General features: G+C 42.6%; 6 protein-coding genes, 1 long non-coding RNA gene, 1 other non-coding gene and 1 pseudogene across 41 annotated transcripts; 4 read left to right on the top strand and 5 right to left on the bottom strand.

Moving 5' to 3' along the window:
- The first annotated feature begins 15,278 nt into the window (after positions 1-15,278).
- On the top strand, positions 15,279-192,903 carry MTSS1 (MTSS I-BAR domain containing 1). 14 transcript variants are annotated; one of them, XM_054657468.2, is made up of 15 exons: positions 15,357-15,628; positions 15,736-15,969; positions 39,603-39,664; positions 44,190-44,263; positions 152,497-152,581; positions 154,023-154,114; positions 158,568-158,642; positions 175,194-175,351; positions 176,552-176,659; positions 177,970-178,067; positions 180,714-180,924; positions 185,830-186,024; positions 187,351-187,473; positions 187,799-187,961; positions 190,006-192,903. In XM_054657468.2, the coding sequence occupies exons 2-15, from the start codon at positions 15,898-15,900 to the stop codon at positions 190,704-190,706; spliced, it is 2,217 nt and encodes a 738-aa protein (XP_054513443.1). In that variant the 5' UTR covers positions 15,357-15,628; positions 15,736-15,897; the 3' UTR covers positions 190,707-192,903. The 14 variants fall into 14 exon arrangements, with proteins under 14 accessions (XP_063672622.1, XP_054513443.1, XP_054513442.1 ...); XM_054657467.2 differs by having other exon boundaries at positions 15,379-15,628; positions 187,300-187,473; XM_009455889.4 differs by adding an exon at positions 163,148-163,159 and having other exon boundaries at positions 15,379-15,969.
- An 896-nt stretch (positions 192,904-193,799) lies between these two features.
- On the bottom strand, positions 193,800-204,514 carry NDUFB9 (NADH:ubiquinone oxidoreductase subunit B9). Its single transcript, NM_001071799.1, has 4 exons — positions 204,414-204,514; positions 200,415-200,607; positions 196,578-196,691; positions 193,800-193,931 (listed from the first exon to the last, which is right to left on the bottom strand). The coding sequence occupies exons 1-4, from the start codon at positions 204,512-204,514 to the stop codon at positions 193,800-193,802; spliced, it is 540 nt and encodes a 179-aa protein (NP_001065267.1).
- A 79-nt stretch (positions 204,515-204,593) lies between these two features.
- Positions 204,594-268,965, top strand: TATDN1 (TatD DNase domain containing 1). 18 transcript variants are annotated; one of them, XM_063816559.1, is made up of 15 exons: positions 204,614-204,676; positions 221,396-221,461; positions 222,212-222,261; positions 225,536-225,599; positions 228,076-228,219; positions 228,318-228,360; positions 229,265-229,377; positions 235,415-235,500; positions 235,589-235,629; positions 239,882-239,954; positions 240,279-240,390; positions 248,745-248,815; positions 250,332-250,458; positions 261,416-261,513; positions 268,541-268,965. In XM_063816559.1, the coding sequence occupies exons 8-15, from the start codon at positions 235,461-235,463 to the stop codon at positions 268,888-268,890; spliced, it is 912 nt and encodes a 303-aa protein (XP_063672629.1). In that variant the 5' UTR covers positions 204,614-204,676; positions 221,396-221,461; positions 222,212-222,261; positions 225,536-225,599; positions 228,076-228,219; positions 228,318-228,360; positions 229,265-229,377; positions 235,415-235,460; the 3' UTR covers positions 268,891-268,965. The 18 variants fall into 18 exon arrangements, with proteins under 18 accessions (XP_054513448.2, XP_063672627.1, XP_063672624.1 ...); XM_054657473.2 differs by lacking the exon at positions 229,265-229,377 and having other exon boundaries at positions 204,594-204,676; positions 268,541-268,944; XM_063816557.1 differs by lacking the exons at positions 229,265-229,377; positions 268,541-268,965 and adding an exon at positions 263,910-264,003 and having other exon boundaries at positions 204,594-204,676.
- On the bottom strand, positions 256,394-269,581 carry RNF139 (ring finger protein 139). Its single transcript, XM_519946.9, has 2 exons — positions 269,015-269,581; positions 256,394-258,465 (listed from the first exon to the last, which is right to left on the bottom strand). Exons 1-2 carry the CDS (start codon positions 269,193-269,195, stop codon positions 256,652-256,654), a joined length of 1,995 nt encoding a protein of 664 aa, XP_519946.2. The 5' UTR covers positions 269,196-269,581; the 3' UTR covers positions 256,394-256,651.
- A 349-nt stretch (positions 269,582-269,930) lies between these two features.
- Positions 269,931-271,499, top strand: LOC104007746 (uncharacterized). Its single transcript, XR_010159336.1, has 3 exons — positions 269,931-270,019; positions 270,111-270,220; positions 271,324-271,499. It is a non-coding gene; the product is annotated as an uncharacterized LOC104007746 (long non-coding RNA).
- A 19,864-nt stretch (positions 271,500-291,363) lies between these two features.
- On the bottom strand, positions 291,364-293,918 carry TRMT12 (tRNA methyltransferase 12 homolog). The gene has a single exon (XM_519945.7). It carries the CDS (start codon positions 293,299-293,301, stop codon positions 291,955-291,957), a length of 1,347 nt encoding a protein of 448 aa, XP_519945.2. The 5' UTR covers positions 293,302-293,918; the 3' UTR covers positions 291,364-291,954.
- A 74,594-nt stretch (positions 293,919-368,512) lies between these two features.
- Positions 368,513-434,680, top strand: TMEM65 (transmembrane protein 65). Of its 4 annotated transcripts, XM_016959832.4 has the most exons (9): positions 368,705-369,360; positions 389,773-389,853; positions 410,049-410,093; positions 413,436-413,503; positions 417,501-417,555; positions 418,725-418,767; positions 420,690-420,795; positions 426,809-426,905; positions 433,422-434,680. In XM_016959832.4, exons 1-9 carry the CDS (start codon positions 369,057-369,059, stop codon positions 433,496-433,498), a joined length of 876 nt encoding a protein of 291 aa, XP_016815321.1. In that variant the 5' UTR covers positions 368,705-369,056; the 3' UTR covers positions 433,499-434,680. The 4 variants fall into 4 exon arrangements, with proteins under 4 accessions (XP_016815322.1, XP_016815323.1, XP_016815321.1 ...); XM_016959833.4 differs by lacking the exon at positions 389,773-389,853 and having other exon boundaries at positions 368,513-369,360; XM_024345270.3 differs by lacking the exon at positions 433,422-434,680 and having other exon boundaries at positions 368,913-369,360; positions 426,809-428,881.
- A 3,890-nt stretch (positions 434,681-438,570) lies between these two features.
- LOC100610665 (transcription factor SOX-2-like) lies at positions 438,571-439,478 on the bottom strand (annotated as a pseudogene).
- Positions 439,479-479,749: 40,271 nt separating this feature from the next.
- Positions 479,750-479,856, bottom strand: LOC112204223 (U6 spliceosomal RNA). Its single transcript, XR_002937802.1, has one exon. It is a non-coding gene; the product is annotated as a U6 spliceosomal RNA (small nuclear RNA).
- Positions 479,857-491,448: the final 11,592 nt, after the last annotated feature.

The following is a 491,448-nucleotide window of genomic DNA, read 5'->3' as shown; positions in this document are numbered from 1 at the left end:
AAAGCGAGTCCAGCCTCCTCTTGCTTGCTCACTGTTGCCCTTTGTTGCCTTCCACCTTCTGCCATGGGATGACACAACATGAAGGCCTTCACCAGATGCAGGCACCATGCTCTTAGACTTTCCAATCTCCTGAACGGTGAGCCAAATAAACTTCTATTGTTTATAAATTAATCCATCTCAGGTATTCTGTTATAGCAGCAGAAAACAGACTAAGACACAAATGTTCATGGTATGCCTAACTTGTGCCTGCCCCTGTGTAAACAGCTTAGGTACGTGGTCTTGATTACATCTTAAAACAAGCATATGAAGTAGGTGCTGTTCTCACGTGCATAGTGGATTGCCTGGTGAAATGGAATTTTTTTTAAAAAGCTTGATATTTAGGAATTCCTGGCTGCTTCTTTGTAATGGGGAGAAAGCAAACCTTCTAGAAACATCTTTCATTATTCTAGGAAAAATCACTTGAATAGCCCTTCTTAGTAAACAAATGCAAAGAGGTAGATACCCATTTCCTGGGGAGACAGAAAGGTCAGGATAATGGCTTCCCCTTGTCCTCCTCTTATTAGGTAGACAAAGTCAGCTCCTCTCCTCCTTCCATTTCCCTAAGGCCTCTCAGGGGATAAAGCTGACTGCTAGGTGGTAGTGGGAAAGGGCATGTAGAGATAAGAGAAGGAAAATTCTCGATAGAGCCTCATGTTTAGTTTACATGCATAGCTGCTCCTGGACAGCTATTCCCTCTCCTCTCCAGCCTGGTTCCCAGCTCGGCTCCACAGGTTCTCTCCTTTCTCTCCTTTTCTAGAAAGTTCTTGTTCTGCCTCACTATTCCCACCACACATAGCCTTTTGGTTCTCTGTGTCTGCACTGCATAATCTAACACAGTGGCTCCCAATGTGCTTTTTAAACATGAGGCCATCTTTAACCATTTAAAATTGTATTTATCTATATAAAACTAAAACATACTTGTAAAAATAATACAAATAATACAGAAATGTATTATGTAGAATGTTGGAGTCCCTCATTATGACATCCATTGAGATAACTGTCACTGACAACTGCTTTTGTGTATTTTCTGGATCATTTTCTGCATATTGTATAATAACAGTAGTGTAGTAGCTAATATTGCAATGAGCAAAGCACTTGCCACGCACTTTACATTTTGCCTATATTATTTTTAATCCTCACATCACATTCCTGATATAGGATTATTAGATTTCATTTGACAAAAGAGAAAACTGAGGCTCACAGAGCAGTAAATAAACTTACACATGGTCCAATTAAGCAAGGGGTGGAGCAGGGTTTAAATCTCAGCAACCAAGCTCCAGAACTTACTTTCTTTGCCACCATGATATTTGTTATTGTATCTACAATTTGGGATAATAATATAAATGCTGGTTTGCAACTTGCTTTTACACTTAGTATTTTTAAAAACTAGTACTTAGAAATGCACTTTTTTCTTTCTAATGCAAGGGGTTGATGCATTGTACCATAAGGTAAAGTGTTAGTGATTCCACAGAATAGGCATTGTGCATTCTAACTGAATTTGGGTTTTGCACATCACAACAGTAGCTACAAATATTTGAAGAGAAGGGTATATGTATGAATGAGACATATTATTTCTTGGATTTATACTGTGGAAATAAAGAAAGACAAACCAAATGAGAAAAGCAAAAGCTATTCTGAGCTTGCTATAGCAAGGGACTCAACCACCAACTCCTTGTTCTGAAAGAGACTCAAAAGCAGGAAGAGGAGTGGGAAAACTTATCAGATGGGAAAAAGGAAGGCTTCAGTGTGCCCTGATTGGAAGCTGTTGTGCTGGAGAAGCTGGAGGCAGCTAATGAGAAGTGGGGCATCCTATGTGATTGATTAGGGTGCATATCTCGCTTTCTCTGGTTGGTCCTAAATTGGAAGCAGGGACAAAAATCAGAAAGCCTTTCAGCTATTAATCAAATCCTAGCCATTTTGGGTCAATTGTTACAGAAGTTATCGTTTAGCTTCGTGGTTTGTTACTAGGGATAGCAATTCTGGCTTCCTGCAAGTCTGACTTATAGTAAGCTGGCTTTCCAGGCTGATTATTGTAGATAAGTGGGTTGGTTTCCTGGCCAGGCTGCTGCAGGTTTTTGGTTCAAGTTCTACTTTTATATATGGTCTGGCCGTTGTCCATTTGTATATTCAGTCTCTCAATATGCAAGGCTTGGTGGTTCATAAGGATGTATGAACCCCTTCAGCACATTCCATGGAGGACCCTCTCTTCACAGCCCATAGAAAGGAATCCACTGCTTTAAAATATCAGAAAATGATGCAGGCTTGTATCCTGGGACTTAGACACTTTGGGCAGGTAGCAATCTTGCTTGGACCTCTGTGTCCTCAAATGTCAGATATTTTGCCAGGCATGGAGCAGAGTCCTCAGTCAGTATGCATTTCTTCTCCAGGGTAAAACAGAGTCCAGTAAGGTGGTTTTAGCTGTGATGCACTGGGGAGATGGTGCTGTGTGTTGTTAAGAAATTTAGAATTAGAAGTTTTGGGTTCTGGTGATATTTCTGCCACTTACTAGTTGTATGCCTCTGAGAAGTCCACAGCTCCAAGCCTGTTTCTGCTCCTGGAATGTAAGTCCAGTTTAGCCCTTTCACAGCCAATCAACCCCCGTGTCAGTGTGAGATCTGCACAGTATCTGCAAAAATGCTTCATAAATTATCTAGAGTTATGCAAATGTGAGTATTATGGGGATTACAGTATGTTATTGCCTGGAATCATGCTTCCAGTATTTTAAAGAATCCATTAATGGGATGCTCTTAAATTTTTTTTTTTCCTGGCATTATTCTCAGCCAGGCTACAACAAGGAGTCTTACTTGATCAGTATGGCCTTTACTTAGGTGTTTACTTAGCTTTTAGGTCTTTAAAGCAGCACATGATTTTCAAGTGAGTTATTCAATTAATCGTTTCTGTATCACTCTGATGCCCCTTTGGACTGTCTGCTTATTGAAAGCCGTCCCATCTGGAGGGACTGCCCTAACTCCCTGCTCATCCTGCAAATAGATCAAATGGCCTCCAGGGGAAATCCCAATTAATGGCAAAATCAATTAGTCACAAGTTGGGAAGAAAGAGAGAGCCAAATGGTTACCCAACACATAATGTACCTTCCTTTACACAATGTGTGGTCCAGTAATGCATCTAGATGGGATTCCTACAAATTGAATCAAAACGAAGGAGATTGCTATTTAAAGGACCCCCGGGGGGAATTACTTGATAAAAGATCTTTCCATATTCATGAATGAGTCTCTTGAGAGAACTGCTATTTCTAAATTTGTATTCTTAAAATCCAGTTTTCAAATTATTATTATATTAAAACAGTTTCTATAATGATAATAGTCATAGAGATCCAATGACTAAAAAGTACATGAATTGTGTGGCTATAGGTATTTCTCCTCTGGGAGTTAAAGGTTAAAGAGAGATGGTACCTTGATGATAGGTCCTTTATACAAGGACCTTCCTTGTATACAAGCCCCTTCCTTCACTTTGACAAAGGAAGAAAAATTTCAACTCATGCTAAAGAAAATCTCAAACAGTTAGTTATAACCAATAAAGGAATGGGTTGCCCTTTGAAGTATTAAGCTGCCTGTCAGAAAAAAATTTACATTATAAAGAACAACTTTGTGGAAATCTGTTTTCATTTTATGATTAGTCTTGAATTTGTTCTAGAAAATACACGTCTGTGGAGGTGTGAGATGGGAAGCCCTCTCCTATTTCAACAGGTTTATGTTAAAATAGCTTTAGTGTAAAATAAATATAAACAACAAGTTCTGGGGGAGAGGAACTGTCCCAGTGGCCATTGGGAAGAAGAATAGGTTGCAGCCACCTGCTTTGTCTATTGATGCGGGTCTCCTGCTATTTGTATTTATAGACACATCAAGGCAGGGACAGGGTATCAGAGCACGTGGGGGAAGATGAAGCATCACCTGAGAAAGGCCTTTCTTCTTTCACCATGAATGCCTCCTTGAGTCACTGCCTGGAGCCAACAGCACCATCCCTTCCTTAATCTCTTTTCCCAACTGTTTCTGCAACACATAAACATGCACATACACACAGAGACAGACATATATGTCTAGATATCTAAAACAGACAAAGAACCCAGAGAGAGCTTAAAATCAGGTCTGCAGGTCAGCCAGACTCATATGGAAGACATCACCTGGGAGGGACCAACCCTCTCATTTTACAAATGAGGAAAGCGAGGCACAGAGAGGCTATGTAACTCACCTGCCACTCAGGTGGGCAAGTCATTTCTTTTCCCTCCATCTCCTGATGTGCATCACAGCATCTTCCTGCCTTGAAGACAGGGAGCCAGGGGGTGTTGTGTTCATTAGTCGGGTAATGGCTGCCACCACCTTTGAAGCTGCTGGATAGGATCCCAGGTAAATAGAATTACCCCCTGCAAATGAAATGGTTCCCTGTACACAACCTGTTTTCACTTGTTGCCTGTGGCCGCTGGCCACTTGTGGCTGGAAAGATTACTACTGAACTCCAGGTCATAAGCCTCCATCTGCTCACAACCTTCAGAAAATAGGAGGGCTGGGTCTGGTTCTCATTATTAAAAGCAAACAAACCCATTATTAAAAGTAAACAAGACAGAACTGCTTTGAAACAATTGACTAAATGTCTCCTGGCTCAGAAGCCTAAATTCACCCCTATTAGCCCAAACCAAGCCTTCCTCAGTGAGAATCTAGAGAGGAAACCTAACAGTTTCTTGTTAAAAAGAATCCCCCTGCCCCCCTTTCCCCCTGCCCCCAACACCACCATTCTCTTGGGCATTCAGTAACTGCTGCAGGCTAAGCCCATTAACCATATTATCTTTAATTCTCAAGATTTTGAAATGAGCATTACATTTTGTATGTTATGCAATGGGATGGACCAGTCAAGTAATTTGCTCACGGACACAGCTGAAACACTGAAACACCAGAATTCGAACTTGAGTCTCTGCGACTTCAAACCCCATGCCCATTCCATCTTCCAAACTGCCCCCATTAAAAATAGTCTCCCATGTCGATGTTTCTGTTGTTGATTTCAAAGAAAAGCTCAAGACCTAGGAGAAGAAAGTCTGCTGTCTGCTCAGGTAAAACCTCTTGCAATTGCAGGCATTCTGATAGAGTTGCTCTGGGGAGGAAGCTCTGAGCCACCCTGGTTACTTAAATATATAAAGTGGACAGAGCAAAGATGATAGATGCTAAACTGCTGGTATTCAACATCTTTCCCCAATGTCTGCCTAATTCCAGTGCCATTTAATATACTCTGTTGTCCAAACAAACCAGAATACACACAAAGCTTGCAGTGCAAGGTACAGAATCTTGGCCTTGCCAGTAAATCCAGAGTTAAGCTCTCAGTGACAGACTCCTACTAGCCAAACTTACAAGAGACTGACATATAGTCAGACCATTAATTGACTACAATACGATTTTGTTTGCCTGAGTGTCTTAATGCTAGAAACATCTAAACAATGGTTTATTCCAAAATGAATGTTAAAATCTTTAAAATCATGCTATTTGAAGACTCAATAAACAATCTGCTGTGATTACAAAGCTAGGAAATGGAGAGATTTAACACACCACCAATGACTATTTGGGGACCTCACAGCAGCCAATTTTTTTTTTTTTTTTTTTTTTTTGAGACAGAGTCTTGCTCTGTCGCCCAGGCTGGAGTACAGTGGCACGATCTTGGCTCACTGCAAGCTCCGCCTCCCAGGTTCATGCCATTCTCCTACCTCAGCCTCCCGAGTAGCAGGGACTATAGGCACCCGCCACCACACCTGGCTAATTTTTTGTATTTTTAGTAGAGATAGGGTTTCACTGTGTTAGCCAGGATGGTCTTGATCTCCTGACCTCATGATCCGCCTGCCTCGGCCTCCCAAAGTGCTGGGATTACAGGCGTGAGCCACCGTGCCCAGTCACAGCAGCCAAATCTTTTTATGTGGATGGATGGTGTCAACTGTTACAAACAGATGGACAGTGACTCTACCAGTTATTTCATGCTGTAAAAAACCTTATGAATTAATGACTCCACCAGTTATTTCATGCTGTAAAAAACCTTATGAATTATAAGAAATAAAAAACCACTTATGGGAAAACACTCTGGAAGTTCCTCAGAAGGATACACATAGATTTTCCACATAACCCAGCAATTCCACTATAGGTATATATCCAAGAGAATTGAAAACATACCCACACAGAAACTCACCCAAGGGTTCATAGCATCTTTATCAGTAACAGCCAAGAAGTAGAAACAACTCAAATATCCATCAACTGATGAATAAACAAGATGTGATATAACCATAGAATGAAATATTATTCAGCCATAAAAAAAAGTATCGATCCACACTACTGCATGGATAAACCTTGAGAACAGTATGCTAAGTGAAACGAACCAGATAAAAAATGCCACATATTGTATGATTCATTTATATGAAATGTCCAGAATAGGCAAATCCATAGAGACAGAGTAGATTAGTGGTTATGTAGGGTTAGGGAAAAGGGAGGTTGTGGGGAAATGGAGAGTGACTGCTAATAGGTAGGGGGCTGGTTTGAGGGGTGATAAAAGTGTTCTAAAATTGATTGTGGTGATATTTGCACAACTGTGAATATATTAAAAATCACTGAATTTTGCACTTTAAAAGGGTGCATTTTATGGTATGTGAATTATATCTCAATAAAGCTGGTTTAATTAAAACGACATAGCCAGTCTTTTTTTAACCCTAGCACTCATGCCTATAATCCTAGCACTTTGGGAGGCAGGCAGATTAAATGTCTCCTGGCTCAGAAGCCTAAATTCACCCCTGTGACCACAAGCCAAGTCTTCCTTAGTGAAAATCTAAAGAGGGAATCTAACAGTTTCTTGTCAAGAAGAATCCCCCTGCCCTTCTGTGCCCCTGCCACCCCCCACTACCGCCATTGTTCTCTTGGGCATTCAGTAACTGCTGCAGGCTCAGTTAAGTTGAGCTCAGTAGTTCAAGACCAGCCTGGGCAAATGGCAAAACCACATCTCTACAAAAAATACAAAAACTAGCTGTGCACAGTGGTGCATGCCTGTAGTCCCAGCTACTCAGGAGGCTGAGGTGGGAGGCTGTCTTGGGCCTGAGCCGAGATCGTGCCACTGCACTCCAGCCTGGGTGACAGAGCTAGATCTTGTCTCAAAAAAACAAAAAAACAAAAAGACATTTACTACTGAGCAGTCGATGTTCATGCTGAATATTTTCCATTGCTCCCCTGAGCCCCAATTCACTCTCCAACCTCCCCTGCTTCGCTTTGTCAGAAAGCTGTTCTGTATGGACTGTACCAACAGGCACCTTTGTACAAGTGATCAACCCATTTATTGTCCAAACTGTGGTACTTTTGAGAAAGAGCGATGGGAGCAAACCAGGACTCTGTGGACAAATGTCTGTTGGAGTTTGATTCTTGCCGTGCAGGTTGATTGCAGGGCCCTTCAGAGGGCCACAGCTCTTGCCACACTCAGCCCCCTCCACGCAGCTGGCTCTCTGGGTTCCAGCTTACCCCCTCTTCTTGCCCTCTCCTGGCAGGGGTGGTGATGGCTTCTCACCATTGCTGGACCCCAGAGCTGCACCATCCATGGTGTTCCCTACACCCTGCCCATGTCTGTGCAAACAGTCTCTTTCTTAAACTTCCTTCTTACCCAGTTTGAGTGGGCCATCTGTTTCCTGCCTGTACCCTATAGACACAAAACTCCAGAAAAGCACATGAAAGATAAATTTGAAAGGAAGGGTGTGGTCGGCACAGTGATCCTGCTAGATATCTTCCAAAGGGCCGTTGTGCCGACTCTCCTGTTTCTGCAGATTTCTGTTATGCCAAATCCTGCAAATAAATGATTTTACCACACCTCCCAGCAACAAGGATGTTACAACAAATACAATTTTATTTTTTTTTATTATAAGGAGTTTTCTCTGACACTCTGAAAGAAATAAGTATATACGGCAAATTAGAATTTGCAGTATGATAATTCAGTATGAAAAAAAATCAGTTCATTTGGCTTATCTTGTTCAGAACTTGCTGTGCTCCCTAAACCTGAGGATTGATGCATTTCAACTCTACAAAATTATCAGGCAATATCTCTTGGACTATCTGTTCCCCTTCCCCATTTTCTCTTGAACTAGCAATATGCTGTATTCTCATGTCCTCCATGTCTCCTAACCTCTTTTGTCTATTTTCTATTAATATTTCTTTATTTCTGGGCTTCCTTCTGAACTTTCTGATTTAAAAAATTCCCTTTTCAGCTCCATGTCTATTCAGTTCTCTAACTTGTCCATATATAGTTCAAATATACATGGTAATTCCAGTGACTGTAATTTTCGTTTCTAGGCTTTCTTTGATTCCTTTTTCATGATGCTTTTCTCTTTTCATAGTGTCAGTTTTCATGTCCTTCTTTTATATTTGAATTATTTTAAATTTGCTTACCTCTATCAGATTAATGGATTAGCTTCAGTTCTTGTGGGTTCAGCCCTGCTGGGAGTTTGCTGATTCTTGAGTGTGATGAGTGCACTGTGGCCTTGTATTGATCAGTTCTTTATAGTTTTGAATCCCAAGCTCATTCCAGGAGGCTTTCTGCGGGAATCTTGTGAGGACTTGATTGAGGGTGGATCCCCTCAGAGCCATTTCTCATTCGCTTCTGGGTTACCCAGGATTATTTTAGACCAGTAACAATTTTTCACAGTAATTTTCATTTTAAGTATTTTGGATCCATTTAAGATATGGCAAACTGAAACCCCCAAATGCAGCTGTGGTGCAGGCCTCTGTCGCAAATTTTTCACTGAATGCTTTTCACTTCTACCCAGATCCCAGACTAAGACTGCCAGGCTGCTGTGTCGGCCACCTGTCCTGGTGGGCAGATTGTTTCTCGTCCACTTGCCCTTGAAGTGCAGCAGTTATGGGGTGTCCAGCTCTGTCGGTGGCTCTCAGTGGCACATCCCTGACTTGCATGGGACTAGGGACTCTTTTTCTGGTCCTCCTTGGGGGTGAACACGCAGGCCAAGCCCTTGGATTATTGAAACCAAGGACTCCTCCTGGGGCAATTAAAGCATCAGCTGTCATACATTCTTTTTTGTGTGTGTTTTTTTGTTTGTTTGTTTTTGAGGCTGAGTCTCACTCTATTGCCCAGGCTGGAGTGCAGTGGCGTGATCTCTGCTCATGGCAACCTCTGCCTCCTGAGTTCAAGCAATTCTCCTGCCTCAGCCTCCCGAGTAGCTGGGATTACAGCTGCCCACCACCTCGCCCAGCTAATTTTTGTATTTTTAGTAAAGATGAGGTTTCATCATGTTGGCCAGACTGTTCTCAAACTCGTGACCTCAAGTGATGTGACCATCTCGGCCTCCCAAAGTGCTGGGATTACAGGCATGAGCCACCGTGCCCGGCCACACCTGGAACTTTCAATAAGGCCTGGGATGAGGCTGGTGAAGGAAGGGATTTTGAGCACAAAAATGACAAAAGATCAGACCTACCCCTTTAAATTAGATTCTTGTCTCACATTTGAGCATCTTTCTGACATTCCCCTCCTTTCAAAACATGAAGCACTTACTGGGCAGACATCAAGATCCTGTTAACATGCAACTCCTTTCATGACTATTTGTTGTTATATTTTTTATTTTCATTTTTTTGAGATGGAGTCTCACTCTGTTGCCCAGGCTGAAGTGCAGTGGTATGATCTTGGCTCACTGCAACCTCTGCCTCCCGGGTTCAAGCAATTCTCTGCCTCGGCCTCCTGAGTAGCTGGGATTACAGGCATCCGCCACCATGCTCAGCTAATTTTTGTATTTTCAGTAGAGATGGGGTTTCACCACGTTAGCCAGGCTGGTCTCGAACTCCTGACCTCGTTACCCACCCGCCTCGGCTTCCCAAAGTGCTGGGATTACAGGTGTGAGCCACCGTGCCAGGCTTGTTATTGTTTTTAATAGCTCCTATGAGGAGGAACCCAAAGGAAAGAATCTCTATTAGACGAATTTCAACCCCTGTGGTCTTGGAGAAGAGAGATTGAGAGTCAGTGAAGTCTTCCCAAAACAACTCCCCTCCCCGCTTCCTGCCAAACTGCCCAGTGGATGATGGGGTTAGAGTGTGCACTGCCTTCTCGTAGCTCTGTGACCTCTGGCAGGCTATCTGATCTCTGGAGCCAGCCTCTATTTCCTTGGGAGTTCCTACCTCACTGGCTATTCCTAGGATTAAAGTGGATGTCAAAGGCCTATCACATAGTAGGGCTACACACATGAGTTCCCTTGTTCCTCAGGAGTGATTCTCAACTCTGGCTGCTCAAAGGACCTTGCCTCGTCCTCAAATTGGCTGTACATCGGAATCCCCTTGGGAATTTTAAAACATCCATACCTGGGCTCCATTCCCAGTGAATCTGATTTAATTGTCCTGGGCTGTCACCTGGCCATCAGGCTGTTTCAGAGCTTCCCAGGTGATTCAAATGTGTGGCAACATTAAGAACACTGATCTAAGAAACTTTGAAAGAAAGTACCCAGGACCAGGTTCTACTCCTAAACAATTCAAGAAGAACCTCTGGCGGGGGTTGGCTATGGAATTTTTAAAAATGTATCATGCATGTTTTATTCCATTATCACATAAAGACATACAGATGCACGTGCATATGTGAATGGGTGTGTGAGGATGGATTTTGTTAGTGTTTGTTTTACAGAAGCAGGATCACATAACACATACTTTTCTGGACCTTACTATGAACACAATAATTTCTGCAGAAATCCCTCCAGGTCAATGAATATTATTCTAATTCATTCTTTTTTCTTTTAATTTTTTATTTTGACATAATTTCAGACTTAGAGAAATGTTGCAAGAATAGTACAAAGATATCTCATTTCCCCTTCATTAGATTTCCCAAATGTTACCCCATTATGGTATTTGCTTCAAGCTTGGGTTTTGTTTTTTTGTTTGTTTGTTTTGTTTTGTTTTTTAATTGAGACAAGTTCTCGCTCTGTCATCCAGGCTGGAGTGCAATGGTGTGAACACATCTCACTGCAGACTTGACATCCTGCGCTCAAACGATCCTCTCACCTCAGCCTCCTGAGTAGCTGGGACTGTAGGCACATGCCATCCCAGCCGTCTAATTTTTTGTACAGATGTGGTCCCACTATGTTGCCCAGGCTGGTCTTGAGCTCCTAGGCTCAGGTGATCCTCCCACCTCAGCTTCCCAAAGTGCTTGGATTATACATGTGAGCCACCGTGCCTAGCCAAGCTTGGGTATGTTTTAAAAGCTCCTCAGGTGAGTCTAATGCACAGCCACGTTGCTCTATGGAGCCTCCCAGTTAGCCATGAGACTTAAGGCAGTGTTTGTGAAACTTCTGACCTTCGAGAGGGGTCTTTGTATTAGAGGCAGTTATGTGAAGTGGTTAAGACAGTGGGCTCGAAGTCATGCTGCTATGTTTGAATTCTAGCTCTTTTGCTTCCTCCCTCCTGACCTACCTTCTGTGCCTCAGTTTCTTCATCTGTAAAATAAGGATAATCAAAGTGCTAACTCCTAAGGCTTTGTGAGGATTGAGTGAGATTACTTAAGATAGTACTTGGCACACAGTAAGTATACACTAAAGGTGAGTTATTTGTATATTTATCATTACCATAGCTCATCTATGAAACAAAATTGGCTTAAGCTTGCCCTGGTCACCTATAAACAGAATTCTTTCTGATCGAGTCATTAAATTCTTTAGACAAATTCGGGAGTTATCAGCATAGAAAAGTTCCCATTTAGAAACAGGCCCCTTTTGAAAATGAAATTAGCGAGGATCAATTAAAAATATCTGTCACATTGACTCACCCTAAGAGATGTTTTGTATGTGTTTTGTGGATGGCAGGCTGAAAAATGCCCAATATAACCCTAATGTCCAGAATGTGTCACTGGGGCAGGAAACCAATGAAAGGTGATGAACTGATTAGTAGCAAGGCTGAAGGGGGGTGGCGGGGAGCGTAAAGAGCAAGTTCTTCCCCCAAGGACCAGCTGTCCCCCAGGCCTAGGCCAGGTGGGAATGTGAGCCCTGAATTGCCACATGTTCCTATCTTCCTGGAAGTGCTGAAACTTTGTTCCTTGAGGTGAAGTTTCCCAATTTCTAAATATTTTTAGATTTCACAATTTTTTTTTTTTTTTTTTTTTTTTTTTTTTTTTTTAGATTTTCCAATTTTAAAAACTCCTCTGCAGGCCAGTTTGTAGCTTCCAATCATGGGAGTCAAATAGCGGGGTTGGAAGATCCAAAAGGGGAAAGAAGTCATAATATTTTGTATTTCTCCAGGACTGTTTGAGGAAGAGAGGCTGTATCTGATGGTTCTAGGTCACCAAGACATTGTGTCTGCTCTCTAGTGGGGTAGGAACCTGGTTGGGTTCCATTCCTGAGACATTTCTTGAGCACCTGCTTTGTACCAAACCACGCCTGTCCTCCCAGGAGCATCCAATCTCCTTTGCTTTGTTTATGTGCTCCCAAGCTGCCTGCTGACTACTAATTTGACTTCTGCAGTGCCTTGATATGGAGAACTGGGCTCTCAGGGGAGCAGATATCCCTGCTGCAAGTTATAAACCAAGACTGTCCAGGACCTGATCTCCCTCTCATTAACAGTATTTCTGGGGCTCTTTCTGTACCATATAAGCATGATGAGAAAAATATATATTTTATAAGTAAGATAAGGGTCTAGTCAGAGTAGCAATAAAAGAGCATGAAAAAGATATTAGTTTAGAAAACCTTAAGTTTACATACCATACGAAGCAATTCAGAAATATATCTGGTTATTTCGAATCCATCAGAGGCATCTGAGTTTACCTAAAAGTGTAAAATATTATACATTACACAAAACCCAACATTTCATCATGTAAACAACAAAAACGGGACACCCTATTGTCGCAGAGGCAGATTCTATAACCTGAAACCCCTCCTGCCATAGCCACGTAGACACAGTTGGTAAAATGTAATCAGAATCTCTTTAAATATATGCAGAGCCAGTCTAAAAGAAGGGAAGTCCCCAACAGCCAGAAACGAAGGAGAATCTGAAAACAAGGAAAGAATGTATGACAGCTGGCCAGGCACAATGGCTCACGCCTGTAATCCCAGTACTTTGGGAGGCCGAGGCGGGTAGATCATCTGAGGTCAGGAGTTCGAGACCAGCCTGGCCAACATGGAGGCTGAGGCAGGAGAATCGCTTGAACCTGAGAGGTGGAGGTTGCAGTGAGCCGAGATCGCGCTACTGCTCTCCAGCCTGGGTGACAGAGTGAGGCCCTATCTCAAAAAAAAAAAAAAAAAAGTGCCAGGTGTCACTCCCACTTTCCTGCATCTGGGAACACTTTTCCAGCCTCCCTTTCAAGGAGTTCTCATGAGAGACAAGGGCCTGGTGGTCAGGCCCAGGGAAAAAGGCCACAAGAGAGGTGTGCTTTGGCAAACATTGCTAAAGTTGGGGTATTTGGGGCATTGAAATTTAAGCATGTGGCAGGAAAGCTAGACCAAGTGTCCACTGGGCTAAGGCCCCTTATCCCAGGAGTTCAGGAGGCTGGGTAAAAGAGAGACCTGGGGCATGGAAGTCAGAAAACCAGGGTTGGATTCCTTCCAACAGTGCAACAAGGACCAGAATGATAATTTCCTTCAAGTAGACATAATACGTATAAAATGCCCAGAATGCACACAGTAGACCCTCAGCAATGTGCCTGGTACAGCACACCAATGTTACAGAAGTGAAATGGGGCCAGGGCTGGACCTGAGCCTTGGCCTCATCCCTGCTTCTTCTGTTGATAAGATTTATCGAATGATTATTTACGAGATGCCAGGTACCACTTTAAGTGCTTTCATCGATCAGCTCATGTAATGTTCAGAACAGCCCTATCAGGTAGAAGCCATCATTATCCCCATTTACAGATGGATGAGGAAACTGAGGCCCAGAAAGGTTAAGTAACATACCCAAAGGCATACAGTTAGTAGGTTGTGAACTGGAGTTTGAATCCAGGCAATCTGGCTCTACAAGCAGTCATCTTGATAGTTAGAATACCAATAGTATTAAAATCACAATAATGATTGGCAGCAAACGATGTGTCAAGCACCCGTTATTGGCAAGGTGAAGATGAGTCGGATGCATTCGAATGCCCTTGGGGACAGGATCCAGCAGGGGTGATCAAGAGATCAGTTACTTCCTGAAGGTAACACCCTTCCGGGTGATTTCGGGGAGACGGATGGGGAAGGTGGGTTGCAGTTAAGAGTTGGGCAGAGTGATCCAGGGGAACATTATCTTCTGCAGCTGTGCTGTGTAACTCCTTGCATCCCTTTGATCCATAAAGTTTTCAAAGCCAGACCTTTTCCCATTACGGAGTGAATCTGACACAAGTGTACAGAATTTTGCACTTGGTTTCTTTTGGCCCCACTCCCCCCAGTCTTTTCTTTTGTTATGTTTTGTGCTTCAAATGGTTAGCTCAAGGGTTAAAGGAACTGTCCGGAGTTAGGTGCTTATGTCTTAATATCTTTTAAAAGTTGCTCATTTGATTCTCCTCCCTCTGGCCCATTTGGCGTTCATCTGAATGAGGGCTCCTGGTTATGCAGATAGGCAGTGGAGCTGTGAAAATGGACCACTAGGCCCCAAATCAACCTGGGCACATTTGCGCTCTGCAGGTTCAACCTCCCAGGAGGGCTCCCTGCGGTTATACCAACGCTGGCTGCTCTCAGTGGGCCTGAAAACCATCAACCGTCCAAGTCATAGGCAATCAGCAATCTCGATAGACTGATGGATCGTGGACAGAAGCTCTAACGCTGTTTCCATTCATTTAGCAACAGCAAATCAATCCACTTTTCCAGCATCCTGCAACTTTATCGAACTCGGCATCCCATTGCAGGATACGCCCCCGAACTCTCCTTAATTATATATTTCGCTATTTGCAATCAGGACTCGGCGATGCAGTCCTGACATCAGAAAATGGGCGTCTTCTCAGAAGGCCGCAGTAGCGGCAGCAGCTTTCCCGCCCTACTGAGCGCTCACTACAAGCGGGCTCTGGGCTAGGCGCGCCACCCGTGCAAGTCCCCGGGGAGCAGCGGTGCACCCTCCGTCCCGCGCGCTCGCAGCCATTGTAGGGTGGGCGCTCGCCAGGCAGGGTGCCGACACGCCCTCTCCGCGCTGCGACGGGCGGCCGGGGGAGGAGAGGGTGCGCTGTGCGCACCGGAGGGAGAGGCTCCGGCCCAGCGCCGCCTGTCCGCCAGCACACCAGCAGGCTCCTCTTTGCGGCGGGTGCCCCACGCGCCTCTCGGGCGCGCGCTCCCAGCCCCGCCCGCGTGCGGAGGCCGCACGGCCGCGAGAGCGCGCCCCCGCTTGGCGGACGCACGGCCGCGAGCGCGCGTGCGCCCCTCCGAACGTCCCCGGGAGCCCAGCCAGAGCGAGCGCCGGGGCCGGGCGCGCAGGAGTGAAAAGGAGGCGGCGGCCGCAGCTGCGAGCAACAGATCCGGACGCCGCGAGCTGACCCGCTCTGCTGTTGGGCGATTTTTTTTTTAATTGCAGAAAAATTTATTAAATTGGAAAATCTTGCGTTTTTCAATGGCGCTGGCCCCGGGTCAGCGGGCGATTTTCTCTGCATCAAGATGGGCTTTGCCGTTTCCGTAGTGGGCACCAGTGGTGGCCTGATTGTAAGTCTTCTCCCGGCATTTTTAAGGCCAGGAGCCGAGCGCTGCTTGTAGGCGAATACCCTACAGAGCGGTTTGGCTTTTTAAATTACTGTTATTATTTTGGGCAGAGAACAGTCGGTCTGGTGCACCCCGTCCTCGCTGCAGAAGAGGCTGCGAGTCCGAGGTGGGTCTCTCGGAAGGTGAAATTCCTTCTGGGGTGAGCGAGCCCCGGCCCCGCGCGCAGTCCAGCGGCCCCGCGTGTGTGCCCTCGCCCTGCCGGAGCCGGGAAAATGGAGGCTGTGATTGAGAAGGAATGCAGCGCGCTCGGAGGCCTCTTCCAGACCATCATCAGCGACATGAAGGTAGGACGCCGGGGGTGCGGCTGCGGCGCCGGCCGCCGCGCTCTGACTTCGCCGCCGCGCTTCGCCTCCACCTCGGGCCGGGCACCCGGCCCTTCCCTGCAGTGTGGCCACCGGCCACCTGCGGGAGCTCCCGGCCGGAGTGTCACCTGCTCACCCGGGGCGCTGCTCCGGGCTCTGCGGGGTCACTGGGCGGGTGGCTTTTCTGGGGGGTGTCTGCTGTCCCACGCCATCTCCCCCGCTTATTGTCCCAGGGGGCGGCACCATTTCTTTCCCTCGGGGGCTCAAGGCACTGGCTGCAAGTTTTCCCATTGTCTGTCCCTGAAGTAAGTGTCTGGGACCCGCGGGGGCTGGATGCCCGGGAGGACACCTGATTCCCCCGGGCACGGGGTGGGGGCGCCTGGCGCGGTGGTGGGGAGGAAGTGGGGGCTCTGCCCGCGCGCAGGAAGGAGTCCCCTAGCCTAGGAGACTGAGAGGGAAAGCCAGTCCCTCCTTGGCTGTCAGTTCTACTTGGAGTGGGGTATCTGAGCAAATTAGTTATTAATTGGGCCGTTCCGAAGCTGGTAAAGGTGTGCGTGCCCTCTCTTAGCCCTCCCGCGGGGCGCGGGGCCGAAGTTCCCGGGCAGCCTTGCAGGGGCCCCGCCTTCTCCCAGCTGAGCCTAAAGGCAAGATTGGGGCCCCCGAAATAACTGTATCCTACCCTCCCAGACCCAAACGGACACACACTCTAGGTTTTCTCTTGGAAGGGTTGTGAAGATGGTGTGTGTGTGCGCGCGTGCATGTGTGTGCGCGCGCGCGCGCGTGGGGGCGGGGAACAACACCCTGGCTTTTTCCAGCAAAGGGTGGGACTGGGGATAACCTGATCCTCGGATGTGGATTTTCTGGTGCCTAGAGATAGACCAGGGTCCCGTGTTATTCATCCAGAGGAAATAAAACCAGCCGCGCGAGCTGGCTGGAGGTGGGAATTGGGAGCGGTGGGGGAAATTATTTTTTTAATGTGTATTTAGGGAGCTTCTCTTTGGCTCTGGCCCAGCCCCAGTTTGCCTCAACAGATCCAGATCCGGGGAGGTGGTGTTTAATTAAAAGCTCGCTTCCAAAACGAGTGGGCAGGTTTGGAAAGCTGTGCACCGAGTGGGTGTGGACAGCCCCTCTTCAGCCGCTGCCTGGGCGCCTGGAGGAGCTTTTGTCTGATGAAGTGTAAGGTTTAGAGAGGCTTCGTGCCTCGGAAATGGTCTTTGGGAAGGAATGCTCAGCTGTCATGGCCTGCTTCCACCTTTCAGAACCAACTGCCACCTCACCCAGGGTGAACTTTATCAAGCTGCCTCTGTCCTGGTTTTGTCCATTTTGAAATCTTTCTACAGCTCTCGTGCCTTTTGTCACAAATTGTCCTTAGCATAGCATAATCTGCAGCCAGACTCTGCTTGCCCAGGAATGCTTATAGTCCAGGCACTTGGAATTAGATGGATTATTCCCTGTTGAAAGACAGCCCCTTTCATTCTGTTGCCCCCAGTGCACACTGACGGATCTGTCCACTGCAGTCCTGGAGTGATCACATCTGGAGTTTTTTCTCTTTGTTCTTTAATCCAGAATCCAGGCTCGGTTCCTCCCATTCACTGTTTGAATCGAAAGCCGTTCAGAAGGTGACCTGCCCAAAGGGTGGGCTGTCCTGCTTTCCACCTGCCATCCTGTGGCTGCGTGGCTGTATGCCCTGGCTGGGGACTCACGGGTGCCAAGGTGGTGTTTTTTCCCCTGCATGGTTCCAGTTAAAAATAAAGACATTTTCTTTAATGCCCAGTCACGGCGGAATCTAGAGTTTGTGTATCCTGACTTCTTTCGGTTTGAGTTTAGTAGGTTTGTTCAGTATCCTATGGGAAATCATTTATTTTAAAGTTTTTTTTTTTTGGTTTGTTTGTTTCGGCAGTAAAATTTTAAAAGCAAGATGGAATGGAAGACTAAAACATGCCTTGGGTTCTGCAGAGTTTTAGACTTTTGGAGACTCGAGAGATGAAGAGAGAGGGAGTGTCTGATTTCCAAGATTGTTTATGCATAAGACAATTCTTGAATATTTTCTTGGACTTTGCTTCTTAAAAGACTTCATCATGGATTAGATGACAGTGACATTTTAAATGGAAATTAAAAAATTTTAAATTTTAACAGATCTGATAAGCAGTATATAGTGTGCAGATGCATGAAGTCACCAGCAACAAAAGTCAGTTTTTAATATCTGAAATCAACTGACTTTCTAATGACCTGCTTATCCTCTTGTTCTCTTCTTTAAACTCCCATAATGGGTTTATAATGCCTTTGGTCTCCTATCTGTTTGCTCTGAGGGAAAAGCGTAAATGTCGGAAACCCATTTGGAATGCCATCTTGATAAAAATTTTTAGGTTATTTTCTCAGAAGTGATGTTAGGCTGGGTGAGAAAAGGATAAGGAAAATGGTTTTATTAGTAGCATTTGATTCTTCAAAATGTACAGCAGCACAGGAAGGGAGTCAATTTCCTCTTTGGAGAAAAAAAGAAAACAATAAAAAAAGGGAATAATTTCAAGGCCTGGCACCCTCCATCTTCTGAAACGAGAGAACCTCAAGACATGGAAAAGCAAGAGAGAGAGGATTCTTTGTGCTTTCCTCTAAAGATGCTTCATCTAAGTCCTCGGCTGGCTGTCAGGGCATGGGTTTTATCCTTTTCAGGCGGTAAGATGTGGAAGAAATCCTGACTTTTTCTCCACTGGGGAACAGCACCATGTAAAGCAAGCAGCAGCTAGTAAACAACATATCGATTCCTTGACGAGAGGAAGCCTGGTGGTTTGTTTCCCGTTTATTCTACCCTGCTGTGGTGGTGGTCGCTAATGAACGGTGTGTGCAAAATCACCTACTGGCTGCCTTTCCTCCCATCCATGCAAATTAGTAAATCGCTGATCAAATTGGCTGGTGTGAGTTGGTTCCAGAGGAAAGGGGAGACAAGATATTCATGTGGCTGGAGGGAAGGGCCCATAGCTGGTTTGTCTGGGGAACAGTAGTCTGGAAGTGATGTTGACTGCCTTCCGATTTGTAGACGATCTTGACTGCATCAAGGAGGTCCTGGAATCTTTTTGGAGTTTCTATCCAAGCTCTGGGAAGGGAGGGCTCCATGTCTCAAACAGCAGCTTTGTGCCTTTGCTTTTGAGTCATTGAACCGGCATCGATTTTGGTGATGTCTGGGGAGTTCTTAAGACCAGGAGACTTTGCTGGCCAAAATTGAGGACAGCTCACTCTGTGGATGTCTTTCTTCTTTTAATAATTAACTTGGGTTAAAAAACCAAAGTTGGATGTCTGAAATCAAATATTTTCTTCACCCTTGTTGCTCAAGAATCAGCATGTCGAGAGCTGAACTGGGCCTGCTGCGGGGAGAACTTTGTACGAGGTTAGGAGTACAGAATGTGACTGGCGCAAGACAACCCCAATCACACCTGGTTCCTCCACCCCATGTGTCACTTTAGACAGGGGTGTCCTGTTACCAGCACCTGTGCTGAGCAGAATAGAGGCCTTGTTCAGTTCCTCCCCACCGCCCCCCACCTGTGTTTGCCATCACTATCCTCTTTCCTAAGTTCTGCCTAAAATTAGAACTGCTGAAGGGACTTCTTGAATTCCTTGGAAATCTTTTTGTGGTTCGAAGCCATGTCGTGATATTTTCCCTCCCATATCATAAGATGGAGAATGTGGGTAGTGGGTCCAACACTGGATAGTGATTTCAGGATTTTTTTTTTACCCCTCACTGCTTTGTTTTGGGGTTCCCATCAGAACAGAGGTACACTTCCTTGCTGTTTATGGAGGGCAATTGTGTGGAAGGCCTTTTGCTAGGCTCTGCCCTTGGAGAGCTCCTTGTCCTGTGGGCTGTAAACAGGTAATGTGAATCCAATATGGTGGTCATGAAGGAAGGGCTGTGGTTCAGCCTAGAGCAGAGCATCAGTCTCTGCAGGAGTTCCCTTGGAGGCCTCAGAAAAAGAGTTTTCTCCAGGACAGCACTGAAAACCCAGCCAAGGCCTCAGCCAGGTGCTCTGAGGGAGGTGGGCTGCTCCCTGTAAATGGTGACAGCCACACAAAGGCAGGACAAGCAGAGCACTTGTAAAGGACAGATGGGCCCCATGTTGGCTTTTCTCTTAGCAAATGGTTGTATTTGGCCAGGGTTTTACAGCTTCCTCGTTTTGGGCCCATGGGAGAAGAAGGTGAAGTAAAGATGTCATAAAATCGACAGCAGGAACTGCCTGGGATGGGTGCCCAGAGATTTAGGACCTCTTCTATGTAGAGTCATCTTTTTGGTTTTTTGGGTGCCAATTTTGTTGTTTGGAAATCGTTTCTGTACTGGTTTGAGTGTTTCTTTGTGAAAACCCCTCCCTATTTAGTTTTTGTGAAAACCCTTTACTATTTAGTCAAATTTTTTGGAACTTCTAGCTTGATGCTGTGAACCTTTATGTTCTGAAATTCCGCAGTTTGTAATGCTCCAAATGAAGAGAGGTCATTCCTAGGTCCTGGTTTGCATAGAAGGTAAGCTGAGTTTGGATTTTGCCTGGTTCAGCCATTGCCCAGTTCTTACTAGAGTAACATATACTCATTCCGTAGTATTTATTGAGCATCAGTGGTGTTTCAGGCACCAAACGTGGCATAATGATTTCAGCAAGTAAAAACGTAGGGTTTCCCCTTAAATTTGCATTTCAGATATACTAAAAAATTGTTCACTATTTAAGTTTGTTCCCTGTGTGCTATGTGTTCTCAGTTGCTGACCTCTTGCCCTTTGAACTCTTCTTTTGCACCTCAGCCACAGGGAAAAGGAAAAAAGCTAAAATGATGTCTGTCAATTTGGCTGGCTTACTTAAGGCTGTTAAAATGCTTGGAGGGTGAAAAGGTTGAAACTATTGATTCATTAGATGCTTTATCTCCAATTTGCATCTCGGCTTTTTCCATCTTCACAGGCATGGGTGGCAATAGCTGGCAAGATTCCTTCTGTAGTGAGACCATTTAGATGTTCGAATTGGGTATGGACAAATGAGGTCACTTTGAGTTCCCCATTACTTCTTGGAACTGCCTTCAGGACACTTACCCCAAAAACCCACACCTCTGCAAAAACAAAGAAATACCTCACTCCAGACCAAACAAAAGCCAGAGGACAGATTTAGCTGCCTAGGATGTCAGACAAGAAATTTGGGGGCCATTTAAAGGGAACTAACTGATGCCGTGAGCCGTTTAACTCAGATTTGGAGATAGCACTGCTGATATGGCCTTATTAAGTAGCAAACAGGAGAGGAAAATGAAATTGAGGAGTAAATTAATTGGCTGAGCATTAAGGAAGCCCATTGTCACGATTGCTGAGGTTCTCCCTTGAATTAGCAGTAACCTGCAGGTTTCATCTGAGTATGAGCCACCAAGGCAAATCAGAAACAACCGAACAACCAAAAACTTAAAAGTAGCAATTCCCAGCGCAGAATCCACTCCAGAGCAGTCCCCGTCTCAACGCCTGGAAGTCCTAGGCTTGGGGTTCTCTCATCTCGCCTGCTTCCAGATTTGTTTGGGGGTGACAGTGTTTTTACCTACTGAGCAAATGGGAGGATTTGGGTTTTTTAAGATTCTCTGGGGGCTGGACAAGGGCCCTTGTAAGTCTGTGTTTGAAGAAGTGGATGGGCTCACCAACAAAACTCCTTCCTGTGCTGCCTCTTGGCGTATCTGGCCTTGGTCATAGGTTCTAAGTGGTTTTTCTTTTCCTGTCTAATGTAAGTGGGTGAAAAAAAAAACTCAATTGAGTTGAGTGCCTTTTGAACTGTGTGTCTTTTTATTTGCTTGCTTTCTCTCAAAGCAGTAGAAAGTTTCAGCTCACTCAGCACCAGCAGCTTCCTGGGCATGGAGGTGGGCAGCAGGTTTTGCCTGGGTCCCCTCTGCTGCCTACTATGCGACAGGGGCTCCAAGGGCCGTGGGAGTGGGTGTCACCAGAAGACGAGGTTCTAGGCAGGTGTACCTCATTTGGCTGCATGCGTGTGGTTACAGAGCAGGGTCCATTGGGTTCCCTGGGAGCTTGGAGATGCTGCTGCCTGGGCCAGGGCTCTGATTAGTGCCTTGGGGTACATTCATGGCATTAAGATTTTGAAAAGCACCCCAGGTAATTCTAGTGATGTCCAAGGCTGAGAATCACTGAGCTGTGTAAGTCTTCCCTCAAAGCCTTTTCTGGTCGGGCGAGGTGCCTCACACCTGTAATCCCATCACTCTGGGAGGCCAAGATGGGTGGATCACCTGATGTCAGGAGTTTGAGACGAGCCTGGCCAACATGGTGAAACCCCATCTCTGCAAAAAATACAAAATTTAGCCCAGCGTGATCACGCACGCCTCTAGTCCCAGCTACTCAGTAGGCTGAGGCAGGAGAATTGCTTGAACCCGGGAGGCAGAGGTTGCAATGAGCTGAGATCACGCCACTGCACTCCAGCCTGGCGACAGAATGAGACTCTGTCTCAAAAATAAAAAAAATAAAAAAAATAAAAAAAAAAAACATTAGAGTTAAATGTTAAAGTAAATAAACTGAAACATAAAAATAAACAGCAACAAAGGATTTTAGAATACTTTGCCATGATTTATTGATTCTGTCCGTTGTGATTTTTTTTTTGCGATGATGGAAACTGTTAAATACGTGAGCCACTAGCCACGTGTGACTATTGAGTACGTGAAGTGTGGCTAGTGCAGTCAAGGAATTGACTTTATTTTTAGTCATTTTTCATTTGTTTAAATTTAAATAGCCGTGTATGGCTAGTGGCTACCGTACGGAACAGTTGCAGATCTGTAACATATCATCTAGAGAATTAGAGTGTGCCTGCGTTGCAACACAGCTTTCTGACTACCTTCTACCTTCTACTGGCTACAACACTGCCCCTAAACCCCTCCATAGAAATTCTGGAGCTAGAGTTGACCTTGAAGTTAAAGGAATCTGACTCAAATCCCATGGGCGAGTTATTTAATCTCTGTAAGTCTTGGTTTCCTCTTCCGTAAAATGGGTCTGATGAACCTGATAGAGTTGTTGGAGGATTCTGAAGTGAATCATTGCTTGTGAAGGTTTTCACACATTGCCTGGCGAATGTCCACTCAAATGTTAGAAGCGGTTACTATTCTGTCTTGTAGATTTGGGAATGAGGTATTTTGAAGTCTTAAAATCAGTGGAGTAATTATCTCCACCACTTCTTAGGCAGACACTGCCCCACCCTTATGGAGCTGTATTTAGAGCTTGCAGTGAAGTTGCAGGAAATGGAGAAGTTGAGTTTTTTTCTTGCTAAGTAAATCGCCCCTGAGTTCATTACGAAGGTCAGCTGGCCCAGCAGGACCTATTTGCATTCTGTATTTGCAAACCCTACTGTTTGTTTATTAGGGAAGGAGAGGGTGGGGTTCTTGGCTAGGACATTTGTAAGTCAGATACATTGAGGCCTGGGGGAGGGAAAGTTGCTTTATTAGGGTCATCTTTTCCCATCTACATCCTTTGAGTTTCCTCCTTTTTCTGGGGCAACCACCAAAAGTGGCCATCCTGTGCCTCTAGTCTGCCCTGTAGCAGCAGCTTCCCAAGTCTTGGCCACATCTGGGTTCTTCCCATGGGCCGAATGTGGCAGTCCTGCCTTAACCTTCTGTGTGAGGACCCCTGTGATTTGGCCCCAGCTAAGTGGCCCGCTATGTGTCCAGTGCTCCCTAACTCGGACTCCCAGGCTTCCTTGAACACAGCCTGTGCTCCTCACTTTTGTTGTTTGTCCTGTCCTGTCTCTGCCATTGCTGCCTACTGAAATCTTTCTCATCCTTAGGCCCCATCAGACAGTGACCTTATTCTCTGGTGCCTCCTTTTCCCTCAAAGCTCGATAACCCTAAAGCCATTTTTCACATTCTTTGTGACGTTCTACCTAGTATTGATTATATCCTACCTTAAAAAGTGGTTATCCTTGGGCCTTGAAGCCCGGCTCTAGCGTTTCCTAGCTCTATTGCTCTGAGCAAGTTACTCAAGTTTACTGAGCCTTGATTTTCTTACCTGTAAAACGGGAGAAGAGGTGAATAATCCTTCCCTCTTAAAGTTGTTGAGTATTAAATAAAGTAAAAGTCGAGGGCTTAGCATGAAATAAGTGCTAAATAAATGCTCGTATCTATTTGAGCCACCCTAGTAATTCCTGGCAGAGCCTCCTGCTGATAGTGGCACTCAGATGTTTCAAAGAATAGAAGCAACCTATGTCTTCAGTTTGATAATGCAGTAGAGACAAGTGCAGTGCTTTTCAACATTCAACATATAAGTAATTTGAGAGGACACAGTACATGTATTCATCAAATACGATGGCATGTCTACTGCGTGTCAGGTGCTGCTGGGGGGTGGAGGAACACCTGTGGACAGTATAGACAGTCATTGCCCTGAAGTGCTCAGTCTAGGAGACAGGCAGGCAGGTAATTAGAGTTCAGTGTAATCCACACCACCATAGAGATCAGCCCAAGATTGTGTGGGGGCTCTGGGGAGGGCCTCTGATTCCCATTTAGGGTGGGAGTACAGAGTCCAGGAAGGCTTTTGATCTGGGTGACACCCTCGCTCGGAACTGAGTTTTATTTTGCTTATTTTAAAAAAGCATTTATATGCAAACCAGGCACTATGCTAAGTGCTTGACACAAACTTATTTAATCTTCCAACCACCTAGCGAGGTAGTCTTAGTAACTATTATAATTCCCATTTTACAGATGGGGAAACTGAGGTGCTGAGCGGTTAAGCCATTTGCCCATGTCATACAGCTAGTGAGAAGCATAGCTGGGAGTTAGTTGAGTCCAGGCAGTCTGGCTCCAGGGTCTGTGCGCCTCTCCACAGGACTGGGCTCTCTCTCGCTTTTGCAGCCTAGCATTTTAGATTCTGTAACAGGTGTATTTCATTCATCTCCTTGATCGCTCTATTTATACCATTAGGACTCAGGATGAGACAGATAAAAACACACAAAAATCTAGACTCACCTCTGAGTTTCTTCCAGAAGCTCAAGGGGTCTCCCTCTAATTAAGAGGAATATGCCCTGGCCACGGACATGAAGTTGTTGGGCCAGGCCAGTGCAGTTTTTGGGAGCAGCTGAGCTGTGAGATAGAAGTGTGCAATAGGGTTGTCTAAGGTGGCAGCCACACGACACACGTTTGTTTTGCTGGAGGAGCCCCTCTGTCAAGGGTCGCTCCAGTAACCACTCTGCACCCCGAGTGATTGAGTGCAGAGCAGGAAGCGGGCAGATATTTGCAGTAGGAGGCTGGGAGAGCTCAGGGATTAGTTCCCAGGGAGACCTCCCTTTTGAGGCCGGACTCCTCTCCTGCAGCCGAGCACGCAGCCATTAAGGAAGTCTTTGAGTTTGGTTTAATGGCCCCTCTTTGTTTTGAAGTGGCTGTTTACTGAACCTTCAAAGCCCGCTCGGCAGCAGGATGTGATCGAGGGCCTGAATAATTGGATGAGGCACCCCAATAGGAAGCAGGGAGCGGGGAGCAGAGCCAGGACTAGCCGACAGCCAAGCCCTCTGTCTGAGCCTCCGCTGGAGGGACTGAGGTCATCCTGCAACCAGAAGTTGACCTGGAGCGGGGGTCCCCTGGAACCTGGCCTCTTTGATGTTGTGCTGGCCTTAATTAGGAACACCCTAATTAAGTCACTGAGGAGGAAGCTTTTTTCTTAAAAAAAAAAAAAAAAAATTAGCAGATGTTTTGAGAGCATTTCATGAGGGATTACTTCTCAAAGATTATGTAAGTAACGTAAAGTTAATGGAAGAAAAACTAGAAACTTCAGTTAAGTAAAAAATAAGTCACCCACAAGCGCTTGATGAGAAAGTGGGTTATGTTCACACTCACAAGAGCTCCCACATTTTCAGCAAAGGGTCAGGGAGCCAAGACTGTGTCAGAAACTTCTTTCTTCACTTAGTGGCCTGGCGTCCTTGCCTTTCCGTGTGTGTAGTTGTTAGCAGGGCCATTGTTAATGGCTGTGTGGTGTTGCACTGCTTTGTATTTCTCTGATTAATTCATTTGGTCAAAACATATTTGAGAAGCTACTAGTACCAGGTTCTAAGTGCTGGGCTCTAGCAGCGAACACAGTGGACACAAATCCCTGCCCTCCTGGAACTTACATTCTAGTGGAGTGAGGTGCAGGTGAAGGAGACACATGGAATAAGTCAATTCTCTTGTATAGTAGGATTATGTGCAATGGGGAAAAAGCACTGTTGCTGTTTTTCTTTTTAATTTTTATTTATATATATATATTTTGAGATGGAGTCTTGCTCTGTACCCCAAACTGGAGTATGCAGTGGCGCGATCTCAGCTCACTGCAACCTCTGCCTCCCAGGTTCAAGTGATTCTCCTGCCTCAGCCTCCCGAGTATCTGTCCCCCAGGCCGGAGTGTGCAGTGGTGCAATCTTGGCTCACTGCAACCTCTGCCTCCCAGGTTCAAGAGATTCTCCTGCCTCAGCCTCCCAAGTAGCTAGGACTATAGACATGCACCACCACACCTGGCTATTTTTTTTTTTTGTATCTTTAGTAAAGATGGGGTTTCGTCATGTTGGCCAGGCTGGTCTCGAACTCCTAATCTCAAGTGATCTGCCCGCCTTGGCCTCCCAAAGTGCTGGGATTACAGGCATGAGCCACCATGCCCGGTCTGGTGCTGTTTTTAAGTAGAGTGGTTAGGGCGGGACTCGCAGAGAAGGTGACGTTAGAGCAACAACTTAAGAACTGTGAAGATGTGGGCAGGGGGTGGGGGCAGTGTTCAGTGCAAGGGAAGAGAGCATGCGCAGAAGCCCTGAGGCAGAAGCCAGTACCTCCCTCATTTGTGTTTAGGTTGCGTCCAGTTTTTTTTTTTTTTTTTTTTTTTTTACTAATTATAAGCAACCCTACAAGTACATCCTTGTGACTAGACATTGATTTACATCAGTGATTTCCCCTGAAGGACTTTTTATCCTTGGTCAAAATGTGTATTTTTTTCAAGGCTTTTGAAACCCATTACCCAAAGCCTACCAAAAAACATGTCTCAGTTCCCAATTCCCATGTTTGAGGGCTCACCACTGTGGATTACATCTAAAGGAGCTAGATGTGGACACTGGGACCTAGCTGGCACCCCTGCTTCCAAGGGCGCAAAGGGACATGTGGCATCTTATCTAGTGCAGTGATTCTCAAATCTTGCTGTGTGTAATTTTTAATGAGCAAAAGAGTCCCTGGAGAATGGGTTAAAATGCAGATTCCCTGGCTCCATCCCACGAGACTTTTTGTTGATCTGGGGTGGGGCTTAGAATCTGTAGTGTTAGCAAACACTTCAGGTCATTCTCTGATAGGTCTTGCTGGGATTCCACCAGGAGTAGGTGGAAGTGGGAGTGCCCCCTGGGCCACCTAAGCCACTGAGAGCTTCCTCTGCAGCTCCTGAAGTATGTAGGGAGCTATCTCCCGCCCATGTGTCCCCATCCCCGACTCCACCACAGATATACTTGGAATGCGATCAGGCAGACGAAATGAGTTCTGTGCCTAGACAGAGCATGATCTTGACTTCCTTTCATTTGCTAATTCTGTCTTTTGCAGGGAACGCTTCCTCCCTCTTTGTTTCATTTCTCTTTGCCAAGAAAATTCCCATTTATCCTTTGAGACCGAGGTGAGGCATTGCCTCATTCTGGGAACCGCACTGTCCAGCACTTTATATCTCGAGTATGCTGCCCTTGGGGCTTTGGGATCTGCAGTTCACATCAGCTTTACTGCTAGACTGCGTTCCTCAACGCTTTGGTCTCTTTCTGTCTATGGCCCACCCCTCACTCAGTGCCTGCGCATAGTAGGTGCCCATTCGTGGCCCAGTCAGGGTGATTGGCATCGTACATTGAGTCATCAAAGCAGAGTTGAATTCTACTTGCTAGTCACCCTTCTAAACACTTGTCGTTTTCCCCATCATCCTACAACCATCATTTGAGGCAGGGACTGCCATCAGTGTCCTTTACAGATGAAGACAGGGCAGCACCAGGTGATTAAATTACTTGCCCAGGGTCACCCAGTGAGCACATCTGGAATTGGCAGGCTGACTCTAGAGTCATGCTCTTAACCACTAGGCCACACAAGGCTTTTCAGGCTCTGGAATATGGCTACACCTCAGCGCCCTCTCGCCAGGCAAGAAAAATGACATTCAATGGAAAGACACTTAAAAAAAAAATGGCTATGGAAATGACAAACACAGTTATCACTGTCACACTGGTGGCCTTTGACTCTTTACTGGCTACCAGGGCATCGTTCCTAGCAGCCTGGGGTGGGAGTTGAGGTCACAGAGGAGGTGCTATCTGTCTCCGTTCCAAAGGGGAAATCTGCTTCGTGGAAGATGGCAGAGCACACTAATCGTGTATAGCGCAGCAAGGCCAGTGCCTGCCCCAGGGTGGATGTGACAAGTTCATCATGCTGCCCTTGGCTGCGGAGAGGTCTCAGTTTAAAAGGGAATATGGATAAAAAAAAAGTAAGGAAAAGAAAACAAATTAAACAACAAAAATTAAAAAAAAAGAAGAAAGAGAAAAAGAAAAGAACATAAAAAAGGGAATATGGAATGAATACAGAGGTATGTGTGTATTTAGGGGAGCAAAACCTCAAACATGATCCTCTCTAGGGTAGAGGGTGTTTGTGTGTCTGTTCAGGGTATTGGAGAGATTGGCCCCAAGAGGAACTAATCCCTAAAATGCAGAAGCAGTTTTGGAGTTGGGTAGAGGCAGGTCAGAGCGGACACTTCCAGGGAAAAGAAATGGGTGAGTGTAAATGGACCAACGTGAAGTCACGCTTAGAAGGTCTAACATTTCATAGGGTGTGCAAGCCACTAGGTGTTTTGCTTAGGTTCAATATCTAATGTGGACATTTATAGACAGGAATAAACACATGGAGCAATAGCTTTGGCCTCTGGATAGGAGGACAAAGGTTAGAGGGTAGATATGTATTATTCTGGGGAGGATTAAGCGTATACAAATGCTAGGTAAAAGCAGCCAGCCCCTGTATTAGGTGGTTAAATATTGAGTTCCCAGGTTTCCAGATGTGGAGAATCAGTCAGTCTTAGGTGAACCCATTATACAATTTTATTTTAAAAAGAACTGGGCAGGCTGGGAGTGGTGGCTCATGCCTGTAATCAATCCCAGCACTTTAGGAGGCTGAGGTAGGTGGATCACTTGAGGTCAGGAGTTCAAGGCCAGCCTGTCCAACATGGTGAAACCCCATCTCTACTAAAAATACAAAAAATTAGCTGAACATGATGGCACACTCCTGTAGTCCCAGCTACACAGAGGCTGGGGCAGGAAGATCACTTGAACCCTGGAGGCGGAGGTTGCAGTGAGCCAAGACAGCACCACTGCACTCCAGCCTGGGCAACACGGCAAGACTCCATCTCAAAACAAAAACAAAAACAAAAACAACTGAGCAAACTCAGGAGCAGTTAACCATTGCTTAGGAGCAAATAACAGTTAATGCAGTTAACCGGGCATGAGGGCAAACCCTTCCCTGACTTTGGGCAAATTACTCTTTCTGTGCCCGATTTTCCTATGGTTAGTAGGGAAGTGTTAAATGCCTGTTCTACCAGCTGCCCTTTCAGTGGTGTTTTGAAAGACCTCTGTACACTCGAATACAGCATACATGTGAGGCGGTGCCTTCAGTGCCCATCATGACGTCAGTTTAGATTCCCACATGGCAGGTTTTCACCTTTGAAAACTTGGCCATACAAATGTCAAGTGGCTGCTGATGCAGGCAGTGACTAACCATAAACCTCTTCCTCTCTCTTTTGATGGGAGGAACTATCTGAAATCATAAAGGAAATGTCATGGCAGTAATGGCCATGGCTCTTGCTTGTAATCCCAGCACATTGGGAGGCCAAGGCAAGCAGATGACTTGAATCCAGGAGTTCGAGACCAGCCTGGGCAACATGGCAAAACCCATCTCTACTAAAAATACAAAAATTAGTCGGGTGTGGTAGTGTTTCCCTGTTGTCCCAGCTACTTGGGGGACTGAGGCAGGAGGATCGCTTGGGCCTGGGAAGTCGAGGCAGCAATGAGGGGCCTGGGAAGTCGAGGCTGCAGTGAGCTGATATTGTGCCACTGCACTCCAGCCTTGGTGACAAAGTGAGACCCTGTCTCAAAACAAGAAAACAGGCAGGGCGCAGTGGCTCATGCCTGTAATCCCAGCTCTTTGGGAGGCTGAGGCGGGCAGATCATCTGAGGTCAGGAGTTCGAAACCAGCCTGGCCAACGTGGCAAAACCCTGTCTCTACTAAAAATACAAAAATTAGCCAGACGTGGTGGTGCATGCCTATAATCCCAGCTACTTGGGAGGCTGAGGCAGGAGAATCTCTTGAACCTCATAGTCGGAGGTTGCAGTGAGCCAAGATCACATCACTGCACCTCCAGCCTGAGTGACAGAGCAAGACTGTCTCAAAACAAACCCAAAATTGGGGAATGAGTTGAATTTAGGGGATGAAAAAGGAGAGGGATTCTATTTTTCAAGAAATGTGGAGCATGGAACACATACATACATTTTACAGTGGTTAAAAAATAGAACCAAAAACCTAGCTGTGGTTGTAGAGCACCCTAAGATAGTGACGCCCTTAGGGGTGCCGTTGTGGTGGGGTGGCCATTGCTGTCCAATAGAACTTTCTGCAGTGGTAGAGATGTTCTGTGTCCATGCTGTCCAGTACGGTAGCCACTAGCCACTGCAGAGCACTTGAGGTGTGGCTAGTGGGCTGAAAAACTGAATTTTAAATTTTATTTAGTCATACTTTAAATAACCTCATGTGGGGCTCCCCTGTTGGACAGCTCAGGATAGACAAAGGAATACTTCCTGGTGGAAAACTTAAGAAAATGACTTGGAAGATATGGTTGACATATTTGTTTGGTTCTTTTTATTTTAAGTGGAGACACCCAGATGTCAGAAAACAGCCCGGGCATCCAACCTAGTAATGCGGGAGGAGGAAAAGCTTGATATCCTTGATTTGTTTGGTTAGGGTGTTAATAGTTACAAATGGAGCAGTTTGCAAGGGGAGATGGACGGATGGACAGAGGGAGCACCTTTTGTGGTTCAGTCTTCCTTTTCATAGGCATATTTATTGCTGGTGTGCTTGGGCAAGTGGGTGAGGGTGGGCGGGCGAGGAAGCAACCATTGATTATCCCCAAGGCTGTCATCCGCTTGATGGACAGGGATAATTAGTGGATTAGGCAACCCCCAATCAGAGAATAAAAGCCCAGGAATGGTATTTATGATGGATGGGCTTACCCAGTGCCTTTCATCTGAGGATCTTAGGAGCCCTTCATCTCGCAGGATTGGGTGGGGAAGGGTGGTTTTGGGGACAAAGCTATGACAGGCATTCATGGGCCCTGTCTGTCATCCCACACGCCCACTTCTGGAAGCTGAGCGGATTCTTGCCTCATGCTTGAAGAAGCAGGGAGGCCAGAGCCACTCCAGCGTAGGTCAGAAGGTGCCAGCCTCCTCTGGAAGCTGCGTAAAGCAGCTTCAGGGTAACCTGAAGGCTGAGCTCATCCAGGGTATGCCCAGCGGAAGAAGAGGAAGGATGCTGTTGGCTGTGTTCCTCGCACTCGCCCTGCTGAGGTCTCCGCAGACCTGGGAAGGGGTCATGGTGGCAGGGGTGGCTGTGGCAGCTGGAGATTTAAAAGCCCCTCCCAGATTGACTCTACTGATCTCCTGGTAGAAGAAGATCAGTTTGTGTGTTCACAGAAAACCAAGATGAGATAAAATTATCCATAATCATACCACAAGTGCCAACAGCTATGAACCTCTTGGTGCATTTCTACCAGGCATTTTTCTACCCACTCTTTGTTGTGTGTTTCATGTTTTCTTCCTTTTTTTTTTTTTTTTTTTTTTCCTGAGACAGTCTTGCTCTGTCACCTAGGCTGGAGTGCAGTGGCGTGATCTTGGCTCATTGTAACCTCTGCCTCCTGGGCTTTAGCGATTTTCATGCCTTAGCCTCCTGAGTAACTGGGATTGCAGACGTGTGCTACCATGCTGCACTAATTTTTTGCATTTTTAGTAGAGACAGGGTTTTGCCATGTTCCCCAGGCTGGTCTCGAACTCCTGAGCTCAGGTGATCCATCTGCCTCAGCCTTCCAAAGTGCTGGGATTACAGGAGTGAGGCACTGCGCCCAGCCTCGTGCTTTCTTTTTCATGTGGTTGGGGGTCCTGACCATTTCCAGGGTGGTATTACAATCCCTCTGGGCCATCTGCAGTTGTAATCAGGTGCCATGTGTGCAGGGCACCCTTGTCCTCTTCTGCTCTACCTTGTCTGGGCTCTTATAGGACCCACATGTAAAGCGCGACCCAACCTGCTGTCTAAGCCACTCTTTGCAGCCCTGGGGCTGGGCTGGGCTGGAAGCTGGCTCTGTTCATGTGGTTACTTGCACTTCCCAGAATCAGGGAACACTTGGGCTGCAAAGTCAGATCTGGCATCCTATTGCAACCTGGAGCTCTCTGCTCCAACCTCTCTGGGCATCAGTTTCCTCAGCTCTAAAATAACAGCAGCACCTGCCTGCCTGGGCTGCTGTGAGCATGCAGTGAGAATGCAGGATCAAGCTGGGCTCCTTAGAGAGTGGTCTGTGGACCAGGAGCAGCAGCACCTCAGATTAAACGGCCCCACCTCCACCAAGCAAATCAGAACCTGCCTGTCTGCAAGCTCCCCAGATGATGGATATGTAAATTACAGCTTGGGAAGGGCCAGTATATATACCTGGCGCCTGGCAACTCTTTAGAAAGTGGTGATGCTTCATGATGATGGTGATGACAGTGATGCTTGTCAAGGTGAACAGAGATACTTGGGAAGTTACCTGGCTGGTCATATACCCCACGGCTTGATTTCTCAGCCAGATCCACTGGTGAGCCAGCCTCTGTCTGGCACCTTTTGGGCAGAACAAAGGCCTTTGAGCTGGAACCCCACTCTCTAGAGCCTCTGCCCTCCTGGTTCCTACTTGATTCTCCCCTGAACTGAATTCTTCCTCCTCATGTAAGTCCTCCCCAGCTCTGTGGCTCCTCCCAAGTTGCCCTTTCTCTGGCAGTTCCCGGCCCCTGTGTTCCTTGTGTGGCAGCGTGGTGTCGAATTCCCTCAGCTGTCCCAGTGGGGCTGGGCTGGGAGAGGCAGTTGCTGCATTATTTATGGAGCACTGGTCACCAGCCGTGCTGATGAGTTACACACAGTTATTCTCTGCACCATGTGTGGGATGCCGTCCTGGGCCTCTGTTTAATAGAAAACAAAACGAAGCCAAACAACCCTAAGCCAGAATGGCTGTTGGCCGATTGCTGTGCCTTGCTTTGTGTTAGGCAAATGGCCTGCCGTGGGTCCTGGCTCTAGGGAAAGTGGAGGAAGAGGAGGAAGATGAGGAGAGGCACTCGGCGGTGTCTCCTAAGCTCCACTTTGAGGGTGGGGTGGGGAGACCAACTTGTGGATTTGTTTAGGTGGCCACCAAACTCTTCAGTTGAAGGAGATTTAGGAGGTCTTTTTCCTAAAAACTAAGAAAATGACTTCATTATTTTCCTCTCTCTCCCAGGAACCAGAGTGATGCCAGGTATGTGACCATTAGCCAGGTTCTCCCATCACCTGTCTGGTCTAGAATTTATGTCACTCACTGTCCGAATGAAGGCCGCCCCGGTCTTCCTCACCTGTCCCAAGTCCCCACCTTGGGTCTTGCCCTGGAAGGCTGCTCTTGCCCACCTGAGCCACTTCGCCCATGTCCTGCCTGGAGGAGTGGCCAGCATAAATGTGCCACTCCAGTGTCCCTTGGAGAGAGCTGGTCAGTGTTCCCTGCCTCCTTTTGTGTCAGCTGCACCCCCTACCAGAAGTACTCTTCCTTCCTCCCTTCATTTCTCGGTCCTTGTTCCACAGTCCAGAGGGGAAGCCCTCAGGCTTATAGACAGCAAACTGTATGATGTGATAAGTTGGGGAGTAGGCGCAGCTAACCCAGAGGGTAGGTGGGAATGGGGTGTGTCAGAGAATGTTCCGGAAGAAGTGTCACAGCTGGGTAGTGACAGCTGAATAGGAGTTTTCAATATTGCTGAATCCTCCTGGAGATTTGAAGAGAAGCAGCCACAGGGTGTGGTGTGTGTGGGGAGTGTGGGTGAGATCACGTGTTCAGGGAAGCCCCATCTCTCACCCAAGGAAGTGATGGAGGGAGTCCTCTTTACACGCTTGTAAACAAACTGGCTTTCTCCTCCCGTTTCTTTAATAGGGACCTTTTCCTTTCTTAGAACCGAGTGTAATCTGAGTTGTATTTTCAACCAACGCACTGCCAAGGGCTCCAGAAACCCCCGGCTCTCCTCTCTGAAGAAATTCAGGGGGCTCCTGGAGGAGCGCCTTCTCATTTTGCCTGGTGACTTTGGACTTGGCAGAAGCCGGGGCGTGGCGGGAATTTTGTTTTCTTTGATTTGGGTCTGTCTGGAACGTTGTGAAGCCTTTATGTGTTCTCAGGTGAAATCCACAGTGGGGTCTGTGTTGAATTGTTTTCACGGCACTGGGAGTGCATTCCGAGGGATTTCCTCAAATGGGGACAGAGCTCAGCCAGCAACCTCAGGAATGAACTTTCTGGGGACTTCTTGGTCGGTGGATGCAGATGCAAAAACCAAGGACAGTCAGGGAATTGCTTTCTAAAGGGCCTAAGAGCTTCCAGTGTCTCGGGTTGCGGGTTTCTTTTGAAACTTGAGTGTGGTCTCCTTTATGTAGTCTTGCTGTCCAAAAGGCAGGACTTCTTCTCTGCTGCCTTTCAATCTTTCTACAGCTACCTTCTTCCTCCTTTCTTACTTCCTCTAAGCTTGAATTATTATAGTAAAACTGCTCTCAGGTGGGTAGAAACTTCTTTTTTTCCTTGAAAGAAACTTACAAAAATATCTGGAACAACCCAACATCACCTTGCCTTTAAATTTTAATGACATTTACTCACTTTTTTTTTTTTCATTTCTCAACAAGGAGGTTTTTGTCTTCTGTTCTTAGAAGTTGATTTTTTTTCTTTTTTTAGAATCTATTAAATTATATATTGCCTAAAACAGGTGGGCCTGACTCTCTCTGATAGACTGTCAAGTGTCATTAAGTCAGCAGCAAGCTACTTTGGGCAACCTTCTGGCTGGGTGGATGTTCGTAGGTGGGGAGCTGTTAGCTGTACCCCTTGACTAGAAAAGGGACCCCTCTTTTTGTTGCTAATTTGGTAAAGACTGAAATGAGGCTCCAAGTGGGGGCAGATAAGAAGTTTCTTCAGTGGTTTGAGTAGTCGTCTTTTTCAGGCACACTCATCTCAGGGTTGAGTACTCCACCCTGCCATTTGCTTAGCAGCAGCAGAGAAATTGTCTGGCACTGAACACCCAGCTGCCTTTGCGTTGGTCTGTTTCTGCCTAACCCTGGTTTACTAATAGGGAGACGCAGATGCTTCCCACGTTGGCTGGTTCCACACCAGGTACTCTAAAAGGGGGGTTCCAGTCTGGATGGACAGTCTGACTTAGACTTTACAGTCTGTCCCCGACACATCCTAAAGGAGATTACTGAGAGCCTGTGGCCACTTGGATCCCTCATATCAAATGTTTGTTGAGCACTTCCAGTGTGCTGGGCACTGCACCGAGCACTTTCTGTATATGACCTCATTCGTTCCTCCTCTCAGCCCTGTGAAGACGTGACTTAAGCCCATGCAGAGGTCAAATAACTTGCCCAATGTCACATAGCAAATGGGAGAGCTAAGGTTCAATCCAAGAGATTGGGCTTCTGTACTTGCAATCTTTATTCATCTCCTTCATTCTTTCGATGTTCAATAATTGGTGGTATTGGTAATGGTGATGGAATTATTTGTTTTGGTTATCATCATTATAAGGGAATGATCCCTGAGAAGTGAAATGATTTCCCCTAGTCCATGACTGGCAGGGCTGTGACTAGACCTCAGGACCCAGTGCTCCCTGCCCAGGCCACTGGCCAGTTCTGCATGTTCTCGATGAACATGCCTCACCTTTTCCTTTGGCTTTGTTTCTTTGAGACAGGGTCTTGCTCTGTTGCCCAGGCTGGAGTGCGGCGGCACAATCACAGCTCACTGCAGCTTCGATCTCCCGGGCTCAAGGGATTCTCCCACCTCAGCCTCCTGAGTAGCTGGGACTACAGGCATGTGCCACAGCACCCAGCTAGGTTTTTTTTTTTTCTTTTGAGATGGAGTCTCGCTCTTTCGCCTAGGCTGGAGTGCAGTGGTGCGATCTCGGCTCAATGCAACCTCCACTTCCCGGGTTCAAGCAATTCTCTGCTTCAGCCTCCCGAGTAGCTGGGATTACAGGTGCCTGCTACCACGCCCAGCTAATTTTTGTATTTTTAGTAGAGATGGGTTTCACCATCTTGGCCAGGCTGGTCTTGAACTCCTGACCTCCTCATCCACCTGCCTCCTAAAATGCTGGGATTACAGGCATGAGCTACCGTGCCTGGCCTGGTGTTTTTTTTTTGTTTGTTTGTTTGTTTTTTTGTATTTTTAGTAGAAATGGGGTCTCGCCATGTTGTCTGGGCTGGTCTTGAACTCCTGGGCTCAAGTGATCCTCCTGCCTCAGCTTCCCAAAGTGCTAGGATTACAGGTGTGAGCCACTGCCCCTGGCCCACCTTTTTCTTAAGAAATACTTTGATCGTCTTAATAATATTTCTCCAGGGCTCCCTGGATGGGAGTGGTTGGTGTTTGGGAAAGGAGGGTCTGGCTCTTTGGTCCTTCTTCCTTGTGTAGCCGAGAGATGGTGGCACCTTTGCCTAGAAGTAGGTGAGCAGTGTTTCTGAATGCTCAGATTTCTCAGAAAGCTTTTCATCGTGTCTTGTAGCTCAGAAAGAGAAGGAATGGTCAGACGAAGCTGCTATTGGTTGGTTGAGCCTTTGTGTTCTTAGAGGTCCCAACTGCTGTCCCTCTGGACAGAGATCTCCAGTGGCCATCCTGAGGACTCTGATCTTGGCCCTCATCTCTTTAATTGGATGTAGGTGTACAAGGGGTGTTCTTATCTGGACTGGATTAAAAAAATGGTATGTATGTTGGGTGTCATAATTGGAGTCCCCACTATGTCTTGATGGGCCTTGAATGATAGCCTGAGCTCTCACAAGTTTTCATTTGACATAAATTAATATACAGTTCTGCTCTTGGGTGGAAGTAACCCCCAGGGCACACACTTGGATTGGAGGTCATGTCGTGACAAGACCCTCACACAGGTGTTGGTTGACAGTAGCTCAGGTGTAGCTGCCAAAGGGCCTCTGCCAGGAGCCAGCCAGACACGATTCTTGCCCGGCTGTTGCTTAGTTTCCCATAGGGGCAAATTGCCACTTAGAGGAATAAATCCAGAAACCTGCGCTTGAGCCAAGCAGGTCTCCAATGCATGAAGGCAGAACTGATGAATGTGGTGTAGCAGCATGTGTGAAACAGACTTTAGAGTTCGGGTGGATTGTAAATTCATGGTGCTGTTGTTGCCAGAACCTCTAATTTGATCTTACGTTTTAAAAAATGTAATGACTTTATTGTTTTCATTAAAATGATACATGACCCTTATAAAGAAAACTCACAAGACTCCAGCCATAAAGGAAAGTACGAAGGAGAAAGCAACACATTGGTCCAGATTTTAACTCCCAGACGTAACCCGTATTAATATTTTATAGACAATTTTCCAGATATCTCTTATGTACATTTTCAGACAGAATTGACAGCTAGGGAAGTATATAAATAGGCGATTCTATAACAAGGTGTTCCTTGTTATAATGAGTGCTCCTTGTTATAATGAGTGCTATGCATGATCTTTTGAAAAAATATTCTTAATTGTACTTTGATTTAACAGAAGAAAATGAAACTGAAGTAATACTGTAATTGTTTCTTCACCACTTTCTTTAAATTGATTTCTCAGATGTGCCTTTAAGGCAGTGGTTCTTGACTGGGCGTGATTTTGTCCCCTAGGGGCCATCTGGCAATGTCCCATTTTTGGTTGTCCCAAATAGGGGGTGGGGGAACGCTGGCATCTAGTGAATGGAAGATAGGGATACTGCTAAACATCTTAAATGTGCAGGACAGCCCCCCACGACAAAGAATTATCTGGCCTCAAATGTCCATAGTGTTGAGGCTGAGAACCTGCTCTAAGGGTAAGAAAAAATGATGTTTAATACCATTAGGAAGGTAAAACTGTTAATGTTTTAGCTGGGTTGCAGTTTTAGATAGTTTTAATTGGGCTTCTGTAATGAAAGATGAGTTGATTAACCTCATTATAATTTTTTCCTCCTTTCCTGAACAAGAAAATGAAGAGGTAGCATATGTTGTTTTTACCTTGTCAGGGTTCATAACATTTACACTCTGTTCTGCAAAAATAATCCCCAGGTGTTTAGTCTTAGTTTTGTTTTGTTTTATGTTATTTTATTTTTTGAGACAGAGTGTTGCTCTGTTGCCCAGGCTGGAGTGCAGTGGTGCGATCTCAGCTCACCGTAACCTCCATCTCCCAGGCTCAAGTGATTCTCATGCCTCAGCCTCCTGAGTAGCTGGGACTACAAGCATGCGCCACCATGCCTGGCTAATTTTTGTATTTTTAGTAGAGATGGGGATTCACCACGTTGGCCAGGCTGATCTTGATCTCCTGGCCTCAAGCGGTCCGCCCACCTTGGCCTCCCAAAGTGCTGGAATTACAGCTGTGAGCCATGGCGCCCGGCCCTTAGTTCTGTACTTAAATGATCAATGCCAAATACCACTTCTCAGCCCATTGTTTCCCCCTTTCTGTGTTGATTTTGAGTCACCTCTTGGTTGGTGGGCTGTGTGATCTTAATATAAATTTAACATATGTAGGAAGGGAGACGTCGGTCCCTGCCTGCTTTGCCCTGTCAGACTTGCACCTGCAGATTTGAGTTTGTGTCTATGCACCACACTTAGAGGGAGAGTAGAGAGACATGCTGAGTGTCTCTGGGATGCAGTCAGGGTGTGAAGCAGGGTCCCGGGGAGAAGTGGGGTTGGATGTGAAACTGGATTTTGAAAAGACTTCCATGTGGAAGCAGGATTATTGATCTTAACTGAGGGCTCCCAGAGGTTAGAACTAGAACTACATGAACATCAAGGACAGGGTGGCTGATAATAGGCTGGGAAGGTGATGAGTTCCCTGTTAGCTGAAGTGTGTTGGGGAACCACCTGTTGCTATACTGTCCCTAGGTGTTGGGCTTAAGCCATCAGCTGAGCTGCTGCATTAGGTAATTTTTCAATCTTGAGATTCTGATAGTCTAATTAATGCTTTCTGTAACCACCTGTCCTGGGGAAGAGCCCCAATCACTCTGGTTCCCTGCTTGGTGTTGTTTGGGGCAAGTGGGAGAACAGCCAGGGCCATGTTTCATGAACAAGTGGTTCAGGGTGGAGCTTTAAATGTTCTGTACACCTTAAATTTGGACCCACCATCTACCAACTCAAAAGTGTATGTGTCAGATTCTGCCAAACTAGTTCAGTTGATGTTTGTAGTATTTACAAGATTATAGGAACTGAGCACATTCTAAACTGATTCCTGAGCCAATACATGTATATAGAATCCAGGAAACGTATTGCAGACCTGCAAAAGAAGAGAACATACACAGATTGTTCCCTGCATGATTGGAATTGGGTGCTCTGTTAATGTAGTAATCAGATGTCTATTGCAGTGTGACTTACTGATGTCTTTGATGTGTTGCAGGGGAGCTATCCAGTTTGGGAAGATTTCATAAACAAAGCAGGAAAGCTGCAGTCCCAGCTTCGGTAAGTAGAAGCACGTGTTCTACAGGAAAAGGACAACATCCTCAGACAAGGATGGAGTGGGACAGACCAAAATGCAGATTGATTAGGGTTGATTCAGGAAGTGCTACAGATAGGGAAGCCTGTGCTGGGTTCTGATTGGAGCATGATCACCTGTAGCCATATATCCTGGGCCCTGATTGCCATATGTAAAATGGGACTCATTCATGTCTGCTTTCCTCCTTCCATAGGAATTTTGAGAGTCAAATGAGGTAGGTACTGTATGTAAGGTAGCAACGGGTAACATTTATGTATTGCTCACTATGTGCCAGGCATTTGTTAACTTGTTTAAATCTCATAACCCCACAAGGTACATACCATTATTATCCCCATTTTACTGATGAGGAAACTAAGGCACAGCAAAGTTAAATAACTTATCCATAGTCACATCACTACTAAATGGCAGAGCAAGGATTTGAACTTAGGCTCTCTGGCTCCAGAGTCCATGTTCTCCTCCATTCTGCTTACTGCCTCTCCACAAATAGAGTTTAAAACCTCGTGTTGGCCGGGTGTGGTGGCTCACACCTGTAATCCCAGTACTTTGGGAGGCCCAGGCCGGCAGATCACAAGGTCAGGAGTTCGAGACCAGTCTGGCCAACATGGCGAAATCCCATCTCTACTAAAAATACAAAAATTAGCTGGGCATGGTGACGAATGCCTGTAATCCCAGCTACTTGGGAGGCTGAGGCAGGAGAATCGCTTGAATCCAGGAGGTAGAGGTTGCAGTGAGCCGAGATTGTGCCATTGCACTCTAGCCTGGGCGACAAGAGCAAGAGTCCACCTCAAAAGAAAATAACAATAATAAAATAAAATAAAACCTTGTGTTGACTATTGTATAATTCCATTTACATGAACTATCTAGCAAAAGCATATCTTTAGAAAGATGTTGATCATTGGTTGCTTGGGGATAGGGTAAAAAAGGAGAGTGAGAAGTGAGTAAGACAGATCTTTTGGGGTGGTGGAAATGTTCTAAGATTGGATTGCGGTGATGATTGTACAACTCCAAATTTACTAAAAATCATTGACTCATACCCTGAAAAAGGGTGTATTTTATGGTATGTAAATTATGCCTCCGTAAAGCTGCCTAAACAAGATCCAGTGCTGAGCTCTAAGGGGCTGTGATTGCCTAGTCTCGTGCTTGTTCATATATCATGTGATATGAAATAGAAAATATGTTGGCATCTTCTTATTAAAGCTCTACCCTTTTAAATCATTGTGGTGAAGGGATACAATTTCACTTAGTGGGTGCTTCATGAAGGATAGGACATTTTAAAAAGGAATTATTTTGATGGCCGTGGTTCATGGCATGTAGGGGATGTCATTGGTTGGTTTGGATGGAGGAAGATGGTTCAGAGAGCAGGGTAGGCAGGGGTTTTCCAGGATAAAGAGCCATGTGGATGACAGAGAGTTGGGAGAGGGATGATGTGATGCTCTCGGGCCTTTGCCTGTGGACACCAGGGGTCACTGCCCAGAGTGTTAGCCATAGGACTAGAGGGTCCATGGTGCCCTATAGACTAAAGAACTCAGGAAAGGTGGGCCTTTTTTCTTTCATTCCTTCAGCTTTGTTTGGGGCCTGGGATTTCCATCCATGAACTGCAGCCTCAGATGGACAGTGAACTTGGAATACTGCACCTTCCCCAGTTGTCAAGTCCTGTACTTAAGCCCTGCTTAAGCTCTTGTAATTACTTTCTACTGGATCAGATCCCACCTCCCCTGCTCAGGATTCAGGGCTCCTCACCTGAGTCCTTCACCAGCCTCACCTTATTTAGCCATATCTACTCCCACCTCCATGTCTGCCATGATTACCATTTATTTTAGGTAGCTTCATCTCTATCCTGTGGGAGGTCTCCTCCTGTAGTAATACAGTAAAACATTTAAATACATTTCCCCTACTTTTTTAAGATTCAGCCTCATTTAACTGTCTGGCAGTCTTTCAAGGTAGACCAAGAAAATTGTTATCTTCCACTTTTATCAGTGAGGATCTTGAAGCTTAAAGTAATGAACGGATCAGCTGTCTTAAACATATAAAGTAAAATTTAAAGTAATCTTAACCTGTCCTTACTGGTACAGGATACATTTTATATTATTAAACAATGTTTTGTCCCAAAGGCAGAGACCATTTCTTTATTATTTTGTTAAACTAATAGTACAGGGCTGAGAGCAATATAGGGGCCTCATGCACATAGTTTAATTTTGTGTGTTAGAGAAAGGATGAAGTTTAGATTGCAGAAGAGGCATAGAAGCCTTAGTATATTTAAGCTGAATCACTCCTCTGTGTTTCTGTTGGTTACAAGTTTGCTCTGCCCCATCAAAGAGGGCCAAGATGTCTTGTGACTACGCCGGATAGTGAAATATGACTGCCATTTAAAAGCCTCAAACTTGATCACCCGCCTAATTTTCAGTGGAGCCCTGGTGACCGTGTAATATGCAAGACACCTCTGCAGCTGGTTCATTAAATTTGGATGATTGGCATTGAGTTGGATGAGAATAAATCCAGCCATTGTGTCAGATATTAATTGTAAATCAGAACAAGCTATTTATAAATCCCAAGATGTTTGATAAAGCTAATTTTTCCAGGGTTTGTGTTTGATGTCAACTCTTTAAAAAAATATGCTTCAAAGTGGTTTTGTGTACGTGTATGTCATTATTTTTAAAAATTTTGAGCAGAATATTTTCTTGCTCTACTGGAAAATAACAGGCCTCATTTTGAAGTTTGGCTCTAAGGGACTGTTGCCTAGATTTTCCCAGGAACTACTTCCAGCACCTTTCAGGAACCTTTTGTTTCAAAACTACTGTTGCTGATGTTTAAAGGCCATTCCTTTCCCTTTTTCTTTTCTCTTTCTTTTTGAGAGAGGGTATTGCTCTGTCACCTAGGCTGGAGTACAGTAGTGCAGCCATGGCTCACTGCACCCTTGACCTCCTGGGCTCAAGTGGTCATCCCGTCTCAGCCTCCTGAGTAGCTGGGACTACAGGCATGCACCACTGTGCCCGGCTAATTTAAAAACAATTTTTTTGTGTGTAGAGAATGGAGTCTTAGTATGTTGCCCAGGCTGGTCTCAAACTCCTGAGCTCAAGTGATCCTCCCACCTCAGCTTTCCAAAGTGCTGGGATTACAGGATGAACCACTACAGCTGGTTTCATTTTTCTCTATTTTGAAATCTTCCCTTTCTAGTCCTTATTGTTATTCTTCTTCAGCAACTTTGCATCCTTAGGAACGCTCAGTAAAGGCTGGAGTTATATAAGAAATACTTGAAAATTAACATTTAGTTACAAGTTTGATTGTAAAGTCCTTGAATTCTAGTTCTGGGGCTTGTTTGTGTGGAATCCATGGCCCTGGCTTGGAGTGTTGACTACGATGAATGATGCCTTAGGTCATGACTCTTGGAACCAGTAGACCACAGAGGGCTCAAGGCATCCTATGGTGTCCAAAAAAATATTAAGAACCCAGAATAATTTCTAGGACATAAATGACTATAGTACCTTCTCCCCATTCTCAGCTTGTAGGAATTTGGAAGATTCGGTTGAAATAGTGTCCTAAGGTTGAAACAGTAGTATCTCAGTTTCATTATAACTAGGATCTAGGGAGAAAAGTCACACTGCCAGGATCTTGTCTTATAGTGGGTCAAGCCCAAGCCTGTGAGTCATGAGGCTGGGATACTTGTCCCAGCTCTAGTATGAACTAGGGCTATGTTTGTGGCCTTGTATTTGTGGCCTCAGTTCTCCTATTCCTAAAATGAATTGTTTGAACTACATGATCTTTCTACCAGATTACTTCCCCCAACTGATGTGCATATATATATATTGCTTTCCTACTCCAAAATTAATTTCACCTCTACCACTTATATTTTTTAATGTTTTATTTTTCCTTTTAGGTAGAAATGCCTCTGTTTTCCTCCTGTATAAAATTTTGCCTGGTAATAGGTGTTTTTTTTTTTGTTTTTTGTTTTTTTGAGGCAGAGTCTTGCTCTGTCACCTAGGCTGGAGTGCAGTGGCGCGATCTTGGCTCACTGCAACCTCTGCCTCCTGGTCTCAAGCGATTCTTCTGCCTCAGCCTCCCAAGTAGCTGGGATTATAGGTGCATACCACCACGCCTGGCTAATTTTTTGTAGACATGGGGTTTCACCATCTTGGCCAGGTTGGTCTCGAACTCTTGATCTCAAGTGATCCACCCACCTCAGCCTCCCAAAGTGCCGGGAATACAGGCGTGAGCCACCATGCCTGGCCCTGGTAATGGTTTTATACGGTCAGATGAAATGGAATGGGAAGGGCTACTAGTATTTATTGATTAGCACCGAATGAGCTGGATATTATTCGGGTGGAGTACTTGGAAAAAAGTGGGTTCAGCAAGACAATGGTTGTCCATGCTCAGTTGAGTTATTTCTGGAGGAAGGTTACATGTACTCCTTAGCAGAGGTTTTAGGCCTTGAGCTGTAATGAATTTGCTAGAGAGAGACATTCCTCATGCTTTTGTTATCTGTTTGCATTTTAGGACAACAGTAGTAGCAGCAGCTGCCTTCTTGGACGCCTTTCAGAAAGTGGCTGACATGGCCACCAACACACGTGGTAAGCAGATGGAGGCTGACTCCCAGCGTTAACTGCATTCTGCACGTGGACTCTTCCCCTTGGGTGGCTGCACAAGAAGATGCAGCTTAAGTTATCAGAGCTGAGCTGACTCGTATTTTCCCATTTTTTAAAACTCTGTGGGATTCCACATATTAGAAGTTGCAACTAGTTTTCCGGATAATAAAGCACATGTGAAGAAGAATGAAAAAGGAAGAAAATGAACCACTGTTTCTGCACGAGTTGGCTTGATGGGTTCTTTGATCACTTTAATGACGTGCTGGTTGTTGAACCTTGAGCTGTGTGCCTTTGGTTGCAATTTGCGTTTTCCTCCTTACGTGGGTTTTCCTTGTTTCCTCGTGGAATGGGAAGCAGTAGGGATGATTGGATAGACCATTTTTCTGAGTTTCCATAAAATGAAGAACCCTTTTAAAATAAGGATCTCATTGGGTTGTATCTATTTATGCGTCCCTCATATTTGACTGCAAACCTGTTGAGATACAGACTATGACTTATTCATGTCTGAAGCCCCAAAACGTAGTGCCTAGAACATAGGAGATGTTTAAAGTATGTTTATTAAATCAATGAAAAAAATTTAATGGCTTCAGCAAGTACTGAATCATATAAAAGTTATTCATAACATGTGAAAAGTATAAAAAGAAAATGAATACCCCCGTATGCCTGACAGTCTTTAGAAATGCAACATTATGGTCAGGCGTGGTGGGTCATGCCTGTAATCCCAGCACTTTGGGAGGCCAAGGCAAGAGATCCGAGGTGGATCACTTGAGGTCAGGAGTTTGAGACCAGCCTGGCCAACATGGCGAAACCCCATGTCTACTAAAAATACAAAAATTAGCCAGGCGTGGTGGCACGTGCCTGTAATTCCAGCTATTTGGGAGGCTGAGGCATGACAGTTGCTTGAATCCGGGAGGCAGAGGTTGCAGTGAGCCCAGATCGCGCCACTGCACTCCAGCCTGGGCAACGGTGAGTGAGACTCTGTCTCAAAAAAAAAAAAAAAGAAAAGCAACACATGCAACATTACCAGTAACAGACAATTACCCTATTCAAAGGGAGGAGGGTGATTTCCTTTTCATTGCAATGCAGCTACTCTCTTCTGCCTCTTACTTTGCCTTGTCTTTCTGGGTCTTCTTGTTGTACTGGCAGCTATAGGCCTGTTCTTTTCATTGTTGTGGTGACATTGGAAAATTTGTGTTGTAGGGCAAGTGTTGGGGACTGCTCCCAGGCACATGAAAGTTTCTCCGAACCACCTGATGGGTACCTTCAGTGCAATGATACTCATTCATCACAGGTGCTTAATTAAGTATTTGAATGAATTTGCAGCAAGAACCCTTCTCGTTCATTGAACAAACTCCTTTTATTTCAGGCACTATCATGGGACCACAAAAAGCAATATGACCCTCCTTGTCCTGGAGGGGCTTACAATTGAGTGGGGAAAATGAGAAGTATAAATAAAGAATTTCAACATAGAAATTATATGTTTGGTATGGTAATAGTTGTAGAACAAAGTGCTAGGGGAATATAGAAAAGTGAGCATTAACTCAGGGAGTGAAGGAGTTTTTCCTAGGGGAGGTAATATTTCTCCTCATTTCCAGGATGCCAACAGGGTTTTACAGCATTCCCTTGGAGAATGTGACACAGAAATTAGAAGCATGGTTTCTTCATCCAATATGTCAGCTTGGTGTGGATCTTAACCAGTATCTTTTTAAAAGTCCTTTAAAAAAATTACTCCATAGCTTATGTGTGTCTGTTATAGAAACTTGAGAAAATACAACCGTAAAGAAGAACTTAATATGCAAACCATTGCAGGGCCTATAGTATTGCATTTTATATTTTCTTCTACTTCAGCAGTATCTGGAACTGGACTTGGCAGCCATATTTTTATCTTTCTGTAATAGACATTAGTATAGGGTTTTTTTGTTTTTGTTTTGTTTTTTTTTGAGACAGAATCTCGCTCTGTCTCTCAGACTGGAGTGCAATGGCGCAATCTTGGCTCACTGCAACCTCTGCCTCCCCACATTCAAGCAATTCTCCTGCCTCAGCCTCCCGTGTAGCTGGGATTACAGGCATGTGCCACCACGCCTGACTAATTTTTGTATTTTTAGTAGAGATGGGGTTTCACCATGTTAGCCAGGCTAGTCTCCAACTCCTTACCTCAGGTGATCTGCCCGCCTCAGCCTCCCATAGTGCTGGGATTACAGGCGTGAGCCACCGTGCCTGGCCCAGAATGTCTTTTTTTTTTTTTTTTAAAGCTGCTCTACTGTTTTAAGGAACTTAGATATCTGGCATTGCATGTTTGAGGCTCTGTGATAATAATGTTTTTATATTTTAATGTTTAATTCTTGGATGGATCCTATAGATGGACTGGAAAGAGATTCCCAGATTGTCCATAAGTTCCTGTAGTGGGAACCTGGGATTCTGAAGATGCTGCTCCCAGAATGGTTCTTGGCGGGACACTGCAGGGCCTGGAAATTGTCATCTTTGAAGGGAAGAAAAACAGCCATTATTTGTGCAAAAAGAAACCAAACAGCCTCACTGCAGAAGTGATGGGGGTAGAGTAGGAGTTTGGAGGTGATGTATTTCACCAAAGGCAAATAATCTCATAGTGAACAAACTCCTGCTTTGACATTTTTTTTTTCTTTTTTTTTTTGAGACGGACTCTTGCTCTTGTCACCCAGGCTGGAATGCAGTGGCACAATCTCAGCTCACTGCAACCTTCCCCTCTAGGGTTCAAGTGATTCTCCTGCCTCAGCCTCCCAAGTAGCTGGGATTACAGGCGCCCACCATCAACGCCCAGCTAATTTTAGTAGAGACAGGGTTTCGTCATGTTGGCCAGACTGGTCTCGAACTCCTGACCTCATGATCTACCTGCCTCGGCCTTCCAAAGTACTGGGATTACAGGCGTGAGCCATCGCATCTGGCTGCTTTGACGTATTTTTAGACCATGGGATTTCAGATCATTTTTAGTGATGCCAGGATACTTTCTGTTTAAAATCCATACGTGCTACTATTTTCATTGAATGTGGGAGTGTGAGAACTCTCAAATAACCTAAAAGTATATGGGTGATAGAAAGAAGGTATATTTTACAGAGATAAGAGAAACTCGAATGTCCTTCTTAGTAAGTGTCAGAAGTGACTTTTATTAATTTTTACTTAAAAATTTAAAAAATAGGACATGCTCTTTAGTTTAAAAAATTGAAATAAGTAGGCTGGGCGCGGTGGCTCACACCTGTAATCCCAGCATTTGGGAGGCCGAGGCGGGTGGATTACCTGAGATCAGAAGTTCAAGACTACCCTGACCAACATGTTGAAATCCTGTCTCTACTAAAAGTATAAAAATTAGCCAGGCATAGGAGTGGGCACCTGTAATCCCAGCTACTTGGGAGGCTGAGGCAGGAGAATCGCTTGAACTCGGGAGGTGGAGGTTGCAGTGAGCTGAGATTGCGCCACTGCACTCCAGCCTGGGCGACAGAGCAAGACTCTGTGTCCAAAAAAAAAAATTGAAATAAATATATAAACTAAAATTTATCCTCCCCACTTCCCCGCCCCTCCCGGGAATTGGGTTTAGTGTCATTTACAGATGTTTTTGCGTATATAAACAAACATGCTGGGAGGAAAAAAAAAAAACACTAGTTTTCCACAATATGTGGAATGACACATGGAATAAAATATACCTGTGTGACCTTTTTCAGAAGGTAGCCCCTAAGAAACATTGTTCTGTGCTTTTTACTGCATAGTATATTATAGTTATCTTTCCAGTACCTATAAGTCCACCTTATTCTTTCTAGCGGCCAAATGGAATTTCTGAATGTAGCACTGTCTGAATATAGCACAACTGAGTCATTATTCTCTTGATAGATATTTAGGTTATCTCCAGGTATTTGCTACTACAAGCTCTGCTGCAATTAATGCCCATGTATATATCCTTTTGGAGTCCTACAAGTGATCTATTTTTAATGATGTATGGATCACCAAGGAAGTGATAATCTGTAAAAAGTGCTTCAAGCTGTTTTGGTCAGCAGCAAATAGATTTGGGCTTAGGGTTGGTGTAGGCCGTGACTCTAACAGAGTTTGTGGTTTGATATCTACCTTCTCCAGAAAGAATATCCTTGGTTACTCCCTTGCTTACAGCCTTTACATGTATTTTTTTTTTTTTAGTCCCTCGTGATGGAAGTGGTAGGAGGGAATTGCAGTTATTATTAAGTGCATCTCTTCTGGGCAAGTGCCCAGCATTTCAAGCTAGCAGGTCGCTCTGGTTTCCAAAATATTAGCATCTCATATTGTTTCCAAAAGGGAACAGCTCTGAGTGGTCTTTGTCCTTTATAGGAAATCTTTTGCACTAGCTATTAATAAAATTTACTTAGGAAAAACTTTGAATACTAGTCACTATAAGAGCAAAATCAATCTAGTTGTTATGTACCTATTGTTAAACAGAATGTGGAAATATGTTAGAACTTAATTGCTTTCATTTTTTTTTAAATGAAAGTGTATAAGTGGATATTATAATGTGTATATTTGGGTTAATAATTAAACTATAATGGAATTTCAGTTTATTAGCACTAGGCGCAGTTCCATATTTTGTTGATTTTAGACTCTGGATGAATATACAATTTGTTTTAAATATGAAAGTACCATTTTCTGTATTATTGAACACAAAGAATTGGTTTCTAGGTATCTGGTAGACTTGGAACCCGAGGCTTTGTGGAGCAGGGTCTCTGCTTCCTTCACATCCATAATGGACCAGCACGTGGCTATTACAGGAGCTGAGAAATATTTGAACTGAGTGGCATGCATTTGTCTGGGCTACTTAAAAAAATAAGAAAAGGAAAATTAAGGAAATTAAGAAAAAGATGATAAGTACCTACCACACAGGCTGTGGTGAGAACAAAAAGACTTAATACACATAAACCACTCAGAACAGAGCCCAGCCCATGGTACACATTCAATAAAGCCTAGCTATCCTGATTTTCAGTCTTAAAATCATGCCTACTTTTTAGGGTAACAAATTTAAGATTCTGGACATTAAAGATGATCTAGTCTGCCTGGGATCCATTTCCTTCCTTCTGAGAATCTGAAATGCCTTCCTCAGGCATTGGATGTATTATCATCTAAACTTCCCTGGGATGGTTGTTCAAAACCATAAAAGTAATTACAGAGGCAGATGAAAATGAGAGTCACACAACACTGCTCTTCAAAGGCCCTTGCTGACACAAGCAGATGGCACAGTGGCCGGGATGGGCCAGTGCTGACTAAGAGGGAGTGTGTCGTCCGCTCCGTACTCCGCGCAAGTCCCTGATGTGTAAGGGCACAGGCTTACAGGCGTACGAATTTTATTCCCCATTTTGATCCCATTTTGATCCTGAATGCATTAAAAAAAATCTGTGTAGCACAAAAAATAAGCTATGTTGTTGAAATAACAAAAGTCTATATGCGGTAGTTAGAATAACAACTAGCTTGGGATCTGGGATGCGTAGGTTTGACTTCGTGCCTTTGCAGCTATGTGACCTTGAGTAAATATTTCCCTTCTCTGGGCTTCCATTTTCCCACCTATAAAGGGCCTAGGAGCCTAGATGATCACAAGTAATTTTTTTTTGGCTCTAATATTCTATGATTTAAAATCTTGCCTTGGTTCTCATTAACTATGAATGAAGTTGGACAGTGTAAATTTCCTTTTCTATATTATCTTTAGAGCTTCCAATTTTTGCTCTGAGTACAAAGGAAGTGGAGGAAGCAAGATTAAGCCAAAGATAATGGAGAGAGAAGGTTAGAAGAGAAAAGGGAAAATTACAGATGGGCATTTGGGTTGAGGCCCCCTCTCAGACTTGGAGTGTGTGTAGGAGGAAGGCAGGTGGACGCCGGACCTTCTAGGACAGGCATCGAAGGCTGGTCCATCAGACGTGCGCTTTAATCAGTGAGTCTGGATCGCCGAGGTTGGTGAAGCATGTTGGTGAAGAAAATTGCTGATGGCTTAGTTCTTACAAATGTGTTACACGTTTGCAGTACAGATTTTGGTAAATGCCATGGTCTCCAGAACTGGCATTAGGCATCACAGTCACTCAAGAAGTTCACTTTAAGGGACAGATTTCAAGGCCCTGCCACTCCCATGGAATCAGAATAACTGGGTGAGACCCAGGAATCTCCAATTCTGAAAAGCTTTCCAGGAGATGTTGCTCTCCATTGAGGTATGTTTGTGCTGTCCCGTAAAGCCTCTTGCCATCTTGCCATAACCCACCTGTCCGATGACATCTCCCCGCCCATGGCCGGCAGCTGCACCCACAAAGAACTGCTCACTGTTTTCTGAAACCCTTAAAACCCTTGATCCCTATCTGCTGGCACATGTGCATTCCAGGCCCAGAATGTTCTTTCCAGCCCTCCCCTTCTTCACCCTGTTTGTATGCTTGAGGATCTGCTGCTTGTCTCCCAGGGGTTTAAGAGCTGTATCACTTGTGAGACCTTTGTCTTCCCTCAGGAAGTAAACTGGGTCCTTGCTCAGGGCCTCGGGGGACATGCTGGGGTCAGAGGATTCCCCTAGCTGTGCTGTCACTATCTTCCCCACCAGATTGCAGACACCTCTGACAGGACCTGCTCCTTCCTGAGGAACTCACTTTTCCAGATGCTGAGTATCTGGCCTTCAGCAGGGTGCAGACCCATCTGCTGAATGAACGACTGCGTGCAAACAGTAGCTTCCACTTTTATGCAGCCCTCATGGATCCTGGTGGGAAGCCCGTCAGTTCTTGAGCAAGGGGCTGTTGGAATGGGGTCTTGGCAGGATTCCTCCCTGGAGTTCAGAATTTGAATCTTGGTGACCCCTCCCTGAGGTCAAGTCTCTGGTGCAAAGGACAACTGGGTAGAAGGCACTCACCCTGCTTCATGGATGGAGTGGAGGAGGGGAGGGAATCTTTCCTCTGAGGGGAGAAGGTGCTGGGTTGTTTGGGTTCCCAGCTGGGTTGTTTCCTGGCTCCAGCCAGACTGCTCTTGTTTGCTCCTGAGTTTTATTTTAACCAGATTGTTTAATTGAGACTTCACTAGCCTTTAACTTCTGGATTGCCTTTGGTGTTCAAGCCCAGAACTCTTTTGTGTAATTAGAGTCTTACTATTTCTACCTAGCAAACTTTTTTTTTTCTTTTTAAAAAGATTGATGCATCCACATGTTATGGGGGCACATATGATACTTTGATAAATTGATATAATGTGTAAAGTTCGAATCATTTGAGAGGCCGAGGTGGGTGGATCACTTGATGTCAGGAGTTTGAGACCAGCCTGGTCAACATGGCGAGATCCTGGCTCTACTAAAAATACAAAAAAATTAGCTGAGCTTGGTGGCGGGCCTCTAATTCCAGCTACTCGGGAGGCTGAGGCATGACAATCACTTGAACTCAGGAGGCGGAGGTTGCAATGAGCCAAGATCATGCCACTGCACTCCAGCCTGGGTAATGGAGTGAGACTCTGTCTCAAAAAAAAAAAAAAAAAAAAAAAATCAGGGTAATTGGGATATCTATCACCTGAAATATTTGTCTTCTTATTACTACTTACCAAACTCTTTAGCCTCAAACTGAAAACAATTTTTTTTTCAAATTAAAAACGTCATATAAAAGGCCCTTCTTTTAGGTCTGGAACTGAAAATTCTTTGAATATTACCATAAAGGAATGTAGTCAAATTTCTTCATTTGATTAAAAATAAAGAGGTATATCAGCCGGATGCGGTGGCTCACGCCTATAATCCCAGTGCTTTGGGAGGCAGGGGCCGGTGGATCACTTGAGGTCAGCAGTTCGAGACCAGCCTGGCCAATATGGTGAAACCCCATCTCTACTAAAAATACAAAAATTAGCTGGGTGTGGTGGCGGGCATCTGTAGTCCCAGTTACTTGGGAGGCTGAGGCAGGAGAATCACTTGAACCTGGGAGGCGGAGGTTGCAGTGAACCAAGATCGTACCATTGTACTCCAGCCTGGGCAACAGAGCAAGACTTGGTCTCAAAAAAAAATAAAAAACTCTTGAAACCATCTAAACTGTATATATGTATATGTGTTTGTGTACATGTATGTATGTATGTGTATCCATATACTTTTTATATTGAGCACTTTTTATAATCTCAATCTTACATAAAGTACAAATAAAATCTATAAAAATGATTGCTATTTATAATAATAGGCAACATAGCTAAAAACTGTGGTTATTATGTAAGCATAGCTTCAAGATAAATTTTCCAGCTCCTAAGTCCTCCTATACACAGATTTTAGAGCTGCCATTGCCCTAATGGGAGGTGATGTAAAAAGTATTGTTTTAAATGGGTTTGTAAGTGTACAGTCTGCTTTTGGTCTCATCATTTTGGTGTTTTTCCACTTCAATTTGTCTTGCGTCATTTTAATTTGTTAGCACAATGTATTTAGTCATATACGTCTGCTATGAATAAAACATCTTTTTAAAAATGGCCCGGGCATGTGAAGTTTGTCTTACGATTCTCCATTTTTTTAAAGCTGTCATTGTTTGGGGTGTGCTTTCTATGAAACTTCAGACTTTGTGTTGAGCCCAGGACAGTAGGGTGTCATGCATTTTTAGCATTTTTACAACTCATACTATACATAAGAACTAGAAATAACAAACGAATCTGTATATTTTTAAAGAGTGTTTTTATTTTATAAATTTAAAAAAATACCTTGTTTTTGATGTTTTTCAGTTGATGGAGTTATGGTTGCTTATGTGTTTGATTATTTTGATGGGCAAGTACGTATATTTAGGAGATTTGTAACCATGAGCCTAGCATTACTGCTGATAAAACGAATCCCTCCTTTCTAATCCCATTGCTCTTTTCTTGATGTAAAAACTGATGCCTGATGACAGCACTGTTCCCCATTTGACAAGTGGCCTTTTATTATTGATCTTTGGTTGGGTAGCAACAGTTGCCAGAGAGAATTGTTCATTGTGGTCAACCAGTGCTCCTGCCTCAGTCGTGTTTTGCTTTTAACCGTGTCTTCCTGGAATGACACTTGAAAGGGCAGTCATCATGTGTTAGCCCCGAATGAACTCACCGGAATCCCACATTTACCAAAACATATCCTGGATCCTCAGGGCAGGATGTCACCAGAATTCTATAATCCTCCAGCAGGGATAGTGAGGGATATCAGAATTCCACACCCAAGCATGTGTGTCTGTCCTGCTCAGGATTGTCTTACCCCTAACAGAGAGAAATTCTTGCTCCATTCAATGGGGTTTCCCCATTAGGCTTTAGTATATTTCCCCAGATGATACTTGAATTACATCTGAATGTGTGTGTGCTGTTCCCTGTCTAACCTCGGCAGCCTTCATCAATGCCGGTGAATTATGCGGTGGTGGTGGCGGCGGCGGGAACAGCAGCAGTGGGGAGGAAGGTCCAAGCTTGGAGAGGATGTGTGTTTTTATGGGTGACTGAGTTGATTTGTGTGCAGCGTGGTTATTTGTGTTGTTAGGCAGTTTACATAATAAAGTGGTTTACTCAGCAGTTCCCCACTTCCAGCTAACAGAGCCACCGTGCATTTTGTATACAAGCACTGACAATTCTCCCCTCTTCTCCTCCCCCACCTCTTTCCATCCTAGTTCTTGCCTTTGCTTCCCATAGATTGGCTTTTTGTTTTGGCTTAATAACTAATACCCCACCCCATCCCCACTGCCACACACACACACCTTGTAGTCACTTTTGGTAAAATATTAACATTCATGAAAGAATGCAGTTATTTTAGTTCATGCAGATGAAGCAAAGAATTTTTTTTTTTTTTTTGAGATGGAGTTTCACTCTCGTTGCCCAGGCTGGAGTGCAATGGTGCGATCTTGGCTCACTGGAACCTCCATCTCCCGGGTTCAAGCGACTGTCCTGCCTCATCCTCCCGAGTAGCTAGGATTACAGGCATGCGCCACCATGCCCAGCTAATTTTTGTATTTTTAGTAGAGATGGGGTTTCTCCATGTTGGTCAGGCTGGTCTCAAACTCCCGACCTCAGGTGATCCGCCTGCCTCAGCCTCCCAAAGTGCTGGGATTACAGGTGTGAGCCACCACGCCCAGCCAAGAATTTTTTTTTTTTTTAATGTTCTCTTGTGAAGAATCATTTGCCATAGAGCTATGAACTTGGTTTGGTCTGCTCTGCCCATCTTAGATAAAAATAACCATCTGGAATGTAAATGTGAACTTGAAGATACTTGAAGTTGTCGAACTAGTATTTTTCTAGGACGGGTCTGTTTGGTCAGACCACATAGATGCCTCCTCTGTGCTCCCTTTGAAAAAGTATCAGCTAGAAAACATGCACAAAATGTGAAAGCTAGTTGGAACTAAAATTTTCACTTTAACCTGCGCTTGTGTCCTCTGCTGTAGGAAAAGTGCTGTTACCGGAAAATAACTCAAGGAATAGTTATAGAATACTAAAAAGGTCTTCTGTCACCGAGAATTTGGCAGTGAATTCTTCTGACTCATTTTAAAGAAATTAGATTTGTATACACTACTTCAAGAAAGCTTAAAGTGAGAACTACTTGGAAGTTTTTTTTTTTTAAAGGAACTATCTGGTCTTTCATTTTTGAGAAGATACAGGATTTTTTTTTTTCTTCTGCTCACCTAGTATCTAGTGCAACCTTTTCATTTTTACTGGAGACACTGAATCTCAGTGAAGTCACTTGTCCGAGGTCACACAGCTAGGAAGGAGAGTGGGGATTCTAGCGTTGGGTTTTCTATTGCGTGATTTCCCTTAAAAACCACTTAAGCAGTTGTTGGCTCTGTCTTCTTGGTTTCATGGTGAGGGAGTTCAAGGAGGACATGGCATAGGTTGTGAAAAAAAATCTCTGCTCTGTCTCTCAGCCGGTGATTGTTTACAGACATTTTGATTTGCTTGTTTGTTAATAAGAAACCCGTGGTCATCTGGTTTCCAAAGCAGCTCTCTGCTTCCATTCTGGTTCTTCCTTTTTCTGCAGAAGATATTTTTGTTTTCTTTTAGCTCTTTGGAAGGGGGGAGGCTATTTTTGCTTACATTTTAATCATTTGTTTCATTTGACATAAGCTTCTTAACTGTAAGAATAATGAGGCTTCAATTCATTTACATTGCCTTCAATTCATCTACATGCACACATACACACACATACACATATACACATACACACAACATACACATGTACACACATACAACACACAACACACATACACACAGACGTACACATGTACACACATACACTTACGTTCACAACATATACGTACACACATATACACACACACATGTACACACACATACGCACAACATACACAACATACACATACACACATATATACACACAACATACACATATGCACATACATACACACACGCACACGTACGCACATACACACAAATACACGTTTTTTGATTCCCAAATGTTTACAATTGCCATGGAACTCTTATTTCTAGTAAAAGACACTGCTGTGGTTATCTGCAGCATTTCCTGCTGTGTGTGCTAGGGCCCAGGGACCTCGGTTACCATGGAAACTAATATCCAGCCGCCCGGGTGGTACTTCCCTTTAGAGCCGCATTTGAGCGCATTTCACAGTTCAATACAATGCTGCTTCTTCCTGCCTTTAAAATCAGGAAAGGGGGCAAAGCTGATTGATTACAAGTAAAATGAAAAAATACTGTTTCTGCTAAGACAGAAAGGGACCTTTAATATGCGCCCTTTTAATGTGATTGTCAGAAGTAGGACGGTGCACAGTTTCTCAAAGATGGCCAAAGGATCTGATAAAATACAAAAGAATTGTGGAGGCGATAGTAAACATTCTTCTTCCTGTGCTGCTGATCCACAGGCTTCTCTTTGAGAATGACTGGCCTGCAAGGCTGACAAGGGTGTTTACCCGCTGACTCTGGTGGAGTCCATTTGGTTCACCAGAAGGGCTTGAGGGCAGACAAAAGACCTTGAGCTCTCTGCGTGTGCCAGTCATCCTGTGTTTCCTGACCCCTGTCTCTCTCAGAACCCACTCACAGAACCAGATCCGAGAGCCTGGGAGAGCTTGCCCGGATTTCAGCCCTTGATTTGCCACTTAAGCACGTGATTGCCATCTGTGCTTGCTTAAAGGGGATGCTGATTAGGAGAGTGATACTTCATTTGGATAATACGATTTAAGCCCAAGTGCAAGAGGTGTTGCTTGTGCTGGAACTGCAGGAAATATGAGCCATGTAAACGCACCACCCAACCTCCTGCAGTGGTCCAGGTGGTCCTACCGGTCACTGACTACAGTATGTCTGTGTGGGAGATGACAGTGATCCCAAGCCCTGGTTTCCATGCAGGCATATGGACTCCTGCTTAATGAGATTGAAGGATAGTAATTGCCTCCACCCTTATTTAGATGATGCCCATCGCTCTGGCGTTTGTGTTTTCAAATGTTTTGGAAAAAGCGAGTGCCGGGAGAGTGTGCTATTTAGTGAGCTCAGTCCAGCCTCGGTCTTGAGCATTGACTGTGGGTCCTCTGCTGTTGGGGTTCTCGACTCGCCCACCAGCTGCCTTATCTCAGGTTGAGAAAGGTAGTGGGAACCCCATTTTGCAAATGGGGAAACTCTTGGTGACTTGAAGTCACCTGGTTAAAATGGCACACAACTTTGAATCTGCCTGCCATTTTAACCAAGTGTGCCAGACATAAGTTTCTGGAGTGTGTATCTTGTCTATGTGACACTCCAGTACCAGGTTCTTCCCACCTCAGGGATCAGTTTATGGAAACACCTCAGAATTGAGACCAGGGCTTCTCAATCTGTGATTTGGGGCTGGATAAATATTAGTTGTGAGGGGCGTGCTGTGCATCGTAGGTTGGTTAGCAGCGTTCTCGGCCTCTACACCCTCTCAGTTGTGAAAACCAAAAATGTGTATTGAGATCAGCCCTGGTTGAGAACCACCAAGCTAGACCTCTTTGGGTTTTGTTGGGCAGTTTAATGGAACTATGGCTATGCCTTTTTTGAGGCAGTTGTAGCTAGCTTGGTTCATTGAAGCTAGGTTCGAAATCATTCATAACCAAGTTACGATGTTAGGAATTCGACAGTCCATGCATTGTTTCATCTGAAAAACAACTACTCTGCCAAGTTGCACGTATACAACTCTGTAAAGAGTCCACATCTTACTAAAAAAAGACTGCTTCCTTTTTACCAAAGGGTCATTTCCCAGAGTGAAAATATGCAAGTTTTTTTTTTTTTTTCAGAAGATTAAGTCAAATGAGAATAGGAATGGGGTGAACAGAGCGCTTGAGTTCCCGTTCATGTTGCGCTGCCTGCGTGATGGAGAGAGGGCTCAGGGAGGCGGAGCCAGAACGGGAGGCGGCTGCAGGCCCCCTCTGCCTGCTCACAGCTGTGTGGCCCTCGGTGGGTCAGTACAGCTAGACACACCTGAGTTTTGTTGTCTGTGAGATGACAGTTAGGTCTGCCATACCTGCCTGTCAGGGTGACGGTGGAAGTCAAATGAGGTCATAGTTGTGAAAGCATTTTATAAATTGTAAACCCAGGCAGCTGTAATGAGAGGTCGTGGTGCTCCTGTGACTTGGGACTTCGGGGGTCCCTGGCCACCTTCTGACTGCTGGCTCCTTGGTCACTTAGAGACATGGTGCTCACTTGCGTTCCGCCTTCACCCCGCGTGGCCTGTCCCCTCCCACTTGTCTGTCTCCAACTTCTGCCGCTGTTTGGGATCCATTTCAGTCCTTGTTTTCTCCTGAATGTCTTCTTCTGGCATTTTAAAAGTATTTTTTATAATTATTATTTTAAACAAATATTTTAAGTATGATGTATAATTATAATGTTCACCCCATTATTGTATGTTTTGTGATTAGATTTGGGGGATGAATGGTGTCTTGAATGAATGTGGGGTTTTTGGCTGTCTCCCCAGTACATGCCCCAGGTGTGTTGAATATGTCATTCTCTCCTGCATCACACACACTCGGAATGCCCTCTCCCTTCCCTCACCTGCAGACTCTGACTTACCTTCCAAGGTTATCTCAGGCGGTCTCTCCTCCAGGACACCTTTCCTCCTTGAGGGGCTTAGGATCCCCGCTGAGAGCTCTGCCCAGAATCTGGGCTTCGCTGTCGTAGCACTGTACTGTACGTTACCTGTTCCCTGGTCTGGAGATTCTCCCACCTTGGCCTCCCAAAGTGCTGGGATTACAGGCATGGGTCACTGCATCCAGGCTCCTTTCTTTTATTTTTTTCTCATTGAGGTGAAATTCATATAACATAAAACTAATCATTTTTAAGTAAACAGTTTAGTGACAGTTTGGACATTTTTGCAATGCTGTGTGACACCACCTCATCTAATTCCAAAACATTTTCATTACCATGAAAGAAAGCCCTGTACCGGGATGATGAAAAGGTTCTGGAGATGGAGGTGGTGATGGTTACATTAACAATGTGAATATACTTAATGTCACAGGATTGTATATTTAGAAATGGTTAATTAAAATAGTGAATTTCTTGTTTTATATTTATTTATTTATTTATCATGAGAAAAACACACAAAAATCCCATACTCATTAAGCAGTTACTCCCTGTCCCCACCCTTCCCAGCCTCTGGCAGTGTTTTGTGTTTTATCATTATAGCCTCAGCCCCTAACATAGTAGGGGCCAAATAAATCTTCTTTGAATGAATGGAATGAGTTTCTACTTGAACACACATTTGTTTATCTATCTAATGGCTATGTGACAAGCAAAGTTATCTTTAAGAACATTTCTTTGAAATGTTTCACTAGCGTTTATTCAAGGGGTTTTCTACTTATCTACCAGCATCTCCATAGACATACCTCTTAAACCAAACCTAACTTTGTAGCTTATCTGCCCCCGCTTCATTATCTTTAGTTGACATTTGGGGCCAGTGATGGAACCCGGTGGTATCTGTCTGGCACACTCACAAACAAAGTGTTATTAAATCTCTCAAATACATGTAGCAGGTCAAATATATGCCTTTTCTTATGATGTTGAAGTTTTCAATTACTGCTGCTTTTATGAGGGAGAAGGAAAATCTACCCATCCTTTTAGAAATGAATGTTACTAATCTCATTGCTTCCTTGAAACATGGCCGCCTTGTCGTTCGTTCTTTTCTTTATGCTTGCAACTCACAAAATCTTGTTCTTTTCTGTTGCTCTATAATTTATAAAACCGTGTTGCAGTTGGCTTGGATAGAATTTACTTAGGCATAGTTGAGCCTTTAGATTTTCCTTCTGGCATGGACAAAAGCGTCATTAATTATGAATATGAATTCCTTTGCAAAATGACAAGATTGAACATTTCCTCATGCCAGTAACCCAGCTGTCTCATTCTGATGTGCAACAAAGACTTTTTAGAGATTGTTTTTAATGGCTGTGGTATCAGACACTAAAAAATAAGAAGCTAAAAGGAATGCAAAGTAGCTTACAGTTCATTCGTCTAGAAAAAAAGAAATAAAGAAAGGTTTTTGCTATCCTGTGGCTGTCTTTACTCTGATTGTACATTTGCAATCTCCAAGTTTTGGCCGTGGCTGCAAACCAAATGGTTGTGCTGCTCTGCTGTTGTCAGATACAAGATTCTATTTGTTCAGATGATCAGTATTTGAGAATCCTATGGCCCAGGTCACTTTTTCGGTCTCCTTGGTTTGATAATGGAAATGGGAGTGGTGTCAGAGCCCCCACCGCATGTGGGTACCGGCTTGTTATGGCCTCACCACCATCCACTTGGTAACTTCTCTTATTGACACTGGAAGAGGCTGCAACTGGGCTCCGATTCCAGAGCCTGGAGGCTTTTAACTGCTGTATTATGGGGTCTTGGTCCTGAGTGTGTCTGCTCAGCCATTGGTTGACCATCTCAGTAAGATGGTTTCTGATGTTTCCACCCGCCCTGTGTCTTGACAGATTTGCAGCCAGATTCAGATATGGCCGTGGGCTCCTTCGTGTTGGTAAGGTTGTGTAGTTCCACTCCGTCTGTCTGGATGCTTCCTAGGGCGTGTCCCACCTCTGGCCTCCAGTTGAGGTTTTCTAGTCTGGAGAGAGACCTGTGTTTCTGAGTTCCTTTCCAGGGTGTCAGAGAAGCTGGCACTCTTGGAAATTCCCTACTAGGTTTGGATCCTTGCATGTACATATATCTGTGTATATGTGTACATATCTATATGTGTATATACGTATATATCTATATATACATAAAGCTAGTATTTGATAGTGTACTGCAGGCTATTGTAAGACTTTGTTTCTGTTCACAATTCCTTGAATGAGGATTTTGGGGTCATTGTTTTTCTTCCATTTTTTAAATTTCATTTTTTAAAAATTGTGGGCTGCTTCCTTTTTAACCACATGTTAAACATTACACATTAAACGTTAAAACATTTGTGTATAAGAAACTTTTTTTCTTTTTTTTTGCTTACTTTAAATGGAAGTGCTGTCACATTAAACATCAGGTTTAAATCACATGGAAATAAAATGGGGCCACATAGTTGAATGTACTGTCATTTCACTACTTTAGGAAACATCAGGAGAGGAACCAAGATGGTCTGAAAAGGTCATAGATTGGGGAAGGAAGGGCTGGGATGACCATTTGTCAGCGTTCAAAAAGCAAGGCAAAATGGTTGTGCCTGGTTCAGATCCCAGCCATTTTTGTTTTCTTCAAGAAAGTGGTTAGAAATGTGTTTTGGTTTCAGAAAAGCCCTGGTTTTCTTTGATGTTTAGTATAAATTTGGCTTGAAATGCCATATTACATCATCGTCATATGTAGGCATGTGCTTTTTGTGTGTGCTGTAAGGACAATGTCTACACTGGGTCATTTCCCTCCCCACCCAGTTCCCCTTCGTTGAAGTAGGAGCTGCTGTTTCAGTTAGCTGCCCTGAGCTGGCCTTGCTGTTAGCCACTGGCCCATTCAGCAGCCTGGTCTCCCCTTGCTGACTCCAGGCTTCCTTCTGCATCACAAGAGCCAAACCGGCCACTTTAGCCTCCTGTCTACTGTATTCTCACCCTGCAGGAATGGAGGCTGTAGGCTAGAACCTGCCTGTTCCGTGAAGCTCAGATCCAAAGGCTTACTCTCCTGGAATGGGGCCTCTCTCCTGTCTCTGTGCCGCCCCTCACACCTGTGGCCTTATGCACTGATGGATTATTTGCCCGAGGTGAAGAGGAAGTGTTGAAGGGATAGCCATGTTAGTTTTGGATTCCAGCTACTTTGCTGCTGATGGTTGTGCAACCTCCAGGGACCTGCTCTTTAGCAAATACGGCTGAGCACAGCCTGGGGGAGGCTGCCGAAGATGGGGGTGGGCACAAGTTGATGACTAGTGTCCCCACCCTGCTCTGACTTCACTTAAAGACAACCCCCAAAATGGCTTTAGCATAAAATGGAAAAGATGGTAAATTATTCTGGCATGAGGGCTACCCTGTTGTTAGAGTTAAGAAAGTGCATGGCTGCTGTTTAAGAACCTTAGATTTGAGTTGAATCCCAGCCTGCACTCTTTTTTGCAGTGTGACCTTTAGGAAGTTGCCTTAACCTCTGTGTACCTGTTTTCTCATCTGTAAATTGGATGTGATAACAGCACCTTTGTAGGCTGTGTGTGGAGTCTTTGAGAAGGTGTATAAAGAGCTTTCAGTGCCTGGTTCATAGTAGCCTTCAATCGTTAGCTTATATGAATCAGGAAAGCTAGTATTTATCAGCACATACAAATGTGTCAGGCACTATGCTCTGGGCTTCGTATCAATTATAGTAATCTTTATAGAAAGCAGTTTTGTTTTGTTTTGTTGAGGTGGCGTTTTTTTTGCTCTTGTCACTGAGGCTGGAGTGCAATGGCATGATCTCGGCTCACTGCAACCTCCGCCTCCCAGGTTCAAGCAATTCTCCTGCCTCAGCCTCCTGAGTAGCTGAGATTACAGGCACCTGCCACCACACCCAGCTAATTTTTGTATTTTTGGTAGAGATGGGGTTTCACCATGTTGGCCAGGCTGGTCTTGAACTCCTGACCTCAAGTTATCCACCCGCCTTGGCCTCCCAAAGTGCTGGGATTACAGGCATGAGCCACTGCGCCCAGCCAGGAGGCAGTTTTGAGAGAGATAGTGTTGATTTAAACTAAACAGTGGTCATGTATTTCTATCATTGAAATATATTTGGGATGGTTACATTTTTATCGTGGATATTTAAAAAGACATACCTCAAAACAAAACAAAACAGAAGCTGGGAATGGCATAGAAGCAGAACCTTTGCTGCTTGAAATAGCTCCTTCAGCATAAAACACATGTAGGAGTCCTGAGGTTGGCATTTCTCTCTGCCGCTGGGATGCTGAGTGGAAGATTTGTTACTTGAGTTCATCATTTGCTTTTTTTTTTTTTTTTAAATGTCACAGCTTCTCTGTGTTGTTTTTGACTCCATAGACACATTTGTCTAAGGTTTTAAAAGCTCAGCTTTTCACTTAGGAGGAAGCTGAGCTCTGTAATTTTCCTTTTTGCCTCTAACACTAGGACATTGGAGTCTCTTTCATGCTGGGGGACCCTCTACTCTGGGCTATACCACTTAATCCTCAGGTGGCCCTGAACAGATTATTAACTTGCTTAAAGGTAGTTAAGTTGCTCCTCTCCTGCGGTCTAAAGAAATCCCCACTCTGGCCAGGAGGGTCTTGGTGACCTTGCCGAACCATCCTCCCCTAGGAGTAGAGACTGGGGTAACATAAAATGCAGAGAAGCAATGACCTCAAAGCAGCTGGGTAGATGTGACAGCTCCTCAAAGCCTTACCTGTTTTGCCTAAGAGGAGTGTCCTTCATTCATACCTATAGAAACACTACTTGGCAACAGTGAATGTTCTCTGACACATGTAATAGGTTGTTAAGTTTCTCTATTTAGAGTCCATTGGTAGTCAAGGCCACCTGGGTGCTGTTTGCAAGAGATGACTATCATGGAAGTATTTAATACTATACTATTGGTATAGCAGGTACATGATATGCTATTAATGCTGTAGAAATGTTATGTTAGAGACGGGAACCTGAAGCCCCTCCTTGTGGCACATAGATAACCTTTGTTTTTTCCTATAATCCTTTCCACCTTTTCCTTGGGGTAATGCCCCTCCAAATGTGCTCTCCCCTGGGACTCAGCTGCCTAGGCCTTCCTTCTTAGCCACTATTAGCTGAGAGCAGAGGCAGCAGCTCTGGCTGGCAGTGGCCCCTGGCGCTTTGACATCTGGAGGGGATGAGGACCCCATTCGGATGACTCCTGCCCTTCCCTACCCAGGCTGTTTGACTCTTGATCTCGCCTAGTACTTTTTCCCAATATCTAATTCCTGAGCCTGCGATTGAGTTGTCCTGCTTGGACAAAGCCCTTGTGTTCCACATGTGTGGTCTGATCCAGTGACAAAGAAGTTGCCATTTAAACATCTCATCTTGAAGAACCATTCTGCCTTTCATGCTTCATGTATTGAACACTGAAACTGATAGGAGTCTTAGCTTTCCCTGTGTGTTTCCAAGGGTTTAATACATACATAATGATCAAGAGAACCTGATTTAACATTTTGCTCACCCTAGTATTAAAAAAAAAAATTCTGGAGAAGGTAATAAAGACTAAGTTTAAAGAATGTCTTGGCAGTTGTTAAAGGAAATTTTAATTAAATCCCAAAATAGTGGGTACATGAGAATAATTCCATTTGAGGGTAACTGTTGGGTGTCCTCGTTAAAGCCTATACAATGCATCGTATGAATTTTCTCCTGTTGAAGAGTTAGGCAGCTTTCTATGCTGTTTCTCCTAGACCTTGTTGCAAATGCATGCAAAATTTTGAGATTCCCATATACTATAAGTCTTGTGTTGGCGTTTTCTGAAGTTCATTTTGGGCATGGATAGGGAAGGTTATGAGTCAGGTGACAGGAGTTTCCATACCACATCCACATTTTTCATTGTGACCATATGGCAGTTTGTTCCTTGGTCTAGCCAACATGCTCTGAACATGTTCCACAGAGGACTGGGCTGGCTTCTTAGAAGGGCGCTAGAAGCAGATCAGGCAAGGATTTTGGCCCAGTGGGGCCAACTGTCCAGAATGGAAGACAGTGCATGCACCTTAATATGTATAACTTTCTAAAAGTCCTAATATTTGAGCCTCACTCCCAGGTAGACTGTTTTACTGATCTGAGATGGGACTTGGGCATCAGTATGTTCTAAAGCTTCCAAGTTGAGTCTAAGTATAGCCAGAATTAGATACCACTGCCTAGACCATGAGCATTGGAGGGTGATAACACAAGACCCTTGTGAATTTTCAAATGCTAAGCAGCCACTACAGTGTGCGACTGCAGTGAGGATGGTCATACCTACCTATTAGAGCACTTGCAAGGATTAAATAAAACCTTTGGTTAAATGAAGAGAACAAACCCAAGTTGAGATGCCAGCACTAGGCTTGGCTTACTTCTTAGCTAAAGGACTTGCCCTCACAAAACAACCTTGCCTCCTCTAGGATTCGGACCTTGTCTTGGCCAAACCGTAAATTAGCACTTGCTGTGGACCAGAGAACTTCTGAATAGCGCCAACCATGAGAGTTTAAGCCTTTGAATGTCAAGGATCTCCTGAATTCATGCTCCAGAGCTACTCCCAGACTCACAGGTTAAAGTGGAACTGGTAGTGGGGAAAGTAAAGAAGGGATAGGTGTTTTATAGTCGGAGGAGTGTGTTAGGCATCCTTTGTGTTTCTGCTGAAAATAGCTAACGAATTGGTCTGCAGGTTCCGTGATGGTAGAGACTGGGTCTACCTTGTTCATCTTTGTGCTCTTGCAGCCCAGTACACTGTAGTAGTAAAACCTTTGTTGAATGAGAGGATGAATTAGGGCCTACCGGGCTGATAGGGCTTGGCTGTGTCCCCACCCAAATCTCATCTTGAACTGTAGCTCCCATAATCCTTACTAGTTGTGGGAGGGACCTGGTGGGAGGTAATTGAATCACAAGGGTGGGTTTTCCTGTGCTGTTCTTGTGATAGTGAATAAGTCTCACAAGATCTGATGGTTTGATAAAGGCAGTTCCTCTGTACACGCTCTTTTGCCTGCCGCCATGTAAGACGTACCTTTGCTCTTCCTTTGCCTTCTGCCATGATTGCAAGGCCTCCCCAGCCATGTGGAACTGTGAGTCCATTAAATCTCTTTTTCTTTATAAATTACCCAGTCTCAGGTATTTCTTCATAGCAGTATGAAAATGGACTAATACACAGACCCTGCACTAAAGTGGTGGGGCTATTTGAGAAGGATGTTTTTAGGTCTCCTCTTAACTGGATAGAGAATTTGGAGAGGCTGATTAGTGTTCCCCAGGTCTCAGAGCTAGAGAGCAGAACCAGGATCTTAAGTCTGGAATTATTCCTGTGATACTATGCCAGCTTCCTTGCCATAAATATGTATACTATCCACTGGCCAAACTCATCTCTAAAATGCATTCAGTGGATGAAAGGGGATCAGCTGAGATCATGGTTTGGGAGGGATCAGTCTCAATTTGTCACCTTCATACTGAAGCTATAACACTAAAATCTCTTGGGGATCAAAATGTTTGGGGGAAAAGATATATTTTGATGTCCTTTCTTTCTGGCAGCTTGACCAGTACTAGACACGTTAGAGGCGTCTAGTGAGTACTTACTGATTTGATTCAGAAAATAGGAGTAACTATGCTTGAATTTCTTTTATCAAAGAGAAAGGAATGAAACATTTAACTTTTAGCAGTAAGCAAGCATATTTTAAAATTTGTGGTCCTCTGCCAACAGGTGACTAAAGGAGTCTTTAAATTTTCTTGAGATTCACAGAACAGGGGTAGGTATTTTCTTTCTGAAATATGCTGTTGTAATGTCCTTGCCTTGTTCTTTTCCGGTTTATGCAGAACTTTAAACCTCCCTCCCCTATAAATAAAGAAAAAAACCAGATACACCATATCCTAAAAAGTTAGCATCCATGATTTAAAGAAGGGGTAGGCAGACTACAGCCTCTGGGCCAAATGCAGCCTGCTATTGGCCCATGAGCTAAGAATGACTATTAAAGAGTTGGGGAAAAAAATGAAAACAGTAATGTTTTGTGACATGCAAAAATGTTATGAATTTCAAATGTAAGAGTGCATCCCTAAAGTTTTATGGGAACACAGCCCATTCATTTGGGTTTTGTCTGTGGTTACTTTTATGCTACAGTGGCATAGGTGAGTAGTCACAGCAGAGACCAAAGGGCCCTCAAAGCCTGACATGTTTACTAAATGACCTTTCCTGGCAGAATGTCCCTGATTTCACTTTAAAGCAAAGTACCTTGGGAGGGAAGGGCTAGGGATGTGGAGGTAGAGGTAGAAAATATATTTCCTCTTACCTTTTCCTTGCCTTTGGTAAAATTTAAGTGTTCAAGATGAATCTCAAAAAAAATTTTCTCCCTGCCTCCTCCTGATTTGTGTACCCCTGAACTGAGAGTCTTGATTGGGGAAGACAAAAGAGAGAAATGAACAATTGGTGATCATGGAGACCATTAGAAGGAGGACTTTGGTATCATTCCAGCCAGAGAATTCGTAGGCTTAGCACTCCCTTTTTTTTCTGTGTGCCTTTAAAATTCTCAATAGTCCAATTTTGTTATTTTTTGCATCACATGGGGAACACAGTATGAGAATGTTCATCTGACTGACTTTATTATGTATACAATGACGAGTATTGGACATGACACAATGCACAGTGCCAAGTCCTTTTCATCAGCGTGTGTTTTGTGCCCGTGGCTGGCTGATTGATGGGACTGGGTCTGGCAGGCCTGGCTCCTAAGGTGAGATTGCATTTTGCCCCTTCAAGTAGCCTACTGTGATTGCACTCACTTTATACTGAATTTGAAGCCCCAAACCTTGGATTAAAAAAGAATTCAAGGGAACGGAGAACTTTTCACTTGATACTTGAAGATTCTTAACACCTAGAGGGAGTTGAGACTCTTTGTTTTGCTGAGGAGTTGTCTTGGAAGCAAACAGTGACAATATTGATGTTGACAACATTAGCCTCTCCATTGCCTGAGTTTAGATTTGAGCATGTTCTTTCATTTGCCCAGACCTGTAGCAGAGCAGCAGAAGGCTGGCCAGTTTGCCTCACATTTGCGTCTGTCCACATGAAGTTTTGAGCTCAAAGTCTTTGGATGGTCGTGAGATCTTGACTTGATAAAAATGGCTCTGTTCAAAGAAAGGTCTGAGTGTTCTGGTCACTAAATTAGATGGCAAAGATTTGGAGATGAAGAGCTTTGCTTTGGTCTTTCCTGTATCATTTTTCTTTCCATGTCCCTGCAGTGTCTTTACTTTTTAAAGAATTTAATCTTTAATACCATCTTTGCATTTTTCATGCATGTTAGGAATAATGTCCAGTTTTGAGACAGTCCTGTTACACATTCTGAGTTATGATTAATTTTTAAAAATCAAATTATTAATCAACACCTTTTTATTCCTTCACAAACTCTTCATGTGCCTGACTTAGCCTTATAAGTTCTTCATTGTTTTTCTTATTATAAAAGTGGGGTGGGATTAGAAAGTGATGGCTTAATGAGGAAGGAAGCACAGCTCAAATGCCATTCATATGACCAGGGTCTACCTCACATACTTGTTAGAATGAAATGTGAAAGTGCCTTAAAAGACGTCACCTGCTACATGAATGTCTACAGCAACATTATTCGTGATAACCAAAAGGCGGAAACATCTCAGCTGCCCATTACTGGATGAATGGATAAACAAATTGTGGTATGTACATAATGGAATATTATTCAACCGTAAAAAGGGATGAAGTGCAGATGCTACAACTTGGATGAACCTCAAACATGTTAGTGAAAGTCAAGAGACAAGAGGTCTCATATCATATAATTCCACTTATGGGGAATGCTCAGGATAGGTAAATCCATAGAGATAGGAAGCAGTTTCCAGGTTGCCAGAGGTTGGTGAGAGTAGGGAATGGGGAATGACTGCTTAGTGGCCATGGGGGTTTATTTTGGGGTACTGAAAATGTTTTTGAACTAGGTAGAGGTGGTCATTACTCACATTGTGAATGCACTGAATGCTTCTGAATCGTTCACTTCAAAGTGATTTTGTCTTATGTCAATTTCACTTCAAAATATAAAACACACACATGCATAATCTGCATCAATGTCACTATATATGGTACACCCTATTCATCACCAGGACCTGTCAGCCTGGATGTACTTGGTCCCCAGCCCTGTGTTAGAGGGAGAACCAAACACACCTTTACACATAGGGGACCCGAACAGAGCTCAAGGGCAATGGAACTTGCTCAAGGCCAAGTCATTGGGAAGTGACAGTTGTAGGACTGGCTCTTGGGTTTTCCTGTTTTCTATGCATCTTTATTCATTATTTCTACATGGTGTTTGCTGGCAGGGGAGGCTGACACATTGGGTAGACTAGTGAAAGATCAGTGTTCCTCAGGAAGCTTCTATTCTGCCCCTCGGAGGGCAGTCAAAGCTCCTCCACATACCTGCTGTGAAGCGGAGGCTAGCTCAGCCTTGTTGTTTCCTGACTTCTTGGAGCTGGCTTTCTCTGAAAACAGAAAGAGCAAGAATGTTAAATGGGCCGGACATGGTGGCTCATGCCTGTAATCCAAGCATTTTGGGAGGTTGAGGTGGGTGGATCACCTGATGTCCAGAGTTTGAGACCAGCCAGGCCAACATGGTAAAACCCCGTCTCTACTAGAAATACAAAAATTAGCCAGGCATGGTGGCATGCACCTGTAATCCCAGCTACCTGGGAGGCTGAGGCAGGAGAATTGATTGAACCTGGGAGGCAGAGGTTGCAGTGCGTTGAGAGTGCCACTGCACTCCAACTCAGGTGGCAGAGCAAGACTCTGACTCAAAAAAAAAAGAATGATAAGAGGACTTACCTCATAGGATTGTTGGGAGTTTTTAACCAGATTGTGCAGTGCCTGGGAGAGGTTTAATAAATGTAATCTGGCCGGGCATGGTGGCTTCTGCCTATAATTCCAGCACTTTGGGAGGCCGAGGGGGGCGGATCCCTGCGGCCAGGAGTTTGAGACCAGCCTAGCCAACATGGCAAAACCCTGTCTTTACTAAAAATATAAGAATAACCAGGTATGGTGATGTGTGCCTATAATCCCAGGTACTTGGGAGGCTGAGACAGGAGAATTGCTTGCACCAGGAGGCAGACCAAGTACATCAAGGCTGACAGCTCCTGGCGATGCGTGGGGTGTACCATATATAGTGACGCTGATGCAGATTATGCATATTTTATAATTGAAGTGTTTTTTATAATTGAAGTGGAATTGACATAAGACAAAATTAATCATTTTAAAGTGAGTAATTCAGTGACATTTAGTGCATTCATAATGTGGGGTAATGACCACCTCTACCAATTCAAAACCTAGTTGCAGTGAGCCGAGATTGTGGCACTGCACTCCAGCCTGGGCAACAGAGTGAGGCTCCATCTCAAAAAATAAAAAAATAAAATAATATATTCTGTGCCTGCCCCTTAGACAGTCTGGTTCATTAAGTTTCTTGGAAAGGTTCAGAGAAGAGCCTTGTGCCCTCCGAGGTGACCAGGTGAGATGTGGTTTGGAGCCCCTTCCACCCTGAATCATGCTGCAGCTTGGATCATTGACCCTGTCTCCTGCTCTCTGAGGAAGAGGACCCTTCCTGTGTCTGGAGCAAGGGCCATGGATTTCACAGTTGGGTGGCACTGACAAAGCTGCAAAGGCTCGATGGCTTTATTAGCAACTTACCTTGTGCCATTTTTCAGGTAGATCTGGCTGTTGGTTCCATGAAACATGGCCATGTTGGTGAAATACTCTTAGGCTTCTAAAAAAGAGAGAGGAAAAAAAAGAAATAGTGCTTTCCTCTGCTCGACACACCACAGTTCCAGCTTCAGGATGTCCTAACACAAGGCAAGAGAAACGTGCAGCTTTGAATCTGGGTCTCCTTCTCTTCTTGTAGTAACATAAATTGACGCGGCCCATCTGTGCTGCTTCAGAACAAACAAGAATGAAGTCATGGTGCTTAAAATAGCACAGGGTGGAGTGGCTGAGAGCAACTCTCACTCTTCCACCTCCCCTGGGGACTTTCACGCAGGGTTTTGGAATGGTGGCTGTGGGTTTGGTTCCCTTGGCACCACATCTGGGTCATGCATGTGCTTGTGACCAGCTTTTACTCCACGTGCAGGCAGTACTCTTAAAGAGTGATTTTTTTTTTTTTTTTGTGAGACAGAGTCTTGCTCTGTCACCCAGGCTGGAGTACAGTGGTGCGATCTGGGCTCACTGCAACCTCCACCTCCCGGGTTCAAGCGATTCTCCTGCCTTAGCTTCCCGAGTAGCTGGGATTACAGGCGCCTGCTACCATTCCCAGCTAAGGAGTGATTTTCTCTGAGAGGGACATTTGCTGTGAAAGTGAGTGTGGTCTCTTATTTAATGTTATGTGGCTTTCCCTTCTTCATATCTCCTGTGCTGTCATTATGTGTTTCAGGGCCACTTTAAAACACAGCTCACCTTCCTAACATAGTGCACTAGTCCAGCGAGAACATCCAGAAACTTCATTTGCAAGCTTGGGGTTACCCTGAAGGAGATCCTCATGGCTTGCAAGATTCAGTTCCTGGGGCTTGGCTCTCTTTCCTGGACAATAAATGAGAGGTCTGATTTCTTCTTCATCATGCCCTTTTTCTTTCTCCATATATATGTGTGCATGTGTGTGTGTGCATGTGTGTGTGTGCATGTGTGTGTATGCATGTGTGTGTGCATATGTGTGTGTATGCATGTGTGTGTGTGCATGCATGTGTGTATGTGCATGTGTGTATTTATTTTAGGATGGGGTGTTGCTGTGTTTCCCAGGCTGAAATGCAGTGGCACAATCTCAGCTCACTGCAGCCTCGCCTTTCCTGGCTCAACAGATCCTCCCACCTCAGCTTCCCAAGGAGCTGGGACTATGGGTGCATGCCACCACACCCAGCTATTTTTTTAAAAATTATTTTGTAGAGATGAGGTTTCATCATGTTATCCAGGGTGGTCTCAAATTCCTGGGTTCAAGCAATCCTCCCACCTTGGCCTCTCAGAGTGCTGGGATTACATGCATGAGCCACCATGCCCAGCCCTTTCCCTCCCATTTTTCTTTTTTTTTTTTTTTTGAGGCAGAGTCTTGCTCTGTTGCCCAGGCTGGAGTGCAGTGGTATGATCTTGGCTCACTGCAACCTCCATCTCCCGGGTTCAAGCGATTCTCCTGCTTCAGCCTCCCAAGTACCTGGGATTGTAGGCACATGCCACCACACCCAGCTAATTTTTGTATTTTTGGTAGAGATGGGGTTTCACAGTGTTGGGCAGGCTGGTCTTGAACTCCTGACCTCAAGTCATCCGCCCGCCTTGGCCTCCCAAAGTGTTGGGATTACAGGCGTGAGCCACTGCGCCTGGCCCCTTCTCCATATTTTTAAGTGAACAAAAATAATATTAATGTGTTAACACTGTCTTTGTATGTTTTATAGTCTGGATGTATCTTATTACTTCATAAATGCTGAAAAAATTACATTCTTAATTAGTATTCCTTCAGAAATTATGAAGCTGCATTCCAACTGATATCTCTGTGGATGTAGCTGCTGGATTTTTCTGAAAACTTTCACAGAGTATTACTTGCTATGCATGGAAACATGCACCCTTTGTGTGAGTTTGTGAGTTGCATTGGTTGGGAAATTTCCTGATGGTCACTGAATATGGCAAAAATTGAGCTTTTGCCTTGCCTACACAAATAGTATTGATCATAGTGTGTTTATGGACAGAGACTCTCAATCTCTTCTCCCTGTTTTGATAAAGGAAATGGATGTTGATCACGGTATGTGTTTCCTGGGGCAGAATGCTGTGTTCTTAATGAAGACACCTCTTATATAAGAGGCGTCTGGTGTTGTTCTGTTGTCAAGATGAAGTCAGGTGTCCAGTAACCACTGTTTGCAAACTTGTATCAGGACATCGTGAACTAATTTGCTGTTGCCATGAATCCTTCTCCAATGTTTGAGCCACCCAGTGGGAATAGGAATGTCCTGGAACACTCTGTCTCCACTTTGGTCATCTTCAGAAAAGTTATCTTTCCTTTAGAGAAACTTTGGGGGTTGCTGTGCACGCCATGCAATTTTAGAGTAGAAGGCAGCCAGGAGGGCGAGACTAGTGAAGGGGGCTTCGTGAGAAAGTCGTGACTTTCCTGGCCCTTGAGGACTTGGCAAGTGGGTGGAAAGAGGGAGCACAGCCTAGCAAGAGGGGCCCCATCATTCGAGGTATGGTGTCCAGCTTGGTACCCATGCACGACTGTGAGGAGGCAGGTCTCTGGAGTGGAGAACGGGGGTAGAAGCAATGGGAGAAAGAAGGTTGGTGCGGGTCATGAGGTCAGGTGAGGATTTGATTCTGGAGGAGGGCTCAGTGGGAAAAGTTTGGAGGTCAGAAATCTTATGGGGAGAAAAGTATTTGCGGGAGCCTAGCCTGTCATGGTGGATGTGGAAGGGAGGTCAGTTTAGAAAGGCAGTGGTTGGAGCAATCTACCCCAATGAGCTTATTGGCATTGGCATGCAAAGGCTTTTCAGGAAAAAAAAAAAAAAAAGAAAAAAGAAAAATGTTCTAGAAGATCATAGCCATGATCTTGATGGCTTCATCAGGACTAATCACTGTGGAAAATTAAGGATGCCCATTTCTTATATTTAATGTGGTAGCTGTGTTTTCCTTTGGTTGACCTGGCCTTTTGGCACTCCTGGGCTCTGTATCTTAAGCCATTTTAGAGAGATTATTTGATGTCCTCAGAGGGAGAAGAATGCTAAAACCACCTCTTTTAATCTGCGGTCTCTGGAGTTTTCCTCTTTAACCACTTTGGAGACGGGATGAATTGGTTTCTTAGTAATTAAGAGCCAGGAGCTCTTTTTATTGCTTGTCCTTAACCTCTGACTTCACTGCCCCAGTCTAAACATCCAAATGAGATGATGTTGTGAAAGCTCTTGGTAAGCCCTAGGGTGCTGTACAAATGGTGTTTATCTGAAGCTCACTTCCTTGCTTTTAGTCATGTTGCTGAAATGATCAATCCTAAGTGTATCATGTTTGCTGAGCTCATACATACATTTGTATTTAAATTTGTAGCTTTTTATTGATTTTCGAGACTCCTTTGCAAGTACAATGACGTCAGGAGTCCCTAACCATACCTGCCAGGCTGTGTGGGGTGCCGCCCGCCTGAGTCTCATCTCCTTTGCCACCACTAGTCCCTTTTGTTTGTTCAACCATATTGGCCAAATTCCTTTCCATCCCAGGATCACAGTATTTGCTGTTCCCTCTGTTTGGTTGCTCTTCTGCAGATCTTTGTGTGGTTTCAGCTCAAATATAACCTCAGGAGGGCCTTTTCTGACCGCCCAGCAAAAATACCCCATCCTCCTCCCACTGCACACCCCATTTATCCTTTCTGTTCCTTGGCAGTGTTTTATGGCACTTAGAATTCTATGAAATTCTTATTTGTTTTCATGACCTGTTTTGCCTGTTTCCACCCTCCCACTAGCATGTAGGCTCCATGAGGACAGCACTTTGTCTTGTGTTCTCTGTATCCACAGTACCTGGCGCTCAGTAAATATTTATTGAGTGAATGAAATGAATAAGAAGTTTACATGAATGAATGTTAAAATAGCCTGTGCTTGCAGACACATCCTACTGCAGAGATATTTGGATGCTATTAGTAGAGCAGGAGCAAGACGCGCGTACCATCTGCCTTTATCTAGTGTAGGGAGATTCCTCTAGTGTTCTGTAGCTATCCACTTTCTTTTACCAGTACTAAACTCAAAAGAGTAAACATTAACTTTGCTTAGCCAAATGAAACCAGCAGATTTTAGCACATGATCTGTAAAGGTCATTGCTTTGCTTTGTGTCCCTGAATGTATATAGACAAAGACACTGAATGTTAGTAGAAAGCAGCCAGAAATATGTAGGTCACTGTCTTTGACTCGTTTTTGGCTGGAACCTTCTGCAGTGGTCCTACAAAACAAACCCAAAAATAAACAAAACTACCTTCAATATATTCACTAGCCAGCTCTCTTGTTTGCCCCAAGTCCAAGAAATCTGGCCTTCATCTAAAGGAACTGTTTTCTTACTTAGGATGTCATTCATTAAAAGTGTTCATGTTTGGAGTAAGCTGTACTGTAAACGCTGGGCTGTGTGGTTGTATCAGTTTGTGCAAACAGTAGGAGCCAAGGACGTTTTATTCACCCCTGAGTTAGCATCATTTGTCACACTATCTCAGCGGAGCAAGACGGTGGACACCTACACGGTTTCTCAGGCTGTGCTTTCTACTAATTGTTTGTTTAATTAGAAAATGAGTAATTATTTATCCAGAAAATAGAATCCAAAACCGTGGGGCTGAAATCTTCTCTAATTGCACCATGTGATCATGCTTTTCTGAGGATTGTATTTTTGGTGTGTGTAGGTGGTAGGGGAGTCTTATTTTGTGGCTGGTGTTTACTGAGAGATCCATCTTCTGCTCAGCACCTCAAGTGGAACAAAATGAAGTCAGTGGCAATCAACCTGCTTTGTAAAAAAGTTTAAAAGCCAGGTACAATCAGAATATCTGTCTAAACAGTGAGGTTTGTATTCATTCAATAGCTTTGGGGACCTGCTACATGTAGGACATCATTGAAGGTAAACTAATGTGTGGGAAAGGGCCCCTGTGTACAAGAAGGTGGTAGTGGTGGTTTGCACTTCACGGGAACAAAGGGAGTCAAACCTTGACAAGCTTTGTGGAATTTGCTGGGCAAAAGCTTGTTTGGGGTGACATCCTGTCAATATAGCTAAGAATGGAGTTTGGGTTCTGGGTATAGGTCAGCTTTTTGATGGGTGACCAAACACACTGAGGTCTTCATTGTGGCTAACTGCTGATGCCGTTTCATCTTTCTTTTCTGGTCCCGTTCAGAGGTACGAATTTTCCCTTCCTAATAACCGAGTCTGGCATGCTGTCGAAGAGTGTCAGGGGTATGTGCTAAGTTGACCTTGTAGGTCTGTTTTCCATCCTGACACAAAGGGGCTACTGGGAAGTTTTTAGCCAGCTATGATGACAGGGAGGGAGGAGTTCACTTGTGGACCTGGTAGGGGCATGAACGAGAAAGGCGGGTTTTCAAACGGAGCTAGGACAGGATGAATTCCTGCCGTAGATGTGAGCTGAGGTATGGAAACCTGGCTTTGTGTATCTGTTGGATGAAGCAGATCTGGTGACACCTCCTGTCCACAGCATCACTCTCCATGAACACACATTGGTAGGGTTAGGGCCTGAACAAAACATGCCTAACAAGACAGGGCACGTGGAACTGATTGTGCCTGTGAGAAAACAAAAAGCGAATCACCACCTTCCTACAGCCCACGCCTGTGGCCGCTTGCGCTGTGTCCTCCTCAGTTGCTGGCCGGGCCTGTTGGCATCTTGGTTTCAGAGCCCAGCGGTGGAGGTGAAAGCCTTGGAGACTTTTTTTGTTTTTGTTTTGAGACAGGGTGGTGTCCCCCAGGCTGGAGTGCAGTGGCGCGATCATGGCTCACTGCAGCCTTGACCCTCTGAACTCAGGTGATCTTCCCACCTCAGGGGTCCCCCAGACCCCTGCCCTAGTAGCTGGGACTACAGGCCCACACCACCATGTCTGGCTAATTTTTTTTATAGAGAAAGGGTCTCGCCATATTGTCCAGGCTGGTCTTGAACTCCTGGGCTCAAGCAATCCTCCCACCCTGGCCTCCCAAAGTGTTGGGATTACAGGTGTGAGCCACTGTGCCTGGCCGCTTGGAGACTTTGAATCTTAGCTCGGAGTGCAGTAGCTGTGTGACCTTGCCAACTACAGATCCTTTTTAAGTCCCAGTTTCCTCACATGTCTGAAATGGTAATAATACCTCCTCCCGGAGTTGTTGTTATTTATTTATGTTTTATTTTTTGAGATGGAGTTTCGCTTCCGTTGCCCAGGCTGGAGTGCAATGGTGTGATCTCAGCTCACCACAACCTTTGCTTCCCAGGTTCAAGCAATTCTCCTGCCTCAGCCTCCTGAGTAGCTGGGATTACAGGCATGCACCACCATGCCCGGCTAATTTTGTATTTTTAGTAGAGATGGGGTTTATCCATGGTGGTCAGGATGGTCTCAAACTCCCAACCTCAGGTGATCCACCCGCCTCGGCCTCCCAAAGTGCTGGGATTACAGGCATGAGCCACCACACCCGGCCTATTGTTATTTTTTTTTTGTGGTAAAATATATGTAACATCAAAGTTACCATTTTAACCATTTCTGTCTTGGCCTTCTCTCAGAAACATGTCGCCCTTTCACAGTTGCCCTGAGAGGGTGCCAGAATCCATGCACAGCCCCAGGCCTGGTCCCCTGGTGAGCTCTGCATCCTCTGGGGAGAGCGCCTCCCCATGAGGGTCATGCCTTCTCCTCAAACTCACCATCTCAAATCAAATCCTAAGATAGGGGGAAACCCAGGGCGTGGCCATCTCCTTTCCCCTCCACCTGAATCCCAGCCTGCTTCTTAGATCTGTTCTTCTTTTCTTTTTATATAGCTAGCGAGTCTAGATTTGTCTTGGGTTCATTTGGACTTTTCCCTGCTTCTTAAATGGGAATTTTAATTTCTGTCCTTATTCCCACTGGCTTCTTCAACTCTCCCCCTAAACTCCTCCATTGACCTCCTCCTCTCCCTACTGCTGATGGATTTTCTTTCCTTAGTTCAGATCTGATCACCCCTCTTCCCTCTTTGAAAACTCCCCAGGACCCCCATTAATGGTCACATGATAAAGCTCACTATCTGCCAACTGGTATTCTAACCCTCGGCCGGCTGGGCTCACTCTGCACTGATGACCCCTCCTCATTCTCCCTCCACCCTCCCTATCCCATGACCAACACCCTGTCACAGGGGCCCTTCATCTTTTTGGACCTCAGACCCCTTCAAGGAACAGACAGCTATGGACTGCCTCCCTAGAAAGGTACATAGTCACTCAGTTTTCCATTCAGTTTCAAGGGGTCTGTGGATCCCGGTGGCGAACTTAGCCGGATGCCCATGCTAGACCATGCATTCTAAGCCTCTTTGTCGTGGCTTGTGCCATTTTCTCTTATATCTTTGTTCCTTTGTCTTTGTTCCTGTGTTTCCATCAGTATTTTTCTTCAGTGCACTTTCCTGTCAGTGTTAATTTTTCCCTCTATCGTGCTTGTACAGCACATTACCAGAACATCTATTTAGCATTTGTATTAGAGTTGATAGTTTGCATGGCTGCCTTGCCCTTGTGTTCCTGAGCACAGTGCCTTGCATGTGTTATACACACAGTCATGTGTCCATTTATTCATTGATTCAACAGTTTCTTAAGCTCTTGTGAGCTAGCCACAGTGCTTGTCCTGGGGCAGTGCTAGGAAATATGATCCAGTCCCCACCCCAGGGAGATCAGTTTAATGGAGACTGTAAACAGATAAGCAGAATGTTATCATGCAGTGAGACTATTGAACATTTACTGTGTGCTGGGTGCTAATGAGCACATTGTATTAATATGTGTGTTGTCTCTGAATTCTCACAACAGCTTTGTGAAATAGGGTCTAATATTTTATGGATGAAACAATGGAGACCACAGCTAGGTTAAGTAACTTGCCCAAAATCATGAGACTCATCAGCAGTAGAGTGGAACTTCAACACTGTAGACTGTCTCTGGGGGCCAGATTTTTTTTTTTTTTTTTTGAGAAGGAGTTTCACTCATATTGCCCAGGCTGGAGTACAATGGCACAATCTCAGCTCACCAAAACCTCCGCCTCCGGGGTTCAAGCGATTCTCCTGCGTCAGCCTCCTGAGTAGCTTGGATTACAGGCATGCGCCACCACGCCTGGCTAATTTTGTATTTTTAGTAGAGACGGGGTTTCTCCATGTTGGTCAGGATGGTCTCGAACTCCCAACCTCAGGTCATCCACCCGCCTCGGCCTTCCAAAGTGCTGGGATTATAGGCATGAGCCACTGTGCCCGGCCTTGGGGGCCAGATTTTTTTATAGCTAGGCTGTCTGAGATCAGCCTGGCCAAGCCAGGGCCCTGTGAGAGGCCAGGAGAAAGAAGAGAGGAGAAAAGCCAGGTGGAAATCACCAAAGTCTTCCTGGAAGAGTATGAAGAATTGGGATGAAGACAAAGTAACCAGGGGCCCAAAGGTGAGACTGAGCGAGTGGGTGAACTGTGGATGAAATATTACGAACTCAGGTCTGCGGAGATGGAAAAAGGAGAGAAGGCAGTGCCCATGGAATGAATCGAGGAGAAAAACAGAATTAGTCACTGAACAGATTATCGAATTGAGCAAATCTTTAAAGAATTCCAAAGATAGAAATGTCTTGGACACAGCAGGACTAATTTTTGTTTCAACATTGGAAGGCAGCCCTGCTTCTTATTATAGACATGTTCAAATAGTTTAAGTGCTGGTTACTGACCAGATTATCTGGTACAAACATTTATATTACAGCAAGTTATTTACCCTCTCCAAGCTTAGTGTTCATATGAATAAGATGGGGATAAAAAAAATGCTTATTTCCTCAAATCCAAGAACTATCCATTTAGTTGTACCTTTAGTTTACGTAGCACTAAGGAAAAAAAAATCCTGCCAACTAAAATATGAAATGCCTTTCAGAGTTGTTAACATGGCGGGGGGAAAGAATTAACTGTAAAATGGATTCTAGGATTGGTCTTAGAATCAATGAAATAGAATAGCCTACTTCCTAGTGTTACTGTGAACAGTGCCAGATGTGTAGCAGTTGCTCACTGTATTTGATGATGAGGATGGTGGTGGTGACGATGGCAGTGTTTATGTAGAAGGAAACAGGCCTGGAGGCTGAAGCAACTATGACTTGATGTAAGCAAAAGCTACTAGTCAAATGCTCTCGTTGCAGATTTTGCTATTTTAGAGTAGAGGGGTCTCCTGACACACAAGAGCCCTGTTGCTTGCAATTCTATGTTACCAGAGGCTGTGAGTGTGTATGCTTTTACGTATAATATGACCAAGTGGTCATATGCCTATTTAAAACCTAAGGGGAAATGAAGGGCTCAATTTTAGAGTGTGGCTTCTAATCTTGTGTGCTCCTAAACTCTGGTCTACATACTCCCAACAATTAGAGAGACATTTTGTAACCTGAAATGGTTGGGTTCAGACTAGAATGCTTGGGTGCTACCAAATTAAAGGCCAGTAGGAAGCTACTTGGAGAAGCAGCCTCTGGCACTGTGGTAGAGGAGCATTTATCTAGAGACGGGCCTCGCTGGAAGGAGATAGCCACGCCTGTGTCTCAGGAGACTTTAATTAGGGCCATTGGCTTGGCTGCCCCATGATGACAGGTTGAACTTACGCCTGTGGTTCTAAGTCATGAAACCACCCCTGGGAACAGCCCAGCAGAACCATGGGTGGCACCTCCAAGGACTGGAGAGGGGGTAGCCCTGCAGGCGCTGGCTTCTGCCTGCTGGCTTCCAGCTGCTCCCTCCTGGGGTTCCCCACCTGGACCTCACCTGCTTCTCCTGCTGAAGTGTCTTCTCACCGACCTGGGCACAGGTTACTTCTGTGCTGTGCTTTGCTTTATTTCTCCTTTGTCTGCAGACACCACTGGGCCAGCACCAGTCCATCCCGGGTTTTTAGACTCGAACTGGGGTGTCATCTCCTGAGGAGCCCCTGTGATCTGCGCTTCCTCTCTGTGCTCCGTGATGCCCTAGGCTTCTCTCTGTCATGGCGTTTCCTGTCCTAACTTTCTGTCTGTGTCTGTGTCTCTGCCCTCCTTGAGGAATGGGAGCAGGTCTTACTCATCTTCGTATTCACTGTGCTTTTCCTGTAGGAGGCCATTTACAAAAGGACACGGGAATGGACAGAGGGGCAAAATATCGAAAGCTGATATTTGGAGGGTCTGCAGAGGAGGTGGGAGGAGGATGGCTTTTCTAAGTATCCTCAGGAATAAGGAGCCACATATGCAGGGGAGCCAAAAAAGGGAAAAGGAAAATTTACAGAATCTATTGCTTTAAAGAGTGTGGGGAGAAAGGGGAGGTGGGACGGTTCTACTCTTGACCTTGGTGGGAGCATGGATTGGGCAGGTGGGGGTTCTGGGCTGATGATGCATGCCGAAGCTGGGTTTCCTAACTGGCCTCAGAGGCTTCCGGTTTGAGGAAGGGGGATGGGAGGGCCGAGTGAGCACAGGGGTTGGTGGTTTTCCTCCCCTTCAGAGGACACGTGTCCTTGGCTTCATTTGTAGGTCTTTGCCAAGGTGTCTATGGGAAGCCTCCTTGAGCAAAGGGGCTCCAAGGCTGTGGACGTGTGTGTCTGTCAGTCTGTCTGTCTGTCTGTCTTAGCATGAGGTTTAGCAGGCAGCCTCAGGAAAAACTTACAGCCCGAAAGGGAGTGTCTGGCCATGCTGCTGGCACTCCCTCTTTTCCTAGAGACACATGTGCAGGTGTCTGAGTGCAGGCTAAGTACAGTTTGCCCATTTTGGCTTCAGAACCCAGCCAGGCAGCTGTTGGCATAGCATCCCTGAGGGAGGTTTCAGTGTTGGGTGGGGAGTGGGGCCCAGATACTGATATCCAGTGTTCTCACCTGGCTAAAGGAGAGCAGCTGCCCCTTGGTTACCTGGAGAAAACAATCAGGAAAGGCTTGTGGTCACGTCTCGGTCCCTTGGACCATTAGGTAGTTGCCCTTGATTTCCGTGAGCTTTATCTGACTGCAAGGGTACATTACACGGTCCCCTTGGATACCACGACAATTGTACCTGGTCTGTTTCCTCCCAAGAATTTTGGAGGACTTTAAAATTTAACCTGTGGGAGGGCAGGGAGGGAAGTCTTGGTACTTACAAATAAAAAAGCATTACTGCCTTATTCTCCCACCCCCCCCCCAATATTTACAAATATAATAAATAATAGCTTTCGTTTACTCTCTAGAGCAGGGGCTCTTCAATGTGGGAGTTTACCTCAGAATCACTTGGGTAGCTGTTTGACAGTACGTATGTCTAGACCCTGTCTTCAGAGGGTGCGTCAGGAGGCCTGGGGCAGAGCCTGGATCCTGAGTATTGGGGAAAGGCTCTCCAGGTAATTGTGATGGACGCCCTAGACAGAGAACCACTGTGTTAGATGGAAAAGCTTCCTGGTGGCAGAGACTGAGGCCTCTCTTGGTGTCCTGTGCTGTGTCTGGCATACAGTATTTTTTTTTATTCAGAAGTATTTATTGAACATCTACTATGTGCCGGGCCCTGGAATACATTCGTATCACTGTTCTTGGTGCTCCTAGAGCCCTGGCGGAGGGGCCCTAATTGTGTTGGATGCCAAGAAACCAGATAGGCGGCTTCTATTCATTCTCAGTTGTCATTGGATTATGGTCTTCCTGAGTGGTGTGAGGTAGGCACCCGGAATTATAGCGTTGACGTTGTCCTCTTTCCCAAAAATTGAACATAGCTCACCAAGCAGGGGCCCCTGGAACGTTGTAGCACATGTGATCAATAGATCTAACATGCCACCCCTGCCTTTCCCATTAACTTTCAGGCTAAAGAGCTGAGCTTGGGACAAGACTGGGCTGGATCATTTCCCTTTCTCTTTAATCTAAAAAGAACCTGAAGCTGGCTACTTCCTTGGTGTTCATGGGTGGGTGTGGGCCATCTTGAGCCTCTCCTATCTGCTAGACACAAAGGACATGAAGATGAATGGAGCATGGCCCTCATACTTTACAAATATAGTCTAAGGGGAGTCAGAAATGCAGACAGTTGTGGGCCGTACAGTGTGACAGGTCCTGAATGTATGCTGAGCAAACTGTGAACAGGCTGTCGCAGCTATGGTGAGTTGTGGGAAAGAGGGGAATCCTTTATGGGACAGTGCTGATTAGACTTCCCAGGTTCCTCCCTAGCCCCGGCCCCTGAGGGGTGGTGTTTGTAGGGGGTGGCTGACCAGGAAGGAAGCCTTGCCACCCCTCACCTGGGCTGGGGAGGCTCTGCTTCGTGCCTCTCCCAGCAGTGTCTGCACCTTTGGCGTGGCTAGGACTCCACTACCTGACCCTGTGGCCTGTCCAGTTTTCAAGCTGATGGTCACACGTATCTTCCCAGCTGCGGGGCTCCTTTTGTGTTCGCCTGAGACAATCGTAGCTTCTGTTTCTAAGAGCTAGTGCTTTGATGAAAAACATGGTTCATGAACTTGCTCTTTGTCTAGATCCTGTAATAATCAGGTTGTGCAGGCATGAATTGTTAGTAAAAATTCATCAGTTTACAGAAAAAAAAAAAAAACCTAGAAGGAAATAAAGGGACGTGTCTAACATTGGTGTTGTTTCTGGGTAGTGCGTGTATGGGGACCATTTTCCTAAGCTTTTTACTTTTCAGGTTATCCTTTCATTTTGGAAAAAGACGATAAATATTATTTCTTAAAACCTACATGTGTTGGTGAGCTGTTGTTACTGAAACCCTTTCCTCCAAGGATGAAGGTTCTGAATGATAAACTTTTTAATGATCAAACTCATCCCACTGCCCTCTGGCATCTTATTGGTGGCTGGGTCTGGTTTTACTTTTCACTGAATGTTCCATTTTCTCTGACGATTGACGATGGCCTCAGGGCCAAGAGGTGACTACTGTCAGAGGATACAGTGTGAACCAAATTGTGCTTGTGTGTACGTGTGCGTGGGAGGGTGTGTATGTGTGTTCCACTCGGACCTTGGGGCACAAGTCCCTCATCCTTTGCTCTTGTGGGAAGACACTGGACCAGGCTGCTTAGTATAGAGGAGAACCAGAGTATCACAGGGCACCCAGGAGGAAGAGAGGCATGGGAGAGTTGAGGGGCATTTCCATACTGCACTAGCATGAAAGCTGTACCACATTCAGAATTTTAGAACACTGATATCATGTGCATTTAGAACAAGCTTCGTAGAAATATTGTGGCTGCTCTGATTCCTCCACTAAGCCAGAGCCTCATATTTGGTGTGTAGTGGGAGGCATCTCAGCCCCAGCAAGTGGGAGGGAGGGTTAATGCTCTAAACAAGGAACTTCCTCTTCTGTTGGAGGCGTGGGTTAGTGATCTGTGCTGTTGTGTGGGAAGCCTTGTTGATTTATCCCCTTGATCTTGCCTCCACCCTTCAGCTTGAGGGTGTGTGTGTGTGTGTGTGCATGCACATGGGCAACTTTCTAAATACCAAAGTATACATTCTAATTATAAACTAGTGCCATTCGTTCCTTGCCCCCACCCTCCCTTGTTTACTTTCTTTTGGTTAAAGTGCTGCTTCTTTCGAAGGGCCCCTGTTTCTGTGGCACAGCCTATTCCAGATCACTCAAACGGTTGTTTGTGCTTTTCTGATTCCTAACTCTGGGCTGCCGAATGCTTTTTCATCTCCTACAATTGAGCTCAGAGCCAGAGAAGGGCTTTTGAAGGTTCATTTCTGAAATGTACACATGTGTACTGTCTTGAAGTCCAAGCATATCCTCGGGACAGCTTTGTGGCTTTGAGATCTACTCGGAGTGGCCATCCTACCTGCCATGTTTCTGGGGGGTGGTACTTTTCAGTATGTGAAAAGAGAGACTGCTTCTAATACTCTATGGCTCTTATTCAAGTTCAAGTTCCATGGGAACTGAATCACAAGGTCTGGTTTTAGGAGTAAGAGAGAGAGTCAGGAAGAGATGATTCCTTACCATTTTGTGTGCATGTATTTATTTCTATTTAGTTGTTGTATTTGGACTCTAATTCTGGGTTGGGATAGCCCTCACTGCCTGAAGTAATTGCTTCTTAGAAATAGCCACTGCATTTGTTGCTATCTTCATGTTACCCAGGTGGGAGCGGAGCAGCCCAGGTGTTGTCCCATCAATGCACTTGAGTAGAGAATCCAGGATGAATGCTAGGCACATTACATGGTCCCCTTGGATGTGACAACAATCATATCTGGTCTGTTTCCTCCTAAGAATTTCTGAGGACTTTAAAATTTAACCAGTGGGACCAGTACAGTTTAAATGTATTAGCTGCTTGCCAGTAGGAGCCAAATCATAATTCTTAGCCTTTAATCTCCTGAGAAATGAGCTGAGCAGCGCCATGTGATTTTTAGGTAGCTTTTCTGGAATTAGACTAGAGTGGCCATTCATGTGTTTCAATCTAAGTGTTTCACTTTATTTAAAGGGGGACCTTCCTAAATATTATCAGCTAAAGGCATACCCTATATACACATGATTCCCGAGATGCAAGTCACAGAAATAGATTGAGTGTCATGGAGAAAAACTTAATAAACTATAAATTCTCAGATACACAGAATGTGAACTCTTAAATTACCATGGTAATTGATACCATTTAGCTATTATTATTTAATTATTTAAAGTCCCCTCATTCTTCTGAACAGGGCAGAAGGGTACTTTAATAATGCACTTTTTATTGTGCATTATTCATTTCATTGAATCATCCATGATTCTAGTTATATCTCAGGTTCTTAACTAGTGTTAAGTTCTTGTAAAGGAATTGCTTACTGAGTTCAGTTGGCAGGTTAATATTAAGAGGTATCCTCTAAAACAAAGTTCAAAATTGCTGGGGTTTGTTCAGATTCATTTGAAATAATGCAAAGATTACAGCAAGCTTTATAAAATGAAAATTAGTTCAGGCTCCTAAAAGAAAAGCCCGTAGCCTGGATGGTGCAAACAACAGAAATTTATTTCTCACAACTTTGGAGGCTGGGAAGTCCAAGATCGAGGTGCTGGCTAATATGATCTGGATCTGTGTCCCTGCCCAAATCTCATGTTGAATTGTAATCCCCAGTGTTGGAGATGGGGCCTGGTGAGAGGTGATTGGACCGTGGGGGTGGATTTCCCCCTTGGCGCTTTGCTGCTGTTCTGGTTGATGGTGAGAGAGTTCTCAGGAGCTCTGGTTGTTTAGAAGTGTGTGGCACCTCCCCCTTCTGTCTCTCCCTCCTGCTTCAGCCATGTGAAGCTCCTAGCTCCCTCTTTGCATTCTGCCATGAGTAAACATTCCCTGAGACCTCCCCAGAAGCAGAAGCTGCCATGCTTCCTGTACAGCCTGTGGAACTGCACAATTAAACTTCTTTTCTTTATAAATTATCCAATGTGTTGGTCCATTTTCATGCTGCTGATAAAAGACATACCCGAGATTGGGTAATTTATAAAGAAAAAGAGGTTTAATGGACTCACAGTTCCACGTGGCTGGGGAGGCCTCACAATCATGGTAGAAGATGAAAGGCACTTCTTACATGGTGGCAGGCAAGAGAGAATGAGAGCCAAGCGAGAACGGAAACCCCATATCAAAACATCAGATCTCATGAGTCTTATTCACTATCATGATAACAGTATAGGGGAAACCACCCCCATGATTCAGTTACCTCCCACCTGGTCCTTCCCACAATACATGGGAATTATGAGAGCTACAATTCAAGATGAGATTTGGGTGGGGATGGAGCCAAATCATATCACCCAGTCTCAAGTATTTCTTTATAGCAGTGTGAGAACAGACTAATACACTGTTTCATTTGGCTCCTGGTGAGGGCCCTCTTCCTGGTTTGTAGACAGCTGCTTTCTTGCTATATCCTCACGTGGTGGAGGGAGAGATCATCATTCTCATGTCTTTTCTTATAAGTGCACTAATCCCATTTGTGAAGGTTCCACTCTCATGACCTAATTACCTCCCAAAGGCTCACCTCTAAATACCATCACAGTGGAGATTAGGATTTCAACATGAGAATTTTGGGGGACGACACAAACACTTAGTCCACAGCAGATGGAATGGGACTTCATTTTATAAAGCTTGCTGTAATTTAACAGCTTGAAATGGGCCAATAATGGGTATGTGAGCTGAGAGCCTCATGCTTTTTGTAGGGAGGTAGGTGCCTGGGGTCACTGTGTATCATCAGAAGATCCCTGTATCCTGGTTAAATTTGGACTTGGTAAGGACCGTGTGAATGTGCTCTTGTCCATGATGTATGCGCAGTGGGCTTGGAGCTGACCCCAGAACCGTCTCTGTCACAGTGTTGCTGCTGAGTCTTCATGTCATGCCCTCTGTTTCTGCTCAGTGCAGAGGAAAGTAACTTCTGTTCACACCCATCTGTGACTAAGTAGTGTGTGTCCTTTTTTTTTTTTTTTTTTTTTTTTGCTGACTCTGCCTTTAATAACACATGTGTTGAGAAAAAAGGAAAAAAAAAATTCCATTCCATTTTTTGTGGCTTCATTTTCAAAACTTTATTATGGGAAGTTTTAAACACACACACAAAAAAGACAGTACTATGATGAACCCCCACTTACCCCATTACGCAGCTTCAGTAACCGTCAACTTTCTGCTGTTCTTATTTTCAGACATGTTGCCCCCCAGCCCAACCCCTTTTTGTGTCCTGCAGTATTGTAAAGCAAAGTGCAGGCATTTAGTATTTCACCCATATACGTGGATGCATGGACTCTGCTAATAGATTAGGCCTAAAAACAACAACAAGACCAACCCATAACCACAATACCATTACCACTTCTAACAAAATTAACAATCATTCATTCACATCATTAGTCTAGATTCCATTTTCCCAGTTGACTCAAATGTCTTGCATTTAGTTCATATGTTCCTTTAATTTAGTCTAATTTATTACAGCCTTCCTGTTTTCGTAAAAATGCCATTTACTGGTCCTTTGTCCTGTAGAATTTTCTGCAGTCTGGACTTGGTTGGTTGTACTCTCATAGTATCACTTAACAGCTTCCTCTGTCCCCATGTTGCCCGCAGTTGGAATACTTCAGGGGTGGCTCTGAAGGAGCAACTCCATTTTTTTTTCCTTTTTTTCTTTTTTCTTTTTTTTTGAGATGGAGTCTCACTCACTCTTTTGCCCAGCCTGGAATGCAGTGGTGTGACCTTGGCTCACTGCAACCTCTACCACCTGGGTTCAAGCAATTCTCCTGCCTCAGCCTCCTGAGTAGCTGGGACTGCAGGCATTCACCACCACACCTGGCTAATTTTTGTATTAATATTTTTAGTAGAGACAGGGTTTCACCATGTTAGCCAGGCTGGTCTTGAACTCCTGACCTCAAGTGATCTGCCTGTCATAGCTTCCCAAAGTGCTGGGATTACAGGCATGAGCCACTGTACGCAGCCTTCATTTTCATTTAAAAAAAAAAAAAAAGGTCCTGGCTCATTGTCCTTTTGGTAGCAATTTAGAGAGATCGTACTTTTTACTCAAATGCCTTGACACTTTTGTGTGCTTGTTTTCCTCCTATGAATGGTATTCAGGCTCATTTAGCTCTCTTAAGAACTTTATTTTGCAAGCTGGTCTCCCTAGCTCTACACCTGTCCTCCTTGCCAGTTCAGCCTTTATTCCATAGCTGATTTTCTCTTCCTAAAGGAAAGAGTTGGTTTTGAGTTCAAGTATGCTAGCCCCACTACTTAAGCTGTGTAATGTTGGACAAGTTAGTGAGTCTCAGTTTCTTCTCCTGAAAAACGGGGATCTATCTCTTAAGATAAAGGAGATAGGAAATTCAATAGTGCATGAAAAGGACTTAACACAGTCAGATTCAATGCTCAAGACACATTAGGTTTTTTTCTCCTTCTGATTATATCATTCCAAGTTCAAAGATTTTATTTTCTTCTGCCTACCAAAGTTCAACCTCCTAAGTAGGTTTTCTTCTTTGAGCATTTCAGCATTTGTTATACACACATCTTTCCAGCTTCTGTTCCCCTGAACTCTGGACACACTATCCTGGGAACACACTCTTTACTTTACTGTGGCCTTTGTCTACAGTTTCCCTCTTGGAATGTGGTTCCCTCTGATCTCTGTCTGATGCTTCAAGGACCAGCTGAGATGCTACCCTTTCTCCCACATCCTCCCATCCCTCTTTCTCTCCCCAATCAGTAAGTAGCCTATTGCTTGGGTTCAGTAGTTCCACAGTGCTTTATATGTGCCACTGTCATTGCACACATCTCTCTCCAACTTGTATTATGGGTGTGGCTGTAAGAGTATTTATCTCCCAGGCAGCTAGTGGTAAAAAGACAGAAAGCTTTCATCTTTATCTTTGACTTTTGCAGAGCAAGTCCGGGCTCCTGCGCATGGCGTGGTGCCAGATGACTATTTGTTGAGTCGTATGGATTCTGATCACTCTCACCTGTGTGGAGGCCACTGTGGCAACCCCTCCCTGCTCTGCTGGGATGAGGAAGGGCGTATCTGACTCTCTGTGCTCTTGGGAACCCCGTGTACCTCCAGGCCTAGCAAGGGGAAGTCTAAACCAAAGATGCCAGAAGTACATTGTCTTTGACCACTAACTGTTGCAACAGAGTCAGCATCTAATGTGTTGTTTCTTAGAGTTATTTGCAATGACTTTGAGAACAAAAGCTCCCCTGGGAGGGTCAGCAGACTTGGTGTGTGCACCAGGCAGGGCTCCTGGCAGGCCTGCCCAGCAGGTCCCCAAGCCTGGGCCTGAGCCCCGACAGCAGTTGCAGCCACAGGGCAGCTGCAGTTATCAAAACTCTCATCTGTACATCATTTTCCAATCCGTGTTCTGCTCTGCTGTTTAGGGGGCTAGAGAGCAGAAAAGAGAGGGTGGAGAAGTGCTTCATTTGGGCAGCGGTTTTATGATTAAGAATAGAGTGCCTTTGATATTAAAGCAGTATTATTAAATTATTAAATTAATTAGAAGTTTCGGCATTGGAAAACTAGAGCCCAGTACCCTATTGTGTTACTTTCTAACTTTGTGGCCTTGGGCAAGTTATTGAAATTATCTGAACCTCAGGTGGTTCTTTGCTAAAATAGACAGAAGATACTTCATAGGGCTGATGAGGAATGTAAGGAAACTCTAAAGGGCTGTGCACGTTGCTTTTAACGTTTACTAATGGGTACATTACATTATGCTTGTCAGATAGTCATGTGAGTTACACCCTCCCTTGTTGGTAACATGGTTGAGACCTGGAAATGTACGCAGCTGGCCAAGGTCACCTTCTAGTAGCAATTACGCTGGGTTAGGATCAGTGTTGGTGACTTCCTGGTGTTCTTGGCATAAGGATATACTTCATACTTCATGTGGTCTAGTATGAACCTTTCAAAGTTTATACTTCATGAAACTCTTGTTTTTCTTAAAATTCTCCAGAATTTTGATTGATCATTTCTCCTGATCTTTGAGGAGGGAGGAAGAACTTCTCCGCTATAGAACTCGTTAATATGCCTCACATTTTCAGAAAGTCCTCTCACCGTGGAAAGTGGCAGAGGTGGAGAGAGTGGATGGGAACATGTGCTTCTGTGATGCTTTGCGTGCCAGGGAATTGCTTCTTTGCTAATGATCTGTTTCATTAAAATGAACACTGGATGAACGAAGACGGTGAAACATTTAACTGTAGGTTAATAATTCATTTAGCAAAGATTCTAACCTTCAGGATTGTATCAGCAACTACCATCAGGAGCGCTTCAGGCCTGTCCCTCCTTTCTTTGGAGTTGAGGCTTGAGGAACTTGCTCCTCCCACAGCTACAGGTCAGCGACGATGATACACCTCATTACCCTCGTGTGGGGTAGCAGTAAGACGTTTCCAGAAGCATCCGTCTAGCAGGAGCTCTGGAATGTAAGTAACCCAAGAAGTGGCTGTTCTGTAACTTCTCTGTGATGGGAGTCTGTGATAGGAAGGAGGCCTTTTCCTGCAACCAGGATGTCTAACCGCTTCCTGATGGGCATGGAGGGGATCAGTGAGTTAAAGTTTCCAGCATCTGTTGAATGCGATTTGTGTCTAGTAGTTCTGTTGATTATAGGCATCTCCCAGCAGCCTCAAAGAAAGTCACACATACTTGTATATCCTAGGGGGAAAAGGGAGATATTTTTATGCAAAGTAAATGTTATGAAGCCCTGTTTTATTTTTTTGTGTTTGTTTTGTTTTGTTTTGTTTTGAGATGGAGTCTTGCTCTGTTGCCCAGGCTGGAGTGCACTGGCGCAATCTCGGCTCACTGCAACCTCAGCCTCCCAGGTTCAAGCGATTCTCCTGCCTCAGCCTCCCAAGTAGCTGGGATTACAGACACATGCCACTGTGCCCAGCTAATTTTTGTATTTTTCGTAGAGATGGGGTTTCACCATGTTGGTCAGGCTGGTCTTGAATTCCTGGCTTCAGGTGATCCACCCGCCTTGGCCTCCCAAAGTGCTAGGATTACAGGTGTGAGCCACCATGCCCGGCTTGTTTTTTATAAGTTAGCAAATATGATCTTTTCTCTGGTGATGTGCCAACATAGTTGTAATGAATAAAATGTTACAGAAGACATAACATATGAAAAGTTATTAGCTAACTATTTTATTTCAACGTGATGGACTAAACCACACACTGCATTTAGGCATAACTTTGAGCTGATGACTTCCTGTACTGTCCCCAACCAATTGTCACCCCTCAGAGGGCTGCCACACTACCCTCTTGTTGGCACAGGAATTGGTTGGTCTGGGCTTTTAAAATCAGATTCATCTTTCTGAATTCCTTCCTCAGTTTCTTTCCCATCTGCCTAGCTCCTGTGCCCCATCCGGGCATTCCAGGCCAACCCCCAAGTGTCTGGCCATGGAAGTGAATATGTTTGGGATTTAAATCATCAGTTGCCTTTGAAAGTCACCCTGCAATAGACAGATAACTTGGAATGCAGGTGAGGCAGAGAATTCACTGCCATCAAGTCGCAGTGTAAATAAGATCACAGAGGTGATGATATCCTTTCGCGGGTTGATGATAGGTTAATGAAAAAAGAACTTCAGAGCATTTTAGGTGGATATTCGTTAAAGCAGACTCAGTGGGATCACTCTTTAGAATTGCTCTTGATGGCTGTTTTTTTTTGTTTTGTTTTGTTTTGTTTTTGAGACGGAGTCTCACTCTGTCGCCCAGGCTGGAGTGCAATGGCACGATCTCGGCTCACTTCAACCTCCGCTTCCCGGGTTCAAGTGATTCTCCTGCCTCAGCCTCCCAAGTAACTGGGATTATAGGCACCTGCCACCATGCCCAGATAATTTTTGTATTTTTAGTAGAGACGGGATTTCACCAGGTCGGTCAGGCTGGTCTCCAAATCTTCACCTGTTTCTTTTTATGTGACTGTGGCCTTTAGAAATTTTTAAACGACTCATGTGGCTTACATTGTGGCTTGTTTTGTATTTCTGTTGGGTATTGTTAATGTATAGAAGACATTCCTCGGCTGGGCATGGTGGCTCATTCCTGTAATCCTAGCACTTTGGGAGGCTGTGGCAGATGGCTCACCTGAGGTCAGGAGTTTGAGACCAGCCTGGCCAATATGGTGAAACCCTGTCTCTACAAAAAATTAGCCAGGCATGGTGGCATGCACCTGTAGTCCCAGCTACTCGGGAGGCTGAGGCAGGAGAATCACTTGAACCTGGGAGGCAGAGGTTGCAGTGAGCCAAGATTGTGCCATTGCACTCCAGCCTGGGCAACAGAGCGAGACTCCCTCTCAAAATAAATAAAGAAGACATTTCTCTACTGGCTAAGAAGTTGGAATAAATGTTTACCGAGTCCCATCCAATTATTAAACAGTTTATGATTCTTACTAAACAGGGAGGATTAGGAGAAGGGAACCCCTGGGGTGGTTGAAATGGGTGAATCTAGCCAGGAGAAGGTTTCCGAGGGGAGAGGTGGCCTTGGAACTGAGTTTTGAAGTTGGAGACTGAAAATCCTTTAGGGAGAAGAAAATTGACACAACCGGGCTTTCTGACAGACAAGGACTGGCCCACCCCTGCCTCTAAGGAACCCTGGGGTCTGGGAGAGGACCCAAAAGCCTTCTTCTAGGGGAGCACGCCTGGCAGCTCTGAGATATGAAAGAGAGAACCCAGCAAAAACAGGATGTCACTGGGTCCTCGAGTCTGGGGATCAGGGTAACCCAGGCTCAGTGAATTTTTCTGTCTCTGAGCCCCTCAGATGAATTAGCGAGTTCTTCAGGGAGGGTCTTTTTCTCCATGGCTGGTACTGTGTGACTGGGTGGAGACTTATGTCCCAGGAAAACCGAAATAACTGCTTTTCTTGCAAATGCTTTCACATAGCTCTTTATCTGGTCTGTGGTTTCGGGGAAGGGCCCTTCTGCAGTCAGGAATTGTCCCCAGCCTTTATTTAGAGGGCTAAGCTAGGGAAATGGTTCTGAATGTAACATGTTTCTAACTGTAGTAATCTATGCCCCTTCCCCCCACCAAAAAAAAAAAAAAGACCATGTGGACTGTATTTGGTAGCCATAGGTAGGTAGAGCAGTAAAATATAATTTATATGATTGTGATGTATGTGCTGTGTATGTCAAAGCATGCTCTTCACACGGCATGTCACGCTCAAGTTCTTGAACTGCCACACGTGACTGCCTGGTGCTATCAGCTTACTTTGTGGTATGTTATCAGCTGAAACCAGATGTCTTTTTGAAAAATGTCATTGTTGCATGGGGCTTTAATACTGAAATCCTAGGAGGTGGCCTTTCTTAGGTCATAATTTTTTAAATTGCTGTAATGCATGTTTAAAGAATGACAGTACACACGAGAAGACAAAAAGTGGCCTGAAGCTTTGGGTGGAAGTCAGGTAGATTTGATTCAGCAAGTAATAGAAATCAACATTTAATGAACACTTGCTTTGTGCCAAGCACACTGTTGTAAGCACTTTAAATATATTAAGTTATTTAGGTCTCACAACTTTATATGATAGTTTATTATTTCCATTTCACAGATAAATGAGCTTGGGCACAGAGAGGTAAACTGATGTCCTCAAGGTCAACAGCTACTAGGTGGAGGAGTTGAAATTTGAATCCGGGCCATACACCATTGTTAATCGAGCATTTGTGTTAACTACCAAGTACTTACTGGGCCCTGGGGATGGCTCTGGAGCAGTGGATAAGTCAGATAGCTCCGATCCTTGCTTGCCAAGTCATACCATCATTCTCAGCTTCAGTTTCCCCAACCGTAAAACCAGCACCCAAACCCTGCCCTGCACACCTGCTAAGATTTGTTTGTTAGAATCAGTTGCGTTAATGCAAGAAAATGTGATGTTCATGCATGGCAGAAGGCTGGGTTGATCAAAGGCTATGCATGGCTTCCATTTGCAAATGTCAGGGAAGATGGGGTGAAAATGGAATGACCGGAGAGAAGGGCGAGGAAACGCGGCTTCTCTATCTTAGCATGTTCTCAGGATTTGGTTGTGTCAGGTCCCTGCCCTGCGCCATATATGGATGATCTCATTCTTGTCCATGCTGTGTGTTCTGACTGAAGTCACACCTAGCATATGTGGGTGTCAAGTCAGTTGAAGCAACAAGAGTGTGGTTTCACAGCCCTTTAAAACATAAGCTCTTTGGCTGGGCGCGGTGGCTCACGCCTGTAATCCCAGCACTTTGGGAGGCCGAGGCAAGCGGATCATGAGGTCAGGAATTCGAGACCAATCTGGCCAACATGGTGAAACCCCATCTCTACTAAAAATACAAAAATTAGCTGGGCGTGGTGGTGCATACCTGTAATCCCAGGTACTCGGGAGGCTGAGGCAGGAGAATTGCTTGAATCTGGGAGGCGGAGGTTGCAGTGAGCCGAAATTGCACCACTGCACTCCAGCCTGGGTGACAGAGCAAGACTCCATCTCGAGGGGAAAAAAAAAAAAGGCTCTTCAGCGCTTCTGTTGGCCTGTGTGTAGTTTGGCCACTGTCTGGGAATACCTTGTACCAATTGCTGTCTGTTAAAAGGATGAAAGATATAATGTTCGGAGACAGACCCTGGGTGACAATGCCCTTAGTCTTTTCCATATCTAGGAGGCTGCCGTAAGTTTGATAATTGAAAGATTCCAACCTGAAACAGCTCAGTGTTTTTCCCCAAGCACAAGAACATTAAGTCCTGACCTTGCGCCTTTCTGTGACTCAACACAGAGAGCCTTGCGTCCTTTCTTTTGGTTGTCGTGCTGAGTCTATGATCTTTTCGAGGTCATGGCAGTAGGAACCTTAATGACTGAAGATGAGTATTGCAGGGATTCACATTAGTCCTGTGTTCTTTCTTGAGTAACAATGGTCAGTAGGGTCATTACCATTAATGCAGCACCTTGAGGAGTAATTTGCCTGTGCCAGGAGCTTTTTGTGTACTCTGTCTTGGCTGACCCTCAAGACAGCCTTGTGAAGTAGGTATGATGCCTGAATTGTATAGCCAGAGGTGCCAAGGCTCGCCAGGGTCATGTGATTGTCACGAAAGCTGGTCAGGAAGCATAGCTCCCATCTCAGCGCCCCCGACTCCATCGCTGCTCTGTGCTGGGGGTTTGTTCAGGGAAGGGCTGCTTCCTGCTGATAATGATGGACACCTCTCCTTAGAGGTTTCCATGCTTTGTACCACACAGGGAAAACTTTTACTGTGAAAGGCCACAGAGTAAATATTTTAGGCTTTGCAGACTACCGTCTCTCTCACAACTACTCAACACTCCCATTGTAGAGCAAAAGCAGCCCTAGATAATAGATAAACAGATGGCCCTGGCTGTGTTTCAATAAAACTTTACTTACAGAAACAGGCAGTGGGCCAGATTTGGCCTGCTGCCATAGTTTGCCAGCTCTTGATTTAGGGTTTGGTCTAAATGGAAATGGTTATTGTTAATACTATTATTTTTGGAAAGTTTATGAAGGATGGCAGGTTGCCCACAACAGATAGAAAGGGAAACTCTCTGTTTTGGAGAAGATTAATCTGGATCCATTCCTACTTGGAGTATGTCTCATAGAGGCTGGATGTTGTAGAGCTCCTTGAGGGTAGTCCCGGGTGGACCCCATAGTACTCGATGAGTGCAGACCTGGGCCCAGTGGGCATTGGATAAAGATGGCATTTTCATCATGGCGTACTGATGGCCTTGTGGTGTCCATCTCACAGCAGTCCCCATGGCCTTGGATTCTCACATTTTCTCACTTACCTTTCCTTGGAACACTGCCTGGTCAGTATCTGGGGGGGGCTGCTATTTGGGATGAAGACGCTTCCTATAATCCTGAGCCTGAGAGGAGAGAGTAGGGAAACGGCTGGACTTTCTTGGAGTCACTGTGCTTCCCACCAACTTTGGTGTGGAGACCCCCAAGCCTTTCCAAGGTAATATATCTCTGGGAAATGGGGCTCCCTTTTACAAATGCTGGCTTTGTCCCTCTACTAAGGAGCTGTGATGGGCTGCTTTGGGGGCCTGAGGAGTTGAGGGAGAGAGGGCAAAATGAGCTTCCAGTGAGACGAAATTCATTGTTGATGTGGTGCTGCTTGGAGGATGTGAGATTTTCTTAAGCAACTCCTTATTTTGTAGCCCACCCAAAACTTTTGTAACAGAAGAGAGCTAAAGTTAAACTGCACCCAAAGAGTCCATTGTTGGTGTGTTGAAATACTTAAAAAAAAATTCAAAAACACTAGGTAATAGTAACAACAAACCCTTTCACCGGATCACTCATCTGCTTCTGAACATCAGCTCATAATCTTTGGAGCAACTCTGGTAGCTCCTTGGTATTCTTTTGCCCCAGTTTTTTCCTCTGTTAATAAAAGGCTTTGAAATGCTGGGTTGGGGTGAGTCTTGCCACCTCTTGATTTCAGACATTAATAAAGAAGCTGATGGTCCATGCACACCATAAATAGGATTGCAGAGGCTATAGAGGCTAAATCTGCTTTAGGCCTGCTGGTAAACTGTATTCCCCTTGCTACTCTTGAAACGCTAGGTTGATTGGAGACATTTGTTTTTAAGATTGAGTTCTCTCAGGACACGACCCCACTGTTGGTGATGGGTTGGATCACACAGCCCATGGGGACCTGTAGGTGGCTCCAGAAGCTCTTGTTCGGCCTCTGATTTTAGAGAGTTCTGGATTTTAATGCACATGACTTATACCTTGATCCTGTGTCCTGTTATCAAAGATACGTCTATATAGTCATTCAGGTATTTCAAAGAACTTGAATTGCCTTGCTTATTTTTATAGCTTACGAGCTGTAACAATTGAAGAAGTGAGAAATGATTTAATTCTTTTGAAATGAGCTAAAACATGATGGAAGAAGTAGTAATATTTCAACATGCCACACATCTTTTTTTTTTATATTAGAACATGCTTTATTGAGGATAAATACTGTTGTTAGCTAAAAGTACAAAGTTTTAGGATGAATAAGTTGTGGAGATCTATTGTATAGCATGGTGGCTATGGTTAATAAGGACTTGAAAATCTCTAAGAGATTAGATCTTAAATGCTCTCACTACAAAAAATATCTTAGTCGTTTTACAGCATATACATGTATCAAAACATAGCATGTATACTGTTAACACATAACAATTTTAATTTCTCAGTTATACCCTTAATAAAGCTAAGGGGAAAAAAGAAACTTTGATATCTAACAAATTCCACCCAAAAGAATCATATTTCATAAAAAAACTCTAAATCTAGATGTATCCAAACATGAATTACTCAGCACATACATAAGACATAAATAGTATGAAAATGTACTTTGAAGTAGTTTTTGAAAATGTGGGTAAATTCCTTTTATTTAAAGAGGAATGGCTGCGTGGTGGCTCATGCTTCTAATCCCAGAACTTTGGGAAGCTGAGGCGGGAGGATCACTTGGGCCTAGGAGTTTGAAAGCAGCCTGGTCAACATAGTGAGACCCCATCTCTACAAAAGGAAAATTTAAAAATTAGCTGGGTATGGTGGCACATGCCTGTAGTCCCAGCTACTCAGGAGGCTGAGGTGGGAGGACCATTTGAGGCCAGAATTCAAGGCTGCAGTGAGCCATGGTAGAGCCAGTGTACTCCAGCCTGGGTGACAGAGGAAGACTGTCAGAGAGAGAGAGAGAGAAAGATGTAATGGTGCAGTTTTTTTTTTTTTTTTTTTTAACCATGAGGAAAATAGCTTTTAGCTGCAGTTATACAACATGTTTATTTAGTGAAAAATAGGTGATACAAATTTTCCTTCAAGATATTAAGCAATAGCTTTCTAATGGCTCTGTTCTCTGTGGATGGTTTAAAACTCACGGGCATTTTGTCTTTTAAAGCACTTGAGAAACCCGGTTTTCATCACATCCAAATTCTTCTGTCTTCTCAGTAATAGTTTAAGTTTCTAGGGATCTAGCTATTGCATTTCTTACAAGTTGTCTAAATTATGAAACTGTGGATGTAACTTGCTTTTAAAAGTCAGTAGAAGTGTAAGAGATGCCTTATCTAAAGATAATTTGAGAAGCCGCAAGACTCAGTTATTCTTTGTGACCCAGGAAAATATTTTTAGATTTTTTTTAATGAATGAATGGTAAAGAAATGACCATAGAGTCATTTATTTACCAAGAAATGCTGATTAGATGGCAGTTATATTCATTATTACATGTTCTCCCGATTGTGAAGTGTTCAGTATGTAACTGGCTAAAGATGAGATGGCACAGCCATTGAAATAAAAGACTAAGGCTTATAATCCCATTTATAATCCCAGCCTTGATAATATTCCAATGAGATGGACAGAAGAAAACACAAAGGAATTTGATTCCTGGTTTCCCAAAGGAGCCTAGACAAGTTGAGGTTTCAGCGTGGCCCAGGAATGCCTTTAAAAAATGAGTTGAATACAATTTTTTAAAACCCTCACTGTCCATTAAGTGTTTTTAAAGTGTGTTTTATTTTACATACTTTTTTCTAAATAGACATTCACAGTGGAAAGGAGGGGAGAAATACAGCAGGAATAACTAGAATTCATTTGCATGAGCAGCTTCTGAAGGAAGATATCATAGTTTCTTTGAAATCGGGTGAGAGACCTTCTTGCCCTGAAAGAGCAAAGATTGTTGCTGTCACCACTTAAGCCGAGGAAGCTGGGCGAGGGTTTTGTCTCTTTGGGAACATGGGCAAATACTTTCATTAAGAGCTTAGAGTACTCAAAATAGTAAGATGCTTATGATCCTTTTTGCTTTCTGGATACTCATGATAAAGGGTTTAAGTCAAAGGTTGGAGCTTAAAATTGAAAATCATGCTGAGCGTCAACTGAGAAAATGAGATTTGGGGACAGTAGTTCAAAGAACAGAAAAAAGAGAAAAGCTTGGTAAACTGGTGTGCTTTAAGCTTGTGATACCCCAGCGGAAACATATCCGCATAGCTGTTCTCAGATCAGCGTCCTTTGGATTCTCGTGGGAAGAATAATTTGAGTTTATCCTAAGATTTTTGCCATTGATAGCGATCGCGAAGATGGGACTAGCCACCCAACATTCATTGGAGCCTTATATTTTCTTCTACACATTGAAAATTGTATTTTCTTTTAAAAATTGGTGACAATTTTTAAAATGGGTGTCACCCAGGCTGGAATGAGTAGGGCAATCATAGCTCACTGCAACCTCTTGGGCTCAAACAGTCCTCCCGCCTCAGCCTCCCGAGTAGCTACTAGGACTACAGGTGCACGCCACCATGCTGGCTAATTGTTTTTCGTTTTTTTGTTTTTGTTTTTGTTTTTTGTAGAGACTAGGGTCTCTCCATGTTTTCCAGGCTGGTCTCAACCTCTTGGCCTCAAGTGATCCTCTCACCTCAGCCTCCCAAAGTGCTGGGATTATAGGTGTGAGCCACTGCACCTGGCTGAAAAATGCATTTTCAATGCACTATTTTGAGAGGGTCTCTGGTTCAGGTGTTTGAACAGAAATGTCCTTCTCTACATTTGGGCCTCAAGACCTATCAATGCCACATACATAGTAGGCCCCCAGTAAACATTTATGGCTCAATGAATCTGTGTATGACATAACTAATTTCATTCAGTTTATCCAGCTAGACATTTTCTTAGAAAAATGACTTAAGGGGTGGACACAAATTCCATAAAATGTTTTAAGCCCTCTTATACTTACTGAGTCATAATCAGATGACTTAGGTTTCTCCATGTCCATTTGGAATTATCTCCTGATTTCTTCGTAACATTCTGCCAATAGTATTCAGACCTCAGGGCTTTGCTCACAGCCTCTGTAGCAGTGTTTTCCAGTTTGACATTTGCAGGTTAGATTTAGGCCTGGAAACCCCCCCACGTCTTGCTCAAGGGACCTGAAGTGGAGAGAGCAGGTAAATATTTAGACACCAGTACTATTTAGCAAAATTGGAGGCTTAAATGTAATTTCCTTGTTTCATTCACTTGGTGAAAAGATTAATTATGTTTACATGATGCTAAAATTAAATTGTGGTAATATGAAAATCAGACAGCTCAGAACTCAAATGGTAAATGCATCAAGAATCTGTTCTCTAAAATCCATTGTGGAATGAGCTTGGTGTGAAGAAACTCATTAATTAGAAATTCTTTCTTAGAGAATGAGCATTCTACCATGTTCTGCTACTGTCTAGCTGGCAATTGATCTCAGGGACTTTGGAGAACCAAGACTTTTTCATCTGTGGTTGAGATCAAAGAAGACAGAGATAAGGTTGCCAAGGAAACCAAAATGCTACAGAATTATGTGCTGCTCATGCATTTCAATGTGGTTTGAGGTTTGGGAGGCTTTCTTTTTTTTCTTTTGGCACAAATAATAGTACATGAAAATGAGCAATGCCCGTGTGCCCAGGTCTTAAAGGAAATGACCACAGGCTTAATGTAACTCAAACCGTGGGCCTAAAGGGAATCCTATTCTTTCTCTTCTTTCCGTACTCAAGCATCAGCAATTAATGGCGTGCTTCCAGTTGGCTTCTCTTTAGTGTGCTTTGTCCCTCTCCATCACAGACACATACCCACACCCACAAACTTTTTAATAACTTTTTCCTGACTTTAAATAAATTACTTGCACAGAATTTCAAAAATACAAACAATTCTCTGACAACATATAAAAGTTACCTGTAATTTTGCCATTTGGAAATACCTAATGTAGTATTTTGTTGTACTTCTCCTAATATTTATAGACACAATGGGTACATACTATTTTAGATATATTTATAACATGAAATCCCAAAGTTTTGAGTACAGATTTTCGTGTTTTTTTTTTTTTTTTTTTTTTTTTTGGAGACGGAATTTCGCTCTTGTTGCCCAGGGTGGAGTGCAATGGTGCGATCTTGGCTCACCACAGCCTCTGCCTCCCCAGTTCAAGCGATTCTCCTGCCGCAGCCTCCCGAGTAGCTGGGATTACAGGTATGTGCCACCACACCTGGCTAATTTTTTTATTTTTGGTAGAGATGGGGTTTCTCCATGTTGGTCAGGCTGGTTTCGAACTCCTGACCTCAGGTGATCCGCCTGCCTCGGCCTCCCAAAGTGCTGGGATTACAGGCATGAGCCACCGCGCCGGTTTAGATTTTTGTTTTTAAATGATCATATTGTAATCATTTTTCCATGGCTGCAGAAACAACTCCTATGAACACACAACTGTTTATTTGGCCATTTCCCCCACTGTTGGTTATCTTTTTGCCTGTAGAGTTCCAGTATTCTAAATGATGCTGCAGAAGGCATTCCTGTGCATCTTTTTGCATATCTTATTTCCCTAGGATGGAGTCCTCATGTGGGATTGCCAAGTGAGGGCCGTAAGCGTTTGTAGGCTTCTGTTGTATTGCCAAATGCTTCTTTGGAAGTCTTATTAACACTAGGGGTTACCAATTTTTTTCTCTCTGCCAAATTTTATTGATCAAAGATACTCAGTTTTCCCCCTTAATTATGCAGAGAAAAAGAAGAATAGCAGCTACCATGGATTGAGGACTTATTGTATATGCTAAGTCTGTTGTTGTTAGTTCTCACAACGGCTGGCTCAAGTAGGTTTCATTGTTCCTGTTTCACAGATGAGAAAACTGAGGCTTAACATCGTGCTTAAGAACCCAGAAGAGCCGGGCGCGGTGGCTCATGCCTGTAATCTCAGCACTTTGGGAGGCTGAGGCAGGCAGGTCACCTGAGGTCAGGAGTTCGAGACCAGACTGACCAATATGACTAAACCCTGTCTCTACTAAAAACACAAAAATTAGCCAGGCGTGGTGGCATGCACCTGCAATCTCAGCTACTTGAGAGTCTGAGCCCTGAGAATCGCTTGAACCCGGGAGGCAGAGGTTGCAGTGAGCCGAGATCATGCCATTGCAATCCAGACTGGGCAACCAGAGTGAAATGAAACTCATCTCCAAAAAAAAAAAAAAAGAAAAAGAAAAAACCCAGAAGAAACATGGGGCTGTCTTAACAACTCATATTTCCAACTTAGGTGGATCAGTATAAATATGTTACTAGCTAAGGAGATGCCTAGAGATCTAATAGTTGTAAAGCCTCCTTGGACTTAAGGTGGGTGATTGGCAGGAAGATGGGAGCTAACTGAAACTTCAAAGGGTAGGCTGACTTTGGGCTCCTTCTGTTGAAAATGGAGATGTTTTTCTTTCCACAGTATAGTATCCCCTCCCTAGTCTTTGGGTGTGTCATCTTAGCATGTGGAGCTTTTGTAAACAGAAAATTTACAGTGAGTGAAAGCTTTATCTGCTGATTGATTCGTTAAATTAAAAAAAGCCTTCCATTTCTGCCTACTTTCCATTCCTATCACATCCACAATTGAAAGCATGTATTCTGCACCTGCCTCGTTTCAGAGTTTAAATATCTTCTCAGTGAACTGCGCCTGTTATGAAATGCTAAGTACTTGAAACCAAAACCACATGGTGGTTATTCTGGAACTGTTTTCCTTTCAACTTTTGGAGACTTTCTATTTACTGAAAACTAAGGGTAAATGATTTATCTTTTTGCTGGATTTAGCTGTCTATAAATTTCTCTGTGCCTTGAAAAAAAAATCACACTTATTCTAATGTGTCGTCATTCTTAATAACCACAATTGGCGGGAAGAGGGGAAAAAAGATTTATCTGCCAGTGAGCCAGTTTTTTGTTTAACATCTGGGTCTGATACTTTTTAAATTCTCTTCTGTTTATCTCTTCCTTTTATTCCGACTCTGGTCTCTCCATGCTTATTGGTAAAATTAGAATTTATCTTCAGGTGGGGAACACTCTGACTCCAGCTACAGATACTTGATTTGTTTTAGGGGGGCCGTTTGAGCCAAGCAAGGTGATAAACTGAAGGATTTTTACAGTTCTGACACCAGACCATCTGTCCATCTTTCTGTCCAGCCACCAGAGCTTCTTACTTCACAGCATGTTGCTAGGCACTGTGGGAGAGAGATACCATGATAAATCAGGCAAAGAGCCCGTTTATTGAGTAATTTCTGTGTTCCAAGGCCTGGGCTGGGCGCTTTCCGTATGTTCTTATTTAATTCCTGCAGCAACTGCACAAGGAATCTTGTTTTAACTGTAGGTTTCAAACAAAGGAATTGAGGCTCAGAGAGACCCTGGGACTAGAAAAGACTTGTGGTTATTTGAACCCATCTTTATTGTGTCTCAATCCTTTTATTCTTTTCTCTAACACGGCTTTATTTTCTGATAGGAATGTTCACTGTTTTCCCAAGTTGCTCACAGGTATATGGGGATTGGGGGGTCTGGAGGGAGCTCTCTTAACCAGCCTGCACTGGGCCTGCTGGCCAAAGTGACTGTGGTCTTCCATTCCCCTGGTCCATTTGACCCATCAGGGCACTGGGGGCTGTGATGGTTCTCTTCCTTGTCCCCTGCCATGTCCCCTCCCCCAGATGAGCTCTGTGCTTACTGATCAGTTGCGGGTTTTCCCCCAGACTTGTTTTTTTTGCCACATGTACTTGCTTTTGTAATTATGTAACCAAAATAGTACATGCACGGATGACATATTAGTGTGAAAAGAGAACTTGTTTTTTTGAAAACTAAGTTGTGTGTTTTGGAAAGAGTTGCAAAACAACTTATAAAGAAATTCCTGTTGTTTAAGGTGTGGTTGAGACAATCAGTATAAATAAAGAGGGGATTGTGTAGTTAAAATCTAGAAGGATTGAGGCCGGGCACAGTGGCTCACGCCTGTTATCTCAGTACTTTGGGAGGCCGAGGAGGGTGGATCACGAGGTCAAGAGATCGAGACCAACCTGGCCAACATGGTGAAACCCTGTCTCTACTAAAAATACAAAAATTAGCCGGGCATGGGGGCGGGCACCTGTAGTCCCAGCTACTCAGGAGGCTGAGGCAGGAGAATAGCTTGAACCCGGAAGGCGGAGGTTGCAGTGAGCTGAGATCACGCCATTGCACTCCAGCCTGGGTGACAGAGCGAGTCTCCATCTCAAAAAAAAAAAAAAAATCTAGAAGGATTTTCTACTTTGTAAGTAGTGAAACTCTCCTTGAAGGAACCTGAAACCTGACATTGCAGGGTGTGTGGATGGGGTGTGGTTGTTGCCGGAAAGACCACAGAACTCTAGTCAGCAGATCCCCACTCTAAAGAGAAGGCCTTGGCCCTTCACAAGATTGAGGAATGAACGTTTTCCGTTCCAGTAAATTGTTTAAGGTGTGTGCGTTTAATTTTTTAGTCCTTTCCTACCCCGACTTTTTAAAATAATCGAACAACCATCACATCAGAGAAGGCAGCTCTTCTATAGAACCAGAGTGACTGCGTTTCTCAGCCTTGGCTCAGTGAAATAACAGTGGGTAGGGTAATCAAGAAGGCTGGGTTTGTATCCCAGCTTGACCCACCTACCAGCTGTGAGGCCTAGGGGAGGCCAGACATTCAGTTTCCTCCTCTGTAAAATGTAAAATGAGATGGACAACTGTCCAGCACTGCAGCTGGGGAGGATCCAGGGAATAAATACCTATAGTCTGGGTGAAAGCACCTTTCACATAGTAGGTGCTCATTAAATGTCAGCCACAAGTCATAAACTGTTTATATTGTTCTGCCTACTTACAATGTCAGCCAAATGTCATAAACTGTTTATATTGTTCTGCCTACTTATAATGTTTACCTTATTCACTATTATGATTATTAGCTATCGGGGCAAGAAATTGAACGAAAGGTTAGGCTTTGCAGATGATGAACATTTAGTTAGTAATAGTCATAGCACTACATAGAAAAGAAATCTGGGGCTGGGCACGGTGGCTCACGCCTGTAATCCCAGCACTTTGGGAGGTCGAAGCAGGCAGATCACTTGAGGTCAGGAGTTTAAAACCAGCCTGGGCAACATGGAAAAACCCCATCTCTACTAAAAATACAAAAAATTAGCTGGGCATGGTGGCACAGCCTGTAATCCCAGCTACTCCGGAGGCTGAGGCACGAGAATCACTTGAATACGGGAGTTGGAGGTTGGAGTGAGCCAAGATGGTGCTACTGCACTCCAGCCTGAGCGACACAGAACAAGACCCTGTCTCAGGGAAAAAAAAAATCTAAGTAAGGTAATACCATCAGAAAGATATAATAGTGTATTTAATAGAATATATTCTTATAGCACTTTATAGGAACCACTTACATTTTTGTTTTGTTGTGATAATTTTACATCTTATTAAGGCAACACTTTTGTTTTTTTGGAGATGGAGTCTTGCTTTGTGGCGCAGGCTAGAGTGCAGTGGCGTGATCTTGGCTCACTGCAACCTCTGCCTCCCGGGTTCAAGCGATTCTCCTGCCGCAGCCTCCCGAGTAACTCAGACTACAGGTGTGCGCCACCAAAGCCCGGCTAATTTTTGTATTTTTAGTAGAGATGGGGTTTCACCATGTTGGCCAGGCTGGTCTGGAACTCCTGACCTCTAGTGATCCGCCTGCCTCGGCCTCCCAAAGTGCTGAGATTACAGGCATGAGCCACCACCTGGGCCAGGCCGCCAATACCTTTTTAATTTAGCCCCTTGCTATATACGCATTTGAAAAAATAAAATTACTTTTTTGTTGTGACAATGTGTAGTAAGTGCTTGCCAGTTCAGCCTTTTGATGAATTCAAACTGGCCTGCCCAGTTAGTTAAAATTCTTTACCTCATGGGGATTGTTCTGGATTTCCAAAATGATATTTGTTTGCTTGTAACATGATAGTGATAATTACTAGTGATTAAGAAAAGCCTCCTCCTCTGCTCCTCATTCTTTTGTGGCCTCAGGGCCCTTGTTACCCTCCTGCACCCTGGACAAAGAGGTGGGAAATGCGTCTGTGATGGGTGTTACTCTGAAGACCCCTAGGTTATTAAATGGGAGATATTTCAGCTTCATGCTCGAATGGTGGTAATGAGCTCTGTGGCCCATTTCTATTCTCCGGGGAGAACTGAGTAGCTCCAAGAATGTGGGGAGAGCAGGTGTCTGCTTATCCCATCACAGACCCTCCGGTTTCCTGACGCTGTACCGAAGGGCACGGATCTCCGCCGGGGAAGGAAATTTGGAAATGGAATGTCTGTGTGTGATCCCCTTCCTGTTTCAGCTGGGACTTTTCTCATTCCCAGCTTATTTTAGGATGATGTGGGCTTCCTTTGAAGCGCCACTTATCAACATTACTAAACTCTAAGATAGGCCCAGTTTGGGGTAGTGGATTTGATCACAAACACTGATGTGTACCTTCTTAGCTCCATGGGTTGAAGAGAGAGACGCTTAACAATTGAACTGCAGTTTCCTGACTTTAAGCCTTTTGTAGTTGTGAAATTTGAAATTTCCTTGGATCTCTGTGATAAGGTGAAATAATTCTGATTAACATCTTTGTTAGATTTATTGTTAAAGGCCACATTCTTCAACTCATAGGACTATACCATCAGCAAAGTCATTGTCTTCTGCTCTAAAAAGATCCAGGAATAACAGAATTTTATGGGGAGAAAGAGACCCCGTAGGGGAAATGTCTCAGGTGATTCTTCTATACATTAAAGTTTGGGAAGTACTACGCTGCTCCCAGCTGGAATTAATCTACTCCCCCTAAACTGCCAAACCCTGCTTAACCTCCTTAATTTATCTAACTTGTGTGTAAGTCTTCTATAAGAGGATATGTTCTTTGAGGGCAAGTTCAGCCTGATTTATTTTCATGTTCCCATAGCAACTTTTACACCTGGGCTCAGTAAACGTTTGCACAGAATGAACGAATGAGCAAGTGTATACATCCAAAATATAACCACAAAAAACAGCTGTTTAGCTTGTGGGGGAAGATTACCCCCCCTCACTTAGACACCCATCGGAAGCATGCTGCTTTGGGGGGAGAATCTGAGACCCAAATGTGACACATAAATTCCACCCCTTCTAGGGTGTGAACGGAGGAGGTGACCACCTGTTTCCTGTAGGCCCCAGCATGAAACAGCAGCTGGGCCAAGGCCAAGGTTTTGCGAGTGATCTAACCCCCTCCCTCCTGCTTTCTGCAAGTGTTCAGCGCCCATCTTCCCAACACCAGATACCCAGCTTACCACCAGCCTGCCCATGTTGGAGCCGTGGGTCTGGCTTCCCCTTTCCTGTGGGAGAAGAGCCTTCTGGGGTCTCAGCCCCCACCCCATGCTGCTCAGGTTTCTCTCCTGTATATTCCTCACTCTAGATTGGCCATGAGTGTGCATCACTTTAATGTCACCATCCCAAAACTCCCCTGACTCTGTCTCCCTCTCTAGTTACCACTCCATTTTCCTGGTCCCTTTCACCGAATAACGTTGAATGAATAAATAAGTTCACTTTAAAGTCTAGCCATCTTATTTGAGCTCTTCATATTGAGGGAGTAGGATGGCTCTAGAAAAGCATGAACCAACACGGATGCTTCAGGATCTGACAGTTCTGGAGCCAGGTGCTTCTTTTGTGGTCTTAGGCAGGGCTGCGTTTCCTCATCTTTTAGGGTACATGTCCAACTCCCTGGGTGATCATGCTATTAAATAAGGGAACATGTAAGATATAGGGCACACAGCAAAAGATTGAAAATTAATTCCTTCCGTAGCCATCTTTATGGATGCCAGAGGAAAATCCCCTCTTAGTTCAGAGCTGGACACTTCTGAATTTAATAAGTAAGACCTGGGAGAGGATAATTTCGGCAGAGTCAGTTGCTATTGGCTCCTTGCCCGCAGCAAATGCTGACTGTTGGTTCCTCTGCAGAGGATCAAAGGCCATTGTGCAAGGTCCCGATGGGGCCAAGAAGTCCTTGTGCAAAATGTAAAGTGGTTACCCTTCAAGGGCACCCTCTCCAGTTGCGATGGGTGCTTAGGTACTTTCGGATTGTCAAGGAAGACTTTGAGACTCTTGGTCAGCTGTGCCTCTAAGTGGACAGCTGGGTACATTTCCTGAGCAGGAGTATGAGGCCTCAGTGATCGTAGATAAATGAACACAGAGGCAGTCAGGCAAATAAACCCACATTTGTCACAGCTGTCAGAATGATCATGTTATGTTCTCTGCCCTTTGGAAAATGTTTTGGAGGTAAGCTCCCTCAGTTAATGACCTCTGTTACATTTTCCTAGTATTTAGAGTCTCAAACACATTTAGAAAATAGAGAAAGGCCACCAAACTTTGGCGGGGTGCAGTGACTCACAGCTGTAATCCCAGCACTTTGGGAGGCCGAGGCAGGTGGATCACTTGAGGTCAGGAGTTCGAGGCCAGCCTGGCCAACATGGTGAAACCCCATCTCAACTAAAAATACAAAAAATTAGCTGAGCATGGTGGCACACAAGTGTAGTCCGAGCTACTCCAGAGGCTGAGACAGGAGAATCGCTTGAACCTAGGAGGCAGAGGTTGCAGTGAGCCGAGATCGTGCCACTGCACTCCAGCCTGGGCGACAGAGGGAGACTCCATCTCAAAGAAGAAGGAGAAAGTTAGTAGCTGAGGTTCCAGCACAGGAACCCATATCTGAGGCAGGGCTGCGCTCTTTGGACTCTGCGCTCCTAGCCTAAGGAGCCTGTCGAATGCACCCTGCACCCTCCACCCTCCAGTGTGAATGTATTGGTTTTCCTGCCTTTGTGTCTTTTAATGTTAGAGAGCTGAGTGTTCTTCCTTAAAGACTCGTTCAGGTGCTTGGTGTATGTAACAGGGCAGTTTATTTGGCCTAAATGAGAATATTGAGGCAGGTAGCCTTTCTTGTTGTTTTGTTTAGCAACTAGATGGAAGGCATGATAGCAATCCAATAAAATTGGGAATCCGGGAGCCATAAAATATAGTTGATTCCATCTACAAATAGGGCAATTGCTTCAGAGAGAATAACAGCTCAGGACACTCACACAACCAGTGATTGAGCTCCCGTTGTCTACTAGATCTTGCAGTGCTATGGAGAGCGTAAAGATGATTAAGCTACTCTCCTTAGCCTCAAGCAACTTAGCATGGCAGATGGGAGATAACCTGAAAGCTGCTGATTAGAATAGACCAAGAGTGATAAGGACCTTCTGTGCTCTGGGTAGGGAGGCATGGGAGATCTTATAGGAACAGAGGCGTTCCGGCATTTGCCTGGGTTGTGTCAAGCATTACAGATGTCTCTGTTGACATAGATTTCTCTGCTGAGCTTTGCAGTGAAGAAGTCCTGAGTCTTCTCAGAATTAGATAACCACATCCATGTTTCTACAACTAACTGTTGCACCTGCTACCTGAAGGATGACCAAACCAGAGCTTCTCTGTGTACAGACTGCTGACTTTAAGAGTTTATTCTCTAAGGTGATCTAGAGTTTCCTGTCATTTGACTCTGTTCCCTGTATTTATTGCTTTCTTCCTTTTCTCTGAAATGCTATTCCTTTACCTTCTCTTACCTTTTTAAACCCTAAAAGCAAGAAAGAACTTTACTTATAGGAAGAAAGAGCTAGAGGAAGGAAGTGATGTTTGGAGGGTAAATAAATGGAAGTTTGGGCAGCTTTAACGTTCCAGGCTTTGAGCTAGGCATTGAGCGTTAACTCTTACAATAACCTGGGGAGAATAGACAGTCATTTCTTTTTGTAGATAAGAACAGAGAATCAGAGGACAGTTCATTATTTCGTACAAAACAAAAAGTGCATTAAGACTAGTAATGTTTTAAAAAATCATTTGCTGTCTTTTAAACTCACATCATAGAACGGCACTTCCCAAACTCCAATGTGCATGGGAATTGCTTGGGATCCTGTCAAATGTAGGTTCTGATTCAGCAAGTCCAGCACAGATGGGTCCCCAGGACACTGCATTTCCGTCACACTTCCAGGTGATTCTGCTGCTGCTGATTCAGGAAGCACACTTTGAATACCAAGGACATGGACTGTGCATTTGCTAGCATTTTTTTTTTTGAAGCTACAAGAGGGAAAAATATTTAGATCAAGGAAATCAGAAGGTTTCTGGCTCTAATCAGCCCATCACAAAAATGAGATGAGTATTTCCCTGTTGTCATAACCCCTTAGGGTGAGGAGTGTATCCTTGGTGACAGACCAAAATCAAATCATTTTTACAAATGTTTGTGGAGTATGGTTTGAGAGGATGAAGAAGAAAAGCATGTGGAAACATGGGGCAAATTGGGACTTTTTATATCTCTCATTTAAATAAAGACTTGTTGGCTGGGCAGCTCACGCCCATAATCCCAGCACTTTGAAAGGCCAAGGCAGGAGGATCACTTGAGTGGGAGGAGTTTGAGACCAGCCTGGGCAATGTGGTGAAATGTCATTTCTACAAAAAAAACTACAAAAAAAAAAAAAAAAAAAAACTAGCCAGGCATGATGGTGTGCACCTGTAGTCCCAGCTACTTGCAAGGTTCAGGTGGGAGGATTGCTTGAGCCCAGGAGGTTGTGGCTGCAGTGACAGCCATGATTACATCACTGTCCTCCAGCTGGGGCAACAGAGTGAGACCCTGTCTAAAAAAAAAAAAAAATTAAAAATAAATAAATAAATAAGGACTCGTCTATATTTTATCCTTCCTACTGGTCTCAAAGGAAGCCACCTAGAGTGGGTCATTGTTTGACATTTTGATGAATTTATACTTTGATACATAAATTTTGAACCAGACCATATCTTGAAGTGTGAGAGAAGTAATTATATGAATTGCTTTTGGAGGCTAATTCTGCCTGTTCTCTCAGTGTGGCCATTACTCAAACCTTTTGGGAAAGCACTTCTAGAACCACCGTCAGAAATTTAGGCGGTATTAGGATCAACAAACATCACTTTAGAAGGCACTGAAGGGTTTTTTTGTTGTTGTTGGTTTTTTTTTTTTTTGAGACAGGATCTTGCTCTGTTGCCCAGGCTGGAGTGTGCAGTGGTGTGATCTCAGCTCACTGCAACCTCCGCCTCCTGGGTTCAAGTGATTCTCCTCCCTCAGCCCCTCGAGTAGCTGGGATTACAGGCGTGTGCCACCACACCCAGATAATTTTGTATTTTTAGTAGTGACGGGATTTCACCATGTTGGCCAGGCTGGTCTCGCACTCCTGACCTCAGGTGACTCACCCGCCTCGACCTCCCAAAGTGCGGGGATTACAAGTGTAAACCCACTGTGCCCAGCCTATGATAGGTTTTCACCTACTGAGAATGGACTTAATTTTTCCTTTTAGAAATAAGAGTCAGAGCTAAGTCCCAAGACTAAGGCAAGTGACAAAGCCATTCAATACTATATGTGATCAGGAGAGTTTGTGAAGGACAAGGACTCCTTTTATTGAGTCACTTAGAAACCTAATTCTGAATGCTGTTCTTAAAGATGAGTTCCCAAGAGGTTTTGACCAAACATAAAATTATTAAGGCCTTTGATGCCTAAAATGACAACAACCCTTTGGCTGGAGAAATTTCCAGGTTGTGGCAAAATCCATATTTAAAAATTTTTTTTTAATTTTGTAATTTTAATTTCTTATACAGATGGGGTCTCACTGTGTTGCCCAGGCTGGTCTCGAACCTCTGGCCTCAAGCATTCCTCCTGCTTTGGCCTCCCAAAACACTGGAATTGTAGATGTGAGCTACCATGCCCCGCGCCACCTTATTTTTTACTGACCTTATGTATGATATGTATGGGTTAATGAAAGGCAGGATTGAGGCCGGGTGTGGTGGCTCATGCCTGTAATCCCACCGCTTTGGGAGGCCAAGGCAGATGGATCACCTGAGGTCAGGAGTTCGAGACCAGCCTGGTTAACATGGCAAAACCCCATCTCTACTAAAAATACAAAAATTAGCTGGATGTGGTAGCATACACCTGTAGTCCCAGCTACTTGGAAGGCTGAGGCAGAAGAATCGCTTGAACTCAGGAGGCAGAGGTTGCAGTGAGCTGAGATCGTGCAACTGCACTCCAGCCTGGGCAACAGAGAAAGACTCCATCTCAAAAAACAAACAAACAAACAAACAAACAAAACCTAATTCTGAATGCTGTTCTTAAAGATGAGTTCCCAAGAGGTTTTGACCAACAATACAATTATTGAGGCTGTTGATGCCTGAGATGACAACAACCCTTTGGCTGGAGAAATTTCCAGGTTATAGCAAAATCTATCTTTAAATTTTTTTTTGAGTTTTTTATTTTAATTTTTTGTAGAGGTGAGGTCTTACTATGTTGCCCAGGCTTGTCTCGAACTCCTGGCCGCAAGTATTTCTCCTGCTTTGGCCTCCCAAAGCACTGGAATTATAGGTGTGAGCCACCATGCCCAGCCTCATCTTATTTTTTACTGACCTATGTATGTGTTAATAAAAGGCAGGATTGAGAAACTTGTTCCTTACCTTTTTTTTTTTTTTTTTTTTTTGAGACAGAGTCTCACTCTGCTTCCTAGGCTAGAGTGCAGTGGTTATGGTCATAGTTCACTGAATCCTTGAACTCCTAAGCTCAAGGGATCCTCCTGCTTCAGCCTCCCAAGTAGCTGGGACTACAGGCGTGCACCACCACACCTGGCTAATTATTTAAATTTTTTTGAAGGGATGGAGTCTCGCTATGTTGCCCAGGCTGGTCTCAAACTGCTGGGCTCAAGCGATTCTCCTGTCTTGGCCTCCCAAAGTGTTGGGCTTACAGGAATGAGCCACTGCACCCGGATGCTCCTTAACTTTTCTCCTCTTTCTCTTTGCTTTCTGTTAAAAACCAAATGACACAACCACCATCATCAGCAGCAGGCCCAAAGCTCAGATCTGTTATTCCAGTAGCTGCAGTGGAAGAGCCGAGTGGGTGGACAGGCAATGGGGGAAGCCTGAGCTTTGCTGCCTCTGCCTTTGGAGGGCCGTGGGTGTGATTCTGTAAGCAGTGGAGAGCCACCCAAGGCACAATGGGATCAGACCTGCTGTAGGAGGTTGGCTAAGCAGTGGTGCTAAAAGCAGTTTGAATTGGAGAGACAGAAGCTGGCAGGCCCGAGGGCTTTCACAGTCAGAACCTGAATGGTGGCTTTGGGAGTGAAGTGAGTGGACTGTGGAGGGGATCAGAGAAATTTTAGTGCCAGAGATGCTCAGACTTAGGATGAGATGAGGGGCAGGGTGGCATTGACCAGGAGTTAAGGCCTGGTGCACGGTGAGGTCACCAACAAAGCCTGGGAGCATGGAGGAAAAGGAGAGTTCTGAGGAGGCAGTGGCCTGTGGGCCAGGACAGGGTCTGAGTTGTGCAGCAGTGTCGGGACTGTCGTGTAGCGCTCGTCTTTTCCTAGCACGTGGACGTACTCTTTAGGGTCCAGAAGGGCTCACGTCTTGTGAAATCAGGTTGCTGTGTTTGCTGGCTCTGGAAGTAAAGGGCGTTTTGTGTCATTAGGGAGATTGGTGGGTCAAGGTAGTGACCTTTGTCTGTGCTGTCCTCGGGAGCACCCAGCTGTGGCAGCGTGCCTGGAATCCGAGTCCAGGCGACCTGGCCTGTCCCCGTGCCCCGCCTTCCCAAAGCTGCTGATTCCTTACTCTTTGCCTTTGACCTCTGTGCTGCGTGTATGTTTCAGGCTCAAGGGCGAATCCTCAGGGTGCAGGCCAATGAAATGCTCAAGTGCTCCCAGTCCTCCTTATTTTCCCTTTCTTATACACATGTTTCTGGCTCCAGGTGTAGTTGGTAACTTTTTATCTCAGTGATGATGCTGCCTTAAATACATGTGTATTTAAGAACATGCTGGTAGGTGGCACAGCATGGGAATATACCAAGCAGGTTCAGAACGCCATGGCCAAAGGCCTCCAAAGGTTTCCATAATGATGAGAAGTAATGAGAGGCAGAATCTGGTGACTTGGGTTCTAAGCTTTATGTGTTGATAGCAGAGCCAGCTGGTCATTTTTTTTGTATTAGATTTTGTGCTAAGTACTTTATTTGCATTATTTTAATTTCCTCTTAAAACTACCTTGGAAGTAGGTACTGCCCTACAAATGAGACAGTGGAGGCAGGTTGGGGCTATGTAGCTCATTGTAGGTCACATAGAAAGTGAGTAGTGTGGCTGGGGCTGGTACCCGGATGTTTCTGACTCCAAAGCCTGTGCTGTAGACCAGTGCTTCTCAAACTGTCCAGTGCCTGTGAATGGCCTGGAGCCTTGTTAAAAATGTGGGCGGTGATGCAGTGGGTCAGGCAGTGCTGGGGCTCCATGATCTTGCTGCTGGCCCATAGGCCCCCTGAGTCACAAGTGGCCTTTTTCATCCTCTTCTTCCTCCCAGCCTTTCTCCACCTCCTCTTTCAGGTCCTCCCCTCTGTTCCTGCTCCCACCCCACCCCCACCTTTCCTCCCATGTGGCTGACAGTCTGCTCGGGTAGCCCAGGCTGCTTGCCTGTTGGTGACTCTGTTGATGGATGGCTTGCCAAAAGATGTGGTGGCCCCCATTCAGCCCAGTGGCATGGGGTGGGCTTAGACTGGGGCCCTTTAGGGTCCACAACCTCTTTGGGCTCAGGGAGGAAATAGGTCACTTCTGAAGGTGACCTCTTCCAGGGGAGGTAGAGGGAAGTTAACTCTCCCTGGTCATTTAATTAAATGTAAATGCCTTTGGTCTAAAAGTTTTAAGCAATTTTACAAGATGAATTATATTCCATGGAGCAGGTGAAGTATTTCAAGAAGCTTCAGACAGGATTAAGCAAGCGGGGCTGACGCAGCTGGCTTGGCCTTGCCACATCTGTCCTCAGCGACTCAATTCTTTACAGGGTGATGAGTCAGCAGCCACTGGGCAGTAGCTCCATTTAAGAACGCACGGTGTGTGTGATATGTTTTTAAAAGATGACAGTTAAAATGATAAAGACTGGTTATTCGGATGATTCACTTTGGAAAGGCCCCTGGTTCTTCCCAGATGGAGGGGGGCGGCCTTGTGGTGTGGTGTCTGGGAGAGAGAACCCTCCCCTCAGGCAGGCTGTGGCCTCTGTGTGTTACGATGGAAACTACCTGTCCAGCCTCCAGCAGGACAGGAGGCCACTTAACGTTGGAGGCACTTGGCTGTCTCACCAACCAGGGATGTGGGAACTCGTGTTTCAGGTCTGTTTTAGGGAGAGGTCAGATCTTGGGCTTCAGAGTTAGGTACCGCTAGAGCTAAGTATCCAGCTCCAGAATTTCTTTTTTCTTTTTCTTTTCTTTTCTTTTTTTTTTTTTTTGAGACGGAGTCTCTCTCTGTCATTCAGTCTGGAGTGCAGTGGCGTGATCTTGGCTCACTGCAAGCTCCACCTCTGGGTTAACGCCATTCTCCTGCCTCAGCCTCCCAAGTAGCTGGAACTACAGGTGCCCGCCACCACACCTGGCTAATTTTTTGTATTTTTTTTAGTAGAGACTGGGTTTCACCGTGTTAGCCAGGATGGTCTCCATCTCCTGACCTTGTGATCCGCCCGCCTCAGCCTCCCAAAGTGCTGGGATTACAGGTGTGAGCCACCGCGCCTGGCCATCTAGCTCCAGAATTTCTTAGCTGTGTAACTTTAAGTGGCTTAACCTCCTTAATTCGAGCCTTAGTTTTCTCATCTATAAAATGGGGGTGATGATAGTGCTTATGCACAGGGCTGTTGAAAGAATGAAGATGAATGAATGAATGAATGTGTACACAGAGCTTAGGCCTAGGCCTGGCTCATGAGTGCCCAGCACTTGTGAGCTCTCATGATTAACTCATTTCCCTCCTGCCCCAAGGACCCTCTTGGGAAATAAAACCTCCCTGAAGATACTTTGGGATCCTGTAAAATCCATGTGTGTTACTTTCAGGGTCTGCTGTGGTGTAATGGAAGAAGTGCAGACTTCGGAGCTAGACACCACCTGGCTTTGAGTCCTAGGTCTACCCACCTATGGCAGGTTTCTCTTAGCCTCAGTTTCCCCATCTTTAAAATGAGGATGGGCAATGAAAGAATTGCCTCAGAGGGTTGTTGCGAGGATTAGATGAAATTACACAAAGTACTTCTTGGAGTTTCTGGCTCACTGTAGGCATTTAATCCATACAAGTTATTATTTAGCTGACAAAATGCCTATAATTAGATGTTAGGGAAATTGCTGTCATCGATGGGGAAAGTTCCCCAATGGAGTTGGAACTGTTGACTCTGTTGTCCTGGCTTCTCCAAGTCCTGCCATCATTTTCTTCTGCCCCTTCCCAGAGCACCTGCTGTGGGGGCTGGTGGGAGCTCCAGGTTCCACAGCTGAGCCATGGGGAGCAGAAGACAGAGCTTTCCTGCTAATAAGGATCATAAATGCCAGCCCTGGGCTGGGCAAGCATCCTGCTGCCGGTTCATATCACTGGATGTAGGATCCTGTGGCGGTGGTTTAATTGGAAGAGATAATTGGTGCCGTGTCCTGGGGAGTATGATCTGGGAGTCGGATGATAAGACTGACGCGGCTGATGTCTTGGAGCTCAGACTCGCAGCCTGGGATGGGAAGCACCCGTTCTCAGCAAACTTTTGGTTTCTGTTTGTATTACTGACCTGCTCTGTACTTTTCATCACTGCTAGTTTGTTGCTGTTGTTGTTGTTTTTGAGACAGGGTCTCCCTCTGTCGCCCAGGCTGGAGTGCAATGGCACGATCTCAGCTCACTGCAACCTCCATCTCCCGGGTTCAAGCGATACTCCTGTCTCAGCCACCTGAGTAGCTGGGATTACAGGCACATGCCACCACGCCTGGCTAACTTTTGTATTTTTAGTAGAGACGGGGTTTCACCTTGTTGGCCAGGCTGGTCTCTAACTCCTGACCTCAAGTAATCTGCCCGCCTCGGCCTCCCAAAGTGTTGGGATTACAGGCGTGAGCTACCGCGACCAGTCACTGCTAGTTTTCTATCTGTAAGAGTTTTTATGGGAAATAGCAATGCCACAGTTTTCTTTCTAAAGCGCAGTTCACACTGTCTCCCTGTGCTTCTCTCCCGGACTCCCTATGGCCTGTGGAAGCTCAGGCTGACCTTTAAGGCCTTTCACCCTCCTACCTGAGCTTCCTCTTCTTACATTACCCTTTCAGTGATCCCTGGGGGACCCCCCGCCACCCCTGGCCATCTCCCAGGGCTGCTTAGTCTATGATCCCATCGTGTCTGCTCCATGAATTCTTCCTGACACCCTCCTCTACTTTCCCGGTCTTATATTGTCTCTGTCTCCTTGGCTGTGGCCCTGTGCTGTGGAGGAAGAGTTGAGAACAAGGGATTTGAAATCTGATAGCCTTAGTTTGAATCCTGGCCTCAACATATTTTCCCTTTGTGACTGTGGATCAGCAACTTAACCTACGTGAGCCTTGGTCTCCTCCTTTATAGGATAGATGCCTGCCTTGAGGGTTGTGGAGAAGGTGAAATGTTGAGTACCTAATGCATGAAGTGGCACTCAGTCAGTGTTAGCTAATGTAACGATTATGCCCCAGTTTCTCACTGATAGCCAGCCCTCATCTTTTGAGTACCAACTTGATAACTAAATTGAACCAGGTTTTTAAACACTGTAAGATGATTCCAGATTTTTAGATAGCTCAGAGGGCCATGGGGACACCAGGGTCAGAGGCCAGAGGTACCAGGTTGCAGGGGAGGATAAGCACAGCCTTACCTTCTCTTTTGAGACCCTGGTGGCAGCCTTGGAAGGTTTTCTCGGTGCAAACTTTGGTGTGAGCCACACAGCTGCTGCCTGGTAAATGGGAATGTGCACAGGACTCGAGGAATGAAGCAATGTTGTGTGACAGGTCGTGTCCAACCCCTGTGTGCAGGCTGGGCAGGGGCTGGGTGCAGGCTGCTGACTCACCAGCTGCAGGGACCAGGACCTGCCTTGGGAGACCTTTCCTAGTGTTGGGGCAGCGTATATCAGGCTCTGTGACCGTCACCATGGAGATGTGATTCTTGTTGCCTTTTCCTCTTGTCTGTTGCAGTAGAGGCTGGTGTGATGCCCCTAGGAAGAAACCTGGAACCCAGAGTCCCAGACAGAACTTGTAGCGGCCTGCTGATTGGTCCTCACTGCACCATAATCATTTCTAACCACCCCATTCCCGTGACCGGGTGCACCTCATTATCTCCTCCCAAGGGCAGGTTGAATGCCTCCCCACAAACTGCCTTGTTGAATGGAACCTCACTAGATGCTCATCCCAGACTCTGCCGCCGTCCAGCCCAGTGGATAAGATTTCTATTTCTGGATTTAATGTTTCTCAAAATCCTTTTGACTGGAGCTACTTTGACTATAGGATCATGTTTGTTTTTTTTTATTTTTATTTTGAAGCATGGGTCTCTCTAGGTTACCCAGGCTGGTCTTGAACTCCTGGGCTCAAGCTATCCTCCCACCTCAGCTTCCTGAGTAGCTGAGATTACAGGTGCATGCCACCATACCTGGCTTATAGGATCATTTTTTAGCTCAAGCATCCTGGCAGAAAAGCTGGTGGTGGGCTGGCCCAGGCCAGTGCTTTGTGTGTAGAATGTTCCCAAGAAAAGAACTGACGAAACACTAGAATGGCTCAGTGTGGCGAGAAGTAATTCCACTCCTGGAAGACCTGCATACCTGCAACTTCCTGTCCCATAGCCCTTTGTATTCACTGTGCTGTTGACTTTGTCTTGTCCTTTCATTTATCCTCATTATGACCATCCTTTTCAACATGGTGCCATGGTTAAAAGACCTGGCCCTAGAGTTCTATTTGGATTTGATTTGCAGCCTCTCCCTTTCAGTCTTCATCAGACTCTGCACAGTTTCCTGCTGCTTATAGTAGGTGTTCATTATGCTTAAACTAAAGTCACAGCCTACAGAAAATTTGACCCTGGAGCCAACTGAGAGGGGAGGGAGAGAGGCAGTGGGGACCTTGCATGGATATAATCCTGATGTCTGGATTTCTTGGATGAAAACTGTTGTGGATGAGGTTTTGCTCATGAAAATGGATGTGTGGCCTTCCTGTCTTGCAGCAGTGCCTGGGAGTCTGTTCATCTTGAAATAAAAGGAACTAGATGCATTTAAAGAAGGCAGCATAGCTACACTTGCAGCTGGAACATTTAAGCCTCTTTCACAACAATTCTCAAAGCTGCAGTTTTTGTGTGTGGGGTCAGGGGGAGTGCCTTAACTGGCCTTCTCTCTCAGAGCCGGGACTTGGCTGCTTCTGGGGGTAGAGTTGCCTCGCCAGCAGATGGTCTATACCAGCTGAACTTCGCCATGAAAGCCGCCTGTGTTGGAGAACTGAACGTCTGTGTCCGAAAATGCTGGTCTGTCTAAAGTTTCAGCATTTGCGATCCTTAAGTTCCCAACCATGCACTTATTTCCCTGGACTGTAATTCTGCCTTCACGAATGAGCCAGAATTATTTTGATAGGTACAGTGCCTAGATTAGAAGGATTCAGCTGCTTGCCAAGAAACCCTTGCTCACGTGGAGGGCTTTACATTTTATATATTCTCCTGCCATGTGTTTTCAATGATCCTTAGAAGAATCTTACAAAGCAGGTACAGAGTTCCATTTTACAGATGAGCCCACCAAGGCTCAGAGAGATCAAGTGTCCTTTCCAAGGTCATGTAACTAAAGAGAGGCAGAGGCAGGACACGAATCTGATCCTGGCAGACGAGGATGACAATCATTTGCACAATGCCTTCTCATTCAGTCTCCTTTCTGGCTCCCAAGCCCAGAATCCTGCCCAGAAAACCATTTCTCTGAAAAGAAAAGATTTGCATTTTTGGATCTGAAATCCACACACCCAGGCCCTGACAGATTTGGGGCACGTGTTGTTACAGCCGCTGAGGTCTGTGGCTGGGGAAATATGGGCATGTCATGTAGAGCATTTATCTATGAAACAAGGACAATGGGTGTCAGGAAATTTCCAGGCATTTGCCAGACATCTGCCATTTTAATGTGGAGGGTAGCAAACAGCTTTGTGTGCAGACCTCATTCATTCCTGTGCCCACACCTCCCCGCTCTGCGCAAATCCACCTCTTTGAGTCAGCTTCAGTTTCGCATTTCCAGCCGTCTGGTGGTTGGTCTCCATTCATCTGAACAGACATTTATTTCAGCGCCATCAACGTGGCTGGCATGGTGCAGGGATATTTGGCCTTCCCCCTGGCACCTGAGACTCAGCCAAACCAAACTGCCTTCTCCTGATTTCCCTATTATTTGTTGGTGGGACTCCCAGGTGGAGGTACCTGGGCTTCAAGTGTCAGACTGCCCTGGGATCCTTAGCCCTGCCTCTGTCATTACTCTGGAGCTGCCAGGCTGAATAGACACTGCCCCTGTGATTCCCCTGTACCCATCCCTTTCTTTTCTTTTTCTGTGTCACATCGTCAACCTGAGTCTAGGCTGCTTTTGCTCACCAGTTCTCTGAATGTCTGGTCCATGCCTCCCAGTTTCTCTTTTTACAACCTGGGCTGAGGATCTTCTGAAAACGTCCCTTCCCTGCTCAGAAAGCGGGTGCACTCTTGCAGTCTGAACGCGGAGCCATTTGGCTTAGAGCTCTCTGATAGTGCAAAAATAATAAATTGTGGGCTTGCTGCTTTCTCCTCCAGACTATGGTCCACTCATTGAGGACAGGGGCTGTCTTCTTCTTCTTCTGTCCTATATGAGTCTTCGCACAGTGACAAGCCTTTTCAAATAGGAGCGTGAGTGAAATGGGGGTTGAAAGTAAGCCTCTCTCCTTTGTTTTAAGCTGGTGTAACAGCACATATCAGTTCACCCACAGGAAGCAATGGTTGATAGCTTCGATGAGCTGACAAGAAAGGAGGCAGTTTCCTTACTTTCCCAGAGAAAGGCAAGATGGCAGTGAGTTTTAGAAGGTGCTTAGCGCGGGCCCCGCAAGGTGGCTTCCGCCTGTAATCCTAGCGCTTTGGGAGGCCAAGGTAGGCGGATCACCGGAGGTCAGGAGTTTGAGACCAGCCTGGCTGGCCAACATAGTGAAACCCGGTCTCTACTAAAAATACAAAAATTAGTCGGGTGTGGTGGTGTGGGCCTGTAGTCCCGGGTACCCAGGAGGCTGAGGCAGGAGAATCGCTTGAACCCAGGAGGCAGAGGTTGCAGTGAGCTGAGATCACGCCACTGCACACTCACTCCAGCCTGGGTGACAGAGCAAGACCGTGTCTCAAAACAAACAAACAAACAAACAAAAAAAAAACCACAGAAGATCCTTCAGTGTTTCAGGTGCTGTTTGTTTTTTTTAGGCCAAATGCTTAAATTGGACAGTTAATTTTATGCATTTCACTCTTTTGGGCCAATTTGTGAAGCCAGCAAGTGTTTATTGGACAGATGAGTTGTTTGGGGGAAGGGCCAGGGCACCTAACTCTTTTAGGTGCTGGATTTGGTTATGTTTGGTAAAAGAAAATGTGGCATTCACAAAATTGAGCCTAACCACATTTTCCAATAATTTTTGCCTTTCCCGTTGCTGCTCACAAAGGTGGTTGATCAATACCTTACTGGAAAAAATGTCTGAGGACATATGACAGGTTCACTATAGACATATGAGCACAGATACATGCAGTTTAGTTGTGTGTAGTCTTCGTAAGAAGGATAAACGTGTGTGAGTTCAGAGGACAAGAAATAGGGTTGAAGTTAAACAATTTTCAGTAGGGTAACCGTACTCTGAAACAGCCAGTCAAGGCTTGTGGGAGACTTCTTAATGGAATCCTTCAGTCAAGACAGTTCTTTGGATTAGGAACCACTTGAGTGCTTCCTCTCATCGCAGTGACTTGCCCTCCTGGAAGGTGTGAGAAAGGCAAGCAGGCTGGATCGTTCTTACTGTTATACAGGGATGGGCTCGTCTGTGCTCTGACTTTGCCTTGGGCCCCATCTCCCTACTTTCCGGGTCAGGGAAGATTGTCTTTTGTGTGTTTGTGTGTATATTTAAGGTGTACAACATGAAGTTTTGATACACTTAGTGAAATGGTTACTATAGTCAAGCAAGTTAACATATCTATCATTTCTCATAATTACTTTTTTTTTTTTTTTTTTGAGATGGACTCCCTGCTCTGCCGCCCAGGCTAGAGTGCGGTGGTGTGATCTCAGCTCGTTGTAACCTCCACCACCTGGGCTCAAGCGATTCTCCTGCCTCAGCCTCCCGAGTAATGGATTACAAGAGTGTGCCACCAAGACCAGCTAATTGTTGTGTTTTTAGTAGAGACAGGGTTTCACCATGGTGGCCAGGCTGGTCTCGAACTCCTGACCTGAAGTGATCCGCCTGCCTTGGCCTCCAAGAGTGCTGGGATTACGGGAATGAGCCACTGCACCCAGTCATTTACCTTTTTTTTTTTTTTTTTTCCAATATGGCAAGAGCTCCTAAAATCTACTGTCTTAGCAGAAATCCCCAGTATAATTCAATGTTGTTGACTAGGAGTCCTCATGCACATTAGGTCTCTGGGCGATGCATCTTGCATATCTGCCTCTCTGTGTCCTTTCACCTACATCTCCCGTTTCCTCCTTCACCTCCCCCACCCCTGCTCCTTGGTAACCACTGTTTTATTTTCTATGTCTTCTACTTAAAAAAATATATTCCACCTATAAGTAAGATCACATACAAGCAAGGTCATGCAGTGTTTGTCTTTCTGTGTCTGGTTTCTTTCACTTAGCATAACATCCTCCAGGTTCATCCGAATTGTGGCAGAAGGCAGGATCTCTGTCTTTTTTAAGGCTGAAAAATATATTCATGTTCTTTCTCTCTCTCTCTCTCTCTCTCTCTCTCTTTCTCTTTCTCTTTCTGTCTCTCACACTTTCCTTACTCATTCATCAGGGAGGTTCTTAACTGAGAGAGTGAAGCCACCTCGTGCTGGTGCATCACTGAGAGAAAGTAAACCAAACCCAAACCTGAAACGGATGGTTCAAGTGCCCAGAACCCACTTTCTGGTTGAATCTTTCTGAGTCTCTAAGGGTTTGTAAGGATTTCTCTGGGGAAAGAGATAGGAGCTGGGTGCGGTGGATCACGCTTGTAATCCCAGCACCTTGGGAGGCCGAGGTGGGCAGATCACTTGAGGTCAGGAGTTCAAGACCAGCCTGGCCAACGTGGTGAAACCCCATCTCTACTAAAAATACAAAAACTAGCTAGGTGTGGTGGTGTGCACCTGTAATCCCAGCTACTTACTCGGGAGGCTGAGGCAGGAGAATCACTTGAACACGGGAGGTAGAGGTTGCAGTGAGCCGAGATGGTGCCACTGCACTGTAGCCTGGGCGATAGGGCGAGACGCCGTCTCAAAAAAAACACACACAAACAGAAAGTGATAGGAACCCTTCCATCACATCAAGCTTGGTGCTTCTATATGATTGGAATGACGGTACTGATGCCCCCCTGGCAGACACCCCTTCTGCCCATGGGCCTGGCTTTCCAGTCCCTGTTTAAGGAAGACTGCCCCCCACCAAGTGCCTCTCCCTCCTGGGGAGCTGGCCCCTTCCACTTCACTTCTGAGACCATGGCTGGGGCTAATGAGACTGTCATTAACAGTGCCTCAAACAAAACCTAAGACCATTAAATATTTAATTGAATTATTTCACTGCAGGGATATTGTGACTCATGTTGAAAACTAATCACCTGCTTTTTTATCTGGCCCTTAATAGATCTCTGGTTCAACATTTAAAGGTCAGAGTCATGGCGATCGCAGTATTGTCATTGTTTTCTTTCCTTTGTGGGTTTGGGTGGAGGAAAGGGGAAGAGTGGGATGCGTGGGAAGGAAGAGGAGTCATTGGAAGTTGCCTTTATCAGTGGAGGGATTCCAGGGGATCATAGGAGCTATGCTTCTTCTTTTCTGGCCTTCCCTGGTCTTGATTCCCCAGAGGGATACCAGGAAGGGGCTGGAATGTGGGTGCGGATGGCCTCTGAACTAGGCGATGCTGTTTAATGCAAGAAACTATATTCCCTGTCCAGCCATTCACGATGCTGTTTCATTCGCTCTATCAGAGCTCAATGAGGCTTTGAAATTCCATTGTTCTTCTTTTTAATTTAATTTTTTGTGCAGGAAGATGAAAAGATGTTTTAAAATCCTCATGGTTTTTTCTTCCTCTTCTCGGTGTTATTACTATGTTAACAGGATAGCCATTCCTGCCACTAACATCTGTGCTCACCCTGTGGTCAGGTCCTGACTTGAGTATTCTTGCAATAAAATCAGTGGACTTAATTAGCTTTTTAGGTGACTCCAGCCTGTGCTGCTGCTTGTACCATTTGATGGGAATTTCAGGAGGAAGGAATTAAGGCCCGTGGACGTGAAGACATGTGGCTGACACAGGGTTTATGTTGGTAAAAGATCAACTGTGAAATATTTGGAGTGTCCAATGCATGCCGTGACCTTGCTGGACACCCTTGGGAGTTGCAGAGCCAGTCTGATGCCCTCCACAAATACCTTGGATTTTCTAGAGAGGAGCAAAAGCTATTTCTCTTAGAAGATTTTAGTGTAGCATTTTCCCACAGACAAAAATGCCCAAGTTTGGGTATGAAGCCCCAACTGCTAACTTTCTTTGCATCTGTTGAAGTTGATGAACAGGAGAAAGTTAAAGCAGTGGATAGAAAAACAGTTGTGCTGGCTGGGCGCAGTGGCTCATTCCTGTAATCCCAGCACTTTGAGAGGCTGAGGCGGGCGGGTCACCTGAGGCTGGGAGTTCTGAGACCAGCCTGACCAATATGGAGAAACCCCATCTCTACTAAAAATAAAAAATTAGCCAGGCATGGTGGTGCATGCCTGTAATCTCAGCAACTCAGGAGGCTGAGGTAGGCTTTGAACCCGGGAGGCGGAGGTTGCAGTGAGCCAAGATCGCGCCATTGCACTCCAGCCCGGCCAAGAAGAGCAAAACTCTGTCTCAGAAAAGAAAAGAAGAAAAGAAAAGAGAAAAGAAAAGAGAAAAGAAAAGAAAAGAATAGAAAAACAGTTGTGCTGTAATTTTTGTACTGTTATTCCCTGGCTGAAAACCAGGCCTGCCGCTGATGGCCCTAAAGGGAGCCGCATCTGCCAGGACGACAGAGCGTCAGCAATGTGTTGGACTCATCACAAAGCAGACACATGTTTCCTGCATTATGGAGCTGTTGGACCACATGACCTAGAAGCCCTTCTGGTGCCAGGAGTCTGAATTCCATGATGCTTACATCCAGCCAGCTAGTGATTGCAGAAAACCTTTAAAAAAAAAAGTCTGAAAAGATTAACCAGATCTATTTTGTGCAGGTTCATTTGTGTTCCCATTGGCTTTAATGACACCTCCTCCCTCCCAAATTTCACAGTGATTTGTTCCTTTCCTCTTTAACGTCATTCAGCGGTATTTTTTGAGTGCTGCTCTGTGCCATGCACCATGCAAGAGAGGGGAGCCCCACCTGCAAGAAGCTTAGTCTTGGCAGAGGAGACAAAAAGTAAAGAGACAATGGCAGGACGGGTGTGACGGGGCACAGGGGTCTGGTTTAGGCAGAGAGACAGGTCCCTTGGAGGCAGAGCATGGGAAATGCTGCTCAGTCTAGGTGATACCCAGGCGAGGTCTTAGAGGTGCACAGAATCCTGTGAGAAGGGCACCATCCCAGCAGTGGAGTGTACAGAAGCTGGGAGGTAAGCAGCTGAACGGTGTGTACAGAAGCTGGGAGGTAAGCAGGAGCAAGAACAGAGCATTTGGGAGCTGCCAGGACGCCTGTCACCTGAAGTGCGTGTGTTGGCAGGTTGTGATGATCTTGTTTCCTGCAAAGACTCTCAGATGCCAGTTTAAAAGAACACTTACAGTTCTGCCTTTTTGTCTGTTAACTTTAATAGATGTCAACTCCATGAAATTCTGGTGAAATCCTCCTTGCATGAATATTAATCACCTGCCGTTAACCACATACAAGAAAATTTTAGAAAGGCAAACTTAGTAAACATCTGTCCAAATCATTTGGAGCAAAGCACTAGCTCCTTAGATCTTCCAGCCATGACACTGTTGTGTTAGTGTAAAATGACACTGAGGATGTGCAAAAGTTACTGAATCTAAGATTGCTTTGCATCTGTTTTCCTGTGTTCCTTGGAACCCGCTTTTTGTATTTGTTTTCTTCTCCTTTTTTCCAAGTATCTGGGAAAAGCCCCTCTTCTGGTCTGGTGTTTGTTGTACTGTGGATGAGCAGACAGCTACATTATGGAGAGCTGCCAGCTACCAGCGTCATTGCAGAGCCAGTGTGAAGGCAAATGCAGGAAACCTCATACTTGGTGTCTCCTTTGGATTGGAAAGAATGACTCTGAGCTCCTGTTCCTAGTTGCTGTCCTTCAACCTGGTCCCAGGTCATAAAGAGCAAGTGTGGTTTCAGCAGCATGTTCACCGAGTCTACTCTGCCAGCTGCCCAAGTATTAGTTTTGTCAACTGCAGATTAAAAATGAAAAAATTGGTACATAGACCCTGCCCTGTTGAAGTCATCTTTGGGAATCTGTCTTGTGATCATGTGGAACAATGCAACAGTTGCTTACTCTTGGCATGAATGAAGGCCAGAAATGTTGTGAAACAGAAAAGTTTGTTTTGGGTACTTGTCCATTTGCTTGGGAAAAATCGGTATGTAGAGGGTGGCTGCCTGTTTGCCTTCCACTGAGGTCTGGGACTTTGAAGTAGACAGGCCTGGGCAGCAGCAGCCTAAGAGATTTAGGTTATAAAGGCTGAGGAGTCTGGTGTATGGGCTTTGGAGGCACATGACCTCATTTGAAATCCAGATCACTTGCATGTTAGCTGTGTGACCCCAGGCAGGTTCCTTACCCTCTCTGTGCAAAGGCATCTTGAGAATGTTATTATACGAAGTATTTAGGTAGCAGTCCATTTAGAAGGGGTGAGTACTCTTACATGATACTTTACCCAAGACAGAAAACCTGCATAACCCACATAAATAATTCATCTCCCAAAAATAGAGTCAGGGCGTAATGAGGGCTAATGTGCCAGGCCACCTCTTGGAAGTGCTATAGCCTTTGTGTCTCATTTTCCTCTTCTATGATGGGAATATTCATGCCTGCCACATAGAGTTGTCAGGGATTTTAGAAATAAAGTCTAGACGTTGCTTAGCACCAGGTTACTACTTCAAGCGAGGAGTATAAAACATGGTGGTAAATTTTGCCAAGTGACTTTCTTGGATCTCTGAGGTCACTGAGCTCCAGGTCCACTCTGATTTTGAGTGGCATGATCAGGTAGGGGAGCTCGCAGAGGGTGCCCAGGGGCTTGTGGTGGGGCTGGAGAATGGCAATCTGTGGAGAGCCCCTGCACCCCTCTCGCCCTGTGAAACATCCCAAATCAAAATAGGGGGTTGCTGCTGTATAAAAAATTATTCTCTTGAAAATCTCTGGTTTAGGTGAGATCTCTCTTTGAAGTGCAAGATGATTTTTAAGAACCTTCCCAGCTCTCATGGTTCTCTCATAAGAAATGGAAGAACTGAATTCCAGGCTCTTTGTAATTGACCAGGAAAATTAGGATAAATGGGTTAAAGGAGTCAGAGGCCTTTGGGCCACCACGTCTGCTCGCGGTCTGAATGGGAGCCCCCTGGGACCCAGCGGGCTCTTTGGTGGGTCCTTGATCTCCTAGAAATGGAAGCAAGTGGTGAGACCCTGCCCCTTAGAGGCAGCTCCTGGCTTCCTTCACAGAACAGCAAAGAAAGAGATGCCCCGCCTGCCTGAAAATCATTTTTCTTGCCGCTGGTATCCTGGGAATGATTCTGGAAAAAACATTAGGCATGGACTCGAAGTCTGACACACTCATGTGTGGTAGTGGTAGACACTGCCCTCGTTCTCTGACCAGACAGCATTTCCATCTGTTGGTTTACCACTTATGTAATCCTAATGAGAAAAACAGTGGGATTTGTGGCAGGCCAAAGGTCAGGTGAATTGCTAGTCTCTAGATGAAATGCCAGTTAATCTGATTGTTAATCGATCCCTATTTTTGTAAACTTGAAATGAAAGGTTCAAATTTGAAATGAAAAAGCAATCAAGATTTCAGCAACTCAGTTGCCTCCTTAGCGCAGTAGGTAGCACGTCAGTCTCATAATCGGAAGATTTCAACAAGTGAGTGCCTCATTGCTCAAGGAGTGAACTGAGAAGGGCTTAGTTCTGTCCCTGATACTGGCAGTCTAGGTTCTAAGTTGTAGCAACAGAAATCACTTCAGAATCAGACAGGGAAGTTGCTGAAGAATGTGGGGGAGTCCAAAGGATCCCTTTCTCTCCTATGTTTTGTGTTCCTCTACTCTAATACCTGGGAACTATCCGTGCCCGTCTGCTTATGTGTCTCACTCTCTGGTGAGACCTGGACTGACAGCAGGGACAGTCTTGTTTGTTTTTATTTTTCCTCTGCCCAGCATTGACAAATGGGGGTTGGGTCACATAATCTAGCCACGGGCAGGATGTCGGAACATACTGAAGCATATTGGTGGGCTGAGCTCAAGTAATAAAGCTGATTTTTTTTTTTTTTTTACTGCCTGAAACAGGCACACTTAACAACAGCCACAGCAATGACAAAAACCTCTTGAGAAGATGCCTGGGTCAAGGGTCTTACTTCCAGCAGCTTCCCTGCAAATCCAATGCAAATAAACATAGGCTCTCCTTTGCAGTTTGTTGCAGTGGAATCTTGTCTGTTGCATGCTGAAGCCTAGGATCTTAGGCCTCTTCTGACATCACAGCAGAGCATTTGCATGTTCATGTTGAATGTGTTGGTTTGGTTTATCTGTGCCCTGAATTTGGAGTCATGAACTTGCACTCTTGGTTCAGTTGGAGGCGGAGGTGGCCCAGAGCCGTGTGGATCTGTGCTGGTGTCACCACTGATGATGGCAAAGGAAAGAGTGATGCTGAGGAGGAAGCAGGAGAATCCTGAAGGTCGAAGGCCATGGGGCCCGGCTGCCATAATAGCCATAGCGTCTGGGGCACTGACCAGGAGAAGGGTGCTGGCCTCAGCCCTTCCTCCTGTGATCCTGAATGGCTGGTTCTAGGGCCACCAGTAGTTCTAGGCTGATCTGGTTAGGGAAGGAGGCACTTCCTGTTCTTGCCTCAGTTTCCCCTCCAGAATCATCCCCAGAATAGAAACCAAAGCTATAATGAGATCATTGGTTTTTAAAAAATTTTTAATTTTTAGTTGTGGTGGAGTGTGCATAATATAACATATACCGTCTTAATCATTTTCAAGTGTAGAGTTCTGTAGTGTTGTGCCACAGATCTCCAGCACTTTTTCCTCTTGCAAAACTGAAGCTCTGAACCCATTCAGCAACTCGCATTTTTCCCCTTCCCCCCAGTGCCTGATAACCACCATTCTCCTTTCTGTTTCTGTGAGTGTGATTCTGCTAGACACCTCGTGGAAGTGGAATCACAGTATCTGTCCTTTAGTGGCAGGCTTATTTCACTTAGCATTATGTCCTCAGAGCTCATCCACTGTTGGAGCCTGTGTCAGCATTTCCTTCCTTTTTTAGGCCTGAATAATCCATTGTATGTATATGTTTATCTATTCATCCCCAGCAGATATTTGGGTTGCTTCCACCTCGTGGCCACATCCCTAACTTTTAATCCTTTCCACCGCTCTCCATTTGCCTTGGGGTGAGGGCTCTGCCTACCCCCCCAGCGTGGCTTTCCTGAAGCCATTTCCAGGCCTGGCCTCCTCCTGCCTCTCTTGCTCTAGCCTAATCCTCTCACTGCCATGCCACATCCCTGGCACTCTGGCCACACTGGACTCCTTAGAGACCCTCCAGGCACGCACTGTTCTCTTGTACTGCCAGGCCTTTTTTGCACGTGCTCTTCTGTTCATCTGGAACACTGCATCTTTCCACCTTCTGGAACCTCCAACATACACTGTCTTTCTTCCATCTCGGCTTAGCAAGCCCTTCTTGATCTCCTCCAATCACATTGTGTCATCCAGTACTGTTTATCTGTCATTTTGTACCACTGGGCCTGTGTTTATTTTAGGGCAAGGTCTATTTTATTGACTAACCCTAGAGTCTGTGCATGGTAGGTATGGATGATTTAGTAAACACATAAAATATGTCATTCTTTCAAAGGCAGGAGCCTCTTCCTTTCCTCCCCCTGCCCTTTTCCCCTTGTCACTAAAATCCATGTCCCAGGTTGAAATTGGGTACTTCTTTCCTATAGAAACATCGTTATGGGACATGGTCAGGTTCAGTAGCATCTGATGCGGGTATATAATGGATTAAGTTTGCAGGCCAGCCTGAGAACTTAACTACCATTCATGACATTGTTTCTTTGGGGAAAAAACATACCCATTTCCAAAACAGCTGAAGCATAGTCTTCTGGATCCTGCGCCTCTTTGTGAAGTTGGCCTTTGCTGGTGGCTCTGCCACTGGTTTGGAAATCAGAGATGGTTTTTCCATGCCCATGATGAGGACAAAGGTGAGTGTCCTCTGTCTCCACATTGGGAAAAGAAACACACCCATCCCTTAGAAAGGAGAGGGAAATGGTATTGCGGCCTCACTCTCAGATGAGTAAAACCTCCTGAGAATTTAATGTGTGATTGTTTTTATAAATGTGGCAAGTCCTGGTGTTAGCTCCTGGCCTCCAATTGAGCAAGGTTTCAGTAGCAGGTAATCCCCCTGTTCTTTCCCCTAGCTGTGTGGGGCGGGACCCATGTCTTTGCTACCACCTCTTGCTATATTCCTACCCTTTTTTTTTTTTTTTTTTTGAGGCAGGTATTTGCTCTGTCGCCCAGGCTGGAGTGCAGTGGCATGATCACGGCTCATTACAGCCTCAGCCTATTGGGCTTAAACCATCCTCCCACCTCAGCCACCCAAGTAGCTGGGACTACAGATGCAGACCACCACGCCTGGCTAGTTCTTAAAAATGTTTTGTGGAAATGAGGTCTCACTGTGTTGTCCAAGCTGGTCTTGAACTCCTGAGCTCAAACCATCCTCCTGCCTCAGCCTCCCAAAGTGCTAGGATGACAGCCGCTGTGCCCAACCATATCCCTAACTTTTAAACCTTGCTGTGGCTGAGAACAAATTAATGTAGTTTGAAGTTTACCAACAGGGAAAACAAAAGGAAAGAAAGGGATGGGGCAGCAGAGCAGGCAGTGCCATGACTCATTTCCACTCAGATCTCATTCTGGATTTGACTGGGGTAGAAACCAGACTTTAGGATGCCCATGACTCATCGTCTATGGAAATAGCATTCTCTTAGACTTGTGCAGTCAGCTACCTGTGGAGCTGTACGTAGCAGCCCCCATAGGCTTGAAGGACCTTTCTGTAGCTGTCTTTGGAGGCAGTGATACTCTCCTCCCAATTGTTACACACATTTCTGCATAGGAGTTGATACATGAAACAGGAAACTCCAATACATTTTGCAATGAGTTGAGAAGTAAATCCAAAACCAGATTTAGCTGAGAGTCTTTTGTTGCATGAAGCTGTGCACACAAAGGCAGTGAAGAGGTCTAGAATAAGACAGCTGTAGGTTTGCATGTTAATTGCATGATGATCTGACTATGTGTGCACAGGGCCTGGTGCTCAGCATCCTACTTGGATTATCTCATTCAATCCTTGATAACACTGTGGAACAGCTCCTGTTGGATGAAGAAACAAAGATGCAGAGTAGATGTCACCCAAGGTTATACCATTGGTTGGAGGGAGAGCTGGAACGGTGACCAGGGATATCCAGCTCCAGAACCCTGAATCTTAACCTCTGTGGTATACTCCTGCTCGGTGGGTTGCCCTGAGCCAATTGTTCTGCTCTCTGAGTCTTGCTCCTCATCTGTAAGATGGTCCTCGGGCGGCTGAGTGTATTGAGAGACAGCCTAGGTATAGATGCATACCTCCAGCATACCTTCAGGAAATAGGCCATCCCTCTAGGGCCACAGAAATGCCCCTGAGACCTTTTTTCCTGTCATAGCACCGTGCTCTGCTTTCTGAGAACTGAAATTTGCAGGGATAGCCTGCCTACGGAATTTGTCCACTTGTTTAGTGGGGCTGGATGGTGATTGTCCTATTCACTTAATTCACTTGATAGGTTTCAGTCTTTTGAACTTAAAAAAAATAAGAAAATTGGATTTGTTTAATCTCGTTTTCCAACACAACAGTTCTTAATCTGCTTTCGAATGTTTGTTTGTGGGCTGAATACAATTCAGTGTTAATCTAGTGACCTAGTATTGCCTGGTGATGAAATCTGTCCCTGCCGTTAGGTTCACTTGTGTTTCTTTGTGTTTCTCTCTCTCTCTCTCTCTCTTTCTCTCTCGTACACACACACACACACACACACACACACACAGACACATTTTAAACTTGGTCTTTAAATCTCAGTTTTTCTTGCTTAAGACAAGAAGATCCCTGATGCCAAGATTTCTACCTGAAAGGTCAGTTTCAGCTTTGTAACAACTGGGTAATTGTCTCCTAAAATAAACCAGCATCTCGGGGACTGCAAGCTTGTCTTCTCAGTTATGTGAATGCAAATCTCTTCTCTCCTAATGACTACCCTGCCTGTGCCGTTTCCTGTGGGCATGTGCAGTCATCTGGAAATGGCGGCTGCCAGTTCCACAGCTGGGAACGACCCTGGCTTCTTTTCTGTAATGAGGATGTGTCTGCTCCTGCCATTGCCCCACTCTTTGTCCTCTGCCTTGTGGTCAGGAGCTGCTGTTTGTGCTTTCTTTTTTCCCCAGTTGTTACTGCTGGGGGAAACTGTTTGGAGTGGTCCAATGTCACCCCTGTAGGATGCTCACCAAATCGATACTAATTCCTGCAGCAGCTAATTCCTGCCTGAAACTTTAAAGTTTGCTAATTAAGTACCATTAAGATTATTTGCTAGGTTCTTCCCCAAATGAGTGCTGGGTTCCTGATTGGGAACCTTGGTAGAAAAGCCCAGGGGCTGCATTCTGGCGTTCTGTGAGCCCCACAGGCAGCAGAGCTGTCCCTGGGGTAAGCATTGGTTCTGGGGAGGTCCCTGTTCACAGGTGCCATCTTCACATCAAATCTGCTTCTGTGCAAATACGCTTGAGTGTCTGCTTGGGTGTCTGAGATCAAGATCATTGTACATCATGCAAATCTTTTTTATTTCACCAGTCTTCTTTTGGGATGGTAGACATTACTGATAAGGTACTAAGTAAACTGGAGTTTTAAAAACAGGGTATTTCCTTTTAATATTTCTGATTCTCTTTCTCATATGAAATGGGCCATTAAGCTTGTTCAGGATGGTGGTCCCAGGTCTCACTGTGTCAGCCCGGAGTGATTACTGAAAGATGCCGATGGTATCTAAAGGCCATCTGGAAAGTGTTGAGGTGGGTGGTGAGCTGAGGGACGTGGTGAATTGAAGGGAGCCGAGGGTCCGTTCTGCATGGACAGAATGGAAGTAGGCCTGTAGGAGAGTATCCCAGGCACCTGTCTTGGTGGAACCTCACTGTAATGGGGGGATGCCAGCTGACAGCTGGAGGTCGTGTGTTCAGGTCGGCTGGGCCTGAAAGTCTCCTCCACAGGTCACGCTGCTCCTTGTAGCAGCAACACATGGGCAAGGTATTTACTTCTCCTTCAATGGGGCTTGTATCCACTTTTGTGATGTACGCCACTTACCCAGCAATCCCCCCAGCTCACCCCTGGCTCTTTCTCCCAATCTTGGTCTATACAAATATATTCCCCTGTGAGTTACCTAAGAATCCACGTGCATTTGTCTCAAAAGATAATTGATGGGCAGGGCCCTGGGAGAAGCCATCTTTAGTGATGCTCTACAGAGGTGACTGTTGAATCACGTGCTGGGGGGTCTGTCTGGTGGGTTTGTGCACATGTGTACTCAGGCATGTGCACTGTTTCTACAGCATGTGGATACAAGGCACCTGGCTGTGGGTTTCCCCATGCAGCCTTCCACATGGTTCACGGAATACCACCAGGGTCTTTGGTGCTGTTTCCATGTAGCATAACAGTGACAACCATGGATTTCCAGGTGGCATTGAATGGCTAGAATTGGAAACTAGCTCTGTATTGGAGACCTGGGAGAAGTTACCTTCCAGGCATTTTTTTGTTTCGTTTGGGCTCCTTGAGCTCATGGCAGGCATTGCCAGAGCCTAAACCTGCTGCTTGGAAAGGGGAAGGTTCTTCAGGTAATTACTCCCTCCCTTCTTGTACCTCTGTTCACCTCACTCCAGGGATGATTGAAGAAAGCTCCCTACCTTCTTCCTCCTGGCATGAAGGGGAGCAAGTTCTCTGGTCCTGGAGATGTTTCAACTGAGTCCAGATGACTATTTGGCAGGGATGATAAAGAAGAAATTGTGGTGTCATGTGAAACTAGGTTACCCCTAAGGTCTCATGCAGCTTTTAGATTCTCCTAGATACTGACGGTTCTTTAGAAAGTGGCTTTACGAAATCCCAGGGCTGACTGTTGAGAATACCATTTGGTAGGTTCCCCGCCCTTCTTTATGCACAGCCAAGTGATTGTTGTCATGGCAACAGATCTGTTCCCGCGAAGGCTTTTCTTGTAGCATATAAGGGGACCTAAAGCTTCCGAGATTGTTAGTAATTATCTTCTAAAAAAATATGTCTTGAGTACTGTGAGCATTTTAATGGGCCCAGTTCCAGCCTTGTGGGTACTTTTGAGGTCTGTATCAGCCCCATGTCACAAAATAAAACGACTTGATTCATTGTTTTGTTTTCATTTTTTTCTTTTGTGCATGTCTAATGTGGAAGAAGAATCACGATCCTATTGTTAATACCTTGCACATAGTAGGTGCTCATATACTTAATTTTATTTGACAGGCAGGCAGAAAAGCTGAGGATTGATCTAAATATCCTTTATTAGATTAGCCGTTACATATGTTCTTTCCCTAGATGACCTTGAATCACAAACTAGGCAGGCCTCCCGGAGCTCACAGCTTTACGGTCCAGATCTCCTGTCCCTGTTGTTTGCACATCACCAGGGAGAGGGGATCCATGGGTGAGTCTGATATGTATGAAGAATGTCTCATTTTCCCCGACCCCAGGAGCTCAGAGTCAGCTCAGCTGCCAAAATGTCAGGAGTAGCTGCTCTTCAGAATAGGATAGTGTCCAAGTTTAAAACTCTTTCCCCTTTATCTACAAACATCAATTGAGTCTTTATTCTAAGTCATGCATTTTGCTAGATACTGAGAATTCAGGAATGGCTCACACGTAGTTGTTCCTCCAAGGTGGTCGCTGTCTAATGGAGGACACAGGCCCGTGGAGCAGTAAGCCCAGGACAGCGCATTAAGTGTGAGAATGCACTTGGTCCCCTTAGTCTCTCTTTCCTTCCCTGCCTTTGAACAAAGGCATCCCATCCTATTTGCAAGGACTGGAGGCCTCTGAACCACTTCTAATCCTCTGCAAGGGAGAAGATAAAAGCTTACTCCTTGCCCACCTTTTTATACCAAGTCACTCTGAAGGTTACGTGAATGTCCTAGACATGGGAAAGATAGGAGCAGGTGGGAACCGAGGGACTCTTTCTGACCCTTAACTCTTCTGCTGTCAAGCCACTTTGCCCTGAGACGTTGTCAGCCCTCCCATGCTCTCTCTTTCCTCTAGACCGGGGTTGCCATTTCACTCGTTGGTAGGAGGACCTCTGGTTAAATGGAAGAGTGTGGTTTGGGATGGGACACTAAGGCGAGGGGTGGAGAAGCTTCATCAGCAGGAGACTATCCCAGCAGCAGACCCTGTGTCCTTTAGTGGTGCAACTGGCAAACAGTCATATTTACTGTCTCAGGACATCCCGTCAGCTGGATTTCACCTGGCAGGGGCTCTGTGTGGTGATGATGTTCTCAGGGAGCTGGGGAAAGTATTCTGGCTGGTGAAACATTCTAGCCCCTTTCACTCCAAGTGTGGTTGGTAGTCTAGCAGCAAGACAGCATCTTCTGGGAACTTGTCAGATATGCTGAATCTCTAGACCTTCTGGATCAGAATCTACATTTTAGCACAATTTCCTGGTGATCCTTGTGTATACTGAAGTTCAGTAAGTTGTGTCTTGAGCTCTCTTTTGAGATCTTAGGCCCAGGGTAGCAAATACAGAGTCTGCATCCTTCCACTGTCCTGCGGTTGTAGCAGACATTACTAGCTGATCTAGCCAATCCATTTTCCATCTAGCGCATAGCTGCCCACAGCACCCTCCACACAGTGCCCCAGGCATCCATACACCTGATCAGAATTAGCCCAAGAGATAAACCGATTTACCATCCTTGCCTTTGTCTATGAAGAGCTTATTCTAAAAAAGTAACTAACAAATAAAAAACAAGGAAACAGCTGTTTGCATAGGCCTTAAGGGTTGGGAATTAGGACCCCCATCATACCCCAGGGCAGTGGGAAGGAACACTCAGGCCCACTGCATGAAAAGATGTCGGCAACCTGAACATGCACAATACAGTGGCGATAAACCAGACCCTACTGGTTCTCTGCAGTTGGGCAATGACCTTGTTGGAGGAGGCGAGGCCATGATATTGCTGGAGGAGGCAAGGCCATGATGTTACCCTGGCTCCAGTGCTCATCCATGGGACATGTGGTCAGCCCCTGTGTCCCACAATCCCATTGCCTTCTGGCAACTTCCTAACTGATGACTGAGCCACAGTCAGGTTTCAGTCATTCATTGGTAGTTATTCTTATCTGCATTTTGTTAGAAGAACACAGTTAATAAAGTGGGTGTGGGGAAGAAAACAATGCAGGAGAAGGAGAACCGGAAGAGGAACCAGAGTGGCTTGAGTTATCTAGTAAAGTCTTCATTACATGATGTGAGCAGCTCTCAGAGGGGCATCTAATACAGAGCAGTTTAGTTTAACCTCAGAAGGTCATCAGGATGCTAGAATCGTGTCCCATTTTCATGGTAATTGGGCAAGACTGGGAAAATGTTTTGGGAATACACATTTTATCTTCCACTTCCAGCAGTGGCTTCTAACCACTGAGGGCTCTCCACGTTACCAATCTCTACTGACCTACCTCAAGCTTTGTAAAATCTTATTTACCGAACAAATTACATTTTTAAGTAATAATTAAGCCCCCCCTTTTCTTTAGAGATATATAATAACTGTTAACCTGGGGTCATTTTTATCGGGCTTTATATAATTCCAACAGAAAGCAAAGGACTGTGAGTGCTTAAGTTAGCCTGAGCAGTAAAGAGGCTTTTAGACTTACTGAGAATAGTTTTTGGATTCACATTACCACTGCTTGACCTGAGACTCGATTTGGGAGCTAGAAACTAAAACCAGTTATGCCCTTCCATTGAATAGATGGAGGCTGGGAGGCTGAGGCTTGCCTAGCTTGTAGGGACTCAAGGGCACTTTGGTCGTGTCACGGTGCTGCTTTCTCTCCTGCGCAAGCCTCATACTTGCTTTCTCTCTTGAATGGTAAAAGCCAGCCTCTTGTTTGCTATTCCGGGGTTAGAATTTCAATTACTTTTTTTAAAACTCTGTTTAGATCAGAAACCATCCAGACACTCATTCAGAAACCATCTGGGGAAGGTATGACTTGAGATAGAAATTGAAGAGATAGAGAGGAGAAGAAGATAGTATATGAGTTAGTTTAAATGACCCCAGATGAGTTTGGCCAGGAAATCAACTGCAGAATGCATCCTCTGTCCCTGGCCTGTATCCCTCAAGGGCCTTTGATAGAGTCTTGGCTTAATTGCAGCCACTTTTCCTCTAGAACTTTAACTCAGTAAAGGTGTGCAGTAAAAATGGGGAAGAGGGATGAGGAGGAGCCAGGAGAGAATCGAGGAAGAGCAAATATTACAAGCGTAGAACGCGAAGCTTGGCATGTCTGCCTGGTTCCACTTACTCACGTTTGTTGAGCTCCTTCTATGTCTGAAGCTGTTTCTAAAACGTCAGTTTCTAGAAAACAGGATCCTGAATTCAGCTAAGCATGATTCCCAGGGCCATCCCTGGGAAGCTGTCCTGAAGATGCCTCCTGCTAAGACGGGTTGCGGAGGGGAGTCAGTAGCTGAAAGGGTAATTTCAGGATAGATTGTCCTGGCAAATAAGGAGGGGTCCTCTGCATGAATAAGCAGTGTACCCTGCCAAAGGAAGCTGGCAGGAGGTGATTCCTGCTGAAGCCTGACAGTACATGTCCACCCTGAACTCATGGCCTTGGATGCAGACTGGCCAACTGTACACAGTTGAGCGAGGAAGTGGCGACAGCACGGTTTGAATCTGGCTGATAAAACAGATGTTCGGGGGAAGGGCTCTTATTTTCTCCCAGTTATAGGATCGGGGGTGGGGGAAGAAAACCTAATTCCCTACCTGCCAAATGTTTCGGTTGGTAATGTCCTGGCAACAGTGAGATGCCCCCAAGAATGGAGTGGTTGAAAGTTCTAGCTATCGACTCAGCCCTGGATGTAAATTCTGAATTCTGTGTGACCTTGGGCAAGTTACTTAACCTCTCTGAGTACCCTTGGCCTCATCTGTAAAATGAGGATAATGATACCTACTTTTGGCGGGGTGCAGGGGCTTGTGCCTGTAGTCCCGGCACTTTGGGAGGCTGAGGCAGGTGGATCACTTGAGATCATGAGTTTGAGACCAGCCTGGCCAACACGGTGAAACCCCGTCTCTACTAAAAATACAAAAATTAGCTGGGCGTAGTTGTGGGTGCCTGTAATCCCAGAATCACTTGAACCCAGGAGGCAGAGGTTGCAGTGAGCCAAGATCATGCCATTGTACTCCCGCCTGGGTGACAAGAGTGAAATTCTATCTCAAAAAAAAACAAAAAAAAACAAAAAACCAAACACAGAAAACACAAAAATTAGCTGGGCATGGTGGCACATGCCTGTAGTCCCAGCTACTTGGGAGGCTGAGGCACAAGAATCTCTTGAACCTGGGAAGCAGAAGTTGCAGTGAGCCAAGATCACACCACTGCACTCCCAGCACTCTAGCCTGGACAACAGAGTGAGACTCTGTCTCAAAAAAAAAAAAAAAAAAAAATGAGATACCTACTTTATAATGGTACCTATAAGAGGAGTATAATGAGATTTTAAAAAAATGAATACAACATTCCTGCAAGGGTTTGTCATGTTGCAAGCACTCAGTAAATGGGAGCTATTCCTAATAATATGAGAAACTGCAAGATTACCTCCTAAGAGATGATAAAGTCGCTATATTCTGGCATAGTTTGGGGATGTACAGAAACCTCTTAAAGGAATAAAGTAGCTCTTAGGCCAGTGACACATGCATGAAACCTGATTTTAGGTGCTAGCGGGTTCAAGGATAGATGTTTATCACAGGGAGTTCTGATCTCCAACGGGAGCCCAGCGAGAGGGCAGGGAGGGAGGCAGCGCGAGGGCTGTCTCCACAGAGTCCCAGCTTAGAGCCATCCCTTTGTCAGGGATAGATGTAGCAGGCTCTTACTCTGATCCCTAGAACACTAACTCCCTGGTTCTGATTCCATATTCATCTGGCCACCTTCTGAATTACCTGACAACCCAAGAAGGCTGACTGGGAGATAATCCCTGATCCGGATACTGTGAGCATCTTATCTACCCGACAGTTAAATTTTGTGAACTAAGAAAATGACATGTGGTTTCTGCATCAGGCCACAGCTGCTTCGCTGGCAGGAGCTGGCGTCATCGAGTCGCTCAGACCTGGCTTCAGCAGGAGCATCTTTCTGTGCCCATGCAGCAGAGGCAGACCATGGCAATGGGGGGTTCATGGTGGCAGATGTCGGGGAGACAGCTGGCATTTCCCAGGTGACACCCCCACAGGGTGTTGCAACCAGACACCATTCCATCCAAAACGTAGACAGGGAAGCCTCCCTGTCGGAATGTGTTTGCTGTTAATATGGTTTTCCCATAGTGTGAGCGTGTCCGTGTTTTTGTGTTTCCGTATTACCATTCTCGCTTTGCTTTTAAAACAGCAACAAAGAGGAATATTGGTCTTTGTGGCTGCCAGTACGGTGCATGCCAGAATCTCATGCTTGCTGGTCTGAAGCCGCCAGATGGTGGTAGGATTGTGTGTGGTTTTGTTTCCTCTGCTTTTTGAAAAGTCGTGAAGTGGGAGAGACTGAGAAGTGGGAGATTGGCTGGAAGATTATCATCTGATAACAGTTTGCAGTGTCTTCCACCCTGTGTGTGGGCACAATGGTGTCTTCCAAAAATGTGATGCTGACCCTACCTAGCATTTGCTGAATGTGCAGTATTAGCTGTCCCGTAAACACCAGCTGGGTTATTCATTACATACTCAGCTGTATACAGTAGCTGAATAAAACAGGTTTTTTTAAAAAAAAAAACCACACAGGAAATTTTCTGCATGTTTTTCTCTTCCTTGAAGATTGAAATGAGTTGTTAGGATTGCCATTGTAGCAAAAGGGAAGTTGTACTTCCTTTTTTGGGGGCTTTATGGGTTTATTTTTGAATATCTTTTCAAGTTCTTTTACCTTTGTCCTAAGGAACCTATTTTCACAGCTTAAAGGACTAATGCTTCTCTTCTCTTAGTTTCCTTGAAATCAGATTGTGTGTTTGTTGCAAGAACATTTAGATCAAGCTGGTCCAACCCATGGCCTGTTGGCCCCATGTGCCCCAGGATGGTTTTGAATGTGACCCAACACAAATTCATCAACTTTCTTGAAACTGATTTTTTTTGCTTTTATTTTATTTTATTTTATTTATTTTTAAGTTGGAGTCTCACTCTGTTGACCAGACTGGAGTGCAATGGCTCGATTTCGGCTCACTGCAACCTCCGCCTCCCGGGTCCAAGCGATTTTCCTGCCTCAGCTTCCTGAGTAGCTGGGATTACAGGCGCCCGCCTCCACGCCCAGCTAATTTTTTGTATTTTTAGTAGAGATGGGGTTTCACCACACTGGCCAGGCTGGTCTTGAACTCTCAACCTTAGGTGAGCCACCATGCCCAGCCTGTTTGTTTTTTTAGCTCATCAGCTATCATTAGTGTATTTTAAGTGTGTCCCAAGACATTTCTTCCATGTGGCCCAGGGAAGCCAAAAGATTGGACACACCCGACTGACATGATCTTGTAAATGGCACAGGCAAAAAAGTTTGTGTTTTGCAGCCATTTCCAAGGCTAACTTAAGGTATCAGGACGCTGCTCAGTGACTTATGTATGACCAGGGTCTCTAATGATTGGAGAGGGGATATTTGTCTCGTGTGAACAGTCTGATCTCTGTGAAGACTTGTGATACCAGAAACTGGTTGCTTCTCCATTTCCTCCCTCTCTGCCTCCCCTCCCTGTAGTTAAACAAATGTAGGGCATCAAATGATGCCACTTTCTTCTGGTTGTCCATCTCTCCATGCCCAAGGGTAAAAATAAAATGCTGATGAAGCCAGAGGAACACAGTTTGTTCATTTGAAGTTCTTAATATCCTGAGTGCTGGCTTTGACCTTTAATGAAAATGACGGTCCTTTTGGCAGAGGCCAGCTGCCTCATAAATGTGCAGCTTAAAGAACAAGGATGAGTTTCCCTGAACAAGAGAAACAGCAGCAAGCGTGGAAGTCCTGCGTGCATCAGGAACACTCTGCTAATTAAAGGCAAGAGTGGGATGCCTGGCCAGGCACTGTGGCTCACACCTGTAATCCCAGCACTTTGGGAGGCTGAGGCGGGCAGATCACTTGAGGTCAGGAGTTCGAGACCAGCCTAGCCAACATGGTGAAACCTCATCTCTACTAAAAATACAAAAATTAGCCAGGAGTGGTGGCGCACGCCTGTAATCCCAGATACTTGGGAGGCTGAGGCAGGAGAATTGCTTGAACCCGGGAGGTGTAGGTTGTGGTGAGCTGAGATGGTGCACTCCAGCCTGGGCAACAGAGCAAGACTACATCTCAGAAAGAACAAAAAGAGTGGGATGCCCAACAGCAAGGAACTGCTGGTTTGTTGCTTTGTGAGTTTTCTAAGGCACCTTCCAGCTCTAAGGTTACCATGACGATCCATCATTTCCAATTACAGGAGATGCCCACTCTATGGGGGCAGGGGGCTGTCTCTTTACTTCATAGCACAATAATTAGACCAAGGTAACATTTCCTAAAAATTTGTTGACTACAGGAACACTGTCCTTTCTCCACTCCAGCATCTTGGTTGCCAGGAAGAGGGGTCATCCAGTCTAACCTGGAGATCACCTAAGAGATCCACCTTATAGACCCCCAGGCTGATGTACCCACCTCTAGCCGAGGTCTGGCTAGCCCCTTGCCTGGACCTTCCTTACTGATCAGTTATTTTGTTGGTCTGGGTTATAGTTGTCCACCTACTAGCCTTTTGGGTTTTGCCCCTTGGTCTAGATCAAGCTTGTTCAACCTGCAGGCCTCACGTGGCTCAGGATGGCTTTGAATGCAGCCCAACACAAATTTGTGACCTTTCTTAAACCATTATGAGGCCGGGCATGGTGGCTCACACCTGTAATCCTAGCACTTTGGGAGGTCGAGGTGGGGGAATCACTTGAGGCCAGGAGTTCAAGACTAGCCTGGCCAACATGGCGAAACCCCATCTCTACTAAAAATACAAAACTTAGTCAGGTGTAGTAATGCACACTTGTAGCCCCAGCTGTTTGGGAGGCTGAGGTGGGAGGATCGCTTGAACCCAGGAGGCAGAGGTTGCAGTGAGCCGTGATCACACCACTGCACTCCAGCCTGGATGACAGAGTGAGACCGTGTCTCAAAAAAAAATTATATATATACATATATATATATATATATACACATATACATATATATATATACATATACATATATATATACATATATATATACATATATATACACACATATATATATACATATATATATACACACACATATATATATATATATATATGAGATTTATTTGTGATTTTTTTTTTTTAGCTCATTAGCTGTTGTTCATGTTAGTGTATTTTATGTGTGGCCCAAGACAATTCTTCTTCCACTGTGGCCCAGGGAAGCCAAAAGATTGGACACACCTGGTCGAAATCTTTGGGTAAAGCATGGTCTTAGCTAGGGCATCATGATTGAACTTTTCCAGGCCTAAGAACTGAGCTTCCTCTTCTCTTATTAGAATTCAGGTTCACACTCTGATGCCATTTGGAAACACTCTTACTTTCCTTTGAAGACTGTGTTCCGTCACTTCACCTTATAAAATAAAAAAATTCTGAAACACGCCAGTGCGATTGCAGAAGAGGAGTGCCCAGCTTCATGGTCAAGTCTGACGCTCGTGTGTGCGTGTGTGCGTGTGTGCAGAGCTGTGTCAGCCGTGGCTAGTGCTGGCCTCCAGGCATCCCCCGGGGCAGCAGATGGTGTACCCAGCCTTGCCCTGCTCGGTCCAGCCAGAGTGGCAGTGATGCACGCTGAGGCAACTTCTGTGATGCAACACCCGGGCAGTCCTCCAGCCCGCCGTCAAGGTGAAAAGACCCCTGCCAATTCAGGACTTCTGGGCTCTCTGAGAGCAGGGGCTTGAGAGGAAGGAGAGACTATTTTCTCATATAGTGAAACTAAAATATTACAACCTGCCATGAGCTATTGCAGCAGTGTCCCTAAGTGGCCCTGAGCGTCCCATGACACAGTCCCGAGCCCTGGATTTTGTAGGAGCTTTCCTTTTCATTCTTGGCTGGAAGGAAGCTGGTGATGCAACTGTTGTGAGCTCTGAAATATAAAAATTAACAGTCAAGGGGGCCGGGCACAGTGGCTCGTGCCTATAATCCCAGCACTTTGGGAGGTCAAGGCGGGTGGATCACCAGAGGTCAGGAGTTCGAGACCAGCTTGGCCAACATGGTGAAACCCCGTCTCTACTAAAAATACAAAAAATTAGTCAGGCATGGTGGTGGGCGCCTATAATCTCAGGTACTCGGGAGGCTGAGGCAGGAGAATTGCTTGAACCCGGGAGGTGGAGGTTGCAGTGAGCGGAGGTCACGCCACTGCACTCCAGCCTGGGCAACAGAGTGAGACTCAAAAAAAAAAAAAAAATTACAGTCAAGGGAAACCTAGGGTCAAGGTCACTTTAAAAAGCTGTTCAGCCAAGGGCAACGGCCTTCCTGTTTTGAAGGGGTGGGGGCAGAGGATGGAGGCTCACTGGAGTTGGTTTTCATGAGCCTCCCGGTCCCCCAGCTTTCACTTCCATTAAATAACCACGTTGTGGATGCATAACTATTAATAAGTACAAACAGAACCTTCCAGGCAAGCCCTCTGGGCCGCTCCTTCTAGGCCTTTGGTCTTCTGAGATGTTTGGGAAGAAGGCATAATTCTGGCTTTCTTGAAAGCTGCCCTTTGCACTGTTCATTTGCCCTCTAAGTACTGATTTGCCAGCTCCTTAGAGAAAGTGGATATTAGATGTGGGAGGAGTGGGGGTCATGATCTGTTGTCCAGTGTGTCCTTATGGACAGATGCCCCAGCCCAGCCACATTTACTTACTCCGGCCTCTGCCTTCCTGTAGGACTCAGCTTATAGCTACATCACCGCTCTGCCTAATGGGAGCACTGATGTAACCAGTGCTCCTTATTTTCTCTGTAAAATATTCCAGCCCCTGCCTTCAGGAAGCTCACAGACTCTCTCTCTAGCATGCGCACACACACTTCTCACACCTGGGTTGTAGGCTTCACCAGCATCCGCTGTGTGCGCTTATAAACCTTTATATGCCAGTTGCACATACTGTTGTTAAATAATTTAATTATAAGCTATGTAAATGTTTGCAGTGTGAATGTGAAAACCAAGATTTGTCATTTCTACAAAAGAAGTAGAATGTTTAGAAAGATATGATATTAATAAAAGTTACTTTTGCAAAAAAAAAAAGCCATCGAATTAAGTATGGATGAGGCAACTGTAAAAGATTTGGGAACAAAATTTGTAAAAATCTAGGATATTCAGATTGCTTCACAAGAAGCCCAACATGGAAATCACAGATGATGCATTTTGGGTGTGATTTATGCAACAAAGATAGCATGACACACTGGTCAGCATATTTGTTTTTTGTTTGTTTTTGTTTTTTGTTTTTTTTTGTAGTACAACCATCTACGTTTGAGCCTACGCCAGGCAGACCCTTGCAAAGACCACACAGGCAGCAAATGTGGGAGCTGGGCTTTGAAGCCACATTGGCTAATTTCAGAGCTAAGCCTTTCACCCTGTGGTTCTCTGCTTATCCTCCTGCTCATTTAGACGATAGTAAGGAGTCTCTGCTAAGACTCTAGATTAGCCATGGTGAGAGACACTGTTGCTACTGAAACTCTATGGCTTGCAGGCTGCGTGGGGTGTGCCTGCCGTCCAAGTGTGTGGGAAAGAGGAGACAGATGAGAATACAGCTGCCAAGGAGCCCCAAGACCCTTTTGGAGGTCATTTGGGGGAGGAGGGGATCACTTACCTCAATAGGTAAGTTTTTGGTGTGTATCTGTTTTAGAAAAAGATTCCTGATACAGTCACAGGCGAGCCTACACTCACTTTTGTTATATTTGGTGTGTGTGGTAGTTATGTGTCCAGGAACCAAAGATTTCCACTTTACTTAGATCTTTCATTTCTTTTTTCTTTTTCTTTCTCTCTCTCTCTTTTTTTTTTTTTTTTTTTTGGAGACGGAGTCTCACTCTGTCCCCCAAGCTGGAGTGCAGTGGCGTGATCTTGGCTCACTGCAACCTCTGCCTCCCAGGTTCAAGCGATTCTCCTGCCTCAGCCTCCTGAGTAGCCGGGATTACAGGCACCCACCACCATGCTGGCTAATTTTTGTATTTTTAGTAGAGACAGGGTTTCACCATGTTGGCCAGGCTGGTCTCAAACTCCTGACCTCAGGCAATCGGCCCGCCTCGGCCTCCCAAAGTGTTGGGATTACAGGCGTGAGCCACCGCACCCGGCTACTTAGATCTTTTAAACTTGAACCCTAGTGGGTACAGTAATCAATTTCACTGTGGGGGAACGGGAGCTGCTGTTCAAGTGCACAGGGTCCCTTCCATCAGCAGGCGGCAAGGGCAATGGGGAGGGAGCAACCACTGGTGTTAGGGTTCCAGCTGCTGTTTTGTAGACATCTTCAGGGACACTTCGGGGCTGGCTGTTTATTGCTGGTTGGTGTCCAGACAGAAGTCACAAGCCATTGAGTGGTTGGAGGCGGCTTTCTTATCCACTACCCATTCTTCCTCCACTTTCTAGCTGGGTCCCGTGAAGGAGCTCTTCCTAACCAGACGGCTGCGGCCTTAGATCCTGCTGATGCGGCCTCTCAGCCTCCCTCTCCTAGTTATTTGGGTATTTCCAGTATTTTGGGCTCGTACACAAGCTGCCCCTAGTTGAATTAATGCGTCCCTAAGGCCATAGGAGAGGGGGTTAGTGCCTGCTGGCTTTGTGGGGAATGTCAGTTGTGTGTTTTCAAATTAGTGTTTCTTTAATGGCAAGTGGAACATTTTCTTCATTATGAGAACATGCGTTGCCTATTACCTCTGTGCTTATGAAGATGGGGGTAGGCAGTGAACTTAATAGCTTTTCAGAGCTTCTGCAGCGAGGGTTTGCGGGGAGGCCACTGGTGCAGTGAGCATGTCAGGTGGCTTCCCTGGAACAGCACTGGAAACAGTGAGCCCTCCTTATGGAAAAAGGATGCATGTTCCTACGCCAGTGCTCACCAGGGATGAGTTTGCCCCCTGGGGACATTTCTAGTTGTCATGACTTGAGGGGTGTTACTGGCATCTAGTGGGTAGAGGCCAGGGAGACTGCAAAACATCCAATACACAGGACACAAAAAATGATCATTCCTTTTTTTCTTGCTTTTTTCTTTTGAGACAGGGTCTCAGTCACTCAGGCTGGAGTGTGGTGGTGTGATCATAGCTCACTGTAGCCTTGAGCTCCTGAGTTCAAGCAATCCTCTCACCTCAGCCTCCTGAGTGGCTGGGACTGCAGGCATACACCGCCACACCCAGTTAATTATTTATTTATTAATTTATTTGTAGAGATGGGGTCTTGCTGTGTTGCTAGTTGGTATCGCTTAAAGCCAGAAGTTTGAGACCAAACTTAAGTGATCCTCCTGCCTCGGCCTTCCAGAGTGTTGGGATTATAGGCATGGCCATCATGCCTGGCCCAAAATGGTCATTATTGATAACAAAAAATGATCCGGTTCAAAATGTCAGCAGGGCTGAGGCCGAGATACCCCACTCTAGGTGAACTCTCCTGCCCTGCACTCCTCTCCTGCAGAGATGCCTGAAAGCGTTCGCCTCTCCTCTGGTTCTGTCTGGCTCCTAATTAGCCTTCGAGCAATGTCAGCTCTTGGGAACAGCAGAGATGCACAGTGACTTACTGTGACGGCGGCACACTTTCACCAAAGCAGTTCTTCAATCTGGCTTCCTCAGCCCTTCCCCTCCACGCTGCAGAAGCTGGGCCTGACAAAACGTCTTTTCAGTCCTCGCTCGCCACCTGCCCACACTGTAGCCCCCAAGAATGCCTGCCATTAGTCCCCTGCTATGCAGGGAGATGGCAGCTGCCTGCAAATGAGGCAGCTTGGAGGGACAGGACAATGCCACTCGAAGGACCCACTGTCCTGCCTGTCGCTGCCAGGTCTCTGCAGCAAGGGGCAATCTGACTTCGGACTTTAGGGGGCAAGGAAACTTTGCTTTTCTTATTTCCTCCCTACCCCCCCCCAAATATGCATTAAACAATTTGTATTCTGTTTGTGACTTTAATGTGCCTCTTTGTCCTCAGCTGGGAATGTCTCCAGCTTGTCGTAGTGAGAGAGAGCCCTTGGTATCCGTAGAAGCAGGCTTGGATTTTGGCTCTACTGCTGACCAGCAATGTGGCCCTCAGCAAGGTTGTTAACCCTCCTGAGCCTCAGGTGTTTTCATTTGTAACATGGGGCTGATAATGCCTACCACAGAGGGTTGCTGTCAGGACGGTGTTCCCTGCACCATTTTATCTGTGTCCATCCAACCAATCTTTGTAAGCTGCTCAAGGGCCTGGCACCTGTCTTCACCGTCCTTGAAATCACGTTAGTTTTTGCTGCACGGTAGGATGTGGGCCGTGGACTGCAGCGCACCCCCAGAAAGATAGGTTGATGTCCTAATCCCTGGCGCCTGGGAATGTGACCATTTGGACACAGGGTCTTTGCTGATGTAATCCAGTTAGGATGAGGTCATTAAGGTGGGCCCTAATCCAATAGGACTGGGGTCTTTATAGGAAGAGGGAAATTTGGACACACGCACACAGGAATGCCTTCACACGTGTCTTATGGGAAGATGGACACACACAGGCCGTGAGCCTAGCACAACAGAGGCAGAAATTTGAACAATGCAGCTGCAAGCCAAGGAATGCTGGAGTCACCAGCAGCAAGGAGAAGGCAAGGAAGGACTCTCCCTGTAGGTTTCAGAGGGAGCACGGCCCTGCCGACATCTGGATTTCAGATTTTTAGCCTCCAGAACTACGGTTGCTTTAAGCCAGCCAGTTTGGGGTGCTTTGTTACAGCAGCCCCCAAAAGCCAATACAAATACTCAGTGGACGCTTGTGGAGCGTGTGTCTTCATATGCAAAATGGGTGGTGCTGGGCCTCAGCAGTCATGCTTTGACAGCCCAGCCCCTGGATGGTTCACTTCTTCCTTTCCACTGATGATTCCTTCACAGATCACCCACGGATCATACTGGCTGATTTTGTGCTGCTTTATTAGAAAAGCATTTGCTCGTTATGGGAGAAAGTTTTTACATGTACCACGTTGAACCGGGTTATGTTTTTGCCATAAAGTATTTGTGCCTCTCTAAGCAGTGGCATCAAGTGACCAACTTAGATTTCTTTTAGCAACGCGTTGGTTCCTGGTTCTGGGAAGAAGCATGAGAGGCCATTGCTCCTTTCTTTCTTCTCCTTTCAAGAAGCAGAACCAAATCAAAGTGGCTCTAAAAATAAGAAAATGAATATGCTTGCAAAACAGGGGTGCCAGGCCCAGAGGAAGAGCAGGTTCGGGTTGGTGGCTAAGGGACATCACTGGAGACTCAGGCCCTTTCTCTTCTGTCCACAGCAGTGTCATCCTGAGGCAGGTGTCCCCATGGCCATAGGATGGCTGATGGCAGCAGCTGCACAGTCTGCTTCCTTGTTTGTGGCCTGTGGAGCCCTTTGGTGTGTTTCTCTTAAGATCAGGAAAACATTCCCCAGAGGCCTCCCCAGCAGCCTCCTCTCCATGTCTTTGTCCCATCCCCGAAGCAGCCACTGCCAAAGGGGATGGAGTTAGCATCATGGGCCTAGACCGATCATGTGAGGGCGAATGGGTGCTGCAGTCAGCCACAGTGCCCTGCCACACTCTCCAGCTTCACAACTCTTAACTTTTTTTAATGGCCATGATAAGGATGCCCCAAAGATGTCCACGTTCTAACCCCTAGAACCTGTGAATGTTACTGTACGTGGCCAAAGGGGTCTCTGCTGATGTGTGCTGATGTGGTTAAGGGTCTTGAGGCAGGGAGGTGATCCTGGATGATCCAGGTGGGTCCCACGTAATCACAAGGATTCTCATAAGAAGGAGGCAGGAAAATCGGAGGCGGAGAGAGAAGATGTAAGGACAGAAGCAGAGGTCAGAGAAGGGAGTAGATTGCACTGCTGGCTTTGAAGATAGACAAAGGGGCCACGAGCCAAGGAGTGCAGGCAGCCTCTAGAAGTGGGAAAAGGCAAGGAAATAGATTCTCCCCTGCAGCCTCCAGAAGGAATGCCAGCCCTGTGGTACCTGACACCCTGATATTAGACCAGTGAAACTGATTTTGGACTTCTGACTTCCAGAACTATAAGATAATAAACTTCTGTTGTTTTAAGCCACTAAGCTCGTGGTCATTTATTACAGCAGCAAAGGGAAACGAATACAGCATTGTATCTCTAGGCTGACCAGGAATCAATATAGAACTTTGCTAAGATTAAACATCTTGTTTTTATTTTATATCTTTTAAACAAGTATGTGGGGATTAAACAAAATACAAACCCAGTCCCTGGTCCTGCCTCCAGATAGGGCCAGCCTTGTGGTTTGCTCTCAAAATGGTAAATGTCAGTTCCTTTATTCAACACCAGTGCTAGGTACCAAGAACACAGAAGTAGGGCCTTGTCTTCACTCAAGCTTCTGTGTGTGCCTCAGCCAGCCATTTGTTTCCATAAATATGCCCACTCGCAAATGGGAGCTCTTCCAGATGTCTTCTGTCTTTGTAGCTCAAGCCAGTTTCCTCTGAAGCTTATTCAAACCTGCTGATTTTTGTTTAAGTTCTTGCAAGGGTTAGGAAGAGCATAAGATGTTAAGCACTTGCACAGATGGACCTATTTTTAGGGTGCCCCATGTTGCCGAGATCAGCAGTGATTCTAATAGCTCAGTCCTGGGGTCCACAGAGGATGTCATCTGCCTCCTGTCCTCGTGCCAGTTGGACAGAGACACTGCTGTTTGGAAGTTTTCTTTGTGGTTCTTTATTTCCTCTCCTCTCTAGGGCTTCCTGTTCTACAGAGGCACATACATTATGTCTAGAAATTGTTATTGTACCATAGTTCAGCTATTTCCTTTCCTTTCCTTTATTTCTTTTTTTGTTGTTGTTGAGACAGAGTCTCAGTCTGTTGCCCAGGTTGAAGTGCAGTGGCGCAATCTCAGCTCACTGTAACCTCCACCTCCCGGGTTCAAGCGATTCTCAAGCTACTCCTCCCAAGTAGGTGGGATTACAAGCATGTGCCACCACACCTGGCTGATTTTTGTATTTTTAGTAGAGATGAGGTTTCATCATGTTGGCCAGGCTGGTCTCGAACTCCTGACCTCAGGTGATCCGCCCGCCTCAGCCTTCCAAAGTGCTGGGGTTACAGGCGTGAGCCACTGAGCCTGGCCAGTTCATCTGTTTCTGAGAAGCCTTGGGCTTTCCTGGGGATAATAAGTGACCAGTGGCAATCTATGGGAAATACCTGGGAAGGTGACAGAAGCAGTGAAGCAGAGAAACGGAGTGGGGGCACTGACATTTGAGATGATCTTTTCCAACATCATAATTCTATCTTGAGGAAACTGAGGCATGAATTATCCATGAAGCAGCTCTCCATCCCTGAACTCCCTATAGTAGCTTAGCAAGGATGGAGTGCAATCCCTGTGGTACCGATTAGACAGGGCCAGGCTCTAGAAGCAAAATGTGAGAGCTGGCTTTAAAGCACCAACACCCGTAATAGCGTGTAGACCAATAGGTTTGGTGTACATTGTTCTAGGCTCTCGTCTCTGCTCTGTCCCATCTCCCTTTGTCCATCACAAGTGCCATATACCCGAGGGGATAAATGCATAGACGCTGGAGCTTAAGCCTAGGTTTGAGTTCCACTTACTAGCGACGTAACCTGGGACAAATCACTTGGGCATTTTTCCTTTCTATAACATGGGATGGTCACAGTACCGACGCGGCTGGAGGTGCTGCGAGGATTAAATGAGTTGAAGTGCGCAGAGTACTCACAGCAGTGCCTGGCGCATCCTAAGCGCTGTACGTCTTCCTGCAACCTTAAACGTTGTTCTCCAGTGTTTTCAATGACCACGTGCAATTCCATCGCATGGTGGTGCTCTATGGTTGATTTAACCAGATCCCTGTAATGGGATTTTGTTTCCAGTCTTTTGACGCTGTGAACAACATTTCGATGACTACCCTTGTAGGTAAGGACTTTCTTTCACTCTTAATCATTTCTGCAGGTTAAATTTCTGAAATGAGAATTGCTGGGTCAAAGAAAAATATTTCAAGGCTTTTCTTGATAGCCGCTACCACATTTTGCTCCAGGAAAGTAGTAGTTTACACTCTTACCATCAGTGAGTGAGTGTGCCAGTTTCCTTGTGTGGCCGGGTTATTAACTTTTAATCAAACGAAGGCCCAGAAAGAAATAGGAAATATTTCCCGGGGAATAAAACATTCCTCGTCTTTGCTTATATGCAGTAAAAAGCTCAGAACTTGGAGAGCGCAGAAGGCAGGGCAGAGTGTGTGGAAACGGCGCCCTCTGCTGGCTCTCCCTGGTGTGAACAGTGGTAGATGGCAACGCTGAGATGGCCGTGGCATCCCCTGCTCTTTGGAGGCAGGTACATTTTTAAGAGACTCTGGTCATAAAAGTCAGACTCGGGCAACACTTGGCCCTCGCTTGGGTTCTTTTAAAGCAGTGGTTTCAACAGGAGTGATTTGTTGCCCAACACTTGGTACTCTCTGGAGACATTTTGGAGGATCACAAGTCTGGGGGTGGGGTTAAAGGAAGTCTGCTATTGACTTCTGGTGGGTAGAGGCCAAGGATACTGCTAAACATCTCACACTGCACAGCCCAGTCCAGCCCAGCAACAAAGCAACATTCAGCCCAGGATGTCAACATTGTCCAGGTTGAGAAAACCCTGTTTTTAGAGGAATAGAGGCATTGCCCTAAGAAGGTTTCTCTCTTCAGACTGAAATAAAATATAGAAATATTAATATATGGTTTATATGTCACAGTTACTATTATTTGGTTGTAGAAACTTGATGGTTTTGCAAAATGAAATGGAAAACATGTGGAGCTGAAATAGTAAATGGGGATTTCTAAAAGAGAGGGCACAGGAAAATCCAACCCATAGTAATGTCACGAGTACTAATAAGAGAGGGAATGTTCTTCTACCAATTCAACATGGTTAAACCTGCCACAGATCCCTGTGGCTTTCCCCTGAAGGTCTTGTCTGTTAAAAATAGTGCTTTATTTGACACTTTTCCCCAAATTCACAAACACCAGTGTTTTCGTAATGTTCATAATTGTGCCCTCCAGTGTTCAGCGCAGAATTACCATGTGTGGTTATAATTTGCTCTCCCACGCCCCAGTAAATGCTGATTCAAGCATTGTTTTTAAGAGGGAGAAGGAAGAGAAGAGCTTTAAAAATAATGTTAGAGAAGGTGTGCCTGAAGGGGAAAAGTATGATGAGAATTTCGGGAAAATCAAACTGGGCTGCAACTTCCTTCATTATTTGCTGAGCTTGAAGACTGGTGTTGCTCAAGCCCATTTAAAAAATGTCCTATTACTGGCTGGGCATGGTGGCTCACGCCTGTAATCTTAGCACTTTGGGAGGCTGAGGCGGGTGGATCACCTGAGGTCAGGAGTTCGAGACCAGCCTGGCCAACATGGTGAAACTCTGTCTCTACTAAAAAAAAATAAAAAAATCAGCTGGGTGTGGTGGCACATGCCTGTAATCCCAGCTACTTAGGAGGCTGAGGCAGGAGAATTGTTTGAACCCAGGAGGTGGAGGTTGCAGTGAGCCTTGATTGCACCACTGCACTCCAGCCTGGGCAACACAGAAAGATTCTATCTCAAAAAAAAAAAAGTCCTATTACCTCATTTTGCTTTAGCCTTGCTATTCTCTGAATTACTTGTATTCTAGAACATTTGTCTTGAAATAATTAGCTAGCATGGCTGCCTTGGCTGTTCTAAATAATGTTAACAGGATTATTTTGTCAGAATTGTTGAGAAAAACTACAGCTCTTCCCTAAACAGCAGATACTATCTTGATTATCTTTCATGAGAAGTATTTTTCAAACTATAGGTCATGGTCGATTTATAGGTTGTAAAGTCAATTTTTAGATTACAATCAGCATTACAAAAAAAATCAGATGGAATAGAAACTATCACAGAGTGTGGTATATAGTAGGAGCAGCCTTTGGTGATAGTTTGGTGATACAGAAATCTGTCACCATACGTACATACATGTTTACATGTGCCTGTGTGTATGCACACATGGGCATGGTGAGAAGCTTCTAAAGATGGTGGCTTATATTTTACAATGTGGTGAAATCTGACTTGTTTGTAAGGTTCTCTAAAGACCTCCATGATCCCTGCTAGTCTTCTATCCCTCACCTTTGCCTCTGTTGCTTTTTCAGGTGGGACCAGGGAGATTGGATCTGCTCTCACCAGGATGTGCATGAGGCACAGAAGCATTGAAGCCAAGCTGAGGCAGTTTTCGAGGTGAGGAGCATGTTTCGGCCCCGATGGCCAACACCCTTGCAGATTTCAGGTTAAGGAAGCAGTCACGTGTGGCACACAGCATTTAAATCCCCACAATCTGTCTGACTTGGCTCATTCATTGCCTGAGTATTTGTTAGGCATCTGCTGCATACCAGGCACTGGTCGAGGCCCTGGGGGTGCAGCAGATCACCAGCCAGCCAGGCCCCTGCCTTCACAGAGCCTGTGCTCCTGCATGGGTCTTTCCTTACCCTTTGTCTGTGCAAGGAGCCGGTGCAGCCTGCTGAGGTCTTTTGGGCCCCCACTGCCCTGCGGGAGCCTCGTAAGAAGAGGGGCTGCGAAATTGGAGAGTGAGATGTGCCTTGGTATCCTGTGTGCATCCTCCAGACTCACTGAGGGATGTGGCAGCTCACAGACCACTCCACACTGCCAGCTTCCCATCTGGCTTCCAGGCATCCAGAATAGGGAAGAAATGGTAGTAGCTGGCACCGGAATTGGGTTACAAATGTTCAAGTGAAAATGGACATTGCTTTCCAAGCAGATCAGCATCATTCAGCAGTTTTACGTGATTCTGTTTGGGAGACTGCACAAAATGAAGGGGCACACCTTCAGAGACCTTCACCCCTCAGTAACCCCAAGGCTGGCAGTGCAGCTCGAGAATTTTCTGGGTCTCGTCACTCTTCTCTTTCTCCAGACTGTGCATACTTAGTGTATATTTATGACCTGTCATGCCGCATGCACAGCAGAATCTTGTGGGTCTTTTTTAAAAATAGTGATGCTGGGCCCCACCCTCAAAGTCTCCATTGGGGGTGAGATAAGGCCCAGGTGTCATTGCATTTTGGGGGTCCCTGTTGTGCAGCTCTCAGAGGGGTGACCCCTGTGGTTCTGCAACTTGGCTTGTTAATACAAACACTAGAATATCACAGGGAAAATGGGAAGAAGGGTCACTCCCACCAGTCACATTGACAGCTTCTTAGTAGTCATTGAAAAACATTCTTGGGGCCAGGCGCGGTGGCTCTCGCCTGTAATCCCAGCACTTTGGGAGGCCAAGGCAGGCGGCTCATGAGGTCAGGAGATCAAGACCATCCTGGCCAACATGGTGAAAACCCATCTCTACTAAAATACAAAAAATTAGTCAGGCATGGTGGTGTGTTCCTGTAGTCCCAGCTACCTGGGAGGCTGAGGCAGGGGAATCGCTTGAACCTGGGAAGTGGTGGTTGCAGTGAGCCAAGATTGCGCCACTGCACTCCAGCCTGGTGACAGAGCGAGACTCTGTCTTAAAAGAAAAGCATTCTTGGAACATGGCTGTTCTGGAGCCCCGGGGTTTAGATGAGAACGTTTCGGGTAATTGTGATTTAGGTATGTTTTGACAACCACATTTAAATCCTGACAACAGAATGTATCTATTTAATTTCTCCCTTTTTCCCCCCCTGCTTGGTAAAAGCGCTTTAATTGATTGTCTGATAAACCCACTTCAAGAACAGATGGAAGAATGGAAGAAAGTGGCCAACCAGCTGGATAAAGACCACGCAAAAGGTACAGGGGCGAGACGTCTAGCGCATCACTGCACGCTGGGGGGCGCTGTGGGAAGTTGCCAGCTGCTGCCTGGCCCCTCTGCTAGGTTTATTGGTGTCACCAAAACAGCTAAGGGCCCACTGTGTCCCTACTCTCCTGTAGGCATGTCCGTGTCAGGGGATGAGGAGAACAAAGTGATCCCGTTGTGAGGCTGAGTGCTGTTTCTTTGGTGTGAAACAACATTCAGCAGCTGATAGTCTGATCCCTCAGTGGCATGAATTGTATTCAGCTGAATTAAGAATAAATCACAGGGTGGGCGCGGTGGCTCAGACCTGTAATCCCGGCACTTTGGGAGGCCGAGGCGGGCGGATCACTTGAGGTCAGGAGTTTGAGACCAGCCTGGCCAACATGTTGAAACCCCATGTCTACTGAAAACACAAAAATTAGCCAAGCATGGTGGTGGGTGCCTGTAATCCCAGCTACTCGGGAGGCTGAGACACAAAAATCGCTTGAACCCGGGAGTCAGAGGTTGCAGTGAGCCAAGATTGCACCATTGTACTCCAGCCTGGACGACAGGGTGAGACTCCATCTCAAAAAACAAAAAAAAAGAAAAAGAAGAAATCATAGGCCGGGTGCGGTGGCTCACACCTGTAATTCCAGCACTTCAGGAGGCTCAGGCAGGCAGATCACTTGAGTCCAGGAGTCTGAGACCAGCCTGGCCAACTTGGTGAAACCCTATGGCTACTAAAAATACAAAAAGTATCCAGGTGTGGTGGTGCATGCCTGTAATCCCAACTACTCGGGAGGCTGAGACACAAGAATTGCTTGAACCCAGGAGGTGGAGGTTGCAGTAAGCAGAGATTGCACCACTGCACTCCAGCCTGGGTGACAGAGCAAGACACTGCCTCCCCCTAACCCTCCAAAGAAGTGAAAATCATCATGGCAGGTTTAAATGCCGAACATTCATACTTAAGGCATTTCAGCACATTTTGAAAGCCAGACTTTTAATGATATAAGCTTACCCTAGGTCTCCTGCCCATTCTCTTTGTGCGTTGTCCCAGGTAGGTGAGACAAGTCTTTGTGAACTGGTTGAGTGAGTTGTCAGGGACCTTGATGGTATGAGAGGAACTAAGTGTAATCTGCAGAGCAAATAGCACTGATGCTTTCAAGTGAGGGTGTTTGTGTTCCCTTCACACGGGCCAACCAGACCTTCGTAAGAGCTTCTCATCCCCTGTTCAGGTCATTCTGATGCTTTTTACATGCTAGGGGCTGTGGGGGCTACAGAAGGATGAGTGTGGTATCCACTGAACAGAAATAAATTAACCCTGTTACAAAGCAAAGTAAAAGACTGCAATGAAGACCCAACCGGGTGCTCTGGGAGTGTGAATGGTGGCTCCTAAAACAGGCCTCTTTGTGACTATGGGGATGGTTTATTCTGCCTGCTTCAAGCTATATAATGAAAATCATTCTATGTCCCCAGCAACTATCAGTAGCCACCAGAAAGTTGCCGGTTCATTCAAATTATTCACCCCTCCCCTCATCATGCACCTATGCTACTGAGTACTTACCGTATTTCATGCCCGTGCATGCTCTGGAGCCACAGAAATAAATAAGTTGGTCTTGGTTTTTGGTGCACGTCCTTTAACTTTGTCTATCACAGACAATAGACTCCTGAAGTCGTGACTTCATTGTTATTGGAAATCAGTCTTATGTAGAACTTCAACAAACCATTTTGATAAAAGAACCAGGGAGGGTGATGGCTTATTTGTGTTGAGATTCAGAAGTATGGGTACAATAGCCAAATACTTAGCAGTTATATTAAAAAAGTTAATATAGGCCAGGCGTGGTGGCTCATGCCTATAATCCCAGCATTTTGGGAGGCCGAGGCGGGTGGATCACTTGAGGTCAGGAGTTCAAGACCAGCCTGGCCAACATGGCAAAACCCCATCTCCACTAAAAATACAAAAAAAACCAATTAGCTGGGCGTGGTGGCATGCGCCTGTAATCCCAGCTACTCGGGAGGCTGAGACACAAGAATCACTTGAACTCAGGAGGCGGAGGCTGCAGTGAGCTGAGATCGCACTGTTGCACTCCAGCCTGGACAACACAGCAAGACTCCATCTCAAGAAAAAAAAAAGTATATAATCTTTTATCCCCCCTACCCTAACTTGAAGTTAGGGAGAGAGGCAAATTCAGAGGATTAACTGGATCCCATTGTGTGTTAATCACATCATGAATTTTCTTAGGCTCACGGGATTTATCCATCTGTACTTTTCATTGGGTAAAAGAAAATAGAACCATTTGAAATTTTTTTTCAGATGGAAAAGAGTTGATAGTTTATGTTTGGCCCAATTCACTTTGTGTTGGCTGACTTGGCTCATTCATTGGCTGAGTATTTGTCAGGCATCTGCTGCATGCCAGGGACTCGTTGAGGCCCTGGGGATGCATAGGCAACCATCCGGCCAGGCCCCTGCCCTCAGGGAACCTGCTCTCCTGCGCAGGTCTCTCCTCACCCTCTGTCTGTGTGAGGAGCCAGTGCAGACTTCTGAGGCCTTTTGGGCCCCCACCACCCTGCAGGAGCCTCCTTCTTCTCTGTTAAATGTTCCCCTTTGCTGGTACAGCAAAGCTGAGACTTCAAATAGGATGTGTAAGGCCTTTTATAAGAGTAGTTGTGCTGAGCCCATTAGGAGAAGGCAGCAGGTCTTGCAGAGAGGTCTACTCATCCAATAAAACACAGGTCCCTTGATTTTCATGGAATATTTCCCCCTCCTTCCCATTCCCACTGCATACAGAGAAGCATGTCTCAATTTTCTTCTTTGGAGTCACATACAGAGATGAAGAGCCTAGGCCTGAATGTGAATTGAGACCCATTGTCCGGCCTGCATACCTGCTAAGTGGCCTGTCTGCACAGGGGCCAAGAGGTTGTGGGGTACAAAGCTCCTAACTCCCAGCCTCGGTGACACAGCACTTCCTTCATCTTTTCGATTCAGCCTTTAACTCAGGGAGCGCGACCCGAGTAGCAGCCACACGCAACCCACTCTGCTAGCCCAAGATGCTCAGACATGACCCAGGCACTGCTGCGTCCCCTGGGGAGCTTGTAGGGGGAGGGAGGAGAGACTGTAGGGCAGAGCACAGGATGTTGGGGGAGAGAGATACAGGGAGCCCCAGAGGTTGGAGAGGTTTGGTTGAGGAATTAGAAAATGAGGCACCATTTGGAGGGATCCCAGTAGGTGGACAAGGTTTCATCATGTTGACGTTAGAGCAGTGAAGGGGCCCTAGCCAGATAGAAAACCGTGCAGATAGGCAGGGAAGATGGGGGAGTGGCCAGAAAAGAGTGGAGAGCTGCCACGCTGCACAGTGATTCCAGGTGTGTATAAATAGGCTTAGGGCCAGTAGAAGGGAAACCTCAGAGCTGGCTGCAAGGGAGCTGGCCAAGGTGAAATGTACAGCAGCTGGCAATTAATTGACTGTGAGGGCAGCAAAGGGAAAAGTGTCACAGGTGACCATCATCCCAGGTGTCTATGTCTGGGTGATGAGGATGCCAGCAACAGAAATGGGGCAGTCTACGAATGGGCCAGTGGTGGAGGAGGAAGTGCTTGGCAGGGGATGTGGTGCACTTGGACTGCCCCTCTGAGGTGTTTGTGGTATCTAGCCACAGGATTCATGCTGAAAGTAAGGCAGCTGGTTCTTCTTGCCCAGTCTCCCCACTGTGTGTTCTAGCTTCTCCTGCTCTATGAGACACTTTTTCTGGATTTTAACATCTGCCCAGCATCTTTTCCACATAGGGTTTTTTTGTTTTTTGTTTGTTTGTTTGTTTTTGCAAAACACTGTGGATTTGGGCCTTGGGAAAGTAGATAATATTGAAAAATCTTTCCAGATACTTGAGCTGAGAAATTGTTAATTTTTTTCATTTTTACTAAAGTATTCCCGGCCAGGCGTGGTGGCTCATGCCTGTAATCCCAGCACTTTGGGAAGCCGAGGATCACTTGAGGTCAGGAGTTCAAGACCAGCCTGGCCAACATGGTGAAACCCCATCTCTGCCAAGTACAAAAATTATCTGGGCGTGGTGGTGGGCACCTGTAATCCCAGCTACTCAGGAGGCTGAGGCGGGAGAATCGCTTGAACTCGGGAGGTGGAGGTGGCAGTGAGCCAAGATCATGCCACTGCACTCCAGCCTGGGCCACAGAACAAGACTCTGTCTTAAAAAAAAAAAAAAGTATTCCCAAACGGAGCCTCCCTTCAAAGCTGGTATGAGTGAATATGACAGGGCAAGACCACTGTGCATTTTGTTTTCGTGTCTCTAGCCCCTTTGTTGTAAATGTCATCATGAGATTATCATATTGTATTCTGATAAAGCCATTGACGGCATGTCACAGTTTATGCTTTCTGTGATAAACGTAATGGCTGTTTCCTACCTAACATATTTTCTGTTAAGCAAAGTGGTAAAATTGTTCCATATTCTGCTTTCTCTCAGAATATAAGAAAGCCCGCCAAGAGATAAAAAAGAAGTCCTCGGATACGCTGAAACTGCAGAAGAAAGCAAAAAAAGGTAACTCCTAAAATTCTGCCACTGATGTTACTTCCTGATGGAGTACTTGATTTGTTTTTGAAGTGAAAGGTGTTCACTTCAGAGACTTCCTTAAGTATGACGGCCCTGGAAAACAGATGGGAGCAAATAGGACCTATCTGAGTTCACATTCTCAAAGTGCAGAATAGGTATTAATTTGAGGCCTTTGCCAAGTGGTACTTGACGTGTTCCTTCCCCCACCTTTGTCTTCCAAGTTTAACAGTTTCCATGCCTATTGTGCTGCGTAATGATACCTATAAATTTCTTAGAAGCCTTGGGATAATGCAGAAAGGCCTTTATGCAAATGTTCTCTAGTAATTATTACAGAAATTATGTCATTTTCTCCTGCAGCTTTCACAGCCTATAATCTTCAAAACCCTTTATTAAGTCTTGTGAGAATGCTAGGAATGGGTGCAGGGGAAGCTGGGAGTCATGGCCATACAGGGGATTTTCCATGGTGTTCATGAGGGAGGAACTTGATAATCTACCACTGAGCAAAACGAGGCAAGATGCCTTTCCCCCACATCCTTGTTTATCCTCCTTCACAAACCAATGAATCGTCAGATCTTTGACCCACCTTTGTTCCTCCAGAATGGACTGGGAGTTTGAAGAGAAAAATCTAGCAGCATCCACTTTGCAAGCACTTGTGACATTTTACTACCACCTAAAAATGTAGGGACTTTCTCCTGAGCTAGAGAAGGTGACATTCCTTCCAGTCTATTCTTCTTTGACACCAAGTTTCTGAATCTGCTGCTTCACAACTGATAAGATGGGATTCTTCTGTCAGGCTGCTCTTTGGGTGGTGTTTACCATTAATTTGAGACAAGCTTTTCGAGTTGGGATCCCCCAACCTGAATTTTCTCTCCCCTAAACCAGCAGTTCTCTGTTGGAAATAGAAGACACATTTGTAGAGATGGGATTGTGGAGGGTGGTGTGTAGTGGGGTGATGATAGGACACAGTTTTTAACCTTGAACATTTCTATAAAATGAGCCCCCCACCCTGAATTTTCACAACAACCATAAACCCATTTTGAGATAAAGGCAGCAGAATTTTCACCCACAATCAGATTTTCCATCAGCATTGGCCCCAGCAGTTTCTTTCGTATGTTTTATTTTAGTCTGGAGCTTCTCAGATTTGTATCCTATCTAACCAGGGCACCTGGGAGCTAGTGTTTGACAAGTAATAGGGTTTGTGACATAGTAACATTTTAGTGACTGTAGAGGTAAGCATTTATAAGTAAAATTACTACCATATTCCATGAGGTCTGAGGCCCGGAGGAGAGCAGGCTGGTCACAGTTCGGGGCTGAACTCCACATAACTGACAGGTTGGCAGCTTTGAGAGAGGAAGGATTCCTGGGCTGGGAGAGGTGGTCCAGGGAAGATGCTTAGGCTTAGAAAAGGTTTGGGAGTTTGGTGAAAAGGATGAAGGAAGAAAAAGTGGCTATTTTCCCTCAGCTCTTCCACCACTCAGTTTTCAGAGGCCCTAAGTTCTTGGCTACAGTGATAATCCTTTTATCTAAGTTCTGCATGGAGGCTGTCCTCTGTCACTCAAAGTCACTGGCATTGCCCAATTAGCAGAATTTATACCTCTGGGTGAAGCCTGATAGGGTGATTGCAATGCAACATCAAAAGAAGTTTCTGGCAATTAGACCTTCCTAGCACTGGCTCGGGCTGCCTGCAGGATAATGAGCTCCCTATCAAGGCTGGATAGGAAGATTTGGGACCCATAGAATGCTGGACTGTGCGTAACATGAAGAGAGGCATCTGGCCCTGGGACTTGGGAATGACTGGCATTCATTCTTAGGGCACATTGGCCTGACGGATGAGAGAATGGAGGCTGGGATCAGGGGTTTCTGAAGCATCTGTCTTCTCAGCCACAGCCTCACACCGGCAGTCTCTGGCACCGTGTCTTTTCCACATGGTGGACTTAGGTCCATGAGATCGGTCAGATCCATAGCTTGGAATGTTCTAGAGAATTTCTAGTTACTTCAAGATACCACCAGAAAATAATTTTTATTTCTATCCTTTATAAATATTTTTTTCTAAAATCAGTAAGTGCAGTTTTGGACCAGGTGTTCTATTTGTATACTTCTGGGATGAAAGCAGCCTTCTGAAAGGTACTAGAGTCACATTCGGACTGGAATCTTTTATGGAGAGCTCTCCTAGGAGGCATATGTATGGCTGAGAGTGGACTGAAGAAAACACAACTCACTTAAGGGCTGGAAGAAATCTGGTTATTTGAGGCTTTCAGTTGTTTAGGGGTCTGGTTAGCTGACATTTCCCTTTCTACTAGAACACCTCGAGGGATCTGTTTCATCTCCTTCAAGTGGCAGATTCCCGGACCCTCGGTTTGTAAAGTGTTAGCAGTTCCTTTTGACACACCACGTGTTCGGATGGATGAAGGTTTTGGATACATTTTTTTTTTGTCCTGATAGACGGAATCTGATGTATGCAGCCAGATAATCACTTCCTTTTTAATACGTTTCCAGGAGATTCTCAAGCAGCTTCCTGCCATGCCTTTTTCAAAAACTCTGATCTTTGATCTAAAAATTCTCTGGACTCTCCTTTTAGCATTTCAAGTGCCTTTGTGCGTGTAAGCATGGTTTTACCACCATCCTTGACGTGGGCAGACACACACGGATGTGATTTTTGTGAGCGGCTCACTTTCCTTCTTACTCTGCAGATACCACCTTTTATCACATTCTTCGACTCTTTCTTACTATATAGAGAGGTGGTTTGTAATCTAAAGGTGTTTAAATATTTCCTTCAAGAAACTTTCAATGGTTTGCCTTTGGTAGGTTTTATCTCAAAATCATTTTTTAGCAGCTTGGGATATGCTATGGCTGTGGATGAGTGTGCCTGTTTTTCTTGAAGGCAAGCTTGTCAGATGCCTACTAGAAGTAAACACGAGGCAAGGAGTTAGCCAGTCCTCACCCTCAGAGAAATTCTGGGCTCGTGCACAGGGTCAAGAGCATGGGGCAGAGCCAGCATTGCCGACAGGTGGAGGGACGGAGGCGGCAGGATGCTGGGGAGATAGTGTGGAGCGGACCCAGTAACCCCAGGCTCTGAACAGTGTCTCTTGAGCCCTCTTCCTGCTCCATGATAATCAGCTTATTGCCTTGGAGGTCTTGGAGTTGACCACGACCCAATGGGGAAAAGTAAGAGAGAGCATCAGAAATGAGAGGCGTTTTACATTGTATTTACCTACGTGTGCCACCCAACCGTACGAACTCAGCAGCCTTATTCTCATTTAACTCCCATGTTACTATCAATGTGAATTAAAAATTAATTCCGGGCTGTGCGCGGTGGCTCACGCCTGTAATCCCAGCTCTTTGGGAGGCTGAGGCGGGTGCATCATGAGGTCAAGAAATCGAGACCATCCTGGCCAACATGGTGAAACCCCATCTCTACTAAAAATACAAAAATTAGCCAGGCGTGGTGGCGGGCGCCTGTAGTCCCAGCTACTCGGGAGGCTGAGGCAGGAGAATTGCTTGAACCTGGAAGGTGGAGGTTGCAATGAGCCAAGATTGCGCCACTGCACTCCAGCCTGGGCGACGGAGGGAGACTCTGTCTCAAAAAAAAAAAAAAAAAAAAAAATTCTGGTAAAGCCTTCTGTTTCCATCTGTAACTACAAAAAGTTTATAAGGGATTTTTAAAAATAATAAAGGCCAGCATTCATTAGGTGCTTATTATGGTCATTGTTCCACTTATTACCATGATGTCATTAAATCTAAGAAGTCTTGATTTTTTTTTTTTTTTTTGAGTCAGCATCTCACTAGGTGGCCTAGGCTGACCTCAAACTCCTGGGCTTCAGGGATCTTCCCGCCTCAGCCTCCCTAGTAGCTGGGATTACAGGCACACACTACTGCACCCAGCAGGGACTTTTCTTGAGAGAGAGAGAACTGGAACATTATAATATGTTAACTGCACAGCTGACATGTAAATAGTTGACTCTCTCACTTTCCACTAGAGGCTGCAAAGCCAATGTTATAAATGTAATAAACAGACTCACAGAGTTCTATACGAGCATAGTATTTGCTGTTATACTACAATTTTAAACTCTTTAATTTTTTTTTCCATTTTCATCCCACCCTAAGCTTTGTTTCCTAGGAATTTCCTAGATATTTTTCAAGTGATGGTAAATGACACTCGAAAGGTTTTCTTGCCAAAGCTTGGCTTCTTCTGGGTATATATTCTTCATCTCTCTTTTTAAAAATCCTTGCTGTCTTCTCTAGGGGTGGTCATTACTAACTGGGAGGGTTTTGTTTAGATGAGAAGGAAGGAAGATATTAGTAAGGCAGAGAAGGGGAATGTGGATGTGGGTTTAATCAGCCCTAATAGAAAATTTGGTGGCGAGCCATGGACTGTTTAACACATGAAACAAAGGTAAGACTGCTGCTGCTTGAATACCAGTTTGACTTTATTATTTTCCTTTTTGTGTCAATTGTGTATCCTGCACTTTCTCACCGTGTGCCCCCCCCGCCAGTGGACACTCTTGGTAAGTCTACCATCCCAAATCTCTGGTGGCTGCTCACGGTGTGGTCCTTGCTGTGGGCTTTCCGTGGTTGTCCAGACCTCTGCTAGCTGCCCAGGTTTTCCTACCAGCTCAAAACAATCAACTGTGCCTACCTAATTTTCCACAACTTTAAGAAAATTGTGTGTGCGTTGTGTTTTAATTGTTTTCTTTTTTGGATGTTTAGCCATTTACGATGTTAGCACAACACTCTGAGAGCCTTTGAATCATCGTAATTCAATATTAGACTCATGGAAAAAAGAAATACAGAGTGACTTAAACTGTCATTTCCACAGTCAATAAGCATTTTCGCATACATATATACCTGCGTATATATGTATGTATATATTTATGCCATAAACAAAACAGAGCTGCAAGCCTCAAAATAATTCTCAAATCAGATTTGGTTGTGTTAAGCTTGCAAAACATCTTTAACTTTGTCCTGTCTGCAAGACCATATAGTTCTTTCCATAACCAATGATTCATTTTTTAAAAAATAAATCAACAGTATTTCTTATTTCAGTAGAGTTTGTGAAATGTTTCATTTCAGAAGTATCAGATCTTCCAATTAAGTAATCAGAATGATTCTTCTTGACTGAATGTTGAACTTCACTCTGTGGATGATCATGCTGCCAAAACTTCAAGTTGCTTTTGGAGTCTTGTCGCTGTCCCTCTGTCCTGGGAGGTCTGTCTGCGAGGTGTCTGTGTGGTTTATCTTGCCTGAGTGTGCCCAGGTGTTCCCTGAGCATTTTACTGAACAGCTCCAAAGAGGCTTTTGAAGTGGCTTCTGTCATTTACAGCAAACCCAGTGCACAAATGTCTCCTTTGATGGTTGGGGCTGACACGGCCCACTATCTTAGGGGACACTTGTCTGCCTCTATTTCCCCTCATGGCGATGTTGGGCTAGTGGTTCCCCAACTTTAAAAAGGATCATCCTTTCCAGTTCTCAACATTGTGATTATGAAACAGCTTGCACAGTTTCTAGTAAACCTTTGGAAGGAAGGTAAGACACAGCCACTGTTTTGCTTATTGCAGTAAAATTCACATCACAGAATTTATCATTTTAGCCGTTCTAAAGTATAAGTTTCAGCGGCTTTTAGTACATTCATGGTGTTATGCAACCATCGCCACTATCTAATTTCACAACATTTTCATTATCCCCGAAAGACACCTCATGCCCGTTAAGCAGTCCCTCCCTGTTTCACAGTCTCCCCACCCGCGCTGACCCTGACAACCACTCATCTGCCTTCTGTCTCTGGATTTGCCTATTCTGGACATTTTATACAAATGGAATCATATAGTACACAGCCTTTTGAGGACACAGTCCCTTGAGTCTTGAGTTTTACTGGAACCTTTGCCGAGAGCCTGACATGAGTCAGTTCATGGAGTAAATAGAGCATTTTATTTATTTGAAATGATGGGAGGTCAGTTTGGAATGAATAAAGAAACTGTATAGCCTTTTGACTTTGTAAGTTCTAAAGATTCTGCTTATCTTTCAAAGAGAAATCTCTGCAACCCCCTTTAATTTTTTCTCTTGTAGGGGCTGGTTCATAGGCAAAGCCACAGTGAATTTGGGTATAAATACACAAGAAAAGCCATATGATTTGTAGCTCTCATAAATGTTTAAAATATGTATACAGAGAGAAAAAAATAATTCTTTAATTATTTTTAAGAATTGGCTTGGCTGGGCGCGTTGGCGTGGTGGCTCATGCCTGTAATCCCAGCACTTTGGGAGGCCTAGGTGGGCAGATCACCTGAAGTCAGGAGTTCGAGACCAGCCTGGCCAACATGGCAAAACCCCATCACGATCAGTGACACGATCTCGGCTCACTGCAACCTCCGTCTCCTGGGTTCAAGCAATTCTCCAGCCTCAGCCTCCCAAGTAGCTGGGATTACAAGTGCCTGCCACCACACCCGGCAGATTTTTCTATTTTTAGTAGAGACGGGGTTTTGCCATGTTAGGCAGGATGGTCTTGAACTCCTGACCTCGGGTGATCCTCTTGCCTTGGCCTCCCAAAGTGCTGGGATTACAGGTGTGAGCCACCCTGCCAGCCAGTGCTGGGATGAATATAAGCAAAAGGTGTAACCTGGGGGCAGAGAGGAAGGAGCCTCACTAAGCCTGGGGGTAGGGTAGTGATAATGAGGAGGAGCATGAGGGGTCAGCTGTTGAAAAATGAGGAGGGGATATTCAAGGTAGAGAGGACAGCGTGCACCAACACATGGCTCTTGTCATTTAGAAAGGAGCACCAGCAACAGTGGTGAAGGGTAGACGTGTCACACTGTGTGTGTGATGCTCCAGGGACAGCCTTGAGGCAGGGCTGTCGTCCCACCAAGGGTGGACTGTGTGCATAGAGAACCATAGTGACCCCTGGCTACTCAGCCTCTGGCTTCCTGGACCGCGTCTCCCCACCCCACACTGACCTGCCTCCAGAATGGTTCAATCACTGGGCCTCGATTCTGATCAGATTCCAAAGTGGACCCCAAATGCCTCTCCACATCATTCTTCCTTTCTTGGAAAAAGCCTGTGAAATGTGAATCCTTTCCTCTAGGCACAGTGGTTTGCTCATCCCCCAGTCGTATCCAGCCTACGCACTCACCCACAGGAATGTTTCTTGTGTTTACAAAACCAGCAGAAAGCACTCTCAGAATGACCCTGAGACCTGCAGTCAATGGATCAATGGCTCTGCCTCTATGGTAAAAATTGAATCTGTCTAGATTCCCTGCAACCCCACCCCCGTTGATTTTTGAGGAGGGATAGTACTAGGAGCTCTCCTTCCCACAGGGGTGTCAGTGGAGTGAGGAGGAAGAACAAGGAGCAGAGGGTGGGATGGTTCCAGCCAGTTCTTCGAGGCCAAGCCCAGGGCTTAGAAGGCTGATGAGGAAATACAGAATGTAGGCACAGCCAGACCCCTTCTGTCTGGGTGGAAGCAGGGATGCTAGAATTTTACCCTTAGACCTATTGTGACCATCAGAAAGCTGCCCCTGACCTGAATCCATAGATGTCTGAATTTAACTCAGAAATCTCCTCCAAGGCCGGGCACAGTGGCTCATGCCTGTAATCCCAGCACTTTGGGAGGATCACTTGAGGTCATGAGTCTGAGACCAGCCTGGCCATCATGGCAAAACCCTATCTCTACTAAAAATACAAAAGTTAGCTGGGTGTGGTGGCGTGCACCTGCATTCTCAGCGACTTGGGATGCTGAGGCAGAAGAATCGCTTAAACCTGGGAGGCAGAGGTTGCAGTGAGCCGAGATTGCTCCACTGCACTCCAGTCTGGGTGACAGAGTGAGACCCTGTCTCCAAAATAAAAGAAATTTACTGCAAAGGGATGTTGCATTTCAGGTGAATGCATGTAGCCTTCAGAGGCCGGGCTATTTATTAGATGTATTTTATAACTGAGGATTCTAGGTATACACAAGCCAAACAGATCCACCAGAAGCCTAGAGCTGTGAACTCTTCCTTTGCAAAGCTTGTCTCCAGTAAAACCCCACGTAGACACAACTCCTTGAGTGCCTTGCCCATTACTCTGGTCTCAGAATGCCCTGGGTGTGCCTGCACACAATAGGACTGTAAAGGTGCAGTGCACCTGACTTCCCTGTGGCTGCATTCAGGGGCAGGGTAGAGGTATATAGAGTATGGAGGCACGCCAGGAGCTGAGTATTTTTCTTAGCGTTAATTTTCGACCAAATACAAAACAGCAGAGAAGGAAACAGACAACTTGCTTGAAATATTTATTCCTTGCATAATATGGTTTTCATCTCCCTAGAGAACACTAACGGGATGGGCAAAGCCTGACGGAATGGCAGGGTGGGGAAGCAGTTGCTGCCTCTCTTGAGTTGCAACCCATCAGCCATTTATGGTTTTTGTAGGACTAATTGATTCACGCCTGGTGCCATTCTTCCATTCATAAACATCCTTGACTGCTGCAGATGAGTCCTGCAAAACACTCCAGCCTCCATTTATTAGTTTGTTCTTTCATTCATTCATTCAGGAAAGGGGTATGACAAGCCTCCTCTGTGCTAGACTCTGTTAGCTGCTAAGGAGGTAAAAGTAGCATCTACACTCAAGCTCTCCCCAGCACGAAGAATGCATTTATGTTCCAACATCAATTCTCTGACTGCAGCTGCTGTCCTATTCAGTTATGACACTACCTAGTGTTAGTGTAGACCCCACAAGCTAAGAGTTCAGTCCCATGAGGCTGCCCCAAATTCAGTCACCAGCCACAAGTGGGGTCCTCAGATTCCTCACACTTCTGCCCAGCCGACCACAAATTTGGGGTTTTCTATGACTCCCTCGCCCATCAAGTTTAATAATTCTCTAGAAGGACTTGCAGAACACAGGAAAGCACCATATTTACAATGACTGGCTTCTTATAAAGAATGCAGATTGTAGCCTTGTTTACTACATTAAAGATGTTCAGGACTCTGCTGAAGCCCTTGAAGCCTTTTTGGCTTCTAGATAATTCCACCGTGACAGTGTGTATTTGGATTAGACTGTGGCTTAACTGGACATCCAGTTAGCAAGTGGTGGTTGTTGTCTAGGTGACAGATGATGGTGGCCTGGGCTCAGGGAAGTGACCACAGAGATAGAGAGGAAGACAGGTGGATTCAAGAGCTACTTAGGAGAAATGCAAGTGAAAGAAGGAAGAGTTGAAGGCGATGGTAAATTTCTGGATCCGGTAGTCAGGTTGGCAGATGGTGGAGTATTTCTTTAACCACCAAGGAAGAAGCATTTTGGAGCCGTGAGGATGCTCTGTTGGAGACACTCTGGATGGTGAGCTGCAGGTTGGCCTGGGACATTTTCTAGTTGTTCTCTGAAATGTCTCTTTTTATCCTTTGCTTTGATAAACAACTGATTGCCCAGGGACCAGTGAAGAATCTTGATGATAAAACTCTTACTTGTAGTGAAAGAATCATGGGATCTTTTGCATTTTCTTACATCAAAAAGGACCTTGAACTGAAAGCTCTCTTTAAAAAATAAACAAACAAACAACAACAACAAAAAACCACCCTACCCTGCATACTATCACCTGCTAAACTACCCAGTGTCAGAAGGATAACTTCAGAGATGCTGTGGTGGCAGCTGATAGTGCCTGACATTTAGTGAGTGCTCAGCACGTGCCGGGCGTTGTTCTGAATGCTTCATGTGGATTAGTTCATTTCCCCTTCCAGCAGCCCTGTGAGCTCAATACTGTTATTATTTACATCCCACAGGTAAAGGGAAACTGGGGCACAGTAGGTTGAAAAATAACGGAAATTGAGTTTGTTTGAAAAATTTTAAGGCTAAAAGCCTTCAGTCTTATCTAATCACATCTATCTTTTGATTTCGGGTTGGATTTTTCTTTTGGGAATCAGTCAAAACCCACTGTGGGTTATTAAGAGTAGAAGATGACTTATAAAGGGATAATGAGGATAGCCTCCTTTGGCTGGGAAGACAGAATTTTTCATCCAAATTCGAATCTCCAGTGTCACCTTGCATGTCCATTTCTGGATTTATATTTTGTATTTTAGTATTTATATCCCATGTTTCATTTGACTCTGGGATACAAGCAATTGTCAGATGCACCATTATTTTCCAGACCACTAAGAAAGGAAAAAAAAAAAAAACCTACCAATTAAACTGTGACACACCATTGATTGTAAGACACACCCTGATTGGTGAGGTGTAAAAATGGGGGAAAGTGGCTCTCTTAGAATGAAATATCTTAGAATGAATTTGTGTGAGTCAGGGGCAGGTGAAAGTCATTTTGCAGGATTCTAATGGCTTCTCCATACACCTCTCTCCGAAGAAAGAAAGGACTTGGGGTGTTTTGCTGACTCCTGGCAGCATTCTTGGCCCAGTGTATCCTGGGTTTGCTCTTCCCCGTTGGAGAGCCCTTTGCCAGAGAACAGCCGCTGGCTTGTTGAGCCAGGAAGCTTACCATGTGAGTGCAGCTTGTGTCTGAAGAGGCTGGGCCAGTACAGATAATACGAATCACATTTCACTGGCTTTTTGATCGGCTGTTTAGCTCCTGGCAGCTTGTTCCCAGCATTCATGTTTGCTGTGAGTAGGAAACACAAAGAACCTCGTCTTCAGAACGAGCAAGACTTGGGGCTGGATTCTAGCTGTGCCCGTGGCTGGCTTAGTGCTCGTGATTGTGACCCTGTGCAGACCACTTTGCCTCCCTCAGTCTCAGTTTCCCCATCTATCAAAACGGATATTCATTCCTGCCTTGAATGTGTTATGTAATGATTAAGGAAAATAAAATGCAAGTGTTGAAGTTGATACAGGATCTTTATTTCATTCCAGAAAACTCTGCAAAGTTTCCTCATTTAAAAATTCCTTCCTTCTGTGGCCGGGTGTGGTGGCTCACACTGTGATCCCAGCAGTTTGGGAGGCCGAGGCAGGCAGATCACTTAAGGTCAGGAGTTCGAGACCAGCCTGGCCAACAAAGTAAAACCCTGTCTCTACAAAAAATACAAAAATTAGTCGGACGTACTGTCTTGAACCCAGGAGGCAGAGGTTTCAGTGAGCTGAGATTGTGCTGCTGCACTCCAGCCTAGGCAACAGAGCGAGACTCTGTCTCAAAAAAAAAAATTCCTTCCTTCTTTAGGGGTGCTGCCTTGGCCCATGACATGGTGCATTCACAATGCTTTGCCCCAGGAACATTTTCTGCAAAGAGAATCATCATGATTTCCCCTGGGGTGGGGGAATGAGGGGCTCCTGGCTGCTGTTCATCAGAATTCCCCAGCGTGAATACACAAGACCTGGAAACTAGCACCAGGAAAAAAAAAAAACTCAAGACTGAAGATGCCTAAGATATTACGGAAGAAAGCCAAAAGCAATTCTTTGCTCAAGAATTTTGTCTGGGAAGCCCATCGAAGGCACCCCCTCCCTCCTCCTCTTGGCTGCTTGATGGTCCTGGAATTGGGTGATTCTGAAGTATTAGGCCATTTAAGGGAATGATGGTTGAGGCCAGTGAGCAAACTTGGTCACGTTGTATCAATGCTTGATTCATTTACAAATAGTTGAACACCTGCCGCCTTCCAGGCAAGTGTGCTGACTGAGGAGATACAGTACTGAGCAAAAGCATTCATGGGTTCTGCCCCCATGGGACTGCCCCCTGACTAGGGGAGACTGACGTCAATCAAATAACTAGAGAAATAAAGATGAAATTCAAACCGGGGGTAGTGCTGTGAATAAGTATAAGGGATTTCAGAGATCAAGTAAGAGAAGCCTAATCTGGGGAGAACGTTCATGGCAGGATTCCCTGAAGGATCGAGAATTAAGCGAGACCTGTAGGATAAAAGGTGTTAGGAATGTAGCAGAGGGACAGCGGAGTGAAGATGGGAAGGGGCCCAGGCCCTGGAGGATGAGAGGGAGAGGAGAGAGGGAGAGAATGGCCCACAAAGGCTGAGGCTATGAGGTAGACAGGCAATGACCTTTCATGCCTTGCAGGGCAGGCCATGTTAAGGACATTGTTCTTTTCTTGCGAGCAATGGGAGCTGTTGAAAAGCAGGGAGAATATTTGCATTTTGAAAGTAATCCACAGCCGGGTGTGGTGGCTCATGCCTGTAATCCCAGCACTTTGGGAGGCCGAGGCAGGTGGATCACTTGAGGTCAGGGGTTCGAGACCAGCCTGGTGAAATCCTGTCTCTACTAAAAATACAAAAATTAGCTGGGCATGGTGGTACACGCCTGTAATCCCAGCTACTTGGGTGGCTAAGGCAAGAGAATCTCTTGAACCTGGCAGGCGGAGGTTGCAGTGAGCTGAGATCATGCCACTGCACTCCATCCAGCCTGGGCAACAGAGCGAGACTCTGTCTCAAAAAAAAAAAAAAAAGAAAAGAAAGAAAGTAGCCCAGGGCTGCTCTGGGCGAGCTAGTCCAAGTGCAGTCTGGGGTGAGACATTAGGGGCTGTTGGCATCCGTTCAGGTGAGAGATCGTGATGGCCCAGTGAGGGTAGAGGTAGCAGAGGTGAGACGAGGATGGAGTCAAGTCCGTGGGAGCTGGAATAGCCAGGACCAGCGCTCAAGGAGTCAGTGGTGACTCTCCTAACACTAGCCGATGGGAGTGAAGCGGACGGGCTTTTGTATATATTAAATCAGTACCAACACAACTCTCTGAATTTGTGGACCTCAAAAGATCACTCTATCTTAAAACCAGTATATCCAACTGGGACATGAAATAATTTCTTTCACGGTTTTTTAAATAAATATAATTACATGTTATATTAGTGAATTTAATAAATAAACATTGTAGTTTTAGCTTATCATCTATCCTGAATGGAAATGTGCTGACTATAATTATAGCAATCTTTACAGAGTATACTTATTTTAGAATGCTACAATTTGAGAGTCCTTTAATTATAATACACATTTAAAATAACTTTGCTATAATCATAGGATAACTTAAATTTATATTTTCCAAATTAGATAACACTGGGTTCAGTGGCCTTTTTTTCTTTCCTATGTAGATACAGCTTTTAAAGTCAGCATTATTAATTATGGATAGACATGTGCCTTATAACTTGTGAAAGGAAGTAAACATACATTTTTCCAATTTCTGACAATCATAGGCTGTTATTTTTAAATTTTATTTTATCTATTTATTTATTTTAGATGGAGTCTTGCTCTGTCGCCCAGGCTGGAGTGCAGTGGCATGATCTCAGCTCACTGCAACCTCCCCCTCCCAGGTTCAAGCAATTCTTCTGCCTCAGCCTCCCCAGTGGCTGGGACTACAGGCGTGTGCCACCACACCCAGCTAATTTTTGTACTTTTAGTAGAGACGAGGTTTCACCATATTGGCCAGGCTGGTCTTGAACTCCTGACCTCATGATCCGCCCACCACGGCCTCCCAAAGTGCTGGGATTAGAGGCATGAGCCACCGTTCCCGGCCTCATAGGCTGTTATTTTTTTAAATTGCTACCACAATCAAAGCCCACCGAGCAAGTTTGGTCAAACACAATGTGTCTCAATCTGGTGTCTCCCGACTTCTGTTCACCATCCTACACAAGAGTTGAGAACATTCTGAGGTGGTCTGCAGCCCTCTGTGTTATGTTATTAGAACATCATAGAATAGATCGAGAGACTAGAAGTAGCCCTCTAGACCAGCCCTGAGTCATGTGGCCCAACAAGGCCCACAATTGGCCATGCTGTTTGGCTGCTTGCAGAGGAAAAGCAAGGGTTTACAGCTTTCCAGAGCTTCCCTGCTGGTGGACTCGTATCATACACACGTTAAGTATATCTGGATTAATTTTGCACTAGCCAGCATTTTAAAATAGAAGAGAAAACTCACAGTTTTCATAGTGCTGGTGACACCCAGCCTTCCCTCTGTAAGCCGTTGGCCACAGGTGGTGGGTCTCTGTGAACAGAGCACCTGCCCTGAGGCAGATCCCAGGAGAGAATGGGAGAATGTTTTTACAGGTTTCTTGTCTACTAAAAACACATGAAACCAGTGGCTCAGGTGGCCAGATTAATGTATGGTGATGATTACTCCTACATCCTTGAGGAAGAAATTGAAGGCATGGTAAAGAATTATTCTGAGGGGTGGAGGTAGTGACTACATGGAAGAATGGGTGAGTGGGTCACCTTGAAAATATGCTGAAACACCCAGGCGCTGTGGCTCATGTCTGTAATCCCAGCACTTTGGGAGGCTGAGGTGGGAGGATCACTTGAGGCCAGGAGTTCAAGACCGTCTGGCCAATAAAGCAAGACCCAATCTTTATTTAAAAAATTGAAAAACTAGCTGGGCATGGTGGTGCACGCTGGTAGTCCCAGCTGCTTAAGAGGCTGAGGCTGCAATGAGCTATGATCATTCCACTGCACTCCAGCCTGAGTGACAGAGCAAGACTCTGTCTCCAAAAAGGAGAAAATTATGCAGAGACTTCTCAAGCAGCAAATTTCTTATATATAGTAGTTCCCCCTTCTCCTCAGGGGATATGTTCCAAGACCCCCCGTGGATGCCTAAAACTGCAGATAGTACCCGAACCTTACATATACTGTGGTTTTTCCCATGCATACATGTCTATGGTAAAGTTTAATACATAATTTAGGCACAGTAAGAGATTAACAACAATAATCATAGAACAATTATAACAATATACTGTAATAAAAGTCATGCAAATGTAGTCTCTCTCTTTCAAAATACCGTATTTTACCACACCATGGGTAGCTGAAACTTTGGAAAGCAAAACCACAGAGGAGGGGCCAGTGTAGTACAATCGTTGGGTAGCACCCCTCCGTGGACTTAGATACATACTATCTACACATTTGTACTCACTTGACTGATGAGAGTTATATACACAAAGCTGTCCATACTGTATTTACTGGCCATCTAAGGCATTTTCAAGCGTGATCTTTGACTATAATTTTCTCATAATGTGCTAACTTAGAACTTATTCCCTGTCTGAGAAGTGACTTTTCCTTACTAAAATCTGACTACCTTTTCTATTGGGATGTGCTTTAAGCCTGATTGCCTCTTGCTCCAAATTAAACTTTCTCCTCTGCTTATGAGCGAAAAATACAGAATATGTTCCTACATCCAAGGCAATTTTCCCTGACCCTTTCTTTCTTCAGACCAAATGGTTCATTGCATTTAATGTTCTCTACATCACTAAGAGGGATAGATGGAAACTGTAGGGCCCTTCCTACGAGGCGGTGGGGCAGAGAATAGGTTCAGTGTTAAGGGAATTAGGCAGTGTGGCTCAACCCTGCCTCTGTACCATTCTTTCTGTGACCTTAGGTGAGTCCCTTGACTTCTCTAGGACTTGGTCTCCATTGAAACATGAGCAGATTGGCCCAATTGGATAACCCCTTCCAGCTCTAACATTTTGTGTTGAAACTATTAAACAGACATTTATCAAGCACCTGCTGTATACACACATGACATTGTACTAGGGGCTGTGCTGGGAAAGACCAAAATCCTGCCCTGAAGAAGTTTAGAAATTATCTCTCTGGTTTGAGTGATAGGTAAGGCCCCTGCATAGGCAGCCCAAGGTGGAAGCTCATGAGCTGGTGTCCCCTGCTGTCACCCTGCTGTTCCCACCTACAGATCAGATTTGTAGTAGCTGCTCCTTTGGACACAGTGCCTCTTGGTCCATGTTTATCTTTTAGGGCAGCAGGCTTCTTTTGCAAGAGGCCATGGTCTGGGGGCCATGATCTGTGTCACACTACTCTGCCATTGTAGGGAGAACTGGTACAGGCAATATGGTAAATAAATGGATGTGGCTGTGTTCTAATAAAACTTTATTTGCAAAGATGGTTTGCTGACCATGTGTTAGTCATTCAAAAGATTAACACCCTGTCTTAAACTCCAGAAGTGGTTTCCTGCACCTAACTGGGGTCTGTGGACCTGGCCAGATAATTCCTAAACATGGGCCAGGCTCCGCATAGACCCCACTTTCAGTTTTTCATCATCAGAGACCTGTCTGGAGGTCTTGTTGTTACTGGGCTTGTTCTACAGCAAGAGCATTCAAGACTCTCCACTAGAGAGTCAAAGTAGCTGCCAAGGATTCCCATGGGCCCCCAGAGCCAGGAGAGCGGATGCTTGCCACCTTTGTCTTCAGGAGCAGACCCTTCTATCCAGACAGAGGCTCTTTCATTGAGATTGACCCAACAAAGCCAGCTCGTGCCCGTTTTTGGAAACACCCACAGGCTCTTACCTTGTTTCCACATCTCTTAGCCTCTTCAGAATGTTCTGAAAGGAAAGAATGCTGTCTGGCTCTGTGTTCCAGGGTTGTGTTGGCAGAAGAGTTGGTGCGGGTTGTGCAGTGTGAGAAGGCAAGTCATGAAGAGTTGCCCCAGGACATTTTCCTTGTCAGGAATAAGCCAGGCTAAATGTGCCCTTTGGGCATTGGAAATTGGAAATGGCTGGTCCTAGAAAAACAGCCACCTTAAATCCTTTTGGGGCATGAATAAATACTTTTTTTACATCCTGGAAAATTGTGGTTTTGACTCCAGCAAGGACCCCAGGGAGGAGGGGCACTTGTTCCAGAAGCTGGTATTTCAGCAAGCCGTGCTTGGGTCTCTCTTTTTTGCAGGGAGAGGTGATATCCAGCCTCAGTTGGACAGTGCTCTCCAAGATGTCAATGATAAGTATCTCTTATTGGAAGAAACAGAAAAGCAGGCTGTCCGGAAGGCTTTGATTGAAGAACGTGGCCGATTCTGCACCTTCATCTCTATGCTGCGGCCAGTGATTGTAAGTTAATGGAAAACTCCAGAAGGTTTAAACTGCTGGTGTAGAGGTGGCTTCCTTCTAATTTTATCCATCCACTGTTGAGTCTTGGAGAATCTACTGTCAGGAATCACGATGGTGGAATCTCTTGTACAGACCAGTGATTCAGTGCAAGTTGATGGCCACGTAGCTCACTCCTCATTCACTGTTCTAGCACCACTTGTTCCGCGTTACTTTGTCTCACCAAGTCAAGAAGGCCCAGCAGGGTGGTTCTCAAAGTGAGGTCCTCAGGTCAGCAGCATCACGTGGGAACTGGCTAGAAATGCAAGTTCTTGGGCCCAACCCAGACCCACCAAGTCCAAACCTCTGGGGGTGGGGACCCAGTCGTCTGTGTTTTAAAGGAGCACTCCAGGTGGTTTTGAGACTCACTGTTGCAGCCGAGTACTAAGGGGTGACCATGAGATGAATATCCAAGAGCCTCAATGAATCAATTTAGACTTAATTTTTAAGGAAATCATTTGCATGCCGTAATTGAGAACTTGCACTGTAGGCGTTCTGGAAGCCGATTCAAAGGTACCAGCTCATTTCCCTTAGCCCTAGCAAAATGTCTGAATTTGAGTTGTTCCCCTGAGCATAGAACTTTTCCATGGATCATTCTAGCCCAGCTCGTAGTCGCAACTTGGCACTTCAATAAAGCACATGGGATGTTTCTTTCATGGTCCCCAGCTCCTGTCTTACTTGTCTTTTACTAAGTTGGTGGAAAAGCACAAGAAAGAAGGGGAAAAGTTAGCCTCTGTTGAACACACAGGCACTGTCACAAAGATCTGGACCAAAATATATCCAAGTCGTGTCATCCATTGAAGCTAAGCAACTTCAGAAAAGGGCCACAGTGTGAAGAGGGCTGTGCTGCAGGATCCCGTGGGAACACACAGTCAGACCATCTGAGCAGGCCTGGTAGTCCCCCAGGCCCTGGGAGGGAGGCCTGTGTGTTCCCCACTGTCCCCTGTGCACAGGTCACTCCTCCATTATGGCAGATTTCTTTTTCCATCTCATTTGCCAAAAGAAAAGGCATGTAGTGCCTTCAGCAAAGATTTGCCAGTCCCAACAGTGCCTTTTCTGAAAAACTGAAAGGGTTATACAGAGACCCTAATGAAAACAATTGGACTGGAGCGATGAAGGGAATCACTCATGATAATAACATTTCATGAATGACTTTTCCTTCAGGAAGAAGAAATCTCAATGCTAGGGGAAATAACCCACCTTCAGACCATCTCGGAAGATCTAAAAAGCCTGACCATGGACCCTCACAAACTGCCCTCCTCAAGTGAACAGGTAGGCTTCAGGGGTTAAGCACTTACAGGATCAAACCAAAGAGGTAAAAGCTCAAGGCCCTGAGTGTTCCTGTGGCATGTGTCACGTCTTAAATTGTAGTCATATTCACCACGTCCTTCATGATGTAATATATGAAATCACCACAGCGAGCTGTTACATAGAACCTATTGTGTGTCAGGCACTGTCCCAAGCTCTTTACATAGCCTGACTTCCTCCATTCATCTTCATGATTATGCTTGTTTTATAGAGAAGGATGCGGAGGCACTGAGAGATGGAGTCACTTAGCCAGGTTCAGCTAGCTAGCAGGTAGTGGAACTGGTATTTGAACCAAGTTGGTCAGGTTCCAGATCCCATGCACTTAATTGCTGTGTTCATCTGCCCTCTAGAAGTCAACTCTCCTAAGAACACGTCGCTGGTGTGTTTTGGTTGACACTGTCAACCATTCTCCATTTCTCCCATTCTAATTGAGCAATGCATGGAGAGCTCTCTCATCTTATGAAAAAGATGACATTTTTATGCTTTATTCATTTAATTCACATCACACGCACACTATGGGAAGAGACATATTTGGGGGAACTGATGAATCACACGCTGGCTTTTGTGCTTGGTAACAATCTTTTCGTCTCCTTGGAGAGCTGGCTCAGAGGGCAAATTTGGGAGCTCATGTTTTCTATTCTATCAAATTATATTTATTAGACCAGAGCATGCATGCATTCACTTGACAAATAAACATTTACTGAGTGCTTCTTATGTGAATGAAAGGTGGACCTTATACTCATGTGGCCCTCTGTCAAGCAATGGAGACAGATATAGAAATAATGGTGAAAGAATTGGCTTGTTCTTGATTCTGTCAGGCTTTAAAATTTCTAGTGCTGGTCAAATAGGGCAGAAATGACCACTGAATATCAAGTGGTTAAAATGCGCTACCAACAAGTCTGGGAACCATGATTAACTTTATGGCATTACAAGAGGAAAATCCTGTAAATTCTAGCCTTGGGTGTAAATGGCTCTTATAAATTATTAATTGGTCACTGTATTTCTCCCTCTCTCGACTGATATTTCATGATTTTCCTTTTCCCTGCCTTTCCTTCTCCCTATTAATTATAGTTTTACTTTCTCAGTAGAAGGATTATGACATTGATGGATTTGGTACTGTGGCTCTTCAATTTAAAAAAAAATTTTTAACGTGTTTTGCTTTCATTCCCACCCCCACGATGGCAGCGTTTTGATGCTTTGGTGGATGTTAAGCTTTGATGGCTAACGCTTCCCTTCTCAGCACCTCATTCACCCAGCTGGCTCTGTCCCCTTAGGTGATTCTGGACTTGAAAGGTTCTGATTACAGCTGGTCGTATCAGACGCCACCCTCTTCCCCCAGCACCACCATGTCCAGAAAGTCCAGTGTCTGCAGGTAAGTGAAGCCGGGGTCCACTCTTGCTTTCAGGACGGGTCGTTTTTCTTTATGCTAATGTGAGCAATGGAGCCAGTCCTTATCTCTCAGAATGGCTCATTCTCAAACAGGAAATAGGGGGATGATGAGCTGAAAGAATGGTCATAATTTTGGTCTTGCTCTTTAGTCTCTGGATTAATTTTGGATCAGAAAGAAAACCCCATTAGCCCTTGACTTGTGGATGTAGCTTATTCTCTCTCACTTGTATGTTGTAGGGATTTTCCCATTCTATGAGCTCACATTTGATTTTCCTGTTTAGCAGAGTGAAAACCTTCTAAGGCCTAAAAAATGGTGAACCTGGGTTGATTCTTACACAGGCTGATCTCACTGTTGCCAGAACAAACGAAGGAAGTAACAATGGCTTATGCCCTCATTTCACCCCATATTTTTGTTTCAGGGTTTCATAAAGTAAATAGAGTTCTTGCTCTGTCAGTCACTGCTACTACCACCACCGCTACCACGACCACACCTCTATTAATTAGTACTGTTCCCTATTGGAACAAAATCTGTTGGAATAGTTCTGCCATCTGCAAAACTGTTGTCTAGCAATTTTCTGTTAGAAGTCAGTTCTTGGCTTGCCGAGTAGGAAAGTTCTTTTTCTCTCCTTGAAAGATGGAAGCATGATGTACCATCTATCTCTCTTGGTATAGTAGTCCTGTTACTCTTTTAATTTAACTTTCAAAGCCAAATGAGTTTCCACTTCCTTTGAGAGTAAAGGGCAGGATGGATCTGCTCAATCTGTCTATGGTGATGTTTTGGTGCACGCTGATGCCTATTTCCTTTCACTGCGGAGCTTGTACACTATACACTTAGCAGGAAGTTCAGACCTAAGACGCTGCATCCTGGACATTCTGCCCCCTGAAGATATTGGTTTGTTTCTTATCTTTCGTCGACTGTGTGTGTGTGTGTGTGAGTGAAAGAGAGACCTTTTTGTTGTTGCCAAGAAAAATCTCTCATTAGTGTAAAACAAAGTTGCGTGGCTGTTTTTTTCTTCCTTATAATTTTAGTTTGAGTAGAAAACCATGTTGCACTGACATCTGCAACTCTGAGGCTGCCGGGGTGGAGTTGCTGAGAGCTTTACTGTCGGTCCCCAACTGCCGCCTTCTGGCTGACTGGAGGGGAAAGTCAAAAATCATGATATTTATTCCTCACTGCAGCGATTTCCTCCAGCATGCTCCCCTATGTCTGTCTGAACATTTGCACCAAGTAATTCTAGTGTAGAACAGTCACACGGCCCTTGAGTACCTTATTAGCTGCCAGATTTTGCAAGCCAGAGTCTCTTGCAGACTTAGGAGCGGAAACCATGACTTTTCCTATCTCAGCCCTAGTTATTTACTTCATCCCTGCTGCTGCCTCTACAACTGCTCTTTTTATTTCAGCTCCGTTTGTTTGGACCATGGGAGTCTGTTTTCTGCTTTTTATGATCTAAGTTACTATACAGAATGTGGAGCATTTTTTTTTTTTTTTTTTTTTTTTTTTTGAGATCGGGTCTCGTTCTGTTGTCCAGGTGGAGTGCAGTGGCATAATCTCAGCTCGCTGCAACTTCTGCCTCCTGGGTTCAAGTGATTCTCCTGCCTTGGCCTCCCAAGTAGCTACGATTATAGGTGTCTGCCACCATGCCTGGCTAATTTTTGTATTTTTATCAGAGGCGGGGTTTCACCGTATTGGCCAGGCTGGTCTCGAACTCCTGACTTCAGGTGATCCACCCGCTTTGGCCTTCTGAAGTGTTGGGATTACAGGCGTAAGCCACCGCACCCGGCCAGGAGCATGTTTCTTTTGAGTGGAGATGGAAGGCAGACAGAAATCCAGAGCGGGTGTGTCATTATTTGACATCCTGTTTACTGTGCCATTTCAAGAGCAAACAGCTGAGCATTGATTGCCCTTAGTCGCTGAAAGCTGCCTGCCTCTTGCCAAGTGTGCTATTGTGCCAGACCCACAGATATTTTAACACAGAAACAGCTGGGGTCAGAGTAAAAACATTAATTAAAGCATCACTTTGTTAAAAGGTAAAACACATGCACACCAACACAGTGAGTTGATTTGCTGATGTTCTTGACAGCGGGCTTGACCAGACTCAGCTAGGATGAAATCACCTCAGCAAATCCATCGGCAGTGCTTAGCTGGGTTGGCCTTGGTCATGTGGACCCAGATGGTCCATCCAAGAACATTCCAGTCATGCTGAAGCCCCAGTGGACTTTTGCTGCAGGCTCATGGTTCCTGCAGGCAGATTAGCCCTGTCCCTTTTCTTGCTACTGACATCAGCTCCCCTCGTTTTGGTGGTAGGCGAAGCAGCAGAGTTGGGCGCACTTGACGTTTTAGAACCCCAGACCTCCCTCGTAAGAATGCCACATGGTTACCATCGGAGACCTGAGTCCTGGCAGCTGTATTTCCCCCTGGGTCACCTGGAAAAGCATTTTGTTGACTACCTTCATGATTTGGTGTTTTGAAAACGTGTTTTGTGGTTTGCACTGCATCTCCAGGGCAGAGAGCTAATTGCATTATGTTGTGCTTCTCTCTCTTCCTCGTCTGTTCCCCTCCTTCCTCTTACCACTGCTCCCCTTTCTTTACCTTCCGTGCCCACCCCTCACCCCCGCTTGTCCTCCACAGCAGCCTGAACAGTGTCAACAGCAGTGACTCCCGGTCCAGCGGCTCCCACTCGCATTCCCCCAGCTCACATTACCGCTACCGCAGCTCCAACCTGGCCCAGCAGGCTCCTGTGAGGCTGTCCAGCGTGTCCTCCCACGACTCAGGATTCATATCCCAGGATGCCTTCCAGTCCAAGTCACCATCCCCCATGCCGCCAGAGGCCCCCAACCAGGTAAGGGTGCCCTTGGCTCCAGGAGCAGCTGTCACACCTGGTGTCCTGACCACCATCAGTGGCCAGAACCAAAGAAGCACCTTGGCTTAGACAATCCCCTGCCCACTGACTTGAGAAACCTCTGGTTTAATTTCTCATCTTTAGATGTATTGTTCCCCCAAAGGGAGAGGTGCTATAAGTGGGTTTGAAGCCTGTCTCCATGGTGGTAATGGTTGCATTACCACACCGATTTGGGGAGCTCTCACGTAAGTAGATGGATTGAAGGAGGTTTGACCACTCTCAGGCATCCCTGTAAGTGCCCAGCTTGGCATAATTAAATGCTATAATTAAAGGGCATGGCACAATGGGGACACCTCCTCCCCCACATCTCAGGTTCTCCCTGAATGGCTGAGATTCTATGGTTGAATAGCGCTTCCGATACCATCCCTTGGCGCTCTCAGGTTCCTTTTATCAATCTGTGTTGAGAATGAGAATGAATCATCAGAGCTTCTGCACATAATTCTGTTGGCACTTAGATTCTGGAAGGGAAGGTGTGGCAGAATCTCTTCAACTACAGCTGGGTTTAATGGTGCTAGGCCCAGCCCAGCCCAGTGGTTCCAGCTGGAGCAGAACGCAGGAGCTGGCCAGGGCATCTGAACACCCTTCATGTGCATCATCAATGTATGTGATCCTCTCTCTGTCCTCTCTCCCTTAGTGTCATTGGGTTGGTGTCGGCCTTGAACTTGGCAAGTAGCTCTACATACAGAATGCTGGGTGCCCCACAGCCCCACCTGCTGGGAAACCCATGTCAGAGCTCTGCGTTCCTCTCCTCACAGCTCAGCGCTTCCATTAGCATTTTTCAGCCATCCTGGGGGACTGTGGCCTCTGTCTGTCTTCCTTGGATACACACTCAATTTTAAACGCACTCAGAGCCAAGAGCCACGGCTATAGTTTGAGAGTGCTTGAGAGTGCGTGTCCCACCTGGGGTGCTTGGCTCGGTCTGTAAGGAGCTGCTTTTCCCTGCTGTGTGCTTCACTAAACCATATGTGCTGCTCACAAGCAGAGAGGGCAAAGGGTCGGGAGGAGGGCTGGAATGTGCAGTTCCTCCGGGCTGTTCTAGTGTGCAGCATAATTGTGTGTGTGTTTTTAATTGACAAATTAACATAGTAGTGTGCACTGACGCCCCTTTCTGAAAAGGAGAGGCCACGTGCTGCAGCCTTCCCTTCCAAGACTGTGAGTGTGGATGGGGTAGAACAGAGTGTTTCCCATGGCATGGAGGGAAGCAGAAGAGGGCATGTTGGGTTTACTTAAATCTGAAAACCTGTGCCCAAGACATGCATGGCTAGCAACTCTAGGGTAGTTTTTTGTTTTGTCGTGTTATGTTTTTAAGACAGAGTCTCGCTTTGTCACCCCAGGCTGGAGTGCAGTGGTGCAATGTTGGCTCACTGTAACCTCCGCCTCCTGGGTTCAAGCGATTCTCCTGCCTCAGCCTCCCGAGTAGCTGGGATTACAGGCACGCGCCACCATTCCCAGCTAACTTTTGTATTTTTAGTAGAGGTGGGCTTTTGCCAGGCTGGTCAGGTGGTCAGGTGATCCGCCCACCTCAGTCTCCCAAAATTCTGGAATTACAGGCATGAGCCACCGCGCCCGGCCACTAGGGTAGTTTTAATGAGCTCAGGGATGCTACAAAACTTAATAGAGAATTTTTATTTTTTAAGAAAGGCATTACGACTGCTTATTATTATAAGGTAAAGGGGAAATTGAAGGTCATTGTACAGATCACATTAGCCAGAGGGTACAATCTCCTGAAGGCAGTAACCTCCCCTTTATTAGGGAGAAAGGGGGCATACATCTAGGAGGCGCAGGAGCCCTTCATTTCTCTACTGAGTAACACAGGTCTGAGATGAAAGCCGAGTGATGGAATTTGTTCAGAATTCTCTGGTTTACCTCCCTCCACTCTTCAAATTGTGCCCTCACCCATCTGTGCCCAGGAGTGGGGCCATGTCTTCAATGAGGGTCTCACCCTAGAGCCATTTATTCCATCTGAGTCAAGAGGTTCTTTATAAAAAATGAGCAGAATTCCAAAGAAATCTGAACCTGCAGTCCTGCGGTGGGTTACTGTTTTATTGTTTTATTTTTGTTCGTTTTTTTTGAGACAGGGTCTCACTCTGTTGCCCGGGATGAAGTGCAGTGGCGGGATCATAGGTCGCTGTAACCTTGAACTCCTGGATTCAGGCCATTCTTCTACCTCAGCCTACCAAGTAGCTGGGACTATAGGCATGTGCCACCATGCTTGGCTAATTTTATTTTAGATCTGAGAATACATGTGCCTTGCATACTGGTGAGGATTGGGCTTCTATTTCCATTACCCAAATAGCATTGTCTCTGATAGGCAATTTTTCAACCCTCACTCCTTTCCTCTTTTATATTTTTTATTTTTTGTAGAGATGAGGTCTTGCTATGTTGCCCAGGCTGTTCTCCAATTCCTAGCCTCAAGCAGTCTTCCTGCCTTGGCCTCCCAAAGTGCCAGGATTACAGGCATGAGCCACCACATCTGGCTGTTTTTTGTTGATAAAGCCCTCTAAACCTCAAATTTTTTAAGTTCACAGTTTCTCGACTGGGAAATGGCACAAATGTGACTTAAATCCAAACCTTCCATCTTCAAATCCTGGGCTGCTAACCAGACACCGAGCTCAGAGTGCAGCTGGGATGTCCGTCCACCGTGGAGTCTCTCCTTGCTTTGGGTCCACTGAGCCCCACACATTGTTGAGTGTCTGATTGGCTTCTTGCCCTTACAGGACAGGAAAGCGAAATCTCTCTTCCTTTGTAGGGACCTTTCTTTTGTAGGTGAAGGGGACAGAAATATGATTCTGGCCTCCTTGATGGTGAATACAGGAACACTTTCAGATAAATTACAATAGAGAGGAGTCAGCTTATTTAAACAAACTGAGGTTAAGCCAGAGATTGCAGTTAACAGTGAAAAAATTTAAAGCAAGTACCTGGATGGATGCAAAGCAGTGCCCAGGAGACCCAACTTAGTGAAAGAGATGATCATTGTCACTCATTCATTATTTTTTGAGCACCAGCCATGTGCCAGGTCCAGAACTAGAAGAAACTCGGGTGTAGGTGAGGTCACAGGAACAGTCCCTGCCCCAGCTGAACATCAGGAAGCCAGACTGGGAGCGCATGCCGTGGCTGACTAGGACTCCAGCAGGGACCTGGGGTTCCATTCAGATCAGCGTAAAGAGATGGTTTCCCAAATGAGACCTCTCCAGAGATGGTTCATTCCACCCCACAATGGCCACCAGAAACATTGTGCTGACCAGAGGGCTTCACTGCCCCAAACCCCAAAATCACACTCCAGGATGAGAAACCTAAAAGTCTATCTTGATGAGGCTTCATAGCTGGAAACCACCCCTCATGGATCCACAGGCTGCATTTGATGAAAGGAGACTCCAGGAAGTCGAGCCATTCCAGGCAGACATGTAGCAAAAGCCCGAGCTGGGGTCCGCCCTCATGCAATAAATAACACCTGTGCACATAAGAGAGGTGACAGGCAGGGCCTCCCTGGGGACCTGGGCCTGTGGCACGTGAAGAAACACCCAAGAGAACACAAAGTCCCAATGCCATGACCAGATATTTCGGTGCCAGGCATGCTTCTGGGTCCCAGCAAAAGACACACAAATCCGTGTCCTTGGGGACCCACAGTCTAGTGACCTAGGGCTGGCCGGGTCGCACGCTTCTTTTCAAGGGCTCGAAAGCCTCTGCATGGATGCAACTTTGGGGGAAAAGTAACCCTAACCCTCTGCTTCTCTCATCCTCCCCTCTTCTGTGTATACGTCTGTCTCTTTCTCTCTGTGTGTGCCCTTCCCCACTCCCATCCCCATTCCTTTTTTTATTTATTATATTTTGGTGGTGTGTGGCTCGGTTTCTGTTGGTCCCCTCGTGTGGCCCCTCCCTTGCTGCAGAACTCGTCCAGCTCGGCCTCCTCCGAAGCCTCGGAAACCTGCCAGTCAGTGAGCGAGTGCAGCTCCCCCACCTCTGTCAGCTCGGGCTCTACCATGGGTGCCTGGGTGTCCACAGAGAAGGTGACCGCCCGGGTGGCAGCCACAGCGGCCCCACTCTCCCTGGTCCCCCTGCCTGCTGCTCACACAGCCCTCACAGCCGCGGCAACCTGGAAGCTCAGAATCGACACCAAGAGTGGGGCTCCTCTTGGGGACAGAGGGTGGGACAAGGCTGAGGGCATTTTCTAGAATGAGTGCCTGGCTGCTGGACAATGACCACATGGTTGTCTCAAGGGAGAGGAAGGGGTATGGGGAATTTGGAGGTGTGAAGGCTTTCTCCCAGACCAGGTGTTGCGTGCCTGTCCATCCTCCTCCCTCCCTTCCCGAGCCACCCACCAGACCGTTGGATGAGCCATGTCACTGTGTCAGAGGCTGTGTGCTTTTCCGCTTTTTAGTTTGCACCCCCACCCCCCTGCCCTTGATTGAGAATGTGCTCCTGAGCAATGCGATGATTTTGGAAACCTAGAATGAACAGATTCATTTGAAGATGCTTTGAAATTTTTAAATTTGCATAATGAAATGAGCAAATCACTATCACCATTAAGTGAGGCTTCATTAGTTACATTATCAAAAACCATTGACAAGGCCACAAATTGAGGGCACTGATCAATTTCCAAACTTCTAAAACGTAGGTCAAACATAGATGCTTATTTGCTGTCAAACTGATGTGCATTCTTTGCACCCCGGCTCTTTTCTCTTGCATCACAGATCATCGGTGAGCAGCAGAGCCCCAATGTTTGTTTTATTTATAGATATTCAGGTTTCCCCTCCCTTGAATGTCAATGCCATTTTGTATCTCCGCACTCATCCTGTTATATTAATTTTTTTTCCTTTCCCCTCCCCTTTTTTTGTTTGTTTCCAGTTGTCTAACGGGTTTTCTCACTATAGTTTATCAAGTGAGTCCCACGTGGGGCCCACGGGTGCAGGCCTTTTCCCTCATTGCCTGCCTGCCTCCCGCCTGCTCCCTCGGGTCACCTCTGTCCACCTTCCAGACTACGCTCATTATTACACCATTGGGCCCGGCATGTTCCCGTCATCTCAGATCCCTAGCTGGAAGGTTTGTGTCTCTCCCCCTCCTCCTCTCCCCGTCATTGCCTCTGTGCTCACCCCTCTTCTGTTCCAACCCCCTCACCCCGACTATCCCCTCACCCCCTTCCTTTCACACTCTGCCTTCTTCCCCATAATGCCTCTCCCTCAGGAAACTCCCATTGGGGGAGAAGCAGAAAGCAGCCGGCAGCTCTAAGACAGCAATTTCCACAGGTAGCTGGGGCTGAGGGTCTTCCTTCAGGGGACTTTGGTCAATCCCTGATGGACGGCAGTGCAGTGTGCACCGCAGGCAGTAGCAGTTCCAAGTCCAAAGGCCCAGTTTTGCATCAAGTTGAAATCTGTGGGTTGGTCCCTCCCGGGGGCCACCTGAGGGTGTCAGCATGATCAGAGCTTCTAGGGGGTCTAGGGGGGACTTTCCTTCTGGCCATGTTTCCCATTTTCCCTAATGAGCTCCCTGCTGGGCTGTGGTAACAGAACCATAACCCAAAGCAGGTTTGGGATGATCATGTTGAACTTAACAGTACATGCAGACTTTAGTTTTAGTCTTGAGTGTTCAAACATGTTTGCTTTAATATAAAGACGAACTTTGAAAATGATCCCCTAGCAAGTCCGATCAATGCTCCTCCAGGAGGATAATCTGCTCTCTTTTGAGAGGAGGACCCTAATTTGAAAAGTAGGCCCCTTGGCTGCCAGCATTTTAAGCAGGTTTTGACTTTAGCCCTCACAGGCGGTGTGGGCCTCTCAAGGCTCCTGGGAATCTTTCTACTGCCCCTGGGCGCCTTCCTTTCCTTCTGAGGGCTTGAGAGGGCAGGGAGCCTGCCATGCCCTTTGAGGCTGGTTTCCTGGGAATGGAGGGAGAAGGGCTGATGTTGCTTTAGTGCTCGCTGGTGGCCATTCCCCTAACGGGAAGCCATCTGGGTTGTTAAGGAGCGCTGGTCCCTTCAGACAGGAGAAGCAGGATGTGCTGCCCACTGGTGGGTCCCCTTAGCTTACACCGGTCACCTGTTAGGTGGCTGCCGGGTCTCCTGCTGCCACCTGGTGGGTGAGGGTTTTTAATCTTTGGGCAGAGACGAGGAAAAGGGAGGTACACAGGGGGCTCCCAAAGGGTTTCCATTCCTTGCCCTTTAGAGCCTGGAGAGGGCATGCAGAGGGCCTGTGGCTTGTCCCAGCCGGAGGTTCCCCTTAAGGGGCCCAGCTGCCTTCTCTGGGGAGCTGTCTATGGGGTCCCCGCAGCCCTCCAGTGGAGGCAGAGGCCCTGGCTCCTGACCGCACTTGTTCTGCATAGGACTGGGCTAAGCCTGGGCCCTATGACCAGCCTCTGGTGAACACCCTGCAGCGCCGCAAAGAGAAGCGAGAACCAGACCCCAACGGGGGAGGACCCACTACCGTCAGCGGCCCACCTGCAGCAGCTGAGGAGGCTCAGAGACCACGGAGCATGACTGTATCGGCTGCCACCAGGGTGATGCTCTTGTTCTCAATAGCTGGTTGGGGCCACCTCAGCCTGGCTGGGGATCACATTCTGGCCAGCAACTGGGGGGCCAAGGCAGCCTTGCAGCTGGAGGGACCTGGGCTCCATTCCCTGACTTCCTGCTCTACAGCAAAGTCCCTGGGAAAAAACCTTGTGTGGGAATGAGAGAGGCAGAACTTTCTAGGGTCAGAGTGGGACCCAAGCAAGTCAATAGCCCCCTGGCCCCACAGACATGTAGTGCTCACGGGGGCAGGACAGAAGTGCCGTTGAGGCCCCCCCTAAAGCCACCTGTGTATTTCTCTCCTCCAACCTGCAGCCTGGTGAGGAGATGGAGGCTTGTGAGGAGCTGGCCCTGGCCCTGTCTCGGGGCCTGCAGCTGGACACCCAGAGGAGCAGCCGGGACTCGCTTCAGTGCTCCAGCGGCTACAGCACCCAGACAACCACCCCCTGCTGCTCTGAGGACACCATCCCTTCCCAAGGTACGAGGCAGCCTGGGGTGTGCACTTAGGCTTTCTGAGCAGCACCAGATGAGGAGATAGAAAACTGCTGGTCCATTTTAACCACAACCCACCACTCGCTAACTAACAGGTGTCAGGATTGTTTTCGTCATCTGGGAATGCTTTGGGGAGCTCATCTGTAGTTGTCAGGTAGCTGCCATATAAGGGATCTGGGGTCGGGCACGGTGGCTCACGCCTGTAATCCCAGCACTTTGGGAGGCCAAGGCAGGTGGATCACGAGGTCAGGAGATCGAGACCATCCTGGCTAACATGGTGAAACCCCATCTCTACTAAAAATACAAAAAAATTAGCCGGGCGTGGTGGCGGGCGCCTGTAGTCCCAGCTACTCAGGAGGCTGAGGCAGGAGAACGGCGTGAACCCAGGAGGCAGAGCTTGCAGTGAGCCGAGATCACGCCACTGCACTCCAGCCTGGGCGACAGAGCAAGACTCTGTCTCAAAAAAAAATAATAATAAATAAAGGGATCTGGACTTTCACAGCTTTTTGCGTTTTGCAGCATCATATACAGCAGTCTCCAATTTGAATGGAGACATGTGCTGTAATAAGAACAGCTTCAGGCCAGGGCAGTGGCTTACGCCTGTAATCTCAACATTTTGGGACTTTGAGGTGAGCAGATTGCTTGAGCTGCAGAAGTTCGAGACCAATCTGGGAAACATGGCAAAACTCTTGTCTCTACAGAAAATACAAAAATTAGCCAGGTGTAGCAGCACACACCTGTGGTCCCAGCTACTCTGGAGGCTGAGGTGGGAGGACTGCTTGAGCCTGGGAAGTCGAGGCTGCAGTGATCCATGAGTGCATCACTGCACTCCAGCCTGGGCAACAAAACGAGACCCTGTCTCAAAGGAATAGCTTCATTTTTGTTTTAGCACTTTGCACTACACACTTTATGGTTATTTTCTCATTTAATCTTTACAGCCACTTATGGGGTAGGTATTTTCACCCCTATTTTACAGAAGTGGAAATTAAGGCTCAATAACTCGCTCATATTCACACAACCAATAAGTAGAACTGGAGTTTGAACCTAAGTGTGTTAGAGTGTAATGCCCAAGTTCTTAACCTATTCCAGCCAAATCCTCTATCAAACCTGCCTCCCTCATCCTCAAGTCCACTGCACACACAAGTCAGGCAAGATGAAAATCTAACAGCTAGAATATATCTATGATAATTGACCAAAAGCTATGCCATTCATCATTCAAAACCTCTAAGACAGTGAGTCTTATTGGAGGGTGATTTTATTCCCCAGGGGACATGTGGCAATGTCTGTAGACATTTCTGGTTGTCACAACTGGAGGGGTACTACTGGCATCTAGTGGGCACAGGGCAGGGATATTGCTTAAACATCCCAGAACACACAGCACAGCCCCTCCCCACCACGTCCTCCATAAAAAGAACTATCCAGCCCAAATTATCAATAGTACGGTGGTTCAGAATCAGGGCTGTGAGCTGCTTAATCTGTAAGCTCCCACATCATCCTGAGATTGGTCTTACAAGGAAGTGAGCACATGACACTGATGGAAACTGTCTTTGTCCCTTATTGTCAGGGACTCACTGTCAGTAGCTTTGTTCTTTGTCTAGCCCTTGCCTCTCCAGTTAATTATCAGGGAGATGTTATAGCCTAGGCTAGTCTATTTGAGGTTTGATCTTCATGTTGAATTCTGGACTGGAGAATTTGTCTTCTTTCATCCCCCTTATTCCTCCCAGAGATGCTTGCAGGTAGCTTCGCTGCAGCCTAGCAGCTTTACCTTCTTCCCCATTGATGATATTTGAGTGCCTACCGTGTCCAGCACTGTTCTAGGTACTTGGGACACATCAGTGAACAAAGCAAAGATCCCTGCCAGGGAGTTCTTAGTTGGTGAGGCTTTCTGAAGATGGTAGAGAAGCCTGGGGGAAGCTTGGGATGAGACTGTGTGTGTACCCTGCCTTGCGTGCCTTTTGTCCTCCCAGCCCAGAAGAATCAAAGAAGCACAGCTGCTGTCTTGAATATGTCTAATCAAATCCTATAATCAGTTTCAGATTATGATTATTTCTCTGTAAGTGGTGACCAGGAGGCAGATCAGCAGGAGTTCGACAAGTCCTCCACCATTCCAAGAAACAGCGACATCAGCCAGTCCTACCGACGGATGTTCCAAGCCAAGCGTCCAGCCTCAACTGCTGGCCTCCCCACCACCCTGGGACCTGCTATGGTCACTCCAGGGGTTGCAACTATCCGACGGACCCCTTCCACCAAGCCTTCTGTCCGCCGGGGAACCATTGGAGCTGGTCCCATCCCCATCAAGACACCCGTGATCCCTGTCAAGACCCCAACCGTCCCAGACCTCCCAGGGGTGTTGCCAGCCCCTCCAGATGGGCCAGAAGAGCGGGGGGAGCACAGCCCTGAGTCGCCATCTGTGGGTGAGGGCCCCCAAGGTGTCACCAGCATGCCCTCCTCAATGTGGAGCGGCCAAGCTTCCGTTAACCCTCCACTTCCAGGCCCGAAGCCCAGTATCCCTGAGGAGCACAGACAGGCAATTCCAGAAAGCGAAGCTGAAGACCAGGAACGGGAACCCCCAAGTGCCACTGTCTCCCCAGGCCAGATTCCAGAGAGTGACCCTGCACACCTGAGCCCAAGGGATACTCCACAAGGAGAAGACATGCTGAACGCCATCCGAAGGGGCGTGAAACTGAAGAAGACCACGACAAACGATCGCTCGGCCCCTCGCTTCTCTTAGGCTCACAAGAAATGCACCGGTGGGGAATGAACTGTTTCATTAATAAAACCTAATTTGTCTTGATCCATTCCAATCTATAATAAAAGATTTTGTAGGCAACTCGGAATATAGCTCTTTTGAAAGTACTCGACACCTTTAGATAAGAATTAAAACCAACCTATGTAACTGACATAATCTTGATCTTTTAATTTGTAAATATTGACAATTTTCTTTCTGCACATTTTAATCTTAGTTTCCCTTTTGATTTTTCTGAAGGTGCCAAATTCCATTTAACTTTTTTACAAGTCTTTGTAAAATTTTAAATGCATAAGGGGGGTTGGGGCAGGGGAATCACGAAGTAGTTAATTTTAGAAAAGGATTTACTATACTTCACTCTTCTTTTTTTTTCCCCACAAGCTTTTGTAGATGCATTGTAATAGTCTAGCTTAGAAGCAAATGCAAGTTATTTTAATGTACAAACTAAATGGGTAAGAGGTAAAATCTTCATTTAAATATACTATGTTCTGGATGAAAAGAGCAGGAGTAACAATTGATGAGCAATATTCAGAGTGAAGTAAATCTGGAAATGGTAGACTGTGTTGGGATTGGGGGGAGGGCCATGGGAGGGGTACATCGTCAACATAGCCGATCCTGTTACATTTAAGAGTAGCCTCGTAGGTTGAATTTCTTCTGGTAGCTTCATGGTAAATGCATCCGAATAAGCCATACTGGATTGCAGTGTTTGTTTCTGTAGGGTGTTTAAGGACTTCCTTTCTCCCACGATTCCTCTGGACTGCACACAGCACCCACAACCAGCCCCATGCATGCTGCTGCCTCTGGGCAGTCGTAGAATCTCCCACTTCAGTTTCTCGTTGATTGTACTCACCTTTATGGAATCCAAATACATCCAAAAGGGTAAGGCAGTTTTAAAAGTGTGAAAACATTTAAAAATAATGATAGCAGGGAATTCTTAGATTATAGTAAATGCCTTTTACTTAACTGTGCCCAGCAGGCTGGGTGCGTTAAAAAGCCCAAATATTTTGAAAAAACTCGAACGGATTTGACAAGGGTAGCCAGCTTGGAGTCTAGCAACTTGCCAATGTGTTTACCAATCTGGGGGCTTGTTTTTCTTTTCTTCTTTCAAATAAATGGCAGTTAACTGGCTTCACAGTAAACATTGAAGAGAGGAGGATTTCTTTATTGTCACTGGGAATCTGACCACTATACTGTCCTTTTTTTGTATTCTGGGTAATGTTTTTTGGAAAGGATTTGTCTTTTCTAAGTGGAAGTTAAATTTGTTATACTGCCCATCCCCTAAAGCCAACAGAGATTTGTAGATTTAAAGGGATCACATTTGAAGACAATAGTGTTTAAGAAAGCAAGCAAGTCCCTTAGCAGTCAGGTCATAACAGGGCACATTTCTGACCGAACCCTCTCAAGGCAGAGGAGGAGTTTGGTGGGTCTCATACACCCTGCAGATTCCTGTTGGCTCTAACCCTCAATTACCTAATCTTATGCTTTAACACATAACTGCATTGGATGTGAGAGTAACGTACCGTATGGTCATTGTTCTATATATTAACATTGAACACTGCTGCGATTGCTCAAGGACATTTTATGTTACGGCTTTAAAGCAAAGGCATGATTATTAGAAACTATTTAAGCTTTTTTCTTTGAAAAACAAGCTCCTTTTACAGAATATAAACAACAGTAGTGCCTGTGGTTTAGCCCACCAATCTTGATGACTAAAAGTAGCTGATGCATTGTGCATATGATGCTTGAGATGGTTTTTGCAAAAGCAGAAATCGCTGCAAGGTAATCACAATAGATAAAAGTGGTATTTTAAACCTTTGAAATAAATGGATGTAACTGTACCTTGGTACAGCTTTTCACTTGTTTAGTTTTTAAACGTTAGTATAATCTGAATAAATAAAATGTTGCCAAATTCAATGTAGAAAGAATGTGACAACACACCTTGGGTAGTTCTGCTTGTGTTTTTGCATATTGTAAAAGCAGTGTCACAGCTAAAAATAAAGAAATCGTTTCTAACAGTAAATTATTGTGCTTTAGTTGCTAGTTTGTACTGAGAGTTGACCTCTCCCTGTGCAGTTTTTTGTTCTAAACTTGTATAAATAACAATTGTGTAATGTGTCTCCCTCCTACATTGTAACAATTGCTTCAGCCTACGTTATAAATAAAGAACCACTAGATTAAAAAAGTCCTGTATTTCAAGTCTTGTTACAATTCAGTTTGAGGTCTTAGTCAAATGTTAGAAGATGGACTGGGACTCAAATTGAGCTTACGTAGAAAAGTGACAAAATATTTTTGTGATGGCTATAAGATCATTAGTTGCCTGAAACTATTTGAAAACAGTTCTAGCTAATGAGGGATCAAGAACTAAAAGCAGCTGTTTTGGGTTGAAAGTTTTAAAAACTGCTTTATCTTTAAAAAACAAAAACAAACAAAGCTTCTGAAACATTTAAGGAGTTCTGTTATTCCCTTACCTTTGAGTCCGCAGACAATCCAAGCTACGGTAGCAGAAGCAAAGCTGGAAAACTGCTTCTAAAATAAGCGCCACAAAGTTTTATCCCAGATTGGACCATTTAACCCCAACCATCAAACCTCCACCCCTGACAGAACTCCACAAATTCCATGCTTATTTGTTGACTATGTACTCCTTAGGGAGAGTTGTTCTTCTAATAAAAACTAAAGTTCCATTAGTGAAATCTTTAGAAAACCAAAAAGGTTATTTTTAAATCCTCAGTATTTCTGTTCTTGGCTTTGTTGATTCCTTCTAGTTACCACAGCTAATTAGGCCTTTGACTTGCGAGTTTGTTCGCCTCAATCTGGTTCTGCCTCAGTTTTTCCTTACTGGTAACATATGCTATCAGTGATTTATTGCAGAGAACACAGCTGACTGACTACATGTCCCGTCATTTTCTTTACACGCACAATTGATAAAACAATGACAGTGGCACAGTCACTTGGCATCACGGTAATTCTTAGAAGAACGTCAGTCATACCAGAGACCATTTCACTGATTTTTTATTAGGGCAAGTGCATGTTCTGTAACATATTTCACTTGCAAGCATGAAAGATGAGGTCTCTCTCTTTCTACATGGGCCGCTCCCGGGGTCTGGTCACAATATACCACCACAGTGGGGGCAAATCACCTTCCTTTCGGGCAGGGGGCAAAGCTTCAGTTAAAGGACCACCAGGTGGCGTTTCCTCCTGCAGCTGCTTAACCTAGAAGGAGGCAAGGAAGGAATCATTACCAAAGGAATCTAATTGACTATAAAAATCTGTCTGCTGCAGTGAAGGGTCAGCTTTATGTCTATGGTGTGTCACTGACATTACACACTATCTGATCACAATATTGAAAAGTGTTTTTTACATATACCTGCTTTATTTTCATATCCACACTTTTAGAAAAGTCTCCTTAAGGGTTTTCCCATTCTTTTAAATAGCAAAGCCTACCCTTCCTATTCTTCCCCCCACCCCTTTTCATCACCTCATTATCCGGACCTCCTCTTATTCTGCAGACAGAAACATGACAACTGTCATTCCAATTCTCCTTGTCACAGCCCCTACCCACTGACCAGAAAAACATTTATTGTTGTGTTTCAGCTAAGTGTTCTCCAAAAGCACCATTAAGAAACCTCAGTTCATAATATGTTGGGGATGTTAATTCTAAGCCCCCTTCCTAGCAACCAAGAACAAAAATAAATCACAAAATCACATGTAAAAATATGCCCAGTCCTGCCAAGTGCTGCCCTACTACCTCCAGTTCTAGTTATGGCCAAGATAAATGTCCTAACAGAGGATAACCCATTCTGGATTGTGGCTGCCCTGGGCCTCCAGTCACACGTGCTGCTTAATAGTGTTGAAGTGATGGGATGTGTAAAGGAGGAATTGTTTGATGTTATCCCAGTGATCAATTGCAGAATGAACCTGCAGCTCACCATGCATATACTTCAAGCTTCTAAACGGTGAGACATTTCTGACAAAACACTGCCCCCTTTGGCCACAGTGCCCTTCCTTCAGGTCCCCCTTGGCCAAACACTTCCAAAGGTCAATATCCTCAGTGTTATCACCAGAACCAGCACAACTTCCAAATCATGAATGCAAATATCCCACTATCCAACCACACTCTCCCTTTCCCACTCATTTGTTTAAATGCCTCCTTGAAACTCAGACTACCAATTCACAGATCCTCCCAACTTGGCCTTCCCTCTCTGCATCTGCCCCCACTGGCTTGATTTTGCTTTTTTTTAAATTCAGCTTAGATTCCATCATGACAACAGCTTCCTTTCGAATAACCTCAAGTCCCTTGTCACTCTCTGAGCAACAGACAAACCGAACCATATACCCTCAGGCCTGTGCTCATACAGCTTAGTATTGCTAAAGAGAAAAAAGATATGGGAGCAAATCGGAGTCATTACTCACTAATTATTCCCAACCTCAAATGGGCCTTTGCCACCTGGCCATCCTACTACTCTCCAGCAAGCTCTTCCTCGCCTCATGACTATCACACCTTGTCCACATTCTCCAAATATGCTGCACCCACTCGTTCTGGGCTTTTCCTCTTATTTCACTAAAAAAAGGAAGCTATCACACAAGTCTGTCATCTTCAAAACTTCGAACCCAAATGTATTTATATACAATCTTTTGCCCAATTATCATGCACAAAGAATCCTTTTTCCTTTTCTTCTTTCTCTATACTCTCTCCTAAGGATTCCATACATCTCTCCATGGCTTTTAAAACTGAAAACTCCCACGTTTCTGTTTCTAGGCCAAATCTCTCCTGGGAGTTCCAGATTTCCACATCTGAAGTTGGCTTCTGACATCTGCACTTGATGTCTCACAGGATTCTCAAAACTTCACACTTCCAAAATGAATTCTCGATTGCTGCTCTGACACCTGTGCCCCCTTCCCCAATCTTCCCTATCTCAGTAAACATCACCAAACTCCAGATGTTAAAGCTTAAAACCCAGAAACCATTCTCTCTTTTTTTTTCTTTTGAGATGGAGTCTTGCTCTGTCGCCCAGGCTGGAATGCAGTGGCGCGATGTCAGCTCACTGCAACCTCCACCTCCTGGGGTTCAAGCAATTCTCCTGCCTTAGCCTCCCAAGTAGCTGGGATTACAGGTGCACACCCCCCACGCCCGGCTAATTATTTGTACTTTTAGTAGAGATGGGGTTTCACCATGTTAGTCAGGCTGGTCGTCATGAACTCCTGACCTCAAGCTATCACCCACTTTGGCCTCCCAAAGTGCTGGGATTATAGGTGTGAGCCACCGCACCCTGCCCCAGAAACCATTCTTGATTCCTCCCCATCCCTCGCCCACCCTCAACATCCAGTCAGTCGTCACATCCCTCCAAATGATGTCCTGAGTCAATTTCCTTCCATATCCACTTCATCCACCCTAGTGTTAGTCATGACAACCTTTTGACTAAACTTCTGCAATAATCCTAGAAGGGTCTCTCTGCTTCTCCTCTTCCCCTCTCCAATATATTCTTCACACTACAGCAAGATTGAGCTTTTAAAAATATAACTGACCATCCTAACATGACTGAAAAATGCCTAAGAAAATAGTGGAGAGGCAGGTTAAGGGAAAGTATAGCAAGAAGGCAAAAAAGTCAGGCAAAGGACTAAAGAGAAGGAGATCTGAAGCAAAATCAAAGACAAAGCCAAAACGACCAGGGAATGCACTTTAACTTACTTGTAAGGTGGTTATAAATGTTAAATTGATACACTTAGATACTAAAGTATATCTGAGAAGCAAGGGCCCAGAGTAACTGTCATGGCTGGAATCCGGACCTCTGCATGCGGGGAGCAAAACTTCACTCCATCTACATAGCTAAGGAATAACGAAGTACAAGTAGAACGCACCTCTCGTTCCCAGCTTTCCCTCCGCAGTTTCTTCCACTTTTCTCTCTTGGCAAAGTAATCAGGATACATTGCCTTCTCAGAAGGATGCCAGTCATCTAAGCACCATTCTGGGACCTGTCAGGAGAGGAAATCATGGTATCAATCCACAGGACACATTTACCTATCCCTGACCGGGCCTGCTCAGGAGATGTAAGACAAAGATCAAGGTATATTTTTATAACCACTGCAACTACCAGACTGTTTCTAACTCTAAGCAAGTAACAGCAGAGGATAAGTAGGAACCAAAGATAAAGGAAAACACCTTAGAGTCAAAGACTGTGCTGAAAAATAGCACCATCATCAGTCCAAGGAGAACTGGCTTCATTCCTCCCCTACCTGCCTTCTCTAAATATCCAGAGTAGTCTTATCTTACTTGGAACTCTTAATTAGAGTATCTCAGAAATATTAAGCACCAATCCAAGTTGGTTAACTTTAAAGTCCAAAATGAACTTTGTTATAGCAAAAAGTATACTGTACAACCTTAAATCTGAATGTAGAAAGAAAAGTCTTAATGATGTCTCAGAGAGAGAAAACTGACACCTAAGAAACAGTACAGGCACACCTTAGAGATACTGGGAGTTTGGTTCCAGACCACTGCAATATAGCAAATATCACAATAAAGCAAGTCACAAAATGTTTTTGGTTTCCCAGTGCATATAAAAGTTTTGTTTATACTATACTATAAAGTGTCCAACAGCATTATGATGTCTGTTGAGATGGAGTCCTCCTGGGGAAGATTTTGTGAATATTGATTAAATGATAACAAAGGACTTTGAACAGTACATCAACTTAGTTGATAAAGCAGTGGCAGGGTTTGAGAGGATTGATTCCCATTTTGAAAGAAGTTCTTCTGTGGGTAAAATGCTATCAAAAGGAAAAGTCAGTTGATGTGGCAAACCTCACATAATATACATAAAAAATGTACATAATTGAGGCCAGGTGCAGTGGCTCACGCCTGTAATCCCAGCACTTTGGGAAGCTGAGGCAGGCGGATCACCTGAGGTCAGGAGTTCGAGACCAGCCTGACCAACATGGAGAAACCCTGTCTCTACTGAAAATACAAAACTAGCCAGGCATAGTGGTACATGCCTGTAATCCCAGCTACTTGGGAGGCTGAGGTAGGAGAATCGCTTGAACCTGGGAGGTGGAGGTTGCGGTGAGCCGAGACTGTGCCATTGCACTCCAGCCTGGGCAAAACTCTGTCCCTCTCCACCAAAAAAAAGACATAATTTAAAAATACATTATTGGTTGGGTGAGATGGTTCCTGCCTTTAGTCCCAGCCCTTTGAAGGCTGAGGTAGGGAGATTCTATGAGGGTAGGAGTTCCAGACCAGCCTGGACAACACAGCAAGATTCCATCTCTACAAAAAATAAAATAAATTAGCTAGGTGTGGTGGTGTGCCTCTGTTTTCTTAGCTACTTGGTTGGCTAGGACAGGAGGATTGCTTGAGCCCAGGGGGTCCAGGCTGCAGTGAGCTATGATCATGCTATTGCATTCCAGCCTGGGCAACAGAGGGAGACCATCTCCAAAACAAAAACAAAAGAAATACGTTATTGATAAAAACTGCCAACAATCATCTGAGCCATCAGAAAACCAATCTTTTTACTGGTGGAGAGTATTATATCAATGTTGATGGCTGGTGACTAATCAGGGTGATGACTGCCGAAGGCTGGAGTGGCTTTGGCAATTTCCTAAAATAACGAGGTTTGCGACATCAACTGACTCTTCCTTACACCAAACACTTCTATAGCATGTGATGCCATTTGATAGCATTTTACCCACAGAAGAACTTCTTGCAAAATTGGAGTCAATCCTCTCAAACCCTGCTACTGCTTAATCAACTAAGTTGATGTGCTATGCGAAGTCCTTTGTTATCATCAATGTTCACAAAATCTTCACCAGGAGACTCCATCTCAAGAAACCACTTTCGTATTCATCCTTAAGAAGCAACTCTTCATCTGCTCAAGATTTATCATGAGATTACAGCAATTCAGTCATATTCTCAGGATCAACTTCTATTCTGGCTCTCTTGCTATTTCCACAACTTCTGCAGTTACTTCTTCTGCTGAAGTCTTGAGCCCTTCAAAATCATCCACAAGGGTTGGAATCAACTTCTTCCAACCCCGTTAAAGCTGATATTTTGATCTCTTTCCATGAATCATAAATATCCTCAATGGCATTTAGAATGGTGAATTCTTTCCAGAAAATTTTACTTTGCCCAAATCCATCAGAGGAATCACTATCTATGGCAACTATAACTATGCAAAATATATTTCTTAAATAATAAAACTTGCAAGTGGAAATTACTCCTTGATCCATGGGCTGCAGAATGGATGTTGTGTTAGCAGACATGGTAGCAGGTCTCAACAATGGGCTTAAAAGATTCAGTAAACCATGTTGTATACAGATTTGCTGTAATTCAGGCTTTGTTATTCCATTTCTAGGGCACAGGCAGAGTAGGTTTAGCATAATTCTTAAGGGCCTCAGGATTTTCAGAATGGCAAATGAACAATGGCTTCAACTTAAAACCACCAACGGCATTAGTCCCTAACAAGAGAGTCAGCCTATCCTTGAAGTTTTGAAGCCAAGCATTGATTTCTCTCAAGGTATGAAAGTTCTAGATGGTATCTTATTCCAAAAAAAGGCTACTTCATCTCCACTGAAAATCTGTTGTTGAGTATAGCCACCTTCATCAACTATCTTAGCCAGATTTTGTGTAATAATTTGCTGCAGCTTTTCCATCAGCACTTGTTGCTTCACCTTGCACATCTGTGTTACAGAGATGGCTTTTTTCCTTAAACCTCATGGACCAACCTCTACTAGCTTCCAACTTTTTTTCTGCAGCTTCCTCATCTCTCTCAGCCTTCATAGAAATGAAGAGTTAAATACTTGCTCTGGATTAGGCTTTGGCTTAAGGGAATGTCGTGGCTGGTTTGATCTTTTGTCCCAACCACTAAAACTTTCTCCATATCAGCAATAAGACAGTTTCACTTATCATTTGTGTGTTTAGTGGAGCAGCACTTTTAATTTCCTTAAAAAAACCTTTAATTTCCTTTGCATTCACAACTTGGCTAACCAGCAGAAAAGGCCTTGCTTTCCACCCACCTTGGCTTTCAACATGCCTTCCTCACTAAGCTTAATCATTTCTAGCTTTTGATTTAAAGTAAGAGATGTGTAACGGATTTAAAGTGAGAGACATGTAACTCTTCCTTTCACTTGAACACTTAGAGGCTATGGTATGGTCGTTAATTGTCCTAATTTCACTGTTGCTGCGTCTTAGGGAATAGGGAACCCTGAGGAGAGGGATAGAGGCGGAGGAACTATTGGTCGGTGAAACAGTCAGCACACGCACATTTATCGATTAAGTCTGCTGTCTTATGTGGGCATGGTTTTTTTGTGCCCCAAAACAATGACAATAGTAACATCAAAGGTGACTGATCACAGTTCACCACAACTGTGTGTAGATAGAGTAATAATAAAAAAAAGTTTGAAATATTGCAAGAATTGCCAAACTGAGAAACAGAGACAGGAAGTGAGCACATGCTGTTGGAAAAATGGTGCCCACAGACTTGCTCAGCACGGGGTTGCCACAAACTTTCAATCTGTGAAAATACAATATCTGCCAAACACAATAAAACAAAATGCAATAAAATGAGGTAGGCCTGCATCTGACAACTGTCAGGAAATAAGTCTCCTAGCTACCCCTTGAAGGGCAAGTGATTTCTGAGGCTGAGGTGTGGGACTGAAGAAACAAAGTCTATTTCTCAGAAGGCAGTCATCATTATAATTCTCACCTACCTTGTAGCAATCGTATCTCTCATAGGAGGTGCCCCCAGGAGAGTCAGGGAAGATGTATGGCTGTGGATGCTGACGGTACCAGAATTCTTCCTCGGCCTCCTTCAGCAGCTGGGTGGCCTTCGCCATATCCTTTTCATTCTTATGTTCTTCAAACCGGGCTCTCATCAAACAAGCAAAGTATCGGTATTTGTCTCTTAAACCAAAATGATTTTGAAGATTAGAAATGTTACTTACTCACGTGGTCAGTGTTGCTGTCTGACAGGAGGCTGCACTTCTGATACCTTCTGGATGGGCAGTGGACCTCCCCCAACCCTTCCAATGGAGCAGCCGTATCATCATGGCTGCTTCCTCTACAGCCCACCAAACAGCAGCAGCAAAAAAATACTGTATTAAATATATACCCTAACCATTTTTCTCCTCTTACATCCAACAATGGAATGAGTATTTAAACAAAAAAAAAAAAAAAGAAAAGAGCATTCGCAAGAGAAAAGCTATAACCTCTGCAGGATCATTCAACATTCATTGAATGATAACTTCCATTTCCTTCTATCTTGTGCTAGTCACTATGCTAAATTCTGGAGATACAAAGATGAATAAGAAAGGTGTTACTTGGCAGAAACAGTATTGCTTAGCTCATACAGAGCTAGGTTTGTATCCTGACTCTGACACTAGCTGCATAAACTTAGGCAAGTTAAAGTCAAGTTCTAAAGAAACTGGGCAAAGATCAGTTAGGAGGTTTTGACAATAATCTAGGACACAGCTGACGAGGGCCTGAAAGTAGGGAGCTGTGATGGTGACAGGAGACAGGAGAGACATTGAGACTTCCAAGTTATGAGAATAGGCTCTCCAGTCAGACTGTATGGGCCTGAATCTTAGGCTCTGCTACTACTAGCTGTGTAACTTGGGGTAAGTTACTGTCTTCTGGTCAGGTGCGGTGGCTCACACCTGTAATCCCAGCACGTTGGGAGGCCAAGGCGTGTGGATCACCTGAGGTCTGGAGTTCAAGACAAGCCTGATCAACATGGAGAAACCCCGTCTCTACTAAAAATACAAAAATGAGGCCGGGCATGGTGGCTCACGCCAGTAATCCCAGCACTTTGGGAGGCCAAGGCAGGTGGATCATCTGAGGTGAGGGGTTCTACACCAGCCTGGCCAACATGGTGAAATCCCGTCTCAACTAAAAATACAAAAACTAGCCGGGCGTGGTGGCAGGCACCTGTAATCCCAGCTACTCTGGGGGCCAAGGCAGGAGAATAGCTTGAACCCGGGAGGCAGAGGTTGCAGTGAGTCGAGATTGTGCCATTTGCACTCCAGCCTGGGGGACAAGAGCGAGACTTCATCTCAAAAAAACAACAACAACAACAACAACAACAAAAAGGCCAGGCACGGTGGCTCACGCCTGTAATCCCAGCACTTTGGGAGGCTGAGGTGGAGGTCACCTGAGGTCAGGAGTTCAAGACCAGCCTGGCCAACATGGCAAAACCCCGTCTCTACTAAAAATACAAAAATTAGCCAGGCGTGGTGGCGCATGCCTGTAATCCCAGCTACTCGGGAGACTGAGGCAGGAGAATTGCTTGAACCCGGGAGACGGAACTTGCGGTGAGCCAAGATCGCGCCATTGCACTCCAGCCTGGGCAACATAAGCGAAACTCCGTCTAACAAAAAAACAAACAAAAAAAGTCTTCTAGGCCACGGGTTCCTCCTCTGTAAAATAGTGGTAATAACAGTGTGTATATCTTAAGGTTGTCATAAACAGTCAATAAGATACACACACTTTAAAAAGTGCCTGGTACATCCCAAGTGTTAAATAATGTCAGTTACTAATATCATACTGGAAAGAGAATTTATAAAAACCAGTGTCTAATTATACATGGTGATGAGTATGTGTGTTATTGGCAAAGGAATAAGGAGCAAATACTTGAGAACAATTCTGAGACTTAAAGCTCAGTAACTGAATTACTAATAATACCATTAGCGGAGGCAGGGAATTTGGGAAAAGAGTCAGAATGGGGAGTGACAGGAAAACAAGTTTGATTTCAAAGAATTTAGATAAATGGAGATTGAGAGAACGGTTGGTGATCTTTTCAATTTTTTTTTTATTATTATTTTTTGAGACAAAGTTTCACTCTTGTCGCCCAGGCTGGAGTGCAATGGGGCGATCTCGGCTCACTGCAGCCTCTGCCTCCCAGGTTCAAGCGGTTCTTCTGCCTCAGCCTCATGAGTAGCTGGGATTACAGGCACCCACCACCACGCCTGGCTAATTTTTGTATTTTTAGTAGAGACGCGGTTTCACATGTAGGCCGGGCTGTTGAACTCCTGGCCTCAGGTGATCCACTCACCTCAGCCTCCCAAAGTACTGGGATTATAGGCGTGAGCCATCATGCCCAGCCAACAGTCGTGATCTAACAAGCAATTTGAACTACAGCTCTAGAGACAAATGAGCGCAGGTGGTGATAGCACTAAATGAGGCTGCCCGAGTACACACAGCAACACAGTATGCCTAGGATGGAACCACAGAGAACAGCACAATGAGGGCAAATGGAGGAAGAAATTAAGGCAAGGATTGAGAAAGAATGTCAGATCTAAAAAATGCTGAGCCATAGCTGTCATAGTAGCTAGTTTATATCATTTTCCTCTAGAACTATGGACTTTAGTATTCCCAGCTATAGTTCAGTATTGCTTGAATTCTTTTTTTCATGTTTAACTTTTTTTGACACATAATTATTGTACCTATTTATGGGGTACATGTGACATTTTAATACATCCATATAATGTATAATGATCAAATCAGGGTAATTTGGATATTCATCACCTCAAACATTTATCATTTGTGTTGGGATACCTGAATCCCTGATGGCTCAACTTCCTTCATCATCGATTTGTTTACATGTCCATTTTCCCCACTAATCCATGAGCTGCTGCAGCTCAAAAATGGATTTACTAACATTTATATATTTAGCATAGAGCATAGAATCTGAATTGCAAATTCTGTCAAATAAATAAATAAATAAGGAAAACTCAAGGAAGAAACTAACAATCCCATCACATTGTACTTGGCCATCTTCCTGCCAAATCAAGAGAAGTATGTCAGTGATTTTCTAATAGTCACATATATGCAATCTGGGCTTCCAGGGTACCCTCTGCAATTCTTCCAGGCCTACTCCATTTTCCATAGAGTTTTTTTCCCAGAAGGCCTTCTTATAAAACTACGTTTGGGGAGTCGTAAGACTGGAGTGGAGGCCTGGCACTCACACATCTTGGGTTGTGTGTGAGTGCAGCCCACCCTGCACTGAATTTAGGTTATTAAAATCTACACATTTTAACACTATGTTCTCAGACTAGTCGCAGACGGATAGAGGTGGAAAGAGAATTATGTAAGAGGTGAAAAAGATGTAAAGGTAATGAAAAGGACTAGATGAAGCTAAAAAGAGAAAAGCTAATGGGAGGGGTGGGAGAATGATGATGCTTTGGAGGAAGACCTAAATTTTAACCCTGGCTCAGACACTTACAAACTCTATCACCTTGTGCAAGTTACCAGCTGTGCTCATCTCCTTATCTGTAAAATAAGCTTACGAGAATTCCTAACTCCTAGAGTTGTGCAGACTAAAGAAAATAATGCATTGTTTATTGCTGTTAATATTGGAAAGGAGAAGATCGTGAAGAAAACGATTTAGCGACCGCTGGACCCATGACAATTACAATTTTAGGCACATTCCTTTATTTCACTTAATTTTCCTGCGACCCTCTGCGCTGGTCCTGCGTCCGTTTTACTAAACAAAAAGCTGACGCCCAGACCCGATAAGCAACTCTACAAGGTCTCCCGGCCATGAGTGGCGAAGCCTGGATTTGAACCCGGGTCTACCATAGGATTCTGTGAAGCGAGAGGCCACCTTCCAATTCCGTTCCCGAAGTCCTTGAACCTTCAGGTACCCAGGGGCCTCTCCACCTCCATGGGGCCCCCAGGGTCACCTCCCCGAGTCCTGGGTCCCCATCCCTTACCTCTGGACGCACCACGACTCGAGGTGGCGTAGCGCCCGCTTATAAAGCCGCAACACCTTTTGCTGATGGGTCAGGTAGGGTCCCGACGCCAAGAACGCCATTACGGCGCTGACCTTCCCCGGCCGCGCGGAGAGCCGGGAAACCGCACGCCTGCTGCGTGTGACCGAGCGGTGCCAGCCGGAAGGGCGGAGTTGCCGGCGGCCACTTCCGCTTCCGCCGGGGAGGTCCCCCATGCGCAGTCATGAGTCGCTTCAAGTTTATCGGTAAGAGGAGCGTTTTCCACGCCCTTGGGTCTTTCTGACTTGTCCCGGGCGTCGGTCACCAAGGTCACAGGACCCAGGAATTGCGCCCTCCGGCTTTGTAAGGGTTGAAAGGGCCGCTCAGTGGAGGAGGGCGCGGGGAGGTTTCTGGGTGCTGGTAATGCTCTGGTTCTTGATCTAGGTTCTGGATTCACGAGGGTGTATTTATTTGTAAAAATTAACAAGCCGTACAGTTATGATTTTTGTGCTGTTTTCAACATCTGTAATCAGTTTTTTAAGAAGAAAACTCCAAAAAGGCCAATCACTATGTTTCCATTCATCCCACGTGCACCTCCCGGCCCTTCCCCTCTGCCTTGGCGGAGAGGCTGACCGCTTCTGGGGACCAATTCACTCAACCATTCATTCGTTCATATCATAGTTAGTGAGCGCCTCAAGTGGGCCTGGCACTGGCCTAGGAACACAGGGCACAAAGCTCCCAGTTGTACTGTCATCACCATCTGGTGGAGAAACTAGAAAACACAAGTAGTGGGGAGAAAAACAAACTGTACTTGGCAAGTACAATGATCCAGTCAGCATCAGTAGAACAAGAGAGGGAGAATGCTGCGGGATTTAAATGGGCATGATCCTCGTTTTGTGGGGTTTCCAGCTACTTGAAGGTGGGAAATGACAGTGATCACACCTCTGCTTTAGCAAGGTAATCCTGATAGCTATTATGTAGGTTTTGTGGGAAATAGGGAGAGGTAGGGAAGCATTTCAAGAGCTTAAACTAGGGTAATAGAAAAGAGAGAGAAATGGAAGAGATGTGTGCAGCATTTAGCAGCTGAGTGTTCATGGCCGGTAGTAGAGAGTGAACAAAGATGACTCAGGGTTTGGAAAAATACTTAAATATGAAATGGAAGCATGACTAGTTTGGCAGTGAAGAGAGGTACCCAGGTCCATTTGGATTAGGTTAAGTTTGAGATAATTATAGGACATCCAGGTAGAGATATCTGAGCAATTGGGAATGTGGTCTGGCAATCAAGAGATTAGGATTATACATTTAGATCTGAGAGTTATTTAAGCAGTATTTTTTTTTTTCAAAGACGTTGTGCTAAGTCCTGTGGAACTGTAAAATCTAGTGGTGCAGTTTTCAGACTGGAGACCTAAGACCTATGTACTGTACAGTCAAAAGCAAATGCAGGGGAGAATATGTTAAGTGCCAGGAAAAAGGTTTTGAAATTGCTGTGGGAAAGCCTGGAGTAGGGGTTTGGGGAGGGGTTGTCAAATAAGACATTGCCGTGTCTTAGCCTTTCCATCCTAACCTTTGATATAATTGATGAGGGAGATGGAATAAAGAGCCATGAAGTATTCCGTAAAGAAAGGCCACATAACTTTTTAAAAGTGTGTTTATGTTATACAACCAAATCCCTGCCTCAAGTTAATGTCTTAAATCCATCCTCCATGTAGACTCCATTTTGGTGTATCTAAAAATCAAATCAGCTAAATGTTTCTTTTGCTTCAAATCTTTCATTTACTCTCCTCAGGCTAGCCTAAATGCTTTCACACCATACAAAGCCCTTCTGTGGTCCAGTCCTGCCCACTTTTCTAGCCCATCCCTGGGCTGCTCTATAAACACTTGTGCATGCTGTTTGTTACCTCTGACAAGGTTTTAGAGTGGCAGTTTGGGGCCAAAATATTCCTCTGCCTACCAACTACCCTGTTGCCTGTCTGCCTACTTACTCCTTAAAACTTATACCACATTATTTATAATTAAATATGAGTATGCCTTTCCCACTAGATCAAACTCTTAAGGCAGATACTGGTATGGTATTTATATTTTTTTCCTAGGGGCGTAGTACAATGACTGTTTGGGAAAGTATGAATGAGTGGCTTTAGTGCTAAGGTGATAAGAAAATTAGTAAAGGGATTAGCATCAGATAAAATAAGCAAGAAAAGACTTCTTAAAGAAGGTGACTTTATTGGAATAAATAATTGGAATAAATTTTTTTCTGCATGGTCTCCTTTAGCCCCACTCTCCTAAAGTAACCATATTAAAAGTTTGAAGTATAGCCTTCCCTAATTTTTTAATAGATTGTTTTACAGATTCATAAAAATACAACATATCAAGGTTTTTTTTTTTCCTTTTTGAAACAAATGAGATCATATTATGCATTCTATCCTTGGTATATGACTTACTCTGATATTTAATCTTTCAGTTTGTGTCATTTAAAAAATGCTGCCCATGAATCGCTAGACTAATTTCTTAGCCTAATGAGTTCTGAACAATATTTTGAAAAACATCATATTAAATCCCTGGAAGTTTGGTCCACAAACAAGCTTCACATGGGACAATTGCATGAAAAATTAAACCCATTTTATGAAAATTACCTTAGATTTTGGTTTAAGACAGCTGACCATTGTAATTCTTTCTACATTTCTCTCTTTTCTACTTGCATAACAAGTGGCTGCCCCTTAGAACTATACCCCAACAGTGGGGGCTTTTGTTTGTTTTGAGACAGGGTCTTGCTCTGTCACCTAGGCTGGAGTACAGTGGCTTAGATCATGGCTCCAGCATTGACCTCCTAGGCTCAAGTGATCTTCCTGCCTCATCCTCCCAAGTAGCTGAGACTAGAGGTGCTCACCACCATACCAGGCTAATTTTTTTTTGTAGACCACTGTGTACTGCTTGTTGCTCAGGCTGGTCTTGAATTGCTGGCCTTAAGCAGTCCTTCCACCTCCGCCTCCCAAAGTTCTGGGATTACACGTGGAGCCACTGGCCAGCATGAGAATTTCTTTAGCCCAGCTTATACTCTCTTTTCTGTCTCCACAAGTGGAATTCTATTCCCTGGGTGTTATTTACAAACTCTTCCACTCTCAAAAATACTTCTACCTGTAACTATTATATGCCAGAATCTCTACTGCATTGATCTTAGACTACATAGTACACCAAAAAATGAGAAATATCTGTGCAAGAAGAAAATGCAAAATACAAACAACAGTGAAAATAAAAACATCATATTCCATTCCTGATATAGTTTAGATATTTGTCCTCTCCAAATCTCATGTTAAAATTTGCTCTCCAACGTTGAGGTGGTCCAGTGGGAGGTGTTTGGGTCACTTCCCACCATCCATCTCATGGGGGTGGATCCCTCATGAAAGGCTTGATGGCCTCCCTGTGGTAATGAGTTCACACTGGCTCCCCTTCCCTTTCCTCCAGGATTGGAAGCTTCCTGAGATCCTCCCAAAAGCAGATGTTGGTGTCATGCATCTTGTACAACCTGCAGAACCATAAGCCAAATACACCTCTTTTCTTTATAAATCACCCAGTCTCAGGTATTCCTTTATAGCAATGCAAAAGCAGATTAATACAGTTCCTCCAAATCACACATAACACCTCCATGTCTATCTTTCCAGATCTTCTGTAGGCATACCAAACAAAATAAGATCATACTGAGGCTACTCTTTTGTACTCTGCTTTTTTCAATCACAGTCTCCACCTTTCCATTTCAGGAAATGTTCATTTTAACTAGTACCAAAATCATACTCAAATTTTTCCTGTTGTTCCAAAAATGTCCCTTGGTGGTCATGTCCAAAATGGTATCCCATTTAGAGCCACACATTTGGTTGTTCCTTAAATTTTTAAATCAAGTGCAGAGGTTTGCAAACTTTTTCCTTAAAGGGCCATATAGTACATATTTTAGACTTTGAGGGCCACGTGATCTCTATTGCAGCTATTCAACTCTGCCCTTGTGTGTACTGTGATGTAATAGTAAATACGTATGTGTTCTCTGCTCCCATTTCTTTGTGCACAACTCCTGAAACCCTTGGAATCTCCTAAGTGCTAAGTGTCTTTTTGTATGCTGCTAAGATGACTGATGGCTGGGGGGCTCCTGGATAGCCTCAGGATGGGGGTTTGCCTAGGAAAACCAATCATGTGATTAGAGAGTTGGAAGTTTCAGTCCCTCCCACCCACTCCCACTTCTGGGGAAGGGGAGAGAAACTGAAGGTTGAGTTGTTCACTAATGGCCAGTGATTTAATCAATCATACCTACATGGTGAAGCCTCTATAAAAACCCATATATGTCTCTATGTGTCTCTTCCACCTGGCCGTTTTTGAATTGCATCTTTTTACAATGAATGGGTAATAAGTGAAGTGCTTTCCTGAGTTCCGTGAGCTGCTCTAGCAAATGATCAAACCTGAGAAGGGGGTTGTGGGAACCTCTTGTTGTAGCCAAGTTAGACAAGTTGTGGGTAACCTGGGAACCTACTGCTTGTAATTGGTATCTGAAATGGGGAGAGTCTTGTGGGACTGAGCCCTTGACCTCTGCGGTCTGATGTTATATCCAGGTAGATAGTGTGAGAATTGAGTTAAATTATAGGTCACCCAGCTGGTGTCAGAGAATTGGTTGTTGGGAGAGGAAACCCCACACATACCTGACGTCAGAAGTGAATCCTCACGCCTGTAATCCAAGCACTTTGGGAGGCCAAGGCGGGAGGACTGCTTGAGCCCGGGAGTTCAAGACCAGCCTGGGCAACAAAGTGAGACCCCATCTCTACTTAAAACAAACAAACAAAAAATTCAGAGTATTGTGAGTATGAGAATACTGTAGGAGAAAGCAGTTTGCATTTTTTCCTATCTCACACCTTGTCATTCAAAAGCAGGTGATAGACAGTATGTAAATAGGTGTGGCCATGTTCCAGTAAAACTTAACGGTCACTGAAACTTGAAGTTCTTATAATTTTGATGTGTCACAAAATATTCTTTTGATTTTCTTCAGCTATTTAAAAATGTAAAGTCATTCTTAGCTTAGAGGCAAACAAAAATAGGCAGTGGCTTGTGGGCCTTAGTTTACCAACCCCTTGCTCTAGCGCATTTCTTTTTTTATTTTTGAGACAGAGTCCTGCTCTGTCGCCCAGGCTGGAGTGTAGTGGTGCAATCTGGGCTCACTGCAAGCTCCGCCTCCCGGGTTCACACCATTCTTCTGCCTCAGCCTCCCGAGTAGCTGGGACTACAGGCGCCCACCACCACGCCCGGCTAATTTTTTGTATTTTTAGTAGAGACGGGGTTTCACCATGTTAGCCAGGATGGTCTCGATCTCCTGACCTTGTGATCCTCCTGCCTCAGCCTCCCAAAGTGCTGGGATTATAGGCGTGAGCCATCGCGCCCTGCCACGCATTTCTTTTTTTAATGTCACTGACTTACCAGAGCAGCTGGGCTGGTTGTCCCTGTGAAATAAAAATAAAATTCTAAGCCCCCTAAACTGGCTGAACAGAACCCCCCTCGACCAAGTAGACCCCAGAAAAACATGAAAAACTAAGATTCCCAAACATAACAAGATGAGGGGTTGGTCCTGGTCTCCTTCCTTACTAACCAATACCAGACTTTTTTCCTAAAAGTTGAACAGAAACCAGCCCTGGAAAAACAAAGATTGGAAGACTTGCTCCTCTGCTGACTTCAGCCAACTGCCTGACATTGGGACCAGCTCCCCTCCTTTTTTGCAGTTTCACCATGACAGCTGACCAGTTTCACAAGGCATTCCTTCCTGTACTGAGGGCAGTTGCCACCCCCTCAGGCCTCATCAAGGCTACCAAAAAACTACTCCTGGGATCCCCTCTCATCGTATATGTTTCTCATTCAATTTAGGCCCTTTGCACCTGTCCCCTCACTCAGCATCTTTAAGCCAGTTGATTGACCTCCTATGAGATACTTTTCTCCTCTTCTAACCATAATTTACTGTAACCTCCTTAATGTAGCTACCATTTTGCGTTTTTTTTTTTTTGAGACAGAGTCTCACTCTGTCGCCCAGACTGTAGTGCAGTGGTGCCATCTCGGCTCACTGCAAGCTCCACCTCCCGGATTCACGCCATTCTCCTGCCTCAGCCTCCCGAGTAGCTGGGACTACAGGCGCCCGCCACCACGCCCGGCTAATGTTTTGTATTTTTAGTAGAGACAGGGTTTTACCGTGTTAGCCAGGACGGTCTCGATCTCCTGACCTCGTGATCTGCCCACCTCGGCCTGTTAAAGTGCTGGGATTACAGGCATGAGCCACTACACCTGGCCCCGTTTTGCCTTTAATAGGAGATTAACGCACCCAAAGACTGCGTTGTCTTTACAGACACTTTTCTCTCACCTCATATAGACTTAAGGGAGACCCCCTTACCCACTAATGGATCCTTTCTCAAAAATTCTGCTGGCTTCCATTATGCAGCCTATGTGGTGGTCTCTGTGATGGGAATCATTGAATCAGGCCCCCAGCCAACTGCCCGATCTGCCCAACAAGCAGAATTAGCATCCCCTCACTTGGGCCTGCCTACTGGCCAGGGGTGAAACGGTTAATATTTATGCAGACAGCACGTATGTCTTTGGAGTTGCCCATGATTTTGGCATGCTGTAGAAACAGAGGATTTTTTACTTCCTCTGGAAAACCTATTAAGAACAAAGACTAGGCCAGGTGCAGTGGCTCACGCCTGTAATCCTAGCACTTTGGGAAGCCGAGGCAGGTGGATCACTTGAGGTCAGGAGTTTGAGACCAGCCTGACCAACATGGTGAAACCTCGTCTCTATAAAAAACACAAAAATTAGCCAGACGTGGTGGCACGCACCTGTAATCCCAGCTATGTGGGAGGCTGAGGCAGGAGAATCACTTGAGCCTGGGAGGTGGAGGCTGCAGTGAGCTGAGATTGCACCACTGCACTCCAGCCCGGGCGACAGAGTGAGACTCTGTCTCAGAAAAAAACAAAAACAAAGACTGTTTTGTTTCTCTTAGATGCCATTCAGGCTCATTGAGCCCTAGCCGTTATCATAGTCGAGGGACATTTCTCTGACAAGACAGAAGACAGCGAAGGCAACCACCTAGTGGATGCAGCAGCTAAAGCTGCCGCCCAGCATGTGGCTCCTTCCCGAGTTGTACTCAACCCACTCCTCCTCCTCTTCCTCCCCCCCCCCTTGCTCTTCCTTCTTCCTTGCTCCCCTCCCCATCTGAAGACCTTTCCAGACTCATTTTCACAAAAGACAGTCTTGGAGTCTGGAAGAGGGAAATGGATGAAACAAAATTGCGCTTGCAATCCGCAGACAAAATTACAGGAAGGTCCAAATGGACATCCAGTCCTACCCAGCACCCTGCAAAGACAAACAACCTTCATACATAATCTAACCCATTGGAATCCAGACAAAATGATTCAGCGGGGTAGACAGTACTACTGTATGGTGGCTCTCTCCAGCTCTTGCCCCACTGCTCTATAAACTTTGCAATATCTACCCTCAGTATAACCCAGGTGAACTCCTGAAGCTCCCTCCAGGACAATTTCCTCTCCCCTAGGGTCCCTTAACCATGTGACAACTTGATTTCGTTTAGTTACCACCATCCCACAGATTAAATTTTGTTCTTCTAATGGTTGATGATGTATTCTCATTGAGGTAGGTCTTTCACCTGTAAACAAGCAACAGCTATGGTGGTGGCCAAAATGCTGCTTGAGAAAAACCGTTCCTATCTAGGGTGTTCCCACTGAATTCCACAGCGACAGAGGCACTCATTTTACCTGCCAAATACTAGAACAAGTTTTTTAAATCTGCCCTTTTACAGCACTTTCACTGTGCCTATTACCCCCAGTCCTCTGGGCTAGTTGAACAGTCTAATGGGATCATTGAAAGCGAGCTGGCAAAAGTTACAGAAACTTAATCTGTCCTTGCCTAAAGCTCTCCCATTAGCATTACTGATTCTGCAGTCCATTCTCACCAGTAAATGTCAGCTCTCCCCTTTTGAAATTGTTACTGGTTGGTCTGTGCACTTAGACCAGGAAATATTTTCTCCTGCCAAATGACAGGAGGGAACTTTAGGCTTATTGCCAGGGGCTTGTTAAAGCTATAAAGATCAACCACTGCAAGTTGTAGAATCTTTTTACAGCTTCCCAACAGGCCATAAACTCCAGTATTACCACCTCCAGCTTGGTGATGACAAGTAGTGGAAGAGACATCAGTTAAAATACTTCCTCCAGCCTACTGGATGGATGCTATTAATTAATCCTTGTGCTGCTAAGTTATAGAGATTGACTCCTGGTCGCACATGTCTCATCTGAAAACAACAACCCTTGCTGAATCTTGGAAGTTGGTGCCAGTCTCTCCACGAGACTTCAGTTAACCAGAGCCTCATCTTTAGACCCAGAAGAAGGCAATAGTCAACATAAACTGCTTTCGTGAGACCCAGGGCCAGGACTGTATTCAAAGACAGTGGGTCTCATTTAATAATTTGCCTCTATCTAAACTAATAGAATTTGTTCCATGCCTTTCTGCTAGATAACTTCGATGTTTAGCTACCTGTGTGCTTCGTCTTCTTGTCTTTATCAGAACTGAGCAGGGCTTATGACCCCCACTCCTGAGGACATCATTGCTTTGTTCCTGTAGTGAGATGTTCTCTTACTTAAGGACAGTCCCTTAAGTTTGTCAGATAATCCCCTTGGATTTGTATGGGATTTATGGTTTTTCCCTTGGTTCAGTTTTCTGAATTGTTAAATGGCTGTTCCCTCCATTCCTTTTACTCATACCTGCACTGTCGCCTTTCCCTCTCTTTGCAATTGTCCCTCTGTCTTGTCTCAATGCAGAGAATGGCATGATAACACTTTAGTTAAGCTGTCCCACATGTTGCTAGTAGAAGGAAACCTATTGGATTGCTGGATTTGCCAACAACTTCCTTGATCCATTCATAATATGTGCCATTGGTAATATCTGTCACTGACTGCTCAGATGTCCCTAATGTCATCACTTACCCAGACCAACCCCTTTTCCTGTTGATTTTCCAGGTCCAATTGCTTCAAAGCCCAGATATTGTCACCCCTTGTTCTGATTTGTCCCGTGTTTTTAACATTGGAAACGCATTCTTTACCATGGGACCTTCTTTGTTGTTGTTGTTCTTTGGGTTTTTTATGGTTTTTTTTGAGACTGAGTCTTGGTCTGTTACCCAGGCTGGAGTGCAGTGGTGAGATCTCAGCTCACTATAACCTCCGCCTCCCGGGTTCAAGCAATTCTCCTGCCTCAGCATCCCAAGAGCTGGGATTACAGGCACCTGCCACCATGCCCAGCTAATTTTTGTATTTTTAGTAGAGACTGGATTTCACTGTGTTGGCCAGGCTGGTCTTAAACTCCTGACCTCAAGTAATCCACCTGCCTTGGCCTCCCAGAGTGCTGGGATTACAGACGTGAGCCACTGCACCCGGCCTACCATGGGACCTTCTTGACCTATGAACTACTGGATAGACAAGTGTCATCTACATCAGATAAATAAAGTTAAAAATATATCCCTACAGTGCCCACAATATTTACATTTAAAATAAGTGAGTGGATTCTGGAAAGCTTGCAAGAGAAATGGCCCATGGTTTAGTTTGGTGATGTCAGCACTCCTCATGAATGCATCTGCTAATTAAGACATCCTCAGGAGTATCACTTGTGCCCCCCGTTCAGGCTGTGTGTTTGTATGTGGCATAAGATCTGATCCACCTGCACAGCTTTGGGCACACTGTTGCCTCGGCAGCCTACAGTTAGAAGGTTCATGCTTGCTGAGATATTTTGTAACCCCCTGTATCCTTACACAAACTTACAGAAGGACCCCCTTTCTCTCCATTATTAAACTAAAAGGTCTATGTTGGCAGGGTGTGAAGGTGATACAGATCAAAGCATCCTGGGAATATTAATTCCGAGTGTTGGGATTTATGTCAATAAGGATATGATTTGAAAAGTCTCTGCCACTATTAGTCAGATTGTTGCGGGATTTAGGAGTATGAGAGAGACCTCGGGTTGAAACAGGAGAATCTTTTATTGAGTGCACTCAGGCCCAGCAGACTCAGGTCCAAAGACTGAGCCCGAAACAAAGACAGCACTTGACTTTTATACACACTTCACAAAAGGGTGTGGGCTAGCTTGAAGCAAGCTTACAGTGGTGTGAAAGCAGGGATACAGAGGCAGGACAAACTCAGGATTGCTCATGACCATTGCCAAGCAACCCAGGTGTCCGTTATCTAGGTTTGCCTAGGCATGGGCTTATCCCATAACCTTCACTGTGGGACCCAGGCAGCTGTAGTTCAGGCCTACACAGGCTTCTCGTGACCTTTATTGTACTTCTTAGATAAAACAGAATACTTGAAGTTACTAGTTACAGAGAACAAGAATCTATAAACTCATACCATAAAGCAAAGGAAAATTTGTTTTTCTTCTCCTTATGTTGAGGGAGTGCTGGGAGAGTCTCCACAGCACATTAGATACCATTATCAAGACTTTTCCTGGGTCTGGGGTGTGCCTGTTGCCGCCTCTGGGACAAGTCAGTCTAATACAGGAAAACTTATTTCTCTATCTTTTTAATTTTATTTTTCTTTAATTTCCCACCTCAAGATAGCTGCAGACACTGCAAAAAGCCTTGTGGCTCAACAAAAGTCTCTAAACTCCTTGCTTAAGTAGTACTAGATAATAAAGTTGCCGTAGATTTTCTCCTAGCCAAACAAGGAGTTGTTTGGCCCATACCTCCTGTTACGTAAGTACTTCAGGTGAAATAGAAACTGTTAGAGGCCGGGCGCAGTGGCTCACGCCTGTGATCCCAGCACTCTGGGAGGCCGAGGCGGGAGGATCACAAGGTCAGGAGATCGAGACCATCCTGGCTAACATGGTGAAACCCCGTCTCTACTTAAAATACAAAAAATTAGCCAGGTGTGGCGGCAGGCGCCTGTAGTCTCAGCTACTTGGGAGGCCGAGGCAGGGGAATGGCGTGAACCTGGGAGGCGGAGCTTGCAGTGAGCCGAGATGGCACCACTGTACTCCAGCCTGGGTGACAGAGCGAGACTCCATCTCAAAAAAAAAAGACACTGTTAGAGAAAGACTATCCAAACAACCTTAAATGGTTACAAGAGCTATGAACTACTAATCCTCTCAATGATCTATTTAGTTGGCTTCCAACTGGCCTGGGAAATCCCTTTCAAACTGCTAAGTGTTTGTCATATTCATAGTCTCCATCATACTTTCTTTCTTAACATTTAAATTACTTATAATAGGACTGCAAGAAGTCCCCTGTTAAAACCAGAATTATGATGGCTCAGTGCGTAGAACTTACAGGCAAGTTAATTTTGTAGCCATTCCTTTTGGCTCTTATATCTCTTATACCTTACGGGTTAATGAGGGCCTGCCATCTCTCTATTCCTGGTTGATCTAGGATGTCCAATTGGCTATCGTAGGGATGGATCTGGGACAGATAGCCACACCACCCTGGCAATGACATGGGACAAAATAAAGATTTGGCTATTGGTGCTGCTGGCAGCAGATCGTGGCTAAAACGGGGAAACATAAAATAAAAGTAAATTTCTAAGCACCCCCCCGCCCCACCCGACTGACTGAATGGACACTACCTTGGCCAAGGAGACCCCAGAAAAACTTTGAAAGCTAAGTTTTCCAGCCATGATTAGATGAGAGTTTGGTCACACCTCAGTACACCCGCTTCCTCACTAACCGATACCAGACTTTTTTTGTAAGCGTTAAATAGAAACCAGCCCTGGAACAGAAACAAGACTCACTCCTCTGCTGACTTCAGCCAACCACCTGACACCACAGCCAGACTCCCCTCCTTTTTTGTGGTTTTGACATGACAGCTGACCAGTTTCACCGCGCATTCCTTCCTGACAAGTGACCACCAGTCACAGACTAGTTCTGGCTGGTTTACTCAGGCTGTGCACCTTTTGACATATAAAGCTTAATTTTACTGCATTTTAATGTTAAGTCTCCACCCCAAAGTGAACATGGGGTTTGTGTAACATGTATGTTTGCTTATCATACATGCATGAGTCCACCTTTCATGAATATCCATAGCTCCTCCTATAACCTGTTAAATATGTACGTTAGCCAGCCCATTTAGTGTAAAACTCCTGTTCCCCACTTCTTCCTTTGAAATGGTTGCTTTTTTTCTCAGCCAAAGGCTCTGCTTCCCAGCCTGCAGGTTGCACGTCAATATAAGAAATAAAGTTCTTCCTTAATGTATAGATCTCGTGATTTTAAGTCAACACCCTACAGAAAGTCTATCTCCTGGCTTTGTCTGTTTGCTAAATAGTAGTGTCATTGAGCTTGTTCTCTAATCCCCTGTATTTGCTATAAACTCGGGGTTATATCTAAAGACTAGCAATATCGAAAAAACAAATTGTGCCTTATTTGCTGTCCCTTTGTATCCCTAGATCATAGGTGACAGTGATGTGACACGATTCAGTGAGCCCAATAACTGAGGCTTCAACTTAAGAGTTGTGGTTTTCTCCTGGTTACAAACAGTGCCGTTTTCTACTCTTACCTTGTTTTGAAAACGAAAAGTCAATATTTGAAGAACTCTTAAATAATAAAGTAGGTGCTGCTTTTCAAGCCAGCTATTTGAAGAAAATTAATGAAAAAGAAACATTACTGATCTATATAGGGTGACATGCTACTGAATGTATGAATCCTTCAGTTTTCTCCCCTAATGGGAAGTAGCAATTTTCCACTTTGCCTTGTTTTTCTTCCTATCATTCCCTCCCACCCGTATCTCTTACTTTCTTAGCTTTTCAAGCTACTTACTATCTTTAGCTGGATCTGGCTAGACATTGGTTTTCATACAGTATTTGTCTAGTTTGTTTGAGTTTACATGCCAATAGGCATACGTCTAATAGAGACTTTTAATTTAAAAGATACTATTGTCAACCTCAAATAACCAAAAAGGTCAGAATCTAGTTTACAGAGTTTATTCAAGCACAACAGTTGAGGACTGCAGCCCAGGACACACTTCCAAGTTGCGTTGGGGAGTGCTCCAGAGAACAAAAGAGAGGCTCAAATTTTTAAAGGACAAATCAAAAGGTGGGGCGCGGTTACAAAAATTGTTAATCAGGGATTCTCATTGGTTTACAGAAATAACATTGGTTAGTGATTGGCTATGTATTGTTGAACTATAGGGTGTATGGCATTTTAGGGCCACTTGGCGTCAGTCTAGAGCCCACATAGCAAGCGGCTTCAAGAAGTAATTATGTAGCTCAAAGGGGAGTGAGCTTGGACTGCTGTGAACATTTTAAATGCCTTTCTGGGCCTGATCATTTAAAGGTGCTTGCATTTCTCAGATACAAGGTTTTTGTTTCTCACTATCCCTTAACATAGATAAGAACATTTTGAACAAATTAAATAGGATTTTGAGTGGCTTTGTTTTCATGATTACATCATGAGTCTTAATGTTCAAAACATATTGACTCACATTTGGCTATTTGATAATGCATTCTTGGATCGGGAGCCTTAACCCCTTAAGGTGGTATAACAGTATGGCTAAAGCTGATTCAAATTCCATTTGTTGTTGGCATGTTACAGTGTTTGTAATAACAGTGTTCCCAATAATTACATGTTAATAAGACTTTTAATTTGCAAAATGCTTTCATATTTGTTTTTGGTTTTGAGCCACATTTTGTTGCTAGAAGGAGAAAGTTTATGTCCACCCTACTAGTGAGAAAACTGAGGCTCAGAAAGACTCACTTATTTGTTGCGGGTGAGCTGTGACTATCTGGGCCAGCAGTGCGAGGGTACAAGAATTTACTAAGACTGGCTGGGCGTGGTGCCTCATGCCTGTAGTCCCAGCATTTTGGGAGGCCAAGGTGGGTGGAGCTCCTGAGGTCAGGAGTTCGAGACCAGCCTGTCCAACATGGCGAAACCCTGTCTCTACTAAAAATACAAAAAATTAGCTGGGTGTGGTGGTGGGCGCCTATAATCCCAGCTACTTGGGAGGCTGAGACGGGAGAATTGCTTGAACCCGGGAGGTGGAGGTTGCAGCGAGCCGAGATTGTGCCACTGCACTGTAGCCTGGGCGATAGGGTGAGACTCTGTCTTAAAAAGAAAAATAAAAAAAAGATTAGGATGATGCTAAAGTGTGGAAGGATGGTGGGTGGTCAGCTGCTATTACCACTGTCTACATCTGCATGGCCTTTAAGTGCTTCTCACTGCACTTGGGTCAAGGGACTTTTGAAGGAGTCTTCCTGCATTTCTGTCTGCCCAGATAAACCCAGAGACTATACTGGGACGTAGGACCTGCTTTCCTCATCAGCCAGGACCTATAGACCTTTCTCATCCCTCATTTCCCCCATCCCAAATCTCAAATCCTCAAGCAGAATATCCTGACACTCTGGCCTGCCTTCAGCAAAAATTCATCAAGTTGAGTAAACCCAGAATCTTCCCTCACCTTTGATGTTTCCTCTTAGTAATTTTTCATCTGTTGATCCCCATTCTACTTGGTGGCAATAAATCCTCACTTGTCCTTGTATTCAAAATTGAGCCCAGTCCCTCCCCCTTCTGCAAAACCTTCCCTTCTGTCAGTAGTCTCTCTTGAATAAAGGCTTCCTCAGAGTCTTTGACAAGTGTTATGAATAATTGTTTGCTTAACACTGCACAAAGGGGAAATGGTCTAAAGAGATACAGACCATTTCTGTTTTCCTAATTATCAGTGATGATCGGTGACCCTAGACTAAACCTCTCTGAAGGATTATTTTAGGCAGAAAGGCCTCTCCTCTCTTCCCTGGGTTTCCTTTCTCAGTCTGCCCCATTTATCTAATTTCCTTTACTTACTTATAAAGAAACTAGATAGTAATTCTTTGGATTGGGCCATTCCACCAAACTTCTATATTGTATGTATAGTATTAGATGATGTTTATATGTTAATAGCCCTTTTAAAGGGTACCACATCCCACCCATCTTTGTTGACATGTTAGTGCCCAAATATCTTTGTAGTTTTCTGCATTTTACTTTTTCCCCTATTGTTTCAAATGCCTGGAATACTCTCTTCACTGTCTCTTAAATTTTCTAAACTCCCATTCACTTTCAAGGTGTGTCTTATTGGTGGAGCAGACACTCCTGGGGACCAACTTGGCAGAAATTAGAATGAGAACATACCAAGAAGCTGAAACTTGGCAGAAATAATGTAGGGAGTCTGTTGGTAGTCAGCTGCCTACCACCACCGCAAATTTTGAGATTCTCCTCCTGCTAAAAGATGTGTATTTTCAATAAGGGAGGCATTTTTCTTCTTGCCTGTGACCAGTCACAGTCTGACTTCATATCTTGTTGTTCCCCATGTTCCCTTATATTCTACAGCAGAACAGAGCTTTCTGTTGCATCCAGTATTTTAAAAACAAGTGTCTGTACCATAGCTGAGTCTGGTGTCTTCTGACCCCTCCCTTCCTTACACTGTTTTCCCTCAGTATCGGCAGGAGACTGGTTCCAGAACCTCCTGCAGATACCAAAACCCTTACATAAAATGGCATGGTGCGCCCTGTCCGGGAGGGAGGTGGGGGGGTCAGCCCCCCACCCGGCCAGCCGCCCCGTCTGGGAGGGAGGTGGGGGGGTCAGCCCCCCGCCCGGCCAGCCGCCCCGTCCGGGAGGTGAGGGGCGCGTCTGCCCGGCCGCCCCTACTGGGAAGTGAGGAGCCCCTCTGCCCGGCCACCACCCCGTCTGGGAGGTGTACCCAACAGCTCATTGAGAACGGGCCATGATGACAATGGCGGTTTTGTGGAATAGAAAGGGGGGAAAGGTGGGGAAAAGATTGAGAAATCGGATGGTTGCCGTGTCTGTGTAGAAAGAAGTAGACATGGGAGACTTTTCATTTTGTTCTGTACTAAGAAAAATTCTTCTGCCTTGGGATCCTGTTGATCTGTGACCTTACCCCCAACCCTGTGCTCTCTGAAACATGTGCTGTGTCCACTCAGGGTTAAATGGATTAAGGGCGGTGCAAGATGTGCTTTGTTAAACAGATGCTTGAAGGCAGCATGGTCGTTAAGAGTCATCACCACTCCCTAATCTCAAGTACCCAGGGCCACAAACACTGCGGAAGGCCGCAGGGTCCTCTGCCTAGGAAAACCAGAGACCTTTGTTCACTTGTTTATCTGCTGACCTTCCCTCCACTATTGTCCTATGACCCTGCCAAATCCCCCTCTGCGAGAAACACCCAAGAATCATCAATAAAAAAAAAAAAAATAATAATAATAATAATAAAAATGGCATGGTGTTTGCCTATAACCTGTGCATATCCTCATGTATGCTTTAAATCATGTCTAGATTACTTAAAATACCTAATTTGATGTAAATGCTATGTAAATGGTTTTTATACCTTACTGTGCTTTTATTTATATTATTTTTTATTGTTGTGTTGTTATTTTTATTTTCTAATATTTTCAATCGACCTGTGGTTGGCTGAATCTGCAGATCCAGATCCCAGAGATACAGAGGGCCAATTGTTCTTCTCTCCAGCAGCCGGAACAGCCTGTAGCTCTTTACAAGCACTGTGCTCTTTCCCATCTTGAAGGCTTTGCTCCCACTGCTTGCTCTTTGTGCAGTTACCTCTCTTCCACTGGATAACAGTCACTCATTCTTTAAGATTCAGTTCAATGATGACTTCTTTCTGGAATCCTCTTCTGAGCCAGCCACCAGACTAGGTTGGGTGTTCCTCTTCTGTGTCCCATAGTACCAGTGTTTACTTCTAATATTTCATAATTGTCTGATAATGGATCTGCCTTACCAGTTCTGCGGTGAGTTTCTTGAAAGCAGGAATTATATCCTATTCATCTTTGTATCCCGTGTTTCCAGCACAGTAGTTGACAAGTGGTAGGCACTTGGATATTGTTTGAGTAGATGAGTGTGTGAACAAAAAGTTTAGTAACCGAAGCTTTTTATTTAAGTACAAGTTTCATGTAGAGACTCAATAATTAATCAGTGGCTTTTGCTTTCTACAGATACTGGTATCAACTTGACTGACCCTATGTTCAGAGGAATTTATAGGGGGGTTCAAAAGCATCAAGGTAAATATTTCCTTTATTAAGGCGAATACTTTCCTATGAAGACAAATTTTCTGCCTCAGGAGATCTTGAAAAGCATAATTCATGCTGAGTCTTGTGGCTCACACCTGTAATCTCAGCACTTTGGGAGTCTGAGGCAGGAGGATTGCCTGAGCTCAGGAGTTCAAGACCAGCCCGGGCAACATAATCCGCTCTTAAAATTCAAATAATAAAGAACTCCTGGCTGGGCGCAGTGGCTCACGCCTGTAATCCCAGCACTTTGGGAGGCTGAGGCAAGCGGATCACCTGAGGTCAGGAGTTCGAGACCAGCCTGGCCAACATGGTGAAACCCCATCTCTACTAAAAATACAATAAAATTAGCCGGGCATGGTGCTTGCCCTGATTACAGGCAAGCACCTGTAATCCCAGCTACTTGGGAGGCTGAGGCACGAGAATCGCTTGAACCCAGGAGGTGGAAGTTGCAGTGAGCCGAGACCACACCATTGCACTCCAGCCTGGGCAACAAGAACAAAACTCCGTCTCAAAAAAAAAGAACTCATTATGCATTTTGGATAAAACTGTAAACAAAGTGAAACATTTATTGATAAACCATGATCATGAACATTTATAATAAAGTTTAATTAAGGTCTTCTTACCTGTAGAAGTTTATAATTTCAAATATAAAACTTCAAATAGCCATTTGCACAGAAGCTAAAAAAAAAAGTCAAATTTTTGTCTGCCAGGTTTTCATAATGCAGAGTTTATCTTTTACAGATGACTTACAGGATGTAATAGGGAGAGCTGTCGAGATTGGTGTTAAAAAGGTAACATCCATTTTGTTATTCTTGAGATTTTTAAAATTCATTTTTTAACTAAATTTTAGTTAAAATTTTGCAGAATAGAAAGGAACAAACCAATGCCACAGTTGGGGTACATATTGTCTACTTGTGATATTAGAAAGTTAATTGAAACAAAATATCAAAATACTCTGTTCATAGCAATTTAAGTTACACAAATCTCATGTATAGTTTTTATATATGATAAATGGCAAAACCTCTTTGAAAAAAAATTTTTTAAACCTATGTGAATTACCAGGCTTAAGAGGCAACTTTTAATCAATTTTATAATATAATTTAGCATTTGTCAGAATTAAGCAATATCAAAAATACATGTACCTGACACCAAGTGTAGCTATTTATAGTTTGGGCATACCATTTAAATAACGGAGTAATACTTTCATTTTTACAGTGATAAAATGTCTATGGCTTTTTAGAGAGTTCTACTAAGCAAATGAATAGATATTTCTTTAAATTAGCTTTAAAACAGAGAGCTAGCCCACACATACACTAAGAAATAAGGTTAAATTCCATAGTATGCTACCAGGACACTTGGTAGCTGCTACCTCCAAGATGAATAACTTGTTTTGGAAAGTGACACTGCTGACTAAATGAGTTTTGCAGTCTCCAACTCTAAACTTTTGTTTGTTATTATTCACAAATAATATGAAAAGATAAAAGTTACATTAATTTCTCATTATAGTCACTCTGCTTGGTAAATCACTTTAAACAATGCTTTTCTGCAGACTCTGAAATACTAAGCTCCTAAATTTTCATGTGTTAGCCATGAGTAATTTAATCTTAATGTTTATTCACACACACACACTTAGGAATGACAGAACTGAAGTGATTTTTACTTGGACATGGTTCCAAACTGAAATTTAATTCAATACCTTGCATTTATATTGTAGTAGTTAAAAGCATAGTTAGGGCATAACAAAAGTGGTATCCAGCCCCTACTTCATTTTTCATAGCTTTATAACCTGGAGTCTTTTATCTCACTAGACTTCAGTTTTCTCATCTGTAAAATGAGAATGATAATAGTACTTAATTAATAGAGTTGTTATGAAGGCTAAATAAAATATTGAGTGTAAAGCATTTGGTATTATACCTGGCATAAACAACCTTCGTTATGTGTATGATGGAAGCCACCACCATGAGATCATCATCATCGTTATCTTTTTTTTTTTTTTTTTGAGACGGCGTCTCGCTCTGTCACCCAGACTGGAGTGCAGTGGCATGATCTCGGCTCACTGCAAGCTCCACCTCCTGGGTTCACGCCATTCTCCTGCCTCAGCCTCCCGAGTAGCTGGGACTACAGGCGCCCGCCACCAAGCCTGGCTAATTTTTTTGTATTTTTAGTAGAGACGGGGTTTCACCATGTTGGCCAGGATGGTCTCGAACTCCTGACCTCGTGATCCACCAGCCTCGGCTTCCCAAAGTGCTGGGATTACAGGCTTGAGCCACCGCGCCAGGCCCATCATCGTTATTTTATACACTGGGAGAGGAGACGATGCCCTCTTGTCTTGCCGTTTTTTTCAACTATTTAGTAAAGTTGTAGGTAAAATAAAAAGTATACTTGGTTAGTATTTTACGTAATTTAAATACTGGATGTAGGCATCTGTTCTAGTATTAAAGTTTTAGGTATGTTAGTAACAAGAAAGTTTTCCCAATATTTTTATTAATGTCTTTTTTTTTTTTTTTCTGGAGGCAGAGTCTTGCTCTGTCCCCCAGGCTGGAGTGCAGTGGCACGATCTCGGCTCACTGCAACCTCTGCCTCCCGGGTTCAAGTGATTCTCCTGCCTCAGCCTCCCAAGTAGCTGGGACTACAGGGGCCTGCCACCACGCCTGGCTAATTTTTGTATTTTCAGTAGAGACGGGATTTCGCCATGTTGGCCAGGATGGTCTCAAACTCCTGACCACGGGTGATCCGTCTGCCTCAGCCTCCCAAAGTGCTGGGATTATAGGCGTGAGCCACTGCGCCCTGCCTTACATCTTCTGCTTTACAGATAGTCAAGGATTTAATTATGGCTATGTTTCCTGAATGGATACGCAATATCTAATCATATTAAAGATTTAAATAGCTATATGAAAATATCTATTTATCATTTGCAATTCTACCTTCGTTTTGTGTTTTCTCCCTAAGTTGTACCTAGAATGAATTCATTTTAGTGAGACTTTTGAAGTATGCTTTACAAAAATATACATCATTGCACTTGAATCACGTCTTCAGAAGAAGGCGCCCCTTACGCAGCACTGCTTCAGTGCTCTCACTATCAACACATAACTCTTTAGTGACATTTTCATTTTAACAGATTAGGAAAGATGGCATTCTAATTACTGAGCGGACTCTAATGGGTCTATGTAGAAGTATGCTTATTTGCCAAAAGCCATACGTTTTCCTACAGAGAATTCATTAGCATGCATTAACTCACTGATTCTCAAACCTTTGGCTCTCACAACCCCTTCACATTCTTTATTATTGAGGACCCCCAAAGAGCTTTTGTTTGTGTGAGTCTTACCTACTGATATATACTATATTAAAAATTAAAACAAAAAATTTTAAATATTCCTTTTAAAATAAGAAACTACTGGATAACATAAATAGCATATTTTTATGAAAAATAAGTATATTCCAGAACAAAAAAATTAGCAACATGAGTACAGTTGTATGTTTTTTCAAATCTCTAATGACTGTGTTACTAGAAGCCTGCTGAATTTTCATATCTTTTTCTGTAGTCAGTCTCTGGTGGTATCAAACATCGTGTAGCTTCTTGAATACCTTGTGGACACTTGCAGTAGAGTGAGAGTGAAAAAGACGGAAAGTGTCTTATTATTGTTAGGAAAATAGTTTTGACTTCACATACCTACTGGGAGTTACTGGACTACACTTGGAGAACTGTTGAATCAATCAACACTATTGAATCGTTGATTTTGTTATTCACGCTTTCATAACACCTGATCTCTGTCCTCAAGGAACGCATTGTCTAATAGGAAAGGTGGGTATATAAATACATTTTAACAGAGTCTAGTGATGAATTCTGCACCTCTACATGCACACACACATACATACATCCCTGAGGTGTAGTCAGGTACTACTCTGCATGGGAGGTAATCTCCCAGCTGAATTTTAAAGGGTAGGTGTGTGGCAGTCACAGAGCAGAGAGCATTCTGGAATAAGGAAGTGGTAGGAAGGCATGTTTAGGAAACTGTTATTGCTGCCCTATTAAAGTCAGCTTATTTTATTTTCTTTCTATTTCAGTTTATGATTACAGGTGGAAATCTACAAGACAGTAAAGATGCACTGCATTTGGCACAAACAAATGGTATCCTCATATTTCTTTTACCAAAAAAAAAAAAATGAATTAAGTAATTTTGAAGAAGTCTTTCTGAAAACTGCTTCAGGTACAATACAATGGATCATGACTGGAAACAGTAGGAAAATGGACTCATTTAAATGGGACATGATTAAGATGACAAAATTCAAAGTACTCATTGGTATATCAGATGTTTATAAAACTGTTTCATACTGCTCAATGAAGATTATTTTAAGATTTCAGCTAATGAGAATAAAGTTCTCCAGGTACACAGTTTAACCTCAGGTGTGTTTTTTTTTTTGAGACGGAGTCTCACTGTCATCCAGGCTGAAGTGCAGTGGTGCGATCTCTGCTCACTGCAAACTCCGCCTCCCAGGTTCACACCATTCTCCTGCCTCAGCCTCCTGGGTAGGTGGGACTACAGGCGCCCGCCACCATGCCCGGCTAATTTTTTGTATTTTTAGTAGAGATGGGGTTTCACCATGTTAGCCAGGATGGTCTCGATCTCCTGACCTCGTGAACCACCCGCCTCAGCCTCCCAAAGTGCTGGGATTACAGGCGTGAGCCACCGTGCCCAGCCAACCTCAGGTGTTTTTGATGTGGAATTCATGTGTGTGTTTTAACCTGTTTAAGATACAAGTTGCTTTTTATTTACTCTTTTTTAACTTAAGCTGTGAAGGGCCATTTTATTAAATTTTTACTAGATGGACCAGATACTGTGCAAGGTACCAGGAATGCAAATAATAACACTATATAATCTCTCATATGCTTGCTTTATGTTCATACATTTTGCATTTGTTTAAAATCTTAAAAGTTTTAGGACTGATTATTAAAGGAATCCTAGTTAGATAAAACCTCATTTATCTGGCATTCACGAATTTAACTTTTTTTTGCATATCTTATGTGCTAGACACTGAGGAATTAAACATTCCACATAATTTTTAAATTTTGTATTTTAAAATACTGATGTGTTTCCTTTATGTATGAAAACTTACTAAAAGCTATATTTTTATGGAAATCTCTCTAAAATCCACACTTGTCTTTTAGGATCCATTCACACTTTTTCTTTTTTTTTTCTTTTTTTTTTTTTTTTGAGACAGTCTTGTTCTATCACCCAGGCTGGAGTGCAATGGCACGATCTCGGCTCACGGCAACCTCTGCCTCCTGGGTACAAGTGATTCTCCTGCCTCAGCCTCCTGAGTAGCTGGGATTACAGGCGTGTGCCACCACACCCAGCTAATTTTTGTATCTTTAGTAGAGACGGGGTTTCACCATGTTGGTCAGGCTGGTCTTGAACTCCTGACCTCATGATCTGCCCGGCTTGCCCTCCCAAAGTGTTGGGATTACAGGCGTAAGCCACCTCACCCACCCCATTGACACTTTTTGTTGGTGATTAAAGATAGACTATCTTCCAGGGAGTTTTTGAGATATATGAGAACATTTTATCCTTACTTTTCATCCCCAAACAGCTATGCTTTTTAAAGTTCTCCCACATCCATTACCAGCCCTCTTCCACTCCTCTCCATGTAACTTCTGTTCTTACAGCTTTAAAAGTGCTGCTTCCTTTGTTTCTAAACATCTGCATGAGAGCCTGAGGAAAGCTTGATACCTTTCCCATGGTTCGGGCCCAGCTAAGCCATTCAAAAAGTGTTTTTGACTTCTCATTTGTATTCTATGCAAGTCAAGCTGTCAGAGTCTCCTCCAAATAAGTGAACCTCATTTACTTGCTAGAAAAACAAATCCCTTTCCACCACTTTAAATCGCCCCCACTATTAACCTGTTTAAGGGAATACATTTTTATTGCTATATTAAATACATGAATCAATAATGGAGGAATAGGTGTTAAACAAACAAAAATATACCAATCAAGTTAGTCACATGAATGGTGAATATAAAAGATAAAATCAGTGCTGGTCATGGTGGCTCAGGCCTGTAATCCCAGCACTTTGGGAGGCCTAGGCAGGTGGATCGCTTGAGCTCAGGAGTTCGAGACCAGCCTGGGCAACATAGCGAAACCCTGTCTCTACCAAAAAAAAAAAATTAAAAATTAGCCAGGTGTGGTGGCATGCGTATGTAGCCCCAGCTACGTGGGAGGCTGAGGTGGGAGGATCACTTGGGCCCAGGAGGTCAAGGCTGCAGTAAGCTGTGATAGCACCACTGCACTCCAGCCTGGGTGACACAGTGGCACCCTGTCTCAAAAAAAAAAAAAATTTCACTTTGCATTCTACAGCCCTAAATGCCAAGCTTTAGAAAAAGTTGAATTATTTTATTAATACATTAAAGCAATTTTCATATTCATATCCTACTTTGTTTAGGTATTCTAAAAATTGTCATATGATTAACATAATGCAGTTCTTATAATTTGAGTAATTTATTGCCATTGTTGAAAACCAGTTGAAATTACTTGATATCCTCTAAATATCATAATTAATATAAATATGAGAAAATACTTTGAAAATAATCCTAAGACATTATTTTCTGTTAGATATGTTTTTCAGTACAGTTGGATGTCATCCTACAAGATGTGGTGAATTTGAAAAGAATAACCCTGATCTTTACTTAAAGGAGTTGCTAAATCTTGCTGAAAACAATAAAGGGAAAGTTGTGGCAATAGGAGAATGTGGACTTGGTGAGTGCCAGCCTCGCCTCTTAGAATGACATTGTTTGAAAATAAGTAATTTGTTCTGTATAAGTTAGGAGTAATTATTCTTCTTTATCTTTTTAAAGATTTTGACCGACTGCAGTTTTGTCCCAAAGATACTCAACTCAAGTAAGGAAATTTGTTGACTTTACAAATTATTGTAAAATCATGAGTGATTTTTAAAATATCTTGTATCAGGTGAGAGTATAGTTGGATTAAGCATGAGGATATTTTTGTTTTTCCCTTTGTATATCAAAAGTAAGTGAAACAAATTCCATGCATACTTGCATGTAATTCATAAGGAATGGAAGCACATAGTTCCCTGGTTGATTAACCATTTAATTTTATTGTAATGGTAGAAATTAGGGATGAGTTTTGCATGATAGAGATTTTACATTTTCTGTTTGCTTGTTTAACAGACGCATTCATACGTGAACAGTTCCAATGGAATGAATTAAATTATTTTGGGGAATGTGATTGTTTTGTTTTGTTTTTTGAGACAGAGTCTCTCTCTGTCGCCCAGGCTGGAGTGTAGTGGTGTGATCTCAGCTCGCCGCAACCTTCACCTCCTGGGTTCAAATGAGTCTCCTGCCTCAGCCTCCCGAGTAGCTGGGATTACAGGCATGTGCCATCATGCCTGGCTAATTTTTATGTTTTTAGTAAAAATTGGGTTTCACCATATTGGTCAAGCTGGTCTCAAACTCCTGACCTCAAATGATCCACCCGCCTCGGCCTCCCAAATTGGGAGATATAATTTAAGAGCAAAGGATATTAAAAGTGTATTACAAGCCAGGCACAGCAGCGTGCGTCTGTAGTCGCAGCTGTTTGAGAGGCGGAGGCAGGAGAATTGCTTGAGCTCAGGAGTTCCAGACCAGCCTGAGCAACATAAGGAGACTCCGTCTCTGAAAAAAAAACCAGCAACAAAAAACCCACAAAAGTATTATAGGATCAATCACCAAAGCTAGAAAAGCTTATTTTACTCTTGCTGGGCATTGGATATTGCTAGTTTGGAACTGTGAGATTCCTTTAATAGGAGCCATGTTGAATGGTGGCTGCTGAGAAAACTCCAAAGCTCACGACCCTGCAGGACTTCCTGTAACCCATTGCCTGGAGCTAAATTTGGAGCTCCTGTCATCATACTGGTGGGTGAGTGTTATAGATTGAAAAGAAAATTTAGGTCACAGTCTGAATTTAAAACGTAAGCATTTTGTTGAATTTCAAAAACATCTTAATTATGAAAATGATAAAACATTAGACTGAGCTTCTAAAGGGGGTTAATTTATTCATCCATTCAACAAATATTTATGGAGCACTGTGTGCCAGCCACTGCCGAGAACTCATAGTATGCAGAAATATGAATAAGGTAGAGTATCTGTCCCTAGAGACCTTTAAGAATAAACAATCCTCTGTCCTCCTTAGTTTCTTATACACAAAGAAGAATTAGGATCAGATTCTCTCTTAAGATACCATCCAGCTATATCATAATATTTAACAATTAATAATTTTGTCATATGGTGATATGATCATATGATTAAGCCAGTGACTTGATGGCCTGAAGGGATTTTTTTAAATTACACATGAGGAAAGTGTACTTCCTCCCCCTTCCCTCCCTGCTCCCCACAAATGGGATTCTGATATGTACCCCCTGGTTGAAAATCACTTTGGGGAGGAGCAGATCTACTAGTGGAGTCTGTCATACCCTAGACCTCAAGCTCCAAAGTTCTGAAGTGTGAAGATCTATAACCAAGTAGAATAGGATGGGTTAACGTAATGCTCTGTGGATACCTACTCTCTCTTTTAGGTCGCTCATTTGTACATCCCTTGTAGAACTGTTTAGTTTGTGGTATATTATTTGCTGTGCCTTTCAGGGACATTCATGTGGTTACTAGCAGGGTTACTAAAGCCCTATACCTCTGTCGAATATTATGTAGGCCAGCTCACTTAACCTTAAAAGTTCTCATGTTCACATTGAAATAGAAAAACAGTTCTCTTTAATAGTTATTTAGGTTAAGCCCAGATATCATATTCCTCAACTTTCATGTCTGGTTTTGGTCAGGATAAGCCTTGTAAGTCTAATAGACTGTGTTATGACAAGCAAGGGCAATGGCAGAGCCCCCGTGTTTTTTTGCCCATATGACTTTTCATCCAAAATGAGTTAGAACTGATTCTAAAATGCAACCTCAATACTTTAAATTCACTTTTGGGGTTAATCGAAAACATTGACAGTATCAGTTTAATTTAACTGTTCTGAAGATTCTTCACCATCATCAGAATAGCGTCTGATCTTAGAATATGCATATCACAGCTTGTGCTTGAACTCACATGCCAAGCGTTAATTGCTAACAGAGAGGTTCAAACTACATTCAGTAAATGATTACCAAGTGCCTCCTCAGCATGATACAAAGAAGAATAAGACTTTTTCCAAGAGAGGACATAAATAATTAAAATAGGTTGGAAGTGCTGTCACTAAAGTGTGTGAACAGCAGAGGGAAGGACTGACTTTCTGGGGGATGCTCTAAGGTGACAGCATATGACACCGGCTTCTTCCAGAGTGGATAAGCTAATGACAAACTGAAGTAGGAGGAAATTTTGATAAGATAGGCAGTTCTACTTGAGATTTTTAAAATTTTAATAATAAAACATCAAATGACTTGGTTAAAAAAACAGCCGGGTGCGGTGGTTCATGCCTATAATTCCAGCACTTTGGGAGGCCAAGGCAGGCCGATCACCTGAGATCAGGAGTTCAAGACCAGCCTTGCCAACATGGTGAAACCCTGTCTCTACTAAAAACAAAAACTAGCCAGGCGTGGTGGCGAGCACCTGTAATCCCAGCTACTTGGGAGGCTGAGGCAGGAGAATTGCTTGAACTGGGGAGGAGGAGGTTGCAGTGAGCCGAGATCGTGACATTGGACTCCAGCCTGGGCAACAGAGAAAGATTCCGTCTCAAAAAAAAAAAAAAAGACACACTAGTAACAATCACATTTTGATTGTTGTTAAGGAAACAAATACCCACATTCTCTGCCCCTCACTCCTTTTCCCCTAGCATATACTCACAGCATGCAATCTGTTTTGTATACACAGCACTCTACTTGTTTCAGCACTTACCATGTTGTACAGAAATGGGTTTTCATTATCCCTTCCTCCCCACAACAGACAGGTGTCTTTGAGTTCCTCAAAGGCACACACCAAGTCTTACTCATGTGACAGTTCCATAGCACTTAGCACAGTACTCTCAGCACATGGTAGGCACTTAGTAAATGTCTGTTGAATATTTAATACAGAGGGAAGGTTCTTTTCTTTTTTATTCCCTTTGAGCAGCATGGATAAAAAGCCTATAATTCAGCTTTCACTATTGGGTTTATTTTTGGAAGACTTCAGATTTTGGTCTGCACTTTTCTACCATCTGGAACAACCAGTGTATGATTGTGTTTGTTTGTTTGTTTTTTGAGATGGAGTCTCACTCTGTCCCCCAGGCTGGAGTGCAGTGGTGCAATCTCAGATCACTGCAACCTCCGCCTCCCAGGTTCAAGCAATTCTCCTGCCTCAGCCTCCCAAGTAGCTGGGATTACAGGTGCCCATCAGCATGCCTGGCTAATTTTTTTGTATTTTTAGTAGAGACAGAGTTTCACCATGTTGGCCAGGCTGGTTTCGAACTCCAGACCTCAAGTGATCCGCCCACCACGGCCTCCCAAAGTGCTAGGGTTACAGGCATGAGCCACTGCACCCGGCCATGATTTGTTTTTAAGTAAATATGTAGTCAGGAAAAAGGAGAGGTATGAGAAAAGAATAATAGAAAATTAGGGGGCAAGACAGAAAAATTAATATACAATAGATGTAGTGTCTGAAAAATAATGGTAAGTGAAGACGGTGTATGACCATGTTAAAAGGATGAGCTTTGGAATCAGCAGATCTTTGGGTGAGATTTACAACTGCCTTTGGTGTCACTTCATCCCTTTGTGCATCCCCTTTAAAATGGGGAGATTGCTGCCTACCTTTCTTAACATAAGGCGCATAAAGCCCATAGTGACATGAATCATGCAGAGTATGTGCACAATCTTGGCTGTTGTTACATTCCTCATACTAGAAATAATTACCACCCTAAAGGAAGATGCTAGCTATTGTTTTTGTTTGGAACTTTTAAAAGTTTTTTTTTTTTTAATACTTTTTTCTCGTTTTAGTACCTAGACCTTTTCTGGAAAAAGTATTTTTTAAAGACTAAGAAAGAGAAACAAAGAGTGAAAACAAGGAAAGGCCTGATCTACTTATGGAAAATTTATCCTTTAAGCCATACCCTGTATTTTCAATTTCCTGGCCTTATGCTACACTCCTTTCCTTGTTGCAATTTAGAGCTCTGTTCTCTTGGGTAGGAGGAATTTGCTTTGGGCATTTTTCTTGGGGCTTTAAAATGTTAACACTGTGCAGGTCTTAAAAACTACAACAAGAAGATTTTAAAACAATCCTTTGGGGATTTAGGGGACCCTAGAGATGAGCAATTGAGGCCATCTTGCCATCAAGCAGCTTACAGAGGAGGGATTACTACTTGTGTTGAGGTATACCCATGAAACTCACTGGGCTTTTTGGATTTGCCTTGATCCTAATTAATAACAACTGCTCCTGAAGCTGAACTTTTCCAGCTCTTGTCGTTAGATAGTTAAACCTCAACTGTAAGAAGCAGTAATAAAATCAGAAGCTTCACTAAGATGAGCAAATAACTCAAGTGGAAAATTATTTTCATTTATGAACTTTAAAAAAATAATAAATGAGTAAAACAGGCAGAGAAGTCTCTTAATAGATGCCAATTCCTACCCTGTAACTTATACAGTTATTTCTAGTTACCATGGCGGGTTTTTCTTCTCTAAAGATAATAGTCGTTTGATGTTCAGTAGTAGTTATCCTCAATTTGTATCATTAGGAATAATTTTTTTTACCACATGGCTTCTTTATGATACGTAGCTAGCATGGCTTCAGGGACCTTTCTTTTCTTGAATTATGTAAAATTCTGTGGGCCCATTGCTTGGGCTTCTGTTATTTTCTTTTTCTTTTTTCTTTGAGACAGGGTCTCACTCTGTCATCCAAGCTGGAGTGCAGTGGTGTGATCATGGCTCACCGCAGCCTTGACCTCGCCAGGCTCAAGCAATCCTCCCACCTCAGCCTCCCAAGAACTGAGACTATAGGCATATGCTACCACACCTGGCTAATTCTTGTATTTTTTGTAGAGATGGGGTTTCACCATGTTGCCCAGGTTGGTCTCGAACTCCTGAGCTCAAGCAATCCGCCCACCTCAGCCTCCCAAAGTGCTGGGATTACAGGCTTGAACCACACACCCAGCTGGCCTCTGTTATTTTCATAAACTGTACTTTTGCCTACATTCCTATAGGAAGCTAATTTTCCATCCGACCGTTAGATATTGTGAATTTGTAGCTTGGTCATGTGGTTTGGTCCATGGAATTGTGTGTGGAAAAAATAACCAGTACAGCGTGGAGCAGTGCACACAATGAAGAGTACCGCCTGCTGTGTGTAGTCAGAGCCAAATATATTAGTAAAGTTGACATAATGACTAGCGCACACTTAACTGCTGACATTTGGTTTACTTTAGAGGTTATGGAAATAGTGACTGGTTATATTATTAAAATCTCTTTTTGTCCAAGTTGTCGTTAATATTTCCTACACTGCAAAATTTCAGCACTTTGTTAATGAAAGGAAAATATTTTTGCTTATTCTAACCCAGCAGAATCTGAAAAGGAGATTTTAAAACCCAAACATTTGGTAATACAGACATAGACCACCTATTTTAGGAAGACTATTTCTATTTCTTTAATTTTTAATTTTTTTTTTTTTTTTTTGAGACAGAGTGTTGCTCTCTCACCCAGGCTGGAGTGCAGTGGTACAATCTCAGCTCACTGCAACCTCTGACCCTGGGTTCAAGAGATTCTCATGCCTGCCGAATAGCTGGGATTACAGGCATGTGCCAACACGCCGGCTAATTTTTGTATATTTAGTAGAGACGAGGTTTCACCATGCTGGCCAGGCTGGTCTTGAACTCCTGCCCTTGAGTGATCCACCCGCCTTGGCCTCCCAAAGTGCTGGCATTACAGGTGTGAGCCACCACGCCCGGCCTGAAGACTGCTTCTTAAGAAGTACATTTCTATTTCTAATTTTAAAATTTAGCATTTTCAAGAGAGCAAAGGGGGTAAAATAGTCCTGCACATCAGGAAATATGATATAGAAAAATATAGCAAGAGAGGCTTAAGTTAAACAGAGAAATTGTTTCCCCAAATTAAAGTGCTTAGAAGAGGTAAGCCCATTTAAGAAAATAATAAGCCACCTGTTATCCTGATTCAGTTGAACCTACCATTTGTGAGAACAAGGGGGAGCACTGTGTTGAAGTGAAAAGACAAACAGAATGAACATTCATTGTATCCTCTGAATATTGTCATTATACTCCGGGACCAGAAGGAAGCTTCTCGAAAACGTAACAGGTTTTTGTCGTTTAGGCTGGGACTTGGAATTAGAGCAGTGAAGTTCTGGTTCCAAGTTGGCCATGCCAGGTATTGTTATCTTGGACAAAGTACTACACCTCTCTGACACCAGCTTTTATACTCAGGTTATTTTGAGGATCAAATGAGACAATGGTATCTGGTACTTGGAAAAACCTTCTTATCAAGTACTCTTTAAGATATTCAGGGCTACCACTTTATCATGTAATTTTCTTTTTTTAACAGCATAATTGAGTTATTTGCTGTTTAGCAAATACTTAGATTTCATTTTTGAGGGAAACCTTGTTCATTTTGCCCAGTGGCAATAACTTCTTTTACAACAGCACATAAAAAACTGGTTGCAAAATGGAATAGATTAGCATGCAGTATGAAGCTCTCCTGGGCTTCTCGCTTGGTGAGTTGACTCCCACTGATGGTGCTCCCAGTGGCAAGGGGCCAGTGGTGTTACTTTCTGAAAATTAAAGGGCCCAGATAATTTTGTAAGCCCAGAAAATGAAGTATTTCTTTCCAGAAGTTGTAAGTTATAAAAGCCCTTTGATAAGCCTGATGTGCTTTAAATATTCATGATTTTTGTCCTGTAATTTCTAGAGAATTAAATACCTTTAATTTAAAAGGTCTTTTGACATCATTACCTTCCTCATGCTAAAATACAATTTGTAATGAGAATTTTTTTTTGCATTATGCAGATATTTTGAAAAACAGTTTGAACTGTCAGAACAAACAAAATTACCAATGTTTCTTCATTGTCGAAACTCACATGCTGAATTTTTGGGTGAGTTAAAACCAAAGTCTCATTCAGAACTTAAGAATTTTGTAGAAATCAAGCTATTTGCTAAAAGTTCTTTGTTTTTAATTCACAGACATAATGAAAAGAAATAGAGATCGGTGTGTAGGGGGAGTGGTAAGTATAAAATAGTCATTTTTAATACAGGTTGAACATCTCTAATCCAAAAATCCAAAATACTCCCAAGTACAAAATGCTCCAAAATCTGAACCTTTTTAAGCACTGGCATGAGATAATGACACCTTTGCTTTCTGATTATTCATTGTACACAAATTTTGTTTCACGCACAAAATTATTTAAAATATTTACCTTCAGGGTGTGGTATAAGGTGTATGTGAAACATAAATGAATTTCATGTTTAGACTTGAGTCCCTTCCCAAAGATTTCTTTTTATGTATATGCAGATATTCCAAAATCTGAAAAAATCTGAAATATGAAACACTTTTGGTCCCACACACTTGGGATAAGGGATACTTAACATTTATGTGACACACAAAGCATCTTGGTTATTAAGGATGGCCCCTAATTCAGATGTCAACATTTAAATTTTTTTTAAAAAGGAATAACAAAGAAAAACATAGGAATTAGATAGAATTCAATAGAATTAGGAGCTTCTTTTCCCATCCTTTGAAAGACATGTAAATTTACTGTTGAATTTATGGACCAGGTGTGGCATAAACACAAATCAGTTTTAATTACAGTTCCTTCGTTCAAAGTACAAGAATGCGTACAGAATTCCATTCAATAGAATTAGGAGCTTCTTTTCCCATCCTTTGAAAGACATGTAAATTTACTGTTGAATTTATGGACCAGGTGTGGCATAAACACAAATCAGTTTTAATTACAGTTCCTTTGTTCAAAGTACAAGAATGCGTACAGAATTCCATTCACAAGAAAACCCTGTGAAATTTGTTTTTTGTTGTGTGTGTGTGTGTGTGTGTGTGTGTTTTTTGGTTATTAAGAAAGGGTCTGGCTCTGTCATCCAGGCTGAAGTGCAGTGGCACAATCTCAGCTCACTGCAACCTCTGCTTCCCCGGGATCAAGCCATCCTCAGCCTCCCAAGTAGCTGGGACTACAGGCATGTGCCACCATGGCCAGCTAATTTTTTTGTATATTTTGTAGAGATGAAGTTTTACTATGTTGCCTAGGCTGATCTCGAACTCCTAAACTCAAGCAATCTGCCCACCCTGGCTTCCCAAAGTGTTGGGATTACAGGTTTGAGCCACTGTGCCTGGCCCTTGAATTCACTTCTACACATCCTAATGCTGTGCATGATATTCTTCGTCTCTTCTGTCAGCTATTCTTTAATGTTCTTCCATCCAAATTTTGAGCAAATATAAACTAATTTTTATGTTTTGAAATATTTTACCATTTGTTTTAGGTTTGCCTTTCTCATTTCTTGTCCGCTGTATTCACCTACTATTCTGATCTAGAGAGTCATTCTCCTTTCTGTAATTTGCATTCTGCACTAAACACTTCTCTGATATAGCCATTTTAGTCATTATTCTGGAGACATTTCCCATAAATACTATCTGCTAACCACATACCTCCGATATCTATGGCAGTGATTTTTTTTTTTTTTTGAGATGGAGTCTCGCTCTGTCACCAGGCTGGAGTGGAGTGGCACAATCTCAGCTCACTGCAACCTCCGTCACCTGGGTTCAAGCGATTCTCCTGCCTCAGCCTCCCAAGTACCTGGGACTACAGGTGCACACCACCACGTCCAGCTAATTTTTGTATTTTTAGTAGAGACGGGGTTTCACCATGTTGGCCAGGATGGTCTCGATCTCTTGACCTCATGATCCTCCCCCCTCAGCCTCCCAAAGTGCTAGGATTACAGGCATGAGCCACCTTGCCCAGCCATGATTTTTAGTCTCTTTGATCATGGACTCCTTTGGAAACCTGCCTTAGAAAAATGCTCAGATATACATATATTCATATGCAATTTCAGGAGAGTGACTCAGTGAGTGACTGTGTCTAGCAAAAGAACTGTAATCCAGGTAGATTAAATCACAGTTACACTATGCCTGCTAAGGAAAGAGGAAATAGCACCAAGCACTTGCATTCCCATGCGGCCTGACGTTGACAGTTTTATGCATATTCTCTAAGTTCAACCTCTGCCTCATTTATACTACTAGTAATATGTATGCATCCTGCATTGCTGTAATGTTAATATTACTGTGCACTTTTTTCCTGTTTGTACTAACTCTGTAATTTTTTCCTGTTTTTACTTACTCTGTAATTTATCCTGTAGGAACTGTACTTAAGAATTGAGAGGGGTTTTAGTTTTAACTAATGCTGTTGGGATTATTAGTAGTATTTATCCTAACCTTCAGACTCTACCTCTCAGCCCATTTGCTTTATTTCTTTTCTTTTTTTTTTTTTTTTTTTGAGACAGAGCCTTGCTCTGTCACCCAGGCTGGAGTGCAATAGCACAATCTTGGCTCACCACAACTTCTGTCTTCCAAGTTCAAGCAATTCTTTTGCCTCAGCCTCCCGAGTAGCTGGGGCTACAGGCACGCACCACCACACCTGGCTAATTTTTGTATTTTCAGTAGAGACAGGGTTTCATCATGTTGGCCAGGTGGGTCTTGAACTCCTGACCTCAAGCGATCCACCTGCCTCGGCCTCCCAAAGTGCTGGGATTACAGATGTGAGCCACTATGCCCAGCCTATTTCTAAATAAGAATTTACTTGGGTTCTATTAATAGTTTTTAAAATTAACAAAAGCAACAACAAATCCAACCTAAATGTTTGACTTTTACCAAAAAAGAAATTGCCAAATAATTAATAACTAGTTTTCTGAAATGGTTTATGAGGAGTCACTTTTAAAATGATTTCGATATTAATGGAGGGCATCTTTTCTAGTCAGCTGGAAATGGTGAAGGAAAGAATAATGCAGGCAGCTGTGTAATGCAGGCTTCTTTATTGTTGAGAAATATGTTATCCATAGTGTATTCAGGCTCTCTGGACTCAGTAGTAATGTGATGTCACTTGTTTAGGTGACCCTACTTTTTAAAGGAGGGCTGTTGTTATATGTTGTTTTTGATTATATAAATACATCCAAACTATGAAAACTATGTCTTGACCCCTATATCTTTGAAGGAGAGAAATAGCATCTCAATCCCTTCTGCTTGCTAAGCTGATATTATTGATTATATAATGGTTTATGCTTTTTTTTTTTTTTTTGAGACAGTTTCGCTGATCTGACCTTGTGATCTGCCTACCTCGGCCTCCCAAATTGCTGAGATTACGGTTTATGCTTTTTAAGCAACAGTCTCACCCATTTATAAGAATTTCTTCAGCCTTGTCTCTTTTTTTGTTTTGTTTTTGTTTTTGAGACAGAGTTTTACTCTTGTTGCCCAGGCTGGAGGGTAATGATGTGATCTCAGCTCAACGCAACCTCCGCCTTCCAGGTTCAAGCAATTCTCCTGCCTCAGCCTCCCGAGTAGTTGGGATTACAAGCATGCGCCACCATGCCCAGCTAATTTTGTGTTTTTAGTAGAGATGGGTTTTCTCCACGTTGGTCAGGCTGGTCTCGAACTCCCAACCTCAGGTGATCCACCAGCCTCAGCCTCCCAAAGTGCTGGGGTTACAGGTGTGAGCCATTGCGCCTGGCCCAGCCTTGCCTCTTAAAAGTAATTTCTCTTCCACAAAAATTATCCTCGGCCAGGCGCGGTGGCTCACCTCTGTAATCCCAGCATTTTGGGAGGCCGAGGCGGGCGAATCACCTGAGGTCGGGAGTTCAAGACCAGCCTGACCAACATGGAGAAACCCCATCTCTACTAAAAAAAAAAAATACAAAATTAGCCAGGCGTGGTGGCGCATGCTTGTAATCCCAGCTACTCAGGAGGCTGAGGCAGGAGAATCTCTTGAAGCAGGGAGTTGGAGGTTGCAGTGAGCCAAGATCGCGCCATTGCACCCCAGCCTGGGCAACAAGAGCAAAACTCCATCTCAAAAAAAAAAAAAAAAGTATCCTCTAACAGAAAATTCATCAGTATTTTAGAAATTCTTTTAAATAGTGCCATAAAATTACTAAGCTTTCCTCATGTTTTTGCCTAAGAATATGTCTATTCCTAAACCCCTTCCTGGAGCTTCTGCACTAATGCTAGTGCAGAGACAGCAACACTGCCACTCTAAAGAGAGAAATTCTCGGCAGCTAACGTTTTGCATCATGTCACTGGAGATGATGACAGGTTATAATTGTGAAAAATAATATGAAAATAAAAATTATAGCGACTACCACCTTTGAAACCCTGAGGTCCAAAAACTTACAGGGATCTATATTTTTGCCTACAAAGTCTTATTAATGTTACTTAGAATTTTAAAGAGTAATTATTGTAATAAACTTATAACTGTATGTCCCCAGGTGCATTCATTTGATGGTACCAAGGAAGCAGCAGCTGCTTTGATTGACTTGGATCTTTATATAGGATTTAATGGTTGGTACGTTCTTAGGTTGCTTTGGTTTTTAACTTTTATTTAAGCAGATTTCTTAAATTGTCTTACAGTGAATTGCTGATGAAGATTTATTTTCATTAAAGTTTGTGTGTGTTTGCATTGATCTTTGCTGGGAATTTCAGTAATTATTTATGTAAGAAATTAAACAGTACATTACTATTAAAAGTTAAAGCTCGAAAGTTATAGACTACTACATTATGTTCTAATAATGGAAAACAATTTTGTGTTGAGATCTGCAGCTGGCTTTCTCTGGTAATCCAATTTATTCTCAGGTCATTTGATCCCTTGAAAACATGTGTTCACAGCATTATGTATACATATACACGTCATATCTGACTATGGACGAACGGTTTATTCTGTGACAGTCATACATCTCTGCAGGCAAAGAAACCGAGGCTCAAAGAAATTAGGAAACAGGTATAGAGTTTCTCCAAGTATGAGAACCCATGTCCTCTGGCTTCTCACTCTGTGATCTTTCTGCTGTTATACCACACTAAACTTCACACACTCAGTACAGTCAGCTAGCACAGCTAGGTCTCTGGGTTGGTTTTGTCACATATGTAAGAGCTTCTACCAGTGACTTTTCACAGGATGTCAGTGTAGCCCATTAAATCAGTTGCAAAATAGTATAGGAGTTTCTGTCCTTCTTCATTGTCTCATACCCTTAAAATTATTATGTTTCCAATTGCATTATTTTTGACTAAAATCTAGGGAAATAGAATCATGGAATTATGTATTTGCTCTAGAGTTCAGAGTTTAAATGTCTAAGATGCTTTCATATTTAAATTAATGGTTTAATTAACTTTAAAATTAATTAATATGCAAGGGAATATATGCATAGAGATTAAAAAGTCAAGTAGTACTAACAGATATGAACAAATATCAGAGTCCCCCCAGCATGACCTTACCCCAAGTCAGCTTTTGTAGCAGCAACAATTTTGCTATTTGTCACCATATTTCTAAATAATATCCATATACTATTGTCTCTTGATTCATCCCCTTTGTCTATTCTCATTGGGGTATATGAGCACATTAGTTCTTACATCCCGTACTAATCCCCTACCTCCATTCTCTGCATATCACTCTCAATGTCGTTATTTCAGAATTTTTGGTTATATGCATACTCAATGTTTTCATTATTATGTCTATATAAATGTTGTTTCCTTATTATGCCTATATAAGTATATAATTTCACAGTGCTATGCCAAGTATGAGAGGGTTTCAAGTTTTTTGTTTTTTGGTTTCTTTTTAAAGATAGGGACTTGCTTGCTCTGTAGCCCAAGCTGGAATGCAGTGGCATGATCACAACTCTGCAGCCTTGACCTCCCAGGCTCAAGCAACCCTCCCACCTCAGCCTCCTGAGTAGCTGGTATTACTGGTGCATGCCACCACACCTGGCTATTTTTTAAATTTTTAGTTGAGACAGGGTCTTGCTATGTGCCTAGGCTGGGCTTCAAGTTTAAGAAAGCCAAGTAAATAAAAATATGAGGGAGGTTAATCCAGGAAAACAAAAAGTAGTACAAGAAAAGAAATGTTAAGCACAGTATACCACATGAGCAAACCTATGTAGATAATCTAATAGTTCCGTCAGTTGCAGACTCTTCCATGTGTTTCAATTTGGATTAGTTCCTATTTTTAGATCCCATGTATTCCTTGCGTGTTTGTTTTAGTGGAACACATTCTATAACATCCTCTGAGGATGTTTTCATGGGAATTAAGTTTCTTTTAAATACAAGCCAGTATTTCTATTTAATAAGGTTTCCCATTTAGTGATGAGCAACTACACGATTCTGAAGTCAAGTTTGAAATACATCTTCCCATTTTGAAAATGAATTTTTTTTCTGCTCTTCCTCTTACAAGTTAGCCTGGATAGTTAATGAAAGGGGAGAGAACCCCACATTTTTTTTTTTTTTTTTTTTTTTGAGAGGGACTCTCACTCAGTCGCCCAGGCTGGAGTGCAGTGGCACGATCTTGGCTCACTGCAGGCTCCGCCTCCCGGGTTCACGCCATTCTCCTGCCTCAGTTTCCCGAGTAGCTGGGATTACAGGTGCCCGCCACTACGCCTGGCTAGTTTTTTTGTTTTTGTATTTTTAGTAGAGACAGGGATTCACTGTGTTAGCCGGGATGGTCTCGACCTCCTGACCTCGTGATCTGCCCGTCTTGGCCTCCCAAAGTGCTGGGATTACAGGTGTGAGCCACCACACCCAGCCCCCCACTTTCAATGGATAGTTCTCTTGAATAAAATTCAAGATCAGAAATCATTTTCATTGAGAATTTATACCGTCCCATCAGTAGGTTCCAGTGTTGATGAAAAGTTGCTACTCTGATTCCTAATCCTTTACCTGTGACCTAGTTTTCTTCTCTTGTGAAAGGTTTTAGTTTTTCATCTCTGATGTGAAATTTCACAAAGATGTGTGTTGATGGTTTTCATCACTCCTGGTGTTGCTTTTTCATTAGCCCTTCCAGTGGGGGGCACATCTTTACCCGTCCTTGGAATTTGATTTTTCTCTTCTGTTCTTTTCTTGGGCATACTAGACTGATAACTCGTATTCTTTTTATTCTATTTCCATTGTTTCCCTCCTTCCAAAAAAAGTGCTATATTTTGTAACCCTTTTTATGAAATTTACTTCAACTTTTGTTTTCAATTTCTGAATACTCTATTTTTATACTGCAGTGTCTTCTCATCTCTCTAAAGACATGAATTATAGTTTAAAGTTACTTTCTGCTTGTCTTCCTGCATTTGTTTCCTCACAGTCACCTTTTCTTCTTTCCTTTGGTCTCTGTGATGATGGAAACTTTCTTCAAATGTCAGGCAGTCCTTCACTGTCTATTTAAAAAAAGAAAAAAAAAAAAAAGCCATTTGGAAGCTCTCTAGAAGGCATTCCAGCAACTGGCAGGCTCAGATGGCCAACTGACTTTTTGCTAGGGATTCCCAAATGTCAGTTTGTAGAGATCTTTTTCTGGGTTGGTTCAGTTTCTCCAGAAAGGGATCCTGTGTTCTCTGCTGGAAAAGTGGGGAACAGTGGAGGGAAGGGGTTTGTAAATGTCCCTGACAGTGTTTTGGAGCAGGATGGGTTAGAGGATCTCACTGTTTAGTGGGCTGCCCCAGTCTCCATGCTCAGGCCTCTGCCTGACGCCTGTACTCCTCTGTGCTTGTTGTTCTCCAACTGTTTCTGATGTGGGTTCTCTTGAGACCCAGCACCTCTTTCTCTGCACCAAGTCACAGATACATAACCTAGGAACACCATCTTCTCTTGGAGTTTTCTCAAACAATCTCCATTTCAGTCCCTGCCTTACTCCACTTTCTAGGGACTGTATCTACTTCTAGGTTTGTTTGTCTTTCTTTCCAGGCACATAGCATTTAAGTTACTTGGCACTTAAACACTGGTCTTTTATCATTTCTCTGTCCACTTTCAGCTTTATATGTTGTGATTTGGGGTAACATATGTCTCCTAGTTTCATTTTTAAAAATCCTGGTTTTCTCCTTGTAAGTTTGGTTTTTTTTTTTTTTTTTTTTTTAAGAGAAGGAGGTAGAAGATCTTTATTTTACCAACTTAAAACCATAATTCTTAGTTTTGTGTTTTTTTTTTTTTTTTTTTTTTTTTTGAGACAGGGCTCAGTCTGCCTCTCAGGCTGGACGACTTACTGTAGCCCTGACCTCCTGGGCTCAAGCGATCCTCCCAAGTATAATAGCTGAGACCACAAGCTCCTATCACCATGCTTGGCTAATGTCTGTACTTTTTGTAGAGATGGGGTTTCACCATGTTGCCCAGGCTGGTCTCAAACTTCTGAGCTCAAGCTATCCACCTGCCTCTGCCTCCCAGAGTGCTTGGATTACAGGCATGAGCCACTGTACCTGGCTCCTGTCTTAGATATTTCTAAATGATCTTGAGTTCATTATGATGTTACTTTAAGCTAATCACAAAAGATTCTTTTCTCCTACATTAATATTAGCTTCAGAATTAATAGGTTAGTCATTAAAGTGGATGTTTATATTCTTATTTTCAAATCTAATTCATTATCATCTTAATCTGAGTCTCTGAGGTATGATAACTTAATCCACTTATAGTAGCATATTACATAAAGTCTTTGGTTCCTAAAAGTTAAATTAGAATTTTTCCCCCAAGAAAATGGGAAGATGGCCAGGCATTGTGGCTCACGCCTGTAATCCCAGCACTTTGGGAGGCTAAGGTGGGTGGTTCACAAGGTCAGGAGTTCAAGACCAGCCTGGCCAATATGGTGAAACCCCATCTCTACTAAAAATACAAAAATTAGCTGGGCATGGTGGCGGGCACCTGTAGTCCCAGCTACTCGGGAGGCTGAGGCAGGAGAATCACTTGAACCCAGGAGGCGGAGGTTTCAGTGAGCCGAAATCATGCCACTGCACTCCAGCCTGGGCGACAGAGCAGACTGTGTCTCAAAAAAAAAAAAGAACATGGGGGCCGGGCGCAGTGACTCACACCTGTAATCCCAGCACTTTGGGAGGCTGAGGCGGGCGGATCACAATGTCAAGAGATCGAGACCATCCTGGCTGACAAAGTGAAACCCTGTCTCTACTAAAAATACAAAAAAGTTAGCCGGGTGTGGTGGCGGGCGCCTGTAGTCCCAGCTACTCGGGAGGCTGAAGCAGGAGAATGGCGTGAACCCGGGAGGCGGAGCTTGCAGTGAGCTGAGATCACCCACTGAACTCCAGCCTGGGCGACAGAGTGAGACTCCATCTCAAAAAAAAAGAAAATGGGAAGATGTATTTCAAACTTGACTTCAGAATCGTGTAGTTGCTCATCACTAAATGGGAAGCCTTATTAAATAGAAATACTGGCTTGTATTTAAAATGTTTATTAGTATATATATTTGGGCAAATTTTACAGTCATAGAATAGACACAGAAGAATATTAAGTTAATCAGACATGATTTAGTGAGATCAAAAATACAAATAATCTGAAAATTTAGTGAAAAGTTCTAAATATACTATCCATACCAAGCACATCAATATATTTTAGAAAATATCTGTATTGACCAAGCTGGCTGAAAATAAGAATTTTGTTTTTCTAGAGAGCACTAATTGCTACTTAATGTCAAACTAATGACATCTCACCCACCCCTCCTAAAATCCTACTAAAATAAAATTATAGATATTGAAAAAGGAAAGAATCTATAATAGCAAAGAAAAAGGGCCAGAGTTTTGCTAAGAAATGTTCTGTAGTTGGGTGAGCTCAGGAGTTCAAGTGATGGTCCTGCCACAGCATCCTCAGTAGCTAGAGCTGTAGGCGTAACCAGTCTGGGCAACATAATGAGACCCCCATCTCTTAAATTTAAAAAAAAAAAAAAAAAAAAGAGGCCAGGCACAGTGGCTCATGCCTGTAATCCCAGCACTTCAGGAGGCTGAGGCAGCAGATGACGAGGTCAGGAGTTCGAGACCAGTCTGGCCAACATAGTGAAGCCCTGTCTCTACTAAAAATAAAAAAAATTAGCTGGGTGTGGTGGTGTGCGCCTGTAATCTCAGCTACTTGGGAGGCTGAGGCAGGAGAATTGTGTGAACCCGGGAGGCAGAGGATGCAGTGAGCCGAGATTGCACCATTGCACTCCAGCCCAGGTGATAGTGAGAGACTCCGTCTGTTCTGTAGATTTCTGAAGACAGGTGAAACTGAAAGAGAAAGCTTAGATTATACCACTAAGGGGCCTCAGAAGAGATGGGAGCAAGTCTAGCAAAATCCAATAGGGGGGCTTTGGGCCTAGAATTAGTGTGAAATCGGACTAGAAATGATGATTAATTGAGGGCCTATATAGAGAAAAGATCTCACTCCCATATCCACTCCTGCGCATAGAGGACAAAAGCAGTAAACATTTACACAGGGGCCGGGGGTGGGGGTTTTCTTAAGAAAATTGAAAAAACTGTATGGTGAGGACTAGTGCTTGGAGTGCTTACATCAGTCCCCAAAGAAAAGCATTTAGAGAACCATGAGCCTAACAATTAGCTCCCTATACTGTTAGCTTTAAATGAAGTTTCATAATATACCCACTCCCACAAGAAGGTCCCACTAAGAATCCCCACTAGGAGAAGAGAACTGGCAGTAAAACAGGCCTGCTTTCACAAAAGCAAAGGAAATGCAACACTAGCAACCTCCCAAAATATAAATGGATATCCAAGGACCACCAGACAAATGAGGTGAACCAGAAGCATGAAAGAAAAAAGGCCAAGATAAATAGAAAAACTAACCCCAGTGAGACCCAACATAGTGGGATTTGAGATGTTACAGACATGAAATATGAACAGAATGCTAAAAGAACACAAAAGAATAAGAGCTCCTTAAAGATTATAAATAAATGGTGATGTTAAAGTAATAGCACCATTGGACGAAGCTAGGGAATCAACACTTGACAGAAAGATACATATTTTTTTTTATACAAACTACATATATTTGAGCAATCAAGTAGTAGACATAGAGAATTTTCTTTTTATGGAAGTACTCTAATAAGTAAAGGGCTGATAGAATTATATCAGCATTTTCTAGCTCCTGGTGAATTATGCATTGGGCATCCATGGCTGCCTTAGATCACAAAAATACCACCAGATATACGCCTGTGGATGAAAGATCACACCACCACCTGTGAAATAGTCTTCCCCACAAAAAATCCAACCCAAATCCTATCCAGCCTGTAGATGGTACTCTAGATCTTCTATAAGAAATACAGAGAGCAGGCTGGTCACGGTGGCTTGTGCCTGTAATCCCAGCACTTTGGGAGGCCAAGGCAGGTGGATCACCTGAGGTAAGGAGTTCGAGACCAGCCTGGCCAACATGGTGAAACCCCCCTCTCTACTAAAAATACAAAAATGAGCCGGGCGTGGTGGCAGGCACCTGTAGTCCCAGCTACTTGGGAGGCTGAGGCAGGAGAATTGCTTGAACCTGGGAGGTGGATGTTGCAGCGAGCTGGGATTTTGCCAACGCACTCCAGCCTGGGCAACAGAGTGAGACTCCATCTCAAAAGAAAAAAAAAAAAAAAAGAAGAAGGAAATACAGAGGGCAGAGGAACCTGTGAAACTGCAACGCAGATGAAATCAGCAAAATCAAGACTAGGGCACTCCACAGCGTGAACAGCTTGGTTTCTTCAACAGATAAATCTGAAGGGGGAAAAGATGCAGGAGATTTTAATAAGTTGAGACTTCAGAAGACAATGACCAATTGCAATATGTGGGCCTCTCATTTGTGTCCTAATTTAATCAAACTTAGAATGTATGCCACTGAGACAACTGGAAATTTGAATACTAGAAGATTTGGGTTTTTCTTAAACAAGATAGTAGTATTGTGGTTGCATTTTTTAAAGAGAATCCTTATGCTCAGAGACACATGCTGAAACATCCTGAATTAAATGCTGAAATAAATATTAAAACTGTCCATCTGGAATTTCCTTTTAAGATAATACAGGAGAGGATAGGGGTAAGTGGATGGAACTGGATTGGCCATGTATTGATTGATGGGGCTGGGTGATAACTATATGAGAGGTCCATATTACCTAATTTAATGTGTATCTTAAATTCTTTGTAATGCTGAAATTAAAAATGCTACATAAGGAAGCAACCAAGATGTTCCTCAGTAGGTGAATGGATAAACTGTGGTATGTCCAGTGGAATATTATTCAGTGCCAAAATAAATGAACTATCAAGCATGAAAAACATGGGATTTTAATGTGTATTTACAAGTGAAAGAAGGCAGCCTGAAAAAGACTACATACTGTGTAATTCAAACTATGTGACAGTCTGGAAAAGGCAAAACTATGGAGACTGTCGAAAGATAAGGGGTTAGAGGGAAGGAGGGATGAATAGGCAGACCACAGATTTTTAAGACCGTGAAACTATTCAGTATGATACCACAATGGTAGATACGTGTCATTGCATATTTGTCCAGACCCACAGAACACATGACACCAAGTGAACCCTGATGTAAACTGTGGGTTTTGGGTGACAGTTTTGTGTCAAGGTAGGTTCATCAATGATAAACGTACCTACCACTATGGTGTAGAATTTTGAGAGTGGGAGCATATGGTTGGGGAATCTCTGTACTTTTTATTGCTGTAAACCTAAAACTGCTCTAAAAATTAATTTAAAATAAATTTGTGATTAGAGAAATTGTGTTTTTAAAGTAATATAAGAACAGTATTAGTTGTCATCACATTATATGCTACACCATCCCAAACCTCACTGCCACATTACAGGAAGCATTTATGTTTGCATTCATGGATCTTTGAGTCAGCTGGGTTTTGGCTGATAGAGGCTGCCACAGGCAGCCATAGCAAGTCTTGAGGCCAACGCCAGATTCAAGGAATAGAGTTCATCCTACAAAGAAACCATGGCAAGGGTGCAGATACATAATTCTGCTAAAGTAGAGTGAAGAATCTGTCTTGGGCTAAAAATGGAAAATTGAGGAAATGAACGTTTACAGCCTTAGAAGCACCTCTAAGTTACGCAAATTACTCAGAAGCAGATGAATTCTTTTAAAAAGTTAAATTTTACTTAGACTGATACAGAACGCTATTGGAAACCAACTAATAAGCATGGAAAATTGCATTCCCGGAAGGCAGATTGGGTTAAAATAGATGTTAATCTGGATTGTTGAAGCATGGAGGTGTGCAAATACTTTCCAAAGTATACTGAAAACAAAATGTTATGGGGTTTTGGGTTGGTTTTGTAGCATTTTGGACAAGTTGTGATATGAAAAAAGGTATTCGTTAATTGCTGCCTTTTAAAATAAATATATGTATACACTTTTTTTAAGCTCACTGAAAACTGAAGCTAATTTGGAAGTTTTGAAGTCAATTCCTAGTGAAAAATTAATGATTGAGACAGGTAAGTTTGTTTTCAGAACTTTGTTTCATATTAAACCATACCAAACAAAAAGGAAAGCTGGAGAAAGAAATTTGACTTCAAACTTTAAGTGAACAAGTATTTTAAAACAGCATGCTCAACCTCAACAATTATGTTTTCCAGAAGATCTTTGGGGGTTATTAATGGAAAAACATATGCAAATGACTTTTTTCAATTTAGAAGTTTACTATGTCTAAGCACTTAGAAAATGAGATGCCAGAATATAACTCAGGAGGTTGTAGTTACGAGTACTTAGCTAAACAAGGGGTCTTGACTAAGCACATCACACTTCCAAGTTTCAAAATCTGTTCAGAATTTTGTTTACACAGTGTCTTTATAATGGCTTAATTCTACAGCACTTTGTACAGTGCAACAATTTATATTGGTTTAGTATAAGAATTTTAGAATCCGTTGCCTCTTAAAACAAGGTGAGGCCGGGCGCGGTGGCTCACGCCTGTATTCCCAGCACTTTGGGAGGCCGAGGTGGGCGGATCACCTGAGGTCAGAAGTTCAAGACCAACCTGACCAACATGGAGAAACCACATCTCTACTAAAAATACAAAGTTATCTAGGCATGGTGGCACATGCCTGTAATCCTAGCTACTTAGGAGGCTGTGGCAGGAGAATTGCTTGAACCCAGGAGGCAGAGGTTGCGGTGAGCCAAGATCACGCCATTGCACTCCAGCCTGGGCAACAAGGGCGAAACTCAGTCTCAAAAAAACAAACAAACAAAAAAATACAAAAAATTAGCTGGGTGTGGTGGCACTTGCCTGTAGTCCCAGCTACTCAGGAGCCTGAGGCACGAGAATTGTTTGAACCCGGGAGGCAGAGGTTGCAGTGAGCCGAGATTGTGCTACTGTACTCCAGCCTTGGAGACAGAGTGAGACTCCGTCTCAAAAAAATAATAAGGTGAAAAGCTAAAACTTTTATCTAAACCCTGTCAAGGCTCTCCTTATACCATGGACTTTAGGAAAGTCAAGACTGAGCCATTCTGGAGAAATCACATTCATTTCCTTGGGCAGTCAGGAAAACAAAATATTTGATTAAAAGTACAATGCTTGCAAAATGTGTAATTCTTTATTAAAAAATATTCAAAACCAGTTTCACATTCAGTAGAGATAGAAATTTGTTTAACTTATGCAAACCTCACTACATGCATAGCGAAAAAGATTTTGAAAACTGAAAAAAAAACTGTTTAACTTAAATGTTTTCATGTTGTTATACAATTGTATTTAAGGTTTAGGTCTTTTTTTTAAAGCATGCTGCACACCAACAATGTTAGCAGAAAAAAGGAATAGAAGTGAGTCTTAGAAGGTATTTAAGATGCAATTCAAGATTTTATCTTGTGCTTTTCTTAGAACTGTTTTCTGTTGCAATAACTGTGCCATTTTGGAAGCTGAATCATGGTTTATCATTTAGAGGTTATATATTAGATAATGGTCATAAAAAATTTTTAAAAATGTAAACCCTTTACGAGACACTTTCTTTGCTTAACTAGATGCACCTTGGTGTGGAGTCAAAAGTACACATGCTGGATCAAAATATATAAGAACTGCATTTCCTACCAAAAAGAAGTGGGAAAGTGGGCACTGCTTAAAAGACAGAAATGAACCCTGCCATATAATGTGAGTATTTTGCTTTCATGGTCTTCAAAATCATTAGTTAACCACCAGATGCCACTTATAAAATTAACGCAAGGGACAGAATTAAAATTTTGCAAAATCCAAGTGAAGTTCAGGTTCAAGACCACCATATTAATGCAGTGATTTGGAGGAATTTGCATACCTGGTTTAAGTTCCATTCTCACTGCAGCTTCCTGCTACTCTTTGGTAACAAGAAAGCCTTAGCAGAATATTTTGGATTTAAATGATTTGACAGCCTCTATAAATCTAAGAAATAACACATTTCTTTAAGCCTCAGAACAAAAGGATAAGTGATCTTAAGGACAAACCCCTTTTTTCCTACCCCCTTTTTCCAATCAAAGGGGGTGGGACTTTAGCGCGTTTTATTTCCTAAAAAAGCAGCAGATCAGAATCATCTTTTAAATGGTGATATATATAGCACAAGTGAAAAGAGGGGCTATTACCCATCTGTCAAAGAGCTGTAAAGGTAACAAACAGGAGAAGGTGGTTATATCATTTTAATGGGTACATAATCCAATTTCTTTTGTTTGCACAAACAGATAATTTAAATTAATCTAGATTATATCAGTCTTATATGATTTACCAATTCAGACAATTGGGCATACTTATAACACATTCACAAAAACTAATTGGTACTGTGTCTTCATGAGGGGTAAAAAAGAAAACAAAATAGGTTGTTGCTTTTAAGACTATTCATTGCATATGCACCATCTTCTTTTTCAGTAGTTTTTAACAGGAAAAGAGTATTAGAAGATAAGCCAGATAAGAACAGTGAAGAATTATTCTATAAAAATATGTTTGAAAGGTTCTTTTCCTTTATTAACATGCTTGAGCTGACAAAGTCTTTAAAACTGAAGCAGCCAGGCATGGTGGCCTGCGCCTGTATCCCAGCTACTTGGAAGACTGCTTGAGCTCAGGAGTTCAAGATCAGCTCAGGCAACATAGGGAGACCCCTGTCTCTAAAGAAATAAAGAAAATTTAAAAAAATAAAGAAATGTAAGTACTTGCAAATTCAGTGATGAGACAGTATTTCTAAATCTTTTTTTTTTTTTTTTTTTTTTTTTTGAGACCATCTTGCTCTGTTGCCCAGGCTGGAGTGCAGTGGAGTGATCTTGGCTCACTGCAATCTCCGCCTCCTGGGTTCAAGCAATTCTTCTGCCTCAGCCTCCCAAGTAGCTGGAACTATAGGCACATGCCACCACACTCAGTTAATTTTTGTATTTTTAGTAGAGATGGGGTTTTGCCATGTTGGCCAGGCTGGTCTCAAACTCCTGACCTCAGCCTCCCAAAGTGATAGGATTACAGGCGTGAGCTACCACACCCAGCCAATTTTTGGGGGAACTAAAAGGACACTAGAGAAAAGAAACTGGTATTTTGACAGCAGCCAGCTTAAGGAAGTAGTTGCCAACAGTGTATCCAAGTAAGTTTTTTATATTTCCTTAATCTTATGTAAGATTATAGCTGTTGACTTTAGCTATATATTTGCAAGACAAAATTTCAAGCTGTTTTTAAATGTAGACTGTTTAAGAACTATGAAGGCTGGCCAGGCATGGTGGCTCGCATCTGTAATCCCAGCACTTTGGGAGGCCAAGGCAGGCGGATCACCTGAGGTCAGGAGCTCGAGACCAGCCTGGCCAACATGGTGAAATCCTATCTCTACTAAAAATACAAAAATTAGCCAGGCGTCATGGCGGATGCCCGTAATGCCAGCTACTCAGGAGGCTGAGGCAGGAGAATCGCTTGAACCTGGGAGGTGGAGGTTGCAGTGAGCAGAGACCACACCATTGCACTCTAGCCTGGGCGACAAAAGTGAAAATACATCTCAAAAAAAAAAAAAAGAACTGCGAAGGCTTCATCAATACTTGTTCTTCAGTTAGTTGCAGAGCTTAGGAAAATCTAGCATCTGCAAGCTGAAAAGATTTAAACCACATTTAAAAAATACACAATCCTCTAATCTACTGCTAATTATGAGTTGGCAAGTTAATTGCTACTTGCAAAGTCATTTTCTCAACCTCCATTCTGTTAACAGTTTTACATTCTAATTATTTTTATAGAGGTCTTTTAGATATACATTGTTTGCAACAGATGTTTTGGAGCCCCTGCCATGTCAGGAAAGGTACAAGTTACTAAGGCTACACAGAAGAACCAAGACAGTCCCTGTCTTTATCCATCCACCAGATGAATAGGTACACTGTGCCTGGCACTTTAGATAAGGCATTCAGTGAGTCAGGTGAGGACCCCTGCCCTCCTGGAGCACATAAGCAGACAGAGTCCAAGATAGTAGTGCTGTTATACAAGTAGGACTCTATGACCAGGACCATGGGGCACATCAACTGTCTGCTTTGAGGGGAAACAGGAGAGAGTTATACCAAGGTGACATTTCAGTTGTTTACCCATGACTGGGAGTTAGGCCAGAGAAAGACAAACAAACACCTTAAGCAAAGGCAGACTGCAGAAGGGCCTGGCTAATCCAGAGGAACAAGTGTGGCAGAAAGTAGGATGCACAGTGTAAGCAGAAGTCAAGTCTGGGAAGGTAGAGTGAGCCCAGATTGTGAGGGCTCTTATATGCCAGCATTTTGCTTAGATTTTATCACTACCCAAAGGATTTTAAGCAGGAGAATGGCAATTATTTTTTTTAAAGCTATAACTTGTATCAGTATGGGGAAGGGCTGGAAAGGAGATAGGGCAGGAATCATGTAGATCTTGCAAGACTTTAAAAACCTTTGCCTGGCTGGGCACAGTGGCTCACACCTGTAATCCTACATTTTGGGAGGCCGAGGCAGGCAGATCAGTTGAGGTCAGGAGTTCAAAACCAGCCTGGCCAACGTGGAGAAACCCTGTCTCTACTAAAAATACAAAAAAATAGCCGGGCATGGTGGTGGGCGCCTGTAATCCCAGCTACTTGGGAGGCTGAGGCAGGAGAATCACTTGAATCTGAGAGGCAGAGGTTGTAGTGAGCCAAGATCACACCACTGTGTGATCACACACAGTGAGCCAAGATCACACCACTGCACTCCAGCTTGGGCCACAGTGTAAGACTCTCTCAAAAAAAAAAAAAAAAAACCTGTGCTTACTGTAAAAGTGCCACATTAAACAAAAGCCACTAAATTCTCAGGGACATTAAACAACTTTATATTCATTTTGGAATAACTGCAGCTTTGACCACTGAAGATGTATGGAAATAGCATGGCTTGGCTACAGAAGGGTTATTCAAAGAAAGATTTCCATAAACTGCATTATCAAACAGTAAAATAGGATGTCCTAAGCTCCAACAGATTTTTTTTTCTTTTTTCTTTTTTTTTGGAGAGAGAGTCTCGCTCTGTTGCCCAGGCTGGAGCGCAGTGGCACAATCTCAGCTCACTGCAACCTCCACCTCCCAGGTTCAAGCAATTCTCCTGCCTCAGCCTCCCGAGTAGCTGGGACTACAGGCATCCACCACCATGCCCGGCTAATTTTTTTTGTTTTACTAGAAATAGGGTTTCACCATATTGCCCACACTGGTCTCGAACTTTTGAGTTCAATCTGCCTGCCTCAGCCTCCCAAAGTGCTGTGATTACAGGCATGAGCCACTGGGCCCAGCCCAATAGATTTCTTATAAGCGATTTCAATAAAATGAATTTGCTATGCAATATAATCTTAGCAAAGCTGCTGTGACCTTCAAAACTGTGTCATCAGCAGCATTAATCAAGAGTTCCAATTCTGAGAAGTGCATACAGAGGGACATTCAGTAGTTTCCTAAGAAAAATGGATTTTCACTGTCTTAATTTAAATGTTAATAGATTTGCTTTTAGCGTATCTTGACTGTCAGATAAAATTTTAGTGTAGTGTTTGCTTAGTATAAACATCAAGCAAGGCTTTTGTGTCACATTACAAAACAATTTTTTAAATTCCCATTAATCTTAGATCTCCATCCTTAATTCCTTTAGGTGTTAACATTTAAGATACTCACTAAGGGAACAAAAAGCTTAGGCAAAGAATATTTAAATGTTCAATTTGGACTTTGGAACTTTCTAATTCATGTATTAAAAATCTTCCACTTATATATAATAAGTATGGAGACACTACAGATCATCATTACTGTAAGCACAGAAACTGAAAGATGTGGCCAGGCGCGGTGGCTCACACCTGTAATCCCAGCACTTTGGGAGGCCCAGGCGGGTGGATCACGAGGTCAGGAGTTCAAGACCACGCCAGCCAACATAGTGAAACCCCGTCTCTACTAAAAATACAAAAATTAGCTGGGTGTGATGGCAGGTGCCTGTAATCCCAGCTACTCAGGAGGCTGAGGCAGGAGAATCACTTGAACCCGGGCGGCAGAGGTTGCAGTGAGCCGAGATCGTGCCACTGCACTCCAGCCTGAGCAACAGAGTAAGACGCCGTCTCAAAAAAGAAAGAAAAAAGAAAAAAAAAAGAAAGGAAAGAAAAAGAAAGGAAAGGAAGGGAGGGAAGGGAAGGAAGAGAGAGAGAGAGAGAGAGAGAGAGAAAGAAACTAAAGGATGGACACCTGGGCTTATTTCTCTCGCAAAGGTAGAGGTACAGAAAGCCCTCGCCCTCAATAACCACACATTTTTCCAAGTAAATATTACTTTTGCAGCAACCTAATACCTTCATTTGCTGTCTCTCAAGGACTAGTTCTCTAGCAGTAGATTTCCAACTGTGGCCGCTGTCCCACAGTACAAATTACGTTGTGACTTAGGACACACATACATAATAAAACCTAACAAAAAATGGAACAGTACTTACCCTTACTGAGTACAATGTACTTGTCAATGTTTAAAATGCTCATCGTGACCCACTAATGAACATGCTATGACTCACAATTGAAAAGGACTCTTCATTTCCACTCGGTTAATGCTATAATTGGTGAACATAATACAGATGGCTGCTTTAATAATTTACTTGAACCTGGTTCTTAGCTCTAGTTATATGCAAGACAGTCCATAAATCTGTTTCCAGTTACTGGCAGTAAGTTTTTCTATTGATATTGCTGAAAAACTTAATAACTGTTAAGCTTTATTATATTAAAGGTGCTCCAATATTTTCCTTTGTGTGGAAAAATATTATATAGCTTTAGAACTAAATGTATACTTGGAGATTTAACCATTTTTGTTTTTGTTTTGTTTTAGTCAAATATTGGAGATAATGTCAGCAGTGAGAGATGAGGATCCACTGGAATTAGCCAATACACTATATAACAATACTATTAAAGTATTTTTTCCTGGAATATAATTGTTATATGTCTTCCACTTTCCATCATGTATGTAAAATTTCATAGTAAAACTTCCTGATAGTTTCAATAAAGAAATTATCTGCAAGTTGTCTAAAGAAATACTATATATCGGTACACACCATTCCCCACCATTCCCCTTCTTTTTCTCGTAAAATCAGATCAGGATGTTTTTATATCATTGAGTATCTTAGTTTAAAACAATTTAAAAAAAACTATTTTTGTTTTGTAATATCTTCAAAAGAATGAAAGGACAATTTTATGACAATACTGCAGACACAGAATGGCTAACAAATATATAATTTTACATAAAAAACATTTAGCACATTCTGGTTTATATCAAAGTTTAGTTGATACAGTTTGTCAACCCTCAGTCTCTCTCTGAATCAGGACTTTCAAACTCAGCTCAATTACACTGCTACTCAAGTTTCAAAAAAGGTCCTCAGTTGCTTCTGGCAGCTAATTTTTTCTTTAGTTTTAAAAATACTCTCTCATATCCTTTATCCTCTGGTCAAATTATTTTATTTCCTTGACTTTAATGTGGTTTCCTGATTTGCATTTTCATTCTCCCACCCATTTCTAAAGAAAAACTGAGGTCCAAAGTTACATTATATCATTTCATTGAAGAATATTTGGCACAGGTGACGCACCATATGATCATTACATCTATTAAAAAGCTATTTGTTCAAATTTTGTCATAAAAATGTGAAAACATTTTATTCTATGTACAATAATGTACACAAATTTAAACAGGTCACCAAAGAGACCAGAAGTAATTAAAGAGGTATATTTACAGTAGCACATCACAGTAAACGGAAAACCATTCACAGATTCAACATTGATACTGTTTTTGTGCTTGGTTACACACTGAAGGTGAAGGATATTACTCCATTTTGGATGAACTGAATTTTAAACAAATACCTCAATCATTAATAAATGCTATTTTCATCAGTCAGTATCATCATTAAATTCTTCAGCTGCTGCGCCTGTGTGCTGAATCACTCCATTTCTTTCTCTTTGAACATCATCATCACAATCTGTACTGTCATCTTCATTCAATTCCCTGTCAGATTCAGCAGCAGCTTCTCTTACAGCTTCCTCTGGAGTTTCATTGGGTGGAATAAATCCATTGTTGTTAGATACATTTGAATTATCCTTGATATCATCTTCGATGTATACTTTCTGATGGCACATTGGACAAGTATCTTGAATGTACAGCCATTTCCGAAGGCAAAGTGCATGGAAATAATGATTACACGGTGTAATACGAGCAGATGTTGTAAACTCATGATAGCAGATTGCACATACATCATTTATTTCTTGTAAGCGGCTCCCTTTTATTTCAGGAAGTGAATTAATTTTCTTCACAGCAGTCCTACGATTCATAAATGTCTTCCAGCCATTTTTGGCTTGTAAGTAGATGTTAAAATATGCATGTAGGCACATCATAAAAGCCCGAATTTTACTTCCCGACTCAAACATCATAGTGTAAGCCCCATTTCCAAACATTACAACTCCAAATATAAATTCAATAATACTGCCTGTTGAACGAACGTAGTAGACATAATCGTCAAGCTTTTCCCAGAGGACATTATAGTAGCCATCAATCATGAATAACGTATAAACAGTGAGAGAAACAATTACTTTTAAGCACAGTTCCACACAAAATGCTGTAACTGCAAACAACCATGTATTTAGTGCATAGTGATGCCAAAGAACATAACTGAGTAAGACAGGAAGAATAAACAGGCAAGCAGAGACAAACAGCACAGGAAAATGTCTACGAAAAGATGACACATGAGAGGCACTGAGAGACATTAATACAGGGTCTGTCATTCCATGGATAAAATGCAGGACTGCAGTTAATAAAAGGCACATGTTTCTACTTAAGCGAATAAGTCTCTCTTCTGGTCTTAGCCCACTTAACCCAGTCTGAAGAGCCAAAATAAAAAATAAAACAGGTGCAACAAAGCCAAGACGCCTGTCATCTTCCTCAGTTGATCCAATAAAGGCCAATATTCCAAGCCCCAAATAATGGGCTACTGAGGAAATTACAGCACTCATGCCCAGTACAGTTAGTGTAGAATCACACCCGCTAATTATAAGATTGCAAATGAGGTCCCAAAAATCATCCCAAGAAATAAAGAAGGAATCAGTTTCATTTGCCATCCTTAAGATGTACATTAACACTGTAGCCTGAGCTGTAACTCTTGTTAGCCAAAAGACTCGTAGTATGTCTGGGAAACGAATCCTCTTCCATGTGTCCTCCATCAATAACTGTAATCCATAAATTCGATACATGTGCCTCACCAAAAGATAAACATATCGTGTGGAATAATAAAACCACTTCAGTTTCACTGCCAGGACAAGCACTGTATTTAATGTGAGAATCAAGGAAGAAGTAAACACTAAAGTCTCTCTGATGTGTAATGGTAGCTCTGTGATTAAGCCTATTACAGGAACCAAGAGATCCAAAATAATTAATTGTGAATAGATGGAATGAATCTGGAGTAGTGTAACGTATCCAATTCCAAATGTTAGCTGTAGAACGATAAGTGCCATCCACAGCGAGGGACCTTTTCGAGGAAGCAGCTCAATTCCAAAAGCTGACGTGTTGTAGGCACCATAGAAGTCAATGTGCAAAGAAGCATAATAATTCACCAACACTGAAGTTGCAGCTAACAGAAAGGCTGAGCTGTACATGTAAAACTTGAAAAGTGATCGTTGTGACAAGATCAGAACAATACTGGATGCAAATACACCTAAAAGAAAGAAAGAAAAAGTCATTTGAATGAAGTATTTGTAAGAATGTTTCCCCACTAAGAGTTATGATATTCTTCCTTTAATTAGGAAATATGAATATTTTCAGTTATGAACATTAAGCCTCAAGGCAATTAAGGCTTAAAGGGTAATAAAGGTTTTGTAAAGTCAGAGTTCAGGAGAACAGACCAAACATACTAAATTATTCTTTAAAATTTCATTCCTTACTTTCTAATTTCCAAAGTATTTCAAGTAACACTATCTGTCCAAGGCACCAAATTACTAAATTATTTTCAAGATGAATTTGTAGTGGTACATACATTTTAACAAGTTTTAAAACTCAAAAGAATATGTCTTTTATCATTTCATAATCATTAAAATTAATTTTAAAAATTGGGTTAAAAATAACCCAAATGGAAAACATTTATTCCTATTAAGTTTTAGATTCATTTATTATTGACTGACTGAGACAAGAGTCTCACTCTGTTGCCCAGGATGGAGTGCACTGGTGCAATCTCAGCTCACTGCAAATTCTGCCTCCCAGGCTCAAGCAATTCTCCTGCCTCAGCCTCCCAAGTAACTGGGATTACAGGCACCTGCCACCATGCCCAGCTAATTTTTGTATTTTTAGTAGAGACGGGGTTTCACCATGTTGGCCAGACTGGTCTCTAACTCCTGACGTCAAGTGATCTGCCCGCCTTGCCTCCCAAAGTGCTGGGATTACAGGCGTGAGCCACCGCACCCAGCCAAGTTTTAGATTTTTTTTTTTTAAGGATTCTTTAGGAAATCAAGTTCAAGTTTTATACTTCCACTTAATTCCTCCTTTTCTTCAAACTGTGAACTCATGCCAGCTCTTATTTCCTACTCCTTAACTCTGAGCATTCTCCAAAGGGTCCAAAATTCCATTTTTTTTCCTCCTAGTTTCCTTCGGACTTAGAAACATCTTCCAAGTTCCCTTTTTCCTGTATAATGCTGAATCTGTTTCTTAAAATAGTCAACTCTTTTTATTGTTCTTCACATTACAAAAGTAACACTCAGAAAACCAAGACATGTTTTTAGAAAATGGTAATTCTCCTTCCCCCACTCCATAGACACCATCTTTCTTTGTACTCTGACAGAAATGCGTATTTTAAGTAGGATTACAATAAACACATTATTATCCAAGGTTTCAACAATGGGAATGACATCTGAATACTCACCTACTTTCACGCCTACAACTGCAAATCTCCAAAGTTCTGAAACTCGACTTGCCTTAAACTAGAATCAGCTTTTCCTTGTGATTTGCTATTTCAGTTGAAGGTACCATTATTGTTCTTTTAGAGATACTCCCAACCCAGCCCCACATGCTCAAACTTTGCCAATTAGTTGCCAAATTCTTCTAACACCTCTATCTCCCTTTTCTGTGACACCAATCAATCAGTCTGTCTCAAAAAACCCTCATCTTGTCCAAATGCATTTACAAGCCATCACCAAATTCCCTTTCTTCATTCCCTGCTCAAAATACTTCAGCGGCTCTGAAATTACTATCAACTAAAATCTACATTCTTGCTCCTGGCATTCAAGAATCCAATTTGCTTTACAGTAATATTCCTCCTAACACACACACATCAGTGCTCCAGACTTGGATTCCCCAAACACATTCCTTTCTCCACTATAGCTACAGCAGTGTTTACATTCTTTTTGCTTGGAATGATGTCCCCATCAACCTCCCAATCCCTGACTATTCAAATCCTACCTATCCTAGAAACCTACTTTCTTTGATAGAAACTGTTCTTTCAGCATACCTGCAGAACTTAGTGAAACATTTAACACTCATATATCACCTGATATTGTAGTCTGCAGTTATCTAAGTATAATCTACCCTATTACACATGTATCTATAACAGAAAGCAAGGATCCTACCCTGTCCATCTATGGATTCTACAATATTTTGTATAAAATAAGTACAATTAGTATTCATTAGGAAATGTCTGTCACATCTGGATGTTTTTAAAGGCAACCACAAAATATAGCCTGCTTGAAAAATAAAATCTATGTTTCAGACAATGAGAAACCATACCCTGGAGTACAGAAAAAGTGACAAACTCCAAATTAAAAATCCATCTTGGCTGGGTGCAGTGGCTCACAATGGTAATCCCAGCACTTTGGGAGGCTGAGGCGGGTGGATCACTTGAGGCCAGGAGTTCAAGACCATGTCAACATGGTGAAACCCTGTCTCTACCAAAAATATAAAAATATGCCAGGCGTGGTAGCACGTGCCTGTACTCCCAGCTACTCAGGGGGTTGAGGTGGGAGAATCGCTTGAACCCGGGAGGCATTGCAGTTAGCTGAGATCGCACCACTGCATGCCAGCCTGGGTGACAGTTGAGACCCTGTCTCAAAATAAATAAATAAATAAATATTAAATAAAATAAAAATCCATCTATCCACCTTATTTCAGCAGGTAATCAAGACATTGCATATTATTACAGTAGACGCATTTCACAATCCATTGCACATATAAGCAAGGGCTAGTTCATTTAAGTGATGACTCTGTCCAGGGATTTAAAGTGTATTCTGTGCCAAAATGTCAAGTCATCTGTGAAAAGGAAAACAAAAGGACACAATAAAGTAGAAGACATATAAACCTCTAAATACAAACCACCTGATTCCCCAAGAAAATGGGCCACTAATAATCTCCCAAAGAGTTGTGAGCTCAGAACAGGCTCTTTTAAATATATATATTAAATATATTAAAATATATATATATTTTAAATATATATATATTTTAAATATATATATTAAATATATATTTAAAATATATATATATTTAAAATATATATATTTAAATATATATATTTTTAAATATATATATATTTAAAATATATATATTTAAAATATATATATTTAAAATATATATATATATATATATTTATATATTTTTTTTAATGGAGTTTCGCTCTTGTTGCCCAGGCTGGAATGCAATGGCGTGATCTTGGCTCACTGCAACCTCTGCCTCCCAGGTTCAAGCGATTCTTCTGCTTCAGCCTCCCAAGAAGCTGGGATTACAGGTATGTACCACCACTCCCAGCTAATTTTGCATTTTCAGTAGAGACAGGGTTTTTCCACGTTGGTCAGGCTGGTCTCAAACTCCTGACCTCAGGTGATCCGCCCGCTTCGGCCTCCCAAAGTACTGTGATTATAGGCGTGAGCCACTGCACTCGGCCCTGAAAAGATTTTTTTATTAGAAACTTCTTCCATGGAAGGTAACAAGAAAATGGAATTAATTCAGCCTACCAGATGCCATATGTAATCTTACATTCTCTACATGGAAAACAACCTTATTTTCCTGAGACAAAACTTCAGAAACTTTAAAACAAATCTTCTAAGTTGGGTCAAAACCAAAACAAAATAACTCTAGTTCTACTTTATGCCACTTAGAGGGGAGAAAGTCAAGCAGGAACTGTAAATTATTTTTGTCAACTTGCTATTCACAAAGTAGTAAATTAATCTTCAGTAACTATTCATGAGCTTTGCCATAATTTTATAACTAATTTTTAAAATTCTAATAACTTTTTTCCTGAAGCTTGTTTTTACTACACACAAATGAAGAAATTATTTGGGTTTTAGAAACATTTCTAGTGAAAAAGTGCCATTTTGCTTTATGCAAATGTATCAAAGAAAAAAATGGAAAGGCATCAGATAGACAAATAATGTAGTAAGACTACAACCTCAAAATTTGGATGTATCCCAGCAAGTAACAATCTGACAATACTCTATCCTGATTAAAATCACACCCCCCAAGATGTAATAGTGAGTTAACATTTCAAGAATAGTATATGTTTGTTTTAACTCCTACCCAAAGTTTGTAGGTATATGGGGTTCATAGATTTTCCTTTTATATTCACGTTCCTACCTATGGAATTTGGGAAGAATCTTCTCTCATTTTAAAAACCAATATCCCAAGTAACAAGTCTCCAAAGTAATCATCTTTCTCATGGCCTTTGCAGAATAATATCAAAGTTTCACTGCATTTTTACATTAGACATGAAACCCTTTCTTAGTATTTAAACTGTAGGTCTAAGAAAATATAAAAGTCCAGAGACAGTTTCTCATTAGGATTTGGAAGTGACTTGCACAAGTAATCAAGACTGTATATAAATGCTGCTTTATAAAAAATTTTGAGAACATAATTTACTGAAATCACAACTCAGAGATCTCAGTCCAATTCTCCAGTGATTAAGAGAGTTCACTAGAGTTTTCAAGGTAGCCAAAAAGAGGCAGGTATCCAAATCAATTCAGGAACTTTGAAACTATATATGAACTCAACTCGTGAAAGAGTTCAGGCCTTTTCAATTTGGATTACCAAAAACAGGCAAATAAAAACAAAAGAAAAAATAAAAACTTACTATACATGTTACATAACAAAGTGTTTCACTCTTTTATGTGTAAAGTCTATTCATACCCTTACCCTCTTTTGGAAACTTATGACTAAAAATCAGGGTACAAAACATAATATTTACAATTCTCCAAGTACCCGAAATACCTCTAAAACAAAAAGCAACCTGTGGAAAAACATTTCAATACCTGACAGAATAAATATGGAAAAGCACAGAAATAAATGTTACTACTACCTTACTCCCAAGGGAGCCTTCCACAATGAAGTTTACAACAAAGTGTCTTGAAATGTTGTTAATCTGTTGGTATACTTGATAAATTATAAAGAAAACATTTCTATTGGATTCTCATTTTAGGTTGAAAAAAAACCTGGTATTCTAAGTATTAACACAAAATTAAACTTTTGCTTTTAAACTAAACTTATAACAAGTATGCTTTTATCAAAAATATATGAACATGGATTTTAAAAAGCCAAACCCTACAGAGAGGTGTTAAATGAAGAGTTAAAGCAAGTTTTTCTAATTTGTCTTTCCCATCTGTGATATCATAAAAAAAATATTAATATTTGGTCTTTGTCCCATTTTCTGACATAGCTTCTAAAATCCTTGGAATCTCTGGAGTGATGACTGTTTTGTACAATAATCAGATGACTGGTGCCTGGGGGCCCCTAGATAGCTTCAGGATGGGGGCTAGGTAGCCAGGGGAATCAGCCCAGTGATTAAGGGTTATAACTTTGATTCCTACCCCCAGCCCCCACTTCTGGGGAGAAGAAAGAAGCTGAAGCTTGAGTCCATAAACCAATGACTAGTGATCTAATCAATCTTGCCGATTTAATGAACTTCCATAGAAGCCCAAAAGGACTGAGTTCTGTGAGCTCTCAGATAGCTGAACACTGAAGCTCCACGCCCCTTCTCCTCTTCTCTTCTTCTTTGTCTCACCTTGTACATCTCCTTCCATCGGGTTAATTCATCTGTGTCCTTTGTAATTGCCTTTATAATAAATGGGTAAATGTAAGTACAGTAGTTCCCCCTTACCCAAGATTTGACTTCCTTTCTTTTTTTTTTTTTAGTGATGGAGTCTCGCTCTGTTGCCCAGGCTGGAGTGCAGTGGCGCGATCTTTTGATTAACATAGGTTTTTAACCTCAATATCATTCGGTTTATCAATCTTCATTATGTATTTGCTTTTATATATTTTTAAGGATTTCTTCCTTAATCTAAGATTGGAAAAATAAAATATTCCATTTTTTTTCTAAAAATTTAAAGTTCTGCATTTCATATTTACATATACATCTAGGTAAGAATACACTTAGAAATGACTGTTTTTTTTTTTTTTTTTAAGAGACAGGGTCTTGCTCTGTCACCCAGCCAGGCTGGAGTGCAGTTATGCAATCATAGCTCACTGCAGCCTTGAACTCCTAGGCCCAAGCGATCTTCTCACCCCAGCCTCCTGAGTAAGATAGGACTACAGGCACCCACCACCAAGTATGGCTATTATTTTAAATATTTATTTTTGCAGAGACAGGGTCTCACTACACTGCTCAGCCTAGAAATGACTGTCTATATGTTGACATAAGGTAGACATCTAGTATAATTTATTTCCAAAGGTGTAACAAAATGATCATTAATTCAACAGTCCATATTTACCTCAATGTACTTCAATTCTATCTCTGAAACACATTATTTCTATATATACATTGGTGTCTGTTTCTGGGCTATGTAATTATAAATAAGGCTAAGTACTAATCTATTTGTCTATCCCAATGGTTCTCAACCATGATTTGGCAATATCCAGGGACAGTTCTGGCTGTCACACTGGGGTGTGGAGGTGCAAGGTGCTACTGGCATCTAATGGGCAGGGGATAGTGATGCTGCTAAAAATCTTACAGTGCACAGGAGAGCTCCCATCCGCAAACAAAGAATTATCCTGTCCAAAATGTCAATACTGCCACTGTTGAGAAATCTGTGTCTATTCCTCTGCCAGTGATAATTACTTCGGCTTTGTTTTTTCACTTCAGAGGTTTTCTGAAGTCTTTTTCGGCACCAAAAATAGCTATCTCATTTCTTTCAAGAACTTTATTGCATGGCTAGACCTAATACAATGAACAGATTTGTATCAATACATATTTAGATTAAGTTTGTTGCTTTGTTATTTCCAGTAATGCTTGCCCATAGTCCTTAAGCAAACTATCTCTCTAGGCCAATTCCCTAGAATTGAAATTGTGAGTCAAAAGTTGTACGAGCCAGGCATCCCAGCTACTTGGGAGGCTGAGGCAGGAGAATCGCTTGAACCTGGGAGGTGGAGGTTGCAGTGTGCTGAGATCACGCCACTGCACTCCAGCCTTGGTGACAGAGTGAGACTGTCTCAAAAACAAAACAAAACACTGAGAAGTCAGTTGTAAATGACAGTTGATACTGCCAAATGGTTTTACACTGAAATTAAGAGTCTTCCGGGCCAGGCACGGTGGCTCACGCCTGTAATCCCAGCACTCTGGGAGGACGAGGTGGGCAGATCACCTGAGGTCGGGAGTTGGAGACCAGCCTGACCAACATGGAGAAAACCTGTCTCTACTAAAAATAGAAAAAAATTTGCCGGGGGTGGTGGCGCTTGCCTGTAATCATCCTAGCTACTCGGGAGGCTGAGGCCGGAGAATCGCCCGAACCTGGGAGGTGGAAGTTGTGGTGAGCCGAGATCACGCCATTGCACTCCGGCCTGGGCAACAAGAGCAAACTCCGTCTCAAAAAAAAAAAAAAAGTCTTCCAAAATTGTATAAATTTACCTATTTCAAAAAGGTAAATACCTTTGCAAAACTAATAAAACTTTGAACTCTTCACCAATCTGATAAATTTTTTTTGACTTTTTTTTTTTTTTTTTTTTGAGACAGTCTCGCTCTATCGCCCAGGCTGGAGTGCAGTGGCGCGATCTTGGCTCACTGAAACCTCCACCTCCCCGGTTCAAGAGATTCTCGTGCCTCAGCCTCCGCAGTAGCTGGGACTATGGGCAGGAGTCACTGCACCCGGCTAATTTTTTGGTAGACACGGGTTGTGCCATTTGGCCAAGCTGGTGTCAAACTCCTGGCCTCAAGCAATCTGCCTGCCTCAGCCTCCCAAAGTGCTGGGATTATAGGCGTGAGCCACCGTAAGCGGTCTTGACAGTATTTAATTATAAACAAGGCTAGGTACTTTTTTTTTTCCCCCATAAAATCAAGCTACTGCAGGAAGGGCTAAATACTTTTTCTCTTGCTTATTGAACATCTGCATTTTGTTTATTGTGAATTGCTTGTCTTAGGCATTTTCCTAAGAGAGTATAAGTTTTTTCTTGTTTTGTTTTGTTTTTTTTTAGACAGAGTCTCACTCTATCCCCAGGCTGGAGTGCAGTGGAGCGATCTCGGCTCACTGCAACCTGCAACTCCCTGGTTCAAGCGATTCTCCTGCCTCAGCTTCCCTGGCAGGGTAAAACTCTTACTGGAACGTGAATCACTTATGATAGAAGTATTTTATCTCAGTTTGTCATTTAAGGATTCTTTTTTAAGCTTTGCCATAAAAAAGCTTTTTATTTTTATGTACTGAAATTTGTCAGATTTTTCCTTGGAACTTCTGGGTCTTCTGTTATGTTTAAAGCCTTTTCCCACCTCAATGAATTATCACCATATTAGTAATACTATTAAAACAAACTCCTAGGCTTGCATTTTCTGCCTTGGATTTAAATTTGCTAACTCAGCATTATGCTGCTCTGGGTTGAGTTTCATTTAGTATTTAACATCCCTTAAAACACAGCTTTATGTTCTTCAATATTCCATATATTGTCATAGAATTTTATTTGGATCTCCAAAATGAGTTGCTTTATTTTCTAACCGGTTGAAATCTCAAATTAGTTTGATATCAAATGAAGGTACAGTTGTAGCACCATTTTGTAGGTAGAGGGGAGTAAATACTTCTACCACCACACATAAAACTGGTAATGCTTTTTACTTAGAGATTTCCATTTTTACACATTAATTTTAAAGAAAAAAGGTTGACAAGTGGTAAGACTTATACACAGTAGTACTGAGAAGTCTACAACTACAAAAAAACTAACAAGGCAGAACGATTAATTTCAACTATCCATTGGCATATTTACACACAAACCTGTGTCTTAGTAACATATAATTTTTTAGCACCGAAATCAGTTTTTTTCATTCTTATCATCCTTACAAATGTGAAAAATTAGCATAATTACATGACACAGTAAGAAGAGTCGGATGATAGATTTGAAGAGTATTTCGTATTTCTCAAAGTCTGATCCAGAGATTCCAGGGATCAAAATTTTCAAATAAACAACACCAATATTTTGCCGATGATTTCAAAAGACCAAAATATCTAACAAAATATGGTATTAAATGAAGCATTAAAATAGATTTATTGTCTTTAACACCCTATGAAACAGATAACCTCACTCTCCATCTTTTAAAAGGTAAAAATAAGAAACCAAAGCACTGAGCAGTTGCCTTAAGTCATGTTGTTCTTTGTCAAACACAAACTTCCAAGATTTATTACCAAAGAAACATGCCTAGTACAAGGAAAATATCAGATTGCTTTGTTCAATGTTCTTACACTACAAATTATTTAATTAAAGAAAATACTTCTTTTCCTTGAAGCTGCCTAACCTGAAGCTCAACAGAGTACTGCATTAAAGCACCAGGTCCCAAAGGGATTCTCACAGAATCTGCAGTTATCATGCTGTAAGAATATTCAAAGCAGTCACTACACTGTTTCTGGGATGAACATGCAGAGTCCTCTCAAACAGAGCCCAGTTTTTAACACAAATTATGGTGGTGGTATACGTTAGCAGTGGCAAGTAGGAAAGGCTGGAATTAGGTAGCAGGTGGGTTACTGAAGCAGCTTGGGCTGAACATCACGTTTACATCTTTAGTTTTAAGATCTAGCATATGATCATTACTACTGCATTCTGTATCTGGATTGCAGCTGTTAGGGAGGAAAGTAAACCATATTTAATGTCAAAAGATTTTTAAGCTCAGGCTCTTAGCGGCAGCCTACCAAGAGCAAAACACTTAACCTCTATGACCCTGTTTCCTGGTTTGTAAAATGAGAATACCACCACCCACCTCTGGGGGATGTTTGAAGGTTAGGTTAGATAATACCTACCAGTGAAAATGCTTTGCAAAAGGAAAATACCAGATAAATGTAAAATATGGCTATTTATTGCTAAGAACAAAATTCGGCCTTTATTGCCACTCCTCTTTTGAAGGAATAAAGCAACAGATGGCTTGTAATTCAGAAAGGCCTGGTAAAGACCTCACCATCAGTCTGCCCTCAGCAACACTTCAAAAGCACTAGCCTACTTAAGACCGATCACCAGAATTACCTCATCAACAAAATTTGCCAAGTTGCAATTACTTAAAAAATTATTTTACGCATAAATGCATCTCCCTCTGATGATGTAAGTGAAGATGGAAAGGAAGAAATGAAATATAAGATACTTTTAACACTCCATCCATACGAAACAAAGACAATGATTTTCAGAAGTCTCTTTGGCAAATGTCTCATCACTTTTTACAGTCACCTTCAATACCTTCTCGTTTATTCATGGAAAATTTTAGGACTCGATTTAAGCATCGCCGCTTTCATGAGAATTTTTGGTAATGGTTTCAAGGTCTGACATTCAAAACCCTGTCTCCTTCGCTTGGATGTCATTTACTGCAGACACTTCACGATCCTGTGGACCCTCGGGTGCAGCAGAAGTGACAACATACAAGTACTCGGCATTTGGTAATAAAGGGAAACTGAGGCCCACGCCTTGGCAGAAGTCCAAGGTCACACACGACGAGACTGGGATAGCAGAGTTGTTTTTCGAAGGCTGTCGCATAGGACGCGGTAAGCCAGTACTCATTTCCCAAGACAAACGGGCAAAGAGCTGCATGCTCACACATCCTTACTTTCTCCCCACCTCACTCAGGTACAACACTGAATCCTCGCTAGGGGGACTGCTCCGCTGTCAACTCAGACAAGTATCATCTCCTTCCCCCTCCCAACCCGTAAAGACGACCCTTTGAGGGATGAAACTGTAGTTCCCAAAGACACATACTCGACCCATGGCCTCTGCGCGCCTGCCCGCTCCCCGGGGAACGTCTCGGCCCGCATAGCCGTCCCGGGACGTACGGTACCCTGTTCCCTTACCAAGGAGCCGGAGGAAGATCTGGAGCACGATGCAGAACCGGCTTTGGCTGGAATCGGGGTAGGAGTTGAAGATGGCGTCGATGATGTAAAGGCAGGGCACCCGGAGCGCCACTTCGAGCGCCGCCCAGACCTGCTGATGGGCCATCCGCACCTGCTGCTGCGGGGGCCCCACGGCCGCCATGAGCCGCTGCCACACCAGGGCTCGGTGGGCCGGGCAGGGCCGCGCGGGGCAGGGCCCGGGGCCGCGGCCGGGGGCGGGGGCTAAGGCGGGCAACTCCGCCCCTGCCCTCCTTCCTCTCCTGTCTCTCTCACGGCCCGCCCCGCCGCCCGCTCGCGTCCCTCGAGGTGGAGCAGGCGGCGGAGGCAGCGATGGCCGAGAGGGCGGCGGCGGCGGCTCCCCAGGAGGTCTCTGGGTTTCGGTGTTTCCGGCTGGCTAAGGTCTAACTCCTCCTCCCTCCACCGCCTCCCCCGCCCGCGGAGCCACCATCTTGACCTCGCCCGCTGGCCTCTGCCGTTGCTGCTGTGGCTAGGCCCGGAGGCTGCGCCGTCAGTCAAGCGAACCGCAGAGTCCGCGCCCACTGCCTGCGTCATAATCCAGCGTCATAATCCAGCGCTAGGGACGCTCCCCACGTCTTCATCACCCATGGTTGCCATGGTTTCCGCCCACCTCCTCAGCTTACTCTAGCTTCGTGCCACCCCGTGGCGCATGCGCTTTTCGGTAGCCGCGCTTTCCGGCGTTGGGGTTGCAGCTTCACCCTCGCAGACTCGGCTTAGCGAGCGAGTCGGTGCTTCCGCGGATCAAAATTATTAGCCGTTTTATTAGAGCCCATTAAACGTTGCATAAACATGGTTCAGAGCTGCCTGGGAGAAGAAAAGCCAAAGGATGCCACCCTCTCGATTTATCCCACCCGCGGGAGTCTGAAAGCCGACGCTAGGAGAAATCCCGCGAAGGCCGCCCGGGATCCTGGTAGAGGCGACGCTGTGTGCGTTTATGGAGCGCTTGCGGTGCGTGGCACTAGGCTGGGTGTGGTGGGTGCTGCCGAAAAAAAGGTTCCTCCCATCCATTTGCACGTCACCCTTCCCACCTCCTGCCCAGATGGACAGAAGTGAGGACATTCATCGGCCGCATTTTACTAATGGCAAGGAGATAGCGACTGAAGGGCAAGAACCTAGGGTTTCCTGTCTTTGATATTTCTCATCTTTGAGGTAAGTACACCTGGACAGTCCCTTCCTTCCTCCTCAGGGCTCATGCTTTCTTGCCTATCCATGTAATTAATATGATCTGGCTATCTTTGTCTTTGTTCCGAAACTTCAGCTGCAAATGAAAGTGTAAGTTAGGTCTGAGTCTGCACTATTGACCTAGCTATCCTAGGTTAAGGGGGATAAAATAGGAATCAAGAAGCCTGGCCCACTTGGGCTCCCAGCTCAAGTGCATTCTGCAATCCAGTTTATATTAGGCCTCCATGTGGGTGGCTATCCTTTATCAAGATCCCCCCCAGGGGGAGGAGGATTATTAGTCACATTATCAAACTCCCCTCCAACCCCTTTCTCTGCTTAGAGGTATGTGTAATGTGTAGTAGAAAGACCGAATCCCCACCCAAAAGTCCTTACTGCTACTCATGTTTTTAACCTTCTGTTCTTTTCCTCTACCCTACTCCCTAATAATGACCGCCATCATTTATCTACTGCTTAATGGATACTAGGCACTGTGCTAAGGGTTTTATGTTTTACTTCAATCTTTTCATCGGCTTTATTTTGATAGTTTGTTTTATAGAGGAGGAAACAGACTTAGGTAAGTTACAAGATGACAAGGTTACTACCTTATTCAGTTAGTAGTCAGCAGCTAGTATATCCAAAGATAGTACGAGTCAGAACTAGGATTATAAACTCAGGGCTACCTGAAACTCACAACTTCAGGCATCTTTGATTTCTTCTTTTCACCCACAGCCAATTCTTCAACTAAATTGTATCCATTCTGTTTTCACCGTCTCTTGTACTGGTCTCCTTTCTATTGTAACTGTCACCATCCTAACTCAAGATCCTTCTGTAGCTTTCCCCGGTTATTGGAATATCCTTATTACGATTGCCACCTTTTCTAATCCAGTCTGTTTACTACTGCTGGGTTAATTTCCCCAAACTGCATGTCTGGGGAATAACCTTGTGGTTATGACAAAATTCCCAAAGGAAAGCAAACTTGGCAAGGTGCAAAGACTATGAAGACTTAGAACTTAAGAGTTCTATGGAGATCTTCAGAGATATAAATTAGCTACTCAACATATCTGTTATTCTGCCCTGATTGCACTGTAAAGCAAAAGGAGAGAGGCCATTATGGGGAAAAAGATCCAAAAGGACTCATCTAAAACACAAGTTGGGTAGAGGAGATAGGTGAGTACTATTATATTATGTTCATGGAAAATGAGTTCATGGGCTTTCCTCTAATTTTTATTTTAAAAATAAATGTAAATATTAAATAAAATTTTTTAAATGAACAAATGCTTCAGTCTTTATTAATGTTTTAACTGTCCCTGATCTTAATTTGATGTACAAATTTTATTAGTGTAAGAGTTTCTTTGACTAAATTCCATCTTGGGCCAAGAACTTTCAGGAGCGGTGGCAGTCTTTTTTTTTTTTCACACAGCTTCTCCAAGCAGGCTCTCTGCCAAACTTGTCCAACCCACCTTATTTTGTTACTGTTGTTGTTCTGTTTTGTTTTAGGCTGTTAACAGCCTGAAGCCATGGTTTTTAGTTTCTGTTTCTAGTGATAAGCAGAAAAGAGAGATGAGGAGGTATTTACTGACCCAACCAGAAGCGGAAACTAAGAACCCATGACTGTATTATCTCCCTTGGACACCCCTGTGTGAGCTCTCTTTCTCCATCTATAAAATGAAGGTTTGAATGAGGTCCTGGCAACTGTGTTAAAATACTACGTTAAAATTAAATTTATAGTAATGAGGTAATTTATAGGATGCTTAGGAATTTTTAAGATAAAAGATGTTTCCAGCTGGGTGTGGTGGCTTATGCCTGAAATCCCGGCACTTTGGGAGGCCAAGGAGGGTGGATTGCTTGAGCCAGAAGTTCAAGACGAGCCTGGCCAACAAGGCAAAACTATATCTTTACAAAAAAATTGTAAAAATAGCTGGATGTGGGCTGGGCGCGGTGGCTCACACCTGTAATTCCAGCACTTTGAGAGGCCGAGGCGGGCGGATCACAAGGTCAGGAGTTCAAGATCAGCCTGGCCGACATGGTAAAACCCCCATGTCTATTAAATATACAAAAATTAGCCGGGTGTGATGGTGGGCACCTGTAATCCCAACTACTTGGGAGGCTGAGGCAGGAGAATTGCTTAAACCCGAGAGGCGGAGGTTGCAGTGAGCCAAGATGGCGCCACTGCACTGCAGCCTGGGTGACAGAGTGAGACTCTGTCTTGGGGGAAAAAAAAATAGCTGGGCATGGTGGCATAGGCCTGTGGTACCAGCTGCTCAGGAGGCTGAGGTGGGAGGATCACTTGAGCCTGCCTTGAGCCTGGGTAGCAGAGGTTGCAGTGAGCCAAGATCACGCCACTGTACTCTAGCCTGGGTGACAGAGTGAGACCCTGTCTCAAAAAAAAGGTAATGTTTCCAAGAAATAGCTACAATTCACTGAATCTAATCTTTGCTTGATTTCTGCATTGATTTGAATGTTGCACAACTCAGGTGTACATTTATATTGAGTCTGCACAGTGTGGTTCATGAGTGTGTGTGTGTGTGTGTGTGTGAATACACACACACACTGTATACATAGAATACTCGTGTTTGAAAATAACAATCTGTTATAAATCCTTCAGATTTAACAGCTCAGAAAGCCTTTTAGTAGCTTTCAAAACTTTTAGAGGTAGGATGTGTAAAAACTAGTTTGAATTTTCTCTTGACATTTGCATTAATGAAGTCTTTGTTTCCTACAACAGAAACTGATTCTTCTGGGTTATCTTAAGCAAAAAGGGAATTTATTAAGGGGTTATTTTTATTATTACTCAAGATTTCAAGTCCCAGGAGAGACCACCTATATTAGGCCACTCTTGCATTGCTATAAGTACCTGAGGCTGAGTAATTTATAAGAAAAGAAGTTTAATTGGCTCACGGTTCTACAGGCTGTACAGGAAGCCTAGTGCCTGCATCTGCTTCTGGGGAGGCCTCAGGAAGCTTTTGCTCATGGTGGAAGGTGAAGTAGGATCAGACACTTCACATGGCAAAAACAGGAGCGAGGGGGTGGGGGTAGGTGTCACACGCTTTTAAACAATCAGATCTCATGAGAACTCACTATGGTGAGGACAACACCAAGCCATCAGGGATCAGTCCCCATGACCCAAACACCACCAGGCCCTACCTCTAACTGGGAATTACATCTCAACATGAGATTTGCAGGGGAGATCCAAACTACATCACCATCCAATTGGTCAAGCTTATTGGATCATGTATCTGCACCCTAGCTTCTGTAGTGGGAGGAGGCAGTAGGAAACATGCACTTGGATTTAACCCCTTCACTCCCCACTTCTACTAATATGTATTTTCTTCAAGTGGAAGATAGGGATACTGGTAGGAAGGGTAGTGTCCTAGTCTGTATTCTGTGGTTTATAACAGAATGCCTGAAACTGGGTAATTTATAAAGAAAAGGAATTCATTTCTGGCAGTTAGGGAGGAGGCTGAGAATTTCAAGGTGGAGGGACCACATCTGGGGAGAATCTTGTTGCTGGTGGGGACTGCAGGGAATCAAGGGGGCTGAGCATGCCCACTCAGGCCTTTCTTCCTCTTTTTATGAAGCCACCAGTCCCAGGCCAGGCACGGTGGCTCACGCCTGTAATCCCAGCACTTTGGGAGGCCGAGGCGGGTGGATCACCTAAGGTCAGGAGTTTGAGACAAGCCTGGCCAACGGGGTGAAACCCCATCTCTACTAAAAATACAAAAAATTAGCCTGGCGTGGTGGGAGGCTGAGGCAGGAGAATCGCTTGAACCAGGGAGGCAGAGGTTGCAGTAAGCCGAGATCACACCACTGCACTCCAGCCTGGGCAACAGAGCAAGAGTCTGTCTCAAAAAAAAAAAAAAAAAAAAAAAAAAAGCCACCAATCCCACTCTTATAGTAACCCATTAATCTATTAACCCATTAGTCCATGAATGGATCACCAGCCCTCATGACCCAATCACTTCTTAAAGGCCCCACCTTTCAGTACTGCCATATTGGGGATTAAGTTTCCAATGCATGTAATTTGGGGGACACATTCCAACCAAAGCAAGTAGGATTGATAGTGAAAATATATGCCATAACTTTTTCTCAGACCCTGGGAATTACTGTAATTGATCTCTTATCCTAAATTACTTTATGGTTTTTCTCTTCTCATTAAAGTAAATTCAGATGTGCCCATCAAAATTCTATTTGAATTTTCTGGTTCTGTAGATGCCAAATAAATAGTAAGAGTTTGTTTTTGCTACTTCTACACTGCTGTGTATGTAGAAGTGGGAATGTAAACTAGTACAACCACTATGGAAAACAGTGTGGAGACTCCTTAAAGAACTAAAACTAGAATTACCATTTGATCCAGGATTCCCACTACTGGGTTATCTACCCAGAGGAAAAGAAGTCATTACATGAAAAAGATACTTGGACATGCATGTTTATAGCAGCACACTTCGTAATTGCAAAAATGTGGAACCAACCCAAATGCCTATCAATCAATGAGTGGATAAAGAAACTGTGGTATAAATATATGACAGAATACTACTCAGCCATAAAAAGGAATGAATTAATGGCATTTGCAGCGACCTGAATGAGATAGGAGACTATTATTCTAGGTGAAGTAACTCAGGAATGGAAAACCAAATATCATATGTTCTCACTCATAAGTGGGAGCTAAGCTATGAAAATGCAAAGGCATAAGAATGACATGATAGAATTTGGGGACTCGGGGAAAGGGTGGGAAGAGGGTAAGGGATAAAAGACTACAAATTGGGTTCAGTGTATACTGCTTGGGTGATGGGTAGACCAAAATCTCACAAATCACCACTAAAGAACTTACCTGTGAAACCAAATACTACCTGTTCCCCAAAAACCTATGGAAATAAAAAATATTTTAAGTTTGTTGCATAAGTTAAAGGAAACAACAGAGAATATAGTGGTATTTGAAGTAAATGTTGAGTATATACTGACTGACTGTGGTTTGTTCATTCAGCAGACATTTACTGAATATGTGCTTGGCAGTATGCTAGCCCTCTTCTGCCTCTTTCTAGTTCTGTGTCTCGAGGCAAAGTATTTAAGCTGTCTAATCTTTAGTATCATTTGGGAAAAAGAATATTGCCAGATAAGATATGAAATACATGACATGCACTATCCAATTTAGCCCTCACCAAACTTGTCCAAGGACACAGAACTAATCAGTCAATAGTAGTGGCAGAGCCAGGTTTCTGATTCATATTTTTCTGATTCCAGAGCCTAAGATCTGATCCTCTGCAAGTATGTTCTCTTGCTTTTTACAAGAATTAAAGCAATACATCTTAAATACCTAGTATAGCATGTAGTAAACCAATTGTAGGAGATACACTCATTGGAACCCCTGTTACTACACACAGCACTTTGCAGTGCACAGCACTTTGCAGTGACTCCATTTATGACTCAGGAGTGCTGTGAAGATATTAGTTCAAATTATTGTATGAAATAAGTAGGACTTAATTTACATTAGAATATGAATGAATGATAAAATATGTTCATCTTCGGTGACGGTCAAGCATAATCTGAGGACTGAGATACTGCTGAGAGGAAGAATACAGGTAATACTTAAGTTGAAAACATCTGTCAAAGCAGAGAGCCCAGAGAAGATGGCTATAGTATCCCACTGATGGGAAGTATAGGACCTTTCACCTTAGGTGGGATCCTGTAATCCGGGTTTCTGATAATTGCTTCTCATTTCACAGTTACACCCAACTGGATATAATAAAAGCTTCAAGATGGAAGATTCAGTATTGTAAAGATGTTGACCTATAGATTCTATGTAATCTCAATTAAAAAAAAATCTCAGCAGGTTCTTTTTTCCAAAAATCAAAAAGCCGATTTTAAAATTCCTAAGAAACTGGAAAAGGTCAAGAATACCTAAGGCAGTCTTAAAAAACAAAGTTGAAGGATTTATACTGTGAGACATCAGGACCTATTCTAAGGTATAGTAATGAAGACGAGATAGTATTGGTGCATGGATAGAAAAACTGACCCATGGAACAGAACAGAACAGAAAGTCTAGAAAAACTCCACACATATAGGGTCACTTGATTCATTAGAAAAGTGACACTAGAGTGCAGTGGGAAACATGATAAGCCAACAATATAATAGGACTCTGGATACTGCTTAACAAAGGACAGCATATCACTTAATGGTGAAACATGCTGGAAGCATTCTCCCTAAAGTTAAGAGTAAGAAGGTTGCTCACTGTCACCATTACTATTTATCATTGTATTAAGAGGTGGGGGCTGGGAATAAGGCAAGTTAAAATGCTTCCCTGTTTACCAAGATTTAGCTGTTTTTCTCAAATAAAGGCACCTCAGATTATTTCAAGCTTTTAGTTACTTTCTAGAGTTCTGAAAAAGTTGACTGACCATTTTTGCCTGTGTTCTCATTGCTTTTATAGAGAAGCCAGTATTTGGAGATGTTTACCCTGCTGTTTTGGTCCGTTGTCCACTTTACTTGATATTGGGATATATCAAGAGACCACTATACCTTGAGTGTAAAATACAGGTATATTCCTTCCTGCCATCATCGTGTAGCAATAACGCTACTTCCTCCTGATGATTGGATTCATTTACCCCAACTAACATGGTGACTCTTCCTTGCCTGCTGGTCTCCTAGCACAAGGACCCTGAACTGGGAAACCTCAGCAAGTTAAAGTTTAAAGGATCTATTATTGTGTCTCTTGATGAAAAGGTTCCTCTCTTGGGAATCAGGACTTCTAGATTCACAAAGTTGCGGGGATGAGAAGTCCAAACTCCCCACATGGGTCACTGGGAGTGAGAGTATGTGGTTATATTAATTTCCTATCACTGCTATGACACTACGAACTTAGTGGTTTCAAACAACACAAATTTATTTTCTTACAGTTCTGGAAGCCTAAAATCAAGATATCAACAGGACTGTTTTTCCTGAAGTCTTCAAGAAAAAGTCTGTTTCCTTGCCTTTTTCAACTTCTAGAGGCTACCTACATTTCTTGACTCATGGCCCCTTACTCATATCACCCCATCCTCCTGCTTAAGTCATTGCATCTACTAAGCAAATCTGCCTCTCTCTTGTAAGAATCTTTATGATTATATTGGGCCTATTGGATAGTCCAGGATAATCTCTGTATCTTGAGGTCATTAACTTAGTCATATCCACAAAGTCTCTTTTATCTTGAAGGTAAAATATTCATAGAATCCAGGTATTAGGATCTGAACATATTTGGGGGCCATTATTCAGCCTACTACACAGTAGGAATTCTATTTATATCCTTTCATTCCCAAACATGCATGTTATGTATATATGAGACACAGCACCATAAAATAAGTGTTGATTTAGAGTATATACTGTACCCTGGTGGACAAGGTCATTCCATTTTCACAGGCTATTATCTTCAAGCTTTTGCTTCAGTTTCACCTTCAAAAGGGTTTTCCATCATTCCATCAGACCAGCATTTTCTCGGTTATATAGTATGTGATAGGACTAGTGGATCTCATGGTTATGTACCTGCTGATAGACCTCCTTTGCTGTAAAGTGGGTCCCTAAATCAAAGGCAATATTACACAGGATACATGTTGATGGATCAAATACCTGTAAACCTGTGAATAGTAGAGCTGGCCAACAACTTATAGGCAAGGAAGTCAAACTCATACATGCAGATGGGCAGTTTCTAGTCAAGGAGAATCACTGCCCATTCTAGGATGGAAGGAATCCAACATAAATCAACTTGCTGCCCAAGTAGCTGTTTGGTATCCTTGAGGGTTGGTGCTGTATCAGGAACTTGGTGTTTAACACTGGGGAGTGGCTATTTTGTTGTTGTTGTTGTTGTTTGGTTTGGTTTGAGACGGAGTTTCACTGGTTGCCCAGGCTGGAGTGCAGTGGTGCCATCTCGGCTCACTGCAACCTCTGCCTCCTGGGTTCAAGGGATTCTCCTGCCTCAGCCTCGTGAGTAGCTGGGATTACAGGCATGCGCCACCACGGCCAGCGAATCTTGTATTTTTAGTAGAGACGGGGTTTCTCCATGTTGGTCAGGCTGGTCTCAAACTCCAGACCTCAGGTGATCCGCCCACCTCAGCCTCCCAAAGTGCTGGGATTACAGACAGGAGCCACCGCGCCCAGCCTGGGGAGTGGCTATTGGATAAGTGGAGGCTATCTATTGGCTTCTTGCTCACTTGCATTCCTGCAAGATGACTACTTTGTCATAAGCCCCCTGTGCCATTCCTGGGGGCGGAGGGAGGGGGCGGTGGAGCCGATGGCTGTAGCTGCTGAAGTTTACTGGCTAAATCTGTCTACTTGGTTATTTAATGCTGCTTACATGTTGGATTGTCTCTGGCAGATAAAGATTGTGTTATACAATACAAAAAGCCCTCCTTATGTGCCATATCTCATATATTTCTCCTCTGCTTCTCCAGACTTCTTGTCCCTGATATACCAGTCTTATTCCAGACCCCTGATCAACTAGCCAACTTATTTGCCATGAAAATATGTTCTTACTTCAAGACACTTTCTTTCCACACAAAGTTGATGCCCAGGAATACTGCCCCACATTATGCCTTTTGGGAGGGTTCTCCTCACTGCTGTCTTTTAAGGCCAGTCCTGTGTGGGGCTGTAGGGCAGTAGCAGTCCATTTTTGTCTTGAACCTATATTCCAAGAAACCTCAGTGAATTCAGCTCAGGCTTTTTTGTCCTCCATAAGCTAGACATGAGAGCCTCCCAAGTGTCCGTAATTGTGAGCTGAGGAAGGGACATTGGTAAAGAATCAGATATGACATGGGAGCCTGACCACCTGCCTTTGCCCAGCTCATGATGGGCCTCTCTGGCTACATGGTCACTTGATGTCCATAATCAGTTCTTACCAAGGCACATTAGCATGGATAGAGTTGTTTTTGGGATTTTGCACTGCAGATGGCCCAGCCTTGCCACAGAATGCCAGAAGTCGACCTTGTGATTCTCCCATTGGAGCTTGCCTTCAACTTTCATGGCTTCTTATCACATTTACTCTTGTCCCATAGAATATCCTGAATTGGTCCATGCAACAGGGCTAAATACACCATACCTGCTAGAGAACTTTTACATGCTATGGATCCCACTGAAAACTGGCAGATTTCTATCTCACCCAGTTTACGAGTCAGAACAGTACTGCCAACTTCTGAATTCCCACAGAAGCCTACACAGCTTGGTGTGCTTCCCTGGTGGCTGAATAATTTTGGTGAAATGAGTGGGTGAGATGCAATAATTTGTCCTTTACTGTGAAGGGGATATCTTGGCATTCAAGCAGCCTACTGGGCCCTAAAAGTTTCATGGAGGTAACAGCTTGAGGGTCTTAAGGATTATTTCCCATCCTCCAGTGTACAGTATGCTAGCTGCTTATTATTCACCTTACCCAGCTAGCATGATGTCATCAATGTGGTAGGTCATTGTGACATTATGTGGGATGTTCAGATGGTCTAGATCTCTTTGGATTATGACGCAGTGTGGAAGAGTTAACATAACCCTAAGCCAATACTATAAATGGGTACTGCTGTCCTATATAAACACAAACTTAATTCTTGTCCAGCACTCTCAGGACCCAGTTCCATACACATGCTCATGGTTCCTGTTGGTACATGTTGGTTAGATCCTGCATCTCTTTGGTCATATAAGCCCATTTGGAATTGAAAGTAGACACACAGAATGAGGGCAAAACACCTGCAGAACAGCTGCTTCATCATGGTGGGCTTTTTTCATATTAGGTTTTGTTACCTTTGAGTTTTTAAATTATGTGTAAAGCTTCGATTAAAAAAATAAAAATTATTAAAAAGAAACTGAGACAGTCTGTCTATCCACCTATCTCTATTTACCCAGTGCTGTTGTTGTGTTACATAAAATTCAATTTTAGCTTCATTCATATTCATGCAATATTTTCGTTTACCCTTGATTCGACCTTGACCTTTAAAAAGCCAAAAAGACAAATACCTATTCTGACACTGGTTCTGATCTCTCTGAAATTCTGTGTGACCAATGGTCAAGTAACCTTGCAGGTTATTTATCATGTCTAATCTGAAAAAAGTCATTGTATTTACTAGTATTTTAATATTCACCTTATAGGTAAGCATTCTAAACATGATTGTGGCAAGAAATTCTTATATGCTTTACATGTTGAAATTCTGTGTCAAATGAAGTACATATGTATATTATTGCAAGAGTGAATTTCTTCAGTAATGATTGTGACAGCTAGTAAATTTAAGTAGAAAGTAATTATAAACTTCCAAATACTTTTTTTAAATGGGCAAAATATATGAAACAATGGCCCTGAAGGCATTGGACATAGGCAGTGAAGGACAGTAATCCATGAGAGATGGAATGCAAACAAGGTGAGCAATACAATTGCTCCAACTTGCTGCCTAAAGAAAGGCTTTGGCATGGGGAGAGGGAACCCAGAAGACTCTGTGAGGTGAGGATATATAAGTGGGAGTCCTGAGAGCCCAAGGCAACTAGAGTTCACAGGGTAGAATATAGAGAGGACAGAGTGACACAGAGAGAACTCCAGAGATCTGCTGACCATTCTCCTAAAGTATTAAGCTAAATAATGATTAGTACATGCATGACAGGAAATAACCAAAGGCTTGGCAAAGAACCATCAAAAAGGATTAAAGAAAACAATACTCAAAGCTCACACAGGATGGTGAATGATTCCTGATCCCGTCAGCAAGAGTGGAAAAGATCCTAATTCACAAGGCACCAGTTAGAGTACTAAGAAAGGTCTTGCTTCAATAGCGGGAAAAATTAACCCTCGACTAAATGCTCTAGAATAACCTAACAAAGCTCAAAAGCAAGACCCAAAAACATTCAAACTGTGTCCAAATAACTTAATCATACTCCAGAAGAAAGTTCAAACTATTTTAGGGATATGAAAATAATCTACAAAGTAAAATTCACAATGGCTGGCATCCAATCAAAAATTACCAGGCATGCAACAGAAAAATACAACCCATAATAAGAAAAATAAAACATTCTGGGCTAGGTGCAGTGGCTCACACCTGTAATCCCAGCACTTTGGGAGGCCAAGGTAGGTGGATGACCTGAGGTCAGGAGTTCGAGACCAGCCTGGCCAACATGGCGAAACCCCGTCTCTACTAAAAATACAAAAATTAGCAGGGAGTGGTGGTGCTCACCTGTAGTCCCAGCTATTCAGGAGGCTAAGGCAGGAGAATTGCTTGAACCCAGGAGGCAGAGGTTGCAGTGAGATCGTGCCAATGCACTCCAGCCTGGGCAACAGAGCAAGACTCCATCTCAAAACAAACAAAAAATAAAACATTCTGTCAAAACTGACTCAGAAATTACAGATGATGAAGATTATTAGACAAGGACATTAAAACAGTTATTATAATTATATTCCATATATTCAAGAAACCAGAGGAAAGACTGAAGATATTACAGACAATGAAGGTATAAAAAGACCCATATCAAACTTCTAGAGATGAAAACTCCAATGTCTGAGATGAAAAATATGTTAGATGAGATTAATGGCAGATTAGATATTGCAGAAAGAAAGATTAGTGAACTTGAAGACGCAGCAGTAGAACCTCCCTGAAACAGAGAGAAAAAAGAATAAAATGAGACACACACCTCCTACCAAAATAAATAGAGCATCAGTGAAGGGTGGGACAACTTCAGGCAGCCAAATGCATGTGTATAATTGCAGTCCTTGAAGGAGAAGAGTGGGGAGCAAAAAATGGTGGTGGTCTAGTCCAAAGTAAGTAGAAAAAAAAGAAATAGAGCAGAAATCAAAAGGTGGGCCGGGCACAGTGGCTCATGGCTGTAATCCCAGCACTCTGGGAGGCAGAGGAGAGTGGATCACGAGGTCAGGAGTTCAAGACCAGCCTAGCCAAGATGGTGAAACCCCGTCTCTACTAAAAATACAAAAAATTAGCTGGGCTTGGGGGTGGGTACCTGTAATTCCAGCTACTCGGGAGGCTGAGGCAGGAGAATCGCTTGAACCCAGGAAGCGGAGGTTGCAGTGAGCCGAGATCACGCCACTGTACTCCAGCCTGGGCGACAGAACAAGACTCCATCTCAAAAAGAAAAAAAAAAAAGAACGAAAAAGTAGAAATACAATAGAGAAAAATCAATGAAACCAAAAGCTAATTCTTTGAGAAGCTAAGTTTGATAAAGCTCTAGGCCGACTGATCAGGAAAAGAGAGGACAAATTATCAGTATCAGTAATGAGAGGTGATAACACTACAGATTTTACAGTTGTTAAAAGGAATATTTTGAACACTTTGTATAGTATGTTTGGCAAATCAGATAAAACAGGAAAATTCCTTGAAGATGCAAACTACTAAAGCTCAGCCAAGAAATAGATACCCTAAAAAACTCTTAGAGAAACTGAATTTGTAGTTACAAATCTTCCCATAAAGAAAAAAATCCAGGTCCAAATAGCTTCATTGGGGATTTCTAACAAACATTAAGGAAGTAATAATAATTGTACATAAACTTTTCCAGAAAATGGAAGAATACATCCCAACTGAGTCAACTAATTCTATGAGCCAGCATTTTTCCCATGAATGTAAACGAAAAATTTATTGACTATGAATTATGTATACAAAGCCAACTGCTTGTACAATCCCATGTCACCACAGTTGTTGGAAATGAGGGTGGGCAGATGAAGGAATATTAGGGGTTAGTGTATGTGTTGAGTATATTTTTAAATGTTTTAGAATACTAGGATTTTGATAAACTGAATTTGCAAGACATCACATATTTAACCATGTCACATTTTTGCTTAGACCCTTCAATGACATCCCATTGCTGTTGGGATGGTGTTCTTAATATAGCCTACATTGCCCCCTGCCTGATCTGACCATCACTTAACTCTGCAGCCTAATTAACATTCCTTCACCCCTTACTCTTTCCTCTCCATCCACCCTACCCTTCATTTTAGCCCCTCAAATTCCTCCACATGGCACTTGCACACACTGTCAGAGCCTGGAAAGCTGTTCCCCATTTTAGCCACTCATTAATTCCTACTCACCATTCAGCTCACAGCTAAGTCATCAAATTCTCAGGGAAGACTGCCCTGACCTTTCTGACCAGGCCAACCCGTCATAGGTTCCAATTGCACCCCGAGAACCTCTCCTCACAGCATTTACTAGAATGCAAGTTGTTATATGAAATGTTGTAAGTGGTGTGTGATTATTGGATAAATGCCTATCCCTCTCATTAGAGTATAAGGTCCATGGAGTCTGGGATTGAGTCTTGTTTTGTTGGCTATTTTACTCCCAGTGGTTGCCACAGTGTCTGGCACATGATTGGGGCCCAAAAACATTTATGAAAGGGCAAGAAGAGAGAGAAGGGAAAAGAGACAAAACAACACTCCAGCCTGTGGTCTAGTAACTAAGCTTCTGTGCTTTTATGGCTACAGCCTGAGTTAGATTCCTGTTCAGGGAACGAATCCCATTATTGAGTATCTATCACTTTGATTAAAAAAAAAAAAAGACCAAAGGCAGTCCTTGGAGTCATGGATAAATTAATTTCAAGGCTGAATGAAGTTTTTATTTCACTGGATGGAAGCATTAACCGATGAAACACCTGAAAAAAAGAACTGATTTCAAGATGCCCTGTTTTGGGTGGTATGAGCTCTGTGAGCATTCCCACTCAGTTTTTATTTACTCACTTCTATTGTATATGTCTAATTTATTTGGTTAATCTAGTACTCAGAATATCAGGTAGAAATATTTCTTGCCTGTAAGTTAAAAAAAATTCGCACAGTGACTTAAATAGACTTGGGGGTGGGATTGCAGGTTATTTTATTTATTTATTTTTTTCACATGACAAGTGCAGAGATAGACATTTCAGGGCTGTGTAGCTGATCAAAGATCCCCTTAAGAAATCAGTCCTACAATGCTGCTCTGCCAGTCTTAGCATGCTTGGAGAGATGGCTGCTACATCTCCAGGGTCAGAGACCCAAAGCCCTCCCCGGGGACCTCTGCCTGCAGCTCCTTGCCAGAACTGGTTCACATGGTCACTATCTGTGCAAGACAGGCTGGGAAATTTAGTACTTGAGTTTTCCAGCTTCTCCTTTTTAAGAGAAAGGGGAATTGGGATGGTTACTGTGAGTCAATTCTGGGCCCCAGTGAAAAGGTTCTTGGGAACAACTTGGAGAATCTGGAGAAGGGCCTACAGGAAACACACAATGGTAACTGTAAGATTCAAAAGAAAGTTTCAATGAGACAAATAGCTTATCTTGGAGAAGAGGTTAAGGGGCCCTCACTTCCTCTGGCTTTACATAGTTGATTCTATTCAAAATTCAGCTCTAGGACAGGCACCATGGCTCATGCCTGTGATCCCAGCACTTTGGGAGGCTGAGGTTAGAGGATCACTTGAGCCCTAGAGTTCGAGACCAGCCTGGGCAACATAGTGAGACCCTCTATCTATAAAAAAAATTAAAAATTATGGGTGGGCACAGTGGCTCACACCTGTATTCCCAGCACTTTGGGAGGCTGAGGTGGGTGGATCTCTTGAGGTCAGGAGTTCAAGACCAGCCTGGCCAACATGGTGAAACCCTGTCTCCACTAAAAACAAAAATTGGCTAGGCATGGTGGTGCACACCTGTAATCCCAGCTACTCGGGAGGGTGAGGCAGGAGAATCACTTGAACTTGAGGGGGTGGGTGTGGGGGAGGTTGCTACTCAGGAGGCTGGGGCAGGAGGATTGCAGCTCAGGAGGTCAAAGCTGCAAGTAAGTCTTTTTTTTGTTTGTTTGTTTGGTGGGGGACAGAGTCTCACTCTGTCACCCAGGCTACAATGCAGTGGTGTGATCTCCGCTTACTGCAACCTCCGCCTCCCGGGTTCAAGCGATTCTCCTGCCTCAGCCTCCTGAGTAGCTGGGATTACAGGTGTTTGCCACCATGTCTCACTAATTTTCGTTTGTTTTTTTTTTTTTTTTTGGGACGGAGTCTCGCTCTGTCATCCAGGCTGGAGTGCAGTGGCGTGATACTGGCTCACTGCAATCTCTGCCTCCCGGGTTCAAGCGATTCTCTTGCCGCAGCCTCCCGAGTAGCTGGGACTACAGGTGCCCACCACCACCCCTGGCTAATTTTTGTATTTTTAGTAGAGATGGGGTTTCACCATCTTGGCCAGGCTGGTCTGGAACTCCTGACCTTATGATCCACCCGCCTCAGCCTCCCAAAGTGCTGGGATTACAGGCATGAGCCACTGCACCTGGCCAATTTTTGTACTTTTATTAGAGACAGGATTTCACCATGTTGCCCAGGCTGGTCTCAAACTGCTGACCTCAGGTGATTTGCCCACCTCAGCCTCCCAAAGTTTACAGGCGTGAGCTGGGATTACAGATGTGAGCCACTGCGCCCAGCCTGCAGTGAACCTTGATTGCGCCACTGCATTCCAGCCTGGGCAACAAAGCAAGACCCTAAAAATAATAAAATGCAGCTCTGGTGTTCCTTCCTGTAGGAAGTGTTTCCAAGTTCTTTGCTTTTTTTTTTTTAACAGCTTTATTGAGATATAATTCACATACTATAAAATTCACCCTTTTAGTATATATGTTGCTGAAGCAAGTAGGGAAATTCACCCTTTAAAAATATACAATTAAATGGCTGGTTCATATATTATAGAGTTGTGCAATCATCACCACCATCTATTTTCAGAACATTTTCATCTTCCCACAAAATAAACCCAGTACCTATTAGCAATCATTCTCCATTCTCCACTCCCCCCAGCACCTGGGAACTTACTTTCTGTTTCTATAGATTTGCCTATTCTGGCCATTTCATATAAATGGGACCATACAATAAATGACCTTTTGCAACTGGATTCTTTTACTCAGCATAATGTTTTCAAGGTTCATCCAGAAACCATGTATCAGTACTGCATTCCTTTTTACAGATTCCATTGTATATATATGACATTTTGTTTAAGCATTCATCAGTTGATGGACTTTGGGTTGTTTCCCATTTTGTCTATGAATAATGCTGCTACAAATATTCACGCACAAACCTTTGTGTGGACATATGTTTGCATTCTCTTGGGTATATATACCTCTATCACATATGTCTTATTTATTTGGTTAATTCACTGCTGGGTAATATGCTAACCCTATGTTCAACATTTTAAGGAACTGCCACAACTGTTTCCCAAGTGAACAGGGTTGGATCTTTATTTTAAACATTTTAAATGCTTGTAATCATTTTAAATAATAGTTGAGTTTGAAAATGACTACTTTTACAGCTTGTGCAATATAAAGTGGCTGTACCCTGAGGCTGTTCAGAATGATATATATTGGATTTTGTCACATGTATGCCCAGGGTAGGAGAAAATGAAATTTAAATTCTATTTGTTTCTTACTATTTTTAATTTCTGTTCGTGTACGGTTTTTTTGTTTTTGAGACAGAGTCTTGCTCTGTTGCCCAGGCTGGAGTGCAGTGGCACAATCTCGGCTTACTGCAACCTCCACTTCCTGAGTTCAAGAGATTCTCCTGCCTCAGCCTCCCAAGTAGCTGGAATTATAGAAGCCCACCACCACACCTGGCTTATTTTTGTATTTCCAGTAGAGACAGGGTTTTGCCATGTTGGACAGGCTAGTCTCAAACTCCTGACCTCAGGTGATCCACCTGCCACAGCCTCCCAAAGTGCTGGGATCACAGGCATAAGCCACCGCACCTGGCCTATTTGTGTATTTCAAAGGCACATATTGTACTCATATATTACTGCACTCATATAATTTTTTAAATTACAAAGTTAATAAAGCAGCTCAAGTTTGAGGGGGTTTTAAAAAATTACTATTTTTTAAAAATCACAATATCTCTATCAAGTGGCTGCATTGACTGGCAACTAATACTGAAGCTTGCATGGGAAGCCTTTAGAGCTTATACAAATTGCTGGACTGAGATGACAAGGACCCCATGAGCCTCCTGAACCCTTCAGTCTTTTTTCATTGGTTCCATAAGATGCCTCTTCCCAACCAGGGCAATCCAGCAAGTCCTCAAAGAAAACCGAAATGTAAATGAACATGCTTAAGTAGAGAAAAAGCTTAAGGGAGGCTTCTGTTCTTCCATCCACACAACTCCTGCTCATTCTTTAACACTCCCTTAGGCATCCCTGCTCCTACCTTCCTAGTCACCCTGTTCAATCCTCAACCCACATCCTCAAATGAGGGTGGCTGCCTCTCCTATGTGTGCCCATAAAAACCCTTATTTCTATCTAAGCACTCAGTAAACAGCACTGACATTGTTTTCTCTGTATCTGTGTCACCAGATAGTGATCCCATTGCGGCCGGACTCAGTTTTATTCATCTCTATGTCACTGGCTCCAAGCACAGTGCTTAATGGAGAGAGTACACAGTATCTCCTAATTAATCAGTGAATGGCTTTTCAAAATAATGACATTCTGCCTCAAGTAGGCCAGACATACAGCAACCCCTCACAGCCAAATTGGAAAGTAGTGGTTCATTATATACAAAGAATGACTGATAGAATGAAGTGTGAAAGGAAAATAAAATGTCAGACCCCAGGCTGGGTGCAGTGGCTCACACCTGTAATCCTAGCACTTTGGGAGGCTGAGGTGGGTGGATCACCTGAGGTCGGGAGTTCGAGACCAGCCTGACCATGAAGAAACCCTGTCTGTACTAAAAATACAAAAATTAGCCGGGCGTGGTGGCACAAGCCTACAATCCCAGCTACTCGGGAGGCTGAGGCAGGAGAATCGCTTGAACCTGGGAGGCGGAGGTTGTGGTGAGCTGAGATCGTGCCATTGCACTCCAGCCTGGGCAACAAGAGCGAAACTCCATCTCAAACAAACAAACAAACAAACAAACAAGTCAGACCCCAAACTTACTATGCCAAAGGGAAAAGCGAAGCCTGGAAACTCAGTCATGCAAAAAAACTGCCTTTCCTTTTGCCTAAACACAGCTGCAAGATAGAAGATTACATATCTCCTCAGTTGGCCTCCCTTACCTTGACAATGTAAACAGCTTATCTTCACAGATACAGCACAAAGTCAAGACTAGAAACCATCCCTCTGCCCACCTCAGACATATGCAGATTTACTGAGTCCTGACAAATGCTTAATTGACTGTTCCTCTACACCACTTCACATGTAACATGTGGATTCAGTGAGCACTAATCAAAGCCTCACAAGAATGTGACCACTTAACTCACTACCTACACTCCTTTTTGTTTTTTTCCTCTACCCCTACCCCTCCTACCCTCACTTTCCCCTTTAAATACTGAAGCCCTCAAAATCCTCTTTGGAAAAATGTGTGGGCCACAGATCCTACTGTGACTTGTGTCTTTTTCCCATGTGTGTCCTCAACCTTGGCAAAATAAGCCTCTAAACTGATTGAGACCTGTCTCAGATACTTTCCATTTTACAAAAGTATTCACCACTCAGTGAGTCACGATGATGACAGCTTAACACATATTCATTTAAACCTAAGAACTACCCTATAGGATATGTACAATTGTTAACCCTAATGTACAGATAAGGAAATTAGTCTTGAGAGATTCATGACTTGCCTGAGGTCACACAGAAAGTAGAGGAGTCAGGAGTTGAATGAGTGGAATCTAAATTCTAAGAGGCATTTGGGAGGCCAAGGCAGGTGGATCCCTTGATGTCAGGAGTTCAAGACCAGCCTGGCCAACATGGTGAAACCCTCTCTACCAAAAATACAAAAATTAGCCGGGCATGGTGGCAGATGCCTGTAATCCCAGCTACTCAGGAGGCTGAGACAGGAGAATTGCTTGAACCTGGGAGGCGGAGGTTGCAGTGAGCTGAGATCGCTCCACTGCACTCCAGCCTGGGCAACAGAGCGAGACTCCATCTCCAAAAAATAAAAACAAATAAATTATATGAAGGCAGAGCCATGTCAGTCTTACATCACTGCACACACAGGGCCCATATATATATATATTATATATATGAATATATATATGTATATTATATATATGAATATATATATGTATAATATATATATGAGAGAGGGAGAGTGCAAGCATGCAGGAGTCCAACAACCGTTGGTCGAATGAGTTCAACTGGCCACACCTGACATCAGCTGTCTATCCAGAGCTTGTGGCAAAAAGGCAAATCCTCAGTCCCCAGACTGACTCTCTGGCTCCTCTTCCTCATTGTTTCTCCTTGTTCCCTTCCCATATTGGCTCAACCTCCAGGTTGGTATCTTTATAGTTTGAGGAGAGCAAGCCATGGACACACAAGTGAGGAAAAACCCACTACGTAAAAGAGGAGATGACTGGCTGGGCATGGTGGCTCATGCCTGTAATCTCAGCACTTTGGGAGGACGAGGCGGGCAGATCACAAGGTCAGGAGATCGAGACAATCCTGGCTAATTCAGTGAAACCCGTCTCTACTAAAAATACAAAAAATTAGCCAGGCGTGGTGACACACGCCTGTAGTCCCAGCTACTTGGGAGGCTCAGGCAGGAGAATCGCTTGAACCCAGGAGGCGGAGGTTTCAGTGAGCCGAGATTGCGCCACTGCACTCCAGCCTGGGCGACAGAGTGAGACTCTATCTCAAAAAAAAAAAAAAAAAAAGGAGGAGATGATTAAGGTAACACAGGAAGACCGCTCTGTGAGATGGGAATGGAAATAAGCAGGCTGTTTGTTTTTGTGGTGGGATCACATGCTGGCTAACATCTCCCTAGGGGATTACTGTGTAAAGACACAGTGCTTTTTTAATCCTTACAACAACCCCCATCTTCAACACATCTCTCACTGCTTCCTCTGTTCCAAACTTATCTAATAACAACATACCATTTTCTGAGGATTCAAACTTTTGCATCTGTTATTCTCTTCTACTAGTGCCTGTTTCTACCCGCAACCTACCCATCAAAATCTTACTCAGTTTTCATGAGCCAATTCAAACACTACCTCTGAAGACTTCGCTATTCAGTTCTGAGAACTCTTCTTTCCCACCTTTGCATTCCTACAACGTGCTATCACTCACATGGCACTCATCTTACTGCACTCCAAGTGTTTCTTTGAGTACTTGTGTTATTTCTGCTGCTAGATTGTGGGTTCCTCAGAAACAGGAACTCTATCTAATGGATCGTTATGTTTCCTGTGGCTTTTGTATATACTAGGCACTTAATATTTGTTGGATAACACAAACAGCACCAACCTGTCCTTACTGCTACTGTTGCAAGAGAAGGATGAGTAGCCATGCCCAAATCCAGCCAGCCAAATGTCAGGTACAATCATACAAGGCCACACTTTTCTGTATTTCCTTCACCTAGCAAACCAGCCTAGATAGCTTCAAAATACACCAGAACAAAGCTCTGAGTGGTAATCAACAATTAGTCATCTTGGGTCATGCGTGGTGGCTAACACCTGTAATCCCAGCACTTTGGGAGGTCGAGGTGGGCAGATCACTTGAGGTCAGGAGTTCCAAAACAGCTTGGCCAACATGGTGAAACCCCATCTCTACTAAAAATACAAAAATTACCTGGGCATGGTGCTGCACACCTGTAATCCCAGCTACAGGAGAGTCTGAGGCTTGAGAATCGCTTGAGCCTGGGAGGCAGAGGTTGCAGTGAGCCAAGATGGTGCCACTGCACTCCAGCCTGGGTGACAGAGCAAGACTCTGTCTCAAAAAAACAAAAAAGCAAACAAACAAAACAACAAACAATTATTCACTCCAGTGGCAAACCATCTTTTATGGCAGACAGCCATAAAATAAGGTGAGGCTGGAAATGCTCTGCAGAATATCTCACATTCCCTATAGCTTCTTAGGTTGTCCCTCCTGTTCTCAGCCACGGTAGGAAGATGAAGAGGGAGTATGAGGCCTATACGAATCTAAGATTTTAATAGGAACTTTAAACTAATAGGTATTAATTGGCAGCTATTGCACAAGCTTGAGGCTAGAAATCTAGATTCCCTATGATTTAGAACAGTGATTCGTCCTCAGCAGATGAGCTTTAAAAAAAAAAAAAAAATAGACTGGTGATTCTTAACCATATTTCTACCACAACAAACCAAATTTGTAAGACATCCCCTCACAATCATTTAGGAATGCCACAGTAAGGGAATGGAAATACACTAAAATAATTTTTGTTCCCTTCTCTCTCTAATTTAGTCAGTCATAATAACAAAGCAGCACCATGTTAAGGACTTAATTCTGATTCCATTGCTTGGTCTGTCAATTTTATTTATCATATCAATCTACCTCCCATTACCACCACCCGAGTCCAAGTTACCATCACCTCAGACCTGGACAACCACAGAAGCCTCCTCACTGGTCTCTCTGTTTCCATCTTGGCCCTCCTCCAGTCAATTTTCTATACGGTAGCCAGAGCAATTTGGAAAAAGCACTGTGTCTTTCACTCTAAAATAACCGATGTCCTGTGTATAGTTGCTTAATAGTCACGTGAGACAGTTCAAAGAAACTCTCATTTTGCAAATAACGAAACCCGAGGCCAAAACATACTGAAACTTCAATTCCAGAACTGAGGTCAGAATTTGGAATTCATAATTGCACAGATGAGCCTCATTTCAATGGGCCATGCTGCTTCTCCCAAATAGGTATTTCATTTTCTATGTTATCAATGAAAGACAAATGAAATAATTTGAATTGATCTAGAGCCTGCTTTCAGGGCTATAAAATATGAAAAAAATTGATCACCAGGGGACAAAAGGGATGACAACCTGGACTGAACTGATACATTTAAGGGCCACTCGCACATGGATCCCATGTGTCCCAGGATCTACCTCCTCTAGCCAACTGAAGGGCAGGGGCAGCATTCCAGATCCAGGACTATGTGATCCACATGGGGAGCATAGGATTTCACTGGTTGGATGTGCAGAATTTGTGTCTTCCATGGTTTCCCATGCACCTGCTGAAGAAGAGTGGCGATTCGAGTTTCTGCAGATTCTGCCCACCTTTGCCACTCTGGCTTGGTGGCTGGTGACAGCATTTTTCCCCTAGAATCCCTGGTAGCTCCATTTTTCCATTGGTTGGTGGTAATTTGCTGAGGATACAGCCAATGCTCTTTCTCTATTTTGCTGACTCCAAGAGCCTGAAGATTCTTCCCTGGGAAAGATTCCACATTTTGGTGGATATGCAAAATGCCTCCAGCATCCTGCCTTAACACTTGGCAGGCAATGGGCCAGCCTTCTTCAGAGCTGGGAATCAGCCCCAGGATCACCCTATCTGCAATATTTGAGAGCTTCAGTTTTCTGTTATCTCCAAAGTGTATTTGGCACCGATCTGCTACTCCATTGATCTCAAGGTTATTTCTCAGAGCAACTACAGCATGGGGATTCCACTCACAAGCATGGACGAAGGCAGCACCAGCATGAACTAGGAAAGGCAATGTAAAATAACCAATCCCTGCATAGAGATCCACCAGCACTTCTCCAGCACAGGACAACGATGCCACTCGAAGCTTCTCAGTGATGTTTCCAAAGGAGAACATACACTGGGTCACGTCAAACTTATAACGGATACCATTATCCACATGCTCTACCCAGCCATGGTCACCCAGCAGCAGTGTCACTGCTGGAGTTCGAGTACCATCCGGTGATACCCGCCCTCGTTTTGCCAAACGCTGGACGCCAAGTGCCAAGGCAACGGTCTCCCAGAGTTCCGGTCCCAGATTTTTCCACTGCTTGGCTTGGAAACAGTCTTCACTCAGCAACAAGAGATTACCATGCCGTTGCCATGATCGGGGCAAATCAGCCTCCAACTCGGCTGACCACTTGACTCCCCGACCCTCCACCCAGCGACTCACCTCAAGACACAATTTTTGGGCAGGTGAACAACCCTGGGCCCTCTTTGAAGGAATAGGATCCGGGAGCTGCGTGAGCATACAGGGACTGCCTGGGGCAACACGATTCCTCAGCTCCTGCAGGTGCTGCTCTGGAAGCGTCTCTCCCAGCACCGGTAGCGCCACCGAGCCATCCGGCATCTTTTCCACACGGTGCTGTGTATCAAAGAGTTTCTGCCTCTGGAGATATTCTCTGTATCGCTGGGTAAACCGAGGCTCAGTCACAACTGCGACAACAGCCACGGGCTTCCCACTTTCTCTCTCCATGTTGCTAACGACCACATTCTCTCCCATCACCTCAGCGATACTCCATCTCCTCAGAGTTGGCTCACCAGGCTGACTAAATTCCCGGTCTTAAATAAGGAAGCCTGCAGCTCACCGGGCCATGCCGGTGCCGGAAATGACGTGCAAAGAGGCCGGAACTAAATGTATTGATGCGCTTGCTGGAGAATGGCGTTGCCGTTGCCGTGGAGAAGCTGCGGCCGCCATCTTTTTTATGGTCAACCATTACTTTTTTTCCAGCCTAGGAAGAAATTTATAACAGGGAATCTTATGGACTAAAAGACTTCAAACTGGTATTTTCCAGAAACCTCATGCACTCTCTTCAGTGCTGCTCATGAATTCAAAGAGAAAAATTAACATGAAATTGTCAGAGGGCATGAACCAGAGCAACTCCATCTTAAATAGGAGCTGGGTAAAATGAGGCTGAAACCTACTGGGCTGCATTCCCAGACGGTTAAGGCACTCTAAGTCGCCAGATGAGATAGGAGGTCAGCATAAAATACAGGTCATAAAGACCTTGCTGATAAAACAGGTTGCAGTGAAGGAGCGGCCAAAATCCACCAAAACTAAAATGGCCACGAGAGTGACCTCTGGTGGTGCTCACTGCTACACTCCCACCAGCGCCATGACAGTTTACAAATGCCATGGCAACGTCAGGAAGTTACCCTATATGGTCTAAAAAGGGGAGGCATGAATAATCCACCCCTCGTTTAGCATATCATCTAGAAATAACCATAAAAATGGGCAACCAGCAGCCCTCATGGCTGCTCTGTCTATGGAATAGCCATTCTTTTATTCCTTTACTTTCTTAATAAACTTGCTTTCACTTTGCACTGCAGACTTGCCCTGAATTCTTTCTTGCATGAGATCCAAGAACCCCATGTTGTAGTCTGCATTGGGACCCCTTTCCTGTAACAAAATGATGATCTAAATTTGGAGAAAGCTTTCCCATAGCCTAATGCTGCTCTCAGGTTAGCATCAGCAGCCACCTTATTTGCTGAAAGTGAAGAGTCAGATACAGCTTCCTTGTTCCCTTTTCATGCAGATATAGTCATCACCATTTCATTGTCCTTTGGTCCAAGAAACAACTATTTGAAAGTCAGAAGGATCTGAGTTCCAGTAAATCGTATCACCCCTCAAAATTGGAATCTTCACTTATAAAATGGAATCTAATCTTCAGAAGATTGCTATAGTGAGTAGAGACATTATAGTGTCTTAGACAATAACTAGTAAAGAGTAGATACTTTAAAAGATACAAAGTAACAAGTTGGCTAGCTCACAGGTACTAAATACCTGTTGAAATGCTTTGATATTCCTAAAGAAGACAAAGGGGAATTCCATATAGACTAAATCAAATAGTTGGATATAAGAACTGTAAAGAAACCCTGTCACTTCTACTTCACTCCCGCTGTCAGAGGAGTCCAAACCAGAGTGACTCCATCTTGAATAAAGGCTGAATAAAGCAAAACCTGCTGGGTTACATTCCCAGAAAGTTAAGTACTCTCCATAATAAGACTGAGGCAGGAAAATAGGGTCTGGAGGCAGGGAACCTAAGGCTGATTCACACTGACTTCGTAGAACTAAATCAAAAGGAAAAAACCAACTATCCATGCCTAAGTAACAGAAGGACCAGAGGTTACTCCCTTTGCAAACCTGCTTTTCTGCAGGGCAGAAGGAAAATTGAAAGTACCTCTGATTGGTTGCAGAAAGCCACCAATCAATCCAAATACCCACTAGAGGTTTCCCATTGGCCACTTGGTGTGCACTCCATGCAAATGAAATAATGGCCTCAATCAGACGTTTGCATAGGAGTGCAACTTTGTAACTTTACTTCAGCCTCTGATTGCAGGCCACTACTTCATTTGCATGGGGTGAACACCAAGTGACCAGTGGGAAACCTCTAGTGGGTATTTGGACCCCAGAAGATTCTGTAACCCAGCTGTTGAGCCCCTAGACAGGGGCTGCTCCCATCCTGGGGAGTGTACTTTCATTTTCAATAAATCTGATTTTGTTGCTTCATTCTTTCCTTGGTTTGTACATTTTGTCCAATTCTTTGTTCAAGATGTCACGAACCTGGACACCCTCTACCCGTAACAAGACCTTTTGGTTGAACAAGCTAATGATTCTTACTCACTAAACAAGACCCAGAACTTAAGGAGATGTCCCGATATCTTGAGAACAGAAAGCATTATTAGTTTAAGAATAGGTTTCTCTTTAAAGGTAATAGTATTTTCATAAATGTTTGCTGAAATCAATAGTAACACAGAAAATAACACTACTAATACTCTGTCACAAGTGGATCACAAGCTGTTGTACTAAAGCATATGAGACCATTATTCTTAGCTAGCTACATAATTTTTGGTGTGGGGTCCTCCTCTTGCCTTCTGAGAACACCCTACTCTGTAATAGAGTAGTCTTTAATAAACTTGCTTCTTTCACTGTGCTCTGTGACTGGCCCTAAATTCTTTCCTGTCTGAGATCCAAGAACCTGTTTTTTGGGTCTGGAACAAAATTCCTTTTAAGTAACATTTCCTGTGGCAACTCCCAAGGACTTTATTGAGGTGAGACCTTCAACCCAAAAGAAATAGACTGCGCAGGACCAACTGACTGACTTTGGGTAAGAAGGGGAATACTTTTTTATACCGATGAAGGACAAGGACACTTATCTAAGATTGGGTTTGAGGCCTACTTGGGAGGATTAAAGGCCCCTCACAGCTGAAAATGGGTTTAGCACAATGGGATGTTAACCATTATTCACTGTGGATTCGTCCTCCTTGTGCTCTCTGTAAGAGCTTTCCAAAGGCTGCCACTTGCCAGTTTCCTGATTGCTTTCTACGCTTTACTGCTGCTTTATGAGAGAGATCTCGTTGAACTGGTCCTGAGGTTTTTAACTTTCCTTTTCCTTGTTTGCCTTTGGGTTATGGGCCATTTGCCTGTCTGTTCTGGCATGTTGCTAGAAGACATTGGGGACAAATGACTCTGCAATATTTACTTTCCCTAGATCTAGACCACTTAAATGAATTGTTTATTGTCTCTCCTTTTTTGCAAAGCTTACTTGGAATTTCGCATTTACAAGTTTTAAATGAAAAGGTCCAATGTGAAAGATTAAGCCTGGCAGCAATTATACCAGTCCCCCCTAGGTGAACTGCTCCAGGATGGAAAACTGGAGATTGCTTTTCAGCAGTTCTTTTTCATCTCCTTGCTAATGGAATGACTTTTACTTTTTGGTTACAAATGGCAAGGCCATGTAAATCTTGTCCTGCTTGCCGCTACTGGCCTGAACTCGGACATTCCTTTCTAGACCTTTGTCATTTCCCTTCTCTAGTGAAACATTTCTTTTGCTGAGTCCCCTATTGTGGTCTTTACTTTTGATTACCTAATAATCGTTTGGTTTCTGTGTTAACTTGGACAATTCTTCCCCGTGGGTTTAGGGACAGGCTTTACTTTCTTCCTTTATGTGGTTGAGAAACAAGGAACAGCCCTAAATGTTCTTGTCTAGAAACAGGGATACATCCCTTGACCCATGGCATATTTTTCTAACCAATTGACCATGTGGCTTCAGGATGACTCAGATGTTTCAGGGCAGTTGCAACAACTGCTCTTCTCATAGATGAAGACAATAACTTAACTTTGGGACAACACCTGGAGGTTTTGACCCCACACCAAATAACAGAGGCCCTAGAAGCTAAAGGGCACCAATAGATGAGTAGGGGATAGTTATTAAATTATCAGGCTTTATTGCTAGATACTCTTGATATAACTCTTAAAGTATAACAGAAGACCTTAATCCTAGCTACCTATCTACTTGGATCCAAAGGCACCCTAGATCATTCATGTACACAAGCTATGGAACAAATTTATTCCAGCTGGCAGGATTTAAAAGATGGGCCACTAGGGCTGGGTGTGGTGGCTCACACCTGTAATCCCAGTACTTTGGGAGGCTGAGGCAGGCAGATTACTTGAGGTCAGGAGTTCCAGAACAGCCTGGCCAACATGGTGAAACCCCATTTGTACTAAAAATACAAAAATTACCTGGGCGTGGTGGTGCACACCTGTAGTCCCAATTACTCAGGAGGCTGAGGGAGGAGAATCACTTGAACCCAGGAGGCAGAGCTTGCAGTGAGCCAAGGTCATGCCACTGCACTCCAGGCTAGAGACAGAGCGAGACTCTGTCTCAAAAAAGAATAATAATTTTAAAAAAGAATTAACATGTACACAAACTCCAAGTATGGCTTTCTGGTGCTTCATGCTCATGCTGCTATTTGGAAATAATGGGGACTCTTTAACTTCTAAGGGCTCCGCTATAGAACATTATTTGGGAATTTTAAATCTACTAGATGCTTCCTTGCTGCCTAAGGAAGTTGCTGTGATTCACTGCAAGGGACATCAAAAAGAAAACTCCAAAATAGGCCAGGCACGGTGGCTCACGCCTGTAATCCCAGCACTTTGAGGGGCTAAGGCGGGCGGATCATGAGGTCAGGAGTTCGAGACCAGGCTTGCCAACAGGGTGAAACCCCATCTCTACTAAAAATACAAAAATTAGTTGGGCGTGGTGGCTCGTGCCTGTAATCCCAGCTACCTGGGAGGCTAAGGCAGGATAATTGCTTGAACCTGGGCAGCAGAGGTTGCAGTGAGCCCGAGATTGTGCCATTGCACTCCAGCCTGGGCAACTTGAGCAAGGCTCTGACTCAAAAAAAAAAAAAAAAAAAAAAAAAAAAAAGAAAAGAAAAGAAAGAAAGAAAACTCCAAAATAATAAAAGGGCATTCTTTTGCAGATGCTACAGCTGAGGCAGCTGCATTTGAGGGAACCAGTTAATCTGGTAGGCATGTTGGTGCCCACTGCCTTGGTGACGATAAAACTAGAGCATGGTTAATACTAGAAAAGAACAAAAATGGGCTAAGACCCATGGGTTAACTATAAGCACTTCCAGATGGCTAATTGATGAAAATGACAGACGATATGTACCAAGAGCTGATCAATGGAAAATAGTTAAGTATTGGCATGGCTCTACTCATTTGGGAAGAGATTTCTCATTTCAATTAATATGGCTCATCTGTTTATAGGAAAAGACTTTCTTTTCTTTTTTTTTTTTTTTTTGAGATGGAGTCTCGCTCTGTCACCCAGGCTGGAGTGCAGTGGTGTGATCTCAGCTCACTGCAACCTCTGCCTCCTGGGTTCAAGCAATTCTCTGCCTCAGCCTCCCGAGTAGCTGGGATTGCAGGCATCTGCCACCATGCCCAGCTAATTTTTGTATTTTTAGTAAAGACAGGGTTTCACCATGTTGGCCAGGCTGGTCTTGAACTCCTGACCTCGTGATCCACCCACCTCGGCCTCCCAAAGTGCTGGGATTACAGGCGTGAGCCACCGTGCCTGGCCGAAAAGACTTTCTTAGAACAGTAAAACAAGTGACTTGGGCCTGTGAATTGTGTGCCCAAAAAAACCTCAAACAACCAAACTTTACCTCCTCCATTAGTAAAGCCTGTTCAGCATAGGGGGTCGTACCCAGAAGAAGATTGGCAAACACACTATACCCAAATGCCCCCATGTAAAGGATTCCAATATTTATCAGTGTTGGTTGATACCTTTCTTTACCTGTTGGATTGAAGCTTTTCCTATCTGGCCTGAAAAGTCAATCAAGGTTTCTAAATTTTCATTCAAGGAAATGATTCCCAGATTCAGGTTGCCTAAAAGCTTGTAGAGTGATAATGGCCCATCTTTACAGCAACAATAACCAAGACATAGCATCCGCTCTAGGAATTCAATATGGTCTTCATTCTGCATGGAGGCCACAGTCTTCAGGAAAAGTAGAAAGGACCAATCAAATTTTAGAGAGGACCCTTGCTAAGCTCTGACAGGAAACATCAGAAACCTGGCTCTGTCTATTGCCTGTGGCCTTGCTGCAAGTTTGGGCTGCCCCAATGGAAGGCTCAGCCCTTTTGAAATAATGTACGGAAAGGCCTTTCTGAAAGAATTGCTGATTTCCTAGTAGATGTAGATACTTTCAAATTACAGAATTATGTTGCCAACTTAGGTCAGGTGCAAAAAGCTCTTCTTGAATACAGAAATGAGAGACTTCCTTCCCTCACTAAGGAAAAAAATCCTATTGTAATCCAGCCAGGAAATGGGATCCTGTTAATGACTTGAAAAAATGGTCCCTAGCAGATCAACTTTCCCACAGTGGAAAGGACCCTACTAAGTAAGTACTCCTTGGTGCCTCAACCGCAGTTACACTTCAAGGAAGAAGCAGCTGGGCTCATTGATCTTGAATTAAGTCTGTTTCTTATGAAGTCCCACAGGCTGCTGGAACACAAGAGACTGATTCCACTTATTCCTGTGAACCAAGCAGTGATCTCTGGCTCCTGCTCAGAAGAAGCAAGAAAGATGAATAACATAAAAATCTGGATTAATATCCCAATTCTGGACACATATTGGTATTAGCTAAGAGGCAATATCTTTGCTGACTGGGCACAAACTTCAGCCTCCCTACACAACAAAATGGATTGCCGGGTATGTGGAGAACTACAGCTCTCCTCCACCGTGGTGCTGCCATGATACATCCTGCCAGCCAATATGAGTTTATGGGATCATCATTATGATTGGAGTGAATATCCATCACGTTTTCCCATGTACTATAAAAACAAAGGGTCCAGCCCTTTCATTTCTCACAATGAAACAAGGAAGCGTCTTTTTTCTTTAATGAGGGAACAGCTAAATTCCACTCTGCCCTGTTATGCTGTGCATGATGGACTTGGGTGGATGACAGCTGTCCAAGTGCAGGTATCAAGCATAGTGTCCCTATGCTTTGAAAGACATAGTAACAGTTATGAAGAGACTGAGACCTGTAATATGGGAAGGTTACCACCCCAACAATGTAATCACACCCTTGTAAGTGACCAAATGTGGATGGAATGGCAGAATAAGTCCTAGCCACTGGTTGCTTGTCTTTCTCCTTGGGGCTGGCTATGGGCATGTGGGTCTCATGGCTGGCTGTATTTATCTTGTAATTGGATTGGAAGATGTACATGGGGTCATCCTTATCTCCCAGGACATATCCTCACTAAATTAGACTCTCTCCCGTCTAACTGGAAAGTTGGGAAATCTCGCCACAGGTGACCAAAGAGGTCTCCTTGGTGTTTTTTTTTCTTTCTTTCTTTCTTTTTTTCCAGGATGGAGTTTTGCTCTTACACCCAGGCTGGAGTGAAGTGGCATGATCTCAGCTCACTGCAACCTCCGCCCCCTGGGTTCAAGCAATTCTCCTGCCTCAGCCTCCGGAGTAGCTGGGATTACAGGCACCTGCCACCACGCCCAGCTAATTTTTTTGTATTTTTAGTAGAGATGGGGTTTTGCCATGTTGGCCAGGCTGGTCTCGAATGCCTGACCTCAGATGATCCACCCACCTTGGCCTCCCAAAGTGCTAGGATTATGGGCGTGAGCCACCGTGCCTGACCCTCCTTGGTGGTTTTACTCGAGGGCTATATTACTGTCAGAGGTGGCTGTAATGGATGTCAAGTGGCAAGTTGAATCTGTATTCCAACATACAGCTACAGCTTTCAATACTACACAGCATGCCATTATCCTACTAACTGAAGAGACTTCTCAAATTAGACAGGTAGCCTTACGAAACCACATGGCTTTGGGCATTTTAACAGCGGCTCAAGGGGGATCTTGTGCTATCATCAAAATGGAATGTTGTTTGTATATTCCATAATATTCACATAATATTACTCAGGCCATGAAGGACTTAGACACCCATATCTCTGCCATTAACACACTGTCAGTTGACCCCATATCAGGGTGGTTCCAGCAATTGTCTGGTTCATGGAAAACCTTTTTGTTCAGATGCTTGGAGCAGATTCTGTTTTGTTGCTGTGGAATGTATTGCTGTTGTAATTTTTGTGCAAGAAAACAAGGTAAACCTGGCCGGGCACAGTGGCTCACACCAGTAATCCCAGCACTTTGGGAAGCCGAGGCAAGCGGATCACCTGAGGTCAGGAGTTTAAGACCAGCCTGGCCAACATAGTGAAACTCCATCTCTACTAAAAATACAAAATTAGAAGGGCATGGTGGGACACAGCTGTAATCCCAGCTACTCAAGAGGCTGAGGCAGGAGAATCGCTTGAACCTGGGAGGCGGAGGTTGCAGTGAGCCGAGATCATGCCATTGCACTCCAGCCTGTGCGACAAGAGCAAAATGCCGTCCAAAAAAAAAAAAAAAAAAAAGAAAAGAAAAGAAAAGAAAACAAGGTAAACCTATTAAATAGCTTCTTTAAATTGAACACTTACTAATTTTCCAGATTTCACATTTTGTTGAAAGTCACAATAATGATTGGTCCTCACCATGCCAACACTTGCTGAGTGAACTCCTCTCCAATCTAAATACAAGGGATCCCAATGGTTAAGGAGGAATATCATTGCTCCTGTTCACCTTGAAGACATTTATGAAGATGGACCTCTGTCACTCTGTACCCCTTAGAATTAAGGATCCCCTTATAAAAGGGAGGAGGAAAATATATCAGAGGCGTCCAAAGCAGAGTGACTCCGTCTTGAATAAGGCCAAATGAAGTGAAACCTGCCGGATTCCATTCCCAGGAAGTTAGGCACTCTCCTTCACAGGACCTTTATGGTTGAGAGAGTAAGTTAATGATAAGTAAACAAGACCCAGAACTTAACAGAAAGTCTTGAAGTCCTGATATCTCAAGACCAAAAAGTATTCTTAGTCTAAGAATAGGCTTCTTATATTAATAGATAATAGGTTTCTTATACTAATAGGTAATAGTATATCCCTACATTCCTGCTGAACTCAATAGTTACACAAGAGGATAACATCAGCCTGTCACAAGCTGGTCACAAGCCTTTATAATAAAGCACATAAGTTCATTATTCTTAGCTTGCTTTCTTCTTGTTGTTGTGTTTTTTTTTTTTTTTTGAGACAGAGTCTCGCTTTGTTACCGAGGCTGTAGTACAGTGGCATGATCTCTGTTCACCGCAACCTCTGCCTCCCAGGTTCAAATGATTCTTCTGCCTCAGCCTCCTTAGTAGCTGGGATTATGGGTGCACGCCACCACACCTGGCTAATTTTTTATATTTTTGATGGAGACAGAGTTTCACCGTGTTGGCCAGGCTGGCCTTGAACTCCTGACCTCAAGTGATCCAGCCGCCCTGGCCTCCCAAAGTGTTGGGATTACAGGTGTGAGCCACCACGCCTGGCCAGCTCCCTTATTATATAGCATTTTATTTGTGTTCAGAGTCCTACTCTTGCTTTTTTTTTTCTTTTCCTTTTTTTTTTTTCTTTCGAGACAAGCCTTATCTGTCACCCAGGCAGGAGTGCAGTGGTGCGATAATGGCTCACTGAAGCCTTGACATCCCAGACTCATGAGATCCTACTGCCTAGTCTCTCTAGCAGCTGGGACTGCAGGTATGCTACCATGCAGGGCGAATTTTTTTTATTTTTAGTAGAGATGGAGTCTCATTATGTTGTCCAGGCTGGTCTTGAACACCTGGTCTCAAGCAGTTGTCACACCTCACCCTCCAACGTGCTGGGATTATAGGTGTGAGCTACCGTGCCTGGCCTCCTCTTGTTGTTTTCTGAGGATGCCCTACTCTGTAATAGAGTAGTCTTTAATAAACTTGCTTTTTTCACTGTGCTCTGTGACTGGCCCAGAATTCTTTCCTGTGAGAGATCCAAGAACTCACTCTGTGGTCTGGCTCCAGACCCCTTTCCTGTAACAGTTTGAGCAATAAAAGTAGCCCGGGCTGGTACCAAGCACCAAAGGCAGATTTCTCAAAAGTTAGGACCACCTCCACTCAGAGTCCCTTCTGTTGGATGCCAATTTGTCAACCAAAATATGTTTGACACAAGTCTCAGTCAATTTAGAAGTTTGTAAAGTTTAGAAGCCAATGTAAGGCACATGCCAGAAGAAGGGAATATAGAAACCACAGAAACAGTCTGCGATCTGTGCCTTTCTCCAAAGATGATTTTGTGGGCTTCAATATCTAAAGGGGAAGAGCAGGCTGGAAAGAGGGAAGGTCCAGTCACATCACAGAATCCACATGTTGCAAGAGACAAGGAACAGGTAGGGGAATAGTCAGTTATGTATTTGTCTCATGCTCAGTAAATCGGCACTTGATAAGATAAGGTGGACATCCAGCAGCTGGAGATATCTGGCCTTTTATCTGTAGCATCTGCTTAGGAACAAAAGAAAAGGCAGCTTCTTGCGTGACTCGGCTTTTGGCTTATTCTTTTTTCCTTTTGGTAGACTAAATCGAGGTCCTGAGGTTTTATTTTCCTTTCATAAATGAACAAATGAATGAATGAATGAATGAATGAATGATGGAAGGAAAAAAGAAAGCGCCGAAGGAAAAATAGTTCATGTCCCAAAGCAGTGGTGTAGTTCTAAAAGATGGACACTAGATGGAAGCAGGCACCTGCACCGAGGCAGCTGAGGGTGGTGAGGAATGTGCGGTATTTGGCCTTCAGATGGAGGGGATGTCCAGGGCTCCTCAAGGGCCCCACAGGTTTTGTCAATGCATTTCCATTAAATATCCCTTATGGCCTAGCGCGGTGGCTTATGCCTGTAATCCCAGCACTTTGGGAGGCCGAGGCGGGCGGATCACCTGAGGTCGGGAGTTCCAGACCAGCCTGACCAACATGGAAAAACCCCATCTCTACTAAAAATACAAAATTAGCTGGGCGTGGTGGCGCATGCCTGTAATCCCAGCTACTCCGGAGGCTGAGGCAGAAGAATCAGGAAGCGCAGGCGGAGGTTGAGGTGAGCCGAGATCGCGCCATTGCACTCCAGCCTGGGCAACAAGAGCGAAGCTCCGTCTCAAAACAAACGAACAAAAACAAAAAACAAACAAACACCAAAAAACAATCCCTTACTGACAGGATAGTCAGGTGCGTGAGTGTGTTTGGCAACAAGTAATGGAAAGTTCAACACAATTTCCCTTTGCAGCCCTGGACCCCGTCTAACTGAGCTGGTGCAAAAGTAATCACGGTTTTTTGCCATTACTTTTCATTAAAGGGGTCCAGGGCTGGTGTTGCTACAAAGGGAAATCCTCAGTCCGCCAGGCTCCTTCTCAGCCTCGGTGGGACCCTTTATTTTTGTGGTTTTGAGGCGGCTGCTGGACTTCTGGGCTTCTTAAGCAATTAAGACAGAGCAGAAAGACCTAAGAAGCATCTGCCCCATGGACTTCCGCCCGCATCTCCAGGGCAAAATGGGTTCCCATGGCTACTCCTGACTACTGGGGAGGCTGGAAAATGATTTGATTTTACCTCTTGGTCCCTGTAATCAAGGACACATGAGGGAGAGTGGCGAACACTAGCCAGTAAGTGGCCTTTCTCTAGGCAGTGCGTGAAAGGCCCCTGGGAACCACAGAGCCTCTGGAAAGGGCTTTACATGAAAGACAGAGAGGAGAGGAAGAGCAAAGACCAGCAGCTGGGAAAATATGTGAGTCAGACAGGCGAGGTTAAAAGAGGCTGGGGTGAGCTGGGTGGGGCTGGGTGCTGTGGCACACACCTGTAATCCCAGCACTTTCGGAGGCTGAGGCAGGCAGATCACTTGAGGTCAGGAGTTCAAGACCAGCCTGGCCAACATGGTGAAACCCCATCTCTACTAAAAATACAAAAATTAGCTGAGCATGGTGGCGGACGCCTGTGTCCCAGCTACTCAGGAGGCTGAGGCACGATAATCGCCTGAACCTAGAAGGCGAAGGTTACAGTGAGCTGAGATTGCGCCACTGCACTCCAGCCTGGGTGACAGAGAGCCAGACTCCACTGGTCTCAAAAAAAAAAAAAAAAAATGGGGTTGGGGGGTTGCTGGGCAGACTCTTGCTACCTTCACCTTCACCCAGGAGACACATTTCTGAAAATTTGGATTCAGATTTAGGATCGCCTTCTTCAAGAAGACCTTCCAGGGTTTTCTTTCCTTTCTGTCCCATCTCGGTTGACTTCTAGGACAGTTAAAAAAAAAAAAGAAAGAAAGGAAAAGAAAGCTTTAAAATTATGTAAAACAGTGGCACTGAGGAAAACAACGAATATTCAGCAGGTGTTTACCATGTCCCTGGCCCTGATTCCAATGCTTTGTATTAATTAAGTTTTCTAAGGTTTCTGTGAGGTGTAGACTATTACTAGTCTTCTTTTGGAAATATTTATTTACTTATTTTTAAATATATTATTAAGTTTATTTTAATTACAAAATATGTCAAATGTACTGAAAATAATATAGTAGACATTTATGTATTTACATTCCAAGTTTTAAAGCATTTTTTTTTTAAGACAGAGTCTCACTCTGTCACCCAAGCTGAAGTGCAGTGGCACAATTTCAGCTCACTGCAACCTCCACCTCCTGGGTTCAAGTGATCCTCCTGCCTCAGTCTCCTGAGTTGCTGGGATTACAGGAATGAGCCACCATGCCCGGCCCCACAATGTGTTCTTGAAGGGTGAGTTTACTTGTTTTATATTGTGGCTCCATTACCACATTTTTGTGATTACAGTGACTAAGCTGTAGTACGCTGTGGCTCTCCCTCCAGCAGGGCCAAATGTGGGCTACATGCCTGCTCTGGGGTCTGGGAGGTGCTATGTTTTGTTGGCTCAGGCAGCTGGGCTCTGGAACATGGACAACTTGTTCATCACCCTTGGCAGTAAGCACTGCAGTGACTACCAGGGCTGTTAAGGTCCTTGGTATTATCTCTCGGTCTAGGGGCAGGTAGCACTGAGGGCCGGCTGCAAGTGTGTTTGTCACGCAGGGATGGGCCGTGGGCACTCGAAGGCTGGTGCCAGCAGCAGGAGCCAGGCATGACTTCAGAAGCCAGCAGAGGTCACTTTTGTTCCTAACTTTGTATGTGTAATTTTGATTCTTTTTCTTAAACAGGGCCACAAATGTTTAAGTTCAATGCCGCATTGAACCTGGATCTGCTCCTGGCTGTTCTGAGAATGGCATGGGGGTGCTGGAAGAAAGGCCTGAGCTTGCACTGTTCCCTCAACCTTAACAGCTCAGGGAGTCCCAGCCAGCAGTGCAATAAGGAATGTGTGCAGCACAGGCCACTCATGCATTCTCTTGATTGTGAGTGGACACTTAACCCCTACATTTGGAACAAGTAGTGGCTGCCTTATTTTCTATAATTCAACTTTATTTCTATCTCAAGGTGGCCTTCCTCCTGGTTGATAGAAAATGACCTCATTCCCCCAGCCCCCCACACCTTTTTTAAGAGACAGGGTCTTACTCTATTGCCCAGGCTGCAGTGCAGTGGTGTAATCATAGCTCACTGCAGCCTCAAACTATTTGGCTCAAGTGATCCTCCCATCACAGCCTCCTGAGTAGCTGGGACTACAGGTACCTGCACCACCATACTGGTGGTTTAAATTTTAAATTAAATTAAATTTAAAATTAAAGTTTTCAGTTAAAAATGTAATCAACATTTTTTGTGGAGACAAGATCTTATTATAACGCTCAAACTGGTCTTTAATTCATGGGCTCAAATGATTTCCTCCCACCTCAGCCTCCCAAAGTGCTGGGATTATAGGCATGAGCCACTGCACCTGGCCTGACCTCATTGCTGGACTTCTCTCCACTGAGGGCTGGGCCATAGTTATGCAAGCCCTCCTGATACCTGAGATTTTGCTGTGATTTTAAGATTATGATGATGCCAAAGTGTGGAAGGATGGTGGGTGATCAGCTGTGATTACCACTGTCTACATCTATGTGGCCTCTAAGCATTCCTCACTGCACTTGGGTCAAGGGACTTTTGAAGGAGTCTTCCTGCATTTCTGTCTGCCCAGATAAACCCAGAGACTATACTGGGATGTAGGACCTGCTTTCCTCATCAGCCAGGACCTATAGACCTTTCTCATCCCCCATTTCCCCCATCCCAAATCTCAAATCCCCGTCCCATCAGAATTTTTCTTTCTTTACCCTCTTCAGCCAGGACCTATAGACCTTTCTCATCTCCCCCATCCCAAATCTCAAATCCCCATCCCAAGCAGAATTTTCCTTTCTTCATTTTGTCCCCAGGCTTCTTGTAAAGACTTTTAGTTTGTCCCTGGGATTCCTTCCTGATCCTGGGGATTAGGCTTTCGGGAAAAAATTTCAGGAAGATGGGCAGGCTATTTCTACTCTCTCCTGTTACATCCATCCTGGGGTGACCAGCAGGGAGCAGGCCACAAACATGCATGGCAACAAAGGGAAAAGGAATAACTGGGAAAAAGAAAACAATGTAAATTAATACTCCAAAATGTAGCCCAAAGCCTACGTTTATTCTCAGTATTTTTCTCAGGCCTTGTCCCATGAAAAGTCTTGCATTCTATTTCACTTAATCTGCATTACAGCTATATTAGTCCGTTTTCATGCTGCTGATAAATGGAATGTGTGCAACACAGGCCACTCATGCGTTCTCTTGATTACCCGAGACTGGGTAATTTATTAAGAAAAAGAGGTTTAATGGACTCACAGTTCCACGTGGCTGGAGAGGCCTCACAATCATGATGAAGGCAAAAGACATGTCTTACATGGCAGGAGGCAAGAAAGAAAGAGCCAAGCGCAAGGGGATTCCTCTTATAAAACCATCAGATCTTGTGGGACTTATTCGCTACCACAAAAAAGAGTATGGGGAAACTGCCCCCATGATTCAATTATCTCTCACTTGGTCCCTCCAACAACATGTGGGAATTATGGGAGCCACAATTCAAGATGAGATTTGAATGGGGACAGAGCCAAACAGCCCTGTGAGCTGAGTTTTATACCTGCTCTATTAACAATGAAACTGAGCCCAAGAGAGACTGGGTAACTTGCACAAGACCACACAACTCGTGTGTGGGTCTTAACCCAGCCTAGGCAATCCTCCTGTGGTGATGGTGGTGTATCGTGTGGTCAGGGCAGGGTTTGGGGCTTATTGCTATGGAATCTAGGGAAAATCTAGTGTCAGAGAAAGACAGAGCTGGGATTGTGGCTGTACCAGCTCAGCCAATTCATAACTGTGTGATCCTGGGCACATCACTTAAATTATCTGGGCCTCAGTTTCTGCATTAGTAAATTTACAAGGTAGAGCTACATTCTCTGGGCCCCAGTTTCCTCACAAGAAAATTTATAATGCGGAACTGGATGGCTTCAAATGCTCTTTCTAGTCCAGAGGTCTTCTGGCCTCCAACCATCTTTTAAATTCCCATTACCAAGGCAGTTTCCCTCAAAATGACCTCACTACCTACCTACCTACACACACACACACATGCACACCCCTTCAGAATCTGGGGAGCATGCTTAAAAAGCTAATTCCTGGAATCACCCAAGATTTAAGCAAGTCTGAGCACGAATCTCTGGGGGTAGGACCCAAGAACTTGTATTTAACAAGCTACATCTCAGACAATCTAAAATGTACCTTGTGTTACTGAATGACTTGAAACAAGGTAAGATTTTGATAAGGAGAGAGAGAAAAAGAACATCCTAAGAAGATAACTGGTTTGAGAAAAGGCCCAGAAATGGGTGTTTTGGGGGAAGTGAACAGACTAGTCTGACTAGAGAGAAAGACAGTATCACACAGTTGCAGAAGATTAATTTGGGAAAACAAATTCACCAAATCCTGAGACAGAATGTACTTTTTTAGTGATGAGAGTGTTCATGTCCATTAGATAAAATGTCCTTACCTTGGCAAGGACAAAGAAGCAATTGCATAATCTAAGCCATTCTCCAGTCTCTAAGCCTTTCTCTTGGTGGTGACAGGAGTATAATTTTATTTCAACCATTAAAAAAGCAACAGGCAGACATTTTTCTCTTGCAGAGTTGCATTTTCATGAGCATATTTTAGTGTGGCTTCTCCCCAGTGCTGATTAATGAAGAGTCATCTCACCCACAGTACATGCCTCCCAGATTCTGGTGTAATGGTCATGAGCAGAGGGACTGCCTGGATTTGAGCCCCAGTTGTGCCACCTACCGGGGTGCCTTAGAGAGGTCATTCAACCTCTCCTTCTTGCAATTTCTTTTTTTTCTTTTCTTTCTTTCTTTTTTTTTTTTTTTTGAGACAGAGTCTCACTTTGTTGCCCAGGCTAGAGTGGTGCCATCTTGACTCAGTGCAACCTCCACTCCCAGGTTCAAGCAATTCTCGGGCCTCACCCTCCTGAGTAGCTGGGATTACAGGCACCCACCACCACGCCCGACTAATTTTCATATTTAGTAGAGATGGGGTTTCACCATGTTGGCCAGGCTGGTCTCGAACTCCTGGCCTCATGATCCACCCACCTCGGCCTCCCAAAGTGCTGGGATTACAGATGTGAGCCGCTTTGCCCCAGCCTACCTTCCTGCAGTTTCTACACCTATAAAATGGTGATTATGTTACTAGTCCCCAACTCATAAATTTTTGTGATTAATTGAATAGAGCATATTAGCTCTTGGAAGATGTTACTTGCTATTATCATCTCCTCATAGAGAAGTCTAGTTTATTTTCAGCTCTGTCTCAGGAAATAGCTCTCCCTGGATTTGCTCATAATCATCTCTTCTCCTGCCCATGGGTCCTCTTTCATATAGGTGCCAGCAGCTCTCTCTTCTCTAACTGAAATCGTGAAGATGCTACACTGGGCCTCACCTAAAGCAGAAAGGCAGATAGAGGGGGGAAAAATAGGTGAGTCAGGGAGTCATGACTTCACGAGTGGTTTTATATTATTTTCTTGCCACATCTGTGTATGGACATCGTGGTGTATGGACTTGGCATCAGGCACACCTAGCCATAGCCTTACAATCAACACTAATTGAGTTCCTACTCTATAACAGGCACTGTGTTAGGTAATGGGGATGCAGAGGAAACAAGGTAGTCATGAACTTGGATTTTTAGGGAGGTTCTTGTGGGTAGGATTCCATTTCTGCCTTCATTTCTCTCTGTGTCTTTTTTATCTTTTAAGAGACAGAGTCTTGCTATGTTGTCCAGACTGGCCTCAAACTCCTGCGCTCAAGTGATCCTCTTGTTTCAGCCCCCTGAGTAGCTGGGACTATAGGTGTGAGCCACTGAGCCCAGCTCTCTGTCCTTGTTGCTTTCTACTGTGTTACCTGGGGCAAGTCACTTAAACATTTTGTGCTTCAGCTTCATTTTTACATTGGTGTTAATAATTGAGCCTACATTATAGGGTTATAGGAGAGTTAAAAATGATAATGTATGAAGTCTTCTGTATAGTGCCTGGCATATTAGTGAATGATCAAAAATTTCTGGCTGCTTCTCTGTTCCTCAGAGGTTACAAAAAATATTCTGCCTATCATCAACACCATCACTGTCATCATCATCCCAAGACAAAATGGGTAAGATTTTCTGCATCTGTGTTCATCAGGGTTATTGGTGAATAGTCTTTCTTTCTTTCTTTCTTTCTTTCTTTCTTTCTTTCTTTCTTTCTTTCTTTCTTTTCTTTCTCTTTCCTTTCTTTCTTTCTTTCTTTCTTTCTTTCTTTCTTTCTTTCTTTCTTTCTCTTCTTTCTTTCCCTTCCTTCCTTCCTTCTTTCCTTTCTTTCTTTCTCTCCTTCTTTCTTTCCTTCTTTTTTTTTTTTTGAGACGGAGTTTTGCTCTTGTCACCCAGGCTGGAGTGCAATGCTGTGATCTCAGCTCACTACAACCTCCGCCTCCTGGGTTCAAGTGATTCTCCAGCCTCAGCCTCCCGAGTAGCTGGGATTACAGGCACCCACCACCACGCCCGGCTAATTTTTATATTTTTAGTAGAGACAGGGTTTCGCCATGTTGGCCAGGCTGCTCTTGAACTCCTGACCTTAGGTGATCCACCCACCTCCGCCTCCCAAAGTGCTGGATTACAGGCGTGAGCCACCACGCCTGGCCAATGGTTTTCTTTTCTTGGGATATCTCTGTCTGGCTTTGATATCGGTATAATGCTGGCATCATAAAATAAGTTTGGAAATGTTCTTTCTTCTTCAATTTTTTCAAGGTTTGAGAAGGATTGGTGTTATTTCTTCTTTAAATGTTTGGTAGAATTCACCAGTGAAGCCCTCTAGTCCTGGGCCTTTCTTTCTTGGGAGGTTTCGGGTTAGTAATTCAATCTTCATGGTAGTGATCAAATCTTTTATTTCTTTGTGATTTAGTCTTGGTTGTATGTTTCTGGGAACTTACCCATTTCTTCCAGGTTATCTGGTTCATAGACACACAACTGTTCGTAGTAGTCTCTTATTATGCTTTTTATTTCTGTAGGGCCAGTTGTAAAGTTTCTACTTTCATTTGTGATTTTGTTTATTTGAGTGTTCTCTTTTTTAGTTAGTCTTGGTAAGGGTTTGTCAATTTTGTTTATCTTTTCAAAAAACCAACTCTTAGTTTTGTTGATTTTTTTCTATTGCTTTTCATTTTCTATTCCGTTTATTTCTGCTCTAATTTTTATTATTTCTTTCCTTCTCCTAACTTTGGGCTTAGATTTGTTTTTCTTTTTCTAGTTCCTTGAAATGTAAAGTTAGGTTGCTTATTTGAGATCTTTCTTCTTTCTTAATGTAAGTGTTTATCACTCTGAATTTCTCTTTTAGTAGTGCTTTTGCTGCATCCTGTCAGTTTTGGTATGTTCTGTTTTCATTTTTGTCTCAAAATACTTTATAATTTCTCTTCTATTTCTTCTTTGACCCCTTGGTTGTCCAGCTTTTCAAAAAGTTGTAAGAGTCATCCTTGCATCTTTCCTTTCCTAATTCTCTACAACCATTCTGCCAACAAGGTCTGTTAACGCTAATCTAAAACATATCTTGAATGTGTCCACAACTCTCCACACCTATTCCTTCACCCTAGTACAGTCACCATTATCTCCTGCCCAGATTTCTAACCAGAAATTGCAATCCTCATTTGTATCCGGAATTCATTTTCCATGCACTTAAAACCCTCTAACCAGAAACTGCAATCCTCATTTGTACCTGGAACTCATTTTCCATACACTTAAAGCCCTCCACTGTCTTCCCATTGTATTTAGGCCATTGTCCACATGCCCCCACCTAAGTCCAGCACAATCTGGCCCCTGCCCAGCCTTATAAACTCATCTCACATCAATCTCACCTTTGCTCACTCTCCTGTAGCCACATTGGTCTGCAGTTTGTTCTTAACACGATCCAGGTCCTCTGCTGTCCGACAGCATTTATCCCTGCTTCCCCTCTTGGGGATGCTCTCCTTCAGATCTTCACAGGGATCCCTTTTAATTCATGAATCTCAGTCAAATGTCACCTACTCCTTCAGAGCAGCCTTACCTGCCCACCTAAAGTGCCCTTTTCCAAGCTGCTTTTTCTCAGCATCCTCTTTATTTCCTTAGTGCATTCTTATAACCTGCTCTCTTCTTTATTTGCTCATTACTTATATATTATATATTTCCATTTTCTTCCAGCAAGTCAAGGAAGAAAATGGAATGGCCTTATGCATCACTGTCTTATTTAGCCTTATTCATCATTGTCTCTTCCAGAGCTTAGCCCAGTGACCAGTACATAGCAAACATTCAATAAATACTTGCTGATCGAGTGAATACATGAAAAAAGGAAGACACAATGAAATGAATGATGAAATAAATGTTGTTTGGTCCTGCTAATCTCCCACTGTCCTGGATCCAGTCCTGGATAAAAATCTTTGCTCCATTTTGTGTATGGTGGGGTTGAGAGACTCAGCCCATGAGAGAGGGTATTCAGAATGCATCTAAGGACACAACCTGACAGCAACAGAGATTTATCTTACCATACTTCCTAACAATGCCCTTGAGGCTACACCGGAGGAATACATTCCAGACAAGGGGCGTTGGCAACACTGGGGCAGCAAAGCAGTTCCAGTCTATAGCCCATTTCAGGGAAATGAGTCTTGAGAGAAAAGACCAGAACCATCAGCTCCCTACAAATAAATCCACCACAAACTAGCATGGTTGGTTGGTTGGTTGAGAGGCTGCAGCATCTTCTGCTGCACTTGGAGGAAATAGGGGAAGGGGTGGCAACGTGGAATATGACAGCATGGATGCCCACAGAAGAACTCTATTAGCATTCGGTGACTCAAAAGTCAGTCTTCCTTCTTTTTCTTTCTTTCTTTCCTTCCTTCCTTCTTTCTCTTTCTTTTTTTTCTCTTTCCTTCCTTCCTTCCCTCCCTCCCTCCTTCCTTCTTTTCTTTTCTTTCTTTCTCTCTCTCTTTCTTCTCTCTCTCTTTCTTGACTCAGAAGTTTTTCTTTCCTTTCCTCAAGTGATCCTCTTGCCTCTGTCTCCCAAGTAGCTAAGATTGCTTTTTAAAAGTTTTTGTAGAGATGAGATCTTGCTATGTTGCCGAGGCTGTTCTTGAACTCCTGGCCTCAAGGAACCTTCTAGCTTCAGCCTCCCAAAGTTCTCGAATTACTGGCAGTAACTACTGAGCCTGGCTGTGAGTCAGAAGTTCTAATGTAAAGCCTTTATGTCTCTGCTTCTCATGTTAAAGGCAGACTAAGTGACTTAAGAGACTAAGTGACTGGCCGGGTGCAGTGGCTCACACCTGTAATTTCAGGACTTTGGGAGGCCGGGGCAGGTGCGTCATTTGAGGTCAGGAGTTTGAGACCAGCCTGGCCAACCTGATGAAAACCTGTCTCTACTAAAAATACAAAAATTAGCTGGACATTGAGGGGCATGCCTGTAGTCCCAGCTATTTGGGAGGCTGAGGCACAAGATTTGCTTGGACCCAGGAAGTGGAGGTTGCAGTGAGCTGAGATTTTTACCACTGCATTCCAGTTTGGGTGACAGAGTGAGACCCTGTCTCCAAAATAAATAAATAAATAAATAGTAAAAGAGACCAAGTGACCTGGCTGGGCACCTGGGGAACGGGAAATTGTCCATAGGCCCCTTGTTTTTACTATCAGATGAATATTAAACTATTTTACTATCAAATGAATATTAAACATGATTCCTCTTATTACCCAACCAACAGTCTCCTCTTTCTTTTACAGGGGAACACATTAACAAAACCTTAAACCCTCCATGCTTCTGTGATAGCTTAAACAATTAATGAAACAATAAACATTCCACAAAGAAAAATAAATGTTAACACTTTATTTTAATTAAAACCCCCAAGGGGCCTGGCTGAGATCCCTATCTACTTAACATATGTAAAGTGATAGACTGTTCCTAACCCTTAATAAACAATTTATGCAAACTGCTGAGCCTCAGGGGCATTCTAGCCATGCTAGACTTTCCCCTACTCTCCACCTAGAAGGAGGGGGAATCATTGGTGTTAGGGCTCTGCTAGAGGAAGCCCTAACCCAGGAAGCCATTGTGTAAATGCAGGCGGAAAACTTTGCAGTTCTGGATTTCACTTAAGTTTTCTATGGAAAATTGGGCATCTTCCCGTTTATTTTTGTTGTTGTTGTTGCCCTTCACATTTCCAAGATATTTCAACAATAACTGGTTGCATGACCACATCTAAAAATGTTTAGTTCCCCAGGTTATACTTCATTTATTATACATGCCTCTTTACAGCCTGTATGGTTTTATGGATCCTTCGAGGTTCCCTTGGCAAATAAAATTAAGTTACAAGTCACGTCATTGTTAAACATATATCAGCAACAAATACCCTTGAGGCATTCTGAAGAATGTCCTATTAACAAATGTAGTGGGTTGAATAGTGAGTGCCCACCCTCAAATTCAAGTTCATCTGGAATCTCAGAATGTGATCTTATTTGGAAATGGGGATCTTTGCAGATGTAAATAGTTAAGACGAGGTTACACTGGATTCAGGTGGGCATTAAATCTAATGACTGGTGCCCTTATAAGAAGAGGAGATACCTGAAGATACACGCAGAGGGAAGAATACCATATGAAGGCGGAGTCAGAGATGGGAGTGATGTGGTTGCAATCCAAGGAACACCAAGGATAGCCAGAGCTGCCAGAATCTAGGAAGAGGCAAGGAAGGATTCTTCTCTAGAGCCTTCAGAGGGAGCATGGCCCTGCCAGCACCCTCACTTTGGACTTCTAGCCTCCAGAACTCTGAGAAAATAAATTTCTGTTGTTTCAAGCCACTGAGTTGTGGCCATTTGTTATGGCAGCCTTAGGAAACTACTACATGCGTACAGTCTTCTGTAGAATAAAAACTATCTTAAACATTGCTCATTCATTCATTTGTACATCCACTCAGCTGTCATTTTTGTGTCTATGTGTGTGTGTGCAGGGGTCGGGGGGCACTGACCAAGGCCTGGAGAACGCATGGATCACAGATGCAGTTTCTGTCTTCACTGTCCTTAGTACACACACGCTAGGGTCAGGGCTGGCATCATGGGTATGCAAGCTGGGCAGTCGTACATGGCATGGGGCTCAGGAGGACCCCATGCTCGGTTTAATGCTCTGCTGTTGCTGTCTTGAAATGCTTAATAGTTTTGGAACTGGGGACTCCTCTTTTTTTTTTTGAAAGAGGAATACAGATAAATTTATTAGTTAAATACTGATTTTACAGCCATTTCACCTTAAGACAATGTTAACAGTTTTGTGGGTTAGGGAGGGTATACAAGGGGGCCTTTGGAAAGAAAACAATGTAAATTATGATTAAAACAGAATCTTGGTTCAAAGGTATTCTCTGTTACAGCCAGTAGGATTTTGGAGTGAGGGGGCTGGGCATGTGGGGAGGCTTGGTAATGCCAGAGTCAGCTACAGCTCTGTTGAGAACCAGGACAAGGAAGTCGTCTCTGTGAGCTCCAGCGTCAGGGGCAGAAACTGAGCAACATGCGGAGGAGAAGGCGGCCCATCCCAGAGCAGGTCAGAGCCGGAGGCTCCCTCCAGGCCCCCCTGCCATATCTTAGCAGTCATCTACTTTCCATGAATTTTGTTTTGTTGTGTTTGCTTTGAATTCTTGTTGCGGAATCTCTGGCTTTTTGGCCCCTGGACAAAAGACTTCTGCTGGGGCGAGGATGCAGGTCCAGAGGGACTCTGGCTGCCGCCTGACCAGGGGCCAGGAGGAGCAGACAGCAGGCGGGCCAGCCCTTGGGACACCCCTGCCCCCCGAGCAGGACACCGTCTACCTACACTCTCCCCGGAAGGATCCTGAGGCTTGGCTGAGTGTTTGCCACACTGGCCTGAGCGGCAGAACGTTTTGTTTTTACTCGGAACCCCTCTGTATGTGACGGGGTGAATGAAGCACCTGCAGTGGACTCGAGGGGGCGCCATTTGGCTAAACTACCCAGCTCTTGTTTTGCCAGGGGAGAGACATGTACAAGCTGCAGGCAGAGCTGAATCGCTCAGAGCGGGAGGAGGGATTTTTATTTTGAGAGATGTTGGAAGTGAAGGAGCAGAGGCCCGCAGCAGCGGGAAGGCACCTGGGGGAGAAGTCGCAAGCTGCATTTTGATGAAGCTGTGCTGTGTGGTGGTTGAAGTGCCCCCAACCCCAGCTCCCCAGGAAGCGTTCAGTCACTTGTATGTCACACCACACAGTTTTGGAGTCAGATTTGGTATTGGAGATGCAGGGCCGTGCCATGGCTCAAAAGGATGGGGCAAGGGCAGCTCCCCAGGGGCAGGTTGCATCCAGGTACATGGCAAACAGATGCCGTCATTCTGGAGCAGGGGGACCCCTCATTTTCATTTTGCACTGGACCCCACGAATTATGTAGCTGGTCCTCACTAGAATAATTACAGAATCACCAGTGCTGTAGAACAGATAGAGAGGAGAACCTATAATCTGAGGGCATGTTTTACTAAGGCAGTGAGGTAGGATAAATGAAAGGAAACGTTTGCTCACAGACAAGGTTCATTTGCCAGATGGTCATTCAGGCAGAGGGAACAATGTGTCCATAAGCATGGTGGGTGGGGGAGTGGGGGCGCGAGAGAATATGGGTGATTGGACATCAACAGGACTTTGACAGTGCTAGTGCCTAAAGTACCACTAGGGGGTGCTCAGGGAGAATTGATGATAGATAGGGGTCAGATCTCAAAAGGCCTTGGAAGGACAATGCAGGCCTTGGGCTTAGTCCAGAAGGTGATAGGGAACCATAGAAGATATTGATCAACAGAGGACAAGATTGGATCCCCCAATTCCATTCCTCCAGGATTCCAGGAAAGCCACCCTGTGCTCAGAGACGCAGGCCACAGACTTGTATGTCAGGAAATAATTTAAAGGGAAGCTGGGCATGGTGGCGCACACCTGTAATCCCAGCACTTTGGGAGGCTGAGGCGGGCGGATCATGAGGTCAGGAGATAGAGACCATCCTGGCTAACACCGAGGAACCCTGTCTCTACTGAAAAAAAAAAAAATTAGCTGTGCCTGGCATGCACCTGTAGTCCCAGCTACTCGGGAGGCTAAGGCAGGAGAATTGCTTGAACCCGGGAGGCGGAGGTTGCAGTCAGCCAAGATCATGCCACTGCACTCCAGCTTGGGCAACAGAGCGAGACTCTGTCTCAAAACAAAACAAAACAAAACAAGAAAAGAAAACAAAGGGAATAAGAATAAATCGATCCTCCTTTCTAGTGTCCACTGCTTTTTTCCTGAATGCTAACAAAGTATATGAGTAACAATATTTGTTTAGAGTCTGTCAGGATTTGCTAGCCTGAAATGAGATGGTCCAGGAGGACTTTCTAGTGAAGCACTGTGGGCTTGGCCTCTTGGGGATGTTCAGATGTTCATGAACCTTCAAAATAAGGTTCATGCAGCACAGGAGATTTTCAGGAACATTAGACCTTATGGTAGGCTGAATAATGGTTCTCCGAAGATGTCCATGTTCTAACTCCCGGAACTGTGAATGTGTTGCCTTACACAGTGAAAGGGGCTTTGCAGTTGTTATTAAATTGAAGATTTTGAGATGGGGAGATTAGCCTTGATTACTTGTGTGGGCCCAGTGTAATCACAGGGTTATTATGAGAGAAAGGCAGGAGGAACAAAGTGAGTAGTAGGAGGTGTGACTACAGAAGCAAGAGGCTGGAATGAGGCAAAGAAAGAACCAAAGAATGCAGGAAGTTTCTAGAAGCTATGAAGGGGAAGGAAATGGATTCTCCTCTGAAGCATTCAGAAGGAATGGTATCTTTTTTTTTTTTTTTTTGAGACGGAGTTTTGCTCTTGTTGCCCAGGCTGGAGTGCAGTGGCACGATCTTGGCTCTCTGCAACCTCCACCTCCTGGGTTCGAGTGATTCTCCTGCCTCAGCCTCCTGAGTTGCTGGGATTACAGATGCGTGCCACCATTCCTGGCTAATTTTTGTATTTTTGGTAGAGACGGGATTTTGTCATATTGGTCAGGCTGGTCTCGAACTCCTGACCTCAGGTGATCCACCTGCCTCGGCCTCCAAAGTGCTGGGATTATAGACGTGAGCGACTGTACTCAGCCTACTATTTGAATTTTTGATTGTGTCTCAAAGTATGTTCAGTTTAGAGATTATCTCTATTTGTGCTTTTATATTCCATAAATGCACACATATGTATATGATAAATATAGATAAACAGGCTGCCCCTCTGTCTGGCCTGTGGACAGATGGGATAATTATTCAGGACTCCAATCCTACGAATTATTTCCTTTATAACTGGGTTTGATTCTAAATTTCCTTTGCATAGAACAATCAAATCAGTATCATATAACTGCAAGTATTGCACAATTACTAGAGATTTGAGCTTATTTTTCATTATTTTCACCATTAGTGGTTATTTACATTTAAAGTACACATTGGATTCTCATGGTAACATTTTCTCTATACAGATCCACTTAAAAACTGGCCTTAGGAACTACATGAATGAAAAGAACTGGATACACAGTTTCTATTAAATTATTTTTTGGGGTCAGGTGCAGTAGCTCACCCCTATAATCCCAGCACTTCGGGAGGCTGAAGCAGAAGGATTGCTTGAGGCAAGAAGTTCAAGACCAGCCTAGGTAACATAGCTAGCCTCCCTCTCTACCAAAAAAATAAAAATTATAAAAGATTAAAAGAATAAATTCTTTTTTACGTGGATTTTTTTTTTTTTTTTTTGGCAAAGTCTCACTCTGTCGCCCAGGCTGGAGTGCAGTGGCGCTATCTCTGCTCACTGCAACCTCCACTTCCTGGGGTGATTCTCCTGCCTCAGCCTCCCCAGTAGCTGGGATTACAGGTGCCCACCACCAGGCCCAGCTAATTTTTGTATTCTTAGTAGAGACGAGGTTTCACCATGTTGGCCAGGCTGGTCTTGAACTCCTAACCTCAAGTGATCCACTCGCCTTGGCCTCCCAAAGTGCTGGGATTACACGTGGCCACCGCACCCGGACTTGCATTGATTAAAAAAAAAAAAATTCAGAGAGAAGTCTCCAAGGGTCATAATCAGAACACTACATAGAGGTACATGGGAAGTTGTTGTTATTTTGTGTGCTAATTTCAGAGGAAATATAAAGAAATTAGAGTGGTTATGTTAAGGGGTCAATTTCCTTACGAAGGTTCTCATACTGACTGATACACAAAAAGGACTGTAAACAACACATAAAATCAGAGGAAATTTTCTAACATGCGTATCTGGTCAATTCATTTTCCTGCTGAATATCCTTCAATGGCTGCCCATTATTTACAGAATAAAGTTAAAATTTCTCGGCATTGTGTTTGAGGTGTTTTTCGCTGTGGGCTTAATCTCTCTGACATGATATCTAGCCCCTCTTCAAAAACACCCTGTGCTTTGGCCTTGGGAAATGATCCCTGCCCCACGTCACGCCCTTCCTCTGTCCGAGCAACACACACAGACTTATTTTTGCCATCCTTTACAATTTGGCTCTCATGCCAGTACCCCCTCTCAGATGTCTTCCCGGGCTGCCTCCCCTTCTCCCTGGCTCAAACGCACAGCTTTCTCCTTTATGGGCCCGTGATACAGCCACTATAATTACTTGTTTACAAGCTGTCATCCCCAACAGACTGAACCGCTGCAGGGCCGTGACTTCCTTCTTTTCCTCTGAATGCCCTGCCTTTGGCAGATATGGGCAGTCTGAACCTGTCAGTCAGTTCTTCTCAGTTCTTTCCGGCTCTGAAAGTGTGAAAGTATGGATTCCGTATTTAAGGATTCATGTCTTTGAAGACCAGGGACAACTATTATTTGTATTACACTGCATGGATAATTTAAGACACATATAAAGTTAATTTCGGTCTATACCTGAGCACACTTAAGTGCCTAACTCTTGCATAAGGAAGAATTCTGGCCAGGTGCGGTGGCTCATGCCTGTAATCTCAGCACTTTGGGAGGCCGAGGTGGGCAGATCACCTCGGCCAGGAGGTGATCAGGTCAGGAGTTTGAGACTAGCCAGGCCAGGTCAGGAGTTTGAGACTAGCCTGGCCAACATAGTGAAACCCCATCTCTACTAAAAATACAAAAATTAGCTGGGCATGGTGGTGGCAGGCACCTGTAGTCCCAGCTACTTGGGAGGCTGAGGCAGGAGAATCACTTGAACCCAGGAGGCGGAGGTTGCAGTGAGCCGAAATCACACCTCTGCACTTCAGCCTGGGCAACAGAGTGAGACCCACCCACCCCACCCCACCAAAAAAAGTTAGAATTCCATTGTAATAATTTTATACCTGCTATATACACACTTTACAAAACTTTTCAGTGTAAGAATTATAACCCTACATCTCAATAAAATTTACTTCTAAATGAGTTAGCTGAACTGGGTGTGGTGGTGCACGCCTGTAATCTCAGCTACTAGGGAGGCTGAGAGGGGAGGATTGCTTGAACCCAGGAGTTTGTGATCAACCTGGGCAGCATAGTGAGATACCCATCTTAAAAAAATATCATTAAGGAGCTTACTATCTTATAAAGAAAAGGAACAATAGCATAAGTGTATCTTTGTGTAACAACAGTATGTTGCTGGATTTGTTTTCAGAACGGAGCTGTCGCTAGACAAAGCTACAGCTGTCATGGTTAAAAAATAAAACTGGGGACCAGGTGCAGTGGCTCATGTCTATAATCCTAGCACTTTGGGAAGATTCCTTGAGCCTAGGAGTTTGAGGCTAGCCTGGGCAACATAGTGAGACCCCATCTTTTTTTTTTTTTTTGAGACGGAGTCTTGCTCTGTCATCAGGCTGGAGTGCAGTGGCGCGATCTCAGCTCACTGCAACCTCTGACTCCCTGGTTTAAGCAATTCTCCTGCCTCATCCTCCTGAGGAGATGGGATTACAGGCACGTACCACCATGCCCAGCTAATTTTTGTATTTTTAGCAGAGACAGGATTTCACCCTGTTGACCAGGATGGTCTCGATTTCCTCACCTCAAGTGATCTGCCCACCTTGGCCTCCCAAAGTGCTGGAATTACAGGCGTGATGAGCCATCGCATCCGGCCGAGACCCCATCTTTAAAAAAAAATTAGCTGGGCATAGTGGCGCATGCATGTAGTCCCCAGGTACTCCAGAGGCTGAGGTGGGAGGATCCTTTGAGCCCAGGACTTTGAGGCTGCAGTGGGCCATGATAGCACCTCTGCACTCCAGCCTGGGATACAGAGCAAGATCCTGAGTCAATAAATAAATAAATAAATAAATAAATAAAACAGGTTAATGTCTAAATAAGATCATAATCTCAGGAAGAAACAAATTGAATTTTTTGGCATTGATGTTGACAATGAAAACCATTTATCCATTTAAACTGGTGTGGCATCCATTTATTATATTTAGTATTGCCTTTTAGAAACAGAACTGCTTGAACTGCACTTCTGTGAATCAAATAGATCTTATATTTCTTGGTATAGGTCACCCAAGACAGTATTTTATAGAGCAACTGTCCTCAGGAAGAAAATACTCTTGTTTCAGTTATTCAATGGGATTTCATAATAAAGTTAAACCAGGATTGAAGGACTTAATCTGCTGCTGCAAACAATTTACAGTTTTACCATCAGCATTCATTTCTCTGTGATATAGCATAATTTAGAAAATTCAAGGAAAATGTTAGTAAATCATAACATCAAGCCTAAGCGGTCATTTGTAAACTTTTGTATGCCACTGGCAATTTATCATTTGACTTGCTACCCTCCCACCCAAGTTCATAATCCTCTTGACGCCCCAGTTAACATTAAATTTCCAATTCACACCTACCAAAGGAGAGTTTCTGTAAGATAATCCTTGGATTACTGGCATGGGAATCATTTGGGGCTCATGTGAAAGATGTAAGTTCCTGGGTCCTACCTCCAGCCCACTGAATCAGAAATCCTGATGGCGAGGACCTTCCCCGACATAGTTGATTAAACAAAAGGTTTTAGTTTTTTTTTTTTTCCCCCTCATATAAACAGGCACGCAAGTAGGTAAACTAGGGTAGTAATGGCAGCTTAATGCTGCCATCTGAGACCAGAGATCCTTCTGGCTTTCTTATATGTTTTTGTTCTCATGGTGTCAAAATGGCTGCTCCATCTCCAAGCACTGAGCTACATTATGGGAAGGAAACAGGGAAAGGAGTAAGGGAGAAAGTCAAAAGGCCTGGTGCTGAGTCGGCCATCTTTAATACACTTCCTTAGGAGTTCCACCCAGTGAGTTACACTTGTTTCTCATTGGCCAGAGGTGGGTTACTGGTCACCAATAGCAAAGGAGTCTGGGGAGGTACTCTTTAACAGGGGACATTGACATCCACACTAATTAGAACTGTGTATGCTGGCGCGGTGGCTCACGGCTGTAATCCCAGCACTTTGGGAGGCCGAGGCCGGCGGATCACTTGAGGTCAGGAGTTCGAGACCTGTCTGGCCAACATAGTGAAACCCTGTCTCTACTAAAAATATAAAAAATAGCCGGGTGGTTGCGCATACCTTTAGTCCCAGCTGCTCCGGAGGCTGAGTCAGGAGAATCGCTTGAATCCGGGAGGCGGAGGTTGCAGTGAGTCGAGATCATGCCACTGCATTGCAGCCTGGGCGATAGAGCGAGACTCTGTCTCAAAACCAACCAACCAACCAACCAACTAACCAACAAACAAACTGTATTAATAAGAAAGCAGGGAAGAATGGATTTTTAGTAGGCAATTAATGTCTGCCACACACGTCTTTTTCTTTTTAATAACTTTTTGAAATAAGTAGGCAGTCTGGTGCTTTAACTTTGTGTTATTTTTTATAGTATTTAAATTATATTATAATGTTATTAATTACATTTTGGATGTTTAAGAATGTTTTTGCATCTTTTAGTATGGCTTTGTTTGAAAACCAAAATATTCTTGAAGAACTGTCTTCAATTTTATAATGGTTACCAGTGGCAAAATTAAATTTGGTATATTAAATTTTGCTTTGTATCTGGAATAAAAAACTATCAGACAAGAGTACAGCTAGCTATTCTGAATCATATGTCTTATCACTGATTGCTAGTATAAAATCAACTATATTCTAATGCAAAATCTTCTGGTTCCATGTCTTAACAAAAAATTATGGTCATAATAAGGGGATTCATATTTTCAACTGTGTCTCTATGCAAATATTTTTTCCCCTCTTTCTTTACCGCAGCAACACTTTTCAAGTTTTAAGAAAGTCCTTAAAACTGAGAGTTTCATATTTGATGGTTAAAAAAATTTATATGTTATCTAATGTGATGTTCAACATATGTAAATACTTAAAAGAATTATATTTTAAAAAGGGAAAGATAAACTCAAATGGAATGAAAATTTTAAAATAATTTATAACTGCATCAGAAACACAAAATACTATGGGATATATCTCATGGAGGATGTATAAGACCTCTACACTGAAAAGTACAAAACATTGCTGAGAAATTAAAGCAAGATATGTCCCTAGCATAGGAAACTGCCCTGTGTACCCAAGGACATCCTATATATCAGTGCTTTATGTCTGTGGCTGGGATGCATCTTTGAAGCTTATGAATGTTGGCAGACACCCATCATCCATTAGGCACAGGTGTCTGCTATCAAATCCAGGCCATATCGTCATATTTCCTATTTATCTTTTGTGTTTATTATAAATTACCTAATGCCAAATTTCTCATTCTGATGCTGAATACTTGTCAAACCATTAGATGTTTACTGATTATAGAATGGAATCAATTCTTTTTTTTTTTTTTTTTTTTGAGACGGAGTCTCTCTCTGTCACCCAGGCTGGAGTGCAGTGGTGGGTTCAAGCAACTCTCCTGCCTCAGCCTCCTGAGTAGCTGGGATTACAGGCATGCACCACCATGCCTGGCTAATATTTGTATTTTTTTTTTAGTAGAGAAGGGGTTTCGCTATGTTGGCCAACCTGGTCTCTAACTCCTGGCCTCAGGTGATCTGCCTGCCTTGGCCTCCCAAAGTGCTAGGACTTTGGGAGCCACCATGCCTGGCCCAGAAATCAATTCTTTCCTCACTGTGTAAACCCATGATAGCTTTCCTCCATTGGCTAGTGCCTCTTCTGTGATGCTTCTCTACTCAGGTACCTTAGCTTGGATTCTCAAGGCCCAAACCCCCTCAGGCTCCACCTGTCCAGCCTTACTTCTCACTACTCTCCAACACAGCAGCATAGAGTAGTGGAAAATCTTAAGTCTGGGAATCAAGAATGCTGAGTGTATTCCTGAATGTGCCACTTTTTATGTGGATGTGTCTTTGTGCAAATCATCTTCCCCGTCACACAGGAGTTTGAACTCCCTGAATTTTTTTTTTTTTTTTTTTGAGACGGTCTCTCTCTGTTGCCCAGGCTGGAGTGCAGTGACACAATCTCAGCTCACTGCAACCTCTGGTTCCCAGGTTCAGGTGATTCTCCCACCTCAGCCTCCCAAGTAGCTGGGATTACAGGCATGAGCCACCACACTTGACTAATTTTTGTATTTTTAGTAGAGACGGGGTTTCACCATGTTGGTCAGACTGGTCTCAAACTCCTGACCTCAGGTGATCCTCCCACCTTGGCCTCCCAAAATGCTGGGATTACAGACGTGAGCCATCGTGCACAGCCAACTCCCTGAATTTTAATCCACTGCTTGCAGTATTTATGTACACATTCATTTGACTGCATCTTTGCTTCAAAAAAAATTGCCCCTTTTTTGTGCATCAATCATTAATTAACCATTAATGAATGATGCAAAATGATTAATTTGATTTTAATGTATTATTGTTTATTATAAATAATATTATAATATACAATATAACACATTATATTTATTAATTATAATAATAAATATAATTATTTATTATTGCTTATTATAACTGTAATATATCATTTTTAAATTTTATTTTTCTTCTCATAGTGCCTGCCATGAACATAATATACATGCTTATTGAGCCCTTAATTGTACATTGAGATAAATACTGTGAGATATGGCAAGATCTATAAAATAGCACTTACCTTTAGTCAACCTATAGTTTTATGCACTTATCCCAAATTTTTTTTTTTTTTTTTAGATGGAGTCTTGCTCGGTCGCCCAGGCTAGAGTGCAGTGGCGCGATCTGCAACCTCCGCCTTCTGGATTCAAGCAATTCTCCTGCCTCAGCCTCCCAACTAGCTGGGACTACAGGCGCACGCCACCATGCCCAGCTAATTTTTTGTATTTTAGTAGAGACGGGGTTTCACCGTGTTGCCCAGGCTTGTCGTGAACTCCTGATCTCAGGCAATCCTCCCGCCTCGGCCTCCCAAAGTGCTGGGATTATAGGCTTGAGCCGCTGTGCCCGGCCTTTTTAAAGTTTTTTTTGAGATGGAGTCTCGCTCTGTTGCCAGGGCAGTGCTGCGATCTCGGCTCACTGCAACCTCCGCCTCCCGGGTTCAAGCGATTCTCCTGCCTCAGCCTCCCGAGTAGCTGGGACTACAGGCGTGCACCACCATGCCCAGCTAATTTTTGTATTTTTAGTAGATAGGAGGTTTCACTATGTTGGCCAGGATGGTCTCCATCTCTTGACCTCGTGATCTTCCTGTCTCGGCCTCGCAAAGTGCTGGGATTACAGGCATGAGCCACCGTGCCAGGCCTAATTTTTGTATTTTTAGTAGAGACGGGGTTTCACTATGTTGGCCAGGCTGGTCTCAAACTCCTGACCTCATGTGATCCACCCACCTCGGCCTTCCAAAGTGCTGGGATTACAAGCATGAGCCACTACGCCCAGCCTGAAAGCTCGAAGATTCTAATCATGGCTTGGTCTTTCTGGTAAGCAGCCCCCATCCAGGGGCCCACCAAGAGCCACCTCATTAGAACAGAAGACGCTCCAATCACCCAAGAAACTCAAAAGTATTTAGGAGTTCAGTGTCAGGAACCACAGTCAAAAACAATATATTAGAACAAAAGATGCAGCTAGCACCTCTATTGCTCAGCAAATTACAAGGGTTGTAGGAGCTCTGTGTCAGGGACTTGGGGCAGAGAACAAATATGTATTTCTTACTATATCACAACATCACACCTTCAATTCCATTTGAGCTCCTCTTTCTTCTTCTACTCCCTCTCACAATGTTACCATGAGGAATTCTCTCCAGCTTGTTTGCCATTCTCTCCCGCTTTCCCTCCCCAGACAGCAGTCCTGCTCATGGCTCCTATGCACTTTGGCTCCCGCTTACCTGAGCAGCTGGTTGGTGAACTGTGTGGGGCCACTAACTGTTACCCACAGGCCCTGATTGGGGGAGGACCCTGAGGTAATGATCCTCACACTATCCCCCTCACCAAGTAATTATGGGGGGCAAATGAAACCCTGTCTTTTGGGCTCTTAACTTGAGTCACAGAACGCTTTGGAATGACCCTCTGCAGAGTAATGGATATACAATCTGGACTTTGCCTAAAATTTCAGGGCAGTCACTCTTGAAATCCAGAACTTCCTTCTGTCTGGTGGATGAATCCATTACACATCCCATAGACTCTGGGTCATAAATACCTGATGTACAAGAGATAGACACTTTATAAATCATCAACACTGACTTTGGCAGAGCCTATTACCAATATTATTTCCTGGGAGCCAGAGGAATACAAACCAAAAGTCTCCTGGTCCCTTTTCTGCCACTGGAGTGTGACTCATGGCAACTCCCTATGCTTTCTGTCTCTCTCTTTTCCCCCAATTCAGTCTCACCATCCTGTTTGGGGATTTACATAGTGGTTGTGAACCAAAGATTCACTTTGGAGGGAAATCTGGCCTAGTGATGATCCTTAGGCATCTTGTTATATATTAAAATATATGGGCCTGGTATGGTGGCTCACACCTAGTTCCCAGCACCTAGGGAGCCAACACACGAGGATCGCTTGAGCCCAGGAGGTTGAGGCTGCTGTGAGCCGTGTTCATGCCACTGCACTCCACCCTGGACAACAGAGCTAGACCCTGTCTCTTAAAAAAATGAGTCAACAAATTTAAATATTGTAATTATGCTCAAAAGGAAGTAGCAATTTGGTTGCTTTATTTATTTTGGGATCACTTCAAGTTTATGGACTAACTTAGAAACATAATGCATTGCATATTTACTATGTCATATACTTATAAGTGTATATTGGCCAGGTGTGATGGTTCATGCCTATAATCCAGCACTTTGGGAGGCCAAGGCAGGTGGATCACTTGAGGTCAGGAGTTCGAGACCAGCCTGGGCAACATGGTAAAACCCCATCTCTACTAAAAATACAAAAATTAGCTGGGCATGGTGGTGCACGCCTGTAGTCCCAGCTACTCGGGAGGCCGAGGCAGGAGAATCGCTTGAACCCGGGAGGTGGAGGTTTCAATGAGCCAAGATTGTGCCACTACATTCCAGCCTGGGTGACAGAGTAAGACCCTGTCTCAAAAAAAAAAAAAAATATATATATATATATATATATAGAGAGAGAGAGAGAGAGAGTAATATGTTACATATTACAAATATATTTTTATTACCATTTTCATTTATATAATTACTTCTGTAAAAGTTATGCATTTGTATAGAAATACACATATGCATACTTTTCTATAGAAAACTATGTTAAGGGAAACCATTGTGAAAAAAAAAACCCATTTGCAATTTTCGTATCTTCCTTATAAATCCTTGAGGAGAAGCCACTAAATTTAATACATCTCAGATAACTGTGATTTATAAATGGTAGGGGATGAAAAATATATGGCTGCTGCTCTCAAGGAATTTACAGAAAAGTAGGCATTTCATAAATACTTGGTGATTTATAATGCACTGATCTTTGGAGCCTGGATAACCTGGCTACTTAATATGTCACGCCTCGCTGATATCAAATAGACACCCAAAGATAATGATTTCAAAGGTTATTCTAATTAACAAGGGACTACTTCAGACTCTGGCAGAATATGGTTCATTAAGTACAATTTAATCATTAAGGCAATAATATTAATTATGCATGCTTTCTGAGAAAACACCTTATCTCTTCATTCTTATTAATAACCATCTCAATTTTATAAATTACATTCAAACTTATGTACTGAAGGTTATGCAAAGGCAAGGGAACATTGTTTTAGATAGAAACAATAAATTATTTACCCAAAGCTATTCAGAAAACACTAGTCAAAACTGAAACTAGGCTTCCAAACACCCTGTCAGTATTTAAATATGTCAAGGTCAAAGTCAGATTAAGCAACTGGTCTTAGATATTTTTAGCAGTAGCTACAATTAAGATTTAATAACACTACACAGGTCTGGAAAATGTCATAATGTCATACACCAATTATTATCTTGAAATTCATTAAGAACTCCATAATCATAAGAGTTTTGGGAGACAGGCAATGGAAAGAATATCTTGTTAGGTACCTACTATGAGCCTGGTGCTCTGTGGTTCATTATGAAAATCATCTCAGTGAATTCTCGTAACAACCTTGTGATGCACATTTTTAATCTTCATTTCATCCACGAGGAAACAGAGGGGAAGAAATTTGCCCTGGCTCATTGTGCTAGTAAATGGAAGAGCTGCAAAAGTTTAAATCCATAAAATAAAATGCAGAGAAGTACAAAGACAGTTGTATTTAATGACTGTAAAATGTATTAGAATGTAAATAAATATTACCTATCTAAGTATTTTCCTGCTTATTGATGAAGGTCAGTATTTTTTTTTATTATACTTTAAGTTCTAGGGTACATGTGCAGAACATGCAGGTTTGTTACATATGTATACATGTGCCATGCTGGTGTGCTGCACCCATTAACTCGTCATTTAGCATTAGGTATATCTCCTAATGCTATCCCTCCCCACTCCCCCCACCCCACAACAGGCCCCAGTGTGTGATGTTCCCCTTTCTGTGTCCAAGTGTTCTCATTGTTCAATTCCCACCTATGAGTGAGAACAGGCGGTGTTTGGTTTTTTGTCCTTGCGATAGTTTGCTGAGAATGATGGTTTCCAGCTTCATCCATGTCCCTACAAAGGACATGAACTCATCCTTTTTTATGGCTGCACAGAATTCCGTGGTGTATATGTGCCACATTTTCTTAATCCAGTCTATCATTGATGGACATTCGGGTTGGTTCCAAGTCTTTGCTATTGTGAATAGTGCTGCAGTAAACATACATGTGCATGTGTCTTTATAGCAGCATGACTTATAATCCTTTGGGTATATACCCAGTAATGAGATGGCTGGGTCAAATGGTATTTCTAGTTCTACATCCTTGAGGAATCACCACACTGTCTTCCACAATGGTTGAACTAGTTTACACTCCCACCAACAGTGTAAAAGTGTTCCTATTTCTCCACATCCTCTCCAGCACCTGTTGTTTCCTGACTTTTTAATGATCGCCATTCTAACTGGTGCGAGATGGTATCTCATTGTGGTTTTGATCTGCATTTCTCTGATGGCCAGTGATGATGAGCATTTTTTCATGTGTCTTTTGGCTGCATAAATGTCTTCTTTTGAGAAGTGTCTGTTCATATCCTTCACCCACTTGTTGATGGGGTTGTGTGTTTTTTTCTTGTAAATTTGTTTGAGTTCTTTGTAGATTCTGGATATTAGCCCTTTGTCAGATGAGTAGATTGCAAAAATTTTCTCCCATTCTGTAGGGTGCCTGTTCACTCTGATGGTAGTTTCTTTTGCTGTGCAGAAGCTCTTTAGCTTAATTAGATCCCATTTGTCAATTTTGGCTTTTGTTGCCATTGCTTTTGGTATTTTAGACATGAAGTCCTTGCCCATGCCTATGTACTGAATGGTAATGCCTAGGTTTTCTTCTAGGGTTTTTATGGTTTTAGGTCTAACATTTAAGTCTTTAATCTATCTTGAATTAATTTTTGTATAAGGTGTAAGGAAGGGATCCAGTTTCAGCTTTCTCCATATGGCTAGCCAGTTTTCCCAGCACCATTTGTTTTTGTTTTTTTGTTTTGTTTTGTTTGTTTGTTTGTTTTTTGAGACGGAGTCTCACTCTGTCGCCCAGGCTGGAGTGCAGTGGCGCGATCTCGGCTCACTGCAAGCTCTGCCTCCCGGGTTCACACCATTCTCCTGCCTCAGCCTCCCGAGTAACTGGGACTACAGGCACCCGCCACCACGCCCGGCTAATTTTTTGTATTTTTAGTAGAGATCGGGTTTCACTGTGTTAGCCAGGATGGTCTCGATCTCCTGACCTTGTGATCTGCCCACCTTGGCCTCCCAAAGTGCTGGGATTACAGGCGTGAGCCACCACCCCTGGCCTACCATTTGTTAAATAGGGAATCCTTTCCCCATTTCTTGTTTTTGTCAGGTTTGTCAAAGATCAGATGGTTGTAGATGTGTGGTATTATTTCTGAGGGCTCTGTTCTGTTCCATTGGTCTATATCTCTGTTTTGGTAACAGTACCATGCTGTTTTGGTTACTGTAGCCTTGTAGTAAAGTTTGAAGTCAGGTAGCGTGATGCCTCCAGCTTTGTTCTTTTGGCTTAAGATTGACTTGGCAATGCGGGCTCTTTTTTGATTCCATATGAACTTTAAAGTAGTTTTTTCCAATTCTGTGAAGAAAGTCATTGGTAGCTTGATGGGGATGGCATTGAATCTATAAATTACCTTGGGCAGTGTGGCCATTTTCACGATATTGATTCTTCCTATCCATGAGCATGGAATGTTCTTCCATTTGTTTGTATCCTCTTTTATTTCGTTGAGCAGTGGTTTGTAGTTCTCCTTGACAAGGTCCTTCACATCCCTTGTAAGTTGGATTCCTAGGTATTTTATTCTCTTTGTAGCAATTGTGAATGGGAGTTCACTCATGATTTGGCTCTCTGTTTGTCTGTTACTGGTGTATAAGAATGCTTGTGATTTTTGCACATTGATTTTGTATCTTGAGACTTTGCTGAAGTTGCTTATCAGCTTAAGGAGATTTTGGGCTGAGACAATGGGATTTTCTAGATATACAATCATGTCATCTGCAAACAGGGACAATTTGACTTCCTCTTTTCCTAATTGAATACCCTTCATTTCTTTCTCCTGCCTGATTGCCCTTGCCAGAACTTCCAACACTATGTTGAATAGGAGTGGTGAGAGAGGGCATCCCTGTCTTGTGCCAGTTTTCAAAGGGAATGCTTTCAGTTTTTGCCCATTCAGTATGATATCAGTATTTTGAGATACGTCCCATCAATGCCTAATGTATTGAGAGTTTTTAGCAGGAAGCGCTGTTGAATTTTGTCAAAGGCCTTTTCTGCATCTATTGAGATACTCATGTATTTTGAATACCTGGTGAGTATCATGACTTTATTTATTTATTTATTTATTTATCTATTTATTTATTTTTGAGACAGAGTCTTGCTCAGTCACCAGGATTGCAGTGGTGTAATCTTGACTCACTGCAAACTCTGCCTCCTGGGCTCAAGTGATTCTCCTGTCTCAGCCTCCCAAGTAGCTGGGATTATAGCCGTGCACCAGCACGCTCGGCTAATTTTTGGAATACCATGACTTTTATGTGATGTAATTGCTGGCCCCAATCCATTCACTTTAGTGATTGTTCTTAAAGCTGATGCCGCTATAACAAGATTTTTTTTGGGGGGGGGCGGGGAAGCTAATGTGACTTCTACTTTTCATCTTTCCAAAAATCTGTTCATATTTGGGGACCTACCTATCTTGATTATGCAAAAAAAGATGCAAATAGAACAGCTGTACTTGATTCTGGGACTGAAATCAGTAAATATTTATTGAGAATCTACTTTGGTGCCAGGCACTAGGCTAGGTACTGGGGGTGCTGTGGGGTATTGGACAGTCAGACAAGGTCCAAGACTACTTGGGGTTGAGAGTTTGGGAAAGGCTTCTCTCAGGAGGTAACATCTGTGCTGAATTCGAATGATGAAGAGGAGCCAGTGATGCAAAGATCTGGGCTCAGAATAACCCAGGTAGTGGGAATAATACATGCTCCATTCTGATGCAGCAACACGCCTGGCATGTTATAAAAACAGAGAGAGGCAGAGGTTGAGAACAGGTAGTGAAGTAAGCAGGGGCTAGATTATGCTGATTGTATAATCAGCATAGGAAGTCTAAGTTTCTTTTAAGAACAAATAGAAGCATTGGAAATTTTTTTTTTTTTTTTTTTTTGAGACAGAGTCTCACTCTGTCACCCGGGCTGGGTGCAGTGGTGTGATCTCGGCTCACTGCAAGCTCTGCCTCCCAGGTTCACACCATTGTCCTGCCTCAGCCTCCCGAGTAGCTGGGACTACAGGAGCCTGCCACCACGCCCGGCTAATTTTTTGTATTTTTAGTAGGATGGGGTTTCACTGTGTTAGCCAGGATGGTCTCAATCTCCTGACCTCGTGATCCGCCTGCCTTGGCCTCCCAAAGTGCTGGGATTACAGGCATGAGCCACCGCGCCCAGCCGGGAATTTTTAAGCACAGGAATACATGCTCATGTTTATAAACTTTTACAGTATCTTGGATCACAGGTCTTCAGAACTTAAAGGGAGTTTAGAGATTGCCCAGCTAAAATTTTACTTAAGAGTGAAGAAAAACTAAATCTCACAGGAATTCCATGATGTGGCCAAGGTGACACAAATAGTGCAAGCAGAGTGAGGATGTGTCCCAGTTCTGGCTCCAGAACCAATGTTCTTTCTATTTCAGTACTTGGCCTTGCCATCTTAAGCTAGTACTTTTGTGGAAGAATTTAAAGCATTCTTTAAGTCTCTTTGAAAAACTGTTCCTAAGCCAGAAGATAATCTATTAACGTGAACGCTGTAGTCAGCAAGCTTTAAAGACAGCACAAAGTCCTTGCTAATGTCCTGAGAGAAGCCAATACTTAGTTGGAGTGTCAATTACACTAGTGTCCCATGAATCCAATTACTTCTCAGTAACTTCAGACACCATCTATGCCAAATAGCCAACATATAGTCCTGGAATCAAAAGTGTCTAATGAAAGGAACCTTTGGGCTCATTTAGTCTAATCTTTTTAACAATAAGGAAATTGACTTACCTGTGTTCCTCCAAGGACTCTCCCAGTGGTTTTTCTTCCTATTGAAATACCATCTTAGCCAGGCCTGGTGGCTCATGCCTGTAATCCCAGCATTTTGGAAAGCCTAGGCAAGAGGATTGCTTGGGGAAAGGAGTTCAAGACCAGCCTGGGCAACACAGGGAGACCCCATCTCTACAAAAATTAAAAAAAAAAAAAATAGCTGGGCATGGTGGGATGCCCTTATGGTCCCGAGAGGCTGAAGTGGGAGAATGGCTTGGGCCTGGGAGGCTGAGGCTGCAGTGAGCCATGATCACACCACTGCACTCCAGCCTGGGCAACAAAGGAAGACCCTGCCTCAAAATAAGTAAATAAATAAATAATAAAAAGTAAACAAAAATACAAACAAATAAAATGATTTCAGATAACTAAAATTGCTATTTTAAATAATAAAGAGAAATGACATTATCTAGAGTAAATGTGGGAGAGATAACTCTATGTAGGCTGGTCAGAAAAGGTTTTGACAAGAGGACAATTTTGGGGAGGAATTTTGTTTTTTCTGTTGCATGCAGAAGAAACAACAGCTGCAAAGGCCTTGAGATAGGAACAAGTTTGGTCTGTTCTGGAAACCTAAGAGAAGCCTGTATGGCTGAAGGGAAGAGCAAAAGGGAGCATGCAGGAGAGGAATCTCAGGCATGGACAGGGGCCAGAGAGGCCATGGGAGGCCCAGTGGAGCTTGGTGAGCTTGCTGTGTCACCCAGGCCGAGTGCAGTGGCACAATCGTGGCTCACTGCAACCATGACCTCCTGAACAAAAGTGATCCTCTCACCTCAGCTTCCCAAGTAGCTGGGACTACAGGGACATACCACTGCACCCAGCTAATTTTTCATTTTTTGTAGCAATGAGGTCTTGCTATGTTGCCAGGGCAGGTCTTGAACTCCTGGACTCAAGTGATGCTCCTGCCTTACCTCCTGAAGTGCTGGGATTACAGTTGTGAGCCATTGCACCAGCCTAGACCCTAAATAAATAAATAAAAAATAAAAAAGAAGAAAAGTTAACTGAAGAAATAGCCTTCTTCCTAGGTAGATAGTAGGAAAATCAGAAGAGTGTCTCCCCAGACGCCAAGAAAAGAGAGTATTTCTAGAATGAAGAATGAGGGAGTAATTCACTATTTCACATATGTTCAAGACTTGAAGGAAAATTGGAACAGAAAAAATAAACACTGTGTTTAGCAACTATACTAGTCAGTGTTCTCCAGGGAAACAGAACAAATAGGGTATGTAGAGATATATAAGAGAAGATTTATTATAGGAATTGGCTCATGTGGTTACAGAGCCCAAGTCCTACAATATGCCATCAGCAAGCTGGAAAACCCAGAAGGTGGAGGTATACTCTGTATAAGCCTTAAGGCCTGAGAACCAGGAGCACCAATGTCCAAGAACTGGAGAAGATTCATGTCCCAGCTCAAAAAGACAACAAATTTGCCCTTCCTCTACCTTTTTTTTTTTTGTTGTTCTTGTTTTGTTTTGTTTTGTTTTGTTGTTGAGACAGAGTCTCACTCTGTTGCCCAGGCTAGAGTACAGTGGCATGATCTTGGCTCACTGCAACCTCCGCTTCCCAGGCTCAAGCGATTCTCATGCCTGAGCATCCCGAGTAGCTGGGATTACAGGAGCATGCCACCACACCCGGCTAATTTTTGTGTTTTTAGTAGAAACGGGATTTCACCATGTTGGTCAGGCTAGTCTCAAACTCCTGGCCTCAAGTGATCCACCTGTCTTGGCCTCCCAAAGTGTTGGAATTACAGGTGTGAGCCACCACGCCCACCCCTCTACCTTTTTATTCTTTTTTTTTTTTTTTTTAGAGAGACAGGGTCTCACTATGTTGCCCAGGTTTGTCTTTAACTCCTAGGCTCAAGCAATCTTCCCACCACAGCCTCCCAAAGTTCTGGTATTACAGGCATGAGCCACTGTGCCTGGCATTTTTAATTCTATTCTGACCCTTAACTGATTACATAATGCCTACCTACATTGGTGAGGGTCGGCCCTCTTTGCTCGCTGATTCAAATGCTTCTTACAGGCATCCTAAGAAATACTGTTTCATCAGCTATCTGGGCATCCCTTAGTCAAGCTGACAAATCAAATTAACCATCACAGAAACATAGACCTCATTAATCGTCTGATAAAGCAGTTTTTGTGGAGTGGTTATGGTGGAAGTCCAGCTGAGAGGGTTAAAGAGTAAAGGGGAAAAGAGGAAGTAAAAATGCTAACCGGTTTTTCCCTGGAGTGGAAAAAATAGGGCTGTAGCTTTATGTGCATGTGTGTTCAAGGGAAGATCTGTTTTTGTTTTGAAGATGGTTTTATGCTTGTGGAAGTGTTCAGTAGAGAGAACTGGAAGATGGCAAAGACTGACAGTTAATTCTAGAAGTGATATTCCGAAGCAGACAAGATTGAATGAACAAGCCTCTGATAAGAACAGAAACCATGGCTGGGCACGGTAGCTCACACCTGTAATCCCAGCACTTTGGGAGGCTGAGGTGGGTGGGTCAACTGAGGTCGGGAGTTCGAGACCAGCCTAACTAACATGGAGAAACCCCGTCTCTACTAAAAATACAAAATTAGCCAGGCATGATGGCGCATGCCTGTAATCCCAGCTACTTGGGAGGCTGAGGCAGGAGAATCACTTGAACCCAGGAGGCGGAGGTTGCGGTGAGCCGAGATCACACCATTGCACTCCAGCCTGGGCAACAAGAGCAAAACTCTGTCTCAAAACAAAAACAAAAATGAAAACAAAAACAAAAACAGAAACCATTTACGTATTGTAAAGGCTGAGAAGGCCCAGAGAGGTAGAGAAAGTTGTGATAAAAGGCCAGGGCCAGGCAGTGGCTCACACCTGTAATCCCAGCGATTTGGGAGGCTGAGGTGGTGGAACACCTGAGGTCAGGAATTCAAGACCAGCCTGGCCAACACGGTGAAACCACTTCTAGTAGAAATACAAAAATTAGCTGGGCGTGGTGGCATGCACCTGTAATCCCAGCTACTCAGGAGGCTGAGGCAGGAGAATAGCTTGAATCCTGGAGGCGAGGGTTGCAGTGAGCCAAGATCACACCATTGCACTCCAGCCTGAGCAACAGAGTGAGACTCCATCTCAAAAAAAAAAAAAAAAAAAAAAAAAAAGTTGTTATGATAAAGAAGATTGGGCCAGGTGCAGTGGCTCATGCCTGTGATCCCAGCACTTTGGGAAGCCAAGAAGGGCAGGTCACTTGAGTCCAGGAGTTCAAGACCAGCCTAGGCAAAATGGCATAAACCCTATCTGTACAAAAAATACAAAAATTAGCCAGGCACAGTGGAGCGTGTCTGTAGTTCTAGCTACTCAGGAAGCTAAGGTGGGAGGATCATTTGAGCTCGGGAGTCAGAGGCTGCAGTGAGCCGTGATCACACTATTGCACTCTAGCCTGGGTAACAGAGCAAGATCCTGTCTCAAAAAAAAAAAAAAAAAAAAAAGAAAGGAAAAGAAAAGACAAGGTTGTGATTGTGATGCTCTTTACTCACAGGCCTCTGCTCAGGAACAGGTGTGGAAAATTAGCCAATTATCCACAACTGGGTTTAGCTAGAGTTGATATTTTGCCAAACAAGCAAGATGGAGAGTGAGGACAGCAAGCAAATTAATAGTGTTTCAAAGATAGTGATTATAAGGCCATGGACTTTAGATGAGGCTCAAAGGGAGGGGAGGACCTATGACGGTTGATGGGTGATGAAAAAGTTATAAGAGTCAATAGGTCAGAGGCCCTGATAGGGTCAAACAATTGTAGGTGTTGAGGAGTAAGAATAAGTCATCTAGAAGAATAGGAAGTGGTGGTCAGAGTACAGAGCTATGATTCAATTTGAAGTTGTTGAAATTATTTGTGCTGACCAGGCCAGGTATGACTATGAGGAAAGTGGCCAAAATACGGGGAGTAAAGGATCATTGCAGGGAGAGGAGAGATCAGGATGCTTTGCACTAATCTAGGTAGAGAGAAGGTTACCAATACCAATAAATAGGCACAAATGAAGAAGACTGGGCTGGACGCAGCGGCTCACACCTGCAATCCCAACACTTTGGGAGGCCAAGGTGGGTGGATCACCTGAGGTCAGGAGTTCGAGACCAGCCTGGCCAATATGGCAAAACCCCATCTGTACTAAAAATACAAAAAATAGCCAGGCTTGGTGGCGTGTGCCTTTAATCCCAGCTACTCAGGAGGCTGAGGCAGGAGAATTCCTCAAACCTGAGAGGCAGAGGTTGCAGTGAGCCAAGATCGCGCCACTGCACTCCAGCCTGGGTGACAGAGCAAGACTACGTCTAAAACAAAACAAAACTGAACTACGTTAATCCTTTTTAACAGTTTTTGTGTTTCGGTGTTTTTTGTTTGTTTGTTTGTTTGAGACAGTCTCACTGTTGCCCAGACTGGAGTGCAGTGGCACAATCTCGGCTTACTACAACCTCTGCCTCCCAGGTTCAAGGGATTCTCCTGCCTCAGCTCCTGAGTAGCTGGTATAAAAGGTGCACGTCACCACAACTGGCTAATTTTTGTATTTCTAGTAGAGATGGGGTTTCGCCATGTTGGCCAGGCTGGTCTTTAACTCCTGATCTCAGGTGATCCACCCACCTTGGCCTCCCATAGTGTTGGGATTACAGGCGTGAGCCACCGTGCCCGGCCCCAAATAGTTCATTGTAATTACATTTGCATTTCTCAATCTCTCTCTCGTTTTCTTTCTTTTTTTTTTTTTTTTGAGATAGAGTCTCACTCTGTCATCCAGGCTGGAATGCGGCGGCACGATCTCATCTTACTGCAACCTCCGTCTCCTGGATTCAAGCGATTCTCCTGCCTCAGCCTCCCGAGTAGATGGGATTACAGGCGTACACCACCATACCTGGCTAATTTTTTTTTTTTTTTTTTTTGAGACAGAGACTCCCTCTGTTGCCCAGGCTGGAGTGCAGTAGCGCGACCTCAGCTCACTTCAAACTCCACCTCCTGGGTTCAAGCGATTCTCCTGCCTCAGCCTCCCAAGTGGCTGGGATTACAGGCATGTGGCAGCACACACAGCTAATTTTTGTATTTTCAGTAGAGACGGGGTTTCAACATGTTGGCCAGGCTGCTCTTGAACTCCTGACCTCAGGTGATCCACCCGCCTCAGCCTCCCAAAGCACTGGCAATACAGACATGAGCCACCACGCTGTCATTGGTCTTTATGGACCTCGTATTTAGTGCATTTATGTTACAGAACTTTTCCTCAAATGATATATTTTCTAATGCTTCAGGGACAACATTGCATGAACAAATTATTTTGGATGATTAAGAAGGGTAGTGAGAATAGGAAATTCAAACTGGAGAATAATAAAGTCATTAGACATGGAGCTAGTCAGGCAACAGATAATTTATTGAGGGAAGTTGCTACTGGAGCTATGAAGAGGATAAACAGATTTTTGATTTTGAGAAAACTTGAAACTCATGCAGAAAGGTTGCAATGACTCAGTGTCTCTCAGCTGTAAAAATATGTCAATGCTTGAACTTGTTGGGCCTTTGAGGAGAAAAAGCTTTGAACTCTGGAGCCATAGAGACCAGAGGTTTGAATCCTGTCCATCATTTATTAGTTGTGTGACCTTGGGCAAATTACTGAATCTGTCTGCACCTCTAGTTTCTTATCTAAAAAATGGGGATTAAAAATAGTTCCTACCTGATAGAGTTATTAATGAAGATAAAGAGGCATTATCTGTATTGAGGGTTTAAAACTGTAACTGAATCGTGGTAAGCACTCAATAATGGTGAGTTATAATCACTGTTATTACTGTTAAATATTATCTATAAATTGGAGACACCAAAAGCCACTTTTCAAGGCTAACAGAATAAATGAGATGAAGAATACAAAATACCTAGCACAGTATATGCCATGCATGGAATTCTAACTGTTAGCTATTTCTCTGAAATTGATCAGCAAATCTAATTATCTAATCATTTAACTGAGAAGTGATAGAGCAATTGAGAAGTAGTAGAGGGAAAAAGTAGAGCTCTCCCTCTCTTGAACTACTTACTGATTAATGTTAGCCTTTGAAAGTCTTTCCGGGCTGGGTGTGGTGGCTCACGCCTGTAATCCTAGCGCTTTGGGAGGCCAAGGAGTGTGGATTGTCTGAGCTCAGGAGTTCGAGACCAGCCTGGGCAACATGGTGAAACCCCATCTCTACTAAAATACAAAAAATTAGCCAGGCATGGTGGTGTGTACTTGTAACCCCAGCTACTCGGGAGGCTGAGACACGAGAATTACTTGAACCCAGGAGGTGGAGGTTCAGTGAGCCAAGATTGTGCCACTGCACTCCAGCCTGGGCAACAGAGCCAGACTCTGTCTCAAAAAAAAAAAAAAAATGCTTTCCAAATGGTAAAGCAGAGACTCTGATGGAAATAGCTTCAGGATTGAGGAGTCCTGAGGTGTCTGAAGAGATGAGGAAGATTCAAGCAAGCACAACTTCAATTAGCCACATTCTTTTTGAGAGCCTACATCTGTTCTCTACCTTCAGCTCAAAGTGTTATGAGCCTTTCAACAAATAACCCTGTTTTTTTCGTAATAAGAACTCTGCAGCTCTCTTTAATTCCAAAGCTAATGTTCTTGGCAACTTTGTAATAGAGATGTAACCACTCAAAATAAAGCTTTCACTTAATGAATTTATAGGATGTACTCCAGGCATTATGAAAAACTCTTCATATACATTATCTTGTTTAAGTACAGTCATGTGCCACACAATGACATTGCAGTCAACAATGGACCACATATATATGTGCTGGTGGTCCTGAAAGATTATGATCTTTATCATCTAACCTATAAGCTGAAAAATTCTTATTGCCTGGTGATGTTGCAGACATTGTAACCTCACAGCACAAAGCATTACTCATGTGTTTGTAGTGATGCTGGTATAAACAAAGCTACTGCACTGCCAGTCATAGAAAAGTATAGCACATAGAGTTGTAACCGCCCAAGGGGTTCACCTTGCCTGCTGCCTAGACAGAGCCAATTCATCAAGACAGGGGAATTGCAATAGAGAAAGAGTAATTCACACAGAGCTGGCTGTGCGGGAGACCAGTTTTATTATTACTCAGGTCAGTCTCTCAAGCATTTATTTGGGGAGCAGAGGTTTTATTTTATTTTTATTTTTTTGAGACAAAGTATTGCTCTTTCCCCAGGCTGGAGTGCAGTGGTGCGATCTCAGCTCACTGCAACCTCTGCCTCCTGGCTTCAAGTGATTCTCCTGCCTCAGCCTCCCAAGTAGCTGGGAGTATATGCCTGCCACCATGCCCAGCTAATTTTTGTATTTTTAGTAGAGGTGAAGTTTCACCACATTGGCCAGGATGGTCTCGATCACTTGACCTCGTGATCCGCCCGCCTCGGCCTCCCAAAGTCCTGGGATTACAGGCGTGAGCCACTGCACCTGCCCTACAGAGCAGAGTTTTTAAGGATGATTTGGTGGGTGGGGGAAGTCCAGTGAGCCAGGAGTGCTGATTGGTCAGAGATGAAATCATAGGGAGTTGGAGCTGTCTCCTTGCACTGAGTCAGTTCTTGGTTGGGGACCACAAGATCAAATAACCCAGTTTATTGATCTAGGTGGTGCCAGCTGATCCATCAAGTGCAGGGTCTGCAAAATATCTCAAGCACTGATCTTTGGAGCAGTTTAGAGAGGGTCAGTAACTTGTAGCCTCCAGCTACATGACTCCTAAACTATAATTTCTAATCTTGTGGCTGATGTTAGTCCTATAGAGGCAATGTAGTCCCAGACAAGAAGGAGGTCTGCTTCGGGAAAGGGCTGTCATCATCTCTGTTTTAAACTATAAACTATAAGTTTCTCCCAAAGATAGTTCAGCCTATGCCCAAGAATGAAAAAGGACAGCTTGGAGGTTAGAAGCAAGATGGAGTTGGCTAAGTTAGATTTCTTTCGCTGTCTCAGTCAGTGAAATTTCACTGTCTTGGTTGCCTTTGCAAAGGCGATTTCACAGTTAGGTACAGTATAGAATACTTGCTAGTAAACAACTGTGTTGGTAGTTTATGTGTTTACCATACTATTTTATCTTTATTTATTTACTTATTTTTGAGACAGGATCTTGCTCTGTCACCCAGGCTGGAGTACAGTGACATGATCTGTGCTCACTGCAACCTTTGCCTCCTGGGTCCAGCAATCCTCCTGCCTCAGCTTCCTGAGTAGCTGGGATTACAAGCGTGTGCTAACACGCCTGGCTAATTTTTGTGTTTTCTTAGTAGAGATGGGGTTTCACCATGTTGGCCAGGCTGGTCTTGACTCAAGTCATCTGCCCACCTCGGCCTCCCAAAGTGTTGGTATTATAGGCATGAGCCACCGCACCTGGCCCTTATCATTATTTTAGAGTATACTCACTTATAAGATAAACAGCCTCAGGCAGGTCCTTCAGGAGGTATCCAGAAGAAGACATTGTTATCATAGGAGATGACAGCTCCAGGCATATTGTTGTCCCTGAGGACCTTTATGTGAGACAAGATATGGAGGTGGAATGCAATGATAATGACTGTGACCCTGTGTAAGCCTAGGCTAGTGTGTATGTTTGTGTCTTCATTTGTAACAATAAAAGTCTAAAAAGTAAAAAATAAGTATTTTTTTAATGGAAAAAAAGCTTATCCGATGAAGACATTAAAAAAAGAAAATATTTCATTGGGGCACAGTGGCTCATGCCTGTAATCCCAGCATTTTGGGATGCTGAGGCGGGTGGATCACCTGAGGTCAGGAGTTCGCGACCAGCCTGGTCAACATGGTGAAACCCTGTCTCTACTAAAAACACAAGAAATTAGCCAGGCATGGTGGCGGGCACCTGTAATCCCAGCTACTCGGGAGGCTGAGGCAAGAATCGCTTGAACCCGGAGGCAGAGGTTGCAGTGAGCCGAGATCGTGCCACTGCACTCCAGCCTGGGCGACAAGAGCAAAACTCCATCTCAAAAAAAAAAAAAAAAAAAAGAAAAAGAAAAGAAAAAGCAAAAAAAAAGAAAATATTTTTATACCGCTGTACAATATGTGTTTTAAGCTAAGTTTTTTTGTTTCTTTTTGTTTCAACAGCTTTTGGGATGCAAGTAGTTTTTGGCTACATGGATGACTTGTATAGTGGTAAAGTCTGAGATTGTAGTGCACTGTCAACCAAGTACTGTTCATTGTACCTCCTAAGTATTTTTTGATGCCTCAACCTTTCCCAGCCTCCCTTTTCTGTGTCTCCAATGTCTGTTACACGTCCACTCTGGGTTTGTTTCTGTTTTTGTTTTTTGAAACGAAGTTTCGCTCTTGTTGCCCAGGCTGGAGTGCAATGGTGTGATCTCGGCTCACTGCAACCTCCGCCTCCTGGGTTCAGGCGATTCTCCTGCCTCAGCCTCCCAAGTAGCTGGGATTATAGGTGCGGGCCACTGCACCTGGCTAATTTTTGTATTTTTAGTAGAGACAGGGTTTCACCATGTTGGCTAGGCTCATCTTGAACTTCTGACCTCAGGTGATCTGCCCGCCTTGGCTTCCCAAAGTGCTGGGATTACAGGCATGAGCCACCACACCCGGCCTATTGAAGAAAAAATTTTTTTTGAAAAGTTAAAAAAAAAATTTAGTGTAGCCTAGGGGTACAGTGTTTTTAAAGTCTATAGTAGTGTGCAGTAATGTCCTTGGCCTTCACTCACTTACTACTCACTGACTCACCCACAGCAGCTGCCAGTCCTGCAAGCTCCATTCATAGTAAGTGCTCTGTACAGGTATACCATTATGTATTTATTTATTTTTTGAGACAGAGTCTCACTCTGTCACCCAGGCTGGAGTGTCGTGGCATGATCTCGGCTCACTGAAACCTCTGCCTCCTGGGTTCAAACGATTCTCCTGCCTTGGCCTCCAGAGTAGTTGGGATTACAGGTGCGTGTCACCATGCCCAGCTAATTTTTATATTTTTAGTTGAGACAGGGTTTTGCCATGTTAGCCAGGCTGGTCTCAAACTCCTGACCTCAGGTGATCCACTGCCTTGGCCTCCCAAAGTGCTGGGATTACAGGTGTGAGCGACTGTGCCCGGACAGGTATATAATTTTTTAACTTTTATACTGTATTTTTACTGCACCTTTTCTATGTTTAGATATACAAATACTTTCCATTGTGTTACAATTGCCTACAGTATTCAATACAGTAACATGCTGTACAGATTTGTAGCATAGAAACAATAGGCTATACCATATAGCCCAAGTGTGTAGTAGGCTATAACATCTAGGTTTGTGTAAGCTCCTCTATGATGTTCACACAATGATGACATCATCTCATGATGCATTTCTCAGAACATATCCCCACTGTTAAGCAATGCATGACTACATATAAACAGCCCTGGGAGGTAGGTAGCACTATTGTCTAAATTTTGCCAAGAAGGAAACTGAGGCTCAAAGAGAGTAATTTGTTCAAGAATCTGCAGCTAGTGAGGGGCAGAGGCAAAATGTTAGTCTAGGTTGTTCTGTCTCTGATGTCTCTGCTCTTAACCTTTAATTACACTGTAAATACCCACCATGCACTCCTCTTACCTCCTTGAGCCCAGGGTTGGTAGCAGCACAACTACGACTAAGCTCTGGGTTACTGTGCTATCTCTTGTGGCTCCTCTACACCCATACCTTTGTAAATGGTCCTTTTGAAAATAACCCCTGTTCAAATGATCCTAGTTAGGGTATACCACCATAGGTGTCCTGCTGTGACCCTCACTGGTATAGCTCACTATGGAAGATATGGAAGAGAAGGAGTTAAACTAATCTTGCTTCCTTGCTACACAACATATATATGGGACACACACACACACACGCGCACACACACACACACACTCTTCCTGTTATGAACCGAATGGGTACCCCTAAACTCATATGTTGAAGCCCTAGCCCTCAATGTGATGGTATTTGGAGATGGGGCTTTGGTGAGGTAACTAGGTTTAGGTGAAGTCAGGAAGGCGGGGCCCTGGTCTGATGGCATTAGGGCCCTTGTGAGAAGAGAGAACAGGCTGGGCGCAGTGGCTCACGCCTGTAATCCCTGCACTTTGGGAGGCCGAGGTGGGTGGATCACCTGAGGTCAGGAGTTCGAGACCAGCCATGACCAACTTGATGAAACCCCATCTCTACTAAAATAGAAAAATTAGCCGGGCATGGTGGGCACCTGTAATCCCAGCTACTCGGGAGGCTGAGGCAGGAGAACCGCTTGAACCAGGGAGGTGGAGGTTGTAGTGAGCCGAGATCACGGCACTGCACTCCAGCCTGGGCAACGAGAGTAAAACTCCATTTCAACAAACAAGCAAACCAAAAAGAGATAACAGAAGATGGAAAACTGGAAGCATTATTAGCATTCTTCTCCCACTTGGGAAGACAACATATTGTGTAGAAAATAGAGTGTAGAGATTCACACTGTGAACTTGTTTCCAAGAAGCAATAGGAAAAGTGAAATAAACCACAGGCCCTTTGAAAGAAGTGGCAGGCTGAGGCCTACACGGTAAGCCAGGTGGAAAACTGTAAGTCCCCAGAGTGTGAAAGGGGGGTAAACTGCCCCAGGGATATACACTCTTACTGAGGGACCTGGCAATCCAGGCCATGGGGGAAGGCTTTAAGCCTACCCAGTTCTTGAGCTGATTTAGTGAGCAGTGAGGAGTATATGAGAAGGAGTGGCACCTGGACAGGCTTTGTGTGCATCCCCAGGCTCCAGCAGGGATGGAGCAAGGCGATTCCTGAACCTACCTCACAGGGGACCTCCTGGAAGTCTGCTAGACCCAGGTGGCAGTCACAAGTTGTGAGAAGCTCCCAACTGAGATTTGCAATATTATGTTGAGTGGGGACAAATGCCCTTGGCCAGAACTGAGGGGCGAGTGGGAAGTGTGCTGCAGGCATGAGGACAGGAACTGGCTGCCCCTGCTTCATGGGTGGACCAGGAGGGGCATGGCCTGAAAGTCAAGGTTTCTGTCTTGGTCGGGAAAGCTTATGGCTTGGGGCGATTTTGAGTTCTGAGTGCAGACTGTCTGGAAGCAAGCTAGCTGCTGACAGCAGAACACTGCAGGTGTGAGACTGCCTCGACAAGTGCATGGGAGCTGGATGGAGCTTACTGCCATCTGCTATACCCCATTCCCCATGTAGATTCTTTTGTCCAGCAGCAATAGCTGTGCCCCTCCTGTGGACATTACCCCAGTGGCCAGAGAACTGCCTTCCACTCCCCACTGGGGCTGCTACTTGCCCCACACATGGAGAGCCAGAGCGCAGACTTGCCTGACCCAGCCCCCACCTGGCGTTACCCCTCCACCTGCCCTGGTAGCTTTACACAAAGGACACAAACATTTGGGAGCTCAATGGGTCTGACCATTGCTTGAGACATCAGAGTACCTCCCCTGGGTAACATAAAGCAAGCATAAATCCCACCTCTACCACTGCAGCTGGCACTCTTTCAAAAAAGACCACCACCTGGCTGTAGGCCAACTGATGCAGGTAGAATAATGCAGTGCCCAGGAAGGAGAAAATGTGTGTGTGACTTCAGCTGTCACCATTGCCTGCACTATCCTGGCTAATCAGGAGATCCTGAGTCTGTCTACGTGACCAGTTCATTGTTACTACACCTGGCATTTGAGAAAGCCAACACAGTAAGGCTATTTATAACCAAGGAATGTCACAGAGTCTGCATCACTCCCCTCTCACCCCCATTAGAACTAGTGCTGGTACCCACTGCTGGAAGACTTGAGGACAGGTCACGTCACTGGATCCCTTGACGACATTCCCCAGCACAGTTTGGAGTGTGGCAGCCCTACTGGGTGGCCAGACCCAGAGGAGCAGCAGCATTCACAGTAGTCTGGCTCTCAGGGCTGCTACTCTTAGGGGAAGGGGGAGTGCCCCACATCAATGGAACACCTCAAGGGACAAAATAATCCGGAAGGAAGGCCTTGAGTCCCAGAACTTTCTGCTTGTGAGAAGTTTTTTCAGCAGAGGTGCAGGTGCAGGTGCATTGCTGGGCTCAGCAGGAAAAGTCTCTGGCTGTACCCCAGCAGTCAGGCAGCCTTGGTACTTGTGAAGGAGAAGGGGACTTCTTTTCTCCCTCATCTGCCACTGAAGACATATCTGGGATACTCCCATGGGACCTCAGTGAGGGTGTACCTGCAGACAGCCTTTCTGGAACACTTTGGAGTGGCTGCATCCCTGCAGGAGGAGTACCCTCCAGGTTTAGGCTTGCACAGTGGCTAGAGTCACAGGTCCTTTCTACATGGAATATCAAAATTCCTGCAGCCAAAAAGAGGTGCCCATCTGGTCTGAATTGCTGGAGCACTGGGTCAGGAGTGGAACTAGGAGGTGGATCACTTTCCTGCTGGCCTGGTGAGCTGAGGTGACTTCCAACCTTCCCCCTGATAAAACCTCAGTACATTTCACTGAGAGCTCCCTCAGCTGCCTCTGTTAAGGCTGGGACCTCTGCCCACCATTTGGTATTGCTTTTACCCACCTGCTTTAGCCACAACCAGTTTCTACCCAGGGATACCTTCCTTACTGGTCTGAAGTCTGAAATGTTCAACCCAGTAAATCAAATACTGGGGGATAAATATGTAAATATAAAAGTGCACATCACTGGGGAATGAGATAAGCTTCAAGAGAGCTCTGACATTCCAACCCTACAGGAGATGGTGAACCTGCTCACACACTGAACACATTTCTACTACAACAAGCATCTGAGAAAGCCATCATACAAAGACTGTCTATGACAAAGGAACTCATACAGAGTCTTCACCCCTGAAAGCAATGAGAGCTGAATTAGGCTACAGTAAACTGTAAACATTAAAGTCACATCCTCAAGGGAAAAAAGAAAGAATTTTCTTTTTTTTAAAAAAAGACACAGTTGAATCAAAAATAAATCTAAGAATAATTAGAAGAGGCTTGGTGCAGTGGCTCATGCCTCTAATCCCAGCACTTTGGGAGGCTGAGGCAGGCAGATCACAAGGTCAGGAGTTCAAAATCAGCCTGACCAACATGGTGAAACCTTGTCTTTACTAAAAATACAAAAAAAATTAGCCACGTGTGGTGGCGCACACCTGTAATCCTAGCTACTCGAGAGGCTGAGGCAGGAGAATCACTTGAACCTGGGAGGTGGAGGTTGCAGCAAGCCAAGATTGCACCACTGCACTCTAGCCTAGGTGAAGAGCAAGAATCCGTCTCGGGGTGGGGTGGGGGGTGGGGAAGAATAATTACAAGAAACAGTCTACCCAAATGAGAAGGAACTGAAAAATAATTCTGGCAATATGACAAAACAAGGTTCTATAATACCCCCCAAAAATTGCACTAGCTCTCCAAAAATGGATGCAAACCAAGAGGAAATCTTTGAAATACTAGATAAAGAATTTAAAAAGCTGATGATTAAGGTATTCAAGGAGATACAAGAGAAAGGTGACAACCAGCATAAAGAAATTTTAAAAAATTCAGAATATGAATGAAAAATTTTCTAAAGAGATATATATCTTAAAGAAAAAACAATCCAAACTTCTGGAAATGAAAAACACATTTAGGGAATTACTAAAGGCAGTAGAAAGTTTTAAGAATACACTAGGACAAGTAGAAGAAAGAATCTTAAAACTTGAAGACAAGGCTTTTGAATTAACCTAATCAGACAAAGATAAAGAGAAAAGAGTTAAAAGAAATGAACAAAGTCTCCAAGAAATATTGGATTATGTAAATTGGCCAAACCAAAGAATCATTGATGTTCCCAAGGGAGAAGAGAGAGAAAAAAATTTGGAAAACTTATTTGAGGGAAGAATTGAGGAAAACTTATCTGGCCTTGCTGCAGATTTAGATATCCAAATACAAGAAGCTTAGATAATTCCTAGGAGATTCGCTGCAAAAAGGATATCACCAAGGCATACAGTCATTAGGCTATCTAAAGTCAATGTGAAGGAAAGAGTTCTAAGGGCAGTGAGATAAAAGCGTCAGATAACTTATAAAGGAAAACCTATCAGACTAACAGCAGACTTCTCAGGGGAAACCTTACAGGCCAGAAGGGACTGGGGTCCTATCTTTAACCTTCTTAAACAGAATAACTATCAGCCAAGAATTTTATGTCCAGCAAAACCAAGTTTCATAAATGAAAGAGAAATAAAGTCTTTTTTAGACAAACATATACTGAGTGAATTTGTCACTACCAGACCATCCTAAAAGAAATGCTAAATAGAATTCTAAATCTTGAAACAAAATGTAGAACCTCTTGAAAGCATGCAACTCACAGGGCTTATAAGAAATAACACAATGAAGAAAACAAAATGTCTAGGTAACAATCAGCGTGATGACTGGAACAGTACCTCGCATCTCAATATTAGCATTGAACATAAGTGGTCTAAATGCTACACTTAAAAGGTACAGATTGGCAGAATAGATAGAAAATCACAAACCAAATATCTGCTGTCTTCAAGAAACTCAGTCAACACATAAGGATTCTTATAAACTCAAGGTAAAGGGATGGAAAAAGATATTCCACACAAATGGAAACAAAAGCAAGCAAGAGAAGCTATTCCTATATCAGGTAAAATAGACTTAGCCTGGACAACATGGTGAGACCCCATCTCTACTGAAAATACAAAAATTCAGCCGGGTGCAGTGGCATCCACCTGTAGTCCCAGCTACTTAGGAGGCTGAGACAGGAGAATTGCTTGAGCATGGGAGGTGGAGGTTGCAGTGAGCTGAGATTGTACCATTGTACTCCAGCCTGGGTGACAGAGCAAGAGCTTGTCTCAAAAAAAAAAAAAAAAAAAAAAAAGACTTTAAAGCAACAACAATAAGAAAAGACAAAGAAAGCCATCGTATAATGATAACAGGATCAATGCAACAAGAAGAAATTACAATCCTAAATATATATGCACCTAACTCTGGAGCTCCCAGATTCATAAAATAATTACTACTGGACATAAGAAAGAGATAGACAGCAACATGACAATAGTGGGAGACTTCAACACTCCACTGACAGCACTAGACACATCATCAAGGCAGAAAGTCAACAAAGAAACATTGGACTTAAACTACACTTTTGAACAAATGAACGTAACATATATTTATGACAGTCTACCCAAGAGCTGAAGAATATACCTTCTTCTCATCAGCACAAGGAACATTCTCCAAGATAGATCATATAATAGACCACACAACAAGTCTCAATAAATTTAAAAAATTGAAATCATATCAAGTATCTTCTCAAACCACAGTGGAATAAAACTAAAAATGAACTCCAAAAGGAACCCTCAAAACTTTACAAATATATGGAAATTAAGCAATCTAATCCTGAATGACTTTTGGGTTAACAATGGAATCAAGATGGAAATCTTTGAAATGAATGATAATAGTGACACAAGTTAACAAAACCTTTGAGATATAGCAAAAGCAGTGCTAAGAGGAAAGTCTATAGTGCAAAATGCCTACATAAAAAAGTCCGAAAGATCACAAATTCATACCTCAAGGAACTAGAGAAACAAGAAAAAACCAAACGCAAAGCTAGCAGAAGAAAATAAATAACAAAGATCAAAGTAAAACTAAATGAAATTGAAACAAAAATACAAAAGATAAATGAAACAAAAAGTTGATTATTTGAAAAGATGAATGAAATCAATAGACCATTAGCTAGATTAAACAAGAAGAGAGGATTTAAGTAAGCTAAATCAGAAATAAAATTGGAGACATTACCACCAACACCACAGATATATAAAAGATAATTTGAGACTACTATGAACACCTCTATGCACACAAACTAGAAATTCTAGAGAAAATAGATATGTTCCTGGAAACATAAAACACTCCTAGATTGAATCAGGAATAAATAGGAACATTAAACAGAACAATAACAGCAATATGATTGATCAGTAATAAAAAAATTGCCAAAAACAACAGAAAAGCCCAGGCCAAATGAATTCACAGCTGAATTCTACCAGACATTCAAAGAAGAATTGGTACTAACTCTGCTGAAACTATTCCAAAAGATTGAGAAAGAAGGAATCTTTCCTAACTCATTAATGAAGCCAATGTCACCATAATACCAAAACCAGGAAAGGACATAACGAAAAAAGAAAACTAAAGACCAATATCCCTGATACAAACAGATGCAAAAATGCTCAACAAAATACTAGCAAACTGCATCCAACAGCACATCAAAAAGATGATACACCATGATCAAATGAGTTTCACTAGGGGATCCAGGGATAATTTAACCTATGCAAGTAAACAGATGTGATACATCACATAAACAGAATTAAAACAAAAACCACATGATCATCTCAATAGATGCAGAAAAAGCATTTGATAAAATCCAGCATTGCTTTATAACAAAAACCCTTAACAAACTAACCATAGAAGGAACATACATCAAAATAATAAAAACCATCTATGACAAACTCACAGGCAACGTTATACTGAATGGAGAAAAGTTCAAAGCATTCCTCCTGAGAAGTGGAACATGACAAGGATGCCTACCTTCACCACTTCTATTCAACACAGTACTGGAAGTCCTAGCCAGAGCAATCAGGCAAGAGAAATAAATAAAGGGCAAACAAATTGGAAAAGAGGACGTCAAACTACTACTGCTGATGATGTCATCATATATCTAGAAAACCCTAAAGACTCACCATTTTTCTCAGAATTAGAAAAAACAATCCTAAAATGCATATGAAACCAATAAAGAGCTTGAATAACCAAAACAATCCTAAGCAAAAATAATAAATATGGAGGCAGCACATTACCCAACTTCAAATTATACCAAAAGGCTATAGTAACCAAAACAGCATGGTATTGGTATAAAAGTCGATACATAGAACAAAGGAACAGAATAGAGAACCAATTAATAAAGACAAATACTTACAACCAACTGGTCTTTGAGAAGCACACAAAAACATACATTGAGGAAAGGATATCCTATTCAATAAATGATGCTGGGAAAATGGATAGCCTCACGTAGAAGAACGAAACTGGATCCCTATCTCTCACCATATACAAAAATCAACTCAGGATGGATAAAATACTTAAATCTAAGACCTGAAACCATAAAAATTCTAGAAGAAAACATAGAACTCTTCTAGACATTGGGCTAGGCAAAAAATTTATGACTAAGACCCCAAAAGCAAATGCAACAAAACAAAAATAAATGGGACTTAGTGAAACTAAAAAGTTGCTGAACAATGAAGGAAATAATCATCAGGGTAAACACATAACCCAAAGAATGGAAGAAAATATCTGCAAACTGTGCCTCTGACAAAGGACTAATATTCAGACTCTACAAGGAACTCAAACAAATCAGCAAGAAAAGAACCAATAGTCTCATCAGAAAGCAGGCAAATGACATGAATAGACATCTCTCAAAAGAAGATATAAAAATGGCCAATAAACGTATAAGAAAAATGCTGAATATCACTAATCATCAAGCAAATGAAAATTAAAACCACAATGAGATACTATCCTACCCCAGCCAGAATGGCCATTATTAAAAGGGGAAAAAACTATAGATATTGGCACAGATATGGTGAAAAGGGAATGTTGTATTCTATTGATGGGAATGTAAATCAGTACAACCTCTGTGGAAAATAGTATGGAGATTTCTTTTTTATTTTTATTTTTGAGACGAAGTGTCACTCTGTTGCCCAAGCTGGAGTGCAGTGGCGTGATCTTGGCTCACTGCAACCTCCACCTCCCAGGTTCAAGCGATTCTCTTGCCTCAGCCTCCCAAGTAGCTGGGACTACAGGCACATACCACCATGCCTGGCTAATTTTCGTATTTTTGTGTGTTTTTTAGTAGAGACGGGGTTTCACTATGCTGGCCAAGCTGGTCTCAAACTCCTGACCTTATGATCTGCCCGCCTTGGCCTCCCAAAGTGCTGGGATTACAGGCATGAGCCACCATGCCTGGGCAGAGATTTCTTAAATAACTAAAAGTAGACCTACCATTTGATTCAACAATCCCCCTACTGGGTATCTACCCAGAGGAAAAGAAGTCATCATATACAAAAGACACTTGCATGTATATGTTTATCAAAGCACAATTCACATTTGCAAAGGTATGGAATCAGCCTAAGTACCCATTAAGTGATCATGAGTGGATAAAGAAAATGTGGTATACATATATATATATGCCATGTAAAAGAATGAAATAATGTCTTTTGCAGCAAATTGGATAGAGCTGGAGGCCATTATTTTACGTGAAGTAATTCAAGAATGGGAAGTCAAATACTGTATGTTCTCACTTATAAGTGGGAGCTATGCTATGGATACACAAAGACATACAGAGAGGCATAATGGACATTGGAGACTCAGAAGTGGGGAGCATGGGAGGGGGGTGAGGAATAAAAAAATACCTATAGGGCGCGATGTATACCATGCAGGTGGCAGGTAAACTAAAAGCCCTTACTTCACCACTATACCATTTATCCATGTAACTAATAACCACATGTGCCAAAAGCTATTGAAAGGAAAAAATAAATACATATAATGTTTTAAAAAGATAGGCCTGATAGTGTTTATAGAAGTGTATATCATGATCTATACTCACAGAATCCACAAGCTCACTGGAAAAAGAACTCCAGAAGATATAAAAAAGTAAAGTGACTTTGGATATTTGATAAATTCTTTTATTACATTTTTTTCACAGTTTCCTATCACTTAATTTAGAAACCATCTTACTATCAATTGTAACTTACAAGGTATGGTGTTTGCTTTGTAGTGTGATATAAAGTAATGCTGTATTTTAATCCATATAGTTTTGGGGTTGTTCATGGAATATGCCATTAAAGATTAAGTTATTTGCTACAGCAAAAAGAAGAGATAACAGAGAGCTTCCTTGCTCCTTACCACATCCCCCTGTTTACATGCACACACAAAAAAGTCCATTTGAGTACATGGAGAGATGATGGCTGTCTATAAGCTAAGAGAAGAGGTGTCAGAATAAAACCTACCTTGACAGCACCTTGATCTTGGACATTACAGCCTCCAGAACTCAGGTAAATAACTTTCTGTTGCTTAAGCCACCAAGACTATGGTATTTTATTATAGCAGACTGAGCAGGCTAATACTTCCTCTCCCCAGTCTGCTCAGTTTAGATATATCATAATTTTAGGTTAAATCAACATTCTGTGTTATTATGCTACTGTAAATACTGTTTACCTGTCACCTTTTAATGTATTGTATTTCTTCTGTAATGAAATTTTTATTAGTAGAGTTAAAAATTGCCTCAGTTTTTGTTTGGCAAGTTTTCTAGGAACCTGTTACTAATTCATCTCCAAACTCCCACAGAGTGTAACTCTCCATTCAATATTTTCAAACATATCAGATAAACTGATTAAGTCTATCTCTTAGAGGCACACCTCCCAAAACTTCCCCTTGCCTTGGTCCCACATATCCCGGTTGCTTCCTAGGCCTGTCGCCCTATAATTTCCCTTTGTCATCCATTCTTTTTTCCTCACTACTGTCTTAGATCTCATTTCCTGAATCTCTTGGTTTATTCCTTCAATTTGATGGAGCACATCTTCCAGGTTCTTCCTGATATGAAGCATGAGATATAAATATTTTGAGTCTCTGACATGTGAAAAAGTTGTAATCAGCTCTCACACTAGATTGCTGGATATAGAATTCTAGATTGGAAATAAGTTCCATTGTGTTCTGACTTCTAGCATTGCTGTTGAGATGTCCGAAACCATTCTAAAGGGGAACTTTTTACTTGAACTTTCCTTGATAGTTATCTGCCTTCCACCATTGATTTTGCTGCTAGACACTTAGTATCTTCTCTTTGTCCCTAGTAATCTGAAATGTCACGATGACATGACTTAGAGTGGGTTTTCTCTTTTTTCATCCAGTTTTCTGAGCCCATAGCAGACCTTCTCAATCTGGGAACTGTGGAGGCTAAAGGAACTCCATCTTGGAAGTTAATCCATCATGTTGGCCTCTAATTAGCCCCTATTCCAAGAAAGCGTCTAAGATTTCCAATTTATCTATTGTTCCTTGTGTAAGAGCAGGTACTTATTATAAATCCTGCCCCTAGGTCAAACAATCTTGGTGTTATCATACTACAATTGTTCTAAACATCCCTTCTGAACAACCTCTCCCCTAGGGTACATAAGCCCTGGGTCTTGGGGTTAATGGTATGGGGATCCACCATCTCATCTTGTAGTTGCCTGAGACACAGACATTGCTTCTGTTTGTAAGTCTCTATTAAATGATTTCTTCGTAAGAAACTGGGTTTGTCAGCCTCTTTCTTTGGCCTCTCACCTTCTTTGGACTTTAGGGTTAGGTTTACATAGGCCTGTACACTGCACAACAAGAACAAATGACCTCCACTTTGGGGAACTTTCCTTCAAATATTTATTTGACAATTTTCTCCCTTACATTTTCAAAACTGTTATATCTTCCTTAACTATCCTGTACTTCCTGACCTAATTCTCTGATTTTGTCATTTATTTTCCATTTTCTATGCTTTTTATTATCTATTATCTACTTTAAAGAATTTTTTCTCAATGTTATCTTAATCATTTTTCTACATTTTTTTATTTTGACTGTCATATTCTTATTTATTTATTTAATTTCATTTTTGAGAGAGGGTCTTGCTCTGTCACCCAGGCTAGAGTGCAGTACAGCAATCACGGCTTACTGTAGCCTCCACCTCCCCGCCCCAAGTGGTCCTCCCACCTCAGCCTCCCAAATAGCTGGGACCACAGGTGCCCACCACCAGGCCTGGCTAATTGCTTTTTTTATTTTTTTAAGAGACAGGGTCTCCCTATGTTGCTCAGGCTGGTCCTCAAACTCCTAGGCTCAAGCGATCCTCCTGATTCAACTTTCCAAGGTGATGGGATTACAGGAAGAGCTACCATACCTAGCCAAACTCTCACATATATATATATATATATATATATATATATATATATATATATATATATATTTTTTTTTTTTTTTTTTCCTTGAGATAGAGAATTGCTCTGTCACCCAGGCTGGAGTGCAGTGGCACGATCTGGGTTCACTGAAACCTCCATCTCCTGGTTTCAAATGATTCTTCTGCCTCAGCCTCCTGAGTAGCTGGGATTATAGGCCTGTGCCACCATGCCTGCATAATTTTTGTTCTTTTAGTAGAGACAGGGTTTCGCCATATTGGCCGGGCTGGTTTTGAACTCTTGGCCTCAGGTGAGCCACCCGCCTCGGCCTCCCAGAGTGCTGGGATTATAGGCGTGAACCACCACACCCAGCCTCATATTTCTAATTTTCAAAAAATCTTTTTCATTTTCTGGATGTTCCTTTTTTTAGAGATTCCTGTTTTTCAACAGATTCAGTTTCTCTTCTTATTTTGCAAAGATTAACATTCAGGCTTATTTAAATGTTAAATGTTATTCCATGTTATGCATTTTCAAAAGTTTTATTTTGCTCCCTGTGTCCTCAGGGTTTCTTTTTTCAAAACAATATTGGCTATTTTGGTTCTGTCTTTCCATTTTTGAGGCTTTCTTCAATTGCTTAATGATTTTAGGCTTTTGGCTCATATTTTATATTCAAGACTGTGACAGTCGGTCGGGTGCAGTGGCTTTTGCCTGTAATCCTAGCACTTTGGGAGGCTGAGGCAGGCAGATCACCTGAGGTCAGGAGTTTGAGACCAGCCTGGCTGACATGGCAAAACCCAGTCTTTACTAAAAATACAAAAACTTGCCAGGCTTAGTGGCCTGTAATCCCAGTTACTTTGGAGGCTGAGGCAGGAGAATCGCTTGAACCTGGGAGGCGGAGGTTGCCGTGAGCTGAGATCGCGCCATTGCACTCCAGCCTGGGTAGTAAGAATGAAACTCCATCTCAAAACAAAAACAAAAACACTGAGACAGTCAAAAGCTATTTGGACACCCTATGATTGTCAGGGCTGGTTAATTGGTGGGCTTCATCGTAAGATGGTCTGGCTGAACTCTTACTGGGTGCTCAGAAAGGAGTCCTTTAAAAGCATGGCTACCAGGCTACCAGTGTTCTTGAAGCAGACCAGAAAAGTGACAAGGGATCCATGAGGGAGTGTGGCCTTATCTCCTTGTTTTTGGTATGCCTCCTTTCTCCTAGATGTCTTGGTACACTAAGACCAGTGAGTCTCTAGTAGTAAACATGTAGACTTCTGGGATCTGAGGAAGAGTCATGGGTGAGGGAGGGATCTGGGCTTACAACTATTCCTTTTAGATGTCTTCAACTAGTTCTTTTTTTTTTTTTTTTTTAAGAGACTAGTCTCTAGTGTGTTTACCAGGCTGGGCTCAACCTCACAAATTCTTGTGCTCAAGTGATCCTCTCTCTTCAGTTTCCTAAGCAGTAGGGGACTACAGGCACTTGTCATCATGCCCAACATAGTTCTTTTGTTTTTAGGTTAATTGTATCTCTACTTTCAGAGGTACCTGGTGCCTCCAATTCCTGCAGTGTTTTGAGGCTTTGCTTGAATTAACCTTCTTCTAAGTTGTTCCATTCCAGCTTAATTTTCACCATTCTCTGGTCCAGTAGGTTAATGACCACTCTTTCATCTGCTTTCCATCTTATGTTAATGTGTTACTGTCATTTCTTCTCTCGTTAACTCTGGGCTTGTGAGGCTATGTCTTTTAAAAACCTACTTACGGGCAAAAACTGGAAGCATTCCCTTTGAAAACTGGCACAAGACAGGGATGCCCTCTCTCACCACTCCTATGCAACATAGTATTGGAAGTTCTGTCCAGGACAATCAGGCAAGAGAAAGAAATAAAGGGTATTCAATTAGGAAAAGAGGAAGTCAAATTGTCCCTGTTTGCAGATGACATGATTGCATATTTAGAAAACCCCATCATCTCAGCCCAAAGTCTCCTTAAGCTGATAAGCAACTTCAGCAAAGTCTCAGATACAAAATCAATGTGCAAAAATCACAAGCATTTCTATACACCAATAACAGACAAACAGAGAGCCAAATCATGAGTGAACTCCCACTCACAATTGCTAGAAAGAGAATAAAATACCTACGAATCCAACTTACAAGGGATGTGAAGGACCTCTTCAAGGAGAACTACAAACCACTGCTCAACAAAATAAAAGAGGACACAAACAAATGGAAGAACATCCCATGCTCATGGATAGGAAGAATCAATATTGTGAAAATGGCCATACTGCCCAAGGTAATTTATAGATTCAATGCCATCCCCATCAAGCTACCAATGACTTTCTTCACAGAATTGGAAAAAACTACTTTAAAGTTCATATGGAACCAAAAAAGAGCCCTCATTGCCAAGACAATCCTAAGCCAAAAGAACAAAGCTGGAGGCATCACGCTACCTGACTTCAAACAATACTACAAGGCTACAGTAACCAAAATAGTATGGTACTGGTACCAAAACAGTGATATAGACCAATGGAACAGAACAGAGGCCTCAGAAATAACACCACACATCTACAACCATCTGATCTTTGACAAACCTGACAAAAACAAGAAATGGGGAAATGATTCCCTATTTAATAAATGGTGCTGGGAAAACTGGCTAGCCATATGTAGAAAGCTGAAACTGGATCCCTTCCTTACACCTTATACAAAAATTAATTCAAGATGGATTAAAGACTTAAATGTTAGACCTAAAACCGTAAAAACCCTAGAAGAAAACCTAGGCAATACCATTCAGAACATAGCCATGGGCAAGGACTTCATGTCTAAAACACCAAAAGCAATGGCAACAAAAGCCAAAATTGACAAATGGGATCTAATTAAACTAAACAGCTTCTGCACAGCAAAAGAAACTACCATCAGAGTGAACAGGCAACCTACAGAATGGGATAAAATGTTTGCAATCTGCTCATCTGACAAAGGGCTAATATCCAGAATCTACAAAGAACTTAAACAAGTTTACAAGAAAAAATCAAACAACCCCATCAACAAGTGGGTGAAGGATATGAACAGACACTTCTCAAAAGAAGGCATTTATGCAGTCAACAACAGACACATGAGAAAATGCTCATCATCACTGGTCATCCGAGAAATGCAAATCAAAACCACAATGAGATACCATCTCACACTAGTTAGAATGGCGATCATTAAAAAGTCAGGAAACAACAGGTGCTGGAGAGGATGTGGAGAAATAGGAATGCTTTTACACTGTTGGTGGGACTGTAAACTAGTTCAACCATTGTGGAAGACAGTGTGGTGATTCCTCCAGGATCTAGAACTAGAAATACCATTTGACCCAGCCATCCCATTACTGGGTATATACCCAAAGGATTATAAATCATGCTACTATAAAGACACATGCACACATACGTTTATCGCAGCACGATTCAGAATAGCGAAGACTTGGAACCAATCTAAATGTCCATCAATGACAGACTAGATTAAGCAAATGTGGCACATATACACCATGAAATACTATGCAGCCATAAAAAATGATGAATTCATGTCCTTTGTAGGGACATGGATGAAGCTGGAAACCATCATTCTGAGCAAACTATCACAAGGACAGAAAACCAAACACTGCCTGTTCTCACTCATAGGTGGGAATTGAACAATGAGAACACTCGGACCCAGGGAGGGGAACATCACACACCAGGGCCTGTCGTGGGGTGGGGGAAGGGGGGAGGGATAGTATTAGCAGAAATAAATGATGAGTTAACGGGTGCAGCACACCAACATGGCACGTGTATACATATGTAACAAACCTGCATGTTGTGCACATGTACCCTAGAACTTAAAGTATAATAATAATAATAAAAACCATTTACATTCCTTCTAGTGTGATTTTCCAACAGCATGGTCATAATTATATGTGTTCAATCCACCATTTCTAATGAGCACTTTCTGTCCTCAATTTACTTGATTTTGCTGCTGCCTTTGTAACTCTAGACTACTAATTCTAGAAATGTTATTATCCTTTGGCTTCTGTGGCTACAGAATTTTTTTTCTCTTGAGGTATCATCTCATTTCTTTCTTTGGTTCTTTCTTCTTCCACTGTGTATCCCTTAAATGTTGTTGTTCCCCAGGTCTCTGCCTTAAGTCCCGTTATGCTTTCATTGACACATTTGCCATAGACAATAACATCCACTTGTTTGGATTTAATAACTTCCTTAATAATGTTGACTCGAAAATCTATGTCTGTGGCTCCAGACTCACATAAAACTCAGAAACCAGATAGAGGAAAACAGGACCCTGTCTCTCTGTATCCTAATCAGGTCAGACAAACATCCTAGTGCAAAAATAGGTCCTCCGTTTAGGTAAAGGAAATAGCAGGAATAAAGGAAGGCATTCAACTTCATAAAAACAACAAACAGAGCCAAGGAAGAGCTGTATCACATATGTGAAGTTTTGTTTTGTTTTGTTTTTGAGATGGAGTCTTGCTCTGTCACCCAGGCTGGAGTGCAGTGGCACGATCTCGGCTCACTGCAACCTCTGCCTTTTGGGTTCAAGCAATTCTCATACCTCAGCCTCCCAAGTAGCTGTGATTGCAGATGTGTACCATCATGCTGGGCTAATTTTTTTTTGTATTTTTAGTAGAGACAGGGTTTCACCACATTGCCCAGGCTGGTCTCGAACTCCTGGGCTCAGGCAATCCACCCTCCTCGGCCTCCAAAAGTGCTAGGATTACAGGCATGAGCCACCGTACCCGGCCTCATATGTGAGGGGTTTTTTTTTTTTTTTTTGGTATTTTTAATTTTTTTTGTATTTTTAGTAGAAACAGGGTTTCACCATGTTGGCCAGGCTGGTCTCCAACTCCTGACCTTAGGTGATCCACCTGCCTTGGCCTCCCAAAGTGCTGGGATTACAGGCTTGAGCCACCATGCCGGGCATATGTGAGGTTTTGATGCAGTAAGAAGCAATCCCAAAATCACACTGATAACACACAAGAGTTTATTTCTCTGTCATGAAAAGTCTGCCGTGGGTTGAGGAAAATCCCCAGGGAAGCTGTCCTATATTGGCTATCTATTCCAGGTCTCATGAATTTCATGGAACATCAATTTCAGCACATGTTGTGAATCTCACCATGGTAGGAGATGAGAGAGCTGCATAGTTGAGCACAGATATTCAGAAGTGAAATATGTCAGGTCTCTATTCATTGTCCAAAGCAAGCCACAAGATCACCTCTAACTTCAAGGGTTCAAGGAAGAACAGTTCCCTTGGACCCTGAGAATTGGACACTATTGAATAGCAGTAATTCATAACATTTAAAATATTAGACCTTAAACAGAAAATTTGGCTTTAAACAAAGTATCTTTCTATTTGTATGCTCCTAGTACCTAGCGTGATAGCCAGTACAGAGTGGGTGTCAATGTGTTGAATTGAGATATGTTTTAGAAGATGATTTGATAAGTATCTTGGAAAAGGTGTTCAGCATATCTGTATCGACACCTTATTTTCCCTTCAACACAAACAGGAACAGTGAACGTCTTTCAAACACTGACCTTTCTCCTGGGCTCAAAAGGTGGAGCCATTTTTCAAAAATAGTTCTTGCAACATTTCTCAAAAGGAGACCTACAAATGGCAAACAGGCATATGAAAAGGTTCAACATCATTGATCATCAGAGAATTGCAAATCAAAAGTACAATGAGATATCATCTCATTCCAGTTAAAATGGCTTATATCCAAAAGACAGGCAATAACACGTGCTTGCAAGAATATGGAGAAAAGGGAACCCTTGTACACTGTTGATGGGAATGGAAATTAGTACAACCACTATGAAGAAAAGTTTAGAGGTTCCTCAAGAAACTAAAAATAGAGCTACCATATGATCTAGCAATACCACTGCTGGGTATATAACCAAAATAAATGAAATCAGTATATTGAAGAGATATCTGCACTCCCATGTTTATTGCAGCACTATTCGCAATAGCCAAGATCTGGAAGCAACCTAAGTGTCCATCAACAGATGAATGGGTAAAGAAAAATGTGGTACTTATACACAATGGAGTACTATTCAGCCATAAAAAAGAATGAAATCATGTCATTTGCAATAATGGAACTGGAGGTCATTATGTTATTAACATAATGTGAGATTAACCAGGCACAAAAAGACAATCATTGCATGTTCTCACTTATTTATGGGATCTAAAAATCAAACAATTGAAATCCAGGACATAGAGAGTAGAAGGGTGGTTACCAGAGGCTAGGAAGGGTAGTGTGGGTGTGTGTAGGGGAGGCAGTGATGGTTAATGGGTACAAAAAAATAGTTCAAAAGAATGAATAAGACCTAATATTTGATAACAAAACGGGGGACTATAGTCAATAATAATTTAATTGTACATTTTAAAATAAATAAAAGAGTAAAATTAGATCATTTATAGCACAAAGGATAAATGCTTGAAGGGATTCATACCCCATTTTCCATGATGCAATTATTAAGCATGGCATGCCTGCTTCAAAACATCTCATGTACCCCATAAATACATACACCTGCTATGTACCCACGAAAATTAAAAATTAAAAAAATAGTTATTGCAACATCTAAATATTTCAAAGCCTCACTAAGAATTTGACTTTAAAGTTTGAAGAGAGGGCATTTTATGTCTATGCTTATATTTACTTTAATCAAAACCCTTCCCCAACCTCAAAGGCAAAGGTCAACATGGAAGGGGAAAAAGTTACAAAATAGTGGCTTGAAGAGTCAGGTAGTTGTTTGTGTGTTTGTGCCTGTACATGCATGTATATGTGTGTGTATGTGTGTCTGTCTGTGTATTTGTGCACGTATGCACTTTTTATGTTGGGTGTGGAATAAAGACTTGTTGCATATAGGTGTGTTATTGTAGGTGTTGCATATAAATGTGATATTATAGGCAGATAAACATGAGCCTCATAGAGTATGAAATTAAGCACAGAAGTTTTGAGTTTCCAAGTGACAGCCCCTTTCTTATATTTTTCATCCTGTTTTCATGAAATACTATGTCTTGCCTTGTGCTTGGCATTTTTTAGCAGGTAGATTAAATCTTGTTTTGTTGTTGTTTTTTGTTTTTTGTGACGGAGTCTCACTCTGTTGCCCAGGCTGGAGTGCAGTTGCATGATCTTGGCTCACTGCAACCTTTGCCTCCTGGGTTCAAGCAATTCTCCTGCCTCAGCGTCCCAAGTAGCTGGGATTACAGGCATCTGCCACCATGCCCAGCTAATTTTTGTATTTTCAGTAGGGGGGTTTCACCATGTTGGTCAGGCTGGTCTCAGACTCCTGACCTTAATTGATCCACTCGCCTCAGCCTTCCAAAGTGTTGGGATTACAGGCGTGAGCCACCACACCCAGCCTAGATAAAATCTTTAGAAATGAAGTGCCCCAGTGGTGATGATGAAAAGCCGTATTGAATGAATGGTGTAGAGGAGTACAAAGGACTCAAAAGAGGAGATTGTCTGTTTGAGATTTATTTAGGATTTCTCAGGTATTTTAGACCAAAATAATCCCATAGTTACTTTCTTTGTTTCTGTTTAAATTGTGTATACTTATCATAAACAATTCAAGCAAGAGAGACAAATGCCAAGGAGAAGGTTACAAAAATCATTCAAGTTTCCAACAACAAAAATGACCAGTCTTACATTAGGTGAACATAGTTTCAGGCCATAAACCTCAGCAGTCTCCAGTTTTCCTTCTACCTTGTTGCCTCATGTGCCTCTTACAAGTTCTCACTGATGAGGAGTCCCAGGGTCAGGACCAGACTCTCTGCTCATCTCTATCTTTACCCCAGTGGCAACCTGATCAGCTTATAGCTTTAAATGATACCTGGATGCTGATGACTCCCAAATTTATGTATCCAAACTTCTTCCTTTGAAACCTGGACAGCTAGAATGTAAGGGGTTGTTGAGTGAAGGAAAGCTGAGAAAACAGAGATCCTAGTTGTGTTCTCTTTCTTTTAGCTTTAAAGTTGAATTAGTCTCTGACACTTCTAGATATACGGTCTATTGCTAACACTAGTTTTTACATCTTGAGGCCTTTTAATGCTACCTATCATTTGTTGAACATCTACTACATGTTAGGTACTGTGTCTTTCTTTTTTTAAACATACATTGTCTCATTTTACCCTTATGATTCTGTGAGGTAGATTTTCATAAAAATCAAAACAAAACAAAAACAAACAAACAAAAAAAACAAAGGCTTAGATTGATAAGCAACATGTCCGAATTGATACAGCTGGTAGGTGTTAGAGTTAGGATTCAAGCTCAGGGGATCAATCCTCTTTCTGGTATGCTATATCTATTTGTATTTCAATGTGAATTTTCATATCAGTTTGACAATTTCCATACACACACATATAGACACACAAACCCAGCTGGGATTTTGATTGGGATCAAACACTGAATTTATAGATTAATTTGGTGTGATGATTGATTTTATGTCAACTTGACTGGGCCAAGGGATGCCCAGGTAACTGGTAAAATATTATTTCTGGGTATGTTGGCGAGGGTATTTCTGGAGGAGATCAGCATCTGAACTGGTAGACTGAGTAAAGAAGTTCACATTCACCAATGTGAGTGGGCATCATCTAATACACAGAAGGCTGAAATAGAACAAAAAGGCAGAAGAAGGGTAAAAATACTACCTCTGCCTGAGCTGAGGCATCTGTCTCCTCCAGCTCTTGGACATTGGTGCTCCTGGTTCTCAGGCCTTCAGACTTGGACTGGGACTTACACTTGTGACCCCCTGGTTCTCAGGCTATCAGAATTGGACTAAATTATACCACCAGCTTTCCTGGGCCTTCAGCTTGCAGACAGCAGATAATGAAACTTCTCAGCCTCCATAACCATACCAGCCAATTCCTCATAATTAATTTCATTCTGTATATATTTCTATATCCTATTGGTTGTGTTTCTCTGGAGAACCCTGACAAATGCATTTAGGGAGAATTGACATCTTATACTACTGAGTTTTTCAATCTTGAATTGGTATTTCTCTCCACTTATTTAAGTCTTCTTTAATTGTTCTAATAAGACTTTGTGGTTTCCATTGTGAAGAAACAATTTATTCATCACCACTGTGATGGGGCAGAGGCCTTCCAGGGGTCAGAATACTAAGGCAGGAGCTTGATGGATGAGAAGTGCAATGAGGAAATTGCAAAAATATGGGCAGAAGAAATGATTAAAGGGTCCACTAGGTAAAGCAACAATTTCAAGAATTTTAAAGCAGAATAGCTGGGTGTATAAAGTTTCATCAATGGCAGGCAGCAAACAGCTGTGTGCCCTGCCAGCAACAGGGAAGCCAGGAACTCTGGAGCGTATTTATATGATGCAGCTTACCATGGACTGATGATTCAGCAGCAATTTTTCATGAGGAGGAAACTGTGATTGTTAACCGAGGTATGACAGTTGTCCTCTTTAAAAGCGAAGAACAGGCTGGGCTGAACTCAGGCCAAGTTTGCCTTCTGGGCTTTCCTTCCTTCTATCTTCCATTTCTGTAGCCCCTCCAGCCTGCTAGCATTTCCTCTTCAGCACCATCATATTTCTTCGGAAACTCCCCTTTGCCACCTGCATCTAGACCTGCTCCACAGCCCCATAAACGATCCCCAAATTATCTCCCTCCCTAGATCCTTCATCCATTCATATTTAGGATATTCAGGTGTTCAGAGAAGGAAGTGGTTAGGGGATCCAGTTAATACACATCCATGTATTAAATGACAGATAGCTAGGTGGGCATTTCTCAAATGAGGGTCCAAAGACATAATCGTAGAGATTTGAGAGGTCCATGGGCATTTAGATAATAATAGCTAGTATTTATTGCATGCTTGTCATGTATCAGGTGCTGTTTGAAATGCTTTACATGTATTATTTGGTTTCACTATAACATTACAAAGCAGATGCCCTTATCTATATTTAACAGGTGAGCAAACTGAACATGTTCTTATTCCCATTAAACAGATGGGCAACCACGGAAAGGTTGATCAGCTCAAGGTTACACAGCTAATAAATGACAGTATAAGGACTCAAATCCAGGCAGTCTGAGTCTAGAGCTAGTGCTTTCAACCCCAATGCTGTCATCTGGGGCTCAATTGAGCTTGGATGGTCCAAGATGCTGTCATGCATGTTTGGCAGTTAGCTGGGGCTGTTGGCTACGGCCTCCTCCTCCATTTGGTCTTTCCAGCAGGATACATCAGACTTCTTTATGCAGCAGTTGGATTCCAAAAGGTAAATGTCTTCGAGGCAATTTTTCCATGTGGAAAATTACCTTGATGCAATGGCAGCCTCCATGTATACACCTACAGGTCACGAAATAGATAGGCTTATAGGCCAAATTAAGAAGCTTAAATCACATTATCTGGTGGTTCTAAAACGTATCCTCAAAGGTTTTGGCATTACTCCTATTAAGATGTGGGGTTTATATCCCTTTCCCTTGAATATGGGCTGGCCCTAGGGGTTGGCTTATAGCCAGTAGAATACAGTGGAAGTGATACTGTGTGACTTCCAAGGATAGGTCAGAAAACGCCACAAGCCTGCTTCTTTTCAGACATTCACTCTGGGGAAAGCCAGCTGCCTGGTGAGAAGATCACCATGCTGGAGTGGCTGTGTGAAAGTGCTCTGGTTCTCAGCCCCATTTGAGCTACCAGTCAGCCATGTGAGTGAGCCATCTTAGCTATTCAGCCCAGCTGAACTTTCAAATGACAGCAGTTGTGTTGAAATCTGATTGATACTACATAAACGACTCCAATAAAATAACTGTCCAAGTAAGTTCTTCCCAAATTTCTGAGCCTCAAAATTAAGAGCAAAATAAATTGGCTAATTAAACTACTAAGTTTTGGCATAATGTGTCTACCCAAAGAGCAGCAATAATAACCAGAAGAGTTTACCAACCAACATAAAACAGAGTGAGAAGCAAGGGGAAAGAGATAGGGTAGATTAATAAGCTTAGGATAGGCTGAAGGACCATAGCACCTAAATTCTGTTTTATGAAATGTTCTCATGTCTTATCCCTCTCCACCATCCAGTCTTCTCAGCACATAGTGTGGCTACAAGGACCGGACTGGAGAGTAAGTAAGGTGACTCAACAGACTGAAGGGGCCTGGGCTCAACATATGTCTGTTCTGTTACAGAGCTGAGGGGCAAGTGTGTCTGGTTATAATGGTAGCTGGCATTAGTTGGCTTTGTAGCTGGGGGTTTATCTGCTTTTCTTGGGAAGAGATTACATGAGGCCATAATAGCGTTACAATGGGTGTTACCAGTAGGTGTGCAATTTAGGGATGACATGGCTGTCAATCTGAAGATAGTATGATCTGTACCTTATTATTACTTAAAAGTTCACTTTATCTTTCTGCCTCTATCTAAAGCAGCATTTTCATTTGTTCCATCCTTTTTATCTATGTTCAACCCATATCCATTCATTCTATGTGTAACCTTTCTCATAAGTGACTTGCTTCTACATTTTAGTTTCTCTTGTTTTATAATAGAATTAAATATTCTATAGTAATATAGCAAAAGCATTACAGCAACCCCCAATGAGCAAACATGTATCATATCACGTTTATGATGTCCTCCTATTTATTGACCAAAACAAGTCAAATAGCCAAGCCCACAGTCAATGTAGAGGTGGACTACACAACGGAGCGGATAATAGAAGGTGTAGTTCATTGGGGATCACTACTATAACAATCTAATACTAACACATAGTTAGTAGATGGTTGATCCAGGGATCGAACTTTCCGCAGTCTGTCTCTGGAGTCTACACACTAAACTACTATTCTGGAGGTGGTTGGGAATGGGTTCTTACTGAAGAACTTTTTTCAAACCTCACTTCCCAGGCCTGGGGCCTGTGATCCACCCCAGTGAATCAGAATATCTTGGGGGTAGGAAATTGTGGGGGGATGGGGTGGTACTCCCATGAGCCTGAGACTGAAATAACTCTGCAGAGTATTCCAGTGCACACTAGGGAATGAAGGGGGTTTCAAAGACAAGGAAGATATACTTTATGCACTCAAAAAGCTTTCATTACCACAGAGAGCATTCTTAGTTGTTGTTATTACATCACAGAGGCATCACCTTGGAATTGAAAAAAGAAGCGATTCCTTTCCATGTTTAAGAGACATCAGTGTTTCTCAAGCTTTCGTGTGTGTTATTACTGGAGGGCTTGTTAAAACCCACATGACTGGGTCCAATACCTACGTTCTGATTCAGGAGGTGTGAAGTGGGGTCCACTATTTCTCATGTCTAAGAAGCTCTGGGACACACTTTGAGAACCAGAGTTAGAGAAGTAGGAGGCTTTAGTGGTAACAATCCTCCATTATTCAGTTTAATATTCTACTTACATGTAGCACATTTACTACCTACAAGTTTCTGGGCTGAGTGCAGCACTGTTTATGATAAGGATGGGATTTAGATCTTGATTACGCTCGAGCAGATTTATTAAGTGGATTTATTCTCTAAGGGTGCCTAAGCGTCATTAGACAGGTTCAGATAAAGCAGAGATCTCCTCCCTTAGAAGAGATTAGGGACAGCTTAATGAAGTAGAAGACCTTTCACCTGGGCCTTGAAAGATGCCTAGGACCTGGATCAGGGGAAATCGTGGACAATCAAATTATTCTTCCCGCTTTAGCACAGAGACAAAAAAATCACAAGCAACCACTAGGAAAGGTCTATGACATTCTTGCCTCTGCCTCTAGCATTAACAATTTGCATGCCAGCTGCTGGAATCTGAACGGGGAGGACTGTTCTCCTGTCAAGGGCTCAGTCTCAGATCTTCCTTGGGCAGGGGTGGAACGGGCTTCGCTTTCTCTTTGGGGCGCCCAGAGCGACTGCATTAGAGCCGGCCTGCTCGGCCGAAGCGGCGGTGGGCGCTGACTTGGCGAAGGGCGCAGCTGGGGCGCTTCGTTCTGGAGCAGAGCGCCGTGATCCCGTCGGGGCTGGGGTGGCAGCGCAGCTCTCCGCCTGTCCAGAGCGGGGCCGCACGCCGGGGCACCTTTCAGAACAAGCTCCAGATGTGGGCTTGGCCCCAGGTTGGGGGCCGGGTGGCAGCTGTACTACCCTGGCGGGCGAGGGGTCCGGAGTTCGTTTTCCCTATTCCGATCTGTAGATTTAACGCCAGCACAGGGTGGCGCACCCTACCTCCTTCCACCTTCACGCACCAGCGCGGGAGGGGACGCGTGTGCGCGCTCCTCCCCTAGGAGGGAGGGCGGCCCGAGAGCCTGCAGACTGCGCCTGCGCAGCCTCGCTCACACACCTCCCCCCCCCCCCGCACCTCCTTCCCCTTTCGCCCCGCCCCGTTCCCACTTCTGCTGCCGCTAGGGGTAGCGGCGGCGGCGGCGGCTGCGGCTCGGGAGCGCGGCTGCTTTGAGGGCTCGGGAACCTTACAGAGTGGGGACGTGGGGAGGCTAGAGGGTGAGAAAGCTGGCGGGAGAGTAGGGCGGCGCTGGAGGAGGGCGGTGCGTGGCTGACTCATCCTCTGGAAGATCAGACTGACAGAGACACACACTAGCCCGCCCCGCCCGCCCGCGCCGCTCCACCTCAGCCGGGAGGCGCCCGCCCGCACCGACCGCCCGCCCTCTCCGGGCGCTGTCCGGGCCCGGCCGTCTCAGAGAAAGTTTTTCCCATCGGAGGGGCGGGAGCCGCCGCGGGCCTTTTGGAAAGGAAGTGGGGACGGAACAGGAGGCGAGAGCCGCGCGGGCCCGCGGAGTGCATGGTGCCCGGCGCCTCGGCTGCCTGGCAGGAGGACCTCGGGGCGGGGTCGAGCTGAGCCCAGCTCCTTCTCGCCTCAGCCGCGCCAGAAACCGCCTTCCCGGACGGCCGCGGGGGTCCCAGCTCCTCAGCTCGCCATGTCCCGGCTGCTGCCGCTGCTGAGGAGCCGGACCGCGCGCAGCCTGAGGTCGGGCCCGGCCGCCGCCGCCGCGCCCCGCCCGCCGTCCTGGTGCTGCTGCGGGCGGGGGCTGCTAGCGCTCGCGCCCCCCGGCTGCTTGCCGGGCGGCCCCAGGCGGCTGGGCACGCACCCCAAGAAGGAGCCCATGGAGGCGCTGAACACGGCGCAGGGCGCGCGCGACTTCATCTACAGCTTGCACTCCACGGAGAGGAGCTGCCTGCTCAAAGAGCTGCACCGCTTCGAGTCTATTGCCATTGCCCAAGGTAAGGGGGGCAGGTGGGGGGCGAGCCCGGGGGCCCCGACGCCCTCCTCTCCTCGCCAGCCCACCGGGAGCCCTCTGCGGCCCTGGATCTTGGACCCCCGCCGCCGCCCCCCTTCCGCCCCCCTCGCCTGTCTGGCCCTACGCCTGGGACGGCTGGGGGCGGGGAGACTTTCCGCCGCCCGAGTTTCCCCCGGGCAGGTAGGACGGGCGCGGGTCGTGCCAGGCAGCCGAGGCCAGCGCTAGCTACTTCCTCCCCAGCCTCAGAATCCGGAGCCTCGGCCTAAAATGCCAGTTAACGCTGTTGGGATTGTGTTTTGATTTGCCCCGTGCCTCCCCTCCCCAGCCCTCCTGTCCCTTAGCCCTTGCTGCTTTCTTGCGAGCGTGCACCCGTGCAGGTGGCATGCTGTGCCTGCTCCGAGAAAGTGCTGCAAACCCGCCTGGCAGGAAGAAACTTTTTGAACGGTTATCAAATGAAGACGTATGGGTGGGTAGCCAAAAGAAGGGGTGTAGCTTCGAAAGTCAGGGATGCTCATAGCTGCTTGTTTCCACACATGTCTGATTGCGTTAATTTCAGCAGCCAAAGGAAACATTTTCTCCAGAAATGGAAAGACAGATTCAAGTTAAACTCCAGTTTTGGTTTTTCCCAGAGGTTGAAAGAATGAAATAAATAAGGAGGTATATTTTTTGGAAATCTGTGGCTCTGTAGTAAAAGTCAGACTGATGCTCAAAAGTAATTTGGAATGATGAAAGCAAAACGATTTTTAAACTAGCATGTTAAAATAGGATATTTCTAAAAGGAGTCCAGAATGGGGTAGGTCAGAATTTGAGTCTAGGTGAAAAAGCTAAAAGTTCAGAAAATAAAAAGGATGAAAGGAGCAAACGACTAAAATGGATGTCTTAAAATATTTCTGCCACTTAAATACAGTTATGTAAACAAAACACATTGCTTCAGTTTGTATTACATTCTGATGTGTTTGAAAGTTTTAAAAAAGTTTACTCTCCTCTCTAAACTTGGTAGGTACATAAACATCTCATAGATTCCAAAGTGTAGAGCACATTGATTCGGATCATGCCATTTGATTTGCCAGACTTGAAAGTATATCTTTAGCTGATGTGCAGGAATGGAGGAAAGAATTATCTACCTCATGTAAGCAGGACGTTACCTGTACTACTTCAGAAACTTGTTTTAGTTGTGGCTTTTAATCAGATTTTTTCCCCCTCAGTTCAGGAAATTGTGGACCAATTTATAGTGGATGATTGATTCCAGACATTGTTTACCCACAGTGCTTTTACAGGAAAATGTAACATCCGATCAATTCCGTTATTCAATGTGTAATCATGATGTTATATGCAATCATAATGAAACACTAGCACATTTGTAATCTATGTGTGCACTCAGTATGCAGTTTAAAAATAGTCAATTCTGAAAATATGCTCGTTGGAAAAATAATATAGTCAGTCATGTACTAGAACATTAACTTTTGAATCTTTCTGCACTGACAAGACTATTTGAACACACATTTTACCTTTTCCAAGTAATTTCTTGGAAATTCTGCATTGTCAACAAGTTACAAGATTGGAGGGCCCTATGAATATAGTTTTGTGGCAGTTCTTGAAAAACATGTCCTGCAAGGTGACTGAATAATTTTTTTCTCATACATTATTATTTTTTACATGCCAGCAGTATTGCAGTAGCAATGCTACATTTCCTAATAAAGATAATATTTTTAAATTTAACGTGGTTTTAAATATTCTGAAAAGGACCTAAGCACTTTAGTCAATGGAGATCATTAGCATCAATTAAACTTAGTTATGTTACTAATATGAGAGAGAAATTAGTAATTTAAATTGTCTTCTTTGCTCAGGAGAAACAGTCAAGGATATTTGAAACAATGGTTAGTCAGATGCTTATCTCTCCTCTTTATATGCTAAAGAACATCAAAGTTTAAATCAGCTATTTTTGCTGATGTGGATGACGAAATGATTGTCCTATGAATCAAATGACACAGATGCTGCTGCTTTGTTAGTGTATGTAGTCTTGGTGTTCACTTACTGTTTTCAGTATCAATACATATAGTTATGGAGATAACTAGAATCATCACTTAGGAAATTACCTTATTCATTAATCATTAAGGTAAAAGGGATTTTATTATGTTGGGAATGCATACAGCTTATTCCATTGCTGAATTCAACACTTTTTTTCCAGCCAGATAAATGAAAAACTCCCATGTTTTCTTTTATTGTTGCTTTTTGAATAATGTTTTGAAGTACTCAACCAATGTATTGTGTGTGTGTACTAAGTGTACTTTCTAACAAAATTAATTCTATTAAAAGGGCTATTTCTTGCCATAGGCAATCTTGTGTGTCTTTGGAAAGGGTGCTTGTATAAACTAATGAAGTGTTTTGGGTTTGGTATGGAAATGTTACTGAAAAAATATCATCCATGCTTTGATATGGCAGTGGAATCTGCTGTTGAAATTTGGCACATTTGCCCTTATCTTTCTTATATGTTTATCAGTAGGCATGTGATATAATCTGTGATGAGATAAAGCTTTGGAATCAGTTCGTAATAGATAAGGCAGACCTTGTGGGATATCTTATCATAGTTAAATAGAATATTGTGATTTTTAAAATTACAAACCAATTTCTTTCCCAATTTAAAAAAAAGTTGAGGTTGCGCCTTCAATTTACCTGCTCAGCCTGATCTCTCTTCTTCCAGAAACAGACCATATTCTGCTGATAAAGCATTATTCATGTTTTTACAAGTAGTACTGGCAGGCTGACATTATTACACTGGCCTTTCAATGTTAGCCAAAATTTTTAAAACAGATTTTCTTCCCAATTTTTGTAATTAATATTTCCATTTATAATTATTTTTTAAAGCTTTTAAAATATAGCAATTTGGTATTGAAAGATAGACAGTGCTCATTGTATTAGTTATCCCTTGCGGTATAACAAATTATCCTAAAACACGGTGGCTTAAAACAAGCATGTATTAACTCATAATTTCTGAGGCTCAGGAATGCTATAGAATCTTAGTTGAGTATTTCTGGCCCAGGATCTTAAGAAGTTGAAATCAAGCTCTCAGCTGGGGTGGCATCATCTGAAGTCTTAACTGGGGCTGGAGGATCCATTTCCAAGAAGTCTCATTCACATGGCTGTTGGCTGGATGTCTCAATTCCCTCCCATGTGGTCCTCCACAGGGCTGCCTGAGTATTCTCATGACATGGCAGTGGGTTTCCTCTAGAGCAAGTGATGAGAGAGCGAGAGAGCAAGAGAGAGCGAGTGTGTTTGCAAGACAGCACCTGTGGGCACCTAAGCTGGAAGCCACAGACTTTTATAACACAGTCTTAGTAGAGACAGCCCATCTCTTTTGTCCTCACACATTGTGGGAGAGTACTACAGAAGGTGTGAATACAAGGGAGTGGGAATCATCGGGAGTACATCTTTGAGGCTGGCTTCCACACTTATTTAAGGTGGTGTAATTAATGCTCATCAGAGAGTTACACAGAGAGACAAGAACTGGCTATTGGAGAGGTACAATGAGAGATATGTTTTGAAAAAAGGAGCCTCTTAGGGAATATTTTTGTTATAATATGTATACTATAAGCCACAGACTTTTAAAACGCAGTCTTCGAAGTGACAGTCCATCTCTTTTGTCCTGACACATTGTGGGAGATTACTACACAAGGTGTGAATACAAGGGAGTGGGAATGATCGGAGGTGCATCTTTGAGGTTGGCTTCCACATTATTTAAGGTGGTGTAATTAATGCTCATCAGAGAGTTTACACAGAGAGACAAGAACTGGCTATTGGAGAGGTACAATGAGAGATATGTTTTGAAAAAGGGAGCCTCTTAGGGAATATTTTTGTTATAATATGTATACTTAAGATATTTAAAAAATGAGATTCTTTTTACATATAGCAAATAAAAGATGTATTGAGGTGAACAGAGCAGTTTTTCTATCAATGTTACGTCTTAATTAGCTTGCATTTTTTTGATTACTCTATATGAGTGGTAATTGTGTGCTTTTGACATTTTTTACCATTTATCTACGTCCGTATACATTAACCAAATAATTCTAAACTTTAATCTTGTAGTCCCCCATTTTTTGTGATTGTTTAAGGTAGGGTGAAGAGCTTTGTTTTGAGAACTTGCCATATAGCATAAGAGGACTTTGACAAAATGAAAGACTGGAAGATAAAGAGCTTATACTAAATTGAGTATCTAGAACACTTAAAAATAAATTAGGCTTTCTTATGGAATCCCTGTTCACTAGAGATCTTGAACCTTTAACAAGATTATCCTTATTTTTTTTCAGCCCATTGCTCAGGATTATGTGAGAAAATAGAAATTCTTTTCTTAAATTTTTTTTTATTTTTTGAGACAGAGTCTCACTCTGTTGCCCAGGGTGGAGTGCAGTGGTGCGATCTCGGCTCAGTGCAACTCCGTCTCCCAGGTTCAAGCGATTCTCCTGCCTCAGCCTCCTGAGAAGCTGGGATTACAGACATGCACCACTGTGACTGGCTAAGTTTTGTATTTTTAGTAGAGGTGGGGTTTTACCATGTTGGCCAGGTTCATCTCGAACTCCTGACCTCAGGTGATCCACCGAGCTTAGCCTTCCAAAGTGCCCGGGATTACAGTTGTGAGCACCGTGCCTAGCCTAAATATAAATTATTTTAAGCTATGAGCCTCTGGAATGGATTGGGAATAGTTTGCTTTTGTCCAATAAGAAAAAGGGCAAGAAAAACATTTTATACTGCAAATAAAGATACGTGAATAAAGATATTTGAGTGCCTTTGTTGAGATAGTAAAAAGGAATAAGGGAAGTATAGCCACACCTAGGCCCGGCAAGAGGGGAAGAACAAGGACGTGGATAAGAAGTATGAATTGAGGCAAGAGGAGTGAGAGATCTCTGATGAGCCATGGGCTTCTATAAGTTGAGTTAGGCTCAGTTAAATGAAGCTTTGCTACAATCAGTTATTTTACCAATATGGAAAGAACCTAATTACAGTAGTATATTTCAGCAAGCTTAATTCTGAGTTCTTTAGAGTTTTGGGGTATGTTGGAATGGTCTTATTACTAGGGATTACTGCCAGTAGAAGACAGATAATCAAGTAATCAAGTAAAGTTTTTTTTTTCCATTATGAAAGGCATATATGCTGTTTAACAGTGTTTAATCATCACTTACATATAACATGTCCAGAGTTACATGTGACTTCAAATAACAACCCTTCTATCATAGCTCATGATTTTGTGGATCAAGAATATAGGCAGTTGCAGGTACAGAGTTCATAGGAAATAAAAAAATAAAATTGAAAAAAAAAGGATATAGGCAGGGCTCAGCTGGATGCTGTTTCTTATGGTATCTATGGAGGTCATTACATAAACTTTGGCTGGCTGATGGTCTGGTCAGAAGGTCCAACATCGGTTTGTTTATGTGTCTGGCACTTTGGTGGATGGCTGGAGGGCTGGCCTCAACTGGAACTGTTGACCCAAGGAGATGGATGTGGCCTCACCAGCATGACAATGTTAGCATGGTTGTAATACTTAGGTCAGGGATCCCAGAGAAAATGTTCCAAGGGGGCTGGGTAGAAGCTGTAAGACTTTGTATTAGTTTTCTTTCTCTTTTTTGAGACGGAGTCTCGTGCTGTCACTCAGTCTGGAGTGCAGTGGTGTGATCTTGGCTCACTGCAACCTCTGCCTCCTGGGTTCAAGCGATTCTCCTGCTTCAGCCTCCCTGAGTAGCTGAGACTACAGGCACACACCACCACACTTGGCTAATTTTTGTATTTTTAGTAGAGGTGGGGTTTTGCCAGGTTGGCCAGGCTGGTCTTGAACTCCTGACCTCAAGCAATCCTCCTGCCTCGGCCTCCCAAAGTGCTGAGATTACAGGCGTGAACCTCCACGCCCGGCCTGTATTAGTTTTCTATTGCTGCTGTAACACCACAAATACAGTGGCATAAAACAACATATTCTCTTAGAGTTGTCAAAGTCCAAAGTCCAAAATAAGTCTTAAAGGACTAAAATCAAAGTGTCAGCAAGGCTCTGTCCTTCTAGAGACTCCAGGGCAGAATGTGTTCTTTGCTTCTTTCATCTTTTGGGATTCCTTGGTTCCTGGACACATCACTAAAATCTCTGCTCCCTCATTGACCTTTTTGCCTCCCTATTATAAGAACCCTCATGATTATATTTAGGTTTTACCTGGATAATCCAGGATAATCTCACTCTCTCAAAATCCTTAATTTAATTACACTTGCAAAATTCTTTTTGCCATATAATGTAACATATATACAGGTTAGGGAATTAGAATGTGGGATATCTTTGGGGGCCATTATTCATCCTACCACAGACTTGTTATGACCTAGCTTTTGAAGTTCCAGAACATTATTTCTGCTGCATGTAATGGTCAAGCAAGTCACTAAAACCAGTTCAGATTCAAGGGAAGGGAAATTAAAAGGAGGACAGAAAGGTGATTCCTTATCAGACTCTTCACCTCTCTATTAAATAAACTTTTGGGTAATTGTTTTCCTTGATTGTGTTGTGTCTTCACTTCTAAATTCTTGACTAAATTCTAAATATTAGAAATTTGGGAAATATGGCTTCCAGGTAAGTCAAACACTTATATGTATAGTTTAATTTATCAGTAATTAATTTGCTGTTTTTCACCTTAATAGTCATTTATTGCCTATTTTTTTATTTGTGACAAATTTTTATGATCAAATTTGTGGATAGGAAAATTGAAGTAATATAAAGTCAGCAATTTATAGGGTCATCCAGAGGGTCAGGTGGAACTACAGATCATGATCTTGAAAGTTTGAGATGATGTGATATTTTGCCATTATTAGTGGAGATTGTTTTCATTTTTCTAAAAATAGTGATGAGTTTGCATAACCACACTCTTGTCTGGTTTCCTTTGGTGTGTTTGGGTATAAAATAACTTGAACAAATAGGGACTAAATCCTTGAGTGTAGATTTTATTAGCATCTTGCCCAAGTCATCTGAATTAGTTAGTATGTAGCTTTACAGGACTCTGGCCTTGTCTTTGACTCACAGGTTTATGTCTGCTTTAAGTAAAGGAAAACACATAAAAACAAGTAGTTATATATTAAAATTACCTCAGACAGACAATAAGAGGTAAGAGTAAATAAGAGGTTCTTGTAGATAAAAGACTGTAGGTAACAAAATCATTTATCCTAAGCTCTGAGACATTTACTTTGATTGCTTTTGATGATAAAATATTTGAACATATTGCATTTTTTATCTGCCTTAGTAAAAATATAATGAGCATAATTTAGCTTCTACCAGATGTCGGAGTCCTTATATACTATATTTTAATACAATAAGTTTCTTTGAGGTTACTTCTATTTGTAGACATGCTAATCATTACACCAAATGCCTCCAGAACACTGCTGTTTCAGTTGGCATGCTTTTTAGACTCTGTCATAGTGGTAGTGAAATGTGTTGGGCTTAGTCTGCCCCTCCCTCCTCCTCAGTGCTCTCAGACTTTTCTACTCTATTCTCATTCATTCCTTGTAGTTATGGTAAACTCTTTTCTGCTGTGTAAGGAGGTCTGCTTCGTGACATCCTGTTATTGTTTCTAAAGTCTGATTTTACTTCTGCCAATTGTCACTCTTCCATTGTGTTTAATTTTCTTCTTTTTCCTGTCTTTTTACTTCCTCCCTTTGCTTTTCAGCAGGGTTTAATCTTGATAGACATTTCAAGGATCACTGTTCTCTTTTGTGTTTTCAGCTAACTAGTTGCATCTGTCACATTATTGATTTTTGACTCTAGCTCTTGTACTAAAGATCTTTCTTTGATAATATCCCTCATAATAGGTTTTATAGTAGATTCTACTGCAAAGGCTATGGTTGCACAACAAAATCCTTTACATTCTCTTACTAAAGTTGTACTAGATAATAGAATTGCTCTAGATTACCTACTGGCTAAATGGGGAAGAATCTGTGCAGTTGTTGATACTTCTTGTTTTACATGGATGACTGCGTCAGGTATTATGGAGATTCAGTTGTAGGGGATTAATGAACAGGCTGCTTGGTTGAAAATGCATCAGAATTAAGCAGTTAACTGTGGAAATGACTTAAAATGGTCATGGTTAAAGACAAAATTGACAAGAAAATTTGGTTATTTCTGTGGCCTACAATAATTAATTTAAAATAATCACCATAATTAGGACTGATAACATACCAAGACACACCAGAATTTTAGGAGGCTTATACAATTTTGGACTATATATTAGTAACATATCCATAAACTGTAACTCAAAGAAGATTAAACATCATTTCTTATTTGACAATACTTCCCATGTAATTTAACTTACCAGATAAGCTTGTTTCTTATCTCTCTCTTGGATGCTGCAAGGACCCTCTGTGTAACGTCCCAAAGTTAGTTTGAGGTCAAAAGACTTAACTTTCAATTTGAAATTTGATTTTGGAAGTGCATCAAATTTGTCAAAGATTTAAAGCACTTAATCAAAATAGGATCAAAGATCACTGTAAAATAATTGTCATACCTTTAGCCAAAGTGGTAATTAAAAGGTTTTTAAAAGCAAAACCATTTATTCTTCGTTAGAGGATTGACTCTATTTTCCACACAATCAGAAATCCTAATAAAGATAGCATGAGATGGAATCTGTCTCTCCTCTCCCCTCTTTCTTTTTTTGCAGTTTACTTAAAAGGTAAACAAACACATTTACTCTTTCTTTCTTCTTAATACTACACAAAATTCTTGTTCAAAAGAGAAAACCAAATTTTACTTTTGTATTAGTATATTACCAATACTAAAACTACAGCTAATTTTATTAAAAGCTTATAAACAAATTGGATTTTCATAAACCTTTTATAATCTCTTAGCATTTTTTCTATTTTTTTTTTTTTTTTTGAGACAAGAATCTTGCTCTATCACCAAGGCTGGAGTGCAATAGCATGATCTTGGCTCACTGCAACCTCCGCCTCCTGGGCTCAAGCGATTCTTATGACTAAGCCTCCTGAGTAGCTGGTACTACAGGCGTACACCACCATGCCTGGCTGATTTTTGTATTTTTAGTAGAGACAGGGTTTCGCTATGTTGGCCAGGCTTGTGTTGAACTCCTGACCTCAAGTGAACCACCTGTCTCTGCCTCCCAAAGTTCTGGGATTACAGGCATGAGCCACTGCGCCCAGCCAATTTTTTCTATTCTCTTTCTTTTTCCACCTTGCTATATTAATTTAGTTTTATCTGTATCTTTTAAAAAATTCCTTCATTTTGAAACAACCTTCAAATATCTTCTAAACTAGATAGATGAAATTATTTTTTCTCAGCAAATACACATTTTCATGCTTTTTACAACTTTCCTTATCAAAAACATATCTTGGCCTGGCACGGTGGCTCACGCCTGTAATCCCAGCACTTTGGGAGGCCGAGGCGGGTGGATCACCTGAGGTCAGGAGTTTAAGACCAGCCTGGTCAACATGGTGAAACCCCGAATCTACTAAAAGTACAAAAAATTAGCTGAGCGTGGTGATGGGTGCCTGTAATCCTAGCTGCTTGGGAAGCTGAGGCAGGAGAGGTGCTTGAACCCAGGAGGCAGAGGTTGCAGTGAGCCGAGATCCTGTCGTTGCACTCCAGCCTGGGCTGTAAGAGCGAAACTCCATCTCAAAACACCCTCCAAAAAACCGACAAAAAAAAATCTTGCTTTTTAAAAATTATTTATTTATTTTTTATTTTTTTGAGATGGAGTCTTGCTCTGTTGCCCAGGCTGCAGTGCCGTGGCGCGATCTCCACTCACTGCAACCTCTGCCTCCTGGGTTCAAGCAATTCTCCTGCCTCAGCCTGCCGAGTAGCTGGGATTACAGGTGCATGCCACCATTCCCGGCTAATTTTTGTATTTTTGTAATAGAGACGGGGTTTCACCTTGTTGGCCAGACTGGTCTCGAACTCCTGACCTCAAGTGATTCACCCGCCTCTGCTCCCAAAGTGCTGGGATCACAGGTGTGAGCCACCGTGCCCGGCCCAAAATCTTGCTTTTTTTTAAACACTCTATATACAGACTTGTTTCCTCTTATATCTAGTAGTTTTAATTACATATATTAACTACAGGATTTTTTTTTTTTTTTTTTTTTTGAGAGAGAGTTTCGCTCTTGTTGCCTAGGCTGGAGTGCAATGGCGCAATCTCGGCTCACCGCAACCTCTGCCTCCCTGGCTCAAGCCATTCTCCTGCCTCAGCCTCCGGAGTAGCTGGGATTACAGGCGCCCACCACCACGCCCAGCTTATTTTTTGTATTTTTAGTAGAGACAGGGTCTCGCCATGTTGGCCAGGCTGGTCTTGAATTCCTGACCTTGAGTGACCTACCCGCCTCGGCTCCCAAAGTGCTGGGACTACAGGTGTGAGCCACTGTGCCCGGCCTACAGTTTTAACTCTTAGTAGCCTTAATGTCTAGCGAAAACCTGTGAAGTAGTCTTGAACTGTTTTTTATCAGTATTTGTAAATGAAAACCATTTTGCATTTTTTTAGAAAGATGTTTTCTCCATTTTTTTGTTTATTAACAGATCTAAGTATATTTAGCCTTTCTGTGCCATATGAATGAATTATATATAACTGACAATTCAGAAGCCAGTCCTATTTAATTTTACTAACAATTTAAAAACTAGTTTTATTTATCAAATATTAACACATAGACACACAGAAGCAGATCTTACAGCTTTCATAAATAATTTTCATTTGCTGGCTTTTAAATAATTTTTTCCCCCATTCTACTACCAATCTTCCAATTATCTGTTTCATTGCCCTAAGCAATTGTTAGCTGGGCAACCCTGAATTTGCATTTTCAAAGGGATGGCTCTTAGATGAAACAAGGTAGAAAATTTATATCTCCAAAGCACAGAGCTGAGATTTCAGGCCTAAATAATTAATTGTATAATCATTTGCCCAAACCAAGGAAGAAGGTTGTTGGTAAAGGCCCAGCTAAGGCAAGAGAGCCAGGAAAAGCACCTTAAACAAAGGTTAGATTTGTTTTGTGAATTCAAACCAATGGTAAGAGTTTCTAGTGACTCAGTTCTCCCTCTCTTCCTGGTGCACAGAGGCAGACACCCTTACAAATGGAGATTTTTTTTTTTTTTTTTTTGTGACAGAGTCTCCCTCTGTCACCTAGGCTGGAGTGCAGTGGTGAGATTTAGGCTCACTGCAACCTCTGCCTCCTGGGTTCAAGCGACTCTCCTGCCTCAGCATCCTGAGTAGCTGGGGCTGCAGGCGCGCGCCACCATGCCTGGCTAATTTTTTGCATTTTTAGTAGAGACTGAGTTTCACCATGTTAGGCAGGATGGTCTTGATCTCCTGACCTCGTGATCTGCCTGCCTCGACCTCCCAAAGTGCTGGGATTACAGGCGTGTGCCACTGCGCCTGGCCGAGATTTTTTTTTTTATAGATGTAAATTTCTTTTTCAGAAGAGTTTCAAAATAGCCAGCTAAATGCCAGAAAGGTATGTCTTGAAGACTTATTTAGTTGAATAGGCAGTCTTTTTAACTTAGCTACTGTTTCCTAGCTGAAATTATTGAGTTTAGGGTGAAGGCCATTAAGGAAAAGGGCAAAGAAAGCATTCTCTGTGCCTAGACTCAATATGATAGCTCTGAAAAAGAAGCAAGGCTACTTTACCTGAGGTCCTAACTTTTATAAACACTTTATCTAGGATAGCTTTCTTTTAGCCTTTAGTGTGGTATAATAACTAGGCCAAAAGGTTAGCAGATTTAATTTTTGTTATCAATTAGTTGTTTAAGCTTTTTATTTGCCCTTTATAGTCTTTTTCCTTTTTTTTTTTTTTTGAAACAGAGTCTTGCTCTGTTGTCCAGACTGTAGTGCAGTGGTGTGATCTCAGCTCGCTGCAGCTTCTGCCTCCCAGGTTCAAGCCTCCCTTGTGCTTCAGCCTTTTGAGTAGCTGGGATCACAGGCGTGTACTACCATGCCTAGCTAATTTTTATATTTTTAGTGTAGATGAGGGTTCACCATGTTGGCCAGGCTGGTCTTGAATTCCTGGCTTCAAGGGATCTGCCCGCCATGGTCTCCCAATGTGCTGGCATTACAGGCATGATCTTATAGTCTTTAAAAAGAGGCAATAAAAATGTTGAAATCTTTTTTAGAAACTTCTGCACATCAATAGGCATCGTTGGATGAGACTAATTGAGGATTCCTCACTTTCAAATGTACTGAATTACCTTTAGGAAGATTTTGTTATCTCTTTAAGTGTTTGCTGCTTCCAGGCTTAATATTTATACATGTATAGGTAGGCATAGCCGGAAGGTGGAGTACTCAGTTCTTCAGAAATTAAGGATCTCATCTATTTGGCTTTGGCTCTTGGATCACCTTGATCAATTTAAACAGTGATTTTTCCCTACGTAAGGGTGAACGAAAAAGAAACGAATGGGGTAGAACACAAAAATTCCTCTGAATTTCCAAAAGCCAAAGCTTGCATCCCCGGCAGTGTTGCCATTTACTACCAGTTTCTGTCTGACCCAGTCAGACATCTGAGGCCTCTAACTGGATCCAGGCCAGTTAATGATTAGATCCAATTCTGTCCTGGACCCAGTCCAGTTTCTGTCACAACTTCCAAATTCAGTTCAGATAAAAAAAATTGCTCAAACTCAGATAGCTCAAAACATACATCCATGGAGCTTTGGAATCCTAGAGAGAAGCACCCCATTTGCTGCGAGAGAGCAGTAGACACAATGGATCCTGTGGGTACCTCACTTGGCCGCTTGTTTCTGGGGGTTGCTGGGAGCTCGACTTTGGATCACACTTCTGACACCATCTGTTAAGGGAAAACTTGAGACAAATTTAACAGAGTTTATTTGAGCAAAGAATGATTTATGAGTTGGGCAGCCCCTGAACCAGAATAGATTCAGAGCCACTCTGGTGTTGTTGCATGGTCAGAGAGGATTTACGGATGGAAAAAGGAAAGTGACTTATGGAAAATGCAAGTGAGGTGCAGAAGCAGGCAGATTGGTTGCACCTTGACATATGCCTTATTTGAATGTGGTTTGAACAGTTTGCTACCTATGAATGCATTGGAGTATGGCTGCTGTGATTGGCTGAGACTCGGCTATTTGTTACAAGAGTAGATTATGACCTGTTTACATATCTGCTTGGGTTATAGTTCATTATGTATATGGAGAAACCTTCAGGCTTAAAATATGTAAGGAGGCAGCATTAGGCTAAACTTAATTTAAAAACACCATGTTCACTACCATTACTTACCAATTATTGAATACTTGTTGTGTGCCAGACATAATGAGCTGAGTTTTTATGTGATTATTTTGTTTACTTCTCTTGGAGGGAGAAGGAATTATCTCTATTTTATAGATGAATATACTGATGCTAAGATTAGCTTGCCCCAAATCCTTCAACCAGTGTGTCAGAGTAGAGTCAATAACAGCTTTGGCTGGGCACAGTGGCTCATGCCTGTAATCCCAGCATTTTGGGAGGCCAAGGTGGATGGATCACCTGAAGTCAGGAGTTCGAGACCAGCCTGGCTAACATGGCGAAACCGTGTCTCTACTGAAAATACAAAAACTAGCTGGGCGTGGTGGCAGGTGCCTGTAATCCAAGCTACTCAGGAGGCTGAGGCAGGAGAATCATTTGAACCTGGGAGGCGGAGGTTGCAGTGAGCTGAGATCATGCCATTGCACTCCAGCCTAGGCAATAAGGGTGAAACTCCATCTCAAAAAAAAAAAAAAAAAAGATAAAAAAGTAAAAATATATTTAAAAAAAAGGTTTGTCTGACTCCAACCTCTCTTCCTACTTACTACTTACTGCCCCTCTCTGGATACTTATACCCAGGATTTTAAACACATGGGGAAAATAACACCTCATGGTCAATAAAAGTTTAATTTTTAAACTAACTGGATGTACTGGTAACATATCTTAGTCTCCTGTATCTCCTGTGTGTTTGCATAATATGCACCATTCAATACAAAAGCAAATATGGTATTCTTACTTTGAAAATAAGGGGAATCAATGTGCAAAAAAGTTAATATATAGTGTGAAAAGTTTGGAAAAGTCAGAAAGCTAGTATTTAGGATTTGTAACTCATAAATCTCTAACCTTTAGTTTTCCTTTAGATTTTGGAAGATTTTTTATATTTGTTTTCAAAATGAATTCCTAACTCGAATGACTTTTTAAAACAAAATCTAACATTTAACCTATAGGAAAGCTCTCCAGACTTTGAGTTCATTTTCAGCTTTACTGGGTATTGTGAGATAACTATATAAAGATATTTAGTAATTAATTGTATATATCAACTCTGGAGCTCCAGAGTAAGAGTCAAGTTTGGGACTTCTACCCATATAGGTAGTAATTAGGGCTAGGCAGTATAAATGGAGTGATAGGAGAAGATCCCAGGAGAAAATGCTGAAAAACACCAGTGTTTATTGGAAGAGAACAGGAAGAAGAACAAGAACTAGAAAGAGAGAGAGGAGTAATGTCCAGAGAGACAGGAAAAAAAAAAAAAAAAAAAAGATATCCTAGAAGCTAAGGGTGGAAGAGGCATTTCAAGAAAGAGGGAATAAGACCAGGAACGGTGGCTCACACCTGTAATCCCATCACTTTGGGAGGACGAGTTGGGAGGATTGTTTGAGTTCAGGAGTTTGAGACCAGCCTGGACAACATGGTAAAACCCCGTCTCTACTAAAAATACAAAAATTAGCTGGGTGTGATGGTGCAAGCCTATGGTCCCACCTACTTGGGAGGCTGAGGTGGGAAGAACACTATAGCCTGGGAAGCAGAGGTTGCAGTGAGCTGAGATCACGCCATTACACTCCAGCCTGTGTGACAGAATGAGACACTGTCTCAAAAAAATAAAAATAAAAAAAGAAAGAGTGATCTGATGCTTTAGATAGGTCAAGTAAGAGGAATATTGGGGCTGAGGTGTGTGTGTGGTCCATTAGATTTAATAACGTGAAAGAGATTGATGTCTTTGTCAGAGCAGTTTTAATGATAGCTATGTGAGGAGAAGCCAGATTTTAGTTGGCTGAGAAGGGAGTATCAATAAGGAAGGATTCAACTTTCTGAAGGAAACTTTGGATGTGAAAGGGACATGTTGGGCAATAGCTTGATTTTATCTGAGGTCATCTCTTTACTCATAAGTCAGAAATGTGAATTTACTTTAAGTATATGTTACCGGTGTAGAGAGAAAAGGAAAACTCCTTTGCCTTCTGAAGATTCACTGACAGAAGGCAGATTAATAAGAGAAATGGCCTACAAATTTATTGGCATGCATGGGGGAAAATCACAGAGTGATTACCCGCTATCCTAATGGGGCCCACATACTTATATAGCCTTATTTAAGAAGGGAGGGGAGAGATGGGTAAAATAGGTATGTATTAGGCCATTCTTATGCTGTTATAAAGAAATAACCCGAGACTGGGTAATTTATTAAAAAAAGGTTTAATTGGTTCACCGCTCAGATTAAGGATTGACTCGTAGAGATTGGGAGAAGGATCCAGGTAGAGTTTCATGTTCTTCCTACAATACTGCTATTCCCCTCCTTCAGGTTTCTACTACAATGGGCACTTTCTTAGGGCTTTCTTATCTTTTTTGTGTGTATCTGGTGTGATTTCTAGCAACAGAACCTGCAAGAAGGTGTGGACTCCCCCAGTTTATGCATACCCTAGTAGCTTCATACTGCCTCAAAATCTCCCACTCTGCCTTCACCTGTTCGCCTACTATTTAGCTGTACCCTTCTTATGGTGTCCAGTTGCAGCTATTCTAAGTAAGCGAGTACTAACATCCTGTCTGTCCTTGCAGGTGCCTGCCCCTCTTTTGATTTAGGGCCAGTTGATTGCTCTGTGACTTCAGTTCTCTTATGGTTTAGAAATAAGCCATCAATTTGAATTGAATTTGACTGTGTTTCATTATAAAGGTGGGATGAAGCCCCTATGTTATATCACACAGTGAAAACTAGACCCCTCCTTCCCAAATTTTAATTTGCATACATCATCTGGGAATCTTATTGAAATGCAAATTGTGTTTCATTAGGTTTGAAGTGGGGCCTGAGATTCTGCATTTCTAACACATTCCCAGGGATTTCAGTGCTACAGGTCCAGGGACCATATTTTGAATAGCAAGGTTACAGAAAGTATTTTTGTTTTTAAGATAGGAAAGAGTTGAAGACATGTAGATAATAGCTTCAGGCATGCTTGAATTGTGAAAGAAAATAGGCAAACGTGATAATGATAATATAAGATGTGGTACATTTTGTGAACTGGCTGAATTTTATGTGCATGAGAAAGATCTTCTGGTTTAAAAAACATCCTAGAATTTTTTTTTTTTCTGCTCAAAGGGACTTCTTAATGACAATTTGAAAAAAGGTGAATTGTTAACCCTGATTTTGTAGCTATGCAACAATCACATTTGAGAAATAAATGCCGTGTAAGAGATGTATTCTTTTTGCCTATCTTCTTTTACTTCCCATTATTACCTGGAATACACTGTCCATTGGTTAGTCTAATTTCTTTATTGAACTGTGACCTCCATCATACTTTTTTCTTTTCTGCTTTTCTTCATGTTGTTCTCCTGTGTTTTTCCCACCGAATTTTTTTATTCCTTTTTACATTTTGAAACAGTCTTAAATTTACAGAAGAGTTTCAAGTATGGCACAACAAACTTTTTTTCTCCTCTCCTAAATCATTGGATAATAAGTTTCTGATATGATGCCCTATCATTCCTCTCACAGATTGAGTTCCTTGGCAAGCAGTTTCTGAGACAAAGGTTAACATGCAAGTAGTTGATTGAGTAGTGTGCTGGTGAAATCCTCACCTTGGGAAGGGAAGGGAAAGAAGCAGGCTTGGGCAGAGGTAGAAGTAAAGGTGTAATATAGTTTCAGTGGAAGCCTCAGCTAACACCGTAGGGAGTTTTGGAGATGGGATGACACTTTTGTGTTGTCTCGAGTTGGGCAAAAGGGTTGGGCCTCTGCTTCTGTGAAAACAAGCTATTAGATGTGGAGTGCCCTGGGCAGGGTGCAGATCCCTGAGTGAGGCAGCATTCTTCAGCTGTGTTGGTCCCCCAAGATGACTGATTGTTGAGGGCTGTCTATTATCAGGACTTCTGGCAGCTAAGGATCAGATTATGTACCACATTGTCCACTGCAATGAGAGTACTGTGGTATGGATTTCCTATAAACAAGAACATTGCCCTGGATAGCCACAATATAACATGGGTACTTTACTACCATCTAATACTCTGATGTAATTCAAATTCCACCAATTATCTCAGTAATTCTTTAGAGCAAAAAGATTCAGATCAGAATTGTGTGTTGCATTTAGTTGTTACCTATTTTTAATTTCCATCCATCTGGAACAGTTCCTTAGTCTTCCCCTTGAGTTGCATTGATCTTGACACTTTTGGGGATTACAGACCAGTTTTTCTGTAGCATGTCTTTGGGTTTTTTGTAGCACGTCTTTGAGAGAAACCAATTTGGTTTCTCTCTTTCCTCATGAATATATTTCAGTTATGCATCTTTGACAGGAGTATCACAGGATTGATGTTATATTCTTTTTCATCCTGTCATTTGGCCCATGATTTCAGTTTGTCCTTGGTGATGTTAACTTTGGACGTTTGACTAACATGGTATCTATCTGACTTATGCACTCTAAAGTTACTGTTTTCCTTTTTATAATTTATAAGTCTTTTGTGAAGTGATACTTTGAGTCTATGAAATATCCCATTCCTCATCATTCATTTTAGCAATTTATATCAATATATTCTATACAGTAGATTATAATTCATTACTATCATTTTTGATCTTCCAGCTACCCTATATGTGGCCAGTGGGAACCCCTTCAAGCTGGTTTCTGTGTCTTTTTGACGTGTCTTCATTACTCTTTGAATAATTCCTGGCTTGAATACTCCACAAGATGTTCCAGACTCATCTTGCACTTCTGCTGCCCTAGCCTTAGAATCAGCCATTTATACAAGAGACTCTTTTTTTTTTTCAGTGTAGATTGGTATTTAGAAACCAAGATCTGGGTGTTAGGTGTGCTCATAGCTATTAGGATGTTGCCCTAAGAGTGGACAGAGCTAGTAAATAAATGAATATATGTATTTATATATAAAAGCTATAATATTTATAGTTCTATGTGTCTCTATGTATTATAAAGATTCATTACAGTTTCTTCAATACTAAGCTAATAACACAGGGCATGTTCTAGTTTTCTCACTTTCCGTATTTCTAACTCCATTCTCTGATGGAGAAATTCCTAGCTCCTATTATTTTTAATATATTTATTTATTTTTCACCACTGCTCCTGTCTGTCACCAAAATCTCATCACCACTACTGCCCACATATTCCTATACAGATGCCCTCCTTGCACCAACTTGGGCACTGACACCCTGAGCCACAATCCCTTCCCCTTACTGTGTGGAAGCCTGTCTCAACCCACTGGTTCTTTTTTTTGTTTTTTTTTTGAGACAGAGTCTCCCTCTGTCGCCTAGGCTGGAGTGCAGTGGCGCGATCTTGGCTCACCACAACTTCTGCCCCCTGGGTTCAAGCAACTTTCCTGCCTCATCCTCCCTAGTAGCTGGGATTACAGGCGTGCACTACCATGCCCAGCTAATTTTTGTATTTTTTGTATAGACGGTGTTTCGTCATGTTGGCCAGGCTGGTCTCAAACTCCTGACCTCAAGTGATCTGTTCGCCTTGGCCTCTTAAAATGCTGGGATTACAGGCGTGAGCCCCTGGACCTGGCCCAACTGGGTTCTGACACCTTATACCAGACCGACCTGCCTGTGTGGATACACCTCACACTGCTTGAGCTCTAAAACCCTGTTCTAGGCTACTGTGGCTTCCCCTGCCTCCTACACAGATGCCTGCCTCACTCATTTCTTCCTCATGGCTTTTGGACAGAACTTTATGCGAGAGGGAAGAGAAATCCCACCTCCCCTCACTTACTGAAATCCTGCAATACTTTAAGGCTAAATCCTACCTCTTCTAGGAGTCTGTCTCCCACTTCTTAGGGAAATAATTTCTCCTTTCTGGAATCTTACACTGTATTTTTATTTTATTTTATGATAGTAAATTCAAGGAATTTAAGTGGAAAACATTTGACTTCTAAGAAAGAGAATCTTGTTCCTTTGATTTTACACTAATTTGTATAGGCAGAAAAAAATGTATATTAAATTTTAATGCCCTATTATTTCTCTGGATTTATGCAAATTTCATTAATAATTCATTTTTCATTATTATAGGCAATCCCTGCTTTATATAATTTCTATATGCATGAATCTCAGTAACCATGTTTTAGTTAAATAACACCAGTTCCCAACAACTCAGTTCAAATTTCATTTAGAACAGTATAACTTTCAGTAATTGTATAAAGTACAAACTTTGCTTCTAGCTCCTCAGTCCATAAATCACTCTGTAAAAACATATGTACATCATAATATGACCAATCACATTGCTTTTCTTTAATAGTCTGTTGGTGATTGGTTACTATATATCTGTCATTCAGTTCACACAGAGACAGCAAAGCATGTAGGTGTGTTTCCTCCTTGTCTCCCAGTGATAACGTGATGTTTTACAAAAATGGATAATCAAAAGGAAATGGACCAAAAAAGATAAAAGTGCAGCCAAGAAACAAAAAGTGAAAATGCTGAAGTGAAATTCCGGGAAGTGTAAATGGAGTATAGAAGAAATAGCTGACTGTGGGAATATTGACACGCTATTGAACTGCTGCCATTTAAGAGATTCCAGATATACATCCAGAGGAGGTTAGGGAGGGTGAACTTATGGATATAAATGAAGAAAGTGAGGAGGTGGTGGTGAAAAGATGAAGCCGTTTCAGGGGAAGTGACCCTGGCAAAAAGTTCACATTAAAAGAACTCTTGGAGATATTTCATGACGTTGAAAATGTAAAGGATAAAATGTTATAAACTCATCCAGATTTAGAAAAGTGTGTGACAATTTATCAAGGTATGGAAAGATGCTCGCTGCATTTTGTAAGTTGTATGATGAGAAGTTATATGAGAAGACTAGCACTGTTAAACCTGCTTCTGGTAAGTTTTTTCCAAAGAAACAACACACTTTATCAGCGTTTCTAATGTTTTAAAGTATACTAAATAAACATTAGTTTTACTATTTTCAAAATTGTCCTTTACATTTATACCTGTCAATAAGAGAGTTTTTCATGTTTTGACAAAAAAATTTGAAAGGTCACAGAATGATTACAACTTTTCCCATCTGTTACTAAGACCGCTTTGCACAGTTTAAGTTTGCATTATCAGTTATATGACCCCGTATTACTGTGCAAAGTAAAGACTGCCTGTATACTAGCATGTGGCACTTCTAAGTTTTATATATATTTTAAAGTTTATATATATATATTATTTATTTTGTTGCATGCATATATTTTGATTTTAAAATATCTTTTAGCATGCAGATATCCCAAACCTGAGATTGCCATTGTGAAGCGTGCGAAGGAAGTATCCTCAGCAGAGACCCCTGATAGTTTTGGTATAGTACAGTCTTACAGTGTTGATTGCAAGTAGTGAAGCATCTATTTGATGGAACTTCTTGCTTGTTTGAAATAGACTGCCTAATTTTTCTGTTTTTGCGTTAGTGTTTTTGACTGTCTGTATGATGGAACAATAACTGCATGCTCAACTAACTGAAGGATTAAATTTTATAACTTTAAGAAAAGGCAAAATATTTATATTTAACTATATTTAAATAGAATATTTAAAAATTGTTGAAATAACCTTAGCAAGTGAAACATAAGAAGCAGCAAAGTCTATGAATTTCTTTAGGACAAATGAGTAGGTAAAAAGGGCCACACACAGTGGAACCTTCAGAATATTGCGAAGAGAGACTGTATTTAAGTACAATAACTAAACTTCAGGAAATGTTCAGTATTTTAAAAATATATTTTTGAATAGTTTGACAGCCTTAAATAAGTTCATACTAAGGTCATTCATGAAAGTTTTTTAGATTCATCCACCATTCAGCTTGATATCTAACTCAGGTTACATGCTACGGTGATGGTAGAAGTGTGTGTGTGTGTGTGTGTGTGAGAGAGAGAGAGGGAAAGAGAGAGAGTGTAGGGGTATGTTATGAAAGAGGGAGTGGTGAGAGAGAGAGAGAGAGAAAGATTAAAACAAATATCTCTCTGTCCCTGTTTTATTTATTTCTGATTACTATTTGATTTAGATACTTTGCCTAAGAAGTATAACACAGTGTATGACAGGGAGTCTGAAATATTTTGTGGACCAATTGAAATTTTGTAGGGATAAGAGTTAAATAAAACTCAGACTGTATGTATAATGTCAGGCAAAAACAGCAAAAACTAAGCTGTAAGAACTTTAGAGAAATATAGGGGCATAGTGTTTTTACACACATGCACACACACACACACACACACACAGATGTATTAGTACATTGTCTGCAAAAATACCCCAGTATACTCTTACTTTGCCAGCTCCAATATTAAAAATTTTAAATCTTAGTTTGCATGTAGAAGTTAAACATTTAATGCAAATGTATTTTGAAGAATAAAGTGTTAATTTTGAAATATTCTGAAGATATTTTAATTAGCCCTCAAATACTTATTTGATAGTTATTCAAATTTATTCAAATAAAATTCAAATTTTATGCTATTAAGAATAAGATACTTATTCTTATAGATAATGGCACACAATATCACTAGGAGATCAGGAGCTGCTGAACGATAACTGATAGTAGGACTTGCCTGTCAGTGCTCTTGCCTTTTGAGACTCAGTGTTTGGTTATATCCCTACTTAAGAGTAGTATGCTTCTTTATGAATGTTTAGGTGGTACATCTCTTGAAAGGATCATGAAGACCTGAACTCATTTTTTGTAACGTAAAACTAAGACCCAGAGGGCTTGTAACCTGCTGAAGATTTAGTGACTAGTTATATATCAGAGTAGGTATTTGTGTTAGGTCTTTTGGGTTTTTAGTTCAGTGCTGTTTTTCACTCTAATACATTTCTTCAGTGTTAGCAGTGGATTAGCCTTAGGCTATAGGGTATCCAGTTGTTTTGGAACCATGTAATAGTTTCCAGTTGTTCTGAAACCATCCAGCAGAAACCACCTAATACCTCCATTCAAAAAACATTTTATTTGGTAACTATGATGTATCATTTGATTTTCTCCTCTTTATTTTAACTTCAATGTTTTTTTTTTTAAAAAAAATGTATCTGAAGGGGAATTACATTTTATGAGGGGAAAAAAAGCAATTTGAAAAGGATATTAGTATTTTAGCTAATTGCAGTTTTATTTCAATTTCAAATACTAATGAATAACCAGTGTTTTGACAATGTTTTATATATGCACATACAATTGATTCTTGGTTCTTCCATGTTTTTCTGTTGAGAATTTATTAACTGAATGAGAAGTAGAATGGGAAAATGAGAATCTGAGTTCTGGACCTAGCTGTGTGTCTTTGAGTAAGTCACTTAACATCTGTGGGCCTAAGTGGCTACATCTTCAAAGTGGAGAATGAAGTCAGTATTTCACAGTGAGTGTGCTTCTGGTATTTGGGCTGGATAATTCTTTGTTATGAAGTACTCTGTTGTGCATTGTAGGAAGTTTAGAATCCTTAATGCTGGTGGTAGCATTTCCCAGTCATTATCATATCCCAGATGACCCTGCATATCCAAACCTCTTCTAGTGGGGAGGGACCACTTCATATTGAGAACTACTGGCAAATGGTATCTAAGAATTCTTTCAGCTTCAACATTCTGTGAAAGAATTCTTATTTGGGGCATGATTGAAAGGGAAGAAGGTAATATATCATACACCGAAAAACCTCTGCTGCTTCCTAGATACGAAACAATTTTATTTTAAAGTGAATATCTTTTACGAATCTGTGTAGCCCTACTCACAGATCTACCATTTATGATGTTCCAAGATAAATTATTTTATTCTAGCTTGCCTTAGGCTTTTTCTCTACAGTATTATCCATAGCTATATGATTTTTTAAACTAAAAATTATATAGTACCATCTCTATATCTAATAAGTAAAAGCAACAAGATTTTTTTTAAGTTGTACTATTGTTTTAATATCTTAGCCTTTAAAAAAGGAATATCATTGTATATAGTAATTATTTTCTTTATCTTCCATAGGCATAAAAGAAGGGAAGGAATATAATTTTCTGTGTTTAGAAGTATATATAGTTGTTGAAGCACACAAGTTATATGTGTGAAACTACAGATCAGTAGTATATCTGATTATCCTTAAAAAAAAAACTACCATGAAATGCAATAAGAAAAATAAATTATTGGCCAGGCACGGTGGCTCACGCCTGTAATCCCAGCACTTTTGGAGGCTGAGGTGGGTGGATCACCTAAGGTCAGGAGTTTGAGACCAGCCTGACCAACATGGAGAAACCCTATCTCTACTAAAAATACAAAATTAGCCAGGTATGGCGGCGCATGCCTGTAATCCTGGCTACTGCCTGTAATCCCGGCTACTGCCTGTAATCCCAGCTGCTCGGGACGCCGAGGCAGGAGAATCGCTTGAACCTGGGAGGCAGAGGTTGCGGTGAGCCGAGATCACGCCATTGCATTCCAGCCTGGGCAGCAAGAGCAAAACTCCGCCTCAAAAAACAAAAAAAGAAAAATTATTGTACCTCTAGTATTTACTATTATTTAAGTCAGAGTTAAATAGTTAATAGGGATGGTACATTAATATGGTTGATAAAGGTGATGATTAATTGAATACTATAGTTTACTTCGTGATTGCTTCTGGCCAACTCCTGTCCTCAACTGTTATACCACTGGTCTCAACCAGTCTGGAATTCATTAGTTGCTTCTAGGTAACAGGTTGCAGTGAAGTCCCAGGTTGCTTGGTAAGTTCTCTGGAAGGTTAACAACGTGACAGTTTTAGTTCTTTTATTTACTTATTTATTTAATTAAAAAATCAATAGTTTTAGGGGTACAAGTAGTTTGTAGTTACCTGGATGAATTGTATAGTGATGAGGTCTGGGCTTTTGGTGTACCCATCACCTGAATAGTGTACGTTGTACCCAATAGGTAATTTTTTGTCCCTTGCCTTTCTCTTGCCTCTTCCATTCTAAGTCTCCAATTTCCATTACAATGTTAGTTTTTATAAGATATAAGTAGAAATTTCTTTTCTACGTAAGGTATATGTTGCAGTAATTACTTTTAAATGCTAAATAAAATTACAAGATTACGCTCAAATGCCTTTATGGGTTTTACGTAAGACATATATATTTAGAAATAATTAAAAAGTCCTTTTACAATTAAAATTTCTATTTAAAAAGACAGGTTAATTAAATCTACTAAATTAAGAGTTAAGCTCTGCTGTTTCTAAAGAGCTTAACTTTAGAAAGCTTAACATTCATTTTTCAATTTTGAATGTCAGGTTTTGTAAGTATATAACTTGGCCATATTAATTTGTTTCTTTTTAAAAAAACACTGCTGTGTTGCTTTATAAACCACTTTTGGTGCATGTTAGACTTTTTGGCATTTGATTTGCTTAAATTATTTTGCTTATAACATGGTTTGCATTTTAAGTTTGTGTTCTTTAATATGTTGTATATTTATTGTAAATTTTACCTTACTCATTTGAACTTTTGGTTCTATTAAAGGACTAAGCAGTTATTCATAATGTTAAGAGTTATGGGTAACTGAGACCCTTGGTCCCCAAATTGTTGCTGAAACTCACTAGTTTAATATCTATTATTTTCATAAATCTTCTAATTAGGCCAGACTGTGATTTGTGTTGTCATGTCTACTTCCTGCACTTTTGTGGGAAAGATATTAGGGTGAGTTTGGAATAAATATTAGGTGGTCAAAGGTCAGAAACTGCATAATTAGACACTTAAAGAATACTGAGTTATTTGTAATAAAGGAATAGTATATGCATTAAGCTGTTCCTTTTCTGTCATCTCAGGGTGAAGCTGCTTTGGTACTTTTCTTATTAAGTTTATTATAAATAATTTGGATTTTTACCTTCATTTGTGATTTTTATATTGCTTTTTACATCCATGATAATAGGCTGAAATATCACGTTGAGTCATTATTTCCATGAAAGCATAATAAAAAAAATAGACTAGGAAATAAGACTCTTTGTTTTTCAGATTTTCTTTTATTTCAAGTATGGATTTACACACCTTGTAAAGTGTGTGCTATAGTTTCGCTCTGTGTCCCCACTCAAATCTCATCTCAAATTGTAATCCCCACGTGTCGAGGGAGGGACCTGGTAGGAAGTGATTGGATCATGGGGGTGGTTTCCCCTATGGTGTTCTCATGATAGTGAGGAAGTTCTCACGAGATCTGATGGTTTTAAAAGTGGCAGTTTTCCCTGCACGCTCTGTCTGTCTTGCTGCCATGTAAGATATGCCTTGCTTTCCCTTCACCTTCTGCCACGATTTTAAGTTTCCTGAAGGTTTCCCGGCCATGCGGAACTGCAAGTCAATTAAACCTTCTTTCTTGGCAGGGCACGGTGGCTCATGCCTGTAATCCCAGCACTATGGGAGGCCGAGGCAGACGGATCACGAGGTCAGGAGTTCCAGACAAGCCTGACCAACATGGTGAAACCCTGTCTCTGCTAAAAAATATACAAAAATTAGCTAGGCGTGGTGGCATGCACCTGTAATCCCAGCTACTCTGGAGGCTGAGGCAGAAGAATCACTTAAACTTGGGAGGTGGAGGTTGCAGTGAGCCGAGATTGCACCATTGCACTGCAGCCCGGGTGACAGAACGAGACTCTATCTCAAAATAAATAAATAAATAAATAAATAATAAACCTCCTTTCTTTATAAATTACCCAGTCTCAGGTAGTATCTTTATAGCAGTGTAAGAATGGATTAATACGGTAATGTTAAATTTAATGGAACATTCAACATGAAAATGACAAATTATAGTTTCTATTAAATAATAGAGCTCACTCTATATGCCATTAGCCCTGTTTCTGTGTTACAGCATCACCATTGTTGTAAACATGTTTTGTAATTTTATGATGGCTAAAATGTAGAAACTATAGGTGTTGCACATTTCTTTTACTAAAATCTATTGATTTTCAATTTAGGATGTATCTCTTGGTAGTGTTAAAAGATAATCTTTAGAAAAATTAAAGTTAGCAGGATTCATTTGAACAAAGAGACAACTCACGTGTTGGGCAGCTCTCTGAACTCTTACTGGTGACAAACCAGCACAGGTTTAGAGAGTTTCTCCCAGCAACACATGGGCAGGCAGTATTTATAGACAGATAGAAGTGCTATACAGAAACAGCCTTTTGTTTACAAGTTGGTGTTTTCCTTATTTGGACATGTCTGAGCAGTTTGCAGCCTGTCATTGGCTGAAAGGTCAGCTCCTATGATTGGCCAAAGCTCAGCTACTTGTTACAAGAATATACTTTGAGGTAGGTTGCAGTGTGTTTACATATGAAATTAGATTGCAGTTTGCTACATATGGAGGCAGCTCTAGGCCAAATTTAATTTAACAATTTCCCCCTTTTGATCAGTCTCTCAATTTTGAGAGATTGACCAAAATTTTGGGCATTGACACCATTCTTTGTCACTCACCATCATAACAGACTTGCTTGGTCTCTATGGAATTCACAATTGTTAATGTCAGGTAAGCTGAACGTTTATGTTCTCTTCATGTTTTTATTGTTCTAACCATAGCGAGGCCATTTGATATATATTGTATGGCTATACATGAGCACTTAATACTCTAGAGAGGATATGGTGCACCAGGGAGACTATTATGGCTATCAGGAGGATAATACTAAGAGACTGAAGTATACTTCTTAACAGGAGCTCCTGTCAATTGAACCAATCAAAATCAAATATATAAAAAATGAGCCAAAAGAAGAATCTACTTGTTTTAACAAAGTAGCTTACTTAATGATTTCTGGCAACTGAGTTTCTATCATACCAGATATATTTATGCAAGTGCAGCAGGAGGTGTTAGCTATTGCATGCAGTCTTCTTTGTTCAGACAGCAGAGTCCAAAGGAATGATGCTGTCTGAAACAGTTTTAGCAAGAGAATTTGAAGAAGTTTGCTGGGCAGCTATAGCCTTTGCAGTAGAGTCAGCTGTAGTAGCTAATGTTTGAGACAAATTTCTAATCATAACCTCATTTACATTTATGCCAAGCCAGGGAAGGAGTATTGTACCAGAAAAAATAAAAATAAAAATGCCTATTTAGAGGGATTTACACCTACTGGCAAATTCCCCTTTATTTTATAGGTATAAACCAATGTTTAAGAGGTATAGACCAATGTTCATTTTCCAGTTGGTTATGGAGTGACAGTGATACCATTAGAATCCCTAAACCACATTGGTTCCTTATTTTCCACTTATTGATACATGGAGTTACCCACATATATGGTTGATCATAAAATCCTCCACAGATAAAAATGTATCTTGGAGGTGCACAACAGGCAGTTCCTTATGAAATGCTTTGTACATTAGAGGCCACTATTAGAGAAGCACTAGCAGTATTTGTCTAAGGCTCCATTATTGGAATCATTGCAAGTTTGGAGGCTACTGACAAGGAATTAGGGTTACACATTTGCCTATAAACTGTCAAATCGTCTTCCTCTGGTTTTCTTATACAATTTCTGGCGTAATTTAACTGCAAAACCCTCACTATAGGTTTTGCCTACTGTTAGTAACATGACATATCTAACATTCAATTGCAGAAGATGTTGGTTATGAAATCTTAATTATCACATTATCTTGCCATATATAAACAGAAAAGGAACACAGGCCAAAGAGGAAAAGAGGCACAGGTTTCATAGTGACAGAGAAGTCTTGATCTGTAATCTTGGGAAAGCTGTTCACATCCAGGATGCCATCTGCTTCTGGGTAAAATAAATAGCTTTCCTGGTCAGCCTTACCTTGAGGTCTCTGATTGGTATACAGTCTCAAGAGTCTAGAGAGGCCCTCTTGAGTTAAGAGATGTGGATCAAAGACTCGAGGTCCTGAAATTTTACTGCAGAGAACATGTTGGTATTGTTTTTTCCAACAGAATTCAAGGGCAGTCATTCTAGGACTTTTTCAAAAGACCTAAACTCCTGGTTCTAGATAGTGAAAGGTCTGATTGTCATCAGTTGGTGGGTCATGAAGGGCTTCTTTTACCTGATGATAATATACTTTGGCATCTTGCATTTAAACCTCTCAATACTGAATCATGTCAGAGTTTATAAGAGTGGTAGATACGTGAGGTTCTATTATCAGGGACATAGGACTTCCAGTAACTGTTATATAAGGGGTCAGTCTATGTTTTCTAGTGGAGTGGATCTGATTGCCATCAATTGGTAATACCTTTGACCAAGGCCATCAAGTCAATTCAGTTAGCTTTGTTTAATGCCATTGTGTTTGTAATACCTTATTTGTTTTACAACTTGTCCATTGAAGTGAGCTTTGTTTAATGCCATTGTGTTTGCAATACCTTATTTAATTGTTTTACAATTTGTCCATTGAAATGAGTAACTTTATCACTGGAGATTTCTCCAGAAATACCCTATAAAAGAAACATATTTTCTAATAACCTTTTAATTGCTCTTACAGCATCGGCCTTATGTACAATCAGAAAGCCTCTATATAATCATAAAACCTATGTTAAATGTGGTAATTGAATGAAATTCATCTGTAAGTGGTCAAATGATTCATTAGGTGCTAGAAATGTATTACCTGAGGTTTTTTATTATCTTACCAGAATTATGGGTTTGCCAAACCAAACATTAGTTATAAACCACTTTAGCAATCTTAGAACAGTCACTGGAACAATTTTTCCCTGTAATTTGGATCATTTTATCTCTTCTGTGATGAGTCTTGGAGTGCGGAGCTTTTAATAATGGAAGTTTTCAGGAGTCAGGAATGACCAGGCAGCTGTCCAGGCTTTCCATGAGCCCATGCTTAACATTGGATTTATATCCTTTTAAATAACAATTTTATTTCTCGAATTCAGGTGCATAGCACTTGTTTATTATATAGGTCATCATAGATAATTTGACTTGGATTAATCTCATAGAGTTCGTTCAAATTGCATATCTTAACAATTTCAGTACTGGCTGAACTACTGTGAAAATCTGCCAAGGCATTTCCTTAGTATTTAATTAATTCTTGTTCTGCTTTATGTTGGGTTAGCAGTTTTATGAACCAATGAGTTTCTTCCTTAGAGTTCTTGGACTCAGTCCAATGGTATGATCTTAAAGTTATCAGAAACTTGTACTTCTCAGAGTTCTTTACATGAATCTCCTTGAAGACGTAACCCTTTAGGCTTATAGTTGCTCAGGAAAGTACAAGAGTAAATAACCAAATATGAATGATAAAACTTACAATGGCCATGATTAAATATTTGATGAGAGTTCATTACAGTGATGATACAGTTGACAGGGAAATTTGATTATTTCTGTTGCATACAGCATTTGAATATAATAACTAGAATGATGACTGATTGTATTATACCAGAACCATCAGATTGCTATGAATTTCATACAGTTTCTGAAACACATCCATACAAATGAAACTCAAAGTTTAGCATTACTTATTTGGCAATACTTCTCATATAATTTAATATGTCAAATAAGCCCAGTTAGTTTAATATCTGTCTTTTTATATAAGGAGAAGCATTCTTTTGAATGCTTATATACGAGATGTTTCAAGGGCTTGACCGGAAAATCAAAGTTAAGGTCAAAAAAAACACTTTATTAAGAATCTAATTTTGGGAAATGTGTCAAAAATATCAAATGTTTAAAATGCGTGATTAAAATAGGGTTACAGGTCACTGTGAACAGTAGTCATTCATTTAACAAAAGTGAAAATTACAAGACTAGACTTCAAAGGTAAATACAGAAAGCTACATAGTTGTAGAGAAACCTTAGCTCTAAATTTTAATAGAGAATATTTTGTTTTCTTAAGTGGTCAAACACCCAATAAAAGCAACATGGACAACAAGAAATTACTTTGGTAAAACACAGAATCTGTTTCCTAGATCAATTACCTAAAAGGTAAAGAAAAACTTTTCACAATTTCCTATTAAAAGTAGACCAGTAGTCCAAGAAATTCTTACTGTTTTAATACAGGGAACCAAATTCTAATTTTGCATTAGTATACTTTTGATATTAATGCTCAGTTTTTAGAAAAACTTATAAATAATTCCCTTCTAATCTTAGCTGGCTTTGTCACACATAAAATTCTTTTTACAAGATTCGTCCTTCGCAAACCTACAACTTTCTTCTGCATTTAGATTTTGTTTTATACTTTTCCTGTTCTCGTCTTGGGATGACCATTCTACTTTCAAACAAAAATTACATTTTTCCCTTAATGAAACAAAACAGCCTCATACTTTATAGCTTTTGCTTACCAAAATCATGTATTACTTTTCTTTTATACTTTATATAAAATTATTTCTCTTATTTCTAGTAATTTTAGTATATATATTAATTAGAATTCTGAACTCTTAATGACCTTAATTTCCAAAGGACACTAGGAAGCAAATAATTGTGAACTATTTGTCACACCAGCTATGTGAAGATTTGCAAATCTATGAATCATAATATCTGGAAGCGTGTACTTTCTCATAGCACAGTTTGTCAGTGTGGCACAGAACATGTTTACTAATGGCCCCAAGTATCTTTAGTCTCTGTAATAAGAAACTGTAGAAGAAGCAAAATGTTATCTATCTTCTTTGGATTTTTGGCTAGGCCTATTTGTGCACATTTTTCTCAGCCTTAAATTTCCATTCTTGATGATAAGAATGTTAAAACCTTCTGGTATAGGGAAGACATCGTTCACATGGGACTTTTACCTCTATTTAACTCACTCGTTTTTAATAATTATGCTTGGATTGCTTAGCAAGATGGGACATCAAACAGCTAGTCATCATCTTAAGTTACTTTTCTTGCTGATGAATTTTGTAATGTAGAGATAACATAAGTTTATTTCACCAGTAAACCTAGGTAGGAAAAGTCATGTATCTGTGTTAATTTTAATGTTAACAACTGTGAAGATATGTCTGTTTTAATCAAACCAATAATATTCTTATTTGCCAAAGATTACCCAAATCGTGTGAGCTTCAAAAATCATTTGGGTCATTTCCTATTTTTCTGAGCAAATCCTTCATTTATCTAAGTGCTTATTTTTCTTTAAGTCAATTAGATAGCATTCTTATACACTTTAATTTGGCAATATCATAAGGAAATAGAAAATATCACACATATATAGATATACATCATAGATGCAGACATATATAAACAGAAACAGATCTTACACCTTTCATTTAAAACTTTTAGCCATGTTCCACATACAATAATACAACACTCATGAATTTATTAAAGAATACATGGATCCAAATTGTTTTTCTGGCCAGTGGAATATTTCCTGCCCAGATAGCTACAACTTTTGAATGATATTTGTGAAAAAGACTTTAAGATGTTTTTACTTGCCTTCTGTAAAGAAGCTTTTGAAGAGGCCGTCTTTGATTTATTTTTTAAATGCCTCTGCTTGCCAGTTAAAGAATGCATCCCATTGCTTTTGTGGCATTGGTATCCTTTCTTTTCTGATACACCTCACAAGTGAGCAATTTAATCTAGGTTAAAACTTCCCTATTGTGGCCACTGTAATTCTAAGTTGTCCTTAGTAAGATTAAGGACATTTTTTTTTTCCAAAAATACACAGGTTCTGGGCCTGTAATTTTTCTCTATAAAGTTAGCCAGTGTCCCAGAAGGTGGAGTCCCAGACTCTTTAGATTTAGGAGAAACCACTTTGAAAAGGTACCTACCTGAGTCCTCCAACTGGATCCAATCCAATCCAATCCTGAATCCCATCTAGTAAAAAATGCTCAAATAAAGTCAGCGAGCTCAAAACTCAAATTCATGCTGCTCAAATCAGAGGGATCAATGTGCACAATGGGCTCTGGCCCTTTGCTTGGACACTTGGTGCTCCTGGAGGTATACTTCAGATCTCACTTTTGATGCCAAATTGCTAAAAGAAAAACATTAGACAGATTAAATATAACAAAGTTTATTTGGGCAAAGAAATAACTCATGAATTGGGCAGCACTCTGAACCTTAAAAGGTTCAGAGAGCTTCATCCAGCAATGTGGGCAGACAGTATTTATAGATAGAAAAAGGAAATTATATACAGAAATAACTTTTTTGCTTACAGCTTGTGTCTGCCTTGTTTGGACATGTGTGAGCAGTTTGCAGCCTGTAATTGGCTGAAAGCTCAGCTGCTGTGATTGGCCAAGATTCAGCTACTTGTTGCAAGAATATTTTTTATATATATATATATATATATATATATATATATATATATATATATAATTTTTTTTTTTTTTGAGACAGAGTCTTGCTCTGTTGCCCAGGCTGGAGTACAGTGGTGCGATCTGGGCTCACTGCTGCAAGCTCTGCCTCTGAGGTTCAAGTGATTCACCTGCCGCAGCCTCCTGAGTAGCTGGGACTACAGGCGCCTGCCACCACGCCCAGCTAATTTTTGTATTTTTAGTAGAGACGGGGTTTCGCCATATTGGCCAGGCTGGTCTGGAACTCCTGACCTTGTGATCCACCCGCCTTGGCCTCCCAGAGTGCTAGGATTACAGGCGTGAGCCACCAGGCCTGGCCAAGAATATATTCTTAAGGCGGGTTGCAGTTGGTTTACATATCAGCTTACAATTCACTATGTACTCAGGCAGCTTTAGGCCAAATTTAATTTGACAGTAGCATAACTTATTTAAAAAAGAAATATATCAGGCATAGTTTATCCTAAAAAGTATTTTAGATGCTTTTGTTAATATTGGACTGAAGGTTTTTTATAAAGAAGTTATTTTTAAAGGGAAGTATAATAAAGAGGAGATATACAGGTTAAATCTTATAGTGAACATTCAGACTTGTTTTGTTCTATGTATTGGAATCTTGTTGTCAATTAAAATAAGTTTGAAATTGTTGCTTGGAACTTTCTTTTAAGGATTTTGTCTTAATGACATTTTGCCTGCATTCTGAAAACATGAAAATATGAGTGTAACATTAAAAAAATAAAAATGCAGTGAGATGGGGGTAACTTGACATACTTTGTCTGCGATGAATTTTGCAGAAATAAAAAAAAAACCACCCTTACATATATTCTCTCTTGCTGTTGCTCTTTCTCACTCTTTGGTTCAGTAATGCCACTTATAGGAATCTATTCTAAGGAATTTTCAGAGCAGTGCGAAATAATTTAGGTACAAATTAATGTTATTTGAAAGTATGAAAAATAACAAATATCTAATAATAGGCTATTAATGAAATGAATATATCATTAAATACACTTTCACAAATAAAATTATTTTCTTAAAAAATTTAAAGATGTGGGAAATATTCATTATTTAATGCTTTGTGGAAAAGGCAGAATACAGTTTTGTGTATATATCTTTATAGGAAAAAGATTGAAGGACAATACGTCAAAACATTTATTTGTGATAAACTGTGGATGCTTTTAAGTTTCTTTTCGCTTTTCTGAATCTCATTAACTTTCTATAATTATATAACCTTTATAATGAAAAATAAACCAAATAAATTAAGTATTTTAGATGTTATTTTCTAATTTTTACCTCAAAATTCCTTTTAATAAAAAACAAACTCAATATCCTCATCCTTTTAACATATGCAACCATGAGTATAAGTATGTAATACTTTTATATAAAAATGGCTCGTTTAATGTAAAATATTTGCAGTCAAACCCCTATTATAACAATCAGTTTTGACTAAAATGCGGAGTCAAAGGAAAAGGCTTTGTTGACTTCTTAAAACTCTACTTCCTCATGAACAGATTGGAGAGTCTCATTTCAAACAATTTTCATTTGACTTACTACAGCATAAATCAGCAGTTTATAGTAACTGTCTTATCTTATTTAACCTTTAGCAAAGACTTTAAAATGTGAAATCTAAAGGAAAGAAATTTATATGTAAATATTATCTCATGGATTCTTGTAGATAATTTTTCTGTCCTATGTATGTATTCACATGGAATCCTATTAAGAGCAACTTTTCCTTCATTGGAAAATGTCTAAGAAAGAGGACATGTAAGGAAGTTTGGATGTTGGTTATTTTTGCCACTATTATGAATAAACTCTTATACTTAGGAAAGCAGAATATTTATTATGCCATTAAGGCTTTTTGTTCTGTGTTCATGAGGAATAGTCATCTGGTTTTCTCTTCTTTGTAAATTTCTTGGTTAGGCTTTGTTTTTAATGTTGTTCTGTCCTCATTAAATGAGTTGAAAAGTATTTCCTCATCTATTTTTTGGAAGAGCTTTTGAATTTGTAGGATTGATGTTTTTTCTTTAAATGTTTTAACAAAATTCATCAATGAAACCATCTAGGTTTGGAAGGGGTGTGTGTGTGTGTGTGCGTGTGTGTGTGTTTACATATAAAGTTTTTTGGTAACAAATCAATTTTGTTAGAGCTAGTCAGATTTTTGTTTGCTTAATCTGCTAGTTTTGGTAGGTTATATTTTTCAAGGAATTTGGCCATTTCACCTATGTTGTTGAATTTTGGGTGTAACGTTTTTCATAATACTCTTTTCTTTTTAATATCTGCGGGATCTGTAATGATGCCCCCTCTTTCATTCCTGATATGAGTAATTCTTATTCTCTTTTTGTCTATCAGTATAGCTAGAGTCTTATTAATTTTATTGATCTTTTCAAAGAACCAATTTTGACTCTTTATTGTTTGCTTTCTGTTTCATTGCTTCTTTCTACTACTTAGTTTATGTTTACTTTGCTCTGTAGCTTCTTAAGATGGAACTGTAGTTTATTTATTTTAGACCTTTCTTCTTTTTAATGTATTTCAAACTGTAAATTTCCCCCTAAGCATTCATTTAGCTGCATTCTACAAATTTTGATATATTGCATTTTCATTGTTACTCAGTTTGAAATATTTTCTAATTTCCTTTTTGATTTCCTCTTTGGTCCATGTATTTAGAAGATGTTTAATTTCAAAATTTGTTTTGTCATATATCTTATTGTTACTGATTCCATTATAGTCAGATAACATATTTATGATTTTAATCAAATTTATTAACATGTTTTGTGGATCAGCATATGTTCTATTTTGAGGAATGTGCCATCTGCACTTGAAAATAAGATGTATTCTACAGTTGTTGAGTGTCGTTTTGTATAAATATCAATTAGATCAACATAGTTGGTAGTGTTCAAGTTTATATCTTAGTGATATTTTTGCCTAGTTTTCTGTCAATTACTAAGAAAAAGGCTTTTATATCTCCAAGTATGATTATGGAAGTGTTTGTTTTGCCCTTTAATTCTGTTAGATTCAGCATCGTGCATTATGAAATTCTGTTATTAGGCATAAACATGCAGTTGTTATGCCTCCTGATGCATTGACCCTTTTGTCATTTTGAAATGTCCCTGGTTTATTTCTGGTAATACTCTTTGTCTTTAAGTCTACCTCATCTGATATTAATAAAGCTCCAGCCTTTATAAGCCTACTGTTTGTGTAGCATATTTTTTGCCATCCATTTACTTTCAACTTATTAAACTGTAATCCTTGGGATATCATATAGTTGGGTCTTACTTTTTTTGTTCGTTTTTGTAGTCTCTGCATTTTAATTGGGGTGTTTAGTCCATTAAAATTGAATGTAATTATTGATATGGTTGGATATAAGTTTACTATTTTGCTATTTGTTTTCTGTTTGACCCTCTGTTTTTTGTTTCTGTTTTCCTTTCCTGCATTCTTTTTGCTTAATTGAACATTCCTTCAGATTCTCCTTCAAGTTATTTATTAGGTTCTTAACTATGTTCTCTTTGTATTTCATCTGTATGTGTAGTTACTCTAGGGATTACAGCATGTATTCTTAACTTTTTGCAGACTCTTATAGCTAATATTGGACCATTTTATTTTCATCATAGAAATGTTGCAACTAAATTACCAAATCAGTCCATTTACTGCCCCGTTCATCCTTAATGTTATGATGTCATATGTATTCATCTACATATTTTATAAACACTATAAGACAGTGTTACAATTTTTGCATTAGACAGTCATGTCTATTTAAATTAAATCACTAGGAAAAAGTAATCTTTTATATTTACCCAGACATTTACCATTTCTGATGCTCTTTATTCCTTCCTCAAGAATTTACTTTTCAACTGCTATTTCCCTTCAGACTAAAGAATTTCTCTTGCACTTTCTGTATCGCAGGTTGACTGTTAACACATTCTTATAGCTTCAGTTATCTGAAATACATTTTGCCTTCATTCTTAAAGGATACATTTTTGGATGTAGAATACTGGACTGACGCCCATTTTCTTTCTGCATACTTAAGTCATTTTTTTTTGTGTTTAATATGTATTTAGTTCTGACTGCTTTCAAGATTTTTTCCTTTATGATAATTTTCCTTCATGTTTATTCCACTAGAAGTTCACTGAACTTCTTGAATCTTTTGAAATTTTTGTCTTGCACTAAATTTGGGAAATTTGTAGCCATTATTTATTCAAAGAGTTTTTGTTCCTAGTTTCTCTACTTGCCTTTTAATTACAATCATACATATATTAGCATATATTAGCCCTTTTAATATTTAGCCATTGGTCCCTGAGACTCAGGTTTATTATTTTTTCAATCCTTTTAGTCTCTGTTGTTCAGACTGAATAATTTTTGTTGATCTGACATCATTTTCACTAACTCTTCTCTCACCTTCATTCTGCTTGTAAGCATATCCAGTTAATTTTTTTTTAATTTTTAATTTTCTTTTCTTTTCTTTTTTTTTTTTTTGAGACGGAGTCTTGCTCTGTCGCCCAGGCTGGAGTGCAGTGGTGTGATCTTGACTCACTGCAACCTCCACCTCCTAGGTTCAAGCAATTCTCCTGCCGCAGCCTCCTGAGTAGCTGGGATGACAGGTACCCCCAACCATACCTGGCTAATTTTTGTATTTTTAGTACAGATGGGGTTTCACCATGTTGGTCAGGCTGGTCTCAAACTCCTGACCTTGTGACCCACCCACCTTGGCCTCCCAAAATGCTGGGATTACAGGTGTGAGCCACCGTGCCCAGCCCCAGTTAATTTTATAATTTCAGATAATGTATCTTTCAGTTCTAGAACTTCTTATTGGTTCTTTTTTCGATATTTTCTTCTGTTTCTCTGTTGAGATTTCCTGTCTTATTCATTCAAGCATTTTTTATTTACATCTTTGAATACAATTTTAATTGCTCCTTTAAAGTTTTTGTCTGCTAATTCTAACATTTGAGTGACTTTGGGATTGGTCTGTATTGTCTTCTGAAAATGGGTCACATTTTTCTTTTTCCTTGTTTGTGAAGTAATTTTGTATGTATCCTAGTTATTCCTGTAATTGCTACATTGTAGAGACTCTGGATTCTGTCTTGTTCATCTGAAAAGCATTGATTTTTGTTTGTTTTAGCAGGCATTTAATGGTTAGGTTCAAACTGCAAACTCTTGTGGGATGCCCTCAAATCTTTACTTATTTTGCCCTTAGTCGGTATTTTTGGAGTTTTCCCTGCACATGTGTGGTTCCACAAGTCAGCTGTAGACTTGAACTGAATGTATGCACAGAATTTAGGACTCTTCCTTTCTGACTCTATCCTTTCCAGGATTCCTCTCTCATTTTCTAGTTGTTTGGTTACCTGGCACCTCATCCTCTGGTTCTTCAGACAGATAGACTGAGGAATTTTCATCAGAGCTTTAGTTGCTCTGCATGTTGTGACTGGAGCCTGCCCACAGGCTGAAAGCTGCAACAAACAGGTAACTAACTCACTTAGTGTCATTTCTTTTTCTGTGTTGATTCCCCTCTAGATCAACCTGGTTTCAATAATTTTCCAGTGCTTTCAGGTAGTTAATTTGTTGTATTTTTGTTTGTAGTTTGTGGTTGTTCCATGCAGGAGAATTCCTCTGATATTACTCAGCCATTATGGAAAGTAATGTGGCAAATGTGGTATGGTGAAGTACAAGCTTAATAGTTATCTTATTGTTTTAAAATATCCAGAAAAGGAAAAGAGTATGATGTATATAATACACACAGACACACACACACACACACACACACACACACACACACACACAGATGGAAAGAACTGTTTTAACTCCATAGTTCATTTAATAAAACATTGGAGCAGAACACATTTCCAATGTAAGTGTAGATAGTTTATTATATGTCAAAAGAAAATTCTGAAATTAATTCATAAAATATATATATATGGAAATAAACCTTCTGGGATGTATTGTGACTATTTTCAGGGATGTTATACTGGCAGTAATTACATTTTAAAACCCATACAGATCACTGAAACCTTGGGCTGATTTACAAGTTCCGTTGTGTATTTTATAGGTAATTTTTTTTTTTTACTTCTGATGTATGTTTTGTTTTGATTCAGTTAACATAAAAGAATAACTTCTGATTTTAAAAAAAATTGGGCTGGGCATGGTGGCTCACGCCTGTAATCCTAGCACTTTGAGGTGGGTGGATCACCTGAGGTCAGTTCGAGACCAGCCTGGCCAACATGGTGAAACCTCATCTGTACTAAAAATACAAAATTAGCCAGGTGTGGTGGCACACACCTGTAGTCCCAGCTACTCGGGAGGCTGAAACAGGAGAATCGCTTAAATCCGGGAGGTGGAGGCTGCAGTGAGCCGAGATCGCGCCCCTGCACTTCAGCCTGGGAGAGACAGAGTGAGACTCCATCTCAAAAAAATAATAATAAAATAAAATAAATTAATAGATACTTCCTAATAAGATTGTCACTTTCTAGGAAATGTTCTTTTCATGATTCCTCTTGTACTCTGTAGGTTCTTTGTGAAGCAGGAGGCAGAATCTGTGTTTTGATTTTACTTTCACCTCTGTGCCAGTAGTTTTCCTCCCTGTTGTATCTCCTTTATTTTATATTTCTTTCTCTTAACATTTGTTATTGCCTCTGGTTTTTTATTTTTTATGTGTAGTAGGAAAGAAAGGAATATTGATTACATTATTTGATTTTTTTCTTTATTACTACACGTTTTTTACTTGCCTAGCCCTTATCTTTTCTTCTTCGCTGTTGTAGAATATTTTTAATGTTTTACTCAATGAGTTGGGAATTTGAAGAAGTAAAAGCAAGGACTCCATATACTCTCATTCTACTGGGGAGGTCCTGCTTGTTGAATTTTTAGGTATTTCAAGATGTTCCAGTCAACTGACAAGGACTTCTCACAGTGTCAGAACTGTAGTAATGATGAGACTAATGCAACTAACAAATAGTTCTGGTATGTAAATAACCACTTTTGCATGTTTACTTCACCAGAAAATTCTCTGGAGTATAGCAGTATCCTGTATTCTTAGTTAGAAATTTGGCAAACCACTTGGATGCTTTCAAAGGAGATTTTGAGTTAATTATGCTAATCAAAAATAAGAATATATTTTAATCAGATGTGAAATTCTATAAGATTAGTATATATATCTTCATTTCTTAATTCTTCTAAAAAAGGAAAAATAAAGCTTAAGTTTGCTTTCTTAGAACTTTCTAAATAATATGAAAGTTAATTAAACTCGAGGTTTTAGTGTATTTCTTACTGTAAAGCCATTATGGAACTTGGAAAATACCAGTCACTAATGTGGACCATATTTCCTTTTATGTAGGTTATCAATGGAGATTTGACTTTTACTTTTTTATACTAAATTCCTTAGTTCTTTTGTTGTCATAAAATATAAATAAATATTTTTGAAGATGTACATCTAGTTTGTAATGCGTTTCTTTGGATATTCTGGTTGTACTAAATCTTTAGAGTGATCCACTATATGGGTTCTTCTCTATATGATAACAATTAATTCTGTCCAGTTGGTTGATCATAAAGAAGGTAGAATTTTCTACCTTTTTACCTTAAACAAATGGTGAGATGCTTATTGTTATAAGACCAGGTAGGCTGCTGCCTGTAATAATTGTTAATTTTTAGGTATAATGTTGACACGTAAAGATACTCTCTGGCTTATACTTGGGAAAACTTTGTTACTTGTGATTCTGAACAACACCCTACTTTTAAAAGTTGTTTTAATGTATGAAATACCCTATTATCCAGTGTATAGGTTCCAAAAGTTAAAATATTCAGTTATATTATATATCAATATAACATATCTTATATATTAATTAATATATATCAATATTATATAATACTATTAATATATTATAAAAGTTAAAATATTCAGTTATATCAACAGAGATTAAGGAACAAAATACAATTCAGTGAAGTCGTTGTTTTCATACATTGCTTTAAAAATATTTTCTTCATTTTAAAGATATCTAGATCTATTTGAATATTCATGTTTTCCACTATCAATGATGCTTGTTTGTGTATTTCTTAAGTCATCTAGGGTTGCCATCCGAAAGAAGAGTACCTTTATTTCTAAAGTGTTTTTCTAGTGTAATTAATGCAAACAGACTCATTATCTAGATGCAAGGACTTTAAAGAAGTCTGAAAAACAAAAAACAAATGAACTTACCCAGGGCTAGAGTCCATGTTAGGCTTGTAACTAAGCTCAGTTTCACTTGCTGGCCTTCTGATTTAATCCATACTGATTAATATTTTCTGTATGGACAAGTTTGGTCCATTAACCTAAAGATAATTTATGATTAAACTCTGATATTCTCCCACGTTGTAAATCTTCTGGTATTTTCTTCATTGTAATAAAAAATATCATGCTGTAGTAACTAATTCTTGCCCCACATCCTTTTTCTCCCCTTTAGAAAAATTGGAAGCTCCACCACCCACCCCAGGACAGCTGAGATATGGTAATGGTTCTATAATTGTTAAATATATGTTCATCTATCTTTTGGCCTTGAAATAACTGTATCATTCATTGATAGCACAGAAGAGTCAGTAAATTAAATCTTTCCAGATAGAGTGGATTATCCTGTTCATTATATGAAGCACAAAGTTTATAAACTTGGCTAAGGATGTAACACAATATTGTAAAATATCTAATATTGTTAAAAATATCTAATATTATTAAAATATTGTTGCCATTTAGAAATAGAATTATTTTTATGATAGAAGTTTTCTTAATTTCTAGGAAAAAGGATGTATTTACTTTAGTTTGAATTTAAGTTGGGTAAATGCAGAACTAGAATTTCTAGGCCCAAGGCTAGATACAACTGTTCTCTGGTAGAGAAAATGTTTCTGGCTGGCTGTTTGTAAGAATGAAAAGAATAAAGTTTATTTAAAACTACGTGAAGAAGGACCTTATTACAATGCTGCTAGTGTTCTTTCTTTTCTCTATTATGATAGGAATAAATATTCAAGAATAAATAAATATTCAAGAATATACCAAAATAATGTAAAACAAGTTGGGATGTTATTATAAAGATGGAAGAAGTGAATTATTTAACAGTATAGTGAATTAGAGTAGGTTGTAAATTAAAGCTAAATATGAAATGTGATTTGCTAACAACTGGCAAGTTATAGAATAGTGTTTCTGAGAGTAAATTGAAGAAGCCACAAATTAGTAGGAGATCATTACATACTAGAGAGCAAATTTATATAATTTTTAAAAAAACCTAATGGCCAGTTATTTTTTCTCTGACAGGTAGAATGTAATTTATATTAGAGATTAGTAACTTTCCTCAGATACCAAAACAATTTAAGAATTCTTTAAGACTTGTGTTCCCAAGTAATTTATGATTCTCCCACCTTAGATTCATACAATCTATAGTTCGTAATACTGTATACTATTATCATTTTTTGTAGGTGATATTGAAATTTACTGTTTGTATGGCTGTGTTATCATACCTAAACCCCTTTAGGGCTGGGAACCAAGTCTTATTTATCTTTGTATCTCAGGTGCCCAGTGGAGTGCTCTGTACATGTTTATTTAACTTTTTGAAAAACTATATTTTTTCCTTTTAGTTAAAATAAATTATAATTTTTAGGACATATTTATATAGGTATAAACACTAAAAACATACATTGTATAGTTCAAAGTGATTGTTTGTAACAGAGTGCCTTGGTTTTACTGACCAAGTTTTTACTAAGATAGCAATTAGTGTAATCTTAACTTAATGGGCTTATCACCTAATTTTAAGATATTTGTAACTGGCCAGTTTTAGAGATGCTATTAAAAGAATCCCAAAATGCTAGTTAATCCTAACCAGTTTCATCATTATTTTTCTGTACTTAAGTAGCTTTCTCTTCACTGTAAATGTTTTATTTAGTGAATTTTTAGAATTTCATTATACTCTTCTAACCTGTTAAATTTGTAATGTGTATTGGTTCTGGAAGCTGCTTTTTATAAAATTTTGAGTGTTCAGTAAATAACCAGATTTAGGCAATAAGTTAAAAAACTAAGGCTAGACTCTTTAATTGAAAAAAAAATCTCATTTTATTAATGTTCTACTTGATTTTTACCACCTTTAATAAATAATATTCTTTGTAATTAAAAATGTTGTACTTGATCTTGGACATTTTTACTTAAAACAAGAAGAAATTTTAAATGACCTATTTTATACCTATTATGTACTGTTTTATATAATATTGTATAGCTATAATAATATTGAATATAATAGTATTCTTATACTGTATATAGTATTGTCCCGTGGTCTTAGTCATTTATAGTGGTTGTGGGTAGAAGTGCTTTTTTTTGAGTGCTTATTAGCCTTCCCTGCTAGGTGCAGAGCTCATATAGTAATATCGAATTTTTATAACTTCTGGATTATATTTCAATTATACTTTCTGTGGAGATAACTGCATTAAAAGAAAAAAAGACTCTAAAAATTAATAAACACATATAACCAGTTGGTTTAAGGGGTTATTTTTTTGGACGTAGTATAAAACTCAGCATTTTAATGTTTGTTGAGAAAAGTCCTCAGTTGAACGGATGTTCACTATACCTTGGCAATTTTATAGATTAATTAGAATAAAGTCTTTTACCTATTCCCAGCTTTTAATCTGTTTCACAGTCTGCCTTCAATTCTCCCAATCTGGAATTCTCTTCCTTTCCAGGTTAGTGGTCTTCAACTTAATGAAATAATATTTTTTGAGCATCTACCATGCCCTCAATATTCTGCTGAAGATGTAAATATGAAAGAAATGAGAATAAATGTATAAAAAATATGTAGGTATTAGTTCTTCCTAGTTACAATTTTTTTTTTTTTTAAGATGGAGTCTTGCTCTGTTGCCAGGCTAGAGTGCAGTGGTGCAATCTTGGCTCACTGCAACCTCTGCTGCCTGGATTCAAGTGATTCTCCTGCCTCAGCCTCCCAAGTAGCTGGGACTACAGGCACGCACCACCACACCCAGCTAATTTTTGTATTTTTAGTAGTGATGGGGTTTCACCATATTGGCCAGGATGGTCTCGATCTCTTGACCTCATGATCCGCCCACCTCAGCCTCCCAAAGTGCTAGGATTATAGGCGTGACCTAGTTACACTTCTAATATCTCAGATCATTGAATTTATATACCCAATAGATGAAGTAAGGTGTGTTTTTGGTAGCAAGAGGTGAAGTGATAGTTTGATTTAAATCAAATGTTGATTGTTTATAGTTTGCAATAGCATTTGGGAATATTGATGAATTTTGAGGGGGGAAAAAGACTGCACATAGATGAGGTAATATAGATGAGATAATCACCTTTTTCTAACATTTCTTTAAAAAAATTAGTTAGTGAGTAAAAGCACCCAAATAACTTTTCTGACATTTGATTTAGGACATTTTCATTATTTCTAATACAGAAATCGATTTTATAATATCAGACTTTAGTCATAATAGAAAAAGAGATTAATGTCAGTAGCAATCAGGTAAAATGTGGTACTCATATATGTTTACTAATTTGTTCTGTTAATTGTATGTATATATTTGTGTGTGTGTGTGTGTGTGTGTGTGTGTGTGTTACCAGTAAGAAAACACAAAAGTCTAACACAGTTATTTTTACATGTTTTATACTTTTTCTGGTTTGTTTTGTTTTTTCCCAATATAGTTTCTACTTATAGCAGTAGCAGCATCTATTGGCTCTGGAAAATGAGAATCAAATTCTAGAGATTATCAAGTCTGTTTAGGATACTTTGATCATATCATCTGTTTTTGTCATTCTAAGTTATAGAAATCTTAAAATATATTTTTCTGTTTTTGATGTTTTTCAGTATTCATCCACAATGCGATACCTTTCATAGGGTTTGGCTTTTTGGATAATGCAATTATGATTGTTGCTGTAAGTTCTTTCTCTCACTGCTTCTATTTTGAGTTCATAAATTAATGTGGTCTACATTTTCCTAATAATTTTTCTATTGTGATTATAAAGTTTTAATATCATAATGAAGAAGGATATTTTTTACTATATCTCATATTAGACTATAGCTCAATTTTAATTAAGCTATATTTAATATTTATTAATCATTAAGACTTTAGGTAAAGCATTTAGACAAATAGACTTTTGGTAGACTTTTGGTAGAGCATTCAGACAGAACATTAAAGGCCTATATTGTCCTATTCTAATTTCAACATTCTTAATAAAGAAAAATAATATGTAAAATGTTCTGATGTTCTTTAATGGTGTTGGCAATTATCACATATATAGGTAATTATTTGATTTAGTTCCTTGTTCAATTTTCCAATGTGAAAATGTTTTAAAGCATGTTTTGATACATAGTCTAGCCTTCAGTCTAGCCATTGTTTAAAGTTTCAATTCAATTAAGTGACTGTATCTCCCTTTTGCCTTGTTCCATTGTAGTGTTAAAAAAAAATTCCCCTTTGTTGTGGTATTTTAATGTAAGGGTGCTCCTTAAACCTGTTTAAGCTCAGAGATGGCTGACTTACCTTTCTTACTACTATATAAGGCCTGTTAATGGATACCAATATTAGGTTCATATTCTAAAGTCAGAAGTAGATCCATAATTAAAATGCAAGTCTTCAAAAACTGCCCAGTGCTCTGTCTGTTTTCAAGAACATACCAAGTGTTAGCTACAGCTTATGAATTTATCATAATGGGGTTTTCATTACAATTAGATTTGATTTACATTAATTGTTTAAATAATCTAGCCAACTCAGATTTTAGTAGTTTCCGAGAAGGCAGTGTGGTTCTAAATAGTTGAATAAGTTTCTCACATTCACAGATACATAAATTGGCCAGTTTTATTCTTATATACATATTATGAAAATGCCATAATCAGTCAAAAAACTATTCACTTCTCTTATGTTGTCCAAGTAAAATAGATTGATCACAGTCCAGTTATTATGGCAATTATCAACTTTCAATACATATTTTTAGAATACCTTATGTGAAGTCATTCTTTTCAGATATTAGCATTAGATTGAAGGTAATAGATCTTCAATACATTTAGTGGGAGGAGAAAAAAATATCATATACTTTGAATACCAGTTTATGAGTTCCCAGGTGGGGTCTTTATTTAAACTCGTTTGAGAAAATCGAAGTGCTTCATAACTAGAAACTTTTCTCAGTTAGGACTTAGAGAGTTCGTTTTCAGTTTCACTGACTCTAACTTTTAAAAACATTTTGTAAATGATAGCTAAAGTGTAGGAGACTACTGAAAAAGTGGAATGACCTTAGGATTGTTGAATGTGAGGAAAATATACATGAGAGATGCAGGTTTTCTTTTTGGTGTTTTGGAGATCACGTGTACTACAAATGGACATAAATAGAAGATTTGGTTTCAAAGTAGGAATTTTAAAAGTAATTTACGTTGTATAGATTATAAAATTTATGTAAACATGGTTTATTCAAGAATGGTTTTGTTTGCTATATAGTCTAGCCTTATGTCCAGATTGATGGGGATCAGCTACCAAACCAAACACCCACATTCTAGAGTCAAATTATTGTAGTAATTTGTAGTTCACTATTTGGTGTTCCCCAGGTCTGTGCCTCATTGTTAGTATAACTAAGAGTGCACTATTTTTCCAGGCCTGAGATGGCTGACTCCAAATTAGTAATACCTGTTATTCTGTTTCTATTGAAATACAGTTTCAGGGGCTTATGGGCCATTTTGTTTATTTTTTCTTATTTTTTTCCCCAGCACATCCAGAACACAGAAAATCAGTTTTTATTTAAATAATACTGAAATAAATGTTTAAGCCACTGACTTCAGTACCTGGTTAAGAGTAGTAGGTGTGGCAAAAATATTATCCTGTGATAGTTGCAAACTAATTCAGAGACAATAAAATTTTCCAGTGAGGCTTCGTAATATAGAATGCTGAGACTAAAACATATAAATAATGTAACTGTAGAATCTATGAAAGGGGAAATAAGTGATTATTATCTTAAGAATGTTTTTCATCTTTTAATTAAAAAAATACTGATCAACCCCTCTCATTGTGGGACAGCTATGACTGTTTTAAGATAGTAAGTTGAGGATATAGTTGATTCTTCTTTTTTTTTGTACCATAGACATTTGATGTTTTCCTCCTTCCTGTTAGGTGTACTTTCCCACCCTAGTTGTAGTCGTAAAAACAAATTCAAACGAAAACAAAGAGGTATGTAACCTCTTGTAATAGATTTGGCCTTTATATTGGTTGGTGTTCATATTAAGCCTTTTGTTTCATAGTTTAAAAAATATTTTTATATTATTGGATTGCTTTTTATAACTTATATTTTTGGGTTACTTTACTTACAGTTTAATTGGATAGAATTTATTAGAATTCTAGAGTAGATTAGTTGTATTAAGGATAATGAACCAGGTATAACTTTAAGACAACTATTAGTATTCGGTTTATTTATAATTTCTACCTCACCTATTAACACAAAATTTGATGTAACTATGGGACACAGTAAAGAAGTGGATAGTCCATTGCCCCCAAACCATCTTTGACTTTATATGGGGCTTTTCCTGCTGTTAGAAGGACCTTCAGCTGTGTTACATTCAACCAAATGATTAAGCACTTAACTATTTTTTAAATGTATGTATTGCAAGAGATTCTTCTTTGGCCACTGCCAGCGATTCATTGCTGTTAAAGATGCCATATTTATTAGACTGTTGTTATCAGGTGCCTCTCTTCTATATTGGTGCTCCAGTTTTTTTGCATTCAGATATGATGATACGTATGTTTATTCTTTTTCTCTGCCTGTTTTTACCTTTTCTTCCTCTTTATTTCTTCTTCAGAAATCTGTTTCTTGGGGTATATTTACAACCTTGTCATTTGAACTTTGTGCATCAGGACAAAAGACTTTTGAACTTCAATGCATCAGACTGTTGGGTCCATATTCGGCAAGAATTATATCTTAAAGTGATGCAGCCAAAAGCTCTAGGGAAAGGAAACTTGAGGAAAACTCTTTTCAGTTCTGTAAATAATTGATGAGTAATGCATTATTTCTACATAAAATACAGGGCGTTTTTTTCCCTCCACAAATATCATTGAGATTTGAAACATTTTTTAGAAATGTTCAAGCATCAGTATTCAAGAGAACTCTTGAAAATTAAGTCTTCTAATGGCAGCATTGCTCAGGGATTATAATTGAATTAGCACAATAGATCCTAGGATTTCTTCTTTATTCTGTTAGAATAGTTTAATTGTCTTCACTTCAGTTCCTCCTCTTTAAAATGAAAGTAAAATATGAGCCCCTCTTTTCTTCAGAGGAATGATGATATACATATAGAAAGTCTTAAACTCTGTCATTAAATTCAGTGGCGATACGATGGGGCTTTGTTTTGAGTGTAGATCTATTGTACTAAATGCCGTTGCTGCTTATAAATTGAATGTATAGTTTCACTACTTAATGGTTAAAGAGCTAAGTGTTATAAGGATAATTTTATAAACCCCAATTTCCCTAGAAACTGGTTTAGTCTCCTTTTAATCTTTTGATAGAGTAAATAACAATAGTATAGATGTATAGTTCAGAATTTAAAATCAGTGTGAGTCAGTCTTGTTTTCAAAGAGCTTTAAAGCATTTTTCTCTGTGGTAGAAAAATAGAAATTCTAGATTTTTAATGATGAACTATATTTCTACATGTGTTGCTAATTTTATTTTTATAAGCCTAATTTGAGTGAATAAAATGTTATTGATGTTATTTCTGTATGAATGCATATATTTAATAATTTAATGAATTACTATATTATATGTGCATATATGATGTATGTAATTTTGCAGCACTAACATGTTGATTTAACTATTGTATCTGTTTTTATTAATGCTTTGCTATTCTTTTATAGTCACTTTCAGCTTTAATTTTTAAGATGAATTTTTTATCATATTTCAGGGAACCCATATTGAAATGTCTATTGGAATTATTTTGGGAATTTCAACTATGGCAGGTATTTAACAGTAGTAAATGTTGTTATTTCATTGTACATTTATAAAACATTTCAGTAGATTAGGTTTAGAGGAGGGTAATTTATTTGAATGAGTTTACTCATTGAGATATCTGTTAATTTTCTTCATCCTATTCTTCTGATTCTTAGTTTTGTACATGTAGCACTTTTTCTGAAAATTTTAGGTACTTTATATTATTAGTTATTGGATAACAATACTCTGCTATATTGATTTCGTTAAGACAAGATTTTCTGGCAATTCAGTGTTACCCCTAAACATTTCTACCCTTGGTCTCTTTTATTTATTTATTTATTTAGAGACGGGGTCTCACTCTGTCACCCAGGCTGCAGTTCAGTGGTGCAATCTCAAGCTCACTGCAACCTCCACCTCCAGGTTCAAGGAATTCTCCTATCTCAGCCTCATGAGTAGCTGGGACTACTGGCGCCTGCCATCATGCCTGGCTAATTTTTGTATTTTTAGTAGAGACGGGGTTTCACCATGTTGGCCAGGATGGTCTTGAATGCCTGACCTCGTGATCTGCCCGCCTTGGCCTCCCAAAGTGCTAGGATTACAGATGTGAGCCACCACGCCCAGCCTATTATTTATTTATTATTTATTTATTTTTGAGTTGGGTAGAATTTTTTTTTCTTGAGTTGGGTAGAAAAATCAAAGAAGGAAATACAGGATTAAAACATCTGTCTCCTCTGTCCCATTTACCACTCTATTCTTCATAGAGGTAAAATTTGGGAAGAGTTCTTTGTTGTATTTATTGTAGAAAGCATTAGGTAAATGAGTTAATGAAATAAACATATTTTTCTCCTTGACTTTCTTGAATTTCATAGCTGTACATGCAACTTTACCAATTCCTTTAAATATTATATGAAAGATACTACAAAATATTCTACAATTAATATTGAAACCAAAATGGAAATTGGCTGCCATAACAGAAAAAAACCTACTACTTAATGGAGGTAGAATAGCATAATTTCAAAATTGTGTTCTATTTCAAAACCTTGAGAGTAAGAGCTGTCCAATGAGTTATTTTGGATATAGTTGCTGTAGTTTGAGAAATACGAGAACTCTTCCAAGATCAGTGCTTTATTGATTACATAGTGATATATTATAATTATTATTCTTTTATGTAACAATTATTTATTTTTCAAATTTTTAGCTGCTGCTTTGGGAAATCTTGTGTCAGATCTAGCTGGACTTGGGTAGGTTCATTCACTTATTCATTTGTATATTCTGTACTTGCTGTCTTTCTGTTCCCCACTCTTCTTTAATTGAGAAGCATAACAAAAGAATATTTCATTTTTCTTTGTTTTCTAGAATTAAAATTTCAAATTTACTTTTTCTAAACTAATAGTACTAAATCTTTGGTATCCATCAAATATAGATGCCTGGGTGATATCCCAGTTATACATTATTAGTGTCTCTGGAGAGGGAGCCCTGGCAGTTGTGTTTAGTAATTTTCATGAGTGGTTCTGATGTATGCAAAAGTTTATTCTAAATTTACCATAATGTAAGAAAAATGGAATTTGTGTTTACTGAAGTATTTATATGTATTTCATAGACATCTCCAAGGGTAAGACAGGAGTAAAAGGAAGAACCTCTCTCATTATTCCACCTCACCCTACTCCCAGAAAACCCAAAGAGAAGGGATATGGCTCGAATTTGAGGATACTGACTAGACATGTTTTCTAGAGGGGGGAACTTTCAAAGGAAATAATGGCCAAAGCATATATGGGTTTGGCTGTTTTTTGCTCTCTTTACTTTATGTGGCAGGAATAATGAAACAAACTAAGGACATCTATTTAGAAAAGGCCAGCTTTCTCTCTCTCTTTACATTCTTGTTCCAAGTAGCAGATGGCCTGAGTTGCTTCCTGAGCTTGGGGAAGCCTGGGGGAGTATAAATTAGACTAAGTGGACATTATTATGATAAATATGCTCTCTCTTGCTCTGTCTTTGATTTTGTCTCTTCTTTCCTTGACTCATTTGAGTGTTACAATTTCAGATTTGAATTTTTTCTTAGAAGTTTACTTAGCCCTATAATCTAGGCAAAGCAGCTTTTTAAGTGATCTAACCTTAACCTTTTATATTAGACTTCTGCACTGGAGTTTGGGGCCAAAGCCACAGTTAAAAACAAAGTTTCTTTGTTTTAGGACCATGGCAAGAATTTTATATTCTTCGAATTCCTGGCATAAATGTATCATGATATCATCTCTTAAACATTCTATTCCCAGTTTCCAACATTAAAGTAAATAATGAGAATATTACAGTCATTGTATAGCTTTCTGATATATTTAATAGAACCAAATGATCTAAGAGATTTTAAAGCCATTTAGCTATATATTGCATCATAAAACAATTATTTTTGTTTAGTGATGAAGATTTTTCTGGAAGTCTTTGTATTTAAAAACTATTTCTCTTCTCTCTTTTGGGGGGTATCATTCAATAACAAATACCACATTTTAGGCATTCTCAGATGCATTTTAACGTATCTGATATCAGGATCCATCTTATTGTTGGTAGTATACATAGTTTAATTAGCAATATTTTTTCTTTCTTACAGTTCATAAAGTAAGGATGTATCCAATAAATTATGGCAACTTAGAATTGATAAAATACTTGAGATTGGCCTGCAAGTTCTAAGGTGTTTTTGTTAGTTTACCAATCTGAGGAATTTTGGAAACTTTTGCTGTCTGATAAGTTACTAATTTGTATCATATGTTAAAGTGCTTTGCTTTGAGTTTGGAATAATTGCAGAAATTCTAATTATCTGTACAAATTGTTACATACCTTGAATTGTTTTTAAAAATAATAACAGAGAATACTTGCTCTGTCATTAATTTTCCTTTGTGTTAAATATGTTAATAAGAAAATATTTTTAAACAATATATTTATATGCAATAAAAATTAAAAGTTGTAAAGAATGTTTATGTCATTTCTAGAGTACAAGTGCAAATGTAAAATTATCTTGTTTCTCCTTGTAGTAATTAGTTTACTATATGAGGACATTTGCATGTCTTTTTAAAAACCTATATTTTGTCCTCATGTCTTTGTTTTGTTTTGTTTGCTTTTGTAAAGGCTTTATTGAAACATAACCTATATATCACATTGTCTTGTTTCTTCAAAGACTTGCAGGCTATGTTGAAGCATTGGCTTCCAGGTTAGGCCTGTCAATTCCTGATCTCACACCAAAGCAAGTTGACATGTGGCAAACACGTCTTAGTACACATTTGGTAAGTAATTTGCATGGTTTATGATAATGAGTTGGGTAGCCAGAGCAAGATTCTGTATAGTTCAGGCCCTTGAGAAATTTGAGACTAAAATTGGTTTGAATGGGGTTTTTAACAAAAATTGTCCAGACCTTGGCAGTTTTCAGGAGAACAGTAATTTGTGTTATTAACTCCTTATTTTTTGTAGGTATACTTAATTTTTAAAAAATATTTTGCAATTCACTTAGTATTAGGGAGTGTCTCTTATAGGTTGGGGTCTAAAGAACATAAAACGAATAATAAACTGTGGTTATCCTTGAGGAACTTGTTTAGGTGGAAAAGCAAACATATAAACAAATTATAATTTAGTATGACATATGCAGTCATGAATTATGTACAAGATGTAACCATGATACAGGTAAGGGAATTAACACTGTGGGGAGTAACTTCTTTTGGTGGGGAGATTTCTTGGTTATTATTAGATCTAAGCCGATTTTTGAATTATTGATGAGACATTTACTAGATGAATAAGAGGAGTTCCAAGCATACTGACTAGCAATTAGAAGAGGATGATTAAAAAAAGGGTATATTTAGGTAAATACAAGAACCAATTTTAGGAATATAATATATAGTAGCTGTAGGTATAAGCAGCAGCAGAAGACAACATTGGAGAAGTAAGCAGGGATCAGACAGGAAAGCTATTGTATGTGAATGCTAAGGAGCTTGAGCCTCTTACCTAAGTGATGGAGAGCCAGGGGAGTTTTAAGTAAGAAGTAAACTGGATGGATCATGATGCCATCAATAAAATCAAGAAAACAAGGAGGAGGAATAAGCTTGTAAGGGAAGATAATGAGTTCTATTTTGGACGCATTGAATTTGAGATACTAGTAGGACATTTGAGTGGTGACACCTAGTAGGCATTTAGGTTAAAGTCAAGAGTTAGATAGGTCAGAGGTAGTGATAATGGGTATTGTCACTCCTTCATTCAACAAATACTTATTGTTTACGTATTATATGCCAAGTAGAGATACAGGAGTTTTGAATACATTGGTTAACAAAATAAGATCTTATTTCTGATAGATCTTACATTCAAGCAGTGGGGAGACAGACAATAAACAATCTGATAAATAAAAATATTTAGCATATTAGAAGTTTATATGTGTTATGAGAATAAAAACGGAAAACAGAGCGAGGTAGAAGAGGCTAGGAGTGCTAGGATGGAAGCAGACTGCAATATTCAATAGGAGAGTCACTGTAGGCCTCACTGAAAAGGTAGGTGATTGTTCAAACCATGGGAGAAGATGAGATTTCATAGGAGAGTGGTTCTCAAAATGTGGTGCCAGCATCAGCAGGATCAACATTACCTGGTAACTTCTTAGAAATGCAAACACTCAGTCTTCATCTTAGACCTATCTATTATTGTGTAAATTATTGCAGCTGGATGGGGTGGCTCATGCTTGTAATCCCAGCACTTTGGGAGGCCGAGGCGGGTGGATCACCTGAGGTCAGGAGTTTGAGACCAGTCTGATCAACATGGTGAAACCCTGTCTCTATTGAAAATACAAAAATTAGCTGGGCGTGGTGGCAGGCGCCTGTAATCCCAGCTTACTCAGGAGGCGGAGGCAGGAGAATTGCTTGAACTTGGGAGGCAGAGGTTGCAGTGAGCCGAGATCAAGCCATTGCACTCCAGCCTGGGTGACAGAGTGAGACTCCATCTCAAAAAAAAAACAAAAAACAAAAAACATGCAAATTCAGCAGCTTAAAACAACATATATTTGTTATCTCTCATTTTCTGTGGGTCAGATCAGGAATAGCTTAAATGGGTCCTCTGGAAGGCTGCAATCATGTCCAGCTAGGACTTGGTTCCTGTCTAGAAGCTCAATTGGTGATGAATCCACTTCCAGGCTCACCCAGGTCTTTGGCAAAATTAATTTTTTTGTGGCTGTGAGGGACCTAACCTCTGGCTTGCTGTTGCACTCTCATGTCCTGGAGGCCTCCCTCCATCTAGAGCAAGCTTGTGCAACCCGCTTTTGGTAATCCAAAAGTTTACCACAAATTGGTAAACTTTCTTAAAACATTATGAGATTTTTTCTGTGATTTTTTTTAAGCTTATCAGCTATCGTTAGTGTTAGTGTATTTTATGTGTGGCCCAAGAAAATTATTCTTCTTCCAATGTGGCCCAGGGAAGCCAAAAGATTGGACACCCCGATCTACGGGTCACCTGCAGTTCTTTGCCATATGGCCCTCTCAGTAGACCCTCTCACAACATGGCAGCCTGCATCTTCAGAGCCAGCAAGGGAGAAAGAGAATGAGTCTGCTGGCAGGATGGCAAGATGGAGCCTTATGTAATGTAATACAATCACAGGAGTAACACCCCATGACCTTTCCTATTACTCAAAGCAAGTTAGAACATCCTACCTATGCTCAAGGGGAGGAGATTATGCAAAGACTTAAATACCAGAAGGAAGGTATCATGGAGGCCACCTTAAAATGTGCCTGCTACAGATTCACAAAATGAAAAATTCTGGAGATGGAACCCAGCAATTTGTGTTTTAATTCTGTTGTACATTAAAATTTGAGAACTGTTGTTCCAGAGAAAATGTGCAGAATTAAAGAACCCTAGAAAATACCTAAGAGCTCATAGTCTTATGGGAGCTTTCAAGGAAGAAGTTTTAAGAAGTAATGAATGATAACCAATTCCTCTTGATATAAAGAAATCAAGTAAAATTTCTGAAATTTTTTTTTTGTTTTTTGTTTTTGGATTTGGTATGTAGTTGCTCATTGATAATCATTTCTGAGCAATTTCTATGGACTGATGGAAGAAGAAAAATCAAATGACAATGAATTGAAACACTAACGGGAGGTGAAGAAGAAGAATAAAATATAAAATTAATGTTAAGTTAGATGGAATTTATTTTAATGAAGATATTAAATGTTTTGGAAGTAAATAATTTTTACCTGCAAAATATTCATACAGAGTACAAAAACATACACATAGGTAATATAGAGTTAAATTCATCACTAATCACTTTAAATCACTTTAAATCTGCAATAATTACTACCCTTTAAAATATGAGTAGTAGAAGGATCACAACTATACCAGGGAAGTGTTTGCTTTTCAATCAAAATGTAGGAAGAGTGTGGAGAAACAAAATGAGGACCTATTTGCTTGTTGTAATTTTTACTTTATAAAGGTTGAAAAGTCTTTTAAGAAAGTAGAATGTTAATTTTGGGCTTTTCCTTTTAGTTTACATGTGTCCATATCTTACAATTTGTAAGTAAAGTGAGACTAGCCCCTGATACCAGCTGGAGTTTTGAGGGAATAAGGATACTCTAACATTCTAGCAATTTGTCTTAAAAATTTTAGCATTAAAGTTGGGATCAGAAGTTTATTTTCCTGGGGCATAATAATTGTTTTCTTTCTGTATTAAAAGCAGGTTCATTTTCTCTTCTCTATGACAAAAGCATCAGATTACTAAACTAGTATTAATATATTGAGTGTATGTGTGTCTGCGTGTGTATTGTGATAAACCCCTCACTGGTTTATGGCAACAGTGATTCTGTTCCTTAATTGTTGACTCTGCTTGTTTTTAGAATCAAATCTTCTACTCTGTAACATAACATTTTGATTCTATACAGCCTGAAGTATTTGAAGTTAGTGACCACCCATCTACTCATGACAAAAGCTAACTCTGAAATTTACCCGTGATAGAATAAATACAGATACACATGCAGGTTCCAGTTGACACAGGTGTATTTTAAAACCTCACTTGTAATTTGGTTGTTTGAAATTCAAAAAATATTTTCTTATAAAACAGTATTACAGATGGGACTCAAGTTCTACAATTAGCCCCAGTGTAGATAACTATGGGGCCTAGAGTATTGTAAGACATAATGATAATGTATAAATAAATGTTTTCACAATGGAAAAATTTGTTTCAGGTCCTGGATCAGGGAGTGAGAAAAGTATATCACTTTTTTTCCTCCTCTCCACCCTATTGACATTATATCTCTTGAGATAATTGGGTCAGAAATCACTGACTGGTATTCCTAAAGTGAGGGGCAAGGAAAGCCTTGGTTGCAAGAGGAATTTAACAGAATGGGTGGGAAGTGAAAGTGGGGCCTATTGGCAATGGTTATTTTCTGTATATGGGAAAGTCAGGAGTCTGAAATAGAATATAATGATTTCTCTATGCATATATTCAAATGAGTAAATATGTTAAAGTCAAAAAACAAGAAGCTAGGATTAACTTTATCAGCATGTGGAATGAAGAAAATTTCTGCATGTTAAAACTCTGCATGAATGATACCTTTTAAAGTTTTGGCATAACGAAAATAAGTTTTGACTATTAATATCAAGCAGTGGTCATACTACTAATACCACTACCACCACCAAAAGCCTCAAAATAACAGAGTTGAAAAATTTTTATGCAAGCTATTGTCAAAATATTAATGTCTACTATTAAATGTGTTAGAAAAACTGTAGGATGTGGGCTGGGCGCGGTGGCTCACACCTGTAATTCCAGCACTTTGGGAGGCTGAGGCGGGTGGATCATGAGGTCAGGAGATCGAGACCATTCTGGCTAATACAGTGAAACCCCGGCTCTACTAAAAATACAAAAAATTAGCCGGGCGTGGTGGCGGGCACCTGTGGTCCCAGCTACTCAGGAGGCTGAGGAAGGAGAATGGCATGAACCCAGGAGACGGAGCTTGCAGTGAGCCGAGATCACACCACTGCACTCCAACCTGGGCCACAGAGCAAGACTCCGTCTCAAAAAAAAAACAAAAAACTGTAGGATATGATAGCTAAATAGACAATGTATAAGAGAAAACATTTCATTCAAGACTAAAGATTATGTAGCTATCATAGTATCTGTAATGTTTGATAGAACTTATTTTGTCTTTCCCTGTGTACCTAACTAGAAGTTCCTGGAGGAGAGAGACAGACTGCATAAGATTAGTCCATCTCCATGGTACACCCAGTACAGAGTTTGACACATAGTAGCTTCTCAATAAATATTTGTATGAGGAAATGAAACTTAATTGAAAAGTATATAAACTTGATAGTCATCATAGGAATGCAAATTTTGAAAACCATTTACAAAAATAACAATTTTAAATTTTTATAATGATCTGGGTGTGGTGGCTCCCAGAGCCTGTAATCTCATTTGGGAGGCCAAGGTGGGAGGATTTCTTGAAGCCAGGAGTTCAAGATCAGCCTGGGCAACATAGGGAGACCCTGGCTCTACAAAAAAAGTAATAATAAAAGTAACAAAATTATCTAGGCATAGTGGCATGTGTCTGTAGTTCTAGTTACTGGGGAGACTGAGTCAGGAGGCTAGCTTGAGCCAAAGAGTTCGGGAAGAGATCAGGAAGATGGCTTGAGCCAAGGCTGCAGTGGGTTATGATCATGCCACTGCATTCCAGCCTAGGTGACAAAGGGAGACCCTGTCTCTAAAACAAATAAATAAAAATGAAATAAAATTTTTATAATGTAGGTGAAGTTGCAGGATAATTGGTATGTGTGTCTACATTTATGTATACTGAAATTGGTATGTAAGTATGTGCAGCGTTGTCAAGGATGAATGCTTCATGAAGATGCACAAATATTAATACCGTTTGATTTTTAAACAAATCATTGGGGAAGAAATATACATGGAAATGCTTATTGTTATTTCACTTACAATGTTGAAGAAGTAGCAGTGGCTATTGTGGTAAAGAGAGATTTAAGTAGAATATAGACCCGTCAATTCAGTTGAACTTAGAAGTCTTTAAGTTTGTGTAGCAGTTTGGAAAAGAGTTTGTGAGAAAATGTGTGGCTATGCAGGGGTATGGATTGAGGAAGAAAACAAAGCTATGTTTACATAATGATTATATCTACATATAATTAGGTATACACAGGGATAAATATTGAAGAGGAATATATATGAAGGGTAGCAAATCCAAATATATTGAGAAGAGCTGGTGAGATTTTTTTCCTGCCTTCTTGTTATCAGAGATAAAGTAACTTTAAAAATGTTCTCTTTTGTTTCCTTAGGGCAAAGCTGTTGGGGTGACTATTGGCTGCATTCTAGGAATGTTTCCTTTAATTTTCTTTGGAGGAGGTGAAGAAGATGAAAAACTGGAAACGAAAAGTTAATCCTCTTAGAATACCTATAAAAAGATGTAAACTAATGTACCTCAGTAATTAAATATGCTGTCACAACATTTAGGAATTAAGACAGTAACAGTATAGATATGGGATCAAATAATTTAGCATGTATTATGGAAAACACTAACTTATTGTGGCTTGATCTTCTTAGGACATCTTTTTTAAAAAGCTGTTTAGTATCATTTTGTGTAAATTGTTGAAATGCTTTTTCATCAATAGCAGTCAACATTTTATCCTTTCTTTTTATATTCATAATGTTATTTAAGTGTCATTGATGTACTGTATTGACTTGGGGTTTGCTTATTTGTTACTTAACATGTGTACATGCATGAAAGCATTTTTCGTTGTTCCCTGATAGTTACATTTCAACCTTGGGATTTTTCCGAATTACTTAAGATGTTTAATGTCAGTTAAAGATTTTTTTACCCTCTTTTTGGGAACATCAATTTTGTACTGTTATGCAGTAAACATTTATAATAATATAATTTCAGTCATTTTCTTAACTCTCACATCTATTGAAAATGGATATAGATACAGGTTTTAAGTATTTTAAGTATATATTACTTATTTTAATTTTCTGACTTTACTATTTTAAGGGCCAGAGGGTTAATCACAAAGAGCAATTATGTGGTCTCCCTGCTACATGAAACCGTGTATACTAACAAGCGTACAATTTTTAGTTGATTTTTTTTAACCTTTTAGTTTCCCAGTTTTGAATAATTACATGGTGGATTCTGACTTTTGAGGGGAAGCAAATGATTATTTTAGAGTCTTTGAAATGGGGATTGTGGAATTAGATTGAACTAAGGGATTTAACATGATGCTTGGAAATTAAGAGACTAAAGCTTTTTTTAAAAAAAGGTAGAAAATAGGAACTGTCAAGAAGGTTTATGGTATAAATGATGAAGTTGAAGTGATGTTTGAAAGATTAATGAGATACAATTTATATTATTTGGTAAGGTTTTTTTTTTCCCCCTCCAAAGATGTCATCTTCTCATCTGAATGGAATAAGTCTGAATACCCCATATTCATACTCCTAATCTCATTATATCTTATTTAGTGAATTTTATTTATGAATAATTTCTGTTGAAGTGAAAACTAGATATTTAATATTTTGCTTTTTTGCTACATAGTCTACTCAAAAATTACATGAGGAGAAATCCTTTTTCCCTTTGTTTTTCTTTTTTCTTCTTTTGTGGTATTTAAAGCATATTTTAGGTTGAAGTTACTTATTTCTAGTCTTGTACTTCTGGCTTAAGTATAACCATGTAAGAATTATAAATTTTAGTTTTCTGAACCCTTAAACTTTTTTAGCATGTGGTCTGTTACACATGCTAAAAAATTAGTCTTACTTGTAACAGCGTAATTAAACACATCATGGAGGAGAGAAACTTAAAATTAAAATAATATTTTGGCTTTTGAAGTTATTTGTGTTGCTAAATAGATGCAGAGGTTTTACAGCAGTTTATTTTAAGGTTTTATTTATACATAATTACTTTGAACTCTTCAGAGTAGATATTTTTTCACAAGGCAGTTTGTCATAAATTCTCTCATGCGCTTCAGAATGAATAAGTGCCATCGTTTAATCATAGACTTTGAGGAGAGAAAGCATAAAAATATAGCATATAATCTAAAAATAAATATATAACATGCACAAATAATGTGACATTCTTACTGAATCAAATCATGATTCTAGAACTTGAGATCTTAAATAGAATTTCGGTTTGTATCTTCCATATAATAACCACACACAGATAACCACACAAAAAATCCTTTGTAAAATTTCTGATTGATAGGATTAGAGTGCTAAATTTTTTGGGGGGGAAGGGTGGGGTAAAGTGTAAGTGCTTTCTTTTGTCCCTAACTTGTGTATTGATGGCAGTCCATTCTGTTTTCTAAAAATGTATTTTACTGTGGTGCTTAACTTCTTATTAATTAAATCCCGTATCAGAAACCTTGCCTGTGACTTTAGAAAGGGCTTTTGATTATTGTTTTTTCTTCTTGCTCTTGAAAGTAATCCAGTCCCAGGGAATTACTGGTTTAACTGAACATCTCCAGAATTATTTAAGGTGTCAAAATATATAACCTTCACATTGAAAGATAATTTTAATTTATGGGCATAATAAAAATTTGAATCATTCAGGTAATTTTCAAAAAATGGAGACCATTTGTCTTTAACTGAAGGTATATGTTTAAGATCATAGTCTACCCTAGTATGGTGCTTTGCACAAAATGATTTCTGAAGAATGGTTCTTTTTAAGATAATGACTTCATATGATCATTGTTTCATGTTACTACTTGCCACAAATAACTTTAATTTAGGTTGAAACTGGAACTGTTTGTTTCTCATATTAGCTACTTCTCTATTAGGAGCACAAGAACCATAGTTAAATGCAACATGAGCTACTTTAGTACTGTTTGTTTAAATTTGTGTTGTCCATGTATTATGATTTATTAACTTGTTGATGCATGTAAATTGGGTGCATTTTGTTGCCATGTATGTTAAATGGTGACCAATGTTTTTACAAAGGAATTGAACAAAAAAAGTATCTTTTAAGAAATTTGGAATGTGGTTTTGATTTTGAAATTTGATTTCTTACTAATCTCAGAGAGCCTTGGTATATTCTGTTACTAAAGCAAACAGGATTAATGAATACGGATTTGTTACAAGGTGGCAGCAATGTCACTGAGATAGTGAATGGAATAATTTACCACCTCCCTGGAATCTGCACCTGAGATACAACATCAGCGTATGAGTGAAGAGTGAGCCCATAGAAAAGCTTTAGATAGACTCACATAAGTCACACTGATGGGTATTTACAGCAGAGATATCCAAGCTGTTTATGTAATAGTCTCATTTACTTTATTCTTTTTCTCTAGAACATAAATTTTGAAGGTAATGGAAGTTTATCTTTTATACCAAAAGTTTGTATGAGCCATTTTGAAGTAAATCTTTCTAATTTTAGAATTATATTTTCTCGACATCTTAAGACAGTATATTAAATATAATATAACCTTTTTCTTAGTGGCTAAGCATTATCTTTATGTATATTATTATTGTGTGATAATGCAGTACCTTGAGAATCTAGTTTTTATAGTTTTCATTTTTTTTTCTGATCTTGCTTCTGGCAACTTTTATCTCTCTAATCTGCTTTTTTTCCTCAGTTGTCTGGACTTAGAAACTAGTTAGCCTATCTTACCATAAATTATTTGGGAAATACTAAAAAATTGGCTTTGGATCCTGACTGAGATGATGATGATGATAGTAGTAGTAGTAATAATAATAGTTCCCTTTTATTAAACACTTATTTGTTCCTTTATGCACTAGTAATTTACACACATTGCATTTAATCACCTTAATGACAACATTTAAGTTGGGGCTATTATCATTATCATCTCTATTTTCTCATAGCTAAATTGAGGCATGAAGAGGTTAGTTTGCAACTACGAATAAGTGGACTGGAATCCTATTTTGTCCAAGTATGAAGCCTATCTTCTTAACTGCTAGGCAGTAGGGACATCAGTTGCATGGGCTTTGCAATGTCTGCTCTCTGCCTAGGTTCCTTTTTACCTCCAGATTCATGGAGTCATTTTCTTATCTATAATTTAAGACTATTGTGCTTACAATCCAAGATTCATTTAAGAAATCTTGTGTTCTTTATTACATACTATGTGCTAGGATGTTCAAGGCGCTGAGTGAACAACCAGAACATCTGTACCCTCATGAAGCTTATTCTTTTGGGGTGGGTAGTAGTAGGGGAAGAGAACACAGAAAAGCAAATATACTTTTTTTTTTGAGATGGAGTCTTGATGTCACCCAGGCTGGAGTGCAGTGGCGTGATCTTGGCTTATTGCAACCTCTGCTTCCTGGGTTCAAGTGATTCTCCTGCCTCAGCCTCCTGAGTAGCTGGGATTACAGTCACGTGCCACCGAGCCTAATTTTTTTGTATTTTTAGTAGAAACGGGGTTTCACCATGTTGACCAGGCTGGCCTCAGACTCCTGACCTCCTGAGTAGTGGGGATTACAGTCACGTGCCACCGAGCCTAATTTTTTTTGTATTTTTAGTAGAAACGGGGTTTCACCATGTTGGCCAGGCTGGCCTCAGACTCCTGACCTCAGGTGATCCACCTGTCTCGGCCTCCCAAAGTGCTGGGATTACAGGCGTGAGCCCCTGCGCCCACCTGCAAATATACACTTAAATATTGTTTATGTCAGATGGTAAGTTCTATAGAGATAAATGAAACAAGATAAAGAGGATAGAAAGTACCAGTGGTCGTAAGTGAAGATGGTCAGTGAAGACCTGAAGGAAGCGAAGGCACAAACAGTACAGATATTCTGTGAAGAGAAAGTATCATGCTAGGTACTAGAAAGTTGGTGTTAAGAAAATCTCAGATATGTGAAATATGTTCCACTTTGGAATTCATTGTAAAATGTTTTCTTTTTGTTTCATATTACTAATAACTGCATTAAGCCTAAAGAGTAACAGTTAAATATTAAGATTAATACTTCTTGCATGTTTACTGACAGCAGTAGGTGAAAATGGCACAGAAGTGTGGGGAAGCAACCCTAGAATTCAAAAAAGTCTGTAGATATTCCCATCAGCAAATCATTTACAGTTGACTCTTGAACAATGCAGGGATTAGGGACACCAACCCCCTGTGCTGCTGAAAATCTGAATACAACTTTTTACTCTCTCCAAACTTTACTTATAGCCTCCTATTGGCTGGAAGCCTTTCTGATAAATAAACAGTAGACTAACACATATTTTGTATGTTATATGTATCATATATTGTATTAAAATAAAGGTAGAAGAAAGAAAATGTTATTAAAATCATCAGGAAGAGAAAATACATTTACTATTCATTAAGTGGATCATGATAAAAGTCTTCATCCTCCTTGTCTTCATGTTGAGTAGGCTGAGGTGGAGGAGGAAGAGGAAGGATTGGTCTTGCTCTTAGTGGTAGCAGAGGTGCAAGGGGAAGCAGGAAAGGCAGGCACACTACGTGTAATTATGAAAATGCATTGTAACTTCTGTCTGATGTTTTGCTTTTTTTCATTTCTCAAAATATTTCTATATATGGTATTAATCCTTCTTCCACCATTTGCTTTAGTTTTAGTGCCTGTGTGATAGAAGGGTTCATGTTGTAAAATCAGTCTTGAATAATCAGAACACTTCTACCAGATTGTCTAATGTTGATTTGTTTTCTGGCACTGCTTCTAAATGTCTTCCTCCTCATTCTGTGGCACTGATTCAGAGGCACTCATCTCCAAAAGCTAAGCTTTTGAATTGCTTAGCTTTTGATTCACTCCAGGATTCAGATCTTGAAACTTTCTACCCTCCACCATTTATTTATTTATTTAATTTGACATATCTACAACCTCTTTCATGATTTTCTTGATTGGCTCTGTTGTAAATTCTGCGAAGTCACACACAACATCTGGTTGTTTTCCTCAGCAGGAATTTATTGTTTTGGGCTTGATGGCTTTCATGTCTTCTGTAGCAACAATGGCATCATCAGTGGTGGAATCCTTCCAGACTTTGATGATGTTCTCTTTGTTAGAGTTCTCTTGCATGGCACTGATGGTTCTTTGCATAGAGTACTGTTTGTAATGAGCCTATAGGTCCTTATGACTCCCTGATCTAGAAACTAAATTAGAGACATTGCGTTTGGGGGCAAATAGATCACTTCGATGCCTTTAGTATTGAACTCATGGAGTTCTGGGTGGGTGGCCAGGGGCATTGTCCAGTAGCAAAACAACTTTAAAAGGCAGTCCTTTACTGGCAAGGTACTTCCTGACTTCAAAGACAAAACAGCAATGGAGCCAATCCAGAAAAATGGTTCTTGTCTTCCAGGCCTTCTTGTTATACTGCCAGAAGACTGGCAGCTGGTGTTTATCTTTTCCCTTCAAGACTTGGGAGTTAACAGCTTTATAGATAAGTGCAGTCTTGATCATAAACCCAACAGCATTTGCAAAAACCTATAGCATTAGCCTGTCCCTTTCTGCCTTAAACCCTGGTGCTCGCTTCTCTTCTTTACTAATAAATGTTCTTTGTGGCATATTATTATTTTTCCATAATAGGGCACTTCTGTATGCCTTAAGAACCTGTTTTGGTAGATATGCTTTCTCCTCAATGATTTTCTTAATGGCATCTGGGAACTCATTTGCTGCCTCTTGGTCATCAGAAGCTGCCTCTTCTGTTATCTTAACATTTTTAAAGCCAAACTTCTTTCTAATATTATCAAGCCATCCTTTGCTGGCATTAAATTCTCTAGATTTAGATCCTTCACCTTCCTTTTGCTTTAAATTGTCATATAATGACCGCCTTTTCTCCAATCATATTAGAGCCTATAGGTACGTCTTTCTTGTAGCAATACTGCACCCACATAAAAGTTGCATTTTTAATACAAGATAAAAAGGTATATCACAAAAAGTGTAAGGTTTGCTGGTATAGATGCAGTAATGGCTTCATAAATTTTCTTAATTTTTTTTTAACAGTGGTCCTTATGCTGGATTCATTTATCTTGAAGGATGGGCAACTACAACTGCAGACCAGTACACGTCAAGCAATTTAACTTTTTCTTGTAATGTCATGACTTTGCTCCTTGGGAGCACTTCCAGCATCACTAGTGGGACTTCATATGGGTCCCTTGGTATTATTGCAAGGTTTATGGTTGTACTAAACATGATGAAAAATAACTGAGAACCATGAGAGATCACTTTTTACTACGATACACGATTTACTGGAGAGATGAACTGCCCATGTGGAGATGATAAACATCACATGGTGTTTTAAGTGAATACAACACTTGAGCTCACAGCAATAGCAACAGGAGGTAGCTCTGAAATTATGGTAGTAGTGCAGTAGGTACTATAGTTAATCTTATCCCGTTGTAATTTAGTACTGCATCTTTATGTTTGTCTCAACTGCAAATGGCTCTGATGTATAGTCTGTGTATGCGTTAAGTTTTGATAAATTTTAACTTTTTTTTTTTTTGAGATGGAGTCTTGCTCTGTTGTCCAGGCTGGAGTGCAGTGGCACCATGCCGGCTCACTGCAACCTCTGTCTTCCGGGTTCAAGTGATTCTCCTGCCTCAGCCTCCCAAGTAGTTGGGATTACAGGCATGCATCCCCATGCCCAGCTAATTTTTGTATTTTTAGGAGAAACAGGGTTTCACCATGTTGGCCAGGCTGCTCTTGAACTCCTGACCTCAGGTGATCCGCCCGCCTCGGCCTCCTGAAGTGTTGGGATTACAGGCGTGAGCCACTGCGCCCGGCCAATTTTAACTTTTTATAATAGATTTGTATATATTTATGGTAGTAAATGATAAAATAGACTAGTGTCTACATATATTATATGAATTCATGACACACCTTTTTCTTAGTTTTTCAGTATTTCTAAGCTACATGGTGCATCTGCAAGTTTTTTAAATTGTTGCAAATTTCCAAAAAATTTTTCAATGTATTTATCAAAATATGCATATAAGCGGTCCTATGCAGTTCAAACCCGTGTTTGAGAATCAAGTCTGTGACTTCCAGTGTCATTCTGCACCATTTCTGCAGTTTATCACATTTCGCTTCAGGCAGATTTGGTAAATCTTCAATGATAGTTCTCTAGGCTATTGTTTTGTAACATGATCAAATGCTTAATGGGAAATAGAATATGTATATGTATTCTTTGTCTACCAACTACCAAAGAAACAAATACTCCTCAGTTTGACTTGACTTAGTAAATAAACTTGTGTTGGGTTAATGGAGCTAATGGTTATTTTACTTTCTGCTGAATCTGTTCTCTAACCTTTTGCCCTGAGGATTAATATTAAGTATATTGATGTACAATTTTTAGAATGTGCCTGCCCCCTCTCTTCTTAACGTGACATTGCTTACCTAACTCTGGGCTTAATACTTTTACTATTCTCATATTTTATAACAGAACAGTTTTGTGGTTATACTTCAAATTCTTTCGATATCATAAATCAATTATTTTAAACGTTTTGGCCTTAAGATCTTAACATTTAAGAACTTAACACTCAAGAACTTAATGCTCTGGAAAAATATTGATGTCCCCAAAGGGTGTTTTCTTTTTCTTGCTTTTAAAGAAGTTTGTATAAATTTAAGGGGTTTAAGTGCAGTTTTGTTACATGAGTATATTGCATAGTGGTGAAGCCTGGGCTTTTAATGTAACCATTACCTGATTAGTCTACATTGTACTCATTAAGTAATTTCTCATCCCTTATATGCCTGCCTCCCACCATCCCACCCTTCCAAGTCTCCAGTGTCCATCATTCCACACTCTATGTCCTTCTGTACACCTTATTTAGCTCCCACTTACAAGTGTGGACATACGGTATTTGACTTTCTGTTTCTGAGACGTTTCACTTAAGATAATGACCTCCAGCTCCATCCACATTGCTGCAAAAGGCATGATTTTATTATCTTTTATGGCTGAATACTGTCTCATATATATATAAATATATATTATATATATATATAAATGATGACACACACGTGCACGCACACACACACACACTACATTTTCTTTATCCAGCTTCAGTTGATGGTCACTTAAGTCAATTCCCTATCTTTGCCATTGTGAATAGTGCTCCAATAGACATAAAAGTGTAGGTCTCTTTTTGATATAATGATTTCTTTTCCTTTGGGTATATACCCATTGGTGGGATTGCTGGATCAGACGGTAGTTCTGTTTTTTTTCCCCAAGTAACTTTTGTTTGTGAAGGTTTATATTGACTATATCAGAAATGAAAACTGACAAATTTAAAAAAATATTTACCAATCTATTTTAAAATAAACCAATTTCATGCTAACAACATTTTATGATAATTATTTTTCAAAAATAATTTAGTGAGAAGAGCAGCATTGTTAATACACATTTTGCAGATCTTTTCAATGTCTGGCTTAATAGAAGACAGCTGGATTATCATACCTGTTTCTCCATTCAGTCTGTTTGATACGTTGTTTTGTTTGAGGTAAATGAAGAAATTCATCCTCATGGAGGTATAAAGTTGTAAAAGGGAGGAATATTTTAATAGTCTAGGCTGTAGATTTATTCTTGGACACTGTACCAATACTGAACAAGGGGTAGTATCTAAAAGGTTATTTGCAGCATAGAATCTGAAGCCACATAAATGAGATTTTGCATTGAATTTCATTAGACTCCAGTGGTCTACCTTGCACTTTGAGTGAAACTTTTTCCCATGAATAATTTTGTGAAATCATGCATTTGGCACATGGAAACTATTGATTCACTGAGTTATGCGGATCTTCCAAATGTTAATATTTTGCCATATAAAATGTTTAAAAATCATGTTTAATATGACCAGCAATCTCATTTTAAAAAGCCTCTTTAATACTGAGAGGCCATCACATTCAGATGGCAGATACACATTTTCCAAAATAATTTTCACTTGAAAGCTTAAAATTTATCATTGGCAACAAATACTGTTAGTTTTTCTTGAAGTGACAGTTCACTTTGTTCATGTTTGAGGAAATGTCTGTCAAATACCCACATCTGAATTGCCTCGAGACTCACTACTCAGAACAACCTCACTAGTGCTTTTCCTCAAGACAACCATCATATTTTGGTATCCTCAGAAGTACTTCACGTACAGTTCTCATTTTTTCATACAGAAAATTTAAAAGACTTAAGAGTAAAGATTTAAAATAAGTAATTTTTACTGCTTTATTAAGGACATTGAAGGAAACCACCCCTCCCCCCAACCCCGACTTACATGTGCATGGCAATGAAGAATACAATGACTACTAGTGCCTCATTTCAAAGATGCTGGTGCTTTTACCCACCATTGTTTTTGCGCCATTGGTGAATGTGTCACCATAGTTAAAAAGACATATAATGTCATAGTATATTTTGAAAATGTTTTGATTTCACAAACTCCCTAAAAAATTCAGAAGTCCGCAGACCATACCAACACATTTTGAGAACTGCTGTCCTGAACTTTCCTAATTTTATGAGGCTTAGTTGCAAGTAACAAAACCCCAAAATAACAGTCACTGAAATTAGAAATGAATCTCCTGTGGAAAATTACTGTGGCATGTTGTTCAGGGCTGGTATAAGGGTTATGCTCTGGAAGGTGGTGGTCAGAGGTCCAGCTTTTCGTCCTTCTGCTTCATCATGTACAGCTGTCATTCTCAACGTTACTTCATGATCTAAAATGGCTGCTTCAGTCCCAGCCATCTTATCTACATTCTGCCCAGGGGGGAAGAAACTAAAAAGAGATAAAAAGGCCTTGCGCCAACATTTTTCGTATTTCAAAAATTTATCTCAAACTGTGTATAATGGAGTAAAGACATAAGTTGAAAATGTACCTGTTACAAGGATGATATTAGTTCAAATATATACATGGATTCTCGGCAGACTGATTGAAATACTACAGAGCCGAATCTTTTAAAATACAACTACGGAAAACAAAGGGGGAAAACCTTAAAATACCACAATAAATTTACAGAAATATTACAAACCATAGGAAAATATTTCAAACACAGTAACTTCATTTTTTTAATCTGAACAAAATGGAAAGTTGGGATTGAACAAAAGCTATTATAAATTACCAACCATGTAAGTTTTGCACTTTTGCCCTTTTAAACAAGACCACAGAGATGGTTTGCCAGTACTTATTTTAGTTTTTTCCTTTCTTACAATTTTTTGTCCAAATTTGAATAATTTTCTTCTTTCCACGTTTGCAATTGTGCTAAATTTCAGCTGCAGCATCAAAATGCAGCAAGAAGCTTCTCGTTGAAAAATACTGGCAAATTCTCAGCTTGTAAACAGTAGACATTTTGATTGCCATGTTTATCTCGATAAATACTGTACAAAAGTTGCTTGCAAATATTAGAATATTTTTTCATCGCCTGGAGACTAGCTCTAAATATTATTGGTAAAGACCTGCAAACTTCCTGCAAAGCTCCTACCGTACCACTAGAACTTATAAAAAGTTTTTTGTAGCTTGCTTTCTTCCAAATCTGCACAAGATCCATTCCTCCACCCTCCCCACCCCCTTGTTTTTCTCTGTACAAAAATAGTCCCCCAAAAGGAAGTTCAGGATCTCTCTCATAGAAGTTTTCTTGTCGGCATCGCGGTTTTTGTGTGAATGGGATTGGTGTTCTCTTTGGCAGCTGCCACTTGCTGTGGGTGATGGGATATATATATATATATATATAGTGTATATATATAAAAGAATATATATTTATATATAAATATATAAATATACATTTTTATATAAATATATAAAAGAATATATATTTATATATATAAAAGAATATATATTTATATATAAATATAAATATATATAAAAGAATATATATTTATATATAAAAGAACATATAAATATATATAAAAGATATATTTATATATAAATATATATAAAAGAATATATATATATAAATATATATAAAAGAATATATATATAAATATAAATATATATAAAAGAATATATATTTATATAATATATAAAAGAATATATATTTATATATAAATATATATAAATATATATATTTATATATAAATATATAGAATATATATAAATATATAAAAGAATATATAAATATATGTAAAAGAATATATATTTATATATATATATATGATTAAAAATATATATATTTTTCCATTTTGAGCGTATTGGGTTTTTTCCATGCTGTTTCCTACTCTCCTCTTTTGCACCCCTCCCATTTCCTTCGTTTTTCTTCGAAAATTTCTTCCCCCTCCAGTTCGCTGTCCGGCCCTCACATGTGCGAGAGGGGCAGTGTGTCGTTAATGGCCGTGGCGGGCACCGGGCTGCTCCTGTAGTGCTGGGACATGTGAAGTTGGCTGGGGCGGCGTGTTCCGGCACCTCGGCGCGGGTAAGGTACGAGCTGATCAGGTCCCGGAGGTCCCCGGCCTGGCAGGGCGCCCTGGAGTGGGAGGAAGAGGTAACCACAGCGGGGCTGGAGTAGGGTGCCTTACTGCGAGTAGGATGTGCTGTAGGTGGGCGAGCAGTTCTCGCAGGTCTGCGAGCTGGTCACGGAGTTGTACTGCAGGGCGCCCACGTCGTAGCGGTGTATGGGCTGCATCTGCGCGGCACCGTTGGCGTGGAGGCCCGGGTGCTGTGCGTAGCCCAGCTGGTCCTGCATCATGCTGTAGCTGCCATTGCTCCAGCCGTTCAGGTGCTTGTAACTGTCCATGCGCTGGTTCACGCCCACGCCCAGACCGGCGCCCACCCCGACCCCGTTGAGCCAACTTTTAAGTTGCCACATGACACATCTTGTCCATCAGACCTATATCACATGATCACACTGAGCTGAAAGAGAAACTTTAAATGTCTTCATTCTGTATGTCCAATTGTATACCAAAAACTGGAAGAAGGGAAGGACATCTTGGGGGACAACTGGCTCTCTATGACAATCCACCGCTTTGAATATCAAGTATTCATGCCTCATTTTTTTTTCCCCAGTGTGGAAGATACCCATCCACAAGACAGTGGGCTCAAAGTGACTGCATTTACTTCTAAATGTGCCATACTCTCTATAAGGTCTTAAATTAGCTCCTTGTTATACTTCATAAATGAAAAGAGTATCTTCCCCTACGTACCCAGAGTGTAGTAACAATTTCAATTCAGAAAGGGAAAGAATGGGCAACACAACTCTCACTAGTTCCTACCAGTTATCAAATCCACCGCCACTATCCCCTAGCAGAAAAGCGGGATAAAATACGGGACTCATCTATTTGAAGGCAGTAGAAATCTGTCCAAGCAGGACTCTAAAGAGGAGTGAACATTTCTGAGGTGAGCTGACCTGTGGCTGCTTTTAGTTTGGGGGCACTTGTCCATTCTGGTTGCAGACCAGAGGCTGGTAATTTTGATTTTGTATTTTTTTTAAAGCTTGCCTCCAGAGGACAGCAACCAAGAAAGCTTTTGGTAGAGATATGGAACAGCCTCAAACATGGGCAATTTCCACTCAGAAAATTTGCAAAGTTGTGGTGCTGTTTAGGAGAGAAAACAAAAGTAGGCAGAAAGCTTCATAAAACAAAGATTAAAAATCAGGGCTTGCCAGAAGGAGGGGATCTGGAGAATATCCTAGGTGACCTAACTCTGAGGCTAGAGGCACATCAAAGGTAGAATGAGCCTTATGCCAAGATTTGTAACTCTGCCTTGATTTATCATGATTCTTTGTTGGATTAAGTTCTAGCAGAAGACAGGTTGAACCTCACTGAAGAAAGACATCACCCAAAGCCAGTAACATTAAAACATCTGGAAACCAATGGAAAATTACAAGAAATGCCAAAACCACATGGACCACATGACCAAAAACTAAGAGAAAAAAAAGTGACACGAGAAACCAAGCCACAGACAATTCACATATTGGAGTTCACTGGCAAGAACTCTAGGATAACTATGACCAATATGTTTGAGACAATTATGGATAAGATAATAGGCAAAGACTTTGATCAGAAAAGTAATCTATAAAAATCAAATGGATATTCTAGAACTGAATAGAGTGTCTGGAGTTGAGAACACAGTAGGTGGATGTAATAGTGGATTTGTGTAACAAAAGACAAGATTAGTGAACTACAAGACAGGTCAGTAGAAAAAAATACACACTGAAGCATGTATTGGAGGCATGTAAACACAATGAAAAGCCTTTAGAAAGATAATTGGAGTCTTGGAATAGAATGGGGCCAAAGTAACATTTGACCAAGCTCAGAAAACTAAAGCGGGACAAAGAAAAATAGAATCACACTTAGGCACATCAAAGTAAACCAACTAAAAAGTAAAGACAGAAAACATCTTAAAGACAGCCATCTCCCACAGAAACAATGGAAACCAAAAAGACTAGAATAATACTTTTAAAGTGCTTACAGAAAGTAGCTGCTGATCTAGAAATTCATACCCTGCAAAAAATATCCTTCAAAAATGAAGGTGAAATGGGGCTGGGTGCAGTGGCTCACGCCTGTAATCCCAGCACCATGCCCGGCTAATTCTTTTGATTTTTAGTAGAAATGAGGTCTCACTGTGTTGCCCAGGTTGGTCTTGAATTCCTGAGCAAAAAAGATTCTCCTGCCTCAGCCTCCCAAATTGCTGAGATGACAGCTGTGAGCCACTGTGCCCATTTTGTTTTTGGTTTGTTTGTTTTTTAATTTGGCGCTTTTAGTTGATTTTCATGGGAGCATTGATCTAGAGCAAGTTAGTACATCAGTAGTTTCCAACCTCGAGATGATTGTGTCCCCTCCCCAGGGGACCTTTGGCAATATCTGGAGACATTTTTGACTGTCATAGATTGGGGTCAGTGAGGATACTACTGGCATCTAGTGAGTCAAGACTAGGGATGCTGGTTAACATCTGTAACAGGATAGCCCTCTGTAACAAAGAATTATCTTTCCCCAAATGTCATTAGTACCAAGATTGAGACATCCTGCATTATAAAGTTTTGATTTTAGTATTTTTTAAAAAAGCTCTCTGATTTCAGATATTTTTCTGATTTTACATTTAAAAGACCTTAAATGGCACACAAACGGTATAAATTCAAGTTGATGAACATTGAGTTCAATGTGAGTTAACTGAAGAGAATAGCCATTGGATTCTTATGTCACCCCTATTTATCTCTCTAGAGATATATGGAGGATAACTTGGTGGACAAAATACAGTTAGAAGCTGAGAATATTGGTCTCAATTTCAGCTGAGAATTTGGGATGAAACATGTATGCTTGGAAGTCATTTATACACAGCTGTTAGTTGAAGCTATTGTAATGTATAAGTCTTCTCATTTGTGAAGCACAAGAGAGCAGGGCAAGGACAGAACTCTTAAGGGCAGGGGAAGGAGGGAAGACCATTGGTGTTTAAGGACTCCATTCCTCCATATGATCAACTCAATAGATGCAAAAAATAAATTGACAAAATGTAACACAATAATCAAACATCCATACATGATAGAAACTTCCAGCAAACTAGAACTAGAAACGAACGTTCACGTCCTAATAAAGTGCATCTGTGAAAACTTACAGCAAGCATCATACTTAAAGTGAAAGACTGAAATGCTTTCTAAGATCAGAAACAAGGCGAGGGTGTATGCTCTTACCACTTCTAGCCAGTGTAATAAGGCTAAATAAATAAATGAGTAATATCCAGATTAGAAAGGAAGAGATGTCTTAATTTGCAGATGACACAATTATCTATGTAGAAAATCCTAATTAATCTACCAAAAAGCTACCAGTACCAATACATGTTTCTCAAGGTGGCAGAATGTAAGATCAATTTGCCAAAATCAGTTGTACTTTTATATAGAAGCAGTGAGCAATCAGAAATTGCAATTTAAAAATAATGTAAAAAATAATAAATATTTAAGGATAACCTGCCAAAAGACATGTGAGACCTGTTCGCTGAAAACTAGTAAACACTGCTGGGATAAATAAAATCTAAATAAATAGACATATTGTATTTATATATTAGAAGATTCAACATTGTTAAGATATAATTTATTCTCAAATTCAACTATATATATTCAATACGATTTCAATAGAAGTCCTAGCAGGCTTTTAAAAGAAATTACCAAATTTATATGAAAATGCAAAGAACCTAGAATAGCCAAAACAATACTGAAAAAAGAGCTAAATGGAGGATTTACACTATCTGATTTCAAGATCTATTAAAAAGCTACAGTAATCACAGTATAAAGAAAGGTAAACAGAGACAAATGGAACAAAATTTGTCCAGAAATAGACCTACAGAACTGATTTTCAACAAAGGTGCCAGGGCAATTCAATGGGAAAATGATAACAATAAATGGTGATGGAGCAAATGGATATCCATATAAACAAACAGTGAAAACAGAACAACAAAAAACAAATGAACTTCAATCCTTATTTCACACCAGCGTTCAAACAGTACTTCAAGATAAATCATAGTCCTAAATATAAGAGGTAACGTATAAAACTTCTTGAAGAAAACGTAGGAGAAAATCTCAGTGACCTTGGCTTGGCACGTGTTTCTTAAACTGGACACAAAAAGCAAGAATTATTAAAGAAAAATAAAATGGATATCATCAAAATAAAAAATGTTTGCCTTTCCAAAGATACCGTTATGAAAATGAAAATATAAACTACAAAATGGGAAAAATAGTTGGAAAACATATATCCAAGCAGGGACTTCTACCTAGAATACATAAAACTCCAATAATAACAACAAATAATTATAATAATAAATGTAATATAAAAAGTATACAGAAGATTTGAAAAGTCACTTCAATAAATAAGATATATGAATGGCAAATTAGTATATGAAAATATGCTCAACATAAATAGTAATGAAAATATGAATTAAAACCATACCACTAGAATGGCTAAAACTGAATAGCTAAAATTGAAAAAACCGATACCAAGAATTGACAAAGATTTGGGACAACTGGAACGTATACTGCTGGTAGGGGATGTAAAATGGTACAACCACTTTGGAAAACAGGTTACCAGTTTCATAAAAAGTTAAACATACACTTGTGACCGAGCCATTCCACTTCAAGGTATTTATGCAAGGTATATTTCATAATACCTTGAAATGAAAAGAATGTATATGTCCACACGAAGACTTGTGCACTAAAGTTCATAGCAACTTTATTGCCCCCTAATAGACTACAAAACCTAAATGTCCATCAACAGGAATATGGATAAACAAATCATGGTCTATCTATACAACATAATACAAGTTAGCAGTAGAAATAAACTGTTGATACACACACAACTTGGATGGATCTAAAACTAATTCTGCTGACAGAAGCCAGACAAAAAGAGTACACATTGTATGGTTCCACGTATATAAAATTCTAGAAAATGCAAACTAGTCTATAGTGATAGAAAACATATCTGGTTGTCTCAGGATGGTGAAAGGGCAAGGAGGGCATAAAGGCAGGGATTATAAAGGGGCCGTAAGGAAAGTCTTGGGGGTGAAGAATGCATTTATTATCTTTTTTTTTTTTTTTTTTTTTTGAGATGGAGTCTTGCCCTGTTGCCCAGGCTGGAGTACAGTGGTCTGATCTCGGCTCACTGCAACCTCCACCTCCTGGGTTCTAGCAATTCTCCTGCCTCAGCCTCCTGAGTAGCTGGGACTACAGGCGTGCACCACCATGCCTGGCTAATTTTTTGTATTTTAGTACAGACAGGGTTTCACTGTGTTGCCCAGGCTGACCTCGAACTCCTGAGCTCAGCCAATCCACCTGCCTTGGCCTCCCAAAGTGCTAGGATTACAGGCATGAGCCACTGCATCTGGCCTCCCCGCATTTATTATCTTGATTGTGATAACGGGTTCACAGGTGTTTACCTATGCCAGAACTTGCCAAATTTTAGCAGTTTAAATTTTTGCAATTAAACCATATAAAAATACCCCTAAAAAAGAAAAAAATGGGAAAACATTAAAAATCGTTACTGCTATAAGATCACCACGCATCCTCTGGGTAGGAAATAATTTCTAACTCTTCTTTATCCCCAAATCACTTTTTACTTTCATTATAGTACTTATCAGATGTCTCAGTTATCCATTATCCCAAAACTTAGTGGCTGAAAACAGTAATTTGCTATTTCTCACATTTTTGGGGTCAGCTGGGCAATTTCTCTGCTGGTCTAGCCTGAGCTCACTCAGGGGGCTGCAGCCAGCTGGTGAGTTCGCAGAAGCTGGAGGGTTTAAAATGGCTTTGGCATAGATGGCTTGAAGGCGGCGACTCTCACTACATGGTCTTTCATCATTTTGTAGTCTAACTGAATATATTTTTTCAGTGTCCATAAATAAAGTTTTATTGGAATACAGCCGCATCCATTTATTTACTTTTTTAGTGAGATATGATTGTCAGACAAATAAAGCTGTATATATTCAACGTATACATCTTGATGCATTGGAGGATAAGTATACACCTGTGAAACCATCACCATATTCAGTGCCCTAAACTTAACCATCACCTCTTAGGGGACTCCTGTATTAGGGTCCTGTATAGGGGCAAAACTTACAGGATATATGTATATATGAAAGGAAGTTTATTAAGGAGAATTGACTCACATGATCACAAGGTGAAGTCCCACGATAGGCCATTTTGCAAACTGAGGACGAAGGAAGCCAGCAGTGGCAGTCTGAGTCCCAAAACCTCAAAAGTAGGGAAGCTGACAGTGCAGCCTCCAGTCTGTGGCCGAAGGCCCGAGAGGCCCTGGCAAACCACTGTTGTAAGTCCAAGAATCCAAAGGCTGAGGAACTTGGAGTCTGATGTTCAGGGGCAGGAAGCACCCAGCATGGGAGAGAGATGAAGACTGGAAGACTCAGCAAGTCAGCTTGCTCCACCTTCTTCTGCCTGCTTTTTCTAGCTGCACTGGCAGCCAATTGGACGGTGCCCACTCACATTGTGGGTGGGTCTTCCTGAGGGTGGGTCTTCCTCTCCCAGTCCACTGACTCAAATGTTAGTCTGTTCTGGCAACACCCAGCAACAACAGATACACCCAGAAACAATACTTTGCATCCTTCAACCCAATCAAGATGACAATATTAACCATCACACCTTGTACACTATTGGTGGGAATGTAAATTGGTACAGCCACTATGGAAAACAATATGGTAGTTCCTCAAAAGATTAAAAATAGAACTACCAAATCATCCAACAAACCTGCTACTGGGTATATACCCAAAAAAATTGAAATCAGGATTTCAAAGAGATGTCTGCATTCTCGTGTTCATTGTCCCATTATTCACAATAGCAAAGACATGGAAAGAACCTAAATGTCCAGATGAATGGATAAAGAAAATGTACATACAATGAAATACTATTTAGCTTTAAACGAGATGAGAATCCTGCCATTTGCTACGTCATGGATGAATGTGGAAGACATGCTAAATGAAATAAGCCAGGCCAAGTGCAGTGGCTCATGCCTGTAATCCCAGCACTTCGGGAGGCCGAGGCAGGATCACTTGAGGTCAGGTGTTCGAGACGAGCCTGGCCAACATGGTGAAGCCCCCCGCCTTTACTAAAAATACAAAAAATTAGCTGGGCATGGTGGCGGGTGCCTGAAATCCCAGTTACTTGGGAGGCTGAGGCAGGAGAATTGCTTGAACCCGGGAGGCAGAGGTTGCAGTGAGCCGAGATTGCACCACTGCACTCCAGCCTGGGCAACAGAGTAAGACTCTGTCTCCAAAGCGGGGGACATAAAAGTCAAACACGGAAGAACAACTACTCAATTATTCCATTTAGGAATCTAAAATAATCAAACTCGTAGAAGCAGAAGCAGAGACTTGAATGGTGATTACCAAGGTTTGGGGGAGGGTGAATCAGAGAGATGTTGATCCAAGGGTACATAGTTTCACTTATGCAAGGTGAATAAATCCTAGAGATCTACTGTACAACATCGTGCATATAGTTAACAACACTGTATTGTGTACTTAACTGAATCTTCATGTGGCAGTCGGGTACCTAATGAATAAATGCAGAAGCCATGAGGTCTCATGGGTTGCCCGGGTCCTAGATATTGCACTGTCACTCCTGCCACCTTTGACCCTTTATCAAAACAAGTTTTAAAAAATAGCCCAAATTCAAGGGGATGGAGAAATTGATGCCACCTTTCTGATGTGAGAAATGACTATGCCATATTGTAAAGGGACATGGACACGGAGATCATTAATATAATGATTTGCCCTTCCAGGTTATGCCTTATAGGCATTTTTGGTACCTGTATCCCTTCTATTAAATCATAAGTTCCTTGAAGGCAGAAATTAGATCTTATTTACCTTTGTATTTCCCTTTGCAACGATCACAGATGTTGCACACTATGCAATAAGTGTTGAATTTTTCCTGGATGACAAGATAAGTAAAAGGTAAGGGCAAAAAACAAAACAAAACAAAACAAAACAGGGTTGAAGATGCATCATTGTAGAGGTAGGGGAGAAAAGATATATTCCAAATAATTTAAAATCATGATCTCCAAAGCATGCAAAAGCAAAGGGCAAATATTGATGAGCCATCAGAATATCTTTTTTTTTTTTTTTTGAGATGTAGTCTCACTCTGTTGCCCAGGCTGGAGTGCAGTGGCGTGATCTTGGCTCACTGTAACCTCCGCCTCCCGGGTTCAAGCGATTCTCCTGCCTCAGCCTCCCAAGTAGCTGGGATTACAGGCACACACCACCGTGCTCAGCTAATTTTGTATTTTTAGTAGAGATGGGGTTTCAACATGTTGGCCAGGCTGGTCTCGAACTCCTGACCTCAAGTGATTTTCCCGCCTCTGCCTCCCAAAGTGCTGGGATTACAGGCGTGAGCCACTGCGCCCGGCCCAGAATATCTTAATAATAACATTTTTATAGCCAAATAGGTAAAGGCAACAGATAAGAAGAGTAGCTGCTTAAGTAGCTAGAGCTTTATTTAAATACAGCTCTTTTGATTCCAAATTTTAGGCTTTTTTTCCCCTTCTTCAAATTTTGCAACTCTGGGGTGGTATTATGTTAGGCAATTGAAGGGAGGGGTGGATAATTTAGGGGTTTTAAATTCACAGAGTAAACATTCTGGTGGTTGGTACCATGCTTTTAGTATTTATATTTCCCAGTGTATGAAATAAAACATTTTAGAGGGACAATGCTGAAGATGCCTAAAATAAACTGTCCTTATTTATTTCTAGGCCTTTCTAAGCAGTTAGATTCCAAGAGACAAAGTATGTTGTAGAGCTGTTCTGTTTAGTCTTTTCCTGAAATTGCAGCCAGTGTTTTGCCTATCTGCTATTAACACATTACCCTTTGCCTGCCATCTCATATTTGGCATAGTTTATAAACAGGCTGAAAGCTCTAAGCTGAATCCTGGCTACATCAGGTTTTGTAATTATATCTTCCTGCAATATTCTTCCCACTCAGACAGCTAATAAATAGTTTAACTGACTGAGATTCAGCCTTTCTCCTCGTCTCTGCAAAATTTAGAAATTCAAAATGCAATTCAAAATAAGTATTTTCTGCATGTACTTTCCCCATGATGTATTTGGTGTCCAACAATGAACCAAATTATGAGGAAGGTGAGTCAACAGAATCATGAGATCCAATTCTTTCTCTTGAGACTCTTATGGTATCGGAGATATTTGCAGTCTATTTATTTTTTATTTTATTTATTTATTTATTTTTTGGAATAAGATCTCGCTCTTGTCACCAAGGCTGGAGTGTAGTGACATGATCACTGCCACCTCCGCTTCCTGGGTTCAAGCGATTCTCCTGCCTCAGCCTCCCCGGTAGCTGAGATTACAGGCGCCTGCCACCACACCTGCTAATTTTTTGTATTTTTAGTAGAAACAGGGTTTCACCACATTGGCCAGGCTGGTTTTGAACTCCTCACCTCAAGTGATCCATCTGCCTCAGCCTCCCAAAGTGCTGGGATTGCAGGCTTGAGCCACCGCCCGGCCAGATTTGCAGTCTTTTGGGTATTCTGCAAGCTCCAGGATTCTGGGATTCTGAGTGACCCACAAAGTTCACAGTGTTGCTGCCAAGTTCTAGTAATGCATTATGTTATACTTTTTTGTTTTTACATAATTCAACATATTGGGCAATAAGTTACTTTGCTAGTATTCATATTAGTTAATCTTTTCTCTGCAGTAAGACTTAATGTAAATGCAACCTTTTAAAATAAAAACGTTGAATTATTCCAATTGAGGAAAAGTGCAAGTTGAAACGTAGCAATCTTGGAGGGCAAGACATCAGTTCGGTTTAAATTAGTGAATTAAATTCTCCATGATTTCGTGGCTCCCTGTGGATACCATGAACACTCTGTTTTACCTCAGTTGTGCCATGCCTCAACATTGAGCTCCTAAAATGCAAAGGCTATTTCTAATTCATTTGTTGTGTCTTTGGTATTTGTCATAATACAATACTATAGATTATTCCTCTTTCTATGTGGTTTTAAAAATTAGGATCATTATCAATTTTGAACTTCTGAAGTCTTGATGAGAGAGTTGTAAACTCATTAAAGATAAATGAGTAGATTTAAACTATTCACCCATCTTCAGGGTTCTTTTTGTGCTTTGAGTCTCTGAGGGGAATGGTTGCTGCTGATAAGCCTAGCCACCAGTCACGTAGGAAGATATTAATATACAGCAATTTCACAGCTGAAGGCTTTTGCTTTTCCACAGCTGACAGTATTTCCAAATGACAGTATTTGTCATTTGGAATCAAACAAGTCCAGGTTAATCAATTCCTGGGAGTGGGAACTTACACAAGAGAATTAACTTCTCTGAGCTCAAGTGCCCCTGTTTATAAAATGGGGACAATAAAATTTATAAAATGGTGACCTCTGTTGTAGGGTTATAAGGATTGAAATTCTATGTGTTTAGTGCCTGGTAAAATCCTTGACATGTAGAAGGTGCTCAGTAAATTACTGTAGTAAAAATACAAGTTTTTTTTTGGGCCAGGCACGGTGGCTCACACCTGTAATCCCAGCACTTTGGGAGTCCGAGGCGGGTGGATCACTTGAGGTCAGGAGTTCAAGACCAGCCTGGCCAACATGGTGAAACATGGTCACTACTAAAAATACAAAAATTAGCTGGGTGTGGTGGTGCGTGCCTGTAATACCAGCTACTCTGGAGGCTGAGGCAGGAGAATCACTTGAACCCAGGATGCAGAAGTTGCAGTGAGCTGAAATCACGCCACTGCAGTCTAGCTTGGGGTCACTGAGTGAGACTCCATCTCAGAAAAAAAAAAAAAAAAAAAGACACCAGTTTTTAACAGTCTTTCTCCTCCCTTCAATTTGGTTGTAAAATATTCGGAAAAAAAATTGGAACCTGTACATGTTTTGACCTGAAAAATAGTGGGAAAGTGAAAACATTCCACTTTCTCTTTCGGCATTTATTGTGTCACTTAATTATTTTAAGTATTGAATTTTCAGTCTGTCAGACACATTTCTGATGAAAGTTAAGTGTGATCAGGGCTCACTGCAACCTCAAATTCCTGGGCTCAAGCTATCATCCTGCCTCAGCCTCTCCAGTAGTTGGGACTACAGGGATGTACCACTGTGCCTAGCTTTTTTTTTTTTTTTTTGTAGTCATGAAGTCTCACTATGTCGCCCAGGCTGGCCTCAAACTCTTGTCCTCAAGCGATCCTTCCACCTCAACCTCCCAAGGTGTTGGGATTACAAGTGTAAGCCACCACGCCCAGCTAAAAAACAAATTTTAAAGTTATTTGTGCCACTGCTACTCCTAAAATGAATATACTGAAATGCAATGATTTGGATCCTCCCAATATTTTCTTGTGTTATGAGAAGTTGATAAAGTCTTATGAAACTCCTGTGGGATTATTGAAATAATATTTAAATCTAAGTCTTAGGTCTTGTGAGATCCTAGGCAAGTCATTTAGCTCATATGAAAAATGAGTACTACACATTATTATGATCTCAGATTTGCTTTAAGATTGAATGAAACTTTGCATGGGAAGTGGCTTTGTCATTGGAACAGCTGTTATCTTAAATTATAATAACACTGAACAGGCCAGGCGCATGGCTCACACCTGTAATTCCAGAACTTTGAGAGGTTGAGGCAGGAGAATCACTTAAGTCCAGGAGTTCGAGACCAGCCTGGTCAACATGACAAAAACCGGTCTCTACTGAAAATACAAAAAACTAGTCAGGCACACACCTGTGGTCCCTGCTACTTGGGAGGCTGAATCTGGAGAATTGTTTGAACCCAGGAGGTGGAGGTTGCAGTGAGCTGAGATCGCGCCACTGCACTCCAGCCCGGGTGACAGAGTGAGACTCTACCTCAAAATAAATAAATAAATACATACATATATTCATACATTACAATAACACTAAACATCCATAGGGTAAAAAATGGAGGCTTTCATTTGATGGAAAACTTCAGACACAGCTCTTTTCTCATGTGAAACAGGATTGACTAATGTCCGCTGGCTTCCTCAGAATTGGTTAAGAGGAGATACTTGATATCCCGGCACCTTTTTCTGATAGGCTGTTGACTGTAGCCTTAGCCTCTCTCAACCCCTGGCCTGACTCCTCCCCTTCCCTGGGTTGTCTATATCTACCACCTCTATATCTACCACATTTTATTTATGATGGTTGTGTTGTGGGGTGAGGTGGGAAACTTGGCACTGGCTAGGTCTCCTTTGCAATCAGCCTCCCTACAGAGAAATTGGCCATTAATAATTGTATTAGGAAACCTTTTATTCTTGTAGAGGGAGACCCATGCTTTACAAAAGATTCCTGACATTTGGTAGCTTGGCCTAGTTCTGGGGTGCAAAATTAGGAAGCCCATCGTTGCGGCATACCTCAGCCGTATTTCCACCCCTACCTTTATCAGCTGTAAGGCTGTTATTTTTATCTTCAACTACCTGGCTTATTTATTTTCTCAAAAAGTTCAGAACTCAAATGGGAAAAAGTAGTATTCTTTATTACCCCACTGAAAAGTAAGGGCTAATTTACCCAAGTCTGGTTCCTCACAGGCTGGCCCCTGAAACACTCCACAGAAACCAGCTACTGCTGTGAGTTTAAGACAATCAACCCAACTTATGGTAGAATTCTGAAGTGGCGGTTTGGTTGGATTGATGCTCACCCAACCTAAAATACTGAGTTAGTAGACCATAGACCTGGGCTGCATATGGAGGTTCTACGTTGTTATGCAGCTGCAGCCCCCAAAGCTTGACCCCAGCCTTTTGATTTTGCCAACTGCTAAGTGCTGAGGTGATGACCCAAAAATGGAGGCCAAGGTTCTGCCACATCATATTGCTGGGACCATGGGTTTGGACCCCAGCCCTTGATCACACCATGGGAGCAGCTTGTACTCTGTCAATCGTGCAAATTTTTTTTTTTTAAAGCCCTATAGCCAAAAGACTGAGGTTTCTCTTCCAATGCTTGACGTTTGGCCCTGCTAGATTCTTCTGTGCTGTTTGAATGCAATGGGCAACAGGGCTCACATACCTGCGATGGGTCTTGTCTCTGAATTTCTCCCCTCCCTGTCAATGTTCCAGAAGGGCCTGCTGTGTGTGTGCCCTGCTTGACCCTTCACCTCTGGTACTGTCACCCGTAACCCTCAGCATCTGTTCAGAAACAGTGATCATAATTCATCCAGAGGTCTCTGATTGACAAAGAAATTTCATACAGATTATCCCATTTGACCATCACGACAACCTTGAAGACACAGGTATCTCTCCCATTTCCTAGGCAGGGAGCTTGAATTCTGAGAACTTCAAGATCACAATGAATGACAGAGATGGTTCTTTAACACCGAGGTCTTTGGTCTCTAAATTTTATGTTCTTTGCCTGGGAGTTGGTACTTCCATAAACATCTATTGGGTCACAGAGAAATGCCTGATTCCCTTGTTGCTGTGGGAATAGTTAAATGCCTTGTCTTCCAAAAGTCTTTTTATTAACCCCAGACAGCAGTTCCAGTGATGGATTTCACTGTAAATAAGAATAGCTCATTTTTCTCTGCCCTCTAGAGTTCTTTTTTTTCAGTAGATTTTTCAAAATTTTACTGAAGCTGAAGAAAAAACAATATATATCAAAATTGATAGCACCCAGATGCTGCAGAAGTAGTGCTGCAGGTGAAAGATACCAGGCTGAGATGAATCTGGAAAAATGGGACTCCTGTAGTCGGAGCTCCAAGGAAAGACTGGATAATAGAAAAGGAAGGATGGAAAAGCCAGAAAGAAGGAGATGTTATAAGAAAGAAAAGTATACACCACACACATACACGCGTGCACACACACACACACACACAGAGAGAGAGAACTTATAAAATTTTGACTCTGTCCATTAGTAAATTACTCTGTTACAAGCCGGCAATGAAATTTGAATGGTAGTTTCCATTGCTCAATCCCATGGGAAGTTCTGAGTGTGTAGAGCAGTCAGGCCACTTTCAGTACTCCTGGGACCTCCGCAGACCAGGAGAGACTGTGATCTTGAGATCTTGATGATGCTCAACATGTATCTTGGTTTGCAAAGCATCTTCATGCAAAGGATCTCGTTTTAGTTTCACAACCCACCCGCTGAAGTAGCTGAGCGGAAATTCTCCCCTTCTACAGATAAGGGTAGAAAACAGTGACATCTAGGTCCAGGAGTAAAGATATTCACCCCTTCCGAAAATAATTTATGAATGATTTAAAATAGTTTTGTTGGGACGCAGACACAGGTACGGGATACAAAATGTAAATGTGGAGCCTTAAACATTATAGTATTTTATTTGATTTTGTATTTTATTATTATTATTATTATTATTATTATTATTATTATTATTTTGAGATGGAGTCTTGCTTGGTCACCCAGGCTGGAGTGCAGTGGCATGATCTCTGCTCACTGCAGCCTCTGCCTCCCAGGTTCAGGCAATTCTCCTGCCTCAGCATCCAGAGTAGCTGGGATTTCAGGCACCCACCACCATGCCAGGCTAATTTTTGTATTTTTAGTAGAGACTGGGTTTCATCATGTTGCCCAGGTTGGTCTCGAACTCCTGACCTCAGGTGATCCGCCCGACTCGGCCTCACAAAGTGCTGGGATTACAGGCGTGAGCCACCGCACCTGGCCCATTTTGGTAGTTTAATAACCACACACGCAGGACCATCTAGGGCAAGTTCTGAGTTTGGGGGCTCCCTTGTGTAGTTCTTTCTTTTTGAATCTGTGCTGAGGATGATTTTCTTTAGATCATGGCAGAAGTGGTACTATGCTCATTGCAGGCCTCAGTCTTAAGAAGGCCTAGGCCGGGCGCGGTGGCTCACGCCTGTAATCCCAGCACTTTGGGAGGCCGAGGCGGGCGGATCACGAGGTCAGGAGATCGAGACCATCCTGGCTAACACGGTGAAACCCCGTCTCTACTAAAAATACAAAAAAATTAGCCGGGCGTGGTAGCGGGCGCCTGTAGTCCCAGCTACTCGGGAGGCTGAGGCAGGAGAATGGCGTGAACCCGGGAGGCGGAGCTTGCAGTGAGCCGAGATCGCGCCACTGCACTCCAGCCTGGGCGACAGAGCGAGACTCCGTCTCAAAAAAAAAAAAAAAAAAAAAAAAAAAAAAAAAAAAAAGAAGGCCTAATGACCTCTTCTTTTGTACTCTTGGGAATCTTAAGCTGCCATGTAAGAAGTTTGGTTGCCACTGAAGAGATCACATGGCAAATCCACATGAGGAGAAGCCCTGAGATTACATGGAATGAGAGAGAGAGAGAGAGGAGAGAGGAAAGAGAGGAGGGTAGGGGAGGAGGGAGAGATCAAATTGGCTGAAAACAATAGCTGACCCCAGGCCCAGCTTTCCTGTAGCTAAATGCAGCCACAAGAGTGACCACTGTAAAGACCAGCAGAAGAACTGCTCAGTTGAGCCCCAAACCAGATTCCAGAACTGTGAGAAAATGGAATGATTGTCATTTTAAGCCACTAAATTTGGGGGCGGTTTGTTATGCAGCAATAGCTAACCAAATAGAAGTTAGCACTCGGATGTGGTTTCTTCTGTAACAAGAACACAAAGCTAGTGGCCATGGCTTTTGGCCTGGGTGGTGAGTAGAAGCTGGAGGAGGCTCCAGGAGACTTAGTGAAGGCTGGAAGGGCAGTGAGCAGTTGGTATTAGAGTCTGGAGAAAAAACAATCTGTGTCATGTAGTGGTTGAAAGTTTGGCAACATGTTGACTGTAAAAGATAGCAAATGTGTCTAAAGAACTTGGGGATCTGACTAAGAGACTATTTCCAGACAGAACGTTGAAAGTGCTAACTGTCTTCTTTTAGCTGTGCCTGATAAGGCACAAATAGAGAGAGAAGGATAAAAAACAAAAGTGTCAACACAGGAAAACTTTCCAACCCAGGACTTACTGAGTTGGAAAATAAAACTCTCTCCCATTGCAGCTTTTCCAGTCTGCAAAAGGTTCCCAAATGGCCTTGGGGGAAGAAAGATCAAATCTAAGATGCTACCAGTAAAATGGAACATGTGGGTCAAGATCAAGTCACAGGCCGGGCATGGTGGCTCACACCAAAATGCTGGTAATCCCAGCATTTTGGGAGGCTGAGGTGGGTGGATCACGAGGTCAGGAGTTCAAGACCAACCTGACCAAGATGGTGAAACCCCGTCTCTACTAAAAATACCAAAAAATTAGCCGGGCGTGCTGGTGGGTGCCTGTAGTCACAGTTACTCAGGAGGCTGAGGCAGAGAATTGCTGGAACCTGGGAGGCAGAGGTTGCAGTGAGCCGATATCACACCACTGCACTCCAGCCTAGGTGACAGAGCAAGACTCCATCTCAAAAAAATAAAAATAAAAATAAAAATAAATAAAAGATCAAGTCACAAGTGTGGCTATAAGACCCTTTGTTAAGACCCCAGAAAGATTAGCAGTAGAACCTCCTAGAACCTCAGCACTAGATAAAAGTGTTTCCAAGAATCTAAAGGACATCTTCTCATAGTACTCTGACCCAAAGTATAAAGAGGTCTGTCACAAAGAGATTTGTGAGTATAGCTCTTATCTAATGGAATGAAACCTAATAAGACTTATAGGAATCCTACATAGTCTTGAAGAGAACTATATTAGCAGAAACACAGAGTTGTACTAAAAGAAACAGCTCTGCGGCCATAAAAAAGAATGAATTCATGTCCTTTGCAGGGACGTGGATGAAGCTGGAAGCCATCATTCTCAGCAAACTAACACAGGAACAGAAAACCAAACACCGCATGTTCTCACTCATAAATGAGAGTTGAATGATGAGAACACATGGACACAGGGAGGGGAACATGACATACTGGGGCCTATCAGGGGGTGGGGGGCAAGGGGAGGGAGAGCATTAGGACAAATAGCTAATGCATGCGTGGCTTAAAACCTAGATGACAGGTTGATAGGTGCAGCAAACCACCATGGAACATGTATACCTGTGTAACAAATCTGCACGTTCTGCACAAGTATCCCAGAACTTAAAGTAAAATAAATTAAAAAAAAAAAAAGGAAAGAAAAGAAACAGCTCAACTTGAAAAGAGGCCTCTGGACTCTTTCTAAAGGCAGGAAACAGGATGAGAAAGCTATTCACCTACAGACACTGGCCATCCTTTATGGAAAAAGAAGAAATAGTCAGAAAGCAGAGTAAGGAACCATGAAGAACCACTCCCTAGGAACATAACTGTCCCTGGAGCAGGGGTAATTGGTGATATATGCCTGTCTGGACTTCAGAATTGCTGTGGACAGGCAAGTCCTGCATTCCTTCCATTCTCCTTCATTTAAATGAGAGTCTGTTGTGATGATTTTATGCTGGTCTCACTGGTATATGGGGCGAAACAATTTGTCTTCAGATCTAGAAGAAGTATACCCAAGGAGTCTTATCTACACCTGGACTTGGTTTAGATGACAAGATCTTGAACCTTGAGCCAGACTGCTGCTGTAATATGGTAAGACTCTTAGGGGTCTTGGGAGAGAGTTGAGAGTATTTTGCACGTGGGAGGGCTGTGAGCCACTGGAAACCAGAGAGCAAACTGTTGCAGTTTTATTGGTGGCCCCAATAAGCTATGCCTCTTAGTATTCATACCCTTGTGTAATCCCCTTCCCATGAATCTGGTCTGGGTTTATGACTTGCTTTAACTCATCAAATGCAGCAGAAGTGACACTGTGCCAGTTCTGAGCCTTAAGAAGTACTGTCAGCTTCTGCTTTGGTACTTCCAGATGCTGTGATCTGCCATATAAAAAGTCTAATTACCTTGCTAGAGGGGCTATATAAAAAGGCCTTAGAAAAACCCTGCCATCTAAGCATCTCAGCGGAGCCCAGCCCCCATCCAACTCACACTGAATTCAGCCAATTAGTGATCATCATCAAGATCAGCAGAAACTTTATCCAACTAAGCCCAGTCTGAATATCAGAGAGTGAGCAAATAAAAAGGTTGTTGTTTTAAGCCATTAAATGTTGGGATGGTTTGTTACACAGTAATAGATAAGTGAAATAGACCCAATTAAAATAGTTGATCCATAAGCATATAACAAAACTCGTTATAACAATATCTCAAAAGCATAAGAAGAAAATTCTTTATGGAAAATAAACCTTTGGTTTCACTGAAGTTAATTGACTAAATTAACTCAACCACAATTTGAGCATAAATCACAATTGAAAAGACTGACTCGGCAGAGTAAATGGAAAAGGCTCAGAGAGCCGACTATATTTAGCATCTACTTGGGTTTGGTGTGGGATGCAAGTGAGTTTTAAAATCAGGAAAAGGAAAAAACCATCAAGTCAGAGTAGAGCCTAGAGATTTGTTTATGCTTTCTCATGCCAGAAACTTGAGATCGCTTTCCTTCTTTGAGGAAGAAAAGTATGATTTGTAATTTTGCACAGCTGAGAAGAAATGTTTCCGCTATCCCTCCAAACCTCACTCCCTGTCTTCCAGCCACATAAAGAACCAATGCAGCTCCTCAAATGAGCCTCTCTGCTTTGTTCATGTTATTCTTCCCGCTTGTGTTCTGTTTCCCCATCCATCTATTAACTGCTAAACTTCACCCACTTGACCCACTTGGAAAATGAGGTGAAGCTTCCACTTGGGGAAAATCTTTCTGACAACTGTCCCTCTGTGCCCTCAAGTAGGCTAATCACCCCTGCCTTGGGACACCACTGTACTTTGTTTTCACCTGTATTCTTTGGCTGTACAATTATTAGGATGGTTTGTTTGCTTGTCCTTTACTCCTCCTTGACCATAAATTTCTACTAGAGACAGGAAGAAATCCTACTAAGATAAGTATATGTGGCATTTATTACATGCTTATAATGTGGCCTAACATCAGTGGTTTTCAAAGTTTTGGTTGTATCAAGGGTGCCTATTAAAAATGCGTATTTTTAGCCGGGTGTGGGGACTCACGCCTGTCATCCCAGCACTTTGGGAGGCCAAGGGGGGCGGATCACCTGAGGTCAGGAGTTCGAGATCATCCTGGCCAACCAGGTGAAACCGTGTCTCCACCAAAAATACAAAAATTAGCCAGGTGTGGTGGCGGGCACCTGTAATCCCAGCTACTTGGGAGACTGAGGCAGGAGAATGGCTTGAACCTGGGAGGTGGAGGTTGCAGTGAGCTGAGATTGCGCCACTGCATTCCAGCCTGGGCAACAGAGCGAGGCTCTGTCTCAAAAAAAAAAAAAAAAAAAAAAAAGCATATTTTCAACAACCAGCCCCAGATAGCCTCATTCATTTGGGGCTGGGAGATCTGCATTTTTAACAGGCACCTAGATACAATAATTGGTCAGGCAACTCTATCTTACAAAATATGGGCCTCAGGACCTCCTGTCTTCTCTTGCCTCTCTCTGGCTGCCTAACCTGGGCTATTTCCCTACAGTAAAGGAAAAACCAGGGAAGATAACTGGGTGAAACTCAAATCAGGTAAACACACTTTTAAAGTTCTGACCTGGAAGTTGAAGGTGCAGGCTAAAATAATAATTATTCATCAATGGTATTTATTCCCATTTTTCCTGACTTCCTTTCCCACCACTAGTCAAGAACCGGCCATATTTAAAATTATGCTGGTTGATATTTTCTCAAGGCACCCTTTGAATAACCCTTCAAAGCTAGAAAAATTTATGTATTTGGAAATTAAATTGTGATGAGCTTGTCTGTCAGCTGCATGATGTTTCCCCACTCATTCTGTTCTGGGTGATAAATCCATAATCACTGAAGTCAAGAGCTGTTCATTACATATATTCATATAACCCGATCCGAGGCCCAGACTATCTGAATTGGCAGTAGCAATACCAGCTACTATTTATTTACCTCTTGCTTTGTGCTGTGGCTGGGATCAGTGTTTTACATCATTTTATTCTTTAATCCGTATCAACACCTTTGAGATAGGTTTTAGAGGTAAGAAAGGTGGGGCTCAGAGAAATTTAAAACAACTCGTCCAAAGGGCAAGATGAGGTAGGATGAAAAGATATGTCTGTTTCCCTCAGCACCAGAATTCCGTACTACACCGTGGGCCAGCTCCTTAGAGCCTGCCTGGGCCCGTGGCTAGGTGGTATCAGGGCAGAACTTAAGACCCACAATTCCTGGCCCCCAGCATAATTTTTTTTATGACCTCACACATGGGGCAAAAGGAAAGCCTAAAACATTAATAATTAATTCTGGTAAAAAGAGAGGGTGGTGATATGGTTTGGCTGTGTCCCCTCCCAAATCTCATCTTGAATTGTAGTTTCCATAATCCCCACATGTCCTGGGAGGGACCAGGTGGAGAAAACTGAATCATGGGGCAGTTTCCCCAATTTTGCCATCCTGTTCTCGTGATAGTGAGCGAGTTCTCACAAGAGCTGATGGTTTTTATAAGGGGCATTCCCTGCCCAGTGCCCCCGCCCCACCACCTTTGCTCTGCGTTATTTTCCTGCCCTCATGTGAAGAAGGACATATTTACTTCCCCTTCTGCCATGACTGTAAGTTTCCTGAGGCTTGCCCAGACATGCGGAACTGTGAATCAATTAAACATCTTTCCTTTATAAATTGCCCAGTCTCGAGCAGTTCTTTATTGCATTGTGAGAATGGACTAATACAGGTGGGTTGGGATTTTCCTTTACTTGTTCGGATCATTGGGAAATTTTTGATTACCAAAAGGCTAAATTATGATGTCATATGTGGCCTTGGAACAGATTATCTGGGCCTTGCCCTGTTTCCACTAACTGCTGTTTCTCTAACTTTGTGGAAAATGCTAAGACAGTTACCAATTCTTCTTGGTCCATTTTGAAGATTTGCTAAACCTCTAAAAGCCTTGTGAGACCCCTTCAGCCACTGCGGAGCTTTTTAATGGAGAACAGGAAAGGATCGTAACTAGGCCACAGGGGGGTATTTTAGTCCGAGAGCAGGCTGGTTTTATGAAAGTCCAGGCTCCCAGCAGCTTTTGTGAATATTAACGTATAAACCAGGGCAGAAAGTGGCATCAGCAGTGCCCTGAGCAGGGAAGACTGTGGCTTTATGTAGCAGAGGCATGTCCAGGTCAGCAGCAGGGACCTGAATTCCAGGACTCTCAGCTCTGCCTGGAACTTGTGAGATCTTGGGTCAAGCTCTCAATCCGTGTGGGCCTGGTTTTTTGTTTTAAATTCTTCTAATACTACCTCTCCTGTTGGTGAACGAGGGAAATGGACATGAATGTCTGTGAAAGAACTTATCATAGGTAAGCTGTTCTGAGTGGCGCTCCATCTGCCATCTTTACTGGCTGTTTGTGGTTTTCCAACAAAACATCATAGCTTATGTGGTTAAGCAGTGTCGTGTTCACAGCAGGAATGCAACCAGCATTTGGTGGAATTGTACTGCTGAATATTTATAACTGAAAACCTCAAAGAAAAGTCCACCTCACAGATGTCACCCTTATTGCTTGCATTCCAACTATTTAAGAGCTAACCCCTTGTGTTAGTTTGAGATGACTGTTGCTTAAAGTGTGGGGTGCATTTCACTGTGATAAGCAGGATGCTTTGAAATGTCATGTAGACAAACATTTTTATTAATAATTAGGTATTTTTCACTGTGCATTTAAACAAGGTTCATTTGGAAAAGTAAATAAAAATGGACTCAACTAAAGTGTATGAAGCAAGTGTTAATACAGGTGTTAGAAGGATATGACAAAATCATGCAGGTGATACATGAATGAGTATAGATTAGGATATACTCCTAGAATATAAGTCCATAACTTGTTAAGCAAAACTCATGGGGCCAGATGAGTTTCATAATTCAGAATATCTCATGCAGTATTTGACACCCCCAGAGGTAACGGAGACAACATTCTCAAGTCAAACACGTTATTATTTCTGCAGTAAAACTGATGAATATTCATCGTAAGTGGGATAAAGTCTATAAATGGACTCATCAATTCAGTACAAGTTTTGCAGCCAAATGAATTACAAAAAATATTGTTTCTCAGATGCTTTTGCATTTTGGAATTGTAGATAAGAGAGTTTTTGTTGTCGTTGTTTTGGTTTTTGAGACAAGGTCTGGCTCTATCACCCAGGCTGGAGTACAGTGGTGCCATCTTGGCTCACAGCAACCTCCGCCTCCTGGGCTCAAGCGATCCTCCCACCTCAGCCTCCCAAGCAGCTGGGACTACAGGTGTGCCCCACCACACCCGGCTAATTTTTGTATTTTTTGTAGAACAGTTGTTCACCATGTTGCCCAGGCTGATCTCAAACTTGAGATTTCAAGTGATCCACCCACCTTGACTTCCCAAGGTGCTAGGATTACAGGTGTGAGCCACTGCACCTGGCCAGATAACAGATTTTTAACCTGTAGTAAAATAGGCCAAGAGGAAAAAGAAGCAAATTCAAGAACCTTAGGCCTGAGCCATACTGTATAGTATGGCTATACCCCCAAACATTCTCCCTCTCATCATCTGATTTGTGAGGTAGGTCCCCCATATTACAGATGAGGAATTTGAGGCTTACAGAGGGTAGGTGACTTAGCCAAGATCACACAGCTGGTAACCAACAGGGCCAGAATTAGGATCCAAGATTAGAATCCAAGTCCTGTGCCTCCAGATATTTGATCTTTTTATACTGTAATCCATACATCATATAAGGCCTGAAGAGGCAGAGGCTGAATTCTTGAACATGTTCCCTGAGTGCAGAAATGCTTTCCTCCAGGAAGGTGTCTTACCTGGCTCTGTCATTTCCACCGAGGGGGGCTCTGGAGGGGAAGGATGGGAGTGGAAGACATAACCTTGGCCTTTTAATGTTGAGCTACGGATGTATCCAAGGTGCTTGGATCAATCTCTTCAGACAGTGCATGAAACCCAACTGAAATGCTTGTGACAGTCCAGTGGTATTTCAGGGAACCATTGCCTGTTTCTTCCAGAAATTCTAATAAGAATGGACATTTATTGAGCACCTGCTATATGCCAGACATTCCTTCCTCTAACAGTTTAGGGGTGTTCTTACCATTTCCCTCCCCCAGATAGAGAAATGGGAGTTCAGAGACACAGCCAAGATTACATTGCTGGTAAGTGACAAGTAAGAGTTAGGCCAGGTTTGATTCTGTTCAAGGACCACACTCTTACCTACTACCCTCAAAGAGCAGCGGCAGAGCCCTTGATTTCTGATCCACCCATGGGAGGGACGCCTTTTCCCCTGTCACCAGGGTACAGCCAGTTTCTGCATTTTGCATGCTTGTGTTCCAGAAATTCAAGTGCAAGTTGATCCAACCTCCTAAGTTTGATGGCACGGACCTTAGCATTAAGGAAGTATGCAGGAGCTGGCTGTATTCAGGAAGCCACCATAGATGCATATGGCTGGAATATTAAATGAGGGCGGGGTTTGTGGAAGAACTGGGGGCAATTGTTAAATCAGAAAGAGCCTTGTTGTTCTTGCTTAGGAGACATCAATTTTGTTCTCTAGGCAATGGAGAATCACCAAATAATTTTGCATGGGGCAATGACATGGTTATATTTCCATGTGATGTCTTATTTGGCTTGGAAATCAGGTGGTGCTTCCCAGAGGAGGTATCAGTTAACCTAGGACTGAAAGGATGGATTGGATGTCACCCAGGGACGAAGCGACTGTGACAAGATACAAGCACAGGTATGTTCGAGATTCACAATCACATGAATCGAAACAAACTACTTTCCTATATTGAGCAGCTACTGTGTGCACTGGCACATGTATATAGATTATTTCCTTTAATCATGGCAGAGCCCTGCAGGGAAAGTCATAGCTCCTAAGTCACAGGAGTGGGATTCAGCCCCATTCCTGTTAGACCTCAAAGCTCATTTTCTTTCCATCCCACACGTTGCCTCTCCCTACAGATTTCAGTCTGGGCTCAGAGCACAGAGGAAAAACAGTGGAGGCTTGAACAGCCTCACACTCAGAACGGTGGAATCAGATTTTTTTTTTTTTTTTTTTGACACAGAATCTCACTCTGTTGCCCAGGCTGGAGTGCAATGGTGTGATATCGGCTCACTGCAACCTCCGCCTTCTGGGTTCAAGCGATTCTCCTGCTTCAGCCTCCCAAGTAGCTGGGATTACAGGTGTGCACTACCACGCCCAGCTAATTTTCATATTTTTAGTAGAGATGGGGTTTCGTCATGTTGGCCAGGCTGATCTAGAACTCCTGGCCTCAAGTGATCTGCCCACCACAGCCTCCCAAAGTACTGGGGTGACAGGCGTGCGCCCCCGTGCCTGGCCAGGAATCAGATTTTTAAAGAGCCTTGACAGCTTAGTGGCTGCTGAAACTTGGTCTCTCCAGATACTTTCAGACAGTGTCCACACCCCTAAGGGGTCTATGCCAATTGAAGTGAGTTGATTGCCTGGAGAAGAGGGGCTTGGTTGCTGCTCCTGTGTCTTTGCGTTTCTCTCTTCATTTTTCTGAGTCCATGTCCTCTTGGTGAAATGAGAAGTCAGGAGAAACAGTTCTGGGAGCAGGCCACACTGAGACAGGGCTGTTCAGAAGAAAAGGAGGACCCAGAGAAATTTCACACTCTTGGCCAGGATTTGGTGAATGAGGCTGAAGCCTGGGCTAGGCCTGTGTAAGACAGCCTCCACCACCCCAAGCCTCTTGACAGATGCACCGTCCTGGAGTCCAGGTGCTGACTGTCCCTGACTAATAGGCCCAGTTGAGGGGCAGTATGGAGGGGGACCGTTAAAGCATCAGTGGAAATCCATTGATAGCATCAGATCCTCAACACGCAAGGATTTACCTGGGGGCTTGGCTGGGAACTAAATATCCCAAGGGATAGATGTATTATTATTAGGCAGGTGTGAAAGTCATTGCGGTCTTTGCCGTTACTTTTAATGGCATCATATCAATTAAAGTGAGACCGGGTGGGGAGGGAGATGAGCACTCAAAGAACCAGGAGTAGCCTGAGTGTGGTTTCCCTTGGCCCAGGCTCAGACCAGGTGTGACCAGGATCAAAACAACCATGGGGACTTTAAAAAACAAACAAACAAACAAACAACAACAACAACAAAAAACAGAGGTTGGGTGCGGTGGCTCATGCCTGTAATCCCAACAATTTGGGAGGCCGAGGCGGGTGGATCACTTGAGGTCAGGAGTTTGAGACCAGCCTGGCCAACATGGTGAAACTCCATCTCTACCAAAAATACAAAAATAGCCAGGCATGGTGGTGGGTGCCTGTAATCCCAGCTACTTGGGAGGCTGAGGCAGAAGAATTGCTTGAACCTGGGAGGCAGAGGTTGCAGTGAGCCGAGATTGCACCACTGCACTCCAGCCTGAGTGATAAAGTGAGACTCCATCTCAAAAACAAAAAAACAAACAAACAAAAAAACCCCCAAATATTGTCAAATCCAAAGAATGTAACTTACTTAAAAATGAACAATATGGCTGGGCATGGTGGCTCATGCCTGTAGTCTGAGGTGGGAAGATTGCTTGAGTCCAGGAGTTGGAGACAATCCTGGGGAATATAGTGAGACCCCATCTCTACAAAAAAATTCAAAAATTAGCCAGGTCTTGTAGCACGTGCCTGTAGTCCAAGCTACTCTGGAGGCTGAGGTGGGAGGATCACTTGAGCCTGGGGGGGTCAAGTCTGCCGTCAGCTGTGATTGTGCCACTGCACTACAGCCTGGGCAGCAGAGCGATACCGTCTCTTAAAAAACACAGAAGAAAATAAACAGTGTTTTGCATATGTGTTATACTAATTTCCATGAAATGACCAGGGCCCCTTAATTCTCAGTGTACTTTTGATCCTCTTTGCTCTACATGAATATTTCTTTATGTCTTTTAGTACACGTCTTTCTACCATTGAGTCCCTACCATTGAGGGATACAGTTCCTCCTGGTCTGACTCCAGGGCTCTCTCTTGCTGTCTTTCCAAAGGCTCTAGACCCTCGCCCCTTAGATGCTACCTTTCCCCACTGTGGCCTTACCCATCAAGAGATTTATTTTCTTGCTGCCTCTAAAGACAAGCAGATGGACTCCTCTTGTTTGAAGATTTTTTATTCTCAACTTGTCACAGTGGGGACACAGACAGCTGAGAGACAAAAATAACAAGCACAGGGAGGTTATGAAGTTTTGGAAGCCTTATATAATCCGTGCTGCCACAGACCCTTTCCTGCAGGCACCGACAGCGGAGCCCGAATGGGAAGTGTAAGATGGATCCGTGTCCAAATCCTGCTCGAGCCACTTCCTAGCTGAGTGATCTTGGGTGAATGAACAGCTTACCCCTGCTAGCCTCAGTCTTCCCTCTGGAAAATGGGGATAATAATACCACTGACCTCTCTGTGTTATCTGAAGATCAAATGAGATTACACATACCCAGTGGCCAGCCTAGTGTCAACACGTGAGAGGCGCTCCATAAATAGCTTTGTTTACAGCTTTGTGTTTACAGCTCAGATAGTGTTGGAAAGGTCCTTGGACTCCACCTCTCTTTGTTCCTAAAGGTAAGGGTTATTCCTTTTCCATGCCAACCACTTTCAAGCTTGGGGGCTGCAGGTGGAATGGGTGGCACCAGTGCTTCTCCAGCTGCCTCACCTGTTTACAGAGATGGACTCACAGTTCTGAGGCTACAGGAGGGGCTGGCGGCCTCTTCATTGGGTCCTGGATGCATATGGGTAAAATGTTCCCTCGGAATGCCTTGTACATTTTGTTTCTCACTGAAAAGTAAAAGCTGGCCAGGCAGGGTGGCTCACGCTTGTAATCCCAGCACTTTGGGAAGTCGAGGCAGGTGGATCACCTGAGGTCAGGAGTTCAAAACCAGCCTGGCCAACATGGTGAAACCCTGTCTCTACTAAAAATACAAAAAATTAGCCAGGCATGATGGTGCACACCTGTAATCCCAGCTACTCAGGAGGCTGAGGCGGGAGAGTCGCTTGAACCTGGGAGGTGGAGGTTGCAGTGAGCCGAGATTGCACCATTGCACTCCAGCCTGGGCAACAGAGTGAAACTCTGTCTCACAAAAAAAGAAAACAAAGAAAAGTAAAAGCCAACAATTCTATTTTCTTTTACATTCTCTCCTCCATCTCAGGGTAGTGAACATAAGGCCTGGTTATTGCTCTCCAGGGCAGGAGGCAAAGATAGCCAACTGCCTTGGAACATGCTTTATATCAAAGTGGATTTTCTGTTGAATTCTCGAGCATCTCTGCAGTTCTGAGTTAGAGGTTTTGTTGGAATGCAATCTGACCAGAGCTTTCACATTAGCTGGGAGAGTACATCACTGTCCCTGCCATAGTGGGTGGTCACGGATTAGTCCAGCAAGGCGTCAACACTGCTGTCTCTGAGAATCCACATCCAAGGCACACCTGCCACTCCAGGTCTCCCTAACACACAGTTGCCACACTTTGATTCTTAGTTAGGATTTGAGATTGGGTTGGGGTTTGCATGCCTTCAATTACTCAACAAAAGCTCTCCTGGGGACATCTGCACCTGTCCCCTTTTCTCTATGATAATGCTATGGGATATGGAGAGTGTCTTAGTCCATTCGGGCTGCTATAACAAATACCTTAGACTGGGTAATTTACAAACAACAGAACTTGATTGCTCATACTTCTGGCAGCTGGGAAGTCCAAGATCAAGGCACCAGTAGATTCGGAGTCTGGCAAGGGCTCGCTTCTCCCAGATGGCACCTTCTGTGTCCTCACATGGCGGAAGGGATGAGCAGGCTCCCCCAGGCCTCTTTAATAAGGGCACTAATCCCATTCACAAGGGTGGAGCCCTTAGGACCTAATTACCTCCCACAGGCCTCACCTCTTAATAGCACCACCTTGGGGATTAAGTTTCAACATATGAATTCTGAGGGGGGACACAGATGTTTAGATCATAGCACAGAGGTACTAAACATGCTTTATTACTCCGGGAAAAGGAAGCCAACATTATAGACCATCTAATCATGCCAAACGCGAGTGTGGGAATGTTGCAGGCCTTGTCTCACACTCTTTTTCACACCAGCTCTTTAAAAGCAGGAAAAAGGCCAGAGGCAGTGGCTCACGCCTGTAATCTCAGCACTTTGGGAGGCCAAAGTGGGTGGATTACTTGAGGTCAGTAGTTCAAGACTAGCCTGGCCAACATGGTGAAACCCTGTCTTTACTAAAAATACAAAAATTAGCCAGGCCTGGTGGCAGGCACCAGCTACTTGGGAGACTGAGGCAGGAGAATCACTTGAACCTGGAAGGCAGAGGTTGCCGTGAGCTGAGATCATGCCACTGTGCTCCAGCCTGGGCGACAGAGCGAGACTCGGTCTCAAAAACCAAACCAAACCAAAACAAAAAAAAGCAGGAAAGAGACACTGAACCGGGGCGGCAAGCCTAATGTTTCCCTGGAACCCAGATGAAAAGTTTCCCTTTGGGAATCAAATTGGGAAACCCACACCTGGAGGTTAGGAGCAAACCAGGCAATCATCTGTGGATGAGGCTCTAGAGGGCTTGGGACCACAAGAACTTGTACTCAGGCACGACTGGGAGTAATCCCAAGGGGATAAAGCAGAATCTTTGGAATCTATTCACTTGTACTTTATAGCGTAGTGAAGGAATATATGAATCAAAAGTGAGAGACAGGCTGGGGAACAGAAGAAAAAAAACCTGGAAGTGCCAGGAGCAGGCTGAGCCTTTCAAATTCCATCCTGCAGCATGTCTGCTGCGCCATGGATGCCACTGTCCCTATTCTTGGGTTGGTATATCCTGTTATGTATCCACCTGCAAGCACTCCAACTTGGCATCCCCAGTCATCAAGCAAGCTCTGGTTGTAATTTTGACGTCTAGGTATTTGGTGTACAGGGAAAGACGGTTGGTTGACATTTTTTACCCCATTTTACCCCATTTTTACCCCTCTGGATGTTTAGTGTTGTTATTTATTTATTTATTTTGAGGTAGAGTCTTGCCCTGTAACCCAGGCTGGAGTGCAGCTGGTTGACAGTTCTACTCCTCTCCTCTAACAAACAGGCCTCGTGACCTATATAGATCAGTCCTAGGAAGTGGTGCGTGCCCTGTAGGCACCGAGGAAGGTTCTTTCCTGACACCCTCCTGATCTCGACCTTTGGCAGTATGATCTTGCACTGGCTCATCTATGGAAGGTCTAAGGAACAAGACAATCATTGTTACTAACTCAATAAATCTGTAGGTACTTATTGGTTCCCAACAAAAAGTGGCAATCTGGGGAGAACAATGTAATTAAGTGGAAAAAATGAAAGGGGCAAGGTTATTATAAGTATTATAAGGTGATGCTCGTACATGGACAGAAAGGAGGAACATCAAAATCTCAAGTAGCACCTAATCCCTTCCATTCCCAGAGACAACTGCATAAATCAGGTCGTTTTATCCCTACTGTGCAATTACCAACATCCAGAGTGGACGTGTTCTGATCCAAGGAGCTGCAGCATTTATCTAATATTCACCAGAGGCTTTTTCTTTCCTTGTTGACTTTTACTGTTTTTCTCATTGAAGGAAAACACTTCACTTAGAAATGCCAGTGAATCAATAATATTTATAAAGGGCATTTTAGTTGCTCAGCATGAGGCCAGGAGGGTAATGAATCATACAAGACATAGTTTCTGCCAGGGCCGCTTTGTACAGCTGTGCAGATTGTGCACTGCACAGCCCTAGTGTGTGCTCTTCACATTGTTCCATGCACTTGTCCCCTTCCCCCAGGGGTTGCTCAGTGCAATGTGTGGGATATGGGGGACCTGTGCACATCCAGGAGGCTGATGATGAGGAGTTTGGATGTGAAGTTACAGCTACATTGTGGAGCCCCCCACAGTGCCTCTGATGTGAAACACTTTGCTCAGTGTGGGAACTGGGACTGGAAACTGTGAATTCCTTTTGTGGGAGGCTTGGTGCCTATTCATGAGAGACAAGTTCCTGTGAAGTGACTGGAAATGAAGGTGCGGAAGGCTCCTAGCCATGGGAAGAAGCCGGGATGGGAATAAGCAGAAAGTGCTCCTGCCTTACCTTTAGGCGTCAGGGGTCTCTTCAGGGAAAATAATGGACCAGAAGAAAAGGGTGCTCTCCAGAGCTGTGGCTCTTCCCTCGCTGCCACTGTTGAATGGCCCCTTAAATGTAGCTGGCCGGTAATGGAATCTCTAAAGCCACCATAAAATGAGTCAGCGTGTTTTATCTCAACTCGTGAGTTGATGTCATAGATGAGTCTGGATGTTGGGAAAAATAAATAGACTGTCTTAGTCATCGGGGCTGCCGTGATGGAATATCACAGACTGGGTGGCTTAAACAACAGAACTTAATTTTCTTACAGTTCTGGAGACTGGAAAACCAAAGTCAAAGTGTTGGCAGGTTTGCTATCTACTGAGGCCTCTCTCGGCGTCTCCCTGTGTCCTCTCGTGGTCTCTGGGCACATGCATCCCTGGTATCTCTCTGTGTCCAAATTTTCTTTTCTCATAAGGACACCAGTGAAATGGAATTAGGTCCCACTCTAACGGCCTCATTTTAACTGAATCGCCTCTTTCAGGACCTGATCTCCAAATACGATCACATTTTGAGGTACTGGGGTTTAGGGCTTGAGCATATGAATTTCGGGGAGATATAATTCAGCCTATAACATAGACCACCAGAAGTATAGTAGGGGAAAGGAAGCTTGTGCTATAAGGGAGGAGGAACGACACAGGGTCCATATTGAAATTGCAAGGCTGCTGGTCCCAGAGGGCTGTGGTTCTAAGGCAGCACCAGTTCCAGAGGCCACACACGTGGTAATATATGAATACAGTATGCACCATCTTTAGCGGTGTAGAGAGTTAAATTGAGTTGACATGTTTAGCCAGGGATAAATGTTTAAACTGAGTTTGTTGTAATCTTCCTGTTTCTATCTGGTTCTTCTCATATGTGTAAAAACAACAATAGTAATGAATGTTTATTACATTGATTTATTAAGTGCTAGAGCTATGCTAGAAGTTTATACAGCACACATTGCCTTCCTCAATCTGTACCACCCTTTCGGGTGGGTCTTAACTGAAATCCAGGACCCAAAGGCAAACTGAAAGTAGGTGTCGGCTCCAGGAATTGGATCTAGCCTGGCTTACTCTTGGCCTGTGCCTGTAACCACTGGGCTGTGGTATAGGCAGAAAGGCTTGGAAAGCACCACCTGGGGTTGAAATCTCAGCTTAGCTAGTAGCCAGGAAGCCCATCCTTGCCTCTGGCTGTTCACTTCTATGTTAGAGAAGGGACTCTGGTGGATATAGATTCCAAGGAAGCCGTGTAGGGCACTATATAGCTCCCTAAACTCCCTAAGGAAGGATTGTGTTTGAATGAGTTTAAGTGTATCTCTGCCTCTAGACAGCATTGGGTGGTAGTGTTGGTGGGAGGGAGATGGATTGGTGCCTCTTCTCTGATTCTATATTCAATTTCCTTGTCCAGAAAAATTGGATTACTCAAGAGGTTGAGAAAGAGAACATTGGTAATAAAGTTCAAGGAGATGGATTGTACTCAGATGTTCAATCTTTTCGATTCCAGGAAATTGATTACATTCTGCCTCTTTGACAGTGAGGGATGGCTGAGGAACTGAGAATTTCAGCCCCATTCCCAAAGGATGGCTTTTCATGTGTCTAAACAAACTCAAGAGTGATTACTAATTAACCTCGTTCTCTAGAGTCTGCCAAGAGGCCAACTATAGTGGCTTTCTAGAGCCCAAAGTCATAGTCTGGAAATGCTGGTGACCCTTTATGAGAGGAAAGCTCCATCCTTAGGACTGTTGATTTCCACTTCAGAGAAGCTCAGAAACATAACATGAAGGGTAGTTTCTGGCCTCTAGTAGGAGGTGTTATTTACATATTTTTAAAAATGAAGATCAAATAAATGTATCTAGTAATGAGATTGATGACTCTTTGAAGACTCAAGGAATTGTGTCACCTCGATGATTTGTAACTCACGTATTTAACAGCAAAAATCAGTTGAAACGTGCTAAGCACTTTCACCCAGTATATTAGGGAAATAACTGATCTTCTGACCAGGAGATCTAGCTCCAGCTCTACTCTTTTCCTGATCTGCTTATCTCAGTTTATAGCAGGCAGTCAACAGACACGTGTGGCCTGAATGGATAATCCAATGGGTTAAGGGCGAGACCTTGAGTAAGTCATTGTATTCATCTGCCTCAGTTTTCTCTGATCGAACTCTGATAAACCTTGACCTCTGGGCCTCTCAGGAATGTGATGAGGATCAAATGGGGACATAGATAATCAGTAGTGGCTGACATGTGTCAGCACTTACAACATGACAATCCCTGTTCTAAGTGTTTATAGAGATCTCTTTTACTCCAAATAATGATTTTCTAGATCTACAGCAAAAGTCCTCCAAAATTTGTTTAACTGTCTCTAATGCTTCTCTTTCTAGTCTCATTTGAACACCTTTCAGTCAGGCTTTTACTAAAGAGTGCTTATTAAAGTGGCCAAGGATGTCCACATGACTAAATCTATTGCCCTGCTCTGCTTCTATTTTTGAACTCTCTCTTCAGCCTTTGCCCCAGTTGGTCACGCCCTGAGAGCTGACTGCTGCCACCATGACCCCATACCTTCCTCACACCCCACCATACTACCATTCCCCTCCCTGCCCCCAGTTTTCCAGGATTCTTAGTTGGGGGAACCCTTCCCTGGCTCTGTGGTGGACTTAACGTCCATCCCACCTCACCGGCCCGGGGACTTCACTGTCAGTAGTAGCACGCCCTCCTCCCCTAGCATGTCAAAGTTTTAGGGAAATGGAAAGTCACACACTTACTATTTAGCTCAACCCCCTTGGGTGACAGGTGAGAAACTAGAGCCCCAAAGTCACACAGATACCTAAGGGTAGGGCCAGGAGAAAGCCTCAGCCCCTTGCCTCTTGCTCCAGTGCTCCAAAAAGCAACATCTCCTACGGAAAGCAATATGAAGACTGTAACAATTCACAAATCAAGGCTACAAAACTTTGCTTCCAAATTTGCACTCCAGCTTTCAACTAATTTAGAATTCAAAATAAGGTTTGCAAAATGTCTATCATTTCACATTTTCTATAGTTAACAAAAAATTTAACTTTCATGATGGGTCTTGTCATCACTCGTACTCTATGTCTGTCAGGGACCAAAGGGGACCCCAGAGGATACTGTCCAAGGGTAACAGAAGAGTTAGAATAATCCAGGTCAAAGGCAGGCAGGGTAGACTACTTAATAAGCTTTCTTCACAGATATTTTTAGACCTGCTTTTGAATATATTGTATCATTTATGGAGCAGCTACTATGTTTCTAACATCAACTGGTTATGTTTACATATTATGATATTCAACACTCTCAAAACCTTAGGAAATAGTAGTAACTACTATTTATCACTCACCGACTATGTGTCATGAATTCAGCATTCATTACTGCCAATCCTCACAAAGCCCCTCTCTTCCTCAGGGCCAGAAACCCAAGTCAGAGTTGACTATTTGCCACTGGTCCTCAGAGTAAACATGATCAATATTCCAACTTTACACATGAGTAAACTGAGGTCTGGAGAGATTTGGCGACTTGTCTCCCAGTTTGGCCTGGAAGGAAAACTTACCGAGGTCATGGCCGTTGGTAGAGTAGGAAGTGAACAGGCTGGGCTCCTCTGGGGTCAATGTACAACTTCCTTGTGTTCTTGGACAAGTTTCTAAGTGTCCAAGTTTCTGCAGCAGATGGCAGGTGAGCAAGACCTAGGATGTCTGGGATACCCCCAAGCACTTCTGAGGAGGGGCCATTGCTGACCTGGGTTGTTGAGTAAGCTTGGGGAGCTGGGATCACATGTGTCTTCTTTCGGGTCCAGCTCTAGTACATTGTCCCTGGAAAGCCACTTTCCAAACAGTGGGAAAAGTATTACTCTAATTACAAGAGCCCTTTGAAAGCCCCTCAAGAAGTTGTCAAAAAGCCCCGAATGGTTTTTGTTTGTTTGTTCGTTTGTTTGTTTTTTGAGATGGAGTTTCGCTTCATCCCCCAGGCTGGAGTGCAGTGGTACGATCTTGGCTCACTGCAACCTCTGCCTCCCGGGTTCAAGTGATTCTCCTGCCTTGGCCTCCTGAGTTGCTGGAGTTACAAAGCATATGCCACCACATCAGGCTAATTTTTATATTTTTAGTAGAGACGGGGTTTCACCACATAGGCCAGGCTGGTCTTGAACTCCTGGCCTCAGGTGATCCACCTGCCTTGGCCTCCCAAAGTGCTGGGATTACAGGTGTGAGCCACTGCGCCTGGCCTCCGAATGGTTTCTTAAAGTAAACAAAATTAGAAAAAGGAAAATGAAGGTGGCCCTGTACCAGAGAAGAAAAATATAATTCACAAGAACAACAAACATAGGGAACGGAGAACAAAGCTGATTTTTATTTTTGTTGTTCTGTTTTACTAAATGATTCTTCTGTGTCAGTGCTGTGCTATAAATATAGGCTAATTTCCATTTCCTCCTGCAAGCATTGGACAGATTTTACCCTCGTCTTGTCATGAGTCAGAAAGGAAGGATATTTACTATGTACTGACTGTGTGAAATAGTCAGCTGGGGTGTTGGAGTCACCTGACTAGGTGTTCCTCCCAGAATCCAGCGTCATTTCCACTTTCCTCTCACCCATTGGCTGAACTGAATTAGAAGGCAGAGGAACATGGGTGACGCAGAGCTCAGAGGCCAGCCTCCTTGGGCATAGAGGAGGTGGAGAGGGTACAGAGGGAATCTGGAGGCTGGGTCTGCAGGGGCAGATGGAGGCTGTCTACCACAGCCCCCATGCTGAGAGCTGGGAGGGGCACGATGATCAGGGCCATCCGACAAGGTGCTTAACCTGGCTTTGAACTTGGCTCATTGCTCCTGCAGATGAAGACTGGGGCTCCTCAGCAAGCCTGGGTCCTACCATAGAATGTCCCCGGGATCTTTCCAAAGCTGAAAAGTTAACCGCTGGGAGAAGGCATCTGATAGAGTGGGTCTCCTGCCTCCTAGTGGACTGACTAGGAGCCAGGAGATGTGGGATCCAGTGCAGATTCTTCCATGTGGAGTGTGTGACTGTGGGGGCAGGCCCCCTTTCTGGGCCTGATTCCTCTTTTGTGTATTTGTAGATTTAACCTAATCCAGAGGCCTCAGCCCTCCTTGTGTGTCTGAATCCCCCAGGAAACTTTAAAAACTATCAGCCTGCCCAAGCCTCACCTCCAGAGCTGCCATTTCTCTTGGCCGAGAGAGCCTGGGCACTGGTATTTTTATAAACACACCCAGGCACGTCTCATATTGGGCTGGGATAGTGAATCTGGACTAGAACACCACATCAGTTCTGGAATTCCACTTCCAGGGGTTAAGTTCTCCTCTTTTTTCTTCCTTTCTTTCTTTCTTTTCTTTTTTTTTTTTTTTTTTTGAGACAAGATCTCGCTTTCTCACCCAGGCTGGAATGCAATGGCGTGATCATGGCTCACTGCAGCCTTGACGCCCCAGGCTCAGGTGATGATCCTCCCACCTCAGCCTCCCAAGTAGCTGGGACTACAGGCATGTGCCACAATGCCTGGTTAATTTTTTGTAGAGACAGATTCTCGCCATGTAGCCCAGGCTGGTCTCAAACTTCTGGACTCAACTGATCCGCCCACCTTGGCCTCCCAAAGTTCTGGGATTACAGGTGTGAGCCACTATGACCAGCCCAGCTCTTTACTTCTCCATGGCAATAGCACAGAAGGAAATAAGCACTCTATTGAGGCTCAGCTGGCACATTTGTGATAATCATTTAGTCCTCACAACAGTTTCTAGGTTGTCATAGTTATTACACCCATTTTTATAGTTGAAGTAATTGAAGTCAGAAAGTTTTGCCATATTTTCATCAATATTTACTGAGCTCTACAGCATGTCAGTTACCATTGTAGGTGCTGGGGATACACGATGAACAAAACAGACCAACTCCCTGCTCTCCAGGAGCCCACGTCCTAGCCTGGAGATGGATAATTAGTGACAGTAGGTCCCTGGTTTTCCTGGGATTATTAACACCTGTTAATCATTCTTAGCATGCCCCTTCATTCCCAAAATGTCCTAATTTGGGCAATAAATTATATTTTTATTCCATAAATAATAAAAATGTGAACATGGCTGGGTACAGTGGCATGTGCCTGTAGTCCCAGCTACTCAGGAAGCTGAGGTGAGAGGAGAGGGTTGGAGGAATGAGTTCTGGAGTCAGGGCTGTAGTGAGCTGTGATCATGCCTGTGAATAGCCACTGCACTCCAGCCTGGGCAACATAGTGAGACCCCATCTCTAAAAAAACAAAACAAAAAACAGCAAAAAAATGAACATCATAGATGGTGATAAAGACATCAAATAAAATGACCACAACATTGTCTTCTCTAAAAAATTCGATGACTTATATATTTCTTAAAGTCTTTAACATCAAGACACTGTGGCTGACTCAGTTGGGAGAGTGGCTGCTGGGATTGGGTGATCGCAGAACGCCTCCCTGAGGAGGTGGCATATGAATTGAGGTGTGAATGGTAAGGAGTTGCTGGCCATGCAGAAACCCGGGAGTGGTGTTTAGGTGATGGGAGCAGCAACTGCAAAGGCCCTGAGGTACGAACAAGCTTGTTTGTTGTGTCTGAGAGATTAGAAATAGTCACTGTGGCCAATACCCAGTGAGTTCCTGGAAGGTGGAAGGAGATGAGGTCCAAGAAGTCTCGAGGACTTTGTCAGCTATGAGAGGGTTTGGATGTTATCCTCAGGGCAATGGGAGGCTTAAGCTGGGGAGAGCTATGATTAAATTCAGTGGTTCTCAACCAGGGGCCCCCAGGGAACATTTGGCAATGCCTGGAGACATTTTCGGCTGTCACAATTAGGAAGGGGGAAGGTGCTACTGGAATCCAGTGGGTAGAGGACGGTGATGGTACTAAACAACAAACATGTGTTGAACCCAAAATGTCAACAGTGCTGAGGTCTTTCTTTAAAAGTTCATTCTGCATTGTTGGTGGGGATGTAAAATGGTGCAGCGGGTGTGGTGTTTCACACCAGTAATCCCAGCACTTTGGGAGGCCGAGGCGGGTGGATCACCTGAAGTCAGGAGTTCGAGACCAGCTTGGCTAACAAGGCCAAACCTCGTCTCTACTAAAAATACAAAAATTAGCCAGGCCTGGTAGTGGGTGCCTATAATCCCAGCTACTTGGGAGGCAGAGACAGGAGAATCTCTTGAACCCGGGGGCGGAGGTTGCAGTGAGCCAAGATCGCGCCACTGTACTCCCAGCCTGGGAGGAAGAGTGAAACTTCATCTCAAAGAAAAGAAAAAAGAAAAGAAAAACAGTATGGCAGTTCCTCAAAAATTTTAAAATAGAATTTACTTATGATCCAGCAATATCACTTCTGGGTATATATCCAAAAGCATTGAAAGCGAGGTCTCAGAGAGATATTTGTACACCCATATTCATAGTGGCATTATTCACAATAGCCAAAAGGTGGAAACCACCAGAATTTCTGTCAATGGAAGAATGAATAAACGGAATGTGATATACACACCATGGGCAGTTATTCAGCCTTAAAAAGGAAGGAAATTCTGACACAGTCTACACCATGGATGAGTACATTATGCTACGTGAAATAAGGACAAACACTGAATCAATACACTTATATGAGGTACCTAGAGTACTCAACTTTATAGAAACAGAAAATAGAATAGTAGTTGTTAGGGGCTGGGGGAAGGGAGAAATGAGGAGTTACTGAATGGATACAGAGTTTCGGTTTTGCAAGATGAAAAAGTTCTGGCTTGGCACAGTGGCTCACGCCTGTAATCCCAGCACTTTGGGAGGCTGAGGTGAGCAGACCACAAGGTAAGGATCTCGAAACCAGCCTGGCCAACATAGTGAAACCCCATCTCTACTAAAAATACAAAAATTAGCTGGGCATGGTGGTGCGTGCCTGTAGTACCAGCTACTCAGGAGGCTGAGGCAAGAGAATCGCTTGAACCCACGAGGCGGGGGTTGCAGTGAGCAGAGATCACGCCACTGCACTGCAGCCTGGGCGACAGAATGAGACTTCATCTCAAAAAATAATATTCTGGAGATTGGTTGCACAACAATATGAATATACTTACCGTTACCGAACTGTACACTTAAAAATGGTTAAGATGGTAAATTTTTCACTATTTGTATTTTATCACAATGAAAGAAAAAAGATCTCTGGCTACTAGGTGGAGAATGGACTGTTGAGTTGGTACTATGCAAGCAAGGTTACTGGTTAATAGGTTATTGCAGTGATTCAGACTAGAGATGATGGCTTGGATGTGGTGGGTAGTAACGAGATACCTGGGCAGATTTAAGGTATCTTGTGGTGGTGGAGACAAGAGGACCTGCTGCTGGTCAGGACCTGGGAATTAGGTGATATGCTTAATTCCCTAATATGCCTAATACCTAATAGGTATTAGGATTAGGTCACTCATCTGATAAATGGCAGAGCTGGGGCTTGAATGCTTGGCTGCCTCTTAAGCTCACACTCTCACTTCCTTTCCAAACATCCGCCCTTCCAACATCGTCTCTCTGGACTAGATATCTCACTGGGACAGCATTTGCTGCCACTTTGGTCTGTTTCATGCTATTGGGCAAATGGTAACGACTTCACAAGAGTGACTTCTAAAAAATGGCATGACATATATTTCTCAAAGCCATCAGCTTTAAAACACAGGTTTTATTTCAGATTATTGCATACTGAGCTGAGGTTTCTGCCAGCCGCTCACCATTACACCATATCCTTTGCAATTGTGCTTTTGCGTGGCTTTGTCATGGAGGCACACGGGAATGTGGTTTTATGTACACCCTGTGGATGGGATCACAGAGATTATTTGAGCTGCCAGCTGAGACTCTTCCAACACTGCAGAATACCTGGCCAGGGGGCAGCCAGCAGGTTTGTTTACACCTCTGTTCCTTAAAGTTCAGGTTGCTAGGAAACCAGACAAACATTACCAAAAAGGCTGTCTGAGGTCACCGGAGGCCCAACTTGTGTTAATAGCCACAAATTGCAATTAAGCTTCCCTGGTTGCCAAGGTCTTCTGAAGAGGCTGAGAGTGCACCGGTTGCATTGTGTGGCCAGTTTGTTCTTTCTCTCTTGGACTTTTCCTTACCTGGCCCAAGAAAAGGCTCTCATGCAGGCAATAAAGGGAGGCTGGTAAAATCTTAGTCTGATGATCTCAGCCATTATTCAGGGTGTGATTGGATTTCAACAAAGCAGAAAGCTTCTGCTATCTCTGAAGAATACATATGTGCAACAAATGATGGTGTCAGCAGTGTGTGTGTGTGTGTGTATGTGAGTGTTGGGTAGGGAGGGTGAGTGGAGAAACTTAACCACCTCTTCAAGAGGTATTTTTAAGGACTTCCCCTCCCTTTTTCTTAATGGCTGAGTCATAGTAATTGATGCTGCTGCTATAAAGCAGGTGTTCTCAAACTGTGGTCCTCAGATCGGTAGCATCAGCATCACCTGGGAACTTGTTAGGAATGCAGATTCTCAGGCAGCACCCCAGACATTCTGAATCAGTCACTCTGGAGGTGGGGCCAGCAATCTGTTTCAACAAGACCGCAGGGGATTCTGATGTGTGCTCAAGGTGGAGAGCCACGGAAAACTCTAGTCCCTGGAATCTAGCATTTACCAACTGAGTGACCTTGGGCAGTTTATTTCTAGTCCACGAGCCTCAGCCTACCGTGATGAGATATTACATGCCCAGCACCTGGCATATGTCAGAGATGCTGAATTGATCCTTTGCCAATAAAACAAGCTTCATAGCAGCCTATGATTTGTTAGCTAGTAGTTGGAGGTAAACTGTGTTCAAAAAGAAGTTGCTTCTGGGAAAACTGAAGATTACTGTTTTGACGTGTCCTTTCTTATCTCCAAATCTGAATCACTGCACTTCTTCCACGATTCAGACTCTCCGCTTCTCAGAAAAAAGGAAGCTGGGTCACAGCATCTGTTCTTCCTGTTGCTCAAGGTGCCTAATTGAACTCGTAGTGACTTTGCACACAGAAGGTCAGGAAGACAGAAGGGTCCTCCCCTTCCTCATAGCCCCTCAGGTCTCGGAAACCCCTGGATCCATAGTCAGATGCCCTCCCCCAGGAGACTGATCATTCCTAAGATGTCTAGGAACCAAGACACATCCCCCAGGGGCAGCTGCTCCTTCACCACCCAGAGACACTGCCACTTACCCTGGGGGACAGTCTTTAAAGACCAATCTGTAACTAGGCTGAGGTTTACAAGTTTTCTTGCGCCCCACCCAAACTCTGAGGCAAAGGTTATTGGTGGCAAGCAAGAGAAAAGAGAAATTATAGGTAACTCCTCCCAGGCCACCAAGCACCGTTTGCTCTTCACCTCTTAACTCAGGATGGAATACTGAGATTCTAGAAATAGTGACTACCAGGCAATCATTATGCGCCAGACAGATGCTAAGTGCCTTCTATATATCACCTTATTTAATTTTCATGACGACTCCCAAAGAAGACTTTATCCTCATTTTACAGATGAGGAAATGGAGGCACAGAAATATTCAGCATTCTGTGGATGCCTATGGTCTCATAACTAGAATTGTAGTGGAGGCGGGATTCATATGCTGGAGGGGCAGAGCCAGGGATGCCACCTCCCAGGCTATGTGATGCTGGCTGCTGTTGACTTGTTGTTGTTTTTATTTCCTTCCTTCCTTCCTTTCTTTCCTTCCTTTCCTTCTTTCCTTCTTTTCTTTCTTTTTCTTTCTTCCTTCCTTCCTTCTTTCCTTCTTTCCTTTCTTGACAGAGTTTCACTCTTGTTGCCCAGGCTGGAGTACAATGGTGCCATCTCAGCTCAATGCAACCTCCTCCTCCTGGATTCAAGGGAATCTCTTGCCTCAGCCTCCCAAGTAGCTGGGATTACAGGCATGCAACACCACACCAGGCTAATGTTGTATTTTTTAGTAAAGATGGGGTTTCACCATGTTGGTCAGGCTGGTCTCAAACTCCTGACCTCAAGTAATCCACCCACCTCGGCCTCCCAAAGTTCTGGGATTACAGGCATGAACCACTGTGCCCAGCTTGTTTTTATTATTTTTCTTAATGCATGGCATGAAATTTAAAAATATGGTACGCTTCACAAATTTGCATGCCATCCTTGAGCAGGGGCCATGTGAATCTTCTCTGCATCATTTCACTTTTAGTATATGTGCTGCTGAATCGAGCACTGCTGTTGAGTTTTGATGGCTCAACATCCTTGTACAACCTGGGCGTCAGGGGACAATTGAAGCGGCTGTGGTCTTAACCTTGGTTATGCATGGGAATTGCCCAGAGAGTTTTTAAAAAATATTCACATCTGGGTCCTCCCCAGAATTTCTGATGTCATTGCATTGGGTTGTGGATTGGGCTGTGGGAGTTTTGAAAGCTCTTCTGATGATTCCAACAGCAGCCGGAATGAAGATACTCTGCCATAGACCTGAATGAGGCTTCAGAGTCTTGCAGGCCCCTGGGTGTGTGCAAATGGGTGGCCGCCCTGTTGATGGAGATTTGGCCTTTATTTTTAGGCCCTTTCTGATGTAATCTCCTTTTCACAAACAAACAAACATAAAAATAAACCTCATCCAGTCCCCAAAGCTTTCCATGTTGGAAGCTGGCATTTCTACAAGCCTGAAGGGAGAGGGAAACTTTGCGCCTTTCAGAAGAAAGTCTGACTTTGAGGAACACATTTGACCAGCATCTCTTTCAAGTCTGTCTTCCCGGATATTAACAGCCCCTTTTTCCCCAAACATAGAAATAATACATTCTAAATACATCAACCTGTTTTCTACGAAAGCTTCTTATGTATTGTAAGGTTTAAAGTACCCTGATTTGGTAATAAATAAGTAGCATGTTTTTATTTTTTAAATAAACACCCCCAGAATTTATAAATCCAAGGGAGTATTTTGCTCCTCAAATAAATCTATTTGAGAATCTGTAAGAGAGGCCTGTTGTAATGATGTGATCACTCAACACTGAATGGGATTTTTCTTCCAGAATTGCCTTAGAACTGCATTAATAACAGACATCCCAAGGTGATTTTAATCATTGCTCTGCTCTTTGATCAAACTGGATTTACTTCATTCTTTGATGACTTTATTTCCCCAATGTGGCTCTGGAAAAGTCTAACAATTTTTTTTTTTTTTTTTTTTTTTTTTTTTTGAGGCAGAGTTTCGCTCTGTCACCCAGGCTGCAGTGCAGAGGCACGATCTTGGCTCACTGCAAGCTCCGCTTCCCTGGTTCATGCCATTCTCCTGTCTCAGCCTCCGGAGTAACTGGGACTACAGGTGCCCACCACCATGCCCGGCTAATTTTTTGTATTTTTAGTTGAGACGGGGTTTCGCCGTGTTAGCCAGGATGGTCTCGGTCTCCTGACCTTGTGATCCGCCTGCCTTGGCCTCCCAAAGTGCTGGGATTACAGGCTTGAGCCACCGTGCTCGGCCAACAATTTCTGATATTCAAATTATCCTAAGAGAATTAATGCAGGAACAGAAAACCAAATACCACATGTTCTCACTTATAAGTGGGAGCTAAGTGTTGAGTACACATGGATATAAAGATGGGAGTAATAGACATGCGGAACTACTAGAGCGGGGAGGCTGGGAAGGGGCGAGGGTTGAAAAACTACCTATTGGATCCTATACCTGGGTGATGGGATCATTTGTACACCAAACCTCAGCAACACACAACTTACCCATGTAACAAACCTGCACATGTACCCCCTGACACTACTATAAAAGTTGAACAAAAAAATAGGAAATGTTTCTAAATAGAACATTTCTCTAGATTTTTCTAGAGAAAGATCCTGAGGACTCATTGTTCAGTGAGTTGTCCTAAATCCTTTTTTGGAATGGTGTTGGTGAGTGGGGAAGGACAGGTAAGTAGAATGACAGCTGGTTACATTGATGGTGCTGGTCTTTTGAGTTCATCTGGAGATAAAGTTCTAGCCCCATTAAATCATCAAGCAACCTGGCATCATTACTGAATCTCCTTTGCTTCAGTTTCATCAGCTGTGAAATGGGGACAAGAACATCTCATGATTGTTTCATGATTATTTCCAGAATGTCTGTAAAGCACATGGTACACAGTAGATATTTTAAATGGTAAACTATTATGATTTAATGAAGACATTGCCTGATGTCTTTTCATTTCATCATTTCCTTGACGAACTTTTTCCTGAATACCTGTTAAATACAGAACAGATAGAAACCAAGTAAAATCTTGGCCTCTGACGTTTGAGACTCACATTCATTTGTGCAAAGAGCCAACGAATGTTTATGGAGCTCCTACTCTATTCTGGGCCCTTCTAGGTCCACGTGCTAGGAGGGTTCAGAGCAGAGGAATCCCATTGCAGACACCCACACATTTGCATCTGGAGTTGACAAAGTCAGCCAGGTGGGGTGGCTACAGCAGGCTTATACCTGTAGAGGGGATAAGGCCCTTCAGGTGAACCCACTGAGGAACAGAACTTCTGGGGGTCACTAAAAGACCTCCTCAGCCAGGGACGCTGCCACTCACTTCAGTCCCTCAAGTTAGGGGGAAGGAGGCTGGAGGCTGTCACCTGTCACAGGCAGGTAAGCCTGACAAGTGGACATGGGCCTTTTCTTTTTTTGAGACAGAGTCTCTCTCTGTTGCCCAGGCTGGAGTGTAGTGCTGTGATCTTGGCTTACTGCAACTTCCACCCCCCCCCGAGAATCGCTGAGGCAATTCTCCTGCCTCAGCCTCCAGAGGAACTGGGACTACAGGCACGCACCACTGTGCCCAGCTAATTTTTATATTTTTAGTAGAGATGGGGTTTCACCATTTTGGCCAGGCTGGTCTCGAACTCCTGACCTGAAGTGATCCTCCTGCCTTGACCTCCCAAAGTACTAGGATTACAGGTGTGAGCCACTGTGCCTGGCCAATGTGGGCCTTTTCTAAATTGAGATTTGGGGTGCAGTAAGTTATTTGCCTTCACTGGAGGTTTGCAAGTGCAGCCGAAGGGAGCCCTGGTTCTGTGCCAGCCTCTTTTTTTATTTAATTTAATTTATTTATTTATTTATTTTGGAGATGAAGTTTTGCTCTTTTTGCCCAGGCTGGAGTGCAATGACATGATATCAGCTCACTGCAACCTCTGCCTCCCAGGTTCAAGTGATTCTCCTGCCTCAGCACCCAAGTAGCTGGGATTACAGGCGTCCACCACCACGCCTGGCTAATTTTTGTATTTTTAGTAGAGACAGGGTTTCACCATGTTGGCCAGGCTGGTCTCAAACTCCAGACCTCAGGTGATCTGCCCACCTCAGGCTCCCAAAGTGCTGGGATTACAGGTGTCAACCACCGTGCTTGGCCCACCAGCCTCCTTTTTAAACCATTATTAAGTTCTCTCTTTTCAGGCAGGTGTCTGCTGGGGTTCTGACAGATATTTCCTCTGACCCATATGATGAATTGTGTCCAAGGGTAATAGATCAAGGAGAAAAACAAACCCACACACCAACAAAAGGAAAGAAACATCTTGTAGTTTATCAGATTTAAAGATGTCTCAGTTGTGTCTCATGGGTATGTTTTCCTTGATTTTCACAGGTATCCCATGAGCTTGGCAGGAGTGTGTGATCTCACTGCATAGGTACAGACACAGCACTAATGGAGGCTGAGCACAGATGGCAGAACTGGAGACAAGCTCCCGGGAACCCAGGTCCCTGGGAGGTGGCCCTGGCCTGTGGGGTGAGTCTGTATTTCTCTCTGCATCAGAAGCTCCTCCTTGGAAATGTGGCTGTTGTGATGCTGTTTGCCTTTTTGGTTCCAATTCTCTGGTTACTCTTCACAACTGCCCTATGCTGAGATGTCTAGCTGTCTCAGTTCTGCTTGAGAACTGAGAAGGGCTTGTTGGCCCAGCTTGGGCCAGAGTTTTAAGGGGAAGGAGGATGAGTCTGGGGTATAATATTGGGGTCACAAGAAGCTGAGTAGGATAAAGATGAGACCTAGAAGGACAGCAAGGGGTCTCGGGTATTAGGAGAGAACCCTTCTACACAACTTCTTAGCTGGGCCTGTGTGTGTGTGTGTGTGCGTGTGTGTGCATGTGCGTACACTCACAGAGCTTCTGCTGCTGTTGCTAGGGTATATTATTCCTTCACAGACAAATCCCAAGTCCAGTCAGAAGACATTTGTGAGCTCCTTGGAGTTCCAGATCCAGGACAGGTTAGCTCAAAAGCAGAGTTGGTTTGTTCAATGCGCTCCTCCTTGTTTACTTCTACAGGAGGAGGCTTTCCTTGAGCTTATGGAAAAAGGAGAAACAGGGCCCAGGTTCTGCTCGGGCTTCCCCTTCTCATGGGGTAATAGACCAGCTGGAAGCAGGTAGAAGCCACTCCAGTCTTATGAAGGGCGCCTTGTTTCTCGGTGTTGCAGAAGATCCCTGACCCAGGGAGTCAGAAGGCCCGGGTTGAGGGCCTGCCCTGTCCCCCTGCCTTCCTGCACTTGGGAAGGGCCTTACACCCTTCTGCATGTCAGTGTCTTGCTCTTCCATGGACATCATAACCCTTGTCCTAGCTCCCAATTCTGAGGATCCAATAAAGCAATGGAGGATGAGCAAAGACACTGAGAAAATCAAGGCTTTCTCATTCAGCATCATAGGTTTCACTCTATGAACAAACAGAATAGAAGCTCAGCTTTTCTTCCCTCAGTGATGATGCCAGAATTGATCATATTTGCTTCTGGATTTGAGACTGGTGTACTTGAGCATTGGAAGCTGAACAAGACTTTCCTATGTGACTTGGGTCGTATTTGCTTCAGTAACTATCCTGCTCTCCCTACACCTCCGCATGCCTGTCCTCATCCAGAGTGTCTGTCATTGGTTTTAACCCTTCAGAATAGCCGCCTGGTGCTCCAAGGTGACATGATGGGTGTGCAGCCCTCCTTGCTCGCTGATAACTTGCCTGCTGAGTTTTTCTAGGATGGGTACTCATTAACGCTTTTTAACCATCTTGCAAAGGAACAAGTCTGAAGCAGGGTGTTGATTGTGATGGGGTTTGATGCATAACTTGTGTGAACAGTTACAGAAGTGACAAGTTGTTTTCTTTCCTCTTTTCTTAAAATGGCTAATTTGGGCAAAGAAGAAAAAAAAAATCCAAGTCTCTAAGATTTGAAAGAGTGCTTGCCCGGTCTTCTTCCTGGAGGAGCAAATGAGAGAAGTGAAGTATTGCCACCCATCTGCTGGGTTGAATGAGAACCTTGGCAGGCTGCCATGCCTTGAATGTCCCTTGGGCCCCAGTGACTGAGACTTATTAGGGTAAGGTTGGAAGAGAGGGGCTCAGGACGGTCACTATATTTGTAGCTTGTAACAGTCCTAACTGGAAGGTTGACTAAGTTGAAACCATATAATCTCATTCATAAAATGGGGATACTTAAGCTGAATAATTTCTGAGATCCTTTTAGTTTGACTTAGTTTAAATTGTTTGATTTTAAGAGGAGAATGAGAAATTCAAATTTTACACAGGTATTTCTGATCCATTTGGTCTTATATCCACAAGATAGACATATGGACTTCGAAGAACTTCAAAAAAAGAACAGGTTTCTACATTATCTAGTTGGTAAGGATAATCTAATATAGTCCCATAATGCACACGCTCAATTATTATATAAACACTTACTGAGAAAATATATGGCTACCAGTGTCTAGACGGGGTCCTGCTCTTTTCCTGTTTGCAATAAAGCTGAGAAGAATTCATACACATAAGAAAAAGAACACATGGAAAATTGATTAAATGCCAAAGCAGAAGTAAAAAATGGTATGAGACTCTAGAGGAATGAACGGAAGCATTTGACTTGCAAGAATGAGGAAGCTGACTCAGAAGATGGGCCTTAGAGAATGAAAATTATTTCTGTTCTATTAGAGAGAATGGAGGAAATGATTCCAGGCAGAGGGAGCATGCGAGCAAAAACAGGGAGGCCTGGAAACACATGACTTATTCAGGTCCCAGTGAGGCATAAGCAGAATGAAGGGGTTGGGTGATGAAAATACTGGCAAGGAGTTAAATATTAATCAGATTATGGAGACCTTGAAGGTCAGGTAAATACAGACACATATGCACTAGAGGAATTACTTGTTTATATCTGTATTTAATTATACATGATTATTACCAAGTGGCATTATTAGCAAGAGGAATTGATTTGGGTGAGACTGGAGGCAGAGGCCAGTCAGAGAGATCTGTTGTTTTGGGAGAGTTATACTGTGGGCCCAAGCTGGGGGAGGATCGAGCATGTGTAGAGGGCTTCAGAGTCTGTTAACGCCTTCCTGTACAGCTGTTACTATCATAACTGGTCCACCAAGTCATGCCAGTAGAAATGTAGTATGAGTAATTCCATTTACAATGAGGAAAATGAGGCTGAAAGTGGCTAAATGACTTTTCCAAGGTCACCCAAGAACTTGATCCATCGTCAAATGTATTGTCCACCAAGCAATGGAAAGCAGGGGAAGGGACGTCTGCACCCCCACCAGCATCATCCAACCCTTCTCTATGTCTGGCCTGAATGGCAACGATAGTCTCCCAGGGGGGTCTTCTCATGTGCACTCTGCCCGTCTTCCATCTCCACTCCAGCCCCGGCCCATCAGAGCCTCTCCATGAGACAGGACACATTTTTTCAAAACGTTTAGACCCATTACCCTCTTGCTTAAACTCTTCAGCGGTTTGCCATTGCTCCTAGATAAAAGCAAACTTCACTGTCCCTCCAAGACCCTGCATGGCTGGGCCCTGCCTACATCTTCAGCCTTATCCCTCTTTTGACTTTCATCCCACCAGCTACTTTGAGTGCACCTTCTTCCTTCCACCACTGGGACTTTGCACAGCCCCTCTGTCCAGAATGTTCCTTCCTTCCTTTTGGCCAGGGGACCCCTTATTCACCTTCCAGATCTCAAGTCAAACATTAACTTCTCAAAGATGCTTTCAGCTCGCCCCAACAATGAGATCAAACACTTACTACAGGTTCTCATAGAAGCCTTTGCTTCTCTTCCTTGGCAGTTGATATGGTTGTAATTTTGCAGTGGGGTGTGTGTGTGTGTGTGTGTGTTTGTGTGTGCATACATGTGTTTGGTGAATGCCTATTTTCCCCACTAGGACTATAAAGCTCTCAGGTTTCCAGACCTTGAATACTGACTGGCACAGAGTGGGCACATACCATTTGTTGAATAAATGAACAAATAATGGAAGAGACTTTGTTTTTATTATCTACTGTAACCCCCCAGTGACTCATTTGGTGCTTGGTTACAGTAGGGACCAGCTGAAGGAATGAAGAGGTGATAAAAGGAAGGGAGGGAGCTAGAGAAGAAAAGGAAAAGAGAGGAGAAGATGGGGAAGGGAGGGAAAAGGAGGTGAGGAGAGGAGAAGAGGAAGATTTTCAAGGCTGAAGGGGCTGTGGAAAAGAGAAAGTTATTTTTGCCAAGAGGGAGGGTTAGGGTGACCAAATCATTCTGGTTTGCCTGGGACTTCCCGTTTCTGAAAGTCCTGCATCCCTGGAAACGCCTCAAGCTTGCCCTGCATGACAGCAGACAGAGCAGAACTGGGTGCACAGCATGGAGCCACTGCAGGCCCCACCTGAAATCTGAACCTCATGGAATCGGCCCACAGATGCAGATCAGCCTGGGCATTTCACCTTGCTTTGGTCTCTAGGTCCTGGTGAACCAGTGTCCCCAAGAACCAGGGAAAGAGATGATGCATACAACAAGAAATGGGTCCCTTGCTACTTGCTTGGGAAATCTGGAAGTGGGTTATTTAATCAAGGGAAAGGGTAGGACTGCATAGGAAGTTGTGTCTGGGGGAATGATACGATCTCCTCATTAAGATGTCCTCCAGCACTGCAATTTAAAAGGGTACATGGAGCTGTGTGAGATCGTGGATAGCTACTGTCCCCAACTGCCTATCATATAAAGTTATTGTGATGATCAAATGAGATGATGCAGGTACCAGTTGGAGTCTGGGACTTTCTGATGGCCTCAGTAAGTGGTAGATGTGTTGCTGTTGTTACTATTAGTACATGGGGGCAGTCGAGAGGCACCCTTGCCTAGAGGTTCAGAATATGGACTACGGAGTCAGCATATGAGGATTAAACCCTGGCTCTGCCCCTCTCAAGCTGCATAACCTTAGGGAGTTACCTTTTTTTTTTTTTTTTTGAGACAGAGTCTGTGGTGCCCAGGCTGGAGTGCAGTGGCGCAATCTCTGCTCACTGCAACCTCTGCCTCCCAGGTTCAAGCTATTCTCCTGCCTCAGCCTCCCAAATAGCTGGGATTACAGGTGCACGCCACCATGCCCAGCTAATTTTTGTATTTTTAGTAGAGACGGGGTTTCACCATGTTGGCCAGGCAGGTCTTGAACTCCTGACCTCAGGTGATCTGCCCACCTTGGCCTCCCAAAGTGCTGGGATTACAGGTGTGAGCCACCGCACCAGGCCAGGGAGTTACGCTTTAGCTTGCTTTCCTCACCTGTGAAATGGAGATAATACCAGGACGCACCTCAGAAGGTCCTTGTGAGGATTAAATGAGTGAGTGGACGCAAAGCCTTTGGAACAGTGGCATTGCAAGTGCTCCCATGTACCCATTTTTTTATGCCTAGTGGTAAACCCTCAGGCTCTGCAGACAGATTGCCTGGGTTCCAATTCCGGGTCTATGTGATCTTAAGTTAATTTGCCTTTTTGTGTTTAAATTTCCCAGCTATAAAATGGGAATTAGAATAGTACCGACTTCACAGGGTAGTTCCTAAGATTGAATGATATGATGGATGTAGCACCATAAGTATTAGGCATTATTGTTATTGTTTTCCACTGGTAGATCATCTCCCATGCAGATGACTAGAACCAGCCTTGGGTACAATGCTGACCCTGGGATACTGGGTTTCCCAACCCATGGTCCCCTTTTCTCCCACTTGTGGGGCCCTTTGCATCTCAGGAAATGCTTTCTGATGGACATGTCCACCTTGGCAGGAACTAAGTCTCCGTAGTGTGGTGTGTGCTTCCTGTAGGCAGGAGCACTCTGCCCCTTTGAGGACAGAGAGTGCAGAGCAGGAAGGGGAAGCAGTGCAGGGTCCCTGAACCTGGTGCTGGTGCAGGCTGACAGATTCTCTCTGTGCAAACCCAGCCCAGAAAATACTTATGAAGGGAGTCAATCAAGTTCATTGCCGGTGGGGCTGGAGGGACCTTCTCATCTGCTTTTTAAGGATAGCTTGCCATGCTCCCAGTTTTCTTTTCCCTCTTCCTGCTCTCATCTGATGTTTGGTATCTTCTTACTTCTCTTTAGGTGCCCTTTGGCCTCTGCTGGATGCTCTTGCTGGCCTGAACTTGTCTGGCAGTGTTTCAAGATGGAGGTGAAAACCAGATTTTCCAGGGTTCCCAGACAGAATTTCTGACCTCTCAGGCTTAGCCCTTCTACAGTCACAGCATATGTGAGGCAGAATTTCCAAGGCAGCTCAGATTCCAGATAGACCTTTTGTCTGCATGAGTACTTGACACATGCCTTGATTTGCAGTTCAGAAAATAAGATTCTGTAATTATAGATAGTCTGATTGCTTATCTTATAGATAGGTACTGATGTGTTTCCCAGGCAACTCTTGCCTTTAATAGGTACCTTTGAGGTACCTGGAAGCAGATACCTCATGCAAAAGAGGGTAGGATTTTCTTTTCTTTCTTTCTTCTTTTTTTTTTTTTTTTGAGACAGCGTCTTGCTCTGTTGCCCAGGCTGGGGTGCAATGCTGCGATCTTGGCTCACTGCAACCTCTGCCTCCCAGGTTCAAGCAATTCTCCTGTGTGAGCCTCCCAAGTAGCTGGGATTACAGGCACCCACCATCATGCCCAGCTAATTTTTATATTTTTAGTAGAGATGGGGTTTCACCATGTTGGTCAGGTTAGTCTTGAACTCCTGACCCCAGGTGATCCACTCGCCTCGGCCTTCCAAAGTGCTGGGATTTCAGGTGTGAGTCACCACTCCCGGCCAAGATTTTCAAACATAGTGTAGCCTATTGGGAGAAGTAGATTCTGGATTGTGGTGACCTTCAAACTCACAACACTGGTTGAAACATGTTTCAAAAACACTTAGGCTACCTTTCTTTATGTGGACCAGGCCATTATAGCCTCAACAAGTTCCACCCTTATGCTGCTGTTTATATCTCTCTTAGGCTCTTTTAATTTTATCCCTCCTGTTCTAGCTACTGATGTATTTATCTTTCGATCTTCCCCACTGGATGCAAGGTCTTTGAGGGCTTGATGAGATTGTAGTTCTTTTTACATATGGTCATCCACCTGTCTATCAATTTTTGTGGAATCACATCACCTTAGACTGTGAGGAACCATAAAGATATTCCATTCCAGTGATGCCATTAGACATCATAACCATAGCTGAATGATATGTATGTATGTATGTATGGATGGATGGATGAATGGGTTAGTGTGGAGATGGATAAATGAGTGGCTGGATAGATTGATGGATTGGATGATGAATGAATGGGTAGGTGAATAGGATGGATGGATGGGTGAGTAGATGGATTGATTGATAAATTGATGGTTTGGAAGATGAATAGACAATTGTGTGGGTGGATGAGTAGGTGGGCAAGTGAATAAATGGATTGTTGAATTTGAAGATGAATTAGATGGTGGATGAAGGGAGAGATGGATGAATAAGTGAGTGGGTAGATGGATAGAATGATGGAAGGATGGATTATGGATAGATAGGTAGCTGGATGGTTAGGTGGCATGATCTCCCCTACTATGGGAGAGAAAGAATGTTCACGGAGAGGTTTTTGGGCTGCCTGCTTCTATTGTATCACCCACACCACTGCCCCAACAACTTGTTAATGAAGGGAAGTCCTAGGGGGGATTGAGTGATAAGAGCATCATCTCTGAAATTAGATTGCCTGAGTTAAGTGCTGACTCTATTTAACCTCTCTAAGGCTCAGTTTTCTCATGTATGAGGGGTGAGGCTTTTTCACTGGAAAATGTGTATGCTAGCTCTGGGCAGATTTTTGCTTTTTCACATAAAAAGTCAGTGACCTTATTCCAGGGATAGATGTTCTGATTTTGGTCAGGCCCTTCTGAATGTTTATGACATTGAACCCTGTCCCTGCTGCAAGGCCCAACACCCAAGTTGATTCATTTCTTTCTATATCAGGAAGCAAAGGGCCACAGAATATATTCATTTTGCCAACACAATGTCGTTTTTCATACAAGGAAGTCTTTAGGGATGTTTGAACCACTGAGTTAAATAAGAAAGTGAATTAGAGATGGGGCTGAATGAGTGGGAAAAGCATTTCCACTGTTGTTCTCAAATATAAGGCAAAAACACTGTTGACTTTGCCATGGTACTGCCATCCCCAGGCACGGTCTCCTTTTCTTTGAGTGGATTACTTGGTGTTAGGTGATTGTAGGAACCGAGACCCTCTGCTTCCTCTTACCTACAATATGCCTTTGAGCCTGACCTTGAAGAAGCTTGTTTCTCTTGGTGCTGATCATTATCTGCATTAGTGTGAATGCTGCATGATATGTACAAGTCATGTCTTGTACTAAATGTTTTGTATGCATTTAGCCATTTGACATACTGTACATTTTATGTAGATATTTGCTACCTTTCTGCACTCACCAAAAGGATGAAGATTTTTAAGTCTGTTTTGTTCACTGCTGTAACCCCAGAAGCTAGAATGGTGCCGACACTTCATAAGTATCCAGTACATATTTAGTAAGTAATTACGTGAGTTATCTATTTCTCAGGAGGAACCTATGAGGTGAATGTTATTCTTCCTACCTCACAGATGGGGAAACTAAGACTCAGATCTTGG

This window comes from Pan troglodytes, chromosome 7 (genome assembly GCF_028858775.2).
Source record: "Pan troglodytes isolate AG18354 chromosome 7, NHGRI_mPanTro3-v2.0_pri, whole genome shotgun sequence".
NCBI classification, from domain to species: Eukaryota; Metazoa; Chordata; class Mammalia; order Primates; family Hominidae; genus Pan; species Pan troglodytes.
Note: the sequence above shows the minus strand (reverse complement) of the source record. Positions and strands in the feature narration are given on the sequence as shown.

Excerpts from the sequence above, each read along its gene's own strand:
- TATDN1 (XM_054657473.2), top strand. The coding sequence starts at position 204,655 with ATGAGTCGCTTCAAGTTTATCG. Across the intron at positions 204,677-221,395 it reads GAGTCGCTTCAAGTTTATCG|ATACTGGTATCAACTTGACT; the intron begins GTAAGAGGAGCG and ends TGCTTTCTACAG. Across the intron at positions 228,361-235,414 it reads CCCAAAGATACTCAACTCAA|ATATTTTGAAAAACAGTTTG; the intron begins GTAAGGAAATTT and ends TGCATTATGCAG.
- MTSS1 (XM_009455888.4), top strand. The coding sequence starts at position 15,898 with ATGGAGGCTGTGATTGAGAAGGAATGCAGCGCGCTCGGAGGCCTCTTC. Across the intron at positions 154,115-158,567 it reads GGATAAAGACCACGCAAAAG|AATATAAGAAAGCCCGCCAA; the intron begins GTACAGGGGCGA and ends GCTTTCTCTCAG. Across the intron at positions 175,352-176,551 it reads CTATGCTGCGGCCAGTGATT|GAAGAAGAAATCTCAATGCT; the intron begins GTAAGTTAATGG and ends CTTTTCCTTCAG.
- NDUFB9 (NM_001071799.1), bottom strand. The coding sequence starts at position 204,514 with ATGGCGTTCTTGGCGTCGGGACCCTACCTGACCCATCAGCAAAAGGTG. Across the intron at positions 200,608-204,413 it reads GAGTCGTGGTGCGTCCAGAG|AGACAAATACCGATACTTTG; the intron begins GTAAGGGATGGG and ends TTTTGGTTTAAG. Across the intron at positions 193,932-196,577 it reads GGGAAAGCTGGGAACGAGAG|GTTAAGCAGCTGCAGGAGGA; the intron begins GTGCGTTCTACT and ends GCCTCCTTCTAG.
- TMEM65 (XM_016959832.4), top strand. The coding sequence starts at position 369,057 with ATGTCCCGGCTGCTGCCGCTGCTGAGGAGCCGGACCGCGCGCAGCCTG. Across the intron at positions 410,094-413,435 it reads CCCAGGACAGCTGAGATATG|TATTCATCCACAATGCGATA; the intron begins GTAATGGTTCTA and ends GATGTTTTTCAG. Across the intron at positions 426,906-433,421 it reads TGAAAAACTGGAAACGAAAA|TGGTCCTTATGCTGGATTCA; the intron begins GTTAATCCTCTT and ends TTTTTTTAACAG.
- TRMT12 (XM_519945.7), bottom strand. The coding sequence starts at position 293,301 with ATGGGAGAGAATGTGGTCGTTAGCAACATGGAGAGAGAAAGTGGGAAG.
- RNF139 (XM_519946.9), bottom strand. The coding sequence starts at position 269,195 with ATGGCGGCCGTGGGGCCCCCGCAGCAGCAGGTGCGGATGGCCCATCAG. Across the intron at positions 258,466-269,014 it reads GATCTTCCTCCGGCTCCTTG|GTGTATTTGCATCCAGTATT; the intron begins GTAAGGGAACAG and ends TCTTTCTTTTAG.